This window comes from Sciurus vulgaris (genome assembly GCF_902686455.1).
Source record: "Sciurus vulgaris genome assembly, chromosome: 15".
Classification (NCBI taxonomy): Eukaryota; Metazoa; Chordata; class Mammalia; order Rodentia; family Sciuridae; genus Sciurus; species Sciurus vulgaris.
This window is the reverse complement of record NC_136476.1, coordinates 43270352-43847067: the sequence shown is the minus strand read 5'-3', so window position 1 is coordinate 43847067 and position 576716 is coordinate 43270352. Positions and strand designations below refer to the sequence as shown.

The window sequence follows — 576716 nt, the reverse complement described above, 5'->3', positions numbered from 1 at the left end:
TTTTTTTCATATATTTAATCCACTTGTCCAAGTAACAAAAATTTTAAACAGATATGCTAGTCTGGTACTAGTTACTCTGCCACGGTTTACTTTAAACTTGTATTTTACTTATATTTTTAGACAACAGGAAAAAATAAATCTTTTCTAATTGAATGTAATATTTATTGTTTTTAAACTGATATCTCTTCTGCATAAGAGTAGAAGGTCAGGACTTATGAGATTTATTTATTATGATTTTTATGTCAGTTTACCCAACACATTAATTCTGTCTACTTGATTTCATGATTGATACTCCTGCTTTATTTTCTTTTTTATCATTGAAAATTGGTTTAGTGTCAGTAAAGAGGAAGAACAAGTACTCTTTAAATGATTAGAAAGTACTTCATTCATTTCATTAAAAATAAAATAAATTTACTGGTGGTGTGTTATGAAACATAACTGTGAAATTTTAAAGTATATATTTGATCTACCACATTTCTTGACATCCAGGGTTTAACTTGGAATCTTGGAGTGGTGTCTTACTGGTGGTTGGCAATCTCTATGTACCTTCTAGATGGGGACTATCCACTGGAAATACTGAGGCCTGGATACAAATTTGGGAATTTCAGGTCCATTCATCAAACTTCAGGGAGAAGAAGGGACTAAAAGTTGGGTTGATTACCAATAGCTAATGATTAACAGTCATGCCCACATAATGATGCATCCCTAAAAACCCAAAAGGGTAGTTTACAAGAGTTTTAGGATAGTTGAATTTATGGGGGCTCCTGGAAGGTGGTGTGTCCGGAGAGGGCTTGGCAATTCTGTGCCCTTTCTCCCATACCTCACTCTAGACATCTCTTCTACCTGGCTGTTCAACTCATTCCTTTGTAATATTCTTTATAATGGCTGGTAAAATGCAAGTAAATGTTTCCCTGAGTTCTGTGAGCAGCTCTAACAAATAAACCCAACCCAAGGAGAGAGTCACAAGAATCCTTATTTACAGTCAGTTGGTCAAAAGCACAGGTAAGGCAACTAGGGTTTTATGATTGACATCAGGAGGTTAGAGTTGAATCTTGACCTATGAGATCTGATGGTGTCAGAATTGAATTGAATTTGAGGACATCTAGTTGGCATCCAGAGCACAATCTCCTGCAGAATCCTTGCAGAACTGTTTGATTGTTCAGTGTGGGGGAACCCCCCCTCCCCATATATCTGGTTACAGAAGTGTTCTGCATTCTGAGAACATAGTTGGAGAAACTGATTTTTTAAATATCCATAATAACCCATCTTGGTATTAGAAATGAGCAAAATTGATAACTATATGATTGATCTGATCACATGCATCTGACTTTTGTTATTAGGCAACATTATCTTTCCTTCAAGGTGAAAAAGGTATAATGATGCCCCAAATAGTCACTTTCAATTAAATGTGTATGTGTGCTCTTACACAAATAAATTAGCCTTTGTTTATTCCATATATTTTAATGCATTCCACAGAAATAAAATCTGCTTTAGCCATGGACGTATTTGCAATTATTTTCTTTAGGAGTTATAGATTTAAGAGTCCAACTTCAGCATTTTCCTGCAGGCATTTATAAGTGATTATTGTGTAATTGTTCCCTTAGGACAAGCCAATTTAGGAGAGTAACAGCGAAGCAACATCATTTTGAGAGCCTTTGAAGTAAAGACACTAGGGCCCTAGTTTTCTATTTCTTGGTGAATTTGCTTAGAATGATAGATAATTATTATTATTACTTTCAGTTTCACAACAGTATAACCACTATAACCAGAAAAATCTAGATTCACTCCTTCATGGTAGACTTGTGACTTTAGACAAACTATTTCTTCCCTAAGATTCTCATTTTATACTTGTTTAAAATAAATATAATTGTAGCACTAGTTAAGAGTGTTGCTGTGAATTTGCATCATAACAAATTGAATTATTAATCTATCTTGAATAGCAAAATTCCATTAGTTCAATGAAAGAGTAAAAATTCTGGAGAATGGATGGATTGTGTTGTACTCTGGGTAAAAATAAAATAAAATCATTGGGGGACTCAATAGACTATTTTTTCTGTATGTGGCTTTACCATATGTGGCTTTACCATAACATAAAGAGTTGAGGCTGAGAAGGAGAGAAAGCCATACCTGTTTTCGGGAACTCTTGAACTCACAAATTTGATTATTTCATGAGAGGGCTCATTTTTCCAAAATTTTAAGTTACTTTCTGTTTTCATAACAAATATATCTAAATTTGCTTTGCTTTTACTCTACCTTTACATGTGACTAATAAAAAATTGGGGAGAGGAATACCATTTGTTAAGCAGTTTCTAAGTGTTAAGTATTTAACACATATTGTCATTCAACCCTCATAACAATCCTCAGAAGGATTGTCATGGTACCAATGTGGGGCTGAAACTGAGAGGAAAATATTGTCATTTTCAGGGTCACACAGCTAATACACGGTAGGCCAGTGCTTCGAATTCAGGTCATACCCACCCAGGAAATCACTTTCATTTGTTGTTTTAGAAAATCACAATTTATTTGTTCCCACTGTTACTACCATGTCTGACTCAAGACTGAGCATCTCACACCGCACCCATACCTAATGCATAAAACACAATGCTTGCAGAATGTGTGGATGGACACTCAGGAAGCCCTCAAAACTTTTGTATAAAATAAAGGCTCTTAACATTGCTTTTCTGGGCAATTGGGGTGGGGGAACATCAGATAGTTCTAAAAAGGAGATAAACCATAATTTCTCTTGTGTACCTGATAGTTTGTAAGACACTATTATCTTGACTTACAGTCCTGTTTGCTTGCTAAAACTTATGCCGAAGAATTTTCTTCTAGGAAAATTGCAATTCAAACTTTGGATTAAAATTTTGCAGTTGAACATCATGCAGTAAAACATGCCTACCAAAGCAAAGTAATTAAACAAAGGCTGAAATTTGAAGGCAATATTACTTTGAGATTAAATTTTATGGGGTAGACAAAAATGGTGAATGGATATGTAAAACTTCTCAGAAAAACAGAAAAGGAAAATATTACCTGTTAACCGCTTCTTTCTGGAATTTATGTGTCCCCTCCCCCGGAAAATGAATGCTCCAAACTATCAGCACTCTGATTCTTACCAGAGCAGTAAATAACAGTGGCACCCCAACTATTACCCCAACCAGAGAGGCTGGTTAGAGCGTTCAGCAAGTTCTGAGTCATTCAGTGACTTCATGCTGCATGAATGTTGTCCCATACTTAACTACAACTGTGCATGTGCAAGGTGATGTCCTTGCAATGGGAGAGAAAAAAGAGCACATTAACTTGGATTTAGCGACTCCTTCAAAGATTGCACGACAGAAGGGACTATATTTTGATATCAGATATCCAAGTTGTACATAGAATTATATTCAATTATATATCCCAAATGTTATTTTCTTTTCCTAATAAAAAGTAAAATGAACTCAGCAAATGAAAACCCTGTTTACCCAAAACATCAAATGCCAAATATCATATCGAATTTACAAAATAGAATTTAATCTGTTGTCAAAATCCTTTCTTTGCAGTAAAATTGAATGAAGGAATATTGTTGGATTTGTATTCTGACTGTCTAGACTTAGTTCCCAGTCCACTACTTTTGTTTTGAACATGAGAAAATTCTTTAACACCTATGTGCCTGGTTTTACCTCTGTGATACTGTATAATAATTCTTATATTATTGCTGTTAGGATAATTGAGAGAGCATACACAGAACTTCTAACACAGTACCCAAACCTAGGTAACTGTTCAATAATTAGATATTATTGGTGTCCTAGATTTTTGGTATCCTTCAAGAACTAGATGTCTTTGGGACTATCAATAAAATTTTTGCTTCACATCTTAAAAATGAAATTGAGGACCGCCCTTTCTGCTACTGATTCTCTTAAAAGGGAGCACATTCCTTGAGCTTTATCAGTGTTCCTGTTTCTACCCATTAAATGGAGATGACACTGGTGCTCAATTCTTCTTCTCACTGAGGCCTGGTTTGGAGAAAATGAAGATGATGTCGTTATATTCACCTACCTACATTTTACTAGCAGATAGGGTAACTACATTTTAAAAACTAAACCTGGATCCACATGTCTTTTCCAATATTGTTGCCCAGGAGTGAGATTCACTCATGCACTTCCTGCTTCCCTACAATAAACACACTTATAATAATCTATGTTTGGTTATCTTGTACTATTTTATGCTCTTTGTTTCAGGTATTTAACCTGGACCTGGTAGATTCTCCACTGTAAACCCAAGTATTTTGATTGGGGGTGACTAGGAAGTAGGAGGAAGTTGGAGGTTATTCAGTAATCATATGTCTAAGATTGCTAGTTACTGCAAGTCTTGTGTTTTAAGGGTTTGTGAATTGCTTGGTCTTCTATTAGTAAAGGCCTATTTTCCCTGCTGTCTTGTTAGCCTTATTAGATGAATAGGACTAGGAAATGATATAGTTGAGTTGGGAAATGAAGAGTAGATTGTATCTAAAACTTATTATGACATGAAGATTAGAAAGAAGTAGTTAGATTTGGCTATGCTGCAAAAATACTTACTCTATATTATTATTGTTAGTGACTCACAAATGAAGCTAGACCTGGATGTGCCTTTCACATATGTGTCTCCATATTTGAATAGGATGTTAGCTGATTCCTACAAACCTCTTGTGAGCACTCATTTATTTTAGAACTCTTTGATGCTTACAAAACATCCATCTGTTCTTAATCACTTCCTCAATATTCTTGCCACATTTTTTTCATATGGATTTTTCCCTCATTTACCATGTGCTAAGTGTTTGGAGGACAGCATTATGATGAGAAAGAATATACTAAAAGAATGAGAAAGCAGCATATTTACTGACATCAACTTGCTAAGCATTTGAGAGAACTTGAAGAAAATACTTTTCTTTTAAAAGAATCCAAGGTTTCCTGTATAATGGATATTTCCTACATCAGAGATAGAGCTATAAGACAATTTTAATTGCTTTTTTGCTTATTTGTTGGCAAATCCTTAGCCCTTTCTGCCAGTCCAAATTATTTATGATTTATGGTACCCTGTGGTCTTGGGTACCAGTAAGTATTGGAGGAAACTGATCATTGGAGACAGTATAATATCATGATTAAGAATTTCCAATTGTTGATCTAGACATTCATGAGTTTAAATCCAGCCTCTGCCAACTACATTCTAATTGAGGAAAATTATTTCATAATAGCTTATTTTTCTTGTTTGGAAAAATGACCATAAATCCTGTTCTAACAAACATACAAAAGGTTATAAGAATTTATTGAGATGGAAGCCTGAATTTTTATTTATATCAATCAATTAGTAAATTCTTACATTTATTACTCAGATTTTGATTCCTTCCTCAATCATTCTTGTTCAGTCTTCACATACTTTTTTTTTCTGTTATCTGAATCGGTCAGTCTTTCTCTCTCTCTCTCTCACACACACACACACACACGCATGCATACACACTGACTTTACCTGCCTCTCTTAAGCCTGGAATCTCGTTTAGTTCATGTGGTAACACGACATTCAAGTGTAAAGCAGCTCAAAATTACTTCTGTTGCTTATTTACCAAAATCTTCTGTGGAATTTAAAACGTGTGTATGTATATAATTATGCATGCATGTACATATCTTTCTGAGACACAACACCTAAATCAGACTCTTAAAGGAAAAAAAAGTTGCCCCTGCCCAAAGAAAATGTGGGTTTATTCTACAGCTCTTATCCACTTACCATAGATCAATGGTCAATCTCCATTTTCCTGAAATGGTTTGGATAGTTAGCTATCAGCAAGGTAAGGAAACCACAATAGTTTTTCTACTTACTAAAACAACAGAGGATAAGTATAAATAACACTTTTTCCTTTGTTTTGATTCATCAACAATGGGGATTCATGATATGGCTATTATTTTGAGTGCAAAGTAAAATTTGAGCATAGATAACTTTGAGTAGTTAATTGAAATCCTAAAATCTCTTTAACTTTTTTCCCCAGTACTGGGATTGAAGACACAGAGTTCTATCGGTGAGCTACATCCCCAGCCTTTCATTGTTTGTTGTTTTTGGTTTTCTGTGTGTTTTTTGTTTTTTGTTTTTTTTTCTTGAGACAAAGTCTCACTAAGTTTCTGAGGCTGGCCTTGAACTTAAGATCCATCTGCCTTAGCCTTCTGAGTTGCTAGGACTATAGGGGTGCACCACTGAGTCTCACAAATCTCTTCACTTTTTAACACATGTTCAATTCTTCAGCCCATACAGTTAGATCAAGTTTCCTATACATTTTTACAGAGAAAAAGAAAAGAAAAATCAAATTAGGTCCAAGGATTTGTTTTTTACCCCAGTTTTCAAGATAAGACCCATATGGCCTTGTAGGTTAATAAAAAACTGCTGAATGAAAGGTAAGGAATTTAGCTTTTAGCACCAGCCTATCCGTAAATTGCTAATGCTTTTGGGCTCATCTTCTGAATAACAGGGTTATAAATTAGTTCTTGAGGATTTCCAACGTTTTTATCAATGAATCATGGTACTTAATAAGAAATAGCCATATCTATGAATCTTACAAAGTGTCATTTGCATATACAACTGCAGCTAATGTGTTAAGGTACATCTACATGTTCAAATTTGGAAAATATAAGTGGAAGTATTGTTACTATTTCCTTCCTTCATGTTTCTGCAGCACAGTTGTGGTACCCAATCCCATATCAATTATCACCATGAAGTAAATTTTGCTCAAGAATCTTAAGCCTTTCTTCCTTTGTGATCAGCATCTTTTAAAAATGGTTTCTTAATTTTCCATAGACCCATTTCTAGTTTCCTCTAAAAAAGAAAGAACAAAGAAATTAAAAAATCTTCATTAAAAATCTAATAACTTGTCTTGCACAGCAGGAGACATTTTAATTCACATTATGGTTATTATGTATTGATCTTTCATTATTAATTGATATTTCTCAATGGATTGTGACAGTAAACATCAAAAAATGATTAAATAATAAGAAACCTAGTGATTTAATAGTCTTACAGCTACCAAACACTGGACATTTATTTTGATAATATTTGGAATGGTTTGTCATTGGTTCTAAGTTCTCTTGCAAACAGATGAACGAAATGTTATTATAAAGGACTAATCCATTTTGGCAGGAATGGAGAAAGCAACAAAGTCAAACCAGTATAACCCTTTTTCCGGCTTTGCTTATGACAGAAACATTGTATATAATAGTGATTCTGATCATTGTGAAGATTGGAGGTAGGAAATGTAATAGGAGACAAAAGGGAAAGAAAAGGAGAATTAGCTGTAAAATTTAAAGCCCCAAGATCAGACTTACTCCCCAGATCTGGGCTTTTCTCCATGCCTGTCACTCCTCCCAAATGTCTGAGAATTCAACAAATCTTAGGGTTATTATAAATTCACTCATTTATAAAAATTGCCTTCTTTAAATCTTAAAGCTTAAGTGCACTGTTAGCCTATGTTAATGTTTTTTCACATTAGATAAAGCAAAGGAAGATGTCTTTTAAGAAACCCAGTAATTTAGGCACATTCCAAGGGTATCTCGATAGAACATACAGTGACAACCTGAAGATCCTGGAAGAAGACCAGATCACCATAAACACTGTGACCCATCATCAAAGAAGTGAGCGCACAAGTTTGATGTGGTTCCCCGGCACCTTCCCATCCCCACCCCTCATAGAGATTCATTTAGAAGAGCCGGAGGCCCGAGATTCTTCTTACTCTCAAGGCGCTGCTCGCTCTGCTCTGAGAATGTATATCTTCACCTTTCATTTTCTAATAGAGCTCTTCCTCTTTCTAAAACTTGATGCAAAAAAATATTTTCTCTGCAGTGTCAAGAGCCTAGAAGATCCAAGTAGAGGTTTTCTCTGCTTCTGGAGACACCCCCTTGAAACCCCTTACAGTGACAGGAAGAAGCTTCATAAGATTTAAATGGTGAAGAGTGATCAGAGGGATAGATGTGTGCCTTGGATCTATGTGAACCCAAACACATAAACCACCTCTAAATATATAGTCCTCATTAACTGAAAATGAAATAGTCTCTGCCTAAAGGGAAAATGACTACCACCAAAGGATGAGAGAGGGATGGGGGACAGAGAATCAAAAAGGGAAAGAGAAATTACAACTCACTTGCTGCTCAAACTGGGTAGGACTTAGAAGGAGCAAAAGAAGCAGCTAAATCAAACACTTTGCTGGAAAGGAGAAACAGAAAGCAAACAAAAAAGAATCCAATTACTTTATGTTTGTTTTTGTAAATGGTTTTTTCTGTAAGAGGAACAAAAACTATTTTGACTTGTTTTCCTCTGTACTGTACTGCTGAGAGCAGCCAGTACCTTATGAGTAAGTCCAAGCAACTGCTGATACTTCTGCTAATGCTAATTAACCTCCTGCTACAAATATCAACAAACACACATCTGAACTTTGTCTGCACATCATTCCTCCTTCCCTTTATAATTGAATTGCTATAGTCACCATTGGTTGCTATTTATTGGGCAGAATCACATCAGCATTTGAAAAACAGGATGACAGCCAGGGGCATATTGTGTTTTTTTCCAGACAGAAAAGAAATGGAGGCTTGAAAATGGCTTGTGGATGTAAAAAATATATTTCTATAAGAAAAGACACACCTGTAATCCCAGTGACTCAGAAGGCTGAGGCAGGAGGATCGCAAATTTGAGGTGAGCCTGGGAAAATCAGTGAGGCCCTGGTTATCAAACAAACAAACAAACAAACAAACAAATAGGTCTGGAGAAATAGCTCAGCGGTAAAGCACCCCTGAGTTCAATCTCCAGTACCAGAAAAAAAAAAAAAAAGACAGGTGATTCATGATTGGGGCATAGGAGTCAAGTGTTTTTCCAGAGATATTTGGACTTGGCTTAGAATTCTGACAACAGGGATAAAAATGGTATTATAAATTAATACATGTACATTATTTCAAATGCAATAAATAATTTCAAAAGTATGGCTGACAGTTGCCTAAATATCTAGTATTTTTCCATAAATTCTATGATTCTTTGTTCAGTTTAGAGAAATCTGATTGCATACACCAAAGGTAAAAGATATTTTCTGTTCTTTCTTCCCCTTATTTATTCTTCCAAGGTTAAAACAAAATTAGCATTTGCAATGGTCATTTAAAGCCAATGGACATGATGGAAATTGTCTTGACATTTAAATTCTGCTACCTGATTCAGGTTTCTTTTCTAGCATGCTTCCCTTAGTATACTCCCTCTATTCTCCTTTAAATTTTTAATCTCCTCTCAGGATATAGAGACTCATCCAGGAATCCAGGAACCAGTCCTAGAACCAAAAAATATAGGCTTTCTTGGAGGAAGTACTTCAGAGCTCTGTGTGTTTGAATTAAAACTTCACTGCCCTAACATCCAATAATACATTACATCATCACACTGCCTGTGATGTCCTTTACTTAGTCGATATTTACCTGTAGAATTTGAAGGCTTTTCCAAGGTAGCTATGTGACATACACCATGTCATTTTTCTAGAAAACTGTCATTCAACCAGTAGAGACTCTAATATTCTCCCTTTCTATATTCCTTTCCTCCAGAAGATCTAGTTCATAGTCATAAGTATGTGCTGTTATTCATCACATGATAATATTATAGTATGGTTGATGGCAATTATGGCAGTTCAGAAATTCTTGGTTCAATAGTATGTCACTCAGCTTTCTGTTGCTATGACAAATGCCTGAGAAAAGCATCTTAAAGGGGAAAGGATTTATTTAGGCTCATGATATCAGAGGTTTCAGTCCATGGTCAGCTGACCTCCACTGTTTTGTGCCTTAAGTGAGGCAGAACATCATGGTGGAAGGGCATGGAGGACGAAAGTTGTTCAGTTGATGGCGACCAGGAAGCAGAGAGAGAGAGACAGAGAGACAGAGGGAGATAGAGGTAGAAAGAGATACACAAAGGGGTCAGAGACCTTTCCAGAACATACTCCCAGTGATCTACTTCCTTCAACCAGGTCCCACATCCTACAGTTTCCACTGCCTCTCTGTAGCTCACTTAGCTATCAATGGATTAATCCACAGGTTAGGTCAGAGACTCTCCTGACCCAATCACTTCCTAAAAGCTCTGTCTCTGAGCATTACTGCATTGGAAACTAAACCGTCAACACTGGGAGCACTTCCTATCCAAACCACAGCAAATAGGATCACACATAACAGCAAGGATGCCTACTACAATAAAGATCTAGCTTTGCTCTCAGAGTGACAGATTTCTGCAAGTAATATGATTCTGGAGTATGGGTAATATTAAAATCATTGATTTTTCAAAGTGAGAGGTGATTTTCTCTGTAATGGTTTTCAATTATTTCTGTAATTTTAGGAATCCATGAGTCTGGTTTCATTATGTAAAAAACAGGGATCATGGTAAACACTCTGCCTAACATGTGGGATGAATAAGAACTCCATGATACAAATTTAGTAAATGGCTTTGTAAATTCTGAAGATCACAGAAAGCACTTAAATCATTATTAGTTTTTATCCTATAAAGAAATCACAAACCACAGGTTCAGTTTACAGTGGATGTAACACATTTCAAGCTAGTATAAAAAAAATTGTAATCTCCTTTCTACTAGTCCTGTTAAAACTTCACCCCTCTTAAGATTTATCTAGAATGTTAATATTCTGAAGGTCTCCAAATGTACACATTGTCTTCTTCCATTGAATTCCCTAATGTTTCTTTTTGTGTTTATATGATTTTTTTTAGATGTTTTCTGTCTGGTAGCCAACTTTCTCTTCTTGCCTCTTATTCTATTTATGGAATGAAATATTGCCCAATTCTAAAATAAAAAAGGTCAATTAAGATCTTTAAATTGTAATTTTGTACTTAACAGCTCAGAAAACAATCATTTGATAGTTTAAAGGTTAATATTACATCAAGGTACAAAAAAACTCTATTATTAATTCCTTGACTTATTCATTTATTTAATAAATATTCACTAAGTCCTTGTGTGTAGGAATGTTTTAGGAACTATTCTAAAATAAATTTAAAATTAGAAAACATTTTAATATAAAATTTCCCCCAAATAAAGTAAATGTGTGGTATTTTAATTCACAAAATAGAAAGAAAAAAATGAATTTTGACAATAGTTTATGTTTGGAAATATCCTTTCATCTTATTTAAAAAATCTTGAAACCACTATTCCAGAAAAACAGAAGGTCAAAAAGTTTGTCTGGATACAAATCTACAGAATAGATGGTTGAGCCCCTTCCTTGTACTCAAGAGCAGTGGATCTTAGCTAATTGCCTAGCATGAACAAGTGACCACAGTATGTGGGTGGTGATTGATCTCTTCCTTACTCTGAAGTTCTGTAATTATGAGAAGCCATAATTATATTTTTATAGTCCGTGAAACTATATCTTCTAAAGAAAATAGCAATATCTGATGTTTGCCTACTTCTCTGATAAACCTAGCTTGTTCAAAAGGAACTTAGTGCTGCAAATAAATAGAAATTTTATCAAAAAGAAACAGAATTGAATCAAATGGGATTTTATACTGTAACAGTTTTACATAGTAATGTTTTTTATTTAAATTGGTATTTTTAATTATCTATACCAACATAAAAGGAGCAGTAATTTGAGCTACAAAGTGAGAAAAAAATTTTTTGCCACTTCAAAATGCTTTATGACATTCTTGCAGATGTACCATCATTAAAACAATAAAGTTTTTATTTAGAATTTCAGGGTAACATAATGAGTTAAGTATTAAATCAGTCAGAATCAGATTTTATTCCATCCCTGTGTCCACAAAGATAGATCAAATCACAAATAAAAATCCATACCAAGGTTTTAGTGGTCAAAGTTTAAAAACTTGGACTCTATTTTCACTGGATTTGTTCTTCAGAGGAATGATGAAAAATTTAAGTTATGGTAAAATTGAAATCTATGTAATTATTTCATAAGCTTTGATAACTTGCATTATTACCATTCTTAACATGGAGCATGAAAAGAAGCCTGGAGTCTGATTTTCTCCTCCTGTGTTTCCACCTTTCTTCAGAGTCCCTGTGTCTGATGCTAATTATTTTGGGGTTGTTTGTATTCTCCTGTGCCTTTAAATGGCAGATCTTTACATGGGAGTAGATTTGGAGCAATTAAGAACTAGGTTTTTGAAGCTCAATCATTCCATGGCCACTTGCTTTTCCACCTCCCCTCAGTGAGGAGGTAGTGTAATTATGGACATCAACTCTAACACCTGCCAATATTCTGCTTGGAGTAAGTTCCACCTCTGGAGGTGAATTTTAGTTTTCTCATCTGTGAAATTAAGGTGACCATATCCTACTTTCCAAATTTGGCAAAAGGACTAAATACAATTGTAAATGCAAGAGAAACAACTCAGCATCAAGCACATGGTAGCAATTGACTGATGGTAAGTTATATTTGGGGTTTTCTTCCAGTTCTCAGAGAATGAAAGTAAGATTCTAGTAATAAACAGAATCAAGGCAGCCAGAAGCCAGCTCAATTCTGAGTATCAGTGGAAATCCTTCAGGGACTCTGCTCCAGAACCTGACAGATCCTGCATTAAAAGTGCTCTCTCGTAGGTATATTAAAGAACTCTTTAACAGTCATTGAAGTAATCACTCCTACTACAACTACATTTTTAAAGCATATTTGTAGCATCAGGACAATACTAGTCAAGGAACAGGGTGATGTACAGATGAGTCATGGAGCCCTCATTGTTTCATAGAGATTAAAGAGAATCCACAGCTGCATTTGTTTCATATCTTAAAATCTGAACTGAGGCCTATAATGTATGGAAGGCAGAGAACAGATGGTGAAGGAATTGATCTATGGGTCTCATTTTTGGGGAAAAGGGGTTTGCCAGGGATTGAATTCAGGGGAACTTGACCACTGAGCAACATTCCCAGCCCTATTTTGTAGTTTATTTAGAGACACCATTGCACAGAGGCTTAGCACCTCACTTTTGCTGAGGCTGGCTTTGAACTCTCAATTCTCCTGCCTCGGCCTCCCGTGGCACTGGGAAATCTATAGGTCTTAAGCAGGTGACGTTGAAGCTGCCTAATGTGGCCAGATGGACTTGCAAGTCTATCATATTCACTGTGTCCAACTGCTACAGACATATTAGCATTTGTTCTTTCTGTCTTGCATGTCCTTATCTAGCCCTCAATTTTTAGAAACAGACAAGCAAACTTGTGGCAAGGGACAGAACCCTAAATTTTCACAGCTCTGAATACAACTTCATTAACATATAATCTATCATTATCGTTTATTCTTGAATTTTCTCTACAACTGCAGGGAAAGATAGTTTCAATGTTGTGAGAACTCACGGCTTCCTAGTTAGTGGGTGTGGTACTTGAATATACTTTTATTTGCTAAACAAAACTTTTCGCCCTGTGGCTTCTATTCTTTCCCCCTGGATTTACTCTTGGAAGAATGCTTAACTGTCTACTCTTTTCAATGAAGTCCTTTAGGTACTTCAAATATATTTTTATTTCTTTTTCAAGTCAACCATCAGCATGCTCAAGTTATACAGTATTATTCACAAATCCTTTGCCTTCCTCCATCGATATGTCTGTGTTGTCATACTGCTCTTCATTTGCAATTAGGTATAAACATTAAAAACTGTGTTTTGATAAAAACACAATAGAGCGATCCTATTCTTCACTGTAGGTACTGTCCTATTTTCCCATTGCTATATCTGCTGGGACGACTTTCAGTGATGACCACAACAAACTGGTGATTCGCAGGAAGCTGATTGCTGATATTATGTCTCTAAAGCATTCTTAACAGTGCTGCTCCTTGTCCACATCTGTAGTGTAGAGATCTAAGGAAATTTCATGTTCCTGAATTTTTGGCTTTGTTTTTCTAACATCACTTTTTTGATGTTCAGTTTCTTTCTGCAGCCTATTAAGTTATTTTTGGTTCAGGCATTTGAAGCATTACTGTCTCTTCCAATTTCATCTCATCTATAATCTGATGACTGTGTCTTGCATATATAACAAAAACCTTTATTAAATATGTTTAACTGTTAAGATCAAGAACAGCCTTTTGTCCTGATAACACATTTCCCTCCAGGTTAGCATGGACCCTTTAAACTTGAGACTAGGAAAAAATTCATGTGATTAAATGAGTACTCGTACATAGTTCTTCATCTTAATAAGAAATTTAAAAATATCTCAACATATCTCATAAAAGGCTTTACCAAAATCTAGATAGACTACAGTACTACATTCTCTGGATTATGAGGTTTGCAACCCTACTAAAAGTAACATTGAGAAACCAAGTGAAACATAGTAGTTCAGTGCTTAGAATCATATATCAAGTTCTTTAGATTTGAATCCTGATTCTGCCATTTTCTTGCTATGAAACCTTGAGGAGCATCCACGAACTCTCTGTGCCTTAGTGTCATATTAGGTAAAAAAAAGGGAATGATTTTACTGAGCTCAAATGTTTCCTTTAAGGTTTAAATGAGAGAATGTGTGTGGGTGTGTGTGTGTGTGTGTGTATGTGTGTGTGTGTATGTGAACTGCCCAACACACTCAATAACAAATACAGTTTGGCAATAATAATACATGGCAATAATAACACTTGGCAATAATAACACATGGGCAACAATAGAGATGAATGAAGACATTCCATAACTCAGAACTTGTTGTTAGTCATAAACTTGCTAGATCCACAACAATGTGAATTATCAAGGAAGGAAGAAGTTCTTAACAAGAAAGAAAATGGCACACAGAGAGGATCTTCTACACGATGCACAGCTACTTAGTAGGTGAGGACCTGTGCCCAAATAGCCTGGAAGTCTCCATGGACTGTGGTGCTTAAGGTCTAAGTACAGGAAACTAATCGTGGGAATCACAAGCCTGAGGCAGCAGTCCCTATTCCTGGGGGTGAGCTGTGTATGGATGGTGGATTTCCAGTTATCAAGTTGTCCTTCACATAGAGAGCTCCAATCCATCAAATAAGGAAATGACAAGGAAGGGCAGCTCATAAACGACAAAAATTCCAAGAATGTATTTCTTGGTCTAATGGGCATTGCTGGTCTCTGTACAGATTGACTCTGCAAGGCAATTCTAACATGAAGTATAGGAAACTGTTCATGTCCACACTGTGTATTATGAAGAAGATACTGCTTTTGAACTGAGTGACAGACAGAAACTTCATGAGAGCATTAGTCTTTATGCGATCCTAAGTTTTATTGCTCAGTGTTTGAGAAAAACTAGTCAAAAGATACTGAAGTAAAAAAGTCATAATATAAAACTAATGATTATCTGTTATTTATTGTAGTAAATGGAATTTTGCATTTTTCTTAGATTATGGATGATGTTTTGTCCTGTGACCAAATACTTTACTTTTACTTACATATACATCTTTTTTTACTTATTTGACAGTGAATGTAGAATATTATCCCAACTATAATATGATATAGCTATTTTTAGCTATAATTGTTGATAGAACAAGATATACTAATATAAATTCTAATTATTTCATCAAATATATATTTAATTTTAAGAAAAGATCTAGGTTGAGTTTGTGCAGGTAAGAACACAAATTTCTTAATCTATATTTACTTGGAGATATTATATTATCATTTCCTGTGATCTATATTCTAATGGATTCTTATTGATTTTGATATCCTATACCAAGAAATGCAAATAATTGCTGATTTAAATATGATACAACTAATTACCTCTATTAATTTTTATACTCTTACTTAAATTAGTTTTACAATATTTAAGGATAGGGAGAACTTTTTCTTAACTAGTGTTTGCCAGGGAATTCTTAACTAGTGCTTTCCAGGGAATTGTCTAGAATTCAGTTTATGGTTAGAAGTCAAAAATATAAAAGACCTAACATTAAGTGGAAATATTTATTTGCCCACCCTCACCCCCCCATTTCATAAAGTCACTAGTGCTTTAAAATACTGGAATAAAATAGTCACATGGTTCTGGGAAGTGTTTGTTTTCTTTAAGTTAGACAACATAAATTTGATGGAAGAACTTTGAACTGGAAATTTCAATCTCCCTTAAGCAACTCTGAACAGCCTACATCCAGTAAAATAAATGAACACATGTAAAGTCAGCCTTAAATCAATCCATGCTATTCATCCACAATAATGTTTGCAGTGATTTCGTGAGTTTGAATCTATCCCAGTTGTTGATTCTTGCTTTTATTTCTTGTGCTGGGAGTCCTGTTAAGGAAGTCTGATCCTAAGCCAACAAGTTGAAGGTTTGGACCTACTTTTTCTTCTATAATCTGCAGGGTCTCTCATCTGATTTCAAGGTCCTTGATCCATTTTGAGTTGAGTTTTGTGCAGGGTGAGAGATATGGGTTTAATTTTATTCTGTTGCATATGGTTTTCCAGTTTTCCCAGCACCATTTGTTGAAGAGGCTATATTTTCTCCATTGCATATTTTTGGCCCCTTTGTCTAGTATGAGAAAATGTATTTATTTGGGTTTGTGTCCATGTCCTCTATTCTGTACCATTGATCTACCTGTCTATTTTGGTACCAATACCATGCCGTTTTTGTTACTATTGCTTTGTAATAGAGTTGAAGATCTGGTATTGCAATACTCCTGCTTCGCTCTTCCTACTGAGGATTGCTTTAGCAATTCTGGGTTTCTTATTCTTCCAGATGAATTTCATTATTGCTCGCTCTTTTTCTGTAAGGTACATCATTGGGATTTTAATTGGAATTGCCTTGAATCTGTATAGCACTTTTGGTAGTATGACCATTTGACAATATTAATTCTGCCTATACAAGAACATGGGAGATCTTTCCATCTTCTAAGGTTTTCTTTAATTTCTTTCTTTAGTGTTCTGGTTCTAATTGTAGAGGTCTTTCACTCTTTTGTGAGATTGATTCCCAAGTATTTTATTTTTTTCGAGGCTATTGTGAATGGGGTAGTTTTCCTAATTCTCTTTCTGAAGATTCATCACTTATGTATAAAAATGCATTGGATTTATGAGCATTGATCTTGTAACCTGCTACTTTACTGAATTCACTTATGAGTTCTAAGAGTTTTCTGGTGGAATTTCCAGGTTCCTCTAAATATAATCATGTCATCAGTGAACAGGGATAGTTTGAGTTCTTCTTTTCCTATTTGTATCCTTTAATTTCTTTTGTTTGTCTAATTGCTCTAGACAATTAGACAATTGCTCTAGGCTAGAGTTTCAAGGACAATGTTGAATAGAAGTGGTGAAAGAGGGCATCCCTGCCTTGTTCCAGTTTTTAGGGGGAATGCTTTCAGTTTTTCACCATTTAGAATGATATTGGCCATGGGCTTAGCGTAGATGGCCTTCACAATGTTAAAGAATGTTCCCACTACCCCAATTTTCTCTAGTGATTTGAGCATGAAGGGATGCTGTATTTTATCAAATGCTTTTCTGCATCTATTGAAATAATCATGTGATTCTTAACTTTTAGTCTGTTGATATGGTGAATGACATTTATTGATTTCCGGATGTTGAACCAACCTTGCATCCCTGGGATAAAACCCACTTGATCATGGTGCACTATCATTTTAATATAGTTTTGTAATGATTTGCTAAAATTTTGTTGACAATTTTTGCGTTGATGTTCAGTAAGGATATTGGTCTGAAATTTTCTTTCCTCGATGTGTCTCTGTCTGGTTAGGTATCAGGGTGATATTGGCGTCATAGAATGAGTTTGGGAGGGTTCCCTCCTCTTCTATTTCATGGAATACATTGAGGAGTATTGGAATGAGCTCTTCTTTAAAGGTTTTGTAGAACTCGGCTGAGAACCATCTGGTCCCAGACTTTTCTTTGTTGGTAGGCTTTTGATGACCTCTTCTATTTCATTGCTTGAAATTGATTTATTATGTTGTGTATGTCCTCCTGGTTCAGTTTAGGTAATTTATATGTCTCTAGAAACTTGTTGATGTCTTCGAGGTTTTCTGCTTTGTTGGTGTATAGATTTTCAAATAGCTTTCTTATGTTTTGTATTTCACTCCTGTCTGTTGTGATATTTCCTTGTTCATTCTGAATTTAGCAATTTGAGTTTTCTCCCTCTTTCTCTTTGTTAGCGTGGCTAAGGGTTTATCAATTTTGTTTATTTTTTCAAAGAAGCAACTCTTTATTTTGTTAATTTTTCCGATTGTTTCTTTTGTTTCAATTTTGTTGATATCAGCTCTAATTTTAACTATTTCCTATCTTCTACTACTTTTGGTATTGGTCTTCTTTTCTAGGGCTTTGAGCTGTAGTGTTAAGTCATTTATTTGTTGATTTCTACTTCTTTTTTTTTTGAATGCGCTCCATGAAATTAATCTTCCTCTAAGTACTGCTTTCATAGTGTGCCAGAGATTTTGATATGATGTGTCTTTGTTCTCGTTTACTTCTAAGAATTTTTAAATTTCCCTCCTGATGTCTTCTGTTATCCATTCATCATATAATAGTGTATTATTTAATCTCCAGGTATTGGAGAAATTTCTGTTTTTCATACTGTCATTTATTTCTAATTTCAATCCATTATGATATGATAGAGTACAAGCTAGTATCTCTACTTGTATTTGCTAACAGTAGCTTTGTGGCATAAAACATGGTCTATTTAGAGAAGGATCCATGTGCTGCTGAGAGAAAGTGTATTCGTTCTTTGTTGGATGGATATTCTATATAAGTTGGTTAAGTCTAAATTGTTGATTGTTTTATTAAGATCTATTTTTTTATTCAATTTTTGTTTGGAAGATCTATTCAGCATTGAGAGAGGTGTGCTAAAATCACCTAGTATCATTGTGTTGTGGTCTATTTGATTTCTGGAATTGAGAAGGATTTGTTTGACGTGCATGGATGAGCCAATGTTCGGGGCATAGATATTTATGATTGTTATGTCTTGCTGATTTATGCTTCCCTTATGCAGTATATAATGTCCTTCTTGATCCCTTCTGTCTAGTTTTGGCTTGAAGTCCACATTATCTGAAATGAGGATGGATACTCCAGCTTTTTTGCTGTGTCTGTGTGCATGGCATTTTTTCCCATCCTTTCACCTTTAGTCTATGGGTATCTCTATGAGATGAGTCTCTTGCAGGCAGCATATTGTTGGATTTTTCTTTTTAATCTATTCTGCCAGTCTATGTCTTTTGATTGATGAGTTCAGGCCATTAACATTTAGGGTTATTATTGTGATATTATTTGTATTCCCAGTCATTTGACTCATTTTGTTTTTTGACAGGATTTGGTTTCACCTTTATTTGGCTATTCCTTTAGACTTGTTCCTCCCGTTGCTGATTTGCATCATTGTTTTTATCTCTTCCTCATGGAATATTTTCCTGAGAATGTTCTGTAATTCTGGCTTTCTTTTTGTAAATTCCTTTAGCTTTTGTTTATCATGGAAGGATCTTATTTTGTCATCAAATCTGAAAGTAAGTTTTGCCAGGTATAAGATTCTTGGTTGGCATCCATTTTCTTTTCACGGCATGGTAAATATTGTTCCAGGCCCTTCTAGCTTTTAGGGTGTGGATTGATAAATCTGCTGACATTTGTATTGGTTTCCCCCGAATGTAATTTGATTCTTTTCTCTCGCAGCCTTTAAAATTCTGTCTTTATTTTGTATGTTAGGTATTTTCATAATAACGTGCCTTGGTGTGGATCTATTGTAATTTTGTATATTTGGAGTCCTATAAGACTCTTGTACCTGCTTTTCCATTTCATTCTTCAGATTTGGGAAATTTCTGATATTATTTATTGAATAGATTGTTCATTCCTTTGGTTTGTGTCTCTAAGCCTTCCTCAATCCAATAATTATTAAATTTGGCCTTTTCATGATACGCCATAATTCTTGTACCTTCTGTTCATGATTTTTACCATCTTCTCTTTTTGGTCAACTTTGTTTTCAAGATTAAATATTTTTTTTTTAATATCTGAGGTTCTGTTTTCCAGGTGTTCTATCTTATTGGTTATGCTTTCTATGGAGTTTTTAACTTGGTTTATTGTTTCCTTCATTTCAAGGATTTCCGTTTGGTTTTTTTTTTTCAGTATGTCTAGCTCTTTATTGAAATGATCTCTTGCTTTCCGTATTTACTCTTTTAACTGTTGATTGGTGCAATCATTTAATGCCTGCATTTGCTCTTTCATCTCCTCCTTCAATGCCTGCATTTGCTCTTTCATCTCCTCATTTGCTTCCCTGATTGTTTTAATCATGTACATTCTGAACTCCCTTTCTGACATTTCTTTTGCTGTGCTGTCATTGGGTTTTATTGATATAGTATCTAGGTTTGTTTGGGACATTTTCTTCCCATATTTTCTCATATTGGTCAGATGTCTGTGGGACTCTGTGATATTGCAGATTTCCTCTGTTGGCTTATAGTATCTCTGTAGATCTCTAGTCTATCATCTCCCGGCCTTCAGTACCCTGAAGTCTTGGAGTAACTTGATAATGCCGTGCTTCTGAAGAAAGCTGCCCTTAGCCTGCTACTGGTTCTAGGGCTTGGAACTGGCTCTGTGTGGAAAGGCTTTTACTGGGGGCCCTGCTAGAGAAGCTGGCCATGTGGGAGGAGCCCACCACCAGAGTGCGCAGGGCTGCCTGGGGAAGACTCTAGCTGCCCTGCCCTACTCTAATAAGCCACCCGAATCCGGGCCTGCCGCCCGGGTCAAGCTTCACGGGTGGGGGAGACTCACCCCGTGGCTCTGTTTTAGTCCGAGTCTCTCAATGTGTCCCCTTGTTGAATCCTGGGTTCTGAAGCAACTGGAGATGTAGTCACCCTCTAGTCTGCCATTTTGGATGCCTCATGGAAAAAGCCTGTGGCCAGAGGTATAGGGCCCCCTGGAGAGGTCTCTGGGCCATGCCCTGGTCCCAGAGGCTGCTTGTGGGTCAGAGTTCTCTGCTGGCTTGGGGACTTGTGGCTGGCTCTGTGTAGGAAGGCTCTCACTGGGTGGTCTGCTCCGAGAAGCTAGCCTAGAAAGGCGCTTCCTGCGGAGGGAGCTGGGCTGCTTGGAGAAGTCCCTGGCTGCCCTGTCCTGGTCCCTGAAGCTACCTGGGGGCCGGAGCTTGTTGCAGTGGCTCCAGGACTTGGAGGTGTTCTGTGCAGAAAGGATCTCACTGGGGGGCCTGCTCTGAGAAACTGGAGAATCTGGCCGTGTGGGAGGAGCCCACTGCCCGAGTCTCAAATATCTTTTTTAGAGAATCACATTTTTTATTTATTAGAAATCTTCCCCAGAAGGTTTGACAGTATCCTTTTCTAGAATAATTTGTTGTTTATATGATGCAACTAAGTAGAATAATAAAATTAGTTCACTTAGTGATGCTGAACTTCACCTGTCAAACCATGGTTGTTTGGAAGAAAATGAATTCCAAAATTATTCAGAGGTTCTATTATAAATTACGCTTTCAATCTGCCTCTAATCCCGCTCCACCAACTGTTACATATTCTTCTAGTAGCTTGATTTTGTGTTGATCCAGGTAGTTTTTCTACATTCCTATAACTTTGGTATGTCCAGAACAAATTAACCATGTTTGAGTCATTGGATTGAAAAGAAGATGTTCGTGGCTTCTACTTATTTTATCATTTAGTGGGTAAAAAAGACAAATAAAAAATCAAAAATATTTTCACATAGTTAAAACTTACCTATTTGATATCCTAGTAGTTTATCAATCATGAGTCTAAATCCACTAGATATATTAGAAATTTGTATGTATCTGTGAACACTTGCTTCTTTATTGCTCCTGTGTTTGATTTTATTTACAATTACATCCATGGTACTTCTATGTCCTCTTTTAAAAATAAGAGCTTTACCCTTAGGCCTTGAGGTGAACAAAGAAACCCACCAAAGTTTTTACATTTCTTTCTGGTATAATTAATCTATTTTCCCCAGACCCCCAAAACACTACTTTAAGGTCAACTTTGACATTTGCTTCTATCCTTTATTATGTTGTTCACTATCACTAGTCCTATAATTTTCTTTAAATTAGGTCTTAAATTCTTTCTCCTGCCATGTTTCTGATAGTGTCTTTCTCTCTTAATAATGACAATGATAGTACATGTGTTTTCACACATACATGCATGCGTTAAAACACTAAATGTTCAAAACACCATAATAACGTATGTCTATTACTGTCTTGGTTTCGTCCATTAAGAAACTAAAGCATCAGAAGGTTTAACTTGGCTGTACCATTGAAAAATAAAGTAGCACAGTAACCTTCTGTTTTTATAACTGAGCTTTTCTCTTTATCTAATCTGTATCAAATATATTGTGGTGAAATTCTTCCTTCAACAAGTCACTGTTACTGTTACACTCATCCTGAAAAATCAGTAATACCCACCTAATGACTCCTGTATCAATTTCTACCATTTGTCTACCTTGAAGGTTCTGAGTAATCACTTCATTTTTCATTATTCATTCTGACTACCTTGATGTCATGATCTTTCTTTCCTCTTTCTCACTTCTATAAACAAAATTTCATAGTCCTTTACCCAAAGTCCTTGGCATCTGAGCTTTAACAGAATTCTGAAATTTCTTATCTTAGAAAGGTACAAATGGAGTCATATATCTTTATATTATGTTACAAGCCTAGTTGGATCTGATTATTGCATCTCTGAATAAACATATTTACATTTTTATGGTAAGTTTATGGTATTATATTTATTTACATAAATATAATAATTGCTATATCATTAAAATCCTCATATCAATTTAGGTTCTATTTTATCAATAAATGAGGTATTAAAACTTTCTGTTTTCAGAACTTTGTGAATTTCAGATCTGAATATTAGAAATCGTGGGATTATATCATTTTCAGTATCTCAAAGACAATATGTTATCTAAAATGTGACCCTATTTCCATACAAATATGAATATATTTATGTATATATGTATATTTTATCCTTGCTTCAATATCTATCTTAAGCCAAGTGCTGTACCCAACCCCATGAATTCAATGCAGAGACACAACCCAATTCATTTATCTTTTATACTGTAGCTCAGTGGTAGAGCACTTGCCTAACACATGTGAGGCACTGGGTTCAATTCTCAGCACAACATATAAATAAATGAATAAAATAGAGGTCCATCAACAACTAAAAACATATTTAATATCTAACTTACAGAACTTATTATTAGAAGAGTCTGTAAGTATTTGACACATATTCTTTTTTCTCAGGTAGATCCTCAGCAATAGAGACTGAGAATTTCATCATTATTTTGTATCACTCTATAACAAGGTTGGAGTAACATTAGAGTTCAAATACTATGTCAACATTTTTCTAAGTGCTCCATAAAATTACGGGATTGACTGTGTTTAACAATGTGAATCTAGTTTATAGGAATATTGATAAAGATATCAAAGTTATTGAATGATTGGTTTTGATGCCTTTCCTCATAATGTGCTAGAACAACCTAACTTTTTTAGCACATGTACAAATATGATTAATCGACACATCATTTTGCAATGGCTACTGCACTTTATATAAAGATTCTTGGCTTTGAAAATGAGTAGGCCATGGTTTGACTATTGACAAGCAAACTTGCAATTCCATGCCTTTGTCTCTCCATCTGTAGAAAAGATAGATAATAATTTCCATCAGCAAGAGATTTTTTTTTTTGAAGACACATATTTATCAAAAAAGAGAGTTCCAATTCTTAGCTGCTTTACCTGCCATCCTTCTCCTGTAACCTTGCAGAAGTCACTCGCTTCTCATTGTAGCTATGTATGTGTCTTTAATTACAGGAGATAGCTACCTATCTAGTTTAAATTAGGAAGGTAAATATATCGAACCCATTCAAGAACATCTATCAATGAACTTATGGATTTACCTTAACGAATAATGTAGTATATTTATTCTCATGCCACACTGTATTGCAAAAATCAGAAAGAAATTACATGGTGTTTGATTTTTAAGAGAATTCACATGAGAAATAGCTAGTTTTTCTCAAAGCATGTTTATCTTCCACGTGATAAAATTATAGAATTTTCCATAGATCAGCCTTTCCCATCTTTGCTTGTTAAAGAAAGGGAAGCCAAGTGAAGTAAAAGCTCAAATGTAGAGGTTTCACATGCTCAAAATAATGTAGCATTCTGATTAACTTTTTAGGAGTAAAAAGCAAGAAGACTCCTGAAAGACAGGTGACAGTCAGAAGCATCTGGTGGCAAACAGTTGGTGGTGGCACTTCATATTAGAATATTGCGTCTAAAAATGTCTGGTTAAATTGAGTTTTTGAGGAATAAATGACATTCCTGATGAAATTCCAGAAACTAATGAAGTGTTCTCTGGTTCTGAAACAGGTGTTTGATGCTGAAGAGGTTGGAAGTCTCTCAGGTGTGCTCTTTGATTTGCAAGAAAGATGAATTGACATGAAATGTCATAAAACTTCTTATTTTTTTTTTTCTGTTTTGGTACTGACACTTTATCTTTTCTTCACCAATTCTCTCCATTTTAAATGTTCCAATCATCCTATGTTTGTGGTTTAAAAAAAAAAATCATGTTTTCTCTAAGACTTGCCTTCCTTATCAATAAAATGTAATAATAATAGTCCATATTGCATAGAATTTTTGATAACTAATATGATAATATATGTACAGCGCTTTAACTAAGTAACTTTGTTAAAGCTATCTAGAATAGCAGTTCTGTCATTAGAGAGAGGGCTTCACTGAATAGATATTTTTCCTTCATAAGACCATATGCTACAGAGATCTACATGCCAGCTATGTCAAATCCCCACGTATATCTACTTGACTTTACGACTGAACAGCATGAACTTTGTAATAGCAAAAACATCAGTTCAAATTCTCATTTTCAAACTTACAATCTTTTGACCTGGTATAAATTACTTATGTAGTCTGAATTTTAGTTACATTTCTTGAATGGAGGTTATTAATAACATCTACTTTGTGGGTTACTGGGGAATTGAACAGAATGAAGACTAGGCACAAAATTAGTATGATACTGGAGATATGTTTGTGTTAATAAATAGTGATAATAGTATTTATTTTTGTTACTTTATATTCCCTGGAATAAAATTTTACTGACACAAAGCATTAAATAATCTTGCATAATTAAACTGTAGCATATGTCTTGTGTGTATAGGAGAGAAGGTGTGAAAGAATCAGGTAAAGATTAAGATGGGCAAACATTGAGCACACTTCATAATACTTATTGATTGTTAATCAACTGATGAATGGGAAGTTTGCTATTTTGTCTGCATGTGATCTTGTCTTGTTTTTTTGTGAACATGACTGGTGAAAACCATTTCACTGAAAGGGTCCAGTTCCTTTATGAACCTGTTGCTGTTTTACTCTGAGCTATGAAATAATTTCTCCTTCTTGAATGTGATTGTGCAATAATTCCTAGGTAGAAAGGAAACTTTGAGAGAGTGATTGGAGAGGCTCAATTCTTGCAGTAATAAGAATAGAAGTGATCTGCTACCAGTAATATTTGAGAAACAGCAGGAGATCTTAATTTGTGAATATTTTGGCAAACTTCTAACTAGAACAGGAAACTTTCAGCATATTTGTACATATAATGAACTAACCCATGCACTGAACTATTATGCTGATTTCTTCCAATTCATTTCTAATTTATAGGTATTTTAAAATTATATCCATTGCCTCTTTTTTTATAATGTCTAGCATGAAAAATATTGTTAAGATAAAATGAGCAGCATTTTTCTCAGTTCTGTTCAAACCACAGATGCTAGGTTTGATTTTATTTCTAACAGTGAGATTGAAATTCTATTTTAATATGCAGAACTGCAGCCCAGGGAGTCATAAAATACAGAGTGTTTTCATTAGATGATAGCCCTGCACCTCTAGTTAACAGGAAAGCTGATTCATCAAACAGCAACCATCAAGACAGCATTAACTAAGATCTGGAATGAAAAACACGAGATTGGGGTGAAAATTACCTGTTTTGCATCATGTAATTGTAACTTGGAGAAATTCCTGGTTTGTGGCATAAAACTATTAAAAGGGATACAGAAGTGTTTTCTGTAAATTTGCTGCAGATGGTCTAGAGATTGAACATTTTCTGCATTTCAAAGGGATCTTAAATTTTATATCCGTTGCCACTAAATTAAAGGAATGAACATTCACCTTTATGCTCTGTGCTCTGCACCAGAGAAAGAAATGATCAGAATGAATTCTTCATTTGAATTTTCCTCTCAAATATTTACATGCACAAATAAAGATTTGGAATTTGGGGTCATTTTTTTCTCGTGGAATTCGTAGATAAATGATTCTACCTGCTATTCATAATGTCCTCATAGACACCAGTCAATTAATTGACATGCTTCCATCTGATCATATAATTGATTAGAAAAAATGGAACTGTTCCCTTCTCCTGAGAAATTCTAATGTACTTTACACTAAAAACCAAACAAGTAATAATAAAAGTAACAATCAAATCTCAAACTTTGTGATCATGTAATCAATAGAGTTTATCCCAAATATTTAAGATAGAAATTTTAAGATAATTTAGTTTCCTGGTTCTAAGCAGTTGCCATAGGGGCTTTTTTAACTCAAAAGGGGGAAATAAGTATATGCTCTTTAGCATACAGGCATTTGTCTTCCTTGGAGACCTCCACTTTCCTCAGCTTTCCTCTTTTGAATACAAGCAGATCATCCTCACTTTCCTTATTTATTCTATTGGATCTGGTAAAAAAAATTTTTTTTGATTCACCTATTTAAGGATCTTTGAAAATTACATCAACCTGATCATATGGCCAATGATTTAACATGTCACCATAAAATGGATAAGCCAAGTCTAGAATCCTGCTGCCTAAGACCTTTTACAGTGCTTGTTTAGACTACTTTATGGAACTGGGTTATTACAGTGGAATCTGTGCTTATATTCCTATGATGTGCCCCAATTTTTCACATTAATCAGTTGATGTTGACTACAGTCACATCCAAAGAACTTATAGTCAACATCCAAAGAACTTTCAAATAATATCTATGACATGTTCCTGAACATAATCCCCTATTTAAAATATTCTTATCTTTTTATAAGAAAAGCAATATTAATAAAAACAGGGACTGAATCTTATTCTGTGGGTAGAAACTCAAGATAACCTTTTCAGTATATGATTTGATGATGAAAAATCAAATGTGAGAACTTAGATAATGGAGTGTGAATAAATGTGAATAGTACAAATGTGAATAAACAAAATAATACTGCTCATTTGTTGATTAGTAATTTAAATAAAATAATGTTCATCAAAATATTCTCAAGAGCAAGTGATTTGCTTAATGGTAAATATGATACAGAAACTTTGTATTTACAATATTTGACATATATACAATTTTGATAATCTCTGAATGGAAATAGTAATTAGAATATCTAGAAGTATTCCATCTACCAGGTTCACTAAGAATTGAGACTTAGATAAGGGAGTTAAAAAAAAAAAAAGTTCGAAGTCAACATTGAAAGAGAATGAATGCCATTTCAAAGGAGTAGAATACAACCCATATCTTTTAAATATTTGTTCTTTCTCTTTCTTTCTATGTGTGTGTGTGTGTGTGTGTGTGTGTGCACTCATGTGTGTGTATCAGTCACTTTCACATCACTATACAAGGTACCTGATACAACTACTTATGAAAAAAATTATTCAGCTCATGGTTCTGTAGGCTTCAATCTAAGATTTGGCAGCCCCATTGTTTTGGGTCTTGGCAAGGGCAGTACATTTTGAAGAGAGCGTGTGGAAGAGAAACAACTTGCATCTTCAGCCAGAAATGAGATAAACAGATGAGAACACTAGGGTCCCACAATCTCTTTTGAGTGCAAATGCACCTAAGAACCTCTCTTGTGGTGCCCCTCCTAGAGGTCTACAGCATCTCCCAACAGCATCAATCTGGGGAAAATCCCTAAACGCTATGAACCTTTGGGGTCAGTATCATATCCAAACCATAACACAATATATTGGGAACTTTTCAAACAACAACAACAAAAAAGACTTTGTATCTTAGTTGCTAAGAAGACAGAAATCAAAAAAATAAATGCAGAATTTCAATAGTGCTGGATTCCTTGAACAAAATAAGATAGATTCAATATAGTTTCAATAGGAATTATTAATATTTTACATTAGCAACATGAACCTTGTGCCACTATTATTGTTATTGTTGTTACTCTTCTTATATATGTGAAAACAATCTTTTGAAGAACACATTGAGGCTTTCCTATCTTTAAGATTTGACCCTCCGGTACTTGCAAATGAGATTTGAAAAAGGCATTTGGGAACAGATGGAGATGATAAATTTGAATTGTTCAAGAAAAAATGAGGATAGAAGTGATCCATGTGAAAGCAAACACATAGACTGAAGTTGTGATGGAATTTGGCAAACTGGAAGAACTATGCCTTGGTGAGGCTCGTTAGTTTAACCATAAATAGCACCCAAGGATCTCAGGATTTCTGTGGTGGAAGAGCTGAGCAGATGTCTTTGGAAGTTATACTTCTAGCTCTTCAGTTGTTGAAGCTCAGGGAAATCTCTGAAGTCAGAAAATGACTGGTTGAGAGCACTCTGTTGGGACATCACTGTGGCCTGCCCCTAGTAACTTAGATTGACTGGTGGAAATCCATGCCAGACAGTGGTGAAATAGCAGAAAGAACAGATGACTCAGTGGATTATAGACCACTACGACTCTTTATTTCTAACCCAAAGAAGATCAAGTTGTTTATATTATTGAAGGAATAAAGGACAACTCAAATGTCATGTATAATAGATTTTTCATCTATTAGTATGATAGGATTATTATATTAAGAAACTCTCAAAATACAGCATTTCTTGTATATTAAGAATCAGAATGATCCGTTTTTGTTACAAATGCATGATCTTTTGTTCTACCTCTCCTCAACTATGTTGAGATTAGTATCGTACTATAAACACATATTCCAGTTTTTTTATTCATATCCATTGATTTTGATTAAATGCTATATACTATATTGATGAATTATTTAGTGTCTGGATTTGGTATTAGTGATGTATGTTTTGTAGATTAGGAAACTAACGTACAGATCAATGTGATTCTTTAGAAAGTTGTTTAAGGCTTTGTTTTAAGCAAATCAAGAGCAGGCATAATTTTACACATAATTTAATCAAACTCTAAGACATGGCTTCTCTGAAATGTAGTACCATCAGTGTTCTTTTTAACTTTGTCTAGTTAAGATTCAAACATTTCCAAAGTCTATGTGAGTCCCGTTAGTTGTATAGTGTATAGTACTCTTGGTGTTTATCTTTCCTCTTTCCTTGGAAGTTGTTCTATGCCAAGGTTATGGCACAATCTCATCCTGCATATGCTCATTTAAGTATTCAGATACTCAATTGAATACCTATGCGGGTCACCGGAGGTTCATTCCTGATATATAACACAGAACCCAGCAAGCAACTCCTTGGCCTCTCTGCTCCTTCAACTAAATGAAAATGCTGTTTTGCTGGATTCCTCCTCCCATGCACCAATATCTTGAAGATGCCTTTAACAAAATACCATTTTAATCACAAAACTATCTTCATTTATTTTTTCCCTGAAGGGTCACAATTGTGTACAGTCATTTATCCAATATATAAGGTTACACTTTTTTTCATATATTTAATCCACTTGTCCAAGTAACAAAAATTTTAAACAGATATGCTAGTCTGGTACTAGTTACTCTGCCACGGTTTACTTTAAACTTGTATTTTACTTATATTTTTAGACAACAGGAAAAAATAAATCTTTTCTAATTGAATGTAATATTTATTGTTTTTAAACTGATATCTCTTCTGCATAAGAGTAGAAGGTCAGGACTTATGAGATTTATTTATTATGATTTTTATGTCAGTTTACCCAACACATTAATTCTGTCTACTTGATTTCATGATTGATACTCCTGCTTTATTTTCTTTTTTATCATTGAAAATTGGTTTAGTGTCAGTAAAGAGGAAGAACAAGTACTCTTTAAATGATTAGAAAGTACTTCATTCATTTCATTAAAAATAAAATAAATTTACTGGTGGTGTGTTATGAAACATAACTGTGAAATTTTAAAGTATATATTTGATCTACCACATTTCTTGACATCCAGGGTTTAACTTGGAATCTTGGAGTGGTGTCTTACTGGTGGTTGGCAATCTCTATGTACCTTCTAGATGGGGACTATCCACTGGAAATACTGAGGCCTGGATACAAATTTGGGAATTTCAGGTCCATTCATCAAACTTCAGGGAGAAGAAGGGACTAAAAGTTGGGTTGATTACCAATAGCTAATGATTAACAGTCATGCCCACATAATGATGCATCCCTAAAAACCCAAAAGGGTAGTTTACAAGAGTTTTAGGATAGTTGAATTTATGGGGGCTCCTGGAAGGTGGTGTGTCCGGAGAGGGCTTGGCAATTCTGTGCCCTTTCTCCCATACCTCACTCTAGACATCTCTTCTACCTGGCTGTTCAACTCATTCCTTTGTAATATTCTTTATAATGGCTGGTAAAATGCAAGTAAATGTTTCCCTGAGTTCTGTGAGCAGCTCTAACAAATAAACCCAACCCAAGGAGAGAGTCACAAGAATCCTTATTTACAGTCAGTTGGTCAAAAGCACAGGTAAGGCAACTAGGGTTTTATGATTGACATCAGGAGGTTAGAGTTGAATCTTGACCTATGAGATCTGATGGTGTCAGAATTGAATTGAATTTGAGGACATCTAGTTGGCATCCAGAGCACAATCTCCTGCAGAATCCTTGCAGAACTGTTTGATTGTTCAGTGTGGGGGAACCCCCCCTCCCCATATATCTGGTTACAGAAGTGTTCTGCATTCTGAGAACATAGTTGGAGAAACTGATTTTTTAAATATCCATAATAACCCATCTTGGTATTAGAAATGAGCAAAATTGATAACTATATGATTGATCTGATCACATGCATCTGACTTTTTGTTATTAGGCAACATTATCTTTCCTTCAAGGTGAAAAAGGTATAATGATGCCCCAAATAGTCACTTTCAATTAAATGTGTATGTGTGCTCTTACACAAATAAATTAGCCTTTGTTTATTCCATATATTTTAATGCATTCCACAGAAATAAAAATCTGCTTTAGCCATGGACGTATTTGCAATTATTTTCTTTAGGAGTTATAGATTTAAGAGTCCAACTTCAGCATTTTCCTGCAGGCATTTATAAGTGATTATTGTGTAATTGTTCCCTTAGGACAAGCCAATTTAGGAGAGTAACAGCGAAGCAACATCATTTTGAGAGCCTTTGAAGTAAAGACACTAGGGCCCTAGTTTTCTATTTCTTGGTGAATTTGCTTAGAATGATAGATAATTATTATTATTACTTTCAGTTTCACAACAGTATAACCACTATAACCAGAAAAAATCTAGATTCACTCCTTCATGGTAGACTTGTGACTTTAGACAAACTATTTCTTCCCTAAGATTCTCATTTTATACTTGTTTAAAATAAATATAATTGTAGCACTAGTTAAGAGTGTTGCTGTGAATTTGCATCATAACAAATTGAATTATTAATCTATCTTGAATAGCAAAATTCCATTAGTTCAATGAAAGAGTAAAATTCTGGAGAATGGATGGATTGTGTTGTACTCTGGGTAAAAATAAAATAAAATCATTGGGGGACTCAATAGACTATTTTTTCTGTATGTGGCTTTACCATATGTGGCTTTACCATAACATAAAGAGTTGAGGCTGAGAAGGGAGAGAAAGCCATACCTGTTTTCGGGAACTCTTGAACTCACAAATTTGATTATTTCATGAGAGGGCTCATTTTTCCAAAATTTTAAGTTACTTTCTGTTTTCATAACAAATATATCTAAATTTGCTTTGCTTTTACTCTACCTTTACATGTGACTAATAAAAAATTGGGGAGAGGAATACCATTTGTTAAGCAGTTTCTAAGTGTTAAGTATTTAACACATATTGTCATTCAACCCTCATAACAATCCTCAGAAGGATTGTCATGGGTACCAATGTGGGGCTGAAACTGAGAGGAAAATATTGTCATTTTCAGGGTCACACAGCTAATACACGGTAGGCCAGTGCTTTCGAATTCAGGTCATACCCACCCAGGAAATCACTTTCATTTGTTGTTTTAGAAAATCACAATTTATTTGTTCCCACTGTTACTACCATGTCTGACTCAAGACTGAGCATCTCACACCGCACCCATACCTAATGCATAAAACACAATGCTTGCAGAATGTGTGGATGGACACTCAGGAAGCCCTCAAAACTTTTGTATAAAATAAAGGCTCTTAACATTGCTTTTTCTGGGCAATTGGGGTGGGGGAACATCAGATAGTTCTAAAAAGGAGATAAACCATAATTTCTCTTGTGTACCTGATAGTTTGTAAGACACTATTATCTTGACTTACAGTCCTGTTTGCTTGCTAAAACTTATGCCGAAGAATTTTCTTCTAGGAAAATTGCAATTCAAACTTTGGATTAAAATTTTGCAGTTGAAACATCATGCAGTAAAACATGCCTACCAAAGCAAAGTAATTAAACAAAGGCTGAAATTTGAAGGCAATATTACTTTGAGATTAAATTTTATGGGGTAGACAAAAATGGTGAATGGATATGTAAAACTTCTCAGAAAAACAGAAAAGGAAAATATTACCTGTTAACCGCTTCTTTCTGGAATTTATGTGTCCCCTCCCCCGGAAAATTGAATGCTCCAACTATCAGCACTCTGATTCTTACCAGAGCAGTAAATAACAGTGGCACCCCAACTATTACCCCAACCAGAGAGGCTGGTTAGAGCGTTCAGCAAGTTCTGAGTCATTCAGTGACTTCATGCTGCATGAATGTTGTCCCATACTTAACTACAACTGTGCATGTGCAAGGTGATGTCCTTGCAATGGGAGAGAAAAAAAGAGCACATTAACTTGGGATTTAGCGACTCCTTCAAAGATTGCACGACAGAAGGGACTATATTTTGATATCAGATATCCAAGTTGTACATAGAATTATATTCAATTATATATCCCAAATGTTATTTTCTTTTTCCTAATAAAAAGTAAAATGAACTCAGCAAATGAAAACCCTGTTTACCCAAAACATCAAATGCCAAATATCATATCGAATTTACAAAATAGAATTTAATCTGTTGTCAAAATCCTTTCTTTGCAGTAAAATTGAATGAAGGAATATTGTTGGATTTTGTATTCTGACTGTCTAGACTTAGTTCCCAGTCCACTACTTTTTGTTTTGAACATGAGAAAATTCTTTAACACCTATGTGCCTGGTTTTACCTCTGTGATACTGTATAATAATTCTTATATTATTGCTGTTAGGATAATTGAGAGAGCATACACAGAACTTCTAACACAGTACCCAAACCTAGGTAACTGTTCAATAATTAGATATTATTGGTGTCCTAGATTTTTGGTATCCTTCAAGAACTAGATGTCTTTGGGACTATCAATAAAATTTTTGCTTCACATCTTAAAAATGAAATTGAGGACCGCCCTTTCTGCTACTGATTCTCTTAAAAGGGAGCACATTCCTTGAGCTTTATCAGTGTTCCTGTTTCTACCCATTAAATGGAGATGACACTGGTGCTCAATTCTTCTTCTCACTGAGGCCTGGTTTGGAGAAAATGAAGATGATGTCGTTATATTCACCTACCTACATTTTACTAGCAGATAGGGTAACTACATTTTAAAAACTAAACCTGGATCCACATGTCTTTTCCAATATTGTTGCCCAGGAGTGAGATTCACTCATGCACTTCCTGCTTCCCTACAATAAACACACTTATAATAATCTATGTTTGGTTATCTTGTACTATTTTATGCTCTTTGTTTCAGGTATTTAACCTGGACCTGGTAGATTCTCCACTGTAAACCCAAGTATTTTGATTGGGGGTGACTAGGAAGTAGGAGGAAGTTGGAGGTTATTCAGTAATCATATGTCTAAGATTGCTAGTTACTGCAAGTCTTGTGTTTTAAGGGTTTGTGAATTGCTTGGTCTTCTATTAGTAAAGGCCTATTTTCCCTGCTGTCTTGTTAGCCTTATTAGATGAATAGGACTAGGAAATGATATAGTTGAGTTGGGAAATGAAGAGTAGATTGTATCTAAAACTTATTATGACATGAAGATTAGAAAGAAGTAGTTAGATTTGGCTATGCTGCAAAAATACTTACTCTATATTATTATTGTTAGTGACTCACAAATGAAGCTAGACCTGGATGTGCCTTTCACATATGTGTCTCCATATTTGAATAGGATGTTAGCTGATTCCTACAAACCTCTTGTGAGCACTCATTTATTTTAGAACTCTTTGATGCTTACAAAACATCCATCTGTTCTTAATCACTTCCTCAATATTCTTGCCACATTTTTTTCATATGGATTTTTCCCTCATTTACCATGTGCTAAGTGTTTGGAGGACAGCATTATGATGAGAAAGAATATACTAAAAGAATGAGAAAGCAGCATATTTACTGACATCAACTTGCTAAGCATTTGAGAGAACTTGAAGAAAATACTTTTCTTTTAAAAGAATCCAAGGTTTCCTGTATAATGGATATTTCCTACATCAGAGATAGAGCTATAAGACAATTTTAATTGCTTTTTTGCTTATTTGTTGGCAAATCCTTAGCCCTTTCTGCCAGTCCAAATTATTTATGATTTATGGTACCCTGTGGTCTTGGGTACCAGTAAGTATTGGAGGAAACTGATCATTGGAGACAGTATAATATCATGATTAAGAATTTCCAATTGTTGATCTAGACATTCATGAGTTTAAATCCAGCCTCTGCCAACTACATTCTAATTGAGGAAAATTATTTCATAATAGCTTATTTTTCTTGTTTGGAAAAATGACCATAAATCCTGTTCTAACAAACATACAAAAGGTTATAAGAATTTATTGAGATGGAAGCCTGAATTTTTATTTATATCAATCAATTAGTAAATTCTTACATTTATTACTCAGATTTTGATTCCTTCCTCAATCATTCTTGTTCAGTCTTCACATACTTTTTTTTTCTGTTATCTGAATCGGTCAGTCTTTCTCTCTCTCTCTCTCACACACACACACACACACGCATGCATACACACTGACTTTACCTGCCTCTCTTAAGCCTGGAATCTCGTTTAGTTCATGTGGTAACACGACATTCAAGTGTAAAGCAGCTCAAAATTTACTTCTGTTGCTTATTTACCAAAATCTTCTGTGGAATTTAAAAACGTGTGTATGTATATAATTATGCATGCATGTACATATCTTTCTGAGACACAACACCTAAATCAGACTCTTAAAGGAAAAAAAAGTTGCCCCTGCCCAAAGAAAATGTGGGTTTATTCTACAGCTCTTATCCACTTACCATAGATCAATGGTCAATCTCCATTTTCCTGAAATGGTTTGGATAGTTAGCTATCAGCAAGGTAAGGAAACCACAATAGTTTTCTACTTACTAAAACAACAGAGGATAAGTATAAATAACACTTTTTCCTTTGTTTTGATTCATCAACAATGGGGATTCATGATATGGCTATTATTTTGAGTGCAAAGTAAAATTTGAGCATAGATAACTTTGAGTAGTTAATTGAAATCCTAAAATCTCTTTAACTTTTTTTCCCCAGTACTGGGGATTGAAGACACAGAGTTCTATCGGTGAGCTACATCCCCAGCCTTTCATTGTTTGTTGTTTTTGGTTTTCTGTGTGTTTTTGTTTTTGTTTTTTTTTTCTTGAGACAAAGTCTCACTAAGTTTCTGAGGCTGGCCTTGAACTTAAGATCCATCTGCCTTAGCCTTCTGAGTTGCTAGGACTATAGGGGTGCACCACTGAGTCTCACAAATCTCTTCACTTTTTAACACATGTTCAATTCTTCAGCCCATACAGTTAGATCAAGTTTCCTATACATTTTTACAGAGAAAAAGAAAAGAAAAATCAAATTAGGTCCAAGGATTTTGTTTTTTACCCCAGTTTTCAAGATAAGACCCATATGGCCTTGTAGGTTTAATAAAAAACTGCTGAATGAAAGGTAAGGAATTTAGCTTTTAGCACCAGCCTATCCGTAAATTGCTAATGCTTTTGGGCTCATCTTCTGAATAACAGGGTTATAAATTAGTTCTTGAGGATTTCCAACGTTTTTATCAATGAATCATGGTACTTAATAAGAAATAGCCATATCTATGAATCTTACAAAGTGTCATTTGCATATACAAACTGCAGCTAATGTGTTAAGGTACATCTACATGTTCAAATTTGGAAAATATAAGTGGAAGTATTGTTACTATTTCCTTCCTTCATGTTTCTGCAGCACAGTTGTGGTACCCAATCCCATATCAATTATCACCATGAAGTAAATTTTGCTCAAGAATCTTAAGCCTTTCTTCCTTTGTGATCAGCATCTTTTAAAAATGGTTTCTTAATTTTCCATAGACCCATTTCTAGTTTCCTCTAAAAAAGAAAGAACAAAGAAATTAAAAAATCTTCATTAAAAATCTAATAACTTGTCTTGCACAGCAGGAGACATTTTAATTCACATTATGGTTATTATGTATTGATCTTTCATTATTAATTGATATTTCTCAATGGATTGTGACAGTAAACATCAAAAAATGATTAAATAATAAGAAACCTAGTGATTTAATAGTCTTACAGCTACCAAACACTGGACATTTATTTTGATAATATTTGGAATGGTTTGTCATTGGTTCTAAGTTCTCTTGCAAACAGATGAAACGAAATGTTATTATAAAGACTAATCCATTTTGGCAGGAATGGAGAAAGCAACAAAGTCAAACCAGTATAACCCTTTTTCCGGCTTTGCTTATGACAGAAACATTGTATATAATAGTGATTCTGATCATTGTGAAGATTGGAGGTAGGAAATGTAATAGGAGACAAAAGGGAAAGAAAAGGAGAATTAGCTGTAAAATTTAAAGCCCCAAGATCAGACTTACTCCCCAGATCTGGGCTTTTCTCCATGCCTGTCACTCCTCCCAAATGTCTGAGAATTCAACAAATCTTAGGGTTATTATAAATTCACTCATTTATAAAAATTGCCTTCTTTAAAATCTTAAAGCTTAAGTGCACTGTTAGCCTATGTTAATGTTTTTTCACATTAGATAAAGCAAAGGAAGATGTCTTTTAAGAAACCCAGTAATTTAGGCACATTCCAAGGGTATCTCGATAGAACATACAGTGACAACCTGAAGATCCTGGAAGAAGACCAGATCACCATAAACACTGTGACCCATCATCAAAGAAGTGAGCGCACAAGTTTGATGTGGTTCCCCGGCACCTTCCCATCCCCACCCCTCATAGAGATTCATTTAGAAGAGCCGGAGGCCCGAGATTCTTCTTACTCTCAAGGCGCTGCTCGCTCTGCTCTGAGAATGTATATCTTCACCTTTCATTTTCTAATAGAGCTCTTCCTCTTTTCTAAAACTTGATGCAAAAAAATATTTTCTCTGCAGTGTCAAGAGCCTAGAAGATCCAAGTAGAGGTTTTCTCTGCTTCTGGAGACACCCCCTTGAAACCCCTTACAGTGACAGGAAGAAGCTTCATAAGATTTAAATGGTGAAGAGTGATCAGAGGGATAGATGTGTGCCTTGGATCTATGTGAACCCAAACACATAAACCACCTCTAAATATATAGTCCTCATTAACTGAAAATGAAATAGTCTCTGCCTAAAGGGAAAATGACTACCACCAAAGGATGAGAGAGGGATGGGGGACAGAGAATCAAAAAGGGAAAGAGAAATTACAACTCACTTGCTGCTCAAACTGTGTAGGACTTAGAAGGAGCAAAAGAAGCAGCTAAATCAAACACTTTGCTGGAAAGGAGAAACAGAAAGCAAACAAAAAAGAATCCAATTACTTTATGTTTGTTTTTGTAAATGGTTTTTCTGTAAGAGGAACAAAAACTATTTTGACTTGTTTTCCTCTGTACTGTACTGCTGAGAGCAGCCAGTACCTTATGAGTAAGTCCAAGCAACTGCTGATACTTCTGCTAATGCTAATTAACCTCCTGCTACAAATATCAACAAACACACATCTGAACTTTGTCTGCACATCATTCCTCCTTCCCTTTATAATTGAATTGCTATAGTCACCATTGGTTGCTATTTATTGGGCAGAATCACATCAGCATTTGAAAAACAGGATGACAGCCAGGGGCATATTGTGTTTTTTTCCAGACAGAAAAGAAATGGAGGCTTGAAAATGGCTTGTGGATGTAAAAATATAATTTCTATAAGAAAAGACACACCTGTAATCCCAGTGACTCAGAAGGCTGAGGCAGGAGGATCGCAAATTTGAGGTGAGCCTGGGAAAATCAGTGAGGCCCTGGTTATCAAACAAACAAACAAACAAACAAACAAATAGGTCTGGAGAAATAGCTCAGCGGTAAAGCACCCCTGAGTTCAATCTCCAGTACCAGAAAAAAAAAAAAAAAAGACAGGTGATTCATGATTGGGGCATAGGAGTCAAGTGTTTTTCCAGAGATATTTGGACTTGGCTTAGAATTCTGACAACAGGGATAAAAATGGTATTATAAATTAATACATGTACATTATTTCAAATGCAATAAATATAATTTCAAAAGTATGCTGACAGTTGCCTAAATATCTAGTATTTTTCCATAAATTCTATGATTCTTTGTTCAGTTTAGAGAAATCTGATTGCATACACCAAAGGTAAAAGATATTTTCTGTTCTTTCTTCCCCTTATTTATTCTTCCAAGGTTAAAACAAAATTAGCATTTGCAATGGTCATTTAAAGCCAATGGACATGATGGAAATTGTCTTGACATTTAAATTCTGCTACCTGATTCAGGTTTCTTTTCTAGCATGCTTCCCTTAGTATACTCCCTCTATTCTCCTTTAAATTTTTAATCTCCTCTCAGGATATAGAGACTCAGTCCAGGAATCCAGGAACCAGTCCTAGAACCAAAAAATATAGGCTTTCTTGGAGGAAGTACTTCAGAGCTCTGTGTGTTTGAATTAAAACTTCACTGCCCTTAACATCCAATAATACATTACATCATCACACTGCCTGTGATGTCCTTTACTTAGTCGATATTTACCTGTAGAATTTGAAGGCTTTTTCCAAGGTAGCTATGTGACATACACCATGTCATTTTTCTAGAAAACTGTCATTCAACCAGTAGAGACTCTAATATTCTCCCTTTCTATATTCCTTTCCTCCAGAAGATCTAGTTCATAGTCATAAGTATGTGCTGTTATTCATCACATGATAATATTATAGTATGGTTGATGGCAATTATGGCAGTTCAGAAATTCTTGGTTCAATAGTATGTCACTCAGCTTTCTGTTGCTATGACAAATGCCTGAGAAAAGCATCTTAAAGGGGAAAGGATTTATTTAGGCTCATGATATCAGAGGTTTCAGTCCATGGTCAGCTGACTCCACTGTTTTGTGCCTTAAGTGAGGCAGAACATCATGGTGGAAGGGCATGGAGGACGAAAGTTGTTCAGTTGATGGCGACCAGGAAGCAGAGAGAGAGAGACAGAGAGACAGAGGGAGATAGAGGTAGAAAGAGATACACAAAGGGGTCAGAGACCTTTCCAGAACATACTCCCAGTGATCTACTTCCTTCAACCAGGTCCCACATCCTACAGTTTCCACTGCCTCTCTGTAGCTCACTTAGCTATCAATGGATTAATCCACAGGTTAGGTCAGAGACTCTCCTGACCCAATCACTTCCTAAAAGCTCTGTCTCTGAGCATTACTGCATTGGAAACTAAACCGTCAACACTGGGAGCACTTCCTATCCAAACCACAGCAAATAGGATCACACATAACAGCAAGGATGCTACTACAATAAAGATCTAGCTTTGCTCTCAGAGTGACAGATTTCTGCAAGTAATATGATTCTGGAGTATGGTAATATTAAAATCATTGATTTTTCAAAGTGAGAGGTGATTTTCTCTGTAATGGTTTTCAATTATTTCTGTAATTTTAGGAATCCATGAGTCTGGTTTCATTATGTAAAAAACAGGGATCATGGTAAACACTCTGCCTAACATGTGGGATGAATAAGAACTCCATGATACAAATTTAGTAAATGGCTTTGTAAATTCTGAAGATCACAGAAAGCACTTAAATCATTATTAGTTTTTATCCTATAAAGAAATCACAAACCACAGGTTCAGTTTACAGTGGATGTAACACATTTCAAGCTAGTATAAAAAAAATTGTAATCTCCTTTCTACTAGTCCTGTTAAAACTTCACCCCTCTTAAGATTTATCTAGAATGTTAATATTCTGAAGGTCTCCAAATGTACACATTGTCTTCTTCCATTGAATTCCCTAATGTTTCTTTTTGTGTTTATATGATTTTTTTTAGATGTTTTCTGTCTGGTAGCCAACTTTCTCTTCTTGCCTCTTATTCTATTTTATGGAATGAAATATTGCCCAATTCTAAAATAAAAAAAGGTCAATTAAGATCTTTAAATTGTAATTTTGTACTTAACAGCTCAGAAAACAATCATTTGATAGTTTAAAGGTTAATATTACATCAAGGTACAAAAAAACTCTATTATTAATTCCTTGACTTATTCATTTATTTAATAAATATTCACTAAGTCCTTGTGTGTAGGAATGTTTTAGGAACTATTCTAAAATAAATTTAAAATTAGAAAACTATTTTAATATAAAATTTTCCCCCAAATAAAGTAAATGTGTGGTATTTTAATTCACAAAATAGAAAGAAAAAAATGAATTTTGACAATAGTTTATGTTTGGAAATATCCTTTCATCTTATTTAAAAAATCTTGAAACCACTATTCCAGAAAAACAGAAGGTCAAAAAAGTTTGTCTGGATACAAATCTACAGAATAGATGGTTGAGCCCCTTCCTTGTACTCAAGAGCAGTGGATCTTAGCTAATTGCCTAGCATGAACAAGTGACCACAGTATGTGGGTGGTGATTGATCTCTTCCTTACTCTGAAGTTCTGTAATTATGAGAAGCCATAATTATATTTTTATAGTCCGTGAAACTATATCTTCTAAAGAAAATAGCAATATCTGATGTTTGCCTACTTCTCTGATAAACCTAGCTTGTTCAAAAGGAACTTAGTGCTGCAAATAAATAGAAATTTTATCAAAAAGAAACAGAATTGAATCAAATGGGATTTTATACTGTAACAGTTTTACATAGTAATGTTTTTATTTAAATTGGTATTTTTAATTATCTATACCAACATAAAGGAGCAGTAATTTGAGCTACAAAGTGAGAAAAAAATTTTTTGCCACTTCAAAATGCTTTATGACATTCTTGCAGATGTACCATCATTAAAACAATAAAGTTTTTATTTTAGAATTTCAGGGTAACATAATGAGTTAAGTATTAAATCAGTCAGAATCAGATTTTATTCCATCCCTGTGTCCACAAAAGATAGATCAAATCACAAATAAAAATCCATACCAAGGTTTTAGTGGTCAAAGTTTAAAAACTTGGACTCTATTTTCACTGGATTTGTTCTTCAGAGGAATGATGAAAAATTTAAGTTATGGTAAAATTGAAATCTATGTAATTATTTCATAAGCTTTGATAACTTGCATTATTACCATTCTTAACATGGAGCATGAAAAGAAGCCTGGAGTCTGATTTTCTCCTCCTGTGTTTCCACTTTTTCAGAGTCCCTGTGGTCTGATGCTAATTATTTTGGGGTTGTTTGTATTCTTGTGCCTTTAAATGGCAGATCTTTACAGGGAGTAGATTTGGAGCAATTAAGAACTAGGTTTTTGAAAGCTCACTCATTCCATGGCCACTTGCTTTTCCACCTCCCTCAGTGAGGAGGTAGTGTAATTATGGACCTCAACTCTAACACCTGCCAATATTCTGCTTTGGAGTAAGTTCCACCTCTGGAGGTGAATTTTAGTTTTCTCATCTGTGAAATTAAGGTGACCATATCTACTTTCCAAATTTGGCAAAAGGACTAAATACAATTGTAAATGCAAGAGAAACAACTCAGCATCAAGCACATGGTAGGCAATTGACTGATGGTAAGTTCATATTTTGGGGTTTTCTTCCAGTTCTCAGAGAATGAAAGTAAGATTCTAGTAATAAACAGAATCAAGGCAGCAGAAGCCAGCTCAATTCTGAGATATCAGTGGAAATCCTTCAGGACTCTGCTCCAGAACCTGACAAGATCCTGCATTAAAAGTGCTCTCTCTGTAGGTATATTAAAGAACTCTTTAACAGTCATTGAAGTAATCACTCCTACTACAACTACATTTTTAAAGCATATTTGTAGCATCAGGACAATACTAGTCAAGGAACAGGGTGATGTACAGATGAGTCATGGAGCCCTCATTGTTTTCATAGAGATTAAAGAGATCCACAGCTGCATTTGTTTCATATCTTTAAAATCTGAACTGAGGCTATAATGTATGGAAGGCAGAGAACAGATGGTGAAGGAATTGATCTATGGGTCTCATTTTTGGGGAAAAGGGGTTTGCCAGGGATTGAATTCAGGGGAACTTGACCACTGAGCAACATTCCCAGCCCTATTTTGTAGTTTATTTAGAGACACCATTGCACAGAGTTGCTTAGCACCTCACTTTTGCTGAGGCTGGCTTTGAACTCTCAATTCTCCTGCCTCGGCCTCCCGTGGCACTGGGAAATCTATAGGTCTTAAGCAGGTGACGTTGAAGCTGCCTAATGTGGCCAGATGGACTTGCAAGTCTATCATATTCACTGTGTCCAACTGCTACAGACATATTAGCATTTGTTCTTTCTGTCTTGCATGTCCTTATCTAGCCTCAATTTTTAGAAACAGACAAGCAAACTTGTGGCAAGGGACAGAACCCTAAATTTTCACAGCTCTGAATACAACTTCATTAACATATAATCTATCATTATCGTTTATTCTTGAATTTTCTCTACAACTGCAGGGAAAGATAGTTTTCAATGTTGTGAGAACTCACTGCTTCCTAGTTAGTGGGTGTGGTTACTTGAATATACTTTTATTTGCTAAACAAAAACTTTTCGCCCTGTGGCTTCTATTCTTTCCCCCTGGATTTACTCTTGGAAGAATTGCTTAACTGTCTACTCTTTTCAATGAAGTCCTTTAGGTACTTCAAATATATTTTTATTTCTTTTTCAAGTCAACCATCAGCATGCTCAAGTTATACAGTATTATTCACAAATCCTTTGCCTTCCTCCATCGATATGTCTGTGTTGTCATACTGCTCTTCATTTGCAATTAGGTATAAACATTAAAAACTGTGTTTTGATAAAAACACAATAGAGCGATCCTATTCTTCACTGTAGGTACTGTCCTATTTTCCCATTGCTATATCTGCTGGGACGACTTTCAGTGATGACCACAACAAACTGGTGATTCGCAGGAAGCTGATTGCTGATATTATGTCTCTAAAGCATTCTTAACAGTGCTGCTCCTTGTCCACATCTGTAGTGTAGAGATCTAAGGAAATTTCATGTTCCTGAATTTTTGGCTTTGTTTTTCTAACATCACTTTTTTGATGTTCAGTTTCTTTCTGCAGCCTATTAAGTTATTTTTGGTTCAGGCATTTGAAGCATTACTGTCTCTTCCAATTTCATCTCATCTATAATCTGATGACTGTGTCTTGCATATATAAACAAAAACCTTTATTAAATATGTTTAACTGTTAAGATCAAGAACAGCCTTTTGTCCTGATAACACATTTCCCTCCAGGTTAGCATGGACCCTTTAAACTTGAGACTAGGAAAAAATTCATGTGATTAAATGAGTACTCGTACATAGTTCTTCATCTTAATAAGAAATTTAAAAATATCTCAACATATCTCATAAAAGGCTTTACCAAAATCTAGATAGACTACAGTACTACATTCTCTGGATTATGAGGTTTGCAACCCTACTAAAAGTAACATTGAGAAACCAAGTGAAACATAGTAGTTCAGTGCTTAGAATCATATATCAAGTTCTTTAGATTTGAATCCTGATTCTGCCATTTTCTTGCTATGAAACCTTGAGGAGCATCCACGAACTCTCTGTGCCTTAGTGTCATATTAGGTAAAAAAAAGGGAATGATTTTACTGAGCTCAAATGTTTCCTTTAAGGTTTAAATGAGAGAATGTGTGTGTGTGTGTGTGTGTGTGTGTGTGTGTATGTGTGTGTGTGTATGTGAACTGCCCAACACACTCAATAACAAATACAGTTTGGCAATAATAATACATGGCAATAATAACACTTGGCAATAATAACACATGGGCAACAATAGAGATGAATGAAGACATTCCATAACTCAGAACTTGTTTGTTAGTCATAAACTTGCTAGATCCACAACAATGTGAATTATCAAGGAAGGAAGAAGTTCTTAACAAGAAAGAAAATGGCACACAGAGAGGATCTTCTACACGATGCACAGCTACTTAGTAGGTGAGGACCTGTGCCCAAATAGCCTGGAAGTCTCCATGGACTGTGGTGCTTAAGGTCTAAGTACAGGAAACTAATCGTGGGAATCACAAGCCTGAGGCAGCAGTCCCTATTCCTGGGGGTGAGCTGTGTATGGATGGTGGATTTCCAGTTATCAAGTTGTCCTTCACATAGAGAGCTCCAATCCATCAAATAAGGAAATGACAAGGAAGGGCAGCTCATAAACGACAAAAATTCCAAGAATGTATTTCTTGGTCTAATGGGCATTGCTGGTCTCTGTACAGATTGACTCTGCAAGGCAATTCTAACATGAAGTATAGGAAACTGTTCATGTCCACACTGTGTATTATGAAGAAGATACTGCTTTTGAACTGAGTGACAGACAGAAACTTCATGAGAGCATTAGTCTTTATGCGATCCTAAGTTTTATTGCTCAGTGTTTGAGAAAAACTAGTCAAAAGATACTGAAGTAAAAAAGTCATAATATAAAACTAATGATTATCTGTTATTTATTGTAGTAAATGGAATTTTGCATTTTTCTTAGATTATGGATGATGTTTTGTCCTGTGACCAAATACTTTACTTTTACTTACATATACATCTTTTTTTACTTATTTGACAGTGAATGTAGAATATTATCCCAACTATAATATGATATAGCTATTTTTAGCTATAATTGTTGATAGAACAAGATATACTAATATAAATTCTAATTATTTCATCAAATATATATTTAATTTTAAGAAAAGATCTAGGTTGAGTTTGTGCAGGTAAGAACACAAATTTCTTAATCTATATTTACTTGGAGATATTATATATTATCATTTCCTGTGATCTATATTCTAATGGATTCTTATTGATTTTGATATCCTATACCAAGAAATGCAAATAATTGCTGATTTAAATATGATACAACTAATTACCTCTATTAATTTTTATACTCTTACTTAAATTAGTTTTACAATATTTAAGGATAGGGAGAACTTTTTCTTAACTAGTGTTTGCCAGGGAATTCTTAACTAGTGCTTTCCAGGGAATTGTCTAGAATTCAGTTTATGGTTAGAAGTCAAAAATATAAAAGACCTAACATTAAGTGGAAATATTTATTTGCCCACCCTCACCCCCCCATTTCATAAAGTCACTAGTGCTTTAAAATACTGGAATAAAATAGTCACATGGTTCTGGGAAGTGTTTGTTTTCTTTAAGTTAGACAACATAAATTTGATGGAAGAACTTTGAACTGGAAATTTCAATCTCCCTTAAGCAACTCTGAACAGCCTACATCCAGTAAAATAAATGAACACATGTAAAGTCAGCCTTAAATCAATCCATGCTATTCATCCACAATAATGTTTGCAGTGATTTCGATTGTTCCACAAAAGAATGAAAAAAGTTAGTTACCAAGACGTTCAACATTTCTGAAAAGAACTGAAGTTTCTAAACTTTATATCTACTTAAATGACTTTGATTGTGAGATGTTCAAGAAAATCTAACAGAAATTGAATGACCATTGAATTTAGTTTCTTTTTCTAGGCTAAGTTGTCCAAAGAGATAGGCAAAGACAAATCTTCCTAACTAAACATGGAAGCCAAACCAAATAAGTGATTGTAAAAGTGAAAAATTTAAGGAGACTTTACACTTACACATGAACTCACAGAAATGACTCATAAATGTAAGAACTGATATTTTCAAGTTCCTATAATATATTATGGTTAAGTAGAGTGAAAGAGAGTCACCCCTTAATTGAGTGTTCAGACGAGCTGAGATCCCAAGATGAAATCAAATTCAGGGATTAGGAGTTTAGGCTTCAAGGCCAGGAGTGATATCACATACCTGTAATCCTAGCAACTCAGAAGGCTGAGGCAGGAGAATCGCAAGTTCCAGGCTATCCTCAGTAATTTAGTGAGGCCCTACACAACTTAGCGAGACCCTGTCTCAAAGTAAAAAATAAAAAAAGGCTGAGGATGTGGCTCAATGGTAAAATGCTCCTGGGTTCAATCTGTGGTACCAGAAACAAACTAACAAACAAACAAAGACAAAGAAAAAATGGACTTTAGACTTCAGATTGACAGGTGTGGTCTTATCAATAGCTAATATTTTGTTGCTGGTCAAGTTATTTCACATCCCTATGGCCTTGTTTACTTATCTATAAAGGGAAACTAGAACCGGAATGTAAGAAATGCTTAATGGATATTTGTTTAATGAAAGAATCTTCCTGAATAATTTATTCTAGTTTGCTCTATTGTGAGAGCACCAACAGGATTTGGAAAGAAAAAAAAACAAAAAAAAAACCAGATAATTGTGCCTTTCCTACCACATTATTCGCCTTTCTCCCAGACTTATGAAAACAAGCCTAGGGCCTGTCCTTGTGTCTCCTTTCTCCAATCTTCTTTTTTAAAACTGTAACTCACATCATTTTCCACAGTTGAAGGACTTAGGAAGATAGTAGTTTTAAGTATCAGCAATAGAACCAAAATATTAAATTCTATAAACATTTTACCTTTGGGCATATAAGTACACTCTGAAAGAACTGTGTGTGAATTTTCCTATGTTTATTTAGTATGTAACCTATTTAAAAGAGGCATTTTTTTCTATAAATGTGTCTGAGTGTGTTTGACTACCTAACCTAGAGAACAAAGGTAAACATTTGGAAGGAAACGAGTATTAAAAAACTGAAAAGTACAAACAGAGATATCCATGCATTAAAAAAAAAATAGCAATTTCAGTAAGATATGTGAAATGTTGTGACCCAAAGAACTCAAAATAACTAATAAACTAAAATGGTTTATCAGGAGTAATGACTGAAGTCATATTCATTTAAATCATTCCATTTATTCATTATTCAAGAATACTAGCCAACAATAGGGTAAACATGGTTAGAAAGGGGAATGAAATATTTCAAAATGCCAAAATAGTTTACAGTTTGGTCCAATATAAAAAAAAAATGCACGCTGAAATTTCAAATCTAATAAGATTTCTTCCATTTGTGAATAAGAGTTTGGAAAAAAGAAACATGCTGTGAAGTAGTCACCGTAGATCAGGGACCAGAATGAAAGGGTACGCTGGAGAACTCATCTCTTAGCTGTATCTCTCTCCTTTTACCAATATTAGCTACTTTTTTTGTAAAAGGAATTACTCTTCTGTCACAATGCAGCTGTTGATTTAACTTACTTTTAAAATGTGCAAATAAACATACTTCTGTGTTTCTATTTTATAACCCAAAAGGAGGTGTTTTTGCTTTGAAGACAGTTTTCTTCCACTGGAAATCAATGCAGTTGATAAGCTTCCATTCATTGCTTTGTACCCCCTGACTCTCCAATATAGTTTCTGTCAGTAGTTGCCAGGCAACAGTGACGATTGTGTGGTTCATATACACTGGAATTCATTGCCATTATGCAGCCTTGTGTGCACGTGTGTGCCTGTATACATGTGCGTGTGCATGTTTAATAATACTACTGTAGATCAGAATGAGACTCAGGATAAGTGGAGACAAATGAACCTTTTACCAAGCATCTGATGCTGATATTAGGTAACTTATAAGTCTTCATACTCTGATTCTCTGTGAGTAAAGATACCAAGAAAATTGATCTTTTTTTGAAATTTAGAAACATGTATTTTATTTCCAACTTAATGGATTTATGTATACCCATATTTAAGGGATGTAGAGGATGGATTTTGAAGGGTAGTGAACATGCACACAGGTGCTCTGAGAGAGAGTTGTCAAGTCACTAGGATGATCCTCTGTTGCTTCTCTCATCCCAGACACTCATCTTGCTTCAGGCTGATTCACTAGTTCTTCAGTATCTTTCTTCATTGCAAGTGTAGGAAGAAAATAGTTACAGTGTGAAGGTGCTGGCTATTCATCTGGGATGAACAGTGTGAGTCAGGTGTCATTGTTCTGTGTGCCAATTCATGAAAGATGAGTATTTTATAATAGGGAGAAAAGGATATTTGAGAAGTAGTATTGTTTTGTTTATGAGAATAGTTTTGTGAGTAGCATTCTTCAAAAAACATTGTCTTTTTACATGAAGCTGTGAAAGTCATTAGGAAGACTTCCACTGAGAGGAGTATCAAACTATTTAGCTACCCCTGCTAAAACCTGTGACAATGTGTGAGCACTTCTGTCATTAGTCACTTTGATCTTTGTAATTCTCTGACTAGGGAGCACTCTTACGTGTTCCCTTTATTCTTGAGTGTGTGTTTTCATGGCTTACCTATGAAGGAATTTGTTTGCTTAAAAAATCTTGTAATTTTGAAAACTCCATTTCAATATCCCATCTCAGATGTATAATCCCAATGTGTTGAACTATGTTCAAGGAGCAAATGCTATAGGGTTACAGGTATTTGCTCATGAGTGTTCTCAGATATGTCCTTTTATTAGGACATGAGGTAAACACAATGAGTGCCTCTCAAGAAAATTATTATTTGAAGTATAAATCTCAGTGCTATATAACAGATGGCTAAAGGAGGTTGTGTTTTACACAGTGAGTACTCCATACCCATGGGCTCTGCATCTGAGTCAACCAACCATAGATTGAAAATACTTTAAAAAATATGCCTGTACTGAATATGTATGGATCTTTTACTCTTATGATTCTACCTAAACTATACAGAGAACCACTATTTACATCGTATTAGGGGTTATAAGTAATCAAATATGATTTAAAGTGTATGAGAGGATGTATGTTGGCTATATGCAGTCACTACATTATTTTAAATAAAAACCTTGAACATGCACAGATTTTACTCAGAGGAGCTACTGGAATCAATTAGTGATTCCATGGATACGGAGAGATGACTGTATATATGTGTATAGGATTTATTTTAATTATAATTTATTTTATACACATTGTTTATACATAATTTATTCTGGCATTAATTTATCTTGAATTAATATCCTGTTAAAACTCAGTCATAAAGTAGATTTATTTTATATATTTGTTCATATTGTATTTAAAAACTTTATCAAAAAGCATAATGGTACAGATAATATGAGAACAATCCCCAAAAGAGTATACAATGAATATACTTTAATACATTAGGGCACTAAATGATCTTTATAGTCTTTTAAACATCTAAAATTCTATAATTTTCTGAAAGAGAATGGCATGTAAGTATCATCTAAACTTGGTCTTCAAACTCACTTGATATCAAAAATTATGTCACAGGAGACTTAAGAGGGATTATGACAACTTTCCTGAGACTTTCTACTTACTTACTATGTACATGCTGCCCACATCAGGGTATTTCCAAAGAGGATATACATAGCCCAGTTATGTCAGCCTGGATATTTAAGTTCTTGACAGATGTCTAAAACTGCATGCACAAATAGCACATTTTCTTTACCTCAAATTAATGAAGGAAAATAAGATACATTTATGTTGAATATTCCAAAAGGGAAATATTTCTCCAGATACATAGTTAGATACCTGCTGATAGCACCAGTGAATACAGATTAAAACAATGATATTTAGTATTTTACTTTGTCGTTAGTAAGAATTATAACATATACTTATAATTCTGGATATAATTCTCATAAGTCAGGAATTACTTGAGGTCTCATGTATGCAGGATGTTACCAACTAAGCTTCTATTTTTTAAAATAATTTAGTTTATTTAACTATCACATTAAACTCCACAAGAAACCCAAATTCATTAGGAAAATATATTGTACTAGAAAACAATAAATGTATATTTTAATAACCATGTGTTTCATCTTCCATCTGTTTTCAGAGATTGTAAGTATATTTTCTTGCTATCAAATATTAAAATTTAGTGCCTGAAAAAAATGATGCCAATGTGCAGTTATTTACAATATGTTCTTGAACATTTTTTTTTCATAATTTTTTGTGTGTTTTGTTTTGTTCTTTTGGTTCTGGGGATTGAATCCAGAGGCACTTTACTACTGAGTTACATCCCCAGTCCTTTTTATCTTTATTTGTGATAGGGTTCTGCTAACATGCTGAAGTTGGTCCTGAACTTGTGATCCTCCTGCCTCAGTGTCCTGAGTTGCTGGGGTTACAGGCATGTACCACTGCACACAGCCTTTCCCCCTGTTTTATCAATGCAAGTTCTAATTTGTTTTTAATACCCAAGATTTAAGTGACTGAGTAGACCTACTTTAAAATTGATGTTGGTAAGTTTTAAAAGTCACATCAATTGTTCAAGATATGATATTTTTAAGGAATTTATATCTGCCACTCTGTGGTTGAAAATAATGGGACCACAGTGTTGGCAATAATGGATCTCAGAAACAAACAAACAAAACCTTCCTTATCGAGTTCTGGAACAATTGAGAGACAAAGGAATTAGGCATGTAAAAACCACATTTTGTCTTTACTGTTTCTAGTAGCAAAGTTAGATTGTGCAAAGTGTGTAAAAACAGTTACCTGTCCTCTACTGTAAGTCAACCATGAGTTATAAGCAGCTTATATTGCATAGTGTTTTCCTTTGATAAAAATGGATACAGAGCTTAATCTCAGATTATCAAAACAACTCTTAAAGACACCTAGACTTATGGTATTATCTAAATTTAACAGAAGAGGAAATCAAAGCACAGACTTTGGGAATGCAACTCCCAAAAGTTCATATTGCCTGTTAGCTACAGAAATAGGGATAAAGTTTGGAAGTTGGCGTGAGGTATGCCAACATCTCTATCCTGCCAGAGTGACAAAAAGCAATTTCATCACCTCTATAAATCTAATTCATATCTAAGTGGACTGCAACCATATGCCTCTGGCTTATTGGAAGACAATTTGAATTAGGAAGTAGATGTAAAAGCACTTGGCATGTGTCCATTATTGAATAAATGTTATTTCCTACTTCTTCATCTTTATCCCCACCCTGACCTTTTCCATTATTCTGCAGAGTCTCTATTGAAGCTCTTTCTTTTTTTATTTGTTCTAATTAATTATACATGACAGCAGAATGCATTTTAAACACAGTGTACACAAATGGAGCACAACTTCTCATTCCTCTGCCTGTACACAATGCAGAGTCACACCAGTCATGCAATGATACATGTATATAAGGCAATAATGTCTGTCTCATTCCACCATCCTTTTCCCCCATACCCCTTCCTCTCTACTTATTATTCTCTGTCAAATCCAAAGTTCTTCCATTCTTCCATAGCCCTCCCCAATTATGGTCATTATGGATTAGCATCCACATATCTAATAAAACTACTGGCCTTTGATTTTTTTGGGATTGGCTTATTTCACTTACCACGATATTCTCCAGCTCCATCCATTTATCTCAAAATGCCATAATCACATTCTTTTTTAAGACTGAGTAATATTTCATTGTGTATGTATACAACATTTTCTTTATCCATTCATCTGTTGAAGAGCATCTAGGTTGGTTCCATAGCTTAGTTACTGTGAATGGAGTTGCTATAAACATTAATGTAGCTATGTCATTGTAGTATTCTGAGTATAAGTTCTTTGGATATAAACCAAGGAGTGGGATAACTGGGTCAAATGGTGGTTCCATTCCAAGTTTTCTGAGGAATCTTCATACGGCTTTCCAGAGTGGCTGCCCCAATTTACAGTTCCACCAGCAATGTAAAGCTCTTTCTAACTTGGAATAGATTTAAAAAGTAATATGTAGTAAATTTGGCCAAAAGAAAGTCTAAATATAGGCCCAGGCAGAAAGTTTGATTTTTACCATTGCACATGGCATGCTACAATATGCTTCATAGAAATCTTTTCTAGTTCTGTCCTGAACATCTGATGCCTCAGTTACCATCATAACACTTACTTTGCTTTTGCCTGTGTCCTGCTTGGAAAACATCTATCAATATCTGGTTGGTTATCGAACTCTGTAGAAGAAATAGTGAGATATCTTTTTGGTTTTCTTTGAAAATTACCATCTTCCTCAGGTGAAACTATGTGTTGGCCTGGAAATGAACAATAAACAGGGTGGTAGAACCCACTTTTGTGCTGCCAGGCAAAGAGTTATGGCACTGAATTGCCCACTGGTATGTGTGCTCCTGTGGCAGTACTTTTGAACAAATCCTCCATAATTTTAACATAATCTTCCTATATTTCTACTATATGAACTTCAATAGTAGTCATAATTTTATGATTTGAGCCATATAAAATTAATCATAGAAAAGATAGATAAGCCAATATGTCAACATTTACTCACTAGTATAAAAGAGTATGCCTTAATAACATAATAAAAGAAAATGGCAGGTATTTCTATGTGCCTAGTATATGCATGTTCCTCATAGCGAAGTAGTTGGAGTCAAGATGATTGAACTTTAGTCTTAAGTTTATCAATTCAATCATTCAGCATTTTCTCTGTGTAAATTTCTTCTCTATTCTAGGAATAGAATACATATTTTGGCTTATTTAAAAGAAAAAAAAGAGGAGAAAAAATAGCTAATGGCATCACAGAACTGAAACATAGGTTAAAAAAATAAGTATTTTAATACGTTATTGAAAATGACCAATTCTTAATAAATAATTAACTTTGGGAAAATATTAATTTGGGAAAATCTTATGCATATAACTCAGTTTCTGTAACATTTAAAAAGACACATATCCTGTTACTAGTTCATAAACGGATGATGAAAAGTCAAGTGCTAATCTTTGAGCTCCTTCCCCCATCCACTTAGCAACTAGAATGATCAGTGTTCATGAAGTAGAAGAATAAAGATTTTAAGGATTATCATCTGTATTGTTTTTTTTTCCAGCAATTTCTCAACATTGACCTAAATCAGCAGGCTTTATTCACAAAATTCTCAGACTCAGTGTCATTTATACAAAATCTCAGCATGTTACCAACATCTATTGACTTTCCTTACATGGATCTCCTCTTAACAATTTGCAATTTACTTTCAAAATGTTATTGTTGCCTCCTAGAATACTATGCTTGATTACTTTCCCTCGATCTTTTTAGAAAATTAGTTCCATTCTGATACTTTACTCTTCCTGTGAGTGTTAAATAAGAGGCAATTAGCTCTAAGATTGTGGACTTGATGCCTTAGCTTTGTCCTGAGTGCTCAAGCACCTCAGAGAAAACTTAGCAGACTTTCATTGATCTTGGTTCCCTGCCATGTGTTACTCAGGAAAATATAAGAAATATTAGTGAACATTGATCATCTCCTACCGAAGTTTATATTCTGAAAAGTATGTTAAAGCTCAATGAAGACTGATGGATTAAGAGATATCAGGGATAAAGATAATGAACCGTTTCTGCTAACAAGAGTCCTGACGTCAGTTCTGATTTTTTTTTTGTTGTTGTTTGTTTTTCACACAAACCATCAGTTCTCTTATAATCCAGATATTAAACTGGGTGTTCAAAAGTTCAGTTCAATTCAGACACTACCTGGAGTAAACTTCAGACTTCACAAGTAAAAGGCTAGGCTCCACCAGGCTGACCCCACTTGCCATGCCATGTGCAGGTTCTGGCCTCCTATGCTTTAGCTAACTGGCTATAAATTGGGAGTGCCTGTGCACACCTCCTCAGTTTTCAAACCCCAGGCCTACAAAAGCTCCAGCATCCTGTTTACTGATTTCAAACAAAAAACTTAGAGGACTGAATGGATAGGGTCTGAACATTTTATGACTCACATGCTTCTTGGAGGCAGGCCAGATGCAGCAATGGGCTGCACCACATCTAGAAGCAGAGGAAAGGAATACATAGGGTAGGTTGCATGCCCAGTGGGCAGATGGGTTTTGTCAGATGTTTTATGAATACATTCTTTTACTTTATAGTCAAGTTCACTTTGCTTTGATCACCACCTTGGAGACAAGGAAAGTGGCCAGTTTCCCTTCTCCCTCTCCTTTATTATCACATTACCTGGAGTCCTTCTTATCTCACTTCTAGCAAGAACAAGCCTCCCCAGGCACTGATCAGTGTTTACCCCAAAATTCAGTTTCAATAAGTTATTAGAATGGCTCACAAAACTCAGAGAAGCAGGTTCCTCACCTCCGTTGGTTATAAAGGGTAAAGATAAGCAGCATGAAGAGGCACATAGGGCAAGGTCTGGGAGAGTCCAGGTGCAGGAGCTCCTGTCTCTGAGGAGCACATGTGTGCCTTCAGCAACTTAGAAGCTATCTGAACTCTCTGGTTTGGTGGTTTTTCGTGGAGATTTCACCACATAGAGATGCGATTGACTAAATCATTAGCTCTTGGTGATTGTGACACTGTGATTTATACTAAATGTATATTTTACAACATCTCCATTTCCTGGTTTTCTGACTCACAAAGCTTCCTAAAATCTTTAGAATTTCTAAAGTTATTGCCTTTTGTGTGCTAACAGGATGACTGATGGTTGAGGAGCTCTGGATAGCCTCAACATGGAAAACAGGTTGAGAGGAAAACAGATCATGGGATTACAGAATTGGATCCTTAACACACTACCACTGAGCTGGAGGGGAGAGGGAACAAACGTTATCACAGACAGCCTACGGTGTAATGGGTTTAATGAACCATGCCTACATAGTGAAGCCTCCATTACAACTCAAAGGACAGGACTTGCAGAACTTCTGGATTGCTAAAAGCAGAGAGGTGTCTGGAAGGTGGCTTGCCTAGATACAGCAGGCAAGTTCTGTCCACATTTTCCCATACTTTGCCATATATATCTCTTCATTTGTCTGGTCAATAATGAATAAAGTGTTTCCCTCACTTCATGTGACTTCATGTGTGAGCTACTACAGTAAATTAATTGAACCAAGTAGGGAGTCATGGGAACCCTTAGGTTATAGATAATCTGTCAGAAGCAAAGGTAAAACGAACTGGGTCGCGTGATCAGTATCTAAAGTGGAGCAGTCCTGTGGGACTGAGCCCTTAACCTGTGAGACCTGATGTTAACTCCAGGTTAAGAGCTTCAGAATTGAGTTACAGGGTAGAATGTTCAGCTGGTGTCCACAGGAGAACTGCTTGTTCGTGGGGAAGAACCCACCCATCTGCTATCAAAAGTGCTCTACACTGCACTGAGTGTGTGAGAGTGAGGAAAAGAGTTTTTGTTTTTTTAATTTCATACAGTGAAAATTCAATCTCCAACCCCAACCCTAAGTCCAGGTTTATCAAATAGGATATCAGGTTATTTGTCCCTTCATCTCAAAATAAACCACATGCTATATAAACCTCTTTATTCCTCCACCAGTATAAGAAAAGTTTTTACATGTTTGGACTAATGTCAATAAGGAACACTAATTCTGAATAATAGCACATTCTTCCAGATTTATTATTTTGTGCTTGAAACGGAAGTTAAAAATGCATTTCTCTTTGCATGTCCTCTACTATCTCCCTCTTGAGAGAAATGTGGTGAATTTCCTAACTGTCCAAGTATGACAGGAAGGAGAAAATTGGCACAAGGAACTAAAAACCAATATAGAGATTCTAAATATTATTTTCCGGCAGATGCTCATTAAATTTCTTTCCTCTTTGTTACTATTGCCAATTTTCTTTGCCAGAGAGTTGAGGTCAGAAGCCATTTATGTGAAGTTAAGTGTACCATAACATTATCAAAAAAAAAAAAAAAGGATTTTTATGAAAGATCTAAATATTAAAAGTTTGTTTCAGTGGGAAATAGGATATTTTAACCCATTAAATTTTGAATTTTTATCTATTTGTATTTTTCTAAAATCCTAACTTGGTTATGTCTGATTAGCTCCATTGGTAGCATATGTGTGCCAACGTCCCCTATGTCTATATATTTAACCATTTTACTATTATTTTTCTCCTTAATACAAATTGGTTAATGTAAACATGGGGAAAACATATACCTATATTTGAACAGGAGAATATTTTCATGAATTTCTTTGATACTTAAGGTGGTAAAGTTTTCAATTATATACCATGCAGACAAATGTTGAACAAGGCTTTATCAGTTTTTTTTTGTTCAATTCATATTTACTAAGCACTTATGAGCCAGCTAGAGTAATATGTGGAAGAGAGGCCTTGGAATGAGTTTATAATACAGTGACAAATCAATTGAGAGGACAAAAATATCTTATGGAAAGGCATCAAAAGGTGAATTGGCCTAGGTGCAATCAGGAGAAGATGTACAGTAGTTTGAACAAGAAACATTCAATTTACAAAATGAACTGTAACATAAAGAGGGGTTAGTTAATGAGAAGTAAGAGAAATCTAAAGAACAAAGGAAGAGCAAACACAAGGATGACCTTCTACCTCTTAATCTGACATAAGAGCACCGAAGAAAGAATCCTCATTCCCCTCTCAAGGACTAAAATCCAGATCTTATTTGAGAGAGGTTAGCCATGTTTCACTGGATGATAGTGAAGTTACTGTGGAATTGCATCAGCAGCACTTACTGGAACTCTATCCTCTAAAAATTTGCAGAAATATGTCTTCTAGGGTTTGGCGGAGAACTGTTCACAGGAAAGTGTTTCACCAGAAACCCTCTGCTACCTACATGCCCATGAAGGAAAGCCCTGGATAGGAGTCAGACACTGGGAAAACAAAATAGACTGATAGATTAGACTGAAGAAAGCATACAGAAAACAAGAAGTAAAACTCCCTCCTGCTGTACCTCTGTAGCACATTCTATTGACAAAGTTTAATGTTGTGCCAGAAAACAAAAATATTTAAAGAACCCATATTTATTTTTATACAGCAAGCAACATGAATAAATTGTGAACTGAGAAGCAATAAGTTGAAAACTGGCATACATGGATACCTACCTGAATCTGTGATGCAGAAGTATGTTTGGCAAAAGTTTACTAAAGAAACTGACATTCAAGATGAGATCTAAGAAATAGGAGAGTTCTGACCATTTCAGAAAAGAGATGGGTCAGGGAAAAAGAGGGACTAGGAACTAGGAACTCTAAAATAATATTTCTTCCCATGTTCAAATGACAGCTGGTGAGATGTGATATATGTCTTAAAATAAAAAAGCAGGTGCACACACACACACATATAGAAATGCTCACAGAATTCTTTGGGAACAAAAAAGAAGAAATAAAACCCGAGTAATAAATACGAACTAGTTCTAGGCTTATTGTTGTTATTTCCCAAGAGTTTCAGTTTTTAAAAGCTAAAACCTAAAAAGGTGAAAGTATCTTGAGCCTGTGAAAGATATAAATAATATCAGACTCATATTTAGTTTTGACTCTCAAGGGATACATCGACCAGAAAAATGTGTGCCCTAACACCAAAAATGAAAATATATCAGGGACATAAATTTGCATCACCATCTTGATAATAGAGTTCTCTGGAAGTAAAGAACCAATAGGATCTATCTATCTATAACTATCTGTCTGTCTATCTATCTATCTATCTATCTATCTATCTATATCTATATGAGAAGATTTATTATGAGAATTGATTCATGTGATTACAGAGACTGAGAAGTTCCATAATATGCTATGTGCAAGCTGAAAAGCTGGAAAAGAGGTTGTGTAAGTTCAGAGTCTGACAACTTAAGGAAGAGGAGCTCTGGGGTCCAGGAGCAGAAGACAGAAGTTCCAACCCAAGAAGTGAAGGATAAGTGGATTCTCCTCCACCATTGTCTTTTCTGTTCAGGCACTGTCAGTTCCAGTGATGCTAGCCAATATAGAGTAGGTAGGTCTTATTTATTTAGTCCATGGTTCAAATCAATGAACTTTAAATGTAAGATCTTTTGGAAACACCCTCATAGACACACTCAGTGTCTTACCAGCTATCTGAGCAACTTTTAGCCCAATCAAGTTAAGGAATAAAATCAATCATATTCAAAGTGTCTCATCCAGTAATATTAACATAGTTCTAAGGTCCTACCTCCTTAGACACTTGACACAAACAAAGGTACATATCTGGAGGGATTCATCAGCAATAAGATCCTTAACATTTCCTTTGTTTCAAAGTAGGAAAATATAAGCTCAAAATTCAATATTAAAAACACACAAGAAAATAAGTCACCATAAAATATAATCCTTACAAAAACAAAATGTATGAAAAGGTTCAAAACATAAAATGGCAAAATATTTAAAGACACAAAAGAGAATTGAAAACACAACTAGTAAGGAATCACAAAACTTTTTAAAATGCCACATCAAATATAGTAAGAAATATTTTAAAATAGAATTATGATTGCTGAAATGCAAAATTTATTGACTATATAATGACCTATATGAAACACATTTGCTGATAAAACTAAAAATCTGGTATATAAAGAGAATGGTTTGGCTATAGCTTGTTCCTCACAGGTTCATGTTCTGGAAGCTTGGTTCCAGTATGGTGGTATTGAGGAGGTGGAAGCTTTAAGAGGTAAAGACTAGATAATAAATATGAAGATGTTTTTTATTGTAGCATAGAGAAGCAAATAGATTTAAATTTAAATAGATTTTAATTTAAAATACAATGACAATCAGATTAGAAGATGTAAATTAAATTAGAGTTATAAATGGAAAATTTGGGTCTGGTAGCAAGGAAATATTTTTAAAAATTTGAGTACAGACCAACTGTGTCAATGAGGTGTAAAATGAGGATTGGGGTAGGAATTGGTTGTAATTAAAAAAAAAAAAAAACTCTAGGTGTTTTAATCAGCTTTTATGCTGCTGTAACTGAAAGTTCTGACCAGAAGAACTTTAAAGGAGGAAAAGTTCATTTGAGAGTTCATGGTTTCAGAGGTCTCAATCCATAAGCAGCAGATTCCATTACTCTGGGCTCAAGGTGAAACAGGACATCATGGTGGAAGAGTATGGCAAAGGGAAACATGGTGATCAAGAAGCAGAGAGTGAGAGTTTCTACACTGGAGATACAAAATATATACCCCAAAGCCATGTTCCAAAGTCCCACCTCCTCCAGCCACACCCTGCCACTTTAGTGACCAGTCAGTTAAACCTTATCAGGGATTGGAAGTCCACTGAACACAGGTGAACATTGTGGCACATTAGAGTTCCAGTTCTGCAGGCAGAAACCAAGAAGAGCAAGAGATCAGAAAAGTTCTGAGATGTCCTAGATCTTTTAACTGAGCTGATTGGTGAAAGTTTTCTCCTGCAAAAAGTAAGCACAAAAATACTGGGGATGAATTTTTTTTCCAAATGTTCACGTCATAGTAAAAGGCATAAAATAAAGTCTAAGAAAGCATGGCCCAATCAAAAAACTAATTAAGTAAAACTCCAGGAAAAGACCTGAAAATGTGGATTTGTGAGCTTCTTCAGAAGGAATTTAGAATAACTGTCACAAAAATGCTCAATGATATAACTGTTATAAAGATGCTAAATGACTTGAAAGATAACATAGATGATACACATGAGAAGAATAAGAATGTTAACAAAGAAACTGTAAAAATAATGAAGCACAAATTCTGGAGTTGAATAATACAATCACCAAAGTGAAAAAATTAATAAGGGGTTCAACAGTATATTTGATCTGGCAGAGGTACACTTGAAGACAGATCACGTGAAATCATTGGTTCAGATGAACAAAATTTTTAAAAATTTAAATAAGTGAACAGAATCTAAAAGGATGGTGGAATATAATCAAGTGGACCAAGGAATTATGGGAATCTCACAAGAAGAAGCAATAGGAAAGGGGCAGAGAAGAGACATTATTTGAGGAAACAGTGTCCCCAAACTTCCCAAATGTGATGAAAGAAATGGATATACAAATTCAAGAAACCCAAAGAACTTAAAACTAGAAAAAGTCCAAAGAAAGCCACACTGTGAAGCATTATAACAAAACTGAGAAAAGTCAAAAACAAGTGTTATTGAAAGTAGCCAAATGTATCATCTCCTGGACTAAACACAAGTATTAATAATTCAAGAAGATTGAAATCATACCATGCATCTTTTATGGTCACAATGCAATAAAACTAGAAACCAATAGCAAAGGAAGTTAATAAATAGAAAAACACTCAAAGATCATAGAGTAAAATGTCCTTACTGTCCCAGAGCAATGAACATATTCAATAAAATTAACCTCAAATTCCCATAGACATTTTTTTAAAAGAAAAAAAAATCATCCTAATGTTATATGGAATCTCAAGGGACTCCTAATAGGCAAAAAAGTCTAACAAAGGAGAAAAAAGTTGTAAGAATCACATTTTCCCAAACATTACAAAGCCATAGCAATGAAAACAGTATGGAACAGACAAAGTGATAGACAAATAGACAATAAGAATGACCAGAGAGCTCCCAGATGAACCCACACATATCTGGTCAAATGACCTTTGATAAGAGTGTAAAAAAAATTCAGTGAATAAAGGACAGTCTCGTCAACAAATGATGCTACAAAAAAACTGAATATCCCCATGCAAAAGAATGAAGTTTTATTCTTACCTTCCAATCTATGCAAAATGTAACTCAAAATAAATAAGACCTAAAATTAATATTTCAAATTCTAAGATTCTTGGAATTAAAAATTCAGGAAAACATCATGACATTGATGCTGGCAATGATTTTTAGATAGGATACACGCACAAAAAAAGCACAAATAACCAAAAAGAAGAGACAAATGAAATGACATCAAACTGAACAACTTCTGTGCACCGAAGGATAAAATCAATAGAGTGAAAAGGCAACATATGTAAAGGGAAAGTGTTTGCAAATCACCTTATTGAAAAGGGATTAAATATCCAGGCTATGTAAACGACCTTTAAAATTCAATCATAACAACAGAAAGTTAAAACAACTTGACTGAGAAATTGACAAAGATTTGAATAGGAATTTCTTCAAAACATAAAATGGCCATCATACATGTAGAGACTTGGCATCATTAATTATCAGATAAATATAAATAAAAACCTCAATAAAGATTCACATCATATCCTTTGGGATGCATACTGTAAAAACAAACAAATGAGCAAACAAGCAAAGACCCAGAAAATAAAATGCATTGGTGATGATGTGGAGAAGGTTGAAATTCTTGCACACTGATGGTGAGAATGTAAAATGCTTATTTTACATTCATGTGGACTTGCAGATTATCTGGAATCTGCCAGAGGTTTTCAAAACCTTCTATGTGCATCTCATTTCTAAGCTCTTCCTTTTAAGTTCTTTGATTAAATGTTGCTCAATTATTATCCCCTTTTCAGGAAACTGATGTGAAGAAATTGCTGATGATTATTTTCAACCAAAGTTCCTAGGGAAAAGGCTGTTTGCACCGAGCAAGATTTTAGTCAGGTCAAAACATAAGTCCTTTTAGAGAAGGTTTACAAAGAGCTGCCAACCAGGTCAAGTAATGATAAACATCCAGGAATGGGCTTTCTCTGGAGCTCCCAACATGTTCTGCTTTCTTTAGTGGTTGCTGGGCTTCTGGTTTCCTAGTTACAACAACTGTGATACTGTTGGTTTTCAAGGTCGTTATAGAGCTAGGAAAGGGAATTGGCAATAGGGCAAGCTATAAGGCCACAGACTGATTCTCTAAACAATATTCAATCATTTTTAGTGAGTAAAATCTTCTCAGATTGTTGCAAAACTTTATTTTTTAAATTCTGAAAAAACTGATTTGGACAGTGTTTATATATCTTCTCATTGATTTTATGGTAATTCTGTTTTTCAGGATCATTATTCTGTCACTTGTACTTCCCCATGTAAATTCTTAAATCTTCCCATTATTTAAATATTTGCAAATTGTTTTTATTTTTAAAAAAACAATTCTTATGGTATTATAATTTTCCCCAAAATATTCTAATCATCTTATGTTTCACATGCTTCCTGTTTTTGTCTTAGCACTATCTCCCTTAATATATCCAAGTATATCCTCATCATTTCCAAGATTTAGACCTTATATTTTATAATGTCCACAAAGCTTAAATTCTTAGCACATTGTAGAAATCACTATGTCCACTGCTAAATCCCCTGTATTTAGAAGATCCATGACAGATGTCCAATACTTTGCATTCATTTGCAAGAATGAATGCAAAAATGTTTTCAAAGTGCTATATGAGGTTCTCCTAGCTCCCTCCGTCTTCTATCTATTATTCTTTATTCCAGAGCCCTTAACCAGATACCATTACAAAGATGGTCATGAGCCATTCTAAGATGAAACAAGAAAAGAATTCAAGAGGGAAAACATTTTTGAGTCATGGGTCACACAATCTTCCTTCCTCTGTTCCATGACTCTAGCATGTCCCATTGAGGTCTTTGAGTCTCTTTACTGTTTATTGAAAACAAAATGGCAAAACATTCTTAAGTCATAAAACTTTAAAAAAGCTCAATGATATATGGGAACACCCTATGTAAAGTACAAAGTGGACATGATTGAAGCATGTTCCTGAGACCTATGTGACTGGTTTTGTAGTTTCTGATGAAACTTTGATGAGTCACAACAAGGACTGTTCAGATACCTACTCACTTTTGTGGACAGGGAGCCAGGGCATTATCTCTTTGTACCACTGGTAAATTAAAATTCTATACAAATAAGGTTGATATGAAGAATTCAGGCTTGCTGAAGTGTGGTGTTATGTAAAATAAAATTGCATTAATAAAATGATTCATATGCTTTAATCTTCAAAAGCAGCTTGTAGGAGAAATCCTTTGTACTATGCAACTGGAAGAAAATTGGACCATGATCACTCATCGTAACCATGAAAAAAAGACACATGTAATAAAATAAAAATGCATCCAGTGAGGAAACTAAAGGAGGTACCATCCTTTAATAATAACTTACAATAGATGAAATTTTATATGAATTCTGTTGTTAATACTAAGAACCTCAAGGTTTTGTCCGTATTTCTATAGATTTTTTAAAATGAATCCTAAAATTGTGAGGTTGATTCAGATCAACTAATAAATATTTTTATATAAAATTACTTCTAGAATCATGATCCCCTTTAAGACCTTTCAGTATTTAGTTCTCATCTTCGTTCTCCCTCTACTCATTGTTCTCTTCATCTCTTCACTGAATTTTATCCACTTCTACTGTTACCTCCATCATTAAGCTAATAAAAGAGAAGCCAAAACTCATGTGTATCTGATACTCACAGAATATCCATTATGGGTTAAAAGATGAGAATACAGAATTGAACAAGATACAGTCTCCTTTCTCTTAGTGTGTTGGGGTTAATAGTCATATGAAAAATTATAACTTTTGTAGAGGCTCAAACATGCTATTAGAACTTGGTTAAAAGCTAATGGGACACAGAAACTAGGGTGCCTAGTTTGTTTGGGGGTCACAGAAGTCTTCAGAAAAGAAGTACTGCACTGATCTTAAAGGTTGCATGGAACTTTCACCAGGAGAAAGAGATTGAGATTGGCTCTCCATACAGAAAGGCAAGGAGATACACAGGTACAAGAACATGACACAGAGGGAAATGGAAAGATTCTGGGTCACCAGACCATAGTTTCATGGGAGAACAATGAAAATGTTACTTAAAAAGTGAGTGATAAATAGCAGAAATTTTTTAGGCCATATGATAGAATTTTATTCATGTTTGGACTATTTTAATGGCTATTTTAATCTGAATTACGGAAAAGTAATACTAATAAGAATAAAAAATTCACTAAGTCAAAATTATTTTTGTCTCTTTCTCTGACAATCTCCAAAGTGGATGGTGACCATGTGTCATGTAGTGGCAATGGTATTTTCCCCTCTGGTTTTATCTTATGTCCACTTTCTCTAAGTTTATTTCTTCCTAAACTTTTGTTTATTTTTTATAATATTATACCCATCCATCTTTGTGAGTTATCTCAATTTTACGACATAATACATATTGTTGGAAGAAGAAGGTGTTATGAACTAAATGTTTTTACACAAAGAAGATAGTTACATAAAATAGGTTTCTTCTATATCTCTTGTTTGTCTCTCACAAAGGCAAATGAACATCTGAACTAAATGGGAAAATATGAAGAGTTCAGTGGAACATATTACCACAAGAGACATGATCTCAAGTTATTGTTTTTTCATAAGTCTTTCCTTATGTTTCCTCAAGAAAACACATGGGTTTTATGGATGTTACTATTCTATTTTAAGATCTCCTTTATCTGTTAAATGTTACACAGATAACACACACGCACACACACACACACACACAAGTTTCTTAGAAGGAAAGGCATAAAAACTACCCTATAGTGTGATTTGCATTGTGGCTGAATCTAGCAGATATTTACAGAAAAAAAATGGGTAATTTTTGAAACTATATTGTCAATTTGGAAGTCTATTCTTCAGGAGACAACTTCAATCATATTTCTGTGAGTATTTGAAATATTTAAATTTCTCACAATTAGTTGAGTTGTTACAAAACACTTTAGTCAGCTTTTTTGTTATCATGACCAGAAGACCTGACAAGAATAATTTTAGAGGAGGAAAAGTTTATTTGGAGGCTCACAGTTTCAGAGGTCTCAGGTCATTTGGGGGATATCTACTATGGAAACCATAACGCAAAATATCTAAATAAACAGAGAATTATACTAACTATCTGTCCTTATAAAAGTTATAGATCCCTTGGTCCTAAACCATTTTTGAATATTTGGAGAAATTTTAATCTCAGATTTCAAAGAATTTTTTTTTTCAAAATCCATATGAATTCTCAGAGTATTCTTTGTGGAAAAAATAGTTATTTATAAGTATTCTCCCTCATACTGACCAAATAAACATGCTCATAATGCTGATATTCAATTTTTTTTTTTTTTCAGTACTGAAGATTGAACTCAGGGGCACTCAACCACTGAGCCCCATTCCTAGTCCTATTTTGTATTTTATTTAGAGACAGTGTCTTACTGAGTTGCTTAGTAGTTTGCTTTTCCTGAGGTTGGTTTTGAACTCGTGATACTCCTGCCTAAGCCTCCTGAGCCACTGGAATTTCAGAAGTGTTCAATTTTCATGTGCATTCTTCACTACTGGTCTTTGTTACAGACTCATTTTATAGTTTTCTGTATACATAATGCTTATTGCAATCTTCCTAAATTTCTCTACATACCCATTGACAAAAAATTATTTCCTAAAATATTTGTTACAACCAAGATGACAGTTTAGAAATTTTGTCTTTTTTTTTGTGATATTTATTGATAGCATGGATTTCTTTGTTTGTGTTTAAGTATTTCACTCCAATTAAGCAAGAATTAATCTTCATTGGGAAGTGGAAAATCATGGTCAATTCATTATAGAAAGATTTTGTGTAAATTGATCATGAAAGAGTGTCATTAAGAAAAGAGACCTGTGTGGTATAAAGGAGGGACTGAGTCCTGTACTGAGAATCAATAGGATAACTTCATGAAAGTACTTTTTTCATTCATTGTTACAAAAATGAGCCTCTAATTCTCTTATCCACTGTTTTTCCTGGATTTCCCCTCATTACTTTTATTTCCTAATTATCTTTATTCTTCTTTCAGCAATTGGTTATAGACCAGATGAGGTGACATTCTTATACTTTTAATGACATCAAGTATGAATTGCCCTCTTAGCATCAGGCATCTCAGACTTCCTAAATTGAAAGAAAATCAATCCAATTAAATGGTGATTTGGAAACAGGAAGAATTGTAAGAAATTCCAAAAGAAACTTAGATCTATGTAAAAATATAACTTTCTAAATTGGGACACTATGAAAGCAGTACTGAGAGGAAGATTTATTTCATGGTGCACATTCAACAAAAGAAGTAGAAATCAACAAATAAATGACTTAACACTACAGCTAAAAGCCCTAGAAAAAGAAGAGTAGACCAACACCAAAAGTAGTAGAAGACAGGAAATAGTTAAAATCAGAGCCAAAATCAACAAAATTGAAACAAAAGAAACAATCGGAAAAATTAACAAAATAAATAGTTGGTTCTTTGAAAAAATAAACAAAATTGATAAACCCTTAGCCACGCTAACAAAGAGAAAGAGGGAGAAAACTCAAATTACTAAAATTCGGAATGACAAGGAAATATCACAACAGACACGAGTGAAATACAAAACACAATTAGAAACTATTTTGAAAATCTATACTCTAACAAAACAGAAAATCTCGAAGACATCAGTAAGTTTCTAGAGACATATGAATTACCTAAACTGAACGAGGAGGACATACACAACTTAAATAAATCAATTTCAAGCAATGAAATAGAAGAGGTCATCAAAAGCCTACCAACAAAGAAAAGTCCGGGACCAGAGGGGTTCTCAGCCAAGTTCTACAAAACCTTTAAAGAAGAGCTCATTCCAATACTTCTCAAAGTATTCCATAAAATAGAAGAGGAGGGAACCCTCCCAAACTCATTCTATGACGCCAATATCACCCTGATACCTAAACCAGACAGAGACACATCGAGGAAAGAAAATTTCAGACCAATATCCTTAATGAACATCGACGCAAAAATTCTCAACAAAATTTTAGCAAATCGCATACAAAAATATATTAAAAAGATAGTGCACCACGATCAAGTGGGTTTTATCCCAGGGATGCAAGGTTGGTTCAACATCCGGAAATCAATAAATGTCATTCACCATATCAACAGACTAAAAGTTAAGAATCACATGATTATTTCAATAGATGCAGAAAAAGCCTTCGATAAAATACAGCATCCCTTCATGCTCAAATCACTAGAAAAAATTGGGGTAATGGGATCATTCCTTAACATTGTGAATTCCATCTATGCTAAGCCCATGGCCAATATCATTCTAAATGGTGAAAAACTGAAAGCATTCCCCCTAAAAAGTGGAACAAGGCAGGGATGCCCTCTTTCACCACTTCTATTCAACATTGTTCTTGAGACTCTAGCCAGAGCAATTAGACAAACCAAAGAAATTAAAGGGATATGAATTGGAAAAGAGGAACTCAAACTATCCCTGTTCGCTGATGACATGATACTATATTTAGAGGAACCTGGGAATTCCACCAGAAAACTCTTAGAACTCATCAGTGAATTCAGTAAAGTAGCAGGTTACAAGATCAATGCTCATAAATCCAATGCATTTTTATACATAAGTGATGAATCTTCAGAAAGAGAAATTAGGAAAACTACCCCATTCACAATAGCCTTGAAAAAAATAAAATACTTGGGAATCAATCTCACAAAAGAGGTGAAAGACCTCTACAATGAGAACTACAGAACACTAAAGAAAGAAATTAAAGAAAACCTTAGAAGATGGAAAGATCTCCCATGCTCATGGATAGGAAGAATTAATATTGTCAAAATGGCCATACTACCAAAAGTGCTAAATAGATTCAGTGCAATTCCAATTAAAATCCCAATGATGTACCTTACAGAAATAGAGCAAGCAATTATGAAATTCATCTGGAAAAGTAAGAAACCCAGAATAGCTAAAGCAATCCTCAGTAGAAAGAGCTAAGCAGGGGGTATCGCAATACCAGATCTTCAACTCTATTACAAAGCAATAGTAACAAAAACGGCATGGTATTGGTACCAAAATAGACAGAGTGGGAGAATATCTTTGCCACTCGTACTTCAGATAGAGCGCTAATATCCCGAATCTATAAAGAACTCAAAAAGCTCTACACCAAGAATACAAATAATCCAATCAACAAATGGGCTAAGGAAATGAACAGACACTTCACAGAAGAAGATGTACAAGCAATCAACAGATATATGAAAAAAATGTTCAACATCTCTAGTAATAAGAGAAATGCAAATCAAAACTACCCTAAGATTTCATCTCACCCCAATTAGAATGGCGATTATCAAGAACATAAGCAACAATAGGTGTTGGCGAGGATGTGGGGAAAAAGGTACACTCATACATTGCTGGTGGGGTTGAAAACTAGTGCAGCCACTCTGGAAAGCAGTATGGAGATTCCTCAGAAAGCTTGGAATGGAACCACCATTTGACTCAGCTATCCCACTCCTTGGCCTATACCCAAAGGACTTAAAATCAGCATACTACAGAGATACAGCCACATCAATGTTCATAGCTGCTCAATTCACTATAGCCAGATTGTGGAACCAACCCAGATGCCCTTCAGTTGATGAATGGATAAAGAAACTGTGGCATATATATACAATGAAATATTACTCCACCATGAGGAATGACAAAATTATGGCATTCGCAGGCAAATGGATGAAATTGGAGGATACCATGTTAAGTGAGATAAGCCAATCTCAAAAAACTAAAGGACGAATGATCTTGCTGATAAGCAGATGAGGACATATGGGGGTGGGTAGGAGGGGTTAGTGTTAGGGTTAGGGTTAGGTTTAGGGTTAGGGATAAGGAGGGTGGTAAGAATGGAGGAAGAAAGGATTGTATAGAGGGAAAAGAGGGGTGGAAGGGGAGAGGGGAAGGGAAAGAAATAACAGAATGAATCAAACAACATTGCCCTATGTAAATTTATGATTTTTAATTAAAATTGAAAAAAAAGTTGTTAAGTATGTTTTACATTTAAAAATATTTGTTCTTCACAAGCCACTATTAATAAAATGAAAAATCAGGACAGATGGGATGAAAATATTTGCAAACATGTATCTGAAACAGAACTTCTATTTAAAGACTCTCACAATATAAGATGACAAATGATGATTTTTAAAATGAGAAGAACCAAAAAATATGGAAGTACTTGAAGACAAATAATTGTGGCTAAATTTTAAGGACAAGAGAGCCAACCTGAAAGAATTCTCCTCAGTCAAAGGCGAAACAAACTGAATACCATAGTAAGTAAGGTAGTACTGAATAACAACTCAAAGTATCAAACAAATATTCACACTGGCATAAAATCATCAAATAAACAAATGTGGAAAAATTATTCCTCTTCCTTTCAGAATAGTTCTAAATCATACATGTAGGAAGCAGATCCCAAATGCCATATCATATATAATCACTAATTTTTTTGTTTATGTGGGGGAGGAAGATGAGGCAGCAGTAAGAATACGCTAGAATTTATATTATTTTGGGATTTTTCCATTCTTTTTTAATGTGATATGTTAAAGATTTGCTTGAGAAAACAACCAAACCATCACTGATATAGCAAAAGAAATGTCAAGGAATATAAGAAGCAAAGACATTACAAGAAGAAAGTTGGCATTGCTCCTTAAATACATTTTAACAAAGATGATGTTGAGCAAAGTGAAATTCAAGGCTAAGAGAATGAGATTTATCATAACTGAGGCATAATTTAAAATAAACATATGATAGTCATGAATTCAAATTTCAAATATTATTAGAATCAAATACTTAGGGGAAAATGATTATAAACACCAGGACAATAATTGAACATAAAAGTGAAATCCAAGTTAAAGACTGAATGATCTTTGCACTCATGACAGAAAAAAGAAAAACAACAAAAAGAAAAACCTCTAGAATGCATAATTTGATTGATGCCTTTCTGATGGCAGCTATCAATGTCCACAATAAGCAGAACTTTTCATCTGTGCCTAGAATGCAAACATTCATATTATATTATTTACACACATGCACAAAATCTAGATACACAGGGCAAGTTTCTTTGTTACTTATTTGATCATTTAAAATGTAAATAATAAAAACTGAAATATTGTTTACCATCTTCTAAATTAATCCTATGTAAATAAAGGAAAATTTTAATTAAACTTATTTTATGTGAAGGTATAATTCATCAAACCTTGTGAGACAAAAAGTAACATGAAATGAAAAACATTTGAGTAAAATAGCAAAGAGGGAAGAAAATAATATTTTTCTTTTCCATGAGGAGTTTCATGGGGGAGGCATCTATAACGAAACACAGATGAACAAGAGAAAAGCAGTACACATTTAATGTAGGTTTTATGTGACAGAGATGACATTAGAAATGAAGACTCAAAGAAACAGAGAAATCTGCTTATTTTGACACTTAGTTTGCTGAAGAGCAGAGAGGGAGGAATGACTGGACAAAGCACGGTGATCTAATTGTAAGCAACCATGCTTAGAAAGACAGTCTTCACCCCCGTATGCAGAGATAAGGTTTTCCTTTCCAGTATGTCTCGAGAAAATACTAAAATCCAGGTTTCATGGAATCTGAATCTTACAAAGTTTGTAACTCTGTTTAAGAAAATGAATAAACATTATAAACATAATTTGGCTCACAACTTTGGAAGGTTCCTGAGAGATATTTTATTAGTTTGATATTCAAGCTGCCTCCAGTTAAAATATTTGGATATAAAACAAAATGAATAGAAAAGTCAGAGATTCCCAATGGTAAACCTAAACAAAAAGAACAATGCTAGCAGATAAATAAAATTTTATAAAAAACAACAAAGAAATAGAGGGTCAGTTCATATTTACAAAATTCCCCCAAAGTATAATGATTATGAATAATTTTGTACTAAGTAAAAATATATATATACTTAGGAAAATCTGTAATAAAGATATCTGTGAGAAAAAATAATTTAATAAAGAAGTGTATATCTACTAGAGCTCAAGGAGATCAAATATAATTAAGTGCTTAAAATTTGAATAAGATATGGTTTGTTTTGTACATATTGGATAATATATGACATGCAGATATTAAATTTTAAAATTTGAATATAAGATTAAGTACATATAAGCATCTCCTATATAACATAAAAACTAAATAATTATTTAGGGACAATATCTTTAGTGTTTTATATTAAAATCTTATGTATTTTAATTGTCCATAGAATGCTTACTAGACATGGTCCAATGCTAGGGAATGTTTCAAAGGAAATATCCATTGAAAATCTCATTGAAATATTTTCACAAGTGTCAAGCATTTTATCTACAGAGAATGTTTCCTTGGTTTAATATTGCTCTTTAATTTGATTATTTCTTACAGTTTAGTTCCTTCCAAATTTTGTAGGAGACATTTCGTTTTGTTTTTGTGGTGAATTAGAAATAATTTTTCCTTCTTTTCTATTTTGGATTACTTCATAGTGATTTTCCCTAGTATCCATTACTGGCTAAAACCAGAATTTCTTATTCGGCAGAAGTTTGGAAACATATGACCTTGTTAATTTGTATTAACTAATTGAATGCAATGGTACTTGTTCAAAACATCTTGATAGTTTAACTTATCAAAGTTTGAGAATTTTAATCTTTCAAAAACCAAAAACTGTATGATTCTAATTGTTCATATTTCACTAAGAGTTATCAGATTCATCATTTCCTCACACATTGAGAAAAAGGATTCCTTACTTTCTTACCTGATTTATTCATAAGACTATACATTTCTAACTGGTATAACCCATGTCAACTGCTTGGCCTGTAAGTTCAGTCTTACCTAATTTTCCAATTTGAATCAGTTGTTTAAACATTTCACTGTCCCCTAAATTTCTCTTAGTCATATTTTTCCATCAAAAATTGTCCTGAAGTCTTGAATATTTAAGCATTACACTCCTTATTGAAAAACTAGATTCACTTAACTAGTTCAAAAGAGGAGCACATATTTTCTGCTGTGGTCATTTTCATTTGGGTCACACATTGTCCCTCTTGACAACAGATATGCTAAGAGGAGTACTTGTTGGCTGCTGAGAAGTTTCCAATATGGTTAGAAATTCTAGAGAGAATCTGATCTAGAACTAGAGAATCTAGAAATCTGATTCCTTCTGAGATATACACCCAATTTCTTTGCAACTGTTCTCATTGCCTCGGAAAGCTGCCTGCTCAGCAAATGAAATAATATAGAGAAGAACAACAGTATCTAATACTTAAAACAGTCGTGTTAAATATCAACTTTCGGGAAATTAGTGTGAATTGCCTTAGCGTTATACAACTGAGGATGACAGAAATGTGTTCTTAAAACAAAGAAGCAAAATTGATCTCTGGTAGTTTCTCTCCTTGAAATTTCAAGTTCTATGTAACTATACACTCACATTTCAAATTCTAAGTAACTAGATATTACACTAACTAAGCTCCTTTGAAAGACACCTTAATTACTTGTTTCTTCTCTCTCTCTCTCTCTCTCTATCTGGACAAAACCACCAAATTGTCAACACTATGTAAGTTCATCAAGCAATGAATGACCTACTGTCTTAAGAGATGAATATTTACATCATTAATCACTGAAGAATGGGATATAACAGTGCTCAAAATTTAAATACAGGAACTAATAACTCAGATTCTTCTGATCAGTAATATATAGAGCTTTCATTTAGAATATTACCATTATTGTCAAGTGTCTAGTCAAGGACAGATACAGATATAGGTAATTACCATATGTGAATATAGTAAGAAGTTTAGATATACATAATACATATATAAAATTTCAAAATAATTCTTTGAGTTATACATTGTTTTTCTCAGTAATTATATGGGAAACTAAATGATGAGCTACGTTATATTAGTGGCTCAAAGTCAGAAAGCTAATATTAATCTTTGAACTCAGAACTCATGATTCCAAGTCTATCATATCTTAACCCACATGCACCCAAGTCAACACTTGATAGAAAATGGTAAGATGTTCTCTAAGTTCTGGTTTAGTATTGAGTGTACATTGCAACAAAGAAAATAAAAACAATATCAGAGTGACTGATTTTGATTAAGCAGTCTTGAAAATACATATCAACAATATTGCCACATTATCTAGTAAAAGGATTTGGAGAGCATCTACTCCTGATCTATATTACATAAACTCTGTTTTTTTCAGAATACAATGAGGAGTAAAAAAAGAATCTCTGTCTTCAAGTTGATTGTTGAAGGGCCTATGGTTCCCAAATACATTATAGATGTTCATGTGTGATCGCGTTTAATCCTTAAAACTACACAGCTATTTTGAAGGGACCATGGATCTAGTTTTCTCAGGCCAAAAAGAGGATAGTAATAAGTAAATGAATGAATATGTTAAAATTTATCAAAGATTATGTTTTGTGTGGGATTATTGTAAGTAGAGGGAATAAGCGAATTACATAAAATGATGTATATTTTGTATATTACTGCAAAATACCAACATAGCCAACCTTCTCCAAAGACTGTTCCTCACCACCTTTCTCTTCCTCCCTGTTCTATCACATGAGAGTCCTTGTCTCCCTTTCTAAGCAAAGTAATTTTTCTTAAAAAGTTTTTTAAAAGATAACAATTTTTGTGCGCTCAAAAGAAAAAAATTCTTGAAGCAAGTATAGGGACTCAGAAAATGGTATATCAAAACACAATCTCTTGGCATAGCAGATAGCTTACATTCTGATCTTTTCTGCCTTCATTCTGAGACTGTAAAAAGAGTTCTCCTTCCCTGCTCCCCTGGGGACTATCATGCGATATGCCCGATATCACAGGAAAGGAGTGAGGACACAAAGAATCTGAACAAACAGCTCCCTCCAGCTTATTACCATCAACTCATACCCTTTTTATCCAATCCTACTCCTTTATAACTATCCAATCTTCATTCAGCCTAAGCATAGAAATATTGTACACAGTTTCCCCTGGATTTTTGTATATTCATTTCTGAAATCTCCTATCACATGAACCTTTGGTTATATAAATTGGTTATGCTTTTCTCTTGTTAGTCTGTCTTTTGTTATATAAAGAGTCAGTCATACACTGTGATGGGTAAGGAAAAAATAATACTTTTTGTCCACTACATAAGGAAGAGTCGGTACTCTCCTTGGGAGGAGTAGGAGTGATGGCAGTCTAGAAACAACACTTTTCATAATAATCATAACTCCAACCTCTACTTCCATTTTCACTTTTACTTGACTATGGCTCTCCTTCCTTTTAAGAATGCTTATAAATATGTGTATCCCATGTGGATAATATCCCTTTTTCAAATTCAGCTGGTAAGTAAACTTAATTCTCCTCTGTCTTGTAAATAGCATATCCACAGTTCTTAGGATTATATGCTAGACATCTTTGAGGGTCATTATACTTCCCAGTACAAGTGATTTAAGTTTCTCTATTGTTCAAGCTAGACAGATAAGATTTTTGGCTGTATGCTCTTAAGTTATCTTGACACATTACTGCTTAGTTGGTTGTAGCTGTTACTATTAATTGCTACCATTTACTGAATCCTTACTTTGTGGAAGTAATCACTTTAACCCATTTGTATTAGTCTGTGTTCTCTAAAAAGACCAAACCAATCGGAAAGGTATACAGATACATGAGAGGGGAGTAATCAGAGAAATTAACTCATATAATTAGGGAGGTCCACAAGTCCCAAGACAAGCTGTCTACAGGATGGAGTCACTAGGGAAGATGATAGAATGACTCAGCCCAAGGCCAAAGACCTCAGAATCAGGAAAGTTGAGAGTATAACTCTGTTTTTGAATGAAGTCCTGAAAACCCAGGGGTCTTCTAGTACAAGTCCTGAAATTCAAATACTGGGTAGTCTGGAGTTCTGATGTTCAATGCAGCAGAACTACAGTCTATCACAACTCTTAGAGAAGACACCAATTTGCCGTCTGTTCTTTTTCTCCCAGCAGACTGATGGATGTTGTCTGCCCACATTAAGGACAGATCTTCTTCACCTGGTCCACTCAGGCTCACAATCTAATCCTGTCTGGAAACAGTCTCATATACACACCAAATTAATGTTTTGCCAATCTTTTAAGTATTCCATAATCTAGTCAAGTTAACACCTAAAATCAACCATCATACCATGTTATCCATTTACATCGTTCAATAGTCCTATAAATTAGGCATTATTAACATCATCCCTTTACACAGGGAAATCTGAAGGATAGATGGACTAAGGAAATTGTTGAATGTCTCCAGAATTTAGATTTTTAACTATTATGTGCCACGGTTTTTCTCTGTTTAAAATTTGCATACAGAAGAAAGTTATAAAAATGAACTTCTCAAAATCTAAAATAAAAAAATCCTTAAACAAGTATAACCTCAGTGATATAAATCATTCTTATCATTTCAATAATTTAGTTTGATCTTATCATCACAGGAGTTCATGTTGCACACTGTGATGCTTTTCGTTTCTGTGTTGTCAAAATAGATTCCACTTAATTGTCAGAGAACTTGAGAAGAGTTCTTGTTTAAGGAGACCATCCCTTTGCATTTTCAGTGGGCTCATGTAGTTCTGCTTATCTGACCATCTTGACTGATGTGTTGTGTTTTTTGTTTAGTCAACAGTATGTTTCATTTGCTAGATGTCAACCTCAGTCCCTCAGAAAATCTATTTATTTTCTCAATTTGCACATGTTTTTCAATCTCTTCAATTATTCCTTCATTTTGTCTTTTAAAATCTATTTATTCTCAGGCATTAGTTATTTAGTTAATGTATTATGATAAATAAAAATTTATAATTGGCTGTCTCTTGACTATTAATGGAAAACTATTAGCAGTCAAGAATAATATTGTAAATAATTATTTAAGATTGTTACTAAATACACTAGATCTTTTGATAATAAAATGACATTGTAATCCATTTTGTATTAAACATTAATATATTTTTAAAAATAGAAATAATAAATTTACTCTAACACTTATTTATAACTTGTCTTTTAAGCAAGTCACAACTTTTTCATCTGTTTGCACGTGGAGATATGACTGTGCAAAGCACATGTAATGACTCACCTCAAATATTTGTTATTTGCAAAGAACCACTATGGTTTACCTTGTGAATTAAAAAAAAAATGGCATTAACAAGTTTCTAAGTCTCAAGGGGAAACAGTATCACATGGAGTTAGATTTTTATATGCAGAAATGAATCTTAAAGTAGGGCATTAAAAGCATTCTGAAGATTTATTTAACTTTTTCCAAAAGTATCTGATCATAAGACTCATGTAGAGTTCTCATTAAAATACCAGATTTTCTTCCAGATTCTGATTTGGTACCTTTAGGAGGACTTGAGGATTTAAAAATTTTTTTTCCATGAAACACTAATAACTCTTATGCCCAGTTAGGAAATTGTTAATGTGAAAGAAAATCTTTGCCTGAACCTAACAATATGGGTGGTTATTCAAGGTGATTATTGGTAACAAAACATTTCTAGCACAAAACCTTTTGAACAAATTCAAAAATGTCAAGTTGGCGTTAGGTAGTATCCATTAATTCATCTATCCACTAAGTCAATCATATAGGATAGAAAAATACAAATATCAACAAGACACAGAAACTGCCCTCTAAGAATCCTCTGGAAAGAACAAAAAATAGACACATGAATCATTATGCAAATAGTCATTCAAGTTTATAGACATTTGGAGAATGAGAGACTAAGTGATTGAACGTTTTATTCATGGACTTAAAAGCAGTGTATATCTTGTGAAGTGTCAGGTTTCAAAGAAGAGCTGCCAGTGCAAGTGAGAAGGCAGTTCAAAAAAGCAGAATGCTGGATATGATGACTATTTAAACATACACATCTCACTATCTCTGCTGGAAACTTCACAGAAACAACTATCAGAGTATAGAGACAACTCTAGATGGGAGAGGAGGAAAAAAAAAACAATGTAAAAGCGAATGCAGTCCTTTCTTCCACTCTTGATGACTGCAGGTGGTGTTGGGTTCTCTGGAGCCAGGCAAGAAAGAATCTTATGGCAATGGGGGCTGGGAGAAGAAATAATCATCTTTCTAGAAAATTTCTTTGGTGAAAATTTTTGGTTATAAAAAGTATGGAGGTCTGGTACTGAAACGAGAAAGTTGAGACAAAGAGCACAATCTGAAGAATGTTGTAGATAGATGGTGGTAATGTGAGATGGAGTTTGGTATCCTAAACAGAGTTTCCAGAAAGAATTTTATTGATGAAAATTTTGGAACAGGAAGAGACACATGTTTCTTCTGGGACTGCTCACAGCTTTGTGAGCCATGGGACTGCTCAGGATTGTACAGAATGAAATTGGTCATGTTTGTCTTCATTACCAGATTTTCCAAGGAAATGCCAATATATCACGGAAGCACCAAGGCACCAAGATAAAGACCACCACATGAGGCCAAATCACACCTTTGATGTGGTTTCAATATTTGGGTCATTAAATAAATCATGGAGTGTGCGCTACCTCAGTTTCCTCATCGAATAAAAAAGGAGGATAACAATGGCAGTGCCCAGTGTATAGACTTATTGAGAAGATTAAATGAATATACCATATGATGTATTTAGAAAGTTAACTATTGCTTTTGGAAATAAAATAAAAGGACACATTTTAAAAGTTCACCCAGCCTATTTAGGGGCAAAGAGGAGGCACAAATAGACTATTTCATCTCATTTAAAGATAGGATAGTTTACAATAAAAACATTAAGATGAGAATTAATAAGCTATTCTGTAACCTGAAATAAGGATATGATCACAATAATGCAAGAGGCAGATGAAGAAAATATCTGAGTGAAAGTTTTACTGTGGAAAATAGAAATAAACTTTGGACACTGTTCTTAGTTTTCTGAAAGAAATTTTAAAGAAAAACAAAGAAAATAAGTGATGATTAGTGAGATAGATTGATATGACAAGTAATCGATCCTATGGAGTAAAGAAAGTCAAAGGAGAAATGTGGGAATAAGAATAGAGCCATAATAAACAGCTTTGTATGAATAAGGAGCTGGTTCCCAGTCTGAACTTGAAAACTTAAAGAGAATCCATAAAAATTAGGAGAAAATGCAATTAAGTAATATAGCTTATGGACTTCTAAGATGTGTAGCAAAAGCAATAACTTTTCAAAACGATAATGGTATGTTTGGCTGGATAATATCAAAAGGTGTGTATAATAAAGTAAAAGGAAAAGGCAAAAACTGCAAACAATGATCTTGTTTTGTGTGACACTGAGTTTCTATATACTTCTCAGAATTGCCAAGCAAATTTGGCATCAGATAGATTATTCGTTTTATAGTTTCATTCCTTTGTACAGTGGATCCCATGAAGTTAAAATATTTGCCAACTTTTTGTTTTCTGGGACCTCTAAAACAAATTACCATAACCTTGCCAGCTTATCAAAGAAAGAAATTTATTCTCCTGTAGTTCTAGAGACCAGAAGTCTGAAATAAATGTGCAAGCCAGCTCTTACTGCTTACAAAGGGAATTTTTTCTTAAATTTTCCAGCTTCTGGTGCTCCAGCCATTACTTGGCTTGTGACTGTATTTCTGATCTCTTACTCTTCTATCTTTGCATGCCTTCTCCTCGTCATGGACATGTCCTCTTGGTTACTATTTAACGCACTATACTAGGCTTCACTTCCCCAAACACTAGGGAAAATATTCCATCCCAAATTATTTTGTCAACTAGAGGTAATTTTCCATTATGGTGGGTTACTTCAGTAAAGGGATTATGTGATTTCGGATCCTAAACCTAGAGTACTCTTTTTCTTTCTCTTCTTTGTAACTTAATCTATCCAGAATGATGTGGTGTGTGTATGTGTGTATGTCTGCATATGTGTATGTTTGGAGAAGGGTGGGTAAGTAATATCAGCTATAACCATTGTATTTTGTAATTCAAAACTAGTTCCAGGAAAGAAAATTGTTTACTATTTGCTTCTGACATTTATAAAACTCCAGGAGTTGCCTTGTATGCTGACATTTTTAATAAATCAAAGCAATTCTTTTATTCATAGCAGAAAAGTTAACACAGTGTATTGGTCAGAAAATTCCTTTATAAATACATCCTCTAAACTATACCTATTTTAAAGTTTAAAGTCTCATTCTTGCTCTGAGGATCACATTATCTATAACCTCTCCTATACCTTATATCTTAGATCTCTATCTAATAATTAGACCCTCATATGAAAAGCAAAAATCTCTGACCTCAACTGTGCCAGCAACACTGTTAATGTTCAGCATTTCTTGACTATATGGCAAATGATTGGGTGAATGTTTTATTATATGTTTAGGTAAATAATGAAAAAAAGTTCAAGTTAAGGAGTGTTTTCAAAAGCACTGGTTTTCTACTCCCAAAGGCAAAGGGCAGCAGTTCTGGCACAAAATTTTAAGAGCCTGAAAATTCTAATGTTATCATGATCAGAGAAATGAACAATGTCAGTAGAGAGTCAAACCAACACTGTTGCAAGAGTCCTGTGGTGAGCTACTTAGTTGTTTGAGAAACTTCTAGGAATTTCCCTACAGATGGTATGCCCAGGTACTGCAAGAATAGTTTAGACCATGTAACCCCTTTTAAATTCTGTATCTCTGCCTTCTCTATCTTCAAAAGTCTTTAGTCATGAACACACAAAAATTTATCACATCATCAATTTCCAGTAAAAAAATTAATTTCATTTAGAAAGGGGAATAATCACAGATAGATACATGATTTAATTAAGGTCACACAGCATGGCTCCACTGAATTAGGACTCAAAACTATGTCTTTAGTTTTTCAATAATTTCTATTGAAAATAATAGTGAAGCCACTATAAATGTAATGTGAAATTGTGCTAGTTATAACTGCTGCTTTACTGGAAATTCCCTTCCTCCCATAATATACAGAATTGGAAAATGTAGTCAGACCACAGAATACATTATGGTCAGCAATTCATTAAATGATGCAGTAGATTCAAGGAAAGAGCATGTTAAAGTTTACAAAGATGCTCAGGTCCAAGAAGATTCAGACATCTCAATCTTGACAGTTTTGAAATGTTTCAGTGGCTTATTAATCTGCTCAGTCTTCACTGTCTTTGAGTCTGCAGCAAAGAAAAAAATGTGATGGATTGTGCTGCAGGGTATGTGCTTTTTGTATTTCTGTTAACCATAAAACAAGCACCATTTTAATTAAGCTGCTTCCAAGCAATTCAGGTGCTCTATAAAAACATAATGAAGCTGTTAAGACGTGTTACAAGTGACTGAGATATCCTTCTCATTTGAAATTGTGAAAGTGGAAGCCAGCATTTGTTGTTGTTGTATCTCACCATCAAACTAAGGAGGCCATTTACTCCTAAGAAAAAGAACACTTGACTTCAGTGAAATATGGGTTGAAAAAAAAATACATATACACACACACACACACATGTATGTGTATATATATATATAGATATATATATATATATACATGATTACATGTATAATATACACATATAATTACAAATATATAAAATTTACCTTTGCTAAATTTGGTACAAAATTAATTATAAAGGAATTATTTTTACTGTTATTCAAGGTTTGAAGATGTGTGTAGGTGTTGCACATTATGTTAGGGCTTTAAAAATTCTTTTCTCCCCCCAGGAAATATTAATTGTATGATTTACAAAGGAACTATGAGTTTTTCTAAATTAAGTGCCAGAGTGAAATTGAAATAATGATTCAAAGATAATATTTATTTGAAAACTTGAAAATGTGAGAGACACCAGAGGGCTGGGACTTGTCTTATCTGGTATTCTAATTAATTTTGGGCATATTATTATGAACTATATACACAGTGATGTATTACTGTTTCCATATGAAAAATGAAATTTTTGTTTTCATTGTGAATTCATCATTTGCTATTTTCTATTCTTTGTTCTCACAGTATACCAATATTTTTTTGTATCAGGCATGATATTAGGTTCTAGAGATATAAAGGAGATCATTACGCATTTAAATTTCCCATGAAGGACTTGTATTCTAGTGTGCAAGAACTATGAATAGTGATGAAAAGAAAGAAAAAAAAAGACTCATGACATATTTTGGTAAACACTAAAAGGTAAAATAATAAAAACATTGATGCTGACTCTAGGAGGCTGGTCAGGGTAGTTCATTCTGAGGAGCTGATGTGACACTGCCATGAAGGAAATATCTTTATAGATTGTTTTGGAGAGAGGGAAAGAAAATTGTGGTAAAATTGGTAGGCAATCAAAAATGTATCATCTAAAAAGAGGAAATAATCTTCATTTTGAAAAAAAATTTCACTAATATCAAATTCACCTGTTTACCTAGCTTAAATGTATTCTGCTGCTTGTTTAGGCTATTTCCATCTCAATGGAAATATATAACTGTTCATGATTTCTAAGGTATGCCATTTTTATTACAAGTCAGAGGAAATGAAAACTGTAACAGATATCAGGAATAATATAAAGCCAGACATTAGCAACACTACCATTTACCTTCCAGGAAATTAGAGAATTTCCCTGAATTCTGTGGGGTTTCAAAGGTACAACGTGGAAGAATCAAGATAGAGAACTCCAGGTAAACTAACTACATATCTTAGGGAGATACATAGGTAGGTAAATAGATAATATAGGTAGTTTGGCATTAATAGTTATATTGACTTCTCCCTTTCTTATTTTTTTATTTGCATCCTAGCATGAATGATAGCTCTAAAAACTAATTTGAGCCACTAATCACTGTTGTTCTCTAATGTTTTACTTATAATTAATGTGCTAATTCTTTGGTTTATTCCCTGGGCATTTTCATGTTGGGTGGAATTTTCTAAGATTACTGAATAACTAAATAAATGTTATAGCTGCCTTCTAGCTATCAGAATGATTCAGGTAGAATTGAATATCATGTTCCTGAGTAAATTCTTTATGCCCAATGGCAAGAATCTAAGCAAAGCCAAACTGGGATTTTAGTAATTCCATTTCAAGAATTCCCTGAGGAGCCATTAGTACAAAGATATGGAAGTCAAGGTGTCTGCCAGGGAGAGTGACAAGGTGGGGTACCTCCTGGAGAGGTAAAATGCTTGACTTCACAAGACCTACCTACCTACCCTGGATGAATAGAAGCACTGTAGAAGGGGACATTGTGAATTGTGAAGAAACATAATCCTCTTGTTTCTCAAATTCTGCTACTCTCCTTTTCTACTCCTGTTGAGTTAATTTTTATTTCTTAAAAGAGAGGCATCAAGGAAAAAGGAAAAGTAGTAGTAAAGAAGTGTGTGTGTGTGTGTGTGTGTGTGTGTGTGTGTGTGTGTGTGTGTGTGAGGGGCCACAGAGAAAACCAAGGAGAAACTTCATTAAGAATAATGGGAAAAAGGACTGTCACAGTAGGCCGCCTTGCTTTATTAGAACTACAGGAAATCTGAAAAGCAGGGTTTTTCCTATTTAGTTTTCTTCCTTTCTACCAATATGTCCCTCATTCCTTCATACTGACCTCCTTCATTACTTGACAATGATTGCTGATCATGTACATAAAACCATGCTAAGTGGGGCTGGGGCTGTGGCTGGGTGTTAGAGCACTTGCCTAGCATGTGTGAGGCACTGGGTTGGATCCTCAGCACCACATAAAAAAAATAAACCAATAAAGTTAGAAAAAAAAAAAAAAACTATGCTAGGGTGTGAACGTATATATATGTGCTACCTCTTAAAACTAACAAGAGTCCATTGCTCAAACAATAAGAAATTTTGCAAGGCATATGTTAAATTGTTGGTAGCTTTTAATTGGTTAGGAAGGAGTATTTATACCACCCCAATAGGCAAATATACTGCATCATTGCTTCTCTTTTTTTTTTCCTTTTTGGAGAGCTGTTTGCTAGCACACCTACTAGCAAAGGTGTGTGATGAAGTCAGTCAGGACACACATATTTTCCCTGCCCATGGTGATTCATAACTTAAGGAGGTGGACTAAATTGAGAAAAGAGAAAACTACAGTAAAAGGCAACTTCCTTTACAGATAAACTATGATTATAAGTGTGCATCACATGGAGAATTCACATTTAGCTGATAAATAAGGTATTAGAGTGCCATTAATATTTGAATTTGACCCTAAAAAGCTAGTAGGATTTTGGTCCCTGGAAGTTTAGAAAGGAAAGGAGATGAGAATAGTCATGGTCTACTAGAGGAAGAACAAATGAATAGAAGCCCTAAGGCAGGAAAAGAAACACTATACAGGCGACTTGTTCAGCAGGAACCTGCCTGATATAGAGGAATTTATGGTGGCTGGAGAAGTAGGTGAAGAGACTTAGCTCATAATATCTATGTAACAAGATGATGATCTTTTATAGTTTGGCTACATCATTCATATTAAATGAAGCAAAAATGGAAATCTATGACTCTGCTATGTGGCTGACACTGGCCATGAGTTTTTAAACTTGGGATTTTGTTCCTTCAACTGTAAAACACTGATTATATTACCTGTTTTATAATACTCTAAAGAATTACAAAGAACATGCGAGCTTTAATTTGGGAAATGAGTTGCAAACTTTTTTTTAAAAAATTAATTAATTTATTTATTTTTTATTGTAAACAAATGGGATACATGTTGTTTCTATTTGTACATGGAGTAACAGCATACCATTTGCATATTCATACATTTACATAGAGTAATGATATTTGATTCATTCTGTTATTTTTTTCCTTCCCCCCACCCCTCCCACCTATGCTTTCGCTCTATACAGTCCCTCCTTCCTCCATTCTTGGCCCCCTCCTACCCCCATTACGTGTCATCATCCGCTTATCAGTGAGATCATTCGTCTTTTGGATTTTTTACATTGGCTTATCTCACTTAGCATGATATTCTCCAATTTCATCCATTTGCCTGCAAATGCCATAATTTTATTATTCTTTATGGCTGAGTAATATTCCATTGTATATATATACCACAGTTTCTTTATCCATTCATCAATTGAAGAACATTTAGGTTGGTTCCATAGTCTGGCTATTGTGAATTGAGCTGCTATGAACCTTGATGTGGCTGTATCTCTGTAGTGTGCTGATTTTAAGTCCTTTGGGTATAGGCCAAGGAGTGGGATAGCTGGGTCAAATGGTAGGTCCATGCCAAATTTTCTAAGGAATCTCCACACTGCTTTCCAGAGTGGCTGCACTAATTTGCAGTCCCACCAGCAATGTATGAGTGTATCTTTTTCCCCACATCCTCTCCAACACCTATTGTTGCTTGTGTTCTTGATAATCGCCATTCTAATTGGGGTGAGATGAAATCTTAGGGTAGTTTTGATTTGCATTTCTCTTATTACTAAAGATGGTGAACATTTTTTCATATGTTTGTTGATTGCTTGTAGATCTTCTTTGGTGAAGTGTCTGTTAATTTCCTTAGCCCATTTGTTGATTGGATTATTTGTATTCTTGGAGTAGAGTTTTTTGAGTTCTTTATATATTCTGGAAATTCGTGCTGTATTTGAAGTATGAGTGGCAAAGATATTCTCCCACTCTGTAGGCTGTCTCTTCGCATTGATGATAGTTTCCTTTGCTGAGAGAAAGCGTTTTAGTTTGAATCTATCCCAGTTATTGATTCTTGCTTTTATTTCTTGTGCTATGGGAGTCCTGTTAAGGAAGTCTGACCCTAAACCAACAAGGTGAAGATTTGGACCTACTTTTTCTTCTATAAGATGCAGGGTCTCTGGTTTGATTTCAAGGTCCTTGATCCATTGTGAGTTGATTTTTGTGCAGGGTGAGAGATAGGGGTTTAGTTTCATTCTGTTGCATATGGATTTCCAGTTTTCCCAGCACCATTTGTTGAAGAGGCTATCTTTTCTCCATTGCATATTTTTGGCCCCTTTGTCTAGTATGAGAAAATTGTATTTATTTGGGTTTGTGTCCGTGTCCTCTATTCTGTACCATTGATCTACCTGTCTATTTTGGTGCTAATACCATGCTGTTTTTGTTACTATTGCTTTGTAGTATAGTTGAAGTTCTGGTATTGTGATACCCCCTGTTTCATTCTTCCTGCTAAGGATTTCTTTAGCTATTCTGGGTTTCTTACTCTTCCAGATGAATTTCATGACTGCTTGCTCTATTTCTGTGAGGACGTCATTGGGATTTTAATTGGAATTGCATTGAATCTGTATAGCACTTTTGGTAGTATGGCCATTTTGACAATATTAATTCTGCCTATCCAAGAACATGACAGATCTTTCCATCTTCTAAGGTCTTCCTTAATTTCTTTCTTCAATGTTTTGTAGTTTTCATCGTAAAGATTTTTTACCTCTTTGGTTAGATGGATGCCCAAGTATTTTATTTTTTTTGAGGCTATTGCAAATGGAGTTGTTTTCCTCATTTCCCTTTCAGCTGTTTCGTCTTTTGCATATAAAAATGCTTTAGATTTATGCGTGTTGATTTTATAGCCTGCTATTTTGCTGAATTCATTGATGAGGGCTAGAAGTTTTCTGGAGGAGGTTTTTGGATCCTCTAAATATAGAATCATGTCATCCGCAAATAGTGACAGCTTAAGTTCCTCATTTCCTATTCGTATCCCTTTAATTTCTTTAGTCTGCCTAATTGCTCTGGCTAGAGTTTCAAGGACAATGTTGAATAGAAGTGGTGAAAGAGGACATCCCTGTTTTGTTCCCTTTTTTAAAGGGAATGGTTTCAGTTTTTCTCCATTAAGAATGATGTTGGCCATGGGCTTAGCATAAATAGCCTTTGCAATGTTCAGGTATGTTCCTACTATCCCTATTTTTTCTAGTGTTTTGAGCATGAAAGGCTGTTGTATTTTGTTGAATGCTTTTTCTGCGTCAATTGAAATAACCATATGATTCTTATCCTTAAGTCTATTGACATGATGGATTATGTTTATTGATTTACGAATGTTGAACCATCCTTGCATTCCAGGGATGAACCCCACTTGATCGTGGTGCACAATTTTCTTAATATGTTTTTGGATACGGTTTGCCAATATTTTGTTAAGGATCTTTGCATGTATATTCATCAAGGATATTGGTCTAAAATTTTCTTTCCTTGATGTGTCTTTTCCTGGTTTGGGTATGAGGATGTTATTAGCTTCATAGAATGAGTTTGGTAGGGTACCCTCCCTTTCTATTTCCTGGACTACTCTGAGAAGTATTGGAATGAGTTCTTCTTTGAAGGTCTTGTAGAAATCAGCTGAGTATCCATCTGGTCCTGAGATTTTCTTGGATGGTAGATTTTTAATGGCTTCTTCTATTTCATTGCTTGGTATTGATCTGTTTAAATCGTGTATGTCCTCCTGGTTCAGTTTGTGATTAGCATATTCTCTAGAAATTTGTCAGTGTCTTCAGTACTTTCTATTTTGTTGGAATACAGATTTTCAAAGTAGGTTCTCATTATGTTCTGTATCTCAGTGGTGTCTGTTGTGATATTTCCTTTTGCATTATGTATTTTAGTAATTTGAGTCTTCTCTCTCCTTCTCTTTGTTAGTGTGGCTAAGGGTTTGTCTATTTTGTTTACTTTCTCAAAGAACCAACTTTTTGTTTTGTCAATTTTTTGAATAGTTTCTTTTGTTTCAATTTCATTGATTTCAACTCTGATTTTAATTATTTCCTGTCTTCTACTACTTTTGTTGTTATTCTGTTCTTCTTTTTCTAGGGCTTTGAGCTGTAATGTTAGGTCATTTAGTTGATGACTTTTCATTCTTTTCTGGAATGTGCTCCATGCAATGAATTTTCCTCTTAGTACCGCTTTCATAGTGTCCCAGAGATTTTGATATGTTATATCATCATTCTTATTGACCTCTAAGAATTTTTTAATCTCCTCCCTGATGTTTTTTGTTATCCATGTTTCATTCAATAGCATATTATTTAGTCTCCAAGTGTTGGAGTAATTTCTGTTTTTTATTTTGTCATTGATTTCTACTCTCAGTGCATTATGATCTGATAGAACACAAGGCAGTATCTCTATTTTTTTTGCATTTCCTAAGGGCTGCTTTGTGGCATAACATATGGTCTATTTTCAAGAAGGTTCCATGTGCTGTTGAGAAGAAAGTGTATCCGCTCATTGATGGATGGAATATTCTATATATGTCTATTAAGTCTAGGTTATTGATTGTGTTATTGAGTTCTATGGTTTCTTTGGTTGGATTTTGTTTGGAAGATCTATCTAGTGGTGACAGTGGTGCGTTAAAGTCGCCCAGAACTATTGTGTTGCGGACTATGTGATTCTTGAAATTGAGAAGGATTTGTTTCATGTACAGGAATGCACCATTGTTTGGGGCATATTTACTATTGTTATGTCTTCCTGATTTATGGTTCCCTTAAGCAGTATGAAATGTCCTTCTTTATCCCTTCTGACTAACTTTGGCTTGAAGGCCACTTTATCTGATATAAGGATGGAAACCCCCACTTTTTTACTGAGTCCATGTGCGTGGTAGGTTTTTTCCCATCCTTTCACCTTTAGTCTGTAGATGTCTTTGTCTCTGAGATGAGTCTCTTGCAGGCAGCATATTGTTGGGTCTTTCTTTTAATCCATTCTGCCAGTCTATGTCTTTTGATTCATGAGTTTAGGCCATTAACATTCAGGGTTATTATTGAGAAATAATTTGTATTTCCAGGCATTTGGCTTATTTTTTATTTTTAAGTTGGCTTGGTTTCTCGTTTGAGTGCTTTTTCTCTAAGGTAGTTCCTCCCTTTGCTGACCTCCATTGTTGTTTTTCATTTCCTCCTCATGGAATATTTTGTTGAGAACATTCTGTAGTGCAGGCTTTCTATTTGTAAGTTCTTTTAACTTTTGTTTATCATGGAAGGATTTTATTTCATCTTCAAATCTGAAGGTTAGTTTTGTTGGGTATAGGATTCTTGGTTGGCAACATGTTCTTTCAGAGCTTGAAATATGTTGTTCCAGGCCCTTCTAGCTTTTAAAGTCTGGGTTGAGAAGTCGGCTGCTATCTGTATTGGTCTCCCCCTATATGTAATCTCATGTTTTACTCTCGTGGCCTTCAAAATCCTATCTTTATTTTGAATGTTAGGCATTTTTATTATAATGTGCCTTGGTGTGGATCTGTTGTGATTTTGTGCATTTGGTGTTCTGTAAGCCTCTTGTATTTGATTTTCCATTTCATTCTTCTGGTTTGGGAAATTTTCTGATATTATTTCATTGAATAGGTTGTTCATTCCTTTGGTTTGTATCTCTGTGCCTTCCTCAATCCCAATAATTCTTAAATTTGGTCATGATGTCCCATAGTTCTTGGAGATTCTGTTCATGATTTCTTACCATCTTCTCTGTTTGGGCAACTTTATTTTCAAGATTAAATATTTTGTCTTCATTGTCTGAGGTTCTGTCTTCCAAGTGGTCAGTCTGTTGGTGATGGTTTCCTTTGAGTTTTTTATTTGGTTTATTGTCTCCTTCATTTCAAGGATTTCCATTTGGTTTTTGAGAATCTCTGTCTCTTTGTTGAAATGATCTTTTGCTTCCTGCAGGTGCTCTTTCAGCTTATTGGTATTATCATTCATTGCCCGCATTTGCTCTCTTATCTCATCCTTTGCTCGCGAATCATCTTAATCATGTATAATCTGAAGTCCTTTTCTGACATTTCTTCTAACATACTGTCATTGGATTCTATTACTATAGAATCTAGGTTTGTTTGGATCATTTTCTTCCCTTGTTTTTTCATGTTGTTCATGTATCTTCCCCTCTAACAGTGCAGATCTGGGGTATTGCAGATTTCCCCCTATAGGCTTATAGTGGCCCTATAGGTTTCCAAAACCCTTTCTTTAAGGGGAGATCAATATTAGCAGTGCCCAAACCATACACTATGCAATCCTAGACCAAATAGCCCCTATGGGTACAATAACAAAATTGTCATAATAAACAAAGTGAGTTTAAATATTATCTTCGATAAAACAAACAGGTTTGCAATAAGGTCTGTGAGTTGCAAACTTTAAAGGCCATGATGCAAAAATAAATGTGACATTTATTGAGCACTCTGTGAGTTCCTCTAACTCTCAGGAAAGAACTATGTGAAAATGTTAACAATGTGGGGATAGCTGGTACCCATACTTATTTAAGATGTGTGAACACCTCAGGAATGTTTACAGCTAGTGTCTACAGTTTCATCTCTAACCCGACTAAAATAAAACAACAAAACACCAATATAAAGGAAAGAGCAAGAGAGAGAGAGAATTTGGGGGAAGGATAATCAGCATTATTCAACAACTTACAACTAGTGGGGCAAAAAGAAAAATATTTATCTGGTAGAGTCTCCATAACTTCACATAAGTTTGATGTCTTCCTCCTGAAGTAACATTATGTGGATTTATAGAGACATGGCCCAATTAGATTAAGAGATGCATGGACTGGTACATACTGTTAAATGAGGGAAGGTTTAATGTAGGGAATTAGCTTAGATCTTGGAGTTAAAAGCTGTAAGTGATGTAGTTTGGAAGACAGAATATGAGAGGAATTAAATGTTGATAAAATTAGTGATGTGAGAATGATATTCATTGAAGTGAAGTTGCTAGTTCTCATTGACTTGAAGTTTTTTCATTATCTTCAAAGAAGTTGAAACTTCATGTAATTTGTAGTGTTATCATTGGTCTAAATGATAAGAATAATACATGAAAATGCCCTCATAAGTGTGCAGAGATTATCCACTAAGCTTAATTTTGGATGTCTTCATTGCATCTGAGTTTATACGTGTGGATGAATTTCTGAGGGCAGAGATAGGCAATAGGACAATTGCTCAAAGAATAGCAGGCTCTGGAAATGGACTCTGGTTTCAATACAAAACCAGCCATTTATTAGTCCCATGACCTTGGAAAAGTAATTTTACGTGTTTGTCTTTTTACTCATTTGGAAGAAGGAGAAAATAATAGTATCTACCAAGTAGGGGCATCTTAACAGTTTGAGAATATACATGTGGTGCACAGAGTACATGCTGTTCCACAAATGTTTATTGAGATTCTAGTATGTTTCAGGTATGTTTAAGGCATTTTTGAACACATATATGTATTTAAATATATCTCTACTTTACTAGAATTGCTATTATTATATAAAATTTTAGTTAATGTTATCATTATTTCTATTGCAATCTTTATTTTATAAATAAATATTTATACTTTATAAATAGATATATATTTTTATAAAGATTAATTTTAGTAAGTAAAGTTGAAGGTCAAGTAACACTGTAATTATAGGAAGTAAATAGCACTCATTAGTAAACAGTATAAAGGGAAATACTTTGGATAACCAGGAAATTATAGGAGAAAGACTAAACAACACAGAACAAAGTACTTCTTTATTGTGAGACGTGCGTGCCAGAAGTATCTCTTTGTTAGAAATTCTATTTGTCTCCACAGGAAGATCCTACTTTCAATCTTTCTTTTTCTAATGGCTAAAAGTCTGACTAAGGGAAATCCCATATCACATATAAATGGTTATAAAAATATGTGGTTCTTTTTGCTTTATTGGTCTTTGAAATATAACCAGACTATTAAAGAGACACAAGTAAAATTCAAATGTTTGGTAGAATAACAAATGGGACATCGGTTTACTTTTCACTAAATCACAACTGCTAGAAGCAGTTAAATAAATGAAACTCCAAAATGTGAAATATATTAGTGTTAGTCATCTCAAGGCAGATATTTCAGGTTGAATCAAGGAATTGTAGCTCATAGTGTTAAGCAAGTTTAATACTATTAGGCAAAAGAGAGAAATTCTTTTTTAATGGATCGATTCTATTAGGGAAAAAAAAGCAAAAAAAAAAAAATTACAAGTGATTTCACTTTAGAAAGATAACTATAAAAGTCAATTTCTTGCTCACTGAAGTTTTTTTCCCCTCTTCAAATGCTGTTTCTGTTCTGTCAGCATTGTCAGTATATGTGGCTACTGTACTGTGGAAAGTAATTCTATTATATGGCAGATAAAACAAGGGGATATGCATCAGATTATAAATAACTTAATTTTGCAAAGGAATTTTACATCTTAATCTGCTGGACTATCACTTTCACTTAGGCTCTGAAACCAAATTATGTTATTGTGTTCTGTGATATAATTTAATAACTCACCCATAAGGAAATGTCAGGTCGCATTTGCAACAATCCAGGGGCCATTAAGCCAGATGGAAGGTCATTCTGTTTGAGGATTGTAAATGAACCTGTCCAACAAAGTTTTGGTTAGGGACAGCCAAGGACTCATTATGTAGTCAATTTACCCAACTGCTTGCAAGAACCACGCCAATGCCAAGGCTGTTCTGTCCTTTGAAGTTTGAAATGAATTTGAACATACAGGGATTTTTTACTTTCATCAGGCCAGAAAGGAAATTGCTTTTGCAAAATGCAGTCATTTCCATATATTGCTTAGAACATTAGAATAAAAATTAAATGAATTGTTGGAATGCTACTTGTTAAATTTTTTTTATTTCTTATTCATTTTTTCTTTCCCTTTTAAATCCTGACTTTCGTTGGTAGTGAAAGAAACACACACACACACGCACACACACACACACACACTCACACACATGTGCATGCATAAATAAACTCACACTTGGATGAAAAACAAACAAGAAGACAGAAATATACAAAGAAATATATGCTTTTGAAAATTAAAGCTATTTGGTTAAAACAATTACAATATCTTTTCTTCATTTACTTTTTGAAATACTTTTGTATAACATGAAGTTAAAAGCTTTTGATTATCTATCCTATGTAATCTAAAGTGAATACTACAATATGGATAATTCAATATCAGTTTTTATTTAAAATTTTCCTGCTGTAATTTAATTACTATAAATTATTTTTAAAAATCTAGATGCCTCTAATGATGTTCCAGTTTTTCCCTATAAGGGAAAACACAATAATAGCTGTTGTATTAAAATATGATTTTACAATGAGCATATGTTCATTTTAAAAAATGAAGGGTAGTTAACAAATTTATCCATAATCATATCTAAGATAAATTTTTTTTTATTGTAAACAAATGGGATACATGTTGTTTCTCTGTTTGTACATGGCATAAAGGCATACCATTTGTGTAATCATAAATTTACATAGAGTAATGTTGTTTGATTCATTCTGTTATTTTTTTCCCTGCCCCCCACCCCTCCCACCCCTCTTTACCCTCTATACAGTACTTCCTTCCTCCATACTTGCCCCCCTCCCTAACCCTAACTCTAACCCTAACACTAACCCTTCCCTCCCCCCCATTCTAAGATAAATTTTTATATTTTTGTTTATTTACATCTTGCACAATATTTTATTGACTTCGGTTTATGGACCACATATATTACCTATTCTCATTATTTGTGGATTCCAATTTCTATGAATTTATTTACTGATCAAAACTTACTTATAACCACAAAATCTATACTGGCAGTTCTTTTGCACCCATTTGAACACAAGTGTAGAACAGTGAGAACTGTTAACTGAGCTATCAGGCACGTTTCCAGTTGAGGTGGAAAAAGGCTCTGTTGTCCCAGCTCTCATATGAAGATGACCAAAAAGCTAGAGAAAGTTGGGAACAACACGGTAAAGGGCGTGACTCTCCAGCAGAGCATGAATTCCAGCTGTGGCATGTGTTAAGGGAGCAGTTTCACAGAAGTCACACTACATATCTGAACTCATTTTCTCTGTAAAGTAAATACGGAATCTTCCAGGATGAGTTGCTTTTAGGATTTAAGATTATAATCCATGTTAGATGAGAGTGAGCTATTACTGTGGGAATAATTGTTTAGCATTTGATAATTCTGGATTTGCAGTGAATTTATAGAACATGACTATCATGAATTATGAGAATCAACTATATATGTGTTTCTTTATAGCTATGATTATGACTATATAGTCATGCTATAACATGGAGTGAGAACAAATTGAATATATATTTTATATAGAACATGGATATTTTCACATTAATAAATTTATTTCAAAATATTTGTAAGACTGCTCTTAATATCATTCTATGCACATATAGAGTTTTTTAATTTGGAATTCTACTCTAGATAGCTATTTATTTGGATTTCAAGTTCTTTGTCAATCTTAATTGTCATGAATACCCATATACATGAATTATTGAACTTTTTTGATAAAATATAACTCTTGGATTTTAATGTCAACTGGGGAAGCAGAAAATTTATCCTTTAGGAAATATGATAATTCTTTAGTAGTTTAGTTGACAAAGTTACAGTTTTTTTTCTCTGCTTCCAAAGTTTAAGCACTCTTTTAACAGGTATTTTCCCTACAAAGCAGGAAGAAGGATATTGACTTTTTTTTTTTTTTTTTTTTTTTTGATATGGCACCACAGTTGAACTAAAGATGAAGTTCAATTAAATGGCAAGAAGAATCTTGGGGTCATATGAATGTGCCATATATCAGAGAGAGGAAAGAGAAAGAAATACAGAGGCTTTCTAATCTCTTCTAAGCAAAGTAATGAGAACAATTGAGGAAAGCTCCTTCCTATTTTGGGATTTTAGAGCTTTGCTGCAAACTGTCCTATGGAGATCTTCACTTAGGTGTACTTAGCCACACAACTCTAAGAGATAGGTCTTAGACGATCAAATAGAGGTAAGGCTCACACAGGAAATGGATCAGGCACTGCACACTGTCATCGTTTAGCATGGCCTTTGTGAAGTAGAGACACTTCAGCTGGATAGCTGAGTACATGGAAAGCCAATGCAGAATAGTGTGCTGAGCACTGGCCATTTGGTCCCTGGGTACTGGTCCCAATTCTGAAAATATTTGATTGGTTAAACTTGAGAAAAATCTTTGAGTATTTAGATGAAATGTTAGTTTGAAAGATTCCTTTATGTTATTTTTTTTTAAGTATGTTGCTTTGTAAAGTGAGTTAATGCAGGAAGTCATGCACTGCTTTTGCCGGAGGTGCTTAAAACAAAAGGTCTCATTGCAGAGTAGATCAATAAGTGTATAATCAAATTATTATTGTAATCTATTATGAAAGATTTGATTTATAGTACTCATACATAAATTGATAAATTCCCTCCTAAATTACAAAATAAAACATAAGACTGTACTATTGACTTGTAAATAATAACTGCTTATCATTATCTTTTTGATTAATGGCAAGTACTATTTTGATAAGTATGATTTTGAAACACTAGCAGCCAATAGATAAAGTCTGTGTTGAAGCTCAGATATATTCCATCTAGAACCTATGGAATTTGAAACTATGATATGGCAAGATGTATCTATTGAAAGCCAGTAGAGGGGTTAATGGGCCTTAAGTTGCCATCGATGTCATTGCCTTTGTTATCTGCATGACAACAGAGATACTTAATTAAAAACCTTTTCCTAATATTGATTGTATCAGTCAGGATTCAACTAGAGAAGCAGAATTAGTAGGATGTATATACCCCTGGATATATGAATCTTTAGGCAAGTAATCAGTAAAGAAATTTACAAGTGAGGCAAAAAATTATTGCTTACAGCTAATATTTTCTGAAGTCAAGGAAAACCTAAACTCATTTGGAAAGAACCTGCAACTGATTAAATCAGACCCACCTAGAATAAACTTTTTGATTAACCTGACTCTACTAACTCATTAGACTTAAATCTCATTTGAAAATCCTTGCAAAGTAGCAACTAGATATGTTATGATCAAATAAGTAGGAGAAAGTATATACCTACTTCAAAATGACTGGTTGTTTCAATTTCCGACTCTTGCAAGAAACATTCCTTGCATCTTAAACAAATTTTGAACATGCCAGTAGGGGAATTCTGAGAATTCTGTTATAGACTAGCAAATTTTTGACACATGGAAAGCCATCACAGTGCGCCCTTGTCAATTTAACACACCATGCAAAACTTTTGAAACCATAGTGAATCTACAAATAAAGACAGTAAGAGTAATAATACTCTATAATTACGCCCTGCTCAATCAAACAGGCTGACCTGTTTCCAGGAAAGTAAATTTAGGCTTCAGGTTATCATCATTCTCTTTGGATATCTTATAATTTAGATACTGAGATAAATGATAACAGACTAAAGAATAGAAGAAAATATTTGGTTAATATACATTCAAACATTCCTAACAAAATAAAGAAAAAAACAACAGAATTATTTCCTATTTCCCAAAACTGATAACATGATTGTATTAGATAAATAACCACATTCCTCCAATCCATTTTATCTTTCCTTTGCCCTCAGCAAATACCTCAGTTGGCTGTAATCCATAGTATCTGAACCACTAGTATTGCTGAAAACTTGAAAGAATTAAAGAATACGTGTTTTCTTACTTGGGGAGTACCTTTCCCTGGTGAATACTCAGTTATGATGTTATCTGTGTGATAATCTGCATGCTTCTTGCTTTTACATAAAGACCTGGGTGTTATATATATATATATATATATATATATATATATACACTATTGTAAGACAATAAATTTGCAAATAATTGAGTTAACTGTTTCCTGATATTTGGTATCTTTTCTTATTATGGAGAACATAAAAATATGGCCATAGAAATAATTGATAATAAAGTTACCATTCTTTCTGCATTAATCAACATTGTCATTTAATATATTTCCTCCTAATTTTTATATGAACTCTGTTATGGTATAATATATCCTCTGAAAAGCTTATGGGGAATTCAGGAATGTTCAGAGATGAAATCATTAGATTATGAGAGCTATAACCTAATTAGTGGGTTAATCCATTTGATGGGTTAATAATTTGTGTGGATTATTGGGTGGTATGCGGAGTGTGACTGGAGAAAGTCACTGAGTGTTTGCCTTTAGGGATTGTATTTTGTCCCTAGATCCTCCTTTTCTCTCCCTGCTTCCTGGCTGCCATGAACTGAGCACATTTGCTCCATCCCACCCTTCCCCCACGATATTCTGCCTAGACTTGGGCCCAGAATTGTGGAACTGGATGACCATGAACTGAACCTCTGAAACCATGAGCCCAAAATAAACTTTTCATACTCTAAGTTGTTCTTATCAAATATTTTTGTCACAGCAACGGAAAGTTGACTAACACAGAAATTAGAACTAGAAGTAGAGTCATTGCCATGACTAAATTGACCATGTGGTTGGAAAACCTTTGGAAATGGTTTTTGAGAGGAGTTTGGAAAAGCCTAAAGATGCAAGCTAGAGGAACCTTAGAATGTTGTTATAACTACATGTCATAGTTATATAGTGTTATATATACACCCATGTTGTAGTTGGTGATTCTGATGGGAGCTCAGAAGACAAGAATGCTAAAAGAAATATGGGCTGTAAACTGTGCTTATGAGATTTCAAATGGGAATGAGGACTTAATTGGGAGTTGGACTAGAGGTCACTCATTCTACTTTCTGGGAAATAACTTGTCTACATTTTGTCCATGTCCTGAGACTTTCTATGAGGCTCAATATAAGAGTGATAGATTAATTCATCTGGTGAAATAAATTTCAAAGTAGCACAATATTCAGGCAGTGGCATGGGTATTGATGGCAACTTTTTGCCAGGTTTACTGTAAGAATTAGGAGCAGAAAACTGACAGAATAGTTTCAAAAAACTTGCAGTTTGGCCAGAAAAACACATGTAAAATTGAGGCCAAGGTAGATGTGGTTGCTGAAGAGATGACTGCCAATAAAGGGAAGCTAAGTACTTTACACAGAGAAAATAGGAAACATAACTCAAGGGTTTCTTGACAATCAATAAGGCCACACCTTTATCAGGCCCAAGGGCATAAAAATGAAAGCTTATTTGATAATAGAAATTGGGTGGTCACCTTGCACCCTTGCCTACATAGCTGTTTTCTCAGGTATTGTTCCATCACACTCTGTCACCAATGCATTCAGAGGTCACTGTAGTTATGGTCCTAGAGTTCTGGCTACTGTTCAAGGTTGAATCAGATCTTGGCATCATTCATGTGGTGCCGGCTCTGCAGGAATGCAGGATGCTGGAGTTAAGGCATCATGGAGACCTCTATTGAGATTTCAAAGGAAGGTCCAGGAGGCCAAGCAAAGTACAACAAGTTTAGAATCCCTGAAGACAGCCTAAAAGAATTTGATATTTGAGACCCTAGGGATTAAGAGATTCCAGTAATGTGGAACATCTGCTGAGGAAAGTTGTAGGCTGAAAACAGAGTCTAAGAGAAAGGCCACGTGGGCTGTAACAAGCAAGGCCATCAGGGAGGGGCTGCTGAAGCTTATTTGAAGTCATATTTCTCCACATTGTATATTAGGTGCGAGATGTGAAGTTACAGGACTTGTTTATCCAGATGGTTTTGGTCTTTTGGTCTTGTTTTGATCACAACTCTTCTTTCTATGCCTATATTCCTCCTTTTTGGACTGGGAATATTTACTCTGTGTCACTGTATTTTTGAATCATATAAGTGGCATTTTTATTTTTATAGGTGTTCACAACTGTTTGCCTTGAGTCTCAGGGTGGACTTTGAACTTGGACTTTTGATCTGTGCTAGAACTGTTAAAACAATAGGGACTCTCAGAGAGAATAAATGTACTTTGCACTGTGAGATGGACATAAACTTTTGGAGACCAGGGAAGAATATTATGGTGTAGATATGAGATGTACAGCCTAAAGTTTGTGTAGTGAAGCAGGAATATTCAGAAGTGAAATAACTAGATCATGAGAGCTACTACCTGAATCAATGGATTAATAACAAATGCATTAGCGGATGGTGATTGTAGGTATGTGGGTGTGACTGGAAAATGGAGGTCATGGAAGGCATGCCCTTGAGGATTATATTTTGTTTCTGACTCAACTTTCTCTCTCTCAGTCTCTCTTTCTGCTTTCTGGCCATCATGAGCTGATTATCTTTCCTCGGCCCTTCCATCATGGTATTCTGCCTCAGCTTGATCCCAGAGCAATGGAATCAGTTGATCATGAACTTACTGTCTGAAACCATAAGTCCAAAATAATCTTTCTGTCCTCTATGTTGTTCTTGTCAGGTACTTTGATCACTTTGATGAAAACTGACCAACACGAACTCAAGTATATATATTTCTATAACTAACCTGACATAAATACAAGTATTTATAACTGTTCTTTATAGTATATATCATTAGAAACACACAAAAAATAATGTTTTAGGGTCAGAGTGCCCAAATTCTAAATAATTTTCATAGGTAAACTTGATTACTATAAAGCTAATAAGGGTGATTCATGTGGTAGACACAATGAACAATAAAAGTGCAATCTTTATTCCCATGAGGCAATGGACCTCAAAACCCTGTAAACTCAGGCCTTATGGATCCTATGCTTTGCCAAGTCATGACAACAACAGGTTAGGAGAATGGTTAAGTAGCATGAATTTTTAAAACTATGATACATACAGCATATGTATATTTATTTTTTAAATTTTTTTAATTTATTTTTTATTTTTTACAGACTGCATTTTGATTCATTGTACACAAATGGGGTATATCATTTCATTTCTGTGGTTGTTCATGTATATTTATTAAACACATTTAAAATATATTAAATTTAATAGAATGAGACAAACTTCATTACTCTATATACATGTGTGATTACACAAAGGGTGTGACTCTACTTTGTGTACACCCAGAGAAATGAACGTTGTACCCTATTTGTGTACAATGAATCTAAATTTAAAAAATAAAAATTAAAAAAGTATATATTAAATTGTGTTGATGCTCCAGAATTTTAAAATAGAAATTCAGCTGAGGTATAGATGAAATAATATTTAAAATTTGTTCCTGTAATATTTTAATACATCATTAATGATAGTAGTATTGTAAAATGACAATGATTTTTCCAATACTTTTTGATATAGCAATTGATAGTCTGATTGGTTCTATGTTCAATTTATTTGAATATATTGTTTTAATAACTGACAGTCAAAATAGTTACTTTGCAAAGACATATGAATCTATATGGAAGGTTTGAATTGCTGACATCATTTACAAATCCTAACACTATTTAAACTTGTTTTCCAATTACAAAATAATCTCAGGGAACCTATAAACTTCCATTTAAAAATATTAATTAACTGTGCTTTTTCAAAACCCTGAAGGTGTTGTTCTTTTACATATGTAGTTAATGGGTTTATGACTCACTGAAATGTTTTATTTTAAAGAATATCAAATTTTTAAAAATCAGATTTCCAATTTTAAATCTAGCAATACAAGTATGTAAGGCTAATACATTATTTTGGGGAACAAATCATATAATAATAGAAACACTTCAAAATACTTATTTAAAAATTTTCCATTTGTACATGATATTTTTTCAAAAAAGATTAAGTGCTTACTTATTGTTAGAATATTGCCAGACTTTTAAGTGGGCAGATTAGTTGTTTCACCATTTAAAAAAAAAATTATTATTAGTATATTACCATGAGTGCTTGCTATCACAGAAAAGTTAAGAAAATTTGAAACACTTTTTTAATAATAGAATAATGCAAATTTCATCTTTAATCTCAGGAACTTTTTAAAGATCTTTGCTCTGGGATAACCTCAGAGGTTCATCTGTGTGTGACACGGTTTTCATGATTACCCTGAAATGCATAGCTCTTTTTGTAAAAATAGACTGCTTTTAAAATACTTTGTTTTGATCAAATTACTCACATTTATGGCATTTTGAATCACTTTGTATTTCTGGCTTCAACTGTTGCACTGCAAAATTTGCCTAGGAATAACAGTGAATGAATTCAACTGAACTGCTAAATCTGTAACAGTTGCTTTATAGTCATGTAGAAACTGCTCCTGCACAGTTTTACTATAACTGGTTTTCATTAAATATGTTATTTCCTAGTGAAACAGTGTCAGTCTTTCTATGCCCACAAGTAGTCCATGTATTTTACAACTAAAGAAAATAGAAGGTCAAGCAAAGCATGGAGAAGCTTATTTAGGATGATCCTGCTGTGTAGCAAGCATTCGCAGTACATTATCTGTTCTAAGATTGGTTTCCTTCTATCTTCAGCAATGATGCTTCTAAATCTTTTAACATTATTTATGGAATTAATTTCAGTTGTTGCCATATTATTTTCTGTACATCATTTTAGTTATGGATGAACGAGTATTTCCTTTCATGGTATGTAGCTTTTAGCTCTTTCATGAAATCCTCAAAAATGCTTTTAGAAATTCATTTAGCTTCAATGTCAATTATAATATACTTGATTAAATTTCAAGTGAATTAGAACATTAATGAAAAAATTACAGTGGTTTCATTTTTAGGATGCTTGACAAGACAATCTGTATGGTAGTTGCTAATTTATAATTCTTATTTTTCTAAGTTACTTCAAAAATATGATTAGTTATTGTTGTTATAGTAATTTTTAATAAACATGAGTTTTCTGATGTCTTGCTAAGTGTAAAATCTTCCTATAAAATCTTTAAAACTGACTTTTTAAAGTTTAAATATTTTATTTTTAATAAAAAGGAAACATAAAGATAAAAATTAATGCCTTAAATTTTAGTACTAACTTCTGATAATTTCTTCAGTATAATGGCAAGATTTCAGGAGAGTCATAGAAGTATTGTAAAATTATGTACCAGGAAGTGTATTTAAAATGGCATTTCCACCAGTATGAATAAAATGAGAACTTTCTCAAATACTCTCTAAGACTACATAGTTACTATTTTAAAAACATGTACTAAATTAATATTTGAAAATATCTTGGGGTTAAATTTTCCATCCTTTGATTATAGCAAAGTTTTTAGTGTTATTTTGGCACATTTACATATTAAGAAAAATTTTAAAATGTTATGAATTTAAAATCAACAATTTGTCATTGTGAGATAAATGTCATTAGATTTTTATGAAGTAAAAATTACCCTATTGTAACTATAAAGTAGTGAAAAACATGGTAAGAAATAGAAATGGATGACCATGAGACTATTAGTAACAATTTGACATGTAACCTTGAACATATATTTATATGTCCGAAATCACAATGTATCTATAATTTTATACCCTTTCCATTCATAAACTATCATGATTATGTCCTCTGTCTTTAAGAACTCTTTAAAACTCTTTGTTTCTATCATGAGGAAACATTATAGCTTATAAATCATCTTATGAAGTTGTGAATTTAAAAAAAAATTATATGTGAAAAGCATATTTGGGTAGATACGTGACACATATCAGTTTGTTTATTTGAAAAGATGTTCACAAACTAAAGGTTTTTGTCTCAAGATATGAAAAGTAATTTTAATGCTGAAAAATGGGAAAATCAGAATTACTTCCACTGTTAAAATGCACTGCTTTGATAAATTATCCTACTTATTTTTAGAAAATAACAATATTCCTGAATTAAATTGCTCTGTATTTAATCAGATTTTATTTTTCTTTGTTTTAAACTTTCCCTACGTACAGATCACATTCTTAACCCTCTTGACTATGAGTCCTTCCAAAAAAGGAATTTTCTCTTCTTCCATCTTTATAATCCAATATGTATGGTATATATAACCAGAAAATTTAATTCAATTCAGTTCTAATTTTAATCCTGTTATTATTGAGTTGCAAATTCAGTGACATGAATTATTCTTCACAGCTCAGCCTGATTGCCTCTTTATGTCATCTTGGTAAATCATTAACTTTAAAATGTAAAGCGAGTAATCTACTAAATAACTGCCATTTTCTTTCCATCCACATGTGCTACATACCCAAATTCTGCCTCTGGAATACTGAAATTTTGAATAATTATTATTCAAAAAAATTCTAATTATTACTTAGTATTAGTGTTTCCTGCGATTCAGAAAAAACTTAACAGCCTTTCTCAGAATTCTAAACCATTTAAACTTATATCTACTTTCCAGGACTGTGCTCTCTAATTTGATATCCACTCAATGCATGTGGCTATTCACATGAAAGGATATGGATCCGTATTGAGATGTGCTGTATGCCTAAAGTACACACCTGTTTTCTTTTTATTTTTGGAACATAGCTACTAGAAAAAGTCAATTGCATATGTGATTAATATTATGTTTCAATTGGATTGCATTATGCTAAATGAACAAATTGCTTTGATGTGAAAAATAAAAAGCAAAGTGTATTTTAACTGGACAAGCTAATTAATAGGTGGGTCTCTTTGCCTAAATACACAAGCAATAGCACCCTGGGTGCCAGGTGCTGGGTCTTGGAATCTCAGCAGCAAGTCAAGGCGAAGCCTATCAGAGAAATGCTTGAGGGAACTGCTGATTCTAGCAGCATGCACTCATTTCTCAGAGCGGCAATAAAGTCCAGGTTGACAATTTTCCCTGGAAGTTTCTGACAAATAGTATACACTGTTGTTTACATTTTTGTGATTTAACGTCTCACTTAAATTACACAGGTGCACATAAATGTGTTCATTTGATCACAGTAATTCTACTGCCACTAACATTAGTAAGTAACTCAATACAAGAAACAAGCTGGTACTAAATTTATTACTCCCCTCCACAGCTAATGTACTTGAATGACACTATAGTGATTGGTAGTTACAGTTAATATCACATTTCAGTCTTGGAAGGAACAGCAGCTATACAATTCTTCTTTAAATGGTTTCCTTTTATTTTTTGTTTTATTAATTTTAATCTTATTCAGTGTTTTTTTTTTTCTCTTCACATCTTTATTTTTTACACTAAGTGCATTCCAAAATAGTTACATTCAATACTTATGCACCTATTTATTTTTTTTTTCCTTTTTATATAATATATCACAGAGGGCAGTGATAGCCTTTCACGTGGACACCAAACATCCACTAATGAAAAAAGAATTATGATACTGAATTTTTAAAACTTCTGTGAGGAAAATGTGTAAAAACAATAGTCAAGAACCTCATCCCATGTTTTTTTGTGTATACACACACACACACACACACACACACACACACACACACCACGCATACCAAATCTGTGCCTTACTATAGTACTGCAAAACAAATCCAGCATAAACAGGTGTTTCTAAGCTATAAAACAGTTGCTGAAGTATTAAAATGAAATCTGACAATTTTTATCTACACTGATCTGACATTTTAAGATAGAATATTAAAAGAAAGGAGGAAAATCACAAAAGTCATTAGAATGTTTTGGTCACCATATGTATTTACTGGGCTCAATGGCATCTTGTTTAAGTACACAATATCCAATTATTCTCATTTTATACACAGGAAAAGTAAGCAAAGAGGTAAAGTAAATGGACTATATTTCCATGGTCAGTAGTGTAAACAACTTGGCTACCAGGATTCAAATATTGCTCCTCAGTGCTCAGATACCAAGATATCAATTTGGGAAGTGATGCCCCAAAAAACAAGTATACCTGGAGAAAATGATTTGGAGAAGCAAGAGAAACCCAGGTGATGAAGTCACTGCACTATATCTGGTTAAAATCATTGTGGAGAAGAACATAGGAAAAGCTAGACCATCCAATAATATTGATTATAAATTAACTAGCCTTTAAGTACTTTTAAACATCATTTGTTTAATTCTCCTAAAAGTCCTGTGTCCTCAGCATTATTACCAATACACTCTCATTAATCTGGTGTTTCTAAAGTCAGAATAGTTTGTTCAAAGGCAAATGAGCAGTAAGCATCAGAGTGAAAAATATCTGACTCCAAATTTGTTCTATAAGCCACTTACTGTATGCTGACTCCAAGTTAACTGGATGTTATAAAGAATGGCAGACTTAAAAGAATGTAAAGAATTTCCTGACTGCCTTAGTCTAGAAATTTAAAGAAAATGCTGTGTATGACAGTAGGAACTATAAACAGTAATATGTCTTATTCCCCCAAAAATACTGAGACAGGGATGAAATGCTGATGCTGTTTTGGAGAAGTTCCTTTCCAGGGCAATAAAAATGAAGGAAAGGGAGAAAGTGAGGCAGGCTAGGACAGAAAGCAGAGAAGTTCTACCACCACATGGGCCAGGATTTCACAAGGAGTCACAAGGTCTGCTAGAATAACCATCCCTCAGTCTATGGAGGAGTCAGAGTAAATATATCTCCTGCATCCCATTCACTCTCCTGCCCTTAGCACAGTTAACTCCACAGAGCAGAAATTGGTTTGCATTTCAGAGATCCATCATTCAATGTGGCATTTCCTGAGTCCAGAAGTGGCAGAAAAAGAGATGAGAAATCCTAAGCAGTTGACCAGATGAGCTCAGAGGATGTAGTAGTTGACTGGTTGTAGTTGGAATACGTGGTTGAAGATCTGAATATCAGTCAAGACTGGGAAATCCTGTGGAATACAACAGGTGGGTCCATCAGGAGACGGGTCTAAGAAAATCAAATAGGAGGATACAGGGGACAAGAAAGGAGGACTTAATGTAAGAGTAAAGAATCAAAACAATGTTATTTTTTATTGTAATTTTCACTTTCCACCCTCCACATCTCTCTTCTCAGAAATATCTGGTAACCACTAATGTGTTCTCCATTTTATAATTTTGTCATTTCAATAATATATATAGATATATTTTCAATTTTAATTAAATTTTATTTATCAATATATCCTTTTCAATATATCCTTTTACAAATTGTATTTTTTGCATTAAGTCTATAAGCACTTGGGCCCTAGATTCTGAAGATGTTTCCCCATTTTTTTCCTAGCTATTTTTTTTTTATTTCCCATTTAAGTTCATAATTCATTTTGAGTTAACTTTTATAAAAGGTATGAGATTCGGTACAAGGTTTGGTTTTTGACTCATGGATATGCAATTTCTGGATCACCATTTGTTCAAAAGTTTATCTACCCTTCATTTAATTGCTTTCACACCTTTGTAAAATATAAATTGTGCACCTTTGTGCGGGACAATGTCTGGGGTCTCTGTCCTGTTCCATTGGTATGTGTCTAACACTTCTCCAGTACCACATGGTCTTGATTACCTTGGCCATATATAAGTCCAGAAATCAGGTAGTTCCTTTTGGTTTTTTCTTTGTTTTAGCCATTCCACATCCCCTGTCTTTCTATGTACATTTTAGAAAAATGTTGTATAAATCTACTAAAACATTGCTGATATTTTGGTATGAGTAGTGTTAAATTTCTGATCAACTTAGGAAGTATTGACGTCATTGATGACTGAGTCATCCAATCCACAAATTGGGTTTGTTTTTTTTATTTAGATTTTCTTCAATTTATTTTATCTATACTTTGTAGTTTTCAGCAGGAAAAACTATGTTTTGTTAAACTTATACCTAGATTTTCATGGTTTTTGAGCAATTACAAATGATAATGTTTGTGTGTTTCTTGCTAGTTTATAGATTTACAATTGACATCTGCATGTTCATATTTTATGTTGTGACATTCTTTTACTCATTTTAGGAGATTTATTTTGTAGATTATTTGTAATTTTCTACATAGAAAATAATGTCCCCTGCAAATAAGGACAATTTTATTTTTTCCACTTAAATATGTATGACTTTATTTCATATTCTTGCCATATTTATGGGAAAGAAATTGCAGCATTACATTGAATAGATGCTGAGAACAGACAGACCTTCATTGATCTTGCTTTCACTGGGGAAGCATTCAGTCTTTCACTATTAACAAAAATGTTAGTTGAGGTACTTTGTAGATGTTCTATATCAAGTTGTGGAAGTTCTCCTCTAACCTCTGAGTTTCTATCATCAAGAGGTGTTTAGGTAGGAGAAGAATAAAAATGAGCATGCAAAAATCAATACCTTTTCTAGACCCCAATAATGAACCCACTGAGTAAAAAGATAAGGAAAACAATTTCATTCACCATGACTTAGAAAAAATATCGAAGAATAAAACTAACCACAGAAGTGAAAGACCTCCACAATGAAAAATTACAGAACACTTGAAGAAGAAGTAGAAGATATTAAAAGAGGAAAGGATGTCCCACGTTCACGTTAGTAGAATTAACAATATTAGGATTAGAATTGGTACACATGACCAAAAGAGATCTACAGATTCAACATAATTCCCATTAAAAGGCCAAAGACATTCTTCACAGAACTAGAATTAAAAACAAAATTTTATGGAAGCAGAGAAGATACAGAATAGGCAAAGCAATCCTGGGCAAAAAGAGCAAAGCTGGAGGTATCATAATTCTAATTTCAAAATATACTACAGGGGGCTGGGGAGATAGCTCAGTTGGTAGAGTGCTTGCCTTGTAAACACAAGGCCCCGGGTTCAATCCCCAGCACCCAAAAAAAAAAAAAAAAAAATATATATATATATATATATATATATATATATACTACAAAGTCATAGTAAAAAAGACAATGATACTGGTATCAAAACAGTTTGAGATTTCCTCAGGGAAATATGCAACTATTACGTGGTTTGTATTTGCAGTCCTATTTTTCTCCATTTAGAGTTTTTTTTTTTTTTTTTTTCCCCTAGAGCATAATTTAAATGGAGGAAAACCATGGCTGAACCTAATAAAATAATATTCATAAAGTTTGTCTTTAATTGCATCTATTCCTTTTGGTTCTTATGCTCTAACAGTAAAAGCTTGGGTGTCCAATAGCCAAGGGCCCCTGAGAAATCTTAGAGACCAAAGTAAAATACAGAGCCCTAACCTCAGTATAATTTTAAAAAGTATTGAAACATAAAATAAGGTGAACAATTTAAATGAGTATTGAACTTTTTAAAATTCTATTTTTTTTTGTGGATATTTTATGTTGATTTATTAGGAAAAGAAATCCTGCCTTTGCTTTGCTAATACCTTGACAAGTATTTAGTAATCATAACAGCAATGTCTTTATGCTCTTCTCACAACCAAAGTCTTTCTTACATGATTCATTTATTAGCATTTAGATTTAAGTAACAGATCAAATTTAAACCAATGTTTTACCAGGAGAAAAGTCAGTTTGCAATGTTCAGTGTCTTTTATTAGATTAATTTGTGTCATCTGGTAGAAAGGGAGTAATCCTGGAGAAAGTAAAGATTTCTCATGGTAACTTTTTATTTTGGCCTTAAACTTCTGAGTCATCCAGAACAAGATCAGCAGTTTCCAGCCCCCTTCTTTTCTTTGTTGATAGGAAGCCAAAGACGTTTATAGATTCCTTCTGAAAAGAATTATGGAAGTCATTCCAAAGATGGAAACAGGGGTCAGGAATTGGGGTTGGGTTTGACATGAAATAATCAAGCTACTCTATGTTCCATGAGGCTCTTTTTGACTCTCATCTCACTCAGGGGGTTTTCAACTCTTTAATCTGGCCCGCATTGCTTTTGATGAATATCCAGCCAACTTTGGTGTTTTTTGCTATGTATGGGACCTTCTATAATTTACTTAATGTCTGTAAAATAAAGGAATTAGGGTAATGATGTCTGTCTCATTCCACCATTTTTCATATCCCCCTCCCTCTCATTTCCCCCCACATAATCTAAAGTTCCTCCATTCTTCTCTCACCCCCCATCCCCCACCCCTGTTATGTATCATCATCCACTTATCAGGAAAAACATTCGACCTTTGGTTTTTTGGGATTGGCTTATTTCACTTAGCATGATATTCTCCAATTCCATCCATTTATCTGTAAATGTCATAATATTATTCTTCTTTATGGCTGAATAATATTTCTTTGTGTATATATACCACAGTTTCCTTATCCATTCCTCTGTTGAAGGGCATCTAGGTTGGTTCCACAATCTAGCTGTTGTGAATTGAGCTGCCAAAAACATTGATGTGTTTGCATTACTGTAGTATGCTAATTTTAAGTCCTTTGGGTATAAACTGAGGAGTGGGATAACTGGGTCAAAAGGTGGATCCATTCCAAGTTTCCTGAGGATTCTCCACACTGCTTTCCAGAGTGGCTGCACCAATTTGCAACTCCACCAGCAATATAAAACTGTGCCTTTTCCCCCACATCCATACTAACATCTATTATTGTTTGTGTTCTTGATAATAGCCATTCTAATTGGAGTAAGATGAAATCTTAGAATAATTTTAATTTGTATTTCTCTAATTACTAGAGATGTTGAATACTTTTTCATATATTTATTAATCATCTGCATATCTTCTTCTATAAAGTGTCTGTTCAATTCCTTGGCCCATTTGTTGATTGGGTTCTTTGTATTTTTGGTGTAAAATTAATTTTACACCAAAATTATAATTTTTGGAGATTAGTGCTCTATCTGAAGTGCATGTGGAAAAGAGTTTCTCTCACTCTCTAGGCTCTCTTTTCACAATATTGAGAAATAATAATGCTGAGAAAAATCATTTTAGTTTCGATTCTTTCCATTTATTGATTCTTGCTTTGATTTCTTGTGCTTTGGGAGTCTTGTTGAGGAAGACTGATCCTAAGCCAACATGATGAAGATTTGGATCTAATTTGTCTTCTATTTGGTGCAGTGTCTCAGGTCTATTCCTAAGTCCTTGATCCATTTTGAGTTGAGTTTTGTGCAGGGTGAGAGATAGAGGTTTAATTTCATTTTACTGCATATAGGTTTCCAGTTTTGACAGCACCATTTGTTGAACAGGCTATCTTTTCTCCATTGTATGTTTTTGGCACCTTTGTCTAGTATGAGGTAACTGTATTTATATGGGTTTGTCTCTGTTTCTTCTATTCTGTACCATTGGTCTGCCTGTCTGTTTGGGTGCCAGTACCATGCCATTTTTGTTACTATTGCTCTGTAGTATAGTTTAAGGTCTTGTACTGTGATACCTCCTGCTTCATTTTTTCTGCTCAGGATTGCTGTGGCTATTCAAGATCTCTTATTCTTCCAGAATTTCATGATTGCTTTCTCTATTTCTATGAGGAATGTCATTGGGATTTTAATTGGAATTGTATTGAATCTGTATAATGCATTTTGACAATATTAATTCTATATATCCAAGAACATGGAAGATATAAATAGTGCTAGGAAAACTGGATACCCATATGTAGAAGATGGAAACTTGATCTATAGCTCTTATCCTGTACAAAAATTAATTGAAAATAGTTCAAAGACCTAAATATAAGACTTGAGAGTTTGAAACTGCTAAAAGAAAGCATAGGGAGAACGTTTTAAGACATCAGCCCAGGCAATAATTTCCTGAGTAGGATGCCAATAGCTCAGGAAATAATAGTAACAATTAACAAATGGATTGCATCAAATACAAAAGCTTCTGCACAACAAAAGAAACAATTAACAGGGTGTTGAGACAGCTTACAAAATGGAAGTAAATCTTTGCCAGCTACTCTTCTGACAAAGGAATAATAACCAGACTATTTAAAGAACCAAAAAAAAAAAAGTTAACACACACAAACAACAACAAAGAGAACCCAATTGATATATGTAAAGTGAACTGAACAAACACTTCTAAAATGAAGTACAAATGGCCAATAATTCCTTCTTAAAATTCTCAACATTTCACCAAGTGCGATGGCACATGCCTGTAATTCCAGTAAGTCAGGACCCTGAGCAGAAGGAGTATAAATTAGGGGTCAGGCTCAGCATGTTAGCTAGACAATGTCTCCAAATGAAAAAAACATATATATAAAGACCTGGCGATGTAGCTCAGTGGTAAACACCCCTAGGCTCAATTCCTAGCACCAAAACCAAACAGACAAACAAAAACATTCTACATGTCTAGCCATAAGGGAATTGAAAATTAAAACTACTCAGATTCTCAGATTCGGTCTCACTCAGTCAGAATGGCTATCATAAAAAACACAAATAAGGGTAAGTACTGGTGAGGATGGCGGGGAGAAAAGAACCCTATGTGCTGTTAGCCAGAATTGAATTAGTTCAGCCAACACAGAAATCACTATGGAGTTTCCTAAAAAACAAAAAAAATTAATAATTAAACTACCATATGATCCAGTTATACCACTCATAGGTATATATCCAAAGGAATTAAAATCTCTATACTCTAGAGATACTTGTTTACCCATATTCACTGAGGCACAATTCACAGTAATCAAGTTATACAATCAGCCAAGGTGCCCATGAACAGATGAATGAATAAAGAAAATGTGGTATATATACACCATGGAGTATTATACAATCATAAAGAAGAATGAAATCATGTCAAGTTTTAGGAAAATGGATGAAACTAGAGGACATTTTGTTAAGCAAAGTAAGTTAGCCTCAGAAAGATAAGTATTGTAGGTTTTCTATCATGTGGAAACTATGAAAAAAAAAACCATGAAAATACAAGGAAGACTAACAAAAGAGGAAGGGGATCAGAGGAAGGGAGAAGGAGGGGGAAAGAGGGAGAAATGTTCAAAGTATGTGACATATATATATGAATATACCACAATGAAATACCCCCCCCAAATAGATAGGTGTTAATTTCTAAAATACCTTTTCTGTATTGACTTATATGATCAGATGATTTTTCTTCTTTATCTTTTTAATATGTGGATTATATTGATTGATTTTCTGTTACTAAACCAGCCTTCATCCTTAGACTATACCTAATCTGGTTGTGGTATATATAATTCTGTTTATATGTTGACAAATTCTATTGATAATATCTTCTTAAGGATATTTGTAGTTTTGTTTATGAAGGATGTTGACTTCTAGCATTTTTATTGTGATATCTTTTTCTACTTTTGGTATCAAGATAATACTAGCATCACAGAAAGAAATGGGGAATGCTTCCTCTTCTACTTTTAGTAATAGATTGTGTAGAATTGATACTAATGCTTCTTTAAACACTTGGTAGAAATTCCAGTGAAACCATCTGGACTGCCTGATTTCCATTTTGGGGAATTTTGCATTATGAGTTAAATTAAATTAATAGTTATAGAGATATTAAAATAATCTATTTAATATCAAATGAATGTGGCAGTATTTCCTTCAAGGTATTGGTTCAGTTATCTGACTTTTCAAATTTATATACGAAGAACTATTTATAATGTTCCATTTTTATACTTTAGACATCTCCATGTATTTGTATCAATTTTCCCATTTCATTACTTATAATTAATTTTTTCTTTTGTCAGTCTTATCTCATATACTCATTATTTTTTGTGGCAAGAATACTTAAGGTCTACTCTATTTGCTATTTTTAAGTATCATTATTAACTATGTTGCACTTAACTGAAGTTTTGTATTATTTGATCAACATCTCCCCCATCTTTCTTCCCACTCAAACCCTGATAACCACAATTCTGTGCTCAGGGTCTATGAGTTTAACTTTTTGGATTCTGTATGTAAATGTAATTATGTGATATTTGCTTTTATCTACCTGGTGTATATCAATTAATATAATTTTCTCCAGGCTTATCCATGTTGCTGCAACTGACAGTACTTCCTTAAGTTTTATAGGCTAGAGTATTCCACTTCATATGTGAGGAACCCTCTTTGTAGATCTTCTTTCCTCCATGGTTGCTCTGACTATTACTTTGTTTCTACATAATTTCTCACAGTCTGCCCTGTCATTCTTTTGCCAGTTCAAGTAAAGTATAGAGGACTTGTCTCCATTTTATTGCCTTTATTCCTCCATTCCTCCATCTTCAATATTTCCTTTACATATATCATGAGAAACATTAAATAGTAATCATTTATTGCTTTAAGCATGAAACAAAAAGATTAGCAAAACTCAAGAGCAAAAAGAAAAATGTATTATAGTTACCATATTATCATTCTTTCCTTACCTTTGGCAATTCCTGATAGTTCATGAATTGTTACTTCTTTCTGTTTTTGTTTTGTTTTGTTTTGTTTTGTTTGTTTGTTTGTTTGTTTTGGTTTGGTTTGGTTTTTGGTACCAGGGATTAAACCCAGGGGTGCTTAACCACCGAGTCACATCTCCATCTTGTTTTATATTTTTATTTTGAGAGAGTCTCATTAATTTACTTAGGGCCTTGCTAAATTGCTGAGGGTGACTTTGACTCATGATTCACCTGCCTCAGCCTCCCAAGTCACTGGATTACAGGTGTGCTCCACCACGACCAGTCATATTCTTTTTGATTTGATAAATCATTATAGCCATTTTATAGGTATATTGGAGACAAGTTCTCTTAATTTTCCTTCATTTTAAAATGTCACAATTACCCTTTACTACTGAACTATAATTTTTTAGTGGATATAGGATTCTGGGTTAACTATTTTCTTTCAGCACTTGAAAAATAGTGTGTCATCTCCTTTAGGAAGCTATATATCAAAAATCACTGCTATTAAAATTCTTTTCCCAATATAGATAATATTTGTTTCTTTTAGGATTTTTTTCTCTATACTTTGGTAAGAAGTTTAGCTATGATGTGTCTTGGTGTGTAATTCTTTGTGTTCAAACTATTTGGTGTTTGTTCAGCTGATAGGTTGTGTCTAACAGATTGGCAAATCCATTATTTCTTCAAGTACTTTTTCAGTTCTTGACTTTTATTCATCTCTTTTTGCAACTCAATGATATGAATTTTGATTTTTTGGGGGTCCCATTACTTCCTGAGACTATTTCTTATTTCAGTCTAGTTTCTCCTTCTTATTTACATTGGACAATTTTACTGCTCTTAATTAAAGTTAATTTCTTCTCCCTTCTGACCTATAAAGTTTGATTTTTGAGCCCATCAGTGGGTTCTAAAATTTTTTTCAGTTATTTTGGCTCTGAATTTATTTCCTAAATTTTCTGTTTCTTTGCTGATACTATTTATTCATTTGTTTTGAGTGTATTAATAATTACTTCATGAAATATTTTAATGTCAATTTAAAATCCATTTGATATTTCTAATATCTCTGTTATCTTGGCATCAACATTATTGAGAAGATGGAAGTACAAGTTCCCCTCTTGGACTTGATGGACAACTTAGATGGGGGTTTCTTGTTATATTAGGTGTGGATAGGTCTCCACTCTCTCCACAGGTCTCCACTATCTGGAAGGAGTAGAAGTGCCTCATTACTATCCATATTTTAGGGGCACTAACAATAAAATGGCCTGGGGAGTGGTGGCAAGTGGCTTCATTATCACCAGGCAATGGTGAAGTTCTGCTTCTCCTGTAGACCTCCTTCAGTGTGGAGGAAGAAGGGCACATCATTACTGCCAGGTGGTAGTGGAATCCAGTCTCACTATGTAGACTCACTGACACTTCTGAGTGTGACAGTACTTCCCAGTGGGTTTGAAAGTTCCAAGCTTCTACTAACCCTTCTCTGATACCCATTCAAGGGTGTGAGGGGATGACCTTGATGGTGTTAGTGATTTGGGCTTTACACTAGATCTTGCTGAAATTGGAAATCGAGGATTCATTTTTGCTTCTTGAAATTGGGTGGGGGAGGCATTTTTCTGTGTGAATATTTGGCAAGAAAAAGCCATTTTCAGTCCACCGAATGTTTGTCTTTCTCAAATTCATATGTTGAAGCCATTACCCCCAATGTGATGTTATTTGGAAAAGGATCCTGTGGAAAGTAACTATCATTAGAATGGGTCACGATGATGGGGCCATCGTGAAGGGACTATTGGCATTAAAGAAGAAGAAGAGAGAGCTCCTTTCCTTTTGTGTGCATTCACCAAGGTCATGCAAGGATGCAGGAAGAAGATGGTACATGCAGGCCTGGAAGAACTCTCTTCAGAAGACAAGTTGGTCTGCACCTTTATCTTGGACTTCCCAGATTCCAGAACTATGAGAAAATAATTTCTATTGTTGGGGCCATTCAGTTTATATTTATGGCAGCACAAGCAGACTGACAACTGAAATCATCTTCCCTATTCTATTTTTTAGAAAATTGTAGATTCACAAATAAAATATAACTGATAACTAGAATATATAATTAACTAGAATATTACATTTATTCTCAATAATTAGTTTATTGAATAATGAAAGTATAGTCATACTGAATTACAAATGAATGTTAATATTTCACGAGTGTTCTCTACGTAGGTAGTCTGATTCATTTCACAGATATCATTCAATTTCCTTTCCATAGTAACCCCATGTAGTAGGGCTTCTCATTTTGAAGAATAGGAAACTGAGACTTACCAAGGTAGGTAGACTTCTTAAAGTATTTTATTTAATCTAGAAAAAGGCAGACACACTTTGAATCCAGATAATCCAACTTTGGAGTTGCTGTTTCAAACCATTATGCTTATGCACATCTGTTTTCTCTGCCAAGAAAGGCCAATCTCTTTACTCCACTTTAAAAGCTCATTCTTAAATGAGCTCCTTTTAAAACTCATTTTAAAGCTTAGCCTAAACGCTGTGCTCTTCTTATGAAATCTTTTTTTAAAATCACACCTGTTTTTTTCATCCTCTGTCTCCAATAACTGCCCACACCATTTCCTTGTTCAGATATTTTTATTTTATTTTTTCTGTTTGTGTGTTTCTGGTCTTGTATGACTTCTGTATTTCTCAAGCGGAAACATTATAGTCCATAGTCCATTCACTCTATACCCTCATTACTTCACAGTATTGTGGTAGGTACTCAAAGGCCATATGGACCTGAGTACAGACCTTGCATATGGCCAAGTTAACAGACTCATCAATCAAACCTTAACAAAATACACAATGATCCTGTGTTATAGGAAAGGGACCTATGACCAGTAAATCCAGATATGACAGTAGAATACAATAATTAGCAAAACTGTACAATGAAAATTTTCATTAAATGCAACATTGAAAATTAAAATAATGTAGAATATAAAGTACACTCTGAGATCTATATAAGAAGAATCTCACTGTAGTGGTAAATACCCGTAAGTTTTCAACTCACATATTGGAATCAAATACTTATTTTTTCTTATTTTAAGTCTGTGAACTTGGCACAACCATTTAAAAATCTAGAAGCTTTGGGTTCTTTGTCTAGAAGATGAAAATGATTTCTATCTAATTTAAAAAATTAGAATCAAATAAATTCATTGCATATAAAATAGGTCATGTGAAATAACTCTTCATTTAGTTCCTTATTATCCTTCAACTTTGAATTTTTACGTCAATAGGCCTTTTGTCTTTGAAGTCTGGTCATTGCATTTCTAATTACTTTGATTTGGATAATTATTTTATATTTTTTATTTAAAAATTATATACTGGAAACATAATTTTTAAACAACCTTTTAAAAATTATTTTAAAAATTGTCTACTAGAAACAGAATTTATTTTTAAATAACCACAATTGTATATATTCATGTTGTACAATATGATATTTTAGTATCTGATGCATTGTGGAATAGTTGAATCAAGGCTTTAACATACTTTTTTGGCATGAGAACATCTAAAATCTGCTCTCAGTAATTTTGAAAGATATGATTATGTTAGCTTTCCATTGCTATGACAAAATGCCTGAGAAAATAAGTTTAAAAGGAGGAAATATTTATTTTGACTCAAAATTTTAGATCATGGTCACTTGTCCTTATTGTCTTTAGGCCTCTCTTGAGTCAATACAACATGATAGAAACATGTGGAGGAATAAACTAGTAAACTGCTCACCTCATTAAGGTCAGGAAGCAAAAAAAAAGTAAGGGCAAGGATCCCAATATCTCTTTCAAATTTGCTCCACCAATGACCTCACTTCCTACAAATCCACCATCTTCTAATAGTTCCATTGCCTTCAATATAGAAAGCCTTCAATATAGAAGACTTTGAGTGACATTCAAGATCTGTATAATAACAATATGGTATTCTAGCTACAGTGACTATGTTGTACAATAGATCTCTTGAACATATTTCTTCTAACTGAAATTTTCCACCCTTTGAGTGACATATCCCCAATCCTTCCTTTGGTCCCTAGCTCTTGGTAACAAATACTCTACTCTCTGTCCATGACTTTGACTTTTTAATATTCCATATGTAAGTGAGACTGTGTGGCATTTTTCTTTCAGTGCCTGACTTAATTCACTTAATATAGTATTAAGTTGCCATTTTGTATTTTTCAAAGTTTCTCTTTTAGAATTTGCTGGGTTTAGAGGATGAAAGCTCTGAAAAGGTGGGGATTGGGAAGGCTAAGAGGCAGGGACAGAGCAGGTGCAGAGCAGGTGCAGGCACCTATTTATACTTCTCTTGTTTCTACTTACAGGGGTGATACCCTAACTTATAATTGACATTTATGTTTCGAGTACCTCTGTTAACAGAGGAATGGCAGAAATGCTGTTGCACAACTGATTGCCATTGCTTTTGTACTGATATCAGGGAAGATTCTTCTTTCTACAAGTAGTATTCCTGAATAGACAACTACCACAGGAGATGCAAAAGAGGAGAGGTCACACTTAAAGGGATGTTATTAGCATTTTTCACAGATATTCTCCAAAATAAAATAAAGCTGGTTCGAGTAATGAGTAACTTATGCTTGAATGCTAGTAAATGACAGAAGGATCAGGAATAAAATAACAGGTAGCAGTTAGTAAATAGTTTTCCTACAGCAATTTCCAGGGTCAAAGGACAAATTAATTCAACCACTCAAATAGTATTCTTGTACTTTAAAGAATGTATGTCTTGTGGTTTACTTCCCTCTCCGAAAGATAAATGTAAAATGTAAGAATAACAATTCCTGCTGAAAATCAATGTTCATGAAGCATTTTAAATACAATTCCTATGAAAGCAAACATACTTTTTACATATCAGTTCCTTCTCCAGGAGTCTTTACTTATGGATCGAATATTTGTGTCCCTCCAAAATTTATATGTGAAATCTTTACCCCTAAGAAACCTGGGAGATGGCTAGGTAGCTAGAGTAGAAGCCCACAAAATGGGTTTAGTGCCATTAAAAATCAGTCCAGTCTGTGCCTATAATTCCAGTGGCTTGGGAGGCTCAGACAGAGGGATCATGAGTTCAAAGTCAGCCTCAGCAAAAGAGAGGCACTAAGCAATTCAGTGAGACTTTGTCTCTAAGTAAAATACAAAGTAGGGCTGGGGATGTGGCTCAGTGGTTGAGTGCGCCTGAGTTCAGTCCCCAGTACTCACCCATCAACAAAAACAACAACAAAAAAGCAGACCAACTCCCTTGTCCCCATTTTACCATATGTGGTTACAGCAAGCGAGCAATCAACAAGGTATCAAACCCTCAACAGATACTAACTGTACCAGTCATAATATTAGAATCCAAGCCTCCAAACCTGTGAGAAATTAATTTTTATTGTTTATGATCCACCTGGTTTATGATATTTTGTTATAGCAGCCTTACTGGAATAAGACATTGTCTCAGTGACATAAAACCATTTTCTAAGTCAGAAAGTTCTTAGAAATAAGATGACCCTTTATCATCCCACAGATCCAATAATTCACCAAGTTTGGTTAATTTCTTTTCATATTTGTACTGCCATTCTCTACCTGCAGAGCCATTTGCTGAAGTCAGGCATTCAGCAACTTTCACCTGGACCATTGCAGTAGCATCTACTGCTGGATCACACATTTTCTCAAGATACCTGTTTTTCCTTTCTCTCTCAGCCATAGACATTTTGGATGATATCTGAGTATACGCCGTCACAGAATAAAATTGTATCTCCTGACTTTTTGACAGCTAAATAAAACCAAATTCTTGAAGCTAAAATCTTGGTCAAAAGAATGTAATTATAAATGGTATAACTGAATTTTGTATTTATTTTAAAAAAGGAGATGACATGCTTTTCTCATTCTCTTTCTTCCTTTCCATGATATAGAATAGAGATGTAAAGGATAGAAATGGAACAACCATCTTGGATTATAACGTAAATGCCAAGAGTTGAGAATGGTAAAACAATAAAGAAAAAGACTAAGTTTTTTTTTTTTTTTTGCCCAGCTAAATCATTTTCATATTTATACTTTGTTTTTTTTTTTTTTTTTTTTTTTTGGTGCTGGGGATTGAACCCGGGGCCTTGTGCTTACAAGGCAAGCACTCTACCGACTGAGCTATCTCCCCAGCCTCTATACTTATACTTTTGAAATATTAAATGCAGCAAGATGCTGTGATGTGATTAATTAATCACAACAACTTTTTAGCTATGTGCACATCTATATCACCACATGTAGATGGGCCTGGCTAAAATTTGAAGCTGGGATTCTTTATTAATATACTGAATACATCAAGTGTTCAAGGAGTTTGCAGGAGCCTTTGATTTCAAAAAAAGTTCTTGACAATTAAAGGACTATATTGATAATCTCAAACTCGAAAATGCTTAAATTTTATTTAAATTATTGCTATGTGGGTTTAACTGCAGCTAAACCAAAGTATAAAAATGAGAGTCTGTTAACTGTTTTCTTTGCCATGCTTTTGTTTTTAAGAGAGAGAAGTGCTGCTATTGACCATGTTCTCTGGAATATAAATGTTATCGTGATTCACTCATCTACAAAAATACTCAGAAAGGCACAAGGTCCATCCTAATTCAGCACTCATCTCCTCTGCCTGTCTAGCACACACTGCAGGGCACTCCACCTTCCCCTTAAGCCACTCAGAATTACTTGCTTCCTAAACACACTAGGCTTTTTATTTCTTTCTGTTCTTAACCCTTCCACCAAGATGATCCTATTGAAACTTCACTTAGATTCTGTCACTGTTCAGCTCAAAGACACCAGTGGCCTCACATCTTAGAGTAGAAGTTGCAGCTCTCACACAGTAAACCTAACCTAAAGCCTAACCTGATGGAGGACTCCTTTACAGCCTCTTCAGTTCTCTTGTTTACCCTGTTCCACATGCTCCTTTCCATCTCTTCATTGTGTGAGATATGCTCCAACTTCAGGGACATGACACTGCCAGTTCATTGGCCTAGAATGTTCTTTCTGAGATATCTTTTCTCCCATGTTGCCTTTAAAGTGCAGTTTGGGGGACCAACATGTTGAAAATGATGATCTCCTTGCCCTGAATCAACTCAGGCAGTGCATAGTTCACTTCTATCCTTTATACTTTCCAGCATGCATCACTTTATCAGACCACATAACTTAATTGTTTTATGATCTGACTCCAGCTCTGTTACATGTAAGCCTCATCATGCAAAGGATTTTTGTTAGTTTTCTTCAGTGCTGCTTCTTCAGAGTCTAGAAGAGGACCTGCCCAATAAGTATGCAACAAATATGCATTAATATTAACTATCTTTTTTTTATATTTATGAATTCTTGCTGTGAATACCAAGTGATAACCCTATGCAGACTTCCATGATTGTATATTTTCTTACCAAAAATATGCAAACACAGTGTTTCTATAAAAATTGATATATATTTTTTTGCAAGAGCATGAAATTTAAATGAAATTTAAAATTGTATACAATTTTAATGAAATTTAAATGAAGTTTAAAATCCTATACAATTTTAATGGGATTCTTACTGTATTCCACAGTGCAGCTCCTATTTGGGCTCTGAGTATGAGGGAAGTAATGCTAACAGGAGAGATCATGTTTTTGTATTCACTGTGCTATTGCTTCTCCAAGTCACTGAATGTGCATTTCATGTCTGAAATTGGACAAGTACTAGTCTAAATTCATGCTGCCTAGTGGTTTCTTCCATGCTTTCCCTGATGTGGGAACAATGATAAGAGAATGTTGTCCATTCGCAGGCATTAAACATCTTCATTAACATCTGCCCATTATTTTGTAATTATGTATATATCTTTATGTCATTGTATGTTCATATATGTATATATGTATGTATATATGTGTGTGCATATATAATGTCCTTTAATATCTACTTTATATATAATTGTGCATATATCTGTTTCTTTATATTATAAGCTACTTTGGAACAGAATTTTTATTTTTCTGAACATCTGCAGTAGATAGCAGAAAGTATGTGTATGAATTATAATATTTCAGCTATAAGTGACAGAAAATATAGATGCAAATTGTCTTAATTAAAAGTAAGGTAGGTCCCAGATGCAAATGTTCTGCATGTAAGTGATGTCATCCAAGACTCAAGTATTTTCCATCTATGTACCTCTTGCAAATACTAGGAATAGTTTTATAGTGAAGGTGACTCACCTGATAGTTGCAACACAACTGCTACTAACATTTTATTAATCTGATTCTTTGTTCTTTTTCCCTAGGAAAAAAAGCTAGATATGTTCATAAATGGAAAAATAAACTTATAAACAGAAAATGATACCTCCCTCTCCTACAAGAGAAAATATATCTACACTTTGATTGGCAAACAAAAAGTCATATACTATCCCTGAATCCATAAGGGGATCCTATAATCTGAGAAATATTTTTCGATTTGTGGAGATGATATTAAAACCTGAAAGAGTTGGTATTCTTAAAAGAAAGAAACAATAATGAATGTTGAAACACTCAACATTAATTAAGCCATCAATAGTATTCACTAAGCATATGGAGATATTCAGTCTCAGTTCCTGGATAAATGCCAATGGAGTTCTGTTTGCTCTAAAAAAAATTGTAAATAGTCAATTTAAAGGCCTGGAGCAATTTATAACACAAGGAATATCGATATTGTATAACAGTACCTTTTAAAATAATCTCCAATTTCTTTATAAATATTTCTAGATATTATCCTTTTGAAACTAGCATAGGTTATTTGAATACTGTTAGCTTTTTCTGATTATTTTTTATTAGAACCCACCACATTCCATCTCCAAATGAATGTTTACCTATAAAATTTTATAATCCCACCCCCATCCCTTTGTAGGAAATTAAATAATGAGATCTATTTGAAAATTCTACCTTCCCCTACATCCTGGCATGAACTCTGAGCAGTATCCCTAGTTCCAGTGAATCCCTGGAGTCAACATCATAAAGGCCCTGCAATACCATTTTTGGATTCTTTTGTAGTATCAAATCTTTGATTCTCTCACAATATATTCTGTCCTCAGCCTTGCCTCACAGACTTCAAGATTCAACTCCCCTCCATAGCTAACTGGTTTGTTTTAAAGCTATTTTTATGTAAATTCAGGTGCATACCACCCCACAACTTTTATCCAGCACCAAGTATATGTTTCACATTTTCCAGGTGTACATGGTTACATGATTATTGCCACCTTGCCTTACCTGAGCTCACAGCTCAAGATAATACCAAATCCTCTGTCTGTGTACTTCTTTAGGTCCTTGTCTTAATTCACTTCGAGAATCCATTCGGTACAATGTGATTTTTACACTAAGGATAAAATTATAAAACAAATTATTTTGTTTAAAATGAAAATACCATAACTTTCATAACAGAAAATACTACTACAGTATTTTTGAATTTTAAAAAATATAGTTTATAATACAGGCAATACTGTCCTGAAGTTTGTACAGTGTACTTCAATGAAAGCACCAAAACAACAAAAATCCTCACAAAACTTGTTACACATGGAGAAAGTTCCATACTAAGGATATACCAAAAACAGGTCATAATTTTTCATTAACACAGTGATCAATCATCAAAAGGGAACTTAACATTTCAGTCTAAAGCTGTGAATAAAATATTTAAGACCCCAAACAATTTCATGAATTTGGAGATGGTGGTGTTAGTGTTAGGGGACAGATGGATAAGCATGGTGGGAACAGGAGGTTAGGAAAGTCATTCTATAAAATGGGCCCACTGTGCTGACAAAAAATCGCCCAAAAGCAATTTGCCTGCAGTCCTACCTGGCCTACAAGACAGGATATTTCACATTTTCAGCAAATTCAGGCAGGGGCAAAGGTCAGGCAGTCAGTGTAGGTAATGAATGGTGGGCAGTCAAGAGACGATGATGACTGGTTATCAAAGAGAGAACAATGGGCTGCTAATGGTCAACCATGCAGTCCTGTTCCTTGTCACCCTGGGTTGCTAACAATTAACCTCCATGCTTTCTTTGCTTCTTCCTGCCCTCAGTCACATATATGGGGAAGAAAGAAAAGGCAATAATTAAAAATGGGGATTCTGGGGTCTATGAAAAAGCAAGTTGCAAATCCTTCCAAGGGTTTTGGACTCAGAAGTCCCCTCCTCTTCAGAGAAGTCTGTCTGTCTCTACTACTTTCTTAAATAAAACTTTCCCTCTACACTTACCATGGCATCTTTCCAGCATTTAATCCTCAACACTGGAGCAGAAGAACCTGTTCTTGATCTGCAAGATGTACTGCTATCATTGTACTGGTATCATTAGTATCTATTTAGTGGGCTCCCTGTATACACAAGCATTGTACTAAGTCTTTTATATATAATACCTTCATAGGAATCCCTGAGTCTACTCTCCTTACCCTTTTACAGAAGAAACTGAACTTTGGGAAGTTCAAGTGTATGAAAGATCTAAAGAGTAGCTGACAGTTTGCTGGGAATCAGGAATATGCAACTACTCACTGTCCCATGTCAGAAAACCAAATCAGTCAAACCTCCTGGGTGATGAAGAGAGGGTTTAAGAAGTTTGGGCAAGCTATCAAGCCAGACCAAATTTCTTATATAATATTTATGTCATATTATTTGTGTTTAGTATCTTTTTAAAAAAAAAAAGTTGCCATATTCTCCAAAGATAAGTTGTATAATAGAAAGTGGGCTGCTTTGCCCTTAAACCAAACTGAAGGTTAAAATAAATTATTCGCTCACCTTTCGAACCTAATTTATTTATTCTTAAAAATCTTAACTGATACAAAAAATATAAAAATTGTACTTGTGAATGGAGTTTCATGTCTAAACTGAACTCTTAATGTTTGGTTTTGCGCATGAGTTCTGTGTGTGTGCGTGTTGTTTTGCTTTGGTACAAAAGTGGTGTGAATAAGAGTGGTAGGGTGGCATATCAGGAATGATTAACCAAGGATCTTTTATTTATGGTGGAATTAGTTTTGTTCAAAAGGTGCTATGAAAAAAAAAACTGAGGACAAAGGAAAACTAGGTGAAAATACATAGGACAAGATAGCACAAAGGAATAGAGCCAGACAAAAACCAAAACCATACAAATTCTACATGGGTATAAGTGGCAAAAAATTAAGCTAGCTCTTCTCTCTTATATTTCTTCCCTCTAACAATCAGTGAGTTCCTGTTCAAATTTGACACTCTTTCAAGAAACAAATGGCACTTTCCACATTTGCTTTTTATTCTTCTTTTTGCATTAAAATAGCACATATTCCTTGAATTTTTTTTAGCTTCCTGGAATTAGGACCAAGGGTTGACATTTACAGCTATAAGTGATCCATGTGCTACATTAGCATCTATTTATTAAAGATGATCTTTCATGTACAGTACAGCTAGGACATTTGGCCTAATATACTGTACTAACATTTCCAATTTGGCTCTGAGTAGGGAGTTGTGCCAACAGTGCTCTGTCCTATGGTGAAAGAGTGCCTAATCAGTATTTATGAATAGGGTTTTAGAAATCACTAAAGAGCACAGGAAGAGACTTTACCTTCTTAAAGCACAAATATTGCTGAGCTCTGGGAATCTGTACAGCACATTAGGATGGAATAGCTTTCCCTTTTTTTTTAAATTGCAGTTAAAAATGTGTAATGTAATACTGTCAGTAATTTAAATGGAGTGTACCTCTTTCTTTCAGACATTAATGTTATTTGTTAAACTTTGTAATTACTATGCAAATGAAGTGTTGTACTTAAAAAACGGCAGTGCCAAGAGTACAACAGAGAAAAACAGTTTGAAATTCAAACTAATACAAAATAACCTTCAAGCCTTGTGGAACTCAAATATTGTGTGTGTGTGTGTGTGTGTGTGTGTGTGTGTGTGTGTTTTCTTCCTTTGAATGCAGCATTTGGGTGAAAGCAATAAAGACTTGTCTTTGTTCTTAATACGTTGATAGCAAAAAGGCTTAGAGCCAGAGATTTTAAAGCTTCAGAGACACATTAGCTCCCTGATCTTCACAACAGGTGGTTGATATTTTTATCCCTCTTTTAGAGATGAAAAAAATGGAATCCCAGAGATGCTTAACTCATGTGCTTGGGGTCATTTAAACAAGCCAGTGACAGCCAGGGAAGGTGCTGAGTATTTCTAACTTAAGACTGTTGCGAGGATCCCCAGACAGCAATCATTTGAATGGTATAGAATTTATGGCTCAAATTATGATTTCAGAAAATTAAACACTGACTGAACCAATGCAATCTACTTTCATTTCATGCCAGGTAGATATTTTAGAAGGAAATGAGCAAGTATGGTTCCCTGAGAATTATCTCCTGATAGAGAAATGTCTGTGAGCTTCTGAATATTCCACATGAGAAGAAATGGAAAAAGGGGAACAATTTTATACTTTCTTGAATCCCCAGTACCTAGCCCTGTTTCAAATGGTATAGGCACTCAAAAGTGTCGAATCATGGGCTAAATGAATGTGTTTCTCATTTAAGGAACTTTCCCCCTGACATTGCCTCTTCCATTTCAGTCACTTTTCCTACTGAGACTTCCCAGGTCTGCAGAATAGACAATTAAGCAATGTCAAAAAGAGTTTTCCCTTCCTCTTTGACTTCTTCTTGCCAAGCCCTCTTTTCTTACACTTGAACCTGGATCAAAATGATATTTTTCTCCTATACGCCATCTTTAGAACTTTGACTTTTACTTGAGATAATCTTATAAAGCAGAAGAATCTAAGGAGTTGCTCTAATGATAGAAACACCTTTTCCTTTTTAGCTGTTTCAGTCTGCAAAGCATATACATTCCTAAGCCCAAAGAATGAGAAACAGAATCTAAAATGTTTACTTGACCCTTGTTAGCAACCCTCGTAGAGTTGATAGTGATCAGCATTTTTGAGTTTGGGTGAAAGGCAGTGACCATTGACCTGTAATGAAAGAAACTCTGAGTTACTATAGATAAGATATTATAGTACCCCTGATGGGCCAGAGTGTAGGTCTATAGCATGGGCTCACTCTGTCAGACTCGCTGCCTCACTGCAACTTTGAATTAGGAAATGCCAGAAAAAGAAACAGAAATCACTGAAGAACCCATGTTGGTGGAAGGCTTCAGTGGAAGCGTCAGCCACCTGAGTTTCCAAAGGCAACATTTTGCAACACCGGTGAAGGTAGGGCCCAAGCTAGGGCAAAAGTGGTCCATACCTTAATAGGACTAGTTCTGTGGCATAATTAGCTGTGTTTTGGGGGGAGCTAGTCTTGTTCCTGCTGTTTTTCCATGTCTCTGCAGTCCTGCTAGTGATTCTTAGAATTTTCTAATCATCGTGGAAATGAATTGAATTGACCTAAGTCAGTTTCAATGACTTACAACTAAGAATACACACACCACATATAAGGCCAGCAGGGAGGTGAGATCTGGGCAGTATTGTTGCATTTGAGATACTCTGGGGAAATTAAGAAATATTGGTGTATTAGAAAAAAACTTTGGATCCCTGTTTTAGAATTTTGGCTTTACTAATTTGTCAGTAGTATTGTCTTATTGGGAAAATTCTTAATCCTTAGTGTTCTCACAAGTACAAATGGAAATAACACCATCTTGAAGGCCAGCTATAAAGACTAAGATTGTATGAAATGGTGGTTCAGAACTACGCCTGGCACACAGGAGCCAATAAAGGTTCCTTTTGTCCTATTTCATGATGTATGGAATCAGCTTGAACTCTCACCTCCAGAGCAGTGTGGCCTAGACTGCAAGAGATGTCAAGACCAAATGAGAACCCAGAAATGAAATGAAAATTAATTGGGCATACTTTTAAGGAGGCAAGTAGAAACAGAGTGTATTTAAATGGGACTTTGGGTTACAGGCTAAATTTATCACTATGGACTTTACTGCTCCCATTTTCTTTAAAACATGGGGTTGCAAAAATAAAATATCTGAGAGCATTATTTTAGTTGTTTAAACGGAGCACCAACATCTGATGAATTCATTAGGAAAGCTTGTATTATCAAAGTGCATCTAATTGACAAGTTAAGTTTTAAAAAAGTAACTAAATTAAAGAATCTGGATTGTTAATTCATTTCCATTTTTAGGAAAAAGGTGTTTTTTGTTTTGCTATAGTTTTTGCACCAACCGAGTTACCCTGTTTTCCAATAGTGTATGGAATTGTGAAGACTAAGGAACTCTCTTGCCTAAGATTCTGTGTCATTGGGAAAGTCTTTCAGGACCCTACTCTGCTCAGTTCTAAAATGGGCCTTATGCTTTCTCTCTGGAGTTGTCACGATAGTTAAATGAGATCATGCATACAAAGTTCTGAGTAACACCTGGTTTACATTTTATTTTTTTAACAATAGCTGTACTTACAGAGTAAGATGCTCCCTCTATTTTCAGTCCGATAAAATGCATATTCATAGAGAATCAGGTCACACTATTTCTGCATGACAAGTTTCTGCAGGGACATCCTTTGTGATATCCACCAGCTGTCTTCATGTCTTCCGGTTCCCATGAGGTTTCTGAACATTTTGCCTACTCTTTTAGTAGCTCCCCAGAGGCAGGTTCCCTCAGGGAGGAATCAGGGTGTAGGCAGATGCTCCATTAATTTTCTTGTTGGCATTTTACAGCCAGTGGTGTGGATGACCCAAGGGCAGTCAGGAAGGGAGACAGCTAGACAGAGCCTGAAGGCCTCTGTAGAATACTTTCACCAGCAGAACACAGTGAATGACAAACCTCTAAACACCCCCCTGAGTTACAGAGAGAGCTTCTAGTGAGTAGAGTGTTTTGGGCTGTGTTTAGGGAATGGAAATAAAAGAAACAGGACAGAAATCAGGCAGCATTCTAGCAGATTCCTAAATGAGTTTTTATTATTTTATCATAAAATTCTAATTTAAAATCCTGAAATTTTAACACTATCTAGCATTATAGAATATTTAACAAATGTCATAAATAAAATTACTCACCATTCTACCCAAACACATCATTCATTTCAATTTTACATCTCTTCTAGTTTTCATGCTTATGGGAAATATAGCTTAGATATTAGTAAATAGGGCTCATTTTTATTTCCTGTAACACTATGTAATTTTCAATAGTGCAACATCAGTTTCATTAATATTACTTTTAATGGCTCAAAAGTTTTTATCAATGAAATATATTACCATTATTTATATAATCAAATACTATTAGAATTTGATTATAGTAGTTGGATAATTACTTATTGTAAACAATTCTTCAAAGAATATTTTTATTAACCATAGTATATTCTGTGTTTTAGATAATTCCTTTAAGATTAATTGCTCAAAATAATTTTCATTCATCCAAGTGCAAAATATTTTTAATCCATATCTAGTATAACATGAAGTGATTATATTCATGTTCTGCCTGTCCAATTTTTAAAAAAATTCTTTGAAAATCAAAAGAAATTTTGTTTGTCTAAAGTACTTTGGGGAGGTAAAGAGAATCAAATATATAATATCTGTCTTGTACAGAAGGAGAGAATACAGTTCAGAATATTTAAGTGATTTGCTTGAAATGACACCTCCAAGCCATTCAGGGTAATGTTCCAAGGCCTATGCCAAGTGCCCATTTGTTTCAGACCACTTCATTTGCCTTGGTCCAGAAGACATCTTTGCAAACAACTTAATTTCACTACTCACAAGTCATTCACAGGATGCTCACTGTTGTCCTATCATGCACTGAAAAATCTAAAACCTAAAGTGGTGCTGACTCTGGAAATAACAGATCTTTGGGATAAAACAACTCGACATTTTCCTCTTGGTTCCATAAAATATAAACTAATTAACAAATAAAAACTCTAAGAGAAGTTGATCCAAAGATGATTGTTATTTAGCAGCTCACATCTGGTTAGCCAATTCACATTTGTTTCAATACAAAATAACCTTTGTCTTCTTGTCAGTGCATTAACTTAAATTTGCAATAAGAGAAAAGCAATTTGGAAATTAATAAGAAAACATGTTTTTATTTTGAATGCTCTCAATTTGATCAACATCACTGAGATCATTTAAAATGTAACTGCTCAATCAGCAGCTTGTTTATTATCTGACAGAGACAGGCACACTATTTCAGATTTTAGTCCTATGTGACCTCCGACAAATCCCCCTTTTATCTCTGACTCAGTTTCTTCCTAAAACTTGCTGCTGAAGGTATTTTTTTTGAAATTTCAAATTGAGATTTAATTTTTATATGTCCTTTTTAAAATTTATTTTAATTAAAAATCATAAATTTACATAGGGCAATGTTGTTTGATTCATTGTTATTTTTCCCTTCTCCCCACCCCTCCCACCCCTCTTTTCCCTCTATACAGTCCTTCCTTTCTCCATTCTTACTACCCTCCTTATCCCTAACCCTAAACCTAACCCTAACCCTAACACTAACCCCTCATACCCCCCCTTATATGTCCTCATCCACTTATCAGCGAGATCATTTGTCCTTTAGTTTTTTGAGATTGGCTTATCTCACTTAGCATGATATCCTCCAATTTCATCCATTTGCCTGCAAATGCCATAATTTTATCATTCTTCATGGCTGAGTAATATTCCATTGTATATATATGCCACAGTTTCTTTATCCATTCATCAACTGAAGGGCATCTAGGTTGGTTCCACAATCTGGCTATTGTGAATTGAGCAGCTATGAACATTGATGTGGCTGTATCTCTGTAGTATGCTGATTTTAAGTCCTTTGTATTTTTAAAATGAGAGGAACACTCATAATTGAGATACAAGGCTTATCTTTATAGAACTTCCTCTAAGTTGCACAAAAGCACTTCAGTCACAGAAAGGTACAACTTTCAACTGAACATGATATGTGTCTGCTAAACTTAGCTAACATATTTATTTATGACTTCAAATTTGTGGTGATTTTTTACTAATTTGCATCTGCGAACTCAATGAACTCTTCTGAAATATGGAGATCTGTTTTGTTTAGGCTCCCAGAGAATCCTGAGTATCAGATTTTTGAAGAGTTTTTACTTCTGGATAGCATGGCAGTTGCCATGCCAAAAAGAAAAACTTGGCAACTGACAAAATTGGGTGTAATGTTCTTTCTGAGCATTTGCAGGAATGCTATCTTGGTGAAATCAGTGCCCATACTTTAATTTTTTCCAGGTATTCTAGCCCAAATATTTAAGCACAGGTCATCCAATCTCCATCCTATGATTGACATACACAATTCAGCCTGAAGTTCAGTGATAACTACATTAGAAATTGTTCTTTGTGCTGCTGTTGGTGTAGTAGGCTAGAAAATGGTCACCAAAACTATCCAGAGAACCTACAAATGTGTCATCTTACATGGAGAAAGAGACCTGGGATGGTTTACATTTGTGGTCCCACTAGCGTAATGGGGAGATTATCATGTATTGTCCCATAGGCCCAATATATTACATGGGTTCTTATAAGAGAGAAGAACAAGGAATAAAGAGGAGGTAGTATGACAAAGGTAGCAGAGGTTAAAGTGCCGCGGTCACAGCAGCCCGTAGAAGCTGGAAGAGGTAAAGCATGTTGTTGTTGTTGTTATTTGATTCTCCCCCTTAGGAAACTCCAAAAGAAAGCAGTTTTGCTGACAATGTGATCGTGTTCTATAGTAAGACTCATTTTGGAATTGTGACCTCCAGAACTGTTAGACAATACATTTGGGTTGTGGTTAGCTACAAGGTTTTGGCAATTTGTTACATCAGCCACAGCTGCAGTAGCTTTCCTAGAGGGAAGGTGGCAAGACAGAGCCAAGCTCCCAGACATCCTGTCACCAACATATAAGTTATCTAAAAAAATAGACTTTTTTGTTATTTTAAGTCACTAAGAGTATTTGTTCCTGCAGAGAATCTAGACTATTAGGGACAGAATAGGTTCTGTGACTATGTCTGATAAATATGTAACAGATGAATGATTGAACCAACGGATGAATGACTATTAGGTAATGCATTAAATATGAACTTTTTGTAACTGTTCTATTTAAGATAGATCCTGTACAGATGTGCTCCTTTTAAGTAAACCCTGGCATATGAAATTCTGAACTTAAAAATTAAATAAGGACATGCTTGTTAACACTATTAACACTGTAAAACATCACTCCCCTTGAATTCATTTAAAATAATAAATCATTGACCTTTCATTTATATGTTTATGATATACAATGAAACAGAATTATACCCAAATTTTCCTCCTCTCCTGGATGCATCAAGACTACACTGCAAATCTCTTGGATCAGTCTTCTTTTTCATAAATTACTTCATGCAGCAACTTTTGCTGCTGGGAAGGACATAGCGTTCTGTAGGTAGTCTTTGGTGCACAATTGAGGTAACTAATTCATTGATGATTAAGCTCAGAATAAGAGAAACTTCTATCATTCTTCTTCTGAAATAGCAATCCTAACATTTATATGACATTCCAATATTACAGAAAATTATTACCATAATTATGTACCTTGCTAATGTCTGTATAATTCTAGAATGAATTAATAGTAATACTACACTGAAAGACTGAGTGCAAAATTCTGAGCATTATTCATGTCTCTGCCAGCATATTCTTTAGCTATTCATGACATAACTAGTACAATAGTTTGTCATCTATAATTGTTTGCTGAATAGCTATGCACACCTTGTAATAAAAAAGAAAAAGCAGGAGAAAAGAAAAAGTATAGGCAGAGTAAAAGGAAGATTTCAGTACCATTTGTTATTGTGCTCAGTACACACACTACCTAGAAGTTTTGTGGGGACTGAGATGACTTTAAAAGAATGAGATCACATGAACTCATTTCTCTATAGTGTTTCTGAACTTCAAAATTTATGTCTCCTACAAAAGTCTAATTTAATTCTTGGTGAGAAATGGTTATCAAGTAAAACAAAAAAATGCATCTAATATATACCATGATCCACTATGTCATCCTGTCCCTTACCACATATACATATTGAGCACCAAAATCTATACATTTTCCTTCAAATATTTTATGATATTCATGGAGATGGTTATTAAAGACCCTGAAAGAAATGGAACCTATACTTTATTACATACAAATATGAGTTGGGGGTTGGATTACAGCCAAAATAGTTTATATAAACATAGACTTCATCAATATTTACAGATATGCATGCCATGCATGCTTCCTTCTTTTCAACCTTAAATACACACAAGAAATTTGCCATGTGTGAAAGGTATGCTTGATAAATTTACTGTAAGGAGCTTACCATTTGCAGTACTTATATATCTACTTTTAGTCACAACACATTAACTGTGTAAGGTGTTATAATTAGGCTCTTTGCTAATAATTTGCTTTGAATTATAAGGAAATAACCTGTTATGAGGCACAGGAAGTCATGTCATCATGTACACATCCACTGACCCACTTTTCCCATATACTTCATGATTTGAATAAAATACAATTAAGAACAGATGAGAACAGAGGAATCAACTCAGTTATTTTAGTGGTAAGGAAGGAGACATCCAGAGAGAAAATTATTTATGTTTACAAAGTTGGATTTTGTTGTTTTAGCATTATGGTGAGTTGTAATTAAAGACATTATTGAGAAATACCGACTTCCTTCATATTCCTTATGGGTTGACTTACTCTGTATGGTCTGTATGTCAAATCTCATACCAATTCTGCAATGAACATTGTATTTTTGAACAGTACTCTGCACGAAGCTCTCACCAGTATGTGCACTCACTTAAAAGGTTGTACACTGCTTCTGCTGCTCTGTGCTACACTCAATATATGTCCTGAAATTGCCCAAACTACCTAGGAAGTATGTTTGGTGCTCAGACACTTTTTTCTTTTTTCCTAATGATTCCAATAACAAAGTTCAGATGCTCTCAGAATCCAGCTCCAGCTAAAAGTAAGTCCAGTAATGTGGAGGTGAGAGGGTTTCTCCTTTTAGAGAAATACACCTTCTGACCCATCTCCTTTCACAGGGGTTAAGCAGTGCACATGCTGAAAGGGGAGACAAGCGCCCCCAAATGGCACAAAGATCAGAGTTTTCAACTGTATCTGATGAATTATTCCATTCCATTCCATTGTGTGATGAGGGTATTGGTAGTGATGACTGTGAAGGTCATATAAAGCCTGCAATGAGTGTCTCATGCAAGAGGATCAGACAACCTTCATAACTCCTTGTAATTCTTTTCTTCAAGTAACTTTGAAACCAAGCAAGAAAATGATGAGGACACATATTCTTGATAAGTAAAGGGTTTGCCTGTTCTGAGAGTATAAAGAAGAACTGGGAGAAATTAGATCCTGCACTGCGGTTTGCTTATTCATTAAAATTACTTCATGGAAAGTCTCAAATATCTTATGATACTGAACCAAGTAAGGTGAGCATCATGATGCTATTCATGCTTCATTAGTGATTCATATTTCATTAAATAAAAACTGTAGCACATAGTCCTGCAAGATCAGGATTTTATACAGAAGAGGTAGGGAAAACAAAAAAGATGACAGGTCTCTTTTATCTGTTTAAAACATTTTGAATTCAAGTAAATAAATAAAACCTAAGAATGGATTGGTTGTGCTTTTCAGCTGCATGAGCATGATTTCTCTTAGTTTGTCTTGATACTTAGCCTTTAGGATTCTATGTTTCTATGTACAAGTCAATTATTTGGCATGGATCTATCATATTTCCAAGCATAGCTATAGTACTCATTCGCTTTCCACAGTTGAAAACATACATAAGTAGGATCATTAGTTCCAAGTTTTACTTTGAACCTGAAATAGGAGCACTCTAGAATTCTAATTTGGAGGGGTCAGGGAGAGAGAGAGAGAGACAGAGAAACAAAATTGAAATATATATGTAAATTGAACTATATCAAAATTTAAAATTTCTATGCATCGAAGGACACAATGACATCCTAAAGGATGGAGGAGCATAAAAAAACCATATATTTGGTAAGAGTTAATATCCAGAACATATAAAGAACACATTAAAGTCAACAACAAAACAACTTGATTAACAAATGGGGAAAGGACATGAATGGGCATTTTTCCAAAGAAAATATACAAATGGCCAATAAGTACACACACACACCCCACAAAAAAAAAAAAAAAAAAAAACAATAACAACAACAAAACACCTGTTACTCAACATCATTAATCACTAGAGAAGCAGAAGTCAAAATTACAAAAAATTGCAATGAGGAGTACCACCTCATAGCCATTAGAATTTCCACTATTATAAATTGGAAATAATATATGTTGGCAAAGTTATAGAGAAATTGGAACTCTTGTGAACTATTGATGGGAATGTAGAAGTGCTAAGGAAGCAGAATAGTACTGCCCCCCAAAACTAAACTTCGAATTAACAATCCAGAACTTAACACATCAGGGCTTTACTTAAAATAATTGAAAAGTGGGTCTCAAAGGGATATTTATACACGCAATCATAGCAGAATTATAGCTAAAACATGGCGGCAACACCTATCCATTAGCAGATGAATAGATAAGCATTAAAATGTTAGCCTTAAAAAGGAAGGAACTCCTCTCACATGGTACAACATGGATGAAGCTTGAGGGCATTGCGCTGAAAGAAATAAGCCAATTGAGAAGGGAAAAATACTGTGGTTCCATTTCTCAGAGGTACCTAAAGAAGTCAAAGCCAGAGGCAGAAACTAGAATGTTGAATGTTAAGGAAGGCAAAAAGGAATGAAGTGTTCTTGTTTAATGGCTGTAGAGTTTTAGTTTTGCAAGATAAAAAGGATTCTGAGTTTCTTCAACACTACATAACTATGCACTTAAAAATAGCTCAGACAAATTCTATTTGTTACAATTAAAATTAAGAACTTTAAAAGGAAAAAACCTGGTGAAATAATTAATTGATAGGATTCTTTTTCCTTTATTATTTTAAGCTTGGAGCTTAAGACTAACTTGACATAAGTCCTGGGCATAAAATAAGCCTTCTTAGAATGCATACCATAGTGCTAATAAAGGAACATGTAATATTCCAAAGATACCTCCACCTTTCCTGAGATAGTCTTAACCCGTGAAGACTAAAGGATCTCCTTTTATCAATTCTGTATCCTGTGTAACAAATCGTTACAGATTCTTTGGGTCAGAAACCTGGGTACAGATAATGTGCATTCTCTTGCAACGTGTCAACCAGGATTCAGTTCTCATCTGCATGGTGGACCCAGGGAGGAGGAAGTGCTTGTATCCTGCAATTGGCAGAATTCATTCCTTGTGATCATACAGCGTTCTTCTTCAATATCAGCAAGGAGAGCAAACAGACTATTAAGACAACGTCTTAGCTGTAATGACTAAGGCGTGTGATAGCTACCAACTTTATCACATTCTACTATGAAGAACATCACACATGACTCACAATCTCGAAGAGAAGAGTGTACAAGCTCCCAAATGCCAGAGTTGGGGGCTGATGGCCTGTTTATCACAATCCTCTATCCAAGTTTTCAACTCATTTATATTGTCTAGGTAAGCATGGAGTATTACTATGAATAACACTTCCTGGTTAGATTGAAAGATAACTGCAATTGATCTCTGTCTGACTTTGGGAATTTAAACATGCCCAATTCTTTGTGTCTACTTTCAGCATACGGCTTTATGAAATGCTCCTTCACAAGTTTGGCATCTTTAAATGACCCACAAAGCTCTAGTCTGTTTTATTCTGCCAACATACATTAAGCCCAGATATTAGTTGTTAGACAACAAGTGGTCTTTTGTCCTGGCTTTCTGTTTTACAATCAGAATGACATGCTTAATCTCTCATATGACATTACATTAATAAATAGGCTGGGCTCAAATATATTCTTTGAAATAATTAGTGAATTTTAAATATATTAATTTAGAATATTTCTTCTTGTAAAATATCTTGGGTACTTTAGTATCTTGGAATGGATTAGATCTGAAGGCCTATCAGTTTTTGATTTCTTTCATTTTAAGTTCTGTCAGCCCACTCCTCCTAATGGACACTATCACAGTGGGAGGAAAGCCCTTCCTTCAAACTTACAATAAGGTCTATCACATGTTAGGAATTCTTTCTAATTCTTTTACCTGTCATCTATTGCTGCAATCACCTAAACTTTTTCACAAGTCAGGTTTGATTCCTCTTATTTCTTTCTTCACAGGTTTTGAAACAAACAGATCCTAGATTGCTGCTCAAAAAAATGTGTTTTTATGACAATTTTTGCCAATCTCAGTAAAGGTCTTCTTTTGTTCACTAAGTATTCTCAATCGGTTTTCTGGGCAAAATTTCCTTCTGTACATTTCTCTTCATTTGCATATTCACTGCAAGCTTCAACTTGCCAGATATTTCTGGACCATTTTAAATGAAACAGTTAAGGTAATTTTCTATGTGTCTTCTTGTAGCTCTAACTAAAAAAAAATGGTTCTGAGATATTTGCTTTCTAATGCAGAATACCTTTTTATAAAGGATCACATCTCTTTCTAGTTAGAAGGTCACCAGAAACAATTTCTTTTTTAACACCTTCAAATGACATGTAATAGGATTTTAAAGCAGAATTACGGAAGGAAACATTTTATTGTACAAACAAAATATGCTGAAGACCACACTCTCAGAAGCAGTGATCCCCTTGTATGTGGCTTCACTCAGAAATTAGCCTCATTCTTTTCCCGTGCATAATAATCAGAAGGCAATTTCATCGATTTCTGATTTCTCTGTTTCTTCTTTCCAAAGGATATCTGCTAAATTTTCTACATGGAACATCAGCATAATGTTTGCCTCAGGTTTTAATATGATATTTTAAAAAATAGATAAGTCTGTATAAGCCAATATTAGCTATTTTGTATTGAGTGAGGGCTAACGGTCGTTTATGCTATACATAGCAGATATTGTTGTTTCATTTCATTTGAAAGAGTATGTGAATTTCATAAGAAATATTTTCATATTTCTGTAGTAAGGAAGCTCTGAGATTTTAGGCAAATTATATAAATGACTATTTAGATAGTGGAGCTGAGATTTGAATCCAAATATGTCCGACCCCATATACTGAGTCTTTGTCAATGACAAATCACAATGCTGACTGAAAATGATATTTTTCTTTCTATAATGTGCAAACCCTAAAAATTACAGTGAAATTTCACCCTTCAAAAATGTACATATGGAGTAAAATTTAGAGTCCTCCCATTTGAACAGCTATAATGATTATACTTTATGCAAATTAATTATTAAATTGAATTAAAAAGTAAAATTAGTAAATCATTTATTAACATTTGGAAGACATGGCAGAATACTTATTTACTCAATGACAAAATCTCCAGTTTTAAACTAGATTTTCTTTTTAAAACAATTTTAAATAGTAATAAAGTAGAAAATGTTCTTAACCATTTAATTTTTGTTATATTAATACACATAAAGGTTTTTAAAACATAATACATCTTTAGAGGTTACAGCTATTCAATTTCAATACCATCCCTTATGGAGTCTAATGCTATTCTACTAGTCTACTGAATGTATTAAGTTTGGTCTACATTTGAGTTCTCAGTACATCATTGTGAACTGTGTGCTCACTTAATGTGATAATAGACTTTAACCTATTCTTGTAACAAGTAGCCAAGTCTCTGCTAACCATAAGCAGACACTTTTCAACCCTGTTCAAATAAGATAGATGTGAGATGTACCCAATTAGGCTGTCTCTGGGCCTCACTTCCTTGTTCTCTATATCACTTCTTTTTCCCTGACTATAAATGCAACATGCACATGTGGTAAAGCAGAACATTCTGAATCATTTTTAGTTCGGGCTTCTGCTCAATTCTAGAATTATAAATGAAGCCAATGACGACCCACAAAACTAAATATGTTGTGAGCTTGTCTTTTAACACATGTCAACAAAACAAACAAAATAATAGATAACTACCAACTTGCTATGAAAATTATGATGGATTTTCTTTGACTCATATTTATTCCCAGATATGCAAAATCTCACTTTACAGTGTTAATTGCATCTCTAATTTTCTAAATTTTGAAGAGTTCACCAGTAATATAGATAACTTTAGTAGATGCAATGATCAGATCCATCTATAGACATCTGCACAGAGATTGCAGTGCAGCTGGAGTTCAAGAAGAAAAGTGTGAAAGGGTGTGGTCCCCATAGAACATTTTGCCAAAAACACCTGGAAAGTACTAGAAATTTCGCAGAATTAATGCAATAACGGAATTGGATTAATCATACATATCATTTCATTTCATTTCCAAAATAACTCTTACTCTTTTACAAATAAGAGTAAACTGAAAGTTAGTGAGGTTATTTACCCATCAGAGAAAATAGTGGCAAAACTAAAATCCAAATTCAATGTTTTACTTCTACAAAGACTTTCTTCTCTCTCACTGTGCTTAAGACCAAAGCAGACTCAATTACTCTTTTGTCTAGGACAGATCCAGAATCAGGCTGTTCACACACCCATAATGCTCAGAATCTGTTCTCAGGCATTCGGAAAAAGTAGATGAACTGCACTTGGTTGAGTTTGATTGAGGTGTAGGCTTATGTGTTGTTAATTATGGAAAATGAGAGAATTATAGGAAACTAGAGGTGGAAAAAATAAATAATTTGGAAAAAAATTGCTTTTTGTCAATGCTTTTTGCATTGACCTATAACTTGATAGAGAAGAGAATGCATAAGGCCCAAAGGACTAAGGAGTTAGAAGTTCTTTGTAAGTGTAAATGACAGATAGGCAAAACTTTACTTAGCAGTCCTTAGGAATTTTTGCCACTGGTTTACATTGGAGGTAGGGTACACCTGAAATGTGGACAGATACTGTAGGTGCCTTGAAAGGGCAGGGCAGTGGACCAGGCCCTGGCAAAGGAGAATGTGAAAGTTGAACTAGAAAGACCCTTGAGCACCTCCAGCTGAAGAGATGTCACCTCAAGATTCTGAACACATTTAGATAGAGTGTGTTGCTTTATAAGCATCAGTGTGTGAGCTCAACATCAACCTACCCACCTTACCCATTCAACTGGCCACACAAAATTGAAGGGAAGCAATCTGGAGACATAGCTAAATAGTTTTAATGAGTATAGACCAGCTCCCACCCCTATCCTCTGTGACTTAAATTCTCCAGAATTTAAAGCCTATTATTTTAAAATGACATCATTTTAAGCTAATTTTCTTTTCTTATACCTTACTCTAATAGCAAATAAACACTACCAAGCCACTGTGGTGTATGGGAAAAGACTTCATCTCATAGAACAACCAGTTTTAATAACAACTACCACTAAGTAAAAGGTTGGAAAATAAGAGTGAATGGAGTTAAGTATTTTGTGTTCTAAGAAATAGATTTATTTAAAAATTCCTACTTTATATTTCATGTCAGATAAACAATTCCTTATGCATTGAGGGAAATATGTGACTGTTCACAGAGGGAAAGATGTGAAATTAATTTTTGAGACTTACTGTTCAATAGAAACTTTACATATACCATAGCAATTAATTTCACATTAATGCTATGAAGTATTTGATATCAACTCTGTTTTATAGAAAGTGTTTCTGATACTTAGGGAAGTTAAAAATGTGTTTGAAGTCACAGAGATGGTAAGTGGTATACCTGATTCCAAAATCTGTATCCTTTTCCTTACAGATATTAACCAGTTGAGGTGATCATATTTGCAATATTCTCTGAAGTATTTTTAGGATTCTCAGATTTTAACACAAGTTTCTTCAAATGCATTGAAGGATAAATCTAAAACACTGTAAAATTAAATGTATATTTCCAAGGAGACTCTTCTCGATTTAGATATACAAATCAGTATGCTATTTTAACCTAATTAAAATATGTTGCCATGCAAATAGAAAAACATTTTAATCATTTATTAATATTTAATATTTAAATATTTACTTTCTTTCTCCTGGGGATTCTGTTGCTTAGTGAATGTAAGTTAACAATTTTTTAAATTTAGATGCTTTTAAGAGATACGTTTATAAAACTGGGACTCTCTAAGCATTTCTGAGCTCCTACAAGGAGAATAGATGTCATCCCAGGATTATCAAACCATTTCAGACATATCTCTGGTCATTTCATAGACCCAACTGCATATATTCAGCATCATACCTTACCACAATCAAGAGATTGGTGTAGGATATTTTTACGGTTACCAGAACTTCCTTCTTGTATTCCTTTTTGTATTTGTCACAAATATTCGCTCTATGTATGTCTACATATGAAAAATGCCCAATGCTCCAAAATATACCCAAAGACTCATTTTATCATAGTATCAGACTTGGTAAAGTCTGGAAATACTGGATCTGGATCTGAGGTCCTGAGATAAGGTATCTGTTTTCCTCCCTTCCCATGAATCACACATACAGTGGTGGAACAGAGAAAGATAACCACGATAAACACTTGCATTGCAAATGGAAAAATAGGGAGACCAGTAGAAATTGCTAGTCTATAACAGTTCTGATATTTTATTGAGTACTTATTGCTTAATTCCTTAACTCTGGGTATCAGCAATATTCCTTGATTAGGCCTCATTTCAGCTCATCTATTGTTCCCTATAGATCTTGACTCCATTCTCTAGAAATTTTCCCTTTCCATTATTTTTCTTGGCCATTTTTGAAAAAGATCATTTTTGAAAAAGATCATTGAGCATATTTCTTGGTCAGCTTCCTTATGAAGTCCTTTATGTATCTCAAAAATCTTATTATTATTATTTTTAATTGAGGCAGGCAGAATCTTTGCCAGTACAACTGTCGTGAAATACTGTTTCCCACATTTTTAATTCAGTCAAATCCATGTGCCAAAAGTCACTTACAAAATTCTTTCAAAAATCATCTCTTATTCTCCTTAATTACTTGTAGTTTATGTACCTTATAATCCCATGAGCTCATGCTCCTACATTTCCTAGTAGTTTTGCTATTTGATTTAGAAGATCTGCTAAATTTTCTTCAAGAGTTTTTAACAACAACAACAAAAAAAATATCACAGACTTGATTTTAGTTTTTGCTTTGAAGTCAAATGTTACTGTGAGAGACCCAGACTCCTTTATCTAAGGCTTGTCCTTTATCTAAGACTTTTTCTAATGGTCTGTTAAAATAAAAGTTACACCAAAGGTAAATAGACAAGGAAGACTTTATCCAAGAGAGATGCAGTAGAGGAGAGAGACTAAACTCAACTCCACTGAAACAAAAGGTCAGAAAATTTTCAAGTACTAAAGTAAACTACTGGAAAAGTACCTACCAGAGGCCTTTGGAGGAGGTTCAGCCAATGGAATATGTCATTCCATTGAATTGTTCTGGAGGTTATAATTTTTTTATCTCTTTCCATAAACAAGCTACGATGTTTGTAAGTGATCATTAAGATGATCATTTAAGAATTTAAACTTCTACCCTTCAACAGAGACCAGGAAGTGGAAGTACTATCTTCTCTGATGACTACATTTCAAAGGAATAGCTTGGAGGTGCTTAGGAAAGACATTTTTGTATTATAGGCCTGGTAAAGACTGAGATGATATTTATAACTCAAAGGGTCAGAGAAATAATTTACTACTGAAATTTGTTAAAAGTCAATGCCCTAAGGAAAGGGAAATCAGGGACCTAGAGTCAAGAAGCAGCCTAAGAGAGAGACTATAGAATGAAAGAAAATCTTTGCAGCTATTCTTCCAGGAGATATAAAGAACTCAAAAAATTTACACCAAGAAAGCAAATAACCCAGTCGATAAATGGACAAATGAATTAAAGAAAACATTTCTCAAAAGAATAAATAAAAGTGGCCAAAAATATATTTTAAAAAGCTTCAATTTCCTTGGCAATTAAGGAAGTGAAAATCAAAACTGCATTGAGATTTTACCTCACTCTAGTTAGAATGGAAATCATAAAGAATACAATAAGAATAAATGTTGATAAGGATGTGGGGGGAAAAGGTATACTTACATTGTTGGTGGAACCACAAATTGGAGCAACCTCTCTGGAAAACAGTATGGAGATTCCTCAAAAGACTAGGAATGGAGCCACTAAATGAGCCAGCAATGTCACTTCTTGGCATTTGTCCAAAAGAATAAAAATCAGCATACTAAAATGTCTGGAGAAGGGGCTATTGTAGGTCCTGGTATCAAGACAATCTTGACATGGACCAATATAACATGGACCATTTTTCCAACTTCCTAAAAGAGTTTGTTGTTGCCTGAACGTTAATTTCAGAGATGATGGCACATATTTTAGTTTTTCTTTCCAGTTGGTTGTTTTTATTTTGTTAAATGGTGTCACCTCATTACCAATTTCTGTATTAGTAAGATTTTGATACCTCAAAATGTAACACAAGCCAGGCGTGGTAGCACATGCCTGTAATACCAGCAGCTCTGGAGTCTGAGGCAGGAAGATCCCAAGATCAAAACCAGCCTCAGCAAGTTAGCAAGGTTCTAAGCAACTCACTGAGATCCTGTCTGAAAATGAAATACAAAAACGGACTGGGGATGGGGCTCAGTGATTAAGTGCCCTGAGTTCAATCCCTAGTACCAAAAAAAAAAAAAAAAAAAAAAAAACCAAAATCTCAGTGGTGAATACATTTTTCTTGGTCTTTGGTCACTTTAGACAACTTTGTGGGTTCAGTTGAAAAGTTCTAAGATGCTAAAGGAACCTTTTCATACTATGTCAGAAACAAAAATAGGAGCCCAATGGTAAAGTGCAATTTAAGCCTCTGCTGTCATCTACTACTTTTCTACTTGCCAAAGTAAGTCATATGGATGAGCCTAAGGTCAAAGAGAAGTGCATTCTACCCACTATAAATAAGGGGAAAGGAAGTGAGTGATCAACAACAGCAATGACTTAATCCGTACCAGCTACTTTTGTTTTGTCTTTTTTTTTTCCTAATTTAATTTTCAAAAGGGGGAAAAGCATGTGCCGTGAGGCTGCTATGGGAATTATATGAAATATCTACTAAAGACACTGATGCTTAGAAAATCCTTAAATATTAGATTTTTTGCACCAAAAGTCATTCATCAAGGGAAAAAATAGAGATTTCACATCTTAAACTTATAATTTTTTTAAACTTGTGTCTCCATTTTTCCTTTCATAATATACTTCACATTAGTAAATTTGTCACAAGTATTTTCTAGTTTCACATAATATATAGGTCCTATAGGTTAACAAAATTCTTTTAAAACATCTTCAGGTATTCTGATTTTATTCTAAGTGTATTGCAACCTAAGATACAGATTGCGAATTTTTTTGTATAAACTTGTTTCAAAGAGTGACTGGAGAAGGAGCTTTTGTGGGTCCTGGTATGAAGACAATCTTGACAAATACTGCCCTTAATCATTAACTCCTAATTTATATTACAAAGCTTATAGGTCTTCAGTTGGAACAATTTAATCATTTGCACTTAATCTGTTATGTATGAATTTATTAGTAGAAAATCTGGAGTAATTTCAACCAGGTAAACAGACAGTTTTCCTCCTTTCCTTCCTCATGCAATCGGCACCTGCTCTCTCACAGGTGATTTTGAGTGTATTCCCTGGAGGTTTTTAGAATGTGTGTCAGTCAGCATGGCTAGTCAGCCTGTTTAGACAGAAAGAAGAAGGCATATTGTTCCTTTCGTGCTGCCTTTCCTTGGCATAGGCAGGCTCTACGTGGCAATACTTGGCACATTCTTCATTGTTGTCATTCAAGAAGAATTCTCTTGAAGCAGCAAAGGGTTTATTTGAAATTAAAATAAATATGTTACAAAATCATTTTACATACCACTGTTTTAATCAGTGTTTACATATTTACAATTTTTCTTTACATAAATATATAACTAAAAGCACAAAGCACTAACAATGTGGATAAGAGTATGGGCTGTGGAGTTAGATTAAACTGGTTTGAGTGTCAGATGTGTGACTCTGGAAATCGTAAATTCTGTGTAAATTCCAGGACTTGTGCACATTAATTGGGTTTATTTCTAGCACGTCCCAGATTAATTCAGGGATTAAGTGAAATAATAGATATTGTACACATTGTCTGGAGAAAATAAATAAAATAATGCATGTAACACATGTATTGTGCATCACAATTAGGCCTGAAAAATATATTAATATTTGTATGACTCTAAGGAGAAAAATTCATTTTCCCTTTATACTTCCAAATCCTCAGATCAGGACTTGTAACAAAAGTTAGACAAATGAGAGAAAGCACACAAAAAATTATTAACATGTATATCATGCATGTAACACATGTGAGTAGGCAGAGGTGAGTAACTTGAATAGGTGGCTTAGAACTCAGGCTTATACAGCATCTTTAACAAAAAGAAACACAAACAAACAAGCAAACAAACAAACAAACACAAATACTTTCTAGAGAAGTGAAAATAAATTAGTTGTAGGTTTCCAAGCGCAGGAAACCATAGGAAGGTACATATACGGGAAACTAAAGTACACACAATCCAGTTAGTGAGATTAGTTAGGCAGATTGCCCAGGTGCAGTCTCTAGAACCACAGGGACTAAAGGTGTCTCCAGTGATTAACTTTTATCATTCCTAGGAGAGAATAGAGGAGGGAAATATCTGAAAATTTATGTCCTGTTTTTAGGCAAATAAAGGGAGGACGCAGAGTCTTTCATAAGTCTCTCAACTGTCTTCAGCTCAAACTAATCCTTATGCTTAAGTGACATATATTTCAGGGTGACATATTCTGGCTTTTTCAGCTATATAGCATGCATATCAGATATGTGTGATAGGTTTGTATTAAATAGTTTGCTGTAGTTTTAATTATGTGATATAAATACCTATCCCTTATAAGTAATATTAATAAGATGTTAATAACATCATTATAAACATAAAATTTGAAAATTATGGATTAAAATAGAATTGATAAATCTCAGATAACATGTTTTAAGCTTTGTGGGATACAAGACCTCTATAAAATGAACAAGATTAAACTCAAATCAGTTTAATCTAACTACCACAGCTACTTTTGAATTAAAAAAAATCAATTTTCAACTTTGCTGTTGTGGCAGCCAAGAGAACACAGACCATGTGTAAACAAATGATTTGTGGCTGGAATTCAAGAAAATTTTATTTATAAACACTGAAATTTAAATTTTATCTAATTTTTATGTATCACACAATTAATGTTCCTTATAATTTCATAATTCTTTTAGTATGTAAAAAAAATTCCTAGCTCAGTAACTATATAAAATTTGGTATTGGCCCAGATTTGGTTCCAGAGATCTAGGTTTTCCACTTCTGAATTACAATATTGTGCTAATGTGAACACTTTTACCTCTATTTTTCTCTTGTTTGAATGTGGTGTGGTTTGGTTTTATTTAATCTTATTACTGTGGTAGGTTGACAGATCTGACTCCATGAGACTGTCATAGGCCAGACTCTAAGGGAAATGACTAAACAGACTCCATTTTGCTCTAAGACTCCATGTTATGTAGGAAATAAGCTTCTGTCATGGGAACACCCCGTCTCTGCCCATCATCAGTTACTTAGTGTGACATGTTTAATAATACAGAATGATAATTCCTATGTAAAGAAAAATTGCTCTCTTTTGATTCCTATTGCTCCTAAACAATATACTATTTGAACAGTGATTGTGTGAATGTTAATAACCATTCTTTAGTTTATACCTAGGTAAGGGTCATTTTGACTCAGTTCTCCCTCTGTTGATGATCTCATGATGTTAGTTTGTAATTTCAAATCAGCAACAGACACTTAATGATTAATGTGATTTTTGGTATAAGGAACTCCTTCAACCCCGTGGTTGGGGCTGTTCTCCCAGTAGCCATTTTTGGGGCATTGTGTGAGACAGTCAGCTAGCCAGCTTAATAAAGACTCTCAAATTTGGACTTCTCAGTGGTGATCAGTCTGTTCTTAAGTTGCGCCCCATAAAAATTACTAAGAAATTTCTCATAGGAAGATGTTTTAGTCAGCTTTTTCACTGCTGTGACTAAAAGGCCTTACCAGAACAATTTTAGATGAGGTGAGGCTGAACATCATGGTGGGAGAGTGTGGCAGAGGGAAACAGCTCACCTGGTGATGAGTCACTGGAGTCTCTCCACTCACCAGGTACACATGTATACCCCATAGCCACGCCCACAATGAACCACTTCTTCCAGTCACACCCCACCTGACTCCAGTTATCACTCCTATTATTCCCATTAGGGATTAATTCACTGATTCGGTTAAAGCTATAATCCAATCATTTCTCTTCCAAACCTTCTTACACTGTCTCACATGTGAACTTTTGGGGGGACACCATATCTAAACTGTAACAGAAGAGAATATTGGTTTTATTTACTAAATAGATATTACCTATGTGTACTCTTTTCCAAAAGTTAATTTAAAATAGCCAATTGATAGTCATATAGTATATTTGATATACTTCCTATTAGTCAAAACAAAATTTCTGGTTTTTAATATTTTAATATTATCACCACTATATTATTTTTTGAGTGAATAAAATGCTGTATCATCATAAAAGGAGACCTGTAGAGATTCAGACACGGGTGGTACATAGAACAAAAGGCCTCAGAAACCAAAGAAATCACTATTAAAACTGTTCTAAAATGTTTAATTGTACTGTTAATCATCATGTTGTCTATTGTTTAAGAGGTTTACCTAGGTCTATAAAACTTGGTAGTGATTTTTCTTTTAGTTGAAAAGATAAGTTTTTTTGTTTGTTTTTGGTATCAGGAATTGAACCCATGGGCACTTAACCACTGAACTACCTTCCCAGCTCTGTTTTTAAATTTATTTTTTATTTTGAGACAGGAACTTGTTAAGTTGCTTAGAGACTTGTTAAGTTGCTGAGGCTGGCTTTGAACTTTTGATCCTCCCTCAGCCTCCCAAGCTACCTGGATTGTAGGCATGTGCCATGGAGCCCTGCTGAAAGATAAATTGTTAATCTACTCAGTAGCATACCCTTCGCCTAAGATAGTACAACTCTCTCCAGGTTTTGCCATGGTTCAAGGAATATCAAAGACATCGTTTAACCACCTTCAATTTTGCTTCTGTGGCACCACTTTCTGTTCTCTAAGATTCTTGTGATTCTACAGTTTTCAATTCTGTAGAAAATATTCTCATCCTGAAATGCGAGTGTTCAAAAACACAAAAATACTATCTGCTTTGCAGAAGAAAGCCATGGCTTGATCCTTTTAACATTAAGAATAATAATGCTTATAAAATTTAATGATAGGAAGGAAGGACCATTTGAGAAGATTCCTAAACTGTAGATTTCCTGTATCTAGTACCAGACCATCTGACTTTAATAAATTTGTAAAGAGGTCAAGGAATCCAGATATTTAGTAAAAAACACCCAGTGTTTATAGCAGTTATTCCTGGGAGCTTCTGAAGGGACATTTTAGTTGATGTTACATCAGTCTGCTTACCTCGGCTTAGATACATCCTTCTGAGGTCTTTTCTGATACTTATATGTGTAGGAACTCTTGATGTTTAGGAAGTTAGCACTTCAGTTCTTATTTTGAAATTTTACTATTGTTTCAGTCAAATTATTATTTGCTGTATTAAACTGCAACCTTTAGAAGACTGTAGAAAATTTCATTGTTTTTACCAGTTTTCCCTCAATATCCAGCATCAAGTCTAGTAAAATCTAGCTGCTAAATAAATATTTGCTAAGTAACATATAACACAATTCCCAGGAGTGCCCAGTATCTTCTGTTTTCCCAGTAGCCTACCTTCTTCCTTAGGTGTTTCCCAAAAGAGATCAGAATCTAAAATTCCTAACAGAGCCAGGCAGCAAGAAAACATTAAACATATGTTGAATTAAGGAATCTATGCTGAAGGCAAAAGAAACCAAGACTGGCATCTCTTCATGAGCTCTCTAGAGGTCCAGGTTATCATGTATTTCTAGCTACAGTTTACTTTTATAATCAGATGTGGTGAGTCTAATAAGTGCTCCCCCACCCACACCCTAACAAAAGATGTACAACCTGATGCCAAGAATTTGTAAAGGGGGAGAGCATTTGTAGGTGAGATTAATGTTTCTAATCAGTTGATGTTAAAGAGATTATAGTGGATTATCCCAGAGGGCTCAATATAATCACAAAGTACCCTTTAATAGGGATGGATGAGAGAGGCTGATATTAAAGCCAGAAAGAGAATAATGGGAAAGACTACTGGCTATTACTGTTTTTGAAGATGCAGGGGTCAGGAGGCAAGTCAAGTGGGCAGGTCCTAGAAGCTGGGAAAGGCAAAAAATGGATTCTCCTGTAGGGCCTCCAGAAGAGATGGCAGCCCTGCCAATACTTGGGTCTTTTTTTAGCCCAGAGAGACTCACTTTGAATTTCTGAACTCCAGAGCTATATATAATAAATTTGTGGAATATAGAACCCTAAATTTGTGATAATTTGCTCCAGTAGCAGTAGGACATGGATAGCCTTTAAAATGACTTGAATGGCATATACAATATACAAGGGCAGATAAGAAGAGTAGGAGATGAGAAAACAAATATGCTAGTGACAAAGTTACTTAACATAAGTCTTCCTGGTAGGATGGGAAAGAGAAAAATAGCTTAACATATTTAACTTTTTTATCATAAACCAAAAATAATCACCTATTTTTTTCATTTATTTTGGAAGATTTTAAATTCTTGATATTAAATCACAAAAACAAAAAACACCAACTGAAAGTGTTGACAATATTACAACTATAATTATGGAAACCAAGATAGTCATTCTTGGGTTTAGGGGAAAGAATATCAGGGTGCAAAACCTAATATTTAGGATTAGTGTATAGTGTGAATAAAAAAAGTTATGTAGGTAAATCTGTTAATCTGATATCCTCTTCTATATTTGGGAATCCATGATAAAGAATACATTAAAAGATAGAGGTGACACTTTTTATATTAGATAAACAAAAATTGAATTCTTCTACCTCTCTAATTAAACAAGAAAATATCAAGTTGTAATTCAATGAGATGCAATTTTAAATGACTATGCTAAATATGGTCCATAAAGATGGCCTCTTGAGGGTCAAATTTTAATCAAACATAGAAAGTAAAATATCAAGATAATATGAAAATGAATGAGCTAGATTTCATCTTGATAATCTTGATAATCCTTGCTGAGATTATTTATTCTAGTGAGGAATTTAATAAGAGAGAGTCAATGATTATATTCTCTAATTAATTATTGGACTATATTTTCCTTTCTCATGTCTCAAAGAGCACTATTTATATTTCTTTCAAATTAAGTTGTAAGTATGTCTGATTTCTTCATGGGTCATTTCGTTCAGTAGGGGACCATGCCTTCAATTTTTTTTTTTTTTTTTTTTTGATACCAGGAATGAACCCACAGGTACTTAACCATGGAGTCGCATCCCAAGCCCTTTTTATATTTTACTTTGAGACAGCATTTCGTAAAGTTGCTAGGTGCTCACTAATTTGCTGAGCTGACTTTGAACTTGGAATCCTCCTGCCTCAGCTGCCTGAGCTCTGCAGTTATAGCCATATATCACCAGACTCTGCTCAAGCCTTTGATTTTTATATCCAATTGGATAGGTAAGCTTGATAAATCCAGTGAGTGAAATCCAATGAGTGAAGCAATCCAATTTCATCAAAGAATTTAAAAACTCTTGCTTCACAAATATTCACATAAAGGGGAAAGATGACATAATATCACAGAATGCTTTTGCATTGTCATTGTTTTATCAACACATCAAGTATTTTGCATCTTTTTAAGAATTAGGTATCAGACTTTTTAAACAGGAATTTTTGAATGATGAAGTTATAACATTTAGTGTATTTTTTTCCATCACAGTTTATTATATGCAGATTGTTAGCTTTTATGACACATGGTGTCTCTACCCCTTTAGGAAATTCTCCAGAATTTCCTTTTGATTTTAATTTTGAAACACTCTTCAGCCAATTATTACCACATTAAATGATAATTTTTTTCAATTTGTCTCAATGGAATCTAGGAATATTTTCATCATTGGTTTAAAACTTCGTGAATCAGGGCTTTCAAAGGGCATAAAATGCACAGATGCACAATAAAAGTTTAAAGAGCAGGACCTGACATTTTTGGGATTCCCTTAGTGAATATTAAGTAGACTTCTGCTGCTAGTGCTAGCTCTCAGGTTCACTGCTTCTTTTTCTGTTGTGCCTGGGGCTAGGCAGAGTTCATAGGTCCCCTTCATTCTGAGGAATGTGGTAACTTGATGCTATTAACATCTAGTCTTCCTGTTTGTGCATTAAATATTTCTAATATTTTAAAGATTTAATTGATATCTACAGAGTCAAGAACTTAAAGCACAGGTAAAGAAAGCCAAATATAATGAAAAGTGTTCTGTCTTATCTTAGAAACTGGAAGTAAAGCAAGGCTAGAGCAAATTTGAGGAATTTGAACAAATTATACCAAAAGTTTTCATTATATCCCAATAAAATAGTCTTTATACTTACACTAAAATACACAGAATAAAAGGCTGAGTACAGTAATATATTTATAACTCACTTTTGTCTGAAACATTTCATAAAATATGAAAATTTGCAAGCCTGAGAGCCATATCGTTCTTTAGTAAATGGTGAAAACATCATAATGTTTTCCCTGTATAGAGTACAATATTGCTGTAGGAACAACAACCCTTAGAATTGTTTTGATTCGTACTATCAAGGTATTTTGAATGCATTATTTTTTTAACATACTTTTGACCTCCATATAAAGACTTTTGGGAAAAATTTAAGTTTCTTGAATCAGAAACATATGTATATTTTAAAATTTTATTTTTGTACTTTTACCTAGTAGATCATTCCATGGTCTTATGGAACCTATAAATCATTCTAGAGTGTTGTTTATGATTCTTTTTAATATTTGCTGCCAGAAAGCTTGGAGCAAAATTTGTGGTTCATATCCACTAAGTACACTGGATCTCAGTGGATGAGGTTTCTTGCCCTCTTTTCCATTCTGAAGAAAATATAAGAGGAAATTCAAAAGTGAATTGGTCAATTTTTTCTTAACTATTCACTTTAAAAAGAGATGAAAAAGCATACTATTTCTATCAGGAAGAAATATCCTCCAAAAGGTCTTTACAGGTGCTTTTTGAGGCTCGACTTGTACATTTTCAGAGATGGCAAGTTTAGAAACTTAGAAAAAAAATCCTTTTCATTCTATTTTGAGGAAGAATTTAGCTTTTTTCTGTCGTTAAACCACAATTAATTCTGTGTCCCCTTCTGCAAACTCAAGACCTTCAGTAAAGTTTCAGTGTGTGAAGTTTCTCTCTTTCCCAATAAATCAAGAATGATTACTTTTAACACTTAGTTGGTGACTTCCAAAGACAGACTTAATAAATTGTGAAACAAGTTTTGCATACATGAATATCCAGAAAGTGAAGGAGAAGAGGAAGAAGTATAAACTAACATGCTTCAGACAGGAGCTTGCTGGATGAATTATTATTTACAAAAGGAAATATAGACTAGGAATAAATAAATACAAAATAAAATGCAGATGATTATCACAATCCAAAACTCAGTGGAAGGAACATTGGAATATAAACTAGTGCTTCTTAAAAATATACCTAATGTATGGGGAGTAGTGGATACCTTAGCTACATTTCTTATGCCTTAGCTTAACTTTGCCGTAACTATATTTCTTGGCTAAAACAATAAAAATAGTTGTTAGACATCACATTTCCACATAGGCAAATGGGGTTTGCAAAGCTGAGTTAAGGTTTAACCTTAAGGTTAATCAATTAGTTTTTAAGGGCTTTGTTTTATAGACTTAAAATTATAGAAAGAGCTTGACTTTAAAACCTGAATAGGTTGATTATACATAAGATCCACAGATCTTTCCAGATGTTCATATTTGCAAAGGAAACTTCTATATTTGTTTCAAATAGGAAATTTATCAACTGATGCTCATGTTTCTTACCTTGATGTGGTAGTGGACTATGGTATAGGTAGAATGCTTTGAATATATATTCAAAATTAATGTCGATATTTGTATCTGTGATAGTTAAAAGTTTTCAAAAAAATCTCAATTTTTTTTTTACAAATATTGGAAAGCCAAATTATGTCTGTACTTTTTTTATAATGTAGCTGAGTGTGGTGTATGAATGAATGCTACAGACTTGTCAGGAATGGTCAAATTTTATGTTAGGGAAGTTTCCCTTGTATTTGATGGTAATTTGTATATGTAATCAATATCTGTGACCAGGCAGGAGACACAGGAACCAAGAGTCATTTATAGGTGACAATTACTATGAAATTCTAGGTTGACTATTCAAAAACAAGAAGCTTAAAAAGGGACTTGTGTAATCAAAACTTCTGTTTATCCCACTTTTTTGTTTATATCTAATTTGCCATTGGACTTTGGGATTAGATCACTGGGTTAGCCCTCTTTGTGTGGGAAAATTACTGTCATACTGAATGATTTTGAAATAAGCTATGTTTTAGTCATCTTTATTGCTGCTGTGACCAAAAGATCTGACAAGAACAATTTTAGAGGAGGAAAGGTTTATTTGGGGCTCATGGTTTTCGAGGTCTCAGATGGACAACTTCATTGCTCTGGGCAGGAAGTGAGGCAGAAAACATCAGGGCAGAAGGGTGTGGCAGAGGAAAACAGCTCAGAACCTGGCACCAGGAAGAAAAGAGAGACTTCTCTTCTCACCAACGAGAAAATATATACCCCAAAGTCACACCTCAATGATCCGCCTCCTCCAGCCACACTCTGCCTGCCTACAATTACTACCCAGTTAATCCCTATCATGGAATTAATACACTGATTAAGTTAAAGCTCTCCCAACCCAATCATTTCCCCTCTAAACTTTCCTGCATGTCTCACACATGAGCTTTGGGGGTATACCTAATATCTAAACCATAATTACCCAGGAATGAAAGGAAGAAAGAGAGGATCAGACTCAACTTCGCCATGGTGATGCAGAGACCATATCATTACAGACTGGTCTGTCTTGTCCACAGAGGATATAAAAGTGGGAATGTTTTAGGACATTTTGCCAACATCAAGTGAAAGTCAGTGTAAAATGTTAGAGTTTCTGAGAATATTGGTCTAGAACTTTCAGAGCCTTTTGCCCTCAGTCCCTAGGTAACTTTCTTCAGTCTCATGGCTCTCAGGATTTTCTATGCTCCTTTACCTGTCTGGCATGATCCTCCATTGTGATGATCCTCCATTGCAAATTAAATGTTTAAAATGCTTCTCAAATTCAGCATTTTCAAAATTGTATGTACCATTTCCCCCCGACTCTCGTCACCAGCTCTACATTACTCCTTCCTCTTCCTAGCCTTTCTAGTCATAGTAAATTGCACGATTAGGCACATACTCTTTAAGCCAAAATATTGTAGCCACCTTTGATTTTTTTTCTTCCTCAAAAATGACCAAAGGCTGAATGTTTTCTCTTATGTGCAGATGCTAATTCACAATAGTGAGTGGGGTGCTAGAGAAAAATAGAGTTACTTTAGATTATGTAAAGGGGAGTAAAGGGAGGGGAAGGAGGACAGGTAGGAAGGATAGTAGAGTGAAACAGACATTATTACCTCATGTATATCTATGACTGCATGACTGATGTGATCCTGAACATGTAGAGTCAGAAAAATGAGAAATTATACTCCATTTATGTATGATTTATCAAAATGCATAAATGTATTCTCCTGTCATGCATAACCTATTAGAACAAATAAAAAATAATTTTAAAAAAGTCCTGGTTCCAATTTATTTTCCTTTGCCCAGTAAGAAAAAAAATCATCTTACCTGAATACTATAAAATGTAAATATTATCTTTACTTTCGCCCTAGCTTCTCTCGTTCATTCTCCACACAGTAGCAATAAGGTTCTTAAAAATAAAAAAAATAAAAAAAAACAAGCAAACATGGCAGTGATTATGCCACTATCTTACTAAAATTTCTAATTTCCATTAGAACATTTTATAAAAATATTCATTTGCTTTTTATTTCAATTAGAATTATCTTTATTGTAGTAGAAAGTTTAGCAACTGACTTTCTGTGGTTGAGAACCCTGTTCTGTTGTGCTTAGTTTATTAATCTCCTTTGTGTCAAACTTTCCAGGTACCAATGTACTATGACTGAACAGGATGTTGGAAGCAGAGGTATAGAAACATATTGCTATATTGTATTTCTCTATTGGACATACACTAGGTGCAAAATATCTACTATGATAATAGGAAACTAGCAGAAGAATGTAGGAAGTGGTGAATTTTGTTTCCAATTTGATTTGTTTAATTAAAGTTTAAATAATTTAGCTACTTAACCTTTAATGAGGACCGTGTTTAAAATAACTAGCTTACAAAATTTTGGAAAATTCAGCAGTCAGTTCTCACAAAGCCCATCTGATTAGCTCCCTTACTCCACTGAATGGAAGGCAAGGTCTTTTCCCTGGAAAACACAGTTCTTCCTTATCTGATACCCATCTTTTTGTGATCATCTCCAGCATTAAGTTCCTCTTTTCCAACTTAACTGACTACTTTTCTGAGGCTGGAGAACAGCAAACATTTTGTCGTTTTGAAAAACCCTTCTATCCAAGGGGATTTTGTTGTTGTTGTTGAAATGAATAGAGTTTAGGAGCAATGATTAATCTAGTAATATTTTTCTCAAACTTTTATGTGTGTGTGTATGTGAGTATATAAACTTGAATATAAGTCATATACATATCTCTGTCTATATATAGATCTACAGATATAGGTACATCATCAGTAAGAATAAGACATCAAATACATAAAATTTCAAATTCAATATTTACCTTAAGTAAACTAGTGCATTCCTTATAAGGCATTTATACATTTAAATGAGATCATTAAGAAAAGTACTAAGCACAGATTTTCTGGAGTACATTAGTATTCAGTTAGAAATATTTCACTATTTGTGGGAATACATTTTGTCATAAACATCATGTATTAGTGATTTGTAAAGTCTAACAATAAACAAAAATGTGTATAAGGCAAGGAGGAAAGGAGACAACTTTAACCATATGTTTAAAAATTAGGTCCATAATTATAAAAGGTTAGCAATGCCACTTTTAATAAATTGGGAGCAAATTCTATAATAATAATCTAAGGTAAATAAATTTGAATTTTCATTCATATAAATACTTAATTGGATATCTCTCCCAGGATCCCCCAGGCTGCTAATCTCAAATTGGTTCCCTGTGTTTCTGCTACTTCTTTCGATAATCTTGGGAATGATATTTAGACATCAAGATATGAACATGAAGTATACTCATTGCTGCTGGGATATTATTACTTCTAGGCACTTCCTGAGAAACCTAATTTCTAATTATAAGTCTTAATCATTCCTAAGAAACTTGGCTCCTGATAACATCAATTTATGTATGTATTGACTCGGTCTTATCACATACATAATTTAGTGTCAGAATTGTTAAACCCACTATAGCCATTGCTTTCTGATACGATGAAAACTAATTTTCATACATGTCAAAAACTTTATTGAGAATCAACTATCAGCTGGAAAACATCCTTGACTGTTAAATTTTTACTTCTGTAAAATGCATAAATATTTTTTATTTTGCAGAGTCCACATAATTTTCAGATAAACTAATTGAATCTCAGCAAGTCTAAGAAACATTCAATGCACAGAACTAGTAAGTGGCAATAAAAGATTCAAACTTAAGTCTTGTTAATTGTAAATTTTGTAACTATTACTTCCACTCACTCATGTTTAATTAAGGGGAGCACTATCATAATTTTTATAAAGGTCCCAAATGACAAAAACATATGTAAATAAGCATCAGTAATTGGGGAGATAAATGAGAGCTGATCCCAGTTCTCTTATAAGGAAAAGACATTGCATAGAGGTAACATTGTGTAGGCTACAGATGACCCCAGTTTTTTGAATCATAAAAACAGGTTTCAAAAGTAGAGAATATCTAGCACACACAAGAATAAATATTAAGCAAAAATAAATTCTGGTCTTCCAATTTCTAATCACCAATTTTTAACTTTTTCAAACTGTAGTTTAATGAGTTTCAAAAATTTGGCCACTACAAGGTGGCACAGACATATTTAAACAAATTATTATTGAGGTTTAAAAATGAAACATGTCAATATTTAACATACCTTTGAGCAGCTTTTTGTCAGAGGTGCCATCTAAAAATATACAGAATAAGAAATCAAGACTTTTTGTAGATAAGAAATAAACAGAAAATGTGGTAAGAGAATTTAATATGGCATAATATTAACAAGTAGAAGATAGACATATCTTCAGTTCTAAAATGATCACGAAGTTCAGTGAGTTTGGAACTCCGGCTTCTTTGTACTATTTTTGTAATCTAAAGGTCATAATTTATTTGTCTTCAGTTTGATGAGATAAACTGTCTTTCGGCTGTTTTTGTTTTTCTTCACAGAGATAACAAAGTAATTTTAATTGGACCCAAATAATAACAACAACACATTATACTATGTGGAACTTAATAGTAGAGGACTGGGTGAAGGAAGCAAGAAAATAACACTAATACTATGCATTATTTTACTTTAAAATAAAAACCTAAAGGAACTGCTATCTAATTACCAATCTTGTTTCCTCTTTTTTTTAGATAATTCAACTAGTATACATTTTCTAGCCTCTGTTTCCATTAGGAGTCATCATGTAGCCTACTAATGAGCAAAAGGAAGGTGGAGGTCTACCCACCTGACTCATAAGAGCCTCATATACTGACTCTCATGTTCTTTACCTTAAGCTTGCTTGATGCAGCTCATCAAAACAAGCTGAGATGCCATGTATTAAGAATAGAGAAGCCCCAGGATGGGAAGAGTAAACATTCCTTAAGCTTAGCAGGATTAGCTATCCCAATTTGGAACCTAATACTGTGTAAGAAATCAATTTCTGTTCTACTAAGCCTCTAAAATTTTGGAGCTTTAATTATTACAGCAGCTAGTGTTACCCATTTTAATAGCTAAGGAAATTAAAGAATTGATCGCAGCTTTCTTTTTTTTTTTGTCTTGATAGATTATTCTAGAATTTCTCCTTAGACTAAGGAATAAGAAAATGTTCTACTTTTTCTTCCATTCACTATTCTGGAAAAAGGGAGGTATTAATTTATAGATACTCTCAGTTGGTCCATTACTTTAAGCCTATGTGTGAGTGTATGCCCCTGCATGAAAGAGATGGCGGCAGGGAGGGAGATATGAGAGCAAGATAAAGTTCATATATTGTGTGGTTATCTGTTCATTTTGGTCAGTGTGCATTTACGCAAATCACAACTGTCATTGTCTGTATCCCAGTATTTTTTTTTCTTTTGCATATTTTTCACCGTCTTTGATTTTACCAGTTCAGGTTACGTTGTACATTTTTACTCTTTCACCTCTATCAATAGACTGTCTGATTATGTCCACTTTTATTTTCTCCCACATCCTAATTCTTTGTCTGCTATTTTCAATTCTCTTTAATGATCTCCAGTAGCCATTGCTCAGAGAGTATGAAGTTTTTATGAGTGGAAGGAATTAAAAGACTTAAAACCATGTTTGTGATAAGTTTTTATAGTGGAGATTCTGGTAATGAAAGAACAAGGAACAAATAAAAAATAATGCGATTGACTACAAAGGCTGAAGGTTTTACTTTCTTCGATAGACTAACAGATTGAAAATAATGGTAGAGAGCATATAGAAGGCAATGCCATCATAAAATTATTTAACTTGACAACAATTTAGAATGGGGACATAATAAAACCACCACACATCCTCGATTTGTTTATTTATAAACTTTGCCCCATCAGCATCTTTCACTATTCTCTATTCCATCAATGGCATAGCTACTTCCTGAGTTAGAAAACTGTAATGGATCTCTATATCATACAGAGTTTGGAGGACTTATTCATTTTTCCTGCAAAAGTTAAATAAAGTGCAAAACTTTGAGCCCATCAATCCTTTAGCAAGCTGTCCAAGGTGACATTTCATTAGCACATTTTGTCAGTGGATAAATCGTACAGCATGCTCTGAAGGGAAGGTGGAAAACATCTAGTCCTTTTTCATTAGATCCATCTGAACTTGAACCATTGGAGATTGCATACAAAAAGCACATGAGACAGAAGAAGCGCTCTCCTGTCTATAAACTGCATTAATCATTCATTCCCTTCAGAGTGTCTTAAGTCAGTGCCATGTCTGTGGTTAGGCCCCAAACTGGCTATTCAATTTTAAGTTGCATGACAGATACATTTCAAGGAAAATCAGAGACATAACGACTCCTGCCAGGCTTGATAAAGTCCTCATTCATCAATTAAGAGATTCCAATAAGCTAAGATGGATTCGGAAAAATAAGGGAAATTGCATGATAACACTTCCTGACTTCCTGTCTTCATTCTGGTTTAGCTGAATTCCTGGACATAGGTATTACAAAGATTATCAAGAATCCTGGATTCAGAGGGAACCTCTAGTATCTGAGGAAAGTTTCCTTTCTAACTATGCCTGGGTCAAGCCATTTTTGGAAATCAGTATAGAAAACTTTTGTAGGTAGCTTCATAACTCTCAAATGAAGAAGTTTTAACTCAGTAACACACACACACACACACACACACGCACTCTTTCTCTCTCTAGTTTGAACTTGGAAGTCTATAGATAGAGAGTTTTCCATTTTGTTGGATCACATTGAAGTTCTAGGAATGTTTCCCAATTTTAAATAGCTACAATGTCAAAATGATTCTGAAATATATGTTCTAATAGAAATTTTTTTTCCTATAATGCTATCATGCATGTACTTCAAACAAGATTTTTTAAGTTGAATAAAAGGAAGAAAATATATCATTATAAAATATAGAGCTGATTTCATTAGACAAATTATGAGAATAAATAAAAGCTGAGTGTAAATAGAATCTATGATTAAACAAACACATCATCTGGTCAAATTCCAAATGTACTGTGACAAATGGCAGTATCACTAAAGGATGTCTGATATAACCGAGGTCAGAATTTTTGGAAGATAATACTAAATCAATACAAATTTTAAGAAAATAAAATACAATCTGTATTGCTCATTTATATGAAACCATAGAGATAATGATTCAACAGATAGATCCAAGATTTCATTGTGCCAAAGGCAACATTTGACAATGTTATGAAATTGTAACATGATTCAATTTACTTTCAAATTACTTCAAAGTGCTTTGTTTTCAATAAACTAATGGTCTTCAAGCTGTGTTCTCAGGAGCATGGTGTGGCTATCCCTCAGGAGTTTCTGGAACAAGGTAGGCAGGTAGGAACATCTGTGGGTGTTTGTGGGGAGCCCTCCAGCATCAAATGAAGTAACAGTACTTTTTTGTGTATTTCATAAAAGGCTTCCTAGTAAAATTTCCTTTGAAATAAAATTTGGCAGCTAAGAAGCAATAAAAAGTCATTATAATAATTAAAATTGAGGACACTTTTTAAAAATTACTAAATTGTGTCCCAAGACACAAAAAAGACAACCAGAAATTTCCCTATCTAAATCTAGTCCTGGTTTAGAAAATTTGGATAAAATCTCATTATTGCATTGATGGAATAACTAGTCTGGTTGATGATCAGCAATATAGCCATCCCCAACCCATTTATTAAAATGATCAATCATGGCTTGCTGCTAAGAGGACTCTCTAAACAGGTTTCCCCCCTCCCCCCTTTGGCAATTTGTCTTATTAAATATAATTTAAAAGAAGTAACAGCCATCTCTTTCAGCTATTAGAATAAATAAATATTTACTCATCTTGATCTTAAAGTTTCCCTGAATCTATAACATATTTATTTTGTGCTTTATACATCTTATAAACTGTTTTTATAAAAATTTCATTTGATTTTCACAACTATGTGAATTAGGCAGAGTCTAATCAAGCTATAAAGATTTACTGCCCAAGTTTATCTAATCAATAAAGTGGCAGAGTTGGAGTTTCATCTAAACCATCTGCTTTTAAGATTTTAATGATTCTGAGAAAGTTTTCTTCTACCAGTTGATGTCAATTATTTAAGCAAATAATTTGATTTCTGTTTAAATACCAAAAAATATTAACTCATATACTAAATGGACACCATTCACCCCTTTTTGGCAGGACTTGATTTAAACTATGCCATAATAGTGACATAGTAAACTCACCCATCTTTACCTGGTGGTGGCAAAAGCTAATGAGGAAAAGTCATTTGGTTGAACATAAAGCTCAATCACAGACATCTCAAAATGAAAGTGACAAGTTATACCATGTTAGTTAAAATACTTCATTGTTGGTAACTAAACCCATCTTGATAAAGCCAAACAGGCAAATCATCATAAAAGAAATATTTCATTAAATCCAAGGACAGAGATATACTGGATCTCAAGGTGGGACTAAAATCAGAAACTGGGATGCCTTAAGGATCTGAGAAAGTTATCTCTGTCTTTCCCTCCTCCTAACTTATTCCTGCCATCTCACATTTTGCACTGGGGACACTGGCTTGTTCTACTGTCTATATTCTCAGTATTCTCCATGGGGCAGAAAATTACTGCTGTGCAGTTTCAGTGTCTATGTTAATATTTCAGGTATATGCCTAGACACTCTAGTTAGCTCTAATTTTCAAATCCAAATTCTCAGAGAAGAATGAGGAGTTAAGTTTGAGTCAAATGTCCAGATGGGGATACCCAGTCAGCTATGGCTGGTGGAATCATGGTGATCATTTGTGAAATCAAATCACTAACATAGTTTCCAGGGATTTAGTCCTTCAGGGGTATGTGTGTGGCAGGGGGATGGGGAGACTGGATGACACAAGGCAGCACTCAGAGAAGAGGTATGGTCCCTGACTAGTTAAGCTAACCAGCATTTTCTAAAAAAGACTATGAACAAAGCTCCTTTATGCTTTATCTAGGAGAACAAAGAGAAAAGCTTCCATAAGCTTGCTTCATCCTTCCTATCTTCCTTGTTTTTTAATGTGCCAGCACTGTGGTAGTGATACATAAAAGGACCATCCTCAGTCAGATGGAGGAGTCAACATTATAATAGGGAAACCACAACAAAGTGGGATAAATTGTGTGACCAAGTTAACCACAGAGTCCTAGTGGTTCTGAGAAGGGGAAATGACTGGAGTCAGAAAGTTAAAACACGGTTTTCGTAGTGTTTACACTGGAGTATTTGGTAAGTTACAAATAGAGCCTACTAACAAGGTAAAAAGGGCCAGTGGTTGAGTCTTAGATAATTAGCCCAGCATTCCTTTCAAGTGGAAGAACTTAAAGAAAAACCAAATGTTAGGCTTTAAAAAAATCTCTTAACACAATTCTTATTGTGGAGTTGAAGAATGGCTATAGGTAACTAAAACTACCACTGGCTGCTCATATATTGATGAAATTAATGTCTTAACCTGTAAACCTGGTTCATAACTCTTTAAGCTTATTTTTATTGCATAATTATATTTTGCTTATACATCTTGCAATAAAATTGTGGCAACTCTGCAGATGCCATTCTTCTGCAATCCTTTCTTGCTCAATCAGATTATTATGTCTGGGTTCTGGAAAGATTTATTATAATTGTAAATATGAATAAACTACAGTGGAGTTTTATGGAAGTATCTGTACTTTCATGATAATTTACTCTAAGAACTATACATCTCACTAAAATATAATAATAAAAAATCTAGTAAAACATAGCTTCAGTGTTTTTTTTGCTTAACAGTGGATATATTGCAAGTCATTTATACATGATATAAACAGATATTTCATTTCCAAATATTTTCTAGGCTCAAGAAATTAAAAGACTGTATAAAAGTCAAGTTTAATTTTAATGTGACCTTTACACAAAATATTGATGAGCCACTGAAATATTAGTATAAAAATTCTGTTAAAGAGTAAAGAATTATTCCACTTTTTGTTGACAAAGGCATTTTGAGAATTCCAACTTAACACCGTAGATGCATAACTGCCCATTCTACTGTTGCATACCTTTAATTAATAATGCTGTCCCTTTATTTTGCTCTACTAAAATATCTGTTTATTGTTCAAATCATGTCTTAGTTTGTTCCTGCTATAACAAAATACCACACACTGGGAATTTTATAAACAACAGACATTTACTTCTTTTAGCTCTATTATCTGGGAAGTCCAAGATTACAGAACAAGCAGATTCAGTGTCTGATGAAACATTATTTTGTGGCATTTTCACATGGTGGAAAAAGGCAGAAGGGCAAAAGGGACTGGGGCACTCCCTTCAACTTCTTTCAGAAGAGCACTAATTCCATTGATGAGGTTGGAGTGCTCATGACCAAATCACTTTCCAAAAGACCTGCCCCCTCTTAATGTGTCCACTATCAGTGTGGATATTAAGTTCCAACATATCAATTTTGGAAGTCCATATATATTCAAAGCATAATAAGGTGTTTCTCAAACAACATATGAACACTCCTAGAAGTATGTTGTAAAGTTTAGAAGGTACGCAATGTAGAAGGATAAAAGATGATATGGAATCCCCAAACAAACATTTTACTTGAAGATTTGATAAGAAGAGAGTTATATAATTTAACTAGTAAGTAAAATCAAAACATTATTCCTTATACAGGAATAGAAATTGATATTAGGTTGGAAAATCCCATTAGAATAATGGAGATTTTATTGAGATGTGGATTTAAATTGTGCATAATTCCAAACACCCTGGGAATATTCAGTTACTTTCATCTATCTGACTTTTACGTAAATATCACAAAAATACTTTAAGAAGTTCTGAAGTCACTTAATCTGACATTTTTTCATGTGTTCATGTTCCTGAAGGTAATAGTGTGAGAAAAATTCAAACAATTGGTGTTCTTTTGACTATTATGCATGTACTCAAATGCTTATGTTATGCTGGTCTCTGTGCTCAGGAAAATAAATATATTGTACCCCAAAGAAAGATTCAGAATTAGTTTCCTGAATTTTATTACCATTTCCCTGATTCTGTTTTAAGCTTTCCTGTAGAATCTCAAATTTTCTAGAAGTATATCTCTAGTTTGTAGTATTAAAATTGCTCCTTAAAAACATACCAATTTTTAGAGTTTTCAGAATGTCCATCTCAATACTTATGGAATCCCATCAACTTTTCTATGACAGATATTCTTTAAAAACCTAAGATGCATAGGAAGAGAAGAGGACAGTGGAGTTGCACAAGTTTAAATCATAATTTATTCCTTAACTACATGTATTCTTGATATTCAGGTCTTCATCTATTGTATGACACTCATGTTCTCATTGCTAATATGTTATTAAGGAATTTTGCAGTGATAATCATGAAAATTTAATTCTGCAATAACTTTTTTATTTTCTTTGTTTGTTCATAGATATGGAATTATACTAGCCATTATTTTGCTTTCCTCCTTTATTGGTGTCTGCTTTCATTTTATCTTTCTTTCACTAGTTTGGGTTTCTTTGGTTTCTATTTTGGTTTCTTTTTATCCTAGCTTTTATTGTGGCACTTATACAAAGATTTCTTCTTTTTGTTACATAAAGATTTAAAACTAAAATTTCTTGCTAAGTCCTTTTGTAGCTGGATCCTACAATTTTGGTATGCTAGATTTTCATTTTAAATATATTTTTTCATTTATTGTGCGCAATCTCCTAAGACCCACGGGTTGTTCAGAAACATATATAGTTCAATTTCCAAATACGAGGCTTTATAAATTTATTATTATTGAATTTAAATTTAAAAGTACTATGGTTAGAAAACATACACTGATTTTATATGTTGAGGTTTAAAGTTATCATTTTGTTCTATTTTCTGTTTTTGTCACCTGTTTTATATTCCCTGTTCTTTACCTGCCTACTTTTTAAACTGTTTTTAAAATCTATTTTGTTGTCTTATTAAATATAAATCTTTGTTTTGTTATTTGAGTGATTTTTTTAGGGTTTCTAAAACATTTTAAACTTATCAAGTTCTATCTTCAAGAAATATGCTACTGCACATAGAAGAAACTTTTGAGATATATGTTCATTTTTCCCCTTTTTTGTGCTGTTGTTTATTTAATTTTTAAAATTTTTTCTAATTAATTATGCATGACAGTAGAACGCATGTTGACACATCATACATAAATAGAGTATAACTTCTCATTCTTCTAGTTGTACGTGATACAGAGTTATGCAGTGTGTAATCATATATGCACCTCAGGTAATAATGTCCAATTTATTCTTCTATAATTCCTACCTCCAAGCTCCCTCCCCTCCCTTCACTCCCCTCTGCCTAATCCAAAGTACCTCTATTCTCCCCACTGCTGCCCCCCACTTACTGTGAATTAGCATCCCCATGTCATAGAGAACATTAGGACTTTGGTTCTTTGGCATTGGCTTATTCCGCTTAGCATAATACTTTCCAGTTCCATCCATTTAATGGCAAATGCCATAATTTCATTCTTCTTAAGGCTCAGTAATATTCCACTGTGTATATATACATGTTCTTTATCCATTCATCTGTTAAAGGGCACTTAGCTGGATTCCATAGGATAACTATTGTGAATTAAGCTGCTATAAACTTTGATGTGGGTGCATCATCTGTAGTATGTTGTATGGAGATTCCTCAGAAAACATGGAATGGAACCACCATTTGACCCAGTTATCCCACTTCTAGGTTTATACCAAAAGGATTCAAAATCAGCATACTACAATGTTTTTTTGTTTATTTTTCTTCTATGCATGTTGTGTGCTCTACATTATTTTATTTTTGGTTGAAATAGGGAAGTATGTTCTAATGATTTTCTTCATTCCCTTATATAGATACATATTTCTTATGATATCATTTTTCTTCTGCCTGAAGGCCTTACTTTAGCATTTCTGATAGTGTAGTTTTACTGAAAATGAATTCAAAATGTTTAAACTGAGATGGAATCTTAGGGTGGTTTTGATTTGCATTTCTCTTATTACTAGAGATGTTGAACATTTTTCCATATGTTTGTTGATTGCTTGTAGATCTTCTTCTGTGAAGTGTCTATTCATTTCCTTTGCCCATTTGTCGACTGGATTATTTGAATTCTTGGAGTAGAGTTTTTTGAGTTCTTTATAGATTCTGGAGATTAGTGCTCTATCTGAAGTATGATTGGCAAAGATATTCTCCCACTCTGTAGGCTCTTTCTTCACATTGCTGATAGTTTCCTTTGCTGAGAGAAAGCTTTTTAGTTTGAATCTATCCCAGTTATTGATTCTTGCTTTTATTTCTTGTGCTATGGGAGTCATGTTAAGGAAGTCTGGTCCTAAGCCGACATGTTGAAGATCTGGACCTACTTTTTCTTCTATAATCTGCAGGATCTCTGGTCTGATTCCCAGGTCCTTGATCCATTTTGAGTTTAGTTTCGTGCATGGTGAGAGATATGGGTTTAGTTTCATTCTGTTGCATATGGATTTCCAATTCTCCCAGCACCATTTGTTGAAGAGGCTATCTTTTCTCCATTGCATATTTTTGGCCCCTTTGTCTAGTATGAGAAAATTGTATTTATTTGGGTTTGTGTCCGTGTCCTCTATTCTGTACCATTGATCTACCTTTCTATTTTGGTACCAATACCATGCCATTTTTGTTACTATTGCTTTGTAGTAGAGTTGAAGATCTGGTATTGCAATACTCCCTGTTTCACTCTTCCTGCTAAGGATTGCTTTAGCTATTCTGAGAAAAGAAGGATCAAACATGACAAGTAGAAACACAAAATCTGACAAAACTTCTAGATATTAAAACCAATATTGATGAAAAATATACCAATTTGGCATGTAGCTATCATCGGTAAACAGTTATGATGAATGCTAACTTTTGATTTTATGTAAGATATTGGGATTTTTTTTTCCCTTTGGAGAGGCATGTGTTTTTCTAGTCCTATGAATATTCCTTTTTTTTTTTTTTTTTTTTTTTTTTTTTTTTTCCTGGGAGGCAGTTAAGTTGCTGGAAAATAATGTGACCATTTTGGTCCTTGTTTATCGGGCTTGTTTGATAGGCATAGAGAGCAATGTTAAGTCCAAGGCTAATTGTGTTCCTCTCTGGGACAAGACCCTTTTAAATATTATATCTAATGCTGTGAAAAGCATGAAAATTTTCAATCTTTCTCTTTAGAAAGAGGTACTAGTCACCCTTGTATGATCTCTGAGTACTCCTCCCTCTAATTATTGTAAGTATTCTTTTCCAGGTCGCAGACAGATTCCTCTTTCACATGTACTCATCAGTATTCTGTTGCTTACCCAAGGGGACTTTCTGCAGCTCTCTTGAGCTCTCTTTTATCTCTTTTACTCTGTCCTGCAAACTCTAGTCAACTTTGTCTCTCTCTAAACTCTCCAAGAGGAGTCTAGCAGGTAGGGAGTCTACCAGACTCTGTGTGGGGTTCCACTCCTCTACTCTGTCCTGATGTGATTGCAAATTTTATGTGTCAACTTGACTAAGTTAAGGAATATCCAGGTAGCTGGTAAAACATACTGGGGGTATATATGTGAAGTCTGTTTCCGGAATTGAATAGTGTCTGAATCAGTGGACTTAGTAAAGAGGAGGATCCATAGTCACCAATGTGAGTGGGCATTATCTGATCCATTCAGGGACCTAGTAGAAAATGTGTAGATGAGGCAATTCTGCTCTCTTTTAGAGCTGGAAGAAGCATTTTGTTTTTCATTAGACATTTGACACCAGGTTCCCAAGTCTTTGGACTCTAGGACTTACATCAGTTCTCACTCATTCTCTTTCCCAGGTTCTCAGGCTTTTGGTCTTGGTGTGAGAGTTCAATCATTGATTCTCTTCTATCTTAGGGCTGTATACTCATACTGAATTACACAACCAGTTTTTCTTGCTCTTTTAACTTAGATTTGTTTTGTGGCTCAGCACATATTGTCTATGTTGGTGAATAGGCCATATGTACTTCAGAAAAATGTTTATTATGAAGTCATTGGGTATAATATTCTATAAATATCAATTTGTTCATGGTAATTGCTAGTATTATTTAAGTCCTTTATTTTGTCTGTTTACCCTATTAATTGCAGAAAGAAGTATTTTATTTTGTCTAGCATGACTGTTGGATTATCTATTCATTCCCTTATTTATTTCTATCAAATTTTCCTTTGTACATTTTGAAATTGTTCTTTTAGGTAGAATCATGTTGTTCTAAATTTCTTTTAATCATTATGCAACATCCTCTTTTGCTTTAATAGTATAAGTTGTCATGGACTCTATTTTAGTGATATTAATGCTGCCATTTCTTATTCTTATGCTAAATCTTTCTATGGCATATCCTTTTCCATCCATTTACTTTTGATTTCTATGTGTCTTTAGGTAGAAATTCATTTTCATATACAAAATACAGTTATATCTTACATTTTACACAGTCTGATAATCTCTACTTTATATTGGCCTATTCATTCCATTAGTATTTAATGTGATATTGCTATGGTTTGATTCAGTTCTACACACTTTTATTTTTTGTTTATTCCATATTTTGTTTCTGTTTTCTGTCTTCTTTTTAAAACATGAATATTTTTATAACTATAATTTATTCATCTATTTGCTTTTTAGTTACACGTATTTGCATTAATACTTTAGTGCTTGCTCTAGGAAATGCACCATGCATAGTTAATTCTTCACAGTCCATTTAGAGTTAATATTGTAGGTCTTCACATAAAATGTAAAATCCTTGCAATTTTTTGGCTCCACTTACCTCTACTGTACATTTCATACAATAGTTGTCATATGTATTACATCTACATAAATTCAAAGCTTCTCACATTAATGTTTCAAGTTTTGCTTAAATGAGTCACATACATTTTAAATAAAGATATATTCTATTCTTCCTATTTCTCAAATACCTCCTCTTTCCAACAGCCTTTATTCACTAAAAGTAACCTAAATTTTGAACTGTTGTTATTTCCCTCAGTCTGAAAACTTATTTGTTGAAGTACAAATATAATGGCAGTCAATTCTTAGTTGTCATTAATCTGAAAACAAAATTTACTTTTATTTTGAAGAATGTTTTTACTCGATAAGTAATTCTATTCTAATTCTATACTGGTCTCTTGTTTCTGATGAGAAGTAGAATGTAGAAGCAGCATATTTAATGACTAATTTCTTGTGAGTTACCATATTCAGTAAGTCATTTTAAGTAAAAACAAAAAAACAAAAAAAAAACAAAAAAACAAAAAATGAGATGAGGAGATGATAGTTTAAAATAGTAATGAGGAGAAACTTCTAGAATGATAGAATAAAGAAATCCACAAGTCTTTATAGCACAACATAAATTAATTGCTAAAAATAATATATACAGAAAAACAATCATTCAAAGTATTAGAGGTTGTGCTAGAGGAATATAGGAGATGGAGAAACATTTATTCAAGAAAATCCACTAACTCTGGGTAGAAGACTGGAGACTGTTGCATGTTAGTATTTGGGTCTCCGTGTCCCTTGACCCCTTAATTACAAAAGCTACTTCCAGCATGTACTGCCAAGAAAAAAAGGGGGGTATCTCCCTTTCCTAAGCTTCCAACCAAAGCTATGATTTCAACTTGAAGGGATAGACTTTTGGTGATTCTTCTTCCCCACTAACCTGATCTTGCAGAGCTGTATTCCAAATAAGCACACCAAGCTCAGGAGACAGATCAGGCTTCTCTTTCCCCACTGAGCCACTTTCTTCCTCATTATGCAGACTCATCAAGCCAATGACACTGAAGAAACTGGAATAATGGTGATAGGATTTCAAAATCATGCAGTTGCACTGAAAAATCCTCTCTGGCTATTATGAATAATTCTGCTATGAACATTGATGTGCAAGTTTTTTAGGGATACATGTTTCATTTCTCTTGCATATATGCTAGGACCCAGCAACTGCACCTCTGAGTATAAACCCATGAGAAATGAAAACACAGACCCCTCTGAAAAATCTATATATCAATGTTCATAGCAGCATTATTCATAACAACTAAAATGTGGAAACTGCTGAAATGTATTTCACCTAATAAATGGATACATAAAATGTGGCATATCCCTATAGTAGAACACTATTTGGTGATACAAATAAATGATACAGGTGATAATATCCACAAAAATTGAAAACATTGAAAGTTAAAGAAGGCATACACAAAGTCCATATGTATTATGATTCCATTTATATAGCATGTGCAATAAATTTATACTGATGAAAAGTAGATTAGTGGTTGCTTAGGTCTGGTAGGGGCAGAGCATAGGGATAAGTCAGGACAGACTTCTACCAGTACAGGGTTTCTTTCAAAGGAACAAAACTGTTTAAAAATTAGATCTTGGGGATGGCCCTAAATACAATAAAAAAAATTACTTTGTGTATTTAATATGGGTGAAATGTGTGATATATGAATTATACCTAAATAAAACTTCAAAAACTGATGAAAGTCCTATGTTTTTCAAACATGAAAAATAAGTGAAAAGAAGAAAGCTGGCTGATATTTTATATCACAGTCTTCAATACAGGATTCAATTACAGAGAAAGTCTGTGCTTATTAGTGCAGGATGCCAAAGAGTGATCAAATAGGATGTGAATGTCCACCACATATCCAATCCTAAGTACTGAAGAGGATACAGGGAAATCTAGATAGAAACCAAAAAGCCTATCCAGCTATATGTTTTATCTAAATGATTGAAAACATCCAGATGGCAAAAGCTACTTCTGAAAATATAAATGCTTGGATAAAATCACTCTCCCCTAGTCTCTCCCCCAATTCTGTTCTCTGTCTGTCAACACTTCACACTGACGACCAATGAGCTGTGCTGCAAAATCCCACTTGGTAAGCAAGAACCTTGGCTATGTTATGTTTTCATTACATTTCCGATAGTATCTTCTGCAATGGAAATTTAGTTTATAGTATGATCAAAGATGCTAACACACCACCTGTTCTATGTCATAATACTTACCCTGTTTAATGGGATAAAGGCTATGGTGGGAATTCCTTCAGTCAACTAAGGGAAGATAGATATATTATGCAGCAGATTTTGAGATACCTTTCTGCATTTCTAGCTTTTTGTTCCTCCTTTCTCTTTTGGCTTCTACTTAGTTATTTAGCATGTTGACGTTTTTCTTTAAAACATATATTGATTAAACCAATATTTGAAATTTCTTTTTAACAATTAGAAAATATTTTCAAACTGCTTCAAAATATGTTAAAATCATGAAAATAACTTCCATTCTCCAAATTAGGTTGATTATTTCAAACATTTTGAAGATCTTATACAACTTCAATACAATCATTGAGACAGGATAGTTTTCTATATATGTATATATATATTTATGTGTGTATATATATATTTCAAGATCAATTAAGTCTTAAACAAGAATATCACTTTTGTAGGTGTGTATTTTTGAAATGAATGATTTTCAGTGCAAATGACTGCTGAATCTGGTATTTTAAAGCAAAAACAATTTTCATTGAGAACAAAGTGCTGAAGGATAATATCTCATAGGGTTACTGTAACGATTAGATTACCTAATGCTTTTTCATTCCTTAGTGCAGTGCCTGCCACATAGTACTCAGTAAATAGTGGTTAGTTTTTACTGTCTTCACATTGATATGTATGTATATATTCTGGCAACAGTTGCTAAAATTTATAGTGGCTAAATTTTACTTCCTGGAATTGCAAACTCTAATGGACCTGGCAGATGTCTGGTTCTTGTGGCACCATGCTCTCCCATCTCACAAATATAAAAAAGATCGCTAGTGGAACATAGCAAAATATCTGTTAGCATGTGTTACTGTTTTAGTCATCTTTTCATTGCTGTGATAAAAGCACCTGATAAGAGCAGCTTAGAGGAGGAAAAGTTTATTTTGGTTTACAGTTTCGGAATGTTTAGTCTGTGGTTAGCCAGCTCCATTTCTTTGAGGTGAGGCAAAACATCATGAGAGAGAGAGAGAGAGAGAGAGAGAGAGAGAGAGAGAGACATAGACAGAGAGAGACAGAGAGAGGAAGGAAGGCAGAGAGAGAGAGAGAGAGAGAGAGAGAGAGAGAGAGAGAGAGAGAGAGAGAGAGAGAGAGAGACAGAGAGAGGAAGGAAGGCAGAGAGAGAGAGAGAGAGACAGAGAGAGGAAGGAAGGCAGGAAGGAAGGGTGGGTACTGGAGACAACAAGAAAAGCCCCTAAGTGACCTGCTTCCTCCAACTAGGTGCCACCTCCTGGTGGTTCATTCAGCTTTTGGTGAATTGAACCATCAAGTAGATTAATCTGCTGATGAAGTTAGAACCTCTCATGACCCAATCATTGCTCCAAATACCCTCACTTTGCTGCATTGGGGACCATGCTTTCAACATATGAGCATTTCAACACCTTCCAGATTCAAATCATAGTAGTCATAAAAACATGCCGCTGTATCAAAATCTTTCTCAACTCGGTGGCCATTAGCAACACATATACAACATATAAGATGGAAATTACTCTCCATTTTCATTTAAAGTTGTAAATAGAGACTGCAGACAATGTGGAAAACTGAGGTGGCAGGCAAAAATGATTGCATGACACCACTAATATTTTTCTATTTGGAACTTTCCAGAGTTTTAGGAAACTTTCTGCTTAATAACAGTTTCACAATGACCACTGTGGATCATTTAAAAACCGAACTTGTTTTTATCCTTGATCTAAAAGATACAGAGTCAACTTGACTAATAGCTGAGCTAAGAAATTCAAGGTTATAGAAGAATAAAATAGACTGGATAGGGGACTTGCAATTTTATTGACAACTTGTTAAGACTACAACTTTGTTCAGAGGGAGAGCCACCTCTTTCCAGCATCCACCAAGAGAGAGTAAACAAGACAAAATGGATTTCACTTCAAAGTGTTCTGGCAATTATGAGGACTTCATCTCTATTTTCTGGTCTATCAAGAACTGGTATTTGACTAACAAGACAAAATAAACAATGATTTAGGAGAAAGCATCCAAAATTCTAGCTGGAAGTGAGTATCTCAAATTCATCTACAATAAAACTTTACAAGTAAACCTCTCTCTGTATATATGTAATGCAATCATAGGGTTGCAAATAAGGATATTGTTTAAAATTCTGTGTATCGAATTTACTAATTCCTACCTCTCTGCTCCTGACCACTCTCTCTTTCTCATCATTGTAACTTTGTTCCTTACAAGTAAATATTTTTACTGTGTTTTAGTTAAATTAAAGCATATATAAGTGTGTGCATACATATACATATACATATACATATTACAGAGACTGAGAAGTCCCATGATAGACAGTGTATACAGCTGAAGATCAGCAAAGCCAGTAGTGTGGTTCAGCCAAAGCCCAAAGGACTTAGAACCAGAGAACGCAGTGGCATAACTTTCAGTCTAAAGCTGAAGGCCTGAGATCCCCATGGGCCACTAGTATAAATCCCCAAATCCAAAGGTCAGAGAACATGGAGTTTGGAAGTTTAAAGACAGAAGAAGGTTGTCCTTTTTGTTCCATCCATGTTCTCCAGGTGATTGGATGGTGGTTGGCGACATTGTAAGTAGATTTCCCCATACAACCTACTAACTAAAGGGCAACTTCCTCCTAAAACACCCTCACAGACACACCCTTACAGACACATCAAATGTCTAAACACCTGAGTACCTCTTTCAGCAGGAGAAAGGAGAGTTCAGTCCCCAATGAAACATTTGGAATAATTTATGCCTTTACCAGCCATCTGAGTATACCTTGACCCAATCAAGTGGTTAGTTAACTCAAAGTCAGTCATCACAGATACTTTCTCAAAATATCTTTATGCTAATTCAGTTTGGGAAACTCTACTGCAATATATCTTATGAACATTGATGTCAAACTCCTCAATGAAGCATAGTATTAGCAAGTTGAATATGAAAATATATAAAAAGAATTACATATCACAAGTAAGTGGGTTATATTCAATTAATGCAATTTAGTACATTAACAGACTAAATATGAGAAAAATCTATATTAATGCAGAAGAAAAATTTGAAAAAAGTTCAACTTATTCATTATAAAAACTCCAGGTAAAGAGTTAAAGAATGTCTTTATTTGAAACCCCATCCTTGTACTATAAGTAACATTATTCATTATTCATAGGCTTTGTCACTTTGTTAAAGAATCTGTTGGGAATAGTGAAAGGTGGTTTTCAGCTTTTATTAATCCTTGTGTGGCCTTACACTATTTGGATAGAAACATGCCACAGGCTAATCTGTGGGAACCCAATATTGACCCCTCCTAATGATTTTATCCCAAAGCCTATAACTTAAGAAAGTTCAGTAGAATTATGGCTTAAATAATGAGGTAGCAAACTATTGTGGGAGTATAACAAGAATGTGTTCTGTGACATCTTCATCCTTTTAAAATTTTATATCACTGTAATTTCATAACACTATTTTAGTTTCTTGGGTACTATTAGTCTATAGAGAAAAATATAAGCATTTTTCCTCTTTATAAGATATGATTTTGTTATTTTTATAAGTGTGAAATTGCTTTATATAATTACTACCAGAAGAAGGACTATAGATCAATAACTATAAAACTAATCTTGATTTTTGGCAGGTGTTCCCCAAATTTTGATGACTTTGTGGCTAATAAACATTATATTTATAAAGCAACCACATAAAGCACAGTAGCAGTGACAAAGAATAATTTGCACTTGATGACCCTTGATGATATAACTTTAACATAGTATGAAAAATGGGTCTCAGAACAATAATAATCTTAGAATGTGTGGTTAAAAATGAAGAGAGATAAGGAAATACATAGCACAGATACGCAACCAACCTACATCCCCAAAATTTGTGCAATCAAATAGGATTTTGAGGTCTACCTCAGCAGGATAAAGTTCTGTGGTAGCTTAGCTATTTCTTCTAGAAGCTCTAGAAATAACATCAGAGCCATGAATTTTTATTATACCCCCATGGATATTACCTAATACATTGTTTTACTAATTAGGAAACCGGGTAGACCAACTATATGCTGGAGAGCTAGTAGAATGATCTTTGCACTGAAACTTCAGGTTGTTATCTTTGATTCATCTGAAGAATATTGAGGACTGAGATTTCTGATACTTTTAAATAAATGGCCCTATGTACAAGGTCAGATCCATCTGATAGTTAAAAGAGGCTAGGTAAAAACTGAACATAAGCCCCAAATCCTTGAATGGACCAGATTGTCCTTTGATTTCTCTAGATCCTGGAGAAAACTTTCTGTTCAATGGTGCTTTAAAAGCAAAAGGAAGTACTTTTATTTAACAGCTAAATGGGTCTAATAGTAGGCAAGTCATGCCACATGTCTCATTCAGCCTTCACAAAACACCCAGAGGGGCCTGGGATGCAGCTCAATGGTAGAGTCCTTGACTCACATGCATGAGGTCCTGGGTTTGATGCCAAGCACTGGAAAGAAAAAAGAATCATTCAGCAAGTCATAATATTATTCCCTCTTTGAAGATTAAAAAAAAAAAATCTAAGGCATGATAACTTTAAGTGACTTGTACCAAGTCTTACAGATAGAAAATCCCTAAATTAAATTTGATCTCAGGTGAGTTAAATTTTTTCTGCTCCATTCAGTGTCTCCCAGCTAATGGGCAGAAAAGCTTTCTTAATTATTATCAAGTATAACATGAAAAAGTGAAAGCTGAGTACTGAGACTGTTGCTTTTAAAATGTTAATAAATGGGAGTAATTAAAGGAGAAATGACAGAAAGACCAATGGGGGAGGAGATAGTTGTAAGAAACCTACAGACTTTATAGTTCTATAAACTAAGATACATATATATGTGTATATATACCTTAGATTACATATATATGTATTTCTTATTCATAGGATATTCCAGTTTAAAAATAACAAATGAAAACCTCATACTGTCCCTTAGAGTTTTGGTTGGAATTAGCATCATTAATACTGACTTTTCAAACCAACATTTAATTCATCTTTAATCTAAAATTTCTAGATCATGAAAAAACTTTCTGAAATATACATGTGTGTGTCTGCATGTGTGTGTGTGTGTCTGCATGTGTGTGTGTGTCTGCATGTGTGTGTGTGTGTGTGTGTGTGTGAAAGAGAGGGAGAGAGAGCAAGAGGGAGAGAGAGCAAGAGAGTGAGAGAGAGAGAGAGAGAGAGATGTTCCTATCAGCTAAGTTAATTATAGTGAAAATAAAATGGACTTCTGATGTCAAATACATGTCAATTATTCATACTGAAACAATGGAAGATATTCCTTTGGCTACTTTTTATATGGCATATAAATATTGCTTAAATATCAGGATAAATACCTCAGAAATATCTGCTGCTGCTTCTCATAACTTTTGAACTGCTGATTACATTGGAGTTCTGGGTCAAATAGGCCTATGCACCAAAGCTTTTACCTAGTTACTGAATATGTTTTGTTCAGAAAAGCTTTAATCTATCAGTTGGCTACCTTGATAGCATGTTAAGTAGTTCTAGAACTCCAGATTTGGGCTCCTTTCCCCCTTGGTATTGCTTTGGATTTCTGTTATCTATTTTTTAAATTTTATGAATCCACTTGGTCATTTTCTGCATATTTAATGGATTTTAAGTATCATTTTTTAAGCATCCCATTGTCACCTTTCTGGACTTTCCATGCTCTTGTGTGCAACTATTTTTAATTTTGGTTTCTACGCATGTAAAATGGCATTAAAGATTTCTTCTTTATGGATAATATTTAAATGAAAATCAATAATAACCCTGGCACATAGTAAGTGCACCAAATCCTAAAGAAAGGATCATGTTTTATTTATCTTACAGCCTAGCGTTTGGCATGCAGAACTTACTAAGTGAATGAATGCTTGCTGAATAAAAAAGGGACACACAAAGAAGATTTAAAACAAGCAAAAACATAAATTTCCTGTATGTAAGAAGGACTGTACATACAGGACTGTAAGAAGGTAAAAGAGATACAGGTGATCAAACAACCTCAGTCCAAACATAGCAACAATATTTAGAAATATGTGCTAAAGATGTAGACAGACACAGACACATCAATCATACTGTGATAATCACTGATCATATTTGGAGTATGACTTCACTTGGAATCCGGTGCAGCAATGCATACATGATGGAAAGGGGCCCATCAGGGTTCTGTATGTGCTAATGCACTTTTGAGGGTCTCACAATGCTACCCATCAGTAAAGAGTATAAGTGTGGGTGTTTGGAGAGATTTGGGTGCTATGCACATCTCATTAAGGCTTCTTTGCTCTCTGTACTCCTCACACCTCACCAGGATCCCTCAGATCACTTCACCAAAAAGGCCATGTGCATCAATCATGTTCTTCCAAATATGAAATAGAGCATTTATTTAAGGAAGCAGCTTCAATCATGGGAGAAATATGCTAGTAGTGGAAAACTAAATCTTTGTTAAAATCATCTTTCTTGAATTTCTCAAAAAAAAAATTTTTTTTTAAGAAGAAATGCAATGGGGACCAGGCACAGTGGTACACACCTATAATCCCAGTAGCTCCAGAGGCTGAGGCAGGAGGATTGAGAGTTTAAACCCAGCCTCAGCAACCATGAGGTACGAAGGAACTTGGTGAGACCCTGTCTCTAAATAAGATACAAAATAGAACTGTGGATGTGGCCCAGCGGTCAAGTGCCCCAGAGTTCAATCCCCAGGACTGCCCCCCACAACAAAAAAAAAAAAAAAAAAAGAGAAATACAATGGGTTTATCTTAAAATATGTAACAGTATGTTCCCTTCATCAGGGCTTGGTTGTGAAATATTTAGTTTGAAGGGAGAAGGGTCTTTTAAAAGTACTTACCTCATATTTTTAAAAGGACATTTCCCTTTCTGGAATAATTATCATAAGTTGGCAAATCTTGGGATTTGTTGAGCCATTGACTTCTGAGCGGAAACAAAAGAAACATATGGCTGAGGGAAAAGAGAGAAGTTAAGAAATGTTAGAAAGATAAATCTGGTTCCAGGCTTGGAAGAAGGGAGATTGGGGGCAACCAGAGACACAGAATTGTAACTCTGTTAGGAATATGACTGCACATTTTGCTGCTGTACCTCTTACATTTAATTTCTGAGATCCAAGTGTGGGAATTTGTTTCTATGTGAAAACTATTTGAGTTAAGAGAAGCTAACTGCATATTTTCACCATTACTTTTAGATTCATCTCCACAAACTTCTAAGGTGGCACGAAACGTTTGACTATTAGAATTTTGGATTCTGAGTGCTCCTAAATTAAATCTACTACAGAGCAGGTAGATGCAGACACTCTAAGGAACTAAATGTTTAGTGCTGAAACAAACAAGCAGTGTCATGCTGATGAAGAATCAGTGTGGACTCTTCCCAGAAAGACCCCCATGAGTCAGTGACCACCTTAATACTTCCCACTACTTTAAAAAAATTAATAAATAAATTTTATGTTTTAGACAGGTTTTAGTTTCACAGCAAATTGAATGGAAAGTGAAGAGTTCCTATAACACTGCCTTTTCTGATGTAGTAGTTATTAGTAATAGGGGTGGTGAAGGGAGAAATAATCTAGAATAATTTACAATTGGGATCTATGGCTTTTCTTCTAATACTGTACTCATTTCCCACAGAATTAGTCAGAAAAGGGAACAGAGGGACAGAAGAAATTAAAGGGAAAAATAATAAATATTGGCTTTGTGCAAAGAACAATCCATGTGTTATGTCCATCATCACAACAAACATGAAAAATTGATATAATCACTCTCATTTATGAAACATAAAACTGAGACTCAGAAATAAGAAATGAATAATTTGACTCAGCAAAAAACCAAAGCCTGATTCTCGCTTTGAATATTGTTTATTTTATCTGTTGCTGAGATACTCAAGGTACTGAAGCATTTTGAGGAAGAAAGGCTTTGAAGAGAAAAGCTGTATAAAAATATGATTTGAAATAGAGTCTTACTAAGGTTACTTTATCCTATACCAAGGCCTGATTTCTACAAAGTGATCCTAGATTCATCTCTAACGTGGATGCCTATTTTGACCCAAATATTCCAAATCTGGGGTGTATTAGCCTGTTTTCTATAGTTAAATCTTTTATTTTCAATTTACATGTTCCATATGAAAGCTATTAAACTAAATTCCTAATGAAGATATCACAGGTAGAATGGTTTAATACTGTTCAATATCCCTTGTGATCTCTGCTCCAAAAGTGTTTTTATTTTTTTCTGCCTTCAAAGAGTCACTAAAATCCCATCGGGTATACCCCTTCCCATATAAGCAACTAAAATGTTTAATTATGCTTTAAATAGAAAGTGGTATCAGGTTCCTTAAATTTTATTAAATTGTAGTCCTGAGTTCTTTTCAGGGATAATCAGCTCTCAGAGTGTGCCTCCTATATGTACATATATATTCTTTCTAAGTTAGAGTTCTACAGGGGCCCTCGTCTCTTAGTGTGCATGTGTATCATCAGATTAAGAGGATTAACATACTGTCTGTGTCCTATAGTACTTCTTAACTTTCTTAACAGAGCTGGTTGTGGATGACTCACAATCTATGTCTTTCTCTGGTTGTTAAGGTAATGGTAAAGCCAACTGTAAAACAGGGTCATGGTACATCCCAAACTGGAAATGTCATAGGACCTCAGAGTATTGAGTTAATGTTACCTGATATTGATTTTAATGCATCCAAATATGTACCACTTTAAGCATAAACACCAAGCGTGATTTTTGTTTTGTTTGCCTGGCATTTTCTCTTCATAAATGTTGATTATTGTAACAAGCTGTTACCCTATGGGTATTTTTCTTTTGTAACATATGTTAACAGCAGAGGGCGTAGAAAATATGCATAAATGAATGCAGATGACATAAATGGGAGAAAATTGTAAAGGAGAGTCCACATATGGCTCTCTCTTTTCCTGTTATTGTTGCTAGCTCAATAAATAATGATGATTTGACCCACTTTTTTTTTGTCCTCATACTAAATAGTATTTGCCACTGCATTTTGAAAGAGTGAGAAGATTTGGGAACCAGGATGCATGTGGAATTGCCATGGAAACTGCAACCATGCTCAGCCAATGAAAAGCTTCCAACACGCTCCTTCAACTTCACTCCACTTCCAAATTTAGTGATTGAAAACACCTGTTCTCTAGCACATGATTACTGTGATTTAATGGGGGTCTATTAGAGCTGCAAATAGGATGGATTTTTTTATGAAGATGTGGAATATTGGCGTGCATATCTATTTTTGAAAAGTACAAAAATTCTCTCCAGCTGATATTTCCATACCTATGAAATTCTTTTTCTGTTATATTTGATAACTTTAAGGGCAGAATGAGCTGATAAAAGCATCCTTGATCTTATCTTGTTGATGCACAAATAAGTCTTCTTTTCTTACTAAACTCCACTAAAAAGATATATTTAGACTGAATACCAGGTACATCTAGTGTGTTAACTTTTTAAAGGGCTCACGTGCACACAAAGGTAAATTCAAAAATTCACTCTGAGATTGTTCATTCTCTACCTCTGACCTTCACCCCTGTCTCAGTAGCCTGAGATGGATGTTTTCCTTGGTGTTTCACATACACTTAAAACTAGAAGTTGTAGCATATATTTTCTTATGAAATGCAAAGAATATGTTAATTTTGCTCAATTTTGATATGCTAATTTTAATGCTAAAATTTTTGCAAAGTAGCTAATTGTTAATTTTTACAACTCTTTGTATTATATAACTGAATTGTACTTATGTCTGTATATGCTTATATATAAAAATACTTTATGTTTTATACTTTATTTTGTGTATATGTATGTCTATACACACATATGCATATTCATATTTTAATGGAATATAAATATTCCACAAAATAGGGTTCAAGAATCTAAATATATGGTAACATTCTAAAATGAATAATTTTCATTTAAGCTATAAGATATTGGAAATATTCCCAGAAACAATGCATAAAATATGATATTCATAAATATTAAAACAGTTCTTGCTTTAATATTAAGAAATAGTTATTGTGATTTTCCGAAAATACAGAAAAAAAATAAGATAAATCACCAACTTAAAAAAGTTATAAAAATTGGAAAATAAAATAATATAATATTTTAAGAATGTAATAAGAGCAGGTTACTGTGGTGCACACCTGTAATTCAGGCAGCTCTGGAGACTGAGGCAGGAGGATCACAAGTTCAAAGCCAGCCTCAGCAACTTAGTGAGGTCCTAAGCAACTAAGTCAGACCCTCTTTCTAAATCAAATACATAAATAAGGGCTGTGGATGTGACTTAGTGGTTGAGTGCCCCTGAGTTCAATCCCTGGTACCGAAAAAAATGTAAAAAGAATAATTGCATGTACAATAGAACTGCAGGAACTGAAGAATAATTGATAATTGCTATCTATGTATATATTAAGGATTCATCCAGCTAATAAAATAGGTTTTCTTTGATGTTGCTTCATTGACAAGTTATAGTATAAAACTAGTTCACTTTCATCTTCTGGAAAGACTAAAAACTAGATGTTTATAAAGAAATAAATTGAAATAATCAATTGTACTTATAAGGGCTATCAGATGTGGGATCAGCATATTTACTTTATTCAGATTTTCTGGAGACTAAGGTAGCCACATCTTATAAAGAGAAACACTGAATTCACTTATGAGTTCTAAAAGTTTTCTGGTGGAATTTGCTGATTCCTCTAAGTATATAATCATATCATCAGCAAATAGAGATAGTTTGAGTTCTTCTTTTCCTATTCGTATCCCTTTAATTTCTTTGGTCTGTCTAACTGCTCTGGCTAGAGTTTCAAGGAGGATATTGAATAGAAGTGGTGAAAGAGGGCATCCCTGTCTTGTTCCAGTTTTTAGGGGGAATGCTTTCAGTTTTTCACCATTTAGAATGATATTAGCCATGGGCTTAGCATAGATGGCCTTTACAATGTTAAGGAATGTTCCCACTATCCCTATTTTTTCTAGTGTTTTGAGCATGAGGGGGTGCTGTATTTTACCAAATGCTTTTTCTGCATCTATTAAAATAATCATGTGATTCTTGACTTTTAGTCTGTTGGTATGGTGAATTACATTTATTGATTTCCTTATGTTGAACCAACCTTGCATCCCTGGAATGAAACCCACTTGATCATGGTGCACTACCTTTTTAATATGTTTTTGTATGCAATTTGCTAAAATTTTGTTGAGAATTTTTGCGTTGATGTTCATTAAGGATGTTGGTCTGAAATTTTCTTTCCTAGAAAGGTAGATCAATGGTACAGAATAGAGGACACGAACACAAACCCAAATAAATACAATTTTCTCGTACTAGACAAAGGGGCCAAAAATATGCAATGGAGAAAAGATAGCCTCTTCAACAAATGGTGCTGGGAGAATTGGAAATCCATATGCAACAGAATGAAACTAAATCCATATCTCTCACCATGCACGAAACTCAACTCACAATGGATTAAGAACCTCGGAATCAGACCAGAGACCCTGCAGATTATAGAAGAAAAAGTAGGTCCAGATCTTCAACATGTTGGCTTATGACCAGACTTCCTTAACAGGACTCCCATAGCACAAGAAATAAAAGCAGGAATCAATAACTGGGATAGATTCAAACTAACAAGCTTTCTCTCAGCAAAGGAAACTATCAGCAGTGCGAAGAAAGAGCCTACAGAGTGGGAGAAAATCTTTGCCACTCATACTTCAGATAGAGCACTAATCTCCAGAATCTATAAAGAACTCAAAAAACTCTACACCAAGAATGCAAATAATCCAATCCACAAATGGGCAAAGGAAATGAACAGACACTTCACAGAAGATCTACAAGCAATCAACAAACATATGAAAAAATGTTCAACACCTCTAGTAATAAGAGAAATGCAAATCAAAACCACCCTAAGATTCCATCTCACCCCAATTAGAATGGCGATTATCAAGAACACAAGCAACAACAGGTGTTGGCGAGGATGTGAGAAGAAAGGTACACTCATACATTGCTGGTGGGGCTGCAAATTTGTGCAGCCACTCTGGAAAGCAGTGTGGAGATTCCTTAGAAAACTTGGAATGGAACCACCATTTGACCCAGCTATACCCTTACTTAAAATCTGCATACTACAGAGATACAGCCACATCAATGTTCATAGCTGCTCAATTCACAATAGCCAGATTGTGGAACCAACCTAAATGTCCTTCAATTGATGAATGGATAAAGAAACTGTGGTATATATATATACAATGGAATATTACTCAGCCATAAAGAATGATAAAATTATGGCATTTGCAGGCAAATGGATGAAACTGGAGAATATTATGCTAAGTGAGATAAGCCAATCTCAAAAAAACCAAAGGATGAATGATATCACTAATAAGTGGATGATGACACATATTGGGGGGTGGGAGGGGTTAGTGTTAGGGTTAGAGTTAGGGTTAGGGAGGGGGGCAAGAATGGAGGAAGGAAGGACTGTATAGAGGGAAAAGAGGGGTGGCAGGGGTGGGGGGAAGGGAAAAATAACAGAATGAATCAAACAACATTACCCTACGTAAATTTATGATTACACAAATGGTATGCCTTTACGCCATGTACAGAGAAACAACATGTATCCCATTTGTTTACAATAAAAAAAAAAAAAGAAAGAGAAACACTGCCCGAAACAATATTCTGGGTTTTTGGTGAGACTTACAGTAAGTCAGTAGTACAAGTTCTTACAAACACTTTTATTGAAATTCTCCTGACAATCCAATTCTTGATAGGTAAGTGCATGCAAATAAATAGAATTTCCTATTGCATCTTTTTCCTTCTTAAATATAACAAACTACTTATTTTCTCAAGATTGACATTTTTATCAACACACTTCATGTCTCTGTCCTGGAAACCCATTCCTAAGTTATTTTCATACCCTACTATTAAGAAGGCATATTTTAAAAATTTTGCCAAACATCCAACTACCATCTCTGTGCATCCAACAAATATGTTTTTAATGGGTGCTATGTGCCAATTTAATGTGCTTGTTAGCCCTGTGGATATAAGAATAAGAAAAAAAAAAAAAAAAAACCCTGCAAGCTATTCAGGAGAATTGCTTTCTATATAATGCTAATGAAGAATAATTAGAAAACTCTTGAATTTCTTCTCTAAGAGACAATTTGCATTTATTTTTGGAGTGTGATCTTGATTGTATACTGGTATTTTTAGTTATCAAAGAATTAGCAGTTGATAGAGATGGTTGAAAAAACTATGTCGATACGTGCTAAAGACATAAAATAGGATAAAATGTGAATGGCACATCCTTATTGTGCTTATATACTCTGTGATTCTTTGGTTCTCAGACTCTAAGCTAAGAAAAGAGAAGATTGTCTCATTGACAACTGTAGGTTGTCAAATAACAGGATAGCTTTTCTCCTACTACTCTCACACTACTTTCTGGTTTTTCTTAAAGTTTATTAGTAGATGGTCTTAATAGATAAAAACTCCACTGAAGCTTAGAAAGGTGAATTTTATATCTGTTGAGGTGTATATTGCTGTCACTAGGGGTAAACAAATCTGATGGCTAACCAGGATTATAAGAGGCAATGTCATACTGGAGATAGACATGCTTATCTGCAATGGGCAGTTACTTAATTACCTTTCTAACCCTTTGCTCCTCACCTCAGGGCATCACATCCTTTCCTTTGGAGAGTGAGAATATCTCCTGGAACCATATACTTTTTTTCACCTGGTCTCAGTATTTATCAGTATTTTTTATCCTTCTGGGTTTGTTTAAGTATTACAATTGAGTAACAGTAGCAGTAAAATTAGTCATTATCAATTATAATCACCAGAAAACTCTGCAAACATTTTATATTTGAAGAAGGTGTCTAGATGTTATGCAACAGAAAACCAAGCAGCCTTTTATTACAAGTTTTGGCTCAAATTATTTGACACTTTGTAAAAATTTGACCTGTCTCAGGCATGTCATTTGATTTTCTTCATCCATATTTCTTTCCACTAAGATCATCCTGAAAAACACCAACTAAGTAGAATGGTTGCTGAAAAATGGGATTCTGATAACTTTCTGTAAATTAACCCTAAGATTATTTCAATTAAAATTTTAACATTATAGAACTTGGAATCTAGAGAAAATTAAAGAAAAATATTTTGAAGGGAAACCCATACATATGTATGATTAAAAACTGAACATAAGTCTATATTTTATTGCCTAAGACACTAGGTGCTAGCTTTTATGGATTTGGGATATTATACAGAGATATATTATAACAAAATCTAATATGCATACACACATACATATATATGTATGTGTGCACACTAATATAAATATATATACAAATATAAACACAATCAGGAACAAATTTCCCAAAACAATGCTTACTCTTATTATGATAAACCCAGGAATCACAATTCATTAAAACATACTTAGCGAGACTCCGCCAAACTAATAGCCCAGTAAAGCCTCATAATTCGAAAAACATGGGCCCACAGTATGACTGCTAATGTTGACTCTGAACATCAATTATAGGTGAAAGTTACTTGAGCATTCCTCAACATACTGAAGAAATTGTGCCATAGGAATATTGTTTGATAATATAAGGAGAATCAACTTCTATATATTCAACTTTCATATTATTCTTTTCTAATTTTAATTTGTGGGATCTTTGGCATAACAATGACCTTTTTTCCCTTTTCAAAATATTCTTTTCCCCATTTTTCAAATTAAAACAATCTCACACACTGTAGATCTTCCTAATTAATTTCCAAGATTAAAAAAACATTTTGCCTACACACACACACACACACACACACACACACACACATACACACACACACACACACACACACTGGTTTCATTAATAGAAATTTAATGTAAATTGTATGGTGGTATCAGTTATTGTCAAAGAATGATTTATTCTTAGGAAAGATTTAAAAAAGTAAAAAATCTAAGAACAAATTTTGCCCATGAAGTTTTTGGAATTACTAATATTCAATTGATAAAAATTCATTAAGATACCCATCATTCAATCCTAATTCTCTGAAACCATATTGTATATTTTTATTTTTAAAATTTCATATAGTACAAGATGCTGAGTATTTAAAATGTCATTTAATTACATTCCATTTACTATGTATAAAAATTAAGCTAAAGTATGTAAATATATAATGTACTTTGACACTTTATTATTAAATTAAAAAACTTAACTTTGAGGAAATGGATTTTTAATGAGATATATTGAACCTTATACATTTCTGCTTCCTTATGTGGTTGGAGGGGTCAGGAGAGAGAAAGAGTTTCCCTCTCTCTTCTTCTAAGAGCTCTAGTACCACCATGAGAAAGGCAGTCATCCACCCCATCTAAGCCTAACCACCTCCCCAAGGTTCCACTTTCAAATAATACCACATTGGAATAAGGATTCAATATATAAATTTGGGGAGACACTATTCTGTCCATAGCACTTAGTAAATATTTTATGCTTTTAGGAACATGTGTTTATGTTTTGTATAGTTTTCTTAGTTGCCATGTTTTATGGAGCATGAAAGTTTGTTCAAATAACCAAATCTATTATTTCTATGAAAAGAAGCCTCCTCTCAAGGGATTCTGTTTCACTTCTGTACAGCTTCATAGAAATCTCTATTCTTTTTACTCTACTTACATGTGAGATTTGACTTTGTCTTTCTGTATGTCCTTAGAGATGCCATAAGAAAGCCTTTTAAGGTAATTTATGCAAAATTAATACTGTAATAAATTTCATGATAGAAAACTTAAAAGTATGGATAAATAAAAGTAGAAATAAAACCCACAATCATGCTACCAAATACGAATTAGCATGCTGTAATTTTTTATATAGCATTTGTGCATGCATGTATATACATTTCCTTTAAATAATGGATTTTTACTCTTGATTTCTTTAATATCTTTACTATTACTCTATAATCTATGTTGGAATAACTACATAACATATCATTCCATGACTGTATCATTATTTGATCCCAGTTGTTAACTATTTAGACATTTAAAAACGTTAAAGAGTATTCATTATAACTGCATGTGTGTGGGTGTGTGTATGTGTTTGTGCTGGTTTTCAATAAATTCAGATTTATTTCTATATTGAAATAGGAATTTTTCTGAGAACTAAATTTAATAACATATCGCTAGTAGGGTCTTACTTTTTCATTGACCCATATATTATGATTCTGATTTTCAAAAAACAATAGGAGTTAGTTTTTGGTTGAGTGAGTATAAGGAAAGAATGTATACCATGGAGTCTTCATACTCTTAAACAGACTGGGTCTTACTAACTGCATTTTCAGGTTGCATTTATTTTGCAAATAATGTTAAATACAAAAAGATAGAATGCATTTCTGTCTTCCTGATGTCAAATGAGTATACTACAAAAAATAGAGTTTTATCAACCACATAATATGTCTCTATGATCATTTACAAACAGCATTCTTTTGGATTCAATGAATATAACTGCAAGAAATGTGAAGCCTTATGGGAAAGTTTTATTGAAAGTTCCTTTGACTATAAAAAGATGTCACGATCACCACCACCACCACCATGCTTCAGATCAATAAGTTCAGAGATGCAAATAGAAGAGTTATTAAAAATTAATCTCTACATTAAAATGCCTGTGTGACTAATAGCAAGTAAAAATATATGGTGTCATAAATCTCTGTACTGGCACTAAACCCCTCTTCTCATAAAAACATTGTGATTTGCATGCACTGGTTATGCCTTGGAATTTATGAACAACAAATAGCAACATGACAGGAAAAAATATCATACTATGAAAGAAAAATGGAGAAAGCAGAAGGAATTTAAATAGCTGAATTGGCTCAAGGAGATGACAGACCAAAAGTAGATCTTTGATGCTTACCGTCTTGTTACTTTCCTTGGGATGTACAGTGAAAAGAAAATAGAGGTGCTAAATAATTTTACTAATAAATGTTTCTGATAGATGTTATCCTGTACTTTTTTTTTCAGTTCCTGTGTACTTACAGGGAATGTTAGAGAAAGTCATGTGGTTAATTTAGAACAAAGTTTGTGTATTTTAAATGGGAGAGAAAAAAAGAAATGGGTAAAGGTTTGAATTTCATAATTTTCTCATATAACTTTTTGTAGATGTGACTTATTACATGTTATTTATAAAATTTTGAGCACATTGTTAAGACAGCAAACTGCTTAATATATAAGGGCAGAAGATAGTGGGACAGTAAAGTGGTATAACTATATTGATTTGAGTTTACAATAGTCTTTCTGAATTAATCAATCAGCTAAGATTTTTTTTAATCTTAATTGCAAATGATTTAAATTCAAGTCAAATTTGCTACATAGAAAAGATAGAAAATGAATTTATTTGCTATGCATCTGAAATACTTAGGAATAGATTTTAGGTTCACAGGTATGGACTAAGACCCTAGGAAACTCACCCAACTCACTTATCTCTCAGCACTAGAAGTCATTGCATTTTACCTTCCTCACAGGATGTCTCCCAACAGTTCCAGCCTCACACTCCTCCTCCTTAAACAGTGCCTGGAATATTTCCCAATAATCCCAGGAAACATGGCCTATCTTTTTTTGATTCTGAATTTGAAACATTGATGCATGTATTCTGGAATTAATCATAGAAAAATATATTACTTTCAGAATGTGTCTGGTCTGAGTCACATGTCCACCCCTCAATTCTAAATTTATATCAATTCTTCAGAAATGTATGGAGTAGCGAGAATGGGGAAAGATGATAATTATATAAAGCAAAATGAAGACAAGAGTAAACATATATTACATGGAGTAAAAAAAAGAGGTCCATTGTATTCACTTCAATGACTGTCCACTATTCTCACATGCCTTTTTAAAAAACATACAAACACCTTAAAAGTTCTACATTCAAATGAGACACCCACACACAGTTGAAAATACAATTACCTCTCTTGCAAACAAAGAAATAATACCAGATATAAATGTCTTCCTGCATCCAGCTCAAATCTTGCGTTATCCTTTATACTATTTGTTTCCCTTCAAGGAAATGAATGTGGCAACACATTGTCTAAATGAAACAATCTTTCATATCCACTATCCCCAGTATATATTGGTGGAAAAAGAAATGGAGAAATAAAGTCTGAGAAATTAAAACAAACAAAAACAAACAGTAACAAGGCCAACCATCCTGGGATGTGCCACAAGGTTGTATTTCTTTTCAATATAAATGTTTACTTGATAAGAGGAAATGTGTGCTGCTTATTATCCATCTATCATCTTTCTATGAATCTGTTTCTTTGCCAAAGCAGACACAAACTCAAGGATGATTTACTTTCAATTTTTCACTTTCTTTGTTCAAAGTAATAGTCGTATGTGACCTGAAATTAAGGTCAGGAACTTTCTTTAAAATTACTTAAAGAAATAAGGTTTTGGGTTTAAATTGTGAGATAAAGAAATATGACTTTATAAATATATAAAATCTGAATAACTTTGTATCACTAAATGATCATACCACACTATTGTGTAAATTTCTCTATGAGCATCCCACTCCTTCTCAGTAAAAACAACACATTTATAGTTACTTATAAGTGCTACCCAAGCTTGATCCCTTTCATTTTTCTTACCTTCCTTCTCACTCTCTAGTTTCCAGTTTCAGTTCCAGACCATGCCTCATATTGACTACACAGGCATTTGCCATTATTCCTCTTTAATTTTCCCATCACTCTTATCCCACAAACATATTATACATTTTACTTATTTATTTTATAATCTTCCTCCTTCCATTAAATTGAAGATCCTTGAGGGCAAACATTTTAAACTATTTTAAAACTGCTGAATTTACAGAGTCTAGAAACGTGTTTGAAAAAGAATTGATATTTAATAAATATTTATCCAAAAAAATATAAAGGTGTTATTTTACTGCAAGTTTTGAAATAATCTAAGAAACTTTACATAGTCCTCAGGAGAGAGTAAATTACTCAAATTTTTGTAAGTCTTAATCTCCATGTTTTAAAAATGAGAGAGTTGGGGATGAAGCTCAGAAATGGAGTACTCACCTAGCACATGCAAGACCCTGGGTTTGATCACCAAAAACTGATAAAAGAGAGAGAGAGAAAGAGAAGAAATATCTATTTCATTAAATTTGTATGCCTTAATTAAATGTATTTAAAACTTGTTAGTGGAAAAGATATGATACATGTTCAATAAATATTAGTTTACTCTCTTCCATTTCCCTTTCTGTATCTAATCTCAAGCCATCTCTATTAATTATTTAATGTGACTATTTTAATGTGATAAATTCCATAGCATTGCACACAAATTGAGTGGAATAAAACATCAAAAGTTTATTTGTTTATGATTATGACAATAAAAAGTCCTAAATTAAGTTGTCAAGAGCTAGCAGTCTTGGTATTCATTGGCGTTTAGCTGCAGCGCTTCCATCTTGGACTCCACTGTCATATAGCTCTTCCCTGTGTCTTAGTCTGAATCTCCCTCTCCTTTTTCTCATAAAGAAAGTCTTAACTGGATATAGAGTGCACGCTAATCCAGTATCACTTTATTTTAAACCAATCACATCTGCAAACACTTATTTCCAAATAAACACCAAAGGTTAGAACTTGCACATATTTTTTTTTTTTTTGAGATAATTCAACCTACTACACCAACTTTCCCTTGCCTATCTCTCTGACTCAACATGGCCACTCTCTTAGTATTACGTCTTAGAGGATGACTCTCCATATAACAATGATGCTAGAACTAGATAAAGTGAGTGAGATAAAATTCTATCACATCACCAACAATATTTTATTTTCAAAGGAGCTTCTATTTGCTTTTGGTTGCCATTTAGAATTTCTCAGATTTTGATATGATGAATCAATCAATACATATTAAAATTTCCTTATAAACTTGAATGTACAATCCATACAAAAATATAGACAAATATTCAACTTCATAAGTGTTTATATCTTGATATAAAGATATAAATACGGTAACTTGTCTAATACAGAAACAGAAAAAAAAGTTCGTAATCTTATGTTCAGAAGTAACTGAGTTAACAGAGAGAATTGAGAAGTTTAATAAGAGTAGCCCTTCTTTCAGTATACAGGTGGATCACTTTGGTCTAAAACACATCTGAAGAGTAAACATAAGCCCATATGTCTTCTTCTGACCTACTAGGGAATTATCTATTTTACAATTGACCTATGTTATTTTAGCTTCATAGCTATGCATTTAGAAGCCAAGTTAACCTGCATCTCTATCAACCTGATCAGGGCCACCAAGGCAGGTTTTTATTTATGTGTTTGTTTATTTTGTTTTGAATATAAATGTTGAATAGACTCACATTAGAAAATTTGAAAAGCATATAAATTCATAAAGAAGCAGGGAAAATGATTTTGATCCATACAATTGAAAAATCAACAATGATATAATTTTATATATCTCTTTTGTCTTCGGTTCTTATAGTTCTTATATTACAAGATTACCTTCTAAACTGTTTATGTCCTTTTATAGTTAACGTGATATACTAAGAATTTGTTGACTTTAAACAATTTTTTGATACCCTAGCTTAACACAATTTCCAAAGAGATCAAATTTTAAAATTCCCCAAAGCTTGATCATATGCATTTTGCCATACACATTTCATAAATATGCTTAATTAGAATAAACAAAATGAACAGTTAGGGCAAAGTATGTATATAAGAGTGTTAATTGCTAAAATATCTATAATTAGAGAATGATTAAAGTTAAATGTCCATAAACAGTGCTTAATCAACTATGATACTGAATATATGTAATAAAATTTAAAAATATAGTGGATAATTTTATACTGGCAATGGATATCATGAAACTATATATTGTGGCCTGAAACATTCTGGTTGAAAAAGCACCCTGTTCAGTTCTATCTTACAGTAGAATACAAGTTTAAAAAGTATACATACTCTTCCATCTCCATTCTTTTCCAGTTTTAAGTGATAATAACCTCTTTATGCTCAGCTTCACAGTTCTGATCCTTTGCTCCACATCTGAACTTTGCCAGATTAACTTCCTTGATATTGACCTTTTTCCTTCTTTGGTCTCCCACTTTTCCTTATGTCTTGCTAACTATATTTATATTCTGACACATTCATGCTTGTGAGCCCTACTGGACCATCAGCTTATCTGCTTTGCACCCCTTCCAGTCCTGTGTCAACTTGCATAGGAAGTTATCTTAAGAATTTCCTATAATTACCAGGTATGAGGAGGACAGAGAGAAGAAAGGGGAGAGGTTGATCAATGGGTAATTATTTACAGTTAGGAGTAAAATTTTCTGGTGTGTTATGGTAGAGTAGGATGACTATAGATAATGGGAATGTACTCAATATTTCAAAATATTAGTAAGAATTTGAACGTTTGAGGAAATAGCTATGTTTATCCTGATCTAAATATGACACAATATATCCATGTGTTGAAATATTAGATGGTGCCCTATAAATACATACATATTTCTCTGTTTTTATGTGTTAGTTAAAAACAAATTTAAAAATTCAATTTAAAAAATTTTAAATTCTTTTATATGGTTTAATTATATTTTAAAATTTAAAATAATTTATTTAAAGAGATTGGACCAATGCTTAATGATTAACTCACTTACCAGCAATACTTTGCAGCATAGTTATTCAGAGTATATTTTAATTAAGAAAAATGTTGGAGCAACATATATAATTCTACATGGATGCCTGAATAGGGTAAATATTCCAATTCAATAGTTTGTGACTTCCACACTGTATTTTACACACTGCTCTTTTCTGAAGTTAAGTACTCAGTGTAGGAGACAAATGAGGAAATTCACCAGGAGGACATTTGCCTCAATCTTACCTTTAAACATGAAGGCCAACCAGCATAGTGGACATCTTTTTTTTTTTTTTTTAATTTATTTTCAGTGGACATCTTTTGATAACTTCATATTAATGCAATTTTATATTTAACAAACTAGACTTTGTGGGCTCAAAAATAAACAGACAAAATAAAAGACAATGCTTTTGAATCTGTAAATTTTTCCTGACTTCTTCACATATCCATTTTCAGTTGTCAAAATCCAACATTGTCTTTACATTTTGAAGAGTCAACTCACTCTTATATCCAAGTTCCAGTCTCTAAAGCAGTTTAAAATCCCCTCTCCCCCCGTAATCAAAGAATGACTCAAGCTGTAGAAGAGAAGGGACATGTGCTTATCTATTTTTTAAAACTATTCCTTTCACTCATTGTTTCTCCTCCCTGACTCAGTGTACTGACCATGGACTGTGATGTGAGAGGAGTACTTTTGAGGGAAAGGGTAGGGTAGGGTAGAAACAGAAACAAAAATAAACAAAAAACCTTGCTTAGCTGTTGCAGTTTTAATCTGTCCATGGCATATTTCAAAAGGGATTAAAAATAAAATGCTCATTCTCTTTCTCTTTGACTCATGATTTTCCGCTGGAGAAGTAATGTATGCATGCAACAGTCATCAATACCTATTAAAATCAATGTCCAATGGCTGAGGGAGAATTTATGATGAATTGATCAGGTTGATAACATCCAAACCATTGATGTATCTCAACATCAGAAAAATCAGGAGTTCCAAAGTATCCTAGGCCTCCTCATACACCAGTGTAGAAGGTATAGAGTATCTCTGTGCAGTAGTATTGAAAAAAAATCAAACTTGAATTTAATCCAGTTTTAAATCTTAGTTTATATTTTTCTAGTAGAACTTCTAAACTCATTAAATTCATCTTTTTGACACAGATTCTCATTTATTACTTTATTTGGAAAAATATTAGAGTCTTTTATGCAAAATCTTTTTTAGTATATACAGTATGATTCAATATATCATGTGTTTAGCCTAGGAATCTGCATATTAAGAGATCCTGAGATATTTTTGATGCATTTGTGTAATGGACCATATTTTGAGAAATGAAGCTTTAAGTATTCTCTATTAAATTAATTGTACTTGGTTAAATTGCTTTTCATTTTCTTTATTACATTTTCCCCCTTGAATTTGTCCATCTGATTTTAATACTCATCTCAGCAGCTCTCATTTTACTGGTTCCCAAATGACAAAAATCCCAATTCGTACATCAGTTGCTATCTCTCTGTGGTCATTTGGAGTTAGACAGCCATCAATCTTCTCTTTAACATAATGCTTTCTAATACATGGAAAATATTTGGTTGTTCCAAATGTCAAGTCAAACCACAGATTTGGATTGTATCTTTATTACTTTTGGACTTTACCCAAAATTACTGCTCTTTATGTTTTACTTTCTTTTAGAATATATTCATTTTATATTATCGGTCTCCTGATGCATGAGAAGGCAGTTTTCTTTCTAAGCTAGTTATTTTTTAGTTAGAAAGCTGAGGATATGTATAGAGTTGAGTCATATAGTTAGTGACATTGATCAAATGCAAACCACATATAGGGTACTGTTCCTTTTCTCCTAAAATGTTTACTTTTCTTGCATTTTTTCCTGCATTTGAAAAATCAATGTTTATCAACTTGATTAATCAAAATGCCATAACAATTGGTAAGACTTTTAAATGCTTCACTGATTATAAAATTCTTTTAAGGATATTTAAAATTTTATATTTGAAGCTACTGAATGAGACAAACATACACAAAGGCATTTAGATGACTTCATTTTAAATAACGTAAGTGCATCTTTAAAACATTTAAACAAACTTTCTACATGTCTATTATTCACTTTTTATAATGTTAAGATCAGAAGTTTTACTTCAACTGAAATTAAACACCTCTCAGGCAGTGTTTCATTATAAATATTTTCATTTTACTCAAGATGATAGGTTATATTTGGATTACCAATACTAGTTGAGCTACTACCTAGGTCTGAGAAATTTTTAGCATTACTCTACCACTTATAGTGAACATTTAGGAATTATTTTTTAAATAACAAATGAACATGAGCATGCAGAAATTAAAACAGCTTTATTCATATGGCACTTGATATCAATAAAACCATATTGGATTTATGAGGGATTCTTAACTAGTTAGTTAGGTTTTCAGTCTCTAATTATTTAGGTTATAGTAGTCATCACTTTATTTTACTTAATGAGGATGATCTATTTCCATATCAAGCTTTTTATGTCAATTTTTGCATTGAAGAAATTCCTTTCTAAATTGGTTCTGGTTTTGATGTTCAAAACTGGATCTACAATCTTTTTTTTTTTAATTTCACCTTATGTATTTTGTTTAAATTGCACTTCAGTGGAACTGGGAGTCATCATATTAATCATGTACCATAGTGCCAGTTGAAACATTTCTTTTACACAATATGCCCTTATGGATAGAAGATGAAATTCATGTATAGGAAGTGGCAAAGCTACCTGTGGCTTGTTTGGTTTATTATTATAAATTTTGCAAAATGGTGTTTATATTTCAAATTGTTTTATTTCATGCTATTTTATTTTCCCCATATATATCCTTATTACATGAAGAAATAATAAAAATAAGCAGCAAAATGCAGCTTGTGTGCCTGTTCAACACTCAGTTGGTGCTCAGTGAACATATGTTGAATAAATTGTCTTTAGAATCACTACCAAGAATAATCAGGAGTATAAACACTGGTGGCATCAGTACATTTATTATTTTCCTACCATTAGTGTATGTATTTATTTATTGCAAGAGGGCTTGCTGGCACTTACTGTGCACTAAGGCACCATTCAAAATGTTGGTAAACCAAGTAGATAGACTTTCTATCCTCCAGAAACTTACATTTTATTGTCTGAGCATTGGTTATGCCATCCTACACTGGCTTTATATAACCCTTGCCCTCATGCACACCAGGAAATATGTAACAAAATATTCCTCCTAAGTATATAATTCACATGTTAAAAATCTCTAATACATAATGGTTAGGCTAACTGTGCTGGCAATGGCAATGCTAATTTATGGTGTACAGAAAATTTCAGCCCAGCAATATGATCCACTTACCCATCAATTTAATGATCATCTTCTTCCATTTCTTGTGTAAGTGCTAGAATCAAACGATCTGAGTTGCTCTATTTTTGAGTTGACAAGATGACCTTAGAGGTCTTTGCCATTGCAGCTGAACCCTGGTCAGGATATGTGGTGCCTTTTTAGGTTGTGGGTATTCTCCATGTGGCTCATGGTCTGACTTCAATTAATTTTCATCATACAAATATTTGATCATGTGACTTGGGAAATTGTTTACCTTATTTGTTCATTACATATAAGATATCATAGTGGCTTATTTGGTTGAAATATTTTGTTTCTTTTAGGTGAAATATGAATTCTTTTAATGGTCCTGCTATGGTTTAGATGTGAGGTGTCCTCCAAAAGCTCACGTGTGAGACAATGCAAGAAGGTTCAGAGGAGAAATGATTGAGTTGTGATAATCTTGACCTAATCAGTGAACTAATCCCCTCATAGGGATTAACTGAGTGGTGACTGAAGTCATAGGGTGTGGCTGAAGGAAGTGGGAATTGGGGTGTGACTTGGAGGGGTATATATTTGTATCTGGAAAGTGAACTCTTTCTGCTTCCTGAGTGTGGTTTCCTCTGCCACACTCTTCCGCTATGATGTCCTGCCTCACCTTCAACCCTGAGGAATGGAGCCTGCTGACTATGGATGGAGACCTCTGAAACCATGAGATCCCAATAAACTTTTTCTTCTCTACAGTAAAAGTTGACTAGAACAAGAAAAACAGATTCTTAAAAAAAAAAAAAAAAAAAATTGAAAATGGTTTCTCAATAAATGGATATGGATACAATGTCCTAGCTCTGATTCTTGGCTTTAATGGGTTCCATATAAATCAACATACCTGAAGTACTTGGGTTCTATGGATAATTCATTCTTCATTACAAGCATGTTTTTATTTCAATACATCTTTTTATTCCCTCCATATAATTTATCCTTTAAATAATTCTGTTGATTTCTGAAGTCTTTCAATCTAAAAAATTTTAGTTAACTAACTCATCCTTTGACTGCATTCATTATACTACTTATTCTTTATTCCAACTCTCACTGTATTTGAAATATTTCTACTTTAAAAAGTTCACACTTCTATTTGAGAATATTTTAAATGTGTGGTCTGTCTCTATCAATAATTCTGCTGCAATGGGGTGCAGTGGCGCATGCCTGTAATCCCAGAGGCTTGGGAGACTGAGGCAGGAGGATCTAAGTTCAAAATCAGCCTCAGCAACTTAGTGAGGCCCTAAGCAACTTAGCAAAAGCCTGTCTCAAAATAAGAAAATTTTAAAAGGGTTGTAGATGTGGCTCAATGTTGGTTATGCACCCTGGGGTTTAATCACCAGTACTTAATAATAATAATAATAATAATAATGATAATAATAATAATAATAGTCATTCTGCTGCATGTGGTATATGTAGTTCAAATTTTGCTTCTTTGTTTAACTGCTTATCCTTATCTATAAACTCATTTTTCCTTCAGAGAATTCAGCTTCATTTCACAATGTTAATTAAGAATGTGTTAAAGCTCAAGCTCTGGGTTGTACTTCTCTGTGTGAGTTTAAGGAGAAGATAGAAAAGATCCTGAGGATGGAAGCCTTGTGGAACATTGAGCATAGTCTACTATTCTTGCATATTGGCTGCCATGAAAGATTCACTTTTAAAACTTCCACCTGTTTTTTTTTCAAATATTTACAAAGCATTTAAGCAAAGATGATCTCTTCAGGAGGCCATCAACAAGTCATGGAGGTGGAAGGGCAAGAAGGTAGAGGAATAAGCAAAAGACTCAGGGATGCCGGAAAACCTCCAACTATTTTAATCAGTTTCTCTCAACAGAAAGAGTTTTCCCGGTGGTAATATTGTACCAGGGACATGTTTCAGTTGAAACTTCTCCCAGTTTCTGCTACAAAGGGGCAGGCTTCAACCTTCCAAAACAATGTAGGGGAAACACAAGAACAGAAATTAAAATTCCTTCCCTATTAAGAAAAGCATATTTGTGTCACACCAAAGTTTATATACTGAAGGTCTAAACTCCGCTGTAGCTGTATTTGGAGATAAATCCTTTATAAAAGTAACTTAAGATTAAATGAAATCATAAAGGTAGAGTCCTTATCAGATAAGTTCAGTGTACTTCTAAGAAGAGATATCAGTAAACATCAGGAGGCTAGTGCTCTCTCTCTCTCTCTCTCTCTCTCTCTCTTTCTTTCTCTCCATGCATATAAAAAGAAAAGTTCACATGAACACAGAATTCATACAAGAAGAAGACCATCTGCAAGTCAGGAACAAAGTTCATGCCAGGAACTGAATCAGCTGGTACCTCGATTGTGGACATTCTAGCCTCAATAACTTTGGCAATAAACTCTTTTTTTTTTTTTTTAAGTCACCCAAGCTATGATATTTTGTTGTGGAAGCATGAACTGACTAATACATTCTCCTTCTTTTCTTCCAACCTAGAATTCCACCAACACCAGCTCCCAAAAGCCTTTGATCTTCCCAGTGACTTTTTATTTTTTATGTTTCTTTCTCAAATTTATGCTTCCCACCTGTATTAATAGCTATTGTTGGTTCTGCTTGCAGGAGGCGAGTCATCTTCCTAGCTAGTTCTCCATCTCTTCAGTGCCCTTTGCCTCTTCCACATGCATAATGTGAAGATCATATGGGCCTGATAAATTATCGAGTGTAGTGATTAAATATGCCTCTGTTTCTGCCAGAAGCAAGCATTTCAGCAACCCAAAGACTTCAGGGTGCCATTAAAAGGTCTGGCCAGCATGAATTTTGTATTCTCTTATTATTATTATCCTGATTAGGAGGGTGGTTGTTTTTTATGTTTCTCACAAAACCCATCTTACTTAAGAACCATCTATGAAAAACACTCTGAAAAATATAAATTATTCCTCGAGTGTTATGTGTATAAAGGGACTTATGACTTTTATAACATAAGAATTATACATAGAATTGTAAAATGTGAAATGAAAAGTTGTGATTTTAACTAGTAAAATCCAAAGGTTTCATTGGGGAATTAAAGTCCCCATAACACTTTTTCCTTTAGGTAGGAAATATGTCACTCCTCCGGAGTTCTAATCCATAATGCCTTGCATAGCAGTCCCTTGCTGAGGAATTGCTTTTTCAGGCCAAAAATTCCATTTTTCTACATACTAAAGCACACATCAGTATAATCTTTGTTCATTTTCTTTGGATTGCTAATGAGCTTCTCTCTGGATGTTAAGGGATATAAATGTTTAAGTCAATATAATTCAAAACCTTCATGTTATTTGAGTATAAACACAGATAAATGAGTTTGGGCTATTATCTATAGTGAGAGAAATAACTGTTAGTGCTACTCATAAATTGGCATTTATTCACTGAAAAATGCTCATTGAACAATTACAATGTGTCACATACTTTTCCAATCAGTGTGTTGAATATGAAAATGTGTAATACATGGGATCCTGCCTTCCATGGGTTAAGAGCAGGGAAATTTATGTAGTGAGGGCCAGTACATACAAAAATTATACAATGCTATCATTATTTAGAAATTAAATAAAAGTGGAGATATTAAGATCACCTTCAGAGAAGAGCTGAACTAGAAAAGGCATAGATTTTCAAGATGGAAAAGTATAGGAAGAAAATCTTTTTAACAGAACTAGTAACTGTAACACAGAATGTTGTATACTAATTGGGAGAAAAGAAGGGTAGAAAAGGAAGGGGAGGGAACAAAAGAAAGAAATGAAGGAAAGAAGTTGGGCAGAAATAAAAAGCTTTGAAGAAAGAAAAACAGAAAGGGAAGGATGGAGGGAAGGAGAAAACAAGGAAGTAAATGGAAAATGGAATTTGTGGGAACATTGGGAAGTTCGATGTGCAGAGACTGAGGAGAATGTTAGCATGGAAAGACTGACCTGCACAGAAGAGTAGCTGCATGCATGGTGTGATTATGGTTCAGGAAGAATGTCACTAATTAATTAAATAATAAGTCGGTCTTGAAAACACCCAGTCTAAATGAAAACCATATGCCTAAAATCATGGGTTGTTCATGAGTGAGTGGCAAATTGGGGAAAGTTTGTAGGGATTGATTTAGCAAATGGACAAGGAAAATATTTCCTTGCACTAAGTGGGTACTATAATGGCTCTGAGGCACATATTAGTAAATGGCACTTGTGACTGTTTTAGAAAGTTAGACATAGTGGAGTATAGGTTAGGGATGCCACTTAAATTACAAGCTGAGAAACTTATTCTGAAGATGGGTCAATTTATAGCACCCCATCCAATATATAAAGCTCAGTTTCAAGAATAAGCTTTAAGAAGAATCTGTGTATCATTTTGCAAGTAGAAATGCTGTGTGTAAATTTAACCTCTGAAATACATGAACACTAAATATACCTTACATATATTTAAATACATTTTCACAATCAAGGTAAAATCATGATAGGACAGATTTGCTTATAACAGGTAAAATTAATGCACACATTAAGAAAACACTGTTCTACTTAAAACATTGAGGCAATACAAGTCTTCTCTTCCTCACCTTATTTTTCAATGAAGTTCAGTAAAGACCTAAACTAAGAATTCTGTTCCTATTTGTTTTTGTGAACATGAGCAAACCACTTTATCTCACCATCACCACTTAAAAAATAGAAATTATAGTAGTACCTTTTAATACATAGTAAGTACATGAAATATGACACTTTAGTATCTCTTACAATCTAAAATTTTAAGCACTATCATTACTTATCTCCCTTTGTCTTTCTGAGTCTAAAATTTTCATGAGAAACAAAGTTTTGCTCCCCAACAGCAGAGACATTTGTGTAAGTTTTCATAACTGCTATCTCTATCCTGTCTTCTCCCTTGTCTAACTGCAGACAACCAGACTTGAACTGGAGGTAGGCATTATTTTCAGACTGGAAAATAATCTTCCTGATAGAAGTGAGCTTTGTCTTTTATGACAAAATAAATTTTTATCCCTAAACTAATGGTCAGGTGTAACTGAATGTTTCCTCTGTTCCCTAAGCAAGAAGATTTTCTTCTCAATTTTTCTTCACAATTCCACATTTCTTACCCACAGAGAGGAGTCCTAATTGTTCTTCTTGTTTCCTGAAACTCCTTTTGAGAGGGCTCCCTTTCTGCCTACACTTATGCTATGTGCTATGGGAACTATGTGTTCACCTATGCCGTGTGTTTCCATGATGGCAGAATGCATTCGGCACAGGCTCACCATTGTTATGCTAGGTGTGTCTGTGAGCAATCTTGTCCTCTATCATCTGGGTCACCACTCTATCTGAACAATACAGAAGAATTCAGCTATTCTTGACACTTACCTCCTAACCTTTAGCATCCTGGCCAATCACAAGTTCAAAAATGTTGTGTTCTTTATTTTTTCTTTCTCCTTTGTCCCTCCCTCTCATCAAGGTACATGTTCTCTGAAGGACTTTAAGTTGTGTGTATACATGCAGAGGTCATTTTAATGCTTATTTATTTTTGTGTTTCTAAAATCCAGTACAGTTTTGGCATAAAGTGTGAACTTCATAAACTGTTGAATGAACGTCAAAGGAAGAAAGCCTTTTAGCTGTCAGCCAGTTGAAAAACAAGGAGGTAGAGTAGGTTTTCAGTGGTAATTTAATAAGCTTTAAATATATTAAGTTCATGTTGTCTGTTGTGCACCGAGGAGGATTGGTCAGTGGGAATCTGGGTGTCAAGAAAGGTTAACTACAGTGACTTCACAATATAATAATTGATATTTAAAATAAAGACTTTTATATCAGAAAGGAAAAATGCATAGTGTGAATGTATGTAATATTATTTTATGAGAAAGCAATTACTTTAAAACTTGTACTTATCATTTTAACTAGCATCATATAAATACATATAAAAGATGAAATCACCATGATCAACACAGAGAACTACTGATATCATATGCTATTTGTCATTAAGAAAAACTTAGCCAAAACGTTTCTGTTTTGTTGAGCTTCTGATATGAAGAGATTCAATCCTATAATGTTACCTGACTTGGGGGAAACCAGGAGTTGTCACCTGCTTGGAAGTGACAGCCACATTTATGAAAAACCATATTCACATAGAGTACATTCCCAAGTTTGTCTTGGAATCATTTTAGAACTTTCATGCATTCTATTTATTGTTTGAATTAAGGGCGGTAAAGTGAAAAATCAATACAAAGATAAATAATTCTCAGTGTTTCTATAAGCACATTTTAGTATTACCAACCATTTGTATAGGTTTCTATTTTTTAATCACACTTACACTCATTAGAAAGTGCTTATCAATTCAAAATGACTTGGGTCTGCATGATTTGGAATAGTCTAAAAAGTACTGCATTCTCAAATGAGACTCTCCACTTGGTCTATGGAAAAAAGAACTTCAAATTAGAATGAAATAAGAGTTTATTTTCATGTGAAATCACTTGGAGACCTGTACCAAAATAGTGGAGCTTACTTTATGTAGATAAAACATACAAAAGACCATCAAAGTTACTGTGGGTTTACTGAACACTTTGAATTATGCTAAGCGTTTTATATACATTTTATTTTTAATGACACAAAAGTTCAATAAATTAAAAACTTTAGATAAGAAAGCAAAGACACATAAAGATTATGTGGACTATAATATTAAATACATATTAAGTGATGCCTCTAAGAGCCAAACTCAGGTATTCTGATTCTAAAACATTTGGACTTGTATACATACACACACACACACACACACACACACACAAAATATATATATATATATAGATAGATAGATATACACTACATATGTATATTATATACACATATACATACACAATACAGATATATAGATAGATAGATAGATATAGATATAGATATAGATATGTATTTTTATAATCTCCCATTGGGTAAAACCCAGCAGAAGACATCATGGCAGCCTAAGTTCAATTGAAGAATGCAGAATGATAAGATACGGTAAAACAAAGCAAAAAAAAAAAAAAAAAAGAAAGAAAAACCTCTTGGTCATTATACATGTACTTTTTTCTAATAATTGACTTAACTTTTAACCCTCAAAATGATATCAATGGGTAGAATTCCATGCTGTACTCTACTTGTGGTATGAAACTGATAGACGGTGTTTCCATATTCCCCAATCATTTCAATCTGAGTGAGCAGGTAACTGAACCTTCCCTAAATCAAGCCAGCAAATGGGGGACTGCAATAGGGAGGGCCCAGAGCAGTTTGGCAGTTCTGCACAGATTTTTTAAAAGCCAGTGTGTTCCTTTTGGCCTTTCTAAAAGACAAACACTTTGCAGAAAAGCTGTGCAGTAAGGGAAACTATCAAAAATCATTCTTGTAGAACAGTGAGGCAGTGAGGCAAACACTATCTCCCTTGTGGTTTTACAGTCTGTAATAGAAATTAACAGTGCCATCTGCAGCCCGATTATGCACTTTAAGATCCCTGCATGGTTTATAGCATGCATTGTGGTATATAGTAGCAATTTTTGCTAAGCTAGTCACAGTTATATTTGTTTCCAGAAAATTAAAAGATCCTAAGGACATAAAGAATAACAAGACAAAATAGGAAGAGAAGCCATGTACACATAAAACAAAACAACAAACTTTAACCTAGGTTATCTGACATTCTCTAAGCCACTGGTATCAATTCTTTCTAGACTCCCTCCTGTCTTTACTATACTTTATAAATAAATTTTGTGCTGCTCAACTAAATTATATTATCTGCTCCAGTGGTCTAAGTTAGCAATTTATTCCATATGTTCACTATCTTTGTGGAAAACACATCTCCCTGAATTTTCTATTTGCTCTTAAACTCACTAATTATTAAAGATGGCCAAACACTCTGGCTAACTAGAACAGGGAAAAGGGCCTAGTAAGTCCATCAGTGACTTACATCCTGATCCACAGATTTGAAATAAATAAATAAATAAGGAATTCTCTTTGAAACGAAGTTTAGACTTAGTTAATTTGGTTTATAAATTGTGCCAGAAAGTTTCTCCTCACCAATGTTTATCTACAATATGGAGTAATATAGGTATTTAAAAATAAAATAGAAAAAGATGTGTCTGGGTGTATTGCTAACCTGTCTCTCATAGATATATGAAATTTGCATATTAATGTATATTTAACAGTTCTAGCCCAAAAGGCAAGATAGACTATATATAGTATATATATATTATACAGTATATATATATTATACATTGCATATATACATACATATGTATTATGTATGTATGTGCATATATTAACATGCTTTCCTGAGAATGAGAAAGATCTAATGCTTACTGGCCTTCCAGCTATAAAAGAACTTAACAGGTATTTTCACAGGTATGTAAACCTCATAATAATTGTCTAAGGGAAAATTATCAACCACCACTTTCTAAATGAGGAAAAGGAGACCCTAGAAATTTAACACTGCTTTAATCACCATTATGGTTTCTGTTTCTTTCAATCAAATGTCTCCACTTCTTTCTGGTACTCCAACTTTCCTAAAGTTTCAAACACAGTGAAAGGGAATTATCTTCTTCGATAAAACTGACCTTTTGGATAAGATAGATAAATGCAGGCATGTGCAACACACTTACACTTTCAAGTCCTTTATCTAAGATAACATAGTTGTTAGAGACTGGCCAAGATTCAGCAAGAAACTCTAGTAATCATCATAATCTTGAAGATAAAGGAAATCAAAGTTTTTTTATACTTCTTTTTGCAAAAGAAGTACCAAAATTATCTTGAATTATTTCAATTGCAAACAAAAATAGCTGGAGATACGATATTGGTGGCAAGTCTCATTAATCAACTTGCTAATTTCTACCTTAACTTTTCAGATCTAAGACTAACAACTCTAGCATTTATGTTGAAATATCTACTCTGTAATACTTAAATGCTGTCTTGAGAGGAGACTGGCTCATGAAAATAATATATTTAGTGACACCATTATATAATATTGTGATACAGAAATGAGTTTTGATGGCAAAATAACCTTGCTTGATAGATATTATTTTTTAAATAAGGAAATATTCAGATGCACTAAATGAATTTCTTAGGGTAATATGGAAAATAAAAGGTAAACTTTGAATTTAAATCCAGTTAGGTTTGCTTCAAAAAGCAGCTTTTCTTTTTATGATTCATATACTTTCTTCATTTATTACCAAATGAAATTTTACTAACATTGTCTGTGTAAATATTCCCTTCATTTGCTGAGAATGACTGTTATACATTCTAGTAAGAATCATATGTCATGTTTTTCAAGTGTCCAGTTTTACTTTGCTGCAACATAAATTCATAGATAAAGGTTTTGGTAGCTTTAGTTTTCTTTTAATATTAATTTAATATAAAATCATCATTTTCAGCTCTGAGAAAATTATGCGATCTATCCCCCAATACTTTCAAATTATGAATACAGGGAAAATATATGCTAATTGGAACAAACTGTTAATTATTCATCTTCTATTACATAATCTTTGTTCCCACATTTTTTTCACTGGGGCATAATTTACATTCAATTAAGTATAAAGATATCATAATTCAGTTTGTTTAGTTTTTAAAATTTTATACCACAAAATAATATATAAAACAGTTCAAAAGCCAATAGTCCCCTCATACTTTTTTCTAGAAAATTCTCATAATTATTTCATTGTTTCCAGCCAGGAAACAATGCTTTCTGATTCCTCACATTAGATTAGGTTAGACTGTTGTATAAAGGTGAATCAGTGTGTTACATTTTATATGCAGGTTTTTTTTTTTCAACATAATACTTTCAGAAAGTTCACATGTCAATAAGTTGTTACTTTTTATTGCTGAGTAGTTTCCTATTACATGAATGGAATACACCACATTTTTATTTGTCCTCTTATTGCTATTTCTGGGATATATGTATAAATCTTCTATAGACAATTTAATACAAGTCATTTTTTGGACACAGGAATTACTCAAGGAATGAAATTGCTGTTATAGAATATGTGAATGATTAATTTGAATAGAAACCTCCAAATGCTTCCCCAAAACAATCTTATTTCTTACCCACTAGTAATCTATGAGATTTCTAGATGTATCATTTAATTGTCAAACTTTTTAAATTTTCATTCTTATCTTTTGGATTTGAGTTAATCTAGTGGATATTTATTGGCAGTTTAGTGTTATTTAAATTTGTATTTTCTTGATAGCTAAAAATAAATTTCAGTACTTTTTGCCAATTTTATGTCTAATCTTTCCTTTGGACTGTTGTCTTTTTAGTGTAGATTTGTATTCTCTAAAACACATCTACTCTCAAATACATGTATTGTGACAAGTATGTGACTTGATTGTTCACTTTTCTAAGTGATGCCTTTTTTTCCCCTTTTGAGCAGAAGCTTTTATTTAGGTGAAAATTAATTATCTTTTTTCCTTTATTTCAAATGCCTTCTGAATTCTAAGGAGTCTCCCCCTATGCCCAAATCACCTATGTTTTCTATTTTATACTAGCTATTCCTAATTTAAATGTGTGATACTTTAATAATGAATTTTCATTTATGGCATAAAGTAGATATGAAGGTTTATTTTTTATCACCACAGGGATATCCAGTTGATTCGTGTCCTTGATGTGTGGAGGAAAGAAGCCTGAGACCACTTAGTTAGCTATGATGCCGCTGTCACTCCTTTCCAGTATTCTGAATGGTTTGCTTCATTGCCTTCTGGCTCCATTATTCTGACAAAGTCACATGTTTCCTTTAAGTTTTTTATCTGGATGCTTTAAAGAATTTCTGTTAACCTTTGTTTCTTATGATGATTCCGTTTGTGGTATTCTAATACTATTTGTTTGGGTTTTACTGAACTCCTCTTTTCTGTTCCTGAATGACTTTCATCAAATTAAAAAACATTTTGGTCATTCTTTTTAAAGTACATTCTTCTCTGTCCCTTTTTCTGTCTCCTCTGGATCATTCTGTATTGTCCCATATAGAGTGCAATGCTGGAACTGATTTCTCCAGTTATTGAGAAGTCATTGCCAAAATTTCTGGAATTTCATCAGCAAGGTGCTATTAGATTATGACCATGGTGGAAGATTTATGCTATGGGAATAACAAACATTACAGGTGACAAATGTGCTTTCTTTTACCTTCCTACTAGGAATCTAGTTGTTAATACTGACCTGCATTGTACTTTGGAACTTCTCTCATTTCCCATTTCACAGTCTCCATCTGCAAGGCACTACTTCAGTGTACTTGATTAGGGATTCAGTGTGTTGGAGAACAATCTCTAGGCTCAACTATTCTCCTCTCATCATCTGGCTGGGCTTGACATTTAAGCAAGGTTCTATGTGCTTCCAGGGGTATATTTCTCACCATATTACCACTGTATTCTTAGTGAATAACTGTAAGAAAATATTTGAGGAATGATAATATCATTGTTCCCAATCCTGCCACCATACATAAAAATGTCAAAAGTTTCTTCACAGTTATGCAGATGTCTCCTCATTCCCATTTGGGATTAATTCAGCCTTCTGTAGCTGTCTGAAGAATGAAAACAGCCTTGTGAACTTTTTCTCCTCTGAGAGTTCCTTATGTCCTATCATTTAATTCAATTTTTTATTTCATCTTTGATAATACTTGTACATATTTACAAATTTAGATGTTTATATGAGGGCTGGGAAAATAGCTCAGTTGGTAGAGTGCTTGCCTCGAAAGCACAAAGTCCTGGGTTCAATCCCAGTGCTGAAAAAAAAAATGGTTATATGAATTTTATGTATATATTATTTATAAATTTATTCATCAGAAATTAATATGTATGATTATGTCTACTAGTTATTGCTTTTATGGTGAGACTGACATTCTCTTGTGACATCCTACAAGTCTAACTAGATGCAGAAATTCTGACAATCTATTTTTATGCTAATAACCTTGCACTAAATAAATATGTTAAATATCTATTAAATAAATAGTTTGAGTTTCCTGGTAGTTTAAAATTAATAATCAGTACCAGAAGATTACCCTGTGGAATTTTATTTAATTTTTTCAAGGCACAAGACTGTATTATAGTCCAGAGGCTGAGGGAGGAGCATCACAAGTTTGAGGACAACCTAGGCTACAATATGAGACCCTACCTTAAAATAAAAACTAAAAAGGAATGGAGATGTACTTCAATGATACAGTGCCCTGGGTTCAATCCCCAGTACAAAACAAAAAAAATTTTTTTTCATAAATTCACTTTTTTCTTTCATTTTTTTGGCAGTGCTGGGGATTGAACCCAGGGTCTTGTGCTTGCGAGGTAACTACTCTACCAACTGAGCCATATGCCCAGCCCAAATCCACTTTCTTGATTGCATTGATTTTGGAAAACAAATTGTATTAGTCTAAAGAGACAAGGTTTTATTGTGATAAAACAGCAACAAACTCCCAACATCTCAGAGACTTATGAAAGTACAGGCCCATTTTTTGATTTTACAATGTTTTCATTGCAGGTTCATTGTTACTGTGCTCCATGTGTCTTCATAGGAACCCAAAGGCAGTTATCATTAAAAAAAGAAGGAAAAAAAAAAGAATATGACAGATTACTAGCTAGCATTTTTAAAAATTTAAATTCTGATATGAAATAATCATTTTATATTTTAGCATGAAGTGTACACATTCCTTGATAAAAATTCCAAGACATCATAGTGATATTTGTGTTCTGTATCCTTTTCAAAGGAATTCCAATGAAGTTGATTATTCTAAGTTGTCTACTGTATTTAAAACTGTAATATATGTAATTAAAACCTACACTTGCCTATCATTTAAGCAATCTGTAAATACTGATAGTATTTCAATTATTTTGATGACTAATATCTGGTTTTGATGATGAAAGAACCAATTACTCATTTGCATTCAGTAAATGACTCTTGCTTTATAACTATAGCATAAGCATAGCATGAACTTCCTGCCACTGAATTGTTCACTTCAAAAATTCATGTGAACATGAAATATAGAATCAAAACATGGAAAATAGAAATTGAAAATTTTAATTTTATTCCTTATATATCTTCTACCTTTGTTTTAAAGATCTGCTCTGTGTCAGTTAATACCATTTTGCTTGTGTTATGCTTGTATGATGTGCTAGGCATTGTGATAAGTGGCTTTCTTATGATATTTTAACTCTAACTAACTTATGAGTTAAATACTATTATTCCATTTTTTTCATGTAAAACTAAATATGAAAGAGGTTTTATATCTCACCTAAAGTTACATCTTAAGTGCTAAAACAAGAATTCAAATTTAAACCCAGGTGTTTTGGACAGCAATAGTCCATGCTTGAAATCAATGCCCGCAAATTATTAAGGAATCCTACTGATTTTAAGATCTTTTTATTTGTTGTAATTAGTTATACATGACAAAATGCAGAATGCATTTTGATTCATTTTACATGAATGGACTGCAACTATTCATTTCTCTGGTTGTACATGATATAGTCATACCATTCATGCAATTGTACAAGTACCTAGGGTAATAATGTCAATCTCACTTCACCATTTTTCTCACTCCCCTGCCCGCTTCCCTCCCTTCACTTCCCTCTGCCCAATCCAAAGTTCCTCCATTCATCCCCCGCCCAGCCATTATGGGTCAGCATTCACGTAGCAGAGAAAACCTTTTGCCTTTGGTATTTTTGAGATTGGCTTATTTTGCTTAGTGTGATATTCTCTAACTCCATCCATTTACCTGCAAATGCCATAATTTTATTCTCCTTTAAGGCTGAGTAATATTCCACATACCACAGTTTCTTGATCAACTCATCTATTGAAGGGCATTTAGGTTGATTCCATAGCTTAGCTATTGTGAACTGGGTGGTCCAGAAGATAGCATGGATTTTTATCAAGCTTGCAAGTGATACTGTGTTGCTAGTTCTCACAACTACCTATTTTTTTTAAATGCTTCTCTCTCTCTCTCCATCAGCTTTACTGAAGTCCAATTCATGTCACACACCTCAGATCACATTTTGAGTGGAAAGACTAAACAATACTACCTCCACATTTCTGTTAGGTGCCTGAATAGGGAAACTCCTGACTCTTACAGGTGAAAGTGAAATAATAAGAACAGCCTTTCTTGTCTAGGTCCCTGTACTAAAGTTCTCCAAGGTGCCCCACCTCCTCTGTGCTCCTTTAATCACTCAGAATCTCATATCCCTAGGCTGTCATGGTGGGTTGGTTTGTTTTAATATTTGTTCTTTGTTCTTTTACACAGCCTCCATTTCTTCTGCCCTACCAAGACTGACTCTCTGGTCATGTTTTTTAATATTTTAAAAAACCACTTGTTAAGTTGTACCTTAACTTCATCAAAACATTCCTTACGTTACCTTTCAAAAACTGATTTCCTTTGACAACAAAGAAAAACTGACTATAAATCTGTTCATTTTAATTATGAATGAATAGATTTGGGATTAGTAAGTTAACTCTCCAAGTCATGTTAGTATTTTTTTAAGAAGGCTTAAAACTCAAGTCTCATGAGATTTGTCCTTGTTAGAGTGGTAGGAAATGAGGTTAATCCAATAATTCTTAACTTGCCTCATGTAGTCTACCACCTGGGCCGACCCTGATCACACTTTATCCACAAAAACAGATTTCCCTAAAACCTGGTAAGAGTAGAAATAATAGGGAGAGAATTTAAGCCGTACTTTTAAGTTTGTCACTGGTGGATATTAGCTAATCTGTTTAATTCCAGTAAGGCAGCTGCTTACCTGATTCACTTGTTTCTTTTTGTATTCAACAACTTTATTTTTTATTTGGTCCTTAAGTCCTCATTAAGCCTTTTCTTAATATAGATAAACTTTAATAAAATGCCCTAAGTAATATCCTTTCTTCTTTTCCCATTAGATGCTTGATAGTCTTCCTATTTTGTTTTCTCTTTTGATGGATTTTGCACATATCTCATTTCTGATAAGCGTTGTCTAAATCACTTGTCCTCTCTTCACAGTTACCATTTTTTGAAGTCTGATAACTTTGTGTTGCTTCCTTTAGAACTTGGCCTCATGAGCATTTTAAATCTAATGATGTTATGATCACTCGATCTTAGCTGCTCCCAATGTGAAGCTTATTTAACATACTTGGCACTCTTTCAGGGACTAATTCCAAAATTCATTGGAGTCATGTTGGCTGCTCAACAGACTATAGAGCAAAGCAATCCCGCTACACAGGCCCTGAGGAAACTTGGAGTCCCTGCTTTCCCTAGTGCTGCCAAAGCTAGTTTCTCTAATAATATACCAGCAATGGAAATTCTCATGCAAGCCCTATTTTTAGTGTGAATCTTGGAATATAACCCAGTTATCTTGTTCTAAAACCTTGGGTGGAATTCCGATGAGGAAGCCAGTCCTTTGCGTCTGTTTCTTTATAACCATCTGTTGTTCTGGCTGATTCTCTCTCTTGGATCTTCTTTTCATTCCTCTTCACTTTTCAGAGTCAACATTTCTGGACTTAAAACTTCTTCTGATGCCCCCTAAGCTGTTCAATGGCCAAGGGCATGGGTTTTCATTAGTGGGTTTGTGGAAAATATGCATGCAGTAGCTGTACAATCTTCACTTCCCACCCCACTGCCCCAATGGCAATGAACACACAGTCTCAGTAAAAAAATCCTGTAATTGTTCTAAAGTAATATATTTTACTTATAAAGCAAAAACATTAGCATCCAAACTTAACAGGTATAGCTTGGAACAAAACATAAATAATTATCTTTGAACTTCCCCATCCAGGAATGGTGATAGTATTTAGATATAAATTCTCCTTGACTTTCCTTTTATATCTTTGAACACCATTTTATTGTATTTTATATCATATTATGATTTTGTGGTAACATATTATTTTATAATTCCTATCCTTTAAAAATATCTTTGTTATTGTTCTATTGCCTAAGCAGTTATTTGAGACTCTTATTTGAAATTTGAATTGTTGTGGAATAATTTTGATCCAATGACCATGGAAGTAGAGTTCTGGAAATTGGGAAGTAAGACAGAATATATGATATCAGAACAATCTAGTTTTTTTTTCTCCTTAAGTAAATGTGAGGTGACATTTATAAAGAGAAGATAAAAGATGAAACAATATTCTAATAAAATGTTCTAAAATGAATCATTCAATATCCTACTAATGATTTAAAATATAGCCAATGATCTCATTGAGATTATTTATAGGTCACAAATGCTAAGACATACTCTAAAAACTCTTTGACATACAGATTAAATACTATGTATCAGTTAATAATAGATGATGTAATAAAGATTCTTTAAAATTTTACTACATTGAGCTGGGCACAGTGGTACATACCAATAATCCCAGTGCCTCTAGAGACTGAGGCAGGAGGATTGCAAGTTCAAAGCCAGCCTCAGCAAAAAGAGAGACCCTAAGCAACTCAGTGAGACTCTGTCTCTAAAAAAAATACAAAATAGGGCTCGGGATGTGGCACTTGGGTCCAGTGCCCCTGAGTTCAATCCTGGTACCTCTCTCCCCTCCAAAAAAGAAGAAGTAAAATTTTACTACATTGACAAAATGAATTTATCTTCCTACAAAAACTGTATGAACTTCCATCTGTAGAAAATTGGAACACAAAGCAGTAAGTTTACATTACCATCTTGAATAAACAAAATAAAAAAAAAAAACATGTGAAACACTGGATGCTTAGATATTGGACATCAGGAAATGCAGGGAAGTGACCACTGGAAATGGGAAAATAAAACTAATAAACCAAAAATGGCTTCTCTGTAGAGCATATCTGGGTAGCAGTGCAGAGGGGGAAAACCCAGAGACTGGAAGGCCATCCACCAAGCAGTGGCAGAGCTGAGAATTTGGGAAGGCCAAGGTTACTAGAATTCATAGGTCTGAGTATTGGAGAAAAATATGCAGCTTAGCTTGACAGTCCCAGAAATGTCAGAACATTCCTCTCAGTCATCATCTAAATACAAATAATCATGTACATATGAGACAAGTATGTGAAGCTTGAAAAGGAACGACATACGTGGAGCAGGATGAAGACAGAACGCAGCTTAGGTAGGATTGACTGGGTATAGTTCACCTGACTAACTACAAGATTAGAGATCTCCTGATAATGGGCTACTACAAAGATTGCCCAGAACTGTATTGCCTCAGTTGTAAGGGCGAAGAAGCTTATACTAAATGTGGCTCTGGTTCCCTCTAAAAATGTTTGATGAAATAAAACATTGATAGACTTAACAAAAAACAACCTTGTCAATGAGCATAGTTCAAAACCATTTAAACTAATTTTTGTCTTTTAAGAAGTGCAGAGACCAGCAGAATAAATTCACAATGTCCAGCATCCTATCAAAGAATACTGGGAATGCATAGAAGCAGATAAACACAACTCATGAGTAGGAGAAAAATCAATGAATTAAACTCAATAAAGAAGTGGCCTGGGTGATAAAATTAGTAGACAAGGATATGAAAGCAGTTATAATAAATTTATTCCATATTTGATTAACTTGAAAGAAAACATTAACCTATTAAGGAGATATGGCAGATATTAAAAGGAACCAAGTGAAATTCTAGAAGGGAAATTTATAATGTCAGGAATATAAAATGCAATGACTATGTTTAAAAACAGAAGAAATACTATAGAAAGTAGTGAAACCAAGAACATAGTAATATATGTGATCTGAACTAAAAGAAAGAATATCAAACAAATCACAGCACATCAGGAGAATATTATATACCCTTAAAGTATAAAATCAGAATAGGGAATATTCCAAGTTGCATGTTTATTCATTATCCCAATACATTTACTAGAGTAAAATTCCCAGATAGTTCATAAATGGAAAATAAATATAACTCCCATCCTAAAACAGGCCAGAACTTGGGGGAAAGATCATCTGAAATACCTTTAGGTAGATATTTATACATTTTAGAAAAAGTTCTGCTTATATACAAATGCCATGTCTAATTACTTTGTGTCAATTTTCTAAAATTAAAAACTATATACTTTATTCCTTTCCATTCCATACATATTTTTCTTTGAAAACATACAAATGTTGACTCCCTTATAGGCACTTCAAAATCAAAATTAATTATATCAGGCAAGTTTCCCTAATTAAATGTAATTAGTTGGTCTTGTTAATTCTAAAAAAAAAGAGAATATAAGATTTTTTTGAAACAATATAATATATCTGTAATTGAAGTACCCAGAGAAAGAGGAGAACAGAAAAAAAAAAATTGAAAAAAGAATACACACAATTTTTCAAATGTGCTGGAAGTGATAAATATATAGATTAAAGATCAGCCACCCAAGTAGAAGAAACATAAAGAAAACAACACCAAGGAAAGTCGTAATCAAATTGTAAAATCAAAGAGTAATCCATAAAAGAATGTGCAGCAAAAAAAAAAAAAAAAAACATACTACACAGAATAAAAGTAAAAATGAAAGTGGATTTCTTGTTTAAAGCAATGAAAATTCAAAGGCAGAGCAAAAACATCATTAAAGTGCTGAAATAATTTTTTTTAAAAAGTGTCAACCTAGAACTCTATTTCAGAAAAATTATTATTTAAAATCAAAGGCAAAAAATAAACATATTATGAGAAATAAAATTACTGGAAAGTGTCATCACCAATAGAGCAACAGTATACCAAAGATTTCAACAAGGAAATTGATACCTGTTGAAAATATGGACATATATAAAGTAATATTTTGTATTTGGAGTCATCATCCAATAACCATTTTATTTTGTTGCTCAATTTTTTCCTGCTTTGGCCATTGGGAGCTTTTTCAGTTGCCTTTTGTGTCCCTTTTACATACCATCATCATTATGGGTTTTAGTTTTGGGCATTGCAGGACAATCCAGGGTCATCTTACACAGCTCTTATCCTAATATGAGCTATCTCTCCAAGAGTTATGATTCCTCTTATTGAAGAATGTTATCATAAACCAAGTTCTGTACATTAGGTGTGTTTATTACCACTGGAATGTCATCACTTCTAGGTCCTGTCAACTGGTTCATGTGTATATACTACCTATATATTCACACACATACACATACACACACATACACGCATACACACATACACATTCATTATTACACAAAATATGAGTTCACAATGCTGTAACCAACTCTCTAATCCATGGATACTTTTAGCTTCCTTCCTTTGTTTACCTGTGGATTCTTATTCTTGAAGAAGTGATGAACCTGGCTGCTACCATCTGACATCCATTTACCTTAGTACGCATGCATACCTTCATCAGAGTTGTCAGTCCCATCACCAAGAGAAATAACGACAGCAATTTCATCCAATACTCATGTGGGTTTCTTTTCCCTTAGTCTAATATACTCCATTCATTGTCAAAGTTGGTTAGGTCACCTCCTTTCTCCCTTTGTCCCCATTGATGAAGAGGTTGCTTCATGTATTTGTAACAGTCTATTGTGTTACATTCTGCATCTCATTTTGACATCCACTGATCTAAGAAAGTTTATTATAAATGTACTTAATGTAGGTTTACTTAAGTTCTATGGACTTGACAGATAAATGATATCATAAATACTATTGTCCCATCCTAGAAAATATCCACTATTCCACATCTTCACTATCACCATGCACATACACATATGCTGAACCCATGTTAATCACAATATTTACTATTTATGTATTTTTTACTTATCCATAATGTCATTTAAGTGATTTCATATATCATTTAACCCTTCCTGAATGGCTTATTTCCTTATCGGTGTGTCAATAATGTCCTCCATATTATTTTGTGATTTGACAACTAATGTTTCTAAGTCACAGAGTAAATAGTCCATGTTAGGAATGTTCTTCAATTTGCTTATCCATTTTATCTTGAAGGATACTTTGGTTGCTTCTAATATTGGATGATTATGATGAAGTTCTGCTATACATAGTCAGTCACATGTATGTTTTTGTATGAACTTAAGTTTTCAGATCATTTAAGGAAACAGCTAAGATTGCTATTACTGGATTGAATTAAAAAATTATGTGACAAACTGTCACAATGTCTTCCAAACAGTCTGTATCATTTTGCATTCCCACTCAACTATGAATGAATGCTCCTGTGGCTCTGCTTCCTTGCCAGCAATTGGAATGTTTTTGTTTTTTGAAATTCTAATAGGTGTAAAGTGTATCTTATTGTTATTTTAATTTGAAATTTTCTAATGATAAATGAAATTAAATATTGCTCCAAATTAGATTTTCTTTAATGAAGCATTCATTAATATATTTTTACCAATTTTTAATTAGGAGTTTTTAAAAAAATTCTTTAATATTTAAGAAGTATTTGTATATTTCAGAAATGAATCTTTTATCAGGTATGTATTTTTCAAATATTTTCTTCAGGTATGTGACTTAATTTTTGATTTATTAATAGTAACTTTCAAAAAGAAGCTGTTTTAATTTTAATAAAGTACAAATTATTGTTTTATTCTTTCTTTCACAGATTGTTTTTTGGTATTTAATCTAAAAACTTATTGCCAAAACCTAAGGTCACCATGATTTTCTCCTGTTATCTTCAAAAGTTTTATAGTGTTGCATTTTACATTCATCTCTCTGATCAATTTTGAGTCAATTCTTGAGAAAAAGGTAAGGACTATGTCTAGACTCATCTTTTTGAATATCTGTGTTTGATGTTTTCCGTACTATTTGGTGAAAAGAATTTTCTTTCTCCATTGAATTACCTTTGTTCCTTTGTCAAGAATCAGTTGTCTTAAAATGATACATAACAAAACTGTTTATATTAGTTTTTTCATCCTTTGTCAATACATTTAATAGTGGTAGTATTTAAGAAAAATAAATAACATATACTTATTGATTTTATTAATTGTCTCTTGATTCTAAATCATGTGAATAACAATAGTTGATTAAATATTTTAAAAATATGAGAGCATATTGGCTGATAACTTTTATCACAAATAAAACTTTTTCTTTAATGTCAAAATTTATACCTTTGATTCTTTCAGATAAATGTTTTTATATCATATTACTGTAGTTTTATACATTCTTGTCAACATATCATCTGCATAAAAATTTCCATAGTATCTAGATAGAGTCTGATTTAGACAATATCTGCAGAACATGGGTATACCTTTGTCTGTTGTTGTGTTTATAGAAAAGAAAGACCCTTGTCCCTGTGAGAGAAGTTAGAAAACCACAGTAATGGTAAATGATTTTTATTAACCACGCAGACATAAACACTAAAATTGTCATGTTTTGGAATTTGTAGAGAATCTATGGAATCTTCTTCTCAAAGCAATTGCAAGTGTTCAAACTTAAGGGAGGACTGCTCTACTCCTTTCCCACTACAACTGGATCAAACAGCCTGTGACAACTATGATGAGATCCATGTAGTGCACACATACAGAAAGTGATAGGGACTTTAATTTCTATCAGGAATCAATGGAAGAGCAGCTGCTCCTGAGATACTTTGACAATGAAATTCAAATATCAAGGTTGACGATGAACAGCTTGGAAGAAAAACCTGTCACTTTGAGATATGCACATTTGAGAAAAGGGATAAAGATGATGTGAAAATTGCATGTTCAGGGAAAATTTTGAAGCTGAACTAGGGTATGAAGAACATTTCCAGATTTGAGATCTTGTTTCTGATAATCAAAGTCTTAGAAAAGTACTCTCCAGGCAATCTTCTGAATAGTCATACAAAATGTGCATATTTAGAATACAGAATTATCTATATGGAATAATTGTGTATACAGAAGGAGATATTATATTGTGAATGGAACACAGAGATTTCGAATATTACAAAAATCAACATTTTCCAAGTGAGAAAAATGATTCAAGAGAACTTGTCTTTTTGAAAAAGCATGTTAACACAAGCCAATACTGAAGTGTTAGTGTATTATTTCTTAAGCTAGATCAAAAGTTAGAAAATTGTTGTAATATTGTTTGTAATGGAAACTGTTGTAGATCTTAACTCTTTTTAAAAATATTTTTATTTATTCTTTTTAGCTATACATGACATTAGAGTCCATTTTGATATAATTATATAAACATGGAATATATTTTATTCTATTAGGATCCCAGTCTGGTGGACGTACACAATATTGAGATTCACTGTGGTGTATTCATATATGAACATTATGAAAGTTATGTGAAATCAATTCCATTGTCTTTATTTTTCCTATCCCCCATTACTTCACTTCATTCCCCTTAATCTAATCTACTGAACTTCTATTCTTCCCCTCCCCCCACATTGTTTGTTAGCATTCACACATCAGAGAGAACATTGAACCTTTGGTTTTTTGGGATTGGCTTATTTTGCTTTGCATGATAGTCTCCATATCTTTCTGTTTACCAGCAAATGTCATAAAGTCATTCTTCTTTATGACTGAGTAATACTCCACTGTGTATATAAACCACATTTTTTATTCATTCATCTGTTGATAGACATCTAGGTTGGTTCCATAGCTTAGTTATTGTGAATTGTGCTGCCACAAACTTTGATGTGGCTGTGTCACTGTAGTATCCAATTTTAAATCCTTCAGGTATATACTGAGGGGCAGAATAACAGTTCAAAAGGTGGTTCCACTTATAGATTTTTGAGGAATCTCCATACTGCTTTCCAGAGTGGTTGCACCAATTTGTAGTCTTACCAAGAATGTATGAGTGTATCCTTTTCCCCATAAACTCGTCAACATTTATTATTATTTGTATTCTTGACAATTGCCATTCTGATTAGAATGAGATGAAATCTCAGTGTAATATTAATTTTCATTTCATTAATTTTCATTTCTCTAATTTCTAGAGAAGTTTGACACATCCTCATGTATTTATTGACTATTCATGTATCTTCTGAGAAGTGTCTATTCAGTTCCTTTGCCCATTTATTGAGTTTTTGTTTTGTTGCTGTTCAGGTTTTTGAGTTCTTTGTATATGCTGAAAATTAACACTTTGTCTGAGGTGAGGCTGGCAAAGGTTCTCCCATTCTGTAGGCTCCCTCCTCATGTTCTTGATTATTTTCTTTGCTGTGAAGAAGTTTTTAGTTTGATACCCTCCAATTTATTGGTTTTTTATTTACGGCTTGCACTTTAGGATTCTTGTTGAAGAAGTCATTTCCTAAGCAGAGAGGTTGGAGTTCTGGGTCTAAATTCTACCTCTTCTAAGTCAGCGGTTTTTGGGGGTAATGGGGATTGAACCCAGGGGCGCTTAACCACTGAGTCACATTCCCAAACCTTTTTACAGCACCTCACTAAGTTGCTTAGAGCCTCGATAAGAAGCTGAGGATGTTCTTATACTAGTGATCCTCCTGCCTCAGCCTCCCAAGTTGCTGAGATTACAGTCATGTGCCACCAAGTCCAGACTAAATTAGAATTTTGTTCTCCATGCATTTATTAGAATTATTATTCCCACGATGCCAATGATTTCTCTCCCTTGTTTAAACATTTTCTTTGCCTGTTTCATGCTCACAAAGATCTTGAATAAAGTCCATTATGGAGAAATAAGTTTTAGTCATTGTCAGTTGATCTTGGATATGCTCTAGATCATGGACTTTTCACTTCTTTGAGTATGTGGCACACTCTTAAATTCATGGGCTCTTGGTAATACACTCAAAAGTAGAAAAATATTCAAACAATAAAAACAGAAGTAATGAGTACAGTTCAATTTCTAATTTAGTATACTGATGTGTTAAACACTGTATAAAAACTTCTGCTGTCATTATGCGAACTGCTTTTCATCTTCCCACGATGAGTTTCTTCATTGAGGTGTTTGAAACTCCAAGGATAAACTTGTCCTGCTAAGACACGCCATATTTTGGGGTCAATGTTTCATATGATATAGATTCACAATCTTATTTCCAGAAAGTTTTTTCTTACCTTTTATTTAAACAAGGTCTAGAGATACCGCACCATGCCAAAATATGCTTCATGAGAACAACCATCACAGACAAATTTACATTTTCTTAATATGTGTCTTATGCCCCTTCTCTGTTCTGAGATATTACTTGAATCAACATCTCGTCCTTTATATCCTCAGCCAATTAACAGAGACCTGGGCTTTGAATGAATGGATGAATGACTAATGATGGCCTTTTGGGTGGAACTACCTGTGGAGTGGTACATATGCAGGAGCTCTTAGAAAAGAAACTGGAATCCATCAAAAGATAGGCAAAGGGCCAGAACAGTTGCCCTGAAAACTAAGACATCCTTCAAGTAGACGTTGGGTGATTGTGTCGCTGCTCTAACAGACTTAATAATGTCTTACAAAATATTTATGATTTTCCTATAAAAAAGATATGAGTATCTTCAAAAATAGTTTTCATAGAGTAGTGAGAAGGAACTAAAGTTGCAAGAGGTTCCAAAGAGCTGTCTTCTGTGAAGAAGAAAAATATTTCTTCATGGCTAAGGTTCACATAGTAGAGTTACTGTGGGAATGTTTAGAATTGTCTTAATTTGATCGGCTACAGATTCATATCCTCTTGCTGGTATCTTTCTTAACTTAGAAATACATATTTTTTTTTTATTTAAAAAACACCCTTTCAAATTTTTTATTTAAAAAACACCCTTTCAAACATCACCCATTCTTTTCCCACCTTATTGTCTCATGTAACACTAATGATTTTACAGAGTATCATTATTGAATGAAAGTATTTGATAAAAGTTTGGCATCTTTTTCTAGATTGTTCTTGTGAGTTTCTCAGTTGAAGTATATCACACAACTCATTTCTTTTCTCTGACTGTTCATTCTCATGTTTCAGTGGCGTCTATTGCTTTGATCTTCCATTTCTACTGAACCTCTACTCATTGGCTTTAGACATCTCCTTAAGGATTAGTTCTAGACTCCCTGTAATTTTCTGTGAAAGCTTCTCTTCTTCTATTTTTCAAATGATTTCTTACACAAGAAGCAAAGATTAATTATTTTTATCAAAGATACAAACAATAACTTATCTACTACCATGTATGTTCAGGTCAAAAAAAATTCAGTTGTATCCTTTTTGTAGCCACTTACTGTGTCAGATAAAAGGAAAGAATGAAAAAGCTTACCCTCAAAATTATTTTGAAATCCCTTGAGTAGCATGTTAAATATGGACACAGCTTTTTGTAGACAATCTCTAAAGTATGATTTTTTAAACCTTTAAAACCTGCATTAATGCTTTTTGACATGAGAATGTAGCTAAAAACCCAATTCCTCAATCTTTTCATACATAAAATAGGGATAATAATAATACCTATCCTTTAAAACTACTGAGAAAGTGAATTAGTCAATGTGTACTAACACAGAGCAATGCTTAGAACAGTTATATTCTCAATCTAATTTTAAAATATATGGAGTACTTACTGTAAAATGTGTAATTTTACATAGTGTTTTTAATCATATGTAAATGAGATGGTAACGCTAGCATATTGGAATATTTTTACTTAATGCTAACATAATGTGTTGCCACAATAGTGCTCCCATAACATATTCAACAATTTCTTCTTTTCTGAGGATTCCTCAAAGCAAGAATCGAAACCATTGTTTTTTGTAGACTGATAACTTTCTCATTGTTGGCTTTATGTGTTCAGTACTCAGAATCCACATTTCTGCTCAGAGTGGTGGAGGCACTAGGAAGTCTATAACCTGATGCTATTACAAACTATATTAAAGGTCCATGCATTTTTATCTTCTTGTGGAGATTTTTCTCTTGGCTTTCGTGATTTTTGTGTATGTTGAATTGTCTATGGTTTCATCATACATCAGTTGCTTGCAAATTTTGAGTGTACAAAGAACAGAAGCTGCTTCTTGATGAAGTGGATGTTGTCAACCATGAAGCCAGCCTTGGTCAGTGAGAAAGGTCCACACTCCAAGGCTTCACTCTCCTCCCTCATTCAGGACGATTGCTGTTGTTTTGCACTTGCTGAACTGAGGGGCCAGAAAGCAAGAGAACCTATTTATGTAGACAGGTCATCATTCGGAAGCACAGACGGAGTGCAAAGAATGAATCTCAGGGGAAAGTTAAAATATCTAGCATCCTCAGTCTTGCCAATAAATTAATGTTGTCTATATGACACTCATTTAAAAAATTCACTTTCCCACTGCAAGTGGTGAAGAGTTGACTTCTACAGATCTGTTTGAAATAAACAAAAAAGAAAAAAAAAAAAAAACACAACTGAAGCAAAATGCAAATTGAATGTTAAGAAGAAGTAAAAAGTAGAAGTTTGTCCTGCAATGAATAAGCTGTAGATGTACAGAAATTCTGTGTGGCATCAGACCATGATGTTGTGCAACCACATGTTTATATACAATTGAATTTGTACTATCCTGATCTCTTCCTTTCTTTTGTGGAATAATAAATAAACCTTTTAATACAAGCACATTTATCTTGTGATCCTCTCTAACAAAGTAAGGATTAGTGGATTAAAAGATGAACTATATTTTCAAAATCATAAAGTGAGGGAAAATCAAACTTTTATAGGATAAGACAACACCTGAGGATTGAGGACAGTTATGTACTGATTTGTATTTGTACATTTCAGCTTCTTTTCTTACATCCACAAACTCTATAGGAAATAATATTTTTTTATTTTATAAAAATTTACATTCTTTTCTGGAGTTACGTGTTCCCACATACATATCCTGAAATACATGTATATATATATATATATATATATATATATATATATGCATGAATTTGGAAATGTTCATTTTAATATTCTTGTTTGATTAAATATTCTTGTTTGTGATATATACCAAAGTGTATAGCATTCTATCTCTTCCATCCTCCATCCTTCTGAACATATAAATTGTTGAGAAATCACAATTTGTAATACACCTGAAGACAAGGCAGAGATATACTAATGATGTTGGGGAACTTGTGAAGTTCTCAAGCTATGATCCATTCATTACTGCATTTATTCAAAAGCTAATCATTAAATACTTTCTATGAGTCAGGCATTGTGAAAAACAATGAGGGAAATAAGGAATAGAATTTCCCCTGCCCTGTGTGAACTGCATATCTATCAATAGGATGGATATACTATACTAATAGGATACTTTGTTTTGTTTTAGGAATGTAAAAACAAAACAAAAACTTCCAAGAAATGTGAAAAGTTAATAGAAATATATATATATAAAAATGTGCTATGTGCTGGATGACTCCACTGTTACAATGTAAGCTGCACAAAGACAGAACCTTTTCCATTTTGTTCATGGCTGAATCTCCTATCGATTCGTGTCAGGTAAGTTGAAGGATGTCAATCAATGTGTTGAATTTTAAAAAGTGATTAAATAAATAAATAAATAATGACATCACAGTAAATAATAGCTAACTATGAGAGAATCGCAAGAAAATGATAGTAATGATAAAATTCATTGTTTAATATGTGCCAGACCATAGTAAACGTTTTACATGTAGCTATTGATCAGTCCATACCATTATTTCTTATTAGAGTTATTGTTTCTATTTCTACTATATAAGTGAAAAAAAAAAAAAAGGAACATGAGAAAGGATCTAAAATCTTCTCAAGGTCACAGAGTGTTATTCAAAAGAGACAGCAAATTTCTTGGTAAAAACCACTAGAACACCTTGTCCTTCAGAATTCTCAGAGCACATGAGAACCATTAAAGGTTGAATAGTGGTAGAGAAGGCAGATGGGAACTCATAAAATTAATTCAGAGAATCACAAATGTTACAGGATTCTAGTGGTATGTGTGTCTATGAGAAGGTGTGAAGATACGCCTGAAAACATAAGTTAGCCAGATTACAAAACACATGTAGATCATGCTAGAGAGCCTGTGTGTGTCTTATCCCAAGGGAGATGCAGAATCATCAGAATGTGTTCAGGAGTACAAGGAGTGTTGGACATTTACTAATTATTCACTTTTTGAATTCTTCCAAATATTACATTTTGAATAACGTGTTAAAAGTGTGTAAGAACTTTACTTATTTGAATATAAATTTACTTGTTTTAAAATAAATCTATCTTTCTTACTTCACCTAAATGTTAATTATCATAAGATTATATTGCCACAAATCTGTACATATTTCCAAGGATTTAGGATGAAACAAGTTAAATAATTTCTCACATCAGAATAAGAATAAACTTCAGAGAATGTGACTGAACACATGCTTACATGATATATGTCAGCTGGGAAATTCTTTGGTGACATTTGAATGACTATTACATTGAAACTTTCTATCAAACTTCTAAATGTTTTTCACTTGAACGAGCATACTATTTATGCTCAGAGAAGGAGTATCTTATAATAATAGGGTTTCATAAAACTATCATGAAAGCTCTTGTGTTATTTGCTACACAAGAAATGTCATTTAATAAACAGAAATAATTCATATCAATATTAAATATTCCATGGTCCTGTATAACAAGTAGGCCCATAATACTTTGTAGAATTATTTATTTCAAAGGCAGAATATATATATATATATATATATATTTATATATACACATATACAAATAGAATATGAATATATAGAATATTTATAGAATATGAATGTACACATACATATATATGTATGTATATGTATATGTGACTACATATACACATGTATGTATACATACATTTTCATATGAATTCATATGTATTTATATATGAATGTTTACACTCATATAGATACTTACATATATATGAATAAAACAAATCATCTATTAATTTAATTAAAATATATCCTTTAGTGAACTTTTATATTTCCTTGAAAAGTGAGAAATTTCTCAAACTTGTTAAAATTTAATGAAAAGTGACTGTGATGGAATCTTTTATTATCAATTTCATCAAGTGGGAACTACATTTTCCAGAATCTCCTTCACTAAATTGTTCCATATTACAATTGGGTAAACAGAGGACATTCAAAGGTTTGGGAGCCCAAAGGAAGCTGCAGTCATTGCTCTCTGAAATTCACAGCAGCTAATTGTGCTAATACACAGAAGTACTGACAGATTCCAGTTTATTCTTGTTTTCTAACCCTTGTTTGGGACAACTGACCCTACCGACCAATAAAAGGCTCAGTGGCATTCTAAGATGCTTTTCTACAAACCTACTGACCTCCCCCTTAGCCTTCTCTTCCATTTTCCCTTGTGGGGGCTCACTTGACCTTTCATTAACTGGCAGGTGGTTCCTTCATTCTTCATCCCCACCTGCATACTTTGACTTCCCTAGGGTCTTATTGTACATTTCTGTGAAGTTTGATTCCTCTAAGTCCTTTATTGGAAGACTTATATTAGTTCTACTTCTCTAAATGAACATTGTCTGCATAAAAATCCATTTTTTCCCAATGACTTGGTTGGAAAAGGAAAAACATAAAGGGAAAAATAAGACTACTTAAAATAAATAAATAAATATGGAAAATGGATATTAGTACAACAGGCCAGATCAGTTTAAGTCTTTTAGATGTCAGCATGCCCTCTGGGATTCTTACCAAATATAATGCAATTGATTGGTAATTTTATTGTTTTCCTCAAATATTAGATTTACAGTGTATATATGTCATCATTAGAAAATTGTTATGAAAATTCAACTAAGATTTTATTTGCACAGGTTTTTATTTCATTAGCTTTTTTGACAGCCTATTTGATCCACCTTTGTCTATTCACCTTCATTGTCAAATATTTATATTCTTTTAATGAATTCTTTCTACAAACATCCAGTAGAATGGAAATGTGGGAGGAATAAAATAATTAGTTTTTTCCCATACATAGTAATAGAAATATTGATTTGTATAAATCATTATTGTAATTCATAAAGATTCTGCATTTTATAACTCTGTAAAGGGGTTAGTGAATCAAATTCCATGCCTTAATTACAAATGGTAAAGCACTGAAACTTGGAGCATTTTCTGATATGAGCAATTACATTTATGTTAGTCAGCTTTCCGTTGCTGTGACTACAATACCCTACAAGACAAATTTAAGAGGGAAAGTTTTTGTTAGGCTTATGGTTTCAGAGATCCACTTCATGGTGGGCTGGCTCTGTTGCTCCACTAAGATGAGGCAAGAACATCAGGGTGGAAGGGTATGCTGGAAGGGTGCTGACTCCATTCATGGTAGTCAGGAAGCAGAAAAAGATAGTGAAGGGATCTCAAAAAAGATGAACGCTTCCAGGACATGCCCCTCAGCAACCCACCTCCTCCAGCCATGCCCTATCTGACCATAGTTACCAACCAGTTAGTCCATTCATACTAAGAAGAACTGATTAGGTTATACTTACCACAGTCTAATCACTTTACCTCGGAACATCCCTGCATTAACGAAAGAGCTTTTGGGGGACATTTCATATCCAAACAATAACAGCGTTATTTTATACTTCTTTCCTACCCATAGTTTAAAAAATTGCTCTTTAGAAATAATTGGGATTGAACCCAGAGGTGCTTTACCACTAAGCTACATTGAGAGCCCATTTATTTTTCTTTTTACTTTTGAGACAGGATCTCATTAAATTGCCCAGGCTGATCTTGAACTTGGAATCTTCCTGCCTCGGTTCTCTGATTCCATGGAATTACAGACATGCACCACTACTTCTGACTAAATAAATGTGCTTTGAATAACCTTACAATGGCACCATGGATAAGACATGCGCTCTGGAACATCACTGTCTCCTAATGGCAGGGAAGGTAGAGAGAAACAACTCCTTCTTCCCTCCTTTCTAAAATAAGGTTTGCTGGTGTCAGAGAATTGGTTGCCAATAAGGGTGAAATGCTGATAACAGGATTAGAATATTAAGTCTAGATTTTCTACTAAATAGAGATATTGACTCTGATAAAAGTAGAGTTAAAGCTTTCTAGAACAAAGCTTCCTTTATTTAATCTTATTATATTGACAAAGACTAAGGTCAAGCTATGAGTTCACATCCAAAGGTCATCAAGCACACCAGAAGCACAGAAACATAGTTGATTTTGGCCTTGAAAGATAATAAATATTGAGATTACCAACTGTAAAATACAGAACAATTATGTAAGAAATATTTAGAGACAAAACAATTAGAGAAATTATAATAAAATGACTTTAGAATTGAATAGAAATATTTGAAAAATAAGGCTGTAAGTTAATAAATAAATTAATATTCTCCATATTAAAAATAAAATCCTTGGAAAAATATCAGTAGATATCTTAATACTCAAGTAATAAACAACTGAAAAATGCTTAGAAAATTGGAAAATGTATCTGAGGGAACTGTTCAGATTTAAGTATCTCCCAGACACAGAGAAGAAAACCAGAAAAAAGTTAGTGAGAAATACAGAGTATGGAATGAAAATGTATCATATTAATTTAATTGGTACTGTAGAGTGAGAAAATAAAAAGAAAATGAATTCAGGAAACATAGCTACATATTTTCCAGTTATGACAGCTGTAGTTATAGTCAAGAAAAAAATTTGAATTTGCATTATAAGTAGGAAAAATGATAAGTAATTTGGGTCCAAATGCATTATATTAAATATTCAGAACAAAAAGTGAAAGAAACTTAAAAATGGACATAGAAAAAAATTCAGTTCAATTAGAAAGGACTATCAACTAGGAAGACAGTGTATTTTAGAAAAACAAATGATAACAAAAAACTGAGGAAACATTCTCATAGAATTATGAAAACTAAATGCCAACTTGAAACTGTATCTATTCAAACTATTTTTTAAAAATATGAATGAAGTAAATAAAATAGTTTTATATAGATTAGACGGATCATAATTAGGAAGCCTGACAATACAAAGTTTGGAAATAATGCACATAAATGGAAATTTACTAATTGGGGTGAATTGTGCAATTTCTTTGTAAAATCTTAGTATCACGTTATGGTAGTAAATATTGGCATGTTCACTTGCCAAGCACAAAAGGATAAAGGTAAAAATATTTATCACAGCGTTGTTAAATCTAAAAACCTAGAAAAGACACTAATAACATAAGAGAATATATCAACAAGAGAATAAAAACATTGTAATGAGTCACAGTAGACGATTACACAAAAATAAAAATGAACTAAAGTTACATGAAACCTGAAAAATAAACCTCTGAAATAAAATATTGAAAGTAAATGGAAAAAACAGAAAACTGTATATGATTTGATATTTTTATAAAGCTCCCAACACAAATAATTCCACAATATATTGTTTATATTTATATGTATAAGAGTACTAATCCCCAAGCAAACACAAGGACAGGGGAAAAAAAGCAGGAGAATAAACACAACATACAACATACTATTTCCTCTGGAGGGAAAACAAGGATATTACCCCAGGAGAAGAGAAAATGAGCAGGTCCAAATTATGGTAACAGTATTATCCTTAGATTAAATATTGGGTATTAAGATGAAGAAATGCCCATTTAATTATTAGTCAAAGCAACAAAATTAAAACAGAATAAAATACATTATTTTAGTTAAATAAATGTACATATAAATGTTTGAGTTTAATTCTCCATTCTCTTACTCATACAAAGAAATGTATTTGACATGTTTTGTATGTACCAATATTTAGGGTCAATCAAACTTTCCACCACCTTTCTTAGGCTCCCTAGAAATACATTAATGTTTTTCTTGGTGTTTTATCATTGGACCACAGTACTTCCCTGCTACTGGAACATAAATTCTATGAGAATGCCTAAGGAATTTACAGTTTTTAAACTACCTAGACACTCCTTAAGTACGTTAAGATATAGAGAATTATTACTGGTAAGATTGGTGTTTCATGCAAAGGTCCAATTGATGTGTGTGGCCCTCTGTGATTATCTGCCTTTTGACATCAGTGAGCTGAACAGGCACCTGTGTAATTCTCAAGGATCTACTTGAAAGTCCTTTCATATACCATAGGTATTTTCTGTGGCGGGCGAAACCCAGGGCCCAGGGTTATGCCACATGCATCCAAGATGGAGACTGGCAGAGAGCCAAAGGGCGAGTTGATTGCGCCTTGAGAAAAACAGGAAGCATTTACCATTGGCTGTGTGATAATTAGTTCAGCCACTTAGCGCGTGGACAGATATATCTTACATGTATGCTTGAGCTCGTGATCGCTTGACCTTTAATAGGATTGGATGGATGTATCTGGTTATAATTGCTTATACATGAGACTGCTTATATATTGAGGGTGTTATCCCAATAAAGAGGAAGCTGCTTCATGAACCTCTGAAGGGTACGTGTCCCGCTGGTCAGCGGCAAGCGGCACTTTTGTTATTTCATAATGAGTTAAGATGTGGTAATAAAGCACTCCGAAAGTCAGTGTAAAGGAAACTATTTCCTAAGTTCTAACTTGAACTCCAGTTGGGTATCAGGAAGCTCCAGAAAGAAGGCATTTAACAATGTTCAATGTGCAGACCTTCCCTGTTAATATTCTGAGGATAAAAGAACAGGAATGAATTAGTGAAAAGACTTTATAATTTATTCATTAAAAAAAATCAAAGTCCAATATTCCTGAATCAGTAAAACACTCAGTTTTCTCTCTATGGTAATTCCTTTTGTGTATCTTTTTCATTTCTCCTGTGTGGCAAGGCGAATAGAGGCATCTACACAGCACAGCCTATCTCCATAACTCTGGGCACAGGCCAATTGAATAACAGCACATGTTGGGTGATACCTGAAGCTTAGTAGATAAGAAGCAAAATTCCTCTAAGTTCTCTATGGGTATGTGCAGGTATATAGTGAGTGAAGGCAAAGTTAGGTCAGAATCTGGGCGTAAAGGATAAAGGTGGAGGATGTTAAGTATATGGAATCTATTAATCCATTGATGAAACAACATAACAATTTGCTTCCTGTTCTTTAAAATTTTCACGGTTAGATTATAGATATACATGTTTTCTGAGTCTACACAGGATAACAGGAAAACAATAGTATACCTATTTTCTTATTGGGAAGTCACTCCCTTCCATGGATCTTTCAATGAATATGTATTTATTGGAACCTACATAATGATAACAAATTTCAACCCTAACTTTACCTTAATTAAGTAATAACAAAGCCTCTGGGCATCACTTTTCTTATCTATAAAATGGGAATAAAGCCATTCTGTCAACATAATTGGAATATGAAATTTTAAGTGAGCTATTCAATAAAATACAAAACATACTATAACTTGATTTGTGATTATTAATGATTACCACTTTTAGTATGACAACTCAGTTCTGGCAACCTGGTAGCATATATATTAAAATGTGGTGGCCTTCTTTCTATCTGAACTCAAAACATCTCAAACATAGTAGGCTAAGTCCCACTATACTCAAATCTCAGGGAAGATATGGGTGATCTTCATTTGAATGGGGATCTGCACAAGTTATAAGAATATTTCAGGAAACTAGGTTCAAAAGTACAAACAGACTGTCTCCCAAGTATTAATAATTTCTAGGAGCCTAAAACAAACTCGGTGGTAAGAACCTTTACAGGTTTGATAGAGCATTTCCCTTGGACAAAAAAATGGTTTAGGAGGTGAGAAAGAAAACTACAGTTAGTGACTATTGGGCTGATTTATGCCAAAATTTATGGTGAAGAAAATAATTAAGGCAGTGAATCTTTCAAATACTACATATTCCTTTGAAATGTGGAGAATTAATCAGGGTGCAGAGTAAGGGCTTTGGAGGTAGAGAGGATCTGGATTCAAATCTTGGACTCGTTTTTTATAGTATTGAAGCACTAGGCCAAATGCTTCAAACTCTTTATGATTTTCATCTGTCAGAGAGGGGATGATAACCATGCTGCCTCTTAAGAGTTTCTGTGAGGATAAGAAAGAATAAGCAACTCAATTAATTCAATATTTGGAATGTTGGAATTTAATGATAACAAGCACAGGGTTTGGAGCCAGGCGGCCTCTGTTTGAATCTTGGCATTGGCACTTACCAGATGTGTGCCCCTTGGCAGTTTGCTTAACATTTCTTTGGCACAATTATTTAAACTGTAAAAATAGCAAGGATAATGTTTATACTTGTTACATGAGGATTAAACTAGTTACTATTTTAAACTGCTTAAAATAGTACTTAGTACTCTAGTACATAGTATTATAATAATTTATTTTTAATAACGTAAATGCAATGAGAAATTCTTACTATGAGGAAAACCAGGATAATAAATTTAGTGTATTTTCCCTAGTTCTTGGGGCCAAGAGTTCAGGTTGTTTTGCTCATGGTACAGCTCCTACCCAGAAAATCAAATTGTTCAGATAATATTCTTAGAGAAATCAAAAGAGGAAGTTTCCACAAAGCCGAAACCAAAGGCTGTGGTCTAACTGTGAATAATCACAGCTGGCTCACTTTAAAAGGTTAGAGGATTAGAATGTTAATAATTTTGTATTTCTTAAGCAAATATGTTCAAACATGCAATGAGCAGCTGTTTCCATGGAAGAATGAGCCAGTGACAAGTTTCATCTTTTAAAAGAAAAGCTATTTTTGATCAAATGAGAATGCAAAAAAAGTGTTTTTAAAATGCTTTTTAATGACAGGAAACATAAATATTTTTTGCAGCTCTTTAATTCTGAAAACAGCTTGCATAATTTTTTTTGAACTTGAGACAAGTACACAGAAAACTGATCTCAAAGTCTATGACTACCAATTGTCAGAACTTCTTATAAAGAAAGAAAATATCATTTTCAGCAGGATGGAGTCTCAGGTCAGTATACATAAGAAAAGCCTTGGTTTGTTTCAAGCAGATCTTCTCATTTTTTTTCTTTTCATTATCACCATCCCCCCACCATAGCCTTTGATTAAAGTGAGAATTTGCAAAGGGAATGTCTTTGTTTATCACCTTTGTATAAAGGAAAATATCATGAAGCTTCAAATAACCATATTAACTAAGTTCCTTAGTTAAGATCGTGTTAGCTTTCATTGCAGTGACAAAATACCTGAGATGATCAACTTGCAAAGAGGGAAGTTTTATTTTGGCTCATGGTTTCAGAGGCTTCAGTTCATGGTCAGTTGGTTGTAAATCTGTGACTAACATCATGACAGGGAGCACGTCATGAAGCAACACTGTTCACTTCATGGTAGCAGAGAAACAGAAAGAGAAACAAGCTGGGAACCCGATTTCTCCTCCAGGGGCACACACCAAATAACCTAACTTTCTTTCACTAGACTCGCCTTCTAAAGGGTTCACCCTCCTCAATAGTGCCACTAGCAGGGAACTCAAGCTTCCACACAGGGCCTTTGGGGGACATTCAAATGACAGCAGGTTTTCTGTATTTTTGTTTGTGTGCTTGTTTGTTTTATTGACCTTGATTTTATGTTTAGTGTCAGTAAGCCTCTTTCAGACTTTAAGCCATACTTCTAAGAAGTTTGTTTAATAAGTATGAAGAAGGTTTTATTTTATTTTTCCTTTTGTTTTGGGACCAAAGATTGAATCCAGGGGTGCTTTACCACTGAGCCACATTCCCATCCCTTTGTTAATATTTTTGATTTTGAGACAGGGTCTTGCTAAGTTCCTTAGGTTCTCAGTAAGTTGCTCAGGCTGGCTTTGAACTTGTGATTCTCCTGCCCCAGCCTCCCAAGGAACAAGGCACTTGGCAAGAAAGATTTTTAAGTGTACTTTTTTTTTTTTTTTTTTCCACATCAAATACTTTTTTAAACTTCAGATAATTTTTTGTTCAGCTGCCATGTATAAAAGATGCAAAAGACATGGGTAAAAAATATGACCTCTGTATGTCTCTATCTTCTTGCCTATAAAATGGTGATAATAATAATACCTGCCTTGTAGGGATTGCTAATTTTATGAATTAAAAAAGTTCTTAGAACAATGCCTGGTAAACAATAAATAATACACCTTTTTCTTATTTCAGTTTATTATTTGTTCATTTTTTGAACTAAAATTTGCTTACAGCTTTATAAAATTTTTGTATTATACGGAGCTGAAGAAATTTTTGTATTATAAACTCACAGGTTTAACTCATGATAACAATCAGAAAGAGTAAAGACCCACGGGGTGATGCCAAAAAAAAAAAAAAAAATTGTTGGGAGCTAAGGCACATCTTTTCTTGGACGCCCACAGGTTTCTTTCATATCTGATTCACTTCTTTGGACACAGGTGATCTTAGCTTGCCTCTTCACTCTAAAGTTTTTATGGACAGGTATTTAGCATTTCTGATCTAATTACAGATTTCTTCCAGAGAGTCTGACTGGCCTAGCTTGTTAGGCTATCCTTCCTTCATCCAAACTTCTGTGCACTCAGGAGTTAGGACAAGTATAGCAACCTTAGTAAAAAAGACCCAAATTTGGGGACGAGTGTGCCTTATGAAAAGAAGTGTTTCTTAGAGTAGACAGATAGCCCAAAGTTGTCTGCTAAAATCAGGAAAGAGAAAACAGTCAACAAATGATCATTGATGTATTAATTTAAAAGTTTTTCCTGAATCATAATCACCAGATGTGTAGCAAGTTAATAATAAAATGGAATTGACATGAACAGACCTCAATAATTGGAATATTTACTGGCAAAATATTTCATGCAAGACAAGAATGAGTATGTCTGTGTAATGGCCCAGAGATCATGAAGAACAGTCTCTTTTTTTATAAAGCAGCTGAACTATAAAAATATCAAATATACAATAAACTACTTGTTTAAACACATTAAAATACAGTCTCCATGTTCAATTAAATGTAAAATAAAATGGGTATATCATGGAGATTTTTTTTAAATACCTGATCTTATTTTATTTTAGTTTCTGGAGAGTAGCGAGATAGTCGTGTGTGTATCTCAATCACTTTTAGTTTCTAAATATCCAGCATAAAAATATCTACTGTGGAAATAATTTTAGGAAGGAAATGTAACTGAATGTTTCTTGATATTTCGCATCAATTAAACATGTTTACTCTTGTTGTGGTGAAAAGATTTTACACTGTGTTAGAATAACAACATACTGTGAAAGTTCAAAATGGTAATATCTCAGAAACATATTGCCAGATAGTGTTCCAAAATAGTCCCGAGAAATAGAAAAACTTGAAAATAAGATCTTAGGAAGTCACTGATTCTCTTATTCACATACACTGAGTACTAAGCATCATGATATAGGAAATACATTTAACCTCTCCCCCAAAATAAGGAGTCTATCATCATTTTGTGAAATTGAGTACTAGCTCATATTACTTCATGCAAAAATTATTTGGGACCCAGCCACCTCAGCTGTCAGGCTATTATAGTTTACGATCACAGTACTAAATGAAAAAGATAGACAGGTTTTTATCATCCTGAGTACCCAAACAAGTTTATTTGCTTCCAGTTGGTGTTGTGTTTAATACAGAATTCCATGATAAAAAAGATTTTTGCTTTTAACAAGCTTGATATGGTATTGAAAATCAAAGAAATTCAATTGCCAACTCCAAAATATTTATGTAGAAATTATTAAACAAATTGGATTATAATGAATATAAATAACAAAATTCATCAGAATGTTTGCCTAAATATGTATGAAAATATTTATAATAAAAATAAATTGTTACAGTCTTTGTAACTGCACATTAAAACTGAAATTTAAAAAATAAAATTGAAAAAGAATTAAAAACTAATAAATAATTTGAGAATCATTTATTCATTTTAAAAACAACATAATTTTGGTCAGGTGGTGATATTGATATATAGTTTAGAAATGTATCATTTTTTTTTTTTTCATTTTTGGTACTTTTTCTTATTTGAGTCAGGGTCTGAAAAAGTTGCTTTGATCTTCACTAAGTTACTGAAATTGGCTTCAAACTTGCAATCTTCCTACCTCAACCTCCTGAGTCACTGGGATTACAGATGTAGACCAACACACTCAGTTTTATCTCATATTCTTAAGAATATGGTTTTATTTTGTTAACACAGTGATTTATTGACAGCTTATTATGCATCTTTAAAAACTATTCCTAAGGTATGTAATACTATTGTAGAAATTCTAGTAAAAGGATTTATAAAAATTGAAAAATAACATGTTTAGCTAAAAATAAGGAAAATGAAACTGCAACATTCATATCCTGCATACCTACAAAATAAAAACGGAAACTGGAATCGCAACATTCATATCTTACATACCTTCTAGACCAAACATTTGAGAGGTTGACAATAGTTCTCTCCATTGTCTCACAAAATTCTTCACTTTGTGGGTGAAGATACAATTTGAGAATGAAGTGATCTTGAGTGAAAGTAGATACTAATAGAGGTCCAACAACCAGAAGTTCTAATTACTTAGGACAGACAATGTTGTTCACCATACATTGTATCTTTCATTTCTATACCGCAGTTCAAACTACATGAAAATGGTGGTCTTAAAATTTCTTTTGTAAATGTTTTTCTTAGTGCATCATAATTATACATAATATTGGGGTTCATCCGACATACTCATGCAAGCACTGAGTAAAATTTGCTCCCCATCAGCCTCAGTACTACTTTCTTTCCCTTTTTCCCTCCCTATTTTTCCTTCTCTTCCTCTACTCTACTGATCTTCCTTCTATTTATTTATTTTTTTTCAAATTACTGCTTTATAGATATACATAAAGTTAAAATTCACTGTGGTATATTCATATACATATAACATAATTTGGTCAATTTCTTTTCATCCTTCCTCTTCATTTCTATCTCTCTTCTTCCTTCCAACCTTCTGCTCCACTGATGCTGATCTCCATTCTATTTACATGGAATTCTCACCACCCCTCACTGTTTTCCCTTATTTTGGTCTAGATTCCCCATATGAAAGAATATATTCCACCTAAGGCTATTTCTCTCATTACATGTAGCATGATGTTCTCCAGAGATCCATTTGCTTACCAACAAGTGTCATACTTTCATTTTTCTTTCTTGCCAAATAAAATTCCATTTTGTATATATACCACATTTTCTTTTGTCATTCATCTGTTGATGGGCACGTGCACTGTTTCCATAACTTGGCTCTTGTGAATTTTACTGCTATTAATATGATGTTCCTGTGTTACAAAACTATGCTGATTTAAATGCTTTTGGATAAACACCAAAGAGTGGAATAGCTATGTCATATGGTGGTTCCATTTCTTGTTTTTAGAGGAATCTCCTTACGACTTTTTGGAGAAGTTGTACTAACTTCCATCCCACCAACAATGTAAGAACACACCTTTTTCCCCATATCTTCACCAACATTTATTATTATCTGTATTCTCCATAATTGCTGTTCTGGCTGAAATGAGAATATATCTCTATATAGCTTTGATTTGCATTTCCCTGTTTGCTTAAGGATGTTGAATATTTTTTCATATATTTGTTAGCTATTTATATTTCTTCTTTTGAGAAGTGTCTATTTAGTACTTTTGCTTATTTATCTGTTGGGTTATTCATTTTGTTTTGTTTTGTTGTTAAGTTTTTTGAGTCCTTTATATATTGTTTGTTATTCCTTTGTTGGAGGAATAGCTGGCCAAAACCATTTCCCATTCTGAAAGCTTTCTCTTTATGTTCTTAATTGTTTCCTTTGCTGTGCCAAAGGTTTTGAATTTGATGCAGTTCCACTTACTGATTCTTGGTTTGATTTCTTAAACTTTACAGTCTTGTTGAAGAAGTTGCTGCCTCTGTCAATATGTTGGAGTGTTGAGCCTCTTCTAGCAATGGAAAAGTTACTAGTCTGATTTCAATTTCTGATCCACTTTGAGTTGACCTTAATGCAGGATGACAGATAAGGATCTAGTTTCATTTTTCTATATATGAATATCCGGTTTTCCCAGCACATTTTTTAAAAACAAGGATATTGTTTCTCCCATATATATTTGGGCAACTTTGTCAAGTATCAGCAGACTCTATGTGGACTTGTCTCTATGTCTTCTGTTCTATTCCATTGGTCTTTATATCTGTTTTGATACCTTTCAATACCAGTACCATGCTGTTTTTGTTACTCTAATTCTGTAATATAATTTGATGTCTAGTATTATGATGCTTCCAGCATTGTTCTTCTTGTCCAGTAACACTTTGGCTAGTCTGGGTCTCTTATTTTTTCAAAAAGATTTTAGGACTGTTTTTTTTTTTTTTTCTAGTTCTGTGAAGAATGGCATTGGTATTTTGATGAGAGTGATTTCAATCTGTATAATGCCTTTTAAACCATAATTCTGCCTATCCAAGAACACGGGATGCCTTTCCATCCTCTAAGGTCTTCAATTAATTTGTTCAGTGTTGTGTAGCTTTCTTTATAGAGGTCTTTCGCCTCCTTATTTAAATGTATTCTCAAATTTATTTTTTAAATTTAATTAAAATTTTTAAAGTTATTTTGAATGGGATGATCTACCTAGTACTTTTTTCAGCAGATTCATTACTGGAGTATAGGAAATTGACTGATTTATGTATGTTGATTTTGTATCCTGGTACTTTACTCAATTTGTTTATTAGCTCTACAAGTGTCTTGGTAGAGCTTTTTCATTCTTCTAAATATATACCTTTTCCTATTGATTTCCTTCTCTTTCCTTTAACTTCCTTCTCTTGTCTGATGGCTCTGGCTAGAACTTTAAGAACTATGTGGAATAGGACTGGTGAGAGTGAACATCCTTTTGTTCCTGCATTTAAAGGAAATGCATTCAGTTTTTCACCATTCAGTATGATGTTGGCCTCGGACTTGCCATATATAGCCTTTACAATTTTGAGGTAAGTTCCTTCCATACGTAGTTTCTCATGCATTTTTAACATAAATTGGTGCTGGACTTGTCAATGTTTTCCTGCATTTACCAAGATGATCATTTGATTCATTTCTTTAGTTCTATGTATGTGGTGAATTACATTTATTGATTTGCATATTTTTACGACCCAAATGTCAATGTAACTTTATAAAACAAATCCTTTTCAATATAAAGAATCAAATAAATCCCAATAAAAGAATACTGGGTGATTTCAACACACCTCTCACCATTTGAGAGATCATCCAGATACAAAAAATTAAAGACCCTTTAGAACTAAAAAATACTATTACTCAAATGAACCTAATAGACATCTATAGACTATTTCATTTATTAACAAATGAATTCACTTTCTTCTCAGTGGCACATGGAACTTTCTCTTAAAATAGACCATATTTTATAGCACAAAACAATTCTTAGCAAATACAAAAAATAAAGGTGGAGAGAATTGCTTGCATCCCATCAGACCATAATGAAATAATATTTGACATCAACCACAAGATAAAAAACAGAAACCATCTTCATGTCTTGAGATTAAATAATACAGTTTTAAATAAGGAGTATATCAAAGAAGAAATCAGGGAAGAAATAAAAATAATTCTTAGAAACATAAGAATATAAATAAAAATATTTAAATCTTTGGGAAAGTATGAAGGAAATTCTAGAGGAAAGTTTATGGTATGGAGTTCCTACATTAAAAAAAAAAACCCAGAGCCAAGATGGCAGACTAGGAGATTCAAGATGGCGGACTAGAGGAAGGCTGCGTTCCTTGTCGCTCTGTAACTCCAGTTTCAAGCAGAGGATATCTCTTTATTCGTAAGGCAGTTTTTGCTGCTTATTGATCCCCTGCCGTTTACCCCATTTGTCTGATGTGATCACCTACAATCTGCCAGGATATTGACACCTTTTTTGAGTGCAGATTGCTCACTGTCAGGCATCTATCATCCGCCATTTGCCTGCCTCTCACCTGTTCATTGCCTGCCTTACACCTATCCATCACCCAACACACGAGGTTCACCTCCTGATCATCCGACAAGTCAGCAAACTGATCACCGACCGCCAGTGCAGCACCAACTGCCTGCTGTTGCCTGGAAGTTCACTGTTACAGTACCTTCACATTTGATTACACTTGGCTGCCGCCATTTTGAGACAACAGCCAGGCCCTGTATGACCCCTGGCCGGACTGACTGAGCCCCATCTCCAGGATCCCTCAGCCCGACCGATCATTCTCTGCCTCTGGGGCCTTCACATCAACTGACTGGTCCCTGCCACCAGGATCCCCGGACCAACTGACTGTGCCCAACTGGGGTCGGGACCCCAGATCGACTGATTACAACAGGCCTCCAAGATCCCACAACCACACCAAACACACCCGACCTCCAGGACCCCTGCCTGACCAAACACATCCTGCCTCCAGGACCTTCTGCTCACCACGGCCACACCCTGAGCTGCTGCTCCCCATTTGCCAACACATTTCGAAGCCAGAGCAGCCATCTTGGATAATCCTGGAAGGCACTCTGATCTTTAGGTGGGGCAAAACCCATCCTGAGATGCCTGCTGGAGGCTTGAAGCTCATTGTCAGGTACCTCTCATGCATCAGGCTACTGAACTCTGGGAGGTTTCATTACTATATGACTATTATACTGTAGATTTTCTTTTTTCTCCTTATTGAAAAATTTTAAGTTTTTATGTCTTTACTGTTCTTGCTCTCTTTTCCTTTTGTTTACCTGTTCCCTCACAGTCTCTTTCTCCCTTTTTTGCATGCTGACATCCAATTTCTTTTGATTACACTCTCACCCTTTCTATTTTCTAGAACTTCTGTATATTCTTTTCTTACCCCATTAACAGCCACATTCTACATCCCTCTGCATCCTTTTTGTCCTTCATTAGAAACTGCAGACCTTATTGCAAATCTGTTGTTTTACTGAAGATAATATTTGAACCCATTCTGTTTATTATGACAATTTTGTTATTGTCCTCATAGGGGCTATTTGGTCTACGATTGCATAGTGTCTGAATTGGGCACTGCTAATATTAATCTCCCCTTAAAGAAAGGGTTTTGGAAACCTATAGGACCACTATAAGCCTATAGGGGGAAATCTGCAATACCCCAGATCTGCACTGCTAGAGGGGAAGATAGAGGAACAACATGAAAAAACAAGGGAAGAAAATGATCCAAACAAATCTAGATTCTGTATTAATAGAATCCAATGACAGTATGTTAGAAGAAATGTCAGAAAAGGACTTCAGATTATACATGATTAAGATGATCCGCAAAGCAAAGGATGAGATAAGAGAGCAAATGCAGGCATGAATGATAACACCAATAAGCTGAAAGAGCAAGTGCAGGAAGCAAAAGATCATTTCAACAAAGAGATAGAGATTCTCAAAAAAAAGCAAATGGAAGTCCTTGAAATGGAGGAAACAATAAACCAAATAAAAACTCAATGGAATGCATCACCGACAGACTAGACCACTTGGAAGACAGAACCTCAGACAATGAAGACAAAATATTTAATCTTGAAAAAAACCCGAGAAATCCATATAAATAATCAAATGTTACCCCTGAAGGTCCTAGAAAAAGAGGAATAAACAAATGTCATCATAAGTAAAACATAGGAAACAATTAAGATCAGAAGTAAAATTGAGAGTAAAAAATAAAAAAGGATCAATGAAACAAGGAGTTGGTTCTTTGAAAAGATAAAAAAGACAGATAAACTCTTATTAAAACTAGCCACAAGAGAGAAAAGACACATATCAAGAAAATTAGAGATGAAAAAGGCAATATCATCATAGATGCTTCTGAAATCCAGAGGATCATTACAAACTATTTTGAAAATTTATACTCCAATAAAGAGGAAAACCTAGAAGATACTGACACATCTCTAGACACAGAGCAACTACTCAAATCAAACCATAAAAATATAGGAAACTTAGGCCAATTTCAAGTAATGAGACTGAAACAGAAATTTAAAGTCTTCTAACAACAAAACCCAGGACTAGAGGGTTCCTCAGATGAGTTATAACAGACCTTTAAAGACAAACTAATGCCAATCCTCCTCAAATTATTTCATGAAATAGAAAAGGAGGGAGCACTGCCAGATTCATCTATGAAAGAAGTATCACCCTGATAATAAAACTAGACAAAGACACATCAAAGAAAGAAATCTTCAGGCCAATTGATGATGAACATAGATGCAAAACCCCTTAATAAAATGTCAGCAGACTGTATTCGAAAACACATTAAGAAAATAGTACACCATGATCAAGTGGGTTTCATTCCAGGGTTGAAAGCTTATCATTTCTTAATTAAAATAAACTCATTTTCATATTGCCTTTTCCTACCTCAAGCTACATGTTTATTATCAGGTCTTTAATTCTGACATGCCCCTGCCCTCTGCTTTCAGGAAAAAAAAAAAAAAGTGCCAAAATTTAGCAAGAAAATAAAGTGAGTCTCATACTTCGACCATGGTTCAAGTTACTGCCTGAAAATTACTTATATTTTCTAGGAAAGTAAAAGTAGTTTCTGCAGTTAGATATTTCTCATTTTTATCTGAGAGAGTTGACCTTAATTAGAATGTCTGTGCTGAGTAAAAGAAATCCCTAAGCATAAGTGTTCAGGAGCTAAAAAATGAGTAGTGACTAAAATCCACACCACATTTCACCATTTTGAAGTCCTTCAGTGTACAGCATACAGAAACTCTGGCTGGACATTTAAACAGCATTATTGAGGTTTGATTCAAAAATGATAAATTGTACATATTTAATGTATGCTAATTGTTAAATTTTGATACATGTATATATTTATGAAATTAAAAGCTTAATTTAAATAATGAATATGTGGATCAGTCCCCCAATTTCCTCTTGGCCCTTGTAGCACTCTTGTGGCTACCCCATCTCCCCTTCTCTCCTATGGTCCTTGTGCAATCAGTGATGTTTTCTGTTATTATGGACTAGTTTGCATTTTTTAGAATTTTGTACAAATAAAGTCATACAGTGTACAAAATTGAATGTATTTCTTACCATCATAATTATTTTGATATATATACTTATTATTACATGTACAAATAATTCATTTATTTTTATAACTAGCAATTTCCATTGAATGGACAAACCACAACTTATTTATACATTTACCTTGGAAACTTGGATTGTTTGCAATTCTCAGCTATGAAGTGTAAAGTCGCTATGCAGGAGTTAAATAGTACAGACATTTACAAGTACGATGCTTTTTGTTTTCATACAAACATAGACTTACTGTTCTCTTAGATAATAGCTAAGAGTTGAATGAATTCATCATGTAGTATGTGTATGTTTACATTTTTAGGAAAATACCGACCTATTTTTTCCAAGTATTTGCACCAAATATATTACCACCAGCAATAAATGAGGGTTCCAGTTTCTCTATATATTCTGCAATCTTTATCATTATCTACCTTTTGAATATAGTCATTCTAGAGGATATTCAGTGGCTTAATTGAGATTTTAACATGTTTCCCTAATGATAATAATATTGAATATTATGTGCTTATTAGCTATTTGTATTATTTTCTTTGGTGCAAACTCAGTTCAAATATTTCCAAAATTTTATCTGATTATTTTTGCCTTATAATAGTCTAAGAGTTTTTTATATGTTCTGCATACAAATTCCTCATCAAATATAAGGTTTACAATTATTTTCTTCCAAAATACAGTTTTACTTTTTCTTCTGATTCTTTGAAGTACAAAAGTGTGTTTCCATTCACATATCATAGTATTATAATTATTGTGTGGTATAAACTTGTGTCTATTAATGGAATAAAAAGAAAATATGAGAGAAAATATATATGTTGGTTATTTTATGTGAACTGCACAAATATCTAATTTATAGTGCTCTTTACTTTTTTCCTATGGACTTGAATAATCATCTGGTGTCACTTTTTCTTATTGTCAAAGACATCTTCATTGAATATTATAAGAAGATCTTGCAGCAGTTAATTCTCTTGCTTTTTGTTGTTCTGGAATATCTTTATTTTATCTACATTTTTGAGGGGGAATTTGAATGAAGACAGGATGGCTGGTTGGCTTTTTTCCTTGTACTACTTTGAGTATGTTATTCTCCTTGTTGCTCACCTCATAGATTCTGATGAGAATTCAGGTATTAATCTTGTGGCTTCCTTGAACATGATGAGTCTATAATTCGAGAATTTAAAAAAAAAATATAGTTGCTCCAATCTTAGCTTGTGGTATGTCTCTGAATAAATTTCTTTTTACATATTCTACGATTTTAAGCTTCTAGGATGTATATAGATGAATTTTTTAATCAAATTGTCAATGGAGCTATTCTTTCTTGAAATACTTTTTTTTCTGCCTCTTTTCTTCTTTCCTCCTTTTTTTGGTTCCAATTATATATGTGTTATATAACACATAGATGGTGTTATGAAGATTTCTAAGCCCCTGATCATTCAAATTTTTTTTAAATTTGATATACACATCAGGCTGCATAATTTGTAATGATCCAACAATAATGCTACTGTGCATGAGTTCAAATTTGATTAATACCCTTTAGCCTTTGCAGAGATGGTCTTAGACTTCATTACCAATTCCAGCATGTCAAACTTCCTTTCCTACCATAGTGGGGAAAATATGGTTGGAAATTCAGACAATACAGACACAAACTCTCACTGTTCTGACCTGTATCAGATTTACAAAAACAAAACAAAAACAAAACTCATATTGTATGATTTGCTTGACTTTGAGGATGTTGTATGATTAGTTTTCTCAGTTTTTTTTTTTAATGTTGCTATTGGAGGAGGTTATGGTTTACATATTAGATATTCCTAAAAGCTCATATGTGAGACAATGTAAGAAGGTTTAGAGGTGAAATGATTGGGTTATGACAGCCTTAACCTAGTTAGTATGTTAGGGATTAACAAACTGATAGGCATTAACTGGGTAGAATTGAAGGTAAATAGGGTGTGACTGGAGGAGTTGGGTCCCTGGGGGCATGCCTTTGGAGTAAATATTTTGTCCTTGTGGAGCTCTCTGCTTCCTGGTGCCATGTTTCCAGCTGCTTTCCTCCACCACACCATCCCACTATGATGTTCTGCCTCTCTTCCATCCACAAGGAATGGTTTTGTTTATCTATGGACTGAGACCTTTAAAACCATGAGCCCCCAAATAAACATTTCCTCCTAAATTGTTCTTATCAGGTCTTTTGGTCATAGCAGTGAAAACTCTGACTAAAATCGGGGAAATTTAATCTCCGGAAGTCTCATTGCTACTTATTCAAACATATAGATTAGTTATAACAGTTTTAAAGCTTTTGTGGGTTACTTTTAATATCTGTACCTGCTTTAATTGATTAAAATTTCTCCTCATTTTACTGCTTCTTTGTGTTTCTGCTACTTTCTGTTTCTGTATGAGACCACATGATCTTTACCTATGTGAAGGCTGTATCTCTTTTTTATTTCTATGGATATTTTTGGAAGCAGTTGGAATCCTCTGTGTCTAACTTTTAATATTTTTGCCCCCTCAGGGCTGAGGATCAAACACAGGGCCTTGAATGTACTAAGCAAATACTGCTCTATTGAGCTAAGTCCCCAACCCCTTACTTTTAATGCTTTTGATATTTAAATAAATGTTAGTTCAAAATTAAGTGTTCTCTATATTTAATACGCTTCTGTGTGATCTATACAAACCACATAAATCAAGTGATTTTCCATTCTGACTAAAAAGGCATGTTTCCCAGCCCACTGTAAGTGCCAGGCCTTGTTACCTCATGAGATGTGATGTTTTTTTACTCACCTAGATTTGCTGATCAACACTCTTTTGAACACTGGAGATGGTCCTTTTGCAGGTATCCAGAGTTATTTCTGTATTTTGTGCTGCTGTTTCATCTCTAGGACTGTCTCCTGTGATCTCTATCCTCCTTGTTTCCCCAGATTTTCAGTTTTGTCCTTCAATAGGAAGTTTGCTATGTTTCATCTACTTCTCTCCCATGTGCTTTGCCCTGAAAACTCTTGCAAGGTAGTAAGATAGAGCAATTGTAGATATTACAGTATTTGTTTTCCTTTAGGGATCCGTACATTTTTACCTAATGTGTAGTGTCTAGAAAGTGTTATTCATAAATTTGGCATTGTGTCTTGACTGATTTCAGACAGAAGGATAAATTCAATTTCTGTGACCTTATAATGAGTGGATTTTTTTAAGGTAGAACAAAATCCCTTATTAACTTGAATGAATTTACACTAAGGGAGAAGACAGTGCTCACCATTGTGGCCCGGATGTGAAATTAGAATGTAAAGTGTGATCCCCCATTAAATTTGATACCAATGAACAAAAAAGAAATCAGCAGAGCAGCAGATGGTATTGTTTGCAGCTCTGGGAGAGACTTGAGGCTCATAGTCACCATCTGCCTGCACAGCATTTTCTCAAACTTTGTATTTAGAAAAGTTTATTGCTACTAAGCTTATGAGCATTATGAGACAGATTACCAAATTCCTGCATTCTACCATGCTTTAATTAAAAGAAATATATGTCATGCATTGGATGGTTATAGAAGCTATGTGAAACATAACTATGCTTGCCTATTATTCTTCTTAATAGCTTCTCACTTTTTATTTCATTACTTTTTTTTTTCTAAAAAGAGGCATTCAGTATGTTATGCAGTATTGCAACATACCTTTAAGAGGTCACTGGGATCCATCTTTGGGTTTTATGCAAATTCTTTCATAAATCCTACCCTGAATATCTTTATTAAGCCTAACTTTTCATGATTAGTGTAGTTCTCATGAACACAGTTTGTATTTCCTTTTACAGATCGTAAAACACTGACTGTTATAAATTTTGTATTTTGAGCCACACATTCAATAAATTTCATTGCATTCATTGGCTATAAATATCATAGCTATTCCTACTATAGTTTAATTAATTGTTAAAGAAATTTGGTGAGATATAATAATGAAAAATTAATCCAACCTTTGGATAGATGGCTATCCTACAGTTTGCATAGGCCCCATTCACAGAATGATGTTAAAATGTAAGAAAGTACCATTTTTATAGGTCAAAACTGGTCGAATAGCAAATTTAAAATGTTCAAACTAAGATTAGGGCACTATTTTTACCAACACTGAAATGATGTTTCTGCTCAAGATTTTCAGAAATATGAACATAAGTATCTTTTTACTGTTACTGTTTTAGTATGAATATGTATATTCATTTTTATATTTAATATATACATTCATTTATTTCCTCATATGAATGTACAGATGTACATATATATGTGTATGTATACATATGTGTGTTTGTAATTTTGGTACAAGGAATCGAACCCAGGCTACTGTAACATTGAGCTACCCCTCCAGTCCTTCTCATCTTTTATATTGAGACCAGGTCTCACTAAGTTACCAAAGTTGACCTCAAACTTGTGATTCTTCGGCTTTAACCTCCCAAGTAGCTGTGTTGTGTTACTGTGCCCAACTAAATCTATATATTTCAATGTATTATGAATCACCACTAAAATCTGAAAGTTTGAAAATGTATTTCAAGTAATTTTCAAATTCACACATAGGAATAGAAATATCAGAATAACCATTGTAATTTGGAAAAAAAATTCCCTGGGGCCCCTGTCCTAGTTTAAATCTGTGTTTTCAGTTTCTACCTCTGCTTTTTCCTAGCTTTGTTATTTCATAGATGTATGGCATTGAACGTAATACTTGGTCTTTTGTGTTTGGGAGTTTTTAGCAACACAATAAAAGATAGCAACACAATGAAAGGTAGCTAATTTCAATGGGTTTTGAAGGATCAAATGAGGATGTGACATATTTTGAAGTCTCAGTAAGAGACTTACTGGCATGCTCAGTAAGAGTTAGCTATCACAGTCACTACTGATATTTTAGGTGTTTACTTAGTATTAAGGAGATTGTGTGGTTTTGTATCCTGGTTTTGTCCAGTGGCACAGACAATGCTGTGACTTAGTTATTGTATCATTCGGAATTTGTAATTAGGAATTTGCTCACTGGATAGATAGTCATTGAATCATAATTCATATGGCAAAAATGAGAGTAAGATCAATGATTAAAACATGGATTTTTTTCAAACTAATGAGCTGTCAAACTAAAACGATGAGATAATATGAGCATTAAATCGATGAAAATGAATACCAGTGATATAGATTTATATTGGCGATATCTAGATTAAGTAAAAAATATGTTAAAAGTTGCATTTACTTTGACACTGTAAATCTAATTCAAGGAAAGTGAGCATTTGTACACACATTCATGACATGTAATAGGAAGTTTTATAGAAAATTAAACATTTGGGAAGGTAAATTTTAAGGAGCTCACAGTATCTAAGATGAAAGTTTTGAATGCCTTTAAATTTGAGAGGACAAGAAGTATCTCTGACAATTAGTTGGGGAACCTCACATCTGAGTTATTCAAATGACATTAGCTACATGGGTATTTCTGAAAATTCTGAAAAAAAGGACTGTGGTCTTTGGGTCCTAAGCAGGAAGATGAATATAACATAATATTCTGACTTTGCAGTCCTTGTGACTTCTCTGGAAACCAGTAGGGTAGTACTCTTCATACGTCTGTTCATACTTGGTTGCCCCTCTTTGTTAATTGCTTAATCACATCCACATCCAAATTTCTTTTTGATTTCCCATATGTTTTATAATACAAATATCAATATTTTGCAATTTTTATAATATTTTCTCAATCTCTCAACTATTATTTTTTTCTGAGTGTATTTGAACAGAATTAAATCCTCAAGACTAAATTTTAAAATCATCATTTATATAGCAATATATAAAAAAAATTTCTGAAGAGCAGGAATCTTTCACTGTGTACTTGAAAGTGATGTCTGCAATGTAGTTTTTGTTACTCTATATTTCACTTGAACCAGAGGGAGGTTGTGTTAATCATGCCTTACTATTCTGTACCATTGGTTCCTGGGTTTTCTTAACAGTAGCGTTCAGTAGTATCACAGAGACTCATGTGTGTCCCATCACTCATCTGAATGTGAACTTCTGAAAGGTTTGCTTATATAATTTTCTATCTGGTTATTACATTTGTACTCTTTTTTTGATTAGCACATGGCAAATAAAGTCATAAAAATTGGCTTCAGTATAATTTTAGATAAAGGCAATAAAGCCACATTGAGATAACCAAATATGTATTATGCTTAAATTTTCAATTCAAAGGAATAAAATCTATAGTGTGAAAGATCTTGAAAATTCTAGAAATATAATTGCTGATTGCTAAAAACAGTGACTCAAGTCAAGACCTAATTTCCTCACTGTGCAAGGATAAGTTAATGGCAGGTCAGACTTTGAACAAGTCTGGGACATTTCAACATTATAAGATTAATGTAAAAGAAAATTAGATAATCCTTCTAAGAGAGATATCTGTCATTCTCCTTTCTCCATTGTTTTGCCTCTAAAGATCAATAACTTAATGTTTTCTTTTCAGTGATTAGCTATTATCTATATACTTTTCAGTTTGGTTTATTTAATTTTGAATGAATATCAATCTGGAATTTTTTATAATACCAATAAAATACATAAAGTTAGCACACTGGTTAAGGGGAAAATAACTCATTTTAGATAATAGACAATTGTATTATCTAATTTATAGAATACATAAAAGCTATTTCTTACATAAAGCAATCAGGACCATAATACTTTACTATATAAGTAATACAATAGGTTATTTTAAAAATTAAATTGGGAAATTTAATTTGCCTCTTGTGCAAAATCAGCACAATTTTTACCTTGAGATGTACTTAAAATATTTTAGAAGAAATGTTATAAATCTCAGAAGAAATACCTTAAAGGAAACATTAGACCATTTCAGTTAAATCAAGCTAAAAATATTCATTCTTTGTAAAGTAATATTTGTGATTTATTTCATTCCTTCTTCCATATAATAACCTTTAGGAAGCTATGATAATCCATTTCTCTGGTGATTTTAATTCCTATAGTCAATCTGCTCCCATTATTTTAGATATAATGTAAGTATTTGCATATTGCTATTACTCCTCTCATATACACAAAGATATAAATGTGGAATAATAGTACACACTCCCTAATTTTATGCCACTAGAGAAGTTCTGTGTGTTTGGATAAACATGTTTTAGGTCCAATGCAGTAAAAGCAAATATTTTTTAATATTTTTATGTCAACTTTGACCTTTGGATTTATGAATTATGAATAAGCCTCACAGTCCTTCTGGTATATTAAGGAATGTTTTTGATATGTTTGTGATATTGAAAGGTTCTATTAAAACATAAAAAAGGAGTGGTGATTATTACATAAACTGCAAGTAAGTAAACAAATGAACAAATAAATACATCTTGGCAGAGAATTTCTACTTCAGGAATTCATTCTGTTAAAGCAGACAGATCATGAATAAAGAAGATTTTTGTAAATATTCCATTTTTATTTACACTTGCTAATTATTAAAACAACATGCAATGTGTTTATATATCCATGGGAAAATCTTCCTTCTTGGAATACTAAAACCAATGGTATATAAGTGCACTGATAGATTTCTGTAATGAAAAAAGGCAGAAACAAAGCCCTTTTTGCGTTGTATAAGCTAAGAAAGAGAAAAAAGTACAGAGACATGAAGAATACTAAATGTGTTAAAAGACAAATGTGAACAGTAGTTACCTCAGTGCAGGATTTTCCCTTTGATACTTTTTGTATTGCATGTATATTCACTTGTAAAAATTCTCCTAAAGAGGAAGATCAGTAATCTTTCCTGAATTAGCCACTGAGACCAACTACAATGAATTTGATGTATAACCATCATCAAACATTTGTTGAGAGCTCTTAATATGTAAGATACTAAACTACATAGTTAAAATTGCTCAGTCCTTGGGTTTCAGTCCTTGAATAACTAATGAAAGAGGAATCCGGGACCAATAATGATACATTATGATACATTACTTTCTTTCTCTCTCTCTCTCTCTCTCTCTCTCTCTCTCTCTCTCTCTCTCTCTCACACACACACACACACACACACACACACACACACACACACCACCCATGCACACAATCACATACACAAAATCCATAAAGTTTATTCTGAGCAATTTGAATAGGAATTGCCTATTTTCACAGTTGCCAAAAATCTATGATTGATTTCCATTGTCTTGTTAGAAAAAAAAAGGGGGGGGGTATTCTTAAAGTATCCTGCATTTATATTCCAATTCATACCCTCATTTTGAAATTGTCTTTGCCAAGCAAATAAAGTCAACCTCAATTATAGTATGGATTTATTTTCCTGCATTGCATAATTTCCTAAATTACAATGACTCTTCAATCATTTTCTGTGGATAGGTAGTAAATATTTAAGATTTTGGGGACCATATGGTCTCTATTATAATTGTTCAACCAGCCATCATATGACAAAAGTTGCCATAAATAATATGTGAATGATTAACATGACTATGTTCAAGAAAAACTTATTTAGAAAATGGGCAGCAAGTTGGATTTGATCCATGGAACATAGATTGCTGACCCAATCTAGATACTTGATTCAGTCCTCTACCTTGTGACATTTGCTTATATTTACTTCTATGATAACAGTGCAGATGTCTGAATAAACAGGTTGGGAGATTATAAATTTTATAGCACAGAGTTATGTGTTATAATTCTATAGGAATATGGACATTCAGTTATGATTCTCTTGAACTTGATGAAGATTAAGATTATAAAATAGCCATTAATTTCTGGAGACTATCTTCCCATCCCAAGCTAATTCCAGCACACTTATTATGTGACCTAAAAGAAGCTGTTTAAGACCATCAAGAGTCAGAGGTATTACCTCATTTTTAATCTTTATAGATAGATATATCTATTTTTATTGTTCTTATCTTCTTAATGAATAAATTGAGGTTCAGTAAATTTAAGTAACATAACATGTTAAAGAAAATACTAGGTCTATGCTATAAATAAAAAAATTTTATTACAGTATTTTAGGAAAGAGTTGATCCTCAGATTAAATCTGATTTGGGACCTCTAACTTTGGCTCATTCAATGCACAGTTTTATACGGTTGAAAACATAATAGTATCTTGGAACACATTACACATTATATAAATTAGTATGGTGTTAAAATATTTTGTTCTTTAGGCCATTTTTATTATTAAATAATAAAAGCTGAACTTGTCTGGATAACTCACTCATTGAACTAATTATTTGGAAGTAAAGTTTTGCAGTGCAACTTTATTCTTGACCCCAAAATTCATATATTGCATACATATATATGAATGGTCTTAGAGCTAAATCTGTGAATGAATGTTCTTTTATTAAATCTAATAAAATATTTTCCCCACCTTGTCTTAGAAAATGCCTTCACTAAATTCTGTAAAATGAATGGACAATATCTATATTGTCCCTCTAATTTTTTTTTTTTTTTTTTTTGCTTTGGGGCTGCCATTCTAATTCTTTTACTCAGCTCTTTCCCAAGTAAATTTACTTCAAGGTGCAAACAACATAAAACCCAAATGTTCAAATGAGTATGCACTCATTCTCCTTAACAGTGCAGCAGAACTGTATTTCAGTGACATTTTGTATTAAATACATTTTAGGGAGCATTCCCTGAAGAAGTTAAATGCCATTTATAAAATTTTTGCTTTTAGAAAATGCAGAATACTCAGCTCTTATATAGCCTTGACTCCTGTTTACTTGTTATTCAGTACAATTATTGAACTACTGATCTTGGCTACATACTATGCCTTAATCTGCTTTTACGTAGTAACATAGTAAGTTGAATGGTAGAGAGTTTCAAAGGATGAAACAGAAGGCAGAAAGGAGCCTTTAATTTAGACTGAGATATGAGGGACAGCTTCTCAGATGAAAGCTACCAAAAGTATTTTGAATCAATAACTATATTGGTCTGGTGGAATAAGAAGTGGACAACTGGGGAAGGTGATGGGAATTGGCAAGAGTCTATTAGGGATTTCCACACATTCCCTGAAAGCAGACCATTGGTCCCAGGAAGAGTTGCTAGGAAAAACTACCTTCAGGACTGGAGGTGTGTGAGGTAGCCATAGGGGTGGTGATGATTTTGTAGCAGTCACAAACGATGACTGAGATTTTGGTGGCAAAGTGAACAGGATTTGGAAAAAATACACAAACAAACAAACAAAATCCCTCCCTATTGAGAGTAATGTACGAATTTCTATAAAAACATGGATTTCATGGTAGATACTCTGCTTCTACTGGAGTCATATAATTTTGTCTTGAGATCATACAAAGCTTTGTTGTAGTCCATTTGAAATGGTACCCCTACTACCCTTGTAGTGGTGGTTTTATTCCTCCAAACTATCTTGTTCCATGTTCCTAGATGACTTTGTTTAGATTTCCACAGAATTAGACTCTCCAATTCAGCAATGGAGTGGTTCACTAGGAGTGTGTTTAGTTTGGGGAATATTTTTCCAAGAGTCTCATTGGAGACTTAAGGGGAAGAAAACATGCAACAAAAGAAAAGAAAGAAAGTTTAAAAACTTTACATTACCATTTTCACTGGAAATTCTTCAATTGGAGGTCTAGAATATGGTATAGATCCTGCTACTTTATGTTATTCCACCTGGAGCATGAAGACTTTAGATCCACCAGCTCCTGCGAGTCCTCAAGGAGACTTGTTCACATGGAGTAATAATTACTCACAGCTTTCACACTTGTACACAGAGGCATCCTGATCAATGAAGTCTATAGGAAAAAAGACATAGGTGTTACTATGTGGACTTTGGGTATGCACAGAAATAGTAATTGCTAAGGCAAGGTGGGTGGAGCACCAACATTATCTACAATAGCACACCATATCTACAGCTGTTACCAGCTTTGTGTTTCACATTATTCTATTTCCACCATCAAAATCAAAATGATGCTTACTGCAATTCAAATTTGAAAAGTGCTAAGGAAAGAGTCCATTAGAATGGACACGTGTCAACTCTTAAGTAAATCATTATGCGTTATGGAAGTGGATTCTTGAGAAAAGAATTCTATTAGGTGACAGGGTGTCAAGTTTGGGAAAACAATTTAGAACTAAAGGTATAAAAAGATCCCAAAAATCAGTTTTGCAGTTGGCTTTTGTATACATCAGTATTAAGAGGGTCAGTATAATGAATGAGACACAAAATTCAGGTATGTTTGTCTTTACAGAGGACCCTAACAACTCATTCTGGCTTATCTGGATTGATACTGTGTTACTGACATCATTTTAGAATGCATGAAATGTGCCTAAAAGAAGAAAAGATGAGGGAGAGATGAAGGCCAGGTATGGAGTAAGGGTTTGAGTAAAATAACTGGCATTAAGGAAATTCAGTGGAATTGAAGTTCAAGCAGATTTTGAAACACAGCTCTAGTTTTAGGGAATATGTAAATAAGAATTCCTAAGCTACAACTGAGTGTAGAGGGTATTTCTCCATAGTCTCACTGTTTACATACCAAAAAGTGAATTAAGAACAGAACTCATAGTTCCAAGTTCTACCATTGATGGTGATAGAGTTTTCTGTGTGTCCTTCCCAGGTGGGAATTATCTGAGTCCTTGGTGAGACTAAAACAATAACTTGAAGGCCTCAGTTTCTCCAGCTATAAGAATTTAGGAAATGTAAGAATTAATAATCCCTACAATACTGAGTCAAAAGAGTCAACATTCATTTTTTTTTTAATTAGAGACTGACTTTTAATAAATTAAAATTCAAAACAATTGTGACCTTAACTAACACTCATTTTTAAATAGGCTACCATGCATTGCAGATTCTCAGAAGAAAGTGTAGAGACTACAATAACCTTAATCTAGTTTTAATTATTTTTGACAGAAGGAGAAATGAGGACTGAATCCATTTCCATTTATCCTGTTGTAATAGCATATGTGCAGTCTGGGTGAGGGCAATTTTAAAGGATTTTGCCTTTCTGTAGAAATATTAAGATCTGCTACTTTTATATTTTATTTTCATGCTTCTAGGGTTTGCTATAGAACTTTAATGTCCATGCTTTGGTTTCACAGGATTAAATATTAAACAATATCACTAACTAGATATGGTACATTTACTTTCCAAGTAATTGGATTGTGGATGAACCTGCTGCTACTGTTCATTAGTCTGTAACTTCATAAGACTTTAACTCTATTCTCCTTTTACAACAGTGCAATTTGGAAACTTTCCATAGAGCTGAGAGCAGCTGAAAATAGTTGGATATGGCCTTACACTGCCTTTGGGATAATGATATCATGTTCATCAACAAAGGTGGCATGCCGTTGGTGTGAAATGGCAATCACAGTTTGCCAAATCATTTAGAGCTCCTTACCTAAACATACATGTCACCATTAGTAAAACACTGGTTTTATTGACTGCAAAATTAGCTTTTTACCTTATTATTAAAGTGATAGATGTTTATTGTGGATGTAGAAATTTTAAAAAACAAAACTAAAAATCACCATTCTACTCAGAGATAATCATTACTAATATTTCCTTACATATATGTGTATTTTATATAGTTGTTCTAATTTTATATCTATAAAATGTGTTCTGTTTTCCTTTTAGAATTATTTCCATATCTTTAAAATTCTTCATAAGTAAATTTTATAATGGTGGCCTACTCCTTATTTTTATGGATGCAGCATGATAAAATCATTCATTGCAGGACATTTGGATGGCTTCCAGTTATTTGCTGCCATGAATAATGACAAGATAAAATCTCTGCACATAAATCTTAGTCCTCATTTCTGATAATTTCTTTAGGAGAGATTCCCAGAAATGGAATTTCTGGGTCAAAGTGGCTGAATATGTTTTAAGGTCTTGGTATCTTTCCAAATTTGCTTTCAAAAATGGCTTTATGAATTTGTATACTCACTGTGAGTTTATAACCAGGCCTGTCTCAGTACACTCTATCAGATTTATATGTTAAAAAGTATTTTTATTAATTTCCAATAGTAGTCTCTTATTTAATTAAGTTATATATCCTCACTGGATGAAATAATATGCATTTCATTAAAATTAAAATTATGCATATAATGTTGCAACATTAAACTTATTGATAATATACCATTTAGTAAAACACATGATATAAAATGGAATATACTCCATCATTGCAAAAATGCAAAATGTATGCATATAGAAATTATTGGACAAAGATGAAGACCATTAAAAATAAAATGTAACAATAATGCATTACCTTAATAATGGACAGCTTACTATGTAGTTACTAACAGCATCATACTAAGTGCTTAAAATTTACTATTTCCTTCCATCATTCTATAGCTATGTGAAGGATGCCCTAAAGCTTGAAGATTTTATAGAAAGACCATGTAGTCATAGAGGATGTCAGAACGGTTCTGAAATTTAAACCCAGGTTGCTGACTTCAAATCCACAATTAGGAAAATAAGCTTACTTTTAATCTCTTAAACATTTTTTTTTTATTTCCTGAAATCTGGGGCATATCATATTCTTTATGACAGAAGAATATACAATGGTATATTTAAGAGAAATCACATTGGATCAATTTCTTAAGACTTCTTAGAAAATAAATAATTAGCTAACAATCAAATATAGGAAGACATGTTTAGGAAAGCAAAACAAAAAAAAAATTTTGACCTAACCATTCATCAGCAAAATGCAAGTAAAACAATAAAATAACACCCATTTGAACAAATCTGAGAATAAAGGATCACTGAATGTTGCACTATTAATGTTTTATTATTAAATGTCTAATATAGAGGGGGGCGTTTCAAAATGGTGAAAGAGAGAAGGTCATTTCCCTGCCTGTTTCATATCATGAAACCAAGAAAGAATATAAGCTGCTTTTCTACAAGGTAGGTGAATAAAAAAGGGGAAGGGACTTTACTGGAATTTAATGCTGGACAGGACAAATCAGGAACTCAGGAGACTGGATACAACAAAATAAGGAAGAAATCCCCAATGTCACAGCCACTACTGCAGCCAGAGTCTCACCAGTCAGAGCAGTCCCTCTGCTAACATAGTGGAGAGATAAGAGAATTTAAAAATCCACATTTTTAGGAGGCTTGAGCATGTCTGGGTAAAGAGTTTGGAGATGAAAGACACTGCCCTACCGACTTGAAAAGCATTTTGTACAATATCCTTGTTTGGGAAAGGAACCCCTTAATCTTCCAGCTGTGTGTGGAGGACAGAGGAAGGAACCATTTTGCAGCTGTGGCATGGAACCTGCAGCTGAGGAAGCCAATTCCTGGCAAACCTGAGTTTGGCCAGAAATACAGTTCTGGCAAACCCACAATGGAAGACATAGAGTGTGCCCAAGTCATCAGGAGAAAATCAAATGTAGAGAGAGGTTTACACAGGGACAACTGGTGGTGGAAACCCACAGGGCTTTCCCCTCCCCTCCAATCTGACTGCTTGGGAAAGAAGTAGCTGGGCATGAATTTTATAGGACTGGGACAGGAGAGATTAAATTTGGAGGCTGAACCCAAGACAAGGAAACATGGTGTGGACTATGAATTGTTTCCTTGACCACATGAGTGGAACCTGGGGGTGATCCCTCAGGTGCAGTCTTCAAGCATGGACCAGCAATTGCTGGGCCCTGGAGTTGCGCTGATTTGAAATTTCTAGACCAACTGGAACATTGAAGAGCCTGGAGCCTACCTAAGCTTAAACTCCACTTGCAGGATTCTACTATGCAATTACCTTTCTTACTCTAGCAACCCCCTCCTGAGGGTGAAACAAGCATCACACTCCAGATGACCCTACCACTGTTGAGCACTGCTGAGAAGGGAAGCTGAGAATCTTTGATCTCCTTTGGAAACAATTGTTTAACTTTCCATCAAGATTTTTTCTTTTTCTCTTCTCCGTTTAATTATGACCTTAACAGTTTATGGACATTTATACATATATTTGTTTATCCTTTTCTCATTTCTAGCAGTTTTTGAAACCAGTTATTTTTCATGGATCAGTTTTTTGAAAACTAGGATGTTTGGTTAGTAGATTTTAGTTTTGTTTGGTATACTTTTATTTTTAATTTAAAAAAGTTATGTATTTTTTCTCACCTATATATTTCCCCTGATTCTCTTTCTGTCTTTTCTTCTGCTAATATCAAATCTCTATTGTTCTCTTTCACTCTTCCTTTAATTTTTTATTTCTATCTTTTCTCCTCCTCCCTCATAAATATATCATCCTACATCACTCTGTTCTTTTCCTGTTCACCATTCAAAATTGTAAACCCTTTTGAAAACTTGTTGTTTTTATTTTAGGAAATAAAATGATCATATCATTTCTGTTTATTGTGACAACAATATAGATGTGGTATCAGAAACTATTTCATTTAATGCTGTATATTATTTGCTTTGGTTGTTATTATTATTTGACTCCCACAAAACAGTGAGGTACTGGGAAACTTCAGGGACACTATAGTGTCCACAGGGTAAAATCCCTACTGCCTCAGATCTATAGAGTTAGATGGGTAGACATATAAACAACAGGAAAAAGTAAGGGAACAAATTGTCCCAAACAAAACAAGATACCTCAATAACAAAATCCATTGACACCACAGTGGAAGAAATGCCAGAGAAGGAGTTTAGAGTGTACATAGGAAAACTGATCTGTGATGTATGATGTAAGAAGAAATCAGAGAGAAAATACAGGAAGTGAAAGAACACTTCAATAAAGAGATTCTGGGGGAAAAAAATCCAGCAGAAATTCTCAAAACGAAGGAATCAATAAACCAACTTAAAAATTCAATGGAAAGCATCTCCCACAAACTAGATCACTTGGAAGACAGAGTTTCAGGCAAAGAAGACAAAACATATAATCTTGAAAATAAAGGTGACCATAGAGAAAAGATCTTAAGAGACAACAGAATTTCCAAGTAATATGGGATAATATGGAAAGATTTATTGGGATAGTTGAAGGCTCAGATATATAAACCAAGGGAATGCACAATCTTTTCAATGAAATAATACCAGAAAATTTATCAAAACTAAAGAATGAAAGGGAAAATAAAATACAGGAGGCTTACAGGACTCCAAATATACAAAATTGCAAAGACCCACTCTAAGGCACATTATTATGAAAATGCCTAACACAACAGAACAAGGTTAGAATTTTAAAGGCTGCCAGAGAAAAATGACAGGTCACATTTAGCAGGAAACCAATCCAGATCTCAGCTAATTTCTCAAACCAGACTATTTTATTTTGGAATATAGTGGAATATACTGGAATAATATATGCCAAACTGTGAAAAAAAATGGAGTCCAGCCAAGAATACTAAACCCATAAAAATTAAGCTTCAGAATTGAAAATTAATTTAAGACTTTCATGATAAACAAGTAAAAAAAAATCACTACTAGATAGCCTGTGCCACAAAACATACTCAATGAAGTATTTTATTTTATGAAGAAGAAATAAAAAATAAACTTGAAAACCAGCAAAGAGAAGAACTACACTAGAATAGTCAGACAAAGGAGAAACTAATTCAAAGTAAACCAGAAATAAATCAAAATGACAGGAAATAAAACTCTTTTCTCAGTAATAACATTAATGTAAATTACCTAAACTCATAAATTGAAAGACACATTTTGACAGATTGGATTAGAAAACAACACCCAACATTATGCTGTCTCCAAGACACTCACATCATATGCAAAGACATCCACAGATTGAAGATAAAGGAAGGGAAAAAATATATCATTCACATGGATCTTGGAAACAAGGAGAGATTTCTATTGTCATATAAGATAATATGAACTTCAAGCCAAAGTTAATCAGAAGGGACAAGAAGGACATTTCATACGGCTTAAGGGAACTGAACATCCACAAAACATAACAATCTTAAATATTTGTGTCCCTAACAATAAATCATCTGCATACACAAAACAAACCCTTCTCAATTTCAAGAATCAAATAGACCATAACACAGTAATACTGGATGACTTTAGCACACCTTTCCCACCACTGGATAGATTCTCCAAACAAAATCTAAAGTAGCTATAGAACAACAACAACAACAAAAGAACAATTAATAATTTAGACTTAACAGACATATATAGAATATTTAATCCAACAATGATGGAATATACTTTCTTCGCAGCAGCACATGAATCCTGCTCTAAAGATACCATTTGTTAGACCACAGAGAAACTTTTATCAAATGCAAAGAAGTCAAGACAATTCCTTGCATTTTATCAGATCAAAGTGGGTTGAAATTGGAAATCAACAATAAAATAAACAATAGAGGCTACGTTAACACTTAGAGACTAAAAACTATGCTACTGAATGACCAATGATTAGCAGAAGAAATTAGGGATGAAATTTTAAAAAAGTACTTAAAGGTAAATGAGAATAGTGACAAACAACATATCGAAATCTCTGGGACACTACAAAATGAGTTCTAAGAGGAATGTTCATTGCATTGAGCTCATTCATCAACAGAATAAAAAAATCACCAAATAAATAACCTAACATCTGAAAGCCCTAGAAAAAGAACAGGTCAACACCAAAAGTGGAAGAGAGGAAATAATTAAAATCAGAGCTTAAATCAATGAAATTGAAACAAAAGGAACAATTCAAAAAATTGACAAAATGAGAGTTGGTTCTTTGAAAAATTAAATAACACTGATGAAACCTTAGTCAAGCTAACCAAGAGAGGGACAAAACTCAAATTACTAAAATTCATGATGAAAAAGGAAATATCAATACAGAACTATTAAAATACAGAGAATACTGAGAAACTATTTAGAAAATTTATACTCTAACAAAATCTTGAAGACGTTGACAACGTTCTAGAGACATCTGACCTACCCAAATTGAATCAGGAGGACATAGAAATTTTAAACAGATCAATTTCAAGAAATAAATTTGAAACTGTCATCAAAAACTCACCAATAGAGAAAAGTCCAGGACCAGATGCATTCTCAGCAGAGTTATACCACACCTTCAAAGATTTAACATCAATCCTCCTTAAATTATTCCATGAAATAGATAAGGAGTGAACCCTCCCAAGCCCATTCTATGAGACTAGTATCACCCTGATACCAAAACCAGACAAAGACACATCAAGAAAATTTCAGACCAATATCCCTGATAGTTATAAAAATTCTTAATAAAATCCTGGCAAATTGCATACAAAAACACATTTAAAAAGATAGTGCACCATGATCAAGTGGGGTTCACCCCAGGGATGCAATATTGGTTCAATATATGTATATCAATAAAGGTAATTTATCACACCAACAGACTTAAAACAAGAATCACATGATTATCTCAATAGATACACAAAAAGCATTTGACAAAATACAGCATCCATTCATGTTCAGAACACTAGAAAACTAGGGATAGTAGGAATATACCTTAACAGTGTAAAAGCTATCTATGCTAAAAAGAAAAATCCAACAATGTGCTGCCTGCAAGAGACTCATCTCATAGGAAGACATATCCACAGACTAAAGGTGAAAGGATGGGAAAAAACATACCATGCACACGAACACAGCAAAAAAGCTGGAGTATCCAACCTCATTTCAGATAATGTGGACTTCAAGCCAAAACTAGTCAGAAGGGATAAAGGAGGACATTACATACTGCTTAAGGGAAGCATAAATCAGCAAGACATAACAATCATAAATATCTATGCCCTGAACATTGGCTCATCCATGTACGTCAAACAAATCCTTCTCAATTCCAGAAATCAAATAGACCACAAAACAATAATACTAGGTGGTTTTAACACACCTCTTTCACCACTGGATAGATCTTCCAAACAAAAATTGAATAAAGAAACCATAGATCTCAATAACACAATCAACAATTTGAACTTAACAGACATATAGAATATACCATCCAACAAAGAACAAATACACTTTCTTCTCATCAGCACATGGATCCTTCTCTAAAATAGACCATGTTTTATGCCACAAAGCTACTGTTAGCAAATACAAGAAGGTAGAGAGACTACCTTGTACTCTATCAGATCATAATGGATTGAAATGAAAAATAAATGACAGAATAAAAAACAGAAACTTCTCCAATACCTGGAGATTAAATAATATGCTATTATATGATGAATGGATAACAAACGACATCAGGAGGGAAATAAAAAAATTCTTAGAAGTAAACAAGAACATAGACACATCATATCAAAATCTCTGGGACACTATGAAAGCAGTACTTAGAGGAAGATTTATTTCATGGGGCACATTCAACAAAAGAAGTAGAAATCAACAAATAAACGATTTAACACTACAGCCCAAAGCCATAGAAAAAGAAGAGTAGACCAACACCAAAAGTAGAAGACAGGAAAGAGTTAAAATCAGAGCCGAAATCAACAAAATTGAAACAAAGGAAACAATCAGAAAAATTAACAAAATGGAGTTGGTTCTTTGAAAAAATAAACAAAATTGTTAAGCCCTTAGCCACACTAACAAAGAGAAAGAGGGAGAAAACTCAAATTACTAAAATTCAGAATGAACAAGGAAATATCGCAATAGACACGAGTGAAATACAAAACGTAATTAGAAGCTATTTTGAAAATCTATACTCGAACAAAACAGAAAACCTCGAAGACATCAACAAGTTTCTAGAGACATATGAATTACCTAAACTGAACGAGGAGGACATTAAAAAAAAAAAACACAAATAAGTCAATCAATTAATGGACTAAGAACTGAACAGACACCTCACAGAGCAAATATAATAGGTATATATATATATATATACATATATATATATATATATGAAAAAATGTTCAATGTCTGTAGCAATTAAAATAATGCAAGTTAAAATTACACTGAGATTCCATCTCACTCTAATCAGAATGGCAATTATCAAGAATATAAGTAACAATAAATGTTGGCAAGGATTTGGGGAAAAATGTTAACTCATGCATTGCTGGTGGGACTGCAAATTGGTTCAACCACTCTGGAAAGCAGTATGAAGATTCATCAAAAATCTGGAAATAGAACCACCATTTGACCCAGTTATTCCACCCCTCAGCATATACCCAAAAGACTTAAAATCAGCATACTATAGTGATGTAGACACATCAATGTTCATAGCAGCTCAATTCACAATAGCTAATCTATGGAACCAACTTAGATGCCCTTCAATAGATGAAAGGATTAAGAAAATGTGGTGTATATATACACAATGGAATATTAAGAAGCCATAAAGAATGATATTATGGCAATTTCCAGTAAATGGATGAAAATGGAGACTATCATGATAAGTGAAATAAGCCAACTGCCCCAAAAAATTGTCAAATGTTCTCTCTGATATGTGGATGCTAACACACAATAAGGGAAGTGAGGAAGAATAGAAGTTCATTGAATTAGAAAAAGGGGAATGAAGGGAAGGGACAGGGGATTGGAAAAGAAAAGACAGTAGAATGAATCAGATATAACTTTTCAAATTCATATATGAATACATGATCAGTGTAACTTCACATTGTATACAAGTACAAGAATGGGAAATTATACTCCATGTACATATAATAGGTCAAAATATACTCTACTGTCATGTATAACTAAAAAGAACTAATAAAAATTTTTTAAAAAGATTATATAGTCATTAAAAATGCTCAAATATAAACAATCATTTTATATAACTATTTATATTGCTACAAATAAAAATACACATTATAGTAAAGAATTTAGCTGCCTGTGTATATAATTCAGAAAATACTTTTACATTTGATAATTTATTTTATTTGATACATTTAACATTTTCCATTGAAGTTGCAATGATAAAATCCCATTCTTGGATTCATTCAGGAATTATTTCCTGATTGCCTACTAGGTACTCAGTATTATTGTAGAATGTATGGATATATGACCATATTCAATGAACAAAATTACCTTCCCTCCACTGTCTTATATTCTAATATGGAATATAGATAATAAACACAATCATTAAAATATTTATTCTATTATATTCTGATAAATGTTACCAAGAAGTTAGAGAAGGAAAATATGTACATTGGAAAGAAAATATTGAAATTTTAGAGAGTATGGCTGAAAACATATCAATGGTAAAGTAAATTAGGATATAGACTTCAAGGGAATAAGGGAATAAACCATAAAAACATTTGTGCATAGAGTACCCAGCTAGGGAGAAGCAATCTCTGCAAATACCTGGGGTGGTGGATTATTGGTTGGACCAAAGAGGAACAGAAAGGCTGATTTAACAATATTAGTATATTAGAGGAAGGTAATATTGGTAGATCAGAAAAGTAATGGGATTTTGTAATAGAATATTATAATTGAGGTTACTATACACCTAGGTTTATGCCTGTTTTCTGATGTGATTATTAATAACACTGTTTTCACTCAATTGTTCCAGTATGGATATGTTACCATGATTGTAGTGAGAAATTTTACTTTTACCTAACACAGTTTGAACAGGTGGATGACATCACCTGCTGCACGCTTTGGCTGAATAACTGATGGTTCTTGTTGAGAGTGGACTGAAAATAGGAAGGAGTTGGTGTAGAAATACTGCAATAAGACTATTGAAATATCCCAAGTAAAGGAGATGGTGGACTTAACCACAGTAACATGGGTGGTGCAAGAGGCAAATGGAAAAAGTCTAGATCTATTAGAAAGAGAAGCAGAAAGAATATGTTGAAAAATTGAATATAAAAGAAGAATTTCAGTAAGGTACATTTTAATAAGTTAGAAATCATTTCAGATTTATAGAAAGCTTGCAAAAGTACTCCAAAGAATTATAACACCATCTTCATCAAGATTTACTAAATATTAAAGTCTTACCACATTTTCATTATCATTTTCTCTTTATCTTGAAATACATGCATGACTGGGTGTGTTCATGTGTATGAATGTTATTATCTTATCACTATTGAGAACTGAGGAAAGCTGCAGTCATTCACCCTAAATATTTCAAACAATATGCATTTCCTGAAGAATGAAGACATTTTTTACCAAATCACAATATAATCATATAATCTAAAGAGGATCTTAAGCTTGTTATGGTGCTATTAGCTTTCCTACAGACCTATTATTTTAATTTATCCAGTTTAATATCATTTTAAAACAAAGGAGAATGCCTGGCCCAGGATTACATGTGACATTTAGTTGTCATGCATTTTAGTTCTTTTAATTTTGGAACAATTCTTTTCTCCTTTGTCATTCATGATTTTGATTTTTTTTAAAGGTACAGAGCAGCTATTTTACAGAATGTACCTCAACTTGGACTTGCATACTACTTCTTCATTTCTACATTATAAGTGATGTTGTGTTACCCTCAGTATTTCATGTCAAAATATCAGGATGTTGATTTGTCCCATGACTGATCTTAACTTTGTCACTTGGTTAAAGTGGTACCAAGTTTTTAAATTTTTACTATTTTTCCTCATGTTTTAATAAGTATCATGTTACCCATAATTTACTATCTATTGATTAGTATTGCTTGAATCAGTTGTTACCATTATGACTTTCAAATGGTGATTTTTCTAATTTGGTCAATCTTTTTACATCTATTAGGATGTATTCCACTGTCAGGAGAAGTTTTTTAATCTTCCCCAGTTTTTTATTTACCCACAGTACTGCAGCCTCAGAGATTAACATTCTTATAAAAAGGTAAAAATGCTTTAAAATCATTTTAATGTTCAAATAATTTCAGATTTGTCCAGTGAAAACACTCTCAAGGGTTGTGTACTTGAGTGCCCATTGTTCTTTGACACTTTTGCACACTGATGAGATATAAATTTTATCATGTGATTTCCCAGGCCCTCAGAGTGTGCTTCTGGATATAGACAGACAGACAGACAGACACACACACACACACACACACACACACACGCACACAGATTCAGCAAATGTTGGAAGTTGTTGGCCTTTGTCATCAAAATAGAGAGGGACAATGTTAAACTTGAAGATTAAAATGTGATGTACATGAATAGACTGCCTCCTATACATGGGGGATGATTTTCTTACTACAAGATATAAAAGAAAAATTAGTCTTCCGGATGTTTGGGGTTTCATTCTGCCAAGTGTCTGGCTTTTTGGAGTCACACTTTGAGACCTGTGCCAAACAAAATGTGCTGCTGGCTTCATTCATCTCTGGTTCTATGCCAAAGATAGGTTGGTTTTCCCTGACTGGGGAGTCATGTGCTGTATGTGTTGTCTTATTCTGTCAACTAGATCTGAATGCTCTTCTCTTCTGTGTCCTGTCTCTCTGTTCCTTCAATCTCTTGCCTTTATGAGGGTCTCAGGGCTCTTTTGAGACCTGTTTCTAATATGTGGATTCCTGTTTTACATAAGTAACTTTTGGACAGGTGTTATTTCTGAATTGGGAACAAAATATACTTGCATGTTATTATTAAGAGAGAAGTGAGAGATCATTAACATTGCTAACTAAATTTAGCAAAGAAGTATTACTTTTGCTTCACCAATTTGCTAAATAATTATTGCTATCCCAGGAACAGTATATTCAAGAAGAAAATAATTCATGTTTTTGTAAACAAAAATTTAGTATTTGGTAATAGTGAAAACTGGCTTCCCTATGTTAGTCTTAACTTTTTAAACAGATGGTAATTTTTCTGCCCATCTAATCCAAATTTCAGTCATGAATCATGATAGTTTTAAACTTTGGAAGCATAATTTTGTGAATTCCCCATTTTAAAGAAATGTGTAGGTTCTACTACCTGTGATTTCTTAAAAGTATGCTCATGTGGAAAATAAATTTTTATTTTGGGAAAGAAAACATTTCATATTGAAAATAAAGAATGGAAGACTAAGCAAGATACATTCAATATCGTAGACTAAAAATTAGAATTGGATGAAATTCATTTTAACTTTAACGAAGAATAAACTTTTTTAAAGAAGAGCCATATTCAAATAAGGAAAATTAAGTCTGTTTCTTTAAACATGCATGCATCAAATCAGAGAGGAATAGATAATGTATTATAAATGAAAATGCAAATATCTGTTGACACTTAGAAAAGATTTTTGTATTGTGATGAAACATTGGTTAGATAGGAATTGTGTATATGTGTAAATAAATATGTATATGTGTATACATTTATATTTTATTGTGCTATATGCATTTTAATGTATTTATTTAATTATATGTATACCCATATATGTTCATATATGTGTATATATGTTTACAGATAAATTTATGTGATTTTTAACATGAAATAAATTTACAAATAAATTTATGTGATTTTTAACATGCATATGAAACTACTTAAGAAGCTTCTGCTATTGAACAGAGAACCATCTCGTATTTATAACTTAGAACACCTCATCATCTCAATACCATTTTCTTTTATGCACAGTTATAACAATGAATAACAGCATTGATTCTTCAATCTAAAAAAAAAAAAAATAATGTCTTGGCACAGCCAGAAAATTAAGAAAGAATGTTCAAGACTGGCCAAATGATAAAAGTGATCTATTTTCTCTCCTATTTTCTAAGTACATTAATCAGTCTGTCATGATACTGCCTAGGATATTTATGTCTGCCTAGAAACAATAAAAGTTCACTTTTTGTTTTTCCAAAAAGTTGCTAAGCTGTGTTGACATTTTCACCCTGGAGGACAGCCACATTGCTCTGAACATATGCCACAAAATAGCTCATTCATGTTAATTCTGCATAAATGTGTTACCTGCAGTGTTCAAAAATAGAATTGCAGTGATATATTTTGAGCATATGTATGACCCACAGAAAGAGTTCAAATGCAAGTAGATAATAAAAAAAGAAATGAATTCCATTAAATTTATTTTCATGATTAAAATATGTATAAAAATTATTTTGTGATATTTCTAACATGAATATATTAATAGAAAAAAACCGAACTTGTATTCTTATCCTTGTGTGTCATAAACAAATGGACTTGGACCAAGGTGAAACTTTAACAAATGTTTGTTGTACTGAAAGGTTGAAATTAAAAAGCCTTTTATATAAAACCACTATAAATATTATTTAAGAAAAGGATTTTTTTAGAGATCCAAGATGGCGGACTAGAGGGTGACTGCTTCCCCCATCGTTCCAGAACTCAGGATTCAAGAAGGGGAGGTTTTGAGAGACTCGGACCAACATAGAGCCACAGGGTGAGTCTCTCCCACTGGGTGAAGCTCGGCCCAGGTGGCAGGTCTGGGCAGGGGCAGCTTCTCGGAGCAGGACAGGGCAGCCAGAGTCTTCCCCACGCAGCCCTGCTCTCTCCAGCTGCAGGCCCGATCAACAGCCAGGTTCTCAGAGCAGGGCTGCCCAGTGAGAGCTTTTCCCCACAGAGCCAACCCCAAGCCCAGGACCCAGCAGCAGGCCCCGGCCCGCAGGTGGCTTCTGGGACCAGGACAGGGCAGCAAGAGATTTCCCCAAGCAGCCCTGCTCCCTCTGGCAGCAGGCGGGGTACACAGCCAGCTTCTTGAAGCAGGCCTGCAAATTGAGAGCTTTTCCGCAGAGAGCCAACCCCAAGCCCTGAACCCGGCAGCAGGGCCCAGTCTGCAGGCAGATTCTGAGACCAAGGCAGAACTGGGAGAGGCTTTCCCCCAGCAGCCTGGATCCCTCAGGTGGGGGCAGGACCTGTCTATAGCCAACTTCTAGGAGCAGGACTTCCCAGTGAGAGGATTTCAATGCAGACCCAGTCCCCAGCCCTGGACCCAGTAGCCAGCTAGGGGCAGCTTTCTTCGGAAGCACTGCATTATCAGTTCCTCCAAGACTTCAGGCTACTGAAGGCTGGGAGGTGATACACTGGAAATCTACAGGGACACTACAAGCCAATAGAGGAAATCTGCACTATCTCAGAGTCCCATTGATATCTGACCAATATGAGAAAATAAGGGAAGAAAACGTCCCAAACAAACCTAGATACTATATCAATAAAACCCAATGATAGCACAGCAGAAAAAATGTCAGAAAGGGAGTTCAGAATGTACATAATTAAAACAATCAGGGAAGCAAATGAAGAGATGAAAGAGCAAATGCAGGCATTGAAGGAAGAGATGAAAGAGCAAATGTAGGCATTAAATGATCGCACCAATCAACAGTTAAAAGAGCAAATACGGGAAGCAAAAGATCATTTCAATAAAGAGTTAGAGATACTGAAAAAAAAAAAAAAAAAACAAACAAACAGGAATCTTTGAAATGAAGGAAACAATAAACCAAGTTAAAAACTCCATAGAAAGCATAACCAATAGGATAGAACACCTGGAAGACAGAACCTCAGACATAGAAGATAAAATATTTAATCTTGAAAACAAAATTGACCAGAGAAGATGGAAAGAAATCATGAACAGAATCTACAAGAATTATGAAATATCATGAAAAGGCCAAATTTAAGAATTATTGGGATTGAGGAAGGCTTAGAGAAAAAAAACCAAAAGGAATGAACAATCTATTCAATAAAATAATATCAGAAAATTTCCCAAATCTGAAGAATGAAATGGAAAACCAGGTACAAGAGGCTTATAGGACTCCAAATATACAAAATTACAACAGACCCACACCAAGTCACATTATTATGAAAATACCTAACATACAAAATAAAGACAGAATTTTAAAGGCCGCGAGAGAAAAGAATCAAATTACATTCAGGGGGAAACCAATAAGAATACCAGCAGATCTGTCAATCCAGACCCTAAAAGCTAGAAGGGCCTGAAACAATATTTACCAAGCCCTGAAAGAAAACAGATACAACCAAGAATCTTATACCCAGCAAAAATTACTTTCAGATTTGATGACAAAATAAAATCCTTCCATGACAAACAAAAGCTAAAAGAATTTACAAAAAGAAAGCCGGCATTACAGAACATTCTCAGCAAAATATTCCATGAGGAAGAGATGAAAAACAACAATGCAAATAAGCAATGGGAGGAACTAGCCTAAAGGAATAGCCAAAGAAGGAAGAAACCAAATCATGTCAAAAAACAAAAATGAGTCAAATGACTGGGAATACAAATCATATCACAATAATAACCCTGAATGTTAGTGGCCTGAACTCATCAATCAAAAGACATAGACTGGCAGATTGGATTAAAAAGAAAAATCCAACAATATGCTGCCTGCAAGAGACTCATCTCATAGGAAGACATACCCACAGACTAAAGGTGAAAGGATGGGAAAAAACATACCAAGCATACGAACACAGCAAAAAAGTTGGAGTATCCATCCTCATTTCAGATAATGTGGACTTCAAGCCAAAACTAGTCAGAAGGGATCATGAAGGACATTACATACTGCTTAAGGGAAGCATAAATCAGCAAGACATAACAATCATAAATATCTATGCCCCGATGGCTCATCCATGTACGTCAAACAAATCCTTCACATTTCCAGAAATCAAATAGACCACAACACAATGATACTAGGTGGTTTTAACACACCTCTCTCACCACTGGATAGATCTTCCAAACAAAAATTGAATAAAGAAACCATAGATCTCAATAACACAATCAACAATTTGGACTTAACGGACATATATAGAATATACCATCCAACAAAGAACGAATACACTTTCTTCTCAGCAGCACATGGATCCTTCTCTAAAATAGACCATGTTTTATGCCACAAAGCTACTGTTAGCAAATACAAGAAGGTAGAGAGACTACCTTGTAGTCTATCAGATCATAATGGATTGAAATGAGAAATAAATGACAGAATAAAAACCAGAAACTTCTCCAATACCTGGAGATTAAATAATACACTATTATATGATGAATGGATAACAGAGGACATCAAGAGGGAAATAAAAAAATTCTTAGAACTAAACAAGAACAAAGACACATCATATCAAAATCTCTGGGACACTATGAAAGCAGTACTTAGAGGAAGATTTATTTCATTGACTGCATTCAACAAAAGAAGTAAAAATCAACAAATAAACAACATAACACTGCAGCTCAAAGCCCTAGAAAAAGAAGAACAGACCAACACCAAAAGTAGTAGAAGACAGGAAAGAGTTAAAATCAGAGCTGAAATCAACAACATTAAACAAAGGAAACAATCGGAAAAATTAACAAAATAGAGTTGGTTCTTTGAAAAAATAAACAAAATTGATAAGCCCTTAGCCACACTAACAAAGAGAAAGAGGGAGAAAACTCAAATTACTAAAATTCGGAATGAAAAAGGAAATATCACAACAGACACGAGTGAAATACAAAACATAATTAGAAGCTATTTTGAAAATCTATACTCCAACAAAACAGAAAACCTCAAAGACATCAACAAGTTTCTAGAGACATATGAATTACCTAAACTGAACGAGGAGGACATACACAACTTAAATAAATCAATTTCAAGCAATGAAATAGAAGAGGTCATCAAACCCTACCAACAAAGAAAAGTCCAGGACCAGATGGGTTCTCAGCTAAGTTCAACAAAACCTTTAAAGAAGAGCTCATTCCAATACTTTCAAAGTATTCCATGAAATGGGAGAGGAGGGAACCCTCCCAAACTCATTTTCTGAAGCCAATATCACCCTGATACCTAAACCAGACAGAGACACATCGAGGAAAGAAAATTTCAGACCAATATCCTTAATGAACATTGATGCAAAAATTCTTGACAAAATTTTAGCAAATTGCAAACAAAATATATTTAAAAGATAGTGCACCATGATCAAGTGGGTTTTATCCCAGGGATGCAAGGTTGATTCGACATCTGGAAATCAATAAATGTCATTCACCACATCAACAGACTTAAAGTTAAGAATCACATGATTATTTCGAGAGATGCAGAAAAAGCATTTGATAAAATACAGCATCCCTTCTTGCTCAAAACACTAGAAAAAATAGGGATAGTGGGAACATTCCTTAACATTGTAAAGGCCATTTACGCTAAGCCCATGGCCAATATCATTCTAAATGGTGAAAAACTGAAATCATTCCCCCTAAAAACTGGAACAAGGTAGGGATGCCCTCTTTCACCACTTCTATTCAACATTGTCCTTGAAACTCTAGCCAGAGCAATTAGACAAACAAAAGAAATTAAAGGATACAAATAGGAAAAGAAGAACTCAAATCATCCCTGTTCGTTGATGACATGATTATATATTTAGAGGAACCCAGAAATTCCACCCGAAAACTTTTAGAACTCATAAGTGAATTCAGTAAAGTACCAGGTTACAAAATCAATGCTCATAAATCCAATGCATTCTTATACATAAGTGGTGAATCTTCAGAAACAGAAATTAAGAAAGTTCACAATAGCCTTGAAAAAAATAAAATACTTGGGAATCAATCTAACAAAAGGGGTGAAAGACCTCTACAATGAGAACTACAGAGCACTAAAGAAAGAAATTAAAGAAAATCTTAGAATATGAAAAGATTTCCCATGTTCTTGGATAGGCAGAATTAATATTGTCAAAATGGCCATACTATCAAAAGTGCTATACAGATTCAATGCAATTCCAATTAAAACCCCCAATGACATACCTTACAAAAATAGAGCAAGCAGTCATGAACTTCATCTGGAAGAATAAGAAACCCCTAATAGCTAAAACATTCCTTAACAGAAAGAGCGAAGCAAGGGGTATCACAATATCAGATCTTCAACTCTACTACAAAACAATAGTAACAAAAACGGCATGGTATTGGTACCAAAATAGACAGGTAGATCAATGGTGCAGAATAGAGGACATGGACACAAACCCAAATAAATACAATTTTCTCATACTAGACTAGGCGACAAAAATATGCAGTGGAGAAAAGATAGCCTCTTCAACAAATGGTGCTGGGAAAACTGGAAATCCATATGTAACAGAGTGAAATTAAACCCCTATCTCTCACCCTGCACAAAACTCAACTCAAAGTGGTCGAGGACCTTGAAATCAGACCAGAGACCCTGCATCTTATAGAAGAAAAAGTAGGTCCAAATCTTCAACATGTTAGCTTAGGATCAGACTTCCTTAACAGAACTCCCATAGCACAAGAAATAAAAGCAAGAATCAACAACTGGGATAGATTCAAACTAAAACGCTTTCTCTCAGAAAAGGAAACTATCAGTAATGTGAAGAGAGAGCCTACAGAGTGGGAAAAATCTTTGCTACTCATACTTCAGATAGAGCACTAATTTCCAGAATATATGAAAAACTCAAAAAACTCTACACCAAGAATACAAATAATCCAATCAACAAATGGGCTAAGGAAATGAACAGACACTTCACAGAAGAAGGTCTACAATCAACAGATATATGAAAAAAAATGTTCAAAATCTCTAGTAATAAGAGAAATGCAAATCAAAAGTACCCTAAGATTCCATCTCACCCCAATTAGAATGGCAATTATCAAGAACACAAGCAATGATAGGTGTTGGTGAGGATGTGGGTAAAAAGGTACACTCATACATTGCTGGTTGGGTTGCAAAATAGTGCAGCTACTCTGGAAAGCAGTGTGGAGATTCCTTAGAAAACTTGGAATGGAACCACCATTTGACCCAGCTATCCCACTCCTTGGCCTATACCCAAAAGATTTAAAATCAGCATACTACAGAGATACAGTCACATCAATGTTCATAGCTGCTCAATTCACAATAGCCAGATTATGGAACCAACTAGATGTCCTTCAATTAATGAATGGATAAAGAAACTGTGGCATATATATACAATGGAATATTACTCAGCTATAAAGAATGATATAATTGTGGCATTTGCAGGCAAATGGATGAAATTGGAGAATATCATGCTAAGTGAGATAAGCCAATCTCAAAAAACCATAGGATGAATGATCTTGCTGATAAGCAGATGATGACACATAATGGGGGGTGGGAGGGGTTAGTGTTAGGGTTAGGGTTAGGTTTAGGGTTAGAGTTAGGGAGGGGTCAAGAATGGAGGAAGGAGGGACTGTATAGAGGGAAAAGAGAGGTGGGAGGGGTGGGTGGGAAGGGAAAAAAATAACAGAATGAATCAAACATTACCCTATGTAAATTTATGATTACACAAGTGGTATTCCTTTACTCCATGTAGAAACAGAGAAACAACATGTATTCCATTTGTTTACAATTAAAAATATAAATAAAGAAATAGAAATTTTAAAAAATTAAAAAAAGAAAATGATTTTTAAGCAACATGTAGACAAAAATTTGTATTCGAGTCTGCATGTCTTCGCTGTAGTTGAAGTAATTACTTCTATATCTCAATTTTAATTTATCATATTTCACTTTGTTCCACACATTTTTCTTTCTTCCTTTACTTTTTAAAATTAATATTTTTGTTTAATTTTTTGCTTACCCTTATATTTCTGTTCTCTTACCATTGACACTATATATTACAAAATGGATTCCTGGCCTATAATCATTTAACGTAAACAATTCTATCACCTAACAATTATTGGAAAGTCTTATAAATACTACATATTTAATTTCCTCTGAATAGATATAATAATATTGGTTTATGTACAGTTGTATATGTGCATATGGTTGTTCATATGGTATAAAACAACAAGTATGGTAAAAATGATCTATAACTATAAACAAACTCGAGGTGTTTTGTGTACCGTTTTCAGTTAGTTTTTCCCAAGATTTTACCATTTCCACAGCTCTCACTTCTTTGTCCTTGAATAGAACTCTAAGATCAGTTTTTGTCTTCCTGAAATATTCCTTTTAATAATTCCATAGCACAGGTCTACTTGGGAAATTTTTCTTAGAATTTTGATTATAGGAAATTTATTTTTAATATCATTTTAATGTTGCAGAATACAGATAAGTTACCATCTTAACATCTTTAAGTGTAAAATTCAGTGGTAGTTAGTACATTTATAGTATTTTACAACCATCACCATTGTCCATATCTAGAACTACGATCATCTAATACAAATGAAAACCTATAATAATTAAATAGTAACACCCATTCCTCCATTCTCCTATCCCTGGCAATAATTTTTCCTTTTGTGTTTAAGTGTTTGTCTACTCCAGACATTTCAGTTAAGTTTAATCATACAGTATTTGTCCTGTTATAAATGGCTTACTTATAGCCACTTTTGTTTTCTTCTGGTTATAATTTGCATAGGATATATATTTTCATCCTTTTATTTGCAAACTTTGTTTCTGTATATTTAACATGAGTCTCTAGAGACAGCATATAGCTGGATTGTGTGTTTCTTAAATCCAATCTTTCAATATCTGGCTTTTGTTAGGACAGTTTAATCCATTTACAGTTGATTACTGGTAAGCAGGGACTTGTATCATTTTACTATTTGCTTTCTCTATGCCTACAGTTTATATCCACTCTATTTCTTTACTATCTTCATTTGTTTAGTTGATTTTTCCATAATGAATGTTTTCATGTCCTTCTCATTTCAATAGTGTATATTCTCTATTTTCTTTTACAGTTATAATGGGGATTACATCTAATGTCCTAATTTTTATGATTCCAATTTAAATTTATGCTAGCTTATCTTAAAAAACAATGACAATACTCCTCTATAGCTCTATCCACATCCCCTTTAAGTTAGTGATTTTATAAAATTATATCTTTACACATTATATATCCTAATTTCTAAACTAATAATTGTTCTTTAATATGTTAGCCTCTTAAATTATTTAAGAAATAAAATTTTGGAGGTTTCAAATAAAATTAAAATGATATTGACTTTTAAGATAATAAGCTTTTATATTAATCTCAAATCACATAAAATATAAACTTGTAATTGAAAATCAAGGTTAATCTAATACTAGCTTTTTAAATTGCCAATGTATTTACTTTTATTGAGGCATTTTTTTCTTCATGTGATTTCAGGTTACTGTCTAATGTCCTTTCATTTTAACCTTTTCAATATCTCGGAAAGCCAGCCTGAGGGAAATGAATTTCCTCATTTCCTCAGCTTATGTTTATTCGGAATTGTTTTAATTATTCCTTTCATTTATTTCTTTCCTTTCGTAGTTTTCAGAATTTTTTTAGTAGTGCAGTATAATTGTACATAATAATGAACTGTGTTGTTACATATCCATGCATACACATAACATAGTGGTATCCCAGACATAGAATCCTTTTATTTTTCTTTCAGCATTACGAATATATTATCTCTGGCCTCCAAAATTTCTGATGAGAAATCTATTGAAAATGTGGATAATCTCTTTTGTGATGTTTCACTATTCTTGTGCTACTTTGAAGATCATTCTTCTAATTGATTATAATGTGTGTATGAAGGGATCTCTTTGAATTCAATATATTTGGAGTTCAATGAATTTCTTTGATGGTTACATTCATGTATTTGATTAAATTTGGGAAGGTTTGAGGTATTATTTCCTCAAATAGTCTCTCTTTCCTTTTAACTTCTTTATTTGGGACTCCACAAGGTATATGTTGGTTGGCTTCATGATGTTCCATGCGCAATTTATGTTCTTTTAATTTTTCTTCAATCTTCTTGCTTTCTGTAGCTCAGACTCCATAATTCCAATCATCTGTCTTCAAGTTCACTGATTCTTCTGTGTGTCCAAATATGCATTTGAATCACTTTAGTGAAATATTCATTTCGGTTATTGCATTATTCCACTCATAATTTTCTTTTTAGTTTCTTTTCCAGTTTCCTATCTTTATATTTACATTTTGTTTGTAAATTGTATCCATTTTCTTCCTCCACATGTTCCTTTAGCTCTCTGAGCAGGTTAGTATCTAGGTCCTTTCATTTCAACCTTCTCAATTGTTTTAAAGTCTTTGTCTAGCAATTTGCCATCTGGTCATAGAATATTTCTGCTTTTTTTTTTTTTCCCTGGACAGGTCATAACTTCCTATTTCTTCATTTGCTTAATGATTTTGTTGTTGTTGTTCTTTAAAACTGGAAATTTGAACCTAACAATGTAATTCTAGAGATTAGAGGCCCCCTTCTTCCCCAGGATTTGCTGATTTTTTTATTTTTTATTTTTTATTTATTTATTTTTGTTTTGGTAATTGTTAGAAGCCGTGTATCTGTATTAAAGGATATAAACACAAGTCTTTTAGATTTTTGTTTTGTTTTGCTTCAAGTCCAAATACTTCCCCAGTATGCACTTTGACTTTCTAAATTCTCTGTTTATATGATTGTTCTGAATGCCCCATACTTTAAATGTTTGAACCCCAAAAGGAAAAAAGAGAAAAATGAACAGGAGTGAACAAATCCTTTATCCCTTAGAAGTTGCTTCAGATGGAGGTAGAGGGTTTTGTACCAGTAGAGGGAGAGATTTAATGGTGACTGCTTGCCTATGTGTTTGAATCTTCAAGATAGGATATAGCAATATGTAATTAGAAACCAAATTCCAGAAATTGAGGACAGGGTCCTTATTGCCCACCTTGATTTCAAACAAGATGCCTAAAAGATGCCCTAAGAATATATGTGTGGACACCTACCCTGGGAATGGAGAACAGGTAGCTTCTATAAGCTGAAATTGGCCAAAAATAATTGCAATTTACTCATCCATGACTTCTCGAAGCTGCAATCTTTCAGATAGATTACAGAGTCCTAAAAGGAGTTACATCAGACAGATTCTTCCAGTGCAATTGTTGCTCACATCTTTAGATGGTTTCAAATAAAGGACCTAAGGGTACTCATATCCAATTCTTTGTGTGGATATATGCTTATAAAACTGTTTCATTAGCTTTTATTAATATCTAATATATCTGTATGTCAAAACTCATACAGTAAGAATATCTTCATGATACTGTCAAACGTTTTTCTAATGTGGTTGCATCATTTAACAATCCCACAAGCAAGCAATGGAAATTTCAATAGTCCATCCCCATGCATCACTTTCTATGATCAGACTGTCTAATTTCAACCATTTCAGTGATATCTCCTTGCAATTTTGACTTGTTTTTCTCACATGACTAATGACATTGAGGATATTTTCATCTGCTTGTCAATCACACAACTTCAGTGAAATGTTTGTCAGTGCTTATTGCTTTTAAATTATTTTTTATTGCTTTTTGTTCCTATTGCTTTTAAAACTTTTTATTGCTTTTTGTTCCTGTTTTATTACTTTTTAAATATATTATTGGAATTCTTCATGCCTTTCTTATTTGAGTCCTTTCTCAAATATGTTATGCAAATATTTTCTCCTACTGTGGCTTAACTTTTTTCTTCCTCGTCCTCTTCTTTTTTCCTCCTCCTCCTCTTCTCCTTCTCCTTCTTCTTCAATACTGGAGAGTGAATCCAAGGGGTGTGCATAATAGGGAAGTATTCTACACTGTGCTATTTTCTCAGTCCTCTTTTAACTTTTTTAACTGAGTCTTTTGATGACTAGCAGATTTTAATTTTGATGAAGTCCAATTAGGCATCAAAAAATTAGGCTTTGTTTGCCTTACATAGTACATTTTTGTGTGTGTGCATGTGGTCTGTGTAAGAATATTTTTCTAATAAATATGTGAGGTAATACATATATTAAATGGAGTTGGAGAATATTGTGCTAAGTGAAATAAGCCAATCCCAAAAAAATCAAAGATGAAATGTTTTCTCTGATATGTGGATACTAATTGAGAAAGAAGTGAGGGGGGTCTAGGGAAAAACAGAGGTACATTGAATTAGGCAGAGGGGAGTGAACAGAGAGAAGGGGGTATGGGGTTAGGAAGGATAGAAGAATGAATTGGACATTATTACCTTATGTACCTATATGGTTACATGACCTGTGTGATTCTACATCATGTACAATGAAAAGAATGAGAAGTTATACTCCACGTATGTATGATGTGGAAAAATGCATTCTACTGTCATGTATAACTAATTAGAACAAATAAAATGTTGATATAGGCACCTATTCCATAATGGAAACAGATATCAAATATCATACTGTATGCCATAAATATTTATATTTTTTCCTTATCAATTAAACTTTTTAATTAAAAATATTTTTCTAACTCAAGGAGACTAAATTTTCTCTAATTATTTCTCTGGTAATTTTAGAAGATGATTTGTAAATTTGTTAATGAATAATTTCAGGTTAATTTTGTATGTAATGTGATATAAAGATTTTTTAGGAAGTCAACATAACCATGAATTCCTGCATTTGGGGAGGTCCATTGACTCCCTTTTGATGGAAATTTCTATATCTGTATTCACAATGCTATTCTGTGACTTTTGCATTTGGTCATGTAATAGATTTCTCTGCAAATTAATGCATGCATACGTGAATAACATCAGAAGTGTTTCTTCGTCTTCTATTTTCCATAGCAATTCATATATATTTGGTATTATTTCCTTGTAAAATTTTTGTTTGAATTTACCAGCATAACCATCTGGACTTCAGAGTAGTACTTTTTATTTTGTTTTCTGTTAGGGTCTTTTCTTGTTTTTTGGAAGACAATATAGAACAACAATTAGAATTTCTTAGCAAGTCAGTGCTTGAGTAAATTTAGCTAGTTTATGTTCCCTAAAACACTTTTCATTTAAATCTATGAGGTAGAACTTATTGACATAAAGTTCTTTGCATTATTTCCTTATCATCCTTTAGTAACTTTAATGAAATTTGTATGTTCTATTTTTTCTGATCAGTCTGATTGGAGCTTTGTTAATAATATTAATTATCTTAAACTCACTTTTAGTTTCCATATCCTCTCTCTCTCTCTCTTTTCCCTTGGTTCTATCTGGTGATTTCATTATTATTATTATGTTACTTCTGTTTACTTCAAGTTTAATTTACTTTTCATTCCCTTATTTCTCATAGTGAAACTTGGGGAATAAATTTTAAAATATTCAAAATTTTAAATTCCTTATTAAGAGCTGCTTTAAATGCATGTTTCAAAATCAAGTACATTTATTTTTTTTATGAAGTTCAAATATTTTTAAAATTCACATTGTGATTACTTCTTAATCCCATGGATTATTTAGAAAGTTTGAGTGTAATTTCCAAGTATTTAGGGATATTTTAAACTTAACTTCTATTATTGATACATAATTTAATTCTAACAGAGAGCATAATTTATAGATTTTCAGTCTTTTAAACTTGATATTTGTTTTATTTCATGAGATATGGATTGTTTAAAAATATTCTATGTGTACTTGGAAGGATTATGCAGATTCTGTTTTTTGGGTAGTGTATTCTATACTTTTAAGTTAGGTAAATTTATTGATGGATTTGTTAAAAATCAATATCATTACATATTTTAATCTACTTGTTGTGACAACTTTTGAGGAAGAGAGAGGGAGGAAAAAGTACTGTAATCTCCCTTTGCATTTGTCAAATTTCTTTGTTTACTCTTTTAGTTCTATCGTCTCACATTTTATTTAATATTATGATCTATTATTAGGTGCATAGACATTTAGGATTTTTGTTTCTCATTTTGGAACTTTATCATTACGAATTGTCCCCTTTCATCACCATAAACAATTTTCTTTTTACATTATTTTTGGTATATAGCCACTCTCCCTTTAAAAAAAAAATAGGCTTATTATGGTTTTCCTGACATAATCTCAGTGATTTCATTAAGACTACCAACAAGTTAAGTGATTTACTAGGAAGTATTCCAGGATTCACCAAATAGTCATACTCGGGACTATTATTTATTACAGCTAAAGGAGATATAATCAAATCAACAAAGAGAAAAGGGAATGAATTCCAGAGGAAAACAGTTGAAAGTTCAAAGTTTCTGCATGATGTAGTCACAAGGGACATCTCAGTTTGTCAAGCAATTAGTTGTAACAACTCATGTGGAATGTTGTCTACCACTCACGGCTCACCATTGTCAGTGGAGGCTTGTAGATAGGCACCCCAATATGGCACCTGCCAAAGTTCTATACTCTCACATGAAAAAGAAGCTCAGCATAAAAAATACCATTTGTACAAGAGTTTCAATACAAAAAGCAACATCGGAATGGTGCAAGCTCTCATGAAATACGAGTTCCCAGACACTTGCATGGGAACAATATTGTAAACAGGCTGAACAAAGCATTCATGTTTTAGACTTGTTATGATTACTGTTTACTGCACAGTATGTCATTTTCCATATTGTGTACACCTTATTTCTCTTTGTTTTCAAGTGGTTTTCTTCTAGACCAGATTTAAGCAAACATTTTTCAATATGTCCAGACTGAATGCATTTGAGGTCTTTTTGTTTACATACAGATTCTATAATATATTCTTCATTTTTCACCCTTTATAAATGAATTTATAGACAATTGTTTGAGAAGAGAGATAAGTTTAACCTGATTACATAATGTGTACAATATCAAACCATCACATGCTATCCCATTAACATGTATCAGTAAAAACAAATTTAATTAAAAATTTGAATTTAAGGGCTGTAAATATCATAACTTGACAAAAGTTTGTCAGCCTCTATTCTAGATAACGTATGGGTGTATTTTTCATCCAATCTGACAATTTTTAAAATTTTAATTGATATAATTAGATCCTTTCTATTTGATGTCCTTATTGCTGTTATTCTGCTTAAATTTGCTATAATGCTATTTTATGGCCATTTCATACTGCTGTAATTTTCTTTCTTATCACGTTTCCTTTTGGGCATTTTATATAGTTTCATTTATCAACTTTTGTGGCTTATTAGTTACGCCCCTTTGCTTTGTTTTGCTTTTGCTTTGTTTGCTTTGTTTTGATTGTTAATCTAGGGTTTTACGACTTCTTTAACTTTTCAGATTACAAGATTATACCCTTTCACTTGTAGGACAGGAGCCTTTCAATATTATAACTCCACTTGCTATCAACCAGGATTCATGCAGCTGTCATGGGTTTAATTCTATATACACAATATAAACCAAGATGCATTCTTATCAATTTTCTTTAAAAAGATCAGTTTTTTTAAAAGTTGAAAAGTTGAAAAATGTACCTACAAACTTACCATTTTCTGTACTCTTCTGTTGCTTATATCCATGTTTCTCTCATCATTTCCCTTCTTGCCTGATGTCTTTATTATTATGTTCATGCAGGTTTGTTAGCTATTTTAGTCAGCTTTCTCATTGCTGTGACTAAAAGACCTGAGAAGAACTATTTAATAGGAGGAAAAGTTTATTTGGGGTTCACGGTTTCAGAGGTTTCAGGACAAAGACAGCTGTCTCCATTCCTTGGAACTTGAGGTAAGGCAGAGCATCATGGCAGAAGAGTGTAGTGGAGGAAAGCAGCTCACGTGATGATCAGAAGGAGAGAAAGACTCTACTTACAAAATATATGCCCCAAAGGCACACCCCCAATGAGCCACCTCTCCCAGCCACGCCCAGTGCCTTCAGTTTCCTCAGTTAATCCCTATCAGGGGATTAATTTACTGATTGGATTAAGGCTCTCTTAACCCAATCATTGCCCCTCTAACCCTTTTTTGCATTGTCTCACACATGAACTTTTGGGAGACATGTAATATCTAAACCATAATATTAGCAATTAGTAATCCAACTTTTTCAAATTAGAAAATTTCTCCCTTTGGCACTCATTTTGTATGTGTATATATACTATATACTATATATATATATATATATATATATATATTCTGATTTTAAATACTCTTTCATTGTATTTTTAGATTATTTCTGGCAAGCAATCAAATACAATTGATATTATTCTTTTTCTGCAGATGAACTATAATTTTTCTTTTACCTTTTAAAGATTTTTCTGTTTATTACTTATAAACAAATTTATTATACTGTGTCTTGGTGTGTTTTTCTTCATGTGTCCTCCAACTTTTGTTGAAGGTTCACTGAATTTTCGAGGTATGGGTAATACAATTTGGGTTTGGATAGGGTTGAAAAATAATTCCGTGAACATTTTTGTCTTTTCCCTCGGAGTTTCCAATAGCCATAGGAGAGATCACATTCTTATCCTGTGTCTCACTGATGATTTCCCTTTTCATTTACCTTTGGTCTTTTTATGTCTTTTCTTGTGCGTAGCTTCTAATGCTATAGCTTTGAGTTCAGTAATTGTTCCTTTTGAAACGTCAGACTGCAGGTATTCTAATACAGTGCATTTGCTTTCTTCTCTGAAATTATAATTTTCTCCTCTCAGAAGTTCATTTTGGATTATTTCACTTTGTATTTCTCTCTAACTCATATTCTTTCTACTACCTTCTTAAAAATATGAAACGTACTTACGAAGGGTGTTTTTTATATTCGTGTCTTAAAAGTGCCATTTCTGTTACTTTTCTCTTGATGGATATCTACTCTCATTGTAGGTCATATCTCCCTTATTGTATACTGAATACTATTTTTTATTATGATTGGTTGTAAGACATTAAAAATTTCACTCTGATTTTCTCCTATGATTCTGGTATTTACACATATTCAGCAGTGCATAAATCTCCAGATTTCTGTCTATATATAGCCATTTTCCCTCTGGCCCTTTGTCTTACACATTCTAACTCTCTTAACATTTTCAAACTATGTGCTCTATTCCTCAACTAAAGAAGACTACCAGGTTGTTTGGATTCCATCCCTGCACCTTGTCCTGGAAGCACCCTGCAGACTACAAACTCAGCAATTACAGGGCTGACTACATTCTCCTTTCTCAGTAATTCCTACCTTTTGCTACCTGTGGTTCAATAACTGATAATTGTTTTTCACATATCTTTTTTTTTTTTGTACTGTGTATTGAATTCAGGGGTGCTTTACTACTGAATTACATCCACAGTCTTTTTTACTCTTATTTTGAGCCAGGATCTCATTAAATTACTGAGCGTCTCATCAGTTGTTGAGGCTGGACTTGAACTTTTAATCCTCCTGCCTCAGCCTCCCTACTCACTGGGATTAAAGGGGTACACCATTGCTGCCAGCTCATATATATATATATATATATATTATTTTTAGAAATCATTTAATGTGTGGGACTATATAAAGTTTTTGTTACTCCCTCACAGCAAGAGGTAGAAGTATTATTGCATTTTAATTATATCACTAGATATATTGAATCAATTTTAGAAAATATCAATTATTATTCTTTCAATATTGTATCTGTTCAATTTTTCCTCTTAAAATTCTGTAACTCTAATTATACATTGTTAGATTTTTAAAACTATGTTCTATATGAGTCATACTCATTTCTCTTGTTTTACACTTATTGCTTCATTTGAATACTTTCTACTGATCTAACTTCCAATTAACCAATTTCCACTTTATCTGTATAAATTCTAATATTAAACTCATCCATCATTTCTTAATTTTATATATTATTTTTATTCTGCATAATATCCATTTGATAGCTCTCCGTAGTTTCCAGTTCAGTCTAAATTACTTTTAACATTTAATTTCTTTAACATGTCAATGATAATTGTTTTAAATTTTGACTCAGGTAATGCCACCATTTGAATCCCAAAGGTCCTTTTTCCCTATTTTCTTTTATCTTTGTAAAGTTGACTTCTTGTTTGTCTGACCATTTGTTGACTGAGTGCTGGGTCTTACATGTGAGAAACTATAATATAAACCTAGTGTCTGAATTACATTTTACTTCTCAAGAGAGCATTTACTTTTGCTTTTGACAAGTAGTTAAGTTAGGTGTAGATTACCTTTTAAAAAATGTGAAACTGAGCTGATTGAAGGATGCACTTTGAACACCTTAAGGCCTTTTCTCCTTTTACTCTAGTGTACAGGGTTAAGAGGTTCCCACTGAGAAGAGCCCAGGGCACTTTCAGAGAGCTCTACTGTTTAATCACCTAAATTTCATGTTTCTTTTCTTTCTAGCTTTGTAAAACTAGTAAAGTCATACTCAGTCTCTCAGCCATCATTTAAAAATCAAGAAAAAAGGTGGAACTGAATGTAATATTCTTAGTGTTTAGTCACCCAAGAATCAGACAAAGATTAAATTACACATTAAAAGGATTCATTTACTAGAATATTTGTGCAGAAAGGAAGGTCATGGACAAGGTAGGAAGATCCTTTCCAGTCCAAATCCTATGTGTAAAGGGAGAAGAATGGAAGGACTTCACAGTATATCAGAGATATAAGAATACAGATGTTTCTCTGCATACAATGGGATAGTCCATTTTAGGTTGAAAATATCATGTAAGTTGAAAATGCATATAATATACTTAACTTACTGAACATCAATATACTTAACTTACTGAACATCATAGCTTCACATTGCAGTACACTATAGAGTTGGCAGTTTACCTTCATGATCCCAGCATTGTGAAAAAGCATCATACTGCATATGATTAGCATAGGAAAATATCATATTTCAAAATTTGAAGTATGTTTCTACCAAATGAGTATTATTTCTGCACCAATGTAAGGTTGAAAAATCATAAGTTGAACAAACATCAAGTCAGGGACCATCTGCATTTCACCAATACTGATGGAAGTCCTTGAGATGTGTAGTCTAGTCATTGGTCTGAATTAGTATTCCTACCACGTTCAGCAATTGACTGGAAGAGGCCCTCTGTAAGTATGTCTTAGCATAAATGATATGATAACTCAATAAGACCAGTGGCTGAGGCCACCAGTTTTGCTCCCAGGAAGTGTGAGAGGCATTTTCGTGATTACCACATATCTCTTGTCCCAGTTATATTTTTATCTTTATATATGGTCACCATGTCCTTTAAATTCTTTTTGCTTCCATGTAAGTGTACCTATATCTATGTACATATATGGAGAGAGAAAATGAAACCCATGGACAGAAAGAGACAGAGATGGATTCAGATAGATTTTGATTTCATTCTATTTGTTCTCATAATTAACAAGTTCATAATAGCTGAAAGGGGAGTATACACCACTTTAAAATTTTAGTTACCTTTACATATTCATTTGTACAAATAAGATCTGTACTTCAGAGTATGAGGTCTTGTATATGTACATTCAATGTTATCTGAAAAGAATTCTTAAGTAAGTCAAGAAAAAAATTATAGCAATTGGGCAAAGATATTCTATTTGAAAATGACAAACATATCATCAGATATTTTAAAGTCATCTGAAAGTAGACTTTTGTAGTTCAAAATGAAACCAAGTATGGGAAGTTACATGAATATATATATATACATATATATATATTTATACACATATATGTATAATTTTTAATTGACAAGTAACAATTATATCTACTTATGGGATTATTGTGATGCATCATATATGTACTCATATGTAATGATCGAAACAGGGTTATTGGCATGTCCATCACCTCATATATTATTTCTTTGGGTTAAAAACATTCAAAATCCTTTCCACTAACTGTTCAATTAATTGTTGGATTATTCAATTAATAGTTGCCTACTATTTATCCTATTGTACTATGGAAACTTTGCAGTTATTCTTCCGAGGCAACTGCAATAATCATCCTGTATCTGTCCCCTACCACTATTCCATCCTCTATCAACCAATATTCTATAAATATATATTTTAATCAAAATAAGGCTAAACTTATCAAAAATGTCAGTAACTAATTTTTTTCTAACCTTATATTTTATAGCTGAATTGGTAACTAATTTAACCAGAAATTAAACAATTGTTTGTGAAGATTGTGGAAGGATTGTGTCTTTGTAAGAAACTTGATGTGAAATCAGAGGTCTTTAAAGATAAGGGATTTTTCCATTGTGAGTTTCTTAGATCCAGTCCCCTGTAAATATTCAGTATAAGATATTTTATGGTTCTCCTTCAATAAAGTATTCACCAAGCATCTGTCCAGTCCTAGATATTGTGATGATCACTATGTTGTTTACTAAAACTCCCTGCAAAAGTCTCTGGTTAGAATTTGATTTCCCTCCCTCTGTTAAATTTCTGCAGTAATCCTTCTTCTTCCATTTCCTGTATTCTTTCTCTCCTTCCCTTTTGTACACTTAACATGTGATATGAATAATGATAAATACTGTATAGTTTGTAGGTTCAGTATGTGGAAATAATATTTTGTATTCTGTATATATTATTATGGAATTCTGGAGAAAATAGATATCTGAAAGAGTAAAATAAGAGTAAAACTTCCAAGATTTTTTTATTTGATATCACCAAACTTATCTTTTAGAATCCTTAAAGTATATGCTAAATTCTCTCTGATATATGCTTTTCAAAGAATATATCTAACATTTTTTAATAATAAAGGTCAGGAAAGACTTCAATCTCCCTGTCATCCTTCATATTTAAGTAATTGACATGCTGTGATTTGTGCTTGAATTCTTAATTTTTCCTTTTATCTTCTTAATTTCAACAAAATTTAGGTGGAAATTTATATAGTTTTATGCCTTGCTTGAAGTAATTCACAGCCTTTTATTTTCAAACAAGAGTAACTTTTTGTTTCTAATCTTTTTTGTGTTGAAACAAACTGAATTAGCTCTTCTTTTAGCATGGCTTTTAATCTTTATAATAAAACACTTCTTGATATGTAGTCTGTATCATTGTCCTTTGATAATCCTCAATTTCAATTTTAATAAATTTTCTCTTAGCAGTAATGAATAATTTATTGATAGTCATTGTCAGTTTTTTTTTAATACTTAGCTGTGGACTAATAATTCAGTTCCTAAAACATTACAATTTCTATCTTTCAGTTCTCTTTTCTGAATAAAATATTCCTTATTCTAATAATTTCTGATATAATTAATACTTAATGTTCTTTGGTACTTTTAGAAAAATTCTCTCAGTGAATTAACTTTTCTCATATATGATTTGTTAGTTAGCTTTCTATCACTGCAACAAATTACCTGAGAAGATCAACTTAAAGGTGGAAAGTTTATTTTGGCTTATTGTTTGAGCTGAATCCATTCCTTTCAGGCCTGTGTCAAGGCAGAAACATTACGGCAGAAGGGCATGGTGGAGGGAAGCTGCTAAGCTCATGGCAGCCAGGAAGATGAGGAGAGAGAGAAATGAAGAAAGGACCCAGGATGATACACTCTTCTAAGGGTATGGGCCCAGTGACCTACTTGCTCCAATTAGGCCTTACTTCCTATAGTTTCTACCATCTCCCAATAGTCCATTTAGTTATGAAAACATCAATTAACTAATCCATGGAGGAGATCAGTGCCCTTAAAATTCAATCACTTCCCGAAAGGGTCCCTTCTGAACTTGATGCTGCACTGGGGAACAAGTCTTCAACACATGAGCCTTTTAGAGACATCCAGATGCACACTATATACCTGGAATATAGTTGACCAGGTAGTCACTGATATTACCAAGTAAATGTTACTTATGTGTTGAAAGCTGGAATATTTGGATTTTATATTAACTTTTGATTCAGAACAGTACAAATTTATTTTTTTAAAGAATGACTTGTTAAACATTTACCTTGAATCAATGAACATCTTTTTTATTTTAATTTTGATTTTTCAAGGTACAAAAAATAATCAGTGTGCTAGTTTTATGAGTTTTTAATGAACATCTTCATTTCTTTAGAAAGTGTTGTATCAGGGGAAAATAACTTCAGGAATCTACATGGGAATCTACATTCCCACTACAATTATATGCGAGGGCAGTCACTTTTAAGCTTTCAGAGAAGAAACTTTAGACTTACTGAGGTTGAGAAATTATGTTCATATAATATTAATTCTGTGAATGGTTGAGTATGAAATGAAACCTCCCTTCTTTACTCTTGTCCCAACTTTCGTGTGTTGCCAGATTGATCATTCTTTTTGATGCCTGTACTTACTTTCCATTCTCCAACTAGTCAAGTTGCTGTCTACATAATAAAGCTACTCTAGAGCCTTTGGAGGATATACGGCGCAGGATTGAAATTTCTTTTCTGTAATGACCTGAGGCTATCTGACTTTTCTGAGCATTTTCTTGCATGGGGTAATACCAGCCTTCATAATCTAGCCTACTCTTGAAGTCATTCAAGCTACATACAATTTTGCTGGCAATGACATCCCAAGAATATCAGGATTCTCCCTGAACTTCACTGTGTTTATCAAGTTCGTACAAATATCCTTTCACAGAGTACTTGTGAGGGTTCATAATATAACTCATCCTTAGAACATGAGTAATTGTTTCTCTAAATATCCTCTCATTTTTCTTCATTTTATTGTGGAAGAATAGATTCTTAATCAAATTTTTTTAAAAAAAGAACAGAATGTCATAGCTTTCAACTAGGTATCTGACTTTCAATGTCCATTCAGTACTAGATTGTAACTTAAACAAAAATTTCTGAGTCAGGCTTCTCTTTTTTTTAAAATATTATATTTATGATATTTCAACATGTAGGGTACAGACATAGTGTCATCACAAAGACTGATTATGTGGCCTTTCACGACACAGTCATTTTAAATCTCCATGAGTAAAAGAAATAAGAAAGACATCCTTTGTAAGACTGGAGGGAAGGCCACTCTCAATATGACAGGTAGGTAGCTCATGAAAACAGACTGACAGAGTCAGGTGCACTTACCAAGTGTAAACTGCCAACAAACTGTCACCTGCCAAAATGAATTAGACTCTCACACCAAGAAACCTTCAAATCTTAAATGTTTAAACATTCAGAGACTTCGCTAAGACATCTAGACATGTTATGTTTCCATGGGTACCCATGCCACACATTTAGTGCCATCTAAATGGAAGTAAAAATAAAGACATGCTTTATCTTTCATGAATATTTTCTCAATATTTCTGATACAGAAAGAGAAAGAGAGAGAAATTCCCTGGAAGTCAGTCATGTGTTATATATGCTTCCATTTTGATTAATACCTTTCTACATTCTCCAAAATTTTATTTTCAAAGTTGTATGCATCTTTTGTGATATGTCCTATTTTTCCCAGTGTGCTTAGCCTAATAAATATCCTATATGTATAGAAACAATTATCTGTTTAACTTGGGTTAATTTTCAATCTAGTAGTTGAGGACAGTGAATTCACTCCCTGGATATCTTCCCTTCCTTTTTTCTCCCTCTGTGCCAAAATCATATCTCTGTTAATTATAATATTAATAATAATAACAATGTCTTAAGTCTCTGAATGCTTAGCAGTTCTTTCTTATCTTTCCATTATTCTTCTTATATTTGCTCTCTTTTTTTTCTCTGTTACTGTAGCATTTGTTGAAAATGTCTATGTTTCAGACATTCACTTGTGGAGAATCAAGTTTGGGAAGTACTCTACTGGGGACTGACCAAATGGTCTGAATTTTCTTCCTCTATTGAAAATTGTCTAAATAAATTAATTGGGAACACAGCTGTATAATTTACCTTTTTACTAAGTAGAAAGAAAACTTGTGGGCTCTTGCCAAACATCTGGTGAGGAAAAATGTTTATAATCTTAACATGGTTCTTCTGTCCTTGTTGAACTGGTAAATAGAAATAATAAATACTCTTGCACCTGCAGAAACCAGAGTTTCTTTGCTTCAACTGGTGGGTGTGGTTGGTATAAGCTACAGGCCTCTGCAGCTAAGAAATCTCATTGTATTAGTAGTTAATAGAGGCTAGGAAAGCCTTCTGGCATTAGCTCTGAGGGTTGCGATTCAGAGGAGCCCAATTCTTCTCCACTACTAGTGAGTGGTAGGTTACAGCTGGTAGTGGTGGGAATAGCGGGCTAAGCCCTCCAGTGTTGCATCAGACCCAGCAGCTCACTCAGCTCACTGCCAAATTCATTCTAGTTTCTTTCTTTCTTTCTTTCTTTCTTTCTTTTTTTTTTTTTGAGTTTTTAAACATGAAATGATTTTTTTTTTTTTTTTCCAATATGGGTCCTAGGAGTTACAAACTAGTATCTTGTCTTGCAGATTCTAAGAACGAAATGCACAAACAATGAAAGGTAAAATTTAAAGGAGTAGGAAGTATTCCAGTGGAAAGAAATAGACAGAAGGGGTCCTGCTAGCAGGTTGCTGCTTGAATGTGCTAGTCTAAGGGTTGATATAACTCTTGGGTGAACACTATTGGAGCAAATTTATGTTAATCAGGGTTTAGGAAGACATGAATATGAATGCTATTGGTTAGCTCTGCAATATCATTCGGATGTGCCCCACTTGTTTTCCCACCACTCCATGAGAAACCAGAGGTCGAGGTCAGTGGGTCTTGGATGTTCAGGGTTTGGGACTTTGGCACTGTGCCGAGCAGGCTTTCACACTGGGCCAGGTGGGCTGCTGTGTTTGTGACAGGTTGGTGCAGCTGACGTGTCTCAGCCCTGCTTCAGGGCACCTCAGGCCTATGCCAGCATGGCAGGCTCTGTGTAGCAATGACCCCATGCCCACTGTCCAGTTCTTGCTGTCCATGCTTGGACCTACCAGGGCCACTGCTCTGATACTGCTTCTCCCAGAACAAGGACTTGGCTTCACTGCCACTTCAGTATTGTAATTTCCCTCTTCAGTGTTGTTTCAGGAACATTCTGTGACCTACGCATGGGAAGGGGTTAGATGTTTTCCTAGGCTGCACACTGCTTATTCGTGGACCTCCTTAATTTCTATAAGGTCACCACTCTTACTTTTCCCAACATGGCACTGGTCGGCCTTCTCTTCCCGATTCTACCTCCCATCGCTGTTCCCACCTGCGCCACCGCACACCCAATCGGTATTCAACACCTCCACCTGAAACCCATGGCAAGGGACTCATCTTATCAACTCTCACCCCATTTCATGCCCCAACCAATCAGCCCACACCCGGCTCTATATAAACACAGTCCTTTCTGAATAAAGCAGAACTGCTCCATAGCTTAGCTTTGACTGTGTCTCCCTGTGGAATTCTTTCAGTTTCTCCTTGGTGCTTTCTGTAAACTCATAAAGAATATGCTGCCCTAGTACTCAGTACTTGAATTTGCTCAGTATTTTCAATTTTATCAGCATTATACCACTCAAAAGAATTCTTAGTCTTATCTATAAAGGAAAAATAAAATGTTAAGTTTCTAAGGAAAAAATGTAGCTAGGCATAGACAAAAATTTTAAAATTGACATTTTTATTTTCATTACATTAGGTGGCAGACTTCCTACTAATGGATGTGTTTCATGCCTAAATCACTCTAATTTTCACTAAAGATCTGTGGTTTTTGTCCTTCTTTTCTTAATCAATCTAACATGACCCTAACAACATAGTTCATCTAGAAGAAAAGTTTTTTTTTCTAATGTTACCCAGGACAACTTAGAAGCCTGCACTTCCATTTTCCAGAGTATTTATGACCACTTATAATTAATTACACAGATATCTGTGTGCTTGCATTTCATGCTTTTCCCTAGATGCTAAGGTTTTGGATGAGAGAAACAAACTCTATTCCTTTCCATCTATCTCTGTATCTAACGTTGCTATATTTCTCTATATATAATATATATAACATGTATGTATATGACATATATGATAAATATATATATGTGTATATGTTTATATATGTGTGTGTGTGTATTTATGTATATAAATTCCATGAGTGCTATTTAGAAGTGGTCAATAAATATTTGATTATTGAATGAGTGTACCTATTTATTGGTATGGTGTCTAAAGAAACTTGGTGTAGTTAATTCTATATTTTTAAAATCAATCTACTGATATCTTTTGAAATTCTCTTCATAAGGAAATTATAGAATACATCATTGAGATATTTACTAGCACAATGCCATGCTCTATAGAGAACTGGAGATCTTTAAGAAGTCTATAGATCACAGGACAGAGGAAAATGGAGATGTGCTAACACATAGATTTAGATTGTTACACTTGATTTTTAACTACCAGTGATCCTGCATAGTATCAGATTTACTAAAGAATTTCTATTATATATAGAAATTCAGTTGATAAATAGATGGATCATCTATCTTCTTATCTCAGAAGTTTCACACTCATTTTCTTGATTACTTTTTATCTTCTAGGAACAAATAACTATCCAAATAAATATCTCTGAGGTTTGCCAGGAAATAAAAGAGAGGAATAAATACATAAATAAATCCATTTGCAGGATTTATTAAACAGAGAACTGAAATAGATAGCAAGCAACCACACAAAAGATTCATGTATAACATGTGTTTACTTCTAGCCTTAGCACTTGATCTCCAACAAAGAGAAAACTCAAATGCAGAAGGGAGACATGGGCAGAGAATGTGTCACATCTTATGGCAAAGTTTCCTGAGAAACATAACCTAATTGAGAATTTTGGGTACTTTTGTCCATTTCCTTGCATTTATGGGCCTCCAAGAAAAAGATACATTAAAGGTTAAAACAATTGGAATCCACCCTTTCAAATACATCCTAAAGAAAACAAGCGTACATAACTAGACAGAGAGCAGAGCAATGCAGAGTACAAACAGAATTCTACAACACATAAGAAAAACGGACTTAAAGAACTAATGATTATTATACTTTACAATTTCTCAAAAATCAAATAGAGCTAATACTTTACATATTAGTCATTCTACAAATGTGAAATAGATATCATCAGGTATATAAATACGAGTAGATGTGACACTATCTGCCCTTGAAATGAGATGTGTATTTCATTTCAAAAACTTACATAAATGGTGTCAGTTTTGGGTCTATTAATAGAATACATCACATTTATAGGTCAAAGAAAATAACTAGTAATAGCAGTTTGATAATGCTGATAAAAATCAAACATCTATACCTTATTACTACCTTAATAACAAAAATGCATATTTTATTTTTCTAAGGAAGGAATAATTGGTAAGTAGACTATAATATTATCATAAGTAGTGGAAGATATGATTGCATATTTGAAAACTTTGAGAGAGGTAGCCAGGAAATTATAAGCAAGTATAAGTAGAATTAGTATGGTAAATGGTGGCAATGTATACAAATCAAAAGTTTTTCCTTGCCTAGAACACTTTACCATAAGATGTGACATATCCTCTACCCATCCATGTCTCCCCTCTGCATTTGAGTGTTTTACTTTTTGGAGACCAAGTGCTTAGACTGGAAGTAACTTTATTTGTCTAAATATATGCAAAAATATAAATTTTATAAGCAAACAAAAATAGTGAAATACCTTGGAGGAAATGGAGAAAATGTTTATAACACTTATAAAAAAGATATTAAACACATTTGAGTTATATATGTGATAGCCTGTAAATAGAAATATATTACCTTTTCTCAGATCATAGAACTAGATGTGTAAATTTAACACAACTTCAAAGTAAATTTGAAAATATATTTATAGAGCTTGGGAAAATTATTTTTAAATAGTTTTAGGGAAAATCCATAAATGATAATAGCCACTAAAATCATAAAATAAAAGATAAACGAGGAAGTAGTTGTTTTGGTTATTAGCATACATTTATAAAATTAGAGTAATCAAATGCATGTTTTATAGTACTAGAAAAGCAAAGCCTATAAACCTCAAAATAATGAGAATTTATACTTTGTACAATTGGATATGACTAAACTAACAAAATAAAATTAACTACCTTTGTCCTCATGTACATAAATGTGAATATATACTTCATATAAATAGCAAAGTCCACATGTATCATGTTAAATGTAAAATATTATTCATATTTAGTTGATTAAAACATGGTATATTTTGAGACCTGAATAAAAATATTTGAAAACAATAACATAAAAATCAGAAATCTTTAGAGATGTAAAATTTTGAGCGTAATATAATGAAAACTTATTTCAGTCTATGAGTGAAAGACTAAAATGCAAAAAGACAAAAATAAAAGAATTATTTTGGCATAGATGTTAAACACAACACAATTACACAACATTTAACAACAGGTTTGTAATCTAAGAAGTACATTATTCAAGATTTTGTTGTGTGATTTTTCAGAGAGTACACTTACACAAAGCTAGTGTACTTTTCTGTATACCTATACCATATAGAATATGCCATCTTACATGCATCTATCATTGTAATCATCGTTACATGGTGTGTGATGATACCAACAGTTAACATCCTTAATATACTGAGTCTTTTTCCTCTTAAAGTTTAGATAAGGTAATATTCACTAAGCATTTTCTTTAATTATAATATTAATATGATATGGAATGTAGCATTACTTTTTTCATTTGATAAATGAGGATACTGAAGTTTAGAATAATTACAAAACTTTGCCAAAGATACAGTAAATAAATAATGAATCTAAAATACAATAACAGAGAAAACACAATAACTCAATAGAAAAATATTGTGAAAGACATTGACAGAGAAATAATGTGAAAGCTAAACTTTCAAGAACTTAATCAGACTGGATGTGCAGCTCAGTGATAAAGCATTTGCCTAGGATGACAAGACCCAGGATTCTATCCCCAGCACCACAGAAAATAAAAGTTCAAAAATTAATGAAGAAAAACCCAAAGTTAGATAATTAAAGCAATATAACATAATAAGGCAGTTTTCCTTTCCTCTTCTATCTAATTGGAAAAAGGGAAAGCATATAAAATGTCAGTTTGCCTTGGAAGCAGTCACTATAATTTATTGTTAGATAAATTCTGTCTAACAATAACTGTTTATCGTTACATAAACATTGTGTGAATGTAAATCACACAAACTTTTAAAGACTGCTTGTCAATATGTATAATATTTTAAAATATCCCTAATAGTCTTATACAAAAATTTTTTTCTGGAAATTTTTTTCCTGAACTATGAACATACACACACATGCACAAACACACATATATGTATGAGATTACCTAATTATTTCAGATAACAATTAATAGTAAATGAAATAACCAAAATGTTCATTAAAAAGTAATTAGGTAAATTTTTTATGGTATCTTGATACAATGCCTTATCATGAAGCTTTTTTTAAATCAACATTTGTTGATACATAAAGGCATATAATACTTGGTAAGTGAGGAAGGAGTCCAATTGAAATATTTATAGCATGCTCCTTTTTTGGAAAACACAGCTTTTATATCATTCTGTATTCAATAAAGCATCTCCTATGCCTCTACTCCAATTTAATAAGATGTATTTATGATTTGTTTCCAGAGAGATTTTTCCCCCATCCAACAGAGAAGTTATGAATTATTTGTCATTACTTGTACACATTTACCATATTATTTATTTGATGTGCATTGTTATAGCACAGATGATTGTGTTTTAACTGAGATCTAAATCCTTATTTGCCACTTAAAACTATTTAAAAAATATTTCTTTGTATTCATTTTGAGTATTGCCATGGAATCGTTGATCTAAAATGCACTAGATAATTCATAGAAATTTTCATATATCTTTAAATAAGTTACAGGATTCTAACATTTAGAAATGTTGGGATGATTATCATTTAAAAATGTTTGTCAAACGTTTCTGTGTGATTTCCAGCTGTGATATAGTAGTAAATTACCATTAAAATCCACTAGTTGTAAATGATCATAATCCTGGGAAAAATATATGAGGCAAAAAAGTTTGCTGAATTTGGATAAGAAGCATTATAGTGCTATTATTCCTGAGAAGAAAGGAACTTTGTGTGATTTCTGTAATTGTCCTTATTCTTTGCTGGGGGTAGTTTTCCAACTACGGGGCACAAAGGCAGAATGTAAGCAAAGCAGAGTATTTCAACTGAGCTAGGAGGGGTTCAGAATTTTATGCAGCTGATGGTGCTGGACAGAGTATCAGAGATGTACATAGGGAAGTGACAACATCTGTGTGAACTCTCCACAGTTCTCTGGCTGATGACTGGGCTGCACACATGCAGGATGACTTTAGAGAAAGCTTTCACAAGAGCATCTTCTAGAGTTGAAAATGAAACAGAGGCATGAGATGCCATGCAGTAGTGGGAGCTTTGAATATTCAGCCCAGTTAAAAGAGATATCCTAAGATCCTCATTAGTGACTCAGACATTCATCTGAGACTTGGGAAAAGTGAAGCTACAGAAATGAGGATCTCAGGTTTATTAGTCATTAGGAATATACAATCAAAATCAAAATAGGATACCACCTCACACCAAGATGACTGTGATCAAAAAGGCAGTTGATAATATCAAGAATGTGGATAAATCAGAGCACATATACATTATAGTTGGGATTATGAAATGAAACAGTCATTTTGGAAAACAGAAGTTCCTAAAGATTTAAAATAGTATTAGCATATGACTCAGTGTGGTAGGCAGCATATTGTGTCATCCCTCAAACATAAGCATATTCTACTTCCAAGAAATCTGTTGATATGTTATTATCCTACATAGCAAAAGGAATACTGCAGGCACAATTAAGTTGAAGAATTGAGATGAGAGGATTTTTCTGGTTTATCTTGGTGGGCTCAATGTAATCATACAGGTCTCCATGAATGAATGAAGCAAGGAAACAGAAGAGCTGGAAAGATTTAAACACATTATCTCTCTGGCTTTGAAGATCCTTTATTAGTATGACTCCATCTTAACTACGTGTGCATGACCCTGTTTCCATGTCCATTCACATGCTGAAGTACTAGGGGTACCATGTGAAATTCAGAAGACACAATTCATTCCATAAAACAAGTATGGATTAACAAATCCAAGTGTGTTTTCCACTGGCAGAACTGAACTACAAAAAATTGTTAAAGGAGGTAATTTGAGCTAAAGTAAAATGATGTTATATGAAAGGAAGTGAATAAAAGAAAAATATCAGAAAAAGTAAAATAATAAGTGGAATATGTACAACAATATTCTTTCCTTATATTAAAAAATGACTGTTTAAATCAAAACAAATAAGGTAGCATGTATAACAATGCATACATGGGATATACAACTACAAAAGGATGGAGCAGTAAATGGAATTTTATGACTGTTATGTTGTATTTGTGAAATGTGAAGTGAGATGTATGGAGTGGATACTTGAAAGCATGCAGTATTTTATCCATCCCAATTCTCTTTCTCAGATTTTTTTGGCTCTTTTTAAAATCTATTTTAATTTTTTTAAAACCAGATTATTAAGCCTCTAAATGTGCTGTCTATACATTATCACAGGCTCCAGAGTCAGATTACCAAAGTCAGACACTCTTTTCACCACTGATCAATTGCCTACCCTCAGACCAGTTATTGAATCTTTCTCCTCTTTTTCTCTTATGCAGTGGAGACAAAAATTGCACATGTCATATAATGTTATGGTGAAGATCAATTAAAAAGTATTTATTAAATTCTTTTCTCCACATACTAAATGCTTAGTAAGCAATTGTTAACTATTTTTACCTAATATTAGCAAAGACATTTATATTTAAGTGAGCTTATATCAAATTACCTTTCTAATTATGAGGAAAGTATACACATTTATTGATCAATTACTGTATTCCAGGAAGTTTAAGTACTTTAAATGGTCTATTTTACTTATCTTCATACACATTATTAGACATAGTAGTATTTTGACCAGGATATTGAAGTATTAAGTCTTCCTGATCCATTTAATAAGTTGAATAGTATTTAAATCTAAATATCTTGACTATAAAATCGTTAGATATTTTACCCTCAAGATTAAATCATTGCATCCTCTATAAAAACCAGCTCTAAAAGTATATAATTACCTTATATTAAACTGTAGAAAAGTGAGTCAACATGAACCCGACCACCTGTGCTTACAGAATTTTGTCTCTTCAGCAATAACTAATGTTTTATATTTGTGCTAAATACCCCCAATTCTGAAATTTTAGGGAGAGTTTTGATATAAAATATAACTTCCTATTGACCTCATAAATCATTAACACTGGAAAATTCAACATCAAAACTTCTCAACACAATATAATTTCAGCTGTCTCATACATTGAGTTACAACAAAAATTACAGCCATAGCAACAGCAGTAGTCTTTTATCAGGTTATGTATCCATGTTTTGACTCATAACATCTATCTGCTGTTTCCATGGTTCCTCTTCAGAAGAAACAGAAATAACTTGGGGCTAATACACAGGCCAAATATTTTCTGAAAGTTCGGAGAATATGAAGAAAATGACCATGAGAATTCTACAGTGTCATGCGTGTATCACTCATGCTGTGGATGCCCTGTTTACATTGTGTGAAACAGGAAAAAATGCAGCTAAAATGTTCAGTCTGTTCCCATTGCCCCTTCTCTCTTTCCTCAAGAGAGGAAATCAATGCCTTCAAATCTCAGACTTTATCCTTCCTGAGGACTTTCAGAAAATGATCTGCTTATACCAAGATTCAAATTTAATAAAAGCATATGACATTTGTTTATAACATGGTGATTCCACAAACCTACTTTTCTCCAAACAATGGGCTCATCAAGTTGGTTTCAATTACTCGGTAATCCTCTGAGAGCAAACAAGAGAAAACTGAAGTGAATTGCAAGGATTTTTTGAGACATTTAAAATAACACGAATGAAATTTTAACACCTTTTATCTCAATGATTTAAATATTTTTTAATCTCCTGCCTGATAAATGAAGGATGGGATCCACTTTCAGCATAGGATCATTAGTTCCCTCAGCCTACCTCTTTACCTAGTAACCTAACTGTGCCTTCAGTTTCTCTCAAGAAAGTTTTTTTTTTCTTTTAAATTCAAGTTAATTACAGAGCTTCACATAAAAGTAACCTTAAATAAAACACATAAACTATTTTAAGAAGTGAACCTTTTCATTAGTTTGGCTGTTATTATTGCTCATCTCAGGAATAATTGTGATGTATCAGCGTGTTTTGGATCTCACAGTTTAGAATTATGGCTTAGCAATCCATTTTCTCATCTTATCTCCAGTCCTTTGAACCCATCTATATTCATTAAAAAAAGGTTAATTAGAATAGGGGCTTCTGTTCATGGCCATATAAAAGTATATACCTTCCTTGCCATTGTTGGTACAGGCTTCCAGTAGGCAACTATTACTTTCAAATCCTTAGAAACAATGGAGTTCAGGTGAAAGATGGCAGAATGAATGGATGTGGAGTAAGTAGCAATTGTTTATCAGTTTTAAATGAACTAATTACCAAGAACATTTGGCAATTAAAATTGAAACTAAAAGTTTTGTGTACTAGTTTTAGCATCCAGGATTCATGGCTGATCTGGCACAGCTGATCCTTTGCCTGCATACACAGTATTGCTCAATTCAGGACTTTGATAATCACATTCTCATATTTTATGGACACATCCTCCTGTCTGTGGATCAGACATAAACATGCAGCTGCTATGCACAGCTCCGTCCACTGCATTGCCTCAGCAAATCATAAGGCTTCAATTAGGCATTCTGGAGCATAAGCAGAAAGAAGAGAGGAAATTTGTTTTTCAGATAAACTTCCAAACAGCCTTCTTTAATACCCTCATTTTGTTCACTGATTCCAGGAATGTAAAAAGAAATTTGGTCACTGTTTGCAGAGTAAAGAAACATATTAAACTGACTTTTTTGAAGTTGTGGAAAAGAGCCAGTTTTGGGGAAGAGGAAATCATCAAGGATGTCCTCATCTCATTTTTATTGAGTTGACTTTCGCCCATCACCATATCCTCAGGGCCTCCCCAACATTCCACCATTCCACCCCAGTAATAGCCACGGTCACCCTCATGTCTATAGAGAGCTCTCATGTTTCTCTCAGGCAAGCAGAGTGCATGTCAGGATCATTTATCTAGTCAACATTTATTGGAAGTTTTCTTTATGTCAAGCCCCACTAAATGGTAGGGATAAAAGATTGGGTAAAATACTTAGTTGCTTTTAAGATCTGTACCTTCTAGTAAACCAGGTTTTATTCTGTGTTTAATCTGAGCAAGGTGAGAAATTATGATACTACTTTGTTTATATTCAGAGAACAAAGACAACAGATTATAAATTTCAAAAATAAATCTACACATATAAAATTTCCAAAATTAAAAAGTAGCTTTGTGAAATAACACAGAGAGACATATAGATATCTTTCTTTAAAGATAAGCATATAAAGTTTGTTTGGTTTTGCAAGTAACAGAAGCATGAAGAAGTTATGTTAAGAGACAGTGATGTATCTGTTAGAGAAGATAAGTGTAATTCAGCCTCATATGGGACTTGAAGTAGAAAAAGAGGATTACAAAGAATGCTACTTTTCTCTAACTCTCAATGCAACAGGGTCTTTTATGTTTATTGCTTTGGTTTATTTTTAGTTCTATATGCTTATTACTACCCTTTCTGCTCCACTGTGCACTTGGTAGTAAAAGGTTGTCCTAGCTCAATAAATGCACTATTTTCTATTTCAACAAAAAAGAAAAAAATAGAGCAAAAAACCAATTTCCCTTTCTTTGCATATCATTTTCAATTTTCCAACAGAGAATGGTTGGTTTTAGGGGTCATACCTTCCCTCTTCTTGATTGTAGCATGGATGGAATACAGTTGAAGGCAATGTCATAGAGTACAGACTTGCCAGCTGCTGTAGGTTGAGAGATTAGGACTGAGCACCCTGTGGATGCATCTTGATAGAGAGATTCCTGCTCAGATCACAGGAAAGACCATCCTTGTGTGTTAACCCTTCCTGAAGAGCAAAGCCCTGAAATCTAACAATACCACGAATCTTTAATACTTCTTTTCCCAAGAGAAACTTGTAGGCTAAACAGAAGTGACAGATATAAACAGATAAATATGATACAGTGTAATAAAAGCTTTAAGAAAGGTGGCTATGGACAGCCATCAGAGTTATTGTGAGGAACTGCACCATCAGCTAAGACACCTATAATTCTGCGGCTTCATTCTTCATATTTTATTTTGCTTCATTACAAACTTATTTTGAATTTCATGTAAAGAAAGACCCTTATTTTGAGTGTTTTGAGAGCCTTTCTCAAATTAAGAAAATGTACAAATAACGTGCACAGCATGGTGAGGTTTTTATAAAGTACACAGAATGAACCAAATATAACCAGACCCTGGAAATGTCCCTCCTGTCTTCTGCCAGTTGTTACTCCCTAGTCCATGTAAGGAAACTACTATTCTATCTTCTATCCCACAGACCAGTGATGTCTGCTTTTAAACATCATATAAATGAAATCATATGGGATGTCCTCTTTATGTCTGACAAAGTTTTTCTTAATGCAATGAGAGTCACTTGTTTAGTATTTCAGTAGTGTATGAGATCGTATCACCACATCAAATTTCATTGAATGAATATCCCATAATATCTCTGCCTGCTACACTGTTGGTGGAAACATTGCTTCTAGTTTGGAGTGTATGCTGCATGCTGCTATTAATATTGTTGTGCATGTTGCTTTTAACAAATGCATGCATGCTTTTCAGTTAACTTTTGTCATTATGATAGGAGTTTATCTGGTTGTATCTGGTGCTTATTTTAATTGAATTTCCATATGACTAATGATATTGAGCCCATGTTGGCAGGTTTACAAACTACAGTTATCATTTTTGATGAGGGTAACAATTTTGTCTTTTTTTAAGAAAAAAGTTTGTGTTTTTCTCCTTCCTCTCTGCAAACTTCATTAAAATTAAGAAACTCTTTTCACCAAACACCACAATTAAGAAAGTCTGAACAAAAATATTTCACTACAAAAATAGACTTGAAAAGATTCGATTCCTATTCAAAGCTTTAGTAATGTGTCTGTTACGTGAATTAAGAATGCATCTTGGGGCTAGGACTGTAGCTCGGTGGAAGAGTGCTTGCCTAGCTAGCACATGTGAGACACTGAGTTTGATCCTCAGCATCACATAAAAATGAATGAATAAAATAAAGGCATTGTGTCCATCTACAACTAAAAAATTTATTTTAAAAAAATGCATCTATTTAAAAAATAAAGTTACAAATACAATTATCATATTCTAATATTCTACAGAGGAAGATTTGGTTCAAAGAATTTTTGATTTTCTTTATTTTGCACCAGAAATTACTATTAGTAAAAGCACCCCACATAGTAGTAGTTACCTATTTTATTTGTGATCTCAATGGTCAAAATGTCAAAAAAGTTTATAATTCTGATTCACATCATTAATCTGTGTGTTAACTCACAAGAAGTGTTTCCCTTAAGTCACAGAATCAGAAAAATCTATGCTGGGAAACTGGCTTTGATTTCTTCTATGGGCACTGTGGCTTCTGTGACAGATTTCCCCCTCTTCGCCTTCTTTTGCCAACAAATGTTAATCCAAATTTATAAACTACAAAGAATTCATGCCTACCTTTCTCTATGTTAGGCCTATCACTGTCTCTATTTTGCTATTTTCCTTAGATGTTTCTATTAAATTTTTATATAAAATTGCAAAATAAACATGAGTAGTATATGTATGTGTGTGTGTAATAGTCTATAAATATTTTCTATGTATTTATACCAAGCTAAACATACTAAATTTGATAAATATAAACTAAGATATATCTAATAACTGGCCATATATATGTGTTTGTATACACACATAAAAGTATGTACATATACACATACAGGGCAAATAATTTCTTTTTCTTAATTTCTTTTACTTTGTAAGAGTAAGCAAATAGTAATCTTACAGTTAATGTTCTTGTTAAATATTTCTATACGATGTCTCTGTGTCTATGTATAAAATATTTTTACTCCAGTATTGGGTCATATGCATGCTTAACTTTAGTTTCATGCTACAAAGTGCAGATTAGTACTGAAATTCAAGCTGCCTAAAGTATTCTGCACAGCATCTTATTTGTTTGCAAAGTTCTTGAGCTATGAATAAGGATAAAATTTAAAGCTAAAGCATGGAGGAAAAAAAGACTGTAGAAAAGCGTTTTTATGCTAATGGCCATAGCAATGATTATAAAGCAGAGCGCATACAGAATGCACCATGGAGATGCTAAATAATATTTATGGAGCATATGGGCCTTGCATAGCAGAAGCAAAAATGTTCTTTTCTTCAAATTCTGTTTGCCAAATTACTTTGGACATTAAGGAAAATGCTGAAGTTTCATTTGAACTGTGGACCAAAAACCCAGACCAAAAACAGTGCTGGAATTTGTATGCTGTCATTTTATTCACTACAACATTAAATAGAACTGTGACATGCTAGAATGAGTCAGGATAAATTGTCTTTTGCTTCCTTGATATAAGGATGCTATGAAGGGGAAAGTGGGACAAGGACTAACAGTTTGTTTCAGAAAACTTTGAAAAGAGTTCATGAAATTAGTAATGGAGTCAGTATTATTCCAAAAGTTAAACAAATGCTCTTTAAGAAAGCAAATTCACTTCTATCAATTTTATTGTAATAATCTGATGCACTAACGCATATTTCTGAAATTTGGAAAACGTCTTTAGTTTGAAAAATAGATAGCCCTCTTATTGATCATCCCTAGACCTCAAAATAATAAATCTTCATGAATTCCCCCATAAATCACTGATCTTCATTTCATCTACTCTGATAATAATGTCAAAGTATTTGCTAATGTCAGGTGCTATACAGACTCTTTTACCTCTTCCATAACAAGTCATATTTTATTTCCCTAATGCAGAAAGTCTAGGAAGCTCCTCTTAAGTCACAAAGGGTAGTAAAACTGGGATTCAGCTCCACCTGACCAAAAAAGTCCTGTTCTTTATAATACAATATTGCTTTGTTAAACAAACAAACAAACAAACAAACAAAAACAGAGCAGTCTCAGTACAAACCACCAAGTGCTATAACAGAGATGTAGAAAAAAGTATCTTTGAAATAACATCAAGGAGAAATAAAATTACCACCAATTTATATTCTGTTTATAGACAAAATTTATCAGGACAATTTTAGGTTGACTTAAGTATATACTTCCATATTTCTGGAAATTCTCTTGATCTTTTTTAAACTGTAGATAATTTGAAACTGGAAATTTGCTTCCATGGGCTGAAGCTTTGAAGTACTGATGAATCTGAATGGCTTTTGTACAGAAAGCCAGCTCCTCTGGCCTAAACAAGCAGAGCCTTTGTTTAAATGGGCTCTCATATTAATATAGGAGTTTGGACAGTTTTAAATATATGAAATTAGATAGTCATCAGGAAATTTGAATTTCTATTATGTACTTCCAAAGTTTTAGGAGAATAATACTTCATTCTACTCCTGAAGTCCAAGATGGAATAGTCTTTGCTGTAGAAAATGTACAGCATTTTTTTTTTTCTTTTTAAGTAAATGAAGACACACTTGAATCCATAAGCTGCAACACTTTGGCTCATTGAGTAAAGTATAAGTTTGAAAAAAAAGTCATACACAGGATATAGTATCAAGCTATTCTTTTTATCTATTTTGATGTTTTATTTAATTTATTGAATTAGCTATAATAGAATTCACTCCTAGTCTACTAAGTTTGAGTTCTGCTCACATAAATTGCTAGGGTAAAACCTATTTGTAGTCATTTTCTCCTTGATAATATATATAAAAGTACTGAGTAGTCAATATTTTTCTAATAATGATTTTGTTAATATACTCCTACATTAAGCATAATTTTTTACAGCTTATTCTTTGCCTCACTTAGAAACACTTCATAATATAAATTTGCTTTCTTTAACATAGTTCTTTTGTCTCTTTGTTACTGTCAAGTGAGTGCAAATAGGATTTATTTAGAGGAAGATGCCTAGATTGTTTGTTCCTGTACACATTTCTACCACAGCTATTGACCCAACTTTACACAAAACTTGTGTGCTTTCTATTAATACATGTCCAATAAAGAAATATGTGAACACAACAGTTCGTCATTGTAGTAAAACTTTCAATTTGAACCAAAGTAATGTGTGTGTGCAGATGAAAAAGATATTTATGTAGAAAAAGAATAGAGAGAGCATGTCCTTATGAAGTTTGAGTAAGAAGAGATATGGGTCAATTTTTCTGACCGTGGAAGAAACATTTGCCTGGAAGAAACATTTGCCCTCTCTATAGGCAATGCCTATGAGCAATGGCAGCAGGCAACTTAATCCCAAATCTGACTAGGAGAGCTTTCCATTAGCCGTAACAGTGACCACTTAGACTTTTTAATATTGGAATGAAAACAGAAGAACAAAACATAAATATCTAAACAGGATGCAATTAGAAATTACTTCAGACAGATCTAAGTTTCCTCCTGGGAAAACTCATGTTCATATATAACTTATATAGTTTTTAATCCATCCTTTAGTAATATTTCTATAGTGCCTTTAATATAATAGTAAACCTACATTTAAAAACAATACAAGTGCAACTCAATAACTAAAAGAACAGTTACCAAATTTATAATTGTAAATAGGAATTAAAATTCTACCTTCTTATAATTTAACCTGGTAGGACAGAATTTCTAGAAGCAACCATGTTTTACAAGGCTATCTGGCGATATACCTTAAGCATGTTTATCCTTGTTATGATGCATACAAGATAAGCCCTGCTAGTTTCTCAGTACCAAAACCGTATTTAGTAACAGAAAACTCTATAAAGAGTCATGCAAATTATATTATTGTCTTATACTTCGGTAATGGTATTTAGAGAAATATAAAGCATTTTTATTGCAACTTTGGAGTGGAGGTTTTGAAAAACTGTGTGTCGGGTCATTCAATAGAGAAATTTTTATGGTTTGGAGGTGAGGTATCCCCCAAAAGATCACCTGTGAGACAATGCAAAAAGGTTCAGAGGAGAAATGACTGGGTTGTAAAAGTATTAACCCAATCAGTGATTTAATCCCCTGATTAGGATGAACTGAGTGGTAACTGAAGTGGTGGGGTGTGACTGGAGAAGGTGGGAATTGGGGCATGGGTTTGGGTATATATTTGTATCTGGTAGGTGGACTCTCTCTCTGCTTCCTGATCACCATGATGTGAGTGAGCTGCTTCCTTCTGCCATATATGCCACCATGATGTTCAACCTCGCCTCGAGCCCTGAGGAAAGGAGCTGGCATTCTGTGGAGTAAGACCTCTGAAACTGTGAGTCCTCAAATAAACCTTTTCTCCTCTACAATTGTTCTGGTCAGGTCATTTAGTCACAGCACCGAAAAAGCTGACTACGACAGAAGTGCATATTTTTACCATCTTAAGGTAAAAAAACATAAAACAACAACAACAAAAAAAACAGAGCTGTATTCTTTGTTGCTATAATTACATGTTCTCGACCTCTAAGTATTTAAGGAAAGAGTCAAATGTAATATATTTTTCCTCACTGGAATATTGATCCTTTCATTTCCCTGCCAGTTGATGGTTTGGACTCCTTCTACTGCTATTTTCATCATTTACACTGGAAGAATTTGCATCATTATATCAGAAGAGAAAGAAAGTTTAGCGGTTGTACTGTAGTTGCACATTATAATACTTAGAAAGCTTTTAATAAAACCAGTGCAGGGGTCCATATCCAGAAACTTATTTAATTAGTTTGAGATTGCAACCAGGATGGGGAAACTGAATTTATAGTTACATATATTCAAACAATCTCTTGGAAGATTTAATGGAAGAAAAGATTTCATATATAACAGTAACAAAAATATATTAATATGTTTCTCAATAAAAATATGAGACCTATTACAAATAAAAATTAAAATACCACTGAAGGCAAAAAAATAGCCTTTCTATAAATAGAAGTACTATATTATTGTGTAAATTAATTTGTATATTTAACAAAACCTCAATGAAAACTTAACAGTTTTAAGGTATACCACCTGATGCTAAGTTTAGTGAAACCATCTCCCGTCTGTGTGATTTTGAGCAGTTACCTAGTCTAATTTTTCTCTTATTCTTTTGTTTATTTACTCAATAAATATTATTAAATGGTTACCATTTGTCAGGCATTGTGTTCAGCAGAGGTAATACACAGAAATAAAACATACTCGCTGCTTTTTAGTGTCAAGATAATAACAATAATCAAATAATGACAACATTGGGGCATATTATATATTTGGAGGAGTGCTACAAAAAGGATCATGCTTTGACATTCAACAAAATCTCCAAAAACAAAACTGTCTTAGTTTGTATTATAGAAAAGAAAGGGATTTTTGCAAGCTCAGAAACAAAACTGCCTCATGACCAGGAAAAGAGAAGCTTCTGCAATTGAATCAAAGACTTTTACAAGAGATAAAGTGCACCCTTATCTTCTTCATGAAAATAACTACTTTTTCCCTTCCTTAATGATTTGAAATTTGGAGTGGTGGCGGGTCCGAGGGACAAAGACTCGACATAAATGCACTTGAGGTGAAGAGCCGCAGAGTTGCCAGCTCTGTTCCTCCCTCAAAGGAAACTTCCAGATAAAAAGTTGAGAGACAGAATCACACCAGTTATGAGGGACAGAGCAGCAACTATTACCTGGGACATCACGGTGTTTGCTGCCTCCCCACCTGCAGGGGAAAAGGAGAGGAGAAATAGGCCTTTTCTGGAAAAGTGTATCCTGTATGCTAAGGAAGATTTTATGACATCCAGAAAAAACAGGATAGTAGTTAGTAGCTATTTTGGCCTGATTTTGGGAGCATAAGACTTTAAAAGACAAAAAGCACCAAACAAGAGCCTCACCAACTTTAAAGTGTAAGTACATCTTGTTAGAAAGCAGGTCCTGGTTAGCAGTTCTGGAGTGTAGCTTGAGATTCTGAATTTCTAACATATTCTGTTGATGCTAAGATTGCTTTCAGTCGACCATGATTTGAGTAGCAAAAATGTACTCATAGAATCTCTTCTCCTTTTGCTTATCACAAAATGCTTGATACAATTATCATAAATGTAACAACAAGAATCAACTATTTTCTGCCTCCATTTTACCTGAATGCCTTCTAGGAAAATCTATGAAGCAATGATACGTACATCTGCCTTCCCTAAGGTAGAAATGCCTGAACATTCATCTTTTCACCTTGACCATTTCATTTATTGGTTCACTGATAATACAATATCCTCCATATACCAAACTGTGGATTTCTAGACACACTTTCTGCCTACCATCTTACTACATGTCTTAACCATTGACTGAATATACTTACCATACCACTGATCACCAGTTACTCAGTGCACTCTGAAAACTGTATTGACTGATGTGTCTAATGATCAAATTGCTTAGCCAAAAATCAATATTGCATTTTTAATATTCCAAAGAAATACTGCCTACTCCTCAACTCTGGAGAGGAAGGAAACTAAGGGAATTATATTTCTGTATCTGAAATTTGTGCTACATGCAGAACAAATAAATAAGAATATTACTTTTTTAAATCTCATATGGTAACTAATCTCTCTTCATAGGAGAATAACCTACTATAATTGCAGAAGTAGTACTTCTTAAGTAGGTCACACTCCTAATATTAAATCTAAATAAAGAAGGCAAACTGGTTTGGTAGAGTTGGCAAGGATACAATCATGAAATATTAGAACAAGGATGAATTTTCAAAGTATTTAGTTGGCCCTATAATTTGTGATTCAGAACTTCAGGCTGTAGAACACAGAAAAATGTCTATGCCTAGGATACCTTGTTAATGACAGAGTTGATGTAGTGACTATCAATTTCTAGATTTGTAGTTTTGTGACTAGGAATTTATAAATCTAGAAATGTAGTGTTCTGGTCATAGGTTTTTACAAAATTATTGGACTTTTGAGGTCTTCTTTTCTTCATTTGCCATTGGAATCATAATTTCTCTAACCTGTAATTTATATCAAACATATTTTAAATCTAAGAATATTAACATTAAAAGACATATAACCTTTTATGTTAATTCAATTTAACTTTTATAGTCACACCAAGCAACCTGAATAAAAAGTTTAGATGATTTGTAAGAGATGCTAACATAAGTTAATAGGATATATGAATTATTATCTGTATATCATTGGCTTCATTTTTAATTTGATAATTAGTGGTTCAGTTGAAAATGAAACTGAATTTTCATATTAACATAAATGATATCATATCTCACCAGAGATAATGGGTAGCAAATGTCATGTGACAAGCAAAAAATAAAATGTTACCTGAAACCTTCAGATTAATAATTATAGACTCTTTATTTCTATACTTTATATATTTAAAAGATTTTATGTAGCTGTTCTTTTCACCATGATACATATTTGTATATTTCATTTCCCATTGTAGTGTGCTATGGTTGGGTCTACATTCATACACAACTGAGCGTGTGTTTGTGTCTGCATGTGTAGGGAGCGTAGTTTAGGGAGGTGCCAACTTTTGATATATTGCACTTTCTGTTTGGTACTTATTATGGTATAGCTATAAAGTGTCCCCCAAAAGCTATATGTGAGACAATGCAAGATAGTTTACAGGTGAAAATGAAGGTGTTATGAGCTGCATAACCTAATCAATGAATTAATCCCCTGATGGGGATTAACTGGTGGTAACTGTAGGCAGGTAGCGTGTGGCTGAAGGAGGTAGGTCTCAAGGGGCATGCCTTTGGGGTTTATATTTTGTTCTTGGAGAATAGAGCTCTTTCTCCCTCTGGTTTCCTGTCCTGAGTCACCTTCCTCCACCACACTCTTCTGCCATGAAATTCTGCCTCACTTCAGGCCTTGAGGAATGGAGTTGGCCATCTGTGGACTGAGATCTTTTCCTCCTTTAATTGTTCTTGTCAGGTCTTTTGGTTACAGCATCCAAAAAAGATGACTGACATAGTACTAATGAAAACATTGAAGAACTTTCAAAGATCCTAATTACATATTTTAACCAAATAATACTTTTAGTATGCACAGAAATACAAAGAATATTCTTACTGCTTGATCCTCTAGACAGGTAAGAAATGTTTCAAGGATTTTTCAGTGAGGTGTAGAGGTTTAAGGAAATGAATATTACCCAATATAAATTCCCAAAACATGTAAACTGCACAAATGAAAAAAATAGACATTTATAGACACTTATTTTTCTCCCTTGGATTGCCTCCTCAGCTTTATACTAGGGAAGGATAGCTCTTCTTGAAGCTATGAAAACAGTATGGTGTCTAGTTACCAGCCCAGAAGGGAATCAGAGACTAATAACAAACAAGAATGTCTGGAACATTTTTTAACATCCCAAAGTTTGTAATGTCATATATCTGTCTGTTTCCTCTAAACAAAGTGCCATGGATGTTTGTTTCCATGGGCATCAAGGGAGGGATGGTGTGTCTCTTGACATAGTTGAACATGAAGAAAACCCACAAGGGATAAGTTGGTGGTAACAACAATGCAAAGAGGAAGGCAGCTGGGATTCCAGGGCCTGCAGGAAAAACTTAGGCAACTGAGTGCATAACTCCACAGAGATTATATACCATGTTTTGCCCCAACTGAGATTAATGTGGAGTAATTTCAACAAGGGAGGGGCTTTGAATGACAGAGAATTGCTCTCCTGTCCAGAATCAGTAGAAAAATTCCCACATTCTACTTCCATTTGCATCAACACAGCATCCTTGAAAAGCAACTGTGTCCTACCTAATCCCTCTGGAACAAACAGTTCAAATTTGATCAGTTGGAGAATAATGATAAAAGGGTTTCACCAGGAGAGGGGTGAAGGAAATCCTACCACTGTCTGATGGTATCATCTGTTAGATAAAAGCCTCAGTTTGAAAAGAAGTCTAGTAGTCTGTCTTTGCACATTTACAAAGTGGAGACAATTTACAAAATCTTACAACTTGCAGAGATGAAAGCTATGTCAATGCCCAGAATGCTTTGTTGTTGTCATTGCTTTATTTTTGTTTCTGCGTTGTTGTGACACTAGGAATTATGATCATCAAGGGAGGTGACCTAATCAGGAGGAGAGACCTCAGCTTGCTAGAATGAAGTAGATGCCAGCTGTCAAAGCACTGTTCATGGAGAGAAGCACGTTATTTATATGGAGGCTGCTTGCTGTTTGATAATCATCCCGTTCATTCCAGGTTAGTCACCATTCTGCTCTCATCTCTGAGAGTCCCCTTTTCAAAACGCACTCTATCAGAGGATGGTATGTGTCAGAACACTTGAAGAACCTGGATAAAGGCTAAGTCATGTGCTTTGCGTACTGATTGAAAAGAGATTGCCATTTTAATCAACAGAGGATCCTCAGTAAGTAGGGATCCTCTTGGAATTCCAAGTGAATAGCAAGTCACAATGCTTGAATTGTGTTTTCTTTCCAGAGTTTTCCAGGTTAACTATTAGATTCCTGTTTTTAGTTCATTTGAGAGTGTATTTGTATCTGAGGGTATGTTATTGATACCCTCATTAATACCATTATTAAGAAGAACAAAGTAAAAAGGATTAAATAATTACCTAAATCCATTATAAAGTAGAAGCATTTGCTAACATTCATATCAGATTTTAACTTTGATTTTTTTCCACACATAATTTCAAGAACATAAGTTTTTTGTCATATACATGTTTTTTAATGTTATTTCCCTTGACCATGGGATAAAGATTTATCAGACAAAAACAACAAAAAAACAAATTTTAAAATTAGTAATGACTATGATTATACTAAAATGTACATATATATGTGTATATATGAATAAAAACAATGGACATATGAAATATTATCTAAGATATTTGACACACATATAGAATATCCTACAAAATCAAAATCAAGACAAAAAAAAAAAAAAACAGAAAGGACAAATGATATTTCCAGAACAGAAAATTTGAATATTCAGTAAATATAATTTAAGATGCTAAATTAGACTAAACTACAATACTGAAAATTATGTAGAAGGAGATATCATTTCATACTATGATATTCATGAAACTATTGAACTCTGAAAATGACAAGTACTGAATTTTGATGAAGATGTGGTGCAATGGGAAAACTTAAAGATAGCTATTAGAAGAACAAATTATCTTTACTACATTAAAGATCATTTTTCTAAATTAGGTATATATTTTAATACTCAGCATTTCAATTTCTATAGAAAATTCAAGACATGAGGGAAAAAAAGGAATTTTCATAGCAGTGGTGTCTTCATGGTAACAATAATAGTAATATAAATGTGTATTAAAAATAAGCATTTTCAATAAGAAATAATCTTGGGTATGTTCAAATATTTTAATATTCAAACATTAGAATATTTGTATATAGTGAAATGAACTAGTTAAAGCCATCTGTGTCAATATGAATAAATCTCACAAGTATTATGTAATATTGAGAGAAAATGTTAATATATACAGCATAAAGACATTTAGTTAGAGTGGTAAAACCTGAAGACTGATATGCTATATTGCTTGAATCTTTCTGCTTACCTATCTACCTATATATCCACCTATATTTGTATACATACATAGGTAAGTGCTTATATACACACATTTCACTGGTATATGTATGTGCATATATATATATTACATACATATATATATGATTTGTCCTCTGAATATACATATAAACATATATATGTTTATGTTTACAGCTACATGTAATAGATATTAAATATAGAGATGAGACATGATAACACTCAATTGAAGATGGTAGATACTTTTGGGTTGAAAGAAGTGTGACATGTTCATACAGGAATTCAACTACATTTACCAAGTTTTATTTCTTAAGTAAAAATAGAAAAGATTGACACTATGCTTTCTTAAATACCAGATACACATGTGAGTGTTTTGCCTATATTAAGACCCTTATTCTTTCCACTAATCTTATGTCTTAGATTCTAATGTTAACCTATATTTTGCAAATGGGAGTTCTGAGGCATAGAGAAGCTAGGTAATTTGACTGAGGTCTCTCAACTAGCATGTGGCAGTTGGGATACACACCCTGGTATCCTGACATAAAGCCTATGTTTTTTGTGCTCCATAAACTACCTCTACTGCTTGATAGCACAGGTGACAGGTGAAACTATAATCATTAGGTCCCTCCTTACCTTTCATATGCCTAAACTACCTCATGATGGAAAATATCCATAAGGGAATTAAGGGAATGAACATACAAGCTGGAATCATTCAAATTAAGTCCTTCAAAAGTTTGTCCAGATCTTTGAAAAAAGTGGTATCCTCAAAAGGCAGGACATGGGGTAGAGGTGACCGGAAGTTTTCTGCCTGACCAAGAACATGAAATTAGGATGAATCAGAGAAGGTTAATAGATTTGCACAAAGTATCATAGTTAAAATTTTTGCCTGGTATCCTAGAAAATTCAGTATAATTTTAGAATTGAAAGGAGAGTTAAATATTGTCTTTTGTGAGGCCAAAGGCAGCGGGTGGAATAGGAAACATGGGCAAGATCTGAAATCTAGTAAGCTTTCTTCAGTTTGGTTCAGACTAAGAAGTAGGTTTGGTGGAGTAGTTTCAGTAAGAGAAGGACCGCACAGAGGTGTCCAGGGCCATGCTGAGATCCCCCACATCTTCTGCCTATTTATCACTAGCTGAGATCCACTGGTATCTGGGGAGCTGTCCACGAAGATGTGTCAAAAGCAGAACATGAGCAGAGATGATGACCCTTTATCTTCCATTAGGCATAGAGAAAGAAAAAAATGGGAAACACTCTCCTCTAGCACGAACTCGGTGGACAGTGAGAATGGTAACCTTGGTGTCATAGACTTCAAGCCACATTTCTCCCTACCATGTGTTTTAGTTACATCTACCAAGGATCATTGAATTACATTACTACCACTGTAACATACCCTCTCCTTAAATGTTTACTGACTTGCACAATATATTTTCAGTGTTTGGCTTTCAAGTGTGTACTGCTTGACAGGAAACTTTACTTTCACATAAAACGTGATTCTGTATGAATCTTTCACTGTGATATATAATGTCAATTAAGTGTTCAGGAAAATTAAAGCATTTTTGAGATTTGCATAAGAAGGGAATGCATGTGCTTGCATACAAATGCTCTTTCTTTTCTTTTAGGAAACATTTTCTAAATAGCAAAAGTGTGTTTTGATGATTTCTTCTAAAAATTAGAATTAATTCCTTACAACCACTGGCATGATCTCTCGTTTACAACATTATTAAAGATTTTTAATGCTGAAACTGTTTTAATTTTTTCCCAATTAACAAAATGGAGTTGAATCCAAAAGCTACATATCATATTTAAAGTTTATGACTATTCAAGCAAATGAATTATTAGTAATATTTTTAATTGCATGAATAATTTATAACAAAAAGGTTTAAAATGTTTCCAGTTATCACTTGAATGCTTTCAAACTTTTTTTATTGTTCTGTTAAAATGACCTTTGGTTGAAGTTACTTTAGTTAAATGTGGGACTATATTATTTAAGTAGAGCACATGCATTAGAATTAGAATCAGGCTTAAAAGGGTTTTAATCAGAATCTGAAATCACTAAAAATTATTGAAAGGAGATAACTGTTTGCAAGGAGATCCTTTCTTTCCCCAAGAGACTGTTTGGCAGGTGAGACCAGAGTGCTTTCAGGACTCAAAACCCCAGCCAGGGCAGTGTCAATGATTTTTCTACACGTGTACTCAGCCTAAGAAGTTGGTATTAGCAGTCTGAGAGACTTGGGAGGGATTGTGCATGTCGGAGCCGCAAGAATGTAATGATGGTGAAGCATCCATCAAGGTCACTGCAGTGGGGACAAAAATCGTCATGATGGTGTTTGCTGTGTCACGATGAAGTATCCACAGCCTCATGAAGGAAATTTTTTAAAGGGATAATCCTTTTCACAATGTGAAGGCAGAAGTTTACCCACCACCAGAGTCTAGTTATAGGAATATAAAAAGTCAGAATAAGTCAGAAAAGTTAAGAGCTAACACAAATATTCAATCTGCTTTTGCAGATGTAACCTTAGAAGTGAACTTGGAAAACATGCACTTATAACTGTGGTGCTTTGGTAAGAAATTTCCTTCCCTCATTTTAGAATGTAATCAAGTAGTATATGACTTCCCTTTGGGGAGTGAATATTGTTAAAAGTCAGTTCAAGTACCCTGGTCTAGAGGAGTAGGGATACTTGCAAATTAGTAATTGACACTGATTTTGAAATCTGTCATTTCAGTAAGTGAGGCTTCTGACTACCTCAGAAATATCAAAATGATGACGATTTTCAAGCAGAAAACTCATACATGTCTGTATTTCTGTGATTCTCCTTAAGTTGTAGTGTTTTACCCCTTCCATTTATTTCTCCTAACTGCAGCAGATTAATTTATTTTCCAAATTAAAGGATTATAATTGCAATAGGGTAATCAATGTAATCATACTCAAAATAACCAGGATTGAATGCTTCCTACCTACCAAATTTCGCTAACAGGCCATCAGTGATTATACAAATTCAAATTGATCAGGAAAATTTTCAAAGTGTTAGGATACCACATAGGGCAAAATTTGTACACTGTGGTACAATAAAACAGATCTCTCTAAAAAAAGTCCCTGTCACCATTTCATAAAATAAAGGACTCCTAAATACAACATCTGTCTTGAACTCATTGTATGTTTCTCATGACTGTTTGGTTACGCATGTGTTTATCTGAACTTTTGTTCTTTTGTTTGGTACTCAATCTTGATATTCATAAGTATCAATTTGCACCCTTGGAGATTTGTAATAATTCTGTTAAGGACCCTCCTTTGTCTTGCCTAAACCTCTGGAGGCATTCAAGAAGCAAATTCCGTGACTAGAAGCTGCTATGCTTTAATTTGTACCAACACATGGTATCAAAGATCATGAAAGCAATGTTTTCATCCAATTAAACTTGCTGGAAGCTAATGAAAACTGCCCAGAGAATTTCCCTTTGTAAATTAAAGATACACAACAAGGATTGTCACCCGACTTGTTTTCAATTGGCTTTGCACGGCACTGATAATTTTGGTTAGCAATAACTGTGAGGAGTTTACATCTGTGAAGGGCAAATCACAGAGGACATAGAGATTAGCCAGAATTCGGCTAAGCTGCTACCAAAGTTTCAGTGTTTATTCCAATCATCTTCAAACTCATTTGGTCTACAAAATTGAGTTGCAAATCTCTGGAGCACAAGCTTTATTAAGAGATGGCTGGAGCTTTCCTTTTCCAGTTGGGCAGAAGCCCTGCATGGGCTCCATTTTTACCCCCAAAGAATGTTGGCACATCTGTCAATAACCCAAGCCAGAATCAAGAAGTGCATCTGGGTGCGAAAGAATGTATTATTAAAATATTATATTTGGACTCATGGTCTTAGACATTTTCTAATATTTGAATCTGCCTATGTGTTATCTTAAACCATATCTCATTTAGAAAAACTCAGTAAGTAAAAAATTGAATCACTTAACTGAGCCTATTTTTGTCATCCAAATACAAAAGGTCTCCCAGTATTTGACATTTTCTATTTTATCCCATTTTTCTCTCTCAATGAACATGTCTTTCAGCAGTGGTACATTTATTGGGACAGAACAACTACTAGGAAGAGGTGAATAGGGTGATTTTTGTTTCCTGTATCTTGTCTTTCAGAGGGTTAAGACCAATAAAGAAGTCCAGAAAACACTAACTTCTCTTATCTTGGCTTCCAGAGAGTTAAGACAGATGGAGAGATCCAGAAAATACTAGATTGGGAGGACAAAGTCCCTGAAGCAGCTAGGCTTAGAGCCATGGAGTCCAAGCTGAAGGCAGGTCAGATGCCAGGATTTCAAAGGTCATGTAAAGATCAGCCAAAAACAAATTCCAATAGAAGCCAGTTCAGGTGTCAGCAGATTTTCACAGAGAGAACTGGAAATGCTTTGTTCTATGTGTCTGTGTCAGACATGTGCAGATTCAAGGGAAAGGAAGACCAAAAAGCTGATTGCAAGATACACCTCATGTTCAAGATGAAATGTAACGACAGTTTTAAAAAACTCATAAGACTGAGGGAAGGGCAAGACTTATACATAATAATTGCAAAAGAAAAAAAAAAGAAAAATTTATCTGAAAGAAAAAACCAACTGATCAAATAATTGTACAGCAAACCATCTACAAAATATTTTACTTATAGGTATGTAGTTTTAGTGATGATGCTTAACTATAGAAATTCAGGATGTTTTTTATTGTTGTTATTAGAGAATTTGGAGTTCTGTAAATAAATATCCATTTAAAAGAAATCTACTTCAAGGAAAAATGCATATAACTCTATGGAATTTGCTGTAAGTGTTATAATCTGTATTCCCCAAATCCCACTACCCTAGAGACATAGTTATCTCAAACTAAGAATATTACTGGTGGGGCCAAGCAAAGGTATGAACATAGCATAAGGAGAAAGGACACCAAAATGAGAAAGAAACAAACGTCGACAGGGACGAGAACAGCAGGGAAAGAACCCCAGCAGCATATGACTCTGAGCTAATGACATAAACACTCTAGCTCTCCATTTTGTTATCTCAAGGAAAACTTCTGCAATTATAAATTGTTTCAAGTTATTTTTCAGTATTGCTGTTTTCATAAAATAGAACAGAGAAAACATCTACTTGTTTGCCTATAATTTTATGTTCCTAGAATTCCCTATTTCAAATATTAGCCCTTGGCATAATTTCATTTCATGGACTAGTACAGTGCTAAAATTATCTGTTTGAATGGATATTATCCAAATTGGGAAATTCCTACGTGGACTAAGTTTGTCCTTGAATGAAGCAGGTTAAATATCTGTAGTTTGGAATCTTTAGGTTTCCTTTATATTCAGTGACCTCAGGGCTTATTTGATACAATGCTGTTGCAACAACTTGACAATTCTTTTATTAGTGAAGACCAATAGCATCTTAATTATATAATTAAAAATCTGACAAGTACAAATAATAAATAATGGCAAAAAATGAACTCATTAACCAAAGGCATAAACAGACAGAGATGTGTGCCTCAGGACAAGAAAACAAAAGCCATTAATGAACATTCCATACAAAGCAAATCATAATTTGCAGAAGGTACGCAGAGAGCTCTCATTCTTTATCTCCTGACAGGGGAGTGGAACAGTTCTGCTGACTGGTGCGCTGCCACTGCCTCCTGTAACCTTGGTCTGTTAGTATCAGTTCCCAGAAAACAGCTCCTTTACCCCAGTAACGGGGGCTGTGAGTCTCACTTACATTTGGGGCTTTCATTCACGGAAAGGGGTAAATACCAGAAGGCTCTGGTCAAACTTTGAATGTATTTTCAAAAACATTTAGCCTCTACAAGGAGTCTAGGATTAATTTGACATTTTATGTAATAGCTTGTATTTAACAAAAATGTGCTTTTAATAAAAATAAGACTAGTAGATTGCTTTCATCTAAATTTTGAAATGGTTAACACCATCAAAACATGAAGAGCCACCACCCTAAGCATTATGGCAGATGGAAAAGGGAGTATGAAAAGGGAAATGGAATTTGCATTTCAGAATTATTCAGTGGTAGTAATAATACTAAGAATTTCACTTATTCTTACTATTATAACAATAATTATATGAATATTTATTCTCAAACTCTAGAGGAAAAAATGAATTTCCTAAAACAGTTGAGTAATTAATGCAGTGTTACATAGCATGGAATTTGTAAACACAGAAGATTTTTTTGTTGTTGTTTTGTCACAACTTATATGCCATTATCCTTCTAGGAGTATTATAAACTTAGAAGCCAAAACCAAGTCCCAAGCATTTTCTAGTAATGCCAACATGGAACTTACTTTTTTGTTAACCTGCACCAAAGACTTTAATAGAAACCTTCTTTCTAACAATAGGTTACTAGCTGGTTTTTATTGTTCAAACACAATTAACTCTAAAATCATAATTACTACAATAAAGCCAGGTAGTGTGGAGAGAAGGCTTAAACTGAATTCAGTTAGTATGTAACAATAAGCAATTCACTCCTGCTTCCTTCTCACTCTTCTATTCTTGGTCTCTCCCTTTTCCTCTCTTTCAAATTTCTACAAAGTTTTATCAGTGGACATGTAAGAGAAATATTTGTGTGAATGTAGAGTATAATTAAACAGTGACATATTCTCAATATAGAAAGCAGTTAAACTGAGGGAAACACAATGTGGATCGAGTTTTGAGAAATAACACAAAGTCTATCATGAAATAATCACAGCTATTATATAAATTAAGCTCGACATACCCATATTTACAAGAATACATCCTGTTTCAAGGACTCATATCCACATACTTCAGCCATTGCCTACAAGGATTTAGAAGGGAATAAAGACTGTAGATAAGGAAAATAAATGAATGGATGATGATGATGTTGGAATGGTATATATGTATACGTAAGTCTTGATTACTTCAACTCTTTTCACTTGAGGTCCAGATTTTTTAAAGAAATAAATAAAACCCCAGTTTCCAGTTGATATCTGAGCAGTGTTAAGATTTCATGTGCTTTCCCCAAAGGCTAAAAATGAACAGAGCTTATACACTTTGAAAATATAACAGTATATTTTGATGAATTTTAATTTTCTTAACATGAATTTATGTGACAAATGGTAGACTAATCTTAAAAGAAAGAGCATACTTCTGATGCTGTAGTATGGGGGAGAATTTGCAGTAATTATAGAGGTCAATTCTAAGCAGAAAAAAAAAGTCAAGAAGAATAGATTTGGAAATTCTATGATTAATTTGATAAATGTAAACTGATCATTTGGCTTTGAACACTGATTTTTAAACATGTATTACTTGATATAGACTGTTAAGGTCATTCAATTGTGTTGATATTTGTAACGTTTTTCCGACTTAGTTTGTAACAGAGTGGGACATCAGCAGGAAGAACTGTGCTAAGACTCTTCAAGTGCAAATTGGTAATCTCTCTGAAGAAGTTACCAGATTAAAACTGCTGCATAAGCAGATAACACAAGTGCAATTCTATGGTTTATGTACTGCAAACAAACAGTAAAATGTTTATGATACTAAATAAGGCTACAAGTCTATGTGACCCAAATAATAGTCGATAAAAATTATTGAAATTAAAACCTTGCACTGTGAGAGTCAAAACTGTTTGGTGTGGTGGTTTCTGATTGTCTTAGGAAGTGTTGTTCAATAATTTCTTCAGAATATTTTTATATAAATTCAGGGTTTTAGCAAAACAATAAGGTCGTAGAAATTTATTTTATTCCCATCATATGTTGAAGTAAACATATTTGTGAAATGCCTGGGTTCCTGTATCTAAAGTCAACTTTCAACCAGATCAGATGTTGAGTGTATAAAAAGCAGGGATAAGAAGCAAAGAACTAACAGCCTGTTATAAAGTTTCAAAGGGCCGGAGGATGGCAGTACATTGATATGAAAAAGGAAAGGAAATTCATAGCAGAATCAATAGCTTGCTAGGCAAACTAGGTTAAATATTTCCATGATTTGTTTTTGCAGGGGGTGGGGGGAGAAAAAAAAATAACATCTCAGAATCACATCACATATTTGTTTCATAGAAATCATTCCTAACAATAAAAGTCCATAAAACTAAAAAGGACTATTTCATAATGTGGGTTCATTAATTTGCAATTATTTTTTTAAAAAATGGGTTAAAGCATTATATTAAAGAATTGTATCAAATTCTCCTAAATTAAGGAATTCTTGCAAATCATGATTTTGTAATGATTAAATATACTATAATCAGGCATCCAGTATTTTGTAGAGTTGTTAGGCTACAAAAGAAATATGTCCTGTAGAATGATAACTGCATGTGTTTAAAACAAAATTAAAACTTTTATTATACAAGCAAAAACTGTTAGATTGAAGTGATTCATAGAGATTATAGGACAAAAATGGCTTAACTCCCTGAATTGTGTGATACATTATTGTACATTCCACTTATGGAATATTTTTTATATACCATAAAATTATTACTCCAAATAATAAATGAAAAGTTAGGTGATAAATGTATTTCTCCAATGTATATAAATGTATATAAATATAAATGATACAACTACCATATATATGTATGTGTGTGTTTATATATATATAAATATATATGGAAATTCTATATATATAAATATATATATTTATATATATGTATGTTTATATATATATATATATATATATATAGAGAGAGAGAGAGAGAGAGGAAGGCAGAACATAACTTCCATTGCAAGACTACTGAAAAATCATATTATATGCCCAATTGGAATCTAAAATCTAAAATTAACATCTAAAAATTAACCATTCTCCACATATGTATTTTATTTGCGTATAATTTTCCTGCAAAGATAAAATCAGAATAATAAACAGAAAAAACTATTTTAATAAGGATTTGTTTATTACTCTTACATTTATTAAATCCTGTTAACATAACTAACATCTTACATTTTCCCACTTCAAATATTTCAATATATATTGTGCTTTAAGTAAAATCAAAATCTCTTAATTTTAATTCCATGCACTGTAGAAATCTAGTTACTGCCTATGTCTCCAAACACATCCCATGATCTTCCCCATTGATCAGTAATTTCCAGATTCATCGAAGTTCTTAGTTTCTCAACTTTGACAAGAGTTTTTCTGCCTCAGGGACTTTACAAGTTATCTTCTCTGAGAGTGCTTTTCATTTTGCTTTTTAATATATAGTTGATTCTTCTCATAACTAAGGTTCTGAATTGGATAATTCTTCATCAGAGGGGCCTTCTTCCCTGCCAACCTTATATAAATAAGTAGCTCCTCACATTATACACTGTAACCCAATACCCAGATCTCCCTTTGCATCGAAGTTCTTATTCCCTCAGTAGTTCCAAAAGTGAGTGAATGACCATTTCAACATCATTCTTGCTTGGGAATTATCCTTGGCCTAGGGGAGCTGCATCACCTATGGCCATTACCAATTGAAGGAGAGTGGCATTCAATTACTAAGTGACAAAGGGGTATAAAGGTCAAACCCATTGATTCCATTTAGATCCACTCTGAAGGACTATCTCAGTTGTAGAGCTGAATAATGTTTTCACTATGATCGTATCACATTTTAATGCCCACTAAACTCCACCACAAGTGTTGATTTCAAGAGTATTACACAAGAACTATCTACTCAGATACTTTGTTATTTAATACATGTATTGAATTTCAAGTTTAATAAACATGCATTTTTAATTTTTAGAATTTGTTTTACATTTTTTACTCTTTCTTAATCTTTCTCTAAAATAAATTGTTCATGGTTTATCTTGCTTTAACATACTGCTCGTATTTGTTTATGTATGTTAAATGTAATTTTCTATGCTGTCTTTGTTCTTGATATTCCAATATTCCAATGTCTGCAAACATGGAAGTTCTTATTTTTAAATTGTATTTTCTTACTGACTCATTTAAAATGTGAGCCCTATTTTTTAACTGTCTGTAGAAGTCATTTGAGACTTGGTTAATGGTCCTTCACTGTGAGTTGGTAGTTTTTGCCATGCTCCTAGAATTATTATACAGGATTAGTTCTTAACTCACTTTAATCCTAATTTGTGCAGCATGCTAGTTTGAATTCTCAAGGCAAACTTTAGCAAACAGGACCATGTACCCCCAGTTTTCCTTCATAGATATCCTATGAGGTATGCATTTGCAATTGCAGGTCCTGACGGCATAGGTATGTTGTTTTTGAATAAGTCATCTTGGTACAGTTCCATGTTCTGTTTTGTGTCTGCTGTTTAGACATAGATTTAAATATACTTATGTCCTAATCCACCAAAAACTATCATTAATAGTTTAGAGAAATATTCAGTTAAAATATTTCTTGTCTTTCTTACCATCTAAACTTTACTTAGTACTTCAAGAGATTAGCGATACATTAGAATAATATTTTAATATTTTATCTAGCATTTAAGTTGGTTCTCCAAAATAAAATAAAAGTGGAATTTGAACACCATTTTCATTCTTCAAGTATTTATTGCCAAATAGCTAACTACTATCTCTTTCTTAATAGGATTCACACTTTAAGATTCATTAAAGAAAGGTCATTTTGTTAGGAAGATTTGACATGAAAAAAATACTTTTTTTCTGCTTAAATTCAATATTTATTACAGATTTTAGCAGGTATTGTAAAATAATCAATATTCTCTGTGATTTTTGCCATATGGATGGTTTGCCTCTGATATGGGCAATTTATGTTTAATGTAAGCATTTATGTTGTATCAGCATTTTAGAATATGACCTGAAACAACCAAGTACTTACTGAAGATAATTGCAAACTTAGAATCTTTTAGTCCCCAAAATTGATTATGACATTTTAATTTATCATCAGGTATATTGGAAGATACAAAAATAAAAAATAAGCAAAAAAAAAAACAACCTCTTGAAAACTTGCTAAAAGAGTATTGATCTTTCTGTTTTTCAATTTTTTCTTGTACTACTACTAATAGAATTTATTTCTATATAAGACAGCCTCAAAATATGGGACAATCATTTTTCAATGACAGAGTGTCAGACAAAAAATTGTAATGAGGCCTAATCAAGTTTTAAAACTGGAATCTGAGCACATTCCATAACAAATTGTCATTGGCAATTAATGAGAGTCACTACCATTTAGGAAGCATTAAATGTATCAGCCATTTTGCTGGACACTTCACAAACATCTAAAAATCACAGGACCTCTTGCAATAAAAACATTCCTATTTTGCCTATGGGAAAAATTATAGTGAACAAATTGAGTAACTTAGTGCTGCTATGTAGAATTCACAAATTATATAAATCCAAAGGGGAAAACAATTTCCTGAATTAATACACCACTACACTACAGTAAATATATTAACATATAAGTCTATGTTTTTATATTAGTAGCTTGTCCCTTTCACAATTTATATTCTTAATATTTATTTTTCTTATTTCATCTCTATTTTAAGGCTACAAATTATTATTTTTCCCATTGTCCAAAAACTGGTATCATGGGTTCAATTATGAATTTTGCCTCAAAAAGTTACACTATCTTTCTGTTCTACAGGTTCATCATATATAAAATGGAAACAAACATCTATGTCATTCTGTTGATTTAATAAGTTGATGAATGCAAAACACTTCAGACAATAAATAGTAAATAATGCTCAGTAACATTTGTGTATTGATGTTATAAAATTATCTCACTCCAGCAATCATTTTTATACTATTACTTTTAATATTGTCTGACCTGGAATCTCATACTTTCTTTGTTAGGGCATTAATGTATGGATTTTGTAAGATATGTTTTTGTGACTTGAGAGAGATCTTACTCATTTCTGTTGTTTTCTGTGTTTAAATAACTGTCAATGATAGATTTTTGAGCTCTGGGTGAGTAAAGTAATTGTATATTGTCATTTTTTTTCCTTTGAAAATACCCTCTCGTTGTCTTAAAATGAAAGATTTACAAAACTTAGAGGAAGGGTGGTTTGCAACCTCTTTCACTGCACCGCTGTATGCCTTCAGAAGCTTCACAATGTGGAGATTTCCCACCAAGGTTGACCGAAGAGAGGTAGACAATCCCAAGGTTGGGGCATCCCATCATCACCCATGGATGCTTGAAGTGAATGATTCAGTGTATTGGCTGGAAAACTCACAGGAGGTCAACATTCACAGGTTTAGTGACTGAGGAGACCACTCTGTTTTGTACATGTTATCCCTCTCAAAAAATTCAGAGGACTTCCTTTTTTGTGTGTATTACAGCAACACTCTTGATCAAAAGGCAGTCAAAATCAATGGAAGTCTATTTTTCATTCAATGACTTGCTGTTTTGATATTTCAGTATTTATATTTTCAATGCATTCTTGAGACCAAGTGTATTAACTTCCTCTTGATTACAGTGTAATTTTTTCAAGAATGAAATGCAAGCATTCATAGCTTGTTTTCTGTGGCTGTGTCTATGATTTTTCAGTGAAGTAATGCCTATTAAGTGCTTAGATTGATGCCTGAGACATCACTTACTCAGTAAGTGTTAGTTATTTACATTTTTATTATGATTATGAACAGAATTAAAATATGGAATTGAATAACTTGAAAGTTTTCAAAACCTGTTACTTTTAAAATCCACTGGATTTGGATCTCATCTATTTCTGCTAATAGGCATAAGACTGTGATCTCAAAGCACATGCAATATGTTCCATTTGGGATGAAGCTCTTCAAAAACGGTGTCCTAGTAGTACACTCTTCCCTTGTAAATTAGAACACTGACAAATTTTCAGCATGGGGAGAGATATTAAACTAAATACCACAACTAAAATAAAAGCAACCAATGCATACCACATTGTAGAATATTTGTATATAGCAAAGCTAATTCCAGCAAATACTTACTGAAAACTGCTGAAATTTTGCATTCCAATCCTTATAATGTCTGCATTCATTCTTAGGAAATTAAATTCTTTCATGATATTTCTGAATCACTTTAAGTTCATCCATGGAGCTACAAACAATTCTTATGTGAAATTCTAGCCTGTTAATCTTGCAAACTCATCTTATATTTAAAGAGCTATACTAGGAAAGGAGATAGGAATGCTAATTTTATTTACTTTTCCACCTGTTTGCTCATATAAAGAAGTATATTGTCTTTAAAAAGTTAATTTTATTCCTCATTTTTATAGCTGACACTACTTTCAAGACTTTCACTGAAAATTAATTGGATCTAAAAGAGTAGCTATTCTCAGAGATAACTTCAATATAAATTTTTTATAAGTAAGGAGCTGAGGAGAGAACATTTGAAATTTGTCTTTCTTTTAAATCAGTCTTCTAATATTGTTCATTCAATAAATACCAATGAGACACCTATCATATACTCAGATCTATTGATGTAATAATGAGAAAAAAACCTGCTCCTTTTCCAGGTTCTCAGTGTAGATATTGTAGATCTTGGATGGTAAGTGACATAAACTCAGAGAGAGTAAAGTTTATTGTCAAATGTACGAACTGTCATAATAAAAGTACAAAAATAAGGGGTCTGAAAATCAGGAAACAAGAAAGCTATTTTATGGGTATGGTAAGGGAACATTTCATTATGGAAATGTTTGATTACATATATCAAACAAAGATAATGTCTCCACAGGTGGAGGAGAGGTGCTGGGGTGGAGAATTCCAGGTAAGAGAGGGGCATGAGCAGAGGCATAAGGCAGAGATCTAGACCAAAGCACTGCAAAGGACATTAATAGCCAGACAACTCAAAACGGAAGAAGTTTCCAGCATCAGAGTTGTCCAGTTAAAACAAAAGCCTAATGAAGGACAAACAGAAACCCTAATTGGTTTTTTCATCCTTAATATTGAATTGAATTAGAAATGACAGTCTTATTTTATCATATTGCTTTAAGGTTTTCGTGAATGAACAAATACAAATATGAAAATGATACTTGCCACATCGTTAAACATTAGATTACATTTGACTTAAAGTGACATAATGTTAGTGGATTATGGAAACTGTGGATGACTATTTATTATGTATGACTACTTACATATTATTACGATGACTACTGTTGGATTTTTTTTACTGAAATAACTTGACTACATTTTCATGACTGCTAGTTTCTTCCAACTTATCATTCCTATATCTCTAACATGTTAGTTTCTCCTCAACCCGGGACTTCTGATTTTAAGTTGCACTGAAGCTTCTAGAAACTATATTTTCTAACAAAACTACCCAAAGATCAGAATATGATTAGAATAGCACCTTATTTTTAGGAAAGAGAGAAACTTTCTCTAAAATCGGAAAGAAGCTCCTTAGTCAGAATTGCATTGCCAGTTTATCTCACATGAGCTAAAATCAAAGAAATTGACCTTCAAACTTGATCCAGTAGTCTACCTTGAAACAGATGGTTACTTAATAATGATAAAATTTAATTTTCTTCCCATTCACAGGAACAGGGGATTTTTTTTTTTTTTTTTTTTTTTTTTTTTTTGGCACTGCTGGGGTTGAACCCAGTGTCTTGTGCTTGTGAGGCAAGCACTCTACCAACTGAGCTACATCCCCATACTACCTTGTATTCAATCAGGTCATAAGGGAATGAAATTAGAAATCAATGAAAAAATAAAAAACAGAAGTTACTCCAACACCTGGAGATTAAATAATGCACTATTGAATGATTCATGAATAACAGAAGCATCAGGGGGGAAATTAAAAAAATTCTTAGCAGTAAATGAGAAAAAAGATACAACATATCAAAATCTCTGGGACACTATGAAAGCAATACTAAGAGGAAAATCCATTGCATGGAGCATATTCAATAAAAGAAGGAAAAGTCAACAAATAAGTGACCTAACATTACAGCTCAAAGCCCTAGAAAAAGAAGACCAAATCAACACCAAAAGTAGTAGAATATAGGAAATAGTTAAAATCAGAGCAGAAATCAATGAAATTGAAACAAAAAAAAATCAAAAAAATTGACAAATTAAAAGTTGGTTCTTTGAGAAAATAAACAAAATTGATCAACCCTTAGCCACACTAACAGAGAGAAGGAGAAAGAAAACTCAAATTATTAAATTCAGAATGGAAAAGGAAATATCACAACAGACACTATTGAAATACAAAGAGTAATTAGAAGCTATATTGAAAATCTATACTCTAACAAAGTAGAAAATCTCAGAGACATCAACAGGTTTCCAGAGACATATGAATTACGTAAACTGAACCAGGGGGACATACACAATTTAAATAGATCAATTTCAATCAATGAAATAGAAGAAGTCATCAAAAACCTACCAACAAAGAAAAGTTTGGGACCAGATGAATTCTCAGCTGAGTTCTACAAGCCCTTCAACGAAGAGCTCATTTCAATATTCCTCAAAGTGTTCCATGAATTAGAAGAGGAGGGAATCCTCCCAAACTCATTCTATGAAGTTAATATCACCTTGATACCAAAACCAGACAAAGACATGTCAAGGAAAGAAAAGTGTAGACCAATATCCCTAATGAAGATAAATGCAAAAACTCTTTTAAAAATATTTAGAAAATTGCATATTACACACATTAAAAAGATAGTGCACCATGATCAAGTGGGTTTCAATCCAGGGATGCAAGTTTGGTTCAGCATCCAGAAATCAAAAAATGTAATTCATCACATCAACAGACTTAAAGTTAAGAATCACATGATTATTTCAAAACACTAGAAAAAATAGGGATTCCTCAACATTGTAAAGACTATCTATGCTAAGCCTACAACCAATATCATTCTAAATGGAGAACAACTGAAAGCATTCCCCCTAAAAACTAGAACAAGGAAGGGGTTTCCTCTTTCACCACTTCTATTCAACATCATCCTTGAAACTCTTGCCAGAGCAATTAGACAGACCAAAGAAATTAAAGGGATACGAATAGGAAAAAGAAGAACTGAAACTACCCCTAATGCTGATAACATGATTCTATATTTAGAGCATCCAATAAAGTCCAGCAGAAAACTTCTAGAACTCATAAACGAATTCAGTAAAGTAGCAGGATATAAAATCAATGCTCATAAATCTAATGCATTTTTATTTATAAGTGATGAATCCTCTGAAAGAGAAATTAGGAAAACTATCCCATTCACAATAGCCTCAAAAAAAATAAAAATAAAATACTTGGGAATCAATCTAACAAAAGAGGTGAAAGACCTCTACAATGAGAACTATACAACACTAAAGAAAGAAATTAAAGAAAACCTTAGAAGATGGAAAGATCTCCCATGTACTTGAACAGGCAGAATTAATATTGTCAAAATGGCCATACTACCAAAAGTGCTATACAAATTCAATGCAATTCCAATTAAAATCCCAATGATGTACCTTACAGAAATAGAGCAAGCAATCATGAAATTCATCTGGAAGAATAAGAAACCCAGAATAGCTAAAGCAATCCTTAGCAGGAAGAGTGAAACAGGGGGTATTGCAATACCAGATCTTCAACTCTACTACAAAGCAATAGTAACAAAAACGGCATGGTATTGGTACCAAAACAGAAAGGTAGATCAATGGTATAGAATAGAGGACACGGACACAAACCCAAATAAATACAATTTTCTCATACTAGACAAAGGTGCCAAAAATATGCAGTGGAGAAAAGATAGCCTCTTCAACAAATGGTGCTGGGAGAATTGGAAATCCATATGCAACAGAATGAAACTAAACCCATATCTCTCACCATGCACGAAACTAAACTCAAAATGGATTAAGGACCTCAGAATCAGACCAGAGACCCTGCAGATTATAGAAGAAAAAGTAGGTCCAAATTTTCCTCATGTTGGCTTAGGACCAGACTTCCTTAACATGACTCCCATAGGACAAGAAATAAAAGCAGGAATCAACCATTGAGATATATTTAAACTAAAAAGCTTTTTCTCAGCAAAGGAAACAATCAACAATGTGAAGACAGAGTCTACAGAGTGGGAGAAATACTTTGCCACATGCACTTCAGATAGAGCACTAATCTCCAGAATCTGTTAAGAACTCAAAGAACTTTACACCAAGAATACAAATAACCCAATCAACAAATAGGCTAAGGAAATGAGCAGATACTTCACATAAGATCTACACGCAATCAACAGATATATGAAAAATGTTCAACATCTCTAGTAATAAGAGAAATGCAAATCAAAACTACCCTAAGATTTCATCTCACCCCAATAAAAATGGCGATTATCAAGAATACAAGCAACAATTAGGTGTTGGCGAGGATGTGGAGAAAAAGGTACACTCATACAATGCTGGTGGGATTGCAAATTAGTGCAGCCACTCTGGAAAGCAGTGTGGAGATTTCTTAGAAAACGTGGAATGGAATCAACATTTGACCCAGCTATCCCACTCCTTGGTCTATACCCAAAGGACCAAAATCAGCATACTACAGTGATGCAGCCACTTCAATGTTCATAGCTGCTCAATTCACAATAGCTAGATTGTGGAACCAACCTAGATGCCCTTCAATTGATGAATGGATAAAGAAACTGTGATATATATATACACAATGGAATATTACTCAGCCATAAAGAAGAATAAAATTATGGCATTTGCAGGTAAATGGAATTCAGTTGGAGAATATCATGCTAAGTGAGATAAGCCAATTTCAAAAATCCAAAGGCCAAATGATCTCTCTGATAAGTGGATGATGATACATAACAGGGGGTGGGAGGGAATCAAGAATGGAGGAAGGGTGGATTGCACAGAGGAAAAAAGGTGGGTGGAGAGATGTGGGGGGAAGTAAAAATAAAAGAATGAGACAAGTATCATTATGCTATGTAGATGTATGATTGCACAAATGGTGCGACTCTACTTTGTGTACAACCAGAGAAACAAGAGTTGTACCCCATTTTTATACAATGAATCAAAATAAATAAATAAATTAATTAATTAATTAAATTTTGCATTTCTATTGGCATGAACTGGGGAGAGGTGGTGTTTTCTGTTGTCAAAGTACAACAAAGCTAGATATTAGTCAAAAGGATAGGACAGATTGTTATATAAATTACTATTACAATAGGGAAAATAGTCAAGTATGAACTCAAACTTTGTGATTTTTCTGTTTTTACAGATTGCATTTTGATTCATTGTACATAAATGGGGTACAACTTTTTGTTTCTATGTTTGATTTGTACAAAACTGCATGAGTGCTATATAAGGAAAATGGGAGGGTAGGAAGGAGGCAAGCAGAGGCTAAAGTAGAGAAAAAGAAGTTAAAAAAAAAAATCACAAAAGCTTAGTTTAAATGCAATTAGGCTAGCTGTGAGGGTAGATGGAAATTATTGAAGTCAGGCTCCTGTCCTTCCACAGAGGCTGGGATGCAGAAGCCCTATGTTCAGGAGGTGGCAGGAGCAAACAGAAAGCAAATTTGTGGGTCAGTTTTCAGTTTTCCTATGAAGGCACTTTGGAAGTGACAGGAATGCTGGTTGATGTCATTTTAGGGAGGTGGCCTTGAGCTGTTAGAAACTCTGTTAGTGTATGTTCCAGGCTTTCTAGACCACAATGAAGGCCTAGTTGAAAAGAGGGCTCGAAGCAGCCTGGCTAGACTGCAATGAAGAGAGAATCCATTAGTTTGCAGAAGGTACTTACCACACTCTCATAGATTCTAGACTTATTTTTTCTTTTAACTTCATATCTTTTGGTAATATAACTGTTTTCAGAGGAAAAAAGTTTATTTTATTTACCCATGAAATCCAAAATATGTGTTTCCTTCCACAAATTATGTATTTACTAAGCATGTTTGATTAGAAATGAAAAAAAAATCCAGATACATAGGTTTAAAACCACAAACCAACGCACACACACAAGCTTAAAAGAAAGTATATATTTAAAATAAATTAGGGAATTTCTACTGGTCGTAATGGAGTAGTTTTTAGAAGAATAATACTGTAACTGAGATCTTAAGTAGCTGAATGAAATATAAAGGGAAAAAAAAATCTCTTTATAAACTTTAATATAGTCCAAAGGCAGCCAGACTAGAGATATCCTGTAAATGTATTTTTGCTAAGTATACACATTATTAATATACACCTATATGTAAATACATATATAAATGTATATGGTTATTGACAACAGACCAAAATTTTAGGAGAGTATAAAATTTTTAGAGAGTGAAAGTGATTCAGATTTCTTGGTTTTACTGCTAGAAGATCTGAAAAGTTGTTTGAAATCTGTGGACAGGCTTGCTCCTGACAACCTTTAGAAAAACAATTATATAAAAAAGAAAGAATAAACTATATATTTTTCCGGTCTTGTATTTAGTTTAAATACAATATGGAAAAATTTATATTGAACGTTTATCCATGTTTACCTAGCTGTGAAAAATCCCAGATTGTTTAAGGTATTGTTTAAAAGTATAGAAACAAAGTAATAACTGAGTCCTTGAAATACCTACAGCAAGGCAGGGAGAACAGAGATTTCCATGGAGAAAAGATCCTGAAACTGCTGCTTCACATATTATTTGTTCACATATTATTATAACATTTCCACTAATATTATAGGATATGCTAAAACACAAGTAGGATTGAGAGAACAACCCTGTAACACAGTCTTGATTCAGATTAATTTAATATCATGTTATACACTAGGCAATTACTTAGCATTACTTTTAGATCACCTTTAGGTCTCTTAGATGAAATTTATTTTCCTTCTCATTCTTTGTTGTAGATACTAATATGTGAAATTCTCTCACCACCAATTCTTTGATCAATACTGTGATATTTCTGTGATGAGGGTCCATATGTTTTGAAACAGGAAAAGTAAAGAGGCGAGCTACCTCATTATCTTGTACACAATTAAGTAGAAGTTATTTTTTATTTTGTACTCAAAATAAACATTATAAAGTCTTCTACTTCAACCAAGATTTTCACGAATATTCTTCCTAAAATTAACTTTTTAAATGACTACATTCAGAAGTAAGTGGACTGTAAAGATGAAATAGTTTGAGAATGAGAGGAAGAATCTGGATCCAGAAATTGTGCCAGGAGCCAATTGGCCTCATTAGCTAGTGCAGTTGCAGGAGTATAGTGAAAAAGGAAGATAAATTAACATTGACTCAGCCTGGATTATGAAGTTGGACAGCAGGTGTCTCTTTTCATGAAGTTTGATATTTGACATTGAACAAAATATGAGAAATTTTTCTGGTTGAGAGGGAAGACTCAGGAATATTTTTACATTGCCATATAAGTTTTCCACACCTGAAGCTATTATTGAAAGCACAAACAGTGCATAATACATGAAATTTTAATCAAAAGCAATTTTACTTTCTGATAAACATCATTTTATCTTTGTTGCAAAAATAAAGAAGTTATAGAAAAAATAAATTTACCTATCAGACCTAGGTCAGTTAGGTTGAAAGTTATGTTTTATTCCATTGGATGTTTTTTACTTAAATTTTTATGCTCTCTTCTGATAACTGACCTACCTATTTTTCTTTAGGGATTACCTCTTCTTTCATTGGCAGCTATTTCAACTCACAGGTTGGGAATGGAGCAGATTCCTAGGCAACAACCCAACTTTACCTTACATATTCAACCAGAGAGGTACTTTAGTTAATAAGAACCAATCAAACTAAATAACACTGCTGATGGAACTTCTAGAAAAGAAATCTGCATTTTACCACCTAGTTAAAATTGAAGTTTTTCAAATCTAAAGTTTCTATCAGTATCTTGGAAAGACAGGGAAAACCTTGCTGAATGAATTGGGAGAAAAGTGTGACTGAGAAATGAAGGGGAAAAAAGTACCATGAACTTAAGACATCCATGGAGCTGCCTCTTAAGCTAACCTCACACTTAATATGATAGTTATCTACAATTTCCTCCTAAACTAGTTTGACCTGACTTTTATGCCATTCATAAACCAGAGTTCTAACTGATATATCAACTGAACTCATGGATGCAAATCTAATCCTTAGCATTTAATTCTTCGGAGTTTCTGACTGAGTCTTCCTGTTCTTATTTTATGGTGGTGATTTTCATGTGGAGTCCCTAATATATCAGTTACAGTGAGATTATAGATCACTTGTCATGTAGACTGGCGTATCTACTGCATCATAAAAATAATGGGGTCCAACGGTGAAAAACATTGGCTAAAATGCTACAGAAAGAGGAGTTAGAGAAATAAAAGTCGCATATTTTGATTAAGAGGGGTACAAGCAGGCCTTGTTATAATATTTACTGAAAAGATTATGAACTAAAATTTGGCACTCAAGTAATGCTCTCAGGGGGTAACAGTGGTCCTTGATTTAGTTTTCTGAAGAAATGTTTCAGCCTCCATTTATTTCCCTGCTAAGGTATATTCAAACTTATTTAAACAAACAAAAAATACATACATATATAAGGTAAATCCACAGAAGCATTGGATTCGTGTGATTTTTCTCTGAAAATTTGCATCAGTATTAACCTTCTTAGTTTAACATTTAATTTACTCATTCTAACAGTCAATGCTAAAATTTGCTAACTTACCTCACTCACTATTTTCTTTCTTAAGTAGTCTACTTTAGCCAAACTTACAGCCCATAATTTCCTAGAATGGTAATAGGTATTTCCATGGCTATAAATTTGCTTTATTGAAATGTTTCTAATTCTTCTTTGATGATATCCATATTTTATGAATATTGCAAGTATTTAAAGAACAATTTAAGAATTCCATTTATATTATAAAATCTAAAACCTCATTTTTTTCTTCCATTCAAAAGTAGTTTCTTATCCCTCTGAGCATAGACACAATTTCACTTGAGCATATTTTTTGGTACTTGTCCAAATAAATTTACTCATTTATACTCTGTGTGTGTATGTGTGTGTGTGTGTGTGTGTGTGTGTGTGTGTGTGTGTGAGAGAGAGAGAGAGAGAGAGAGAGAGAGAGAGAGATATTCTGAGGATTGAACATAGGAGTACACTATTATTGAGTTACATCCCCAGTTCTCTTTATTTTATTTTATTTTATTTCTTTTATTTTGAGATAAGTTGCTATTATGGTTTGGATATGAGATGTCCCCCAAAGGCACCTGTTAATGCAGGAATATTCAGAGGTAAAATGATTAGATTATAAGAACAGTAACCTGTCAGTCCGTACTAATTTAAATAGACTGGGTGGTAACTGTAGCCAGGTAGGGCATAGCTGGAGGATATGGGTCACTAAGAAAATGCCCCGGAAGTATAAATCATCCCTGTGGTCCAGTACCCACTCCCTCTCTCTCTAGATACTGACCCTGCCATGCACTGAGCAGCTTTCCTTCCCTGGGTCATTCCCCCATGATGTTCTACCTCGTATTAAGTCCAGAGCAATGAAATCAGCCATCTATGAACTGAGACCTCTGAAGCTAAGAGCCCCAAATAAATTTTCCTCCTCTAAGTTGTTCCCATAGCATACTTTGGTCACAGTGGCACAAAAACTAACTGAATCAGTTGCCCAAGCTGCCTTTGAACCTACAATTTTCCTGCATCAGCCCAGGTAGCTAGGATTGCAGGCATACACCACCCCACACATCTATTTATCCTATTTTTATGGTTTTGTTTTCACATACATTTACTGTTTTCAAGTGAAAGTATAGACTTCTATGCCCTTGTAATCTTCACATATGATTCAGATGCTAGAAGAGTGGTACATATATAATAAATGCAAAATAATTATTATGTGACTGACAGTTTTATTTAGTCAGATATTGAATCAATAAAGATGCTCACTTTGCCACATTACTGAAGATATTTTATGTATATTATTTAGTGTCTCAATCTTCAGTTCTTAACACAAATAGTCACAATACGAGGGGAACAACCCCTATTGATTTTATTTTAAGTAAGCTTAGGAAATTATATTATAATGATATTTTTAAAACCTATGACAAAAATGATACAATTTCATACTCTGAAAATTGATGCTATGTAGGTACCATTTAATGTTTTCAATTCAGGTTAAGTACATTTTAATAAGAATTTACTGTGTGTGTCAACTGTGTATATCCTGATTAATCATTTATTCCATGTAACTATAAAGCACAGAAACAAACGAATTTTAGTACTTGGGGAACTTCCATTAAGGTTTTAATAAAATTAAACTTCATTCTTTGAAGGCAAAATAATTCAAGAATTTTAGAAGTACTTAACATACATGAGCAATAAAAGACAGTTGACCTAGCTAATTTATACCTTAAAATTTACTTTTGACTAAAATTATTCAGACCAATTTTGGTTCTTCAATTCACTTTATCTGTATGGGCACAGCTTAAATGATTTGCCCTAAACATACTTAACTAGGCATTAAATTGAAGTTTAATAGGATCATTATTGTGGTTAAATAGACACTTTAATGATTTCTTAAAAGACACTTATTCCTGCATAGAGCAAGATATCCACTATGTCATTTTAAATCCTCAATAAATACCTTATATTAATAATGTTATTTAATCAATATAATTAAATGTCAGAAAGATCTACTTATGACAGACATGATCTATCATTAAATAATTATTAAAAACATATTTTGGAGGCCTGAGTTATGTACCAACTAAATGTTGAAATACTAATCACTTGTCTGTATTGAGTGCTAATTGAACTTAAGCTAATAAGTGCTTTATGAACTTGAATTAATTCATTTTAAATGAATATCATTTGATCAAACTATTTTTGTACTTTCTACTATATTTTCATGAATTTCCCACTGTGTTTTGAATTAGTCTATGATAGAATTATGTATGAACTTGAACATATATTCAAGGATCTACTATTTTGAAAATGGTACCACACATAAAGAACACTGATAAGGTATGAATAAATATTTAAAACATAGATACCAAAGCTAGAAATAACTGAAAAATTGCCAAATATTCAGGAACTAAATACCATACTCAATTCATAATTAGTGTAGCAAAGAAGAAATCAAAAGAAAAATTAGAGAGTACCTTGAGCTAAATGAAAATACAAACAACATATTATTTGTGGAATGGCGTTTCAGCTTGAAATAATGGAAACTATATTAATTGCTGATAATTTTTTTAAAAATTGTATCATTCAGTTAGAAAAGAAGAAACGTCTTACATGGATAATCATCTTTTACCATATACCATTAGGCAAATAATTAATTCAATTTAAAGAGATAAATTGATATAAAAATCATAGCAGAAATCAGTGAAATGGAAAAGAGAAAAAATGGAAACTCAGTTTTTTGAGATCAATTTAAATGAAAAATCTCGAGTCAAGACTGATCAATAAATTATCAGAAAATCCACAAATTGTCAAAATCAGAAGCGAAAGAGGCAATATAATTACAGAAATACAGAATGTGGCATTATTAAAGGGATAATAAGGAATATTGTGCTGAAAGAGCTGATGTGTGATTGCCTACAGTGAGTTTAGCGGTGAGAGAAGTGGACAAAAAGCCCAATGGAGGAAAAGTAGGAACTTCGGAACTGAAGATATATTCACTGTCTTGTTTGTCATGACTCTTCAGTCTTATTCATATGTTTAAATGGATTCAATTATACTTTTGACATATGTACAATTTATTTTTGTTACTAGTACCTTAATCAGCATTTTAAAAACATTAAGAAATCAAGATGTGAGATGAAGAAGAAATCTCAGTGATAATGGGGATGAGTTACATACAGAAAGGGAAAGTCATATTAAGTTATAAGATACAGGAATAAAGATGAATTACCATAAGGATGTCAGTAACGAATGCTGTTAACGTGGTAAATTTGTTGTGTTGATGAAGAGACAGATAAGATTTTTTTTAAGATAACATTTAAGCAAATTAATTTTTTTAAAAGTTGAATTACATTTGAAAATTTTATACTGAGGGTGGTGGTGCATGCCTGTAATCCCAGTAACTTGGGAGGCTGAAGCAGGAGGATCACAAGTTCAGAGACAACCTCAGCAACTAAGAGAGGTCCTAAGCAACTTAGCGAGACCCTGTCAAATAAATAAATAAACAAATAGGACTGGGGATATAACTGGTGTTAAAGTGTCCCTGGGTTTAATCTCTGGTGAAAGAAAGGAAGAGAGGGAGGGAGAGGCAGAGATCCAGGGAGAGGGAGAGAGGGAGGGAGGGGGAGAGGGAGAGAGAGAGAGAGAGAGAGAGAGAGAGGGAGAGAGAGATGGGGAGAGAGAGAGAGAGAGAGAGAGGAAAAAAGAAAGAAAGAAGAAACAGGGAAGAAAGAAAGAAGGAAGGAAGGAAGGAAAGAAAAATTTTAACTATAGTTCGTATTTTATTTTGAATTTTCTTTTGTATTTTTTAAATTTTGTATTTTTTTAACTTATATATCTATATAGCACATGACTAAATAATTCCCTCACCACTTGACTGATGTAAAATGCAGGATGTAAGACTTTAGATGGTATTCCAATTATCAATTTACTGCAATTCAGTTCCAAATATTTTCTTCAGTATATGTTCTTTCATAAGGGACCGAATTCCTTTTTTCTGCTATCTAGTTGTTCAAACTTTTAAAGGAAATCTGAAAGCCTTCCATGTTTGTCTTTGTTTGGGTACTCTCCCCAATGCCCTTGGGCACCATATAAGTTTATGTAAGTTGCTCTTTTAGCTGGGTTTCATACTTCTCCATATCTCATCTTCCCTATTTAACCTACTGGGAGCATTCTATTTCCTGATGGGATTCTGACCGATATAAATGTAAACACAGTAAAAACCCAGTAAGAATTATCAGGAAAGATACTTTCCCTAAATTCCAAAAAGGAAATGGTTCTTCCGGTCACAGAGATTAAAGTTTGGTTTGTATCAGGTGTTTCAAAATACATCAACCACTGAAAGAAAAATGAGGTTATGACAGAATTCAAAAATGCTATAATTAATATACTGATTAAAGGAGCTCTCAGTGATTTATTAAAAAAAATCCCAACTGTTCATTCTTAACATATAAAAATATGATTCATTTTTTGGTGTGTGTTGACCTTGTATTTTCTGACAATTTTAAACTCAATTACTAATTTTGTTAATTTTTGTAGATTTCCCAGATTTTTTGACATAATAATGTCATTTCAATTGAGGGAGTGTTATTTCTTTCTAACATGTATGACTTTAATTTTCTTTTAAATTGCTTATTGCACTAGCCAGAACTCCTTGTACAATGGTGAATAGAAGTGGTAAGAAGATATTTTTATCTACTTAACAAAGAGAAAGCACTCATTCTTTTGCCATTAAGTATGATTTGAGCTGGAGTTTTCTTATAGAAGTTCTTTCCTATTAGTTTGTCAAAACATTTACATTAGGATGGATATAAGGTTATGCCAAATGCCTTTTCTATGTCCAACTCAGGATCACATAATTTTATATTTTAAAGCAAGTTAAGAACATGTGAATTACATTAATCCATATTGACATGTTAAACTAACTTTTTAAATTCCTTACTCAAGTTTTGTAAATCTCTTTTTGTGATATACTATATATTTTTATAGACTGTTAGATTTCTTTTGCTAATTTTTGTTGAGAATGTTTACAATTATATTAATAATTCTCAATTGAATGAAAATTAAAATATAGCATATCATTCTGTTCCTGTCTTCTCATTTAATTTTTTAATTTTTATTTATTAATATTTTCCTTAAATATTAGGTCAAATTCACCAATGGAGTTATTTGGATCTGGAGTTTTCTTTGCAGAAAATTTCTGAGATATAAATTTGATTTATTTAATCAATATAGAGATGTCTAAGTTATCTATTTTTTTTTGATGATGCTACATTTGTGTCTTTCAAGGAATTTGTCCATTTTGACTATGTTTTTAAAATTGATTGTATAAATTTATATATAACATGTATTACCTTAAGTTTTTATTAGCTATACACTTTGTAATAATGCCACTCTCTCATTTACGATCTTGGAAATTTGTCTTCACTCAGTTTTTATCATTACTCTGGCTTAAATTTTGCTTTTTATTGCTATTCTCAAAAGAACAGTTTTTATTTTGATTTTTATCTATTTTCCCCATTATCTTGATTTCATATTCTGTTCAATTTTTTTCCTTTTTTTCTACCTGATTGCATTCAATTTCACTTTCTTTTCTACTTTGCTAATATGGAAATTAATCGTTGATTTTCGACCTTTTAGTATAGACCTTATTGGTATAAATTTTCCTTCTATGTCCTGTTTGACAGTAACCCCCAAATTTGATATGCTATATTTTAAATTTCATTCAGTTGAGAATACTTTCTAATTTAAAAAAAAATTATTCTTTGCCATGTCTATGTACTTTCCAAAAAATGTTGTTATTAATTTCTCTTTTAATTTATTTGTGGTTAGAGGATTGTACTTTATATGCTGTAATGGCTCGGATGACTCTTACAAAACACATTGAAATTTCACTGCCACTGTGAAAGTGTTGAGAGGTGGGGCATTTAAGAGTTTAGGTGATACAGGTTCCACCCTCATGATTAGATTACTGTCATTATTGTGGTGTGGGTTAGTTATGTCATAGTTAGTTATAGTTTCATTAGAAAAGCAAGCTCTTTCCCATGTGTGTTTTCTTTCTCTCACCCTCTCTTAGTGCCCTTACTATATGATGCCTTCCACAACATTATGACATAGCAAGAAGACCCTTGCTAGATATGGCTTTTCATCTTAGAGTTACAAGCCTCCAGAACTGGTTGTGGCTGAGACTGAGGGAGGAGGATCACGAGTTCAAAGCCAGCCTCAGCAACCTAGTGAGGCGCTGAGCAGCTCAGCAAGATCCTATCTCTAAATAAAATATAAAAAAGGGATGGGGATGTGTCTCAGTGGTTAAGTACATACACAAAAAAAAAAAAAAAAAAAAAAAAAAAAAAATTATTTTCTTTATAAGTTGTCCAGGCTGTGCTCTTCTATTACAGAAGAAGAAAATCAACTAATACATACACATTGATCTTTTCAAACAATTGAGACTTATTTTATGTTCTAGAACGTGGTCTATCTTGGCAAATGTCTCATATACCCTTAGAAAGAATGGGAGGGGTGTGGTGACAAATTCTAGTGACTCTGGAGGTTGAAGGTGGAGGACTGCAAGTTTGGGACCAGGCTCCACAAGGTAGTGAGACTTTATCTTAATAAAAAAAGCTGAGATGTAGCTCAGTGGTAAGGTGCCCCTGGGTTCAATCCCCAGTAACCCCCCGACACACACATGCAAAAGAAAAAATGGGAATTATTCATTCATTATGGAGAATCTACAAATGGTGATTCAGTTAATTTTGTTTATAGAATTGATCAAATCTCCTTTATGTTTACTAATTTTGTTTGATATAAATATTATTGAGAGAAGGATATTAAATTTTTTGCATAGGTGGGTATGGTGGAGCATGCCTGTAATCCCAGTAACTCAGGATGCTTAGATAGGAGAATAGCAAATTTGAGGTCAATCTGGGCAACTTGGTGAGATCCTGCCTCAAAATAAAAATAAAAAATGACTGGAGATGTAGCTAAGTGTTAGAGTGCCCTTGTATTCAATCCCCAGCATGGCAAATAATGATGGTGATGATGATGATGATGATGATGATGATGACGACGACGACAACAACAATAAATTAAGTAATTTAATTTAGTTTTTGCTCATACTTGAGAATTTGGCTTTATCTACTTTGGTGTATATAAAGTTGTGCCAAACCACTGATGATAGGTATTAACATATTATATTCATTACTCATACATATTCCTTACTTTATGTGTTAATATTTAAAGCAAATTTCTTATAGATAGCATATAAGTAGATCTTGGTGTTTTATTCAACATAGTAATCTCTTACATGTAAGTGATACATTTAGAGCAGAATTATCCCTTGGTATCCATGGGGGATTGGTGATAGAATCAATCTTTCCTCCAAGATTCAAAGTTGCTCACCTCCCTTACATAAAATAGCAAAATATTCGCAAAGAACCTATATATATCCTACTGTATACTGCAAATCATCTCTAGTTTTTTATAATACCTAATACAATGTAAATACCATATAGTTGTTATACTGTATTGTTTAGAAAATAATGAAAGAAAAATAGTCTGTACACAATCATTATAGATGCAGTTGTTTGAAAATAATATTTTGGATCCACCGTTGAATCTGGAACTCATAGACATGGACAACTATTTATGTTAAATGTGATTTTTGTATCTATACCTGTAAATCTATCACTTGTTATTCTTCATTCATAATGTGCTTTTTAAAAATTAAGTACAATATTACAAACTTAAACTTACAAGCAGAGAGACTAGTACAGTCAATCTGTGTGTTCATCACTCAGTTTTAACAAATATTAACATTCAGGCTATTCCATTTATGCTGCCACCAAGATTTTTGTGAGATAATTTAAAGCAAATGCCAGATGAAATTTCACTCATAAACACTTCAAAAATTCTTGCCGTCTTTCTATTTTACAGTTTCTTCCATTTTGTTGTCTCCTGAAACTTCATCAGTAAAGGTGGTTTACATGATCCTCAGTAACTTATCCAATTCTTCCATAAGTATTATCCAGTCAGCTTTGAAGATAATTGCACCTTCTCTCTTTTATGATTGTAATACAAATATTTTAATATATAAATAGCTTTTGCAAATTTATTAATAACACCAAATATTAGGCAAAATTAGAGCATGTAAGTATAAAATTAATTTTAGATATAAAATATGAACACATTTCAAAAATATATCCTTTCATTTTAGTAATATATTACACATATGAAGTAAAATTTGCACTTACCAAAAAACAAAAATATACCTCTTGCTTTTTGAACTGCTTTATTACTTTTTAACAAAAAGTTTAAAAACACATAACATAAAATACACCATCTTAATCACCCCCATTCTCTGAGACCTGCAGTTCAGAAAACCATACATACATTAATTTATTTCTAATTTCTGTATTCTTTTTAATTGGTTTTATATTTTTCACTATATTAATACCATAACATTTAATTGTTTTCTTTGTAATGTATTTTAAAATCAAGAAATAGGATGTGAGAAAACTTTGATGACAGAGAAGAAAGTTGGACAGTTTATTTCTTTGCTAAAACTCTTTTACCACCCTTTGTGGTTCCATATCAATTATATATTTATTTTTTTCTAGTTCTATAAGAAATGCGATGCTATTTTGATGGGAATTGTATTGAATCTGTAATTTGTTTTGAATACTCTAGCTGTCTTAAAAATATTGTCTTCCTGTCCATGAATATGGGATGACTTTCCATTCATTTGTATCTCCACAACTTCCATTAATTTTTTTTTTTTTTTAAGGTAAAAGGGTTTTACATTTCTTCAGTTAGGTCTATGTCTAAATATTTTATTATGTTTGGTGTCATTATAAATGGGATCATTTTCCTTACTTTTTATCAGATTGCTTGTTAGTATTGTATAGAAATCCTACTGATTTTTGCATGTTGATTTTATATCCTACAACTTTTCTGAAATTGTTTTTTAGTTCTAGGTTTTATCTTTTTTTAGAGCCTTTAGCATTTCAAAATATAAAACCATGTCACTGTCATGAAGAAAAAAATTAACTTTTACTTTCTTCCCTTAACGCCTTCCCTTAGATGCCTTTTATTGCTCTTTCTCACATAATTTCAAAAAAAGAAAATTTGTTATCAGATCTGTTACAAAAATAACAAAGAATTGGTTTTAGTTTAAAAATCAGTGACAGCAGACATTAATTCAAAGCCATATGAAAATACAGAGTTATACTGAAAATAATTATTTAGGTAATTATAAATGAAATTTATTTTAAAATTCAAATAAATTTTAAAAATCAAATAAAATATGCATGTAACTGTTACTGAAGCTCTATTGGTGTAAAAAAGTAAAGACTAAGGGTAATGCAAATTTATTGGAGGAGATGAAATCAAAACTGTAGCCACTCTTGGTTATGTGCTATTCTAAGTACTCTGGAGTTTATCCCAAGGTACTCTGGTACATATGTTGTTATTAAATTGTTGTTTCTCTACAGGGACGCCGGCCAAGACTTCTAATTTTACCATACTGTTGCTACGGCTGTGTCGATCATCTTGTGGGATTCTGCTTTATTTCCTTTGTTGACTTGCTATCTATAGCACTTTGTTTTGTTATTTTAGTGGGTTTTATTGGATTTATAAAGTAAATTTAATTTATCATAACTTACTTTTAAGTGATTTTATACTGCTTCCTTTGTTACAAAAATTTACAGTGCTATCCCTCTATTTCTCTCCTTCCAAACTTTATGCTGCAGCTCTCATACATTTTTTTTTACATATAACACCTATGCTGAATTTCTTTTACATTTACTTTTACCTTGCTACTGCAGTGAATTATCACAAAATTGGTGGCTTAACACAACACAAATTTATTATCTTAGAATTTCATGTGTCAGAATCTGAAATGGACTGCACTGGGAAAAGCAATTTCCATTATATTTGAATTATACTTATAGAACAGACTAATCTGCACAGTAAAATAGGTGATTTCAGTTTTGCCTAAATCTCAGCAGTTTATTTTCTATTTTTCTTGTTTAGTTGTGTATTAGTTTTGAAACAGAGAACATGCTACAAATGTATGTATATATGTAATGTACTGAAGTAATTATTTAGCAGAGATGTTACATTACCATCTTAAATTCTTTTTGAATTAAGGTAAGGAATTTACTATCACTATTATTGTTGTTGTTGTTAATATTATTATTAGTATTAGTATTAGTATTATTTTGGTACCAGGGAATGGACCTAGGGGAACTTAACCACTGAGCCACTGTCCCTAGCCCTTTTTGTTTTTCTTTGATACAGGGAAGTTGCTTAGAGTCTCACTAAATTACTGATGGTGGCTTTGAACTTGCAATCCTCCTGCCACAGCCTCTGGTCCACTGGCATTACAGGCATGCCCCAGCTAAATGTTAATACATTTTATAAGAATTAGAAATTTTTTCGTTTAAATGACTTTACAATGAAATGACTTTACAAAATGCATTGTTTGTGGTACAGTATAGGTTAAAAAAAATTATTATATGGATTTAAAAATGGAAACTAAACTTTTGATCTTTCCGAGGGTAGGACTATATCAGTCTATGTACATGTAGGTAGGAAATTTCCAATGTCTTAACACTGAATTAAATTTTAAAAACTGGATTGGGAAATGGTGTGGATGCTGACAGCCGGTATGAAATTAAACAGGTTGATTTCTATGCACACAGAAACCCAAAAAATACAATAAAATGTTAATTCTATCTTAACTGAAAGCAAAGTAAATATTGTGTATAGATTCTTATTTGGAAGCACTCTTTGTAATGCAGATTAGTTGGGAGTTTTTAATTTTTTAATACTTAGGCAATGTTCATAGCCCATTTTGAAAGAAAAGAAGTTCTTATTCACACCAGGCCCTAAAGTAGGATGATATAACAAACTTTCCAAAGAAGAAGATGAGTCTTATCGATATACAAATAGGTTTACAGGCTCTATTACATAGTATTCAAAAGTGGCTCCGAAATAAAGTAGAAGCCTATGTACATATATATAGGCTTCCATTGGTGGCTGTCCTTAACACCATTCTATTTATTAGAACTGCTTGAAAATATGGAAAACTATAAGACAAAAATAAAGAGGAGGAAAAGGAGGACAAAGAGAAGGAGGAAGAGAAGACCTAAGACCTGAGCATCATGCCATCTCCCATCTTTGTATAGGTGACTGCCCATTGCTGTGGAGAACCAACTGGTCACTTCAGACATCACTACATTGCCTCCTCTCTGTGAGTCTATGTGGTGTCATTTGTATTCACCTCGGGCAGACACAGAGCCTCTGCTCATTTCATCAAAGAACTATTTATGAGGCTGTAAAAAAGATGAGTTTCTCCGAATAGTCTCCAAATTAAACTTTTTAAAGTTTAATGTTGGCACACAAGAATAATTACAGTTATAAACCATTAAACATTTAGAAGAAATTTATAGGATTGGAGGGAGAAAATTTACAGCTGTGGCCTAATACAATAAATTTCCTCTGTAAAAGCAAAACCACAGAAACATTTCTATTCGGGACACCAGAAAAAGAAAATGCTTTATTAACATCACCCAAACATGTAGGGACTATATTTGGACATTATTTATAAAGAAAGATGAATACCTTTGAAAGATATAGTTAATTAACCTTACAAGCAAAAGTCAATATTTTTTGTTGTATTTTTTTCATCAGTAGAGTGTACTAAATGCATTTGTAGAATTAGGTTATGTATATTCTTTTATCCTAGAAGATAGTCCTGTGCCTTAGCATATTTTTATTTCTTCTAGGAAATATGATACTATAATCATTACGCTTCTGCATGGGTTGTTGGTGATGGTGGGGGATCTCCTGATAATTTTTTGTTTGTTTGTTTAACAGCCCTACAACAGCAGCTCTGTTTCTAGAAAAATTTAATCATCTAAAATTCTAGTATGCCTTCATATTGCAGAATATGCTTGGCTTTGACGGAGTTTAAGTTATGCATACAAGAGGCCTATTAGTGAGATAAAGTAGACTTGCCAGGCAACTTCTGAGTTTTGGAGAGAAAATATCTGGTCACTACACAGGATTGAATAGTAAGTTAAAACTAATCATCTACTTCTTAGAGCTTAGTTGTAACTGCAACACAATTTTATCCAAAACAACCATGACTTTATGTTCATTTGGTCTTTTTTGTGACCTTTGGTAGCACTGAAGTTAATTTTCATATGGATCTTGTACATTTCCTACTGATTCCTAAGTATTTTCAAACTGCTTATATAAATAGACCTGTTTCATTAAGTTTATTACTTCACTTGGTTGCTATTTCCCACCTCTTCATTGAATTATCATTTCACTTGTAATTTTAATTAATTCTCTTGGGTTTTCAAGGTAAACAATGTGTCATCTACAAATAAGAGTAATTATACTTCCTCTGGTCTAAATTTATCTTTATTTATTTATTTTATTTATTTTTGCACAGGTTTAGAAGACTTAGATAATTATGATGATAAAGGAGTTTTTATGTAGTGCTTTGATTTTGTTAGAGAGGCTTTCATAGCTTGCTCACCATATATGACCCTAACTCTTATGCTGATTGAAATAAAAGGTGAAAAGATAAATCAAATCATAATTATAAGAATTTTTTTTGCAGTCCTGGGGATCAAACCCAGAGGCTCACATATATAGGCAAGTGCTCTACCACTAAGCTACATCTCCAGGCCTGAAATAATTTTTGAGGAAGTGTTTTTTAATGAGAATTAGAAAGTTTGTGTCTTATTACTGCTTTGCTAAAATCTAAAGTGACAATTATATACTTTAAAATTTTTGATCTATTTTTGTAATGAATTAAGTTAGTAGATGTATTAGTAAAAGAAATCCTTATGCATTCCTAGATAAGCTCCATTTGATCAAATTATATTACATTTTGGATATGCTGCTAGGTTGTTTGATAAAATTATATAAAATATAATTTTTTTCTCTTCTAGGAGTGATGATTCAGTAATGAATCATGAAAATACTAATAATAAAAAGAAGAGAAATATTAAAGCATATTTACTGGTTAAACGTAGGTGATAAAACCAAATAAAGTATTCAGGAAATTAGTGACCTGCATATTCTACATATTTGTGCTTTTGCAAAGCCTAAAATAAACTATTGAAGTTAAATGAGTTTTTAATAATTTATTAATGCAATTTGAAACTAATAATCTTATATGATTTTGATAAATAAGCCTATTTTATGATAATATGTTAATAAAGTCATTTTTTTAACATCAACAATTAAAAAAAAAAAAAAACCATGACAAAAGGTCACATTTCTGAAATAAAGTCTATTTTGTACTTCTGAAATGGTGGATTGAACAACTTGGAATTTGACAACATTGTCTTCACTGAAGCAACCACTTAACTGGAAAAAATTAAAATAACTAGACCTTGTCCTAGGTACATACAGTAAGTACAGAAATATTCACTCATGAAAATCTCCTTAGTCTTAGCAAGCCTAGTGAGAGGTGATGGCATTTGAAACATACTCTTCACATCCATCAACGTAAACTCTACAAGGGTGTGAGGAGAGAGGCTCCCTTTCACAGTCTAGGACTACGAAGTAAACTGAATGGGTAAGGTCACCAGTGATTCTATCTTCCCAGCCTCGTCTTACAGTGGCATCATTCTGAGTGGGCACTCCCAAAGAACAGATACCCAGTTCATTGTTTTAAAAGCAACACATTTCTTGGAAGGGAACAATTAAGGGATATGATTCATCCATAATACAGATAGGCAAAGCAGCAGCTTGACCAGTAGTTTATTGCATGGCAACAGAGAAAGATGTAACTAAGATACTCCTTGGGATCATGCTCAGCCTTGGGCATTAAGAAGACTGTGCATATACTCTCACAGCAGGATACAGGGAATACTTGGAAATAATCCTCAAGTTACACACAGGTTCATTGAAAGAAGGATGAAACCAATCAGCACAAGAGACTCAATCACACCTCTTATCAAATGTTATCCCAAGATCAACTCTAGGAAGTTAAAATATATTAAAATATATTTTATATATATTTTACATATAAAATATATTTATAAATAATAAATTTAATATATTTAATATATAAAACATATTTAAAATATATAAAATTAAAATATAATTTTTGGCAATGTGGAAGAATGTGTGTATGCCCAAAACTATGTCCTTTCAGAAGTGAACAGTTGGAATTTTCAAAGCTACTAGTTCTTGGCTAACTGCTTGGCAACAACTATAACAGTCTACAATCACAAACACATCCAAAACTAAAGAGTAAAATCCTATCTAATGAGGGTACCTTAAAAATGATATTTGAAAGTGTTTTTTGCTGACCTAGTGGAAAGCCTTGGTCATCACAGTAAAAGATTAAAAATAAGAAAAAAAGAAATCCAGAAAGTTACAGACTTCAAAGGACAGTTATTTAAAATAATTTTCACAGAATTACTTTAATGAAATCATTAAACAAATCTACAGATGATCAATCAAACAGTAATTTCCAATATATGTGTGTTTTTGTGAAAGTGAATGGATGGGATTTAGCTTACATACTTCTGAAAATATCTTCTATTCTCTTTTAAGTGGTGAGATTGTTTTATTCCCCCATTTACTGAAGTAAACAGGGAATATACTGAAGTAAAGGTGGCATTTTATACATACATATATATATATATATAAATACACATACAGTATTTAACGTGATATGGTGATACACATACACATTGTGAAATGATTACCACAATCATACTAATTATATAGCCATCAATTCACAAGAATATATTCTTAATATATTTTTATATATGTTTATATATAAATACACATTATATATTGTGAAATAATATAGATATTATATATGGAAATTATGAAAGATGAAAAAGTTCTACAAAGTTTCCTCCATATCAAAGAGAAAAACAAAACAAACAAGCAAACAAAAATATTTGGACTTAGCAAAGACTGCAAAACAGCTAATATTAATTTATTCCAATAACGTTTAAAATGCTGAATGTATCAGCATATGTATAGAATAAAGAAACTCATGAAGACATATCTTTTCAAATAGGAAATATATAATGAAATAAAAATGATAAGAAGACAAATAGAAATTTTTATGTCAACCACAATGAAAAGTCACAATATGTTTAACAACATTCAGTAAGCTTGAATATAGATTACAGAGATTTTTGATTAGAAAAACAGGAATAAAAGTAAATGAAATAATATGAACACAGCCTCAAGCAATGTGGAGGATCATTAAGAACACCAACATATGCATAAAAGAAGTACCAAAAGAAAAGTAGGGAAAATAAGGAGTGAACAAATATTTTAAGTAATATCTAAAAGTATTCCAAGATAGTTTACATATTTAAGAAACACAAGGAAATCCAAGTAAGAGAAACATAAAGAGATCTAAACTCAAATCTTAATTAAATATTGAAAGTCAAATACATACCCCATTAATATGTACAATTTTGATGTTATTATGTACCTGTTAAAAATAAATTAAAAAGAAGAAAGTTAAAGAGAGTACATATTGAAGGCATAAAGAGAAAAACAGATTAGCAAGGTGGCAGACTAGAGGGAGACTGCATTCTTTGTCGCTCCCTGAATTGAGATTCAAGCAGAGGAAATATTTTTTTCTCTGCAAAGCAGCTGTAGCTACCCATTGACCCCCTGCTGTTTACCCCCCATTCATCCGCCCTATCATTCATCATCTGCCAGCATATTGCTGGAATTTTGAGTGTAGATTGCTTGCTAACCCCTGCCTGTCATCCACCATTTTCCTGTTTGCCCGCCTTTTGTCTATTGCCCACCTCCTGATGTCCATCTGGCTGATCACCCCCTGTTAGCCTGCAGACCAACTGCAGACCACCCATAGGCCGCCAGCAGATCATCCGCTGCCCTGTTGCTGCATGGAAGTCCACTCTCATAGCACCTGAGATTTGGTAACACATGGTTGCTGTCATCTTGGGACACCAGCAAGGAACTTCAGGTTTGCCATTCTAGCCACAACTATCTCGGGCAAGGCTGCCTCAGTCTAGGGACACAAGCCAGTGACTAGAGATATATTGGGCTACCTGCAGGTTTCTTTGCTGGGTATGCTAGTGGCCACCATCTGGCTGCCTCTTTGCAGGGTCACTCTTTTGTGTGAGGGCATCCCTGGTGGTATCCCTGTGAATTTAAAGGGCATTGAGATCTTGAAACTACAGCAAGGCAGAGCCTGGGGGAGCTGAGGCCCAGGTTCATCAGATTGCAGCTGGGTTTGCATGGGCCAGTCTGGGTCTGGCAAGCTTGTGGAAAACCAGAGAGTGGGGGCAGTTCACTGGGGGACATGGGGTGCATAGATTGGAGACACTAGAGAAAAACCAGGTTTTCTTCAGCTCAGTGAGTCCTAAAGTGCACAGGAATGGAAGGGGCTGGCTACAATGGGTGGGAAGACCAGAAGAGGGTATGAAGGTAGCTCACCCACACAATCTGTCCAGCACCCACTGGACTGGAGCTAACATCAAACCTCAGACAGCCCCCCTAAAGAGAAGAGAAGCTGGGAAAATTTTTGAAAGCCAATGGAAGCAATCATTCATTTTTCCATTGAGACTTTCCTTTTTTTTAATTTTTTTTGCCCTCTCATACACCTCTACCATTGTGTTAGTCAAGGTTCTCTTGAGGAACTGAATCAACAGGAAGTATGATTATAAAAAGAGGATTTATTAGATTGACTTACACAACCAGAAGCTGGGTAGTCCACAATGGCCATCCTCAGGCTGGAGAATTGGAAGAACCATTAGCTGCACAACCCAAGAGGTGGAAGCCCCAGAAGAGGGATCAAGACCCTAGTTCAAGATCAAGGCTTTTGGAAACTCCCTGGAGAATCACTGGCAGAGTCCACTTTGGAAGAGTGAAGGATCGAGAGCCCAATATCCTCAGAGGATTGAAGGAGCAATAAAGAACCCATTCAAGGAGAGTCAAGCTTGCATTTGCATCTGCTTCCTTGTTCTTCCAGCTTTTATTCCATCCAAGTCACCATCCTATTGGGTGGTGCTGCCCATGCTTAGGGAGGGGCTCCACTTTAGTTCACTATCCCACAATCCAATAATTCATAGACAGGCTCATCGACACACCCAGAAGCCTCTTAATCATGCTTATCTCTTAATCCGATCAAGTTGACAATTCAAATTAACCATTACCACCTTCTTTGAATCCAAATATTTTTCATGCATCAATTTAATGAGGAATTGGAGGTCTGAATAGTATATTACAGTTCTGTTGTATATTCTTATATTTTTACTTTGTGTTTTGAAAAAAATGTATTTTTTCTCTCACCTGTCTCCCTGTCTCACCTCTCTCATACTAACAGTCAACCTCTATTAATTCCTCCCTTGCTCTTACTATATATTTTTACCTCTCTCTTCTCTCCTGCTCCCTCATAAACACCACATTTTACACTACTTTTTCCTCATTGTCCATCATTTGAAATGGTAAACACTTTTAGTAAACTTACCATTTATATTGTAGACAATAATCAAATGCATCATTTCTATTTATTGGGAAAAATCTGTGGACACCTTAATAGAAACTATTTAGTTTAAGGTTGTATATTGTTTGCATTGGGTGTTGTTAATGTTGGTCTTCCCCTTAAAGGTAAGATACTAGTGTCTTCAAGGATACGATAAGACTATAGGGTAGAAACTGTACTGCCTCAGGTCCATTTTGTTAGATGGGTTGACACAAAAACAACATGAAAAAACAAGGGAATTAAGTGCTTCAAACAAACCAAGATGTTCCAACAATAGAGTCCAAAGACAACACAGTAGAAGAAATGTGAGAGAAGGAATTTAGAAAACACACAGATTGATATTTGAAATAAAGGATGGTATTGGAGAGAAAATATAGGAAGTGAAAAATCAATTAAGATAAATCCTTGAAATGAAGGAAACAATGAACCAAAAATTCAATGGAAATCATCACCAACAGACTAGACCACTTAGAAGACAGAACTTCAGAAAATGAAGACAAAATATATACTCTTGAAAATAAAGTTGATTACACAAAAAAGATCGTAAGAACAGAAATTCCAAGAATTATGGGATAATATGAAAAGACCAAATTTAAGATTTATTGGAATATACGAAGGTGTGGAGATACAAACCAAAGGAATGAATAATCTTTTCAATGACGTAATACGAGAAACTTTCCCAAATCTAAAGAATGAAATGGAAAATCAATTATAAGATGCTTATAGGATCCCAAATGTACAAAATTACAGCAGACCCACACCAGGCTCATTATGAGAATGACTAACATACAGAATAAGGATAGAATTTTAAAGGCTGTGAAAGAAAAAAATCAAATTATATATAGGGGTAAACCAATTTGGATTTCAGCTAATTTCTCAACCGAGACCTTCAATGTTAGGAGGTCCTGGAATAGCATACATCAAGCTCTGAAAGAAAATGGATGCCAACTGAGAATTTTATATCCAGCAAATTTAAGTTTCAGATTTGAAGATGAAATAAAAACCTTCCATGATAAACAAAAGTTAAAAAGAATTCACAACTAGGAAGCCTGCACTACAGAACATTCTCAGCAAAATATTCCATGAGTGGGAAATGAAAAAGAAAACAATGAAAAGGAGCTAAGGGAAGAACTACACTAAAGGAAAGTTCAATCAAAGGAGAAACTAAGTCAAGTTAAAAACCAAAAGTAGACCAAAATGACAGGGAATACAAATCATATCTCATTAATAACCCTGAATGTTAATGGCCTAAACTCATCAATCAAAAGACACAGACTGGAAGATTGGATTAAAAAAAAAGATCCAACAAGAGAAAAACAATTCATCCTATGTAAGGGAAGATTAATAAGATTAATAACTGACTTTGTGTGTTTGTGTGTGTTCATGTGTGTGCACACCCATTACACACAAGATATAGTAGCAGTCAAGGAGTCTGGAATAAAGTTATACCATAGTAAAAAAGTGGAAACAAATGGCAATACAAATCTATAGGAAGAAATGAGAATCAAATTGGACTTATGAAAACGTTCTGTATTAGGTTTGATAAAGTGTAACTCTCTGAATTTACTACAAAATAATGGAAGTGTACACCTTAAATGGGATTCTGCAGAGCTCGAAGTGTCATTTGAAATATGTTAATAGAGGATAGAATCTGGCATAAAGAACATCATGCATAAGACATGAAATATTACAATGTAGCAAATACAGTCTCTTACTGAAAAAATAGGTTAGTAAGGGTCAGACAATGATATGTTTTTTAGTTCATGCTATATTCTGATTTCTTTTGTTTAATGGATTAAATTTGAGAAGACAACATATTTTTTTTTCTTTTCTTTCTTTTTTCTTTTTTCTTTTTTTTGGTTCTGGGGATTGAATACAAGGGTGTTTAACCATGGAGTCATATACCCAGTCCTTTATATTTTGAGATAGGGTCTCTCTAAGTTGCTGAAATTGGTCTTGAACTTGCATTCCAGTCCTCCTGCTTCAGCCTTCTGAATCACTGACATTACATATGAGTGCCACCATGCCTGGCAACATATTCATTTAAATAGTTTATTGGATGTAACTATTCATTTATTCATCATTCCACAATTATTTACTTGGCATATATTAAGGAAAAGCCCTTGCTTGGTCTTGGACCTTGTCAAGTTTTTCAGCTTTTCTGAGAGGAAAAAAAAAAAAAAAAAAAAAAACTAGTTAAATGAAGGTTACAGCTGAGACTGAAAAATAACCTTTTAGAATGAATTGTCTATAGTGAGCACATAGATATCAGTTATCAGAATAGGCTTCAGGAGAGAATTGTTGAACCATAATGTATGGATTAAGAGATAAAATAGCAGCATTGAGAAAAGAAATCCTGTCTACACTATACACTGAGAATACTTACTCTTCTGGTAAGCAGCACATATAGCTTGGACATGATAAAATGCAGTACAATGAGAGGATAAAAAGTGGGTGTAAAGTAGATGTCTGTTTCTACTCAAAAGTATATTCAGAATAATATTCAGAAGCAAAATCACATTTCTTGGGAGTAGGATTTTGAAAGGTTCTTGTTGATTCAGTTCTTAAGAAGTAGCACATTAATGGGCTCTTTGAAAATCCATATTTATTTTTATGATTCTGTTTGTGTATTGGATAGTGTTTGAAAGTGAACGAAGGGAGAGGGTAGAAAATTGGAATGGTGAGGATCAGAGGAAAAAAAATCTTAATAAATGAGGTTTGTGTTATTCCTTATTTTGCTGTCTTCCTGCCCAGGATTTGTTGACTAGTGTAATCAAGTGAAGGAGCAGTGGTGATGGATGTCAGATGATTATAATTTCTGTGTTGTTGTTCCAGACATCACAAGTCTGAAATATTTTCAGAATTACTGCAGCTGCAACTGATGCCATTTCTGAGCAATGATCATAACAATTTGCAAATATACATGGATTAGCGTGGTACTAATGTGAGTCCTGGAAACCAGGACACTGTGCAGCTGTTCAATTCATTTTCAGTGTATCAATGTCCAGTCTTATGGACACAGTGCACTTGTACCAGCATGAGTCTACCCAATGACTGTTAGAGTGGCACAGGTACAAATTACAAATGATGTACCTGGAAAGTATATTATTTACCTTTAAACATCAAAGTCAGGAAATTATGATTAGGTTTTTATCTAAGGACCAACTTCATCTGTAAAGAATGTGTGTACCTGGACCACTCGGTTGACTGATTAGCTGCTGGTTGAACTAAACTAAAAGATGTGTTTAAAGACTTTTTTTTAAAATTATGTTTAAGTTGAAAAGTTTTGAAGATTGTTTCCTCAAATTTAATTTTTGTTTCAAAACAGGTTTCATCTATGCAGAATGTTTAGACACTTTCTCCCTGATAAAATACAGTGAGTCCTTTGTGGCTCTTATCTGTAGTCTGAAACTAAGACAAACAAGATACTTCACATTTTCCCCTAAAATATGTTTTTTTAATGCATTTCTGTCTCTCTGACAATCAAAATTAATCCTTGAGAAGGACAAAGTGATTAACACTGAGTTTTTGTTCTTTTTTGGAATGGGGCTGTTTGCAAAGATTAAAATTAACTTTGTTTATTTTATCATACAAACTAGATTTGACGTACATCAATGCTGAGGGGGTCAGAAGAGTGTGTTTCTTATTTTCTTTGGGGGGATTTTAAATATCAGCTATGAAGAAGGCATATTGTGAATGGAGATTCACATACTTTTGCTAATAATATTTTTGTAGTCTAAGGATTCTCAACATGTCTTTCAGATTGCCGGATACTTTTCCTTTGATACTCATTGACATTAAAAAGGGTGAGAGGCAATGCTAGTGTGTCAGAAGTCCATATCCAATCTCAGTTTTCATATTCTTAGTGTGCATAAGAATTAGTGCAGTTCTTTTAAAAATGTCCTAAAGCTTGCCCCATGATATGCAGACCAGGGACATTCCAGAGGAGCCTTTATTTCAGTGATTTTCATGATAAATATCTCTTTCGCCAAGGAATTGAACCCAATAACACCACCAACAGAACTAAACTAGTACAGGATTGAAACAATTAAGCAATATCACTTGCTATATACCTAATATAATGTTGGGCTGTTAGAGATAAAGAAGAACAGAAGATATGATTATTAATCTGGAGGAGCCACTGATATATTTTGGAATAAATTAAAAATCTACAAACAAGTAATTACAAGAGGGGTAATAAATTAAGTAATATTTACCTAGGGTTGTTAATATAGAGGGAATTCAGTGAGGGTTGAGGTTGTCTGATAATGTGTCATAAAGAAGGTAAAATATGAGTTGATTCTTTGAAAATAAGAACACTTAGAATATCCAGAGGGAATCAATGAGGGTCTTTGTTGGAGCAATAGATCTGCAAGGTCTGGAGGCATTATGAGATTAGGACATTGCTCACCTATTGAAAAGAATTATGAAAATGATTCAATAAGTAGTGTAACATCAAATTATGAAGAAAATTGAAAAGAGACAGAGTAGCATTCTAAACTGATTACTCTGAAAACTGTTATCTTACAAAATCATAGAATTTCATGTGATCCGAGAGTGACTCTGGAAAAATTTGAGCGTTCGAATAAAACAGTCACACAAAATTGAGAATGGGATATGGAAGATGTGATTCCTGCAGATTAACAATCATTTATTCTAATCTTAATACACTGTGTAGAGCAGAAAGTAAAGTTCTTAGTTTGAAAATTATAATTAGAAAAGGTCACAAAAGCTTTCTTATCTGGCTTTCTCATTTTCCAGCAAACAATTTGAAGGATAGTTAAAATAAATTGGAGGTTTTTCCCTATTACATCATGGTGCAATATTAATAGACTAATATTATATATTGCTATCTAGGGTATTGAGTTTTAATAGTTCACTTATGGGCTCTGTATTTTGTGTCATTGATGTGTCCATTCTACTAATGCAGTACTGTGCTAATTATTCTAGTTTATATTAATCTGGAAGTAGTGTGGCATCTCTGACTTGGTTATCCTCTTTAATATAGTCATGCTTAACTGGGTCATTTATCATTCCATAAAATCTTTATTCAGTTTATTGATGTTCAAAAATTAACCACTTTAGTCTGATTGTGTTGAAGCTATACATCAACGTGGAAGAATTTGTACTTTTTAAATATTCAGAATTCAAATTCACGTAGATGGAATATCTCTCCATTTGTTTATATTTTCTTTGGTTTTTTTTTTTTTTACCAGAGATTTTAGTTTCTTCATATAGATATTATACACAATTCGTTAGATTTTTGTTTCAGTATTATTTTTGGTGATAATGAAAATGGTATTTTGATTTAATTTCTAATTCCAATTGCTTAAAGATAGACTAAAAAAAGAAATTGATTTTTGCATATTAACCTTATGTCCTGTCATTTTGCTATAATTACTTATTAGTTCTAGGATTTTTTTGTTGCTTTGGTTGATTCTCTGAGGTTTTATAAGATAAAACTTATAAAACTTATAAAATTAGCTAATTCTATCTTCTATAAGTGAAGGCAGTCTTATTTTTTTCCTTCAAAATCTATATTGGTTTTTCTTTCTTTTGAGTTTTATTCTAACTATAATTTTCAGTCCTATGTTGAACAGGCATGATAAGAGCAGACATCCTTGCCTCGTTCCTTATCTTAGAGGGAATGCATCTACTTCCTGTCACTAAGGATGATGTTAGTTACAGATATTTTTGTAGATTTTTTCAAGTAAATGGAAAAAGTTCACATCTATTCCCTAATTTACTGAGAATTTTTATGATGAATTAATTTGTCACATGTTCTTTTTTCTCTATCAACTGATAAGAGCATTTGACTTTTATAATCTCTTGATGTAATGTGTTACATTAATTAATTTTCAAGTGCTAAACCAGTCTTGCATATGTGGAATAAATCACACCTGTTCATGATACAGGATTCTTCTTATATATTGTTGGGTTCACACTGCAGATATTTTGCTGAAGATTTTTTTAATCTGTCTCCATGAGAGTTATTGGTCTGTAGTATGCCTTTCTTATAATGTCTTTGATTTAATAATTAGGGTAATTCTGGCTTTCTAGAATGAGGTAGGTAATATTTTCTCTGGGACAGATTATAAAGAATTCCATGATTTCTTCTTTAAATGTTTGCTATAATTTGCTGGTTAACTCATCTGAGCCTGGTTCTTTCTGTTTTGTTTATTAACCTTTGATTCACTTTTTAAAATTGCCATAGGGCTACTGAGCTTATGTTTTCTTTTTGGGAGGTTTGGCAAATTGTACATTTCAGGGAATTTGTCCAATTTATGCAAACTATCAAATTTGAGGCAATGTAGTTTTACACCTCCAATTGCTATCCTTTAATGTCCATCAATATCATTAGTAGTGATGAGACCTCATTTGATACTGATACTAGTAATGTGTGTCTTCTCTATTTTTACTTTTTTATTAAGCCTGGCTAAAGGTTTATCATTTTGGTTGATAGTTCCTAAGAATCAGATTTTGGTTTTGTTGATTTTCTCTGTTGATTTGTTGTTTTTAATGTCTTTGATTTCTTTTCTCAGTTTTACTATTTCTTTGCTTATTTTGGATTTAATAAAAACTTACTTTATGATTTTTCAGCATTATATTTTCATCCTTTATGAAATATATTTCCAATACATGAAGACTTCTAGTTTCGAACTTTTAAATGTTTTATCTTCATTATTTTATCACTTCATCATTTCTGATAGGAAGCTACCTGTCTTTCTTATTTTAAATTTTTCAAAGTAAGGTGTCTTACCTTTTTCAGTTTTTAAAGTTTTTGCTTTTTGCTTCTTATTAGGATTGTTTTCAACCTGTGATAATGTGATAATGCATCAGTTTTGGAAAATTCTCAGGCATCACACTAAATATTTCTCCAATTCATTGCATCTTTTCAATGAGTTACACTTGTTTCTTTTGCTACTTTCTTCATTTTCCATTTGTTCTCAGGATTTTTTAATTGAGCCTTTTTATTGCACTTTCTTCATTCATCTTTCTTGTGCTAAAACTGTTTTAATATTCTGATAAAATACCATTTGGCACAAGTTCTATACAACATGGTATTCTTGATCATCATAAATAGATCTCAAATGTCATTAATCATTTGATTATTTATTATACATAGAAAGGGGAAATTTGTCTTTTCAATAAATGTTTTAGTTCATTTAATTATACATATTTGTAAACTGAATGATGAGCCTTGACTAATGCCATATACAAAAGTCAATTACAGATATGTCATAGATTAAAAGGATTAAAGTAAAACTACAAAGCTTTCAGATGAAACAACAAAGTTTTTGGGACCAAGGAGCAGGCAAAATTTTCTTCAACAAACTACAATGTGAAAGGGTGTTTGATAAATTAAACTCCATTGGTGTGTAGTATTTGTTTAAATATGCCAGTAAGAAGGTGAACCTCAAGCCAGGTAACGTGAGAAAACGTGTACAATACTTTTGTCTAGCAAAGAGCTGTACCAGATAATTTAAGAAATCCCCACAAGATCCTAAAACATAAAACAAGCCAATAGATAGAGATGGGTTAAGACTTGCATAGAACTCTTCACAAATGAAGATTTTTCCATTGTCAATATTCATGCAACAGTCAAATACATGTTCATCAGATAAATGAAAAGCAACTATTGCTGTAAAGTGAATAGAATGGGCAAAATAAAAATGACGCATAATACCAGGGTTACTGTGGTGTAGAGCAATGGAAAATTCCATGCATTTCTGTTGGTTGTATAAATGGGCCATTACTTGAAGGAATTGTGCTGCAGTACTACTAACATAGAATACACATCTACTGCAGCAATAATACCTCTTTACTACAGAAACACTTACCCTTGAATATGTGTAGGAAGGTTTCTAGGAAGCACTGTTTGTAATAACCAAACAATGTAAAAAATAAAAACATCCACAAAGAGTAATATAGGCAAATAAATTATGACATATTTACAGAGCATTGAAAAAGCTACATAACAAAAGAAAATATGTGAAACAACAGGCGTAATTTGAATATAAGAATAGAGATATATATAATTTCATTTATATAATAGTATACTTACAAAAAGTATATACTAAATTGTATTTGAAAATGAATACCTGGTAGATAAAAGTACACAAAATGAAAGAAAGAATTTGTTTAACTATGACCATCAAACAGTATTTTTTTGCAGTGAGGAGAAGAATTTTCTTGCAAATGTTATATAGTAACTGCCTCAAATATTAGCAATATCGTATTTCTTAACATGGTGGACTTTATGTAGAAATTCCTTTAGAATAATTTGTTGAATGGTACGTACTTTTTTGTGCACTTTTTTTTGGCATATTGACATAATGGACCTTTTACACTAATTAAGACATTTTTCATTTAAATGTACATATACAGTATGTCTTTTGTATATATTAAATTTTATAAGAAAAACTTAAAACTGAAATTTCTTTATGATTTATTTAGAGATTTTCAGGTTAAGTGGGTATTTTGATTGTTAAAGGAAGATTGACAGATAGTAGAAAAAGACTATATTGTGTCATGATAAAATGAGGACAATTTATTTGAAAAAATTTCACTGCTAAGTTAGATTAGTTAAAGGGATACTAGCAAGAAAAATTTAGTTTGAGTAAGATCCACAAAATCTAAATGACAAAATAAGTAAAATCATATTAAAATTAGTATTTTCTGCCTTATTATCATTTGTTTATTTTTTTTCTCACTTATTTAGGATATCAAACACCTTTCTCATGCACTAAATGTATCACAATTTATCAGCATGCATTTATTTAAGTATAATTTAACTTTTAAAGAAAATAATTTTGTATTTTCTCTTAATGTGATAACTGTTCAAACATATGTTTGTAATATCTGAGCACTATCTGATAGCTAGGCAGTGAAGTGCAACCTATCTCATTTCATTTTATTATTTATTTTATGTCAGGTTATGTTATTTAATGAAACAAAGAATGAACACATTCTCTTTTTAAAATTTTTTAATGCATATCCCCCTAAGATATCACAGGTTTACCTAAAGAATACATTATTTTTTTTTTATTTTCATAAATTAACCAGGAAAAACCTCTAAAATTTTGTTATTAATTTTGCTCACATCATTTCCTCTAGAACTTTCAGAATTAAGATAGTGTAGAGAAAACTGCATGAAGTATTTTTATTTTTAAAATAATTCTAACAGAGACATTCTGTATTCTCTTTTGTTGATGAGTTAATAAACTTGCTGTGATTTAAAGTTGTGCTTAAATTCTGTATTGAGAAACTTACATAGGTTCTATTACTGTAGAACCTTCTCTATAAGCTATTGTATTCCTTGACACAGAAAAAAAAAAGATTTTCATTTATATATGACTGTAGCATCCTTTCACATAAGTTCTTATGGGACAGAATTTTCACCCTGTGCAACGGTAAAAATGAACTTACTTTCATGTTTAAAACAACAATTATGTCTATCATTAAAGGACAGACATCATAAAATGCTGTTTTACCTTTCTCTTTCATTTGCTTTCTTGATTTACTTTCTGCACTTTTGTTTTAAGTGCAATAATGTTTATTTTTACAGGAATTTTGGCTTTTCTGTTAGTATATTTCTAAAACATTTTATCCATCTTGAAAACTAGAAAGTTATGGATAAAAGAAATGAACCATTAGTGTTTAGGATGGATATGGACATAATGGATATTTTACATAAGTTAAGACATCTGTCCCTTAAAAGTACTTTCTGTGCATAGTTTTTTATATGTGTTGATCAAAGGAGTCAATGGTTGCTTGGGAACGGATATATCTGTAACTTCCAAACGGTGTCCAGATAAATATGCTTAAAATGAAATTTACATAGATATATGTAATTATCAAAAATTTACATACATAGAGGTTATGTAATTACTTAAATTTTATATAGACATACCTTAAATAATCAGTAACATATCTCAGCACACAGTCTAAATCATGGATCTGGGTCAGAGAATAAAATAGCTATAAAAGAAATTAGAAGAAATATATAAATGTTTTGCTGAAGACCCCATAGGCTTAATATAATATTTTAAATGTGAGGTCAGTAACATTGGGATTGGGTATTCAAAGGAAGAGAGGGCTTTTTTGGTAGTTGTTGTTTTAAGATTGCTTAGTTCCAGTGGAACTGTTTATTTGGCTTTATAAACTAGTGCATGTCAAATATGCATCAATTGACACTTAAGAGAGTATTGAGATTTATTACGAGAGATGCTGTGTAATGAATTTAAAATTACAGGACACTAATATAATTAGATTTTTAGCACATTAAAATTGTAGGGAATATTTATGCACTTAATCGGAATTTTAAAAGCCAGTGATAACAAGTTAATAATTGTGACAACTAATAGAGTATCTAAATAAATGTCACTATTTTTATTAATTGATATTTAATTTGCTGTATTCTGCCTTGGTAAATGTTAATTAAATGCCAGAAAATTTCTTATAATTTTAACATATTAATAATCTTTTAATTATACCTTTATTGCTTACATAATTATGAGTTAATTACACACCTACTAGATTGACTGTACCCTTTATAGAGAGCTCAAAAATATGCATTTTTCTCCATAGGTCAATAAACTTGATTGCCTAGTAATAGGTTATAGAACATCAAAATCTCTGTGTGAATAAATACACATTTCTAAATAGCACAGTAAATATTGTATACCAAATTAGGAAAAATGAAAATAATGGAAATTGGCCATTATTCCCATATAAATCTATTACTAATCTATTTGTCTTAAAAATATGTAGCAATTTAGGAGAAAACAGAGGTTTGTTTCTTTTTCACCCTTTTCTAAAATGGTGTATATGAAGAGTATTATCTTTCTTTGAAAGAGCTTTCATAGTATAGTCTAATTTTATATTTACAATAACCTTATACAATGTAATTGTCATCATTTTACTACCGAAGATACAGGTTACAGAGTAAGTTTCTCAGTAGGGTCCCCTTTTGCCTGTCTTTATGCACACACTGGTCTATTGTTTCATTTCCTGTATTTGCACAACTAGGTAAAGTATCACTATACATTTTTATCTACTGCTGGGATAGTCAGTTTTCTTATTGTTGTTTTTGTTGTTGTTGCTGTAACCAAAAGACCTGACAAAATATATTTCCCAAGACACATCCCAAATGACCCACTTCTACCAGCCACCCCTTGCCTGCCTGCAGTTACCACCCAGTTAATCCCTATCACAGATTAACGTACTGATTAGGTTCATCTCAACCCTCTTGCATTGTCTCACACATGAGCTTGTGGGGGAGTAAATAATATAAACTTTATATGTGATTTTTCAACAAACCCATGTTTACTAGCTCAACTATCCAATTGTGGTCTATTATGATGGTAAGAAATCCAGGCCTTGTACATACTTGTATTTCCTAGATGTTGATCTGTTACAGGATGTATAATATTGCACTAAAGCAAAATTGAATTCAGAACTTTGTTTTGTCCCCCACACCCCTGCTCCATGACGCTGGGAATTGAACACATGCGAGGTAAGCACTCTACCACTGAGCTATAACCCCAACCCCCAATTTAAAACTTTTAATCAAGTTAAGTCCAAATCCCATTTCTCTTGGTAGTTAAAATAGAACATAATTCTTCTGCACAGGTCTCAAATTTTCATTGTGTTTGTCTTCCTAGTGGACAAATCTTTCTTTGCCACTGAGAAGGACTTCTACAGTCTCTCATATTTGACATTTATTCTCAAATTATACCCCTTCTCTACTTATTTGTGTTTTACTTCAGAATAAATGATTCCATTTTATTTCTTTTTAGAGTAAATCCTCCATCTAAGATCTAGTACTTATCTGTTTTTTGGCCTTCACTTGCCTTATATTTGATTTACTTTTTCTTTTTCTTTTTTTTTTTTTTTTTAACTTTTTGGTACCAGAGATTGAAGCCAGGGGCACTTAACCACTGAACTACATCCTCTGCAAGGTTTTTTTTGTTTGTTTGTTTGTTTTTTCCTTTAATTTTTATTTTGAGACAGGATCTCTCTAGGTAACTTAGGGCCTTGCCAAATTGCTGAGGCTGACTTTGAACTTGTGATCTTTCTAACTCATCCTCCAGAGTTTCTGGGATTATAGGTATGTGCTACCATCTCCGGTGGTTTATATTTTTTTTTTATATTAGTCAATGTGTACCATTATAACCCTCTGAATGTCTTTTCTTTAGCTTCATCCAACATGCTTACACATTTCAATAATTTTTTTTCACTTGTAAAAGCAATAGGCAAACACATGTAAGCACACAATTTTAGATGAGGGAAATAGAAAAGTAATTATCATTTTCTCTTTCACAGAAATTGTATATGTCATACAACTTTTATGCTTTACAATCCAATCCAAACTTGATTACTAATAGTTGTGGTGGCTCCTACCTATAATTTCAGTGACTCAGGAGGCTGAAGCAGGAGGATTACAAGTTAAGAGGCAGCCTTAGCAACTTAGCAAGGCCATAAGCAACTAAGCCATAACCTGTATCAAAATCAAAAATAAAATGGACTGTGGATGTAGCTCAGTGGTAAAGTGCCCCTGGGTTCAGTCCCCAATATCAAAAACAAAACAAAACAAAACAAAACAAAACTAACAACAAAACTTGATTGCCTTTTTACATAATTCTATATCTTTCCTTCTCTTTAATGGTAATCTTGTCTACAAATTAACCATAAATATTATGTAAAAATTCCTATGGCTATACACAGATGACCTATGTGAATGTGTATAGTAAAAGATACCATTATCATATTTGTTTACATATTTATTTATTTATTTCGGTTGAGACAAACTCACAGCTATACAATAAACTGGTATTATCAGACAGCTTCAACTACAATTTCAAACAAAATATAGACACAAATACATACAAAGGAAATTACTGTAGGGGAAATAGACATAGTTGAGTCAATGTGATTATAGCCCAATAAAAATAGTATAGAGCATACAAGACTCTAGACTCCATGACCTGGTTGTGAAGAGGAAGTAGACTCAGTTGCTGGAACATTTACAGAATTCAGTAACATACTAAGTTATAAAAAGAACAAAGAGAAGGAGAAAAATAAGTAAAGGATAGGCACTACCACTCAGCACTTTCACTAGTGAAGAAACCAGAATGCCATTAAAGCAGAATTAATACAGGCTGGCTACAAAATACAAAACAGACAAAACCAGAAAAGAATTCACAAGAACAGGGATGCTTAACACCGAATCCAAAGAAAATGGACCTCCTCATAGAGTCTTTGTGGCACAGTTCTCAACCCAAGTGATCCCAGGAAGCCACAAGGGGGTACCGCCATGAGAAGAAAAAAATGCCATAGGAATTTGTCATCCCTGAGTGACAGAGTTTTCTTTTGCCTTGGAAGAAAACGTTATGTAGCAATCAAATCTCCAGAATAACCCACAGGTTTAATTTAAGTTTTAGTTTTTGACATAGCAACAGTCATTTTCATTGAATTGTGTTTATGTAAATTTTTATGAAAATTTTCATTATCAAAAAGCAATTGACAAAGTCATCAACCAAACCAGACCAAACCTAATAATAAGCAAAAAGAAGTAAATACTGTATATGTATTTATAAAATGAAGTTAAAATAAAAAACCCCAGGGTCCTGACTTATTTCTTGGTATAAAATTAAATTTTATATTCATGTATACTTCTCTTTCATGTTCAAAGAAGAAATAAGTTAAAGTGGAGACTAAGTGTGACTTTTACCTTTTCATTTCATAATGGTTTTGGGTAGGCATATGTTGAACGTCTATGTAAAATAGGCCTAATACTAATTTTTATTATCATCTTCTAGTTGTTAGTTTGAACACAATAGATTTTATAAATTTAATATACATAATCATGGAAAGTCAGGCTGAGAATATGATTTTTTTTAGGAAAAACACCTCTTTGCCCTGATCCCAGATTCATGTACAGACAAATGGTAACTGATCTGTCTGTGTTAGTGGATACTTTTTCTTTATGTTCAAAGTATTGCTGAAAGGGTATCACTTTAAGCATTCTAATTTTATAAAACTGCCATATTTCCATCTCTTTATATCTAAGTCTGATATGCAATCCCCAGATAGACATAAGTATAAACGATTTTTGCTTAGTAGGACTGAAAAATGTCTAGCACAAGAAATTTCCTTTTTTGTTTCCTGTGTTCTATGCAGAAAATGCAGGAGGATTTGTATTAGTAAATGATATTTGATTTTTCAAATTTAAGAAGATGACACTGAAGATGTTAGACTAAGAAAGGCATAGTTTTGGATAACATATTGGAACATGTCAGCCTTTCTTTGTATTTACATTTGAATAGCTGGGGCAAATATGGAGTATTTGAGAATGCTTCAATATAAATAATGAAGCACTTCTTACTTAGATGCTTCAAAATAAATACTGAAGAATTGTTACTTGGAAGGTGCCAGCAAGTTTACTGACTAATTGCTAATTTTAATAGTAATTTTTCAAGTACTTTTGCAGGATCAGTTTTCCTTTAAACATTGGAAAAACTTAAGCATTAAGGAATCAAGTTGTAAAGGACTTCCATGCATACAATGTGAACTAACTCAGGTGCAGTTATAAATTAGTGTTGAACAGCTATTACTAATAATATTAAAGAAGACATCAAATCTATATAGTAGTGACATTGCCAATAGGTTGGGAAGTGATTTTTGTTTTATATAATTGTCAGAGATTCATCATGCAATCAAAAAACTAGTTTCTGTTACTTTCCAGACAATTCTAATATTTAGAAAATATATTTAAGCATTAGTCAGTCGGCTAAGGTACACACAATTTCTGAGCTCTTAAATTATGTATCCCAATAATTCTAGTAAGATATTATTTTTCTTTTCTGTTAAAGTTCAGATCTAAGATAAGCAAATGCATAATGATTTTCTTAAAGTTTCTATTAGTAAAAATAAAATAGTAAAAATATCCACATTTCCTGCAATTGTATTGAATTGGTGTGTGGGCAGCAGTAAGGGTATTTATTTATTGACTGTGTCCACTTAAAATTTTATACTGTGTGAATACTTGTCATAGTAACAACAGGAAGGGGCTTACTGATGTACATTAATTTATTATAGATATATAACAAATGAATATTTATGATTTCTTCTAAGATTAAAACTACTTTATAGTATCTATATCAATTATTCATTATGATTTGAATATGATAGGTAATCAGTAGGGAGGGTGATTTTTAGCATAATCCCATAAATCACAAACATTTACATGATATTCTAGTCATGCCTCATTAGAGAAATTTTTTCAAAAATCCTTTTTATAATATATCAAAAGCTTATGACCTGTACCATGTAAACAACTTCTTTGATGTCTAATGCAGATTCAAAACAAACAGAAACACTGACCTTTTCAAAATGGTTTTATAACCAACTAACTTGGAGATGGTATAAAAGTCAATTCGTGTTTATTGAGCATACAGTGTGTTACAGTGTGTGAGCCGTGACTCCATCTCCAACTTAATTTAAGCATTCTTTTAAAATTATCACATAATGCCCAGCTTTTATCATATTTTGAGAGATTAGCTAACATTTGATCACAGAATTTAGTTGTCAAAGAACTTACCAACTAGAAAATATTAGCTATTGTAGAAAATTTTCCTGAACTTAAATTCTTTCCTTGCAAACTCTGTGTTTTAAACTAATACATGAATAAAATATTTAAATATTTTTATTCAGTAATGCTTTTATTTTAGGAAGAGGAGTGCCACAGTTCTTTCAATCCTTGGAAACATTTTTTGATAGCTGCGTATCAAAATCTTATATCCATCTTGCAAATTTGCTGCCACAATTAACAGTTATTTGTCCTTGAAACTTTGGTTTCTTCAAACAGAACCATTACTAGTACAAAGTCAGCAAAATGCATCTACAGTGGTCATTGTTTCGAGGACATTTTTTTAAAGCACAGAGTTTGGAAAGTAAACTAGTAAAAAAATATAGGTGTCATTTATTATGTTACATATGTGTATATATATTTACATTTATGCATAATTGTTTAAAGATAAAGTGGCTCACATTTTCATTCTGATACTTCTATTCCATATGTAGCATTACAGGATTCTTACTGTATTGTATCTCAATCCATAATTCCATACTGAGAATTCTGGTTTTCAAGAATAATCTGGAATGTTGGAATTAAAATAACTCATAATTACATGTTTTCAGTGTCAATTTTTTAGTCACTATCAGTTTAGATAGCCATTCTGTGATAGTTTCTCATTTAATATTGGTTCTGTAAGTTTACATATATAGATTTATGTGTAAATCTCTTTAGTCATTTTTGTTTTCTGATGCCTCCTTTAGTAAAATCTTTAGAGGAACGGTTCTATATTATTGCCAAGTGAAAACAGTTTGACTCTTCATTTTTACTTGAAGATCAATTTTTCTTCAGACATTGTAGATTTGAATCTTAGCCAGGAGAGTTAAGTCCTTTACAACATTAAAAGAATCCTATTGGTTTTGGTGGAACTGATTGAGAATACTGTCAGCATTATTTGTTTATTGCAGTTTTCTGAACAATGTTGCAGGTGAAAAATAAAATGTACACGAAAATATGCTTATTGGAAAAAAGTTGAGTTTTGTTTCTCTTGTATAAAAAGCAAAAAGTGGAAGTCCACAGTTGTTTTATTTTACTGTACATTTTTCTTGACTTCAAATTTCTTCCTTTAGAGAAAAATCATAAAAGTAAACAAAAATGAAGACACTATTGGAGCATAATCTGAGAAAGAATCACAATTTTGATTTGGAGATTTGAACTCATTTGATAATGTCAGAATTAGATGAATTGTTCCTATCGATTAATGCTGAAATAGAAATAAATTGTTGAAAGATCAGTTTACATCATTTCTAACAAATATAAATTTCTAGAAAATAGGAGGTGAATTTCATATGTGTTCGAATATTTTTGAAATATATTCTCAGAATTGTGACATTTGGATTAACAAGGGGAAATTCAGTAATAGAGAATAGAAGGGAAATTATAACTACATAACATTCCTGCTGGAAAAATATACAAATACCCATACTGCAAATAAACTCAAATTTTTATAAACACTGAATAATAATCTCTCAAGGAGCACACTTAAAGTCACTTCATTTGTAAGCCACTGGATGGATGTGCCATATTTTATCTAAACATGTCATGCCATTTGATTATATGGCATGTGCATATTTCCCTTTCTTAAGATTTTGTCAGTCTTCATGAAGAAAATTAGATAGTTGGAATTTTCATAGTTATAATATTTCAGAAGAGTAAATATGTTCACTTAGTAGGCACTAATTCCATAATAAGTTAGAATAAAAATGCCAGTCAGGAAATAGGTTGTTCTCCTATAGAAAAAAAGCATTTTATTCAGTATTCCAAATACCACTTGACGATGTACATGCTGTAAATTTTACTTGTATTTATATTTACTTTTGCTCACACAGATGAATATATAAATTTGTTGCTAAATATATATAAAATACAACAATTAATTCAAAAAATGAGATAAGTAGATATTAATTTCTATAAGTTATACTAACATGCAAGTTATACACATATAATTGTCTTATTTAAAGTATGTAATTCAATGGTTTTTACTTTATTCATAGAGTTTCACATTCATCAACATAAATTGTTTAGAATATTTTTGTTTGTTTGATTCATTGTTTTTTTTTCCCTTCCCCCTGACCCCTCCCATCCCTCTTTTCCCTCTATATAGTCCTTCCTTCCTCCATTCTTACCACCCTCCTTATCCCGAACCCTAAACCTAACCCTAACCCTAACGCTAACCCCTCATACCCCCCCCTTATATGTCCTCATCCGCTTATCAGTGAGATCATTCGTCCTTTAGTTTTTTGAGATTGGCTTATCTCACTTAGCATGATATTCTCCAATTTCATCCATTTGCCTGCAAATGCCATAATTTTATCATTCTTTATGGCTGAGTAATATTCCATTGTATATATATATATGCCACAGTTTCTTTATCCATTCATCAACTGAAGGGCATCTAGGTTGGTTCCACAATCTGGCTATGGTGAATTGAGCAGCTATGAGCATTGATGTGGCTGTATTTCTGCAGTATGCTGATTTTAAGTCCTTTGGGTATAGGCCAAGGAGTGGGATAGCTGGGTCAAATGGTGGTTCCATTCCAAGCTTTCTGAGGAATCTCCATACTGCTTTCCAGAGTGACTGCACTAATTTGCAACCCTACCAGCAATGTATGAGTGTACCTTTTTTTTTTTAGAATATTTTTATCCATTCTGAATGCAACCCCATACACATCAATACTCATTGTTCATCTCTCTTTTGCTCACTCCCTCAATCTAATAATTTTTTTCCTACATATATTTGCCTATTATGGATATTTAATATAAATGAAATAATGCAATAGGTGGTATTTATAACTGGCTTTTTACACTTAGTTTAATGTGTTCAGTGATTAGGCATTCTATAGCATCTATCAGTATTTTATTCCCTTATTTTATTTCTAAGTAGGGACCTAGTTACTAGATATACCATGTTTTGTTTAGCCATTTGGCAATGGATGAACATTCAAGTTATTTATAGTTTTCATTTATTAATAATGCTGATATAAACATTTCTCTATAAGTTTTTGTGTGGAACTATGTTCATTTATTTTGTTTATGGATTTAGGGGTAGTATTTCCAGGTTATATAATAAGTACATTTTACCGTTTGAGGAACTGCCAGAATATTTTCCAAATAATTTGCAAACCTTTTGCAATCCCAGCAACAATGTGTAAAGGTTCTGATTACACCAGGTTCTTACCAACACTTATAATCTTTTTTCTTAATCATATTTGTCTGCATGGGTAGGAATTGATTTCTTGTTTTCATTTTGATTTGCATTTCACTATGTGCAAGAGATGCTGAAGATGGCCATTTGTATACTTTAGCAGCCTTTTTTCCAAAGGAAATAATCTAGATTTTTCTTTTGTTTTTGGCAATTTTGGTGTCAAGAAGCTATTTTCTTCTATGAATATAAAAGTTATAGCTTTTATATTTAGATACTGAATTCACTTTTATTTAGCTTGTGTATATAGTGTTAAGGGATCAGTTGCATTCTCTTGTATGCGGCTATTCAGTTGTTATGTTTATTAAGAAAACTACTCTTTATCATTGAATTATTTTCACATCCTTGTCAAAACTTAATAGACCATAATTTCAATGTTTATTTGTGGACCCTCAGTTCTATTCTATTAATTTATGTATTGCTATTTATGCTAGTACCATGCTGCCTTGGTTGCAGTATCTTTGCAAAAATTTTGAATTTGACAAGTCTGTGTCATCCAATCTGGTTCTTCTATTTCAAGATTATTTTAAAACTTCTCATCCCTTGAGTTTCAGTATAAGTTTTAGAAGAAACTTGTAAATATCTGCTAATAAACCAAATAAAATGTGAATATGAATTGGGAATGACAATGATGCTGATTTTGGAAAATCAATTTTCAGAGTGACATCATTTTACTAAAGTTTAATCTTCCAATTTATGAATATGGGATACATTTCCATTTATAGGTATTTTATAACTTTTTACATTATATTATAGCTTTTGTAATGAAGGCTATATATTTCTTTTACTAAATTTATGTGAAATTGTGTTCTTTTTCTACTATTAAAAATGAATTGTTTTTTAAATATATATTCTGAATTATTTGTTGCAAGTGTAGATAAATGAAATTGACATATAATCGTATTGTGCAACTTATCTGAATTTATTACTTTTTATAGTTTATTTTAGTGGATTCCTTTACATAAGATTTTCTATGTATAAAATCCTTCATCCAAAAATGGAGGTAGTTTGATTTCTTCTTTTATAAACTGTATGTCTTCTATTTCATTTTTTTTTTTTTTTGGCTAAATTGCATTGAAAAGAACTTCCAGTTAAATATTAGATAGAAATAGTAAGAAGAACACACTTCTTCTCATACTCTGATCTTAGAAAGTCTTTTCCCTTTTCCTACTTCTTATTATATGGGATGGAAGTTTTCTGTAGATCCCTTTTATCAAATTGAGAAAGTGCTTTGAATTTTTCTTTTTTATAATGAAGGAACATTAATTTTGCAAATGCTGTTTCTGCATCTACTGAGATTATCATTTTCTCTCTTTCATTCTACTGATATATTGTATTCTATTAACTAATCTTCAGAAGTTCAACAAATTTGCATTCCTAGGGTAAATCTCAATTGTTCATAATTTATGGTCCTTTTTATATGTTGCTCAATTCAATTTCTCCTATTTTGGTGAAGATTTTTAAATCTTTATACAAAAATTACTGACAAAATTTCTTTTCTTGTTATAGCACCACTTGGTTTTGGAGTCAAGGCAATAGGGGCCTCATAAAATGAATTGAGAAATGTGCCCTACTTTTCTATTTCTTGAATAATTCATGAAAAATATTGTATTAATTACTCCTCAGATATTTGGCAGAGTTCATCAGTGAAGCAATTTAGGTGCGTAGTTTTCTCTTGTATTAGTTTTTTTTTTTTTTTTTTTCCATTACAAAATCAATCTTCGTACTTGTTATAAGTAAGTCTAGTCAGATTTTCTGTTTCTTCTTGAGTCAGGTTGAGTACTTTGTGACTTTTTAATTTTTTAGTACTTATTTCATAAATGTTAATAAATGTCTTCATTTAAAATTACCCTGCTTCTGAATTTTTTAAACCGATTTGTTATTTAGAAATGTCTTGTTTAATTTCTACATATTAATTTACTGATTCTTAGTACTTATTTCTAATTTAATCCCATCTTTATTAAAGAATACAGTTTGTATGATTTCAATAAAACTGATTTAGTCTTGGTTTATGACCTAGCACAACATGCTTCACAGAGAATACTCTATATGCACTTGAGAAAAATGTTTATTCAACTGTTTTTGAGTACAGTGTTCAAGAAATGTCTGCCAGATATATTTATTTTATAGCGTTATTCAAATCATGTATTTCATTGTTGATCACTTGCCTAAAAATTCTATTCATTATTTAAAGAAAAATATTGAAATCTCCAACTATTATTATTGAAGTATTTATTATTCTCTTCACTTTTTTAAGGTGGCATTTCATGGAATTTAGGGCCTTATTGTTTGGTGCATATATGTTTAAAATTGTGGTATTTTCTTGTTGGATTGATTCTTACTTACAGTTATAAAATATTCTATTTTATCTCTAGTAATAATTTTTATATTAAAAACTATTTTATTTTATGGTATTTGATGTTAAATATTTGGGTCCTTTCTGAAGAAGTTTCCATTTTTCTTTTGTATTTTGATCCCACTCTCTTTTGTGCTTACATGTGTCATAATTTTTATTGAAATATAGACATTATAAATAATATAGTTTAGTAACTATGAATAATGTTTACCATTATACTCTGGAGCTTATTTTTCTTGTTTGCATATTGTTATGGTTTGGATGTGAGGTGTCCCCCCAAAGCTCACATGAGGAATGCAGGAAGGTTCAGAGGAGAAATGATTGGGTTGTAAGAGTCTTAATCCAATGGGATTAATTGAAGTGGTAGGGTGTGACGGGAGGAGATTGGAATTGGGGCGTGGCTTCGGGGTATGCATTTTGTATCTGGAGAGTGGAGTCTCTCTCTGCTTCTTGATCACCATGATGTGAGCTGCTTCCCTCTGCCACTCTCCTCTGCCATGTTGTTCAGCCTCACCTTGAGCCCTGGGGAATGGAGTCGACCTTCCATGAATGAAGACCTCTGTAACCATGAGGACTCAAATAAACCTTTCCTCCTTATAATTGTGCTGGTTAGATTATTGAGTCCCAGCAGGGAAAAAGCTGACTAAAACACATATTAATTTATTTCAAAATTGTGTTGTTCTATTTTGGTGAAATCTGTTTTACTCTCAAGGTGAAAACTATTTTGCTATGTGGAGGCATAGGGGTGGGGCATACGTAGTCACCCAGCAATGACAGTGGTTTTATCAGTATTTCCCTTTAGTCTTTCCCTGCTCTCATTGTTAAGCTGCTGTTAATATATATAGTTGTGGGGCTACACTTCGGACAGCTAATTGAGCTATAATTTCCACAAGTACTTTAGAGCATACACTGCTCTACCATCTGATACCCTTCAAATAGGGACCTGCTGTGGTTTGAATGTTTGTTCTTTCCCAAACTCACATTGAACGTTAATTGCCATTGTAAAAATACTAAGAGATGATTTGGCCATGAGGACTCCTCTTTCACAGATGAGGTTATTGCTGTAATAAAAGGGCAAGAGGGGTCACTTTTGCCTTTTCTCCCTTCTATCTTCTGCCATGTGGAAATACAGTGTCCCACCCAGAATGCAGTGTGCAAAGCTCCATCCTGGAAGAAGAGAATGAAATCACCAGACCATAAACCCCTAGACTGTGACCTTAGATTTTCCAGCCTCCAGAACTGTGAGCCAATAATTTTCTGTTTATAAATTAACCATTCTCAGTTATTCTGGGAAGGTAGCACAAAAATGAACAAGTTCAGATCCCTTTGCAAGGATAGATTTGGGGTCAATTTTTAAGGTTTCTTCTAATATCAGGAATGCCTTTCTTTACTACTGATTTTCTGCAATCAATGAGCCTTCATTTGGTTTAGATTCCTAAGACAACTTCCACAGATATTAAATGATATCTAAAGTAATTTTTACCAGTTTCTTTTTTTTTTTTTTTTTTTTTTTTTTTTTTTTCTGGCAGAGTCCACACAGTTTTTCAAGCAGCCTTTTGAAACTTTAAGATTTGATATCAGGTTCTGTAAGAGAATTTCCTCAATATCTGTTTGGTTCCATTGATGGGTATAAGCAAATTCAGTATCAACAATTGCATTTGTTTGGAAGGACCTTTAGAACCAGCACTATGAACCCATATATTGCCTGTATAAATGCCTAAAGTTTCAGGATAATCAAGTACCTGACAATTAAATTTCTTTATTCCATGGTGTTCTTTTTAGAGCCCTCTGTTATCTAGCCTATTTACCTCCTCTCACCTTCTTCACCTTTTATCTTTACCTCAGCCAAATACAGATACATGGTTGAAAATAATGAGAATTGAGATAGGATAGCATTAAGAAAGAAAAAAATGGTGAAGCAAACATTATTTATTCTGACTCTTATTTCTCAGGTAATCTACTTGCTAGTCAAAAGTATGGTTACATAATGGAATTAAGACAGCAACAGATTTTTCTGGTGGGCTTTTGGGGAGTCAAGATTTAGTATCTTTCATGGATACAATAGTACACAGCAGTAGAGTTTAAGTTGGTGGAAAGATAGGAGAAATAAATTGTTTAATAATTTGAATTTATGAATTAATCTTATTTAATATTCTGATACCTTTAAATTTTTTAAGAATTTTTCATTTAAAAATTTTTATTCATGTAGATAACTTAAATTTATTCTACCATTTAATAATAAAAATAAAGTAGTGTTCATATATAATGATATAATTTATAACTAAAACATGAAGTATATAATAAAATTTGTTACATTTCAAAGACTTTCATAATGACCACATAGAAAATCTGTTTGAGATTAATACACCACCCTTACTATATCTATGCCCACACATTTCTGCTTAATGATCATGGATGCAAGAACATATTTAACATACTTTTCTAAGTGAAAGTTGATAAATGTTGTTAAATACCTCACAGGCATTTAAATTAATATTTCTTAATTTCACAAAATATTCAAAATCTTGTAACAGTTTTCGTCATAAGTGTTAGACTGTAATAATTTTATTTTAAATCCTGTGTTCTTTTCTAAAAATAAGCATAATGATAGTAAATGAGTTGAATTTCTTGTGTGGATTAATAATACGGACCTAAAGAATTTATCATTTTTTTAACTAGAAGATTTCAGAGTGTCCAGTTAATGACTAATGAGAAGAACAAATCACAGTGTATAAAATGTGGGATGAGAAACATTTTTAAACGTGGTTTCAATAATATTAAGTTTATAGAATAATTCAAATTAATTATTGACAGATTTTTCATCAATTCATTAATAGCTATGAATCATTTCTTCATTATATTTTTCATTGTATGTTATAAATCTTGTTTATAGTATAAGTGTTTTAGAAAAAACTTTACGCAAACATTTGAAGCAATATTTAGCACTCTGATTTATGACAAATTCTAAATTAAACAGAGTCTACACTAAGGATATTTCCCTTATACTGATTTTTATAAAAATGAGACAATCAAGTTACTCATAGAACCCAGAAAACACACAATAATTTTTCAAAGATATTATTCAAAATCAAACCCAGTGTTTTGGAACTTTGGTTTTATTTTTCCACTATTAAATAAAAAACACTCTTAAATAAATATGTAAGAGGTACAGTTTATTCTCCTTCTAGGATAGTAATAAATTTCAATCCACATAAAGAGATGATTTGTTGTTACTCTGTTCTCACTGACTGAAAAGTGAGATTAGTTTCTTTAGTTATCAACACTGTCCCTGATTTCAGAAACTTCTATCAAAACAAACACATCATAAGTTCTGAGGTTTGATGTTCGGTGATTTCTATAGCCACATATATGCGGAAATGGTTTTTAAAGGTTATTATATTTCCTGTTTGCCACACTTCATATCACAGTATAGTACCTAAAAGTTAAATGTGTTTTCTTGAAATGAGCTACATGATAAAACAGTGCATAAGAAGAAGGCGATAGGGTGCAGAGCAACTATGCTGCGAAAATGAGTAAACCAGATGTCAGCAAGGCTTGCGCTCAGCTGTGGATGTGTTAATTTTCCCCTAGATCTGCTCAGGAAGCTGGCAGGCAGAATCCCTTGTCTCACAGTTCAGGGAGATAGCTCAGAGAAGTCTCAGAGGCAGAAAATAAACTGACAGGGAAAATTCATTGAAGGCTATTTTATTTTAAAGAGAAAGTGAGATTGTGTTTTAGTAGATTTGTTGTTTACTAACAAGCTTTATAACTAATAACTTCAAGACACAGAGTAGAATAGAACAGAATAGAATAGGACTTATTGAACGCTATGCCTGTGAGCCAATCAACCTCTATTTTCTGATTAGATTGATCAAAGGTTAAGTGATTTAGTGAATATTGTTCCATGAGTCTATGACAAAACTATTATTTTTACCTTGCATGTCCTTAAGTGGGGGTTCTTAAATTTAAATTTAAATAAGTTAAATAAAATTAAAATTAAAATTTAGGTGCCCTTAAATTGGAGTGTGGAAAAAGCATTCTGCTTCCTCCATCAAGCTATCTTGAATATAGACAGGGTGGCTAAGAAATGGAACCAAAGCTACAACATTGGTCCTGAAGCTTAAGACCTTAACCTACAATCCTCAAACCCTCATCCCTGGCAGGAGCACCATACCAGCCCTGGAACACTTGCAAGGGACTTTTAAGTAAGCATCGAACAAAATTCAGTTTTGTTTAAGTTATTGTTGGTGTGTATTTTGTAATTGTCAGGTAAACTTTATTTTAACTGATTTAAATCTCTACTGTACCCCAGTCAGTAGAGGGAAAAAATTCCCTGCCCTCAAGGAAATTATGTTATGGTGTAGGTAACCGAAGAAAAAGGGTTAGAAGATGAGAATCAGGATGGAGGACTTTTATTTTATATAAGGTTGAGGGGACAACAAAGTTCTCTGATAAGGTGACATTTGGCCAAAATTTTAAGAAAAAATAGAAACAACTCATCCAGAAACTTGGTGAACAAAGTCTTATCAAACTGAGGTCAAAGCTTTTTTTCTTTGGAGAATTGGAGGATCAGAAAGCAGGTAAGTGTGCCAGGAGCAGAATGTGTGGTGGAAAGTGTGGTGGGAGATGTCAGACCTTGTAGCACATTAAAAGAGAAGCTTTCACTTTGACTAAGATGAAAAGTCATTGGAAGGAATCTTATGCGGAGAAGTAACATGATCAGATATGTTTATATGGGTCATTGTGATAATCATTTTTACCTGATGTAAAGGATATTATAGTAGTTTTTTCAAAATTGGAAGTATATCTGAAGAAAAAAAAAAGATCTTGAAATGTGATCTTTTCTCAAGAACAGAAAATGTAATGATGGTTTCAGAATATAATCCATAATTTATGCACATAAATTGTTACAATCTATATAGAAAGATTTTATATTTAGCAAGGTGTGTGTTATTCACATATAATCTTCACAAAAGTCCTAAATATTTTGAATACTCATTTTGCATACGAGGGAAAAAGAATCTAAGTTTTTCAAGATCACATATAAAATAATTATTAGAGTCAATTTTCAAACTCAGAAAATTTAAGTCCAGTACTCCATGCCTTTTTTGAATATTCTCTTAACAATTATATAATATTGGTTTCTAATTAGATTATCCTACAGCCTGTTTAAAGACAGAACATTCCTATGGAATAATTTTTCAATTAATAAGGAAAGAAAACTTTTCATGCAATAGATGGAGGATATGAGATAATCTACCTGTTATTCACAATTTTACTGTAATGTATTTTGCGTCTCCAGAAGAGATATTGGTCTATTTTGTAATCTGGTTTTATTGAAGCCCAGGGTAGGTAAATGGAGTAAACCAAAATGGGTTAAAGTGTTCCAAATTCATAGTAGATAATAAAAGCCCTTTGGGGTTTTGTTTATTTCTAACTGGTGGAAAATTAATTTGCTCTGCTCCAGGGGGTATGAATCTCCAATTAACACCCAATGTGTGTTTAGCACATTTGTAATGGATTGGCTATATAGTATGATAGAACCAAGAGGCTCAGGCCCCTACACAGAGCAGTGACAGGTCTAGAGTTTCTGGGTCTTGGGTTATGCCAAGGGTAGTTTTAGAACACCTGGATACCTTTAGTCACTTCCTATGAATTGAATCATGCCTGACCACTCACCCATTTGGAAGATATTCAAAAAAGTATTTTAATCTTGGACTACCTCTAAAGATATCCATGATAGATGAATTTTCTCCCTGAAAATGTAAAGGAATTCAAATTATTAATGCATACAGTTAATGATATTGACACTTCCACAAAATGGTATCCTCTAGTTTCATCCAACAACTAGTCAATTTAATAAAAAGTCAATTCAATTATAAATAGCTATTGGTGAGATAGTCATATATTTTAAACTACACTGATTTTTCATCCTATTTTGTTACCAATATGGATTTCATGTGATAATCAAAGATATTTTAATTGAACTCTAATTTGGATTATGTTAACAATAATTTTGACTTTGGTTGTTGAAAGAATTTCAATTTTTATACAGTGACGTATTAAAGTAATAACATTAAAGGTTTTTTTTATGCCAAACACTATGTAATATCAGTAATTTTTAAGCTCTCCTATCTTATACATTTAACATTGCAATACTTGTAACAGAGCAAGATTTAAAAAATTGGAGAGATAACTGTAAGGTGTACTAAATGAGGTATTAATAAAATCAGGAGGAAAAAGTGGAAGATGCAGTGAACTAAGTAAAATATTAATAAAATAAAGTAGGATTGTTCCAAGTACAGTAATTAACTGTCATTTCAGGGCACAAGTCTCCTTTAGTGTTAATTATATTCCAGTTGAATTTTCTGCAGAACTGTGGGGATGGAGTGGCAAACTAGTACATGATACAAATTCAGCATACATTTCTAGAGGTCTTGTTTCATTTAATCTGATTAAAGGCATGCAGGCATATTTTAGAGAAAAATAGGGAATTTTAGTGATTATGCCAAAGGTACTCTTCACAATTAAGAATGACTCGTTATCTAAAAATATAGAATATTATTTTATTTGGTATCTCACTCCATCAGGCCTTGTGTGATTGTTCTACTGACCAGCAGTCTTCCATTCTCTGTACTCCATGCTGCTTTTCTTAATCAGTGTTGATTGTGGTCCTGTGCCTAAAGGATGAGTTCAGGATTTCATTTCTCCTTTGAACCATTTTTTAAAATAAAAATCTAAGAGGAAACCATACGAATAGAAACCTCTTTTCCCTGTGTGCTGGAGTATACAGTTTTATGTTCAGAAATCTAGAAAAGACATTCATTGCTTCAGGTACCATGGTTCACTGTTTGTGATGAATATGGGCAAGTGACAGGACACTAAGAAAAAAGACTAAGAAAACTCACAGAGAGATTGAAACTAGTCAAGCTGCTTCTTCCATTCAGTCCACCAAATGACACTGCAGTCAAATATGATGTCAATGAAGCACATGGTCACCTTTGTTCAATGGATTTATTTACTTTTGTGTTTTAAAGAGTTAAGGACACCACTCATGCAACTTTTTTTCTTTTTAAAAGCACACATTACGAAAAGGAAAGAATACTAATTGCAACTTCCCAAATAAAACCTTTTATTAAATAATGAAAGAAGGATGATATCAATATGTTTTTTTATCTGGTCAAGAAATTTCTCCATAACAGTCTTTTGGTGCTCAAGGTTCTAATGGGTTTATGATTACTAATGGCTCTTTAATCTCATCGTCTGCAATGTTAGAGTTTTAAATCTATTTACTTCAATTTCCTGACATACATCAGAGACAAAGAGTGTATTTACTAGCTTTGTGGGCTTTGTGTTACATTTTTTATTACATTAGAAGGTGCCCAGACTTTCGTATCAGCAAGTTGACTGGATAGTTTGAAAGGAAGGGAAAACAAAAAGAGAAAGTCATCAAATATAGTTTCAGGATCACCATCGTAAGTGATATAACATTTATACTAGATTCACAGTGTGCAAGTGCTTTGTATTCCAAGCAAATTTTGTTCATGTTGGCAGCTTGTGAGTTTGGAAGGGGCCAGACAAAAGAGACACAATTCTTCTCTATACTATTTGCATTAGAGTTTATTTACCATAGCATTTGCTATTCATAATCTTTCATAGTTTCCAATCCTGCTTCGTTTTGACCTGGTTTGTATTCTGTGAATATATCAAATAAGTTTTTATTTTTTCCTGGTAGGGTGATGATGAAGAGAATCACCTGGATCATCTTGAGCAATTTGCTGAGTTTCTCTTATTCTAAGATTAGCATGTTTTTCTTCCCTCAGATCTTGTTAAATGTATACTAGGCATCTTATATTATCTTTATGAAAATCTATATTTTAAGTAGAATCCAAACATGATCTACACTAGGGTAAGAAAAAACAAAGGAAAGGAAAAAAATTAAAAGAATACTAAATGGCAAATATTAGCATAGACATTAAAAATCTATTCACTTGATTTGATTCACCATCACCCTCTTTCTCAACTATAGTATCCATAAAGCAAATCCTTGAATATGTATCATTTATTTGCAAAGCATCAAGGTAAAAAATATATTATTCATACGAACAAAAAGAATTTAAACTCTAATCAGGATATTTAAATAACTTTTAAAAATATTAAAATATTAACTTTATTGTACTATTTAGCACTAAACAACATTGTCTTCTCTTTTGCTCTTTCACTGCCTTTGTTTATGCTCTGGTTATGGTACTTAATATACTGGGTTTTTAAAAAAAATATTACTGCATAATATAGTATAAATCTGTGACTTTTACTTACTCTTATATGTCCAGTGATAACCTACAGCGTTTGATTGTGGTCTCATTTAGTTTGATTGGACTGAGTCACTAAGTTGTGCACTCAAGGCTATTTCAGATTTTAAGTGATCGAATACAAAATCATGATATATTTTGTAATTAAGTAAGGCAGTAAATGTATTTATAAAAGCTTTTTACCATTGAATGTTGAAAACAAGTGATGGTTCTCATTGTTCTTTCATTAACCAGAAATTTAATCAGAATATCTAACTGTCCTTGTACTTTTGGTAACTGAGACTCTTGCTCTATTGTATTTAGAAGACAGATAGCTTCAACAATAAATAAGTTTTTTGGAGCACAAATTATTGAAATAAATAATTCAGATATATTTAGCACACATGCCTCCTGACACCGTTTAATTTTAGCCCAAGTATGGAAAACAATGACTAAGATAAAATATCCATAGTATATTAATAAGGAAATCTCAACAACTCAGAACAGAATTTTATTTCTTACTCTCGCAAAGTCTAATATAATTTAGAGAACCCTCCAGCATTCCTCTGTGCAGTGACTCAGCAACTTGGGGCCATCATTTGAATCCATTAGTGCCAAAATGTGACCCACAGAATGTGTACACAGGAAAAGACAGAACAGGGGTTTCTTTGGAGTGTTTGAGTAGTCTGAACCTAGAATAGGTACCCATCACTTTAATTCAAAATGTGTTAACTAACTAGTCTAATGACCCTGTTCAAATACAGGGTTGTAAGGATTATAGGGAGCACATAGATGTTCTGTCAATATTAAACGATTTTGCCACAGGAGAATGAGAAGAAAATATTCAGGAAGATTCTAAAGGTTACTTGAAATAGATGCTTCCCTTAAACTTGGGGAAAAAATAATCAAAGAAATATTATCAACCAAGAGAGTAGCCTATATTGAATGTTAAAAAAAAAAAAAAGAAAAGAGACAGCAAGAGAAAAATGAAAATGTAAAAGTGGTGATTATTTAAATGTGTTGTACAGCCAAAGGATACAATCACAATTCAGTTTCAAAAACAGACTAGTGATGGTATGTCTTATTTATAGCAAAGTGGTTTTTTTTGGGGGGGTATATAAATAATATCATGGTGGTTAAAAATAAACACTGAAAGTGGAGTCAAAATGTATGGGTTAGTCTTAAATTCACCATCTTCTACTTTCAATATGGGCCAGATATATGACTTTTAAGCATCTTCATTTGTATCTGCAGAAATTAAACACAGCTCACTCACAGAACTGTCACAAGAATGAAAGGAACTGACATCTATAGAGATCTTAGATTATTGCCAGAAATAAAAATAATGTTTGCAAAACAATTAATTTTTTAACCTTTATTAACTTTTTGATATGTTCTGAGTAGTTTCGATGAGGAATTCTAAAAATTAAGGGATTAATTTTTAATTGATTTTGTGTTCATTACAGAAACTAACCCTGCAGATGAAATAATAATCCGAAAAATATTTTAATTGAAGTCACTCTTAGGTCGATCTCACTTGCCCTTTACCAACTCACCCTATAATTAATCATTTTTATATGGATTATATTTTATATAAATAGCAGACCCAGATTAAATTGAATTTATTCAAATTTGACTCATAAGTTAAATGGTTCTGCAATAGGGAACCAAAACATTAGGAAAAAAAACATGTAAGTAAATGCATAATATGAATCAGATTAAGAATTACCAAAGAAATCAGAATAGATTTAAATATAGAAGTCCTCCTAGTCCCTTAAAAAATGTTTAGAAAAAAATGGAAGATACAATTATTTTAAATACTATGCAGAAAATAGACTAAAAATTGGAAGAAACATGAAAATAAATTGAAATTACATATTAATGTGTTCTAGATGTGCAAGAGAAAAAAAAAGGGAAAATGTTCCAAATAGCATTAGTGGTGCTAATGAAAAGCTTCGGAAAATAACTCTAAAAAAAAGAAATATAAAATTATTAAAGACAACATAATAGCTAGATAGCGCAAAAGTATTTAATGCATAATTAGTTTTAGTTAAGGGGTGTTCTTATGATATCTTGCCTTAATGTTTTGGTTATAATTTGAGTAGGCTTTATCCATTTTAATCCTCCATGTCCTCTCTTTTGGTATGAATTGGATGACTGTATATGAGTATATTTCCCTCAATTTTGTAGGCCTTTTATTGGTTAAATTGTTCAAGTGCTTACTTGGATAAGTGTAAATTATAAACAGGTATCTATTTGAAGATTTTTCCACATTTTGGACACTGTGTAGTTCATTCTGAATAAGAAGGGAATCAGAGCAAAATATACAAAAAAATACTCATTTATAGTACAAAGATTTATAGAGATTGAAAACATGATAAAAAACAACATCATATATCAAGAAAAACAAAAATGGGGTTGGGGAGGTAGTTTATTATTAATCAGTCAATTCTCTTGCAAATAAAACCAGAAAAAATAATCATCTCAAATGCGTGTAATTTTCAGAAGGGAGTCAAAATCTGTTGACAGCAACCTGTACCAGTGACTTTGCCATTCTTTTCATCTTTCCTCTGAAGGCCACACTAATTTCAGTGGTAAGCCCGCTTTCTTTGGAGCATCAGAGCAAACAGCTCTGAGGCAAGCAGAGATGGCAAAAGGAAAGCAAGGAACTCCAGAACTCATAGTCACAGAAGAGGGACTAATTTTATCACTCGGTTCAGATTTTTGACTAACCTTTGAACTACATCAGTGCAAGCTAAACTAAAAGCAATTCACACAGCAAACTTGAAGATCTGAACTGAGACCACTGTCTATGGCAGGCTTTGTGTGTAGTTTGATTTTAACAAAGGTAATTCACTACTAAAATAAAAACATCAAAATGTGTCAGAGGAATGTGATTGTATTGTGACTTTAAACAGTATTGATACTCACTCTATCCAGAATAAAGTACAAAATTAAGCAGATTCCATAAGATTAAAGTAAACGTAATCCTTTCCCCAAAGAAAAGTCAATTAACAAATGGTAACCCATGCAAGATTATAAGGCTTAGAAAAGGTGCAAGTTGAGAAAGTTGTCTGTGTCAAATAGCCTAAAATGGAATAAAAATCTTTACTGAAAAACATAGAAAATAAAATGAAGACATTGGCATTGATACCATAATATAACAAAGTGTTAACTCATTTCTCAATAAACAAAAAAGTTAAGGAAATAAGCTATATGTATAATTTACATATGATATTTCTTTATGTATTTTTTGAGAAAATATATATAGGGAGAGTCAATTTATGAAACAGAAAGTGCTGCTTTTCTTTCCATGACCCTCTTTAAAAATTATATTGCACCATAATACAAGCTCCTATTAATTTGACATAGATAGCACATGTTCTCAGGAAACAATGTAAAGTTACTATAAATATACATGTATATGTCTATATTTATTCATTTATCTTTCAAGTTGCTGACAAATACATTTAAAATTTTTATTTTGTGTAGGCCCTGCCCCTCTGAGACATAGAATATGGTTTAAATTACACAGTTCAAGTCTAAATAAGACTGTATAAAATAGGAGAAATATAAGAATATTCTAGTAGTACTCATTCTATTAAGCCATACCTTCCTTTTCCATAAATTCTTCATAAGTCTTTCTTCATTGTCATTAATGTAAATCCTCATACCTCTGTACTTTTCCGCAATTCACTCCTGCCTAGGCCTAGAGATCCTGCAAATATCTCCTCTGGACTTCATACAGCAGAAGTTTATTAGAATAGAGATAATTAACAATTTATAGAGAAACATTATTGAGAAATGACAAATTCTAAATTTGCTGGTTGTATATTAATGATAAGCCATTTAAATCTCCATTGCTATAACTTTGGGAACTTTCTCATAAATCTCATTTACATTAGAGAGAAATGAAATTTCAGAGAAGGTGACTTGATGATTTTTCTTTCATAATTTTGACCTATTTTTTCATTATGACTGATTTTCCAGTGCTGATGCAAATAGTTCTCTTCCTTAGCACTCTCACATTAGTCTTCCAGACCTATTTTCAGCAAACTGGCTAAAATACTATGCTATAGAATAAGAACAACCCCAGCTTTAATTATAGATTTATTCACTTTGTAATTTTAAGAACTTGAGCAAATGCAATTATCTTCAGCTTTATATCCCCCATATTTTAAATGGTAATCTTAGTCCACAGTTTGGGGTCCACAATAGAACTAAATTAAATATTAGTCATTAATACTATGGATTACTGCCTAATACTTGCTGCAGAAAAATATTTCTTCCAGTCCTGGTCCATTTGACAAATTGAAAAATCAACAATCTTAAAATATAGAACAGCAATGGAAATGTTCTATATTATATATAATGTGTGCTTGCTTCTTTCCAATCAGCTAATAATGACTCTCATGTTTCAAAATGTTTGTATTTTAATGCCTATATGAATGCAAGTTACTTGGTTTTATTGAACTTTTGCAGCAATGTATGATTTTATGTCTGATATTTTCCTGCAGCGGTATGGTGGGGAAAATTCCCAAAACAATGGCGATAGCAATTATCAAGTGTCAAAATGGCACTAATCACAGAACTTTATATCAACCCTGATACCTCAGGGTGAATGAGAGCCAAGTTTAAGATGTCTCTGAAGAATATTTGACATTGTTTTAAATGAAATTTATTAGTTTCTTCTCAAAAGTCAATTAAGAGTTAGAAAAGTTTCTGATGAAAATGATTGCCTGTTAATTTATATGTTCAGATGTTTTTACTGATTCTTGTTTAACATAAAATGTTTCATCTCTCTCTATTAAAATGGCCAAGAATAAAAATATGAATTAGCATAGATAGTCAGCAGGTTAGTGAATTATAATAAAAGTACATTGCTGTAGCTATCATCCTTTTGAAATGTCTTCAAGGCCACATATTTGTAAGTGCTGCTTTTATTTAACCAACCCTTTAGTTAGATACTTAGTACAATTCTCCATATGGATTGCATCATTTCTTAGTGATTCCTACACAATATTTTTGATAGAAATATTTTGTTTATTTTGCACAACTTTTTTGAAGTCCATTTGGTATAAAACTAGACAGAAATGTCAAGGCTTAACTGCAGTTTTCTGGCTGAGTTATTATTCTTAGGCATTTTTTTGAGTTATTAACTTCTCCACTGAATGTTAAGAACAAGTATATTGAAGTTCTCTTGGAAATGATTTACCATTTTCCAGTTTTCTTTCTTATACTTTGAAGAATATAATTCAAAAACATTTCTCTGGTTTTTAAAATAAAGTAGGAATTTAAAACTTAAGATTAATACAAAATCATTCTATTAGAAAAGACCAAACAAACAGTGGTGAAATTAACAATCATGCAGTGCAGTAAAGCATATTCTTGAAGCTTCTTTGGATAGTTTTGTTCCCCTACTATGGTTTAGACATCTTCCCTTTTCACAAAGATATAGTGGAAAACAAAATAGAGGCTCTTTTGTCAAGAAGTGTTCGCTGCAATGATAATTTCCATGGATTTGGAATTTAACTTTCATTTTAACACAGAAATACATGTAATTTTACAAAAGTCCATTTTTAGTTTAGTGTTCTATCTAAAGAAATAGAACTTAAAACATTTATAATAATAAAGCTATCATATAAAGCAGCTATTTCTAAGAGTTCTCTAGAATTCAGTCTTCAAAATCCATATAATCCTTTTATCTCCTAAAAGGAGACATGCATATTGTTTGTTTTGCCTTTGTATACTGCATTGAAAAATGTGGGGACCTTAGAGTAAGATTATTTTTAAGCTTATTGAGGCTAAATAACAAGTCACCCATTTAGTATTTGGAAGCCAAGAAAAGATGATTGAGGTCAGATTCGATTAAACACAAACACTGAACAGTTTCCAGCTGATGGGGTGTATTATAAAACACAGGTTAGTTTTATCAATATCGTTTTTCTACTTCATTAGCTTTATGTAGCCAGGAGGCTGCAAAGAGTGACCACAGACAACTTCATCATTACTCTACTCTTATCAAGCTGTGAGGAAAATGGCAAGAAAACTTCATTTAGCCCTAAAGGGCAACCATGAATAGATCCATTTTTTTCCCTGTATTTACCTCCAGAACTCCTCAATGATGTTTGAAGTACATTCTCAAAAATATGAACTTTAATTAATGGAAATATTTACTAGCTCTTCTATTGCATATGTAGGAATCGTGCAATTGTCTCCATATGGAGTAGAAGAAAATTAGAGTTTGTATTCAATCAGAAGCAACTAGATTAGGTGATTACTTAATATATATGAATATGAAACAGTATCATCTGGATCCAATATAGAGTCATATATTCAGAGAAATTTTGATACTTTAGATGAAAAAATACTAAAGCTAACCTTACTTCATTTTTTTCAGACTAAGTATATAGGGGAAAACATCCCATTGCCCAGCATAATTACCCAGGCCTTTCTTACAACATAGGACTTAAGATGGCCTAAGTTTGCCATGGTTACTTACTTAAAAAATGGCAGATGCTTATTCTTTAGTTTCATTTTTCCACCCTGAAAATTATTTCTTAGGCTCTGTTATACTTGTTTTTCTTTTGTTAATTCCTCCCAAGGTTATGTATGAAAAAGCTCATCATCATCATTCTGAATATTTTCTTTCCAACCATCCATTTTACTTCAGTGAATACAAAGTCAAGGAATTGTCTAAAAATTAGAGGAATATTGATGAGGTTTTTAGGTTCAAATCCCTAAAAAGAATCTGAAATGGGCTTCTTGAAGTATCATAATATTTATGGACCTGGTCTAAAAACATGTCTCTGAAGGAATGTCAGAATTACAAATCCCAATTGGTCAATGGCAGTCCCTATACTAAAGTTGATCATATGTTCCTGTTTGACTAGAAGCCCATCAACCATTACACTTGATTAAAAATGTAATCGTATAATTTCACTTTTGCATCTCCTCAGGGTTCTCTGTTCAGTCCTTTCCCTAGAATGGCAAGAGACCAGAAAGTTCCCCAGGCTGAAAGTTTCTTTCTATTTGACAAGATAATGACAACACTTTGGGGGCAGCAAGGCATCTTAAAAATTTTCAGTGTCTTTTCCAACAATCATTCCTGGCTTCCCCCTCCCCCTGGCTACTTGGAACTGAAACAGAGAAAGCAACTTGCAGTTTCTGAGAATGTGTCCGTTTTCAAGTCAACTTTTTTTTTTTTTTAAATAACTCAAATATTGAATTTGTCACTGGAAAAATTTAAATAGTTATATTACAAATGACTCAAGAGCAGCCTGAGAGTTGCTTGGGAGCTGAGAGAATGAGGCAAGCAGGTGTAGAGGGAATCAAAATGCAATGAGTGCTTCAAGGTTGGGCCACTGAACAGAAAGCATTCTGCAAGTCAGCAAACCTCAAAAACTCCCAGATCAGCTGATGTTTCATATCAGCCCTGGTGCATTAGGACTTCTCAGAAACAGTCGGCCAGCCTTCAGGTTTCCCTCTCTACTTAAATAAGTTATACTGAGTAGATTGTAAAATGACCTAACTGAATAAGTTGTTAAGCCAACATCCAGATATTCACATTTGCCAGCAGGGACAGAGGAAAAATTTAATACAGGGAAGCAAAAGATAGAGGTTAGAAAACCAGGTAAAAGTAAGAGATGGAGGTCAGCAAGGGGGAAAGGGCACTGCTGAATTATTTCAAAGACAGTACATCCAAATAAACTGGATTTATAAAAGACAAAGGTTATTCCTGAAATGTTTACTGTCACCCATCCATTCAATTGTGCTTTTAAGAAGCATTTATATATCATTTGCCATGTGTAGATGCTTCACTGGATACTAAGGGAACAATACAACAAAGAAATATCATGCCCTTACCTCCAAACTCCCTCCTATTGAGCTTGTGGAAGGATCGGGTATCTAAATTCTTGTGTCTATCATCTATCTATCTATCTATCTATCTATCTATCTATCTATCTATCTATCTATCTATCTATCTACAAGAGGTTGAAAATTTATAATTTTCCCTGACTCAGGAAGAAATGGAGTGGGGCAGTTATCGAAGAGATGGCTTTAAGGAGTGATTGGAGTATAGTCTCAGTGAGGAGGATATGTGAGGAAGAGGACAATGTAGAGACAAAAATCACAGTAGCAAAAATACAGAAAAATGCAGAACACATCTGAAAATGCATGATCTAAGTTAGCAGGAAGGCAATATTGCAAGAACCTGGCAGAACAGAAAGCTCAGGAGGTAACTTGGTATCAAATCATAGGTATGTTTTACTTGCAACATGTATGTTTTTTAAACTCTCTTGGTAAATGCAAGGCAAAAAAAAAAAAACCTTCTAAAATAATGAAGATATATATCAAGTCTTCAACTACAGAAAGAAAATGCTGCTGTGCACAATATATCAGACAAAAAATCAGAATAAAAATCAGCAAATTCCATTGCCTCTTGCAATAATGTAAGGCAAAACCAATGCAAAGGAAGTGAAAAGGAAACACCAAACCACATCATTGTTTCATGAGAATGGCCTAATGTGGAAAAAAGAGCTTTGAATATTCCTTAAATCTACATCTTTCCATACCTTTTACGGAATCTAGAAATTTTATGTTGTAGGTCTGACATGGAGCTTTGAAATTTGTTTCAGCAGTATCTCAGGTAATTTTAACCCTTGGAGAATTTGGAAAATTCTAAGGTAGAAGGTGTGTCATCAGGTTGGTTATGAGCAAGTTCACAGGTACAGGGACTGTGCTAAGGAGCTGCAGGAGCATGTAAAGTAGACTTAAATGTTTTGCTATATTGAGAAGAGACTCCAATATTAATGAGATGTTGCATAATCAAAGTATAAGAAAGAGGTCACATGAGTTGGATGTTGAGCAGATTTGTTTAATTAATTGTAAAATTGGACAAATAGAGTAGGAACAGTAGCAAAGACCTGGAAATCTACCTTAAGGAATTTTGAAGTGACATAAAATGGCTTCTCTTTTGGTATAGTTTCTAAGGACTATATGTGATAGCACTCTTATTTTTAAAATCATGTATAGATTGTGACAAATGAATAACTTTTCTATATTATTACAATGATGAAGAATCAGCATTTTAAATAATATAAATGTATCACTTTTAAATATGTTAATAGCTTCCCACTTACCATTTACAATGGGTTTTTGTGTTAGGGTTACAGTCAGAGAAGATGAAATAAACATTTCTGATACTTCCTAGAAAAAGTGTGAAAACCACAGATTTTCATATTTATTTATATGTCAAGATTACTCTCTCTTTGTCCCTCTGTTTTTGAAGGACATTTTTCACTTTTAAAAATAAGTAAATCTCAGTGTGATACAAATTCTTGCTTTCTTTCCTGTGTCAAAGGCCTGTTTCCTTTGATATTACCACATGTGAAGATAGTTGAAGCTTATCAAATTTGTGAACTGCTTTTTGTGAATAGGCTTCTTGGATACTACACTGTTCACTTGTATTTGGAGATCTGGCTTAGCCTATTACATGGTACAATACTAGAAAATGCTTTAGTTAAGCTAAAAATTAATATTTACCATTATTACCTATATCGGCAACCCTTAAACAAATAAGATTTACAGGTAAATATTTACAGGAGGAAGTCTTTTTTAACCATTTCCATTTCAAATTTTGACCCTCCTGCATTCCTTGAGTTGAATAATTATATGGACCTGCTATGCATGCTTCTGTATCTTTACAAATATTTTATAGGTACTCATTGAAAATAAATGGAAGTGGGTGTGTTATTTTATTACTGAGTGGCCATAACTTACTAACATGCAATGAAATGTTTAGACTTTTTGTGCTCTTCAGAGCAGCTCCAGGGAACTATACCTCAAAACAATGTATCATTGAAGGAAAGGTAAGTGCTTGATCCTCTGCAAGCCCCAGATTTCTGTCAACCAATGCTCAAATACCCTGTTCTTCAATGATATGTCAAGTGGGTCCTCCAGGCAGCCACTGAGGTAACCACAGGTTTTCTTTTAAGTCAAGTTTAGTCAGTATTCAAGTGTTATGGTTTGGATGTGAGGTGGCCCCCCAAAGATCACGTGTGAGACAATGCAAGGAAGTTCAGAGGAGAAATGACTGGGTTGTAAAAGTCTTAACCCAATCAGTGAATTAATCCCCTGATTGGGATTAATTGAGTGGTAAGGTGTGGCCGGAAGAGGCGGGAATTGGGGCATGGTTTTGGGGTACATATTTATATCTGGCAAGTGAAGACCTCTCTCTCTGCTTCCTGATCTTCATGTGATCTGCTTCCCTCTGCCACATTCTTCTGCCACATGAGCCCTCTAATAAACTCCTCCCCTACAGTTGTTCTGCTTGGGTCCTTTTAGTCACAGTGGTGAAAAGCTGACTAAAACCTCAGGTACCTGAATGAGGGTTTCCAGACATTATTTGCACATATGAAGTGAAATCCTTGTTCTTTAATAGTGAAGTGTAACAACTAATTAAATGAAATAAAATTTATTTTCAAATATAACACAGAAGGATTGCTTTGAATATCAGTCTAATTCTATCAATATTTATATGCACTTATGCAGATAACTATATTTACACTGATATACAAAAGAGTTTTGCTGAATTTTGAAGCATTAGTAAGAACTGAATATCATTGAAAATATTTCACTTCATTTTGTAAATTATAATTTACTAAATTAAGGATTAGAGATAAATAAGTATATCTGGTTCTGATCTAAAAAGAGTTCTGGAAATCCTGCCTTGTCCTCTGGTATTATCCGAAAGTTGTCTATGAAATGTAATGCTGGCTCATCCAATAACAAGACTGTGTTCTTTGAAGCATCAACTTTTAAGAGTACCCACTACAACACTTACCATGAAGATCTTGGAAAATTGAAGGTCAGTTTCTGCTTTAAAACTTGCTCTGAAGTTTTAGGCAAACATTAGGGAAAGGTGGGGACTTTTATTTTTTATTTTTATTGATAATACTGAGGATGAAAGCCAGGGTTCTACACCTGCTAGCCACAACTCTACCATGGAGCCACACCCACCACCCATAGGCACACACTGAAAAGTGAGAATGAATGGGCATAATAGCAATGCTGGTGGATTCATAGATGCCCTCTACTGGAACCCTGCACTTAATCCTCCACTTCTCAAAGTATTATTTGCTAATGGTTCACAGTTTCCCTCTTCTGAAAATGTCCTAGGATATAGCAGCGCCTCTTCCCCATTAGAAAGTCTGAGAAGTTAAGCTTTCACGAGGGATCAGGTAACAGCAAAGGCCAGATTGAGTATGAAGTACAAAATGCTGAGCCCTTGTCTCAAGGTATGACAATTTTGTGGTGGTATTTATTTTTCTGCACTCCCCATGGAGTTTAGCTGAACCCACATATTTTTGGTAATGCTGAGGATTAAACCTATGTCTTCACACATGCTAGGCAAACATTCTACCCCTGAGCTACGCCTCCCAGTCCTGATTCGACCTTTTGGCCTGGCTTCATTGCTTTATCCTGCTCGGTCACTTCTGGGTTTCCCCCCAGAGTACTCCCTATCACATGCACACAAATCATCTCAGTTTCTGTATCTCAGAAATCCAAACTAAGAAAAATATGTTATGGGAAATTGTAGATTTTTTTTTGTTATAGTAATTTGTATACAGCCAAACATTGGGGAGTTACTTGTGCAAAATTGACAATATAAGGTATTGCTTCCTCCTCCTTATGAGACACTCCATTATGTTAAGTGGCTGTAGTAGGTGACATGAGTATATACATGTGTATTTATAAAATATGTATATAAATGTGTTTATACAGCATTATGTATTAATAAACCAAATGCATTCATCTTTGCATGAAATTTCAAATGGAATTATCCAGCATATTTGGACATTTCCAGGCAATATTACTTACTTTATGTCAAAATAAAGTGGTCCCTTTTGAAATCTTTACCAGGAAAAACTTAATAGCAGTTGTATGTGTGTGCACATGCATATGTTGTCTTCAGTTAAAAACTGGCTGTTTAGAGAGAAGGGCATTCAGGGCTGTTTCAATTTGTTACTATTTTTACAACCCATCACGGAGAACTCACCTATTAGAAGAGTCATTATTAGGATTAAAGCACAAAATACAGATTGATTGTAGGAAGTTGAAGTTATAGTAGAATAAATACTTTTATAAGCAGAAAATCTTAAGTAGGAATTTCCTTAATTATGATGTACCAGATGAACAACAGAATGAAAGAATAGAGAGAAATTTTTTGCTTTTAAATAAATTTTTATTTTACTTACCAATTCTTCCTTCTGAAGTACTTAGACATTGTTTACACTGATTTTGTAACTCTGTGAATGGTTTCACTAGTTCCTTTTAGCCAATACATTCAATTTCAATGCCCACAGAAGAACTTTCTTAATTAAATTCTCCAGTGCTTTTGTCAGTCAGGCTGGTTTCAGGCCCCATCTTCAGCATTTCTTAGTCTCTGGGAAGGCAGCCAATAAAGAAGAGGAAGAAAGATGCCTTGGGCCAAATAGTGCCATTTACTAAGCTGAGGGGACTTGTCTTCTAGCTAGTTAGGCTTTTATGCATAAATTCATTCACTCATCCATTCAATAGGTGTTCCCTGAATATTAAATATGTGCAAAGAACAACACAAGAACTTCGGGGTGTTAACAATAGGCCAGGCACTTTTTATATCATAAAGGAATTGCATGTATAGAATGGAAAGCCTTACATGCACTAATTGTCACAGGCATCTTCTAATAAGAGCCACAGAGTCAGTGTAAACAAGGCCCAAGCACTTTAGAATGGAGAACAAGAGGACAAAATTGAGGTCAGTTTAAAAAGGAAAAGATTCTTGTCTATGTTCTGGTTCATCAGAAATGAGGAAATTTCTTACATAAAGGGAAAAAAATGGAAATTTAACATTGCTGTAAAGACCCCACAAAATCCCACATACTCCCAATGGTGGATGTTTGTGTGTATGTGTGTGTGTGTGTGTGTGTGTGTGTGTGTGTGTGTGTAAGTTCTGAAGGAATGGAAAACTAATATATTGTTAGAAAGAAATGGAAAGGATTACCTGAACTATTTTTATGGGTCACCAAATTTCTATACGTTGTGATACGTTGAAGCAGTATGTCAAATGTATAATATATGCTGTCAGAGTTCTGTTCAATTTCATTTCAGAGCTTTCAAAATGAATTTTTGAATAGACCTGAAAACTTTTATAATCTTCATCTAATCTGCTACCATTTGTAGGGTCTAGGATTCAGAGATGCAGACTGTAATAGGTCAAAGGCCTTGTTTTTTCTAATTATAACATGCCCGCCCAGTGTGTTCTCTGGATACCTGGTTGAACATTTTTTCCTCGATGGTTTAGGATTTTCTTTTCCAATTGTAAAAAAGAGCACAGATTATATTTAGGTATTTGCAAATAAGATGCTAAACTTATACTGTTTTTATTTGCTTAAAAAATTCTCCATGTGATTATTATTCAGCATTTTTATATTTCATAATGGATTTTACCTATTTGATTTATCAACAATTAAAATACGTATATAACATCTCTAAATGGTGTATTAAACCCTTTCCCCTGTAGTTCTGGCAAGATTTATTTTTTGGCTGTGTTGTTAGATTCATACAAATTTAAAACTTGTATCTTGGTGGACTGAGATGTTTATAATTATATAATGACCTTTCTTCAATAAAGTTTTAAGTCTTTAAATAAATTAAGCCTAGAAATACTAATTCCCTTTTCCCTAATCATTTTAAGTGACATACCACTTTAAATTTTTTCTTTTACTTTAAACATTTCTGCAGTTTATGTTTAACTGTTCCTTTTCATATGCAGCCTTTTTAGTCATTTTGTCCAACTTTGGCCTTTTTCCTTCTGTGAGGGTCTGTTTGTTTCTGCTGGGCTCCTGGGACATTATTCATGAATGCTTTAAACTAAATTCTCAGCTTGAGGTTTTTTGGACTGCACAGGTAATACGAATTTCCTCTGTCAATCAAGCCTGAGGGCCAGATTAGAGGAACAAATGTTCAGGGATAATTTAACCTGAACACTCGGAACCAAGGTTTGAGACTGGAAGATTCCTTTGCATTTTCTTGAAAACCTGGGTAGATTTTAAGTGTATGCTCTCTCAGAGATCTTTGAAGGCACACATTTATGAGATGGACAGACTGGGTGATATTAAAAAAAATAGGCGATAGATACTACATGTTCTTCAAAACCAAGAGTCCATATTATGCCACTGGAATTAAATTTCTCTTTGTAAACATGTATTGAAGACTTAATAGGATAAAGTTCAATACAAGATAAGAGGGCCAACCCTTCGACAGGCTTTTGGTCCAGTTTGTTGCTTGCCTCAGTCATTTTTACTACCCATGAAATAGGGGAATGCTATTTCTGTGGTTCATTTATGACAATTCCTGCTGCATGTTGAGAGGGTTGGAATCATACAAAGGAGACTGTCTCAATGCTTCCTGATATCAATGCCCTCCATCAATTTTTAACATGTGGACTTTTCTTCATGCATCTGCAGGACCCAGCTATTCTGTTCAATCCCCTCTTGTTCTGTACAATGTCCAAGGAGTTCAACATCAGTTTACTGCTTTTACTGTCTCCATAGCATCTCTCTCCACATTGCCCTTTTCTAATATCATATTTCAAGTTTCAGACTGTATTCAAATTAGTCATATGGAATATGAAAATTCACTTTAAATTCAACATTTCTGAAACTTGAGTTTATTTTTTCCTTTCTAATGCTGTCCAACCCATGGTCACATGGCATTCTAAAAGTACAATGGTTCACTGTTGGAGCACGTTTACATTTTTACAAGGTCCAACATGTAGTAGACATTCTATAACAGGAAAGCAGACAGGATAAAACCATTAATACCTAGTCCACAATATTGTCATTCTTTTCCATAACATTCCTCTGCCCTTTAAACCTTAGAGTTTAAAGGAGTATTAGTTTACTTGTGCATTTTGAAGAATTCATATCATACAACACCCCCTAAGAAAATGTTTGAAAATAATGTGAAATATTTCAGATACAAGGTCATTCATGTAGCTGGTCCCTGACACTTCATTTTAGAAGTGATTTTTTAAATCAGGAGACAGTCACTTCCATTAAAACTCTAATTATTACTTTAAAAAAAGTAAGACAAAATCTAGGCTATGCCTCCCCCTAACCCTTGTTTCTAATTTGATACCCAGATATTTAACTAAGACTAAGTTACATCATCCTGATACTTCACAATTATCAACTAAATTTAGAATATGATTTTTTTCAGACTATTTGCCTACTTAACATAACCAAGATGGGATCTTTGACTATAATTTAATCAAATTGCAACTGTAGCATCTTTTGTGGTTCCAATTTATGTATTGAATGTCAGTTACCAGTAGATTTCAAACTCATCTGTGCATTTTGATTACTTAGGAGTTGTTTAAAAATATCTGTCCTTGGACCTGGCTATATGGAAGTGAAATCAGGATCACTCCATGAGAAGACTGGGATGGACCTCTCTTAAAAGCTCTTCAGATGATTTGAATATATAGTCATAGTTGAGACCCACAGTTAAGGTTTCATAAAGACTTCAATTTCCCTTGTTCATACTCTAGTATTTACTACATTATAAAATTACATTTTCATAGTTCCAGTCAGCGCTAAATTTTATCCTACAAAGTTTAAAATGGTATAATTTTAACAAAAAGAATCTTTCTCATTGAAAAGTAAAGAAATATTAAAACAGCATACTTACTGCGTCTACCATGCAGAATTTTCCGTTTCCTCCCATTTTCCTCTCTTTCGTCGCATCCAATAGTGAAATTCTGTCTTATGTCTCTAGCCCCAATACAATAAAAATTATTTATTATTATTCTCTTAATTAGCATTTTGATAAAACCATGTGTGTTTTAGCTTTTATAATCCACTATGAAATGCCATGTTGTTTATCTCCCCCAATCAATACATTTTATTTGTCTGGTTCTATAAGTTATCCAAGTAACTGCAGATAATTTGGTTAATATAAGAATATAAAAAAAGATTTTTAAAAGAAATTCTTGGAAATTAGCTTTGCAGTTGTCCTGCTAAGTATTTTTTTATTTTTTTCTATTTTTATAAAACTAGTATCATATTTTGTGTATTTAATAAACTTCTTGCAAATCTAGCAAGGTTATATGAATTTTGCTGCACAATGAATTTTCACTGAGCATATTATTCTCAGGCATTCCCTTTCACCTTTCACTCATTCCCTTAGAATGTTCTTAAAATTGTTTTTATTTTATTTTTTATTTTTTTGTTATTGTAAACAAATGGGGTACAACTTGTTTCTCTGGTTGTACATAAACTAGAGGCATACCATTTGTGTAATCATATGTTTACATAGGGTAATGGCGTTTGAATCATTCTGTTATTTTTTCCTTCCCCCCACCATTCCCGTCCCTCTTTACCCTCTGTACAGTCCCTCCTTCCTCCGTTCTTGCCTTCCTCCCATCCCCCATTATGTATCATCATCCACTTATCAGCGAGGTTGTTCATCCTTTGGTTTTTTGAGATTGGCTTATCTCAAGTAGCATGATATTCTCCAATTTCATCCATTTGCCTACAAATGCCATAATTTTATTATTCTTTATGGCTGAGTAATATTCCATTGTATATATACACCACAGTTTCTTTATCCATTCATCAATCCAAGGGCATCTAGGTTGGTTCCACAATCTGGCTATTGTGAATTGAGCAACTATGAACATTGATGTGACTGTATCCCTGTAGTATGCTGATTTTAAATCCTTTGGGTATAGGCCAAGGAGTGAGATAGCTGTGTCAAATGGTGGTTCCATTCCAAGTTTTCTAAGGAATCTCCACACTGCTTTCAAGAATGGCTGCATTAATTTGCAACCCCACCAGCAATGTATGATTGTACCTTTTTCCCCACATCCTCACCAATACCTATTGTTGCTTGCATTCTTGATAATTGCCATTCTAATTGGGGTGAGATGAAATCTTAGTGTAGTTTTGATTTGCATTTCTCTTATTACTAGAGATGTTGAACATTTTTTCATATATCTTTTGATTGCTTGTAGATCTTCTTATGTGAAGTGTCTGTTCATTTCCTTATCCCTTTTGTTTATTGGGTTATTTGTATTCTTTGCGTAGAGTTTTTTGAGTTCTTTATATATTCTGGAAATTAGTGCTCTATCTGAACTATGAGTGGCAAAGATTTTCTCCCACTCTGTAGGTTCTCTCTTCACATTGCTGAATGTTTCCTTTGCTGAGAGAAAGCTTTTTAGTTTGAATCTATCCCAGTTATTGATTCTTGCTTTTATTTCCTGTACTATGGGAGTCATGTTAAGGAAATCTGATCCTAAGCCGACATATTGAAGATTTGGACCTACTTTTTCTTCTATAAGATGCAGGATCTCTGGTTTGATTCCAAGGTCCTTGATCCATTTTGAGTTGAGTTTTGTGCCGGATGAGAGATAGGGGTTTAGTTTCATTCTGCTGCATATGGATTTCCAGTTTTTCCAGCACCATTTGTTGAACAGGCTGTCTTTTCTCCATTGCATATTTTTGGCCCCTTGTCTAGTATGAGAAAACTGTATTTATTTGGGTTTGTGTCCATGTCCTCTATTCTGTACCATTGATCTACCTGTCTACTTTGGTACCAATACCATGCCGTTTTTGTTATTACTGCTTTGTAGTATAGTTGAAGTTCTGGTATTGCGATACCCCCTGCTTCACTCTTCCTGTTAAGGATTGTGTTAGCTATTCTGGGTTTCTTATTCTTCCAGATGAATTTCATGATGGCTTGCTCTATTCTGTGAGGTATGTCATTGGGATTTTAATTAAAATTGCTTTGAATCTGTATAGCACTTTTGGTAGTATGGCCATTTTGACAATATTAGTTCTGCCTATTCAAGAACATGGGAGATCTTTCCATCTTCTCAGATTTTCTTTAATTTCTTTCTTTAGTGTTCTGTAGTTCCCACTGTAGAGGCCTTTCACCTCTTTTGTTAGTTTGATTCCCAAGTATTTTATTTTTTTCAAGGCTGTTGTGAATGGGGTAGTTTTCCTAACTTCTCCTTCTGAGAATTCATCACTTATGTATAAAAATGCATTAGATTTATGAGCATTGCTACTTTACTGAATTCACTTATGAGTTCAAAAAGTTTTCTGGTGGAATTTCCCTGTTCCTCTAAATATATAATCATGTTATCAGCAAATAGGGATAGTTTGAGGTCTTCTTTTCCTATTCATATCCCTTTAATTTCTTTGGTCTGTCTAATTTGGTCTTTCTTTGGTCTCTGGGTAGAGTTTCAAGGACAATGTTGAATAGAAGTGGTGAAAGAGAGCATCCCTGCCTTGTTCCAGTTTTTATGGGGAATGCTTTCAGTTTTTCATCCTTTAGAATAATATCAGCTATGGGTTTACCATAGATAGCCTTTACAATGTTAAGAAATGTTCCTACTATCCCTATTTTTTCTAGTGTTTTGGGCATGAAAGGGTGCTGTACTTTATCAAATGCTTTTTCTGCGTATATTAAAATAATCACGTGATTCTTGACTTTAAATCTGTTGATATGGTGAATTACATTTATTGATTTCTGGATGTTGAACCAACCTTGTATCCCTGGGATAAAACTCACTAGATCATGGTGGACTATCTTTCTAACATATTTTTGTATGCAATTTGCTAAAATTTTGTTAAGAATTTTTGCATCAATGTTCATTAAGGATATGGTCTGAAATTTTCTTTCCTCCATGTGTCTCTGTCTGTTTTAGGTATTAGGGTGATATTGGCTTCATAGAATGAGTTTGGGAGGGTTCCCTTATCTTCTGTTTCATGGAATACATTGAGGAGTATTGGAATAAGTTCTTCTTTAAAGGTTTTATAGAACTCAGCTAAGAACCCATCTGGTCCTGTACTTTTCCTCGTTGATAGGCTTTTGATGACTTCTTCTGTTTCATTACTTGAAACTGATCTAAATTAAATTGTGTATGTCTTCCTGGTTCAGTTTAGGTAATTCATATGTCTCTGGAAACCTGTTGATATCTTCGAGATTTTCTATTTTGTTGGAGTATAGATTTTCAAAATAGTTTCTAATTATGTTTTGTATTTCAATTGTGTCTGTTGTGATATTTCCTTGTTCATTCTGAATTTTAGTAATTTGAGTTTTCTCTCTCCTTCTCTTTGTCAATGTGGATAAGGGTTTATCAATTTTGTTTATTTTTTCAAAGAACCAACTTTTTATTTTGTCAATATTTTTGATTGTTTCTTTTGTTTCAATTTCATTGATTTCAGCTCTGATTTTAACTGTTTCCTGTCTCCTACTACTTTTGGTGTTGCTCTGCTCTTCTTTTTCTAGGGCTTTGAGCTGCAGTTTTAGGTTGTTTATTTGTTGATTTTTTTCTTCTTTTATTGAATGTGCTTCATGAAATATATTTTCTTCTTAGTTCTGCTTTCATAGTGTCCCAGAGATTTTGATATGATGTATCTTTGTTCTCATTTACCTCTAAGATTTTTTCATTTCCCCCCTGATGTCTTCTGTTATCCATTCATCATTCAAGCGTACTATTTAATCTCCAGGTTTTGGAGTAGTTTCTGTTTTTTATTCTGTCATTTATTTATAATTTCAATCAATTATGATCTGATAGAATACAAGGTAGTGTCTCGATCTTCCTGTATTTGCTAACAGTAGCTTTGTGGCATAATATATGGTCTATTTTAGAGATGGATCAATGTGCTGCTGAGAAGAAAGTTTATTTGTTCTTTGTTGGATGGTATATTCTATATATGTCTGTTAAGTCAAAATTATTGATTGTGTAATTGTGATCTATGGTTTCTTTGTTCAATTTTTGTTTGGAAGATCTGTCCAGTGGTGAGAGGTGTGTTAAAGTCACCTAGTATTATGTGTTGTGATCTATTTGATTCCTGGAACTGAAAAGCATTTGTTTGACATACATGGATGAGCCACTGTTTGGGGCATAGATATTTATGATTTTTATGTCTTGCTGATTCATGCTTCCCTTAAGCAGTATGAAATGTCCTTCTTTATCCCTTCTGACTAGTTTTGGCTTGAAGTCCACATTATCTGATATGAGGATGGATACTCCGGCTTTTTTGCTGTGTCCATGTGCATGGTACGTTTTTCCCCATCCTTTCACCTTTAGTCTGTGGGAATCTCTTTCTATGAGATGAGTCTCTTGCAGGCAACAAATTGTTGGATCTTTCTTTTTAATTGAATCTGCCAGTCTATGTCTTTTGATTGATGAGCTCAGGCCATTAACATTCAGGGTTATTATTGAGATATGATTTGTATTCCTGGTCATTGGATTATTTTTGTTTTTTGACACGACTTTGTTTCTCCTTTATTTGACTATTCCTGTAGGGTAGTTCCTCCATTTGCTGATTTACATTGTTGTTTTTCATCTCTTCCTCATGGAATATTTTGCTGAGAATGTTCTGTAATGCTGGATTTCTTTTTGTAAATTCTTTTAGCTTTTGTTTATCATGGAAAGATTTTATTTCATCATCAAATCTGAAGGTAAGTTTTGCTAGGTATAAGATTTTTGGTTGGCATCCATTTTCTTTCAGAGCTTGAAAAATGTTGTTCCAGGCCCTTGTAGCTTTTAGGGTCTGGGTTGAAAAATCTGCTATCTGTATTGGTTTCTCCCTGAATGTAATTTGATTTTTTTTTTTCTCTTGTAGCCTTTAAAATTCTGTCTTTATTTTGTATGTTAGCTATTTTCATTATAATGTGCTTTGGTGTGGGTCTGTTGTAATTTTGTATATTTGGAGTTCTATAAGCCTCTTTGACTTTCCATTTCATTCTTCAGATTTGGGAATTTTCTGATATTATTTTATTAAATAGACTGTTCATTCCTTTGTTTTGTTTCTCTGTGCCTTCCTCAATCCCAATAATTCTTAAATTTGGCCTTTTCATGATATCCCATAATTCTTGTAGATTCTGTTCATGATTTCTTACCATCTTCTGTTTGGTCAACTTTTTTTTTAAGATTAAATATTTTGTCTTCAATGTCTGAGGTTCTGTCTTCCAGGTGTTCTATCCTATTGGTTATGCTTTCTATGAAGTTTTTAATTTGGTTTATTGTTTCTTTCATTTCAAGGATTTCTGTTTGTTTGTTTGTTTTTTCAGTATCTCTAACTCTTTATTGAAATGATCTTTTGCTTCCCACATTTGCTCTTTTAACTGTTGATTGGTGCAGTCATTCAAAGCCTGCATTTGATCTTTCATCTCATTGTTTGCTTCCCTGATTGTTTTAATTATGTACATTCTGAACTCCCTTTCTGACATTTATTCTGCTATGCTGTCATTGGATTTTATTGATGTAGCATCTAGGTTGTTTTGGGACATTTTCTTCCCTTGTTTTCTCAAGTGCTCAGGTATCTTCCCCACTAGTAGTGAAGCTTTGAGATATTGCACATTTCCTCTATTGACTTATAGTGTCCCTATAGATTTCCAACAACTGTCTTCCTAGCCTTCAGTAGCCTGAAGTCTTGGAGGAACTTGATAATGTGGTGCTCCACAAGGAAGCTGCCCCTTTAGGGGTGGTGGCCTTCAGGTGGGGTATATTCCCTGCTAATGGGTAGAGGCACCTCCACTTTTTGACCAATGGTCAGCCAAATGGATACTAGACTGAGGACTGGGGCATGGCTGGTCTGGGCCTGTGTCTCTGGTTCTACTTCCCTGGTGGTAAAGCCTCACCCAGCGAGGAAGTCTTGCTGGGCAGCTCTCCTCTGAGAAGTTCCCTTCGGTTGGGAACTACTGCCTGGACTGGGGATCCTCGCCCTGGGAGGAAGTCTCTCGCTGGGGGGCCCTCCTCTGCAATGCTCCTGGCTGTCCGGGTTCACCACTCCAGCAGGGGAGTCTCAATGGGCAACTCTTCTCCACGAAGTTCCCTGTGTTCTGAGACTACCACCCCAGCCGGGGAGCTTCGCCCAGTGGGAGAGACTCACCTGGCCGCTCTGAGTTGGTCCAGAGTCTCTCAATACCATCTCTTCTTGAATCCTGAGTCCTGAAGCGACATGAAATGCAATCACCCTCTAGTCGACCATCTTGAAAACCCCTAAAGTTGTTTTTTTAAATAAATAATCTTGCAAAATATCTATGTATAAAATTTTGTTATTTTTGAATATTTTATTAGTTATATTTTTGAGGGTAGTTTTATTTTTCTCTTTCCAAAGAAAACTTAGCTGTTCAGTAATGTATTTAAAACTGGAAGATGTTATCAACCTTACAATATCCACTCAGTGCTACCTACCTGGAAATACTTCTGGAAATTTTTCCTTATAAATATTCAAATCAACTTCATGTTATGCTATCTAGCATTTCTATTTTGTTGTTGTAACTCATTTTAATTTAAATTTTATCGCATATACACAAAATTGTTATGTATATTATTAATTACATATTGTGTATAATATATATATATGTAAGTTTGTTTCTGAAAAATTTAAGTAGGTTCTTTAATAGAAGAGTAATATTACTTATTATTTTTTACAATTTTGAAGGTAAAAATAAATGTTTAAAGGTGGTTCTCAATTAAAATAAAAATAAGTACATTTTCTTAGTTTACCACTTTTCTTATGGTTTCTTTATATTGGGACCATATATAACAAACAAAAAATTAGTATACATGGAAAGGTCCTGTGAATCTGATGAGCATGTAGGATATGATCACTGAAATTGGAGATTAAGATTATCACCCAACATGAATAATGCTTATTTTACTAGCATTCCTCATCATTACATCTTCACATATGGAAGAGCAGCATTTAATAGTTAAATAAGATATATGTATCCCTGTCTCTGTTTTAGCATACAACATAAATTGGAATACCTTCTCCCTTACTGACCAAAATATTTTTATTGTCTTCTAACAAAAGAATACTCCTGAGTCAAAATTTGACTCACGTATTTTTAAAATGTATGTCCTAAGTCCTTATAAAATTAATTACCAGAAAATTTGAAACTACAGAGAATAAAGCATAAATTAAAATGTAGATTTCCCCAAATCATAAATGGAAAATGTGCAAGGGGATTAAATATTTTCACTTCCCATTTGTAAACAGCTCTTATGGTAATAATTCTTGAATGCTGTCTCCTCCCTATGTTGTTTTAGTGAAGAGTTAGTCTACCCTAAATTGCATAGTCTAATGTGTAGTGAAAGTACCACTCTACATTTTTAATCACTTAGAAAGTTTAAGAGAATGTAACTACTTTAAAACATCAGATGACCATTCTAATATCTAGTAGATTCTGAGAGCTTAAATGAATTTTTTGTTGCCTCATGATTTGAGACTTTTACATTTTTTTCAATATCAAACTCAACTTTGTCCTAATGTAAATTCTTATTGGAATAGTTATCTCAACTACTGGTCCCAAGCATGAATGGAACTTCCCCTAATGACCACTCCAATTATTGAGATAACCCAAAGAGTTGATTTATGTGAATCTGTTTTCAATTGTTACTACAGACCTGCAGTATATTCAGTATTATTTTGTTAAAGTCTTCATTGTTATAATAAGTAATCCAAAACAAGCATTAAAAATATTTACAATAAATCCTATTTACTAAACTATTTCTTAGATACTCTGGTCTTAAAAATTCTAGCCTGTCCATAAATATGATAATTTTAACATTTGCCATCTATTTCCTTCCCAGAAGTAATACTCTCAGCAGGCTCACCACTTCTGACATTTTCTTTCGTTTTACAGAGATAAGTGGCATCCTGGAAGCGTCTTCCCTACTCCCCATCGCATTAGCATTCATAATATTAATTGCCAAAAATTACCAGCTGCAAGAAGTTTTATCTAACAAAGCTGCTGTATGGCTTTCTCAAGACAATTTAGTACCATTTATGTCCCAAGCAAACACTTAGGTATGTAAATAGGAAGAAGCCCACAGTATAATTAATATTTGAAAGGTAAAATGTCAGACTTAGCTAAGCAATTTTTTACATTTTTCAGCCCTCCACCCGCTTTGCTGTAACCACATGTTCTTCCTGGAGATGAGCACTGGGATTTTACTGAGAAAGCTACAATTGATCTCAGCTAAGTGTTTTGCTATAAAGTGCCAACAATTACCCAGGAATGTAGTGCTGAATTCAGGTTTGGGAATAAATATATTTAACTCTGAAACTTCTTTTGCTCATTTGAATATCTCTACTGAAAGAATGTATTTAATCTCAGAAAGCAACTTATTTGAATTGAATTAACACACCACTATACAAATGGAGACAATGCAAGTGAGAAGCAATTGGCATGAAAAAATTCTTCACAATTTGGTACATATTGATGAATCACCTGCCAATAAAATGTCATCTATTGCATTCAACTCAGAAGTACAATGAATTCAAACTACTTCTATTAACCAAGAGGTCATCTTTATTCAGATGTGCTGCAGATATGTGAGAGTCAGATCAATTTCTGTCACAGTTAAGAGAACTCACTGAAGTTAAAGAGTTTCTTCCTTTAAATTTAAAAAAATGATTAAGGGCAATAAAGAAAACATTCAGCAATCTGAAATATCTGCTTATAATTGAAGAGGAGCCATTGCAAGTTATTTTGAATTCTAATTTCTTCATCAAAATCTCAAATCCTGTTGTTTGAAATACTTTCTAGTTCTTGAAAGGTTCTAGGCATTTAAACAAAAGGAGATGGTATAATATAGATAGAAGTGACAAAATTAAACCAGGAGAAAATCAGAAATTAATTAATTAATTAATTAAAACAAAACAAGACAAACAAAAAAACAAGAAAAACAGACTTCTAGCAAATGAAAAAGGACTTCATTCAGTATAAGTATCTCTAGATGAAGACTAACAATAAGGCAGTTGCTGCATGTCCTAGGACCAGGAGGTAAGATAATAAAAGTATATTAGAATGGATGTACAGGGCATATCCAAGGTGTACAAATAAATAATTGGGAATAATTTGCAAACATGAATGTGTGAGAATTATATTGGCCATTTCCAAAACATATTTTGGTAAGTTTTTACTTATATAAAACATATTCTTTAATAGAATTTTGTTGTGTTTTTGTTTTTAATATATTTCTACTACTTCAAAGTTAGTTTCATAGTTATTTTTAGCATAATTCTCCTTATTGTAGTAGAAAAATTATTCCAGGGTAGCACAAATGGTTTTCCAATGTTAACATTCATGAGTTTTTCTGACATTGTCAAAAATCAACTGCTGTATAAAAGGGACATTCTGGGAATGTGATGTCTAACTTCATTCCTTCCCATAGCCATGTATTAACTATAAAGCAAAGTCTATATTTTATGGAAATTTCTCTAAGATAATTTATACATATTCCTCTAAAACAGAATATTAAACCTAATGCAACTTTCAATTTCTAACATTTATCATTTGCAAAATGCATTATCTGGCCACAGGATATTACTACTGAATGCATTACATATTGATTTTTAAATGGATTAACTGCTTGCTTAAAAAAACCACAATCTTAGAGCTGCTATCTTATTTACCATTATGAAGGATTACCAGTAGTCTATCTTTGAAACAAGCTTTGGATCTGCCTTTAGGAAGTTTCTACCTCAACTCCTCAGATTTCTTGTCTCTTAAAATAAGAATTAAGAATTGAAAATACAAATCATTATTGTTATAATAGCAAGAATTACTGCTAAAGAGTACATAATCCCTAATTCAGAGCCTGAGAAGTACATGTGTAGTAACATGTATATAAATGAATGCATTTTTCAGTATTTGTGTTTTGGCTTCTCAGATACTTTAAAAATTAGTTGACACAATTACCTGAAAGTCTGATTAGTTGAGTTTCTTTAACATAGCATGATGTGGCTTATTATTTATTTCAAATACAGCCTGTTAATAATTCTGAGACAACAAATAACCAAGGAATGTGTTCAGTACAGTCACCCATTAGGCATGGTTAGACTATCTGTTATCTACCAATATGAATCATCAAAAACCATATAGCCATCTTAAGTATAGCTAATCCAGAGAAATTAAGATAACACTAAAAGAGAAAGCAACCAAGAAAAAGAAAACACCCCAATTAAGAACTGAACAAAAGATTCGAACACAATTAAAGAATATATGAATGACCAACACATAAAAATATCATTAATGTGACTGGATGTTAGGAAGGACTATTTAAAATCACAGAACACATTATTTAACAAACGTATTTCATCAAGCTCTGTCAAGATATAAATTGAGGTCATGCAAATGAGATCCAGTTTAGAAGAAAAAATTTTCTGCACAATTCAATAATTATTGATCTATTATCTGCCACCCTCAAACACTGTAAAATTCATTCATTTCAAACTTGAATTTATACTCTAAACATGCACTATATAATGTTTCTGTCAACAATAGACTGCATATTTGATGATGGTTTTATAACATTATATTGCTAGAGATACAATAGCCATCTTAGTTTGTTTAAATGAGGACTGATATCCTCAAAACAAATGAAATTACCTAATGACCCATTTCTTGGAATTGTGTCATTGAGATGCATATGACTATATTTCTATTAACTGAGCTATTTTATTTATAAAATATTTGAAAGTGACAATATCAAATACAGTTGAGCACATGAGGCACTTAGAACTCTCATGTTTGCAGTGGGAAAGCAAAATGCTATGGTCCTCTCTTTGGAAATAACATGGCAGTTTCTTATAAAGTGAAACCTTCAACTGATCAACTCCATTCCTTTATCCAAGAGAAATGAAAACTAAAATCCATGCAAAAAAAGTATGCATATATAAATAGACATATATATGTATGTATATATATATAGTTGTTGTTCAGCATATCCTCCTGCTCTAAATAACTTAATGTTTATCTCAAAAGAACAAAGACAATCTTTTCATAGCTACAGTGCAGTTATTAAACATCAGATTATTAAAAATTTATACTATAGTATCTTATACACAGTCCATATCCAAATGTTTTCAACTTGCACACACACACACACACACACACACACGTATGTATATATAAAATACATATATATGCATATATTTAAATATATTATATATAAAATGGAGAGTGCTAAGACAAGTAAAATATTAAATTCTGACTCCAAGTGATAGTTATATTTGAACAAGTTGCATTATTGTTAATTTTCTGTGATTTTGAGATTTTGAAAAACGTAAAAATTTAAAAACTATAATAAGGTAAAAACACTGAATAAAATAGTAACTCTTAAGGGGCTAGGATGTCTTTTAAAAAGCTCATAGTAACTTCATTTGTATGAATCAAATACAATATGTGCATATTATATAATATCTTAAATCTTCTGTAAATCTAAAATGTACTCTGTGTCAATTGAAATATTAATGTAAAGTGCAATCCCCTTTCCTCAATTCACTTTTCCTTGTTTCTGTAGAGTTTCTGCAATTGTAAACTTCATAGAATGGCAATATACAGAAAAATATTGTAATAAAAATGAAAACACCCTGTATGCTAATGTTTACAGTAGCCTTATACATTATTGGCAAAATTTGGAAACAATGACCTTCAACTGGTGTATAGATAAATTATGGAACTTCCACAAGAAGAAATAATACTCAGCAGTCAAGAGGAGGAATGAACTATTCACACATGGAATGACAGATGAATTGCCATGCACTTTTTCTAAGTAAAATGAGTCCTACCCTACCTCTATATATCATATATTGCATATTATCGCAGTTTAGAGAATGCAAAACCCTAACAATGGAGAATAGATCAATAGTTTCTAGGGCTTCAGAGTGGTAAGAGGAGTTGGCCACAGATACAAGAAGGAATTTGGTGGGAATGAGGACGGAACTGAAGATTTTTTTGAAGATTGATTTAGTAGTGACTATGAATCTCCATATTTAATATCCATAAAATTGTATATCAGAAAGCATAAATTTGATACATTTTAAGTTTTTTTTAAATGAGAACATGTAGATTTTTTGTCTATTTGCCCAAATAATACCTGTATCAAATAGTGTCAGAATTTTAGTTGAAATTAAACCTTTTAAAATAAAGTGTGTTTCTTTAAAGAAAAGAGAAAAGGAGAGAAGTAAGGCCATGAATAAGTTAAGGATAAAAGTAGTATATATTCAAAGTGGAACATACACTAATGAATACTGAGTAAACATGAAAGTAGGCAGCAGAGAGAAGACATAGATAACATGCAGGTTTTATTCCATTTGCCAACTTCAGTAATGTGCTAGTGACTGTCCAGACTAGGAAATTCACTGAGAAGAACAAATGCTATGATTTATTGTTGTTGCAAAGGAGAAGTAACAACACACATATTTGCCATTTCTCTCTAAGGAGATTAGCAGACTATCTGAAAAGAATCAATCCATCAGAGCTAATAGAATTAGAGGATTTAACCCAATCCAAGACTCTCCCTTCCTCTAATATAAATTTGGAAACATAACTTTTCCCTGCTGAATCTTAACTCTACCTCAATAAAATAAATTTTTATAAAATCTATTAAAATGCTACAGAAATAATGTTCCACTGAACACAATTTGGAAACTCTACTTTAAAGGCAAAAATGTTCAAGTATAAGACAAGGATACTCATCAACACTACTAGAACAGAAATCCACAGTTAGAATACATATTTAAAAAATGGTTGTAGAAAGATAAAAGCAGAGAAAATACCAACACAGAATTCCAAGTGTTTCCAAATATGGATATGTATAATGAAAAACATCACTATTCAAAATGACTGGGTTTATTTTTAGAATAAAATGATTGCAATTTTTCCCTCATAAGACTAAAAAGCACAAATAGGTGAGAACTTTTTCAAAACAGAAGTGCTAATTAGAAACATAAATACAGGGAAAAGACCTGTGTATGTAAGTTTAAATTATTGCTGTTCCCTACTTATGCTAATTATGCCATCTTTCCTACAATTTTTTTTTTTGTTTGTACCAGGAATTGAATGCAGGGGCATTTAACCAGTGAGCAGTGAGTCACATCCTCAGGATATATATATATATATATATATCTTATTATATCTAAAAATATACATATATAATTAGAGACAGGATCCTGCTGAGTTGCTTAGGGCCTTGCTAAACTGCTGAGGATGGTTTTGAATGCATGATCCTCCTGCCTCAATCTCCCCAGCCACTGGAATTATAGGTGTGCACCACCATGCTCCTCCTTCCTATTAATGCCTTTGCACATGCCATTCCTTATGTTCCACAATGTCTTCCCATACTTCCTTGAGTAGTTTTTCATACTGTGCATGAATGTGTCTTCCACATGGAATAATCTGCTTCCCTATGGAGTTGGTAAGATTGCCTTTTCAGTCAGTCTTGCAGCATCATGAGCATCATGTACAAATGTACATCATAGCACTTGTCTGAGTTTTAATGGTTTTGCTCATCTTTGCATTGACAAAGTCTACTGGAGTCACTGTTACATAAAAATTTAATAAATCAATGAATAAATAAATGGTATGGAAGAAAATGATTCTTTGCATTTCTGACACACACACAAAAAAATTGAAAGAGAGAAGCTTTCATGGCTCTCCTTAACACTCTGGGGATTATAAAAGTTTGGGAGCAGATGAGAGGAACTGGGAAGCAGCTTTGGCAACAGGCCAAACATACTAAAACTAGTATCATCTTGAGCACAAACATTTTCTTCTTCACAGGATGCACACATAATTCCCTTTAACACACGCACTGAAGTGTGTTTGTTCTCTACTTCTGAGACATAACTTTGCATCATATATGTCATTCAGATATTTTCTCACTTAAATAGTAGCTTTACAAGGTCCCTGTGAATAAGTGCTCTACCTGAAAGAGAAACACCAGTCAATTGTACAGCATCCTCTTTTGTTTTCAAGGCGTTTATGGTCCTACCTACCAAACCTACCTGAACTTTGGACTGGTTAACTAAGCAACAATACCACAAACTCCTATGGGAAGAATTTTTCCTTTTTCTCTTTATACATCTTAAAAATGAATACAGTTTGTCAAAGTGGATTCAATGTTGGCATCAAAATGTCTAATTTCCTAGAATTTGATTTTTTGCAAATGTATCTTCCATACTGGAAACAAATAAACTATCAATCAGGAGTAATTAGGACCCCTACCACTAATTCTTGTTCTTATTACTTGTGAAACTCACTGTTATCATACAGCCTCTCTAGAAGAGATCCTTCCAACCTCTCTCAGAAAACTTCTTTACCTGCTTTCTTATGGGTTCTAGAAAAAAAAAAAAAAAAAAAGAAAGAGAGAGACAATATATTATTCCTTCTATTTATATTTTATATGTAGTTTATAATTTGTTTTATTTAGTGTAAAAACTACTTTGATGCAAAAACTAGAAGAAATATAGTAACGACAAGTCAAACTTTTGTCGCCCTTATAAATCAATTATTATACCCAGGCTTATGATTCTTGTTCACATTTGAAGCATGATCTTAACAACATTCTGTAATAAATTAAGATATTGTGGATTTTGTCTTATTATATCTAAAAAAAATTTTTACCTAAATGTTTGACTGATGATTTCATGCTTTATCATTGATTAATTTTCCTTAAAGTTATTACTTTCTGTAGGTGAATTTTTGATGCAACATTTTTCTTTTAATTGTCTTTGAACCAGTTTCCAAAGGTTATGGTCTCAGGAAATTTGTAGAATTTATTCTGCTAATGATCCTAAACCAGTAATGAAATTTACTTTATTTGTATATTGAAATGGAGATTTAAATACTAATATCATTTTTCACTGATTATAATGTGAATATTTTATCATATTTTAGTATTTTATAAAATTATACTTCATCTTTTAGTTGATGACATCTTATACTCACTGCTCTCTAGCTACCCATTATGATGTAGTTGTCTCTGTGCATACATGGGCAAACAAAAACAGGAATATATTACTCTTACAGAAACTATTTCTGTGGTTGAGGAGAAAATTCTGGATACAATAGGAAAGCACATGCTTAACCTTTAGGTATCAAAAGATGAAGGAATTTAGTAAATGGGAAACTGAATTACACGTGGTTACCTTCTTTCTCCAAGGAGAATAATATATCAAAACATGCAAAAGAGAAAAAATTGCCATAATATTTCAGCAATTCATGATAAAATCTTTTAGCAAACAAAATAGAACAGTACTTCAACTTAGTAAAAAAGTCTGCAAAAATCCTGTATCAAAAACATGAATAGTAATAAGTAAATAGATACTTTTCAGTTAAGATCAGAAACAAGGCAAGGGTGTTTCTTCTCATCACCCCTATTTGGAACGGAATTAAAATTCCTAGGTAGAGCAATACGACAAGGAATAAGCAGATATACAGATTGGGAATGAAGAAATAAAATTATCTTTGCTCACTGATGCTGTCATTCTCTGTAGAAATAATCCTCTTAGAACTAATAATAAATGATTACAGTGAGGTGACAAGTTTAATACACAAAAGTTCATTGCATTTTTACATAAAAGAACTGGCCAATTGGAATTGAAGCTACAAAACCAAACTACTTATATGAGCACATAAAGAAACATAAGGTCCATAAAAGGAAAGTAGTGATTAAAGACACCAAAGAAGAACTAAGTAATTGGAAAGATGTTACATGTTTACAGATGGGGAGATGCAATTTTGTTCAAGATACCGGTTCTCAACTTGATCAATAGATTCACTGCAATCTTCATCAAAATCACAGAAATTTATTGTGTGGATATTGGCAAATGCTAAAGTTGATGTGAGAATGCAAAATATATACATATATTATATATAATATATGTATATATTTATTATACGCACACACACACACATGCACACACACTAGAATACCAAACATGATATTGAGGAAAACAAAAGTGGACGACTGGCAATACCCCATCTCAAGGCTTAGTGTAAATATATAGCAATCAAAATGGTGTGGTAGCAGGAATAGACAAATACATCCATGGGACAGAAAAGAAAGCCCAGAAATAGACCCATATAGAGTCAACTTATCTTTGACAAAATAACAAAGGCAATACAATGGAGTAAAAGTAGTTTTTTTGAACAGATGGTACTAGAACAACTGTACATCCATATGCCAAAATTAAAATGAGTGTATACACAGACCTTGTATCCTTCCTACAATTTAGCTTAAAATGGGTCATAGACCTAATGGAGCACAATATTATGAAGCTCCTAGAACATAAAAAGAGAAAACCTAGATGACCTTGCATATGGCAATGATTTTTTGACTGTAATACCAAAGGGCTAACTCATGAAAAAAAAATTGATAAGAGAATTCATTGAATTAAAAAAAAATCTACATTGTGACAGTCACAATCAAGAGAAAGAGAAGATAATCCACAGGCAATGAGAAAATATTTGCAAAAGATATTTCTTATATAAAACAATTATCCAAAGAATACAAATAAGATTTAAAACCCAAGCATAAGAAAACAACTAACTCAATATAAAAATAGGCAAAAGCATATTCAGTATTCTTACCAAATAACAATTTAGCATATAGTACCAGATAGCTCATACATTTATAATAAGATGTTACGCATTACCTGGCACAGTGGTGTACACCTATAAACCCAGTTCCCTGGAGGTTGAGACAGTAGGATTGCAAGGTCAAAGCCAGCCTCAGCAAAAGTGAGGCATTAAGAAACTCAGTGAGACCCTGTTCCTAAATAAAATACTAAATAGGGGTCAATATAAAAATAGGCAAAAGCATATTCAGTATTCTTACCAAATAACAATTTAGCATATAGTACCAGATAGCTCATACATTTATAATAAGATGTTACGCATTGCCTGGCACAGTGGTGTACACCTATAAACCCAGTTCCTTGGAGGTTGAGACAGTAGGATTGCAAGGTCAAAGCCAGCCTCAGCAAAAGTGAGGCATTAAGAAACTCAGTGAGACCCTGTTCCTAAATAAAACACTAAATAGGGTTGGGGCTAGGGCTCAGTGGTCAGGTGCCCCTGAGTTCAATCCCTGGTATCAAAAAAAAAAAAAAAAAAAAAAATGATGTTCAACATTATATGTCAACAGGGAGTTATAAATTAAAATAAAAAATAAGGTACCACTACTCATCTATTAGAATGGCTAAAATTCAAGTCACTGAGATACCAAATGGCATGAATAGGGAAGAAAAGAAACTCTCATTCTTTGCTGGTGAGAATGAGTGGTAAACCACTCGGAAAAATGGACAGTTTTTTACAAAGCTGTGTAAACTTCTGTTGCAAAGGTGATTTGTCTATTGTGATTCTGCCACTGATCCAGGGATAATCTGAGCTCCTTATTTTCTCTTGAGATAATATTTTCTTTCCTTTATAGAAGTGCTCTTTGAAAAGTTGACTTGATCTACAGATTAAACAGGAGGTCACACTACAGAGGAAAAGATACATTCCTCCCTAAATCTAAATCATTAAAAAAGTGTATTAGATATTTTAAAAGCAGGATTGCTTTGGCTATTCTAGGCCTCTTATTTTTTCCAATGAATTTCATGACTGCTTTTTCTATTTCTGTAAAGAAAGTAATTTTATTTTTAATAAGAATTGCATTAAATCTGTATAGTGCTTTTGTATGCTGTAGTATGTCCATTTAGACAATATTAATTCAGAATACCTAAGAACATGGGAGATCTTTCCATCTTCTAATGTCTTCTTCAATTTCTTCCTTTAGTGTTCTGTAGTTTTCATTGTAGAGTTCTTTCACCTCTTTTGTTAGATTGAGTTCCAAGTTGTGTTTTTTTTTTTTTTAATCCGTTAATTTTTTTTTATTTGAGTATGTGGTAAATGGGATAGTTTTTTGCTAATTCCTCCTTCTGCCAATTCATTGTTGGTGTATAGGAATGCAATTCATTTACAGGTGATTATTTTATATCCTGCTATTATTCTGAACTTGTTTGAGTGGTGGAGTTTTCTGATGGAGTTTATTGGGTATTCTAAATATAGGATCATGTCATTGGCAAATAGGGATAGTTTGAACTCCTCTTTTCCTATTCATATCCCTTTAATTTCTTTCTTTTGCCTAATTTCTCTGGCTTGAGTTTTAAGGACTGTGTTGAGTAGAAGAAGTAGTAAAAGACAGCATCCCTGTCTTGTTCCAGTTTTTAGAGAAAATGCTTTCAATCTTTTTCTGTTTAGAATCATATTGGCCTTGTGTTTAAGGTATATAGCTTTTACAATTTTGAGGTATGTTCCTACTTTTCCTAGTTTTTCTAGTGTTTTGAACATGAATGGATGCCGCATTTTATCAACTGTATTTTGTTTCATCTATTGAGACTATCATGTAGTTCTTGTCTTTAAGTCTATTAATGCAGTGAATTACAGTTATTAATTTCTGTATGTTGAATGAAACTTGCATCCCTGGAATAAACCCCATTGATCATGGTACACTATCTTTTAATGATTTTGTATGTGATTTGCCAGTATTTTATTAAGAATTTTTGCATTCATATTCATCAGAGATATTGATCTGAAGTTTTTTTTTGTCCTTGATGTGTCTTTCTTTGTTTGGTTTTCATATCATGGTGATACTATCTTCATAGAAAGAATTTGGAAGGGTACCAAAGCAATCCTTAGTGAGAAAAGTGAAACAGAAGGCATCACAATGCCAGATCTTAAATTATAAAACAGAGCTATAGTAACAAAAACAGCATGGTATTGACACCAAAACAGATATGAAGACCAATGAAACACAGAACAGAGGACACAGAGACAAACCCACATAAATAAAGTTATCTTGTACTAGACAAAGGTGCCATAAACATACATTAGAGAAAATATAGCTTCTTCAACAAATGGTGGTAGGAAAACTAGAAATCCATATGTAATAGATTGAACCCATTTTACCCTGCACAAAACTCAAATCAAAGTGGATCAAAGACCTAGGCATTAGACCAAAAACCTACTAGAAGTAAAGGTCAGCCCAATACTACTACAAAAAGTCAGCTTAGGAATTGAATTCCTCAATAAGACTCCTAAAGTGCAAGAATTAAAATCAATTAATAAATGGGATGGTATCAAACTGAAAAGCTTCTTCACAGCAAAGGAAACAATCAAGAACGTGAAGAGAGAGCCTACAGAATGGAAGAAAATCTTTTCCACCTGCACCTCAGGTAGAGTATTAATCTCCAGGAGATTAAAGAACTCAAAAATATTAACATCAAAACCACAAATAACCCAATCAATAGATGGGCAGAGGAACTGCACAGACACTTCACAGAAGAAAAAATATGAAAGGTCAACAAATATATGAAAAAAATTTCAACAACTCTAGCAATAAGAGAAATGCAAATTAAAACTATACTGAGATTTTTATCTTACTACAGTGAGAATGGCAATTATCAAAAATACAAGTAACAATAAATGCTGGCAAGGATGTGGGAAAAGGATCATACATTGCTTATGGAACTACAAATTGATGCAACCACTCTGGAAAAAAGTAATGGGATTCCTCAAAAACCTGGAAATGGAAACACCATTTGACCTGGTTATACCACTGCTCAGTATATATTCAAAGGAGTTAAAATCAGCATACTACAGTGACACAGCACATCAATGTTCACAGCAGCTCAGTTCACAATAGCTAAGCTATGGAACCAACCTTGGTACCCTTCAACAGATGACTGAATAAAGAAAATGTTTGCTGGTAAATGGATGGATCTAGAGACTATCATGCTAACTAAAATAAGCCAATCCCCCAAAATACAAAGATTGAATGTTTTCTCTGATATGTGTATGCTAACACACAATGAGGTAGGAGGGAGAATAGAAGTTCAGTGAATTAGACAAAGGGGAATAAAGGAATGGAGGGGGCATGGGATTAAGAAAGTGGAATGAATCTGACACAACCTTCCTATGTACACATATGAATTTACCATAGTGAATCTCTACATCATGTACAACTAGAAGACTAGGATCCTAATTAGAATAAGATATACTTCATGTTTGCATAAATTTGTCAAAATATACTCTACTGTTGTATATCTTAAAGGAACAAATATAATAAAATAAACAGTTAAGCAATTATTTCTTATCTAAGGTTTTGGAAGTTGGGTTACTGACATCATTTTTTAAGCAAATCTGAAAATTTTCAAAAATTAACATTTGAAGATTTAAAATTAAATTAGACTTCATAAAATCATTTTAGAGAGTTGCTCTTGATCTGGGTAATAACTTTGGCTTTAGTATCAGACTGAATAAAGAGTAAAGTAAAATTGTATGAACAAATAAGTGTCTTTTCCTTCTACCTTTAAGTCATGCTCTCTTATATGTATTTTTTAAGGAAATGTATTTATATATTTTGGTCAAAATCAATGACAATAGAAGTTGTTGCATAATTATGAATCACTTTATAAGTAGTGGCTAAGATGTCAAATTATCTCTAATGGCATTGCCAAACTACAAGCTTTCTAGAACAGTGATATAAAGGATTTGAGTTTTTACATGGGTTATGATTAGAAGTTTGTTTGGAAAGAGTTTTATAAGTTCTACATAATTGTGTTACTTTTTTGTTTAATGTAGTGAAATGGAGACCCTTCATAGTCTTATGGAACACATTTGAAAGCACATTTGTAAATATTTAAGTTTGTGAAACTACTAGACATAATGCAGTAAGATATAGTTACAAAATTTCAATAGCCTCTAGAAAATTTGATTGAATACCTGATAATGGGTAATTGCAAAACCACAACTAATTCCAGCTATCATCAGCCCTTCTCAGAGTTACAATTTAACTTATCTACCAACTGTACCACTTTTGATGTTAAAATTAATATCTCAGATGTGTAGAATTTGTTTTACATGTCTTATCTCTTAGTATACATTGGAAATACTTGAAAACTCTTAAATCCTCAGGTGCCAAGGATCTACTATTGGATCAATAAATATTTAGCAGAAACTAACTCCATAATAAATGGAATCAAATTCTGCTCGAGGTTTGTAGAAGTACAATTAATAAGTAACCTATTTTAAGGTCTTTTTAAACTGTAAGTATTTGGATGAAATTTTCCTGTTCAGGTATCCTCATGTGTTACACTAACCATGATTTCAGAATTCACCTTTTGAATCATTGGTGTCAGAATCTGTAAAATTAAACTGAGGACTTTATGCCTTGAGTCTGTCACACAGACATCACAAGTATGTGGGAATAATGTATTCATGAAGCATGATTTTAAAAAGTAAAACATTAAAAATTTCTTAAAAATACTTTTACCATACAATTCATCAATCATGCTCATTGTTAGTCACTCATGTGAGATAAACATTTCTGTCTACAAAAAAATGGCACATAGATGTTTATGGCAGATTTATTCAGAATTACCTAAACTTGGAAGAAATGAAAATGTCATCCAATAAATGAATGGATAAGCAAACTGTGATAGAAACAACAAATGAAATATTCAGTGATTATAAAGAAATGAGGTATTAAGACAAGAAAACACACTGAAGAATCTTACATGTTTATTGATATGTGAAAACAGTCATATGAAAAAGTTACATACTATACAATTCCTACAGTATGGAATTGTGGTATAGGTAAAATGATAAATGCCAGAAAAGATCAATAATTGTCCAGGGTTCTGGGTAGGGAGGGAGGGATGGATTGGTAGAGTATAGGGGACTTTACAATAGTAGAACTATTGCTATGGCACTATAACTGATGGATACCTGTCATTATGTAAGTCTCAATACCAATAGACAACAATTCACTAATATCAATAATACTAATGTTTGCCATTAAATGTAATCTGTATTTTATAATAGAGGAAAATATATGGAGTGATAAAGAGTTCTTTGTACTCTTTGCTTAATTTTCATATAAACCTAAAACTGCTTTTAAAATATAATCTGGTTGTTGGTGGATTGTTTTGTTTTGTTTTACATAAACAATAGAGCAAGACAGACAGAACAGAGAAACCTAATGCGGTTGTGGTGTGGCAATCCCAGGGTGGGGAGTGGTGCACAATGACCTTAGTAGCAGGGACCATATCAAATGTATCCGTTTGCAAACTCAACTCTGGTTTATCAAAGTGCCAAGGGAAGCCACTGAAAAATATGAATGTGATGACAGGATACAATGAATCTAAGACAGACTAAGTCTTAGAGGATGGGAAGAGATTGATGGTAAGCGGGGTGGGTCAGACAAACAACTGGCAAGTGGCAAGGAAAGGTTAAAACTAAGGCAAGGCAAAGCAGATAGAGGAGACTCTTTTAGAAATTCTAGGAAACCTAAGCCCTCTAAGGTGTCTCATCTCTGTAAATGAAATAAGTCTTATGTATTTCTTAAGGACTAAGTAGAAACTTTACGAACTGCTTTAAAAAATGGAAGAAAAAACTGTCACCTCCAAAACAAGAAAGAAATAATAGCAAATTGAATAAAGCCTATAAGGAAAGGACTTGACAAGTCATTCTAAACTCTAGACCAAGGTAGTATAGATTTGGGGCCTGTTATGGAGCACAGAGAAAAACAAGAATATAGAACAAAGAATCAAAAAATAACTCTCTTAAAATTATAAAAGTGCACCAGTGAAGATGCTGCAAATTTGCAGCAATCAATATTTAAAGAAGTATTTTTCCATCATTTGAAGGTTGATATGACCAGGAGAGGTTCACCAATTTATGGTTAACCGTGAGAATTAAGGTCCTTGAATGAGGACTTGTTTTAGAGTCCACAAACTGAGACTTTACGTCATAGTCTGTTAGAGCAGGGAAGGTATTGTCAATTCTGTTAGTATAAATGGTCAAATTGATGCCAGTTTATCCATTAGCAACAATTCCCTTATTTTTTTCTTTCCCAGATGTCTTTAGCTCAGTGTCTTTATTAAATAAACTCTCCTTGACATTTTAAATAGAACTATATGGAGTTTTCCAGTTTTAGATTGATCTTCTTGGAAGTCTTCATATAATTTGCAGGAAGCTACTATGACCACAACAGTATTTTTCAGTAAATAGGAAACTCCCAGGGAACGTGATTCCAGAATAAAAGGAGTCTAAAGACCTTCAGTAATGGACAAAGAATGCATCTCAATGATCCTTATTCCCAGATAAGGAACCTAGAAGTGATGTGGAGAACTGTCATCTCAAAGAATAAAGAAATGGAGAAATGTACAATAGCTCATGATTTTTAAGGAAGATGCAGATCTTGATAGTATATGTCAAGAATTACAGAGTTAAGGTTTACTTAGGTAATTCTTATAACAGCTTGATAAAGGCATAATTTACCCTTGTATTTTAGAACAAAGGTTTAGAGAGTTCAGAATCTTAAGCAAGGTCAAAGTAATTGTAAGAGAAAAACGTTATGTTAAAAAGAATTTTAAAAACTGGGTAGTTCATCAACTCATCAGATAATAGCCACAAATCAATAAACATTGTGTGTATGTATGTGTGTGTATAATTTTCTACTTTCAAAATGTCAAAGGACCTGCCCATTGTAGCAGCATTGATGGTAACAGCTGCTGAAATTTATTTCTCTGTCAGTGTCACTGAACAGCCACTGCCTGGAAGAGATGGAGTAACCTTTACTGGAGGTCATTCTGATGGAGCATTTTGGAAATCAGAACTCTCTCCAAACTACTGAAGTGCGGCTTGCAGATAGAAATGAATCTGTTCTGGTAGTTTGGTTTCACTCTTTGAAGTAAGTTGATAACACATTGGCCTGACAGGAAGCCTACATGTTCATAAAGTATAAAGGCATGATTTCTTTTCAATTCAACTGCTTTCAGAGGAAATGGAGTTATTGCATTGAACTAAAATATGCAGTTAAAGTCAGTCTAATGATTCAATTTGTACAGCTTTTGATAATAGATTTTCAGGTCAAATGAAGACAGAGTGAAAGAAGCAGTACACAGGCAAATTGTCTCAATTTAAGTTTAGTATGACAGTGAACAGATGGAAAATCTGAATTATCATTAAAAATGTAGAAAATATGGGGAACAAAATATATGGATGTAATACATTCATATATACATATGTAATACAGGCAGCAAGAACTTGTGCCCTCTGTTAAATGTCAGATTTTTTAGCTACAACTTCTTTGATGTAGGAAAAGTAAAAGTTAACTATTGAATATCCATGAGAGTCAAGAAAATCATATATAACAAAAGCTAAGCATTAAAAGAGCACATACCTATTTAAAGTAATTAACTGATATTAGCTTAAGTACTTCACATGATGTGTCATATTTAAGCCAGAGCAAAATTTTATTAGATTTCAAGTTTATCACCTCTTCTTGTTGGAGAAAATGCATGACACAGTGAGTAATTACGAACTCCAGACTTTCAAATTCCAGTTCCTCTGCTCTTAGTGGTATGAATTGGGTAAGTCACTATTTTCTTATGTACAAACAGAGATCCTTGGTACAGATGATCCTTGACTTACAGTGGGGCTAAATCCTCATAAATTCACCATAAGTTGAAAATAAGTAGAAAATTAATTTAGTACACCCAAACAAACCACCATCATAGCACAGTGCACTACACAGGATCACTTGATCATGTGACTGATGGAGAACTGTGGCTCAATTAGGCTGCCAAAATTTTTAAAATTCAAAAGTTGCACTATTTCTCCTGAATGTATATCACTCTCACACCATTTTAGAGATGAAAATGTTTAAGTCAAAACATCATAATCCAGGGACTGTCTGTAATCATATTTATCTTATGAATGTGTTAGGAAATTTAAAAGACAATGCCTGGGTGTCTCCATAGAGCTGAAGCCCTGCCCAAGGTAAGTGATTGAAAAAATTAGATTTCATACTCAGCATCATCATTTATAAAGAACTGACACAGGAGAAGCTTGCATGATATCATAGCACTAAAGAGTAACAAAGTATAGATACTTGTGTTTAGAAAAATACTCAAAATATGTGGAATATTATATACCAACACAAAATCTAGTGAGATTATGCCATCCTGATTGTCACTCAAAACTTGCCCAGCCTCATTATAGACAGTCTTGTCTTACAGTAGTTAGACTTAATGATTTTCTTACTTTAAGATGGCATAAAAGCTTTCCCTGAATTTTTATCTTTTTGTGGGATAGCCATATACCATAAAATACATTTTCATGATTCTAGATAATAGCAGTGAGCCACAGCTCCTTTCAGTCACACAATTGTGAGAGCAAACAAGCAACAGTCTCCAAGTTGTTGTGTGCTGCTAAGCTACGATGCTTAAAAGATGAAGTTAAATATTACTTTATTTCATATAAACTTACGTTTATATTTAGTTGTTATATTTGTGGTCCCTTGATATTTTCACCTTATGATGGGGTCACTGAGAAATAACACTATCATAAGCTGAGGAGCATCTGTACCTACTTTAAAAAAAGAATAGTTATTTATTCAGTAATATTAAATACTTTTTAAATCATATGAATCAAATCAAGTCCATTACTCCCTTCCTCAAAATAGATACACTTCTTCTAGAAATAGACTATAAGACACATACACGCACACAAATAATCTGATGTCTGAAAACAGTTCTTTTTTTTTTTTTTTTTTTTTATTGTAAACAAATGGGATACATGTTGTTTCTCTGTTTGTACATGGCGTAAAGGCATACCATTTGTGTAATCATAAATTTACATAGAGCAATGTTGTTTGATTCATTCTGTTATTTTTCCCTTCCGCCCACCCCTCCCACCCCTCTTTACCCTCTATACAGTAGTTCCTTCCTCCATACTTGCCCCCCTCCCTAACCCTAACTCTAACCCTTCCCTCCCCCCCATTATGTGTCATCCTCCACTTATCAGCGATATCATTCGTCCTTTGGCTTTTTGAGATCGGCCTATCTCACTTAGCATGATATTCTCCAATTTCATCCATTTGCCTACAAATGTCATAATTTTATCATTCTTTATGGCTGAGTAATATTCCATTGTATATATATACCACAGTTTCTTTATCCACTCATCAATTGAAGGGCATCTAGGTTGGTTCCACAGTCTGGCTATTGTGAATTGAGCAGCTATGAACATTGATGTGGCTGTATTTCTGTAGTATGCAGATTTTAAGTCCTTTGGGTATAGGCCAAGGAGTGGGATAGCTGGGTCAAATGGTGGTTCCATTCCAAGTTTTCTAAGGAATCTCCACACTGCTTTCCATAGTGGCTGCACTAATTTGCAGCCCCACCAGCAGTGTATGAGTGTACCTTTCTCCCCACATCCTCGCCAACACCTGTTGTTGCTCATATTCTTGATAATCGCCATTCTAATTGGGGTGAGATGGAATCTTAGGGTGGTTTTGATTTGCATTTCTCTTATTACTAGAGATGTTGAACATTTTTCCATATGTTTGTTGATTGCTTGTAGATCTTCTTCTGTGAAGTGTCTATTCATGTCCTTAGCCCATTTGTTGACTGGACTATTTGAATTCTTGGAGTAGAGTTTTTTGAGTTCTTTATAGATTCTGGAGATTAGTGCTCTATCTGAAGTATGATTGGCAAAGATATTCTCCCACTCTGTAGGCTCTTTCTTCGCATTGCTGATAGTTTCCTTTGCTGAGAGGAAGCTTTTTAGTTTGAATCTATCCTAGTGGTTGATTCTAGCTTTTATTTCTTGTGCTATGGGAGTCCTGTTAAGGAAGTCTGGTCCTAGACCAACAAGGTGAAGATTTGGACCTACTTTTTCTTCTATAATCTGCAGGGTCTCTGGTCTGATTCCGAGGTCCTTAATCCATTTTGAGTTTAGTTTCGTGCATGGTGAGAGATATGGGTTTAGTTTCATTCTGTTGCATATGGATTTCCAATTCTCCCAGCACCATTTGTTGAAGAGGCTATCTTTTCTCCATTGCATATTTTTGGCCCCTTTGTCTAGTATGAGAAAATTGTATTTATTTGGGTTTGTGTCCGTGTCCTCTATTCTGTACCATTGATCTACCTTTCTATTTTGGTACCAATACCATGCCGTTTTTGTTACTATTGCTTTGTAGTAGAGTTGAAGATCTGGTATTGCAATACCCCCTGTTTCACTCTTCCTGCTAAGGATTGCTTTAGCTATTCTGGGTTTCTTATTCTTCCAGATGAATTTCATAATTGCTTGCTCTATTTCTGTAAGGTACACAATTGGGATTTTTAATTGGAATTGCATTGAATTTGTATAGCACTTTAGGTAGTATGGCCATTTTGACAATATTAATTCTTCCTATCCAAGAACATGGAAGATCTTTCCATCTTCTAAGGTGTTCTTTAATTTCTTTCTTTAGTGTTGTATAGTTCTCATTGTAGAGGTCTTTCACCTCTTTTGTGAGATTGATTCCCAAGTATTTTATTTTTTTTGAGGCTATTGTGAATGGGGTAGTTTTCCTAATTTCTCTTTCTGAAGATTCATCACTTATGTATAAAAATGCGTTGGATTTATGGGCATTGATCTTGTAACCTGCTACTTTACTGAAATCACTTATGAGTTCTAAGAGTTTTCTGGTGGAATTTCCTGGTTCCTCTAAATATATAATCATGTCATCAGCGAACAGGGATAGTTTGAGTTCTTCTTTTCCAATTCGTATCCCTTTAATTTCTTTGGTTTGTCTAATTGCTCTGGCCAGAGTCTCAAGAACGATGTTGAATAGAAGTGGTGAAAGAGGGCATCCCTGCCTTGTTCCAGTTTTTAGGGGGAATGCTTTCAGTTTTTCACCATTTAGAATGATATTAGCCATGGGCTTAGCATAAATGGCCTTTACAATGTTAAGGAATGTTCCCACTATCCCTATTTTTTCTAGTGTTTTGAGCATGAAGGGGTGCTGTATTTTATCAAATGCTTTTTCTGCATCTATTGAAATAATCATGTGATTCTTGACTTTAAATCTGTTGATATGGTGAATTACATTTATTGATTTCTGGATGTTGAACCAACCTTGCATACCTGGGATGAAACCCACTTGATCATGGTGCACTATCTTTTTAATATGTTTTTGTATGCGATTTGCTAAAATTTTGTTGAGAATTTTTGCGTCGATGTTCATTAAGGATATTGGTCTGAAATTTTCTTTCCTTGATGAGTCTCTGTCTGGTTTAGGTATCAGTGTGATATTGGCTTCATAGAATGAGTTTGGGAGGGTTCCCTCCTCTTCTATCTTATGGAATACTTTGAGAAGTATTGGAATGAGCTCTTCCTTAAAGGTTTTGTAGAACTCGGCTGAGAACCCATCTGGTCCCGGACTTTTCTTTATTGGTAAGCTTTTGATGACTTCTTCTATTTCAGTACTTGAAATTGGTCTATTTAAATTGTTTATGTCCTCCTCATTCAGTTTAGGCAATTCATATGTCTCTAGAAACCTGTTGATGTCTTCGAAATTTTCTATTTTGTTGGAGTATAGATTTTCAAAATAGCTTCTAATTATGTTTTGTATTTCCATCCTGTCTGTTGTGATATTTCCTTGTTCATTCCGAATTTTAGTGATTTGGGTTTTCTCTCATCTTCTCTTTGTTAGTGTGGCTAAAGGTTTATCAATTTTGTTTATTTTTTTGAAGAACCAACTATTTATTTTGTCAATTTTTTGTATTGTTTCTTTTGTTTCAATTTCATTGATTTCAGCTCTGAGTTTAACTATTTCCTGTCTTCTACTACTTTTGGTGCTGTTCTGTTCTTCTTTTTCTAGGGCTTTGAGCTGTAGTGTTAGGTTGTTTAGTTGTTGAGTTTTACTTCTTTTATTAAATGTGCTCCATGAAATAAATTTCCCTCTAAGTACTGCTTTCATAGTGTCCCAGAGATTTTGATATGATGTTTCTTTGTTCTCATTTACCTCTAAGAATTTTTTAATTTCCTTCCTAATATCTTCTGTTATCCATTCATCATATAATAGCATATTGTTTAATCTCCAGATGTTGGAATAGTTTCTGTGTTTTACTCTTTCATTTATTTCTAACTTCAATCCATTATGATCTGATTGAATACATGCTAGTGTCTCTATCTTCTTGTATTTGCTAACATTAGCTTTGTGGCATAATATATGGTCTATTTTAGAGAAGGATCCATGTGCTGCTGAGAAGAAAGTGTATTCGCTCTTGGTTGGATGGTATATTCTATAAATGTCCGTTAAGTCTAAATTATTGATTGTGTTGTTGAGATCTATGGATTCTTTGTTCAATTTTTGTCTGGAAGATCTGTCCAGTGGTGAGAGAGGCGTGTTAAAATCACCTAGTATTATTGTGTTGTGGTCTATTTGGTTTCTGAAATTGAGAAGGATTTGTTTGACATACATAGATGAGCCACTGTTTGGGGCATAGATGTTTATGATTGTTATATCTTGCTGATTTATGCTTCCCTTAAGCAGTATGAAATGACCTTCTTTATCCCTTCTGACTAACTTTGGCTTGAAGTCCACATTATCGGAAATGAGGATGGATACTCCAGCTTTTTTGCTGAGTCCATGTGCATGGTATGTTTTTCCCCATCCTTTCACCTTTAGTCTATGGGTATCTTTTTCTATGAGGTGAGTCTCTTGCAGGCAACATATTGTTGGGTCTTTCTTTTTAATCCAGTCTGCCAGTCTATGTCTTTTGATTGATGAATTCAGGCCATTAACATTCAGGGTAATTATAGAGAAATGATTTGGTTTCCCGGTCATTTGGTTCATTTTTAAAATTTTGTTTATTTATTTGTTTGACACAACTTGTTTCCTCCTTTATTTGACAATTCCTTTAGGATAATTCCTCCCTTTGCTGATTTGCTTCTTTGTTTTTCATCTCTTCCTCATGGAATATTTTGTTGAGAATGTTCTGTAATGCTGGCTTTCTTTTTGTAAATTCTTTTAGCTTTTGTTTATCATGGAAGGATTTTATTTCATCGTCAAATTTGAAGGTAAGTTTTGCTGGGTATAAGATTCTTGGTTGGCATCCATTTTCTTTCAGGGCTTGAAAAATGTTGTTCCGGGACCTTCTAGCTTTTAGGGTCTGGATTGAAAAATCTGTTGATATGCATATTGGTTTCCCCCTGAATGTAATTTGGTTCTTTTCTCTCACAGCCTTTAAAATTCTGTCTTTATTTTGTATGTTAGGTATTTTCATTATAATGTGCCTTGGTGTGGGTCTGTTGTAATTTTGTGTATTTGGAGTCCTGTAAGCCTCTTGAACTTGATTTTCCATTTCATTCTTCAGATTTGGGAAATTTTCTGATATTATTTCATTGAATAGGTTGTTCATTCCTTTGGCTTGTTTCTCTAGACCTTCCTCAATCCCAATAATTCTTAAATTTGGCCTTTTCATGATATCCCATAGTTCTTGTAGATTCTGTTCATGATTTCTTACCATCTCCTCTGTTTGTTCAACTTTGTTTTCAAGGTTAAATATTTTGTCTTCAATGTCTGAGGTTCTGTCTTCCAGGTGTTCTATCCTATTGGATATGCTTTCTATGGAGTTCTTAATTTGGTTTATTGTTTCCTTCATGTCAAGGATTTCTGTTTGGTTTTTTTTCAATATCTCTAACTCTTTATTGAAATGATCTTTTGCTTCCTGTATTTGCTCTTTTAACTGTCGATTGGTGCGATCATTCAATGCTTGCATTTGCTCTTTCATCTCATCGTTTGCTTCTCTGATCATTTTAATTATGTACATTCTGAACTCCTTTTCTGTCATTTCTTCTGCCATGCTGTCATTGGGTTTTATTGATGTAACATCTAGATTTGTTTGCAGCATTTTCTTTCCTTGTTTTCTCATATTGTTCAGATATCAGTGGACCGCTGAGATATTGCAGATTTACTCTGTTGATTTACAATGTCCCTGAAGATTTCTATATATATCCCCTCTTAGCCTTCAGTAGGCTGAAGTCTTGGAGGAAGTTGATAATGCGGTGCTCCACAAGGAAGCTGCCTCTCTAGGAGTGGTGGCCTTCAGGTGGGGTATATTCCCTGCTAGTGGGCAGAGGTGCCTCCACTTGTTGACCAATGGTCATCCAAATCGGACCTAGGCTGTGGGCTGAGGCAAGGCCTGTTTGGGCCTGTGTCTCTGGTTTTACCGTCCTTGTGGGGAAACCTCACCAGGCAGGGAAGACTCACCCAGTGGGGAGGTCTCGCTGGTCAGTTTCCTCCTAGAGGTTCCCCTCAATTTACAGCTACTGCCTGGGCTGGGCTGCCTTCCTCTGCAAAGTTTCCAGGGGCCCGGCCCTACCTCCTGGGCCTGGGAGCCTCACCCTTCGCAGATGAATCTCCTTAGGCTGCCCCTCCTCAGAGAATTTGCCCACAGGCCTGGAACCTTCGCTCCGCCCTAAACCTATCTCTGTGCGGCTCTTCCACCCAGAAGCCTCCTAGTTCCTGGGACCCTGTTCTGCACCTAATCGCCTGGCTGCGTGGCCCCTCCTCTGAGCAGCCACCTGTGGCCCCGAACAATCGCTCTGAGTCCCAGAGACCCGCCACAGGCCTCTTCCTCCAGACAGCCGCTCAGTATGCCGGTGCGGTCACTAGGAGTCCAAGAAACTCACTTCGTGCCTCCTCCTCCCACCAACCACCCGTAGCCCGGGGCAATCAATCACTCCGAGTCGAAGTGACCCTCCCCGTTCCTCCTCCTTCTCCAGATAACCCCCCGGGTGTTCAGGAGCAGTCCCTCTGAGTGGCTCTGAATCCACGTGACCCGCTGCACGGGTCCTCTGGGCACCGCACGGAGCTCAAGTGCGGCCACTCAAGACCAAGCGTCCCACCACGCTTCTCCTCCAGGCAGCCCCCCTGTGTTCAGGAGCTGTCACTGTAAGACCAAACAACTCACCTCTCGCCTTCTCCTCTGAGCAGCCGCCTGGAGCGCTAATGCAGTCACTGCGAGTCTAAAGGACCCGCGGCGCTCCTTCTCCTCCTTCTCCTACTCCTCCGGGCAGGCCCCGGGGTTCAGAAGTGGTCAGAGTCCAAACAGCTCGCCACGCAGCCCCTTCTCTGGCAACCGCCTGTAGCTCTGGTGTAGTCACCCGAATCCAAGCGGCCGCTCCTCTTTCTCCTCGTCCTCAGGGCAGGCCCCGGGGTTCAGAAGCGTCGTTCTGATTCCAAACAGCTCGCCGCGCAGCTTCTCCTCTGGCAACCGCCTGTAGCTCTAGTGCAGTCTCTCCGAATCCAAGTGGCCACACTCCTCTCCTCCTCCTCAGGGCAGGCCCGGGTGTCCTGAGTCCACACAGTTCTTCTCGCCACTCTTCCCCTGGGCAGCCGCCGGAGCCCCAGTGGCTGCTCCGAGTCCCAGCGCTGTGCCGAGCGGCCTCCTTTACGGCGCTCCCAGCTGTCCGAGTTCACTGCTCCAGCGGGGGGAGGGGCGTCTCGCCGGCAGTTCTACTTCACAAAGTTTCCTGCGTTCAGGGACCCCCGTCCCATCCGGGATGCCCCCCCAGGGGGTGAGAGTCACCCGGCTGCTTTGAGTTGGTCCCAAGCGTCTCAATATCTCCTCTTTTGAATCCTGAGTCCTGGAGCAACATGAAATGCAGCCACCCTCTAGGCCGCCATCTTAGAATAAGCAGAAATTCTAAATGTTGGTGCCTTCATTTGGAAGCAAAGTTTCCTACTGCATGATCTTGTCTGATGGTCCTTGATTTTATCATCAGTCAGTTGCAGTTACATTTCCATTAGCAAGGATAGACCTGCCGCCGTCGCTGCCGCCTCTGGGCCGCACTCACGGGCGCCGCGCTCGTCCGCGACCGTAGCAGCGCCACCGCGGCCTCCGCCGCTCCTCCGCCCGGCGCCCGGCCCCCGGGCCCAGGCGGCTGCCGCCACGGCTCTCCAGCCCCCTCCTCTGGAGCACGAGTCCCCTCGCAGGGGGATGCAGAATGACCCCAGCGCAGGCTCTGCCCGAAGGGGCAGCGGTGAGCAGGTGACCGAGGCGCTCGAAGCCGCGGTCCAGCCGTCGGAGGACAGGGCTCGGCAAATAGCGTCAGTCTGCTGCTTGCCTGGCCTGAAGAACAGGCATTTCAGCCGCTCTCCGCGGCCGCCATGTTCTCTGAAAACAATTCTGATTATCATGTGAGATAAATTAATATTCAAGTTAACATCCAAATCCTCCCCTCACCCTTAAAACTGAACTTTAAAAATAAGACAGCCTTGATAATTCTAAATTTATTTCAAAATTTATTTGAATCACCCACATCTCCCATTTTAGTTAAACTCCCATACTTAAGACAAATCCAGTGTCATAATTACAGTTATATCCTTCCTGACCCATCACGCAAATCAGCCTGGGAGTGACTGTCACTGATACTCACACAGAAGTCTCTGAACAATCTTTTTAAATCATACTTTTCCTACTTGGTTTCCTGTGTGTATACCTCATTCATCAATGTCCTTAATTGCCAAAGTTGTTGGGGTTTGTTCTGGCCTATGCTTGTTTTCTCTTTCTAAAATAAAGGAACTGTATCTTAGTACAAGTTTTCAACTGCTACCTACATTTTGATGAATTGAAATATATATTTTAAGTCTCAATAACTCAAATCTCCAAACCATAATTCTTAGTGCACATTTGACCTTCCTAACTTGAAGTTTTTCACATATTTTAGCTCAGTTTAATAATTGACCTTTTGTTATCTGTAAAATTTTGTCTTTCTCTGTTTTCTGTTTTACCACATACCTGGTCGTTCATGTTAAAAAAAAAAGATTAAAAAAGCAGAGTTCCTTTCAACCCCTAAATGTCTCTCGTAGGTAATGAATTTCTAAGTACCATTGATCCTGCTGTAGAACTATCACATAAATATGGCTTTATTGGTTCATATAACCTGAAACTGTGTTCAGAATTATAAATATTGCTTGAATTGTTTTAATATTTTCTAATTTCCCATATTAATCAGTGTTCTCAAACAGAACAGAAACAGAATCAGTTAGAGATTTATCTATCTATCATTTATTTTTCTAATCTATCATCTGTTTTTCTGAGAAAGGTTTATTAAAGGCATAAGTTTTCATAATAATCTATAATCTGGAAAACCAGAAAATCCAGTGGTATGATTCAGTCCAAGTACAAAGCCTGAGGGAACCAATGGTGCAACTCTCATAGAATCTGAAGAATCAAGAACCAGAATAACTGATGTTCAATATCAGGAGGATAAGAATGTCTCAGCTTAAGAAGTGAGGGAGCAAATTCCCCCTCCCTCTAACTTTTTGTTGTATCTAAGACCTCAATAGATTGAAATCTTTCCCACACTGATGAGGGCGGATCTTTACTTAGTTGACAAACTCAGATGCTAACCTCATTCAAAATCACTCTAAAAAACACAAAGAAATGTAATGTTTTCCCAGCTATCTGTGCATTCCACAACCCAATGAAGTTGACACATAAAATTAACCATCACTAATCCCTGATCAAATTTCCATGTTGGAGAGACATAGTCATCTCTATAGAAACTAAATCTACCCCATCTCAATTTGGAGATATATGCAGTGTACCCACTGATTGCAATATTAACTACAAACCCACTGTTGTTATGATGAAAACCACATATGCCAACATAGCTGAACTCAAGTCCCATGTTCAAGTCCTTGTTTTGGCATTTATTAGCTATAAAAAAAAAAAGCAGGTGAAATGTATACCATGAGTAACGAGCACTTAAAATATATATATATACATATATATAATATATATGTATATATACACGTGAATGTGTCTGTGTGTGTGTGTGTGTCTATATTAGCATTGGTTACACATCGCATGTTAGTGAATGATTAGATTTTCACCAGATTTGTGCACACATGTGAAAGGTTAGACATATTTTGGGATAATATAATTAAAGATAATTATACTGTTAGAAGAAAATGTAAGCCCAGCACTCCACCATATCAGCACAAAAACCAACTTTCTTAACAAGACTCCTAAAAGTGCAAGAAATAAAACTAAAAATCAATAACTGGGATGCCGTCAAATTAAAAGATTCCTGCACAGCAAAGGAAATGAGCATGAAGCAAGAGCTGACAGAATTGGAGAAGATTTTTGCCATCTGCTCCTCAGATAGGGCATTAATATCCAGAATACATAAATAAATCAAAAAATTTAACACAAAAAAACAAATAACACAATCAATAAATGGGGTAAATGGAAAAAAGAACTAAACAGGCACTGGCCTATGCCTATAATCCCAGCCACTTGGGAGGCTGAGGCAGGGGACACATGAGTTCAAAGCCAGGCTCAACATGGTGAGGCACTAAGAAACTCAGGAATATTCTGTCTTTAAGTAAAAACTACAAAAAATGGGGTGGGGATGTGACTGGTTAAACACCCCTGGGTCCATTCTCCAGTTTAAAAAAAGAGAGAGAGAGAGAGAGAGAGAGAGAGGAGAAAAACAAATGACCAAGAAATATATAGAAATATGTTCAACATCTCCAGAAACAAGGCAAATTAAAACCACGTTGAAATTTCATCTCACTCCAGTCAGAATGGCAATTATCAAGAATTCAAATAAATAATAAGTATTGGCAAGGATGTGGAGAAAAAGGTACATATGTACATTGTGTACATTGTTGGTGTGACTACAAATTAGTGTCACCACTCTGGAAGGAAGTATGGAGATTCCACAAAACCTACAAAGGAAACCACCATATGACCCAGTTATCACACTCCTCAGATTATATCCAAAAGATCTAAAATTAGCATACTATAGACATGCAGCCACATTAGTGTTTATAGTAGCACAATTCACAATAGCCAAGATATGGAACCAACAACATAAGTGACCTTCAACAAATGAATGGTTTAAAAAATGTGGTATATATACATAATGAAATATTACTTAGTCATAAAGAAGAATGAATTGTGTCATTCACTGGTAAATGAATGGAATGGAAACTATAATGCTAAGTGAAATAGGCCAGACCCAGAAAATCAAAGGTGAAACATTTTATCTGATATAGAGAAGTTAGTCTAAAATGGAGAGAAAGAGAGAGAGAGAGAAGAAACAAAGAAATGGGGGATAGAATTCCATCAAAACCAAAGCTCAGGGAGTAGAAGAAGGGAATTGAGAAGGGATAGGATAAGGAAAAACAGTAGAATGAATATGGACTAATGTTCAAGTGTACATATATAAATAAACTACAGTGAATCTCATCATTATGGATATCCATAAGACACTATTTTTTTAAAAAAAATGTAAAGTAAACAGCAGAAAGACCAGAGAAAGATCAGTTGAGTAGAGGAAAGGGAACAGGTGGAATGAGGGGGTGGTAAGGGCAAATACTGAGGACTGAATTAGAGAAAATTATATTCCATGTATTTATTTAAAAATTAATCCTATAGTTATATAGATATAGATAGATAATATGAACCAACAAAATTGAAAAAAATGCTAAAAAAATTAATAATTCTTAATTATAATTATATGAAGATCAATATGAATATACTCAATGTATTTTAAACACCACCAACAGAGTTAGAAAATACAATTTAAAATAATGGCATTTGCAACAGTATATGAAAAATAAAGAATCTGTGCATAAATCTAACTATAAATAAGAAAGACTTTAATGAAAATGGTAAAATTTTATTGGAAATATTAAATCAGACTCCCTAGTCAGAGAAAACTACAATGGTTATGGTTCTGGAGCATCTTGCTCATAAATACATTGACTTTTTTCAAACAAAATTGATTTATAAGTTCAATATAATTTTAAACTTTGCATAGAAATCCAGATGTTCTTACAGGAAGAATAATAATGATTATTTAAAGGTTATCTTGTAGAAAAAGATCAAGGACTTACTCTTCTAAATGCCAAAATTTGATAAAAATTTGTGGGAAAAAGAATAAAATAGCATTGAAGCAGACATACAAATTAAGCATGGAACAGAAGTAGACTACCTCATACATGAAATTCTATTTGTACAGACTTTGCACATCATCAAAGAAATAACTAGCGAGATAATTATATATGGAATTATGTAAGAAATTTTGTAAAAAATTGTGAAAGGAAAATGTTCATGCAGTAGAAGAATCAACATTATAAAGATGTCAGTTCTCAAATATATAGGCAGATTTTAATTTCTGTCAAAATATTAGCAAAATTTTGTAGACACATTATCTGAAATGTGCATGAAAAGTCATGGATTCTCTGAAAATCCTGACAACACTGAGAGAGAGAGACAAAGGGAAGAGTTACTATACCTGATAGTAAGACTTTTCATATAGATATAGTATTCAAGACCATGTGCTACTGGCAGAGAAATAGACACACAGATGCATGGAACTAAATAGAGCCCAGAAACAGCCCCACACAAGTATAGTGGACTGATTCTTGATGTAATGCAGAAGCAATCAATGGAGGAAGGAAAAAAGCTCTTCAAAAAATGTCACTAAGGCAATTGTACAGCCACAGGCAAAAAATATAAACCTCAACATAAACTTCATATCTTCTATAAAAATTAACTCTGTATGGATCATAAACTTATATATAAAGCATAAAAGGGTAACACATAGGAGACAGCTTAAGGACCTAGGGCTCACTGAAGAGTTCTTATACATTGAACTAAAAGTATGGGTCATAAATCTCTTTTTAAAAATTGATTAATTAAGCTTCACCAAATTAATTTTTTTTTCTGTTAAAGACTGTTGAAAGGTAAAAAGATAATCAAAAGACCAAAAAGAAATATTTTTTAAACCATGTATCTGAAAAAGGACTTGTAAATACAGGATATAAAGAGCTCTCAAAACTCAAGAGACATAAAAAAATTTTTACTGAAGTGGATATAAAAATGACAAATAAGCCCATGAAAAGATACTCAGATCCCTAGCCATCAGGAAATAAAAAATTAAGACTATGGTGTGATAACTCTTTATTCCTATCAGAACAGCTAAAAAAATATTCAAAAATACCAAATCTGGCAAGGATGTGGAGAAACTGAATCTTTGGGACATTGCTGGTGGAAACGAAAAAGAGGAAACACTATTTGGTCTTTTAGAAAATACTAAAAACATTCACTTACTCCCAGTCCCCCACAATCACACTCTTTGGAATTGACCCAAGAGAAATGGAGACTTGGTCCTACATATTAACCTCTACATAGTTTTTAATAGCTGTTTAATTTGTAATAGTCTGAGAAGAGTCAGAATGCCCTAGAATTGGTGATGGTTAAGTAAATTTGTACATGTAGAGCATGGTACTCATCTTAGCAATAAAGGAACAAATTATTGATAAATGTCACAAGTTGGATGGACTTAGAATGGGTAAAAGAAATAATAAAGCTCACACATTGTATTCTCAGTAGGACAAGAAAACACAGATAAAGAACCAGTTAATATTTGCCTTGAGGTAAGGATGGAAGGAAGAGGCCAGTATGACAGTGTTTGCAGCATGATAGAGATCTTTTGGTGAAGGAATACATCTGCGTCTTGATTACAGTGTGATTCAGTAGATCCACATGTGTGAGGGAATAACAGAATATTCACACACACTGACCAATCTCATTTTCCAGCTGCATGTTTGTCATATAATCATTGACCAATTGGGAAACTAGGTACCAGGGACCTCTCTACTATCTTTGCAACTTCCTGTGAGCATATATAATTATTTAAAATAAAAAGCTTCATTCTGGTATAACAGAATGAATCAAACAACATTGCTCTATGTAAATTTATGATTACACAAATGGTATGCCTTTACGCCATGTACAAACAGAGAAACAACATGTATCCCATTTGTTTACAATAAAAAATAAAATAAAATAAAATAAAATAAAATAAAATAAAAAGCTTAAAATATGGACGAAAACTTTGAGGTTTCTGTGGTTTCAGAGTAGAAACGTCTTCTTAAAAAGGCACAAATAGCACCAACTTTAAAGGGAAAATCTGCAATCCATCTGAATGAGAACAATTTCTGTCAAAAATTATGGGAGTGAAAAGTTAATCCATAACTAAGAAGAGATAATTATAAATACAATCATATATATGTAAGAAATAAAAATGGACAAACCAAAAGGAAATAAATGAAGTATATCAGTAATCATTAGTAATCAAAGTGACAAAAATTCAGAAAAAAAGTTCTATTTTTTCAGTATTTAATTGGCATTTTATTTCTAGAAGTGAGACCAGTTTGATTTTTTTTTTTTTTTATCTTCCCTCCCTGGGTACATTAATTATTTTTCTTGATAAGCATGGATTTCTCTCTCTTTTAAATTTGATTTCCCTTGTCTGTCTCTGTCTCGCTATTGATCATGTTCTCTAGATTTTACAAACCATGGTGCCCTGTTTTGTGATATATATGAAGTCAAGTAATTTGTAAGATAATTTTGTAAGATTTTCTTTGAGATAAAATTTTCTTTTTACATTATCAACTGATAATCTATTTCTCATTTGGAAGGCTGTAAATTATAAATAGTTTGAATACCTGCACATATTTTTACACTATGGTATCACAAGGTATCCCAGAATCTCTTACTATCAAACTAAATAAACTTTCTTGCATTCTCAAACAAGAAATTTATAATTTCCCCTGCAGAATGCCCTGCCTCATTTGCAGAAACCAGCTGTACTGAATTTTCCTGAAATCAGATTTAGTCATCTTCCAATATTTCTATCTGACCATCAGTGCATTTAGTTCGTCTTCTTCAAATACCATTCTTCAAATTTTACCTCAATAAGTCTGTACTTTCAGTTATATTGTACCTTTCGATGATTTCTGAGAGAAGGTAATGCTGTCTTGTTCCATTATTGTGAATTTTGTGGTATCATCTTGTTATCATATTTGTAGGAAGAATATTCCATGTACTTTGTAGATGACTTTTAATAGATGTAAGATTTAGTATGATAAGACCAGGGATTATTAAGTATTTTTATTGCAACTAAAATGTTTCCATGGAATAGCATAGACTGTAAGGTTACATTTGCTATGTATGTTAAACAACAAAGAGATGTATCCTTTCATTTACAAAATGGTGCTTTATGGAATAACAAAAATACACTTTTAAATAGCTCTGTGATGGAAGTGGTTATTCTCTTTCATTAGATCATTATGCAACAAAGAATGAAAAAAATGTTGTAACATAATGCTTTTATGCATTTCCTGAGAGGGCTAATACATATATAAAAATAGAGGTACACAAATGGTATGCCTTTACGCCATGTACAAACAGAGAAACAGCATGTATCCCATTTGTTTACAATAAAAAAAATATAAAAAAAAAAATAGAAACCTCAGCAGTTTCATAGTTTTGTGTGATAAGGATGAACATATAAATAGAATTTTGTCAGCAATAGGAACCATGCTATATTGGAAGATGAATGTAATTAGAACTATACATCGTAAACAGGCCAATGGGAAATTCAAACTAAATACTAAGAGAAGTTCCTAAGACTGAAACTGAATAGTCCATAAGAGGTTTAGGGAATATTACAATTACATGGTGAATTTCTGTGATAATGCTGCTTCCACTGGTGTGCTGCCTATTAATCCAAATTCTAAGATAAGTTTGAAGATAAGTTTCCAAGTGAAATGTAAAAATAAATAAAGGTGGCCAAGGGGTAAAATCCAATATTGGATTTATCACCAGCATTACACAGAGTTTCTTTTTCACTTTTTTTATTTGTTCTTTTTAGTTATATGTAACAGTATTTTGACAAGTCATACATACGTACATGGATTATAACCTCCCACTTTTGTGGTTGTACATAATGTGGAGTTACACTAGTCATGTATTCATATATGAACAGGAAACTTTTGTCTGATTCATTCTACTGTCTTTCCCATTCCTATCCCCTCTCCCTACTCCCAACTACCCCAACCAATCTGATAAACTTATACTCCTCCCTACCCCCTGCCTATTGTGAGTCAGCATCCACATATCACAGAGAACATTCAGCCTTTGGTTTTTTGGAATTGGCTTATTTCACTTAGAATGACAGTCTCCAGTTCCATCCATTAACCTGCAAATGCCATAATTTCATTTCTATTTATGGCTGAATAATATTTCTATGTATACATATACCACATTTTCTTTATCCATTCATCTGTTGAAGGGCACCTAGTTTGGTTCTATAGCTTGACTATTGTGAATTGAGCTTCTATAAATATTGATGTAGCTGAATCACTGCAATATGCTGATTTTATTTATATGCTGAGGACTGGGATAACTGGATCAGATGGTGATTCCATTCCAAGTTTTTTGAGGAATCTCCATACTGCTTTCAAGAGTGGTTGCACTAATTTGCAGTCCCAAGAGCAATGTATTAGTGTACATTTTTCCCCACAACCTTGCCAACATTTATTGTTACTTGTATTCTTGATACTTGTCATTCTGACTGGAGTGAGATGGAATCTCAGTGTAGCTTTAATTTGTATTTCTCTAATTGCTGGTGATGTTGAACTTTTTTCATATATTTGTTAACTGATCATATTTCTTCTGTGAAGTGTCTGTTCAGTTCCTTTGTCCATTTCTTGATTGGGTTTTTTGATTTTTTGGTGTTAAGTTTTTTGAGTTCTTTATATATCCTGGAGATTAGTGCTCTACCTGAGGTGCAGGTGGCAAAGATTTTGTCCCATTTGGTAGGCTCTCTCTTCACTTATTGATTGTTTCCTTCCTTTGCTGTGAAGAAGATTTTTAGTTTGATACCTTACCATTTAATGAGTCTTGATTTTACTTCTCGCACTTTAGGAGACTTCTTGAGGAAGTCAGTTCCTAAACTGACATGATGGAGAGTTGGCCTACATTTTCTTCTAGTAGGCACAGAGTTTCTGGTCTAATGTCTAGGTCCTTGATCCACTTTGAGTTGAGTTTTGGGCAGGGTGAGAGATAGGGGTTCAATTCCAATCTACTACATAGAGATTTCCGGTTTTCCCAGTATCATTTGTTGAAGAGGCTATGGTTTCTGTGATGACTTTGTCTACTGTAAGATAACTGTATTTATGTGGTTTTGTCTCTGTGTCTTTTATTCTATACTTTTGTCATCCTGTCTGTTTTGGTGCCAATACCATGCCGATTTTGTTACGATAGCTCTGAAAACTATGGAAAGCTTCCTGAATTTGCATGTTCTCCTTGTGCAAGGGCCATGCTGATCTTCTCTATATTGTTCACAATTTTAGAGTATGTGCTGCTGAAGTGAGCACCTAACAGAGCTTCTTAATGAGTCGATTCATAAACTGTTAACATATCAAACCACAAGGAACACAACAGCAGATTGCCTATACCTAGATAACTGAATCTTTCTTGCCATTACAGATTTAGGATTTTAATGAAGATTTTGGGTCATCCATACTTTAGTTTATCTTTTAAGAAGAGAGAATGAAAGAATTAGAAAAAGAGTGAGACCAAAAGACATATACTCAACTTTTGAGGACTTTGAAAAATGATCGATAGTTTTTAGTCATCAGTTTTTCATATTTATAAGAACATTTTTAGGGTGGCTTGAATTTTACTTTATTAGAACTGTAGATCTTTCAGCAAAATGCATTAACTTATAGAAGAGGAAAGTATATTTGGGGGATGATTAAATGGCCTAAATGAATCCCTTTTTCAATATCTTTTATCAGCAGTTTACTTAATATCTGTAGTCATAACCTACCTAATAAAAATTAAAGAACTTAATATCAACTTCAGTGTCCCCTGAAATTTAGAAGAAAAAATAATCTAATAATAGCATTTAGTTATTTCCTTTATATGCACCATTTTATATTACTGCAAGTAATTAATTCCTTGAGACTATCAGATCCTTGTTCATTCTGTTCACTACTTTTGTTGGTGGAAATACAGAATAGTACCTGAATTTTAAAATATGATCAATGGATATTTATTGAATAAATTGTAACTGAGATTCAAAAAAATGATTAGTCACATCAATTGAATGAACAAATCAAATTTTAAAATATAAAAACAACCAATCATCATCCCTGCCCTCAGAGTTCTTATTGTGTAACTGTATGGATAAATTTTCCAAAACTACAGTAATTGACCCAGTCAATAATCATAATAAATTAAGTTTCAGGTCCAATATAACTATTTGCATAGAAGTTTCTCAGTTGCTTTTTAAAGAAGTAATTATCATATAGGAAAATTTTGCATAATATGTGTACATTAGTCCTACTAAAGAGGAAATATTTTATTTGTGACAATTTATCTAAATTCCCTTTGTATTTAGGTGTAGATTAAAATTAATATTGACATTTCAAAGTTAAGAAGTCAGTGCCCATTGCAGGATGAGCCCTGTATCAGGTTGATAACAGAAATTTTGATCTTCCAAAAAATATGTCAAAAAATAAGTGAAAGATATTTTAAAATATAGGTGAACATGTTTATTGGCTTATTTTCAAATGCTCTTAGCTGTCAAGAAAGAATAATTTCATAGAAAAATAGAACTCATGTTCAGGACTTGACAGTCTTTGGTCTTTCAGGAGTCACTAATCCCAGATACTATTATTCTCACATCAGAGGATCAATGAGAATTTCTTGGGCTTCACCCAGAGCAAAATATAAGAATGTATGTCCTGTGCTTAGGCATTCAGCAATTAAACATTTGCTAAAGAAATTTTTTCAATTTTTTTTTTAGTTATCAGTGAATCTTTTTACTTATTTATTTATTTATTTATTTACTTATTTATTTATTTATATGTGGTGCTGGGGATCAAACCCAGGGCCTCATGCATGGCAGGTAAGTGCTCTATCACTGAGACACAACTCCAGCCCCTGAAGATTTTTATTGTCCTATATAAGTTCTGCAATTTGAAGATGAAGCAGAGTCCATAGATAAAGCAACTAAAATAAGTGCTATTTTTAATTAGTAACTATACTTATAAGTATAGTTATTAAGCAGAAATTTAATTATTTAGAACTGGACAGTATCAACTTGCAGCATCCCCAACCCCCACCATCCTCAAAAAAACTCTACCAAGTGGATCCATATAAGGTATCATCTTGGTTTTTGAAAACAGTTTTTTTTTTTTTTTTTTTTAAGTGATGCTGAGCAATTTTATTTTTTTTTTCTTTTTTTTTTTTATTGTAAACAAATGGGATACATGTTGTTTCTCTGTTTGTACATGGCGTAAAGGCATACCATTTGTGTAATCATAAATTTACATAGAGCAATGTTGTTTGATTCATTCTGTTATTTTTCCCCCTTCCCCCCACCCCTCCCACCCCTCTTTACCCTCTATACAGTAGTTCCTTCCTCCATACTTGCCCCCCTCCCTAACCCTAACTCTAACCTTTCCCTCCCCCCCATTATGTGTCAACCTCCACTTATTAGCGATATCATTCGTCCTTTGGCTTTTTGAGATTGGCTTATCTCACTTAGCATGATATTCTCCAATTTCATCCATTTGCCTGCAAATGTCATAATTTTATCATTCTTTATGGCTGAGTAATATTCCATAGTATATATATACCACAGTTTCTTTATCCACTCATCAATTGAAGGGCATCTAGGTTGGTTCCACAGTCTGGCTATTGTGAATTGAGCAGCTATGAACATTGATGTGGCTGTATTTCTGTAGTATGCAGATTTTAAGTCCTTTGGGTATAGGCCAAGGAGTGGGATAGCTGGGTCAAATGGTGGTTCCATTCCAAGTTTTCTAAGGAATCTCCACACTGCCTTCCATAGTGGCTGCACTAATTTGCAGCCCCACCAGCAGTGTATGAGTGTACCTTTCTCCCCACATCCTCGCCAACACCTGTTGTTGCTCGTATTCTTGATAATCGCCATTCTAATTGGGGTGAGATGGAACCTTAGGGTGGTTTTGATTTGCATTTCTCTTATTACTAGAGATGTTGAACATTTTTCCATATGTTTGTTGATTGCTTGTAGATCTTCTTCTGTGAAGTGTCTATTCATTTCCTTAGCCCATTTGTTGACTGGACTGTTTGAATTCTTGGAGTAGAGTTTTTTGAGTTCTTTATAGATTCTGGAGATTAGTGCTCTATCTGAAGTATGATTGGCAAAGATATTCTCCCACTCTGTAGGCTCTTTCTTTCATTGCTGATAGTTTCCTTTGCTGAGAGAAAGCTTTTTAGTTTGAATCTATCCCACTTATTGATTCTTGCTTTTATTTCTTGTGCTATGGGAGTCCTGTTAAGGAAGTCTGGTCCTAGACCAACAAGATGAAGATTTGGACCTACTTTTTCTTCTATAATCTGCAGGGTCTCTGGTCTGATTCCGAGGTCCTTAATCCATTTTGAGTTTAGTTTCGTGCATGGTGAGAGATATGGGTTTAGTTTCATTCTGTTGCATATGGATTTCCAATTCTCCCAGCACCATTTGTTGAAGAGGCTATCTTTTCTCCATTGCATATTTTTGGCCCCTTTGTCTAGTATGAGAAAATTGTATTTATTTGGGTTTGTGTCCGTGTCCTCTATTCTGTACCATTGATCTACCTTTCTATTTTGGTACCAATACCATGCCGTTTTTGTTACTATTGCTTTGTAGTAGAGTTGAAGATCTGGTATTGCAATACCCCCTGTTTCACTCTTCCTGCTAAGGATTGCTTTAGCTATTCTGGGTTTCTTATTCTTCCAGATGAATTTCATAATTGCCTGCTCTATTTCTGTAAGGTACACAATTGGGATTTTAATTGGAATTGCATTGAATTTGTATAGCACTTTAGGTAGTATGGCCATTTTGACAATATTAATTCTTCCTATCCAAGAACATGGAAGATCTTTCCATCTTCTAAGGTGTTCTTTAATTTCTTTCTTTAGTGTTGTATAGTTCTCATTGTAGAGGTCTTTCACCTCTTTTGTGAGATTGATTCCCAAGTATTTTATTTTTTTCGAGGCTATTGTGAATGGGGTAGTTTTCCTAATTTCTCTTTCTGAAGATTCATCACTTATGTATAAAAATGCGTTGGATTTATGGGCATTGATCTTGTAACCTGCTACTTTACTGAAATCACTTATGAGTTCTAAGAGTTTTCTGGTGGAATTTCCAGGTTCCTCTAAATATATAATCATGTCATCAGCGAACAGGGATAGTTTGAGTTCTTCTTTTCCAATTCGTATCCCTTTAATTTCTTTGGTTTGTCTAATTGCTCTGGCCAGAGTCTCAAGAACGATGTTGAATAGAAGTGGTGAAAGAGGGCATCCCTGCCTTGTTCCAGTTTTTAGGGGGAATGCTTTCAGTTTTTCACCATTTAGAATGATATTAGCCATGGGCTTAGCATAAATGGCCTTTACAATATTAAGGAATGTTCCCACTATCCCTATTTTTTCTAGTGTTTTGAGCATGAAGGGGTGCTGTATTTTATCAAATGCTTTTTCTGCATCTATTGAAATAATCATGTGATTCTTGACTGTAAGTCTATTAATATGGTGAATTACGTTTATTGATTTCCTGATGTTGAACCAACCTTGCATCCCTGGGATGAAACCCACTTGATCATGGTGCACTATCTTTTTAATATGTTTTTGTATGCGATTTGCTAAAATTTTGTTGAGAATTTTTGCGTCGACGTTCATTAAGGATATTGGTCTGAAATTTTCTTTCCTTGATGAGTCTCTGTCTGGTTTAGGTATCAGTGTGATATTGGCTTCATAGAATGAGTTTGGGAGGGTTCCCTCCTCTTCTATTTTATGGAATACTTTGAGAAGTATTGGAATGAGCTCTTCCTTAAAGGTTTTGTAGAACTCGGCTGAGAACCCATCTGGTCCCGGACTTTTCTTTGTTGGTAGGCTTTTGATGACTTCTTCTATTTCAGTACTTGAAATTGGTCTATTTAAATTGTTTATGTCCTCCTCATTCAGTTTAGGCCATTCATATGTCTCTAGAAACCTGTTGATGTCTTCGAAATTTTCTATTTTGTTGGAGTATAGATTTTCAAAATAGCTTCTAATTATGTTTTGTATTTCCATCCTGTCTGTAGTGATATTTCCTTGTTCATTCCGAATTTTAGTGATTTGGGTTTTCTCTCGTCTTCTCTTCGTTAGTGTGGCTAAAGGTTTATCAATTTTGTTTATTTTTTCGAAGAACCAACTATTTATTTTGTCAATTTTTTGTATTGTTTCTTTTGTTTCAATTTCATTGATTTCAGCTCTGAGTTTAACAATTTCCTGTCTTCTACTACTTTTGGTGCTGTTCTGTTCTTCTTTTTCTAAGGCTTTGAGCTGTAGTGTTAGGTTGTTTATTTGTTGAGTTTTACTTCTTTTATTAAATGCGCTCCATGAAATAAATTTCCCTCTAAGTACTGCTTTCATAGTGTCCCAGAGATTTTGATATGATGTTTCTTTGTTCTCATTTACCTCTAAGAATTTTTTAATTTCCTTCCTAATATCTTCTGTTATCCATTCATCATATAATAGCATATTGTTTAATCTCCAGATGTTGGAATAGTTTCTGTGTTTTACTCTTTCATTTATTTCTAACTTCAATCCATTATGATCTGATAGAATACATGCTAGTGTCTCTATCTTCTTGTATTTGCTAACATTAGCTTTGTGGCATAATATATGGTCTATTTTAGAGAAGGATCCATGTGCTGCTGAGAAGAAAGTGTATTCACTCTTGGTTGGATGGAATATTTTATAAATGTCCGTTAAGTCTAAATTATTGATTGTGTTGTTGAGATCTATGCTTTCTTTGCTCAATTTTTGTCTGGAAGATCTGTCCAGTGGTGAGAGCGGCGTGTTAAAATCACCTAGTATTATTGTGTTGTGGTCTATTTGGTTTCTGAAATTGAGAAGGATTTGTTTGACATACATAGATGAGCCACTGTTTGGGGCATAGATGTTTATGATTGTTATATCTTGCTGATTTATGCTTCCCTTAAGCAGTATGAAATGACCTTCTTTATCCCTTCTGACTAACTTTGGCTTGAAGTCCACATTATCGGAAATGAGGATGGATACTCCAGCTTTTTTGCTGATTCCATGTGCATGGTATGTTTTTCCCCATCCTTTCACCTTTAGTCTGTGGGTATCTTTTTCTATGAGGTGAGTCTCTTGCAGGCAACATATTGTTGGATCTTTCTTTTTAATCCAGTCTGTCAGTCTGTGTCTTTTGATTGATGAATTCAGGCCATTAACGTTCAGGGTTATTATAGAGAAATGATTTGGTTTCCCGGTCATTTGGTTCATTTTTAAAATTTTGTTTATTTATTTGTTTGACACAACTTGTTTCCTCCTTTATTTGACAATTCCTTTAGGATAATTCCTCCCTTTGCTGATTTGCTTCTTTGTTTTTCATCTCTTCCTCATGGAATATTTTGTTGAGAATGTTCTGTAATGCTGGCTTTCTTTTTGTAAATTCTTTTAGCTTTTGTTTATCATGGAAGGATTTTATTTCATCGTCAAATTTGAAGGTAAGTTTTGCTGGATATAAGATTCTTGGTTGGCATCCATTTTCTTTCAGGGCTTGAAAAATGTTGTTCCAGGACCTTCTAGCTTTTAGGGTCTGGATTGAAAAATCTGCTGATATGCGTATTGGTTTCCCCCTGAATGTAATTTGGTTCTTTTCTCTCACAGCCTTTAAAATTCTGTCTTTATTTTGTATGTTAGGTATTTTCATTATAATGTGCCTTGGTGTGGGTCTGTTGTAATTTTGTGTATTTGGAGTCCTGTAAGCCTCTTGAACTTGATTTTCCATTTCATTCTTCAGATTTGGGAAATTTTCTGATATTATTTCATTGAATAGGTTGTTCATTCCTTTGGCTTGTTTCTCTAGGCCTTCCTCAATCCCAATAATTCTTATATTTGGCCTTTTCATGATATCCCATAGTTCTTGTAGATTCTGTTCATGATTTCTTACCATCTTCTCTGTTTGTTCAGCTTTGTTTTCAAGGTTAAATATTTTGTCTTCAATGTCTGAGGTTCTGTCTTCCAGGTGTTCTATCCTATTGGATATGCTTTCTATGGAGTTCTTAATTTGGTTTATTGTTTCCTTCATGTCAAGGATTTCTGTTTGGTTTTTTTTTCAATATCTCTAACTCTTTATTGAAATGATCTTTTGCTTCCTGTATTTGCTCTTTTAACTGTCGATTGGTGCGATCAATCAATACTTGCATTTGCTCTTTCATCTCATCATTCAATGCTTGCATTTGCTCTTTCATCTCCTCGTTTGCTTCTCTGATCATTTTAATTATGTACATTCTGAACTCCTTTTCTGTCATTTCTTCTGCCATGCTGTCATTGGGTTTTATTGATGTAACATCTAGATTTGTTTGCAGCATTTTCTTTCCTTGTTTTCTCATGTTGTTCAGATATCAGTGGACCGCTGAGATATTGCAGATTTACTCTGTTGATTTACAATTACCCTGAAGATTTCTATATATATATCCCCTCTTAGCCTTCAGTAGGCTGAAGTCTTGGAGGAGGTTGATAATGCGGTGCTCCACAAGGAAGCTGCCTCTCTAGGAGTGGTGGCCTTCAGGTGGGGTATATTCCCTGCTAGTGGGCAGAGGTGCCTCCACTTGTTGACCAATGGTCATCCAAAGGGGACCTAGGCTGTGGGCTGAGGCAAGGCCTGTTTGGGCCTGAGTCTCTGGTTTTACCGTCCTTGTGGGAAACCTCACCCAGCAGGGAAGACTCACCCGGTGGGGAGGTCTCGCTGGTCAGTTCCCTCCTAGAGGTTCCCCTCAATTTACAGCTACTGCCTGGGCTGGGCTGCCTTCCTCTGCAAAGTTTCCAGGGGCCCGGCCCTACCTCCTGGGCCTGGGAGCCTCACCCTTCGCAGATGAATCTCCTTAGGCTGCCCCTCCTCAGAGAATTTGCCCACAGGCCTGGAACCTTCGCTCCGCCCTAAGCGTGTCTCTTTGGGGCTCTTCCACCCAGAAGCCTCCTAGATCCTGGGACCCTGCTCTGCACCTAATCGCCTGGCTGCGTGGCCCCTCCTCTGAGCAGCCACCTGTGGCCCCAAACAATCGCTCTGAGTCCCAGAGACCCGCCACAGGCCTCTTCCTCCAGACAGCCGCTCAGTATGCCGGTGCGGTCACTAGGAGTCCAAGAAACTCACTTCGTGCCTCCTCCTCCCACCAACCACCCGTAGCCCGGGGCAATCAATCACTCCGAGTCGAAGTGACCCTCCCCGTTCCTCCTCCTTCTCCAGATAACCCCCCGGGTGTTCAGGAGCAGTCCCTCTGAGTGGCTCTGAATCCACGTGACCCGCTGCACGGGTCTTCTGGGCACCACCCGGAGCTCTGGTGTGGCCCCTCAAGACCAAGCGTCCCACCACACTTCTCCTCCAGGCAGCCCCCCTGTGTTCAGGAGCTGTCACTTTAAGACCAAACAACTCACCACTCGCCTTCTCCTCTGAGCAGCCGCCTGGAGCGCTAATGCAGTCACTGCGAGTCCAAAGGACCCGCCGCACTCCTTCTCCTCCTTCTCCTACTCCTCCGGGCAGGCCCCGGGGTTCAGAAGTGGTCCGGGTCCAAACAGCTCGCCACGCAGCCCCTTCTCTGGCAACCGCCTGTAGTTCCCGTATAGTCACCCGAATCCAAGCGGCTGCTCCTCTTCCTCCTTGTCCTCAGGGCAGGCCCCGGGGTTCAGAAGCGTCGTTCTGAATCCAAACAGCTCGCCGCGCGGCTTCTCCTCTGGCAACCGCCTGCAGCTCTGGTGCAGTCTCTCCGAATCCAAGTGGCCACGCTCCTCTCCTCCTCCTCAGGGCAGGCCCCGGTGTCCTGAGTCCACACAGTTCTCCCCGCCACTCCTCCCCCGGGCAGCCGCCGGAGCCCCAGTGGCTGCTCCGAGTCCCAGCGCTGTGCCGAACGGCCTCCTCTATGGCGCTCCAGCGGGGGGAGGGGCGTCTTGCCGGCAGCTCTACTTCACAAAGTTTCTTGCGTTCCGGGACCCCCGTCCCATCCGGGATGCCCCCCCAGGGGGTGAGAGTCACCCGGCTGCTTTGAGTTGGTCCCAAGCGTCTCAATATCTCCTCTCTTGAATCCTGAGTTCTGGAGCAACACGTAATGCAGCCACCCTCTAGGCCGCCATCTTGAAACCTTGAAAACAGTTTTTAACTTCATTAAATCTAGAATGTTCATATTCTAAGTTATATGTTTGAAATTATACCATAGGCAAATATATATGACCTACAAAGCATAGTTTAGGTTTTATGCAAATGTGCACAAATACCAGATTAACTTGAGGACTTTTTTAATGCTTTTTTTTTTTTTAATCAGTGCGACATAGCTATATGTAATGCTGGTGTTCATTGTGACATGATCATACAAGTATGGAATACCAAACTTCAACAAATGTTTATTCCAATCTGCAATCTCATCTGTTCTTAAATGTCACTTTATCAAAAGAGCTTTAAAAATTCAGGATCTGTAATTTCCAGGTTGCTTCTCCATTTATAGTCTCTAGAAAACTAATTTCTGGCACCTGCAGAGGAATGAGGATGCTTTTCTGGTGGCTTAGGAAAAATCACAAAATTTTTAGGAAGATTTGTGGTAAAGGTGTCTCCCCCAGGTTCCTCCTTTTCTCTCCTTTTCTCTCCTATGAGTAACAGTCCAAATACATTTTCTCTTTTGAGGGTAGTTCCAGTTGATGGTACAGAGGCTGCAACATCAACACCTCTGATGGATGTAACTACTGGCCCCTCCAAGTGGTATAAATCCAAGTGGTATAAATCCAAGTGGTATAAATCCAAGTGGTATAATTCCTGTGCTTATTATTAAAAAAGACTGTGTCTCTTTACATAGGTTGGAGGGACAACTTCATCGAAATGTACAGTTTTGTTAGCAACATGGGAAAAGTTTGTGACTTCAAATATGATGACTCTATCTCATAAAACTTCCAAGAAATTGACATATCCATAAAGTAAAATGTGGTTTATATTTGTGAGCTGAATAATTGCTTGCTAAAATTGAGAACAAAAGGGTCACACATTTGTATGAGTTTTATTTTTGTTCCCGAGGCAAAGAAGGGAGAAAACTCACCCATCGTCCCATCCAGTGTGACTGTAACTCTTCCTAACTTCTCTAAAAGGACATTTGGAGGATGTTTAATTCCCAAGTCCCCTACTCAAGCTCAATCCATTATTTGCTGCTGAAGGCATTTGCATTTTCGAAAAAGGCAATTTCATATATTATTTTCATATATTATTTTTTTCTCTAACAAGAGAAAATCACTAATCTGCTTCCTAAAGAATAAGGTTCTTCACCCTCACACAATGAATGGATCATATCTAACAATAACATCAGCTGAGTGTTATTGCTCACAGAAACATAAGGCCCCCGGGTTTCCATCCCCCTGAAGTTGAATTGACCATATAATTTAAAAATGGCAGAGTTTTAGGGTCTTTCATTTCACTGAGTTGAGTCGTAGATGTCACCCTTTCTACTAGGCATAATATATTTGAATTTTTATTTGTGAGTCCTTTTCAAGCAGACAATAAATTCAGTGTCTCATCAGTTATCATATACATCTGCAGTACATGTTCTATTTCTTCCTACACTGACTTGTAAACATGATTTCAGCACAGAGCTTTTCTCAGTAAATAGATGTTTCTATTTTTTGCCAATCTCTCCCACTCCATACTTCCTCATTATTTTCTCTTTTATTAATACTAGATGGCGTAAAATATTGTGACTTAGAACCTTCTAAATGATGCTTATTAGGAAATGTTCTCATATATAAAGTCTATGTGAATCTAAAATTTGAATGTTTAAATGACATATTTTATCAAATTCAACATCAAACCGACAACACCCTTTATAACAACAATTTGCCAAATGAAGAAAATGTCATACTCTGAATGAGCATTATCCTTCATGCTGATAGGTGAAATTAATGAAATAATTAAAAAGCCATAAGAGGAAAATGAAGAGTGTCAGAAGACACTAACAAGATGGAAAACAAAATATTACTGGCATGGTAATGTGACTGACAAAAAAAATACCTTTCTTCAAACTCAAGAAGGAGAATGAAATTTCATTCACAGAACTGAAAAAATTTTTCATGTAGTTAGCATACTGTCTTTAATATTCTAGAGCCAATCAATGTCACAAAGGAACATGAATTTCCATGCTTTTTCAAGATAAAGTTAACGAGGTACTACATACAGGAGACTTTAAAGAAAAAATTTATAATCTTGCCATACTTTCTTTGAAAGACCCATGACCTTTGCAATGTAAGAGCTGAGAGACACCCGTAAATAAGGAAGCACTAAATACTTCAGATATCAATGACATCCAGAAACTATCACAATTTTTCTGATCCAGAAAAGTCCCATTAAAAAAGTACTCTTGTTGGTAGCCAATATTTCTCCATTTGCTATGCTTAGATTTTTTTTATGTTTTTACACTATTAATGCTTATTAAGAAAATAAAGGTTAAAGATGAGCAGCAACCAAATTTTAATGCTGTGATTTTTCAGAGAGAAAAAAAGTACTATCCAGAAAACTTTGATTAAATAATCCCTTACAAAAATAGTAATTAACATTGGAATATTTGACTTTTTCAGGAAGTCAGATGAACTTGTTCTATAATGAGGTTATGTTATATAATGAGAAGAAATCTCTCCTACATGAAAGAATCTCACTTGTTTATAATGTCCTTATGTCAATCTTAATAAAGATTAGTAGTTTCCTGGTGTTTGGAAACTGAAGGCAAAGGAGAAAGGGTAAGGAAAGTCCTTATTATCTCAATTGTACTCACCCATTCATTCACCCTGTGCCAATATTCTCTAGTTTGTACTCTACTGAGACCCATTAATGCTTTCCACCAATAGAGAGTATTCAAAACATATCTGTTTAATGAAATTCTTTCCTTTTTTCCTCCCATTTTGGACTGAAATATTATTTTTTAATCAATTTCTGTGATTTAAAGAGTACTGAAAGGAACAGTAAATTAGATGCTATAAATGGCCAAATTTCTAGGAGAGGATGTTAAAACTATGATCATTAATTGCAACTATGTCTATTAGGCAAAGAAGTAACAAATGTTATAAACAATGAAAATTTCTATCTCCCATTACAAAAGAGAAAAATGTTTTCTTCTCTATTTCAGTGAGATTCAGTCTAGAACTTGCTGTTACACTGAATAAAACAACCATATTTGCATCTGCCACCTGGAATCTTGATCCATAATCTTTATAAAAATCTGATGAAAGGTTATCTTCATTTCTTCTTTCTATACACATATACATGCACACTTATACACAATTGTTTAGTTGATAAGTGTGAGTAGAGAACAGCATAATCTACTTTTTTATTTTGTTGAAGCCTGGCTGGTTGCATTACAGAGATATTTTCGGCAAGACCTAACTCAGCATCTCTTGCAAAATGAAGAACTCAAAGCATCTCTTGAGAGATGAGGCATATCTAATCTCTGAACAGATAGTAAATCAGCATGCTGGGGAGCCTGGGACTTGTGAGCTGATGAGCCAGCAAAGATCAGCAGAAGAAAATGGTGAAGGTCACTGAGAACACATATTGAGGATTTGAGGATGTTTAAATTGTCATATGAAGAAAAAAAAAACAGAAAGACTACTTGGTGGATGCTGTGATATGCCATACAGATGCCCTTTCAATAATGAAGGATTTAATCTCCTGGTAGCTAGCAAACTGCTCCTCTTGTCTGTGGTTGTGCATCAAATGATTGATCACTGTGGGCATGCAAAGAACCAATCAGCTCACCCCAATATGGGACAGGTAGAACTTCCAGCGGGGTCATTTGGTATTTTCCCTTCCCTCTCTTTCCTTTCTCTTCCCTTTTTACTTTAAGAGATCTCCTAATAAACTCTCTGAATGCAGAACTGCTGATTGGAAAACCCAGCTTTCAGCTACTGAGTATTTGAATCTCTAAGAACAGTAAGAATGTTTATGCTTCCAGATCAAGGGGTGTTTGCCTTTTTATTATTTTTCTACCACTGTGGTGACCCTTATATTTTGAGTGCATATTGAAAGCCAAAGAACAGTGATAACAAAAGATGGACAAAAGTGCTACTAACTGATACAAAATAGAGATGCCTGAATTCCTAGTATTTTCTCATCTACTTTCAGCTGAGAATTATAGTATTCCTTTCTTTTTTTTCTTATAGCCAAAAGCATGAAAATTATTACAGACATGTTTGTCAGTAACTCCTGCCTCAGTCAATGGAATTATGTACTTTGTAATCATTTACAACACTTATACAACAGTATTAGGTGAATAGATCAGTGAAATTAACAAATAAATAAGAGACCAAAGATCAAGGAAGAAATGATATTTATTAGATGTCTACTGTGCTGACAACGATGCTGTGTAGCTGATGTTCTATAGTCTTCCTATAAAGAAATTGAAGTTCAGAAAGATTAGATTACTTGTTCAAAATCAGGAAATCAGAAGATGCATTTAAAAAACGTGTACACAAGTTCATGTTTTTATCTATTTCATACTCATAAAGAGTAGAAGAAAATGGGAACATTTTCAAGTCAAATCACATTTTGAGAATGCATATTTTAATAATCAAGAATTGGGATGGAATAAATCCTAGTATCTTCCCCAGGCTACATTATGGAAAACATAAATCACTCTTAATAATATAATACCTTCACAGGTTTTGCTAAGTCAAACATATTCTGCCATTGTACTCAACACAGTGACATTAAGACTTATTCAGTATAAGATTTATTGCAAACCAAGCCTGAAAATACATAAAATTTTATGTGCAAAAGTTATTTCTTGCAAAGAAAAATACTTATGTATAATAAAGGTCATGTCTTGAACTGCAATCTGGACATTTGTATTACAATGAGCCAGCAAATCTTTTGCCCTGGTATTCCAAAATGTGAATTTCCTGCTCTTCCAATTACATTCATAGTGCAATATTTTAATCCATAAGCTTTGAGGGAGAAAGTTTCTTGATACAATTTATTATTAAGGAGAATGTGTTTTGTTTATTTTTAATAACCATTGTACAAGCTGATGACATTGAATATTTGAAACTATTTGGTCAAATTTGATTTATTTAAGAGCATATTATTAAAATTATCATGAAAAGAAACTAAGACAATTTTCTTGGTTTGCCTTCAAATTAATGTAGAATTTCTAAGAGGTATGTATAAAAATTAATTCAAATTAAAGCAACAAATTTATATATATATATATATATATTTGGTATTGGGAACTGAACCCAGGGCCTTGTGCTTGCAAGGCAAGTACTCTATCAACTGAGCTATATCCCCAGCCCCAATATTGTGTATTTTTAATTAATCACATCAAAACAGAGGACTGCCATGTGACAAAGAGATCACCTCAAAAAGGTAACTGATGACTCAAACTAAAGGAAAAGTGAGACACTGTGCTAATTATCAGTGATGCATAATTGATTAGAGAGTGGGAAGGAGACCATCCTAAAGGCATGGTGAGTTTTTCTTCTCATGGGTTTTGGAGCCCAAACAAAGAAGGAACAAATAAGATGACTCATGAGCATCAGATATTGTCCTTTGCTCCTCCTATCCTTTCAGAGTCAAAAGCTGTGACTGCTGAAAGCACAACTTACTTCATTCTGGCTACAGGACAATGGACTCTAATTGTCTCAGGAAGATGCATTAGTCTTATCTCTTTGAACCTCTACTTGGATAATAATAAGACAATTACACTTACACTGGACTGCATAATAGACCCAGATGTCCAACAATGAATAACTGTAATTGATTACAGTTCATTATATTCTCAAATAATGTGAAACAGGATTTGTTATTCTGCAGTGAAATCTAAAAGCGTGTTGTCTCTGTCTAGCCCATTCATTATTTGAACCAAATTATGGATCAATACTCTAAAAAGTATGATTGATTACCCAGACATATAGATTTGAATCAGGCAGCCTGTGCACATCTTATTAAACTACTACCAAGTGCAAGACAATTCTAGCTAGTATGGGAAATTTAAAATATATATATTTAACCAACAACCCTGCATTTATGGAAAATAGTGAAAAAATATAAATACAAATAGTGAATGCTGAAGAAGTTTATGAATGCAAAAATAATACCAACATGATGAACAACAAGATAAAAGGAAAACCTATACATAATACATTTATTTCTCTTTACTACTGCATTTCATTTTTTATTAAAAGTTAAAGAAGAACAAAGTTTATGTTGCTATATAATGTCCTGACAGGAACCCAAAAGTTTTAATCCTGTACATTTATTTCTTAGTATACTATAGCAAGGAACTGTCTGAGAATGGACTCTTAAAACCAGTTTGGGTTTTATGAATCTTATTATGGAGTTTTCTAATTAGGTATACACTTACAATGTATTTTCTACTGGAGTCATGTACCATTATGTAAAATGGTACATTTAGCTCATGTTAACGATAGAATATGCATCACAGTTCATTTAATGAAAATAATACTTCTCTATTTAGGACTAAATTTAGAAACCCTCATCTTACAGTTAAAATCTGGAGACTATAAATCTTGTCCAAGATAATTTTGCTGGTTTGTGAGAGAAGTTGTGCTAAGGGTCAAGGTCTCTTTATAGTCCAGCATTCTTGCTGTCTGGTCATCTTTGCACAGAACTTCACATAAAAAGAGGTTTTTTTGTTTTGTTTTGTTTTGTTTTTAAGATTTCATATCCACTAATACACTTGACCATAATAATACTCCCTTGAAATAGTACATAGTGATATATTTCTAAAAGAGGTTGATATTTATTTAAAGAGTGCTGCAGGTCAAGTATTTTTTCTAACCATTTAACTGTTCAGAAAACTAGGCTCAAGAAAGGTTAAGTCTTATATCCAAAAGTTAAATAACTAATAAAATAACTAATAAAAAATAGAACTGGGATATTAATGCACTCTGACCCATTCAGCATCTTCTTTAATTTGCCACTCTGCCTACAAATATAATTATATCTGATTCCTTACCTTAAAGGCAAAAATAATTAAACAAATATTATTGCTAGCAAAAGATATTACTGCAGAAAAATAAAAATAAATGAAGCACATATTTTTCCATTATTGAGTTCATAGACCAGAGAACAGACAGTAAGTATTTAAATAAACAATTATATTGCAATGTGACAAGGTACTAATACTGGAGTTTTGTTCCTATCGGGTTCACTAGGGACATAAAGGAACTCAGAATTCTATATTGGACTACTTTATTCTTCTCCATTAAGTTAAAAACAAAATATGAGTCACATATTTGATCATGAGATTTTTCCATTTAATTATTTATTAGGCTGTATATTTACCAGTATTTTCATTTATTATTGTGCCTCTGGTATCATTTATATGTAAAGTATCTCAAGAATCATATTAACCATGAAAACTTTAGCTATTTAATCCCCAGATACATTTATAATCAAATAATTTTGTTATGCTCTTTATAATACTTGATAGTTACAAAAATGTCAAAGGTAGGTACCAAAATTGGAAAGTAAGGTGAAAGAAAAGTACATTCATTTTAGCCTTAGGGGGGCAAATACGTATTACATTGAGAAATAAGAATTCAATTTAGTCTACCAGGAAGAAAATGGATTCCTCCCAAAGAATATATCACTTTGACTGTGAAAACAAGTAATCCTCTCCAGGTTTAAAATGTGTTATATATTAAATTATGTTTCTATAGAACATTGTTAAATTGAATTTCTGATTTCAATGGTCTTTTCTGAATCAAAAATGGATGGAGGCAATGACAAATTTTTAACTTTGAGGAAAAAGACCTGATAGTTTTGTGCTTTTATTATGACTTCTAATAACAATTTCAAAAACTCTAAATTTACAAAGTTAAAAACTTATTTTACTTGTGTTGCCTCAGTTGATCCTTACAGACACCTGTAAGTTTGATTTACTTTTGCTATCCTATTTTAAAGATGATGAAATCGTGACTCAGAGACATTGAAACTTAAGTTATTTCCCTCTATTAGTAAGAGGCTGAGATGATATTCCAACCCAGGTTACTATCCTTAACCTTTCTATTATATGTTGTTTCTCTTAATTGTATGATGTTTCACATTTTTCTGGAAGCATCTATTATCATCCTTCAATAAAATTGTTGATACATTGATGTGGCTGCATTACTGTAGTACGCTAAATTTAAGTCCTTTGGGTATAAACCAAGGAGTGGACCTTTATGAATTACCCAATAAGAGATATTCTTATAAAGTAGAAGAAAACCAACTAAGACATCAACCAAGCACTCAAAGATAGTTGTATATATCAAAGATGTTTTGTAAATATCTGTACATGAACCATCTTCTGAAAGCAATAAACAGTGAGTACTTGATAGAAAATATTTTGGGGTCTTAAGTAAAAGGTTCTATACAAGAGATTTGTGGCCTATTAATGTTTAGATATTAAGTGTCCCCTAAAAGCTCATGTGAGACAATACAAGAACATTCAGGGGTGAAATGATTGGGTTACAAGAGCTTTAACCCAATTGGTGCATTAATCAACATACAATGATAACTGTAGGCAGATAGGGTGTGGCTGGAGGAGGTGAATCACTGGCATATGCCTTTGGAGTTTATATTTTGTCTTTGTTAAGTGGATTCTCTTTCTGCTTTTTGGTGCCATGTTCTGATTTGTTTTCCTTCACCATGCCCTTCCATCTTGGTGTTCTGCCTCAACTAGGGCCTAGAGCAATGGAGTTGGCCATCTGTGAACTGAGACCTCTGTAAACTGTGAACTCCCAAATAAACTTTTCTTCTGCTGAAATAAAAATGTTGATACAAACTTTTACATATAGCAGTTTTAAAAGTTAGATTTATATAACTTACATTGGGTAAATGTTCCATTTAGTGGTCAGTTCCTTGAGTTTGGGTGTACACATGTAACTAAGTTATCATCATGACCAGCAGTACAGAACAGTCTCACCAACACAACATATTCCTTTAGGTCCTTTGTTGTGAACTCCTTTTAACTCCTGCTCTGATGATGATGGATCTCTTTTCTCTCTGTATATGTGCTTTTTGAGAACAGCATAATGAATATACAGTCAGCTTCATGGGATTAAACCTATGTAGACTCCCAAAGACCTATACATCATTACCCTATGTACATGTATGTTTACACAAATGGTGTGAATCTACATCATGTACAACCATAGAAACGAAATGATGCACCCCATTTGTGTACAATGAATCAAAATGCAGTCTGTAAAAAATTTAAAAATAAATAAATAATTTAAAAAAAAAGAAAAGAAAAGCCCCAAACTTGGTTCAAGGCTCCATTGTTGCTGTATGGAAAGTCTTAAATTTTGAACAATAGGCCCCATATTTTCACAGTGTACTGGGCCCTAGGAATTCAGTAGATAGCCCAATATATAACATGCAATTATTTGAGTGTGGTTTCTTTCCTTTAGCATAACACACTTGAAATCATTCCATTGTTGGATATATCCATAGTTTCTTTTTATTGCCAAGATGTTTTCATCATAAAGCTCTATCACAGTTTGTTTAGCTATCCATCGGTTAAAGAACACTTCCATTGCTTCAATTTGGGGAAATTATAAATAAAACAGCTATAAACATCTACATATATTTTTATGCTTCTATGAAAACATAAATTTTTATTTATCTTCTGTGCAGACCTAAGAGTGCAGATGTTGGGTTATATGGTAAGTGCATGTGTTTCTTATAAAATATTTACATTTTTTAAAAAAATTCCTTGTATTGTTTTATATGCTGACTACCAGGGTATTGTTACACATTTTCACAGGCACTTGGTATTCTCATTCCTTATTATTTTCCCTCCATTTCAGGCCTTCTAAATTTTGTAGTATTATCTCATTGTAATTTTCTGTTCTCATTCACCTAAAAACTTGATATTTAGAATCTTTTTTATGTATTTTCTTGCCATTTGTATATCTTTCACAGTGAATCACCTGTTCAAATGTTTGGCCAATTAATTTTTTTTCATATTTTCTTATTTTTGAGAATTATTTATGTATTCTGGATACAAATGCTTTATCAGATGTGTATTTTGCAATCACTTTCAGCTGATGACTTCTTCATTTTATTTATAGTGTCTTTCAAAGAATAGAAATTATATTCTTCTAAAAAGTATCCCTATGATAATACATTGAATTTGATTTTTTCTCCGTGGAAGTTGGGAGAAAAGCAATGAAATGAATTAGGTTTGTTTCTTAAAAACCAAGAAGATAGTCTAGCCAGGATGGAAAATATTTCAACTCTAGAGATAATTACAACACACAGTTGTGGCTTAGGATGTTGGGAAATTTTAAGGTTCAGTTCAGCATTTGGAAAAACAATCTTCTATTTGATTGCCAAACTCAACTATGAAAGTGAGAGTAACACTGCAAGTCAAAGTCACAGACATGCCTTATAACAAGTACTACTGCTTCTTTTGTTTTTTTAAACCAGGAATTGAACCCAGGGGCATTCAACCACTGAGCCACAACCCAGCACCTTTTTGTATTTTATTAGAAACAGGGTCTTGCTGAGTTGCTTAGGGTCTCAATAAGTTACTGAGGCTGGCTTTGAACTCACAATCCTTCTGGGGAGGATTACAGGCATGCACCACTAGGCCTGGCTAACAATTACTTCTTGATCACCAAAAAATGTATTAGGTTGTCCTAAACTTCATCTTTTTTGGACATTATATGTGTAAAAAAAATGCAGTATTACAATTATGTTGCATAAATAAAACTAAATTGAGCCAAATATATAATTATTTTATATATTTAAAATTTTTCATTTTTCCCCCGAGAGTAATTTAGTTTGACCAATATTATTCTGTTTATAAATCTGTATGTATACATGTATATGCATGAATAGGTATGTGCATATAAAGACATGTTTACAGCCAGGCACAGTGACAAATGCCTATAATCCCAGCAGTTCAAGAGGGTGAGGCAGGAGGATGGAGAGTTCAAAGCCAACCTCAGAAACTAGTGAGATTGTAAGCAACTCAGCAACAACCTGTCTCAAAATCAAATATAAAACAGGGATGGGGATGTGGTTCAGTGGTTCAGCATCCCTGGGTTCGATCTCTGTTGACAGAAGAAGATATGCTTACAAATATATGCATATATACATACACACACACCCAGACACATATGTACCAACAATGTACAGGCATTAATTCCTTTTTTCCTACAATTTTATAGGTACATTATACTGGTAAATACTGATGGGATTTGAGGTTACATGTTCATACATGCACACAAAATAACAGTATAATTTGGCCAATATCACTCTTGAGTACTCCCCTCCCCACCTCTTTACCTCTTACCCCTTGGTCCCTTTCCTCTCTTGGTCTCCCTTTGAATTTTAGGAGATCCACCCCACCTTTTTTCCCCCTTTTTCCTCTGTAGGATTCACATGTGAAAGAAAACACAGGACCTTAAACATTCTGAGATTGACTCATTTCACTTAACATGATGGTCTAAAGTTTCATCCATTTACCTGCGAATACTATAATTTCATTTTTACTTCTAGCTGAATAAAACTTCATTGTGAATGAATATTTCCCTTATCCATTCACCTATTAATGGACACCTAGTCTGGTTCCATAGCTTGGCTATTGTGAACTGTGCTGCTATAAACGGGGTATGCATGAATTACTGTTGTAAGATGACTTTAATTCTTCAGGTTGAATATTAAGAAATGGTACAGCTGGGTCATATGGTAGTTTCAAGCCCAGGCTTTTGAGGAGACTACAACCTGATTTCCATAGTGGTTGTAATAATTTACAATCCCACCAACAGTGTAAAAATATTCCTTTTTCTCTAGTATTATTTGTATTTTTAATGACTGCCATTCTGACTGGTGGGAGATCAAATTTCAGTGCAGTTTTTTTTTTTAATATTTTTTTTATTGTAAACAAATGGGATACATGTTGTTTCTCTGTTTGTACATGGCGTAAAGGCATACCATTTGTGTAATCATAAATTTACATAGAGTAATGTTGTTTGATTCATTCTGTTATTTTTTCCTTTCCCCCCAACCCTCCCACCCCTCTTTTCCCTCTATACAGAGCTTCCTTCCTCCATACTTGCCCCACTCCCTAACCCTAACTCTAACCCTAACAGTAACCCTTCCCTCCCCAAATTATGAGTCATCATCCACTTATTAGCGATATCATTCATCCTTTGGCTTTTTGAGATTGGCTTATCTCACTTAGCATGATATTCTCCAATTTCATCCATTTGCCTGCAAATGCCATAATTTTATCATTCTTTATGGCTGAATAATATTCCATTGTATATATATACCACAGTTTCTTTATCCATTATCAATTGAAGGACATCTAGGTTGGTTCCAAAGTCTGGCTATTGTGAATTGAGCAGCTATGAACACTGATGTGGCTGTATCTCTGTAGTATGCTGATTTTAAGTCCTTTGGGTATAGGCCAAGGAGTGGGATAGCTGGGTCAAATGGTAGTTCCATTCTAAGTTTTCTAAGGAATTTCTACACTGCTTTCCAGAGTGGCTGCACTAATTTGCAGCCCCAACAGCAATGTATGAGTGTACCTTTCTCCCCACATCCTTGCCAACACCTGTTGTTGCTTGTATTCTTGATAATCACCATTCTAATTGGGGTGAGATGGAATCTTAGGGTGGTTTTGATTTGCATTTCTCTTATTACTAGAGATGTTGAACATTTTTTCATATGTTTGTTGATTGCTTGTAGATCTTCTTCTGTGAAGTGTGTATTCATTTCCTTAGCCCATTTGTCGACTGGATTATTTGAATTCTTGGAGTAGAGTTTTTTGAGTTTTTATAGATTCTGGAGATTAGTGCTCTATCTGAAGTATGATTGGCAAAGATATTCTCCCACTCTGTAGGCTCTTTCTTCCCATTGCTGATAGTTTCCTTTGCTGAGAGAAAGCTTTTTAGTTTGAATCTATCCCACTTATTGATTCTTGCTTTTATTTCTTGTGCTATGGGAGTCCTGTTAAGGAAGTCTGGTCCTAAGCCGACATGTTGAAGATCTGGACCTACTTTTTCTTCTATAATCTGCAGGGTCTCTGGCCTGATTCCGAGGTCCTTAATCCATTTTGAGTTTAGTTTCATGCACGGTGAGAGATATGGGTTTAGTTTCATTCTGTTGCATATGGATTTCCAATTCTCCATTTGTTGAAGAGGCTATCCTTTCTCCATTGCATATTTTTGGCCCCTTTGTCTAGTATGAGAAAATTGTATTTATTTGGGTTTGTGTCCGTGTCCTCTATTCTGTACCACTGATCTACCTTTCTATTTTGGTACCAATACCATGCCGTTTTTGTTACTATTGCTTTGTAGTAGAGTTGAATATCTGGTATAGCAATACCCCTGTTTCACTCTTCCTGCTAAGGATTGCTTTAGCTATTCTGGGTTTCTTCTTCTTACAGATGAATTTCATAATTGCTTGCTCTATTTCTGTAAGGTACGTCATTGGGATTTTAATTGGAATTGCATTGAATTTGTATAGCACTTTAGGTAGTATGGCCATTTTGACAATATTAATTCTTCCTATCCAAGAACATGGGAGATCTTTCCATCTTCTAAGGTGTTCTTTAATTTCTTTCTTTAGTGTTCTGTAGTTCTCATTGTAGAGGTCTTTCACCTCTTTTGTGAGATTGATTCCCAAGTATTTTATTTTTTTCGATGCTATTGTGAATGGGGTAATTTTCCTAATTTCTCTTTCCAAAGATTCATCACTTATGTATAAAAATGCGTTGGATTTATGAGCATTGATCTTGTAACCTGCTACTTTACTGAATTCACTTATGAGTTCTAAGAGTTTTCTGGTGGAATTTCCAGGTTCCTCTAAATATAGAATCATGTCATCAGTGAACAGGGATAGTTTGAGTTCTTCTTTTCCAGTTCGTATCCCTTTAATTTCTTTGGTTTGTCTAATTGCTCTGGCTAGAGTCTCAAGAACGATGTTGAATAGAAGTGGTGAAAGAGGGCATCCCTGCCTTGTTCCAGTTTTTAGGGGGAATGCTTTCAGTTTTTCACCATTTAGAATGATATGAGCCATGGACTTAGCATAAATGGCCTTTACAATGTTAAGGAATGTTCCCACTATCCCTATTTTTTCTAGCGTTTTGAGCATGAAGGGGTGCTGTGTTTTATCAAATGCTTTTTCTGCATCTATTGAAATAATCATGTGATTCTTGACTTTAAGTATATTGATATGGTGAATGACATTTATTGATTTCCTGATGTTGAACCAACCTTGCATCCCTGGGATGAAACCCACTTGATCAGGGTGCACTCTCATTTTAATATGTTTTTGTATGCGATTTGCTAAAATTTTGTTGAGAATTTTTGCGTCGATGTTCATTAAGTATATTGGTCTGAAATTTTCTTTCCTTGATGAGTCTCTGTCTGGTTTAGGTATCAGTGTGATATTGGCTTCATAGAATGAGTTTGGGAGGGTTCCCTCCTCTTCTATTTTATGGAAAACTTTGAGAAGTATTGGAATGAGCTGTTTTTTAAAGGTTTTGTAGAACTTGGCAGAGAACCCATCTGGTCCCGGAGTTGTCTTTGTTGGTAGGCTTTTGATGACTTCTTCTATTTCAGTACTTGAAATTGGTCTATTTAAATTGTTTATGTCCTCCTCGTTCAGTTTAGGCAATTCATATGTCTCTAGAAACCTGTGGATGTCTTCAAAATTTTCTATTTTGTTGGAGTATAGATTTTCAAAATAGCTTCTAATTATGTTTTGTATTCCAATCCTGTCTGTTGTGATATTTCCTTGTTCATTCCGAATTTTAGTGATTTGGGTTTTCTCTCGTCTTCTCTTTGTTAGTGTGGCTAAAGGTTTATCAATTTTGTTTATTTTTTCAAAGAACCAACTATTTATTTTGTCAATTTTTGTATTGTTTCTTTTGTTTCCATTTCATTGATTTCAGCTCTGAGTTTAACTATTTCCTGTCTTCTACTACTTTTGGTGCTGGTCTGTTCTTCTTTTTCTAGGTCTTTGAGCTGTAGTGTTAGGTCGTTTATTTGTTGAGTTTTACTTCTTTTATTAAATGCGCTCCATGAAATAAATTTCCCTCTAAGTACTGCTTTCATAGTGTCCCAGAGATTTTGATATGATGTTTCTTTGTTCTCATTTACCTATTAATTTTTTAATTTCTTTCCTAATATCTTCTGTTATCCATTCATCATGTAATAGCGTATTGTTTAATCTCCAGATGTTGGAATAGTTTCTGTGTTTTACTCTTTCATTTATTTCTAACTTCAATCCATTATGATCTGATAGAATACAAGGTAGAGTCTCTATCTTCTTGTATTTGCTAACATTAGCTTTGTGGCATAATATATGGTCTATTTTAGAGAAGGATCCATGTGCTCCTGAGAAGAAAGTGTATTCGCTTTTGGTTGGATGGTATATTCTATAAATGTCCGTTAAGTGTAAATTGTTTATTGTGTTATTGAGATCTATGGTTTCTTTATTCAATTTTTGTCTGTACGATCTGTCCAGTGGTGAGAGAGGCGTGTTAAAATCACCTAGTATTATTGTGTTATGGTCTATTTGGTTTCTGAAATTGAGAAGGATTTGTTTGACATACATGGATGAGCCACTGTTTGGGGCATAGATGTTTATGATTGTTATATCTTGCTGATTAATGCTTCCCTTAAGCAGTATGAAATGACCTTCTTTATCCCTTCTGACTAACTTTGGCTTGAAGTCCACATTATGTGAAATGAGGATGGATACTCCAGCTTTTTTGCTGAGTCCATGTGCATGGTATGTTTTTCCCCATCCTTTCACCTTTAGTCTGTGGGTATCTTTTTCTATGAGGTGAGTCTCTTGTAGGCAACATATTGTTGGATCTTTCTTTTTAATCCAATCTGCCAGTCTATGTCTTTTGATTGATGAATTCAGGCCATTAACATTCAGGGTTATTATTGAGATATGATTTGGTTTCCCAGTCATTTGGTTCATTTTTTTAAATTTTATTTATTTATTTATTTGACACAACTTGTTTCCTCCTTTATTTGACAATTCCTTTAGGATAATTCCTCCTTTGCTGATTTGCTTCTTTGTTTTTCATCTCTTCCTCATGGAATATTTTGCTGAGAATGTTCTGTAATGCTGGCTTTCTTATTGTAAATTCTTTTAGCTTTTGTTTATCATGGAAGGATTTTATTTCATCGTCAAATTTGAAGGTAAGTTTTGCTGGGTATAAGATTCTTGGTTGGCATCCATTTTCTTTCAGGGCTTGAAAAATGTTGTTCCAGGACCTTCTAGCTTTTAGGGTTTCTTTGAAAAATCTGCTGATATCTGTATTGGTTTGCCCCTGAATGTAATTTGGTTCTTTTCTCTCACAGCCTTTAAAATTCTGTCTTTATTTTGTATGTTAGGTATTTTCATTATAATGTGCCTTGGTGTGGGTCTGTTGTAATTTTGTGTATTTGGAGTCCTGTAAGCCTCTTGTACTTGATTTTCCATTTCATTCTTCATATTTGGGAAATTTTCTGATATTATTTCATTGAATAAATTGTTCATTCCTTTGGCTTGTTTCTCTAGGCCTTCCTCAATCCCAATAATTCTTAAATTTGGCCTTTTCATGATATCCCATAGTTCTTGTAGATTCTGTTCATGATTTCTTACCATCTTCTCTGTTTGTTCAACTTTGTTTTCAAGGTTAAATATTTTGTCTTCAATGTCTGAGGTTCTGTCTTCCAGGTGTTCTATCCTACTGGATATGCTTTCTATGGAGTTCTTAATTTGGTTTATTGTTTCCTTCATGTCAAGGATTTCTTTTTTTTTTTTTTTCAATATCTCTAACTCTTTATTGAAATGATCTTTTGCTTCCTGTATTTGCTCTTTTAACTGTCGATTGGTGCGATCATTCAATGTCTGCATTTGCTCTTTCATCTCATCATTCAGTGCGTGCATTTGCTCTTTTATCTCATGGTTTGCTTCCCTAATCAATTTAATTATGTACATTCTGAACTCCTTTTCTGTCATTTCTTCTACCATGCTGTCATTGGGTTTTATTGATGTAACATCTAGATTTGTTTGCGGCATTTTCTTTCCTTGTTTTCTCATATTGTTCAGGTATCAGTGGACCGCAGAGATATTGCAGATTTCCTCTATTGACTTACAATGTCCCTGAAGATTTCTATATATCCCCTCTTAGCCTTCAGTAGGCTGAAGTCTTGGAGGAAGTTGATAATGCGGTGCTCCACAAGGAAGTTGCCACTCTGGGAGTGGTGGCCTTCAGGTGGGGTGTATTCCCTGCTAGTGGGCAGAGGTGCCTCCACTTGTTGACCAATGGTCATCCAAAGGGGAACTAGGCTGCGGGCTAAGGCAAGGCCTGTTTGGGCCTGGGTCTCTGGTTTTACAGTCTTTGTGGGGAAACCTCACCCAGCAGGGAAGACTCACCCGGTGGGGAGGTCTCGCTGGTCAGTTCCCCTCCTAGAGGTTCCCCTCAGTTTACAGCTACTGCCTGGGCTGGGCTGCCTTCCTCTGCAAAGTTTCCAGGGGCCCGGCCCTACCTCCTGGGCCTGGGAGCCTCACCCTTCGCAGATGAATCTCCTTAGGCTGCCCCTCCTCAGAGAATCTGCCCGCAGTCCTGGAACCTTCACTCCGCCCTAAGCGTGTCTCTTTGGGGCTCTTCCACCAAGAAGCCTCCTAGATCCTGGGACTCTGCTCTGCACCTAATTGCCTGGCTATGCGGCCCCTCCTCTGAGCAGCCACCTGGGGCCCCATAAAATTGCTCTGAGTTCCAGAGACCCGCCACATGCCTCTTCCTCCAGACAGCCGCCCAGTATTCCGGTGCGGTCACTAGGAGTCCAAGCAACTCTCTGCGTGCCTCCTCCTCCCACCAACCGCCTGTAGCCCTGGGCAATCACTCCGAGTCGAAGTGACCCGCCCCATTCCTCCTCCTCCTCCAGGTAACCCCCCAGGTGTTCAGGAGCGGTTGCTCTGAGTGGCTCTGAATCCACGTGAACGGCTGCACGCCTCCTCTGGGCGGCCGCCCGGAGCTCTGGTGCGGCCACTCGAGACCAAGCGACCCACCACGCTCCTCCTCCAGGCAGCCCCCCGGTGTTCAGGAGCGGTCGCTTTAAGTCCAAACAACTCACCTCCTCTGAGCAGCCACCTGGAGCTCTAATGCAGTCACTGCGAGTCCAAATGACCCGCCGCTCTCCTCCTCCTCCTCCTCCTACTCCTCAGGGCAGGCCCCGGTGTTCAGAAGTGGTCTGAGACCAAACAGCTCACCACGCAGCTCCTCCTCTGGCAACTGCCTGTAGCTCTGGTGCAGTCACTCCAAATCCAAGCGGTCACGCTCCTCCTCCTCCTCCTCAGGGCAGGCCCCGGTGTTCTGAGTCCACACAACTCTGCTCGCCACTCCTCCCCTGGGCAGCCACCGGAGCCCCAGTGGTTGCTCCGAGTCCCAGCGCTGTGCTGAGCGGCCTCCTCTACGACGCTCCCAGTTGTCCGAGTTCACTGCTCCAGCCGGGGGAGGGATGTCTCGCCGGGCAGCTCTACTTCACGAAGTTCCCTGCGTTCTGGGACTACTGCCCCATCCGGGCCACCTCCCCAACGGGAGAGACTCACCCGGCTGCTTTCAGTTGGTGCCAAGTCTCTCAATATCTCCTCTTTTGAATCCGGAGTCCTGAAGCAACATGAAATGCGGCCACCCTCTAGTCTGCCATCTTGAAAACCTCCTTCAGTGTAGTTTTGATATGCATTTCCCTAACTGCTGAAGATGTCAATTATTTTTCATGTATTTGTTGACTGTATTTTTTTTTTGAGATGCACCTATTTAATTCATTTCCCAATTATTAGTTGGCAATTTATTAATTACCTTATTTGATTTTTTGGCTTGAAGTTTTTTGAAATCTTTATATATTCTAGATATTAATCTTCTGTCTGAAGAGTAGCTAGCAAAGATTTTTCTCCCATTCTGTGGGTTCTGTCTTCATGTTCCTAGTTGTTTCCCTTGCTTTACAGAAAGTTTTGACTTTGATACTGTCCCATTTACTAATTTTTGGCATCATTTCATGAGTTTTGCAGGTCCTATTGAGAAATTCATTGTCTGCGCCTAAAAGCTGGAGTGTTGACCCAAGGTTTTCTTCTAGGAGTTGCATAGTTTCTAGCCTAACTCCAAGATCTTTCATCCATTTTGAATTAATTTTTGTGAAGTGTGAGAAATAAAAATAATTATAACCAATTGTCCCAGGTCCATTGTTTAAAAGGTTATCTTTTCTCCAATGCATGATTTTAGCACCTTTGCTAAAGATCAGATGACTGTATCTGTGAGGGTTTGTCTTTGTGTCTTTTATTGTATACCATTCATTGGTCTATGTGTCTGTTTTTATGCCAATACCATGCAGTTTTTCCAACTACAGCTCTATAGTTTAACTTGAAATCTAGTATTGTGGTGCCTCCAGGATTGCATTTCAGCTGAAAATTGCTTTGACTATTCTAGATCTTTAATACTACTGAATGAATTTTAGGACTGTTATTTCTAGTACTGTGAAGAATGTCTTTGGTTTTGATGGGGATTGCAATAAAATGGTGTATTACTTTTGGTGTTATGGCCCAGTTAACCATATTAATTCTGCCCATCCATTAACATGGAAATTCTTTTCATCTTCTGAGGCCTTCTTCCATTTATTTTTTTGGGTTCCGTAGTTTTCATTGTAGAGGTCTTTCACCTCTTGGTTAGATTTATTCTTAAGGATTTTAGTTTTTGTTTCTGTTTACTTTTTTTGAGGCTAATGTGAATGAAATTATTACCCTGATTTTTTTGTTAGCAAATGCCTTGTTGGAATAAAGAAAAACTGTTGATTTTGTTATGTTGATTTTGTAATCTGTTACTTTGCCAATTATTTGTCATTAGCTCTGGAGTTATTTTGGTGGAAATTTTTGGATATTTTATGTACAGAATCACCTCATTGGCAAATAGTGATCATTTGACTTCTTCTTTTACTATATTTATCCCTTTTATTTTATTCTCTGGTCTAATTACTCTGGCTAAAATTCCTAGCACTATATTAAATAGGATTGACAAGAGTGGATACCCTTGTCTTGTTCTAGTTTTTAAAGGTAATGCTTTCAATTTTTCCCATTTACTATGAGTTTAGCTTTGCATTTTCTGTATATAGCCTTTATGAAGTTGAAGTAGATTCCTTCTACCCCCAGTTACTTCAGTGTTTTTAACATGAATGGGTGCTAATTTTTTTTTTAATTCTTCTCTGCATCTGTTAAGATTACTGTGATTTTTTTGTCCTTAATTCTGTAAATGTAATGAGTTATATTTATTGAATTGCATCTCTGAACTAAAATCAACTTGGTTGTGGTGTATAATCGTCTTAATATGCTATTAAACATGATTTGCTAAATTTTTTAAAAGTATTTTGGCATCTAATTTCATCAGAAATATTGATCTGTAGTTTTCATTCTTTGATGAATCCTTATCTAGTTTTGGTAAGAATGGGATACTGGCTTCATAGAATAAATCCCTTTCTACTTCATTAGAGGAGTATTGTATTAGTTCTTATTTAAAAGTTTGATAGAACTCATCTAAGAATCCTTCTTGTCCTGGGGTTTTCTTGTTGAAAGACTATTTTTACTGTCTGTATCTCATTACAAGTTATGGATCTGTTTAGAGTTTTGATATCTTATTGATTTAGTTTTAGCCAATTGTATTTGCCGAGAAATGTATTCATTTCTTTTAGGTATTTTCCAAGTATTGGAGTATAGGTTTTCAAAATGGTCCCTAATGATCTACTGAATTTCTGTGATGTCTGTGGTGATGTCTCCTTTTTAATTTTTAATTTTATTAATTTGATTTTTCTCCCTTTTATATTAGTTTGGATAACAGATTATCAATCTTGTTTGTCTTTTTAAAAGAACCAACAGTTAGATACAAACCAAAGGATTGAGCAACCTGCTCAATGTAATAATATCAGAAAATTTCCCAAACCTTAAGAAAGAAATAGAAAATCAAATACAAGAGGCTTAAGAGCAACAAATGCACAAAATTACAACAGATTCACACCAAGGCACATTACAATGAAAATATGTAACATGCAAAATAAAGATAGGATTTTAAAGGCTGCAAGAGAGACCACCAGATTACATAAAGAAGGAAATCAATATAGATATCAGAAGATTTCTCGGCCCAGACCATAAAAACTAGACAGGCTTGGAACGACATATTTCAAGCTCTGAAAGAACATGGATGCCAATCAAGAATCTTATACCCAGCAAAATTAACCTACAGACTTGATGATGAAACAAAATCCTTCCATGATAAACAAAAGCTAAAAGACTTTACAAATAGAAAGTTTGCACTGCAGAACATTCTCAGCAAAACATTCCATGAGGAGGAAGTGAAAAACAATGCAAGTCAGCAAAGGGAGGAACTACAGTAAAGGAAAAGTCGATCAAAGGAGAAACCAAGTAAAGAATTGATAATAAACCAAAATGACCAGGAATAAGAATCATATCTCAATAATAACTCAGAATTTTAATGGCCTAAACTCATTAATCAAAATACATAGACAGTCAGATTGGATTAAAAATAAATTCCCAACAATATGTTGCCTCCAAGAGACTCATTTCATAGAAAAAGACATCCACAGACTAACGGTGAACGGATGGGGAAAAGCATACCACGCACACTGAATCAGTAAAATAGTGGGGGTCTCCTTCCTCATATCAGATAAAGTAGACTTCAAGCCAAAGTTAGAAGGGATAAAGAAGGACATTTCATACTGCTTAAGGAAAGCATAAACCAGCAAAACATAAAGATCGTAAATATTTATGTCCCAAATAATGGGCATTTATGTACGTCAAACAAATCCTTCTCAATTCCAGGGAACAAATATACCACAACACGATAATACTGGGTGACTTTAATACAACATTCTCAACACTAGATAGATTCTCCAAACAAAAACTGAATAAAGAAACTATAGAATTAAATAATACAATCAATGATTGAGACTTAACAGATGTATATAGAGTATTTCATCCTTCATTGAGTGAATGTTCTTTCTTCTTAGCAGTTCATGGATCATTGGATCATTCTCTAAAATAGAACATATGTTATGCCACAAATCAACCATTAGAAAAAAAAAAAGAAAGAAAAGAGATACTACCTAATATTCTATCAGATCATAATGGAATGAAATTAGAAATCAATGAAAAAATAAAATCAGAAACTATTCCAACACCTGAAGACTAAATAATATGCTATTGAATGATGTGATGATAACAGAATACATTAGAATGGAGAAAATGAAATTCTTTGAGGTAAACTGGAACAACAATATAACATAGCAAAATCTCTGGGACACTATGAAACAAAGCAGTACTAAGAGGAAAGTTCATTGCATTGAGTAAAAAGTCAACAACTAAATGACCTAACATTACATCACAAAGCCCTAGAAAAAGAAAAACAGATCAACACCAAAAGTAGTAAAAATCTGGGCTGGGGATATACCTCAGTTGGTAGAGTGCTTACATTGCAAGCACAAGGCCCTGGGTTCAATCCCCAGCACTGCAAAAAAAAAAAAAAAAAAAAGTAGTAAAAGTCAGGAAATAATTAAAACAGGAGCTGAAATCAATGAAACTGAGACAAAAGAAACAATTCAAAAAACTGACAAAACAAAACGTTGGTTCTGTGAAAAAGTAAACAAAATTGATAGACCCTTAGCCGCACTAACAAAGAGGAGAGAGAAAACTCAAATTACTAGAATTGGTGATGAAAAAGGAAAGATCATTACAGACACCATTGAAATACATAACAAAATTAGAAGCTACTTTGAAAATCTATGCTCCAACAAAATAGAAAATATTAGAGACATTGACAAATTTTTAAGACATATGATCCTCCCAAACTGAATCAGGAAAATATACACAATTTAAACAGATCAATTTCAAGGGCTGCAATGGAAGAAGCCATCAAAAGTCTATCAAAAAAGAGCACTAATCTCCAGAATCTATAAAGAACTCAAAAAACTCTACACCAAGAATACAAATAATCCAATAGACAAATGGGCTAAGGAAATGAATAGACACTTCACAGAAGAAGATCTACAAGCAATCAACAAACATATGAAAAAATGTTCAACATCTCTAGTAATAAGAGAAATGCAAATCAAAACCAACCTAAGATTCCATCTCACCCCAATTAGAATGGCGATTATCAAGAATACAAGTAACAACAGCTGTTGGCAAGAATGTGGGGAGAAAGGTACACTCATACATTGCTGGTGGGGCTGCAAATTAGTGTAGCTACTCTGGAAAGCAGTGTGGAGATTCCTTAGAAAACTTGGAATGGACCCACCATTTGACCCAGCTATCCCACTCCTTGGCCTATACCCAAAGGACTTAAAATCAGCATACTACAGAGATACAGCCACATCAATGTTCATAGCTGCTCAATTCATCATAGCCAGCCTTTGGAACCAACCTAGATGTCCTTCAATTGGTGAATGGATAAAGAAACTGTGGCATATATATACAATGGAATATTACTCAGCCATGCAGAATGATAAAATTTTGGCATTTGCAGGCAAATGGATGAAATTGGAGAATATCAAGCTCAGTGAGATAAGCCAATCTCAAAAAAACCAAAGGACGAATGATATCGCTAATAAGTGGATGATGATATATAATGGGGGGTGGGAGGGGTTAGTGTTTGGGGTTAAAGTTAGGGTTAGAGAGGGCGGCAAGAATGAAGGAAGGAAGGACTGTATAGAGGAAAAAGAGGGGTGGGAGGTGTGGGGGAAGGAAAAAAATAACAGAATGAATCAAACAACATTACTCTATGTAAATTTATGATTACACAAATGGTATGCCTTTACGCCATGTACAAACAGAGAAACAACATGTATCCCATTTGTTAAAAAATAAAAAAAAAGAGAAACTGTGGTACTGATACACAATGGAATATTATTCAGCCATAAAGAAGAATAATATTATGGCATTTACAGATAAATGGATGGAATTGGAGAATATCATGCTAAGTGAGATAAGCCAATCCCATAAAACCAAAGGCCAAATGTTTTCCCTGATAAGTGGATGATGATATATAATGAGGTTGGGCCGTGGTGGGTGAGAGAAGGATGGAGGAACTTTAGATTACGTAGAGGGAAGTGAGAGGGAGGAGGAAGGGTATGAAAATGGTGGAATGAGAGACGTCATTACCCTATGTATATGTATGATTACATGAATGGTATGAATTTACATTGTGTACAACCATAGAAATGAAAAGTTGTACCCCATTTGTGTACAAAGAATCAAAATGCAGTTTGTAAAAATGAAAAATAATTTTAAAAAAGACAAGACAATGAAAAATAACTAGTCAAAAAATTCTACAAGTTAGAAAAAAGGAAATAAATATGTATATATATATATGTGTGTGTGTGTGTGTGTGTGTGCACAAACCAATCTGTATAGGAAAAATGCACATAAAATTATTAATGAGCAATTAAGGAATTGTTTCCAATGAGGTGGTCAAAATATTCCATGAGAATAAATGACAACTCTCTGTGCCTTTCTTTATGTTTCTTCTTGGGCTATGCACTGAGAGCTAGAGCAAAGATGGAGTCATTAACACCTTCCTTTTTGTGTTGCTCACCAAGCTGCCAGTTGGAGTGTGCTAACACTAAATGTTTCTCAAATAATTTTCAGATTCTCTTTTCCCCTGTATGAGGTAGTAGGGCATGAGAAGTACTGAGTTGGAATTTTCTCTGCACAGTCCAGATCCATGCACTCCCGGTATGGGGTCCCTACAAAGTTTTATGAGTGGGGTTTGAGCAAGGAGGGCTTAGGTCTGACAGGTCTCAAGGGCTTTCTGGATGGTTTCTTGAGCATTAAATTGTCACAATTCTATGAACTGCATATTATTCGGTTTCTTTCACAATAATCCCATATAGAAAATCATCCACAGTTGCAGTAACTTTTTACAATAAGCCTTTACCTTCATGCTTATGAGACTCTTTAATCAAGGCTAACTCAGCTGACTCAGTCTGCTTTAGGTTGGTGGGTCTGGGCTCTGGGCTTCAGGCTCCAATTTTGAGTCAAGTTTGCTCTATGTGCCTCTCATGATCTTGGGGTTGATACTTTCCCTTGGCATCTTGGGATGATGCCACAGCATGTGAGAGCATACAGAAGCATGCAGTGTCACTTTAGACCTTTTCTTGGAACTGGGATGTTGTCATTCATGCCCTCATTCCACTGGCCAAAGAAAGTTAGGTGGCTTCCTCCAACATCAGTTGGAGGTAAATATGCCACTTTCATTATTAGGAGAGTCACTACAGAGTTTCATGACTCAGACAAAAAGTGTAGTTAAAACATGGGGAGAGGGCATACTTCAGAAAATTGGTTCTGGACATTGAGATAGCAAAAGGTTAAATAATTTATATGTAATGCCTTACTCATCTATCTACCTTCCATAATCAAAGAACAAGTTTTGTTAAGGTCATAGTTTATGCACTTTTAATGTCATTTATAATATGAATTTCATTGCTCATTTCTGATGTATATATAGTGTGTGTGTGTGTGTGTGTGTATGGCAGGTTATTAAGTAACAGTAAAGATCAATAAAACTTGTAGCTGGTGAACTGTATGATCTGGAATAAGTCATCCCAATCTTTTCTTTCCTAACTCAGCAATATCTTATACAGTGGAGGAAATAAAAATGATACTTATGGAAATGTTCTGAGATCTTCAGATAGGGAATTTTATAATATAATCAGAGAAAAATGTATTCTAGCCTTTCACAAGAGGCAAGCTTTATTTGGATCTCCATATATATATAAATATATATATATATAAATACAAATATATAAATATATATTCACATATATATAAATATGTATATATACATGTATATATGTACACAACTGTATATACAGTTGTAGGTGGTACAATACCTTTATTTTATTTTTATGTGGAGCTGAAGATTGAACTAAGGGCCTCCCATGTGCTGGGCAGGCGCTGTACCACTGAGTCACAACTCTAACCCCTATTTGGATCATTTTTAAGAATAATATATTTGTTGCCATAAATAAAGGTGACCTAACTTAAATCTCAGTGTGGCACAACTTCCCATATGGTTAATATTCACATTACTGTGTATGTTTGGATCAAGTTCATAAAGTTAGGATATTCATCCCATCTCGTGATTTTTTTTAAAAAAAATTATACTGAGGACATAATGAATGAATTTTGTATGGGTTTATAAAATCTTCCACATTGTCTACTTCAGCAATTGCTTTGTGGAACAAGTCTCTCTTAAGACTTCCCTATTATTCTGTTTATTCATCCCTCATTTCCCCTTCATCTCTCCCCATGTTTTTGTTGTTGTTATTGTTATTTATGTCTAACTTTCTTTCATACTATTCTTGTTGTCCCCTACTTTTTTATTTAATCATATACTTATGAGTTTCTTCTTCTGACCCACTAGATTATTAGCTCCTCAAGAACAGAAAGTATGTCCTGGTCATTTCTGTTTCTTCAGACTTAGCAAATTAAAAGTAACTCCTATACATAAGCCAGTTTCTGAAAACCACAGTATGGTAATAGTGCCTCTTTGTCAATTTTTACATTGTTCACATGCACATTCCACTACTAGCTTTAAAAAATGTTTTCTTACAATATAATGAGAAAGCATCTTGCAAATTAGTGAATACCCCAAGACCTCTTGTAGAAATCAAGAATCTGTCAAAACAGTAGGGTTGTATCATATTCGTAACATGGAAGATGTCTATAAAACTCCAAATTGTTCTGTAATTATTTTCAAAACACTAACCCTGAGCCAAAGTGCTTTTATAATTTGATGAGTCTTTCAAAATTAAAACAGAGGGAAAAAGTCCATTTAAAAATACAGCAAACTTTCAATCTACACAAGATGGAATCACTATTTGCTCCTTCCATAAAATGTAACTATAAATTCTGAAGATATTGGAAGTAGCAGCCAAAAGGGAGTTTTGAAAAGTGAGGAAAGGAAAATAGAGAGTGAGGTTGGGGTCAAAGACAAGAGGGCATCTTATTGCTTCTCCTAACCTTTGGTATTAATCCAGATTCAGAATCTCCTGATCCCCAAACTAACAACTGTTATTAGAAAATCTAGAATCTCTCTTCTTCTCCACTCTAACAAGAGCCCTGCCTATAATCAGCCAGCCTGGTAGGACAGACATGTGGGAAATATCAAAAGTCCTGCTGACAACAAGCAACTGGGGAAACCCACCCCTTTCCCGTGGATCCTGAGATGTGTGTCTACTCTAAGATACCACGTGGCTATGGCATATGTAAGGAAGAGTTCTCCACCAGTGACCAGCAGGGCAAGAGCGCTCATTTTCCTAAGGAAGTGGAATCTCAGCACAGGTGGTCGCAGGGAGGGTTCTTCATCCCTACAGGCCATCACTTCCCCATGAAAAGCACCTTTCCACAAATGACTAATGGAAGCTGATAGACTTCCCTTATTCTTTAAAGAGATAATTCAGAGCCTTGTTTTTCCACTGGCTCGCAGAAGTTCCCACAGGGCATGAGCTTTTCTTTTCCATGATAATAACATGCTTGATGATGCAGTATTTATTAGATAGCATGCTAAACCCCTTTTTGGTTTTAACCTCTCCACTCCATCATGGGCATTTCCCAGAATATATTTTTAAATAAAATACTTGCAAATGAAATGAAGATCTTTGTCAAAAACAACCCAAATACTCTATGTGGTATTTAGTAAGACTTAGAGAACTAAAGGAGGCAGGCAAATAGGCAAAAAGCCTTTTGATGTTTTCCCTTTTCTTTGTGTAAGTCCTTGTAAACACTATTTTAAACATTTTGCCTGAGAATTTATATATGCATACTTCACAATATATGATTATTCAAATCTACACTATCTTCTTCAAAGACATAACTTTAGGATGTTTTCACTCTTTTCTCATTCCCATGCTACATGATATTTTTCTCCTGGTATTTGGTTATCTCCTACCTCTTAAATTAGGCCCTATAATAAACACTTTAGAAATGTACAGAAATTAAATGGCACTAATTTCTTCAGACTCACTTCTTGTAATTCAGACATTTCCTTTAAAATGTTTTCTTTTTTAAACTGGATGTCCATATGGAAAAGATTGCAACTGATCCCCATCTTTCATCTTTCACAGAACAAAAGACCTGTGAAAAAAGACCTATGAATAAGACCAGAAACACTGCAAATGCTAGAAGAGAACACAGGGGAAACACTTCAAAATATAGTCATAAGAAGAAACTTCCAAGAATTAATAAAAATGGGATAGCATCAAACTAAAACATCTGTACAGCAAAGGAAATAACAGCCTGAGGAGAGAACCTATAAAGAGGGAGAAAATACCCTCCAGTTATTCTTCCAACAGAAGTTTACTATTCATAATATATAAAGAACTAAAAAAACCTAAACAATAAACAAAATAATGCATTCACTACAAGTACAGGAAAAAAAACTTAAAAGACCCTTCTCAAAATAGGAAGTATAAAGGGCTGACAATTATATGAAAAAAATTCAAGATCTCTATCCATCAAGAAAATGCAAATCAAAACTACATTGAGATTTCATTTCATTTCAGTTAGGATGACTATCATCAGTAATTCAGATAATAATAAATGCTGAAGAGGATGCAGGGGAAAAAGGAATTCTTACACAATATTTGTGGAAGGTAAATTAGTATATGGAAACCAATATAGAAGGTCATCAAAATCTAGGAATGGAAACACCATGTGATATAGTTATATACTTTCTCAATATTTATTCCAAAGGACTAATGTTAGCATACTATAAAGATACATGCACATCTTCATTTATCGCAGCACAGTACACAATAGCCATGTCATGGAACCAGTGAAGGTGTTCAACAACAAATAAATAGGTTCAACAACAAATAAATAAACAAACCTGCACAGTGACACAGCCACACCGATGTTTATAGCAGTTAAATTTACAATAGTTAAACTATGGAACCAACCTGAGTGTCCTTCAACAGATGAATGGATAAAGAAAACGTGGTGTGTGTATATATATACATATATATATATATATATATATATATACATATATATATATATATTTGATGGAATATTGTTCAGCTTTAAAAAAGAAGAACGAAATTATGGCATTTGCTGGTCAATGGATGGATTTGGAAAATATCATGCTAAGTGAAATAAGCCAAACCCAAAGAACCAAAGGCTGAATGTTTTCTCTGATGCTCTGATGCTAACTCACAATAAGGGGTGAGGGAGGGCCATAGAGAAGAACAGAGTTACTTTAGATTAGGTAGAGAGGAGTGAAGACAGGGGAAGGGGTATGGGGGTAGGAAGGAGAGTAGAATGAAACAGACATCATTACCTCATGTACATATATGACTGCATGACTCATGTGATCCTACATATACAATCAGAAAAATGAGAAATTATAGTCCATTAATGTATGATTTATCAAAATTCGTAAATGTATTCTATTGTCATGTATAACTAATTAGAACAAACAAAAATTTATTAGAAAATAAAAATAAACGAGTAAACAAAATATGGAACATTTACACAATAGAGTTTAATTAGTTTAATTCAGTTATAAAGAACAAAATTACGTTATTTGCAGAAAATATATGGAATAAGAAAGTATCAAATGTAGCAAATCAGCCACATTCAGAAAGTCAAGGATCCTACTCCTCTCTCATATGTGGAAACTAGAGAGAAAAAAAGGTGGAAAAGGTGGGTCTCATGAAAGCAGAAGAGAGACAGAAAGCATGCAAAGCATAAAGGAAGAAGAACTGGGAGAAGTCGGAAGGGAGAGAACTGAACTGCGAGGTACTGGGGTCGAAACTGATCAGATTACTTTAGTACACGCATTAACATGCCACAACTGAAACACACCATTCTGTATATTTATTATTCAACAATAAAAAATAAAATATTCTCTCTTTCCCATTATTCATGGATTAGTGGTTATTAGAGATTATTCAGTAGTTCCTTCAGCAAGGAACACTGTAAGACATCAACCCATTGTTTATGCATTGTTACGTTTTTGTTACATTCAAGTTTTTAATTATTAATAATGTTGACTGACATAACAATTATATATCTTTGTCATACAAAATGATGTTTTGATAGGTGTGTAAAGGTAGAATGATTAAATCAAACTAATTAATATATTCATAACCTCCATTATTTCTCACTCTTTGTGGTAAGACATTTGAAATTTACTTTTAAAAAATTTTTCTTAGTTGTCAATGTACATTTATTGTATTTATTTATTTATATGTCATGCTGAGAATCGAACCCAGTGCCTCACACATGCTAGACAAGTGCTGTACCACTGAGCTACAACCCCAACCCAAAATTTACTTGTCTAGAAATATGCACTATATTATCGTCTATCTTCATTCTCTGTGCAATAGATTTCGAACCTTAGTTTTTTCCTAAAAATCTATGTCCTTTGTCTGGCAACACTCTATTCCCTTCCCATTCCCACTCTTGCCTCTACTAATCACCATTAGATGCTACACTTTTATTAGTTAAACTTTCTTAGATGCAACATATAAATGAGGTCATGCAGTATTTGGCTTTCTCTACCTAACTTATTTCATCAAGCATCATGTCCTTCAGGATCATACATTTTGCTGCAGATGACAGAATTTCCTTCCTTTGTAAAATCTGAATATTATTCCACTGTGTGTGTGTATACAGATATGTCTATACATAGGTATATATATATATATATATATATGTGTGTGTGTGTGTGTGTGTGTGTGTGTGTACACATCACATTTTCTATATCTGTTCATCTCTTAATGGTCACAGGTTGATTCCATATCTAGGCTACTGTGGATAATGTCACAATGAACATGCAAGTACAGATATCCCTTTTCCATTGATTTCAATTCTTTTGGATAACTTTCTAGAAGATAGACTGCTGGTTCATATGGTAGTTCTGTTTTTAGTTTCTTGAGAACATCGAAATCATTTTTTGTAATGGCTACACTAAGTCACATTTCCACAACAGTATACAAACTTTATCCACACCCTTCCCAATACTTGTTATCTTTCATTTTTTCATAATAGCCATACTAATAAAAGTGAGGTGATATCTCATTATAGTTTGAATTTGCATTTTCCTAATGATTAATGTTGCTAAGTACTTTTTCATTAACCTCTTGACTTTGTGTACATATAATTTTGAGAAATGTCTGCCCACTTTTTGGTTGGGTAATTTTCTTGGTATTGGGTCTTATGAGTACCTTATATATCTTGGATATCAACCCCTTATCATATATAAAGATTGCAAATACTTTATTTACCATAAATTATCTTCTCCCCTTTTTAATCATTTTCCTATGCAGAAGATTTTAGAGTTTGACACAGATCCATTTGTTTATTTTTGTTTTTCTTGTGTGTACTTTTTATGTCATAGCTAAAAAATAATTTTGCCCAGCTAAATCATGGAGCTATTCCTCTCTGTTGTCTACTAGCACATTCAGAGTTTCTGGTCTTACATTTAAGGGTTTAATCTATTTTGACTTAAGGTTTTTATATTTTGTAATAACCTAATTTTATTCTTCTGCATTTGCATAAAGGTTTCCAAGCACTCTTTATTGAACAGATTGTCCTTTCCTTATAATATGTCTGTGGCACAACAATTGAAAATCAATTGTTTATAAATTATTTCCTAGCTTTGTGTCCCATTTATTGATATATATGATTTTATGTCAATAACATTGTCTTGGTTATAATCACTTTATTTTTTAAAACCAGGGTGTATATATAAAATACCTCAATTTTCTTCTTTTTGTTCAATAGTTTTGGCAATTAAGAGTCTTTTAGTGATTTCACACAAATTTAAGAATTTTATTCTATTTCAATTAAAAATGTCTTTGGAATTTTGACAAGAATTATATTAAATCTATAGACTGCTTATGTACATATTCAAAATAGTAATTCTTTCAACTGCTAATTAAAAAAATGTATAGCCCTTCTTACTTTGTTCTCAATATTACTTGATTTGTTCATTCTTTTGTAATGTTTTTCCTTTTTTCATAATTCTAAGTAATTTCTTCTAGTCTGTTTCTCCAGTTCATTCATTTTCTCTTCAGTTCTGACTCATACTCATCCACTGAAAATTAAATGTGTTATTTTTAATTTATAGAATTTCATTTGGCTAATTTCATATAAGCTTTTTCTTTTTTAAAAAAATTAAATTTGATTTCATATTCTATTTATTTAAATACTCAGTATACTAATTCCATACTTATATTTGACATTTCAGAAAAATTTTTTATCTGAAGGACTGCTTTGGTGAGGTACTTTGGAGTTTTTGTGTGTCGGTTTTTTAAATTTTGTTTTAAACTAACATAACCGTACATGCTTAGGAATGGGTAGAGTAAGAAGATTTTCTTTCTTAGTTCATTCTTTCTTTCTTTCTGTTTTCTTTTTATTTTTTGGGAACAGGGTTTTGCTGTATTGCCTAGAGTGATCTCCATCTCTTGGATTCAAGTGAACCTCCTGCCTCAGCCGCCTAAGTGGTTCACTTATTGAGCCACTACACCTGGATCAAAATAATGTTTCAGTATAAGTTTAAATTGTGTAGTAATTATATCAGGGTATGTAGCATATCCGTCACCTCATGTGTTTATCATTTCTTTGTGGTAAGAACATTTAAAATTATTTTCTAAATATTTCAAAATATTCAAGATAATATTATCAATCATTGAAACCCTACAGTGTAAGAGAACACTAAACTTATTCTTTTTATTTAAATGTAACCTTTTATCCATTGAACAATCTCTTCCTATTAAACCCTGTTAAGGTACTTCATAAAGGTAAACAATAAAGAAACCATAAATGCCATGTGAAACTTCAAAATTACTAAAGGAAATATTCTCACACCCACAAAAGAAAACCTTTATTTCACAAACTACATTAGAGAATGTAATTAGAAAATACAATATTGGTTCCTTAAAATTACATGTACTGTATGATAAGAAGACCATTAGTGAAATGAAATAAGAAATAACAAATATGGAGAGATTAATTAAAACTCCCTTTCATAAGAATGATTTCCTATTATGTAAAGACCTTTTAAAAATCAAAAAATCAACATGCCAATAACCTAAGAGAAATAAGTAAGGACATGATAATAAGTTAAAAGTAAAATAAATATATTTATTTCTTAAATATACAAATTATTTAAGCCTCAAAATAATAGTTATGAAAATTAAGAGTTATGATGTGACTACTTTTACCTAATATATTAAAATTTTAACTTTTTTTGGCAAGACTGTAGAAACCTCTTTTGCTTATATGGTTTATTGTGTGAAAATTGCTCAATTTTACACAAGACAATTTAACAATATCTAGCCAAGTTTCAAAATAAATATACAATTGGTCCATCAAATTGCCTTTAGAACTTTAACCTATCAACAACATCACACATGCAAATAAATATATGAGAGAATTCATAATGATGGATTGTTAAATAGTTCAAATAATGAAAGATTTTTTTTCCCAAAAATGAAGACAAGTGGCTTTTAAATTTTTTTCAATGGTTTTCCTGAACCACACATGGATTCGTATGAAATCAACAAAAAGCAAACAACTACTTTTGCCAGAGGAGTATTTTAAAGGCAATAATGTCTCCATAAAATTTAGAAATCATTTTTAACAGTAACTCCTGTTGTGGAAGAGTCCCTTCCATCACGAGAGTGTGGAAATGTTCCTCTCCTGTCATAGGTTACAGAACAATGCAGCCATGCAGAAACAAAGATTGTAGGTCAGCAGGTCCTGGACTTGATTCGATAGCAGAACCCCTATGAAGGGCTTTTGAAATACTGATTTCTGGTCCTCACTCTGGGGGTTTTCTATTCGATGGTCTTAGTTGTAATCTGTATTGCATCACTCCTTTAAGTATTGGGTTCATTCGTTACATAGCAAGAGATAACTAATTAATAACTTCCACCTGATTTTCCAGAATGCTTGCTCTTAGAAACTTTGTAATGCTCTATGAGGATACCAGGCAGCCATATGGAGGTGTTTTGTCAGGCCTCCCAAAGGTCCCAGCACACTACCAAACTTCAACCAAAAACATGAGGGAGCAAGTCTTCACCTGACTCCAGCATGCAGTAGTTTAGGTAGCAACTGTAGGTGGCACCTTCTCATGGCAGACATGATTGCCTCCACTGAATTTTGCCCAAGTTGGAGATTTCTAAATAAAACATGTTGTTATTTCAGGAAATTGTACATCATTTGTTTTGTAGCAATAAATAACTGAAACAATTAAGAGATGTAAAACATTTGTGCACATTTAGTGTCTTTGATTTATTATCAAAAGGTTAACCTCAAATCCAGCAAAAGAAAATGGAAAAACTTTAGAAGATATTTTTAAAGTTGCATTACCAAGAGAGGACTGTTATAAAACAGTCATATTTGGAGAATTAATTAATTTACAATCTGCTTACTATACATTTTTAAAGTCTTCACAAATATACTTCTACAACTGCAGAATGTAGGCCACACTGCTCTGTTTCTCTTTCCCCAATGCCCAACAGCTAATGAAGTTTGATTATCTTAGAACATAATGAGGAGGGAAGAAAAGAGGTAGTCAAAAGTACTCTTAATTCAAATATGATTTTCATTTTTTTACTGTTTCATTAAACCGTAATGCAAGTTTATTGAATTTCACTTGTTTAAAGTACACAGTTGGTTTCACTTTAACATATATATATGTATATACATAAATATTTGTGTGTATATATAAAGGTATATGTGTGTGTGTGTGTGTGTGTGTGAAAGTATAAAATTAATACCACAATTAATATAGCAAACATTCCCATCACCCTCTAAAAGTTTCTTCATGCCACACTAATCCAATCCTTTCTCAAACTAGTGCTTCAAGAAAGCACGGATATAATTACTGTGTCCCTCTGATCTCTGATTCCATTTTTATTTAAAAAAATTATTAAGTGCTGAAGTTAGTAATCCTTATTTTTCCTGTTTCTCTTTCTCAGCATAATGACTTAGAGATTTGCATACATCTTTAATTGTAATGAGTAAATTTGTTTTTTCTTGGTGACTAGTATGAACAGTATTGCAGTTTACCATTCATTTTGGGGGACATTTAGTGTTTCTTTTTTTCCCAGTTTTTGGTTATTAGTCATTCTATTTATGTTTGGAATTCATTGAAATTTTCTTGATAGAGTCCACTTGAAATATATTTGCTTAGTAATAAAGGTAAATTTATTTTCATTATACTCCAGGTTGAATCACAATGTTTATTCTACATTACATTCTGTGTTGTTTCACGTTTTTGCTGAAATAAATATTTAAATACTTAAATTGAAATAAGGTACATGACAGGTATACATTCTGAGTTACATTTCTAATATTATCATAATTAAATATATTATGAGGTAGCATCATCTATGTTTAAATGTGTTTTTAAATATTTGTCTCCACGATCTTAACCTACAATCAGGTTTCTGACAAAAATTTGAAAGGTAGGGATCGCAAAGATGGCAGACTAGAGAGAGGCTGCTTTCCTTGTCACTCTGTAACTCTGGTTTCAAGCAGAGAATATCTGTTTCTTTATTGCTCACTGTCAGACCCCTATCATCCGCCATTTGCCTGCCTCTCGCCTGCCCATCGCCTGCCTTACACATATCCATTGCCCCACACAGGAGGTTCACCTCCCGATTCTCCAACAACTGTCAGCAAACTGACCGCTGAACACCAGTGGAGCACCAGCTGCCTGCTGTTGCCTGGAAGTTCACTGTTACAGTACCTGTAGGTTTGATGACACCTGGCTGCTGCCATTTTGAGACAACAGTCAGGCCCCATAGGACCCCTGACCGGACTGACTGAGCCCCGTCTCCAGGAACCCTCAGCCCAACCAATCACTACCTGCCTCTGGGACCCTTACATTGACTGACTGCTCCCTGCCCCCAGGACCCCCAGACCAATTGACTGTGCCCTATCACCGAGACCCCAGACGAACTGATTGCACCCGGCCTCCAGGATCCCAGAACCACACCAATCACACCTGAACTCCAGGACCCCTGCCTGACCAACTGCACACCACCTCCAGGACCTCCAGCTGACCATGTCCACACCCTGAGCTGCAGCTCCCCATTTGTCAACACATTTGGAAGCGAGAGTGGCCATCTGGATAATCCTGGAAGCCAGAGTTCTGATCTTTAGGTGGGGCAAACCCTATCCTGGGATGCCTGCTGGAGGCTTGAAGCTCATTGTCAGGTACCTCTCATGCATCAGGCTACTGAACACTGGGAGGTTTCATTACTATATGACTGTTACACTGTAGATTTTCTTTTTTTCTCCTTATTGAAAAATTTTAAGTTTTTATGTCTTTACTTTTCTTGCTCTCTTTTCCTTTTGTTTACCTGTTCCCTCAGAGTCTCTTTCTCCCTTTTTTGCATGCTAACACCCAATTTCTTTTGATTACACTCTCACCCTTTCTATTATCTAGAACTTCTGTATGTTCTTTTCTTATCCCATTAACAGCCACATTCTACATCCCTCTGCATCCACTTTGTCCTCCATTAGAAACTGCAGACCTTATTGCAAATCTGTTTGTTTCACTGAAGATAATATTCGAACTCATTCTGTTTAATATGACAATTTTGTTATTATCCTATTGGGGTTATATAGAATATTCCATCCATCAACAAGTAGATTCACTTTCTTCTGAGCAGCACGTGGAACCTTCTCGAAAATAGAGCATATGTTATGCCACAAAGCAGTCCTTAGGAAATGCAAAAAAATAGAGATACTGCCTTGTGATCTATCAGATCATAATGGACTGAGAGTAGAAATCAATGACAAAATAAAAAACAGAAATTACTCCAACACCTGTAGACTAAATAATATGCTATTGAATGAAACATGGATAACAGAAAACATCAGGGAGGAGATAAAATGTTCTTAGAGGTCAATGAGAATGATGATACAACATATCAAAATCTCTGGGACACTATGAAAGCAGTACTAAGAGGAAAATTCATTGCATGGAGTGTATTCCAGAAAAGAATGTAAAGTCCACAACTAAATGACCTAACATTACAGCTCAAAGCCCTAGAAAAAGAAGAACAGAATAACAGCAAAAGTACTAGAAGACAGGAAATAATTAAAATCAGAACTGAAATCAATGAATTGAAATAAAAGAAATGATTCAAAAAATTGACAAAACAAAAAGTTGGTTCTTTGAGAAAGTAAACAAAATAGACAAACCCTTAACCACACTAACAAAGAGAAGGACAGAGAAACTCAAATTACTAAAGTTCATGGTGAAAAAGGAAACATCAAGACAGACACCACTGAGATACATAACATAATGAGAAGCTACTTTGAAAGTCTGTATTCCAACAAAATAGAAACTACTGAAGACATTGACAAATTTCTAGAGATATATGCTCCTCCCAAACTGAACCAGGGGGACATACACAATTTAAAAAGATCAATATCAAGCAATGAAAGAGAAGAAGCCATTAGAAACCTACCATCCAAGAAAAGCCCAGGACCAGACGGATTCTCAGCCGAGTTCTACAAGACCATCAAAGAAGAACTCATTCCAAAACTTCTCAAAGTATTCCAGGAAATAGAAAAGGAGGGTACCCTACCAAACTCATTCTCTGAAGCTAATATCACCCTCATACCCAAACCAGTAAAAGACACATCAAGGAAAGAAAATTTTAGACCAATATCCTTGAGGAATATAGATGCAAAGATCCTTAACAAAATATTGGCAAACTATATCCAAAAACATATTAAGAAAATTGTGCAACAAATCAAGTGGGGTTCATCCCTGGAATGCAAGGATGGTTTAAAATCTGTAAATCAATAAACATAATCCATCCTGTCAATAGACTTACAGATAAGGATCACATGGTTATTTCAATTGACGCAGAAAAAGCGTTCAACAAAATACAACACCCCTTCATGCTCAAAACACTAGAAAAAATAGGAATAGTAGGAACATACCTGAACTTTGTAAAAATATTTATGCTAAGTCCATGGCCAACATCATTCTTAATGGAGAAAAACTGAAACCATTCCTTTTAAAAATGGGAACAAGACTGGGCTGTCCCCCACTTCTATTCAACATTGTCCTCGAAACTCTACCCAGAGCAATTAGACAGACTAAAGAAATTAAAGGGATACAAATAGGAAAAAAGGAACTTAAGCTGTCACTATATGCGGATAACATGCTTCTATATTTAGAGAATCCAAAAACCTCCTCCAGAAAACTTCTAGACCTCATCAATGAATTCAGCAAAATAGCAGGCTATAAAATCAACACGCATAGATCTAAAGTGTTTTTATACTCAAGTGATGAAACATCTGAAAGGGAAATGAGGAAAACAAATCCATTTGCAATAGCCTCAAAAAATAAATACTTGGGAATCAATCTAACCAAAGAGGTAAAATATCTCCATAATGAAAACTACAAAACATTGAAGAAAGAAATTGAGGAAGATCTTAGAAGATGGAAAGATCTCCCATGTTCATGGAGAGGCAGAATTAATATTGTCAAAATGGCCATACTACCAAAAGTGCTATACAGATTCAATGCCATTCCAATTAAAATCCCAATGATGTACCTAAAGAAATAGAGCAAGCAATTGTGAAATTCATCTGGAAGAATAAAAACCCAGAATAGCTAAAGCAATGCTTAGCAGGAAGAATGAGACAGGGGGTATCGCAATACCAGAATTTCAACTATACTACAAAGCGATAGTAACAAAAACAGCATGGTATCGGTACCAAAATAGGTAGATCAATGGTACAGAATAGAGGACATGGACACAAACCCAAATAAATACAGTTTTCTCATACTAGAAAATGTGCCAAAAATATGCAATGGAGAAAAGATAGCCTCTTCAACAAATGATGCTGGGAAAACTGGAAATCCATATGCAACAGAATGATTCTAAACCCCTATCTGTCACCCTGCACAAAAATCAACTCATAATGGATCAAGAACCTTGAAATCAGACCAGAGACCCTGCATCTTATAGAAGAAAAAGTAGGTCCAAATCTTCACCTTGTTGGCTTAGGATCAGACTTCCTTAACAGGACTCCCATAGCACAAGAAATAAAAGCAAGAATCAATAACTGGGATAGATTCAAACTAAATAGCTTTCTCTCAGCAAAGGAAACTATCAGCAATGTGAAGAGAGAGCTTACAGAGTGGAAGAAAATCTTTGCCACTCATACTTCAGATAGAGCACTAATTTCCAGAATATATAAAGAACTCAAAAAACTCTACACAAAGAATACAAATAATCCAATCAACAAATGGGCTAAGGAAATGAACAGACTCTTCACAAAAGATGTATAAGCAATCAACAGATGTATGAAAAACTGTTCAACATCTTGAGTAATAAGAGAAATGCAAATTAAAACTACCCTAAGATTCCATCTCACCCCAATTAGAATGATAATTATCAAGAACACAAGCAACAGTAGGTGTTGGCGAGGATGTGGGGAAAAATGTACACTCATACATTGCTGGTCAGTCTCCAAATTAGTGCAGCCACTCTGAAAAGCAGTATGGAAATTCCTCAGAAAGCTTGGAATGGAACCACCATTTGACCCAGCTTTCCCAGTCCTTGGCCTATACCCAAAGGACTTAAAATCAGCATACTACAGAGATACAGCCACATCAATGTTCATAGCTGTTCAATTCACAATAGCCAGATTGTGGAACCAACCTAGATGTCCTTCAATTGATGAATGGATAAAGAAACCGTGGTAAATATACAATGGAATATTACTCAGCCATAAAGAATGATAAAATTTTGGCATTTGAAGGCAAATGAATGAAATTGGAGAATATCATGCCAAGTGAGATAAGGCAATCTCAAAAAACCAAAGGACGAATGATCTCGCTGATAAGCTGACGATGACACATAATGGGGGATTAGGGTTAGGGTTAGGGTTAGGGATGAGGGCAAAAATGGAGGAAGGAAGGACTGTATAGAGGGAAAAGAGGGGTGAGAGGTGTGGGGGAAGGGAAAAAATAACAGAATGAATCAAATATCATTACCCTATGTAAATGTATGATTATGCAAATGATATGCTGTTACTACATATACAAATAGAAACAACATGTATCCCATTTGTTTACAATAAAAATAAATTTTAAAAAAGCAGGCTTAAAAAAATTTGGAAGGTAGTAAGATTTCCGTTTATTTGAGTTTTTTTTTGAGACAGCATTCTCTCAACTTCAAATAGCTTTCTTTAGTGCCTTAAAATTTGGTTTGCCCAGGTATGTTTTTCTTTTCCTAACAGTTATATGGAATTAAAAGCCCATACATATAAGTTTAATATATCTACCCATCATAGGTGTATATTTGGCAAAACTTAATAGGCTTAAGGAGCAGTTCAACCTATGTGTGTGCTGTTCAGCAACAGACTTATGTGGGTGTGTATGCCAGTGTGTGAAGCGCTTGTTTTACAGAACTCCCTCATCTCCATAATCTTCACTGTAAATCCAGTTCCCAGACTTACTGCACATTGATTTCAATCTCCTCAACTCAGCACAATTGCTGTGTTCTGCTTGGATCATCCTTCCTGTGCTTACAAGTGCCTCCAGGTACAAAGTTAGGGTAAGAATAGGGATGGCCTCTTCTGTTTCCACTTTACTGGTTGTCCAATATCTGAAAGTAACAATTTCATGTGTTTTTTTTTTCCCCAGAATTTTTTGTTCTTTTCAGTGGCAGGGAAAATTCTATATTTAGGTCATGATGAATGAAAACAAAAATCTTTTTTTAATCGCTTTATAAATTTAAAATTTGGCTAAATGGTTACCCACCAATTCTCTTATGTGCTTTCTATTCCTCTACTATAATTATAATAAATTTATCATTGAAGTTAGTCAATATCTTTGGACAGTCACTTTAATTAAAATAAAAGCTTAATGAGCTTAATGTAATTTGTAATAAAGTACAAGAATTTTTTTTTGAGAAAAAGGGCACTATTTATGTTAATTGCAACAGAAATTAGTTAACAAGAAGCATCCAGGCATTTTTTTTTTCCTAGTGGAATTATGAGTTACATTTTATATAGCACGTGGTGCAGTGATTTTTAAATAGCATAAAACAATATACATCTCCAAATGCTAGTGTCCTAGGCATATTAGAAACTTCTCCTCAATAATTATGTATACAATTTATTCATATTTGAAAATATAATAATATCACTTAAAATTTTATCAATTTACTCAGATTGAAAGAATGCAAGAAAAATCCAGAGAAGAAATGGGTTGGCCGCCTAAAGCCCAAGCTATGCCTATATAACTGAGACAATGGTATGAATCCACATTGTGCACAACCATAGAAATAAAAAGATGTACCCCATTTGTGTACAATGAATCAAAATGCAGTCTGTAAAAATAAAAAAATAATTTTAAAAAATATATAGGCCTATCTTGGCTTTCTCTATTTCTATCATTAAGCCATGGAAAGATGTTATCAATCCATTTGTCAGTACCTGAATATCATTGCTTACAAGTCACAGGAGAGTTCTATAAATGGAAGTATTCTAACATATTTAAGAGATTAATCCTACAGTATAGAATGTTTTGACAGGACTCTGATCTCCCACAGGCAAAGCTCTAGAGACATTTCCTTTCAAAGTGGCAAACCATTATCCTGTCTCAGTATTCTAGTACTAATGACAATTTTTTGTCATGTCAAATGATTAAAAGATAAATATGGAAAAGAAAGAAGTGCTCTGGCTGTCCCATGTGACAACTATAATCACAAGGAAGTAAGGTCAGGGAAAAGGAAGGAATAAGTGCCTTTATTTAAAAAAATCTTTATTCCTCCAATAATTTTGAGATTTACCCCAAATCAGACTACTTCCTCATAAAACTGAAATTGCTTTTTCCAGGCAGCGAGTTATTGGATTCTTGATTCTGTCACAGTATCTATGCTATTGAAACACATTACAGTCATTCATGAAATATAGGGTCTATGAGCCTGAACCAGGTAACATTATTCTACCCACTATTTAGGACGGCTCTTACTTAGACATGAAGGTGAAAATCCCGTGGAAGAAACATACTGGATTATTACATTCAGAGGTGTAGTTCATTTCAGGCATGTCCTGCATCAGAAAGTTTCTAACGTGACAAATTACATCAAATTCCACTAAGAAGAGCATGTAAATATTTGGGAAATCTCTTCCCAGTGTCCCTTCAGGTCCTCACTCTATCCATTCCCTACTGGTTTAGGTACAGTGTTCTGATACTTATTGACCATAAATGACTGATAGTACCTACTTACAAAAACATGTTCTCACACATAAGTGTAAGTAGACTGGAACTCAACCTTTGCCATCTTTTTATCTAAGTGCTTTACACACAGATGGAAACGAAAATTTTAAGTTATTACTTCTATAAAAAAAGACTACAACCTATAGCCCATCAACAAGTTTTCAGTAAACAATCTTAGCATACTCTATGCCAGGAATCATATAAAGCTTTAGAAGACAACTAATCAGATGTTTGAAGGGCCTCTGGAAAAGAGGAGGGAAACACCATTAAATCTTGATCAGCAAGAACTTTAAGAAGGCATAGGTAGGAGGGAAAAAGTTATTATTGTCATAGCTAATCCAAAGAAACTTAATCCCAACAGGTATGGTGGTGCATGCCTGTAATTCCAGCAGTTTGGGAGGCTGAGACAGGAGGATCGAGAGTTCAAAGCCAGCCTCAGCAGAAGTGAGGTGCTAAGAAACTCTGTGAGACTCTATCTCTAAATAAAATACAAAATTGGACTGGGGATGTAGCTCAGTAGTCCAGTGCCCCTGAGTTCAATCCCCAGTACATCCCCCCCCCAAAAGAAGATAATCCCTAGTCAAATAAGCTCCTTCTCTTTTGAATAGTAGTTTTTATTACTATTATTACATGTTTGTTTTTCACATATCCAGAAATCAGAAAAGATAAAAAACACAATCAAAATATATTCATATAATCAACATGCTACAATATAGAATTCATTGCCCCCATTTTACTGTCTTCTAGAATTAATTTTCTTAAATGTTAATTCTACTATTTGTAAAAATCAAACATCAAAATCTGAGACAATTGAAAGATTGTGAATATAATACACAGATAACAGATGCAAATTAAGAATTACATCAAAGAAGAACAAAGATCAATATGCCTCAAAATATTCCATGAAATAGAAAAGGAGGAAACCCTTCCAAACTCATTTATGAGGCTAGTATCACCCTGATACCAAAAACAGACAAAAGACACATCACAGCAAGAAAACTTCAGACCAATATCCTTGCTGAACATAGATGAAAAAATTATCAATGAAATCCTGGCAAATCACATACAAAAACATATTTAAAAGATAGTACCGCATAATCAAGTGGGGTCCCAGGGATGCAAGGATGGTTCAACATCCAGAAATCAATAAACATAATTCATCACATCAACAGACATAAAGTCAAGAATCATATGATCATTTCAAAAAATGCAGAAAAAGCATTTGATAAAATACAGCACCTCTCCATGTTCAAAACACAAGAAAAAGTTGAGGAACATACCTCAACACTGTAAAAGCTATCTATGCTAATATCAAGGCCAACATTATTCTAAATGGAGAAAAGTTGAAAGCATTTCCTCCAAGAACTGGAACAAGACAAGGATACCCTTTTTCACTACTTCTATTCAATATAGTACTGGAAACTAGCCAGAGCAATTAGACTGATGAAAGAAATTAAAGGGATACAAATAGGAAAAGAAAATCTCAAATTATCACTATTTGCCAATGACATGATTCTATATTTAGAAGATCCAAAAAATTCCACCAGAAAACTTCTAGAACTAACAAATTAATTCATAAAAGTGGCAAGATATGAAATCAACACCCATAAATCAAATGTCTTCCTATACATAAGTGATGAATCTGCTTCAAGAGAAATTAGTAAAACTACCCAATTCACAATAGTCTCAAAAAATGAAATATTTGGGGAACAAGCTAACAAAAGAGGTAAAAGACCTCAACAATGAAAATTACAGAATGCTAAAGAAGGAAATTGAAGAAGACCTTAGAAGATGAAAAGATCTTCCATGTTCTTGGATAAGCAGAATTAGTGTTGTCAAAATGGCCATAGCACTAAAAGAACTGTACAGATTTAGTGCAATTCCTATTAAAATCCCAATGATATTCTTCATAGAACTAGAAAAAGCAATGGTAAGTTCATTTGGAAAAATAAGAGACTCAGAGTAGACAAAGCAATCCTTAGCAAGAAGAGTGAAGCAGGAGGCATCACCATACCAGACCTGAAACTATACTACAAAGCTATCGGAATAAAAACAGCATAGTATTTGCACCAAAACAGATACATAGACCAATGAATGGTATAGAATAGAGGACACAGAGACAAACCCACATAAATACAATAATCTCATACTAGAGAAAGGTACCAAAAATATAAAATGGAGAAAAGATAGTCTCTTCAACATAGGGTCCTGGGAAAAATGGAAATGCTTAACAAGACTCCTAAAGTAAAAAAATTAAAATCAAGAATCAATAAATGCGATGGATTCAAACTAAAAAGTTTCTTCACAGCAAAGAAAATCATCAAGAATCTGAAGAGAGGGCCTACAGAGAAGGAGAAAATCTTTGCCACCTGCTTCTCAGATAGGTCATTAATATCCAAGAATGTATAAAGAGCTCAGAATCTTAATACCAAAAAGCAAATAACCCAATCAATAAATGGGCTAAGGAACTGAACACACAGATACTTCACAGAAGCGGTAATGCAATTGATCAACAAACATGAATAAATGCTCATCATCACTAGCGATTAGAGAAATGCAAATCAAATCTACTCTAAGATTTCATCTCACTCCAGTCAGAATAGCAATTATCAAGAATACAAACAACAATAAATGTTGGTGAGGATGTGGGGGAAAAGGTACATTCATACATTGCTGGTGGAAATGCAAATTGGTTCAACCTCTATGGAAAGCAGTATGGAGATTCCTCAGAAAACTTGGAATGGAACCACTATTTGACCCAGCTATCCCACTCCTCCATATATATTCATAGGACTTAAAATCAGCATATACAGTGACACAGACACATCAATGTTTATAGTAGCTCAACTCACAATAGCCAAACTATGGAACCAAGCTAGGTGCCCTTCAACAGATGAATGTATAAAGAAAATGTGGTATATGTATATACACAATGGAATATCACTCAGTCTTAAAGAAGAATGAAATTTTGGCATTTTCAGGTAAATAGATGAGCTGGAGAATATCATGCTATGTGAAATAAGTCAATTCCAAAAAATCAAATTTGAATGCTTTCTCTGATATGCGAATGCTAATTCACACTAGAAGGGGAGTACTAGGGAAAATAGAGATACTTTGCATTAGGCAGAAGGGAGTAAAGGAAGCATAGTGGGTATAGGGGTAGGAAGGATAGTAGAATGAATTGGACATTATTACCCATGCACATATGATTACATGAATGGTATTATTCTACATCATGTACAACCAGAAGAGTGAGAACTTTTAATCCATTTATGTATGATGTTTCAAAATGCATTCTACTGTCATATACAACTAATTAGAACAAATAAAAAAAGAAATAATCTCAATCTCTTCATCTGCAAGACATCAATATAGATGGTGAAATAGTGCCACACAGTGATACGTGCTAGAGACAGTGAAAGAAATGATGACTGTACCAACTCACATTGCTTGTGAAGATTTGACTAAATACAGAAATTGGGGTTGCATAGAAGTAATGGTATTATGATAAATTGAGGGGATGAGTATTCTATGGGATAGAGATATACATGACCAAGGAAATAAAAGTACAAAATATTAAGGCATGTAAATACATGTTTTACTAAAAGCAAATGTAAATTGTTATAAATATATGTACCTCAAATACAATGATCAAAATATGATCAATCCACGAGTCATAGAGAAATCATAAACTTTGAGATTTTTTTACTTTGAGCACCATCAATATTTTATTTATTTGTTTTTTTTTTTAATTTTTACAGTCTGCATTTTGATTCATTGTACACAAATGGGGTACAACTTTCATTTCTATGGTTGTGTATGATGTAGATTCATACCTTAGCATAATCATACATGTACATAGGGTAATAATGTCGTCTCATTTCACCATTTTTCATACCCCCCTCATATCCCTCCACATAATACAAAGTTCCTCCATTCTTTTCTCATCCCTCACCCCCCACCCCTATTATGCACCATTATCCACTTATCAGGGAAAACTTCAGCCTTCGGTTTTTTGGGGATTGGCTTATTTCACTTAGCATAATATTCTCCAATTCCATCCATTCCAAATGCCATAATATTATTCTTCTTTATGGCTGAATAATATTTCTTTGTGTATATATACTACAGTTTCTTTATCCATTCCTCTAAAAGACTTTGTCTTTTTTCTCAGCTTTTTAGCTTCGTTCTCTTTCCGTGATGCTGCTTGGTCAGAAAAAGTCTTTGGGGGACAATTTACAAATGACAGGGAGTCTTAAGATTTTTATGCTTCCTCAGATGTCTAATTTGCCAACTCATGCTTGAACTTGAGGAATTTTAGTAGAGTCTCTGTTTTACAGCAATAGTTTGTTTTTTACCAGTCTCATGGCTCTCCTTGGTATCTTAGACTATGCTAATACCTCTAGAGATGAAAGTGAGCCATGGTTTCTACTTGCTTAGGAAGGACTAATTATTCTTGGAGCATAATTCATTTTGACTTACTTGCATCCAAGCATTTTTTAAATTTATTTCTTTAATTGTTTACAGACTGCATTTTGATTCATTATACACAAATGGGGTACATTAATTCATTTCTATGGTTGTGCACTATGTAGATTCATACATTTGTGTATTCATACATGGACATAGGGTAATGATGTCTGTCTCATTCCACCATTTTTCATACCCCACCCCCTCTCATTTCCCTTTTTGTAATCTGAAGTTCCTCCATTCTTCTCTCACCCACTATCCCTTACCCCCATTATATATTATCATCCACTTATCAGTGAAAACATTTGGTTTTTGATTTTTTAGGGATTGGCTTATTTCACTTAGCATGATATTCTCCAATATTATCCATTTATCTGCAAATACATAATATTTTTCTTCTTTATGGTTGATAAATATTCCATTGTGTATATATACCACAGTTTCTTTAACCATTCATCAGTTTTGATGTTTATAGCTGCTCAATTCACAATAGCTAGATAGTGGAACCAACCTATGCCCTGCATCCAAGCATTTTAACAGTTACAAAGAAAACCTTTAGTTTTTAGTTCATTTTATGATTTTTCAATGTTAAAGTGGAAGTAATGACTTTACGGCTAACCTCTACATCCTAGTCAGAGAAGGGATAAGATAAATGCTTACTTTTCCTGGAGTATTCAGGATTTGCACTCAAAGATCTTGAAACTTTACTATAATCAGGCTTTCTTAATTTTTACCTGTCCGAACTAATCTTATTTTTATATAAAGTTTCTTCCTTCATTAATACCAATAAAGTTTATTTATAATTAATTTGTTTTAGGTTTTACCAGCTTCCATACCATAAGAGAGCCCTGGGCTCAGTCAACATACAAATACATACTTTCTCTTACTGAGACTGTTCATTCTTTCTTTATTAAGAGTAAATATAAAATTTCGATTCAAGATTTTGCTAAGTTGAAAGCGGTGGTTTGATGGCTTCACCAGTTTAAACTTATCTTCAAATATGTCAAGTGCTATACATTAAATATGCACACGTTTTTGTATGTCAGTTATACTTTAAAAAACAATTTTAAAAAGAATTTGCTAAATTTTCTTCTCTGCTACAGACATTAAATTTTGTTTAGACACTAGCCATAAACATAACAAAAACAGAAAATTTCACAAAAGTTCATACATTCCTAAGAGTATATATTTACTTACAAAAATAGTCTTAGTTCAGAAAACTCCTAGATGGTGGTTTTGTTGTCAAAATGGTAAGCATGGAAATACTTTATAATCATTTTCTTGATAGTAATATGGTTGTTATGACATAGATATGAGGTATCCCCCAAAAACTCATGTCTGAAACAATGCAAGAATGGTTATAGTTTTAATGATTGGGTTATGGGAGATTTAACCTAATTAGTACATTAATCCTCTGATAGAGATTAACTAACTACACTTTTCACAATTTTTATGCCAATGTATGAGCATCATTGCTTCCTTGAAATTAATTGCATATATTCAAGCATGTTACCCAGTGGCCTACAGCTCAAAGGAAAAACAAATTTAAATGCTGTCTAGTCATCATATATTGAAGAGAGTTGTAGGGACTCTTTCTATCTACTTATCTAACTTCTTTGTTTTTTTCATTGTCTCAGAAACTCAAGAAAAGCATTATAGCAAGCAGTTAATCAACTAGTCATTGGAAACATCTAGTAGTTGTACAAAACAGTCCTGCCATTGTGTTATCATTAAGTATCTAAAGTTTCTGAGTTTAGGATCACTTGTCTTAAACATGAAGCCAATATTATTTAAACATCCAGTCAATTTATCTGTACCTTTTATCATTAGAAGCAAGAGTTTGTCACGTTGTCCTAAGATACGTTACACCAGGATAAGGAGTTTCAAATGAGTCAGGCTAAGATACTCAGAACACATTTCCCTCAATAAAGATAACACTAAAAGATTCTGATAAGTTGTTTTGTTAATAAAAATAATCCAACATTTTAAGAACAGCTAATAGTACATATATAGGTAGAAAGTTACTGTAAGCATTTACTAGTAGTTAACTGAATTTCTCAGTATTATAATAGAATCACTCTGACTCTAAAACCAAAAGGAGATTCATGTAAAAATGGCCAAATTCTAGGAAATATTACTGCTCACTTTTCCAGTCCTTCATCAGTCAGTTGAGTCTTAGCCCTTTCTGTCTTCCACATGAATCCCAACTTGAACCAACATGTTTAAAGACTTGTCCTCACTGAAAGAGTCTCAGTAGATGGTCAGCTTTATCTGCTTTCTCAAGACTACTTTGGCTATTTGTGTTCTTTTGTAGTTACATGGGAATTTTAGAATTATTTTTTTCTATTTCTGTAAAAAAATTCAGGAACAAGGCAAGGAGACCCACTCATCACTTTCTTTAACAGTACTACAGAACATTTAGGCAAGAGAAAGAAATTAATACCACCCAAATTACGAAGCATGAAGCAACTTATCCTTGTTTGCAGATAACATACCTCTATAAACAGAATCCCCCAAAAAACTTTTAGAACTAATAAATAAGTTCAACAAAGTTGCAGGACACACATAATTAACATATAAAAATCAGTTGCATTTCTATACACTAAAAGTGGGATATCTGAAAAAGATAATAAAAAAGCAATCCCACTTATGATACCACCATAATAGATAAAGTACCCAGAATTACACAGGAGGTAAAAGATTTGTGTATGCAAAGTTACCAAATATTGATGAAACTGAAGGGGACCCAAATAAATGAAAATGTATCCTGTGTTTATGCAATAGAAAACATAATATTGCTAAAATCTGCATACTTCTCTAAGAGGTCTATAGATTATGGTTTCTATCAAAATATTAAGGACTGATCAAATTATTGATGAAATATACTTGCAAAGAATACATACAAAGAAACTAGAAAGAAGTGGTGATTTATTTTATTTGGGCCTAAATGATTCAAGGTTTATGAAGTTAATCTAGAGTTAATTCTGAAGAGTATAAGTACTAGCATGACAGAAAAGAGTGCAAGGACCTCTACAAAGTGGGTAGTACATTTTCAAAACTCTCCAAATATATATCATCATTAATTTTTTCCAAGAGCTACAAGCTTCTTAAGCAAAGATTAATCTGACTCATTTGTATATGTTCATATGTGAACAATGGATTAGAGATTTTTTACATATATCTGTTAAGAAAAAAATGTTATTTCTAACTTAAACTGGAACTTGCAAAAGTGATTTCTTATTCAATATCTGACTTGTAATTATTTCAATACTCTAATTGATTTTGTGTGAGCAAATACATATACCATATCTGAAATTCTGAATGCCAACCACATAATATAGCAATATTGCAATCTTGGGGTGAATATATTTCAATTTAATTTTAAAGTGTATTTTAAGAACCATGTAAATTAATTCATATTAAAATAGATTTGCTAATATCACCTTTTAATTTCCACAATTAGCATAATAGACATAAAATATTTTTAAGGAAAACATTTTGAAAATAAATGCACTGCCTTATTTAAATTCTACCACAAACCACTTAAATTAACATAGCCTCCATACAAATGTCATGTAACTCAAGATGCCTTCAATCATTTGATACTTTTTCCTGTTAGTCTTTATGCATTTTGTATATTTTGTACTTTATAGCAATGACCTTAAATTTCTCTACAAGCCTATTATACAAATGCTTTCCTTTGATAAGTTTAATTCCTGTTCCCACACTAAGTTGAAAAACATTAGATTTGGGACCAGTGAATTGAGACACAAGCAAAAGTACCTAAGAAGGAAGGAACTTGCCCATTCACCCATCTTTAGTCATTTATGTATCCCTCCATATAAATCATGTGAGCACTCACTACATACATGTCACCATGAAACTGAATGCATTAAGATCCACAGGGGTGGGAGAAACATTGACCCTGGTTTTCTCCAGGTGGCAATTTCCCCCCTGGAGACACAAGAGTTCCTCTAGTCCATTTTCCAGGCTTAATTTTTTTTCACAGCTATTGATTTTATGCATAATCCCTGCACCCACTACAGTCAGTTTTCAAATTTCTCTCTTTTTCTCCTAATTGGCTCTGCATCTCTATTTCTCTTCTCTCATTTCTATTTGCCCTGCTGATCTTATCATACATATGATGGAGAAACTACTATGTGTTTCAATTATTCATATAAACAGTTTCTTAGAAATCCTTTTTTCCCTTTTTTCCTTTTTCTTTCCCCTTCCCCTTCCCTTCCCCTTCTTCTTCCCCTTCTTCTTCCCCTTCTTCCTCTTCTTCTTCTTCCCCTTCTTCTTCTTTCTTCTTCTTCTCCTTCTTCGTACCAAGCATTAAACCCAGGGATGTTTAACCACTGAGCCACATCCATCCCCCAGTTCCTTTTATATTTTATTTTGTGAGAGCTAACACTAAGTTGCTTAGGGTCTTGCTAAGTTGTTGAGGCTGGCTTTGAACTTGCAATTCTCTTGCCTCAGCTTTCTGACTCACTGAGATTACAGGCATGCACCACCACACCAAGCAGAAATCCTCATATTAAGTGATAGATTTTCTCTGTTGACAGTCCAAAGCTCCAGAAGTTTCCTTTTATGTAAAATATCCATATTGCATTTAATTTAATTTGCTGATTCCCTGTGAAGCTCAAGATATTCCTTTCAATATCATCCTATAAAAGTTTTGTGCATATGTTTTGTGCATTTTAGAAAATGTCCTTAATTCATTTACACTTAATTTCCCAGATTATAGACTAGGTGTAGATTAGGTATAGACTAATATTTTGAACCCATGGAACAAAATACAAGAAAATCTAGACAATGAAACAAATACAGAAATAGTCTTTAAAACTGATCCTAGGGCCTTGCTGCTTAGAAAACATCTATAAATCCTCATTTGCCAAAATATATTCTTTCTTTCTAGACTCCAACTTTCATAATTGACTCTAATGACCTCCCTCTACCCTGACCTTGGGATGGAGGGACCATTTCCATTCCTGCCTAACTGCCTACTATACAGGTTACCTGATAGCATTGTCCTTTCTCTGAAGAAATGGGTTGCCATGTAAAGGTATGTCACAGGGCTATGATATAGAAAGTAGAAATGTGAAGTGCATTAATGTTCTGCCAGTTCTATTCCAAGGAGAAATACTTAACATCTAGATGAATCAATTCTCAAAGTCAGTGGAAATCATTACACTACATTTAGGCAACAACTTCACTAAGACCTTTCATCTTCTACTTTAGGAGCATAATTACAAAGTATTTTTTCAATATATGTTCCCACCTTGTGGCTATGTATACTACTGACTAGAATAAATAACAGAATAACAGAAATTTAAAAAGCGTCAAACTATTCCTGCTTCCAAAGGAATATGTCCCTCCACACATATACATACGCAATACCATATGCACACACATACACTTACATACACACAAAAATGAGTTTAAGTCACAAAATCAATTACCACTGTTAGTGGAAATATAGCCTTTGCTTTCTATCTTTAAATTTCCCAATATTTGATAGAGGTATGGTTATGCTTTATTTCCTTTTCATTTTTAGAATAGAGAACAATAGAGCTTTTGTTTTGAAAAAACAATAAGGAATACAAGAAAATTTGGACATTGTACCGTGTAGCATTAACAGCTGTCTTGCTACACTTTCCAGTTTTCCAAAAGAAACCAGACATCACTGTTTATTTAAATAAGACCCACTAACTTTTTAGATGATGGTGACCATTTTCTTTTTATTCTTTAGCACAGATTTTACTACTGCTCTGCCAGATCTACAAATGTTGAAGTCCTATGTTGGTACCTTGGTAGACAGAGGCCTCTTTGTAAATCCAGAGAAGCACATAAAATTTGTTATCCTTCTGGGGTAGTTTGCTATTTGACACATGGAATTGAATTTCTTTCACCACAATTGATAAACATTGCCAGACCTTCTTGGATTTATGTAAAGGAGGAAATCTTCCCATACAGAGAATGAGGGCCAATGGGTGACATAATTCAAACCTGTTATAAACTTTACCAAATATTTCAAGAGTGCTAAAGTTAGGTTGTCCTTAAGGGAACCAGTAAACTTACCATACCTATTTTCATTCATTCTCCTTTCATCCATTTCATTAATTGCTATTTGCAGAAGCATTCTGCTACCCTTTCTGTAACTTTTTAATTATTTGTCCTACCTACTCATGAAAGCTTCTAATCTATTTGAAGTATCTAAGATTGTAACTTTTGATATGATACATTAATTACCAGTTCTTGTCAACCAATGCAATAGTCATGAGTGGAGTTAAACGAATCCCTTCTGCTACAGTTAGTATACAATCCAAAGTATGTAAAACAGCCCTTTAAATAAAATGAGAAATGCATCTTTAAAACATTCAGATTAAAAAATGTCCCTCACTTCTCTAAACAGAAGAAACAAAGTGAAGGGATTTTTCAGAAGGTATTCCCAGGTGGAAGGCATATAGCTTTGGGTATCAGCTGAGTGCATGCATTTCACAAAAGTTGTACCTCCAACATTGTCTACTATGCACAAATTTTCTTAGTCCCAGTTAAGGGTAAATGGCAGAATGATGAAGAGAGTTTCAGTGTTAATCCTAAAATATCATGTATTGTTCATCACATGCTTATTTGTATATAAGTTAACTATAAGTAATCTAAATAAAAATTCTAAGTAGATATCTAGTTTCTTTATCAACCAAAGGTGTCGTTAGACAAATTTGGTTATCAAAATCGAAGTGAGGAAACGAGGAACAGTCTATGTTATGTTAATGATAAATTTTCATATTAATGAATATTAATAAATGTGCACTGTTTTGAGGTTTAAACTAATACATATGTAAGTACCATCACCTAGTACATTCTTTTGTACATAATAGGTGCTCCATAAATTTTGCTAGGTTCAAATTTATGTCTTGGTGACTACACCCACAAACATTTTTTTCCTCAAAATTATCTGATGAATTTCCTACCTGCTGCCTATCTTTCCAAACCAGCATTTCCTTATTAGGTATTCAATGAATCAAGAGTCTTAGAAACTTGAGAATTATTTTTATGACTCTTAACAGTGAAAGAGGATTTAACTCAAAGATTAGGTTTTTTAAAATAAGATCTTTAGCAAACCACTGTATGAACTGTTACTGTCTTAACACACCTATGATCCTTTTTGTTACATTGTCTAAAACTCCCTTGTAATGAAATAAATCTAGGGATCAAGTTTTTTTTTAACCTCATTTACATAGATGGTGACACCGATATATCTTTTCAGAGGTCAAACAGAACTTCCTCATAGATTATTATTTTATTTATTAAAGAATTTAATATTTCTAAGACTATCAGAGAAGTGTGTTCACATTGACAGACTGATATTCCTTTGAGATTTGTTAAGTTACTCAATCCCAATATTTTAGTATCCCTTAAGAAAAATCACTGTAAAATTCCATCTGTGTTGTGACATTTTTCTCAGTTGTCATCTCACTGGTTTCTGACAGTTCTTCAATAATACCAGGTCATAAAGTTCATTTCATCAAAAAGTCAAGACTTTTTGCATATCTGTATGTTACTTGTGGTTTACGAATGATGCTTCAGGTTTAAAAATCCTGTTATAGGACCTAGCATCTCTATCCTCGGTTTTTCAAAATGTGTTTGTCTTTGTCTATATTTCCAACATTAAAATAAAATCCACAATTACATAAAATTTCTTGTGAGGGAATTAATAAGTCAAATTAGAATCTTCTTAGTGAAAACTTCAATTGTCTGTATCTTCTCAATAGATACAGAAAGAAAAAATATGAGAATATTTTTGCATCATTTCCCCCCACTTTCTTTTAATTTTTTTTTTTTAGTTTTACAGACTGCATTTTGATTCATTGTACACAAATAGTGTACATCTTTTTGTTTCTATGGTTGTGCACGATGTAGATTCATACCATTTGTGTAATCATACATGTACATAGGGTAATGATGTCTGTCTCATTCCACGATATTTCATACCCCCTCTTTCTCTCATTTCCCTCTACATAATTTAAATTCCTCCATTCTTCTGTCACCCCTTCACTTTCAATAATATATTTATTATAGGTATCACATTATTTTGTATGTTATTATTAATATTAATTAAACTTTAAATAATTAGTACATTAATTTTATGAAAGAAAAATATGAAAAATAATTCCCATTTTGACCTTCTTTATTTTCATTGATAAGAGTAATTGTTTAAAATTTCATCAGGAATTATTTGTCACGCTGGATTTGAAGAGTCGATTTTAGCTTGAAAATCTGTAGTTCATTTGCCCTCTTTTCTACCGATCAAATAAAATCAATCACAACAGTATGCTTATACAAGGAATCATCTGGTTGGAAGATGGCATAACAGGAAAGCCTGACACTTACCAATGAGTACACAGGCTAAGAATTCAGATTCTGAAGACAGTGAGCCCTTGGTTCAAATCCTAGCTCTTCCAGTTAGCATGTGTTCAGCTTTACGCATATTATTTATGTGTCTAACTATAAGTTTTACAATTCATATAGCAAAGATAGTAGTATCTTCCTCACAGGGTTGACTATGATTAAATTAGATTACTCATCTCATTCATTTAACATAGCACTTCACAAGTAGTAGAGTAGGAATTTGATGAACAGGAGCTGTGAACATTAGTCCCTCTGGCATTTAATTTCCATCACCCCACTGTAAAGGCTGGAAGGAGTACACCTTTAACAGATTAAATGTTTATAAATTACATTCCTCTAGGAGAAGTGTGGCAATATAGAATCTTTAAAAATATCTTCTAAAAACCAATTTTAGAAATGTAAGCATGAACTCAGTTTAAAGTCTAAAAATAGTTTACAGAATTTGAAAGATGGACCTGCTAGTCATAAATAGCTGGAACAAACTCACAGGGTTTGTCCGGGCAACTCCCTTCCATACTTCCATAATTGGCATTGCCTGTATATGGAAGAAATCAAGTTAATAATAACTATTCATGATCTTATTCATCTGAGTCTTTCCTTGGTCCTTATTTAGAACCATAGAAACTATTCTGCTGTATGCCTTAAAGAAATCAATTTAAAGAATTATTGAATGGGTTCAGGATTGCCAGAAGTTGTTTAATACTACTTGAGACATAGGCAGGAATTAAGGAATGCTCAGTAGCCACATCTGTAGTAAACTCAGTCTCTACTCTAAAACATCAGGTGCCACTACAGCACATAAATAGTGCCAAACTAGGTGCTGCTGCCCCTGCTGCTACTGCATTCTGTCAGAATGAATCCTACACAGCATCTGCATCACTGCATCCAGTATTCTAAAGATGCAGTTTGGGATAGCGTGCCTGATGGATAGTCTAGGTCACATACCCGTAGTTGTTTACAGAGGAAGTTAATCAAACAAGTATTTCTTGTTTTTAACATTTGTGATGGGAAATAAGCTCTGACATCTAGAAAAACTTTGGAGGGAATGGACATTTTAAATATAGAAAAAGGATGTACACTTTTATTAGGAAAAATAAAGTTTCCTTGGCAGGAAAGATGAGGAAAATTACATATGTTTTCCCTCTTTGCATCTGAGTCTTTTCCTTTCAAATTCTTGACCTAAAAGGTTGGGGTGGTAGCTCAGTGGTAGAACATTTGCTCTGCCTACCCTGGGCCTGGATTCCATCCCCAGCACCTTCATCCCCTCAAAATATTATCCACTTAACATTAGAATTAAGTCTGTGTTCTATGTAGTTGCCAAGAGTTCATCAGGAAAATGTGTCTTAGCTCAATTCCGTAACATAAAACTTCTCTAATTGGACTTACAGAGGCCCATTCTAAAGCAAATACCTATCTGCTGAAGTGATCACAGGGAAGGAGAAAGGAATAGTTGAATTTGACAATACTGGAAAGTTAAAATCACTCAGCAGATCATCCTAAATTTGGGACATTTCTGTATCCTTGCCTGAGTCCTTTCACCCTTTAAGATACAGGCTCCCCAAGAAACCCGCTCTACAGATTGTTCTTTTCCATCCTATTCATACATATAAGCTAAGGTAGGTGCTATTTTACTCTGCTCTGAAACATGTTGTATATATTTCTTATAGTAGCTGTAATATTTAAAAGTTCTCTTTCCGTTTCCCTGCCCATTTCCCTCCCTAGCTTTCCACTTTCTACTGGTAGGTTTTTAGAAGTCAATCATGTGACTTAACCTTGCTGTCTTCCTATTGAATACCACAGTTCCTGAATCACAGGTCATTGAAATCACAGCATCTGGAGGATGATATCTATTGCAAATTTATGCAAATATTCAAAACACAAGTGGATACATAGAGAAAATAAAAACACTGAATTACATAATGACAACATATTGCAAAGGTCCTTCCTTAGATAATTCTGGTATATACACAACTTCTAGTTGCTTGAACTTCAGGGCAGAAAAAAATTAGAGGAACTGTAGACAATACAAAACTAGAAGAGAGAAATCAGGACTGACAATAGCTATGGGAAGACTATGGCCTTTCCTAGGGATACCAGAGGCAAAGAAGTCAGGATATCCTTGGTTAATAATGCCTCTGCCTCATGCTTAATGTATATTTATATTGCATACTATATTTAATATTTTCTTGTTTTACTTATTTCTCAAAAAATAAACCAGGTTCAAGGTGTTATTTTTATTCTAGTGTTAACAAAGTGGGTGAATTCATAGTAATAGCAATGTTAAATTATTCATGATAACCAAGAGCTAGCAGATCAATCCTCCCTACAAATCCCCAATATCTATGAAATTGTGTCCCTTATGAATTTTTCTATTACACCATTTTTTTAAAAATAAATTTTTAAAATATCAGATATCCTGTGACCTACTGCATGGTTTATAAGACTCAAAATCTGTCGTGTCTCTAACCCCTAGAATTTATATATACCCAGAAGCCTCCATTTTTCTTTTAAAAATTCCAAACTACTTCAGAAACAAATTTGTATGTATGTTATACATCATAAGACAAAAAGTGTTAATTTTAACTATCCTACCAGAAGGAAAAATATTTAGAAGCAAAACAATAAATTTGACCAATGTCTGTTCCTACTATGGATCTATGTAAGTAGCTGTGCAGATAACTATATGGATTTTGCATACCTTTTCAGTTTCTTTTCCTTTGTTATTAGCAAATTATGATAGTATTTAAGAAAAAAACTTGGTAGGGAATGACTTTTGGTGCTTTACTCACTGGTCCTTTTTAAGCAAACATCAGTTTCAATCAGTTATCATTAAACATTCATTTATGAGCCATTCGTAATTTCTTATTTGGATCTCCTAAGCAATATCCAGGTAGTAGGCATTTTCTCACAAATTTATCAGGGTTCTTCAGTGTTGTTTCTTTTCTGGAGCTATGTATGATTTCAACACATTCATGCTTATGGATGTCAGCAATACATTTATTTTCAAAGATTTCAGTTTCTGTACAAGGAAAAAAAAAGCCTATTTCCTTTATAAAAGAGATTTGGGGACTGAACTTATTGTCTGTTTAAAAGCCTCTGTGATTCATCAGCCTGGGCCTACAAATCGTCAAGAGAGAGGTGCATCTTCTTTCTTTTTCTAACCCATTTATCAGCATTTTTTTGTTGACTACAGCAATTCTACTACAATGAACCAGAGCTGAGATTGTTGTAAAATGCTTATGGGCACTCCTCATTCTATTCTTCTAGGCTTAGATGTGGACTTATTTCTAACAATTAATTGAATGGAAGGTCATTAGCTACCTGTGGTGTACTTAAAATTTTCTACCAAATATTCTTTTCCAACAAAGAAGAATAAATAAATGGAATCCTACACCTGGGTCTAAGGATATAGCTTAACCTTATCATAAGATTCAAATGTCTTCAACAGTCACTGTTTTATGTTTAGAACTCACAGGAATTTTGTAATCTAATTACTAGCAATGCATACATCTACTTTAACATGAAACTTTTAGAATTGTTCTCTAGTAAAATGTTCCAAAAGTTATGCTGATCATCCTCTATGATTATTTTGGCCAGTGCCAGTGACTTAGTAGCCATTATCTCTGACAGTACCCTTGCTTAAGATCACCAGAGCTACATGAAAAGTGAACGTTCTCTCAAAGCAAGAGTAAATCCTCTATGCGTCATTTACATCACTTAAGTGATATGTTGTGTGGAGAAGGTTATAATATGGAGTGAGCTAGGCAGTGATAAGTAACGGTAAACCATCCAAATGTGTAATTTTAATATTTCTAATTTCTTAATCTCCAGAATCTTCTCTCTTTTAAGATCCCACAAAATAAAAAGTCACACTTCAAACCTTTGTACTTCTGCCCTAGTCCTTCCTCACCTTTGAAGTTTCAGCACAATGACTTTTACAGTACAGACATTCAGTAAATCGATTTACATTTCAAGATCCTACAGAATTATTTTCAGTGGAAATGCCCACGGTGTCTTAAGAGGTGAGGGTCTTCATTGTGTGATTGAGTTACATGTAATACAGGATGTGTATTATATGGGTCCCCTGGGATCCGAGTGCAAGAAATATTCTTAGGTATTGTGAAAATCAGAAATGTCTCTGCATATTCCCCAATACTTAAGGTATCAACACTTCTTTTTGTGGAAGAAAAACAAAAGTTCACTTGTGTATGCACTTTAAAGCCAAAACAACAGCAAGAGAAAATGGACAAAGAAAAAAAAAATCAAACAAAAAGAAATCCAAGTGAATCAATGATAATTAAAACTTGAGAACAAAGAAAAGAAAGAAAAAGAAAAGTTCAGAAAAGGAAATCACTGATATTTGAAATTCTTCAAAAATGGTGAGCAACTGGGGTCAGTGGAAAGGGTTGGAGAAAATAAGTCAAACTATAGATATCTCCACACTGTGATACACCGACTCTGACCCAGAGCGCCACACACTTAAAAATATGAAAAATTGCAAATATGGGAAGTAAAATGTTATCTTACACAAAATTATTGTTCTCATTTTAAAAGTTATAATATTTTCCCCCTTATTTTCTCTACCAAGTAAACATTTAATAGATATTTTTTTGTCCTATATTGGGAAAGGTGATAGATAGGTAAGGGCTTCTCAAATTTGAGGAACTTAATAATGAAGTATGCAGACACAATAGGTATTCAAATAAACATAATGATAGTAGTTTTTCCAGGTCAAATTGACACAAAAATAAAGGTGAGGACACTTCTGTGAGGCATAGAGAGGGTAGGAGTAATGAAGTAGAGAGAGAGACAAATCATCTTTTGCATCTTCAGAAAAAAATCTCCCTCTAGTGTTAATCATTATAAATTTTACATACAATTCAAAGTTATTAATTAAAAAGTAATTAATACTGAGTATTTTCCTCAAAAAATTAGCATCATTTCCTCTGAACTAAGATACAATTCTGAAAGAAGATTCATTAGGCTGAATGAATATTGCTCCACATATCGTGAATTTTGATGATTATAGCTAGATAATAAGAGCTTAAAGATGGGGCAGAGACAGCATTTAGTGTAGGTAGGATCAAAATAGTTATTACAATAATGTCTGGAATGGACTGAAAGTTAGATTTCCTGTCAGGCCAGGGAATGGGCACATTCGGAAAGTGCTTCTAATATTAAGACAGAGGTGGATGATGTCCTAAAGGAGTCCTAGAAAAACTCAAATTACTTGTCTTTTTGGTACAGTCTTACAGAATAGTTGTTTCTACTATAATAGTAATACAATCTGCACTGCTTCCTAGACTATATTTTAATTATTTGCTAGGAAATAAAGGTGAAGGAGAAAGAAGGACATATGGATCTGAAGATATTTATAAAGGAAATCAAACTAAAAGGCTTTGAGAGCATTCAATGTGAAAATAGAATAGATTTAAAAGTGTATTAGAGAAAGCCAGTAAGTCCCGAATTCAACATATGTGGAAGCCAACCCTATTCTCTCCCTCCACTACTCTCTCTCTTTCCTTCCTTCTCTTTATTAATTGACAAATATAATTGTGTATACCCATGATATCCATGATATTTTGATATTTGTATACATTCTGGATCTTTTTTTTTTTTATTTCAGTTTCTACTTAGAGAGACAGCTGGATACTCTATTCCTTCTCCTGCTTTTTTTCAGACCTCTATTGATTTTAAGACAGGCCTTTTCCTAGGAAACACCATTCTGTGGTCAGAAATTATGCCCACTCTCCACAAGCCTGAGTTGAAAGGATTTCTGTTAATGGGCTTAAGTGGATGCAATTGAAGCACAAGAATGTGTCTAAGCCAAACTGTTCAATTAAGAGCGAAACAGGAAAGTTAAGTGGTATACTCTATAGCATCTAAAATAATAATTTCAAGACTAAAAACATCTTTTGTGACTTCACTAGCCTGTTGAATTAACCACACTACAATGGATATTACGAATCAGTGTTTGTTCAATCAGAAGCACTCAAATGGCCCAAACATTTATTATATGAACGTGTATTTGTATTTGCAGTTTTATTTTGTATTAAGACAACTTGGAAAAAAGAAAGCAGTTATTATATTAAAAATGGGTTATATAGGAAGCTTATTATGATTTGTAGTTACCATTCTAAGCCTACTTTGAAATTTCTTTTGATATGTGCTATCTCAGCCAGTATTACATAAAATGAGATACAGTTATTACTGGGGGTTTCAGCAAAGAATTTTCAGATGGCATTAAAAAAATGTTCAGTGTTCTTAATATCAAATTCATTCCTGGCTTAGTGATCTACCTAGTAACCTCATTTTTAAATAAAACTACGATGAACCACCATAATCAAGAAAAATGACAACACAAATTAAAATAAAAAAGAAGCCAAGCAAAAAGGAAAACCTTTAGGATAATCTTTAGGATACAAAATATCTTCAACTCTGCTTTCTAAGAATAATATTTGGCAATGTATTTAATAATGCACTTGGCATGGCTTGTAACAACACTTATTGGCATGGCTTCTAACAACTCCATTTTTGATAACAGTTGTTTTATTATTATTATTATTATTATTACTATTACTATTACTATTATTTGTAGTATTATTGTATTATTTGGAGATTGAATTTGGGATCTTGCACGTGCTAAGCAAGTGCTCTACTTCTGAAATACATCCTCCACCCTTTTTATTCATTTTATTTTATTTTAAATTTTCATATAGGATCTTACTAAGTTGCTGGATGCTGGTATTGAACTTGCCATCTTCCTGCCTCAATCTCCAGAGTGGTGGGAATTTTAGGCATCTTTGCGCACCAAGTGGTAATAGCTGTTTGTACATTCTTTTCCATAGTACAGCTCTGCAGTGCAAGAATGACCATGACTCCATCTTAGATAATTTGTTTTTAAGAAAACAATGTTACTATATAGAACTGCTAGATTTAGACATCCCCTTATGGAAAATTCACTGAAATCTAAACACAAATGATATTTAAGAAAAATTTTATTAATTCATAGAATATTAAATTCATTATAATGATTCAATAATTTCATCTCCTAAGATCTACTTGAAGAAATTAAAAAAAAAAAAAACTTTAACAAGCCCAAATTCACAGTTTAAAATGAAGTTATTCTATGTATTGTGGAAACTCATTATACAAAATGGAGTCATTCCTGACATATCCAGGTACAGTGAAGTCAAGGGGCTGAAGAACAGAAAGGGACACACTCAGGTTATGGATACTTGCTCTAGGAGGGATCTCACAGACCTAATCCAATGAAACAGTCTATCCTAGCATTAAGACTGGTTTTGTTCAGCAACTGACTGTAAGCTTAATACTAGATTTACTCAGGAACTTCTGTCACTCACTATTTGATCTTCCAGCTCCACATGCACCAAAAGTGCCAATGAGCTTTCATTCAAAGTAGCTTACATAAGTTTGCTTTGTCCTCATAACACCCCAAACTTTTCTTTGTTTCCAGATACCTACCAAAGGTCACCCTTGTATGTGTATGTGTGTCCCGGATTGCAATCCTATTCTTTATTCCCAAATAGAAGTTCCTTTACTGGAATTTTTCTATATTTTGGTTTAACTTTGATAGTATATACTGTATATTGATAGTGTATACTGTATATATACTGTATATATACATACAGTGTATACTGTATACTGTATATATACTGTATATTGATAGTGTATACAAAAATGTTTTATAGTCCATAATATTGTGGGTTTTTATCATTGATTAGCTACCAAATGTATTATATTTGGGCAATCCAAAAAGATATTAGGATTGTAATGAAAAACCAATAGAGTTATTATTTCAGCACTAATGTCAAAACACCAAACTTATTTAGAATAATAGTACATTGTCTTTTACACTAAAATTTTAGTATGTATGTGTTAGTAGCTCTGTGGAACACCATCATCAGATTAATATACTTTACTTTTTATTGTACAGATTAGTAGGATTTACTATGATATTTCCACTTATGTATGTATTGTGAATTGATTATGTCTATCTAGCCTTCTATGTTCATACTCTTTCCCAGTTCCTATTAATCCCTCTTCTACTTTCAAGTCAATATATTATTATTATTATTTCCCACATATGAGAAAGAAGATACAATACTTGTCTTTCTGTGTCTGGCTTATTTTGCTTTAAGCCAGTAATTCAATTAACTCATTTTAAGTATTGAATATATGCCAGGAACTGTGTAGGTATGAGGAATTAAAATATAAGGCAGACATGTATTTCTTTTCCTCGTATTTATCTTAGGCTTAGAAAATCAGTCTGTATGTCATGACTCACTTTATGTAGAAGATATTTTAAGTTCCATGCAGTTCACGCATCCTGCAGTGATTTCAGCACTGCAACAGTGGACAACTCCACAAATCCTGACCACCTTTCCCTGAGGTTTCTCTATGGATCTCTGCTTCTTAACTTTCTTCAAATCCACAGGAATTTCTTTGTCCCATAAGTTCAAACAATTTCAGTCCCATGGGGGAAGTGAGGAGGTGCAACTGTTCCTTATATCCAACTCTGTTCTGGGGAAAATTTATATAAAAACATTCAGTGAAATTGATTTTTTTTAAGAAAAGGATGAATAGAGTGCCCACCTGGAGCCAAGGTCCTATGAATATCCAAGAATATGCAGATATTAATACTTATAAATGGAGCAATGCATTACTCATTTTATTTCAAAACCACTTACACTCACAAAAATTCTTCAAGATACATTTTACAAGTGAGGAATTTAGTATACTGTAAGGTCTACTAATTTGCCTAGATTTGTACAACTAAGACATTATATTTCTGAATTGAACAAAAGTAAATATATTATATTTACTTTTGTTCAATTTTTCCTTTCTACTTATTCTTCTCTCATTTTCATCTCTCCCTCCCCAACTTTCCTCTCTCAGATAATGCAATAGGTCCTGCAATCTGTTCTCAAGAATAAAGAAAGATGGATCCATTTGGGTCACAAATCTATTTTAAATGTTGTCCTAAATTCAGTCATTATTCATTATTCTATAATACTTCATTTATATCACAGAGATAAAATGAAAGACAAGTAATCTGGTATTAAATTGTCTGACATACCCCAAAACACTAGTCTTATTCTCTATCAAATGTTTTTTGATATTATAACTATTACATGGCCTTCCTGGCAGTACTCCTGATGGATTATTTTTTATATTATAGAAGACAAGAATTGGCAGCCAAATATGGGGAGAAAAGTTGTAATATTAAACATAAGGGTAAAACGTAAATGCACAAAAAAACTTGGTAGCAAAAGAAATTACAAACTACCATCCTTGCTCTGTAAAAACATCTGCCTGAGATCTCAAAGTTGAGAGGTTCTCTGAAATGGGAAAATGGAAAGAAATGGACTCCTGACGCAAAATGTTAACATGGCTTATAACAAATGACAGATAAGACATCTCAGATAGAAATTGTCAAAGCTTACTTTCTTTTCTAAAGAACAACATTCAAAGGGACAGGCAAGAAAATATTAACTCCATCTCCATTGATCTGATGAAGATGACCCAACTGCTATCTGGTACTGTGGAACTATTATTATCATAACATGGACAATACAAGAAGCATGACATATGATTATTGGTCTTTTAACAGGTCTTGATACAACTATATAAGGCACATTTAGTCAATGAATTGAAAAACTTGTAGACTCTTAAATTATAAGCCAAGTTTGTTTTTAATATAGTAGTGTCCTATCTAAAAAGATTCACTTGTAGTTATTATGAGAGTTCATTTAGGTCTTTAATTGATCCACTTACCTAACAGCTCCTGATGACTATATTTAGAAGAAAATTATCAAATAGATGGGAAGGTGCAAATCTCACAAATACCTCATTTAAGCAAAGCACAGCTCCTATCTTTCTCTAAGCTGTATAACAGCTCACTGACTTGGATCATTTAGTTATCATTAAAAAGGAATTGCTATGGCATATCTCTAGAAAAAATATCAAGGCAAAAAATCCTTTTTGAGTCATACTGTTCTCTGGAGTAATTCAACGAGTTGTCACAATATGACACAGTGTGATTTCTTGTAAAAAATAAAGTCAACCATTGTGAAGTACAAAAATTGTAGATTTCATTTAAAAAAGATTGAAGCCTCTGAAAAAGCATTTCATTTATAGTAACTTTGATGCCAAAGACTGCACAAGCAAAATGAATTAGAGATTGGTAAATAAATAAATAAAGTTGGATATGCTTAAAAGAAAACCCTGACTCAAAAGTGAATGATGTTTAATCAACCTTTCAGCAAAATGGTGAAGAATGAGAGAATTTGGGGTATAAATTTAAAACAATTTCATGCCCAAGTCAAATGTGTGAGGATTCCACTTAGGAACTATCAGAAAGGATAGCTACCTTGTGACTAACAAGAGGCATTTTAACTGCAACAAATTCAGTATCAGTAGATGGAATTTTTAGTTTAACTTTCTTAAAATAGGAGACCTCCTAACTTAAATGGAACTTTCAAAACCACAAAACTTCTGCTCTGTCAGATGAAGCAAGTAATGTTCATTTGATTTGATTGTTCTATTCTAAGCATGTTCAAATGTAGCCATGAAATTCACTATGGATTTCAATAAGCCATTTTACATCATTTGATTCCTATTTTTTCAGATTTATCCTTCTTGTAAAATTGTCCCAGGTGGAGAATTTTTTGCACCAATGAAGCCAAGACATCCTGTTGATATCTGTGCTGAGATTTTGTCATCATATCCTAAAAATCATGCAATGGGCAAAAGTTATTCTTAAAGAAAGGTCATGCAAAACTTCTTTAAGAATTGGGTTTCTCTCGTGAATATGAAATAAGAAGTGCCTCTTTTCCTATTTTATTTAGCTATGCAGAGTCTCTCTCTCCCTGATGACCTGACACAGGACCAGCCAACACCATCCATAATGAAAATCAATGGCACCAAGTCACTAAACAATTACTCCGTCTTCTTTAAAATGCACAACTCTTCAAAAAACAAGGATTTAGAGGCTGATTAATTTGCCATTTGTCTAGGAGATTGCACTGGCTGCATTATTTAAGAAGTGCCTTGTCTTTGTGCCCTCAAAAGCTAAAGCAAGATCAAAGATTTGAGAATCACCAGTCTCCATGAAGGGCATTTGGTGACACTATGAAAGGCAGCTAGAAGTTGTTTCCTGGGTCTGCAGCATTCAGAATTTTACTCACACATAACACTGCAATGGTTTGTAGCTTGTCTACATCTATGAAATAGAAAAAGCGAAGACAATAACAAAAACATGGCTCAAAAATGACTACATATTTGTTTACTCAAAGAAATATTCATTAGCATATATATTTTCTAAGTGTATTTTCTAGAAGAAGAAAAACAATTCTCTTTCCTCTTCTTTGTGTCCCCTCCTATGTAATATATCTCTATCCATATATTTCTATTAACCATAAAAATGATTGCTTATCCTTTATTTTTATAATCTCTATGCCAATCCCTCTACAGTAATCCCTACTCTTGTAATTTGTACTAAGTAGACATAGAAAAATTTCACCAAGATGTCATTTTATGTGTGGAGTTCTACCTTTCCTTCCCTTTGAACACAGTAGCCAAGAATTTTTCAACTTCTAATCCATTAATCTAAATTTTTAACTCTTAGGGATGTACTTGATCAGTTAGATTATTTATCAAAAGAAATTTCAGGAGACTGTATTTTATTTCCTTTGTAAAATTTGAAATTTACCAAAATTATTTGATTAGAAGTGCCTTTATAAGCAATAGAAAGCTAAGAAGAAATTTCCATGATGCATAACAGTTAAAGATGGGAATTGAGAAGGAGCAAAACCCACATGCTTCTCTGGCACTTGCCTAGGAAGTTGAAAAGGGAGCTCAGGAAAAAGTTGAAAGGTCCTAGGAAGTTCATCAGTGTAGTTGCATCTCTGGAAGCTAGACCTCAGGCAGAAGACTGCATATCACATCTTAGATGACAGTAATGGACAGTATAGGAAGTCAATCTTGTATGCTTATTTAGATTTTCTGAATATTATTCTGCTTTATATAATCTGCTTATATTTGTTAATATGCCATTAAACTATTTCTCAAGGGTGCCTCTCCCTAAGTGTGTGAAATCAATTTCTCTATGTTTTCCTAGTGAATAACAAAGTTACAAATAAATATGCATTCATGCCTAGCTGTGATGAAGTAGGTATTTTACTCAATTTTTTTTCTAATAAGCATAAGTGAAGGAAAAACACAGATGATATCCTGATAGGCTTGTGTCTTCTATGCCCATGATTGAAATAAGGTTTTGTTTTGTTTTGTTTTGTTTTTAAATAGCATCCGATATTTAAGAGACTGCAAAGAAAACCTTTGAATTAGAAACTATTTTCGGTAAGTTGGTTGATTATTGTTGATCTGAGAGTTTTCTTAATGTGCATATTATACCCTGCAACATTTGAAAAGGAATTTACTCTTCTGATACTTACGTAACATAATATAGACATATATCCCTTGCATTGTTCTTATAGCATCACCCATTGTACTGGGAGATGACAAGCAGCTCTGAGTATCTTTAGTTAATAGGTGAGCATGCACAAGCTCAGATTGCTTAAATGAATACTGTAAAGTCACAAGGCTCCTAAAAGAAAAGCTTAACTCTGACCTATGTCTCAAAACTTCAGTGCCATTTACACTATCTTGTACCTCCTCCTGATTTCAAAAATTCAAGAAAAAAAAATAATCTACAAGTCTGGGTTATCCTCTTTTATTTATTTATCCAAGAAGACATTAGAAGGACTATATAGCCAATAAGATAAACCAAAAGATATAAAAGAACAGTTACCTTTGTGCAAGAGGTATAAGAACATATTGTCAACTCAATGTCACTCCCACCCCGTTTTAGAATTATAAACATGGGTTTTATTCCCTGAATGTCCTCCACATGTAATTTCAGGTTGGAGTATACCTATGACATATCCTTCTGTGATATTTGGAAAATGATAAAGAAGGGGAGACCATTCATCTTTGTATGCAGCAAATCAGCAACATGGGCATATGACAGATTTTCAGTTCACAGCAGCTTCCTGCAAAGTTACCATCAGTCACTTGTTTTGTCTGCCCAGGAAATGGCTCCTGGAGAACCATTTGCTGAGTTGCTGCATAGGAAAATACCGTTTGGTGGTTTGTAAATATTCTAAGTAGCTTCCACAGAGCTGCTTGGGAGTTTCTCTGTGAGGTTCTTGCATTTCTGACTGCTCAGGGGCACATTCCTGAAGGCTTCATGTTGCTTCTAGGAGTTGAGAACCTTGGTACAGTCTTCCCCATCCCTTGCCCACAGAACGTCCACTGGTTCTGTGACTCTTTAATTTACTCAGTTGAAATGCTTCATTAGTGAAAAACACAGAATAACATATATAAGTCATTACAACCTAACTCTGCCTATTACAAAGAATGTCATTAGATATGCTTATTTAATACAAGTTTATCTATGTGTCCTTATAATGATGGTTGAATGTCATGTAATTAAAAAATAAATTTTGCTGGGCATGGTGGCACATACCTGTAATCCCAGCAGCTTTGGTGGCTGAGACGGGGGGATCTCAAGTTCAAAGCCAGCCTCAGCAAAAGTGAGGCACTTAGCAACTCTATGAAGCCCTGTCTCTAAATAAAATACAAAATAGGGCTGGGGATGTATCTTAGTGGTCTAGTGTCCCTGAGTTCAGTCCCCTGTACCCACGCCAAAACAAAAAAAATTAATCTGGCCAAAGATTGTGCTCATAGAGGTCAAAATACCTGCTAAAACTGCTAAATAAGTATTTTATTATTGATTTATTTTTTCAAATGATCAGATCCATATGCTATTTAATATAAAACAAAGCAAGAAGTATGTTAAACCTTTCTCAAAATCAAATGAATCAAAGGCATCATACCCTAAGTTATCATCAAAATAAACTGTGACATTCAAATACTTTTTATGATGATGCATTGTATTGAATGCACATGCTTCAAAACAATGGTCCTTGACTTTTTAAAGCTTATGTTCCATAAACTAGTGCTTATATTTTCTATACTTTCAGAGCTACAACCATTCATAAAGTTTATGGGCCTACAACATGATTCAGTGTGATTGTAGATAGAATTCAATATAATAAAAATTTACTTTTAATTCAAATATCATTTGATTATTTAAAATTAGAAAATAGAAAAAGGACTGTGTTTTTAGGGATGATTATGTATATGTGACATTAGAAATACTAAAGCAGCTATAGGCATGGCATAAGGAATTGGCCTTTCAGTATTTCATTAAAAAATCAATAAAGAGAAGTATCTAGTACCTATTAATTAAATATGGCAAAGTCATGATAATTTTAAGATCTGGTTCATGGACTATATGAAAAGTTCATGCTGTATTTTCTGTTTTTCAGCATGTTTTACATCCTTCCAATAATACTCACATAATACAGAGATACAAAGCTCTTTTTCACATTCATATATATGAACAAAATGAATATTAATACATGTGAATATGAATATAATTGAATGAAATTCCAGGGGACTTTGTTCACAAGCTCTGACCAGGGCATATGAGAACTTATCAGCTCCCTTCCTGTTTCAGGATTTTGCATATATGGTCTTTATCAGGGGCCAATGAATGAAACGAATGATTTGTTGCATATCTATTTAAATACCTTAGAAAAGCTTAATTAATTCTTATATTGAAACTGATAGATAAGTAGGTATTATTTGCTCCATTGCACAAAAATGGAGCCTAAAGCTCAAACAAATGAACAGTTTGGACACATTATACAACAAAAAAAAAAAAGAAAGAAAGAAAGAAAGGATTTAATAACATGTCTATATGACGTCAAAGATCTTACTTTGTTTTGTTCTACCACATTTTCTTTTTTTTATGACTCTGAATATGGTTTGCTGTATAGTTATTAGATGTATCAATTCATGTTATGAGAGATTTTCTGGTTTCATAGCTCCTGCTTTATATTTCTTCAAATAAAATGGGAAGTGTATGCATGACAAAATATCTTTATTCATACATGACTTAATAACAATGTGGTTACTCAATTGATGCTACGTTTTTTAATGAGCATTTCCAGATAGTATACTATATCTCTAATTTTAACTCTTAAATGACTTTTTGCACTTATTTCTTCCATAAAAAGGAATAAAAATGTGGGCAATGATGATGCACACCTGTAATCACAGGAGCTCAGGAGGCCAAGAATGGAGGCTTTCAAGTTCCAGTCCACTCGGCAACTTAGGGAGGCCATAAGCAAATTAGCAAGAACCTACTTCAAAATAAAAAATGAAAACAGCTGGAGATGTAACTCTGTGGTTAAGTACTCCTGGGTTCATTCCCCAGTCCCCCAAAATAAATAAGCAAATAAGTAAATAAATAATTTAAAAAGAAAAAGTTCCAATCTACATGCATATTGAGTTATGGAGTTAGTAATATGTAGCTGCTTGCAAAATATTACTGGTGAATATGATTTCAAAAATCCATATGGAGAGGTTCCTGTCTAGATAAAGTTGTCTATATAAATAAAAAAAAAAATCCATGTGGAGATGTTGTGAAATAGAGGGAAGTATCCTGTCTAAAAGCTATCAATACTTGTGTATAAGGTCCACTTTAATATAAATTATAGAAATTAAAATTCATTTTTTCATATATCTGAATCAATTTTAATATCTGTGAAATAAATGTTTTTGACTAGAGTATTGCTTTTGAAAATATATTTATAGACATTTAGGGTTTTGATGAATGGCTTCAGGAATTTCTGTTCATTTAAAGAACTAACCAAGTACAGGATATAGGTCCCTTGTGTGGAACTACCTAAGGACTATTCTGATCTTTCTTTTTATATATTGTAAACTCTGTGGCCTACCATATTAATACCACTGGCCTACTAAACTACAGGATTTTTCTCACCCATCATGTTTTGTGAAATGTTTAGTATTCCTAACATAAGAAGAGAGAAAAAAAAAAACTTGGAATATCTTGAATAAAAATGTACCTGCAGTAACATCAGTAGTGACAGATAATAACCTCAGCAAGCCCTGGGACCATTCAGTGAGTCCTTGCTCTGTGCAACATGTTTTAAGCATGTTTAATCCTTGTCCAATCTATCAGGTAAGGATGCTTATCTTCATTTCCAGAATAAGGTCATGGAGTCTCAGAGAAGTTAAACCCTTTGCCCAAGGTGGTTATAACGTGGTGGACTAGTTGCAAAGCCCAACATGTTTGCTAATGCATTATACTGCCTCTCAAATTATGTCTAAAATAAATGACAGAACTAATGCAGAAGCACGAGCTTCAGAAAGCTTTCAAACAAGGTAAAAGAATTTCCCTACAAGGCAACAATAATCTACTAAGTTGAGGATTCCCTTGGATTCCATTTTTTCTTGCGTCATATTACCACGGAGACCCTGCCAACCATAATGGGAGATGTGGGGTGCCTTGGGTTTGTAGAAGTCATCAACAAACTTGTCTTATTTATTTATTTTGATTAAGATTAAGCTTAATCATAGAGGCTTTATATAACAAAAAATATCCTTGTATCACTTAACAAACAAATCCACAGAATAGATTTCCAAAGGACTCATTTTTTAACTAATTACACAGTATTTTTAAAAAGAATTTGTTAAGTGTCATGTCCACTTATTTTCAATATTATTCAATAATTTAATAATTATTGAAAATTCACTTTCAAAAGACTTTTTGCAAGAATTTTACTATCAGATATAAATCATCAAATAAATAATAGAGGTTAGGATATGTTGGTGGAGCCAAAAATACTTAGGACCTCTAAGCAGCTTTGTAACTTTACTATACATTATTATCTTAGCATTAGAAAATAGTTTTACTTGCCACTCTCCACCATTACTCAGTCGGTGGTATTATGCTCATAACTAAGCCAGCTTTTCTACTTTGGGATTAGAAAAGGGACCATATCAGTTTGTGGTCCAGTATTGGTTAGAATTGGAATTTATACATATTAATCTTGCCATCGACTGTAATCAATTTTCCAACTTTTAACTCTATTATTTTTCTTCCAGTTACCTTATTTCTTATTTTATTCTGTTAATACTTTATATCTCTGAAAGCATACTGAGTTCTTTGATTTTGAATACTATTGAATAATGATAAACACAATAAAGAGAAATGATGAATTTCTGTTGATTTATCTATATTCCTTTTGTGAATCCTCTTTGTTGCAAAGCCATCGAAGGCAAAATATATGTCACTAAAGAGTAAATGTGAGAAACAGAGGAAGCTTAACTGAATTACTAGCATGTAGAAACCTTAATGGGGAAACCTGACTCGACTTGCCATGAGCTAATCTGTTCTCTTCAGAAATGGTTACTTAAAACAGAAATACTCTGAAGCTTTGCATAGATCAAGTAAATAGTAGCATTCAAATACCATAGAAATGATTGCTTATCACTTGTCATTTTTCTATTAACATCCCAGTTGTTAAAAATAAACTTGCAACTATTTTTAGAAACTAACTTGTTTGGTATAAATTTATTTCCATTCCACTGATATGTTGGTGGAGCCAAAAATACTCTGTTTATCCAACAGGATAAGAGTCAGACTGCTGCTTTTAGCACTTGGTATCTGTGTCCCTTGCTTGATCATACGAATTGGCAGATGCTCCTGTGCAACACAGATGGGAGCCACTTAACACTTTCTGAATCTTATATCACTGCCACTGACATCTTTTAAATGTAGAGCTGTCACTCTATACCAATAAGAGGCTTGCAACTAACATTTATATATGTGTATATATATACACATATAAATATATATGCATATATATATGCATAATTTTTAAACTGTTTGGATCAAATGCTATCTGTATATCATGACAATATCATAGATTCTACAAGTATTCATATGGCACATAAACTATACATAAAATCTGCATAAAATTATCTTTAAATAAGTATTGGAACATCTTCTAATCTCAAGCACAATAAATCAGACTATAATAAAAGCTGCTGATGATTTCAAGTAAATAATATTTAGGCTTTCCTAAAAAATAAAATTACATTAATATTACTGATAAAATTTCCCTGATATATTTCTGTGAAAGTAAATTCTTTTACACTGTGTTGATTAAAGTCATAATACAGTGAGTAATATGGATAGATCATATGATATGAAATGAGATATAACAATTCTTGATACATGATTTAAAAATTTGTGTTATATCTGTTAACACATACTATTAAAGGACTTTATAGAGAAATATAACCCATTCATAGTTAGTCTGCTTATTTTTAGATAATATTCTCCCAAGTAAACTATTAATTATGTTTTTATTTTATGTACCTTGTGATGCTTTGACATCTTAGGGCTTTATGGATTCAGGGGGGGGACTGCTTCTCCAGACTTAGATAATTCCTAGAGATAGAAAATAATTTGTCTGCAAGATCTACTTTCATAGGCAAATAAATCCTATGGTTGGACTCAGTCTGAAAGTGTCCTCCAAGAGTTCGAGTATTGACAGCACAGTTTCTAGTGTGGCCGTGGTTAGAGATTTGGGACCTTAAGTGGAATGATGTTCTTTCCTCCTGGAACTATAACAAGCTGTCTTTCTAAAGGCAATCCTCTTCTTATTTGTGGTTTCACTGCACCTCAATAAAAACAAAATCCCCATACATTTTTAAACACCTATCAAACCCAGTTTCAATAGACTCCAATTCTGCAAATTGAAAAATCCAATATAAGTGTCTGAAGCTTTCTTAAAGAATAAATATTGAGGTTTTATTCATGATTTTGAAAATTATTTGGTAATTACACAGTAATATGTTTAACCATCATTTTCTTCTTCTAAAAATGGTGATTTATACATGAATGGATAATTTTTAATGCACAAATTGACCATCACATCTGAAGTGCTACAAAAGTGTAGATTTTTGTTCCCAAGCAAAGTAATTGAACAACAATTTCAAATTAGGAAAATGGAATTAATCATTAGTGTTCCTTCGTTTTTAATTATAACATTCATGTATGCTCCACTTATCTTAAAACAATGCAGAATTTCATAAAGAAAAAGTAATCGAATGCTACCACAGAAAAATACACACACAAACTCTTAGTTCATCTTATCCCAATGTTACTGTCTTGCAATAAATCCTTCAAAAACTTTTTCAAAGAGGGGAAAGTTTTAGATTTAAAAATAAGGAAATACTGATCAGGATTCTGTTCTTTACAGGCAAATTTCAACTAATGAAAACATAAAATATATAATGTAACTATTAAGTTGCCAATTTGTAATCCCCGATCCTATTTCAAGAAAGGCAAAAGAAAACCATTATTATTAGAAAACTTGAAATGGACCCTCCATTTGACCCAGCTATCCCACTCCTTGGTCTATACCCAAAGGACTTAAAATCAACATACTACAGAGATACAGCCACATCAATGTTCATAGCTGCTCAATTCACAATAGCCAGACTGTGGAACCAACCTAGAGGCCCTTCAATTGATGAGTGGATAAAGAAACTGTGGTATATATATATACACTGGAATATTGCTCAGCCATAAAGAATGATAAAATTATGGCATTTGCAGGCAAATGGATGAAATTGGAGAATATCATGCTAAGTGAGATAAGCCAATCTCAAAAAGCCAAAGGACGAATGATATCACTAATAAGTGGATGATGACACATAATGGGGTGAGGGAAGGGTTAGTGTTAGGGTTAGAGTTAGGGTTAGGGAGGGGGGCAAGTATGGAGGAAGGAAGCACTGTATAGAGGGAAAAGAGGGGTGGGTGGGGTGGGGGGAAGGGAAAAAATAACAGAATGAATCAAACAACAATACCCTATGTAAATTTATGATTACACAAATGGTATGCCTTTACGCCATGTACAAACAGAGAAACAACATGTATCCCATTTGTTTACAATAAAAGAAAAAAAAAAAAAAAAGAAAGAAAATGGTTTTTATTTTCTCTGTGTGGAAAAGATACTCCCAAGGTAATATCCCAGAGACAATACATAAACTTCATAGGGAAAAAATTAGACATCTAAAATGAGCAAATCCACTGTACTTTAAAAATGTGTTTCAACTTCACTCTATTATGACAATCTGATATATGTGCCTCCTGATATAATGCAATTTAAAAGTATATCCTATGAAGAATATAGTCCTGTAAAATAAGCTAAACTTGAATATAACCAAGGCTTTAGAGCTAGTTTTCTGTTTACAGAAAATTAGGTAGATAGGGTTTCATTCTACACAATAGCTCTGTCAAATAAATTCAAAATGTGGGGCATTTTATGACAATTTAGTTATTTTTTAAATGAAAGTTTCATTGGATATAATTCTAAAAGATGATTCTGATTAAAAGAGATTAAGAAAATATTTTGATAAGTCTGTTAGTTTGAGAAGTGCCATGGTCTAATGTGTCCTCCAAAATTAATATGTTGGAAACTGAATGCCCAGTGAAACAGTATTTGGTTTGGAATCTTGCAGGAGTTGTGCAGGCCATGAGGGCTCTACCCCTCCAAATAGGTTATGCCATTATAGAAAGGGCTTGAAGGTTTACTCTTGTCTGCTCTTTTGCCCTGTGAGAATACTATCTTGATCCCTTTGTTTTTCCCTCCATCATTCACCATGTTTGAGGCAGCAAGAAAGCCCTTACTGGACACCAGGAGATGGCACCTTGTGCTGGCACTTCCCAACCTCTAGAATTGTCAGAAATAAATTTCTATTCTTCATAAAGTATCCAGTCCCAGATAGTTTATTATAGCAACACTAATAGACAAAGACATAAATTATGTCCCTTAATTTTTTGTGAACCTAAAACTCTTCTAAAAAATAAAATTTATTAGTTAAATAATTACAATGTAAGCCTTGATTAGATTCTGATTTTTCAAATACAAATAAATCAAACAAAACAGTTTGAATGGAGCAGATATTTGGTTATATTATATAATTGCTGTTGATAATTGGGAAAATTATATGTGTTCTATGCCATTATTATGTGAGACCTATTCTTTCCTTAGAAGTTGCATGTGAAGTATTTAGGGATAAAGTGCAGTTTTGTGTGCAAATCTGTTTCAAGTGGTAGTGACAAAACTGTAGTTCTGAGTATGTGTGTGTGTTTTAAATACGGAGGACATATTTAAAAATTCTAATTATTGTTAAATCTAAGTGGGTTTATAGGGTTACCTTTAAACTTCATGCCTCTTCAAACTTTTCTGTATATTTAAAAACTTTTATAATAAAAACTTGGGAAAAACACCCCTTTATACTTTCCTCTTGCCTGACAGTTGCTTAGCTTTTTACTGTGAGGACTGACCCTACACATTCAGATTTTGGGACTGGATCTGCTGAAAAGATAAAAGGAAATAGCATGTGAAGGCATATAGTTGAGGTTTGATTGTTCTGAAAGGTTTATACATCATTGACTCACTTATTTTATACCTATTGTTCTGATAAAAAGAGTGAGAGAGCTGAAGGGCTGATTCCTGTAAGTATTGGGTGTGGAGCTGGGGCTGTTCTGTTGCCTGGATATCTATTAATACCTGGTTAAAAGATCATAAAGGAAATGTCACCAAGGTGAATGTTTAAGTACAATCTATGATACCATCTTAATATAAATAAGTGCAGTTCCTCTAAGTTTTTCATCTGCTTTAATAACAGGTCCAGTCACTTTTAAAAGCTTGATGCACTATTTTCTTTGAACAGTGTTTTATAAAATAAAAGTGCTATATTTATACCTCTTAATTATGAAGAAATACCTTCAAATATATGATCTCTTCTACAAAGTGTAGAACACTAATTGGTAACTATGTCAAACAACTGCTAGAATATTTTCCTCTCCTACTGGGACACAGCTCAGGTCTAGGTCAATTTACATTCTTTGCTTCCTTTTTTTTTTTTTTTTTTTGCCTTCCTTGCTATGGATACTGCAAACTTTAAGCCATTTGTCATTTTTACCAATTAAAACAATGAGCTTCACCAAATTAAAAGGGCTGCTACCCCTTTAAGTGTATGTTTAATAATTCATGCACGAAATAGGACTTTCTTTCCCCTGCTGGAATGAACAGAATTTCCTCAGAGATTGCTTTAGTGCTATATCTAGATAATGCTTTAGGATTACAATCTAAATCATACTAGAATAACTGCATTAGAATTACTATGATACATCATTCTAATGTACAGGCTAACAGTATAATGTTGCTGTTGGGGTAATCCAATAAAACCAGTGGGTCTCAGAACTAGAAGTGCATGAGAAAGGCCTTGAAGACTGCCAGAATATATATTATTAGAGAGGGTAGAAGAATTTGTGTGTTTGTAACCTTACAAGTACATGGCCATACTAAAGACTAAATGGGAATAATTTTATAACCAATGAATAAAACAGACTGTAGTTATAAATTCATGTTTATGAAATGGAAAATAATTTTAAAGCCCCAGGATGCTGAAAGTAAGCCATTTGGGCTTGATGCAGTGGATATGCATTCACTTGAATCTGAAATGTTTATCAATTAGCCTGGGGTTCAGTGATCTGGTTTCTCCTCACATTTGGCCCCAAAGCATCACAGGGGGTAAGAGAACGGTTTAGATTTCAGAGTTAATGTTTCAAATTTCATTCTCTACCACTTTCTAGCTATGTATTCATTGGATATGCACTTACAACTCTGTAACTCAATGTTCCTGTCTACGAGATGAAGATGACAAAACTTAAAATAGACTTAATTAAAATATCTATAATTCTCATGAATGTGTACATTTAAATTATTAATACGTATGGGCGCAGCACTCTGCTCATCTTACTAATGCCAAAAATGTCAAGCTTTAATTTCATAATATTGTTTGTTCATGTACAAATATGTTTCTTACTGAAAATCCTTCAATAACTTCTGATATCGTAAAATAAAGTCATATTTGGCTATGATCTTTTATACAACTTACATCATTGGGACTCCTTCTCCAGCCATGTATTCATTTTCTTAATCATTCCAGAATCATACTGAACTCTGTATAGAATTCATACTTCCACTAAACTCCTTAATTCTTTATGATTCACACTCTCTTCCAGCTTCAGAACTCGTTCTTCTGTTTGGAACATTCTTTCTCACCCTGTCAATAAGGCTAATGAATACATGTTCTTCAGCTCTCTACAGAGCTACAAATAAATTTGGAATCCCTCACTTCATTCCCCCTTCCAAATTGGGTTCCTCTGGTATGGATCCTCATAGCTCTTAGAACACTCTGCCTACAATATGATGCAATAGTATTTTTCTTTACCACTAGGTGGAAAACTCCCTTAGTTCTCTATGAAGGATTACTTCTATCAAGTTTCTTGTTGTATCTCTAGTCCCTGGGAGAGTGACCATCACACAGCATGCAGAACAAATATCTATTGACTAAATAAATACCATAAGTTTCAGAGATATTATGTTAAACATTAACATCACTTGGGATATTTGAATACCTAATATATCTTTTGGTCACTAACTACAAAGCAAACTTACACTGTCTCCAGGGGTCCTTGTAAATTTTTTTCCAGAGGCAACTTTTCCCCACCCTTGAATGAAAACTCTGGCAAAGCCATTGTTTCTCCAATTTTAATGAACAGAAACATCTTAAAATCACTTGGCCACCAATTACTTAATTCAGTAATTAAATGTCCTGTCTAATGAAATAACTAAAACTTTCCATACTATTAAAAGTAAAGCTGCTTCCCTTTCCCCCAGCTAGACCTGGAGTGGCCTGTCAAGCCCTATAGAAGGTTTCCTTTAACTTTCCTATCCAGTGTTACCTCACTCACTTGATGGTGGAAAAGAATTGTGGGCTGAAAGTTTAACAGAGATATGCTATTTTTTATTAGCATCAATTTCTGTCACATGGTCCCTTGCATTCTGGGTCTCACTGCTCAAAACCTGACTTCTTTAACAGGAACTGTATTTGTGGGGAGATGCAGAAGCACATGTGTTTAAGGAGTAGAGTTTATCGAGAAATTCCAACTGTGCTTCCTATGTTGACAGTGATACATTTTCCTACAGCTGACTCTTCCTTAGCTCTGATTTTTTTGCTTATGCAATCCAGACTCTAGAGATCCTATCACTTCTAATATGTTCTCCCTGGCAGTTGATTCTCCAGGGCTCTGGGCAATTTCTCTCAGATGTGTTTACCAGAAATATTCTCTCTGGACCTCAAGTGACATAGAAAACACCCTTAAAACCCTTTCCTCAAGAAAAGGTCTAAGGCTCAGTTCATTCTAAATAATCTTACCTATTTTTGAATCTTCACATCCATATTTTTATATCCTTAATATAAAAGAGAAACTTACACTATATGTTGAGTTTTTACTATCAGTTTTGCAAATTTTATAAAGTTTTCTTTTTTCAATTCCTTTTGGAATATAATATCTATTGTTTTGTGTCTTCTTTGAAACTTAAAGTTTAATGCCTTATTATTGTAGTTCTTCTAACAAAGACAGAAGGGCTTTGAGAAAGTGAAGTTCAAACTCTGGATTTGGTACCATTTTCTGCCCCTCATGTGGACAGAATAAGTGGGGGATCTGTGACCCCCAGATATAGTTTGGGTCATAGTTATGACTGAGTGGAGAGATAAAGAAAAGTATAGCAGAAAAAATTCCTGTGGTGTGGGGAAAATTGAGCTTCATGGCCTCTACAGCAGTTTGTAATTTCAAGTCCCTTATTTTCAAAAACAAGCCAACAAAAAAACAGAAAAACTAGGAATCAAACTACCAACATGATTTGAGTGTAGAAATTTTATTACGTTCTTCATTCATTTTAAACAAATTCATCTCTTAAAATAGACATTCTAATTGTTATTCTTAAAGTGTTTTTCAACCCATGTTTCACTTAGTGCAGACCCAACTCCTCATTCCCAAATGACAAAGGAATCTATCTATAAGCCATTAACACTTAACCTCTTGGGCTGGGGTTGTGGTTCAGTGGAAGAGTACTCACCTAGTGTGCATGTGAAGCACTGAGTTTGATCCTTAGAACCACGTATAAATAAATAAAATAAAGGTATTGTATCCATCTACAACTGAAAATATTTTTAAAAAGACTTCTGTATAAACCAGATTCCACTAATTTATAATTAATTAGTTATATCCTTATAAATATATGAAAGAGATCATGTCCTTAAATTTTCTGTTAATTAAAAGTGCTATGCAATCTCAAGAGAAGAATGGAGGAAGTTTAGATTACAGAGAGTGAAATGAGATGGGGGGAAGGGGTGGGGGAGGAAAGATGGTGGAATGAGACAGACATCATTATCCTATGTACATGTATGATTACATGAATGGTGTGAATCTACATCATGTATAACCATAGAAACTAAAAGGTGTACCCCATTTGTGTACAACAGATCAAAATGCAGTCTGTAAAAATAAAAATAAATAAATAAAAGAAGCGCACACACAAAAAAAGTCTGTAGACTATTTTCCAGGTGCACCAACAATCTTGTACTGAAAGTCTATGGAAAATCAGATTCCTTATATTTTTCCCCAGTATTTTTCAACAACGTTCTTTGTAGTAGAACTCTGTTGTCTTAGCTGTCAATACTGCTCCCTGGGGGAGCGAAAGATTCCCATGATCTGGGAATAGTCCCTCCCTTCCTCTTCATGGCCACAGGCACACTTGAAATACTTGTCTTCTGTTTTGTCCATAGCAGGTTGGTCAAGGTTGTTCACCTGCACAAGATATACCATCAAAGTATGGTATGGGGATTTGAAATGCTGACTTAATCATTTCTTCTCTCCAACTGCTTCTTTAAAGAGTAACTATATTAAAAAGTAAAATATTAAATGTATCCATTTGGTCTCCATGAAGACAGAAGTACATGGTCCATTTGAAGATAATAGAAGAGATTATATGAAGGAAGAATGAAAGAAAGAAAGGGAAAGATTGTTTACTTAGTGGAAGGCTGGAATTTGTCTGTATGCTATATCCTGTGCCTTAGATGGCAAGAGATGCTCCTTCCAATCTTACAAACATTTCTCCTTTTGCTTAAACTCACTACATGGTATCAACTTTGAAAATAAGAAGATGAACTAAAACATTTTACCATAATATATACCCATAATATATATATCAAAGATCACCTTATAAGTCTAGCATTAGCTGGTTTTAAGTCCCAAATTTCCATTCTGATTGTTTTATAACAAACATATCACAAAACATAAAGGTGGCACATAAATTCTGACTTGCAGAGTTCAGAAAAATAAGAGAACATAACTCCTGAAGAGCTAAAGATTTTATGTAGGTCTCTTTTTATCTAAAATTATGAACTGACAAAATTAAGTGAAATATATGCTTCCTGGTTATTTCCAGGCATGGCCTCTCTCAAATGTGACTCCAAACAAATATTCTATAACCAAGCTTTTCTCAAAACTAAATCCTCATTGTGAGCCAAAAAAGTCACTTTAAAAAATAACTAAAAATTAATGCAGTTTCCTAATCTTCAGACATCTACAATTCATGCTGTTTTATTAATACTTTCCATCTCCATACTCAACATATTCTTTTCATCCTCAGGGGAACACTAAGTTTTTACATTCACAGCTTGTTCAATACCTTTCTTCTCATCATTTTTATTTGCAGTTATATTGTTGAAGGTATCTGTTGAGTATTCAATTCTCATCACTCAAACATGCACACTACTGCATGTGTAATCAGCACACCCAGACTGCTAACATGTTTGATTTACAAACATCTTTAGTAGGCCTCCAGGTAATCACAGAAAGCAACCCCCCATGCCTCTGCCCTTTCATTCCTCATTACTTAATGGAGAAAACAGATTGATCTGTTGTCTGACAATTTGTCATCCCCCACAGTCTGCTTGTGTCAATCAGAGCTAGGGGACAGACATTCATCAGGACAACCTGGACCTTGTCATTAAAAATGGACGTGTATTTCCTGTAAAGTTGATCTGAAATCAGAGTGTCCACAAAAAGGGCAGTGAACAGGACAGCTGTGAAGGCCACTTGAAGGGAACTATTAGCTACTGAAGGATGGCAACACTGTTTTGTTCAAATTCATGGTTGTGTCTCTTTTAGATGAAAGACAGGAGAGAAAAAAGGAATGGGAGGGAAACAAGCGATGTCTCAGAATTGTGAACTTAATAACTACCAAATTCTTCAGGGTTTAAATATGACTATTAGCGGGTAAATGCATAGATGAGTTAATTATACTTTTAAATTTTAAAAACTCTATTCAGATTCCTCTAGTGAAGGCTGTCTTTTATCAGTCTCCATTGCTAAAGTATATTCTTTCATAGCACTATGTAATAATGATAAAGCCCAAGCAAAACTTCATAGAAAACTTCAGGGAGAAACAAATTAAAATATTTAAAATTAAATTAGTTTCAGAATAAAGTTGATAGCAATTAACATTAAAAATCATCTTCCTAAAATGTGAAATACATGCGTCTGTGCATTGCTTAGATCTCAGAACAGAGTTCAGGAGCAGTTAATTTTTTATTGAAGTTATAATTACTTGGAATTTCAATATTGCTATGAAAATAATTGTTTCTCTTAAGGTATGTTGGGAAAATGCTTATTAAATTGATTAAATATTCTCTTTATATGGCAAAATTTCTAATAGTAAAATATCATTCTCCTGACTTTCTTAACTGGTTCATGATGAAAGTCAACAACAAGATGAAAGGATACTAGCCTACTGAGCTAGTGATTACTTGCTTAAATTGTGCTTCATCTAGATGCTTCTTAGTTATGTAATTTACTGACTATTCTAAAAAAAGACAAATATAACTACAATGAAACTTGAAGTGTCATATTATTAGTAATATAAATTTAAACTTTAGTAATTGGTTGAAAAAATAGAACTTGGGCTACCTCTATTCATTCATTCATCAGTCAATTAGGTAGTCATTCACTTGTCCATTGATTCAGCAAATATTCATCTAGCCCTTCCAATTTCTACACATACTTATAGAACCTGAATGAATGGTGATGAATGAAAATGAAGAGTTCTCCCTACCCTAATGGAATTATAAACCTGGGAACTGAAACACAATATGAACAGGTCATCACAAATATACTTTACATTTTGCAGAAGTGTGATGAATAAAGTGGACAGGAATCAGGAAAAAAAAAATATTTTTGAGAAGGGGACTACTTTAGTAGTAAATCAGTAAATCAGTTTTGTCTTCTCTGAGATATAAGTAACAGGGGAGAGCATCACAAGAGGAAACACTATATTATGCAGACCCTAAGGTTTGGTCAGTATTGAGAGAGAGAGAGAGAGAGATTGAGAGAGAGAGCGCTTCCCAAGAGGGTGCTGGGAAATAGGCAGTGGGCAGGATTTAGATTATCATTCCTCTCTAGTCGGAAACAACATGATTGTTAAGCAGGAAAATGCCAAGATCTCTCTCTCTCTCTCTCTCTCTCTCTCTATATATATATATATAAATACATGTATGTGTATGCACACACACACACACATTCCAGAGGGCATGTAGATTAGCATAATCCTTTACCTGTTTTAAAGTCAATAAGAATGAACATTCAAAATGAAAATCCTACATTTGGTAGAAAAAATAGGCATAAAAGAAATATAACAGATGTACGCTCTTTCAGCATTATTTATGAGGAAAGTAATTTAAGGAAATGAAAAATTTCAACTACTTTACAAGGTAAAAAGGATGTACTTGTATCAAAAATTAAATCAAAATTGAAAATATATATTTAAATTATTCAAATTACAAATATTTATAATTATTACTCATATTGTAAAGTCCATGAGAATACTTCATATTAATGTTTAGGAGGCTTGGCCAAAATGGATCCTTAGAGAGATATCTAGACTTAAATTGTTTCATTCTTTATAAATTGAAAAAAAGTGAGAAATTTGTGTAATTTGATAACAGACTGATCAAATAAATTATATTATAGTCACATTAAGAAAAATATTGTGTGTGTGATCTCTTTCATACTCACAAATATAATGAAAGTTTAAGAACCAAAGTGTTTTTAAATTAATGATAGAAAATGAGAAATGGCACATTAAAATGACTTCTGATAATTGTTGCTGCTTCAATCCATGTTAAATATAAGTATAATGTAGCTCTCAACAAATAGGAAGAAAAGCATGGGAGTAACAGAAACATTTGCATTGAGTAGCCTGCACACAAGCTAGAAATATAAACTCAAAGTAGCAGTTCCCTTCCCTCCAATTCCCTACCCTCCTTTTATTCCCAGATCCTGCACAGTTTGATTATCTAGATACAATACATACCTAACTGTCCCCTGAATTACAATCTGTATTCCCCTTGCATGCAGAGTTCTGAATTCATGCAAAGTGGCTCATTAAAAATTTCTAAATTATAGTTGGTAATCAGGCTATCACCTACAAAAGAAGAAAACTATTCCTTCTGTATATATTTAGAAATGTTTAAGAATTTTTAAAAGAGACACTTAGTATAATTCAAATATAATTAAATCCAAATAATAATTTGACTATAGAGATTAATTTTAAAATGACAAATATATTTACTTCCAAGCAATTGCAAATATTTTTGGATGCCCAACTTTGTGCTAGTAACAACGCTAGACAACTTTAGACCATCCTATTTTGTCATTGACTTTAAAAGCATTGTTGTGAAGAATGTAGGGTTGTTTACTTTCTGAATTAAAGTGTGTTCAAATTATAACTATGTTGTATTTAACTTAATTCTCAAAGAAATGCAAAATCCTTACATTTATTACCAAAATCATGGTCATTGTTTTGATTTAAATGTGAGTAACACCCCCACACAGGTTCAGATATAAAAGTTTTGTCCCCAGAGTGGTTATATTTGGAGGTACTATGGGCCTGTAAGATGTGAAGTCTAGTAGAAGGTACTCAAGTCTTTAGAGACATGCCATTAAGGGGATTGTGGGTCCTGGGTCCTCCCCTGTCTCTCTCTGCTGGAGATATAAGCACTTACTCTTACATATGCTCCTATCATGATGTCCCAACACTACCACAAGCCACACAAATGGAGCTTCCTAATCTTGGACTCAAACCTCTAGAACTATGAGCCAACTAGTTGGATCTCTTTACTTCACAAGAAGCCCCTGTGAGATATTTCACTCTAGTAACACAAAGCCAACTAACAGAGTCACTAACAAAGTTGAAGCACTCATTTGAAAGGCTACATGCAAATTATTCTTAAATGAATATCTCCATCCTTGATCTTTTCTCTGTACCCATAATTCCTACCACCTGTTCAATACTACTCTTTGCATGTCTCATTCATCTCAAAATAAATATGCCCCAAATTGAACTGATTTTACTCCAAACACTTTTTATATTTCAGATTTTTGGAAAAAAAAGTGAACTCAGCATTCATGTTGTTACTCAGGTCAAGTATGTGAGGTATCATCCTATAATATTAGTGTATATATATTTTCATATATTTTCATATATTTTTGTTTTTATTCATGGTCCAGCTTATAACTCCCCCCCCACCACCAAAGTAAGTCATAGAAATTAGAATTTCTCTTCCCCAAGGCAGGTCACAGAAGTCTTAATCTTCCTTGTCTTTCTGTCTTAGAGCTCGTAATAAAAAAATTATAATAAAATTCCTATTTCAGAAGGGTTGGGCTGGGGATGTAGCTCAGCTGGTAGAGTGCTTGCCTCAAAACGGTTGCTGCCCAACCCTTCAAGGTAGGAATGGTATAGTGAGGGGTCAAGAAGACTGAGCCGATGGACCTTGCATGACTTCCCCACTTAGTCTCTTAGCATCAGATGAGACCCTTCTGGTCAAATTGCATTTTAATATGCTTTGATAATGCTCATGTAATGAAGCTCCAAAAAACTCCAAAGGACAGGGTTCAGAGAGCATCAAGATAGTTGAGCATGTGGAGGTTCCTGAAGTGTGGCACACACAGAAGAACATGGACATTCTGCTTTCTTTTTCCCATACCTCATCCTATGAATCTCTTCATCTGTATACTTTGTAATATCCTTTATAATAACTCTGTAAACATCAGTGTTTCTCTGAGTTCTGTGAGCCATTCAAGCAAATTAGTTGAACCCAAGGAGGGGGCTGCAGGAACCCAATTTATAGATAGTTGGTCAGAAATACAGGTAAAACAACCTGGGCCTTGTGACTTGGAGCCTGAAGTGGTGAGGCACAGTCTTAGGGACTGAGACCTCAACCTGTGAGATGTGATGCCATCTCTAGGTGGTGTCACAGTTGGTTAAATTAGGGGACACCAAGCTGCTGTGTGCTATAGAATGCTTGCTTGGTTGGTGTTTAAGGAACCCACCCCTGCCACAATGGGATCACATGTAATCTGTGTCATGAGGGTATTATAGGAGAAACTGAGTCTGTATCTTCAAACATCCTGTATCCTCATATCCTATATCCATCTTTATATATTCCCCCATCTCAGGTTAAGTTCCCATCCCCTGGTTACTATAATATCCTTGTATATACCGCTATGCAAATGCACAGCATAGTGGTAGATGGTAAAGAAAAGTACAGATGTGTAGAAATGTTGATCTTCTGAGCCCTCTGTGAGACCTGACTGGATTTGAACAACTAGCACCCCAGATCATCTATTTCTTCCTGCAAGCATTCTACCTGCCAGTTTTAGTGCTATGGAAAAAATTTGAAAGTAATTCTTTGTTACATTGACTTAAATGATCCTTTACTGCTCTCCAACCAAAAATCCCTTTGATCCTTTCTATTTTCCATTATTCTCATCCTCCCAAAGCCCATTTCCCTTCCTTCCTTGGTATTATTAGTATTCATAAATCAATACCAGAATCACTCCCTTGCTCGTCTCTCTCTCAGGAGCAACTCCATACAAAAAAACTAACCCCAATCAAATCCAAGTCTCTGCTAACTTTTTGCCTGCAACCATATAGCTGAACACAGGTAGAGATCAAACATATAACTTTAACCTGCTAAGTTTTCAATCCTGTGAATATTTCAATGAAATTGACACTGGTGCATTAAAATAGGTTAGAAATCATAATCTAGGGCTTACATATCCTTTATATATATTTTCATACAAATATGGTAATTTTCAAATGTTCTAAGCATTCATTTATAATTTCTTTCCAAAAGAATAGAACTCTGAAAGTATTTATTTCAAAATGTATAATAAGTGGCATATCTGTTATTCTACTTAAACTTTTAAAGGTGTCGCATATCTGGAATGATGGGACTTAACCAGTTAATGACAAGATTTTAGCCTTAAGACCATGAAACCTTATTACATTCCCTTAGATTTCTATAACCTCTATCCCTCCTTCAGATAATTGTTTTATACTTTTTGTGCTCAAACACCAAAACCTTCTTCCTCCTTCTCAGTGATCTTAGTTGATGATCTTGTTTTCTATTTCACTGGGAAAACAGAAGCAAATAAACAAAATATTCTGCTGTGCTCTCAATGCCATATAAACCATTGTCCCTCTCTCTGTTCCCATATACTCTGATTTTCCTCCAGCTCCTAATTAAGGCCAGTCTAGATCCACTAGATTGTTATTGTCTTCTTTGATCTGCTTAAGGACTCTACTTCTTTCAACTGAATTTTCATTTTTCACCCTTTCCTACTTTATTCTCATCCATACAATATATTTTAATATGACCATTTGAGACTGTTGGGGGCTATGCTGTGCGGACTACGCCAAGATGGCGCCTGGCAGCCAGCCAGAAGTTGTTTTGATCACATTGGTGGTGAGGAAGTTGGTTAACATAGACACACTCAGGTGCTTTATCATTGGCCGTATTCAAGTGAGTCCACGCACACAGTGCGTGCACATGTGTTCCCCAGTGCTCCTGCTTGTGCCTGCTGTTTTTGACCTTTGCCGTGATTGGGCAGCTGGCTCCTCTCTGATCTTCGCTTAACTGGCGTGGCCCTACCCTCCACCTCCTGGAGGGAATATAAGCAGCGGTAGGCAGAAGGCAGATGGCAGATCACAGAGCGGAGGACTAAGAACACACCTCTAGGTTGCAGATCACAGATCGCAGTACCCGGGATGCACCACTAAGAAGCACCTCTGATAGACGGTAGCTTTAGCATGCACCTCTAGCATGCACCTTTAGTTTGCAGGATGCAGGACACACCTCTAAGAAGAAGAAGCAGAACTCTAAGAAGAAATAGATCTCTGAAAGCGTAGCAAGTCTCTTTTCCTCTAAGCAAAGTCTTTGTCCCTCTCAAAGCCTCTCTTCCTCTAAAATCAAGCAAGCCTGTGTTCCTCTATAAGCTAGAGAATAAGCAAGCAAGGAAGCAGCTCAGGAATAGAAGTAGTTTATTTCCAGTCCACCTCCAATAAATACCCCCGCAATTGTTGCTGCAGGCAGTAACAAATATCCGCGGGATTGTTGCTGCCAGCGGTGACAGAGACAACAACAAACAAAAAACAAAACACAACAAAACACCACCCTGGACTTACCATCCTCCAATTACTAGTGAATTTCCCTGATCCAATTTACCTTAAACCTTCTCAATAATCTTATCTAAATCTCATTCCAGTTCTTCATCTACCATTATTTCGTAACTTCACTCAAATCAGGTTTCATCCCCATTATTATATTAAAGTTTGTATAGTTGGGATATCCAATAACTTTCAAATTGCCAAATTCAGTAGTTCTCAACCTTCATTTTATTCAATCTTACAATCTTATAGAGTCGATTCCCAGAGTATCTCTCCAGGAGAATCTCAAAAAATTCCTGCTCCTATTTGGTCTCTCTCTCTCTCTCTCTCTCTCTCTCTCTCTCTTCTCTTCAGCAACTTGGCTTCTATATATTTGCATGTTGAAAATGTTCAAAGGCTTAGTCCTTGGTCGTCTTCTTTACCTATAGTTACTTAGAGAATATTCTCAAGCCAAGAATTTAATGAACAACTTCCAAATTTATGTCTTCAGCATTCATCTCTCCTTACATGAACTCCAGGCTTTAATGATCACCCCCAACCTTGTATCTTATTTGAACATCTAATTGTCATTTCAAATAGTCTTGACTTCCCATGCCAACCTCACTCCAAAGCTCATTCCTCACACATCCTTACCACATCAATAAGGAAAAAATTCTGTTCTTCCTTTTACCGAGGTTAAAAAACATGGAGACAGGTCTGATGTGCATTTCTCATAAACCATATCCATTCCCTCTGCCAATCTTCCTGGCTCTTTCTTCAACACATGGTATTTTGTCTCAACCTACGTTGCTACAACCTGGTCCAAGCTGTCATATCTCTCACTAATTATTTCATTAGTCCCTAGTTGCATTCTCTGTTTTTATCCTTGCACCCTTCAGTTTAATCCCCACATAGTAGCCAGAGTGTTCTTCTTGAAATTAAAGGAGATTATGACACAAAGCAAGAACTCCAATAACTCGGTTTCATCCAGAATAAACATCGATCAGAATTCTTATATGACCTCAGGTTCTCCTATTTACTCAGTCCCTTTTTCCCCCTTTACAGCGTATCCTTCAATTCCCCTTCTCGGCCATGGCATCATAGCCATCTTGGTTTTCTCTATTATTTCTTGAACATATGATGTGTGGTCCTAGTCTGAACTTCAATATTTGCTTTACCTTCTACCCAGAATTATCTTCCCCAAAATGCCACATGCTTACCTAACTTGCTTCTTTCAAGCACCTCCTTATCAGAGGGGAATTCTGTGGTCATCCTATGTGAAAACAGCACTCCATTTCCCACTTAGCCGATTCTGGTTTTCCCTGAGACAGGAATATTAAAAATTAATTCATTTTATTTTTTCTCCCAAGCCCCTTTACAACATTAAATTCTTAAAGTGGGTAATATTTTTTGGAGAGGGGTACCAGGGATTGAACTAAAGAGCACTCCATCACTGAATCACATCCCCAGTCCATTTTTATATTTAATTTAGAGACACAGTCTCACTGAGTTGCTTAGGAGCTCAATAAGTTGCTAAAGCTGTCTTTGAACTCATGATTTTCCTGCCTCAGCCTTCCAAGCCACTGGGATTACAGGCATGCACCACTATACCTGGTGGCAATTTGTATTTGTGTGCTTGTTTGTTCATTTCTATCTCTTTGGTATTTTGAAGAATCTATGTCATGAGGTAGGAATTCAACAAATGTTTATTAAATGATTGAATGTGTCCAAATAGCTACAGATGCTTATCTTTAGCTTATTTCTTACAGTAATTCCCTGCCACTCACAGTACTTTTCCACTACCATCACCCCCTTTATAAATTTAGCTTCTTGAATATTCCCAGCTCCTTCAAGACCCAGGGTTTTTCAGGTTTTGTTGATTCTTTCTAAAGTACTCTTCCCTTTTATTTAACTGGCCTACTAAGAGTTCAATTTCAGTTAAGTGTCTTCCCTTGCCTCAACCCCAGTTTAGGTTTGTGCCTTCAGTTCATCATCCTGAGCTGCTTCATACCACCCAATTGTAAATTTATGATGGTTATATTTATAATTGGCTTTCATTCCTGTCACATTAGACTATGAGCTTTCTGAAGGTTGATAACATCAATACTAATATTTCTCTTTAAAAAGCTCTCCTGACTTTTTATTAAATTTTAAGGCTTTCCTTTCTTTAATCTCACTTGACATAATGCCATTGCAACATTTTTCACTTCTACAGTAAGATGCAAAATTGATATGCTTATGTCGGTGGATAGTGTCATGTCATACAATAGTACCTGAACTGATTACCTGTTCCTTACCCACCTCTGCCCATGACAAGTATGCCACAAGAATATATCAGGCCAATTGATCAACTAAGACTTTACGGTTCCCCCAGTATTGCAATAAATAGACTCAAGTGAAAGAGTGATATAATTTAAGATATATAACATAATTTTCATAACCGATTTGGTTGGTTTACTTCTTTGGTCTTCCAAGATAGATATGTCCATTCTGAAATGTCTCAACAAAAGGCTGCTTCAGGTAAAAATTTTTAAAAATGAAGCACTTAAATGGTGGAAGGAAAGTCATTTACTTGTAATTTCATTTGTATCAGGAAGGTTTTTAAAACAAACACTCTTCTAAACAGTCCATTGTTGCAGGGCATTCTTTACTCAGTCGTGTAATGTTTAGTTTTAAGGCATTGTCATTCCATCAAATCTTTCCTTTCAACATTCAACAAACACTCATCAATACCCACTATAGGACAGCAACCTGATGGTGAACTTACAGATTTATGTCCTACAATACACAGGTCATTCGGCTCGTTGTTCCCCCTTCCCAACTCCCTGCACTGGCCTGCATGCAATGTTCTAGCACAGTCTCCATTTCTCAACGTCAGCATTCCCTAGCTCATTGACTCCTGTACACAAAGTGGGAAACTTCACTTCTGTGCCTTCATGGCACCCTGTATGCTTCCTTGATTAGCTTACTGTAAGTAAGATGTTTGTTCCTTTTCCTGAAAGGAATGATTCCTTTCATTCCTTTCAATGATTTCAACCTGGTGAATGAAGTTTCACCAGGTTTTTAAACCCAGAATCTAACTTAATGGTTGAAAATGTTACTGAACGAATGAATAAACCAAGGTTTTGAAATAACAAATGACTAGTTACTGTACTAATATGCTCTGACTAATCTCATCAGATAACAGGTTGCAAGTAATCGCTGAACATACAAAATCCATAACTATTCCTAATCTTCTAATCAATCAAATGAAATCAAATATGCCAAATTTGACAAATTATCAAATAAAAACAAGACATACATAGTGCTTTAAGTGAATGAAAACAGCCAAAATGTTGAATAACAATCAAATGTGAAGCATAGCAATTTCTGAACATTTGTTAACTATAAGCATACTTGAGTAAAATTGGAGGAAAAATTCAAAATTCAGGCAAAGATTTTACATTGTTAAAAAAACACATGATTACCATTGTATTAAGCATACATGAAGAATAAATATTTTAGAACAATTTACAGATGATATGCCTAAATAAACATAATTTAAAACTGCAACGTGAAAAGTTAGAAGTATTACAGCCAAAGGGATTTATAGCAGCAGCAGTGCACTCACAATTTATTCTCTCAAGCTTCTCTACTAATAACCTAGAATTGTCATGGGAAAAATTACAAAGTTAGATAGTGTGAGGATGAGCACTTTTCTATTTGCTTAACATGGACTTTAACATGTTTTCCTTTCTTTTTCAATTTGTCCCAGGTAAATTCAAAATTCGGAAATGATCGTACACATACGCACACATACATTTAGACATATCTGACTTTGGCTACTAAATCAAATTGTTTTAAACATTTTACTATATAGGTTGGTTTAAGACATACTGATACCTCAAAGTATAAACTATAAGCACAACTAATTAGAAATAGTTAATTTAATTGCCCTTGATTGAGCCTGCAATTTAACAGTAAAATCAGTAAACTTTTTGTGTTTCCTTTAAAAGAAAAAAATAGTTTAGCACAGCACATTGGAATGTTAAAATGTTTCAAGAAAGATTAATACATCCAGATGATAGTTATTCTCTTGCTTTGCAAGTAAACACATTATCTATTCCATAACAATTGATTGCTTTCCTGAGAAATGTCCTTGATTTCAATGGTATTGTTCAGGCTTTTGATACTAATCTGTAAGATGTTGTTAGGAAAGAACCTCACCTCATCAGACATTCTGGAAGAAACAAAATTCTGCACCTGATGAATCATCTATATTCTCAAAGTGACAATTGTCACTTGAAGAACTGGTCTCCTCTGAATACTTTCAAAATCAAAATCAGAAGTATGTCTAGAATAAAAAATAAATAAATTTGTCTTCTTAAACAGAAAGAAGTGCTATAAAAAACAGAAAATCAAACTTGCCCTTTTCAAACTTACTTTGTTACTTTGTGTTTTGAAATTCACTACTTTCCCCTGTTGGTTAAAAATAATAATAATAAAACATGGACCAGAACACTTCATTATCTGTCACAAAAAGTTATTCAATCTACTTAGCACGCAATTTTGAAAATTTTGGTCATGTTTCTCCACTTAAATATTTTAAATCAATTACTCGAATTTTCAAATCAGTTACTTGAATTTATTTAACCTTTTTAAAAAATATTTAATACTTCTCCCTAGTAAGACACAAGCTTTTTAAAGGACCACCTGGTATAGAAGAAGAAGCAAAGTCCTGTTCCTCAAATACCCACCTGATAGCACTTTTCTGCCATGCCATTAGTCAAATACCCTGGCATAATCAGTAAACTTGTTAACGTTTCTGCATCTCATTTTACTCAGACAAGAACAGTCAATATATCTTATCACAAAGTTGCTAGGATAGGTTAAATGGGAAATATAAGCATAGAAACATATAATTTATCTTAATGGCAGTTATTTTTAGTACTTGAAAATTCTATTATATTTTACACACTAGCAAACTTTCTATTGCATTGTTAATAAATGAATGAAACAATTATTTTAATTAAATCACAAATACTGATTAAATACCTTTTTTGTTATACATTATACCTGGATCTACATTAGTGTTTGAAAGCACTAGTCTAAGTGATGAATGCTATCATGTAATAGAGTGAAGTGGTTCATTAAAAGAGAGAGAAAATGAAATTCAAAGGCACTCCACATTTTCTGAATAATTATAGCAATGTTTCAAATATTGTTTTCAATAGTGTCAAGCCAGCAAGACAGTTCAGAAAGTCTATTAAGCAAATGCCTTTATTACTGGATACAGTTTACCATCATTGCTGGGGTATATTTAGGTCTGCAATTTCTGTCTCCTCCCCAATAACACAAAAAAGTGCTCTTCTAACCTAAATTATTGTGCACAATCAACACCGCATGGAACAATATGCAAATTCAAATGCATGGAACTACAGGCAACTGAATTAATTACATATTATATGAATATATATGACATAAAATAGTTAGTACATATGTTTATATTGCATATGAAATGAGGGATAAAAATATTCTTTTAATCCACAAATTGGAGGAAATTTTCTAGTATTGATAAAATATCAATAGCAAAAAAAAGGACAATGTTGGTCCTTCAATTGAATTCTCCTTTTAATCAAACTTTTCTTCTGACTGTTTCTGTGAGTATGGAAAAGAACTAAGATAGATACTTTTTACAATAGCAGATAATTTTTGAGATCAAAGACACTGATCAATTTTGTAGTATTGCTAGAAACACATCTACACAGAATTGCTAAGCTTAAGGAGCATTAGGGTTACAAAAAAAGGGGAAATTAGATAAAGCAGGTGAAAAAAATTCAAGTGAGATTCAAGAATTTGAAGCACAGGTAATTGGAGATCAAATATGAGCCTGTAGGACTTTTATAAGTGACTGAAATATGTGTGTGTACATGTGTGTATGTGTACATATGTGAACAAAATAGTCTTCTGTAGTCAGAATAGTTCATACTAAAAGCTGTTATCATCTTCATATTTTCTTTGTCTCACTTTCCCCAATAACCTTTTTCTTTTACTACTACCTTTTCTTTCCTATTATTTTGCTCAAGTATCATATAATCTTCCCCATTCCTTTTTATTTTATTTTATTTTATTTTTGGGGTGCTGGGTATCAAAACCCAGGGCCTTATGCTTACAAGGTCAGCACTCTACTGACTGAGCTATCTCCCCAGCCCCCCATTTTTATTTGAACAAGACTGATCCTAAATACATTTTCCTGATAATAAACTTTAAAATTGAAATTTAAAAATAAGGGGTATAACAGAATTGCTGCTATCTATTTCTTGCAAACCCAAGTTTTCTGACCTTAATTTTATAGCATGAATCACAGCTGCTCCATTGATATTGGCAGTGATTGATAATAAGGGGGATGGGAGTAATTAAAGAGCATATGATGTGTTTGTTTGCATCTTGAGTGACTGCTATAGAGTATATGCAATCAAAGGCATGGTACATTAAATAAATCAAATAGCCCCATAAATCAGCACCACCTGCCAAAAATGAGCAGCAGGAGCTTGCAATGCAGCAGGCCTGCATGTCGGGCCTTAGGCAAGCTGTTACCTCTAGGGTGAAATTGTCAGAGCTCAAAAAAAAAAAGGATCTTTGGAGGATTTGGAATCACAATAAGACAGCCTAAAGGTGATCAAAATATTTTAACATTTGTTCAGAAACATGTAGTTTGTATGGTCTGTGCAGATATATTGTCACATTTTACCTTTCAAACAATTTTATAAGTAGTTTACCACAGTGAAAAATGGAAACTCATAGAAAAGAGATCCTTAAGGTCAAATAGATAAGATTACTTCTGAGCATTCCCCATATTCCATACTCTTTCCTCTACCCATGTCATGTCATAAAGGATGCTTCCCTCCTCTTAACATCATAACTGGTATTATATGCACAGGTTACATCCCCTAACAATTAATGATCCTGGAGTGCTGGGTTACTATATATTGGCAAATTAGAAAAGTTACAAAAACATATATGAAATAGATAAATCGATTCAAAGAATAAACATAGTGGTTTTAATAGAGAAAAAAATCCAAGTGGCTATAGGTAAACTGCAATAGGATAAAAGAATGTGCACTTTATAGTGCAAAAGTACAATGAAGTAACATGGTTAGAGTAAGGCTATAAGATACCCAGTCAAGGCAAAGCCCACCCATAATGGAATAACAAAGTCTCATGTCAAAATAAATATCTGGTTCCAGGATAAATATCTTAATGTAATTAACAGTTACAGAACATATCTTAAAAAGGACCAAGTTAAATAACTTTATTATGTTTTACTATGTGTCTTGTAAGTATCTTCACTCATTTGCAACAATATAGCTATGAGATTGCCAACCAGTTTATACTCCATGATTTCAAGTCATACATAAGGAAAAATCCTGAAAATCTAATTATAGTTAGCATTAGTAGAAAAATATTTTTCCCAATAAGTTAGTCAAGAATGATATTTCTCACCAAAGTTCAAGAATTAAAAGAATAAGATAATTTTGAATGTTTTTGGAATAGTTCTAAGTTCACAATAAAATTTTTAGGAAGGCAGAGATTTCTTGCATAAATCCTGTTCTTAATACACACACAGCCTCCCCCATTATCAACATCCTCCATTAGAGTAGTATTTTGTCTCACTTGATTATCCTATCTTGATACATATCACCAAAAGTCTTAAGTTTTCACTCACATTAATTCTTTGTGTTATATATTCTATGAGGGTACAAATTTAAAAGGCAGTTATATTAGCCTGTTTTCAATTGCTAAAACAAAATACCTGAGACTGGGTACTTTATAAAAAAAAGTAGTTTTATGTAGCCCACAGTGTGGAGACCAAAATGCCAAGATTGAGTAACAACACCTTTGGTTCAGCCTCTAGTGGAGACCTAATGGTGGGAGAACATGTAGGAAGGAGAAATCACTGGGCAAGTGAGGAACTCAGAGATTGGGGAGGAGCTAGGCTTACCCTTTTATAATAACCTAGTCTTGCAGGAAATATTTGGTGTCCCAGAGGAACTAACCAAGGTCCCATAGGGAATAAGCATAAAATAGATAGTAAAATGACCAGGTAGTCAGGATAATGGGCCTTGTTCAACAACACCCAGAGGCTAACCAGTAGACGAATTAATGAGAATCTTCAAAGCCTATTTCAAATGTAAAAGACCTTGAGGTTCACCTGTGGGAACACCTCCAGCCAACTCCTTTGTTCCAGAAGTAGAAAATGAAAGGTGGGGGTGGCCCAGATAGAAGTTACAGGAAAAAGGGATGCAAGTGAACCCAGATGGTAGCCAGGATGTCCTTTTCAATACCTATTTTACATAATTTTTGCTCAATGCACTGCCCAGAACCATATATAAACTACTGAGCTGGCACACCAAAATGTTTTTTTCTGCTGTTGTGCCCTCTCCCAAATGGCAGGAGTTCTAATTCTTTTGCTTAAATAAATTCTATTCTATTTACTCTTCCCTTCCATGCTTGTCTGTGGATTTTGCTCTTCAAAATTTGTGAGATGAGAACCCAGAAAATATTGGTGATGCAGGGAATTTAGTCTCATCTCAAAACTCCATTTCAATAAGAAGTACTCAATCTCTTTTGAAGTAGCACCTTCAATAATCTAACAACTTCTCACTAGGTCTCACCCCATAAAAGTCTCACTGTCTTTAAATATCACCCCACTGGGGACCAGTCTTCCAACACATAGAACTTTGGGGGGATACAAACCAAACCCAAACTATAGCAGCATGTATACAGCATGATAGTGTCAGGTCAATACTATATATATACAGGCAGTATAGTTTCATTTACCTACAAGTCCTCTCTTTTTCCCATTCATCACTTCCTACTGCCTTACTCCTGAAACCACTGATTATTTTGCTGTCTCCACTGGTTTTCCTTTTCAAGTATATCTTATAATTGGAGTCATACAGTTTAAAAAGGCCTTTCCAGATTGCTTCATTCAATTAATAACATACATTTAAGTTTGTTCTGTGTCTTTTCATAACTTCATACCTCATTTTTAACATTGAATAATGGTTCACTGTTTGAATGTACAATTTATTGATCCATTCATCTACTAAAGAACACCATGGTTGAAAACAAGCTTTGGCAATTATTAAAAAATCCATGATAAATGTACATGTGAATATTTGTGTGTGAATATGACCAGAACTCCTTTGGGTAAAATATTTTTTAAAGCATGCAACTTTTGTTGCTATGGTTCATACTGACTTTTAGATCCTGATTATCTTTGAAAATATGGAAAAAGTTTTAAGATCTCTATAAAGGAAAACACATTTATTAGGATAATCATGTAAACCATAAAACTTCAGGGCCTCATTTACTGATGCCCTCATTACTGATACCCTGGTAAGGACTCAATCCTGGTTTAAAACCATGACACAAGAGCTTTTCAGTATGTGAACAATTTACCTCTGCCTTTTGACAATACTTCATTCAAATTTTATTAATTATACATTATATATTTTTGCAGAAAAATTATGTTTAAAATAGTATATTGTCAAATTTCATCATATTCCTTGCTACTGACACTGCAATTTAAATGGGATGTATATTTGAGATATACAAGAAAATCAGTGAGATATTTAGTTAGTTTCAGGGAACACTGCCTTATTGTACAAGTAAGTAAATAAATAAGTACACATACACACATCTATCTATATACAAAGCATGTAGGTTGAGACAATATATTATAATAAATTACAGTATACATCTCAGAAACCTACTCAAATATTTATTTCAAATGCATTTTGAACAAAGCAATCACTTATCATTTGGATCAAACAGTTGGAGCAGTTGATGCTCAGTTTGACTAATCACCTGTCAACGTACTTTTCAAAAACATTTGAAGAGCTCGTAGGGAGTATAAGAATAGAAATTGTATTTTGTTCTAATATATTGCTCAGAATCTGGCAAAATATTATTATTTGAAGTCAAAATTGGTTTTAAAAATTCACAAAGCTTTTTCTTCAGCCAACAGTGAATTTTCAGTATAAATTCATAAAGAAAAAAAAGTGAAAGATAAACAAGTAGATTTCCAATCCTAATTATAACAGTAGGAGACAGAAGAATTGTTCTTGGGTCATGTCAGGAGCTGAACTTGCAGCACCTTAGGACAGTGAGTCCAGAGGCTCCACCTCAGATATTCTGAGAGGAAATGCAGCCACAGGGAAGAGGCAGAGCTTTCCAAGAAGTCGGACTTGGGATGAAGACCCTCCTGAAAACTGAAATCACAAAACATCACTCCGCTCTTTGCATAGGAGAATGGGAAGGGAAGTGGTGGGAAGGAATGGTCAACATTGACTTATATGTAAACGTAGAACAGTATATTTTTATTTTCTTTCTGTCTGAGACTTTATACCCAATTTGTAACACAGTTATACTATAATATATAACGTATATTTCACTTGCACATTTGTGAAATTTCGTGGGGAAAAGCAACCTTCTATCTGCATCAAAGCATTACAGCCAATGAATTCAATAATTTATTTACTCATTCAACAAATACACATTGAGCACTTACCTCCCACCAGTTAGAATGCTGTTCCTAGGATTAAAATGAAAAGATTTCATGACTGTTCTACACAATCTCAAAGTCTATCAGGAAAGCAAAATATGGAAATATTGTATGTACATGTATGTACATGTACACATGTACCTCAAACAATAGCAAAAGAAAGAAAGGTAATTACCTGAGGTTAGTGAATCAATTCAAGAAGCTCTTATACCAAGGTGATACTGAAGCAAGTCATAAAGAGATAGAAGATGGGGAGAATCATGAATAGAAAATCTATACATCAGGAAGAAAAAGTGGGAACTACAAGGGAGAGGAGGAAGCAAATGACCTGATATTGAGGACATGATCAAAATTTATTATCTTGGAGTTTCCGGTATTAGATGTACAATATGTCCATGGCAAATCTACATGATGACACCACCTGTATATTGGTATCAAAACCCTGAAATATCAATGGACTCTTTGAACTGTTATCAAGTTTATATAGTCTATACCTCAAAACAGGGCCATGGAAAGTAAAAAGCAGCCATATTTCTTATTTGGGGAAGAAGGAAATAGGATATTCAACAAGTTGCACAATCTTTCTATGTCTTATTTCCTCATAATCATAATGGAGAGAAATTAATATCACCTAGACTTATCAAGAATTAAAGGAGGGAATATTTTTTAAAAAGGGCTGAGAGGCTTTAGTATCAATTATCATTATTATCAATAATTTTAGTTATTACCACAGCAAATACAAATACTTATTTATAGATAAGTTAGTACAGTTTCACTCCAAATGCAGTAACATTAAACAAATATATATTATTATATCCACCAGAGCTAATTTACTGATGCTTTAAATGAAATGTGAGGACTGTGCATTCCTAAACTCCACCTCATTAGAATTGCTATATGACTGGTTTTCAAATGAAATCATTTTCACGCACACTTATTCTCATTTTCCTGAAAATAATCTTTGCTGCGTCAATGCATTTTAAACACTAAACTGTGAAGCTTAACTTTTTATCTACTTTTATTTCTTTTTTTCTGCTGCCTTGTAACTTTTGCCCATGAGGGTGAAAAATACGGGTCCTTAATCCTGAGATCTTTTTCATATCACATGAAGAAAATTGTTTGCAGCAATATCATGGTATCATGTCACATTTTATTAAAGTTCTATGTGATATATAACTTTGAGAGAGGTTCTAGAAATAAACAACACTGCAATTACTATTTTCAATACTATGCAATTTGTAATTCTGTACAGTCTTTTTCAGGAAATGAATCTGGTAATATCATTCAATATATTAGGTTTCCTTCTGATGAGATATATTGGTGGTAGGGAAGGAAAAGAAAAAAGCAAATTATATTAAGTCTGCATCTTTCACATGGAATACTTTTAAGGGTCTACTAATTGAATATATTCTGCTCCCCAAATATTGTTGAAATAGTATTACATGTAGAGGTTAAATGTGCTGCAAACATTTAGAAAAATATTTTTCTATATATCAACAAGATTGCAATATCAAATAATGTATGTGTGTTTATGTTATAAAATTAGGGAAAAAAGGAAAGAAATGTTTTATTTATTTTCCAAATATAAAATCTTGGTAAATTACAGTTATATATATATGCCAAAATTAAATAGCATATCTCTTATTTTTCTCACCATTAGTATTTGATTTACTGGCAAGTGCCAATAACAAGTTGACAAACTTCAGGAAAAGAGACCATATTTTCATCAACATTGTAAAACCACACAGGAAATTATACCTAGGAATTAAGTGTCTAAAAACTGTTTTGATTTTTTTCTGCATTCTCTATGTTTGTATAACAAATTTTCATTACAAAAAACACCCTTGAAAATAAATACCACTCAATTCCAGTTTATAACTATCCTGATTATTTCAGAAATTAGCATTGATCCAGAGAGAAAAATATTGCTATTTGCTCTGAGAGCAGCTCACCCTGAATGGAGCTTGGCAGGTCTAATTTTTAGTTGCTTCAAACTATGACACTGTACAGTTCAATAACGGTAATAATATAATGTGCTGATCCACTCATGTTTTCTTTTACTCACCAGGATTAAATCAAGTACAAGATTTGGTTTTGCCTATCACTAGAATATTGCTGTTATTCTTAAATTAAAATTGAACTTTAAAGTATAAAAATATTGATGGTGGGGTCAGGAATAGAATCATAAACATCACCAGTTATTTTCCTTGGGAAAATGAAGAAAATGGGAGGACATGGGAAAAGGCAATGATAGTTCATGTACTGACATTTGGAAAACCATACTCTAACGAATTTTTAATTCAATTAGATGCAATCTTAGGTTTGTACCATTATTTTAGTCATTTGGTCCTATTAGTGAAGTGTGCTGCTGCTTCCTGTATGTAGCTATGATTCACTCAGAGCATCAGGAGATAAGTAAAGTGATATTTCGGGAATACACTCAGCTGATTAATTGTCAACAGGGGAATTCTGGCTAGAAAGACTGGATTGACTTCACATTTGACCACATAGGGCAAAACCTTATGCTTATGGAGAAAAGCCACAGCAAACTCAGACTATTTGAAGTCTAATAGAAATTCTGAATCATTATATTTTTAAAAAATTTTAAGATCATTCATCTTTCAAACCTCAAGAAAAAAATGTCTAGTAATATTTTGTTATTAGGAGTATTGCAATTGGCAAAGAATCAAAATAGAAAAAATCTAAATTGTACCTTTTATAAATGAGTCTTTAATGGTAATGTCACTAAGAACCACTAAACCAATTTTCATTTCAAAAGAAAGAAAGATGATTTATATAGACTAACAGAAAAGTATCAAATTTACTAAATCTTCAAAAAAATGTTAGAATGTGAAACTGACTTTCTGTATATTTGCATTAACTCTTAGTGCAAACTTCCTAATTTTATAATAAAAAACTCATAAAGTCATTTATAGTGGAAAGCTTTTTTATAGAGAATAGTATCTAATGAGTTAACTATAAGCAGTACAGTTATCTTAGTGGTTTAGGGGTTCAGATCCATTTCAATGTAATTCTATTTTATGACAACATAAGCTCCCACCCTTAAATATATATTCCAAATACAGTTTAACAATGGCCTAACTGTTCAGTCTATCCCCAAACAATTTTTGTATGAGGCATCTCTCCCCAATACTATCAGAACAGATGTATTAAGATTTAAAAGTAAGGACTTGGGGTATCCCACTGGCAGAATACTTGCCTGGGATGTACAAGGCCTCGGGTTCAATCCACACTAACACACACATACACACACACACACACACAAAAAAAAAAAAAAAAAAAAAAAAAAAAAAAAAAAAAAAACAAAGAATAGATGGTAAGTGAAAATATTTAACAAGTGAAGAGTCAGGTCTATTCCTTGGAAAAATAAAAATAAAATATATATAAACAATTATCCACACTTGGACACAAGACAGAAGTTATTTCTTGCCTTTTCAATAGCATGACAAAATATTGCCTAACAAACTCAGCTAGGGTGTTATCTGATGTTACAGGATATATTAGTTACAGGCTAGCTTCTGAAAAGGAATGGCAGCCTTTAAAAAATTTCTAACTTGCCACTACTTTTGGTTCATATTAAAATAAACTTTGTCTATGAGAAAACATTATATCAATTTTTTATAATTGTATTCATTTTTAATCTGAAAATTGATATTTTAACTTATCCTATTAATCCATTTCATTTAACCAAATATGTCTTCACATTTTTTTTTTGTTTAGTAGTTTTCATGATGTTCATGTGCATTTTTAGAAGTAGGATAAGGGGAAAACAAGTTGCAGAAATACTCATTTTGATTTAGCAGAAAATTCTTATGTGATGTGATGATAGCGCCATGTATTTTGATGTTATTGCTAGACCCCTGAGGAAGAAATGGTTTCCAAGAATGTTAATAAAATCCACTGTTCTGACTCAGTCAACAATATGAAAAAGGTGGCAGGGCCAGGGTTGATGTGAACATATCCCAAAATGCCCAGCAAGTGTGTGGGCTATTGGGGAAAAATAGGGTTTATATTCAGGCATTATCCCTTGAAACATTTTTAAACATTTAGTGGTTAAAATTGTAAGAGAAACATTTGTATTTCATTTGCACCTAACTCAAAAATAGAAGTCCTCAATCTGTTGATAACACATAATATACAGTTATAAACATACCACATTTTCATTCCTTTGTGGATAGGAATTATAAAAAGTAGAGTTAACCAGATTTATGTGGATCCAGAGCATCAGCCTAACCTATAAGAAAGAGCAAGTGTATTTCTGTATAAAATTACCTTTCTGCATGCCCACATGTACATCTCCATAGATACTAATTTTCTTGTAAGATGCACTTATTTATATAGACATACAGATATAGATAAAGACATATTGTAAATTCTGTGGCAACAAATACTTATTAGAAAAAATTAAGCAATATGGTAAGAAAAGAAATAAAATGAAAACATGAAATATTCAAATAAAACCAGAGAATGAAAATGACTTTAAAAAAGTAATTAAAATAAGTACAAAAGAGTAACAAAGATTTTACACACACACACACACACACGTATAATTTAACAAGTGAAAGAATAGCAAAGTTAATACCAGACTAAGTATAGTTTATACCAATGAATATTAAGGATAAAAAGAAAGAATATAAGTATAAAAAGATCAGTTATGCAAGAAGAATAACAATTATTATCTTCCAATAAGAAGCATATAACAATCACATAGCAAAATGTATCAGGCAAAAATCCCCTATAAATGGAAGGAGAAATAGACAAATCCACTTAATGGTAAGAGAGTATAAAACCTGCCTATCAGCAATTGACAAAAGAGACATACCAAAACAATGCCAATGAACTTGATCTAATTGCTGCCTACAAAGTACGCCTCTAAAGAAAGGAGAATACTCATTATTAGCCAGTTCACTTGAAACTTAAAAAAAAAAACTACATATAGTGTGTTCTGAGACTACAGTGGATTTAATTAAAAGCCAGAAACAAACAAACAAAAAAAAAGAGCTGGAAAAAAAACCCAAATATTTAGAAATTAACAACCCGTATATAAATAACACAAAAAAATGAGAGAAATTCAAATATATTTTGAACTAATTTAAAGATGTATAATAGAAAACACTTAATACAATGTTAAAAATTAAGAAGATATTTAAACAGAATATCACCAAAACATACAGATGGCAAACACATAAATAAAAGGTGACCAACATCATTTGTCAACAGGGAAATGCAAATTAAAACAAGGAGACAGACATCACCATATCTCTAATAAAATATTTAAAATCATCCCCCATCCTAAAAAAAAATGTGGAAATAAACAAATGCTTGTGAGAATATAGAGAAAGAACATTCATCCATTGCTAGTAGAAATACATAATGGCGCAACCACTTTGGAAGAGATTTTTGTCACTTCTTACTGAGTAAACACATTCTTACCTACACACTTGTGATAGTAGTTTGTAGAAATTACAGGGGAATCATTGCCCCTGAAATAGAATCCTTAAATAGAATCCTTAAATCTACTTGAATCACCAAAAGAGAGTCATGTATGGTCTGGACTGAATTATGATGGGCCCCTAATCTCTAAATGTAACTGTATTTAGATATAGTTACTCTAAGGAGATAAAGTTTAAATGAGGTCATAGGCTAGACCTTAATCCAACAGATGGTAGAACAAGTTTCCTTATTAGAATAGGATTCCCCTACCCCTCTTACAGGAAAGTCCATTTGAGAACACAGCAAGAAGTTAGTTGTCTACAAGCCAAGAAAAGAAACTTACTGCAAACAAAACTTGAAAGTCTGATCTCCCAAACTGTGAGAAAATAAATCTACTTTGTTTAAGGCATCTGTCTGTGGTACTTTCTTAGAGTAACCCTACCAAATGAATGTGCTTGTATATATATTCTCTTGATCTATCAGCTGGGAGGACCTAGGAACAGTGACACCTCTATAGCTCTAAGCACACCTGGCACTCAGGTCTTCATCTCTAATATGCTCTGCAATAAAAGGAATTAGTGTTTCTTAGAGAGAGAAACAGCTCATCCAAAAGCTATTCCAGAACATTATAGGATGAGCTTGAAACATAGCATAGTGCTAAAAAGTAAGACCATATTTTAAAAAGTAACATCAATTTTGCTTGGTCAAAGGAACACAGGAGCCAATGGAAAGTACACTTGATAGCCAAATTTTGTCAGTAAAAAAAATTAGATGGCAATGTTTTGAATGATAACCTAAAGTATAAAATAAATATCCATGAGCTCCTGCTGATATGCTGATATAAAAAATAAATAAATTTCATTTAAAAAATTAACAGGAAGAGACAGATCTTTCAGATAATCCACATAGATACACAGTCCTCAAGACAGTGGAACGTAAGTCCTACCTTATGTCCTGGCTGTGCCTAGTGATTTCCTTCTAAAGAGTATAACATGAAGGAGAAGGATGGAAAGAATAACTTCCCAGCATAGTACTATGACAAACATTATCTCATCCCAGTGGTCAAGTTCAACGTCGATAGTGATAAGTCATTTTAATAGCATATACCCTTGATCTGACATGATGGAAAGGGCACATTATTGCTGTGGTCTTCCTAAAACCCATACTCCTAATTCATTATATTTTTTTTAAAAAGAAACAAACCCCAATTTGGATATATTTTATTGATTACTGACCAGGAATCCTCAAAACTATCGGGGCAATTAAAAATGAAGAAAAATGTGATGAACTGTAAAAGTTTCAAGGAGTCTCAGGAGACTTTATGACTAAACAGTAGTGTGGCATCCAGGATGAGATCATAGGGCAGATAAGGACAATGGGTCAAAATGAAGGAAATCTGAAAAAGCATAGAAATTATTTGATAATAATGAATCTATATTCATTAATTGTGATAAAAGTACCATAATACAATAAAATGTTAACAATAAAGGAAACTGGGTATGGGGTGTATATGAGAATTCTTGGTACTAATTTTTTTCCATAAATCTAAAACTTCTAAAATAAAACTTTATCAACAACTAATTCTCAAGGAATATATAAAGCCAATATATAAAGCCAAAATACATAGAAAAACATTATACATTTAGGCCAGGCATTGAATTAATAAATATTAATGTTGAACTTTACCAATGGACAGGATCTTAATTCCTACCAGTGAATCTTTTGATTTTGTTATCTTTTATAATCTGCGTAGGTTGAGAATTTCCCAAATCAGCAAGTCTTTATTTCTTTATATTTCATAGTCTTTTCTTAATTTATCTTTCTTCTCACATTTTATTATAATCACCAAGGATATACCAGTATGTACCTCTAACACTTTGCTTTGAAAGCTCAGCTAAATATCTAAGTTCACTGCTTATAAATTCTGATTTCTATACAACTATAGAATATAATTCAGCTAAGATTGTCTTTCTTTTAGTTTCCAAAGACAAACTTTGTGTTTCTTTTAGTTTCCAATACCATGTTCCTCATTTCCTTCCAAGTCCTCACCAAAAGTGCTTTTAATGTTTATATTTCTACTATTGTTCTGTTTATGATTATATATATATATGTATGTGTGTGTAGATATATATAGATAAATATAATATATATTATATATAGAGATATAGATAGATAGATAGATAAATATAATATATATATAAGATCTTTGACACAATAATAGGCTTTCTACTGTGCCCTGTACCTCACCATGAGTCTTCACTATCTTTATCTGTAGAATTTTCTATCATGTAGTACAAAATGTTCTCAGCTTCTAGTATTATTGTTCTAAAACCACTTCTACATGTTTGTTACAGAAGTAACCCACTTCTCAGTACCAAAATCTGTATTAGTTTCATGTGACCACTGAAACCTTGTGCCTTAAAACAACATAAATCCTTTCACAGTTTCACTGAGATAAAAATCAAAGTTCAAACAAGGCTACACTTTCTCTGAAGTGTTCAGGAGAATCTATTCCTTGCCTTTCTCAGCTTCTCCTGGCTGTCAGAAGTCACTTCCTTGGCTTGTGGATGCATCCAAGAGTCGCTTTCTTTGTTTTCACATCCCATTTTGCTCCAAAATCAATCACTAATTGCCCTGTTTCCAAGTCCATCCTTTCTACCCTAGCTTTCTGAGTGACTATGAAGTTCCTTATTAATCACAAAAGCTGTCAGGTGTGCCCTGTTTCCTGTTTCCTGAGATTAAATGGTGCAGAGAGTTAGTTTGGAGTTGGGAAAATTTCACTGATCCAGAATCCACTGATTTAGACAAAGTCAATTCCTTATCATTTACTGAGTGTTTTATTAGGGAAATGCCATAAGACAAAATTTCACCATATGCAAAATGGAAATAATGACTGTCATTCTCCTCATGGAGTTATTTTGAGAGCAAAATAAGATAAATATTTATAAAGAGAGATTTCACAAACTTTTTAAAAGAGACTCATTAATGTGATAGAAAAATTGAACCTTAAAAATATTAGTTGCATAAAGTATGTATTATTTTATTAAGACCTCCTGAGAATACAGCATAGTATAGGTTAGAATCTTTTTTGAAACTCAAAAAATCAGAAATATGGATCACATACCAAGAAGCATTCAACAGTAGGGCACTGTGACCCAGAGTTTTGAATGTGCAAAAATCTGAAGCTCCAAGAAAACAATTCACTTCAGCCTTCATAAGTAAAGAGTTGGAAAGCTGTGTTTCTAACACCCAGAGCCATGAGAATCCTTGAGAATGATTCATCCAACCTACTACAGAGATAAGCAATTCCTCCCCCATTCAGACTTCTGCACTGTTTTCTCAGGCTTCTGTGGGATGTATATTTGTGGTCAGAATGGGCCTATTTCAAAGTTAATCCAAGTACAAATACTTGCTCAAACTTTTAAAATTCTATCTATATTCCAGAAGAGTTTTAAGTAAGTTTAAGTATTAAGTCCCACCCGTGACAATATGAAGCATGTTTTGAAGAATTTATCCACATTAAGATAGTCTCGCAACATCCAAAAATCTACATTTTTTTACACTTTGGGCATGACTTTCAATTCTTTACTGTTCTACTGAAGTGTAGGAAGTTGAAATGTATGCTCATAAAAACCATGTTTATGCACATACATATTCAGAGATTGCCCTGCACAATTTTATTGATTCTGGGTAGTATGGGTATTTCAAATCCCATGAGAGGAACTTTACTAAAATCTTCTGATTAAGACTAACTTGGAGTTGGCTTTAAAAAATAATTTAACTCATAATTAGGACTCTTCAGTATATTAATTAACTGCAAGAAAAAAACAACAAATATTTTGGGCTCGAATTAAACCTCCTTATACCCAAAATGTTTTGCCTTATGTGCTATAAATATCTATCTATATAGATTGCTTTTTCCTCTGGAAGAACTTCATTCAATATGCAACATTAATGGCTTCTATGAAAATGAGCCCTAATGATATATGGATACCTTGAAAGAAACCAAATGTCTATATACATATACCATTTGACAGTGACTGATGTGTGTAAAGGTATTGCTAATTGTGAAAATGAATATGTGGATACCTTGAAAGAAAGAAACAAACAAAAAATATATATATACCATTTGACAGTGACTGATGTGTACAAAGGTATTGCTAATTGTGAAAACAAAACAGATTTTTTTTTCAAGATAAATACTTTGAAAGATGCAGCAATTCTTTAATGAGATGAGCACGATAATGTTATACCTTTGCTTTTTACTTGTTCTTTTCAACTGATCTTCATCTTTCTTTACAACCTATCTCCTTTCAAAAGACTACTTAAAACAAAGATTGTAGATATTAGAACCCTGGGGGAAGATGGCGGAAAGGAGATAGGTAACAAGTCCAGATCTCACAACCCGGAAAGGAGACAGCATAGGAAAGTCAGAACTGAGAGGTGGGTGACAAAATAAATGCTATAAGACTCAATATTACAAGTCTGAGACATGGGGAGACTTGAGTAGAGACTAAGTGCAGAGAGCACCCTAACCCTGAACCTCAACCAGGGTATGAGAAGGGAGGAGGGCCACAAAGCAGGGGGTCATGGAAAATCTCTTAAGCTCACCCACTTAAAAATGTTTGGAAAGACAGACAAAATGTAAAGTGTGATGGTCAGAGCATGGTCCTTAAAACAAAGAAAACATCTTAAAACCAAATCGTGGAAAGAAAACGGTTGTGGGTCTGCTGTCACCTGTGGAGCTCTCAGTCAACCACACCCCATAAGTCAACGGGGAATCTTCCCATGCCCAGACAGCTGCAAATTAAACCAGAGGGAAGCTTCCTGCAGTGGGACCTCTTAAGAATCCATGCAGAAATGACTTCTAGAAGGATCACTACTGGTCGAAAACACTGAAGCCTCAATTTCCTCCCCCTCACCAGGAACAAAGGAAGCTGTGTGGTTGGACCAGTTGCCAAGAAGTGCACCTAACTGTGCTCTCAACTTGCATGACTCAGGCAAGGGCAGAAAGCTCAGGGAAGCTTTTCCTGGACTTTGACAGAGACAGCAATGAAGCGGCTTTGGTCCTGAGCAGAAGAAAGTGGTTTCAGCAGGACTGGACCACTGACATTTTGGGGAGGCACCTTGGGAAGCCTAGGGATTGTCTCTGGTATCATGTGGTCACACGAGAGGGAAGCTACCTGAATATCCAGTGATATAGAGACCCAATGATGGTAGCAACTTCAGACATAGGTTGGTAGACTAAGTTCCCTGAATACCCCAGAAAATGTATGCTGAAGTTACCTGCAAATATATCCAGAGGGAGATTAGTTAAGGCAGAAAATTGCCAGAATTTACATAGTAGGAAAATGCTGCTCTGAGCCTTTACTGACTCCCAGCCTGAGCCATGATCACAACTGGTAAGTGAAAGGGCATTGTTTGGATACTGGTGGGACCTTAGATCAGACACAGTAAACAGAGGGAATCAATGCTCGCCATTCACAACCTGGGACCCTGAAAACTAGAGCCTAGGTGAAGTGTCTGAGCCCATTCACTACCACACCTCAGAGAGCAGTGTGAGCTGGGAGAATACTTGGGCACCATAGAAGACCTGCAAAAAACCACAACTGGAGTTCCTGCACTTAGAGGCAGCCATCAGAATCTTCACTTCCATGAAAAGTATCCTGAAGAGGGAAGCAGGTACACTGTGACCCACAGCAGTCACAAGGAAACTCCTGAACCTGCATCCTGAACTCCTGCACACAAAAGAAACAACCAACTCACAAAACTACACCTTCCAAGCAGTTAGTTGGAGGTCCCTGAGCAGGCAAACCAGAACCAGCTGGTGGGAAGTTCATAGCAACTGAGTAATTGTCTCCTGTGCCGTTGTAGCTCTGGAGAGATCCATAACCAAAGACTGATGAACATACTTAATATTCAAACCCTGATGAAATCCAAAACCAAGATTCAACAAGAATTTTCTTCACCTTAACATGGTTTAAAATAAAGAACTCTAATATCAATTTTGATCAAATAAATAACTCCAACTTGAACAATCATTGTTAACCCAATAGCCAACATTGTACCTTCAACTCATTTGAATGTATTCATCTAATGGCTTTAAAGTATTAATTGGAATCAATATTCCTATCTTTGTTTTCCTAGCTCTGGTTTATATTTTCTCCTCTTACCCCGTATTCATCCTCTTGCATTATCTGCTACTACCTCAAATATCCACCATTTACCTTTTTCTCCTTTTTACCTTAGTGTGACTTATTCTTTTATATCTTTTCTTTCTCTCTCTTTCCCCTCTTCTTTTGCCCAATCTTTATTTCTCCCTACTCTAGTCCTCATGAAGATTACTAAATTTAATAACTAAGTTTTGACCAATTTAGAATTTTATTACAAGTTTATACCTGGATTTGAGGAAACATGGAGAACAATAACAACAACTTTTTGTCTCCTGAAAGGTTGAATAGAATGAGGCTTGGCTCTGAAGTAATTATAATAAATAGAGTTCAATGGCATCTCTAAAAGTGGTGCTGATATTGGGATCAGCTGAGGTCACACATTGACTTAAATATCATTATCTCTATATTCACCCAGTCCAGATTCTAAGAGAAAATAAGCTCACAAAGTAGTTCTTTGCTTAAAGAAGTGATAACTAAACCAAAAGATGGGTAGACCTACAAACAATATGAATAAGAAGGGAACAATCATCCCAAACAGCCCATCATGTTTCAACAATTCACATCATCAACACCACAGTGGAGGAAATGTCAGAGTAAGAATTTAGGAAGTTCATGGTTCAAATATTCTATGAGCTAAAAGAAGATATAAGGAGTGAAATCAGAGAGAAAGTAAAGAAAGTGAAAGATCACTTCAATAAGTAGAGATTCTGAAAAAGAAACAGTAGAAATTCTGGAAATGAAAGATCCAATGGAACAAGCTAACAATCCAAAGGAAAGCAACACCAATAGATTAGACAACTTTGAAGATAGATTTCCAGGCCTCAATACAAATTATATGATCTTGAAAATAAAGTTGACATAAAGAAGAGATGTTAAGAGACCATGAACAGATCATATCAAATAATGAAATTGAAAGCAACTATCAAGTGCCTCCCAACAAAGAAAACCCCAGGACTGGATGAATTCTCAGCCATCCAGACCTATAATGAAGAACTAATCCCAATCTTCCTCAAATTATTCCCTGAAATATAAAAGAAGGAAATGTTACAAAATGCATTCTATGAAACTAGTATCATCCAGATCAGAAAAAGATACATCAAGGAAAAAAAAAAAAACTTCGGACCAATATACTTCATGAACATAGATGCAAAAATTCTTGATAAAATATTGACAAATAATATACAAGAAACATATTAAAAAGACAGTGCACTGTGATCAAGTGAGTTTCATCCCAGGGATGCAAGGTTGATTCAACATATGGAAATAATAATGTAATTCACTATAGAAATAGACTTCAGGACAAGAACCACATAATTTTCTCAATAGATGCAGACAAAATTTTTGACAAAGTACAACATTCATTCATGTTTAAAACACTAGAAAAACTAGGAGTAGAAGAAACTTACCTAAATATTATAAAATGTATATATGAAAAACCTAAAGCCAACATTATACTGAATGGAGAAAAACTAAAAATGTTTCCTCTAAAAGCAGGAATAAGAAAAGATGCCCACTTTCACCAGTCTTATTCAACATAGTCCTTGAAACTCAAGCCCAAAGCAATCAGAAAACAGAAGGAAATTCAAATGATATGAATAGGAAACAAAAAAGAACTCAAATTATCCATTTGCTGATGACATGATTATATATTTAGAAGATCCCAAAACCTCCACAAGAGCACTTCTAGAGCTCATAAATGAATTTAGCAGAGTAGCAGGATACAAAATCAAAACTTATAAATCAATTGTATTCCTATACTTCAATGATGAATCTGCTGAAAAAGAAATTAGGGAAATTACCCCATTAATAATAAAAATACTTAAAAATCAATATAACAAAAGAGGTGAATAACCTCTATAATAAACTTTAAAACACTAAAGAAAGAAATTGAAGAAGACCTTAGAAAATGGAAAGACCTCCCATGTTCTTGAATAGGCAGAATTAATATTATCAAAGCACAATACAGATTCAATTTGATTCCTACAAAAATTCTAATGACATTCTTCACAGAACTAGAAATGGCAGTTATGAAATTAATTTGAGAAAATAAGATACCTTGAATAGCCAAAGCAATCCTTAGCAAGAAAAGCAAAGCAGAAGGCATCACAATACCAACCTCAAATTATACTACAGAGCTAGAGTAACAAAAAAACAGCATGGTACTGGCACCAACACAGGCATGAAGACCAATGGAAAAGAAGAGAAGACACAGAGACAAACTCACACAAATATAGTTGTCTAATAAGAAGCAAAAACTTTTGGAGAAAAGGTAGCCGTTTTAAAAAATGGTGCTGGGAAAACAGGATATCCATAGGTAATAGAATGAAATTTAACCCCTCTCACTCTGCACAAAATTTAGTTCAAATTGGATCAAAGACCTAGGAATTAGATTAAAAACCCTTCAACTGCTAGAAGATGATGTAGGCCCAACACTTCAGTGTGTCACCTCAGGAACTGACTTTCTTAATAAAACTACTGAAGTTCAAGAAATAAAATAAAAAATCAATAAATGGGTGTCATCAAATTAAAACTTTCTTCACAGCAAAGAAAATAAGAGCAGAAGAGAGAGCCTAAAGAATGGAAGAAAATCTTTGCCACATGCTCCTCAGATAGGTCATTAATATCTAGGTATGTAAAGAACTCAAAACACTTAACACCATAAAAACAAGTAATCCAAACAATAAATAGGCAAAAAAATTAAACAGATACTTCTCAAAATAAAAAATACAAATGGCCAAAAAATACATGAAAAATGTTCAACATTTCAAGTAATTAGGGAAATGCATAAAGGTACATTGATCTCACTCCAGTCAGAATGGCAAGTATGAAGAATACAAATAGCAATAAATTTTGGCAAGGATGTGGGGAGAAAAGGTACACTCACATATTGTTGGTGGGACTGAAAAGTAGTGCAACTACTCTGGAAAGCAATATGGATATTCCTCAAAAACTAGGAATGGAACCACCATATGACCCAGCTGGTCCACTCCTTGGTATATATCCAAAGGTAGTGAAACAACCATATCAATGTTTATAGCAACACAATTCACATAGCCAAGCTAGGTGTCCTTAAACAGATGACTGGAAAAAGAAAATATAGTATACATACACAACGGAGTATTATTCAGCCACAAAGAAGAATGGCACATGGCATTTTCTGGTAAATGGATGGATTTGGAGATTATCATGCTAAGTGAAATAAGTCAGTCCCAAAAAGTCAAAAGTCAAAAATTATCTCTGATATGCAGAAGCTAATTTAAAATAAGATGGGTGGATAAAAAATCATAGAAGAAAAATCAGTGCAGAAGATGAAGGGAAATGAAAAGAGGGAGAAGGGAAGGGACAGGGAAAGACAGTGGAAATGAATCTGAACTAACTTTCTTATGTACATACATGTATATAACACATTGAATCTCACCATCATGTATATCCACAGACACTAATTTAAAAGGTACATAAATAAATGAAAGAAATATCAGTAGAGTAAAAGAAAGGGAAGGGGGAAGGGAAAGGGGGAGGGAAAGGGTAAATACTGGGGACTGAATGAGAACAAATAACTATATTCCATGCTCTTAAAATTATGTCATATGAATCCTAATTTTAAGTATAACAAAAACGAACCATTTTTTTTCCAAAGGAAGGTTGTAATGATCATGTTTTAAATATTTCCTTCTTGTAAGTAAATGTGAGATAAGAATAGGATTTTATCAGAGACTTTGGATTGGGCTCCTTTGAAACCATAGCTAAATACAAGAGTGGGTGGGATTGGCTGGTCAATAAACTGTGAGACACTGGGCAAGAAGTAAAATTAGTACTAAAGTTGTTGATATTTATTCATTAATTGAGACAAATAACATTTTATCTCTATCTTCCTGCCTGAAGATGTTCATAAGGATTAGCTCAGAAGGAAGAATCTAAGGATGGAGTCCCCGAGACAGAAATAAATAAATACACACACACATTCACATACATATACACTCTCACAGACACACACACACATATATATATGATTGATAGACCTATAGGATAAGTAGGGAGGACATCCAAAATGAAAGGAGCTTCCTGTTGTTTTCATTTTCTCTTCATTTTTTTTAACATATCCTAGCACAAAATTCAAAACATCTGTCAGCAAATTAGAAAATTGTGTCTATCACATGGAAATTAACTTAATTTCTAAACTCTAGGTGCTATATTCAGTAATTTGATGAATTTATTTAGAATGCCTTCAGATATTTGACCTTGTTTATGCTCCAAAAATATTTAACTAATCAGGCTTAGTCAGGAAAGATAGGGGGGTCTTATTAGTAATCTGACATGAGGCACCCTTTCCATGGGGCCATCCATTCCAGTTCATTGTGAAAGAATCACAGGTGCTCAATCCTATAGTACTTTCATTAGATGATCATTATTTTCAGGCAGTCTTGCTGACAAAGAAAAATCTTTACCTGTTTTATTTTACAACCTCCAAATTTTCTCACTGCCAGATGGGTAGCTTACCTAATTGCAAAACAGATTGTGTCTGTGTCTACAAAGCAAATTGAATTGGAGACTTGAACATTAATCTAAAGGCCATACGTGTGTATTGTCCTAAGTAAATATGATAATAGTTCCCAACCATCATTAAGCTCTAACCAATGGTAGAGATCTATCTGCATGGATTCATCTCTACATCGGTATTTTTTCTGCGTTGTAAAATTTGGATTACCTACATCAGAGTCACCTAGTGACCATAATAAATGCATGTTTCTGGGTTCTGTTCAAGACCTATACTATGAGAATCTGAGAATCTAAATTTTTAACTAACATTCCCATATATTCCCTTCAATTGGAAAATCTAAAATGAGGAAGTCTCTAAAAGAAAGGCTAATAAACATGATCATTGTTGAACCTGAATGATGGATAAATGAAGTTTCATTATACTTTTCTCCCTACATTTCTATAAGTATAAAATTTTCTGCAATAAAAATAAAGAAGAAAATAAAAATAAAACAGTGGTTCAGTGAGTTTGCAATGTTGATATGTTTGATTGGCAAGAGTTTGGTGACTGGTAGCTGGGGAGGAAAACTGTTAAACATGCTGCATGACAAAACATTATCTAATCCAAATGGCAATAATGTTATGGTTGAGAAATCCTATTCTACAGTGGCCAACATTATGAAATGGCAACCTGTGGTACACACTGAGATTTCTGGGTTTGTTATAAAGCACAGATCATTAGGTAATTGATTTTTTATTTTAATTTCAACTAAATTTTTCCTTTAACTTCCTTCATATTTGAAGGCTTTTAACTTTATTTTTCATTTTTTTATTCTCATACAGGTGATAGCCACAGCTGAATCCATGCTGTGCAAACTCTGAAACTACACAGGATTCTAGGTGCAGAAGGGCCCATGCATGGCTCCTTGGCTCCTGCAGTTGCTGTTCACAATTTTAGTAATTATTTAACAAGGAGTGTTGAATTTCCATTTTGGGCTGGACTCTGAAGACTTTGCAGCTTGTTGTTCTAGGTAGTGATGTATTTCTGTATAATATAAATATGAAAAATTATTTTAAATAAATTGTTTATAAGAAGATTTGAGTGATTACAAGGAAATTCTAAGACGTTCTTTTCTAAGGTAAAGATTCAAAAGTCTCTTTGATGCAAAGCAGGACAAAACTCAGGTGGTAGTGAGGAACAAAAAGAAGGTTCCAGTTGCTGAGGAATTTTAATTATTTTATGGGAAACTCAAAGACACCTCAAAACTAAAACTGAATGAAAGTGAGATTAGAGGGATGAGAATATTGAAGAAGGAAATAATTTTCCACTTTTCTTTTAAAAAGTAATTGAAGTTAAAAAAATTTGTAGGGGGATATTAGGGATTGAACTCAAGGACACTTAACCATTGAGCCACATCCCAAGCCTTTTTTTTTTTTTTTATTGTAAACAAATGGGATACATGTTGTTTCTCTGTTTGTACATGGCGTAAAGGCATTACCATTTGTGTAATCATAAATTTACATAGAGTAATGTTGTTTGATTCATTCTGTTATTTTTCCCTTCCCCCCACCCCTCCCACCCCTCTTTACCCTCTATACAGTAGTTCCTTCCTCCATACTTGCCCCCCTCCCTAACCCTAACTCTAACCCTAACTCTAACCCTTCCCTCCCCCCCATTATGTGTCATCCTCCACTTATTAACGATATCATTCGTCCTTTGACTTTTTTGAGATTGGCTTATCTCACTTAGCATGATATTCTCCAATTTCATCCATTTGCCTGCAAATGCCATAATTTTATCATTCTTTATGGCTGAGTAATATTCCATTGTATATATATACCACAGTTTCTTTATCCAAGCCTATTTTGTATTTTATTTAGAGACACAAATTTAACAGAATGTAAATTTCCCCAGCATACATTTAATTAAAATCTGCTCTATTATTTTATGATTTTTTTTTTAATTTGGGGGTGCTGGGGGTCAAACCCAGGGCCTTGTGCTTACAAGGCAAGCACTCTACCGACTGATCTATCTCCCTAGCCCCTTATTTTATGATTTTTATGCAATATTGTTTTTGTTTTCAATGCCTAAGTGATGTCAGAAATTTTATGTAAAATATTTAAAATAAGTTATAGAAATTTTACAACTCAGAAATGTATAGGTTCTAGTTGACTTGTGTGTCCTGTTATTGTGATTCTACATTCCAATTGCTCAAGGTTCACAAGTCTTACCAGTATTGAATGCAAAACTAAGTTTATTATTGATTTTTTTGTTCTTTTTGTTGTTAGTTCATTTATTTTCTTAGAAGATTTCTAGCTTATTTGTGAAACCATCCTTAAGACATCTCTAAAGGGCCTCTTTTTCCATACTGGCTTATAGCTCTGTTTCTCCTTTGACTTTAATCTCTCTGACTCACCAGGAACCTTGACTATTTCCAGGGCATTAAACTTTTGTGCTCTCACAGGCAATGGATCAGGGCCACAGGAAAAATCACAATTTTTTTTCTTTTAATTTAGGGTGCCAGACTAATGCTCAAGGTCTTACACTCCTTCTCAAAGGACTGAAAGCCTGAATATTTTACTTAAAACTTATATGTGGCATTTGGACTGGCTTGTATCTTATAACCTAATGGGAGAATGCATGACATTATTGCCTTACTGGCTACCAACTGCCTCTGGTACTCCAGGATGCATTTTCTTTACCAAAACTCCAAAGAACAGGATGTTCTTCTTGAAATTCTTGCAATTGCCTTGAGAATCGGAGAGTGTTTAGCAATATGCTATGGAACAGAAATATTCAATGGGAGATTTCAGTTCTCCATTTGAGAAAAATATTTTTACTTACCTTTTGGAACTCATGGGGGTAAACTGAATGTTATATCAATTTTAAAATCCATTTCTAACATCAGCAAAAGCTGAAATATAATATTTCCTATTATATTGTTGTCAGATATCCATCAAACATCTACATTGTTCAAAGTGCAAAATGTGCCTGTTTTCTAAAACTACGTACGGAATACATGGTCTGACAAAAATTAACATTATTACTTAATATTAATGAAGTGATAGAATAATGAAAGTGAATATTGCTTATGAGAATTTATTCTGTACAATCTTTCTTAGCAAAAACAACAAACAAACAATCCACAGAAAACAAAAATATCCTCCAAAACAGTAATCTATATAAATGCCTTAAGAAATGATTCTAGTATAAAAATTAGGCTTGCTTTTTGTGAACTTCAGCATGTTTGTTTCTATTAAAAATAGATAATCTTGTGTCAAATATTAGAGAATCATAAAGAAATACAAAATGGATAAAGTAAAATATCACACAATCAATAAAACATTAACAAGAGTGCATTTACTATAATATCAATTAATGAAACCAGAATTCTAAAATACAGCTATATATAGAAATAAAGTAAAAGAAACTCTCTGCTGAGGGAGTCAAGGAAACAGAAGGCACTCTAGGTATTCCAGGTGTGAAGGATATACTTTAGGGTTTAGCTTCTCTATAGGAGCTATTGAAATTCTCACTAATCTCTGAGAAGTTCTAACCAATTATCTCAGTCAGGCAGCAGCCAAGTGGGGTAGTCCTTCAGTGCCCACTGGAAAGCCATTTTGAATTATGTGTTTTTGACTCTCTCTGTACTTTCTTCAAAGAATAATGGACTCTGACTACTTGTCAGTGCCTCTCATAAAATTCTATCCTGGATTACAAAAGAATGGAATTTTGGGAAATGTAGTTCTCTGAGGTGACTTCAGAAGGGGATGGTGGAACTGCTGAATTCAATATAACATTCCTGCATAGAAACATAGCATGAGGTTTAGAATATATTTCTGGATAAAGACTTATAGTTGAGGAAACTGTTACAGTTTTCTTAATATTTATTCTCTTAGTTCATATATCTTCCACGGGAAGAGTATGTGTCTACAATTATGACAAATAAACTATTTATTTTTTAAACCCAGTTTGGATAATGAAATTAAATTTTTAAATTGTGACTTTTGAGGAAAATCCTGAATTTTTCTTGTTAGAACAAAGCATGCTAACATCTCAGAGGTTTCTTAGGTACTTTCTGAAATAATATAATTTATCCCTATGTATGAGTCAGCTTTTCATCACTGTAACACAATACCTGACACAAGCTACCTATGAAGAAGGATTCAAGGGTATGGTGCTTAGCACTGGCTCCATTCTCTGTGGCAACACATTATGGCAAAAAACAAAGGTGGAAGCACACACAGGAGCAAGGAAGGCCCCACCCTTCCTAAGGGTTCCTTCACCTCCCACCAGCACTACTCTGGGGACCAAGCATAATCACAAAGGATTCTTGGGAACTTCTCAGACACCAACCAAACTATAGCTCCTCTTAAACCTCAGTCATACCCTTTCCTCAGTTATGAACACACTGCTCTGCTCAATATTAGTAGGAAAGATTTGCTATCAACCTGCAGAATAAAGCCTCTCCTACAGAACAGACCTCTGGAAAGTAACCTCAGAAATAAGCTCTGCTCCCCTCTTACATCACCAATTTGACAATTTGCCATCACAGGTGTAGAAATCGAAGAAGTTTAGAACAGAACATGGAGATTTTTCTCCAGGTCTGAACTTGGGTTTGGGATTATGAATCGGGAGAAATTTTTGCTAACCACTGTAATACAGTCACCCAGGCAGTGTTGTCTACTTTTGATGGGAGACTGACCCTGAACATCAGTGACTAGAGCGAGGACAACCCTAACTCTACTTGCTGCTGTGGAAAGGACACAATAGAAACTTTTAGGGATTTCAATGTTGTTGGTAAAATTCAAATTCACTAAATATGCACATGAAATTACATATGAATAATTATGCAGCTTTGCACATGGTAAAGTGCTAAGGCATCAGGTAAGTGCTGGCCCTCTGGGCTTCAAGAACTAATGATGAGAATCTAGCTAAGGGCACTTGGAGGAGGAATTATTAGCTATTTGCAGCCTTGGATTATCATCTGTAAGTTAAAGGTGTTTGATCACATGTTTCTCTTTCACCTCTGGCTGTCTATGTCTCTGTGAATCCATCACAGCCAGAGTTTGGATACCAAATCAGGAAATGTTATCTTTGCCATCCCTGCCATGCCCCCCCAACCCCCACCACCGTCCTCCCAGTCAACCATCTCACTCTCCTCTTTCTGCTCCATTGCCCTTAGGCAATATCCCAAAACACCCTCTAGTGGGATTTTTCCAACCATCTTCTCTTAGTCAGAGTTCATCAGCTCAGTGTCTCTTCCATATCTAATATGATACATAGTATGTACTGCTGTGAGGGTGTGAGCTAATGAGGGTAAAGGCTTGCCAGATGGCATATTTGCATTTTAACAGGGGCCTTCTGAAACAATGCCTTAGTACAAAGGAGTGCTGTAATTGGTGAGGAATGTTATCAAACAAGGTACTCCTTCTAAAGAGAGAGACAACACATAATGGAAAATAAGGCCAATCAGAGTCTAGGGAACTGAAACTTTATTTTATTTTAGGGCACACAATAATGTGACAAGACGAAATCTTTTAGTTTCTAAGGCATTTGAATTGTCCTTGAAATGAAACCATTTTCTTTCTTTGGTGGTACAATTTACGAAGGGGAATAGGCTCAGTGAATGTCACAATGATTGAAAGCTAACCAGGATGCTAAACCACTACTAGGACCATTTCAGCTTGTACAAACAATATGTTAAATACATATCATACTTCATTCTGATTTCACAGGACTAAGGTTTATATATAATCTAAAATATTACTTTAAAACTTCATGTAAAATTAACACTGATACAAAGGAAATTTGGACTTCTGGGAGCATCAGTTAATCTTAAAATTAATTTGCATGTACATAAACACAATTTATTTAGTGGCAGATATTATAATGTATCACGCCACAAGTTAGTTAAACTCTTAGGTGTATTGTAGTATTGTATCTTTAATCCTCCCACAATTTCCTCTTTCTGCCCTATTGCCAGAGCAAGAAGGAAAAAGGATGAACAGGAAGCAGAACATGAAGGCCCTGAACAGCATTCTAATTCTCCAGTTACTGTTTCAGTTTGTTCTCTGCAGGTCTTTGTTCTTTCCCAGGAAGATTTTATTTATTTATTTTTTACACAAGTCAGAGAACTTTATACTTATTACGTATATGATCCATATACATAATGATACTTCCTGATGCTAAGGAACACTGCCTATCATGGTATGGGATAAACAATTCTGCTTTGCAGACAAAATCAAAATTAAACTTCAGGACTAAGAGACTCTTGAGAGATCATGCATGACTCAGTCTCTATTGCCTGCACAAAAATAACATTAATGTAAGAAAAGTAAGTCAGGTACTTCAATTCAAGTCCTAAGAAACACTGCATGGAGAAGAGGTCATGGCAAGTCTCTCCTTGCTTAAAATAAATATTGTAACCCTGGCATCACCTAATTCCTCGTCACAATTTTTATATCAGTTATGGACTATGTTTCTAAAATAATGTTTGAATGGTTTTCAGACATTCATTATAAAATCATGGGTATGAGGTCCTCCTTCCACCACCTCATGGGTGGGTACATTTTTCAGATAATATTTGTAAGACTTAATCTGTAAATTCTGTTTATTCATGCATCCACTCATGGAATAAAGTAATTTTAATTTTCTAGTTTATTTCATAAATATAACACAAATGGCCTAGTTCATTATGCCAGACCAGTGAATCTTATCTTTTCTTACAAAATTGTTTCAAAATTTCTCCTCATATCTCTTTAACAAATCACTGATGCTGATTTTCATTTAAAAGTTCTAAATATTAAAGGGTAAAATTATAGATTAGTTTGCAATATTACAAGAACAACAATAAACATAAAAAAGTGTATCTTAAACATATTTAAATTAGCTGGTTCAGTGACTATTGTACTCTTGCATTGATCCATATCATTCGAGAATGAAGAATTTCTTTGAGAATGGCCACAAATCTTTTATCACTTCTCTTAAGCAGTGCTAGTCTTTTGTTTTTCATACAAAATAGTGATGATTCCTAAATCAAAGATGAATAGAGTCTTTTCCAATAAGGAGACTATTTTTTCTCTCTTTGAAAAAGTATTAATTGGCAATTCTAAACTTGCCTGACAAAGAGGGAGCTTACTTGGACATAGCAAAAACTTTTTGATAATGAATGAATGAATTGCTCATCCCAAAGATTATCAATTACTAACATTCATCATATCTGAAACAGGTGACCTTAATACAGGCAAGAAAAGTATAAGCATGAAAAATCACCATAGAGATAAAAAATGAAATAACTGTTGGTTGTCACATATTTTTATGTAAAGAAAATCTAGTGTCCACGATGTTGCAGGTTCTGAAGTACACTTGGTCCCAGCCTAACCTGAGAAACACATTATCTCCCTGATAAAATGTTTCCATGGCTAAACCTAACGTGTTGGTGGGGGAATAGAGGACCACTCTCTGGTAAATGGCGGTTGACAAAAGAACTGATGTGTGAAGTGCAAGCACATTTCCCAGGACCTGAAGTACACACAAGGCCTCAGCAGGAAATCTTTATTCTTGTTTCAATTAAAACAAGTGAGTCAGCCCTACCAGCAATCCTTGGACATTTTCCTGTGGTAGTGTGGTGAGAAGAACTCTTGGGAATTTTGGATTTGGGCTGCCTATCAAGGAGATCTATCTTTTCAAATTTATTTATGTATTTTTATTTTTACAGGCTGTATTTTGATTCACTGTACACAAACAGGGTACAAGTTTCATTTCTAGGGTTGTGCACGACGTAGATTCACTCAGGTAATCACATGTGTACATAGGGTAATGATGTCTGTCTCATTCCAATTATTTTCATAGCCCACTCCCTCTCCTTTCCCTCTAGGTTCCTTCATTCTTTACTCACCCCACCCCTGTTATTTATCATCATCCACTTATCAGGGAAAACATTCAGCCTTTGGTTTTTTTGGATTGGCTTATTTCAGTTAGCAAGATATTCTCCAATTCCATTTATTTATCTACAAATGCCATAATTTTATTCTTCTTTATGGCTGAATAATGTTCCATTGTGTATACATACCACAGTTTCTTTATCCATTCATCTGTTGAAGGGCATCTAGATTGGTTCCACAGTCTAGCTATTGAGCTGCTATAAACATTGATGTGGCTGCGTAACTTTAGTATGCTAATATTAAGTCCTTTGGGTATAAACCAAGGAGTAGGATAACTGGGACAAAAGGTGGATCCATGCAAATTAAAACAAATCTAAGATTTCATCTTACTACAATTAGAATGGCTATTATCAAGAACACAAACAATAATAGATATTGGCATGGAAGTGGATAATAAGGCACACTTTTACATTGCTGGTGGAGTTACAAATTGGTACAGCCACTCTGGAAAGCAGTATGGAGATTCCTCAGAAAACTTGAAATGGAGTTGTATCTTTGTTGCAACTCATAAATCTGTTGCAACCAGCACTACCCTCTGAACAAATGTAACTGCTGCATTTCAAGAATAGTGAGATAAAGTGGTAGCAGGCATGGCACAGGCTTGCACAGAGTTGAAGGTCTCTTTGAATAGTCTGGGTTTCAACTGTAAACAGTACCAACCTTTGGAACAGAAGAAGGTACCCAAGCTTGACATCTTAGGAGACAAAAAATTGAAATGTTTGGACAGTAGGATGGAGAACGCTTTATTTGGGGATGTCTCTGAAGACAGTACTTTGCAGACCCCTACTTTAACTACAGTAGTATAGTTTACCATGTATGAAATTACTTGGCTAGTTATGAAAACAGTCAACTAAGTAAACCAAATACTCAAGCTCCACTTAAACTTAATCCTGATTCCAGGATAGGCCAGTATATTAAGTCACTATCACTGAGCATGTTAAAATGAATGCATCTGATTGAAACCATCACATCAATCACAAATGATCAGTGTTTCCATTTTTTAACACAAATATTCTTTCAAGAAATAATGTTTAGTTTAACATATTTTAGAATGCTTTATCAAAACTGGGAGCTCCTTGAAAAACATGGAATAAGTTCTTTTTGTATTCTAGTGGTTGGTTCACACTATTTACATATAATTCTGGACCCCCTAATGTAAAAATGCATTTACATGTTTATTAGCAGAAAGAACAACTTTCTTTTTGCTAGACCATAAGCTAAAATATAATTTTTACCCTTTTCAAAAAACAATGTTAGTAACTATTTCACCCCTGGAGAACCACTGCATGTTTGTTAAAATATCATTTGTTTGGTATCTGTATCTTTGATAAAACCTCCAAGGAGATAATAATTCATAACATACCTATAATGTTAGTTATTGTATTATGCCCTATACAGTAGAAAATCTATACTTCAAATTGATTGGCAAAGTGAATAATGAATGGTACAGTATGCACTATATGATCATGAAACTTTCTTCCCATACATACACACAAAATATCCCAATTGCTTTTTGTAGCTGACAAAAAGTAGACTTGGTTATCTAGACACAAAGTAGTCTGTGACATAATTGAACACATTGATTCCTTTCATATTCCTCACATGTTTTTCAAAGCACAATAACTGCTCTGTGATCACTTTCTTCTTTACCTACTTCACACACATTAGTAACAACAGAATCATCCACATCAATTGACTCATCGAGTTCCATATACATTTATGAGGACAAGCTTTGATAACAGTGCAACATATTCTGTTTCACCTCATGTAGGAAACAAAGAGAGAGAAGTACAAAGAATCCCACTAATAAGAACAAAGAATCCCACTGAAGCTTCAGTTGTACAACCAATGTCATTAAAATTTGTAATTGCATAAAGTTCTCTGATTTTGTAGGCTGAGATTCTATTGCCTGAGCAAAATACATTCATTTTGGCCAGATGTATGTTAGAGTTATTTAAACAACACAGACACAAATCTTCTTAAGATTCTATTACTACCATAAGGCTTCTCTTAGACCTCTGTGCCAAGAACATGCCCAGCTGCAACAGTAGATGGTTAGAGATGTATAATAGCAGTCTGGCTGTTGATTTGCAATGGTTTTTGCTATATAAGCTCACAAGTAATGAAGACAGTTACAATTTAATTTTCATTATTTGATATGTCTCACAAAACTATCCTGATGCTTTCCAGTCAGACTACTGACTTTTGGTATGGAAGCACAATGTGAGTACTACTCTCATAGAAATTCATTATGTAGAGTTAATGAAATATTCCAAAACATGGTGGTAGAATAAGACTGTGACAGAACAACTCAACACAAGCAATTATCGACTGTGCACAATTTGATAATGTGCTTAACTCTTTGACTTATATTTTTAATCAGCAGGTTGTTCATGAGGGAAATGAGGCATGGAAAGACAAAGCTGTATAAAAAAGTCTAATTGGGATTCAGATAGAGAAAGTTTAATCTCAGAACCACTACATCACACTGCTTTTCAATGCATGAAAAAGTCATGTATTTTCAAGCTGAGAATTGGAAACTTGTTCCATTTGTGTCATGTCATCATGTTTTAATTGTTATATTTGAAGATTTACCCTTTAAACAAGTCTAGAATAACTTGTATCCCAGAAGGAAAAATTAGTAACTACTTTCAGTACACTGTTTTGTTTAAGGTTCAGCAGATAACGCCACTGCATTAGATAGATTTGATTTTAGCATAGAGGTAGATATTTAACATAATAATAAAAATAATGAATAATAATCAGGAGGCAAGATGGTCCTGAAGACTTTTTCTATCATAACTAACAAATAATAATTCTAGCTTGAATCTAACCTCTCTGAATACTCTCTCTCAATAACTATTACTTTTTGTCCAGATGAACTTGTTTTATGTGATCAGAAAACTCTCTGTATCAGGACTAGTAGTCCCGTAGCTGTCTGGAAGTGTCGTTTTAAGGACAGGGAGGAGAAGAGGAAAAGGGGAAGTATTGGGGACTGAATTGGAGAAAATTATATTCCATGCTTGTATCATTACCCTATGTACATGTATGATTACATGAATGGTATGAATCTACATCATGTATAACCATAGACACAAAAAGATGTGCTCCATTTGTGTACAATGAATCAAAATGGCCTCAAAAAATAAAAAAAAATTAAAAAAATTGATATTATGTATGTCTATGAATATCTAATAATAAAAACTGTCTAGGCTCTTGAGTCTACATTATGTCACCAGTATGGTCCCAGGATTTGGTAAGGTAGACAGATCCCTTCATCTTTAATTGGTTGGTGTGCCTAAGATTACTCTGAGTAGCTGCCAAGAATATTAGTCATTTTTCTGGGTTTAGTCAAATAAAGAATACATTGTGGTATAATCATAATTTTTCAATCTTCAATTCATTAAAATAAAGGTTCTTGCAAATGTTCACACTATATCCCTAAACAATTGACCTTTCTTAACAATTATGTTTTCTTAGAGGTCTTACAATTCAGCAGTTTATATGTATACATATTCTCATAATATTCTTAGGGCTCCAAGGAGATAGTTAATATAATACTTAACAAATTAAAATCTGCAACATTTTATTAATAGAAAAATATTATAATAAGATTTTGTAAAAATGATTCTTGTATGGAAACGGCATGTGTTTATTCTCCCTCCCTTGTAAAACGGAATCTTCATTCCATATATTTTGATTTTGTAAAGGTTTGCTAACTTCTTCCTATATCCCTGTTTTTTATTCTCATCAAATAAACAACTGAGATTTAATCAACAACCAAGAAGTGATGATATAATGTTTATTTTCTGATTTTTCTGTGAATATTATGGCCACGTATCTACCTTCCAAATTAAATAAACAAAAACATTTTCTCTCCCATCAACTTTGCATATGTTGAATTTATTGAGCCATATATTGTCTCATAAACACTACACAATAATGAAATGCTCTTGGCTTTATAATCTTTGTCTCATATAAATAAAATATGCTAAAGTGAAAAATAAAAGAAATCGTAAAAATAAAGCTCTTTTTCCTAGCAGTTCTTCAGGAAAAATTATAAACATAAGCATAGATAGTCCTTACATAGTCCACTTAGTATTAAGTTCCCTGAAAAGTACAGCAGGTTATAGGACACAGATTGAACACCAATGAAACTTCAATCATCACATGTGGTCCCCAAGTAGGAACTTTGAAAACGAACATTTTAGTGCTATGTGAACACACACAAACACACACACACACCATGATTTTTTTCATTATCCCCATATTTTTTACAAAAAGGCTTAGCAACCTTAACTCTAATAGATTAGGTTGATACTTGCTCTATGCAAAAACATTTAAAGTACAAGGGTAAAAACTGTGTTTAAAAAAATAAAAGAGTTTTTTCATTCTTTCTCTTCTTTTCTCCCACCCTTCCTTCCTTCCTACCTGCCCCATGTCCCTCTTTTATCTCCTTTCCTACTTTTCTACTTTTTTTCTCCTTTCTTACTTCATTCTTTCAACTTTCTTTGGTCAGTTTGTATTATAACTAGAATTCAACACAAATTTGAAGACATCAGAAAACTAACTATATTCAGTATTGAAGTCTTAACACTGGAAGGCTTTGTTTTACAGAATGAACTAGATTATAGAAATAAAGTTGAAACAGATGTATTCTGTCTTAAATATACCTTATAATCTCAGTTGAAATCTATAATCTCTAACAAAAAAGTGCATACTCACATTTAATTATATATGCATACATTTCTATGTAATATTTCTGTCTCACCATCAAACATCACCATAACTATAATTCCCTCCCAGATATTTGAGGGGAATAATTCTATATTGATTAATTCCTTATAAATAAATCATTGATTAGACAAAAATTAGATTTGTTCTTCAGTTAACACTTGCTACCTCTGTTTACATCTGATTCATTCATAACTTCTAGATTGAGTTTTTTTCTGTTGTCTTTTTAAAATCTTCATCACAACTTCATTATAGCAGAAGGTAAAGAAGAATAAGTCTGTCACTGTAAAGAGTCAAGTTCTCAATATGTGGCAAGTTGGTGTGCACAGACAGGATTGTTGAAAGTACACTGCATGAGCATTTGAAGCTTCTCTGAATCCATCCCATTTGACATTTTCATTGCAATTAACTTTTCAATGTTTCATATATCATGGGGGATTAAATAAGTCACATGAAATGTGCAACAGCAATGGGAAAGAAACAGAAGCAAGTGTCTACCAAATATTTTTAATATAGCAGCAAGCTATATTAAAAATTTTAGCAGCAAGCTTTCCTTGATCTCACCTTTCTATTAAATGGCCCATTTATTATCTGACAGATTTTTTCCTAGCATCTGGAGGCATTTTAGGTTTTGACTGTTTGTATGTGTATTTGTTTTATATTCTGCTTAAGACATTATCACAGACTTTGTGACTTAAATCAATTTCCACTTATTATCTCCCAGTTTGTAAGAGTCAGGAATAGGAGCATTCTTTAGATGGGTCAGGTCTTCAGTGACTATAATGATGATTATAATGATAAAAATGAAAGCTGAAATCTCATCTGATATTCAAGGTCCAATTTCAAGCTCAAACAACTATTGGAAAAATAAATGTTCTTCAGCTAAAGAATTGTTGGTGGTTTCCTTTTTCAAGGGCAGCAGGAGAAGGAGATTCTGACCTTTGTACATTTTTCAAAGATTTGCCTGATCAGGTCAGGCTCACTAGAGCTAATCTCTCTTTAGATTAACAAAACGTCAACTCACCTTGACTTCAAATCTGCAAGGCACCTCACCTTTCCATGTAACATAACCAGTCATAGTGACATCCTTCCCAGTTACAGGTTCAACATATTAAAAAGAAGAGGATCATACAAAGTTAAAGGTCTTTCAGGGGATGTTAGAGAATTTTGTCTACAACACTGTGATATTTTCATATCTGAGAAGGGAATTTTTCCCCTAGAAAACTTGGTTTTTTCCTCTATTTCCAATATAGAAACTGGTTATCCCTAAAGATCACTTTCTTTTACACTTTGGTGAACTTCTCTAGAATGGCATTCTTTGGTTTCTTAACAGTTTTTATGTAATTCTGCATATAAAAAATAAAACTAGATGCTCTTCTATGTATCAGTTCTGTTCTAAGAACTTTACATATGTGAATTTTCTATTACATATGATATACATATTATTATTATCTCTTCATTCTTTATAGACATGAAGAAACAGAGATATATTCAGTATAGGAAAATTCAGTAATTTTCCTAAGGGAGAAGTTTATAATTATAATATCAGAAGTAAAATAAGGAAAGTATGGCAACTTTAACTTATGAAATCTACATGTCTTTCTTTGAAAAATGTCTTATAAATAAAGTCAAAAGACAAATCTTAAATTTACTACATACACACACATATACTTAACACAATTATGCACTCCTTAAAATAATAGAAGCACAAAAGTTCTATTCAAATAAAAAAAAATACAAATATTCTTCAAAAATAATTGTAAACAATCCTGAAAAAATATTGAACCTTATAGCAAGAAAAATGAAAATTAAAGCTAAAATGAATACATCACATTTTGCATAGAAAATAACAATAAAATTTTAACATCTGTTTTCAAAAGTAGAAAAACAGACAACTTGTTATATTTCTGGTGGAATTTTATGAAAGCATGGTTCAGAGGGACAGCATAGCACTATTTATAAAATTTTAAATAAAAATGGTCTATATACTAATATTAATAATTACAGTAATCAAAAAGTCTTAAATTGGCAGGACAGACCATTGATAAATGGAACAACAGAGTCCAGATAAAGACCTGCATAAATATCTCCCTCCATTTTTTTTTTAATCAAAGAGGTAAAAAAATAAAATAAAAATAAAAAAAAAACAACAGAACAAAACTGATTTTCCAACATGGTGCTGGAGCAATTAGACTTCCAAAGGCAAAATAATGGACCTTGATTTAAATGGAAAATACTGACAAGGATGTAGAGACTTTAAAAATGGTAATACTAATCTGGAAAAAAGAGTTTCATGATTTCCTAGGTATCTACACACACACACAGGCACACACACGATATAAAAATCCGGTGACTGAACTCATGGGTATTTATCACATTGAAATGCAAATGTATGTTCACAGAAAATTTTATACATAGATGTGCATAAAGTTATAATTGTAATGTGGGGCTAGGAATGTAGCTTAGTGGCAGAGCACTTGCCTAGCATGTGCGAGACACTGAGTTAAATCTCACTACTGAAAAAAAATTATATATATATATATAATATATATATATAACATATATATATATATATGGCAATGACCAAAAATTGAAAATAACACAGAAGCCTGTCAATTGTTGAATGATTAAACAAACTGTGGCACATCTCTACCATGTAATAGTACTCAACAATAAAGAAAAACCAAATGTGGATACCCACAACTCAGATGAATCTCAAAGGGAATTTTGCTGATAAATAAATGTTAGTTCCATCTATTGCCATGTGTAACTAATTAGAACAAATACAATTTAAAAAAAAAGAAAATAAGATCACTACAAAAATATTAGTTCCAAGAGGTTATATACTGCATGATTCCTATTATATAGTGTTTTTATAATGGCAAACTTATTAAGAGATTACTAGTTGCCATGTGTTTGGATGGAGTAAGAGAGGTAAGTGAAGTCTGGATAAAAAAGACAACACAAGAGATTCTTGTGGTTGAAGAAACTATTTAGTATCTTAATGACTGTGGTAGTTATAAATGCATAAACCTATACTTGTAATAAAACTGGTAGAACTATACACACATATATACACATTCACCTATATAGACAGACACAGAAATTGATTCAAGTAAAACTGGAGAAATCCGAATAAGGTAGATGGAGCATATGAATGTCAATATCCCAACTGCTATATTTTACTAGTTTTACAAGTTTTCTCTATTCTTGGGGAACTAGGTAAATCTTTCTGTGTAATTTTTTATAACTACATGAGTATCTATAGTCATCTTAAATAAAATGTTAAACTTTAGAGATATGACATATGAGTTAGTAAAACCCCTTCATGACTACCTCAAAGATAAATCCACATATATACAAGAGCACATGAATAGAATAAGACTTATTTGGCATTGTTCATATTATCAAAAGACTGAAAAACAACTGAAAACTCATCAAAAGAGGAATGGCACATTTATATATGTCTTATAATGGAGCTATCCACAACCAGGAAAAATATAGAAGCATGTTTCATGAATGAACATAAATCTTTATATGAAAAACGTGAAGGAAAAAAGGTCTAGGAATACAACCCCAGGTAGAATGAGTTCTCACATTTCTAGACAAATGGTAAGGATGAAAGTTGACTGAATAGGGACCTGGAGAGAAAAACATTCTTAGCTTTTACTGTATGATCTTGGCAACCGTGGAAATGTCTTACTCAGGTCTGTTGGAAGAGGAAACAAAGTCAATGGCAGTCCCCACTATCATCCTCTAGATCCACAGTCGAATTCACACAGAGACCATGCTTTCTTTGGTCTTCCCTGGCTAACAACTAAGCAAGGTAGCAGTACTCATGCCAACTTCTCTAAGAGGTAATTATTTAGTGTATCTTCACCAATTTTAGCTGGAAGTTTTACCATTCAGCCTGGCTAAAACCTTAAAATTATCTGCTGTCGGAATCCTTCTGCCCAAACATCCTTGCTTCCTTTTGTAGGCATTAGACCCACATGGTAGACTGAGGTTCTTTCTGCCTAGTCCCCTTCTTATCTCTTTTATCCTTCATAGTTGGCTTGCCTCATTTATACCTTCATATCTAGACATCTGCATTTTTAAACGTTTATTGGTGTATTATAATCATAAATAATAGTGGAATTCATTACGGTATATTTGGATTTGCACCTAACATAATTTGATCAATTTCATTTCCCAGTACCCTCCCTTTTCCTCCCCTCTAATTCCACTAGCTCTACTCTACTGATCTCCCTTCTATTATTATAATTACTGTTACTATATTAATTAGTGCATTGTTGTTTTATATGTTTATATTAGGCATCTGCATCTTGAAAGGACTTTAACAAAAAACTATTTTGTACCATGGCCATATGTTATTGGAATATTTAAGTCCCATATTTCAATTTAGAGTAAGTGAATAATTGTGAAAATTCTTGGCGTTATATAAGTTTTTCTTAACATGTATAAAAATACTCAAGAATTTTCAAGTGTACCTTGAAAAATGTTCATTCTATATCTCAACAAATTGTGGTAGAGCTGTGAGTCCAGGAGACTCTGTCATGGTTGGAACTGACTGACATGAGGATAGCACCTAAAAGAGATTGACTTTTACTTGTTAGTACTTGGATTTCTAACGCCTTTGTAGTTCTAGGACCTCTGCAGCCTCAAATTATTCTTTAAGCTTGTGAGTTGTATTTAGACCATTGCAATAACTTTATTTTCTTTACTGAGAAGTATACATGTTTGCAAATTAAAGATTCATGAGCACTAAAATGGTATTTTTCTAGGTAATATAAGGTATTATCTGCTAAATTTTAAATGTCTCTCCTCCAAAATTCAGAGGTTGCCAATATGACAGTATCAAGTGCTAAGTCAAGGAGTTTAGACCACAGGAACTCCACTCTTGTCAACAGGACTGGGGTCCTTACAAAGAAGAGGCTTCAAACAGATTCAACTAGTTTAGTTTTCTGCCTTCCTTGGTAGCAGAGAAAACCTCTCACTAGAAAATTGAAACTACTGGTGTTTGGATCCTGGATTGCCCAGTCTAGAAATGTGATAAAATAAATCTCTGTTCTTTATAAATCACCTAGTCTCTGGTATATTGTTATAGAAGTTTAAATAGTGGAAGACAATAAATTAGTAATAGAGGAGTGAGTTGTTACTATATCAAATACTTAAGTATGTGGAAGCAACCGTGGTACTGGGTAATGGAAAGAAGTTTGACAATTTTTGAAGCAAAACTGGAAAAAATAGATTTCCATGAATTAAGAATTAAGGATGACTCCAGTGAAGGTTCAGAGGAAGAGAAGACCTGTAGGGAAAGTCTCACTCTTCTTAGAGATTGCTGAATGGTCATGAACAGGGTGTCAGTAGAAATATGAATAGTTGAAGATCATTCTGATGAGGTCTCAGAGGGAAATGAGGAAGAAGGGATTTGAAACTGGAGGAAAGGTCATCTTGTTATATAAAGTGGCAAAGGACTTAGCTGAATTATATCTGTGTCCTAAAACTTTGTGGAAGGCAGAACTTAAGAGTAATTGTCATAGGTTATTTGGCAGAAGAAATCTCTAAGTTACAAAGAATTTGGGATCTGCATGGCTTCTCTTAACTGCTTATAGTAAAAATGCATGAATGGAGAAAAGATTTAAAGACAGAATTTATAGTTAAAGGGAAAATGGAATGAAAAATTTGGAAAATTCTCAGCCTGATCATGTAAAGGAAAAAAAGGTATGCTTAGGAGAGAAAACCAAGAGTGTGGGAAACCAACTATTTGACAGGAGCGTGGCATCAAGACAATGGAAATAATGCTGGGTGCAGTAATTCCAGTGGCTCAAGAGGCTGAGGCAGGAAGATCATGAGTTCAAAGCCACCCTCAGCAATTTAGCAAGGTCCTAAGCAAGTCAGCAAGACCATGTCTTTAAATAAAATATAAACAAGGACTGCAAGGACTGGGGATGTGGCTCAGTAGTAAAGTGTCTCTGGGTTCAATCCCTGGTACCAGAAAAAAAAAAAAAAAAAAAAGAAGACAATGGAAGAATGACCTGGAAGTCATTTCAGAAATTTTTCAAGGGTCCACATCTCAGACTCAGAATGTAGATGTGAAGGCAGGATGGATTAAGAGATCCCTCCCACAAGTTCTAAAACATTCTGTTTAGAGCCACTTCAAGTCTTCACTTCCAGTATTCAGATGCACCAATCTTAACAGTGCCCTGCTATAGTTCAAGTAGGTCCAGATGTGGCTCAGACTGCTGCTGGAAGGTGCAAGCAGCAAACCTCAACACTGTCCACATCGTACTAATAAGGACACGAGAAGACTGCACCAGCTGTAGAAGAATGGCTTCCTCCTTCCAGATTTCAAAGGATATCTCCCAGAGCCCTGGGCCCAGGTACACTTGCCACAGAGGTGGAGGCACCACAGAGAGCCTCACTAGGGAAAGCACACTAGAGGACATGAGGCAAGGTTCCTTCCAGGAATCCCTACCCCACTGTGTGCAAGGTAGGACATAAAGAGT

The 576716-nt window shown here is 33.8% G+C and overlaps 1 long non-coding RNA gene across 2 annotated transcripts; it reads right to left on the bottom strand.

The window, feature by feature from the left end:
• Window positions 1-247391: 247391 nt before the first annotated feature.
• LOC306645832 lies at window positions 247392-543516 on the bottom strand. Of its 2 annotated transcripts, none has more exons than XR_013759740.1 (5): window positions 543376-543516; window positions 512696-512790; window positions 497953-498032; window positions 248399-248520; window positions 247392-248265 (listed from the first exon to the last, which is right to left on the bottom strand). It is a non-coding gene; the product is annotated as an uncharacterized lncRNA (long non-coding RNA). The 2 variants fall into 2 exon arrangements; XR_013759741.1 differs by lacking the exon at window positions 543376-543516 and adding an exon at window positions 515838-515881.
• Window positions 543517-576716: the final 33200 nt, after the last annotated feature.